Source organism: Stegodyphus dumicola, chromosome 2, assembly GCF_044657685.1.
Source record: "Stegodyphus dumicola isolate Sdum_Otavi_A_Nest chromosome 2, ASM4465768v1".
Lineage (NCBI taxonomy): Eukaryota > Metazoa > Arthropoda > Arachnida > Araneae > Eresidae > Stegodyphus > Stegodyphus dumicola.
In genome coordinates, this window is record NC_140769.1 from 149,128,071 (window position 1) to 149,704,786 (window position 576,716).

At 32.8% G+C, this 576,716-nt stretch overlaps 6 protein-coding genes and 1 long non-coding RNA gene across 12 annotated transcripts; 3 read left to right on the forward strand and 4 right to left on the reverse strand.

Moving 5' to 3' along the window:
* Nucleotides 1-25,032: 25,032 nt before the first annotated feature.
* Nucleotides 25,033-117,294, forward strand: LOC118191590 (uncharacterized). 5 transcript variants are annotated; one of them, XM_085811242.1, is made up of 7 exons: nt 25,067-25,851; nt 56,403-56,477; nt 68,836-68,929; nt 85,341-85,408; nt 87,889-87,956; nt 105,979-106,097; nt 117,039-117,294. In XM_085811242.1, the coding sequence occupies exons 1-6, from the start codon at nt 25,237-25,239 to the stop codon at nt 106,070-106,072; spliced, it is 1,014 nt and encodes a 337-aa protein (XP_085667368.1). In that variant the 5' UTR covers nt 25,067-25,236; the 3' UTR covers nt 106,073-106,097; nt 117,039-117,294. The 5 variants fall into 5 exon arrangements, with proteins under 5 accessions (XP_085667369.1, XP_085667367.1, XP_085667370.1 ...); XM_085811241.1 differs by lacking the exon at nt 105,979-106,097 and having other exon boundaries at nt 25,048-25,851; XM_085811240.1 differs by lacking the exon at nt 85,341-85,408 and having other exon boundaries at nt 25,103-25,851.
* Nucleotides 45,689-51,552, reverse strand: LOC146998605 (uncharacterized). Its single transcript, XR_015039601.1, has 2 exons — nt 51,009-51,552; nt 45,689-46,118 (listed from the first exon to the last, which is right to left on the reverse strand). It is a non-coding gene; the product is annotated as an uncharacterized LOC146998605 (long non-coding RNA).
* A 22,394-nt stretch (nt 117,295-139,688) lies between the features above and the next one.
* Nucleotides 139,689-284,613, forward strand: mle (dosage compensation regulator mle). Of its 2 annotated transcripts, XM_085811245.1 has the most exons (28): nt 139,689-140,625; nt 149,085-149,208; nt 153,421-153,564; nt 159,880-160,059; nt 161,674-161,813; nt 185,229-185,275; nt 185,381-185,517; nt 186,855-186,950; nt 192,291-192,452; nt 196,451-196,528; nt 197,843-197,962; nt 206,946-207,017; nt 212,919-213,060; nt 214,709-214,791; nt 214,918-215,074; nt 227,115-227,218; nt 228,637-228,735; nt 235,502-235,711; nt 236,011-236,084; nt 242,814-242,966; nt 250,399-250,559; nt 259,386-259,497; nt 266,364-266,616; nt 269,666-269,764; nt 270,200-270,367; nt 274,406-274,521; nt 279,036-279,263; nt 283,741-284,613. In XM_085811245.1, exons 2-28 carry the CDS (start codon nt 149,095-149,097, stop codon nt 284,324-284,326), a joined length of 4,035 nt encoding a protein of 1,344 aa, XP_085667371.1. In that variant the 5' UTR covers nt 139,689-140,625; nt 149,085-149,094; the 3' UTR covers nt 284,327-284,613. The 2 variants fall into 2 exon arrangements, with proteins under 2 accessions (XP_085667371.1, XP_085667372.1); XM_085811246.1 differs by lacking the exons at nt 139,689-140,625; nt 149,085-149,208; nt 153,421-153,564; nt 159,880-160,059; nt 161,674-161,813 and adding an exon at nt 163,637-163,728.
* A 17,851-nt stretch (nt 284,614-302,464) lies between these two features.
* LOC118202920 (ciliary microtubule associated protein 1A-like) lies at nt 302,465-388,959 on the forward strand. Its single transcript, XM_085811248.1, has 7 exons — nt 302,465-302,564; nt 355,483-355,612; nt 364,564-364,621; nt 368,088-368,344; nt 376,065-376,180; nt 383,824-383,964; nt 388,570-388,959. Exons 1-7 carry the CDS (start codon nt 302,520-302,522, stop codon nt 388,660-388,662), a joined length of 840 nt encoding a protein of 279 aa, XP_085667374.1. The 5' UTR covers nt 302,465-302,519; the 3' UTR covers nt 388,663-388,959.
* Nucleotides 388,960-395,200: 6,241 nt separating this feature from the next.
* Ttc19 (tetratricopeptide repeat domain 19) lies at nt 395,201-426,598 on the reverse strand. The gene is made up of 2 exons (XM_085811247.1): nt 426,360-426,598; nt 395,201-402,185 (listed from the first exon to the last, which is right to left on the reverse strand). Exons 1-2 carry the CDS (start codon nt 426,533-426,535, stop codon nt 401,279-401,281), a joined length of 1,083 nt encoding a protein of 360 aa, XP_085667373.1. The 5' UTR covers nt 426,536-426,598; the 3' UTR covers nt 395,201-401,278.
* Nucleotides 426,599-466,875: 40,277 nt separating this feature from the next.
* Nucleotides 466,876-513,835, reverse strand: LOC118189120 (uncharacterized). Its single transcript, XM_035359662.2, has 4 exons — nt 513,563-513,835; nt 494,206-494,289; nt 482,949-483,099; nt 466,876-467,266 (listed from the first exon to the last, which is right to left on the reverse strand). The coding sequence occupies exons 1-4, from the start codon at nt 513,589-513,591 to the stop codon at nt 466,988-466,990; spliced, it is 543 nt and encodes a 180-aa protein (XP_035215553.1). The 5' UTR covers nt 513,592-513,835; the 3' UTR covers nt 466,876-466,987.
* A 20,979-nt stretch (nt 513,836-534,814) lies between these two features.
* LOC118189121 (uncharacterized) lies at nt 534,815-559,093 on the reverse strand. The gene is made up of 2 exons (XM_035359663.2): nt 558,448-559,093; nt 534,815-537,157 (listed from the first exon to the last, which is right to left on the reverse strand). The coding sequence occupies exons 1-2, from the start codon at nt 559,091-559,093 to the stop codon at nt 536,910-536,912; spliced, it is 894 nt and encodes a 297-aa protein (XP_035215554.2). The 3' UTR covers nt 534,815-536,909.
* Between the last annotated feature and the right edge of the window lie 17,623 nt (nt 559,094-576,716).

Below are 576,716 nucleotides of genomic sequence, written 5' to 3' on the forward strand. Positions count from 1 at the left end.
AGAAAAAATGTAGGTAGAATCGTCTCTCGCCAATATAGCGTTTGGGGCTCGTTTGTTTTTATATCGTTTGGCGCTCGTTTGTTTTTGACGTTGTCGAGTTTCATTATACAAAATGACACTAATTTATTCTAAAACGGTAATTGCTTGTGTTTAGTATACAAGTGAAGTTAGAAGTATTCTTCCATACTCTCAGGACTTAACCGCTTTTTTCTCGGATTCAATCATAAAAATATTCTATTTTTTATTGTATGTTTTGTTCATTTTACATCTTTAAACAGGAAAATCTTATTAAAATTAATATTTCTAACATTTTTAAGCATTTCGAACAGCCTTTTTTATTGCAAATAAAATAACAATATTTTCCTTGGAAGTTGCCTTTTCTTACATTAGCGCCCAACAGGGATATTACATATAGGTTGTAAATATATAAAATACAGTTATTTTACAATTATGTTCGATCATAATCACTAAAGTTACTTAGTCTTTTTACATTCCGGTTGTCCGATTGCTCTTTAAGATGGAAATCAACCCGTTGGTGTGTAGTCTTCTTACTTTCTTGTACGAAGTAAAGGAAGTATTGTAATCGCGAAAAATTTCGGGTGTCATGTTTTAATGAAACTATCCATTTTGACTGCTCTCGACTCCATTTGAGCGATGTGTTTGCATGACATGTGTGCTTACGGGCAGAATAAAGGACACTTTTTCCAAAAACGGATTGTGAAATTAATTTAAAATGGATTCAGAAAGGATTTTTTGTGACGTTCCCCGTGTAGGTATATACGTATCTCACATACCTCCCTCAGAATGTTGAAATTTTGTATGAGACTGCTATAATATGCAGATGACCACCTCCCTTTTTGATTGCAATCGGCTGCAACAAATGTATATAAATACATTCTGTTATCCGTCTCCATGAGCACAAATTTTTATTCTTATATGCTGATAAATTGCGCATTTTTTGGTTTAAAAGTAGTTACATTATGTCGTTCTTATATTCCGTTAAGGTTCTTATGCCTCAGTTAATCTGCATGCAATAAGTGTAGAATTAGCAACAATTTAAAAGTTGTTTAAATGCTACTAAAACTAACGAGGCCACGATTTGTTTACATTTGAAACTCTAGTAAAACAGTGAATTAAGTTACTTATGCACCAACTTAAGGGGCCTTTTTGCCTAGTGGTACCAAAACTAAACTTTCAATTTCGTGCCCCGAAAATTTGTCTTCTTGCCCGCTGGTCGAATTACTTGTTTTTTCGTAAAAACTCTGATTTTAATTGCAAACTTTTTTTAAAATTGTATTTGGTGTTTCAGCTTTTTCTGTATTTTAGAATTTTTAATGAAGCTGTTTTGAGTTTTTATTTACTTTTGTCTTGCTGCGAAGTGATAAATGAATTAATTAAAAAAGAAATTGCAGCAAAAAAAAAAAAAAAAAAGTGTATAATTTAATAGACCGTACAAGGAAGTTATGTGGTGTCTACACCAGATTTTTTCTTCAGTGAACACACAAAGCATCGCCTTGCGGGTTTTAGTTTTTTTTTTTTTTTTTTTTAGTCCAAAGGGATTTGAATCCCGAAGGACTATTAGTTTCGTTTTGGCATTTTGCGTCGGACTCCTAAATGTCGGTTCACTTTTCAAACTGTTGCCACAAAATGTTAGAGTCCTGCATTATATTTGAAGAAATTAAATAATGAAAAATCTGCATAAATGTATGTATATTTCTCGTATTGTGATAAAACAACGGTACATAGAGTCATCGAATTTTGAATAACGTAATCCTCCAACGAATATGAGCATGTGGAAGACCAAATTTGAAATTTGAAATTTGTTTTATGATCGATTTCCTATTTTTTAAAACTTTGACGAATTTTTGATTAACAAACTCAAGGATTTCAAAGCGAGCAATGGCAACGTTGCGCAGAAAAAACATTTTTATCTCCAGCGCGTGAGTCTCTGTATCGGAAATTCTAAAGATATGCTCGTTTTAAAACTATTTTGCGATATTGCTGTTGCACTGGATCTTATGGTTTAAGTGCGAGGAACATGATATTTAATAAAGAAAGGTAACACACAAAATGTTAAAAAACGCCCCTTTGGACGTAATTTAAAATCTGAAACATTTCAGATTTTTTTTTTTTTTTTTTTTTTTTTTTTTTTTTTTTTTTTTGTAGGTAAAGCCACCTCTGATAAATGCCTTTCTGCTAGTCTTGGGGGAGCTGGTAAACATCCAGGAAGACCATCTACGGGTTGTGTGCCTTTCAATCAGTCAAATTTGTAAATTCGTATCGTTACCGCTGTGTTTTACTTCCTTGCACGAAGTACTGTAATCGCGAAAAATTTTCTGTATCATATTTCAATCGAAATATCCATTTCAAACGTTCCGGAATCCATTCCGACGATTTTTTTTTTTTTTTTTTTTTTTTTTTTTTTTTGCGAGACATGGACAGAATAAAAGACCTTCCCCCCCCCACACCCAAAACAGATTCAAAGAGGATTTATTCGCGACATCTGTACATACTTAGGTACGTATGTATGTATATATCTCGCTTAGCTCAAAAATAGCGCTGAAATTTTGTACATGTGACTGCTAAGTCTTGGAGCTCTCTGCCTCTGCTGCGCTGGCGATGGATGACATCAACTTGTAATGAGCGTCGATGTTTTTTCCACATACATTTTAGTAATGGAATATTGAGTATATTATCTTCTTATATAAAGTTAGTAAAATTGTATCTGAATGAAGTAACTCAGAAGCATTGAAATTAAATCCCGAAAAAAAAAATTCTCTTGAACTTTAATCATGAAACATAGAAATGGAAACTTTTAAAATAAAAATTAATCAATAAACTAAGTAAGGAACTAACTAAGTCAGTAAGTACTTATAACTAACTAAGTAAGTAATTAAATAAGTCAGGAAATTTATTTCGATATTAATTCATTTCAATTAATGAATTTCAAACTTTGATATATATATTTTGATAAGAAAGGAACCAATCAAAATTCCAGAAACACTTTGTAATATGAGTTAAGATATATCGTTGGTCGTAGCCATGTACTTCCAATTACGGATATTTTTAAATGACGCAAACATTCACATTTACGCAGTGTCAAATTTAAGAAAAAGTCAATTTTCGACAAATAACGAAGTCTAGCTACATATATCATAGCAATTCATATACGTAGTTAGTCTAACAATAAATAGCTAACAATATTTGATATCACTTTGCTTTTGCATCAAAAATGTACATAATTTAATAGGCCGTACAAGGTCATAGGGTGTCCATATCAGAAAGCCGATGTGAACACCACATGACTTCCTTGTATTTTGTTTTTCAAATAACAATAATCTGATGCAGTAATATTTTGCAATGGGAAGTCAAAGAAAAAAGGATGCTGCACTTTAATTTTTAGCCCAGAGGATGTTAGCCCCGAAGGGCTATTAATTTCGTTTTAGCATTATGTGACGTTTCACTATAAACGGCGTTTCACTTTTCAAATAGTTGCCACCAAATATTATTGCCCTGTATATTTAAAGAAATTAAATAGTGAAGAATCTGCATAATTGTACGTTTGTTTCTCGCGCTGTGATAAAACAACGGTGCCTAGGGCCATCCAATTTTGAATAGCATACGTCTCCCCCCTAATATGGGCATCTGGAAGCCCAAATTTGGAATTTGTTTGATTATCTATTTCATATTTTGTAAAGCATTTAGGAGTTTTGATTAAGAAACTCAACGATTTCAAAGCGACCAATGGCAGCACTGTACGAAAAAAAAATATCTCCAGCGCACGAGACTGTGTATCGGGAATTCTAAAGATACGTTTTGTGTGTTACCTTTATTTAATTTATTTTTTTCATAAGATATATGTTTGTATTTTCAAAAATACAAAGATATATCTTATGATAGTTACCCTTGCGTTGCCCTTTGTACTTTATCAAAAATGGGCCACAGTAATCAATAGCGCAACAATTAAATGTAAAGTTAATATTAATTCCCTCTTTAGGTAATTCTCCCATTAGTTGTTGAGAAATTATTGGTTTTGCCTTAAAGCAAATTATGCAGTTTTGGACTATCTTTCTAGCTATATTCCTGCCATTAATGGGCCATCACAACATTGCAGGGCAGTTTTCTAAGTGCGTGATTATTAAGACCGTCTATGCCAGGGGCCTTTTTGACTTTAAGCTTCTTTGTGATTTCTTTAATCTCACTGGGGGTAGCAGTGGTCATGTATCTCTTAGCAGTGTGGGCATTAAGCCAATCCCTAACAAAGTAGCCTGCCTCATTGACAAAATTAATGTCCATGGGCGTCATGTTAGGTCTGAACTGCTTTTCTAAATAGTTCGCAAGGACCGTCGATTTGTCTTTATTACTGAGAGCAACAGTGTTTTCAGTATAAATCGGCTTATTGCATGTACGCTGCCTTTTCAAGTTACGCATGATCGTCCAGAGAGTGCCATCATTCGGACTAAGATTCCGAATTTTTTCCTCCCATACATCTCTCTTATGCTCATCTATTTTCTTTTTAATTAATTTATTTAATTTGTTCATATCTCTTTTAACGTGAGGGCTCCATATAAGGTGCCACGCTTTCCTCATCCTATTCCGGTCCTTAATCATCTCTCTAATTTCCTGTGGCAGAATGCCAGCGTTATTATTTCTTCTCACGTGTCTAGATGCATTTTCAATAGCATTATTGATTGAATCAGTAAGGGTATGAACTGCATCATCTATATCTTTCCGCGAGTTCAGAGTATCAAAGATGGGCGGATTCTGACTGAGAAATTTCTGGAACTTATTCCAGTCAGTCATGCGGATCATTTCATTTTCTGCCTCTTTAGTAGTACCTAGGTAAGCAATGACCGGTATATGGTCAGAGTTCAATTCGTGCTTTACTTCGGTATAAATAGGGATTGAAGTATTTGTCAGAAGAATATCAAGAAAGTCTGCATTTATTGGGTTCTGTGGTCTGTACGTATACTCCTCAGTAACATGCAGGGCAACTGGGTGATTATTTATAAATGGAGGACCTTACCATTTTGGTTAGTTTTACGGCACTCCCACTCGGAGTGCTTTGCGTCACCCGTTAGGATATACTTATTAGTGTCAAAGAGAAGTTTGGAAAGAACACTTTAAATTACCATATTGCGGTAAGCACACTAAGACTGTAACCATCTCATGTCCGTCGTTTCTATCTTGGCTAATCAAACAGGACTGGAGCGAGTTGCGCACATAAATTGCTGGCCCCTTACCGCGGTGACTCAAACGATCGCACCTATATATGCGGTAATTAGGCAAATTTATATGCACGCTTGGCGTAGCAAAAGTCTCTGTTACAAGGGCAATATCAATATTGTGATTGTTAAGGAAATTTAAAAAATCCGTCAACTTTTCTGAATGACATGAGCATTCCAGAATGCTAATTTTATAGGATCGCCTTGTGTGGTGTACCTATCCATTAAGATCTTGACTTATGTTAGTTTTATCCTTATGAGTACGTACATTTTGTCCTATTTGCTGCGTTAAAAGAAAGCCGGAGCTTTTTATGACCGATACAATCTCGGCCAGGTGTGCAAAAACAGTTTTTGCTTCCTTGATCGTGTCTGCATACAAACCAGTAGAGAGGGCTTGTGCAAATGCTTTATTTTCTATAACCCTACTAGTATAGACTTTTGGCTTATCCTGTTTCTTTTTAGGGAACATCTCACACCCCCTAAAGTTCGAGGTGTGAGATTGTTTACAGTTCGCACAACGTGGTGGCAAGTCAGAGTTTTTATTAGGGCATTCAAAGGACAAATGTCCCTCTTGCACTTGGTTGCATAGTTACAGCCAGTTTGCGTATGATGAAATCTTTGGCACCTATAGCATTGTAGCGTGCCCGATCTACCTTTATAATTTTAGACTTTAATTCCTAGGTCACATAAGTGAGTTTCGTTGTGTATATCTTTGGATTTGGGTTTCTTAGGCAGAGTAACTAAAAATAGCGGGAGTTTAATAACCTCCCCTTTTCTTCTGCGCGTAAGTTGCTTAACTGATTCAACTTTGTATCCTAAATCCTCTAACTCCTCTTGTATTTCTACCGTATCTGTATCTCTTAAGAGACCTCTTATCTCTACTTTTATGTCTTTATCCTCAGGAAGCGTGAAAGAGTGATGTTCCACTTTCGTGTCTTTTAAATAAGTAACAGTCTGCCTATGAAAATTTTAATCCCTTTATTATTCTTATTAGACTTAAACTCAATGTTTCTCTGTTTAAGTGCCCTAGCTATATTTTTCCAAGTAGGGTAATCTACTTTAACAGTTATGGGTGGTATCCTTGACTTTCTCACAAATTCCGCTTCTATGTTTTCATCTGAGCTTGTATTTTGTTTACACGTATTAGCGCGTCCGTGTCCATAATATTGTTATCCACACCATTAGTGGCATTTTCACTAAAGTCTCTCCTCCATGGTGTTCATTTGAGTTGCGCCAGCCTGGGGAATATGAGCGTTAGTTCACCCAGTTGGGCACGTGACCTCATCTGAATAACTGACTGGTCGCGCTGCGTTTTCGGTTTGAGACCTACTCGCTGCAGCCTGTTTCTCAGTTCCTTCACGAGATGGCACCACATTATCGTGGCTGCTGACCGCAAACTCAGAACTCAATGTATGTGTAATTTTACTACCTTTGTCCCGACGAGGGAAGATTTTTAAACTTTTGGGAGCCTTCGGTTTGGGATTTCGTTTCAATCTAACATCACCTTCATGTCTGGTACTCTTCAGCAGTGAGTGCGGAGTCATCATCAGCTACGTTCGCAAGAACATCAAATTTGTTTTGCATCTCAGGAGGGTCTGATTCAGTATCGCTCAGAGTACATTTCGTACTTTTGGTAACAGCAGTCCAATGCATATCGTGTTGGGAGACATCAGCATGATGGGAATCAATTTCATTAGACGCTAACCGGTTAGAACCGGCTTGCACTAAGCCTAGTTCAGAGCCACGTGCAGAGTTCAGACTTGCTCGTACTTTATCCGATAAGTTAGGGAGAAGTTTTAATAGAAAATCCAGATCAATTCTTTCATCCTCAGTCAAAGGTTCCTTCTCTTTGGAAGTTAATTCCGCATATCAAGCGAAGATTAGTTTGATCAGTGACATGTTGATCAAGTCCTTAAACCAGTTCAGTCATCAGGGAAAAATGGATGCAACGAATCAGTAAAATCGCACTAAGGCCTTTTTACTACTCTTTAGTCACTTAAGACCGGCGAGCAACCTTTTATGTATTAACAACTGATCGTAGAAGAAAAATCAAATCTACTTGGTAAAACCGAGAGCCGTGCTAAGAGAACCTTCACGTGAGACTGCTCGGACCAGACTGATTGGATTCATGATGAAATCTTTGTATATATAAGCGGCTTAAGTGTGTGTCGCCGATAGTTTATTGTTCCTAATCGGAAAAATGAGCGCGGAAATTAACGTCTCCGCAGTTTTTAATTAATATCTCGGCCGATTAAAGTCGTACGAAAATCAGAACTGTATCGATGGGTTCGGAGAAATTTTTGGAATCCGAGGATACGCGTCCCGAATTTCAACTCGGCGCCGTTCCGTAGATATTCGAGAAAAAAGAGTTTGGCACGTAGCCAAATCCCTGTAATAGGGAAAACCCAAGAAAGAAAGTGTGAAAACGTAGAGAAAAATTAGTTTTTAACTAATATCCCGGCTAATAAAAGTCCCAAGAAGACGCGAATGGTCAAAATGGCGTGCCATGGACCTGCGGAATCCAACGGTGTGCCGTTTCGGAGATGATGTTACTTCACCCCATATATATATGCGGCTTAAGTGTCTGTTTGTTGCCGATAGTTTATTGCTTGCTTGCGTAACTGTACTTACTAGCCAATGGGGTGAAGTTGCCACGGCACAGGGTTGCCGTTTCAATTTAGACGTAGACAATTTCCTGTAAAACTTGCCTTTGCTATGACCATCCATAAGTCTAAGGGCCAAACGCTTAAGCGTGTTGGCATTTTTTTACCTGCATTTGGACACGGTCAACGTTATGTTGCCTGTTCAAGAGTTCGTGAAATAACGGACGTAAAATTAAAAATAATGGATGGTCTTCTGCAAGGCGAGCTTAAAAATAATGGAAAGATCTACACAAGAAATGTTGTGTACAAAGAGATCTTTGACATGTGACATTTCATTATTTAAATTTCATTATGTAACATTTCATTATTTAAATCACCTTTATTGATTGAGCTAGCGGTGGGCTTTTAAGAAATGTACCGCCAGAGGTTTCCTTCATTGCACTCTACTTTAAGCAATTAGAAGAGGAAAACCCCTTGGGGCAGTAGGCAAATGGGCGTCCTCGCCGGCTGCCCTGGGTAATTCAGTTTAAATTAGCAGACACCTTTACACAATTCATTTTAATTACAATTTATAATATCTAGGACAGCGGTCATTTCGTATGAAGGCTTTCTAGTTTTTAATAACCAGACACTGAGATGTTGCGGCTACCAATCTGATTTTTATTATACCAAAGTTACTGATTTTGATGATAATAGCCTACCAATGGCCGAGCGAATGAAAATGTTGAGTATTAGCTGTTCGACTCGGATTCAAATCTTAGCAGATCTATCGATTAGCTTCGTGGATACAAGAATATAAACTATACTCATGAACAGAATTAAGGTAATTTTGTTTATTATATCGAATTTTGAAATATTATTTGACTGATTTTCAATTAAACTTAGCATCAATATACATTTATAACAGAGAAACAGATGCACCTGGAAGCCTGAATTTTGGATTTCTTTTGTTATCTACTTCATGTTTTGTAACACTTTAACAAATTTTTGATTAAAAACTCAACGATTTTAAAGCGAGCAGTGGCAACACTGTACAGAAAAAAGCATTTTAATCTACAATGCGCGAGACCGTCTACGGGAAATTCTAAAGATATGCTGTTTTAAAATATTTTTTAACTCAAATGTTCTCCAAACGTGTATGTGTGCATGGTGCGTGTAAATGGAAAAACGCCACTTTCGGCATATTAAATTCTAAAAGCTTTTTAGTCTTTCTATCCTTTTTTAGCCAATATAATTTTTTCTCTTTTGTGAAATCTTGTAGCGTGTCTTAAAAGGTGATTGAAAGATGATGATTTTTTTAAGAAATATTAAAAGGATTTCTTTCCTGCTGGATGAAGAGATTTTACAACGACTCAAATTTGTTTTCGGACCCCTGTATTTTTTAAATCTATTTGCAAGGATCTTGTATTAAATATTGAAATATAAACTTCAATTTTTTCCCTAAGATATTACTTTTTCTTCCTTTCGCCTGTCGCAAAGTAAATGTTGCCAAACTTTTGCTTGGAATATTTTTTAACCCAAAGGGTGTTAACCCAAAAGGGCAATTGATTTCCTTTTGGCATTTTGCGTTGATTCCCTATAATCGGGAATATATATTTATTATATATATATTTTGCGTTGATCACTTTTTAAATTGTTGCCACTAAATATTAGAGCCCTGTCTTATATTTAAAGAAATTAAATAATGAAGAATCTGTATAAATGTATGTATGTTTCTCACATTGTAATGAAACAGCGGTACCTAGAGCCATGAAATTCTGAATAACGTAATCTTCCACCGAATATGGGCAACTGGAAGCCCTAATTTGGAATTTGAAATTTGTTTTATTATCTTTTGATTTTTTGTTAAACTTTAACGAATTTTTGATTAACAAACTCAACGATTTCAAAACGAGCAATGGCAACAGTGTACCCCCCCCATTTTTTTCCCCTCGAAGGGGCGAGACTCTGTATCGGAAATTCTAAAGATATGCTAATTTTAAAATTATTTTGCAATATTGCTGTTGGACTCAATTTTATGCTTAAAGTGCGAAGAACATGATATTTAATAATTAAAGGTAACCCAAAAAACGTTAAAAAAACGCCCTTCGGGCAGCTTTCAGATTTTACATCTTTTTAATTAATTGTTTATTTATTTATTTATTTTAAATGCAAAAAAATAAATATTACCAATCATTTTACGATCTTAACTCCAGCTTAGTAACATAATATAAGAAACGAAAACTTTATAACATGCTGTTTGAAATTTCTTGCCCAATTGAAACTAATTAAAACAATTTTTTGATGCCAAGAGGCTGAAAAGGGAATAAGGGCATAGTGGGGACTTCTCTTTCTAGCCTGAGGTGCCGCATGAGGACGGTTATTCTACGCTACGAGAGTCGACAGCAAGTTGTGGGCCGCCAGATGTCGCTGCTAGTAAAAAACAGGTCTGCCCGACATCCTATATTCTCTGAGTACGGAAGTTGTCGAAAGCGCGTGAAAAAGTGTTGCCGCGTCGTCAATCAGGGTTGTGCAGTTGACGTACTAAGTAGACAATGGCTTTGTATGTGTTTTCGCCGCTGATTTTTTCATATTTAAACGAAGAATACGGTCGTAGATCTCTGAATCGGTGGCGAATTTATAGAAAATATGTTGATGCTTTTGCTCTGCCAAAAGATGTTTTCATTGCGTATTTCAGATTGTCAAAATTTATAGTTATTTTAATTTGCGATGAACTGAGAAAGTATTTGCAGCCACATTCAGAAAACAAGAACGCAATTTCTACTGAAAGAAAGGTTATGCTGTTCCTGAAATTATAGATATAAATTGTAATTGTATGCTTTAAAAATGTAGAAGATAATAAGTTTATCAAGCACACAAACCTTCTTCATTTAATACAAATATAGACATCCGATAAGCTTCTTGTACAGCAAGAATTACGTTTACTTTAAAATCTAACAGTTGAATACCTTACGAATAATACTGTGACCACAAAAAGGAATGTCGTTCATTACGCGAAATTCACACTACTGTAAAATAAAAATAAAAATAAAAAATTATAAAACTATAAAATAGCTTTAAAATATTTTTTTCAGTAGCTGTACTACTACTAGTGTGATACTTTTAATAATACGTTTTAGCACAGAGGGCCTATTAATTTCGTTTTGCCATTTTGTGGCGCTTCACTTTTCAAATCGTTGCCACCAAGTATTATCGCACTCTATTATATTTAAAAAAATTAAATAATGAGGAATCTGCAGAATGTATGAATGTTTCTCGCACTGTGATAAAACAACGGTACTTAGAGCCATGAAATGCTGAATAACATAATCCTCCATCCTAATGTAGGCATCTGGAGGCCCATATTTGGAACTGGGAATTTGTTTTATTATCTATTTCATATTTTGTAAAGCATTTATGAGTTTTTGATTAAGAAACCCAACGATTTCAAAGCGAGCAATGCCAACATTGTACGGGGGAAAAAAAAAAGAGGAAAAAAAGCATTTTCATCTCTAGCGCGCGAGACTATGTATTGGAAATTCTAAAGATATGCTTTTTTAAAATTATATGATATTGCTGTTGAATTGAATTTTATGGTTTAAGTGCGAAAAACATGATATTTAATAAATAAAGGTAACACGCAAAAAGTTAAAAAATGGACCTTAATATAAAATCTGAAGTAATATAAATATAATATTCAGTAATATAAAATCTGAAGACCTTCAGATTTTTTTTTTTTTTTTTTTTTTTTTTTTTTTTTGTGTGTGTGTGTGTGTATAAATTTTATGTTTAAAACTGGTTCCTAAGTGAGGACTTTCTAAGGGAAACTGACTCCTATACACGTTACACATGGGGAAAGCCACGAAAACGCCGGCCAGCTCGTTCGCGGGATTCGAACCTCGGACCAATCTACCTGCGTTCAGCGACTCTACCGCTCGGCGGCTGGTGGGCTTGTTAGTAGAATTATTATTGCATTATGCTATAAAGTAATAATGCTATAAGACTGAGGGTTTTTCTTCATGGAATAGTACTTTTGTAACCTATTATAGTATTCAAAAATCATTGTTTCTTTGCAAACTTAAAAAAAAAAAAAAAAAAAAAAAATTACTGTTCATAGCATTCTCATTTTTACATTGATTATTATTAGTTTTCTATTTAAAATGTGTCGAAACGCTGGTTTGACAAGGACTTCAACTGTAGTGTAGGAGTGGTTTGACAAGGACTTCAACAACAGTGTAGGAGACCTACACTGATTATTTTTACTTTAGTACCTGCATTGTGAAAATATTACTATCTTTTAATTATTTTCACAGAATAAAATCTTTTGAGAAGGAAGAATATTTAAACTGAGCAAGCAGTTCTTATATATATATATAATTAAAATAACAGCAATGTAATATTAAAAAAAAGGTATTAGTAATTGTGTGACAAAAATTGCAAAACGAATTAATCACACATACAGGATAGATTAGTTTAATTTTGGTTATATATTTTATATTGAAAAAATATTTTCTTTCATGTTAATTATAGAATAAATTATTTAAAATAAAGCATTTTGATGCGTGTGTGATAGTTGAATGCAGCAGCAATCGGCCATAGTGAATGAATTTTATTTCTTTTCCTGAAAGAAATAATTTTCATAGAAAAATAAAATAAAAAAAGGAAAGAAATATTAAGAAAGAAATAATTTCTTATTTAAAGAGATATTTTTCCAATAGTAACTGTAAAATAAATTGCGGGAAAACAGTTTTAATGTAAGCATGGGGAGGGGGAAACTTAGTTTGCTATTAGACTGTAATGCAAATTAATCATATTATAAATTTAAATGATTAAAATTGTTTATTTCTAAAAGGATTTGAAGTAAGCTTAATTCATCTACTCTTATCTATTTACCATTGCTTTCGTGGTATCCCATATCACTCTTTATTTCTTAGCTCTAAATTCCTGCGTTAGCTTTCCCCTTAAAAAACGGGATTTTCCTTCACATAAGACAGCAGCATATTCTGCTGCATGTTGGTCATAATACTGTTTTGTGCAATTTTTTTCGAATTACAAATACAGCGTGTGAGTTAGTGAAATAATGGGAGAATATTCCTAGAACTTCAGCCAGCGCGCACTATAAATTTCGTCACTCGTCTGTACTGCGATTGGTCTAAAGCTCCTTGAAGCCTTGTCCCCTTTCAGTAAAATCAAATGGACCCACCCGCCCACCAACTGAGGACCACAGAATGGCTTTCTCCGATAAGTTGTAGTGCTGTAGAAGTAACGAGAAATTGTGTACCCGTATGTATTCGTTACTCGGTGAACCAGTACTCGTTACTATCGTATCGTTACTCGTTACTTTCGGTAAAATCCATCGGTATCCGTATCTTGAGCCTATTTTATCGGTCTACGGCCCTAAAAAGGGCCTTGAAACATCGCATCGCATTGAATCACGTGAGCTTTTCTACCCCGCGGGAACTGGGTAGTGCTGCGATAGGGAGTTTTGCGACGCATTTTTGAGTAGAAATAATTCACTTTATTTTGGCTATTATTTTTTGGTGCACTGGATATGATTCATTATTAAATTTTCTATTGCTGTCAGGGCTTAGTTTCTAAAGTCAGAAGCGCCTACGGAAGGCCGTCAGGAAAATAGGAAAAAATAAAGAAAGAAAGGAAATAAATATTACAATAATAACATTAATTAATAATTAAAATAAAAAAAATTACTTATTAAAAAACTTAATAATTAAAATAATAAAAAATAGTGATTAAAATAATGAATAATTAAAGTAACATAATAATTAGCAACTGAAGTATAAAATACTTATAAGTAAAATTTAATAAAAATGTAAAAACAAATAAAAATTTAAATAATTTTTAAGTTTATGATGATTAATTAAATAATAAAGTAAAATACCAGATCTTGTCTTATTGGCTTAGTATCGTTTCGTCCTTTCTCATTTCATCCCCAGCTCGAAAAAGTGTTATTTCGTTCGCTGCCTTCCCCCACCAATTCCCTCTTTCCCGTTTCATCCGCTGTTTGAAAAATAAGTGTTTACTTTACGATAAGGCGAACGTCTGTTTACTTCAATTAAAATGGTTTAGAAGAGATGACTCAGGACTTAGAAGACTTCAGGACTTATTTATCCTTGGAGATGACTGTTTCTACTTAGCTTTTGATTTTTTAATAATATTTAATATTTTATGCAGACAAATTATAATAATGAATTTCAGACGTATTCAAAAGGTGTGTATCTGAATATAATAACATTTTTGTTGTATAGTATTCATTTTTTTAATTTCACACATTTCTAAAGCAACGGAAGTACGGTATCACTATTTTGGCACACACATCAAAAACATGTATAATTAAGATTAATGTTACATTCCTTATTAAAAGTAATGGGTCTTCATTAAATGCAACCATTCATGCTTTTAGAGGATTTTACATGTGGTGGTCTTAAAAAGATGATGTTCACTACCAATGTTTGTTTATGTTCCCCAAAATAGAGATCTTTTAAAAGGTGACCTTTTAGAGATGTTGTAAATAGATGATTTGCTATAATTATTTTCCAATAGATAATGGAATTAATGTAATTTAATGTCAATAACTCGAGGAAGCAAGTTTAAATACGGTGCAACAAAAATACAGAAGTATTTTAAATGACGAAAATATTCATATTTTGTCAATATCAAATTTAAAAAAGAATTAATTTTGGACAAATTATAAAATCTAACTTTAAATGTCGTCTTCTGGTTTCTATATTTATATCTGACAAAGTTTTATACTTGTTATGAAAAAATAAAAATACAAGAAGTTTGAGTCCCGTAGGACAAAGATTGACCGGAAAATTTAGTTTCAAAATTTGCAATGTTTGGTGCCATTTGTAACTTGCCTTCGGGTATCGCTTAATTGAGTTAGAATAATTCGAGGAAATAAGTTTAAATGAAGTGCAGCAAAAATAAGCATAATTTAAATAGTCGTAGAAGGAAGTCATGCGGAATCCATATCAAATTTTCACTTTTTCATAATGACCATAAAACTTTCCCAAATAAAAATACAGAAACTGGGAGACCGCATTAAAGATTAGCTTTCGTTATTTGTCCGTTATTCGTTATTTCGTTTGCTGCTTTCCCCATTCCCTTCATCAGAACCGCTAATGACGAAAGGGTGAAATTTCCCCGATTCATCCCCTTTCCAAAAACTCCTAGTTGAGACTGTTATTTGTTGAGACAAGGAATACTATATTATAAATGTCAACTTGCTTTTTACACTTAACAATATAATCGATAAAAACATTCGCAAATGTATAGGTTAAGTATGAATAAGAACTTAAAAGAAATTTAGAAATCTATAAAAGGTAAGGACATTTTTATGTTACTTTATTAGAGATAATAGTGAAGCACTAAATATTTCAATCAATGTTATTTCATAATGCTATGAGTATACCTTTATTCATTTAAGAAATGGCTCATCAGCGGTCGAGCGGTAAAATCGCTGAACACTGGTAGTTCCGACCTGAGTTCGATCTCAGGCAAACGGACTGGCTTCATAAGCGTTTTGTGGTTTTTTCCCGTACCAGCTTACAAGCCAGCTTACCACGTACCATACGAGCCAGCTTACCACGTACCATACGAGCCAGCATACCACGTACCATACGAGCCAGCTTTTCTAAGAAAGTGCTCTACGAAGGCATTTTTCCTCTTAGGCACATAGCCCCAGTGTGTTTTGTCATAATCAACTAAACCAAATCATTTAAGAAATATATCAGTTGATCACTGCTCAGTGTACATCTGCTGTTTGCTTATAAAAACACTTTGTAAAGACATTTCCACTATTTTGCTAATAATTCTGGAAGGCTCATAGAATCCGAAATTATGTTACACTAGCTAACGGAGAACTTAAGTCTGCTTAATCTGCTTGACTTGCTTTCGTGTCTTTGGGAAACGTAAGTATATGCAGAAATAAATATTAAAATCTATCACGTATATTTGTAAAGATGTAAAGCATACTGTTTTGGTTCACAATAATGATAAATATGCATCATGTTACAACAGTTTTAAAAGATCACAAATAACTATACATATGCTAGACTTCTAACAAAATTTCTGTTACAATATGAATATGCATTTATTATTATATGAGTCGTAAAACGGCCCACCAGCGGCCGAGCGGTAAAGTCGCTGAACACTGGTAGTTCGGTCCGAGGTTCAAATCCCGCGAATGATCCGGCTACATGGGTGTTTTCGTGGTTTTCCCCATGTGTAACGTGTATACAAGCCAGTTTCCCTTATAAAGTCCTCCACGAAAGCATCCATCCCTTAGGCAGATAGCCATAGTGTGCTTTGCCATAATTAAACACACGCATACACACATGAGGCGTAAAATTCAGTATTCGTCAATTTTAGATTCTAGGTATATGACAATTTTTTTTTTTTTTTTTTTAATTTTCGTTTTGTTTTTAAAAATTAATTCACTTTATAGCTTTTCTACAATTTATTATAAAGGTATAGGAGTTAAATTTTGATTTATATATAATATGATATAAATTCATCATTCATTAATAATATTTTATGTATAACAAAAAAAATTATTATTAATGTTCCAAATTTTAATTTTTTAATGATTTGTCTTCCATTTGTTGTATATTTGTTGAATGCATAGCTAAATATTTCAATTATACACAATAAGATTCTGCAGAAAACAATTCAGCTGGCATGACAGCTAATTGCGAAAGAAAAATTAGAGTCTTCTTGCTCTTAACTCTTAGTACAAGCAGCCATTTTAAAATTGACGTTAAAATAAATTTATTCTATGGTCTATTAGAAAATAACTATACTGAATCATTTATTGACGACTTCTAAGAGGTCGCTTTCTGAAAGAAACCTGTATTTTTGAGAACATAAACATACGTTGATATTGAACATCACTTTTTTAAGATGCCAGAGCAAATGCACAGAGCTCCAAAAATCATCTAAAAGCATAGACGGTCACGTTTTAAAAGGCTGACTACTTTTAATAAAGCTTGTATATTAATGTTCATTATACATTTCTCACATTTTTACTTTCTTTCAAAACAGCGATACTGTGGTCAATTGCTTTAGAACTATGTGAAACTAATAAAATGGGCCCTATGTTATAAAAACCTAATTATATTCAGATACACACCTTTTGAACATGTTTGATATCCATTATTCTAATCAGAATACTTTGTCTACAGAAAACATTGAATCAATATTAGAAATCAAAAGCTAAGTGAGATTAAAGTAGGAAGAGTCATATCGTCTCACACATTTTAATTGAAGTAAACAGGTGCTTACTTTATCGTAAAGTGAACACCCGTTTTTCAAACAGCAAATGAAAAGAAAAAAAGAGCCCACCAGAGCTCGAGCGGTAAAGTCGCTGAGCACTAATAGTTCGGTCCGGGGTTCAATTCCCGGCTAACGGCTAGCTGCACGGGCGTTTTCGTGGTTTTTCCCGTGTGTAACTTGCATACGAGTCAGTTCCCTTTAAAAAATCCTCCACGAAGGCCTCCCTCCTCGTGGGGGCAATAGCCCTAGTGTGCTTTGCTGTAACCGAATAAACCGAAACCGGAAAAAAAAAAGAGAATTGGTGGTGGAAGGCAGTGACGAAACGTCGTTTTAGAAGAATGGGCTACATAACCAAATTTCTATCTATACTCTGGCAAACGGTACATTATTTTCTCATCAAAAGCCTAAATTTAGCTAATGCTCGGCTTAGTTCTTAAATTGCAATTTTAGCCACAGCCCCCAAACAAGACGATGTCTGGTATTTTATTTCATTATTTAGTTATTCATCATTAATTTAAGAATTAACTAAATTTTCATTTGTCTTTAAATTTTTATTGAATTATAATAATAATCATTTAATATTCTAGTTGCTAATTTTTTTATTATTGTAATAGCTATTTTATTTATTTTTATTTATTTATTTATTTATTTATTTATTCATCGTTCCTGATGGCCTTCCATAGAGCTCCAGCACTTCTAATTTTAAAAATTAAGTCCTGACTACAACCAATGATTGCGAAAATAAAAGTCAAGTATTTATTTAGTGATAATTAAATAAAATAAAAGCCAAAGCTTTTATTATATATATATATATGTTTGTGTGTGTGTGTGTACTTTAAATTTAATTATAAGGACATATATATATGTACTTTACATTTAATTATAATTTATTTGATATATATACATATTTACGTTTGGTAGCATTACCGATTGCAATAAAAAGGGAGGTGCACATCTAGATGTTATAACGGACCCATGTACAAAATTTCAACGTTCTATAACTAATCGTTTTTGAGTTATGCAAAATGCATACATACGTACTTGCACATCACGAAAAAAATCCCTTTCAAGTATCAACTTAGAGTCATAATCATTAGTCATAAGTATCAGCTTAGAGTAAATGGGATTACATTTAACAATAAGTTTTTTTTTTTTTTTTTGAAAAAAAAGAAAAAAAAAAGAAAAAAAAAAAAAAAGAGAGAGTCCTTCATTGTGTTCGTACGTACATACGTCACCCCAAAAAATAATTCACATGGATTCCGTAATCGTCAAAAACGGATATTTCCGTTAAAATATGATACCCAAAGTTTTCTCGATTACAATAATTACTACCATTTTATTTGATACAAGGAAGTAAAGAACCTATATTAACCTACACATTCTTATATAAACAATACCTAAGTGCAGTATATAAATATTTCAAATCAATAAAATCTCACTATGGCACTTTCAAGGAAAAAAAAAATAAAATAAATAATCATCTAAATTTTCAAATTACAAACGTAAATAGCAATAGTAAAAAGCAAATACAAAATAACGCTTCCCGCTATCAAAATTGCTCATCTTCTTAAATATCAACAACTAAACTAAATAGTATTTCAACTAAAACACATAATGTAAACAAGAATTTGCCCGATGCCCAAAAAAATTCAAAATTATCTATGAAAAATATGAGCACATTGTAACGCAACCGCATCATTCGCATTCGCATAGAAACCGCATCATTCGTATTCGCATAGAAATCGCATCATTCGTATTCGCATAACAACCGCATCGTTCGTACTCGAACAAACCGCATCGTACGACAGATGCGAGTAACGAACAGATGCGAGTAACGAAATGAATTTGTGAGTACCGAATCGGTACTTCGAGTCAACCGATGTACCCGTTACTCAGTAACGAATACATGCGGTTTGCTCCAGCTCTAATAGTGCTGTAGAAGTAACGAAAAATTGTGTATCCGTATGTATTCGTTACTCGGTGAACCAGTACTCGTTACTATCGTATCGTTACTCGTTACTTTTGGTAAAATCGATCGGTATCCGTATCCTGAGCCTATTTTATCGGTATACGGCCCTAGGGAAACGGGCTATGCGATAGGGAGGTTGGCGTCGTATTTTTGGGTAGAAATAATTCACCTCCTTATGTGGTGCACAGGATATGATTAATTATTTAATTTTCTATTGCTGTCAGGGCTTAGTTTCTAAAGTCAGAAGCGCCTACAGAAGGCCTTCAGGAAAATAGGAAAAAATAAAATAAAAAAAGAAATAAAATAAATATTACAATAATAACATTAATTAGCAATTAAAATAATAAAAAATTACTTATTAAAAACTTAATAATTAAAATAATAAAAATAGTGACCAAAATAATGAATAATTAATGTAACATAATAATTAGCAACTGAAATATAAAATACTTATAAGTAAAATTTAATAAAAATGTAAAGACAAATAAAAATTAAAATAATTCTTAAATTTATGATGAATAGTTAAATTATAAAGTAAAATACCAGACCTTGTCCTTTTGGCTTAGTAAATTTTCGTCCTTTCTCATTTCATCCCAGCTTCAAAAAGTGTCATTTCGTTCGCTGCCTTAGGTGTTTACTTTACGATAAGACGAACGTCTGTTTACTTCAGTTAAAATTGTTTAGAAGAGATGAATGTTTCTACTTCGACTTAGCTTTTGATTTCTAATAGTATTTAATATTGTATGCAGACAAATTATGCTGAGCAGAAGAATGAATTTCAGACGTGTTCAAAAGGTGTTGTATCTGAATATAATAACATTTTTGTTATATAGTATCCATTTTTTTAATTTCACACATTTCTAAAGCAACAGAACTACGGTATCACTATTTTGGCACACACACCAAAAACATGTATAATTAAAATTAATGTTACATTCTTTATTAAAAATAATGGGTTCGGTCCTCCTTAAATGCAAGCATTCATGCTTTTTAGAGGATTTTACATGTGGTGGTGGTCTTAAAAAGGTGATATTCATTACAATGTTTGTTTATGTTCTCAAAAATACAGATCTCTTAGAAAGTGACCTCTTAGAGATGTCGTAATTAGATGATTTGCTATAATTATTTTCTAATAGATAACGAAAATAATGTAATCTAATGTCAATAACTCGAGGAAGCAAGTTTAAATACGGTGCAACAAAAATACAGAAGTATTTTAAATGACGAAAATATTCATATTTTGTCAATGTCAAATTTTAAAAAGAATTAATTTTGGACAAATTATGAAATCTACCTTTTAATGTTGTCTTTTGGTTCCTATCTTTATATCTGACAAAGTTTTAAACTCGTTATGAAAAAATAAAAATGCAAGAAGTTTGAGTCCCGTAGACAGAGATTGACCGGGAAATTTAATTTCAAAATTTGCAGTGTTTTATGCCATTCGTAACTTGCCTTCGGGTATCGCTTAATTAAGATAGAATAATTCGAAGAAATAAGTTTAAATTTAGTGCAGCAAAAATAAGCATAATTTAAATAGTGGTAGAAGAAGTCATATGGTATCCATATCAAATTTCACTTTTCATAATGACAATAAAACTTTCCCAAATACAAATAAAGAAACTGGGAGACTGCATTAATTTCGTTATTTGCCCGTTATTCGACATTTCGTTCACTGCTTCCCCCCCATTCCTTTCATCAGAATCGCTGAACACTGGTAGTTCCGACTTGAGTTCGATCTCAGGCGAACGGGCTGGCTTCTTCCACGTACCAGCTTACAAGCCAGCTTACCATGTACCTTACGAGCCAGCTTTCCTAAGAAAGTCCTCTACGAAGGCATTCTTCCTCTTAGGCACATAGCCCCACTGTGCTTTGTCATAATCAGCTAAACAGAATCATTTAAGAAATATTTCAATTGACCACTGCTCAGTGTACATCTGCTGTTTGCTTACAAAAACACTTTGTAAAGACGTTTCTACTATTTTGCTAATAATTCTAGAAGTCTCATAAAATCCGAAATTATGTTACACTAGCTAACGGAGAACTTAAGACTTAAGTCTGCTTAATGCAACAAAAATCTGCTAAACTTGCTTTCGTGTCTTTGGAAAACTTAAGTATATGCAGAAATAAATGTTAAAATCTATCACATATATTTGTAAGAATGTAAAGCATACTGTTTTGGTTCACGATAATGATAAACATGCATCATGTTACAACAGTTTTGAAAGATTACAAATAATTATATATATGCTAGACTTCTAACAAAATTTCTGTTACAATATGAATATGCATTTATTATTATATGAGTCGTAAAATTCAGTATTCGTCATTTTTACATTCTAGGTATATGACAAAAATTTTTTGTTAAACTTTCGTTTTGTTTTTTAAAATTAATTCACTTTATAGCTTTTCTTCAATTTATTATAAAGAAATAAGAGTTTAAATTTTGATTTATATATAATATGATATAAATTCATCATTCATTAATAATACTATGTATAACAGAAAAATTATCATTAATGTTTCAAATTTCAATTTTTAAATCATTTGTCTTACATATAATGTTTACTTGTTGAATGCGTAGCCAAATATTTCAATTATACACAATAAAGATTATACAGAAAACAATTCAGCTGGCATAAAAGCTAATTGCGGAAGAAAAATTAGAGTCTTATCGTTCTTAACTCTTAGTACAAGCAGCCATTTTGAAATTGACATTGAAATAAACTAATTCTATTATCTATTAGAAAATAACTACACTGAATCATTTATTGACGACTTCTAAGAGGTCGCTTTCTGAAAGATACCTGTATTTTTGAGAATATAAACATACGTTGATAATTGAACATCACTTTTTTAAGATGCCAGAGCAAATGCACAGAACTCCTAAATCCTCTAAAAGCATAGACGGTCACGTTTAAAAAGGCTGACTACTTCTAATATAGCATGTATATTAATGTTCATTATACATTTGTCACATATTTACTTTCTTTCAAAACAGCGATACTACGATTCAATTGCTTTAGAAATACGTGAAATTAATAAAATGCGCCCTATGTTATAAAAACCTAATTATATTCAGATACACACCTTTTGAACATGTTTGAAATCCATTATTCTAATCAGAATACTTTGTCTACAAAAAATATTGAATCAATATTAGAAATCAAAAGCTAAGATTAAAGTAGTAAGAATCTTATTGTCTAACCCATTTTAATTGAAGTAAACAGGTGCTTGCTTTATCGTAAAAAACACCTGTTTTTCAAACAGCGAATGAAACGAAAAAAGAGCCCACCAGAGCTCGAGCGGTAAAGTCGCTGAACACTAATAGTTCGGTCCGGGGTTCAATTCCCGGCAAACGGCTGGCTGCACGGGCGTTTTCGTGGTTTTTCCCATGTGTAACTTGCATATGAGCCAGTTTCCTTTAAAAAGTCTTTATGAAGGCATCCCTCCCCGTATGCAATAGCCCTAGTGTGCTTTGCCATAACCGAATAAACCGAAACCGAAAAAAAAAAAAAAGGCAATTGGTGGTGGAAGGCAGCGACGAAACGTCGTTTTAGAAGGACGGGCTACATAAATAATTTTCTATCCCTACTCTGGTAAACAGTACATTATTTGCTCATCAAAAAGCCTAAATTTAGCTAATACTCGGCTTAATTCTTAAATTGCAATTTCAGCCACAGCCCACAAACAAGACGATGTCTCGTATTTTATTTCATTACTTAGTTATTCATTCATTTAAGAATTAATTAAATTTTTATTGAATTATAATAATAATAATTTAATATTCTAGTTGCTAATAATTTTATTATTGTAATAGCTATTTTATTTATTTTTTTATTTTTATTTATTTATTTATTCATCTTTACTGATATCCTTCCATAGAACTCCAGCACTTCTAATTTTAAAAATTAAGTCCTGACTACAACCAACGATTGCGAAAATAAAAGTTAAGTAACTTACTTAGTGATAATTAAATAAAATAAAAGCCAGGGCTTTTATTTTCTCCTTACTTGGCTTTTATTTTGTATTTATATATCTGTAGACAAGGATTTCTAAAATACATTGGTTTCTAGATTTTTTTTATTATTTTATAAAAAATTAATTTTTAAAAAATTTAATTTTTTAAGAAAAAGTTTAATTCTTGACTTTACTTGCTTGTTTCTCAAAAGACTTAATTAGTATTTTCCTTTTTGAACTTTAATTCTTAAATGTTAATACTTAAATGTAAATTTCTAAGGATACCACTTTATTGGAATTACTTTTGGTTTTGACTTTTACCCTTGCCTGCATGAATGACGAAACACGAATTGAATGATTGGAGAATTAGGTTTGGAGGCAACTTCCCCTTGATAAGTCTGTCTCCTGCCTACTCTACGATCATTCACATATGCATTTTTTAAAAAAATTGTTTAATTTAATTTTAATTTATTAAATTAGTAGATTTATTTTCATGGATAGATTTTGCACTTGATTTGCTTATGCTTCTGAATTTAAATGATATTGTAGATTAGTTCGAGAATTAAATCTTTTACATGTTTGCATATTTTTAAATTATTTTAAATTATTTTGGCTTTTTTCCTTTCTTTAGAATTTAAATTTGCTTTTTTACATTTTTGCTTTTACACGTATTTGTTAAGAATTTAAATTTGTTTAAATTTAAATATATATTGTACTTTAATTATTAATTATTAAGGCATATATATATATGTACTTTACATTTAATTATAATTTATTTAAAATATATATATATATATATACATATTTACGTTTGGTAGTATTACCGATTGCAATAAAAAGGGAGGTGCACATCTAATTGTTATAACGGTCCCATATACAAAATTTCAACGTTCTACAACTAATCGTTTTTCAGTTATGCAAAATGCATACGTACGTACTTACACATAACGAAAAAAATCCCTTTCAAGTATCAACTTCATAATCATTAGTCATATATGATTATGTCTCTTCATAATCATTAGTTATAAGTATCAGGCTCAGAGTAAATGTTATTACATTTAACAATCCGTTTTTGGAAGAAAAAAAAAAAAAAAAAAAAGAGTCCTTCATTGTGTTTGTGCGTACAGACGTCACCCGAAAAAAAATGTTCACGTGGATTCCGTAATCGTAAAAAATAGATATTTCCGTTGAAATATGATACCCAAATGTTTTCTCGATTACAATAATTACTACCATTTTATTTGATACAAGGAAGTAAAGAACCTATATTAACCTGCATATTCTTATATAAACCATACCTAAGTGCAGTATATAAATATTTCAAATCAATAAAATCTCACTATGGCACGCTCAAGAAAAAAAAATCAATAATCATCTAAATTTTCAAATTGCAAACATAAATCTTAATGTAAAAAGCAAATACAAAATAACACTTCACGCTATCAAAATTGCTCATCTTCTTAAATATCAACTAAATAATATTTCAACTAAAATACATTATGTAAACAGGAATTTGCCCGATGCCCAAAAAAATTCAAATTTATCAATGAAAAATATGAGCGCATTGTGACGCAACTGTATCATTCGTATTCGAACAGCGACCGCATCATTCGTATTCGCATAGAAACAGCATCATTCGTATTCGCGTAGAAACCGCATCATTCGTATTCGAATAAACCGCAACGTACGACAGATGCGAGTAACGAATAGATGCGAATAACTAAATGAATTTGTGAGTACCGAATCGGTACTTCGAGTCAACCCATATACCCGTTACTCAGTAACGAATACATGCGGTTTGCTCTAGCTCTAGTAGTGAATCGTTGGTGAACATGTGTCCACATATGGGGTATAATGTAGTCGAGTTTTACAGAAATCCGCAAATCGGAACCCGGAAGTGTGTTCTACGTCATCACCGGATATGTACCTTTGATATTTCCGTTGGCAACAAGGCTTGGCGAGCATTTGGCGTTATTTTTTTCCCGTAAATTTTTCCGCGAGGTCAAGAATTTGCGCTAATTTAGTTCACGTGTTAATTAGCGGGTGTGAGGTGTGTATTTTTTGCGCCATTTTTCTCGCTTTACTTCAGCTATTTATCTTCCTTTTTTCTATTAATAATTATTTGTATTTTGTTATATTTATGATTAGTGTTTGATTTTCATTTAATTTATAGTTGCATTTTATTTACAGCATATATAATTATTGATTTATGTTTCGATTTGTAGTTGCTTGTTTTTCCGATATGCAACCAAAAAAGATGAAATTACTTATAATTGGAGATTCAATGGTTAAATATTTGGATGAATATTTACCGGCGAATCTTCTGAATTATGAAGTAGATTTACATTCTTTTCCTGGTGCTACGATAGAAAGGTTAAGACGTAAAATATCCTTTTTGGACAATCGATACCATTTGATTTTGGTACATGTTGGTACCAACAATTCGAATGACAGTGTTGAAGATATTCTTAAAAAGTACGATTGCCTCTTTAAGGATATTAAACGTTTGAACTCGAATATCAATGTTATCATTTCAGATATCCTACCACGTGGTGAAGATTTTTTCACAACTTTAAATCAGCGAGTAGCAGCTTTGAACCGTTTACAAGTAATTAATAGAAATATTGTAGAAATTAATTCTCAACTTGAAAAGTACTGCCAAAATCGAGAAGCGTTTTTTATTTGCAGGTCGTCTCATCATTTTGGAGCTAAGTTATTGGCTAGGGATGGATTACATCTAAACCGTCTGGGGAACAAGAAACTTGCGGCAGTTTTCCTGGATAATATCAATATTGTTTTGACTTCAAAGCCAGTTTCTACAAAGGTAAGTCCTTTTGTATTGCCTTGTGTTTCATTTACTACATTGGACTTTCCACCTCTGAGTGATTCTTTTGTTTCTGCAAGCCTTTCTTATTCTCTCTATTCAACTGTTTTAAAGCATGGTTGTGCTGTAGATGCTACTAAGAAGGCTAATTCTGATTTGAGAAATGCTGCTAAGGTTGCTTCTGGCTCTCGGCTGAAGAGGGTTGCTATTTCTGGTGCTGGATCTCGTTTTAAATGTGTTGTCCATGGTGGTGACTCTCATTCAAAGAATGCTGTTAACCGCACAAATGGTTTTAGTTTGCATTTGCAAAATGATACCATCCCTGGCTCACATCCGAAAAACGTTGCCAACCCAGATGCTAGCTCTCGGTCTCTTTGCATTGCTGGCCATGGTGGTGGATCTCGCCCAAGGAACGTTTCTGTCCATAGAACTGGTTCTGGTTTGCATGTAAGGAATGGGACTAAACCTAGATGTCATCCTAGAAATGTTGCCATATGTAGTGTTGGTTCTCATTTTAAGTATGTCAATGGTTTTGGTTCACGTCCAAGGAATGCTGCCGTCCCTCGTTCTGGTTCTGATTTGCGTCCAAGGAACATTGCTACCCCTGGCCTAAGTCCTGAGAATGTCATTCCCGGTGTTGGCTGTCATTCTAGACTTGTTGGTGTCCGTGGTACTGGCTGTCATCCGAAGAATGCTGCTTCTGGTTTGCATTCAAGGAATAACGTCACTCCCAGCCCCTGTCATAGAAATGATATCCTTGCTGATGTTGACTCCTCCAGGCGTGTTGCAGTCCATGGTTCTGGCCGTTTTCTGAGGAGCAGTGCTAGTTCCACTGTTAATTCTTCTACAAACACTACTGTCCCAATTGCTAGTTTTCAGAAGAAACCAATTCGTGCTTTTGGTGATGGTTTGTGTCCAAGGAGTGATTTGACTGTTAGTGGCGGTTTGCATCTGAAGAATGCTGCTTCCGCTGTTTTGCGCCTAAGAAGTGTAATGTCCTACATGGGATCATCACTAAAGAATGCAGTCACTGCTGCTGGTTGTAGTGTACAGCAGGCAAGTGCTGTTTCTTTCAGTGATTGTTATCCATTGTATTGTGCTTTTGTTAGTGGCAAAGGGAGTTTAAAAAATGATTCAACAAATTTTGATATTTCACAACCTAAATTGTGTACAACAAAAGATTATTTTTACTCTGACTTTGCCTCTAGTTATGCTTTCCAGCAAAAGAACATTTCTATGACCAGAAAAAGCACTTCTTGTATTTCAGGCCTAAGTTTCTTTCACTTTAATAAATTTTGTTTACTAAAAGATCATGTAGAAAGCAGTGAAAGTAATTGTCAAGTGAGGAAAAATAAGTCTATGTGTCCTATTCTGACTGGAGGGGGTGACTGTAATGCACCATCGCTTTATCCTAGAAAATGTGATATTTGTAAAAAAATCTATAAAACTAAAAATTCTTTTAATAATCATAAAAAAATTGCAAAGAAAAACTTGAAACTGAAAATTTTAAACTTTCAATAACTTCTCCTCAGAGTAATATTCTTATAAACATTGATAATGTATTGAGTGCTAAAAAATTAGAAACCAAAGAATGTATTAGTGATAAAATAGAAGTGGCTTATCTTCGTAAATGTGAAATATGCTTGAAAACTTATAAATCAAAGAATTCATTTTATAACCACAAAAACAAATTTTCAAATAAACAAGTACCTGATTTAAAACAAAATTTTTCATCTGTTTACCCTCGGAAATGTCTAAATTGTGATAAATGTTATCCTTGCAAATTATCATTTTTTAAACATAAGAAATTTTGCACAGAAGTTAATAAATTGTATGTATGCTTCATACCTGATTGCCATAAGTCTTTTACATATGTTTTAAATTTTAATAAGCATTTAGCAGATGAACATAATTTAAATAACTTAAAAGAATATTCATTTGAAACAATGAGTTATTTTCAAGATTGGCTAGAACTGGAAGGAACCTCGACATTTACTTCATTCAGAAAGTTTTCTAAAGTAACGAAAAATTCTAAAACTTATCATTATAATTGTTGTCAGTTTACCACGCAAGATTATTCTGATTTTGAAAAAAAAAAAAAAAAAAAACTAGTCGTAAAAATGAAAAAAGGTACAATTTCAAAAAGTGTATATTGTCCGGTCAGAATATGGGCTTGTGAAGAAATGAATAAAATCTCTGTTTTTTACTTTCCTAAACATAATCATGAGCAAAAGTTTGAAAATTGTAAATATCAGCCATTGAAACAAAGTACACGGTGTTTGATAAAAGCAAATTTACGTTTATCTGTGCCTCCACAAAAAATAAGGGATATCTTACAAGATGGATCAGGAAATCGCGAGAATAGAAATAATTTCCCTGTAAAGGAAAGCTTTGTCTCCCGTAAAACTATTTCTGCTTATTCTAGATATTTAAACAATTCATTGCGTCCAAGTAGTGATGCAGTTTCTGTTAATTCAATCATTGAAACTTTAAAATGTGAAGCATACAATCCTGTGTTATTATATAAGCCTCGGAATAATTCAACTTTGTACGGTCCAACTGATCTAGATAATCATCCAAATCATAAAGTATCATTTGCTCTTGGTCTTCAGATGCGTGAACAGAAAGAAATGATGATAAAAGGTTGTACAGAGATTTTATGTATCGATTCTACACATAAGACTAACCAGTATGATTTTTACCTTCTTAATCTTATAGTACCTGATGAATTTGGTTGTGGCTATCCAGTTGCTCATTTTATTACTAATTTTCTAGATGCTGACACTCTTTATTGTTTATTTAATAGTTTAAAGTGTCGTGTACCAAATTTATATGTAAACTGTGTAATGACAGATGATGACAAAGTTACATATCCTGCATTTTCAAAGGTTTTTGGTCAAGATGTTAAGCATCTTTTATGTTCGTGGCACGTACGCCAAAGTTGGTTCCGGCAACTAAATTCTAAAGTGGTAGATAAGGAAGTGCGACAAAAAGTGCTAGGAGAATTAACAAAAATATTACATGAAAGAAACCAGATCACTTTTCATGATCAAATAACTAAGTTTTTGAATGACTATTCTAGGAAAAGTAGAGATTTTATTGAATATTTTTCTGAAAATTATAAAATAGATTAGAAGAATGGGCTTTGTGTTATCGGAACTTTCCACATGCATTTACTGATACTAACATGTACTGTGAATCTTTTCACAATCAGTTGAAAACTGTTTATTTTAAGCGGAGACATAATAGACGATTAGATATTTTAACATTTTTATTTCTACACTTCTGACAATTGAGAAAGATAAATATTTAAATCATACCTATAAATTATACACTAATGTATCTCCCGGAAATTCCATTTCTTGTTTAAGTAGGCATCAGAGAGGACTAAAAATTAGGGACAGTGATGTAAATAAATGCTCTGATACTTCTTGGACTGTTTGTTCTCAGACAAAAAATAAAATATATACTGTGCAGCGTCTTTTTGAAATTTGTCCGTGTCAGGATTTTTGCTTTTATAGATGCCCTAAGGTATCATGTGTCTCATTGTGTAGTCACTTGTATCACTGCAATTGCTTAGATAAATTGCTGTGCAAACATATACATAAAGTGCATTCATTCCTTAATAGACAAAATGATTGTGTGTTTAATCCCTCAGGGATTAATCTTGAATCGAATCAGAAATGCAATGAAAGTATGAAATCAATAAATGTATATTCTGTTGATCATTACAATCCACAAAGTATTGAACAGAGAGTAAATGCATGTGAAAAGCTTGTAGAAGAATTACTGCAATTAATAAGACAACCAAAAGTCCAAAATGTCATGTTAAAGTGTGTTCATACAACATTAAATTCATTAGTTTCAGAATGTAGAGGAATTTTAAAATCGAATGAAAATTCAAGAGCAGTTTCAAGTGCATCATGTCCAGTTGCACCAAATAAAAAACTTAACCCACAATTGTTTAAAACTTCTAAAAAGAGAAAATTACAGAAACATCAGCAGAATGAGAATCAAGATTTTAATGATAATGTAGATGACCCAGAAATAAATGAATGTGTGGAAAAGAAAATTAAATTTAAAGCCATAGCATTTGATTTAAATGACAGTGATAAATATCTATGTGATTTAACCAGTGTTGATCAAAATAAATCATTTTCCCTTCCATTAAAGTCTAGCGAAGATATTTCTGAAAGAATTTTACAAATTGGCTGCTATAGTATCAATCGTATTGCTTTAAAGTCTTTAGACTCTTATATCAGTAAAAGTGAAGAATTTTTTATAAAATCGGTTTGTACAGATTTTGTTAGGGGGTGGTTATTTGATGTAATCATAAATGCATTTTTATACAATATTTTAGAAAGTGATGATAAATATACTTTTGCTGATTCCTCGATTACCCAGCTTATCTTATCTGATGCATTATCACTTGGAAATGTTTTTCCTGTTTCTTTGAAATCTTTCAAATATTTATTCATTCCTGCTTGCATTGATTCTCATTGGGTTCTGATCATAGCAGATTTAAAGAAAAATACCTTTTATTTATATGACTCGTTAATAAATTCAAGCAATCCAAAATACATAAACTTAACTAATAAATGGTCTAATGTAATTAACAGTGAGTTACAAATTAACGGTTCATGGGATATTCAGTGTCCACCGTATGCTTTACAAAATGATGAAAGCAGTTGTGGGGTCTTCATCTGTTATTATGCATTTCAACATGTAAATAAATTAGCCTTAAATCTTCCTTTAGATACCCTTCAATTTAGAAAATTTATTTATAATATTTTAACTGAGAATGTTCCACCTTGTACACAGGAAAAGATAAATTTATCATCAGCAGAGCAAAACTTTTCAGTAAATGTTAGAATGAATAAAGATTTGACCAAATCATGTTTAAAAATACATGATATTGAAATTACACCATATATGTTAAAATCTATAGATCTTTTTATAAGTAATGAAGAAGAACACTTGTTTAAATCTGTATCTTCATGTTTTCGAAAAGGATGGCTCTATAATACTATAATTGATGCTTTTTTATTTAAAATATTAAACAGTTATGAAGATTTTGCCTTTGTTAAGTCTAATTTACAAATTCCTAAACCAAATTTTTGTATTAAAGATCCATTACTAACAAGATTGAAATCAGCGAAATTATTTTTTATCCCTGCAAATTTAAATTGTCATTGGATATTAATAATAGTAAATATTCCAGATATGGTTTTTGAATTTTATGATCCACAAAATAAATCATGTGGGCAAGAGTATCAAATTTTAATTCATACATGCTGTGAGGTTTTAGCTAAAATATTTGCTACTAGCACTAAATGGAAAATAATTTGTCCTTCACATATTTTGCAAACTGATAATATGAGCTGTGGTAAGTCAAGAGCAGGCTCTGCCAGGAGAATTTTCTGAAACTGAAACTCATAAATTTTTGAGTAATATGGTTTAATAATAATATTTATACTCTATTCAAGGAATTTTATCTGATATGTCTTTATTTTCAGAAATAAAAGATGAATAAAAACTATGTAAAATAATTACAGTTAAAAGTCGTTAATTCGGACACCCATAATTCGGAATGATCTATAATCCGGACCTCAAAACTAAAAACTTTCTGCGCATGCGCCGCGTTGACACATGCGCATAGGCGTTTACGCGTGAGCGTAAGACCTTTTACGACTGCGCATATGAGTGTGCGCAAGTGCAGAATACGTTTTCGCGTGCGCGTTTTATGTATAATGGACGTATAAGCTAAAATTATCTAATTATCTATTTGAGTTAATGCTGATGATTGCGTTGTTCCTTAATTTTCGAATTGGATCCGGCTTATTATTTTTTGCAGACTGTAAGAGCAATTTTATAAAAGTAAGCTTAAACTTTCGATTATATCAAATAGAATTTCCGATATATATTTGTTAATATGTAAAGGATCTAAAGCGAAAGTATGTTTTGAAATCTGAAATCTGTTTATCAATTTCACGCTGCTCGGCGGGGGGAACGCCGCGGCGGGCGCGTAATGAATTGGAAGTTGATCTGTCAGCACTATCCTTATCTTCAGCGCAGATGTTTTTATTTTATTTGGCTTATAATTCCTTACCAAATGTAGTATTTCATCTCGATATGCTCCGTCTCTGATATGATTTAAAACAAGTTCCTCGTCATTATAATTCGCTTCCGATAGCGAAGAAAGTAACAGAGGTTATTGAAAACGAAAAATTTCGATTCACAAATTAGTCGGTGTTCTCCATACAGCAATTATAGGACTTGAACAGCGGAACTTTGTAACTGAACAAGAAATTATGTCTGTTTAATAGAATTAAAGAGAAAGTATTATCACATGAAACGAAGCAAAACTTAAACAACTTACATTGAAAGAAATGTTTAATAAAGTAAACAAATAAATATTAAGCTTTTTCTTTTTGCAAATTTTGATACCCTTTAGATCATAATTGTTCTTTATTTCATAAATTACGGTTTCATTTTTTTAATTTTAGAATTTCTGCATGCCATCTTACGAGATTTAAACTGATGATCTGTAATCCGGAAAAATCGATTATCCGGAATCGCCGAAGTCCCGACGAGTCCGGATTAACGACTTTTGACTGTATTATGTATTCTGAATAAAGTCTGGAAAAAAATTATCCATTGTTGAATTATTTTTTACTGAAAATTACTCCACATATTAGGAATTAGTCATATCTATGAAGCATAATATAAGTAGTGTTTCTTACAAGACATTGACTAATACATTATCCCAATTTCTTCTTAAATAAAATATATTTTCATTCTTTATTTCATCATCCATGATATCAATTGATTTTCATTAAGATTAAAAAACACTATAGTCACTTAAAAATGTGGACACTTTTTTTTTTCCTGGTTAATAAGAGTACTTGCATATTTGTTAAGTTTCAGTACGTAAAGCTGTATACAAATTAAACTTTCACACATTCCAATAGCAAAAGAGTTACCAATAATTAGATATTTTAATTTTTCAACATTCAGAAACAAAGAAATACGAGTGAACTTGCTGCTAATCAAAAAGATGAATATACTGGTCTTATAATAATTATAAAAAATGAGTGCTAAAGTTAGAGCCCATTTTTTAATTTTTAACTATTTATTGCAAAATAAGGAGGCTTAAAAGTTTGTGTGTCAGGCAAAGGGCTTGTGGTCTTTCGCATAGAAGAGTGTAGCCAGACTTATATTAAAGCATTCAGGAAATTAAATATATTGTAATTTTAATTCTAGAATAAGTTTTATCATTACTTAATAGTTAGATAATGCCTATTATTATTTCCTGTCATTACAGACGTACTTGCTGAAATTTCTTTGTTTCCCATTTGCATGGATGGTTTCAAAGAGTTGAATTTTCTGCAGAACTCTTAATATCCATAAATTGTTTGACACATTAAAAATAAGTGAATATTTGCTCTAAGCATATACATGTATTTCATTTAAATTTAATAATAATAGCATATACATAAAATCCAGATTTGATTTAAACATTCATAACTAAAGAACAAACACTGCTTTTACAAAGACCATGTTTTCTCCCATTTTGCATCAGTTACAGTTATTTTCATGCACATGAGTATATTTTGAAGTTAAATTAATTATCATTTCTATTCTTAGATGCTCTATGCCTGAGAAAGTAAAACTTAATGCTAATCTGTATCCAAAATCTGATATCTAATTATTAATTTGCTAAAACCAAAATAATGAGGTTCTATAGTTCATGAATTGGGCAAAAGTGCGCAGTTAAATTCAAACTTGTAATATTCTGTAGCAACCATTTGAAGTCACATTTCCTAATGTTTTCATTAAACGGAAAACTTTACAATTCTAACACATTCATAAATCTCTTAAATTTGTATCATAATATAGTAGGAATGGTTCTTGGAATTAAGTGTTAATTATTTCATCAATGTTGAACTCTGCTGTTTTTCTCTCACAGCATGAATAAATGTGACTGATTATAACAGCAACTAATATTGTGATATGCAGAATAGGGGTGTAAAAAGCCTACAACAAGCAATTCTAAATATTGGGTCTAGTTAAGCACTATTACAGATTAAAAACGTCAAAGTGTCAGAAGTATATGGAATAAAACCTGCATTTTTAGAAAATGAGAGGTTTCATAAATGAATACTGTAATGATATACGTAAGGAACCAAAAAATATTTTTTAGATACGAGATACTGTTCTGTATTGGTGTGTATGATTTATACTGAGAAACATGACACAAAAATTTAGATCATTTCAGGTAGGATTTCACCAGAATATTTTGTGTTATGGTATATCATTTGTGTATGTGGAAGTGATCTGTTCAAGATATAACTGTATTTTCATGCCAAAGATTACACCTACAAAACATGAAACATATCCTATGAACTTTGCAAGGTATGAGCGAAACAAAAATAAGAATTGGTTTTATTGGTGCAAATTAAATGCATTATACAGTATCAAATATATACCAAACATTTTCCAGATTTTCTAAACTGGTAAGTAAAGACAAGAATACGTCCAAGTACAGTTTTAAAATACTACTACTTATAAATAAAATTGTTGTGAACTGTTGAAAAAACCACAGAAAAATTTTAGACTTTACTATGTTAAACCACGTTGTTGTGTTTATGGAGTATAAAAATTAACCGTGGCTTCATAACAAGCTTAATATATAAAAAAGATTTTGTACTTTTTAAAAACGTTACCATAGGTTCAATGCCATATAAGGTATTTAAAGTAATGTTATATTATACATAACAGCCAAACAGATGTGATTAGGGAACCTAGAAACATTTGTATAGACTGGGATATAATTATTATATTCTTGTTTGTATTCATAAAGATGCTACAGTTAATAACATGACTGTTATCTTTAATAAAATTTTGAAATAATTCAAAAGTTTCATATGTGCAGAGGGATATTTCTAGATCCTCTATTCAGGCATAATAAAAGTTGTGTTACTTTTTGGACGTGAGATCCAAAGGCAGGAATGCAGAATGGATGCATTTTGTACCAAGAATGGTAGTTACTAAGCACTGGACTATCAGATTTCTAAAAAATTTTGAAATCAAAGAGAACTTTTTGTATCTTAGGTGCAGTGACTGCTAGAAGCAAACCACGTAGTCTGTGAATAGATGTTCCAAATCTTCAGGTAATGTGAGGCTGTTTCCATGAGAAAGGTAGCCCCTACATAATTTATAACATTCGATCCAAAAAAAGTTAAAGCTTGGTTGTCACTTGTTAACAGATTCACTAGTACAGAGTAGTGCACTAAATTTAAATAGCATTTTTAATTAAAATTATATTGAAGAACATGGATGCCTGCCAATGTTGTTCATCGCCAGAGACCTACAAGTTAAAGATCCCTGATATGTGATATTGCAGTAAATTTAGATACTTTTTAAAATTAAATCCAAGAATACTGTACCCATGAAGATCACTACTGGCCTATGAATTGGCAGCCAGTGGAGATGAACGCCTACCTAGTTTACCGGTGTAAGACAGTGAAAAAAGGACTGAACAGATTTTAAAACTAAACTAAAGAACAGCAGTGCTCATCAAAAATATTGATGGTTATTGGCAGTCAGCCAAAAGGTTTCAGATACTGCAGATAATTTAATAACCTACATAACATAACACTCCAAAAATTTTGGAAAGAGTTAATGACTTAAAACAACAAAGTACCAGTTTTTATGAGAAACAACCAGTTCTTTGAGAAATTTTTGTTTAAAAATTAGAAGGTCTCTGCAAACAACAATGAAGAGATTTTAGAAAACTCTAATTCATACACTTTTTTCTTTGTCACAAAAATATTGACATCAAGTGATTCCTCTTAAAAAAAGCAGAAAATATAGCTCTGAACAGAAGTACATTTTCAGTATTGATCTCCTTTTCTAGAAAACCATTGTGATTAGGAAAGGTATTATCATTTTCTTCTAAATAATGATCAAGGCTGCAGTATGCCATCCTCCCCCAGAAGTTTGCGTAGGTGATTCGTTAGTGCAAAATTCTGGCGATTTCGTTCGTTTTGTTTGATTGCAGCTAAACATTCAAGGGCTATCTGACTAAAGGGAGGGATGCCTTCTTGGAGGACTCTTTAAAGGGAACTGCCACGTATATACGTTACACATGGGGAAAATCAAGAAAACACCCATGCAGCCAGCCCATTCTCCAAGATTCGAACCACGGGCCGAACTATCAGTGTTCAGTGATTTTACCGCTCGGCTGCTGATGGGCAAATATAGTAAAAAGCATTTTTTAATATATAACTGAACATTATTGAAATTCTGACTTTTCCAAGTTTTGTTGTTTGGATTTCTCTATGCCAAACATTAAATGCCCTGCTACAACCTCTATTACAAAGAGTAAGAAGGGAAACTAATAAAAGACTTAGTCAACGAATGCTTCAGCATGGAATTGCTAATATTCTGAGACTAGGGTTTCCCTTATATGTCTTAACTAAGTTCTCTTCATAGGGTTCTGTTATGATTTTAGATATGTATCTAGGAAGTCTGTCTGATGACGTAGGAATACAGATTTGTGGTTTCTGAACGCCTGGACAACAGATCAGTAACGGCCTTCACAGTATCATCTATTTTTACACACCTTACTTTTTCATTCGTAAGAAAAGCTAGAGAGGGAAACAAGTTTAAGTCTCTCACTCTTAAAGAAAGCTTGGAACTCTAAATATGTCCAACATTCATATTCCTTTAAAAGACACAAATATTGGGAATGGATCACTCTAGATTCTAAATGTATGAAATGATACATGTAATGGCGTACATATAACCAGATCAGTGCTGTGAAGTAGCCTTTTAAGTTTGTAGATATGGGTTTGCTATCTATCATTATGGAGGCATACGCAGTGACATACTTAGTAGCTCTGTTTATATATTTAAGTTCTTATCCTTACTTCCTCAAAGAGGATTCCTCAAAGAGTCATTAAAATCATCTGTTAGAATGAATGATGCAGATAAGTGCTATCTTAAGCGTTTTCGGTTGATATTATCTATGAGTCCATTAGAAGGCAGGTAAAATCGATACCAGATATATAATATCAGTCTGTACAGGTTGAAGACAGTAGTGAGCCAAACACATAGATGTTCCAGAAGGAAAGCATTTTTCGTCGGACATCGAAATGCACAATGTACTGGCAGTCAGCCTGTCCAATTCTGCAAGAATTGATAGGTAGTGTATCTGTGGAGCCTGCCTTAGCAACCATACAGAATATAGTAAATTAAATAATTCGGGAATTTACAATGAATAAAATTCATTTATTTTTCAAATAATTCTTATACGTGAGTAGTACCGTCTTCGCGAGATGTCAGAAGACAGAGAGGGACGGTGAAGATGTCAAAAGGATTTGGAGTAGACATCTCATCTCGGAAACTGCACCACTATGAAAAGGAAAGCAAAGGTGATGAACATAGGTCAATGAGAAAAAGGGAGCAGGCAAAGAGGTAATTAGAATACATGTAAAACGGTACAAAATTCCTAGACTGATCCGTTCTACCTTTTGAAAAGCGACTTGCTGTGTCACAATCACATGCGATGTTTATGCAGCTCAACTACCTGAGCAGTTTAAGATAGATAAATACAGATTTCGGAAGCTTTTTGTAGGTCTTATAAGATAGTCCATGAGAATCGCATGCAAAGCCACATTAAAACCTATATCTTGGATGATTGGCCAGAAATGACTTCTAGCTTCTAAAACTTAAATTATGGCTGATTCTAAATTGTTAAGGACTAATTTGTCTCTTTATGAAAACAAGAGGCATAAAGAAATAATATCAGACGAAACATGTTACTAAGAATTTCACTAAAACAGAGGGCTGAAATTTGGATGAGGCGACAAAGGTGCTCAGTTCTTTCCACCTATACTTTGGAGGTTTTATGAGACTTTCACAGGCTGAATGATTAAGACTACTGAATACTAGTAGTATCACCCAAGTTCGAACCCATGCGAACGCTGGTTGCATGATAGGTTTTCACAGTATTTACATCTGAAACATGAATTTGATCCAGTTTTTTTTAGAAAGTCCTCATTTCCCCTCAGCAGATAAGACTAGTATGCTTTCCCGTATTCAAATAAGCTATCCTGTTCCTCAGGAGGTCTGTCATTTCTTTTACATTATATAGATGGATCAGTGAATGCTCATGAATATTTCTGAATACACACAAGTATTTTTCTGTAAGTACATGACCGGACAGACATGTTTATAAGATTACATTTCTGTGGTAGGTAAATAAATATTAATTGTTGCAAATTTCTATAAATATTTAAATTCATTTTATTCTTATATAGATATATTTCTTACATGCACTTGTAGATATTTCAATTCTGAGTTCAAAAATATTTAAACTGTAAAAATAGCTTAAATAATACGTTAAGTATGAACAAGTACGCTTCTAACGCGTCTTGCTTTTGAAGCCCTAAGACCAATTTTGTTACAGAACTCGTGCTGCACCATATACACTGGTTATCAAAATTAAAGGATAATGAGGAAAAAATATGCTTACTAAGTTAATGTTGCAAGCAATGCCCAATGCTATAATTATTTACGTTAATTAACAGTGGCATAGCTAGGGTGGGGCAAGGGGGACATCCGTCCCCGGGCGCAGCATCCAGGGGGCGGCAAATTGATGATATACATTTCAGAATGAAATGTTTTCCATTCTTGGAATACAGAAAGGGGCGCAAAATCTTTAGGTGTCCCCGGGCGCTGAAAACCTTAGCTACGCCTCTATTAATTATATACAATTGAATACAAAATTGCATTTCCGCGCATACGTTAATGCCAGAAATATGCAAATTCGGTGACTGACAATGTGGTGCGCAATGGATGCATGTTGGAATTCCGGTCTGTTGTACTGTTTAAATGGAATATGGTTTCTGAGAGTGATCAGTATTCTATAGTTATAGCTCAAAGCATCATTTAAGTGAAGGTCAAAAGTGGCGAAAAATTGGTATAATCGAGAGAAGTCAAATACAAATGGAAGTCGCAAAAGATTTGAATCTGGAGCTGCTTTTTTAAGCAATGAATCGGTTGACAGACAGCCTTGGTCAACGGCGACCAAGAGCAACAAGTGCATCAGAAGAGTGTTTTATATCCTTGTTCACGTGAAGAAACTGCAAGGGATTTGGTTTTAGAGATTCATGCTGCGATAGGAACTCGAATTAGCCGTTCTGCTGCTGCACGAAGGCTTAACGAGGTTGGACTGTATGCAAGAAAACCAATGGTTTGTGTCCCATTCACTCCATCTTCCAGAGGGGCCCGTTTAAACTGGTACCGTCGTCATGTTCAGTGGAGCCAAAACGACTGATCCCGAGTATTGTTTACTGAGAAGTCCACACGTAGTATAAACAGTGATTCTAGACGTGTGTTGATCTGGAATGAGAAAGGAACACACAACTTCCCTTCTCTTGTCCGTGAAATATACCGTTTCCGCGGCTTAATGCGTACGACCAATGGCCGCATCGGAATCTTTCAAGCATATCTTTCAAGGAGATTCTGTAACCGTTCGTAGATATGTTGATGAGCTACTGGAACCCCAAGTTAGACTGTTTAAGAGTGCTATTGGCCCAGAAGTTTTGCTAATGGATGAAAATTTGTGGCCTGGTCGAGTATATGTGGTGTAAGAATACTTTTAAACAGAAGATATCACTCAAATGTATTGACCACTTTACTCACCCGACTTGAGCATGTGTGGGATGCCTTAGCACGCCGAATTCGTCCACGGACCTTCCAAGAGCTGACAAATCCACTTTTAGATCATTGGCGTACAATTCTACAAGACTTCATCAACACTTTGGTAAAGTCTATGAAATCAAGATGTCAGATGTGCAAACTTGCCCTAGGTGACCATACACCATATTAATGAAAAAATTTTTCTGCAAGAGGGGCTTAATTTTCCCATCAATTTGCTTTTAATTTAAATATTTTGCGAATAATCAACTGCCAAATATTGTAATTTATGTTAACTAATGCTTTTGTACAAATTTCTATTAATAATTTTTAAGTATCAGCTACTTTTATTTCTGTCATTATCCTAAAATTTTGATGACAGTGTAAATACGGCTCTGAAAGATGAGACAAATTAGTTGTTAATCAGCTGTAAGACTTTGAGGTTTAAAATAATGTTAGCGTTTTATAGTTGATTCATGAGTGATTTGGGAATATGTAATATTTCTTATGCACTAAGGGGGATAGCTTAATGTCCACATTCTCTTTCAGCTATTTAATTTCTTGCTGCTCATCTGAAGTTACTGTTTAAAGAGACAACCATATGTATTCATATGTATATGACAAATGAGATTCTCGTATGTATTATGGCATATGAGACAGATGAGTATTGCCATATGTATATGACAAAAATCAGTTTCTTACAGTTGTTTATAGACCAGAAGACTGGCCTGACAAGTAGTTAAAGCCACAAACACTTGTAATTTTTCCTGAGGTTTATTCTGGTAGCTGGAAGAAACTGCTTGCATGCATTTCTGTAGATTTTATCTTGTGTAATGATGTATCAGCTAGTTTTTCTTAGAAAAATGTTCACAAAGCCATTCTGCTTGATAAACAAATAACAATATATTTTGTCATACTTAAAAAAAAAAAAAAAAAAATAGCCTAATCACTTCTTTCCTTTCGGACCCAGAAGTAAAAGCTGGGATCATAGTGTTTCCTACATACAACATGAATATGAGACAGTTTCTTTTAGAAATTCCTCCACGAAGGCATCCCTTCATTTAAGCAGATAGCTGTAATGTAATTTGCTATATTCGAACAAATAAAACAAACAATTTAATGACTTCTGTTTCTACAGCATCTAGTCCCTCTCAATAGTTAGAATTTGCTGAATATTTTTTTCATGATGCATTCAACAGTGTCTCTAGTTTCCTTACAAAGGTCATTTCAAAAATAGACATTGCGCATAGTACCTTTCAGCAATTCGCAGAAAACCATTTAGTTTTTTTTTTTTTTTTTCATATTAATGATGAATTCTGAGATTTTTAGCACATTTTTGCATTAGTCTGAATGAAGCAGGTGGATAGATAATTTATTGTGACAAATTATATAAAAGATATGCCTTTATGAGAAATTTTTTAAAGACAGTTAAATTTCTCTAGGAATAAATGCAGCTTTTTTGAAGTTAAGTAATTTGTATTTTTATGGGAAAGCCTTGAAAACCATGTGTTTCCAATCTATTTTTCTACTGGTTATTGAATCTGGAACAAACTAATAACATTCCATGGCTTCAGACAACATTCTACCCATGATGAGCCTTTTTTTCTAATACAGTAAAACATGGGTAATTTTTTATTAATGGGTAATGATAAATGATGACCTTTCAGAAAATTTATGAAAATTAATACACGTATGCGTACAGTTGGTTGAATACAAAATGAAGAGCAAAATATTAATGTAATTTACTGTATACCATACACAAAATCTTATAGCTATTTCACAATAAAAAGGAATGGACAAATTTATTTGAATAAACATTTTGATTTTGAAAATGCATAAGCCAGGCTATTTTCCATATAAACATTCATAGTATTGAGCAACTAATTGAAGTGGGAGACAAGAGTTCATATCTACTTTGTAACATACTTCTGTCACCAGTCTATTGATTGAACAATAAGCAAGTGACAATCAAAATCATCCATTATCAGTCAATGATGTGTGCTAATTTAAGTTCTTATTTATGTGAAGTGACACCTGCTTGATTTTTACTCGCTAGAAATACTCTTTCATGTGAAATTAAATATCAAATTACGGAAGTTTATGAAATTGACCTGTTAAAAATTCAAAATTGAGTCAGTGACATGGAAAGTTCTTGGGTGAAAGAGATGACATGCATTTCTAAGGGAAACTCGCTCGTATACACATTACACATGGGGAAAACCACAAAAACACCCATGCAAACCTCTTTGCCTTTAATATAAGGTTAGGTACTTTTAATATAAAAAGATTTTACTAAACTAACAGTCTCTATCTTTTTCTTTTAAATATTTTATTCCTAAATGGATACTGCTTTTTGGATTTTTTCATGTATTCATAAATAAATATTTTTATGCTTCAGTTTTGCATGCTTGGATACTGAGCTGCCATTTTTCGAAGTTAATTAACTAAACTATAATTTTTTATCTTTAGGTATCTGACACATAAAATTCTAGTAAATTAAAAAAAAAAAAAAAACTCAACTTTTATAATTACAAGAAACGCATAGTGAACTTTACGAGAATCTGTGGTTATGTCTAATCTAATATTATTATAGATTTGTTTAATGGCTAAAGTCATGAACAGGTTTAAGAAATAATTATGTCTATACTTCTCATAGTATATAAAAAAAATAAAAATCTATTAATCAGACCTTAATATAGAAAATGCATAATTTTTGTAAACATACCAAAGGTTCTTCACTAGTTGTTAAACAAATAAAATCTGTTCAGAATTTTAATTCAAAATTCAGAAAGAAAATTAAATTTTGTGTGGTTTCTGCATATATGTGATTCATGCATATTAATGATTCTAACTAAAACTTAAGAAAAGCCTCCATTAAGAATAATAATGATGAACTTTATCTCTTACAAGAATCTCAAAGATAAATTTTACTATTTTATTACAAAAGTGTTACTTTATAACAGCTGCACATTTAAATAACCCCTATGTTCTCAACAATTTTAGTACAGAAATTATCTTTAAAGTAAGAAACCCGAAATTAATCTCTAAGAATTGGTAATTCAATCCAGGTTAGACTATTGGTGCACAATTTGTCTTCATAATTTTTCCTATGTGCACAGTGAATATGAATGTTACATAATCTTTGACGAAGGAAAAGATTCCTCTTAAGCAGATAGCCTTTGTGTGCTTTGCCATAAATTGACTAAAAAATACAGCTTCACAAAATAAGTAATTAGGGAAATATGAATAAAATAGCCATCAGTAAATTTTTTAATGAAGTTTTTCTTAAAAAATAATTATATTTTCAATTTTAGGACAAGTACATTTCTGAAAATATTGAATGAACTGAATATTGTAATGAAGGTTCATTGTGTTCTCGATGAAATTAAATAATGCAGAATTTTTAATGTAATACTACTATATTGAATGCTTTAAACTCTTTAATTAAGTTAGCATAAAAATATTCAAATTAATTGCATTTTTATTTGAAATTCCAACAAGCAAACTTAAAACTGTAGTTACTTAAACTGTTTTTAAGTATTTTAAAATTTTAAATGCATTTATTTGTAACAAATATTTTAACTGTAGTAATTAGCTTTATAAAATTGAATTTTGATTCTTGTTGTTAATGGAAAGTCAAAATCCTTAAATAAGTATAGAAACAGACAGCTATGTATAAATATTTACAGCACTAGAGAAAAGTACTCAAAGAAACTCTGTTTCACATTAAATTTACTGGGAGTTAATAAACAATAACTAAACTTTGTCAAAACAAATAAATTTCCATTAATTGATGTAATAAATAAACAGAATATCAGAATGAAATGAGTAACAATGCAAAATTTATGAAAATATGCATATCAATACATGCAAATTATAAAAATAATGGGTAAAAGTTTACAATTGGGTGAACTTTGTTTTTTGGGGATTCTTTTTTGACGCCAAGATCGGTGCCAGGAAGGCACAATTTCAAGATGGCCGCTACACAAAACCAAAATAAGAAGTCAAAAAATTGCACAAACTCTGTGTCCATGTACACATCAATCTGTTTTCACTTAAAAAAAACATCTTAGAATTGCACAAACTAGGCATTGCACACTGCCTTAAATTTGTCCATGTACACATCAATCTATTTTCATTTAAATAAATTCAGGAAGCTAAAACACAGTTAAAACTATCATGGTAACCAGAAGTGAGGTTTCATCGGCAAAATTTTTTAAAAAATTGTCGCTAATCCATAGCTAGGGTTTTCAGCGCCCAGGGACAACTGAAGATTTCGTGCCCCCTACTGCTTGCCAAGGATGGAAAACATTTAATTCGAACATGTCGTAACATCAGTTTGGAGCCCCTTGGATTCTGCGCCCGGGGATAGATGCCCCCTCTAGCTACGCCCCTGCACTAATCGAAGGGGCACCCAATTCTACACTAGAGCCAAATAATGAACAGTCAACGAGAAATATATACACTGCATGAATTAAAGAAGAGGGACAAGAAGAAGATGCATGAAATATGCTTTAGTTTCTTCCTTTATTTACCTTTAGTATTACAGCTTTTCAGTTATACAATGAATATTTAAACAATGTCTGGAAAGAATTAAAAAAGTCTAATTATCTGAGCCAAAACTGTTAGTATTGTGACAAGTAATATAAAATTATATAATCAAATTAATAAATCTGAATCAAGATAAGACAAATTATAATAAAAGAATATATAGAATTACAGGAAAATTAGTTTATTTGAAATATGAAAACAGCCTACAGTATAGCATCAGATTAAAACATTAGAAGGGTACCTTGGATTGTAAGAAGTTATTAATATAAATTAGAATATAGAGGAAAGGATGAAATGACAAGACTGGAATTTTAGAAAATTTGTTATTCAGTGACAGATTACATTCTTTTGATAAGATGGACAGAAAGCTATTTTGAAGTAAGATCTTATTTGTTCAAAATGTTTTCTAAATCTGGAACACTGCACCACTAGGTAAGGTTTGAGACTGTATATCCCAGAATGAAAATATTAATTAAAATGTAACTGAAACAATAATACAGTAATTTTATTATAATTCAATAAATGCACAAAATTGTGAGATAATTACTTCAAAGTACATCAAATTTAGAACTACGGTATACAAAAGATCCCAAGTGTGAAAAATGTGAATGAAAAGAGTACCAGCTACACAAAATTCTTTGCTGAACCTAGATGTATACAGACGTTTTATGATGAAAAAATGATTTTTAAAACATTCTGATAGAAAAATATGAAACTCTTTGATGAGATCTAATGAAAATATCAACAGAATCAACTTGAAGATGTTTATATGTTTTTGCAAAACAATACGTTTTTTATGAAAAAATAAATAATATTTCTTAATTTCTTGTAGAGAGTTTTTATCCATAAAAATAAAAGTCAAATATTGTCCTAGCAGTTCGTACATGTGGTATATAAATATTGTTAAGAATTAGTTCGATTTTCTATTCCTTTTCATTCATTACAAATAACTGTTTTGCTAATAACCGAAATATGAAATATACTGTGACTCAAAATGTTGTTCTATGCCGTTTAATTACTTTTTCTTACTGTTATTTATTTCACTTAGAGTGCAAGTAGATGCGTAGCAATACAATAACAACAGTATTCAAATTATAATAATTTAATTCAGTATAAGACACAGAGTAATATCATATGTAAATTTTCTGTCAAACATTGTGAATTATATGTAATAGGGAATGTTTACAAACTAAGAACAATATCTGTGAATTTAAAAATGTTCTGCCTAAAAAACACTCAAGAGTTTAATAGTTTTCCTATATCCTTAAAGTTAAAGTGCATACCATATAACTGCGATGGCAAATTGTTACCGATAACTGCTGGGCTTGTTTACGATATTATTTACCTATTCTAATTGCCAAGCAGTGATAAATCAAAGAGTAGGGCAACCACCGTTAGAACTATATTAACCCTGCTCGTATGCCATTGGTCAGCAAAGATAATGTAACGATGATGTAGGTACACTTCCGGGTTCCGATTTGCGGAATTGTAGCTCGTTCTTTTCTTTCACTTGCCTTAACAGCTTTTTATTATCATACTTTGCAACATCGTTTTACGTGTAACTTTTAAAACTCGAAAGTATTTATTCATCTGTTGCGGAAATTCAAGGTGTCACATTTCAACTTTTTAAATTAAGAATTTTGTAACTTATTTCCAGTATGGAAACAGTCTGTATTTATTCAAGATATTGCCCTGGATAGAGCATTTTTAACGATTTTATAATGGTACTGTATATTATTATTAAAAGTTTGAAAATCTTTTTGTTTCTGAACATCGTGTATTAATAGGGGTTAAAATGCCAAATTTGGCGATTTCGGTGTTAGGTGCTTGTTTTATTGGAAGTATGGTTAATTTTAAAATGAGATATTGATTAATAGTAGATTAAATCACTGATGCTTTTTTAAGGGGCCAGTATCTCTCAGAAAGTAAAAGCTAGTAGACATCCCTCTGATCCTGCAGGAAAGCCTTCCTCTTCTTAGGTATATGCACTTCTTACGCATCCCCTTTTGCTGTAATTAAACAAACATATTATTAATATGATATTTCTTTTGAATTCCGCTTACCTGTGATTGGGTAATTATGGCAGGATAAATCTGTTTTATCACTAGTCAGCATTTATATTAAGATAAAAAAGAAATAATTTTTATAACCCTTAATAACTTTATAGCTTGTGTACCAATATTGTGATTAAGAAACATATGAAACTTAACTGCAGAGCAATTGTTTGTCAATATCTAGGCTGTTATTGGTTATTGTATCCTGAAATGATTAGAAATTATGATTTAATCATAATATGACTGAGTTTAAGTTTCAAATGTGTGCTAAATATAAGTTGCACTCATTAAAAAGGAATTGCTGTGTAATTCCTACAGCAAACCTAGTATCCTGCCTGTGATTGCTAACAAGCGATAAGTTTCTCAGATATTTCTTTAACCCCTGCCATTTCTCTGCAGTTATATCTTCGTTTCATAAAAATTTGTTTGTTAAGGAATAAACAAATGTTAAAGAAGTGAGTATTTTAATTCTTTTTTGCTTTTATTACCGAGATGTAAATGCTGTTGTAATGTAAATGTAAATTAATCTAGAATTTATTCGTAGTGTACAAAAATTGTTGATGAAACATTTTTTTTTTTTTTAATTTGAAATCTTGCTGTTATATATCTACTAATATCCAGTTGAATTAAATGAATAATGACATCTGTAATAGGTATTGGACGGATAGAACAGCTTTAGTATTGATCCTTTTGGCGATTTTTTGATTTGGCAACAAACTTCGGTCACCAGGTAGACCCGGCTTTGAAAATCAGAAAAAAATGGCAGATTGTCAACAAAGCACCATCTAGACTAGTGTTTCTTAACCTTTTTGGCACAATGAACCACTTTAAAAATTTTAAATATGTCACGGACCCCTCTGTGAAAAAAATTCCTTAAACATCATTTATTACAAAATATATTCTGTTTTATTATTTTAATATTTTTATTTGAATAATATAAAAATTTGAAGAAATTAAAATTTTTAATGTGAAGGCTGTTGCTGCTTTTCCTTGATTAACAAATTGAATTAAGCAATGGTTTTCGACAAAGCAACACGCATATCATGTTCGACATTCAGTCTATTTCGATGTTTTATTTTTATTGTGACAAGTGTGGAAAATCCCGCTTCACAAAGATATATTGTAGCAAATGGAATAATGGCTGCCATAGCTCGTTTTACAAGCAATGGGTAGGGTTCTCTTAAAGAAGACCAAAACTCTCCAAAAGTTTTTGAATCGAAATCCATTTTTAACAAGGACTTTGTTTTCAAATGAATTAGCTCATCTTTGGCAAGGTTCATGTCATTGATACAGTCAATATCACAAAGAAAAGGATTACGAATCTACAACTCATCTTTTATATTTATTCCATCTGAATTGAAATATTTTTCAAATAAAACTTGAGCTAATCTTTGGAATATGGTAACAGGCAGTTTGGCGACATTTTGGTAGGCGATAAAGGTTACTACCTAGGATTTTGGCAATAATGTGAGGAGTTCCCAGTTCCAGTTACGCATTATTTTGTGTGAGAGAAATGAGAGATCATGAGATATGTCATGTGACATTTATGGACGAATCACAGTTCTTTAATCGGAAAAAGGGAGAAATTTGGAAAAATATCTGCAGTACTTTAAGTATTTTGTATTTAGCTTTATTGTGTGTTTTGTGAAAAAGTGTTGCTTAATTTTTGGATCCCATGGCCGTATGTAAAGTGAATCTGAAATTTTTATTGTGTTTAGCATTTTGTATTTAGCTTCATTGTGTGTTGTGTGGGAATGAAATGAAGTTGTGTGAAAGGAAGGATATTACAGATAAGTTTGAATGGCGGTGCAAGAAATCTGGTGAGAATGGACATTTTGTGATCCGCCATGCACTCAAGATTCTGTAGAAGATTAGGTAAGTTAGTATTTTTAATCATTTGAGGATATTATTTTTATGCATTGTTCTAAATATAAGGAATAAATGGTTGATCTTTAGATTATGGTAACTGGGCGATTTTTTGGCGAAACTTTGGCGACGAACTCTCCTACAGCAACCCTCTATTTTTTTTTTCCCGCCGCCATTTTGTCTTCCCGAAGTAAAGACATGTTTCTTTTCTTTTTATCTACTGAACACTTCTTCCAACAATCTACTAGCCGAATTATACTTATGCTAGAAATTTTATCTAACAAAACTGCTTAATCATGAAAAATATTCACTGCAAAATTGGGAAAAAATGCACAATACCATACTCCTTACACGTTTTTCAAAATAACACATACACATAAACCACGTACACGTCGACTTATTTTTACTTAAAAAAACATCCCAGAATTACACAAAAATGGCATTGCGCACACTCTTCACTATATCCATGTACACTGCTTTTTTCTCATAAATTAGAAAAATTTCACGAAAATACATGACAATTTTCTGAATCTTTAAACCCGTTAAAAAGAACATATATGAAATTACCTAATAACGAAAAAGTATATACCCTTTCCAAATATGAACATTTCCACGTATAAATTAAATAAAATATCCAAAAACTTTTACCTCTAAATTATCTATTATATCATAAACGTCACCAACGAATTCATACCGCAAACATTAGAAATACTTAGTGTCAAATAGTTAAATTATTTCCATGCACGTTTACTTCAGCTAAAACGTATACCAAATTCCTACAAACATAAAATTCACAAAATAAATATCATTTAATTAAAATATAATTAAATTAAAAAAAAACTACTTAAAATATAAATAAGCACATACATTAAATTAATAAAAATTAGCTTACAATCCTAATTAATTTAAACTAAATCATTGCTAATAACAATTTTCCCAATAATACCAAATTACTTTACTTCCACCTTACATTTAGAACAATGCATAAAAATAATATCCTCAAATAATTAAAAATACTAACTTACCTTATCTTCTTCAGAATCTTGATTACGTGTCCGATAAACTTTTCTTATTTCCTCCGCTAAATAAGCCTGTTTCAGGATCTTTAAAATCATACTTATAGTTCACAGCAAGGTACCAGGTAAAATAAATAACTTAATAAAACATCTTTACTTCTATCTCGCACAACCTTAAAGAAACACTTATTACTACCCCTTTCAATCCCACTAAATACCCATTTCGAATTCACTTTAGTTAGGGCCATGGGATCCAAAAATTAACGAACACTGTTTCACACAACACAGAATAAAGCCAAATATAAAATTTCCAGATTTGTTCCCGATTTCCCCCCTTTTCCGATTAAAGTACCGTAATTCGTCCATTAATATCACATGACATAACCCATGATCTCTCATTTCCCTCACACAAAATAATGCGTAATCGGAACTGAGTACTGCTCACATTATTACCAAAGTCCCAGGTAGTAACCTTTATCGCCTCCAAAATGTCGCCAAACTACCTGTTACCATATTGTAAAGATCAGCCGAATAAATAAATTAACAAGGTATTATTGGAAAATTGTTATTAGCAATGATTTAGTTTAAAGTAATTAGTATTGGAAGCTAATTTTTATTAATTTAATGTATGTGCTTATTTATATTTTAAGTAGTGTTTTTTAATTTAATTATATTTTAATTTAATAATCGTGATTTTGAGAGTTATATATTTGTAGTATTTTGGAATACATTTGAGTAGAAGTAAATGTGCATGGAAAGAATTTAAGTATTTGACACTAAGTATTTGTAATCATTTTTAATGTTGTGTTATAAATTCGTTGGTAACATTTATAATAGATAATTTAGAGGTAAAAGTTTTTGGATATTTTATTTATTTTATACGTGCAGATGTCCATCCTTGGAAAGGGTATATACATTTTCGCGATCAGGTAATTTCATATATGTCTATTTCACCAAATTTAAAGATTCACAAAATTTTCATGCATTTTCGTGAAATTTTTCTAATTTATGAGAAAAAAGCAGTGTACATGGATATAGTGAAGAGTGTGCGCAATGCCATTTTTGTGCAATTCTGGGATGTTTTTTTAAGTAAAAATAAGTCGACGTGTACATGGTTTAATTATATTTTAATTAAATGATAGTTATTTTGTGAATTATATGTTTGTAGCAATTTGATATACGTTTCAGTGGAAGTAAACGTGCATGGAAATAATTTAAATATTTGACACTAAGTATTTGCAACCATTTTTAATGTTTGCATTATAAATTCGCAGGTGACGTTTATAATAGATAATTTAGAGGGAAAAGTTTTTGGATATTTTATTAGTTTTATATGTGCAAATGTTCATCCTTAGAAAGGGTATATACTTTTTCGCGATCAGGTAATTTCATATATGTCATTTTAACTGACTTTAAAGATTCACAAAATTTTCCTGCATTTTCGTGCAAATTTTTCTAATTTATGAGTAAAAAACAGTGTACACGGATAAAGTTAAGAGTGTGCACAGTGCCATTTTTGAGCAATTCTGGGTTTTTTTTTTAAGTAAAAATAGGTCGACATGCACATGGTTACAGTGTATGTGTCATTCTGAAAAATGCGGCAAGGAGTTCGCGATTCTGCACTTTCTCTCAATTTTGAAATTAATATTCGTCATGATTAAGCACTTTTGTTCCATAAAATTCCTAGCATAAGCGTAATTCGGCTAGCAGGTTGTTGGAAAAAATGTTGAGTAAGTAAAAAGAGAAGAAATCTGTCTTTACTTCGTGAAGACAAAATGGCGGTGAAAAAAAAAGTAGAAGGTTGCTGTAGCAGGGTTGGTTGCCAAATTTTTGCCAAAAATCGCCAAGTTACCATATTCCAAAAATTAACCAATATTTTAAATGTTGTGCTTTACTAACATGAAAGAAACTTTAAGAAAAATATGCAATTTATCCCTCCTGCCATCAAAGCTCTGATACCTACCAAATTCATTAAAGTTACGTGGACAAAAATGGCGGCACTGTTTTCAGCCAACGACTTCATATAACAGGTAGACAGACGGCTCATCCACAGAGAATTCGTCTGCTAGGGTGTCTCCAACATATACCAGGTGACTAATGCTCTTGGCGCTCTTGGGGAGTGATAGCTTAGGCTGTTCATCGCCAGTTTGGCCCGCTTTTGATATGGCAGGTAGTGCTTTTTATTTCAGTCTGCTAGCAGTCAGCAGACAACGGCCTCGAATTAGGTTTTTCGATTTTTTACAATTATATTTAGATATAACTTAACCCCTTTTTTCCTGAATATTTTATCTATATTTTTAATAATCGCTTTAAATTATTTGCACCATTGTTTAAGATGTTTAGGTTAAATAATTTTAAAAAGAAAATCTAAAGTAAATAATAAAAAATTGAGATGGAAACTTTAATTTTGAAAAACGTTAAAAAATTAATTGCACTACTGTTATAATATTTGAGAAGGTAAAAAAATCTCGTTTAATTTTAATGCATTGCATCCTAAAGAGAAAAAGAAAATCACATTGTATTATATGTATTTATGCCATTAATTGCCTCTCTTTTCTTGAGATTATATTACTGGAACAAAATAATGCACTCTCTTTTCTTGAGATTATATTACTGGGACAAAATAATGCAATCTTAATTACTGATTTTTACACTCATGTGTATGTCATGGCGGGGATCAATACATCTTATTAACTATAACATTGTTTCATAAGAATAAATTGAATTTAATTAAAAAATTAAATTTAAATACAAATTTAATTAAATATTCTTTGTGCCATTGCTGCAAGGAATAAAATTTAAATTTAAACAAATTTAAATTTAATTTTTAACAAATAATGATGATTTTAACAAATAATTAATAAATTTTTAACAAATAATGGATATATTTTGCACTTGATTATGCTTCTGAATTTAAATGATATTGTAGATTAGTTCGAGTATTAAATCTTTTATATGTTTGCACATTTTTTTAAAAACAATTTTGCCTTTTTTTAGGATTTAAATTTGCTTTTTTACTTTTATACGTATTTGTTAAAAATTAAATTTAAATTTGTTTAAATTTATTAACTATAACAAATATTTTATATTGAATATGTATCAAACGGTAACAAACTTCAACTCAGTATTTATTATTAGGATCAAAACGATATTACAGTTAAAAATTCTCTCTCTCCTTTTTTTTTTTTTTTTTTTTATTTTTTTTTTTTTTATTTTTTTAAATACTATTTAAAATATGGTAAGCTTTTCACATCACATTTTTTCAATTACAATAAATTTCTAACTTTATCGTAGATGAGACAGAATAATAATCCAGATTATTTTAATAGATTTTATAGAAAATAATGATAAAGCATTGAGCTTTATAAAAGTAATCTGATTTTTAAAATAATGCTGTTTAACTGTTTATGTTCAATGTTGCATGAATCAAGATCTTCAGCTTTTTTTTTTTTTTTAACAAAGTAAACATATCGCACAATCTTTTCTCAATAATTTAATGCTAATAATAGCATTTTTCTTTTTTATTGCAGGCAGTAATTGTTTATGAAATCAAAACGCGTACGACTTGGCGAAAAAAGGTTAACGCCAATTGGCGCAGCTTTCTATTTCAACGGAATACACGGAAAAAACATATAAAATTCAATTATTTGTAAAGGGTGATTCCAGTAAATTGTGTCACAGTATTTAATACATTTTGATGCTAATAATACATGCTGAAAATGTCATATACGGCGGTAATTTTCTTATAGAATATGGCTGAAACTTTCCAACCAATTCAACAGAGATAGTAAAATGACAAAAATACTGAAAATAAAATAATAAATCATGCAGTTTTAACTTACCTATGAAAGGTTACAAGTCCTCCTTTCACGAAACTTTCTTTACATCCGTAGGCGCTGCAGCGAATAACCATTTTTACTTAAATTTTATGTGACCAAGCAGAGCAGCAGTCTTTCGTCCCATAGAAAGCAATGTAAAGTATTTCCGGACTTTCGGAATTCGCGCAGCAGTCACGTGACACTAATGTTGAAACTGGTTGAAGGTTGCAATACGCTCTCTACCAGTATACTATCTCGTTGTTTTCAGCTCAGTATTTAGGGTTACCATAAATAACAAGGTTATCATAATCTTCATTTATCGTGCCCAAATGTCGCCAAAAAGGACTAATACTACTAAAGCTGTGCCTGGAGAGACTAAATATTTGGTACTTTTCTGGCATGGTGATCCGATTCAGAAATGTATATATATATATATATATATATATATATATATACAGAGGCTGTTTGCACATTTTTTAGACGATTTTGGTAAGCGGTAATAAAAAAGCATTTGCTGCAAAAGAAGTAATTGCAATTGTACTATGTTTTTAAAAGTGAAAATTATCATCTGTGACTTGAAAGCTTTGTTTTTATTCAAAATGACGAATTTAACAAAGCAGTGGTCCGAAGGCTACATTTACCCTCTTTCCGAAGAGAAATATGCATACTCCGTTATCCAAAAATGATGTGAGTGTCATGGTTTTGTGATATCTAAAGCATCGATAGGTAATATCATCAACAAGAAAGGAGAAAAACATCAAATTGGAGCCTCAAGTGGGACAAAAATTCCAAACAAGTATCCAAGGAAAAAACGGACATCTTCGACTATTGCAAAGGTACATTGTTTAATGTTAAAAGAAAATCCCCCTAGTCAAAGGACAGTTGCAAAATCATTAAAATGCTCAGTGTCCACTGTAAACGAAATGATAAACGTTGATTTAAATCTTAAGAAAGCGAAAAAACGCAATGTGCATCGTCTTCTTCCAAAGCATATCGCTCAATGCAGGACACGCTGCAGAATTCTATATGAGAAACACTTATCCAAAGAAAAAAAGAAAACATTTGTCACAATAGATAAAGCATGGGTGTATTTAAATGATCATAACAAAAACAGAGCCATTTATTATCATAAAAGGGGAGGAAAAAATTTAAGTACATGGTTCAAAGAATCGAAAGAAAGTTTTTCTAAGGGATTCATGATTGTTGCTGGTTTTTCTTATAATGGCAAGTTAAAAATAAAGAGAGTGCAAAAAAATGTCAAGATTAACTCCAAATACTATCAGGAACATATTTTATCGCCAATTTTTCTGAATGAAATACCATCGCTTTACCCACAGTGCCATCGCTCTGTGAGACTCCATCAGGACAAAGCTGTCACACATCAAAATCCACTGTAAATTTCCTAAAAGAAATGGAACAAAAAACTGGTATCAAGGCCATACTCTTCACTGACATCCCTACTAAATCTCCCGATGTGTCACCTATGGATTTATGTGCTTTCGGACTTTTAAAAACAGCATTATCCAAACGTTGTCCCAAAACCCTAACAGGACTCTGGAAAGCTGTTCGGGAGGAATGGGATAGAATACCTCTTCTGCCACTTCAAAAGGCATTATTATCCTGGAAATTATGGTGTTGAAAGATAGTTCAGAATAAGGGATGTCAAAATAGAACATTTAAAACACAAGAATTTTATGTAATTTAGTTTATGGAATACAATATACATCGTCTAAAAAATGTGTGAACAGCCTCTGTATATGCAGGTATGTGTGCATAAACATACATACCCACATACATTACTGAATCCCATCCTGATAACAGAAAAATACCAAATATTTTTTTGTAAATTGGCATTCTAAAAAAATTATCTTACTAAGTAAGTACAATAGAAGTGTGAATATCAAGATTAGTTATTCTTTCAAGATGTACCACTTCTTTCAGATGTGTTTCACATACCAGTAATATGTAAATGTGTATCATTTAGTCACTATATAGAGATGTTTAACTATACCTCTGTTAATGGATATTCCACTTTAATGATTAATTTCTGGATCTCCAGACAGTCAAAATAAGGAGAACTATTCAGTTTCCCTTTAGCAGACTCTCGCTAATAGCAGTGCAAAAATACTTTTGTTAAGCATGTCTGCTCGACTATACCTTTTAAGTTGTTTCGAGAGTTTCAATCTATTTATACTCTTTCCAGTTGATGTTTAGCTATATACACTGCAGATATTGACTGAAAAGTATGTTTAATTGGACATCTAACTATAGTGAAAAGTTTTGTTTGTATTGAAGATTTAGAATCACGCTTTTGTATATCTTAAATCTAGACAATGAAAGGAACCTTTTTCTGACATAGCATTGCATTGTTTTATAAAAGACAGCAGTACTAATAATCCTATAAACAAGATTTATACTGTTCATCAGAGTAGTGCTGTAAGTGTTTAGACAGCTGTTACTTGGTTTAGTTCTGAGCTGATGATTTTAATTCACAAGATGAAGTCCGCAGTAATTATCCATTAATATAGATGTAGATTTCATCCAGACTGAGTTAAATATTAAGTTCTAAATTAAAGTTTAATGATACTTTTTTGATTTTTTAGCACTATAATGGTATAATAAAGTGAGAATGATTTTCTGTGCAACATTTAATCTCGATAAACTGCATTTTAAATCAAAATAAAATAAGGAAATAACATAAAAATTAAAACGCATGTTATCTAATCTGTGCAGTAAAAAAAGAAATATCCACTTATCTTATTTATAAATTTCTGTGTCTTCGGTGTATGGCACTCAGAATTACTTAACAGCTTCCGAAAACTGTTTAAAAATATGTGTATATTGCCATCGCCACATCAATTCACAAAAGTAAGAATCAAAAAATCCTCTATTGTGCAGGGCTGTTGGCGACATTTCTTTCGAAAATTCCTCCTTATTACACCCCACATACCTTTGATAATGTTGATATGAGCTCCAGTTTTTGGATCTGTAAATGTCACTGCATGATTTGGTGAGAGATCAACAAAGCCATTTAAACCTTCATTTACATAGCAGTCAATCAATGCTTTCTTTCCCATTTGTTCCAAACCCTACTGAAGCTTCAGGTTAATCATACTACCAGCAGCCATTTTATGGTGTATCCAATGCAGAAATAAGCCCTGAGAAATTCCCAACAGTCAAGATCAGCACAATGATTGATTACAAAAAATCACATCCTGATATGGTCCAACCAATCACGTCATGATAGGGTTTCAAAAACATACACTGTAAAATACTCAGTCTACCATAAATGAAACAACAACTTAGCAATAATCCAAGGGGTACCCAAAAATAGACTACCCAATAATTTGTATTGTAGGTCATCTTTCTTATTTACATTTGATTATGTTTAGGCTACATTGCTTTCAAAAGTAAATGCTAAATTGTGATATATTAATTGAAATATTGTTGTCATTTATATGTCATTACAATTTAAGAATAAGGTTTATTGAGTTTCCTTATATTTATGTGCTACTGATTATAATTATTTATGCTTTCAGTCTGTCACATTGCATACTGATGTTGGAGATATGAAAGTTGAACTTTTTTGTGAGCAATGCCCTAAAGCATGTGAGGTGAGAAAACAGCTATTTTTCAGAATTTCGTAGTATAAACTTTTTTATTTGTTAGCAATATTCTTTTAAATGCAAACCTAAGAGTGTATATTTTGAGCGAAAAAAAATTCTATTCCAATTTTGCAAAAATAAGCAATGTAGGAAATTATGCCTTAATATTAATGTCTGCTCATGTGAATTATCATTTATTTATAGCTGAATTGGGTACAAGATCTGTCTCAAATTAATCCTTAGCCATGTTGAGTTATTTTCTAAAAATGCCTTTAAAACTGTTGCTAATTTTGGATCAAACTTCCTGGAAAATGTCACAAAAATAACCCTAAACTTCTGGAAAATGCCAGCTACACTTCTTTGTTTGGCTGATCTTTGGAATATGGTAACAGGTAGTTTGGCGACATTTTGGAGGCGATAAAGGTTACTACCTAGGACTTTGGAAGTAATGTGAGAAGTACTCAGTTCCAATTACGCATTATTTTGTGTGAGGGAAATGAGAGATCATGAGATATGTCATGTGACATTAATGGATGAATCACTGTTCTTTATTCAGAAAAGGGGTTATATTTGTAAAAATATCTGCTGTACTTTATAGCAGTAGTTTCATTCTATGTTTTGTGAAACAGTGTTGTTTAATATTTGGATCCCATGGCCGTATATAAAGTAAATCCGAAATTTTTATTGCGTTTATGTGTAATTGAAAAGAATTGCTTAATTGCGGATAAGTATGAATGTCCAATATGTGGGAATGAAATGAGATTATGTAAAAGGAAGCATATTACAGATAGTTTGAATGGCGGTGCAAGAAACCTGGTGAAAATGGTTTACATTTTGTGATCCGCCATGTACTCAAGATTCTGTAGAAGATTAGGTAAGTTAGTATTTTTAATTATTTGAGGATATTATTTTTATGCATTGTTCTAAATGTAAGGAGTAAATAAATTAACAAGGTATTATTGGAAAATTGTTATTAGCAATGATTTAGTTTAAAGTAATTAGTATTGTAAGCTAATTTTTATTAATTTAATGTATGTGCTTATTTATATTTTAAGTAGTGTTTTTTAATTTAATTATATTTTAATTTAATGATCATGATTTTGAGAGTTATATGTTTGTAGTATTTTGGAATACATTTGAGTAGAAGTAAATATGCATGGAAAGAATTTAAGTATTTGACACTAAGTATTTGTAATCATTTTTAATGTTTTGTTATAAATTCGTTGCTGACATTTATAATAGATAATTTAGAGGTAAAAATTTTTGGATATTTTATTTATTTTGTACGTGCAAATGTCCATCCTTGGAAAGGGTATATACATTTTCGCGATCAGGTAATTTCACATATGTCCTTTTCACCGAATTTAAAGATTCACAAAATTTTCATGCATTTTCGTGAAATTTTTCTAATTTATGAGAAAAAAGCAGTGTACATGGATATAGTGAAGAGTGTGCACAATGCCATTTTTGTGCAATTCTGGGATGTTTTTTTAAGTAAAAATAAGTCGACGTGTACATGGTTTAATTATATTTTAATTAAATGATAGTTATTTTGTGAATTATATGTTTGTAGCAATTTGATATACGTTTCAGTGGAAGTAAAGGTGCATGGAAATAATTTTAATATTTGACACTAAGTATTTGTAACCATTTTTAATGTTTTGTTATAAATTCGTTGGTGACGTTTATAATAGATAATTTAGAGGTAAAAGTTTTTGGATATTTTATTTATATTATACATGGAAATGTTCATTCTTGGAAAGGGTATATACTTTTTCGCGATCAGGTAATTTCATATATGTGCTTTTTACCGAGTTTAAAGATTCACAAAATTTTCCTGCATTTTCGTGCAAATTTTTGTAATTTATGAGAAAATAGCAGTGTAGATGGATAAAGTGAAGAGTGTGCGCACTGCCATTTTTGTGCAATTCTGGGACGTTTTTGTAAGTAAAAATAAATCGACGTGTACATGGTCACTGTGTATGTGCGATTTTGAAAAACGCGGCAAGGAGTTTGCGATTCTGCTCTTTTTCCCAATTTTGCAGTTAATATTTGTCATGATTAAGCAGTTTTGTTCCATAAAATTTCTAGCATAAGTGTAATTCGGCTAGCAGATTGTTGGAAAAAGTGTTGAGTAAATAAAAAGAAAAGAAACATGTCTTTACTTCGTGAAGACAAAATTGCGGCGAAAAAAAAATAGGGGGTTGCTGTAGCAGAGTTGGTCGCCAAATTTTAGCCAAAAAATCGCCAAGTTACCATAATCCAAAGATCAACCCTTTGTTTTTCTCTTCCCTCCCAGAATTTTACTTCAAAGATTCTGCTAATTATGCATTTTTAACCCAAGTTACCTAAATCTCTATGTCATTGATCATTACTTCAATTTCAATGCAGACTAATTAAAATGCTATAACTAAAATCTATTCTAAAAGTATATATAGTACAACTTTCATTCCATCTGTGATATAGCTGAAACATTTAAACAGCAATATTTATAGTTCGATTGCATTTCATATTATTTCCGATTTCATGTGTTTTTGTCAGAAATTGAAAAATCTTTGAAAAACTTTCAACATTTCTGTATATGCTTCAGTTGCATGCAAATAATTATAATTTTAAATAATTACCTTTTTACTTTAATTAATACCTAGTTTTAAGAGCAATAAACAAAACATTTAGGTTTTATTTAAGGGCTGACATAGTGATAATATCAGTATTAAATTTGCATTTTGCTTTTTTATATACATTCTAGATATTTAGAAAGGGAATTATAACCTAAAACTGTTTTTGTTTATAATTTTCAGTTGATCATAAATTTATAGACTGAGTTTTAAAAATTTTTGCTTTTCTTTCCGAGAAAAGCTAGTAAAACTTGATCTGAAATAGGAAAGATGAGACATATTTAATAATAAACAAAGCAATGTTATTATTCAGTTAATTGCAAATAAGGTAAACATAGCTGTAATTAGCATATTTTCCCCAAAGGGCACAAGATTTAACGGGAAAAGTGCGGAATCGCCCACTGCTTGTCGCATTTTTAAGAATTGCACATACTCGGTATCCATGTACACATCGACCTATTTTCACTTAAAAAACACCCCAGAATTGCACAAACTTGGCATTGCGCACTTCCTTGACTTTGTCCATGTACACATCGATATGCTTTCACTCAAAAAGTCAAAGAAGCACCCAGTTCTAGGTAAAAGTATATTTACAGAACATTCAACCACTTGGGTTACCATAAATGAAACAACTTGGTGATAAATGAAACAACAACTTCACAATAATACAGGGGTTACCCTTCAGTCTACTCTAACCAGAATCTGTATACTGGTGACGCAACATAAATTCAGAAAAATAAGAGTCAAAAATATCCTCCGTAGTGTCGGTAACCTGCATCGTTCGACCTTGCGCATTTCCTTCCTACAAACAGGGCACTTATAATGGCTTTTCAATAAATCTTCATTTACACACCACTCAATTAAGGCTCTTTTCCCCTTTCGTTCTAAATCCTCCAGAAAGTTCAAATTAATCTTACCACATTCAGCCATTCTACTGTCTAAACCACAAAGCAAGCAGTGTACTTTCGACACACATCACAAACCATTACAAATCTTTTTCATAATTCAAAATTTATCTCAATCATGCAACCGATTATGTCATAATAGGATTTCAATAACATTCAACTACTCAGGTCATCATAACTGAAACAACAACTTGGCGATAAATGAAACAACGGGCACATTTCAATCTACTCTAACCAAAGTTTTCAGTAAAATGTACTATTTACAATCTGCCATTTTATTTTGTTCTTTTCTTATGCAAATAACCAACTTCAGATACATATTTCCTAAGTTCAGAAAGCCCACTAGTCACTAAGCAGTAAGATCGCTGAGCAGCGGTAAATCCTAGCGGCCGCATGGGAGGTTTAGGGGTTTTTCACAAGTGCATTGTGAATTACCTGTCTGTTTCCCTCAATAAATCCTTAGACAAATAGACCTTGTGTGCTTTACAATAAACTTAAAATCTTAAGCTTAGAAATCTTTTATCATAGCTGATGATGATAGTAATATATTTTCTGGTCGATGTGTTAAGTTAGCATATTTCTACCGAAAACTGTTCGCCGCATGTTACCCTATAATGAAAAAAGTTTCAAATCGGGTTTTAGTTTAAACAGTATTTTCAGTATTAATCATATAATTTTTTATATCGACATTATTCGTAGTATTAATTGCAGGCATGTATTCATAAGTATAATATGCACAAAAGCTGTGTCAAATGAATATGCCTAGTTTTTAAATAACATCTTATACACTCTTTTGCAAAAAAATCAAAGCACCATGAAGGAAGTGGTTATTTCTGATGAAATTGAATATGTGTATAAGTCATATGCAGATAATAAAATGATTAAAAATTCAAGGTCATAGTACCTGTTCACGGCTCACTGTTGTGCATTGAGTGTTCAAATTAGTAGGTTGGTCGAACCGTCCCTGGCGGCAATGCATGCTTGAATTCATCGAGGCAAAGAGGTTCCTAAAGTCATCCTGTGACATATTCTGCCAGGCATTCATCAGTTGTCCTCCAGATCTGCGATATTTTGTGATGCTCGAATCTGGTGGTCTACTATGCCCCAGAGCTGCTCGATTGGTGAAAGATCTGGTGACCTTGCTGGCCAAGGAAGAGTATCAACTGCACGGAGACGGTCCAGAGATATGTGAGCGGTATGTGGCCTGGCATCATGTTGTAGGAAAATGGCCCCAGGATGACATGCTATGAAGGGTAATGCAACCGGCCACAGGATGGTATCAACATATCGTTGAGCTGTTAAAGATGTACGGAGGATGACTAAAGATGACCTGCTGTCATAAGAAATAGCGTCCCACACCATCACACCAGGGGTTATGGCTGTATGCCTTTGTAAAACAAAGGCTGATTGGGACCGCTGGCCCCATCCTCTCCAGACACAAACATGGTGGTCATCTGCTTCAAGAACGAAGCAGGATTCATCGCTGAACACTACATGATGCCAGTGTGATGACAGCCATAATGATCAGCTGCAACACTACTCCAGACGACTCCGCCAATATTGTGGGGCAAAGGCAAATGTCTTAAAGGCCTCTTTGAGCGCTGTGAGATGGTGGACAACACCACTGGAGGTATAGGGCAGGCTGTAGTGTGTTGAATAGTCGACAATGATACCGTTGGGGTGGTTCAGGCCTGGCGAACAGTCATCCTATTTTGCCTTGCTTTTGTGCTCCTTGGCTTTCTAGAGCCTTCATTTCATCGGCAATTTCCTTGTAGCAAACTTTGCTGCCAACATCTTTGCACAGCAGTGTCTGTACACTACAGGTGGTGGCCTGTTGCTCGGTATGACCAGCTTCACGCAACCCTACAATGCGACCACTTTCGAAGTTGTTTAGTTGTCTGTAAGGTCTTCGATATCGTTGTAATGGCATCTTTAGTTACTTCTTTACGAAATTACAATGGCAGCAACAAAAAAAGATACATTTTCTGCCTCTGTTACTGGTTTTATACTTTGCGAATAGCACACTAGAAATGTGCGCTATGATCGCACTTCCTGTTCATTTGCCTTGAAACTTTGATCATTTGCATGTTCGATCAAGATATTTTTGCGTACCAAATTTTGTCACGATCGCAAAAGTCATTCTTGCTGGTTTGATTTTTTTGCAAAAGAGTGTATCATAAAAATTGAGGTTAGAATTATTTACAACAAAACTCTCGGGTACTGTATGCCTAAAAGGAGTAATGTCTTGTAAAGGATGTTTAGAGGAAAACAATTTGCATTGTGTTACACGTGAGGGAAAACCACAAAACCTATGCTGCAATTAACCCATTTGCCGAGATTTGAACTTGTTCAAATGACCAGTTTTCAGTGATCTTACTGATTTTAGCATTAAGGGGTCAGGCATAGTTGAAACATTGCTTGTGTATTATAAGAAACTAGAGAAAGAAGAATTTAAGAATAAAAAAATATAGAAAAATTTAATACCACACAAAAGAGTACAATACTACTTCATGCTGTTTTGTGCATATGCTACCGTGAAAGACCGAAATTGGAGAATGTTAACATTCACCAAATACGTTGGTGAAAGATCGAATATTGCACTACATTCTTGTATATTCGGACCCTCATCGGTGTATGTCGACAATCGCAGATATGCTCTAGTGCAAGTCGAAAAGAGAGGTCATAAAGTGCCATAATAGTTTAAGTTGTTGCAATAAATAAGATTTGAATCACATAATTTAGTAAGTTTTTTATTACTGTTATTTTATTTTCTCATTTAGAACGTACTGTATAATTAAGTAAGTTTTTAACTTCTATTATTTTCCTTTCTCATTTTGAATGTATTGTGTGTTTTAGGTTCTCATGTTCTTAAGTTCTTATTTCAAGTTTCAAGTGCGTTTATTCACGACTGAATTACGGAGAAGAAAATATAATATTGTTATACGTTCAACATTCACCATTAGTACATGGTGAATGTCGACATTGACCGGTGTAAGTCAGAAATAAGAGTATTTGGAAAATATTTCGTACATACACCAAGAGACTATGACATTCTCCAGATTTCGATCTTTCACCGTAACACATATACAGAAGACAAAAACATGCTTTCAGCTGTGTTCGTTCATCAGAGAAAAACTTTCTGTATGAAGCTGCTGTTTTAGTGTACATGTATTACAAAAGCCACATTGGAATTTCTCTTTCTTACATACAACCAAAGAGCTGAGGGGATGATTAACAATGGGTGTGTGGGATTATTTTGCTTTACATGCAGTTTTCTCGTATATGCAAAACAAAATAAACTTTTACTCGTTCTAGGATTTCAAGAACTCGCAGAGAGTAGAAATATTTATAAAAAATTTATTGCTCTCTGACTGATTGCTTAACAATTGGGAACAATAAGTCTTCCAACTCAAGCTTCTAGCTATTCAAATATGAACACTTCTCAGAAACCATTCCGACTGGGTCCGCTTTGTTAGAGAAAGTGTTTTTTGTGGTGAATTCTGTCCACTTCAACAGGTTTTTCAAACAAAGTGGTCTCTGTTACCTGCTAAGCTGGAGAAATTCCACAGAAAATTTTGTCTAAAAAAACGAGTGTAATATTTTTACGAATTTCAAGTCTGACAACAAGATTTTGGTATTTCACATATACTGTCAAAAGTTGTTAATCCGGACACCCATACTGGAATGATCTATAATCTGGACCTCAAAGCTACGAACTTTCTGCGCATGCGTGAAAGCATGCTCATAGGCGTTTACTCATGCGTGTGATACCTTTACACATGCGCGTTTAATGTATGGTTAATTTATTTTCTAACGAAATTCTTTTAAATTCTTTAGTTAATTGTTCTTCAGAGTGTAATTTTTTGTGTGCAGATTATCTAACCCTTCCATACACTACCTGTTTTACTTAACTTACACTCCATTAAGTTCAATTTGATTTTATGCACATAGATTTCTTTCCAAAAAATTTCAAGAAATTTTTTTCCTAAAATCTTAATAATAAAATTTTTTAAACAAATATTTCTTGAAATTCATTCAGTATATTGGTTTATTCGATTTAATTGAAGTTTTCGATTAGACTATCTTCCCTTCGACATTTAAGAAATTTTTATATGTCAGTTCATGTTTATAAGGATTACAGAGCCATACGAGTGTAAAGCTCAGGCATGCCGAAAGCACAGTTTTAACATTTCAAAATGCGAGAAAGAAGACTATACCATTAAAATAACCAGCACTTAAAATATAAGTGCAAACAAGAAAGCTGTTTGCAACATTTTATATTTCTTCCTGTGCTTGACGAATCAGAAGTTGCAATCAACTTTTAATTCAAAAATAAAATATTTGATTGTATAATATATGATATATTAAAAAGTAAATTGTCCGTTACAATTATTATTTTGTCCTGTTTCTACCAAAATTCGGTAATGTACGATAACAGCAAGCGATTTTGACTTTCATTTGTATTAAGTACCACGATCCAAACTGTTGTAAAATGATTTATTATCATTCACAAGCTTGCAGTCACAAGAAAAATAATACATACCTGCTGTCTGACAATGATACTTCACTTTCCGGGTTCTTCAGTAAAGTGCTCTTTTAAACAGGTAAAGTGCTGTTTTGAACAGACTTCACGTCCTATTATAAGCTTTGTGTCAACTGACTGTTGCCTGCAGAAAGGTAGGGGAAAAAATACCAGAGAGCATCATCTTAACATGTCTTTCAAGTAATTTTAAATTCATGTAAACACATTTTTAAAGGAATCTGTGAAAATTCTTGAATACATATTAAGCTGTTAAAAAAGGGTTAATATCTCAGATTATAATTTATGAAGTAAATGGTATCAGGAGATGTTATTTCATTACAGAATGGTTACAGGGTGAGATGCACTTTGTGTCAAGTATTCACCTAGAAAAATTATGTGACCATCTCAAAGCTTAATATATAAATAATGCCTCTTAATCAGGCACGTAAATGGTAGAACATATACAATCAATGAAGACATAGAGCAAGTGCATGGAAAATGTTTAGCCCAAACACATATGAAGTGTATTGCTCAGGTGCTGTGTTGATTCAAATTGTTTATGGGTAGTTCATTTGTGTTAGCTAAGAAGATTGTCATATGAACCCACTGTCAGTCGTGAATCAGTTGAGCAAGACTGGCAGTGTTATCTCGCTAGTGGGCTAGTTGTAATGAGGTAAGCAAGACTGACAGGTTGTCTCATTATGAAAGTGGGCTAGTTATACTTCTGAATTATCCAAACAATGATTCAGTCCAGGGATAAATAGAAAGGGCTAGTTCGTTCCTTTGTTCGACTCTTCGCCAACTTGAGCCTCATGGTGGGAGTTTAACCGGAAATAGTTTGACGTGACTGTGTTGCACCTGCTCTGATTTCGAGCGTTTAAAACTGTAGTTTCATTCAGCTGCGAGGTGTTTTTCTGGAGATTGCATATCCCAAATTAATTTTAATCATATATAGTTTTCTAATAATATAAATATTTAAAATAATATGTATATAGTTTTAGTCAGTTTCCTTTTAAATTCTATATAATTATAATATAACGATATATAGAACAATATAATATATAATATATAATATAACAATATATTAATATAGAATTTATAATATATAAATTCTGTATGAATATATCGTTTCTGTAATATGGCTTTTTGTGCTGTAGCAACATGTCATAACACTTATAGAAATACGAAAGGAAGCTCATGCTTTCCCAAAAGACAATTTGCTTCTGATGAAAGAATGAATACATGAATGTCGAAGGAATGATTCTATTAATGTGAGGAACGCAAGAATTTGCAGCCAACATTTTCTGTGTGATGATTATGAAGATGACAAGAAAAATAGCCTTCCATCGGTTATTTCTAATTAGCCTTTTAAATCTTGCTCGACATCATCTATCAATCTAGTGGGCGGTCTTCCTTTTCGTCTTCCCCCTTAATTCTCGAAAAGGTTATCTTTTTGGTTGGAAATACATCATCATATCTAAAAAAAAGGAATAATAATTTCAATAAATTTTCTTTTTGGCCTGTACCAGGGCTTGAAAACATCCTATGATGTTCAATATACTTGTATTTTAACCTCTAGATTAACTCAGTATGCACTTAAAAGTCTCTTTAATAAGATTCAAGAGCTTGGTAGGTTTAATGACCATCCATCACCTAGTGAAGTTATATACCACTTAAAGCAATTATTATTCGCTAATAAGCTACCAAAATTATCTTGAAAAGTGTGCATACTAAAGGAAGCAGAAATATTGATTCATATGTAGCATCAGAATTACTTGAAAGGGTTTTGAACACTGATGAAGAGGATTGCTTTTCCATTAAATACTATTGATGATTCAGATTTGGATTTCATAGAGGAGCCTTCTTCTATGGCTTGGGAATTAGAATTGAATTCTGCCAGACAATTTTTGATCGCAGAAAAAGAAGCATTAACATATGTTACAGGTTATGTTGCCTACCGTGTGATAAAGATCCAGCATTGGGAACAATATCTAAAAACAGTGCTGATGAAGCAATATTTCATGTAGAATAGCTTAAATTATTGACCTTATAAGGTATTTCTCCCACTTTCCTAGTGTCCTTCGTAGTGTAAGGGTAGCACGCTGGGCCGGTATTCCAAAGGTCCGTGGTTTGATTCCTGGCGAAGGTGGTTGCATATTTTTCACCTTTTCTGCTTCCAATTAACCTAATGACTCTACAAGTGGCGCCCGAACTAAAAGGGTTGTGGATAATGATTCTCTGCACCCAGGATTTGGCGACTAGGTCCCCTAAAACCCTAGTCGCCCTTTAAAAAGGGGAGTATATAAGGTATTTCTCCCACTTTCCTAGCGTCCTTCGTAGTGTAACGGTAGCACGCTGGGCCAGTATTCCAGAGGTCCGTGGTTCGATTCCCGGCGAAGGCAGTTCCATATTTTACAACTTTTCTGTTTCCAATTAACCTAATGACTCTACATCCTTTAGGAGGCTTGGCTGCATATTTCCATTCGTGGATGAACACAGTTTACAAGTTCACAAAAAAATATTTTGTGCAGTTCATGGTACTGCTTACTATAAAGGGAATCATGTAATTGGCTCTTTATTTTGCAGAGTGCGAACTTTTATTAGGATACGTTTCTTAAATAGAAATGCATATGTTTCCCCCCCCAAAGGAAAGCAACCTAAAAGGCAAAAAAGTGGATTTCTTCGAATGTGGCAGCCAATAAATAATATTTGAACAGCTTGTAGTTGCAGTGTGACTGTGCAAGTGAGCATTTATATCATTTGCATTTAAATACTATATGTTTTGGTTTGAAATATTTCTGGTTGACATTTTAGAAGTTAATAGTATAAAGCATATTTCAAATGAGAACTAATTTTAAGTACTTTTTGAAGTTCTTGTTGTATTCTTTTTTATTATTATTGATTAAATTTTGTGCTAACTTAGCATTTTAGATTAAATATAATAGTATAACTTCAAAGTAATTGTCATAAAAAGAACTGCCTCCTTAACCCCCACTTTTGAAAAATTAGGTGATTTTTTTGAGGTACTGTCAGTAAAATTGTTTTGTCAAAATTAAGATAACAATCTTACATATATTTATTTAAATGTAATGTAAGTATAAGTTATAAAATTATTTTTAAAATATCTATTATTATGCTGAATTGGAAGAGAAATATGCCAATGTAAAATTTACAATTAGGCAAAATATCAACCTTAGATTAGCAGAAATTTTGTCATGTATGCCACATACATTTGAAACTATGTTAATCTAAGGGTTTTTTTAATTAATTTTAAATAGCTGTTATTATTGTTATCTTAGAAGCAGTAATAGAATTCTCTTTGTTAGCATGCAGATAAAAAAAAAAATTATCATAAATAAATATGCATGTATTAAAAAAAGGGGGCCTGGCACGGTTTAAAAAATAAAGAAAATGGAACTTTATGTTAAAAGTAGGGCATTTTATCTATTATTTTAAAATTGAGTAAGTATAATTAAATTTTTCAATATTCAGTGTAAAATGCATACAGCAGTAACATTGTCTCTTCCAAATTAGAGCTATCTTTCACACACAGTTAATTTTAAATGCTGGTTCTTCAAATTTAAAATGCTAATTTCTATGTTGTGAATTGCAGCTCAGTGTCAGCATGACTACGTGGTCACTTCTCATTTCCTGTTTCAGGGGGAAAAGCTCTATGAACTAGCCCTTCTCTTCTAAGCCCTGGATTCAGTCAGATCAGAGCTGGATCATCCATGAAATTTGTTTATTTAAGCACATGTTTAGGGCATCAAGGAAAAGCAGCACGACAAAAATTTCTCCTTGCTTGTTTTACCATGGGATGAATGATGCAACTAAACCAAGATAAGAAGAATAAAAAGGGAAAAACTAATGTGTATGTAATATATGGGGACACCAAAATGTTAATCTAAAAGTCTTAATCCGGCTCTGCCCATGACATTTGGGAGGGGTGACTTCATTGTTTCCGTTAGCTATATTTCATATAGTTAACTTGATTGTATATCAGTGCTTACCCACTTCCTTAAAAAGTGCTGCTTGGGCAAAATTAATTCTATTACAGTTCTAAACAAAATAATCATTTCACATTCTTATGTATATGAATAATCCTGGCAAATAAAAGCAGTTATGAACTTTTAACTAACAAGAAAAGTACTTTTATTTTGTTTTTCAATACAAAATTTGTTTATTTAATTTTTTTTTAAATAAAAGTAAACATAATGAATGTGCAGTCTTCTTTTAGTTATTTACAAACTGATTTCTGATACTTTATTTATATACATATTGCATTGAATATTAAAAAAAAAATTTTTTTTCTTCTTTTTTAGAATTTTTTAGCATTATGTGCAAGTAACTATTATGATGGATGTTTATTTCACAGGAATATTAAAGGCTTCATTGTTCAGACAGGTGATCCAACAGGTCAGTTCTAACAATTTTTACTTTCATAGCTACTTTCTGCTTACCTGCACCCCTACTGAAGTCAAGAACTTGTTGCTGATATTGAAGAGTGTTCATGAACTCGTTGTCGATTAATTTTTTGCCAAGCTCACATAAGGCAACAGCCATTTTCAAAATGGCAGTGCACTAAGAATTCCACACAAGAACAATCCAGCAGTCGTAATTTAAAAACAAGAAATATCAATAATAAAACAACTTTTTTTAGAAATGCTTCCTTTGTGCTCCCTATGTACACAGCAGTTTCTTTTTGCTTTACAAAAAATCTGATAATTGCACAAACTCAGCTTCCATGTAATTTGGCATTGTGCATTCGCCAGAACAGACCTGTGCTATGTGCATACTTGGGTTGCCAGATACAGTCAAAAGTCGTTAATTCGGACACCCATAATCCGGACCTCAAAGCAACAAACTTTCTGCGCATGCGCATAGGCGTTTACGTGTGCGCATAAGACCTTTACGGCTGTGAATATGCGTGTGCGCATAAAACGTTTACGCATGCACGTTTAATGTATAACGGACGGTATAAGCTAAGCTAAAATTATCTAATACAGTTAATGTTGCAGATTGCGTTGTTTCTTAATCTTCGAATTGGATCCAGCTTATTATTTTTTGCAGACTGTTAGAGCAATTTTATAAAAGTAAGCTTGAACTTTCGATTATATCAAATAGAATTTCCGATATATATTTGCTAATATATAAAGGATCTAAAGCGAAAGTATGTTTCGAAATCCGAAATCTGTTTATCAATTTCACGCTGCTCAGCGGGAGGAACGCCGCGGCGCGCAATGAATTGGAAGTTGATCTGTCAGCACTATCCTTATCTTCAGGGCAGATGTTTTTATTTTATTTGGCTTATAATTCCTTACTAAATGTAGTATTTCATCTAGATGTACTCCGTCTTTGATATGATTTAAAACAAGTTCCTCGTCATTATAATTTGCTTCCGATAGTCAAGAAAGTGACAGAGGTTATTGAAAACGAAAAAATTTCGATTGACAAATTAGTCGGTATTCTCGACACAGCAATTATAGGACTTGAACAGCGGAACTTTGTAACTAAACAAGAAATTATGTCTGTTTAATAGAATTAAAGAGAAAGTATTATCACATGAAACGAAACAACTTGCATTGAAAGAAATGTTAAATAAAGTATACAAATAAATATTAAGCTTTTTTTGTAAATTTTGATACCCGTTAGATCATAATTGTTCTTTATTTCATAAATTATGGTTTCATATTTTTAATTTTTTTGTAATTTCTGCATGCCATCTTACCAGATTTAAAATGATGATCTATAATCCGGAAAAATCGATAATCCGGAACCGCTGAAGTCCCAATGAGTCCGTATTAACGACTTTTGACTGTAAATACTTTTGGGCAACATCATGGGTTTCCAAATAATTATTTTGGCAACATACTGCTTTTCGTTTTGAAAAACTCTTTTAGAACTTTTCAGCAGAAGTGCTGATAATCAGTAAGTATTCTTTCATAATAGCAATTACATTTGCTTTCTGCAAGATGAAAATATGAAATTTCGAAATACATATAATATATATACATTTATACTCTGATACCTTATTGTAGTTTTGGCCGTATTGCCTTTGTTATTGCAACCATGTTAGTATAAGTCTCCAAATTTTCGGAATGGGTCAAATTCTGGTAACCATGTACATAACCATTCTTCAGGCAACCATTCTTATAACAATCCTTTAATGAAGCAACGTCACGATTTTTGTGTGTTTTCTTTTTGTTGTATTTCAGTTTCCAATTGTTTTTTAAACAAATCATGGTATTTTTTGCTCTGAACTTAATTTTAAAATATGCATTTGGGAAATCTGATGTATCATACTATCCTTATTTAATAAGTAAAAATTTGTATTTTAAATTGCTAAAGTATGTTTTATTTTCATATACTGATAATGTGTGCCAACTTAGAATAAATATTGTTTGAGAATGCTTAAAGAACATGCAAAAACCACAGACTTGTACCTGATAAGTAACTACTGATAATGTGTGCCAACTTAGAATAAATATTGATTGTTTGAGAATGCTTAAAGAACATGCAAAAACCGCAGACTTGTACCTGATAAGTAACTTTTACCTTTTCGTCTCTAAAAAATCTCCAAATTACACCAAATGACTGCTATAATACATAAGAACGGTAAATTTGTATTTACGTAAGCACCGTAAATTTGTATTTTAAATTGCTAAAGTATGTTTTCTTTTCATATACTGATAATGTTTGCCAACTTAGAATAAATATTGATTGTTTGAGAATGCTTAAAGAACATGCAAAAACCGCAGATTTTCACCTGATAAGTAACTTTTACCTTTTCGTCTCTAAAAAATCTCCAAATTGCACCAAATGGCTGCTATAATACGTAAGTAGTGTAGTTTTTGTAGTAATTTATTTGTATGAACTTTAATCATCTGTTTAATACTTTTTTGACTCATCTATCTATTTTCACCGTTTCTTCTTTATTCAGCATCTTCTTTATGTTTGTTTAGCTACCTGTAGTAGTAATACATTAGAAATCCTTTTGAATAAGATCTGTAGGCATTGACTGAATGCACTAAAAGGCCAAATTTGGTAACTTGTTTACCATGATTAGCTATACTTTGTTTAATGTGCACACTGTGTAGACTGTGCATGATGCCAAATTGGGTCGTCTATTTATATCATGTCATGAACAGCTTTGCAATGGGAAGACTGTGTGATTCCAGTCTATGCAGTTCTGTGATATTTTCATTAAAACGGGGGGATCAGAGAATTTCACAAATTCAACATCATGCATCTTTTTGAGGGAAACTAGCTTATATTCACATTACACATGGAAAAAGCCATGAAAATCAAGCATACAGTCAGCCCATTTACCGGGATTGAATCAAAACAGAACTACCAGTATTCAGTGGTCTTAACCACTCTGACAGTAGTGGGACTAGTTAATAAGATAATATTTATGGTTATAATGTATAGAAATAGTTTTTCTTTTGCATGCAAAACTTAACATTTCTATCTTAGAATATTTGTCATTATAATTTTCACTGATTTAAAAATGCTAGACTTTCGATATTAGCTTAAAATTTGCACATGAAATGAATCTTATATGAAGTTTTCTAAATATTAATGAAAATTTTTCTAATGTTAAAGAATCTGTAAAATAATTCATTTCGAAGGAACTAATGGATTCTTCTTATGTGCTTTGATAAGCACATCTGGTAAGCTAATGATAAGCACATTGAACCCCATATTGGAAAGTCATATGCTCAATTCTTAATAAGGACACTCAATTTCTGTTGAAAAACCACAGAATTTGTTTCCATTTTTATGATTCCTCAAAAATTAAAAAGTAAGAAAACTAACTTCATTTTTTTAAAAGGCATTTAAATCATAATTATGCTTACACATTTTAATCTTAGGGAAATTTGAAAATTGTGTCCTATATGAATACATCGATTAACCACTTTTTCATTAATCATTAATTTACTGCAATTTAATTTTGCCCGTCCTCTCATTTCTTACCTTAAATATCTTATTCGGTCAATACTTTGCATAGCTCTGATTAGACATAACCATGCATAAAACATCTCTAAAATAAATGTATTTGAAAACTTTTTTAAAATGGCATTTATAAAAAGATTAAAAAAAGGCTTCTAGTTAATATTCATATTTGGGCTGATACATCATATTAATTATTTAAGATTGTTTTGCTGGAACTATAATTTTCAGGAAAAAATACAATGTTAATGTAAAATTTATTTTCATCTGTGGCCTTTAATTTTCTTTGATTTGGAAGGTGAATGCATTTGTATCTCCATTCTAAGTAAAGGATGCTGTTTAATGTCAGTATACTCAACGCTTGTTAAAATGACCATTCTGTTACAATGACTGTTATGAAAGGCCCCCAGTTAATGAGAATATTAAATTAATTTTTACTATGCTGATCATTCATTTTAATGTACTCTTTTCCTGTGTAAAGTGAGATGTTAAAAATATATTTATAGTGCTTGTTAATAGTCTTATTAATCATATCAAATAAAATTTTATTATCAGCATTTAATGCTGATGATAATAAAATCAGTAAAAGCTCAACTATCCAGAAAGCTTGCTGAATTCTAGAAATGGGAAATTTCTGGATGGATGTGTGCAAAATGCAATTCATGATAGAAAAGCCATATGAATCAAAGAAATTTCCAATAAAAAATATAAAAACATTCATCATCTTTGTTATCAGCTTGAGTATAGAAAGCCCATATTTAAAATTATGTAAGATTTTAAAAAATGCATTTTGTAGGCCTTCAACGCTGACCATGAAAGTTGGGGAAGGTGCGGCCGAACTTGCACAATCATTATGGTAGAAGCTTGAAGGAAAAAGGTCATTCCTTATTTAATTAGAATTATAAGATTCAAATCACAGATATAGTGTATAAAAATGTTAAATCATATATCATTATTTTTTATGTTGCATTACCACTTTTTATTAGTCGCGTATTGCGACCCTTAAAACATATTAAATGTGTCTCTTAAATTGCTTTTTTCTTGAGGCTTGGATCATATAACTTTGAAAACACTTCATATTGTTTCACAGAAGGGAAGCCCAAATTGTAAGCATTTTTCAAACTGTGAGGGGAAGCAGATAAATGACAGTTAACTTATATCATCTATTTATAAAAACTAAATATAAAAACTTTTATCTATATATAAAAACTAAACTAGCATATCGAGAATTAATCTGGTTTATACAAAACTAAGGTGAAGTACAGTCAAAAGTCGTTAATCCGGACTCGTCGGGACTTCGGCGATTCCGGATTATCGATTTTTCCGGATTATAGATCATCAGTTTAAATCTGGTAAGATGGCATGCAGAAATTATAAAATTAAAAATATGAAACCGTAATTTATGAAATAAAGAACAATTATGATCTAAAGGGTATCATAATTTACAAAAAGAAAAAGCTTAATATTTATTTGTTTACTTTATTAAACATTTCTTTCAATGTAAGTTGCTTCGTTTCATGTGATAATACTTTCACTTTAATTCTATTAAACAGACATAATTTCTTGTTTAGTTACAAAGTTCCGCTGTTCAAGTCCTATAATTGCTGTGTCGAGAATACCGACTAATTTGTCAATCAAAATTTTTTCGTTTTCAATAACCTCTGTCACTTTCTTCACTATCGGAAGCGAATTATAATGACGAGGAACTAGATTTAAATCATATCAAAGATGGAGTACATCGAGATGAAATACTACATTTAGTAAGGAATTATAAGCCAAATAAAATAAAAACATCTGCCCTGAAGATAAGGATAGTGCTGACAGATCAACTTCCAATTCATTGTGCGCCGCGTCGTTTCCCTCCCCCCGCAGAGCAGCATGAAATTGATAAACATATTTCGGAATGATTAGATAATCAAAGGATATGCCTTTATCCATTTTTTGCAGCAATTCCACTTTCTGTTTAATGGACTTCAAAACATACTTTCTCTTTGTAGATCCTTTACATATTAGTAAATGTATATCGGAAATTCTATTTGACATAATCGAAAGTTCAAGCTTAATTTTATAAAGTTGCTCTAAGTCTGCAAAAAATAATAAGCCGGATCCAATTCGAAGATTAAGGAATAACGCAATCTTCAACATTAACTGAATTAGATAATTTCAGCTTAGCTTATACCGCCCGTTATACATTAAACGCACAGTAAACATATTATGCGCATGCGCACACACATATTCGCAGCCGTAAAGATCATTCCGGATTATGGGTGTCCGAATTAACGACTTTTGACTGTAGTTACAATTGTGTTGTGACATTATACTTTTACATTATTGATGCTAAATCACATTATTTGGCAACTGTGTTTGCTGTTGAAAATGGTCGCTGGAGAAGTACCCTAAGTGCCAAATTTAAAAAATAATTTAAGACTTTTGCCCAAAATACATTTAACATAATTGAAAAGGCTTCTTACTCTAGTTTCTGTCTCATTCCTGGCAAGTGTAATGATCACGATAGATAAACTAAATGCCTATTGTGAACTGGAATCTTTTGTAATAATGAACTTCTAATGGGAGTTCATTGATAATAACTTCCTACTTTTCTTTTTGTGAGGTATATCCTATTCCAAGGATGAATTCTTGGAACTATAAAATGGTACAATGATAGAGGCAGAAGTGTAAGCAATGTCATCTGAAAGAGATTCTTGTAATTCTATTCACATTTTAGAATTTATAAGCAGAGTTTCGAAGATCTCTGTACTAGTTTATGATAGCTTTGCGAGATTCCCATTTGCTTTATTTTTTGGAAAGGATATTTAAAAGGAAAGGCAAATTATATAATTATCTGAGTTTGATTACTGAGCCATTTGGTTGCCTTCAAGCTGCATACCATAAAATATGCTGAGATTGAATGAATGTTTACTTCAGCTTTCCAAGTAGTTGAATGCCAGGTTGTTGGATTTTTACTGTAATCCTTATCCTAAATTAGTATATTCTTTTTATTCACAAGAAAATGTGAAACATGGTGATAACACAAAACCACTTTCAAAACTAGGAATTTTGGGAGTTCGAGCAAAGATCTTCCAAAAGTTTTTTCTTCATAGAGTTCTCTTTAGAAATTCATTGGCGGTAGTGAACTATAGCCTGACTTTCCTTGCATTCATTACTTCTTCCGTTTTGTGCTCAAATTTGTTTTCACTTGAAGTTTTAGTGTATGTAACATAGTGGTACAATTTCTTTTCTTTATTTCCAAGGGTCTTTTACTGCATTATATTCATATTTTATAGAAACAATTTTTTTGGTTAAAGTATATAGAAACAATTTTTTTGGAAAGTTTAAACAGTGAAGTATATAGTTCAGTGTTATAAGGCACTTAAGGGTTTCCAAAGGCTTTGTGCTGTACTGCGGCATACCTTACGTACTGCTGTTTGTACCAGTGTTTAAAAACCTGATCAGTCTTCAGTTAGATAACCATGAGAAACAAGTTATGAATATACCATATAAAAAAACTTGAATTTCTTGTCAGAATTTTCCACATTGCTATTGTTGTCATTAATTCACTTTCAAATAAAGTCACGTACTATATTAATGCATATTTTTATTAATGATGTATGCAGTACTCAAGTGCATTCTATTCCACTGAAGGCAGATCCCAAATTTTTTTTATTTTTTCAAAATGCACCGGAGAAAAAAATTGATATCTAGCAGTTAACTGATTTCTAGCCTTCTTTACAAAAACTAAACTGTTTATAAAAAATTGATTTTACATGAAAACAAGGCAAAGATCTTATGTGTTGTGATGTGACACTTATCTGTCAATGACACTAAATCATACCGTTTGGCAACAGTTTTTATTTGTTGAACATAGATTGAAAGTCAAAAATGGCCAATGTTAAATGTACTAGCAAGAGTAGTTCTAACAGACAGATTAAATATCTGCTGTGTTTAATGTGGAATCTCTCATCATTTTTATGTCTCATTAACTCCTGTGAATCCTTTGAATAATATGATGGATATAATGTTAGGAAAAAATGGTAGTAGGTAGTGTAATAGCATCCGAAAGAGAGTTGTGTAATCATACTTGAATTTGAAATAACTATAATCTGTTATAACTAGGATTCCGAGTCATGCTTTTATATGTGATTAATGAAGGCTTTACAAGTTTATTATTTGAATAATTTTTCATTAAAAAGAAAGGTTTCTAAAATTTTAAAATATTCTGCAGTACTCTTCTGTTATTGGAACTGGATTAAAAATGTAGATATGTATGCATGTGTGTGTGGATTTATGTGTATTAAATGCACATACATACGTAAGTACTTATATACATGCATACATGAACACATACATGCATACACACATACATTTCTGAATCTGGTCCTGATAACAGAATAGTACCAGTTTTGCTTACTTAAGCTTTCTGCTTCGGTGAAAGTCTGTCAGGCTTTTACTGTAGCTTCAGAATATAGATTGGAGCTTAATTTTAAGAAATGCTAGTTTTTAAAATGGAGAAATTGAATCCCTTGGCTACGTTATCGAACACAATACAGTTACCCCCCCTTCTAAAACACTTGCTGTGCAAACATCTCAAACTGCAAGACAAGTGAAAGGTTTTTTAGAACATAAGGATATTCTCCAGTTCTCAACAATAGCCAAATCTTTGAGTAATTTATTTTGAAACAACTCAGAATTTCAGTTCAGTTCAGAACAGAGAAAAACTTGTCATGAAGAGAAATAAATCCTATCTCAAAGTCCTGTTTCACCTTTCTACAAGCAAGAAGCAATGGCAAAATTGCTTATGGATGCAAGCCCTCATGGATTTGGAACAACTAGCAAATAACATGAGAATGGAATATCCAGTCCGCACCTCAATGTTGAGGTATCACTGGAGACATGGGCTAAAGAGTTTCTAATAATCCAGCATTAGCTAAGGGATATAAGCAAAATTTTGAAAAATTTAATCCTAACATAAATTTTGAGGTCTTCTAACTAGAAGATGTATTGGCCTCTCCAACATCTTTTTTAATATTTAAATCAAAAGTTACAATGTTCAAATCTATGTATCAAGGATAAAGTAGTTACAATCATGAGATGATAATATTATTGTGAAAGATTCAATAATGCAATAGAATACAATATTCAAGAATTACATATCATTACACTTTTAATCTCATACAAATTATAAGAATATGCATTAACATTTTAAAACCATTAAATATAACAATATTTAAACATAAATTGTATTTTTATTATTATACAGAAATTCCATAAGTTTAGACAATTGAGATCGACCCTTTTCTAAGAACAATAGTTTGTAAAGTAGGTCGAAGTTTTGTAGAAAAAGTTCTTTGCATTTGCTGTCCAAGCTCGGACAGTTTAAAATCATGTGAAGTGCGTCCGCTGAGTCTAAGCCGCAAGAACAGCGACTTGGTTAATCTTTAATCTTAAATCTGTTAATGTAACAGGGAAAGGCTCCGTGATTTGATAAAATCTGATTGATGAAGAAATCATTGAAGTGTCTTCTTTCCGATACTTTAGGAAGAATCTTGAAGGTAGATCTACCAGTTTCTTCTTCTTGCCATCAGCGTTGCCACAGGATGAGAGCTTGCTCTTTGGCACTATTGTGCTGAATGGGATTTTGCAATTAATACAATCAGTACATGATATTCCTTCCTTAGCAAGTTCATCTGCTTTCTCGTTACCTCGGTAACTACAATGCCTCGTATCCAATGTAGTTTTGCTTTAGTTATGAAGATGAGCTTTTTAACTTCTATGATTTCTGAGTTTAGAATGTCAAACTTTGCCAACGATTTTAAGACTGCTTGGCTGTCCGTATATAGTTGGGCTTTGTACTTGTGATATTTGAACCATTGGAGATATTTGAACCATTGGAGATATTTGAACCATTGTGATATTTGAACCATTGGAGAGCTGATTTCAATGCTTGTATTTCCGCTTAATATACTGAACAATTTTTATCTAATTTGTAGGAATGCTGTGCATGTAAATTACCATTACAGTAGACACAGAATCCAGCTCCTGTGCCTTCATCATTCTTTGACCCATCCGTGAATACTTCAAACTCTTTATTAGTAGGAAGATGGTCGTTCCATTCAGATGTCTTAAACCGTGCTGGGTGAATGTACCATTTTTGTAGCGGCAAGTCGAGATCTTCTTTGGAAAAGTTAATGTTTTCAAATAAAAAGTCTGACCATACTCTATTTAGTTCTTTGAATTGCACTTTCCCGATCTAGTTTGATGTCCAGTGGAATTAGGCCTGCCAAAATCTGCAGTGCCGATGTTGGGACTTTTTTATAACTTTTAGTCATAGCTAGTAAAGCCACTCTTTGAATAGTATTGGCTTTGTTTCGCATTTTTACTATTGGTGGATACCACCAAGCAGCACATGCATAAACTGCAGTCCTTTCGATTGCTTGTTTATATAATTCTTTCATAACCGCATTGGACAGACCTGGAAATTTCATCAGACTGTTAATTATTTTGCAGACCTTGGTTTTTATGTAATCCAGATGGGGAAGCCAAGTTAGGCACTCATCTATGATGATTCCCAAATATTTTATATGTTTTTGACATTTAATAGTTATGCCATTCAGTTTTATGGTTGGGGAAGAATAAACAGAGCTCCTCTTTTTAATTGTACTGAACATTGAGCTGGACTTCTCCAGTGAAAAGCTAAGTTTGCTTGTAGTTGCCCATTCTGGTTTTTTTTTTTTTTTTTTTTTTTAGTTAGGGCATGAGGGCATGATTTGCTCTATTTTGAATTTGTTGATGTGTTGATCCCGTCACGATGATCAGTACATCGTCAGCGTATGCTTGAAGTTGAACACCTTCTTCGTAATCTATCCTTAAAGCTGTATTCATTACTATATTCCAAAAGAGGGGTCTAGAGTTTAAGCCCTGAACACATCCCTTTTCTTGAACATGAAAGAATTGCTCATTATTAATTTCGTAAACTATTTGGCGATTATCCAGCATAGAAATAATAACTTTATATAGGTTGATAGGACATAAGAGAGATCGTAATTCATTCAAAGATAAGGCCACCAAATATTATTAAATGCACTTTTTATATCAAGAGATATAATATTCGTGTAACAGTTATTCCTTCTATTTGCTTCGACTGTATTTATAATATCTTTGAATGCATCCGTAGATATACCCCCACAGTAAATCCATATTGTTTTTGGCTAATTTTGCTGTTAGAGAAGAAATAGTAATTTAATCTATTAGTAATCAATTTATTAAAAACTTTACTCCACATATTTAATAAACAAATTGGTCTGTATGCTTCATAGAGTTCGGAGTTCTTTCCTTCTTTTGAGAAGAGAACAAGTTTTGCTGTTTTCTAGCATTCTGGGAAGATATCTCGTCGTAAGAGTTCATTATAAAGTTCAGTATGCAAAGTTGGATTAGCATAAAATACTTCTAAGATAATCTCTTTTGGAAGATTATCTAGTCCTGGAGCTTTACCAGAGTTTAAGGATTTAATAGCATATTCTACTTCCTTTCTAGTAAACGGGAGATCTTGTTCGGCTCCATAGCATCTTTTTAATTGAGTTCTGATGAACATGTGCTCCGGAGAGTAATTGCTACTATCATCTGCTGGGAAATGATGTTCCAATAGAAGTTTGTCTCATCAATTGTTTGTCTTTCCGTATTGTCCGGTTTTAGCAACGCTTTAATTTGGAATGGTAAAGAAATATTTCCTTTTGCAATGTCATAGTGCATACCAAAAGGTGATTTGGGATCGATATTTTCTAGATGAGTTTTCTACCATGTTGTTTTGGATCTTAGTAATTCTCGTTTGTATTTTGCTAAGTCCTTTTTATAAATTTGTTTAAATTGAGCTCGTAATTCTTCATCTTGAGTGCATCGCTGATAACGTTTCCTTTCAGCCAAGATTCTTTTCCTCATTATAGATAACTTTTGTGTCCACCATGGAACTCCTTTATGCTGAGTATTGAGGATTTTTCCTTTGGCTTTTATTACCGTTTCACATATTCTTGTATTTTTTGAGTCCATGTTTTTATTAGTTCATTCAAATTAACCGTATCTTTAATATATTGCGATTTTATATAGTTGAGAAATAATTGCCGAGCTTTTTTTTTAGAAAAAGCCATTCCATTTTTTCCAACTTATACTTTCTTCCTGTAGGAGAGTCTGTAGAATTGTCATAAGAAATTTCAAAGTAGACATAACAGTGATCACTTAATGATAAGTCATCTAGAACCCTCCAATTACGGATCGCATTTCCACGACATGTTGTGATATGAATCCAGCTTTTGCCTCGAGAACAATTGTAAGTAGGAGGACCGTTTGGATCGTTTTCTACTATAAATTGTCTTGAAACTAAAAATTCACAGACCATTCTTCCTCTGGGGTCCTCAAATGGAGAGCCCCATAATTCGCTTTTAGCATTGAGGTCTCCTAAAATAATATTGTCCTGTTGATCTGATAAGTTTTTCTCAACCAAGTCTAGTAGAGAAGTTAAGTCTCTCAGATCAGTGACTGGTGGGCTGTAACAGTTAAAGATCGATAATGATCTTTGCTGTAATTTCAGAGTTATAATATTCAGAGTAGAAGTAGATATTGTATTCAGCACCGTTAAACGGGGATTTACGACCACTATGGCCGTCTTTGGGAGTCCCTCTGACGTAAAAATAACTTTGTTTTGTATTGGGAAACTCGCCGGTTTATTATTAATACAGTACGGTTCTTGTATGAGTACCAGATCGTATTCGAAAATATGAGTTTTCAATTGTACAGTAGCAACATGAGATATGGCTAAATAATTTGTAATGCTCTTATGAAGTTGTTATGATTCAAATTAACCATAATTAATTCGTTTTTTGAGTTTGTCTATTTCTAGTATTCGACATGGACAATTTTTGTCAAAGCTGGAATGTCCTTCGTCATATTGCTGCTTGTTGTTTGCATTTCTTTCTGCACAATTTATACACTTAAGAATTGAGCTATCGCAATCCTTATGCGAGTGGCCAACTTCACCGCAGTGGCCACAAAGCTCTTCTGTTTGACATTGCTTCGAAATATGCCAGAATTTACAACATTTGAAACATTGAGTTGGTCCGAGATATTCTTTTAAATTGAATCTTTCTCAGTTGATGCAAACTTTTTTTACTTTACTTAATTGCTTAAATACTTCTGGGGTGGTCTCGCACAACCAGTGATTCTTATGTTTTTGTTTGATTGGGAATTTTACTAGTAATCCATCATCACCAAGTCCATCATTTTGAGCTTTTAAAGCTTCCAGAAGTTCTCCTTTAGATCTGGAGCTGAACTAATTTCTTTTTCTAAGATTTCTCAGTATCTTTATTTGTTTCAATTAATAGTACTCCTTTGGAAACTTGTTTGACTCATTTGACTCCGATATGGAGTTTGGAGGGATCAATTGATTTAAGTACTTTCTTTTTTAAAGAATCAGATTTGTCCCCTTCCTTTGTGGGGTAGAAGATAGTAACAAACTGTTTTTCTGGTTTTCTCCTCGTTCTGGATCGGTCTCTGGCAGACGTTTCAACACGTCCGCGTATGAGTCTTTTTCTTTATTTGTTAAAGCCATTCCTCTGTTAGTAAGTTAAACATCAGTTGGAACTGATGTCTGATATCTGCGGCCACATTCTTATTAAGTCCACTGGCCTTGTTTTTGAGAATCGTTTCGAGGTTGGCTACATAGGCCTGACCTTCCTTAAGAATGTCTTTTGAGTCCATAGTTATAGATTGATCAAAAATTATATGCAAATTATAAATGCTAGGGTGGCTACTGACTTGGTACCATAGGGTTCTCACCAAGTCAGCGAAGTAGTAGGCTCGTAAAGCTCAGGATTTCGACCCTCTTTGAAGAGGGAGCCCTCCGACCACGCCAAGGTATGCCAAGTATTAAGTTTAGCAATATCTGGAATAAATCTTAGAACAATATCTTTCACAGAAGAGCATCTCAATATCGACATTGTCATGCCACATGGACAGGCACAATTTTTTATCGAAAACCTATTATAATAAAAGGGAAAGTGTCCATCATTAGTTAAAGCTTGGTTTAAATACTTGTCACTTAGGCATCTTCTCTCACTTACAGTTGAGATTAAATTATATGTGAATCTTCCTTTAGAATCTGGGTTGTTCCATTTTGCTTGCCATAGAGTCAAACTTTTTCTTTTCAACAAGTATTTCAAACTGTCAAAGGAAGTCTTTAGTTCAAAATCAATAATTTGATTTTCAGTAGCAGCCTTTGCCAATCTATCTGCTAACTCGTTACCAATAGTACCAATATGACTCTTTGTCCAAAAGAGTTTAATATCTCTGAAAGCTCTAAGAAAAATGAGCATGTCTTTTATCTGTTTAATTAGATCGTTACTTGGACAAACATCTGTAATTGAAACAATTGTGTTTTCGCAGTCACTATGGATTTCTATAGGATCTATCGCAGAATTAGAAATAAGCCAATATAAGGCCTCTAACTCTGCCTGATAGACAGAGGCATTGCCAGAAAGTTTATATTTCCTTTGTAAGCTTAGTTTCTTATCTGAGAACACGCAAAAGGCTGCCCCCACATGACCATTTAATTTAGATCCATGTGTAAAAACCATGTAGCCTGTCATATTGGGGAAGCCTTTATGCCAATTCATCCGTTTCAACAAAGCTGGATGAATGAATGTTTCTCAAAGTCAAAAGTTCTAGCTGAGAAGATCTCACTGAAACAATCGACGGTTTTATTACTAGCTTTTAATTTAAAGATAGCATATTCTTTTTTCTGCTAAAATATCGATCGGAGGACATCCAGCCAAAATCTGAAGATCTACTGTGGAAACAGTTCTAAAACACTTAGTAATCCCCAATAAAGTGATTCTTTGAATTTGCAAAATTTTGTTATGCATTCGGACCATTCCAGTCCGCCATGCGCCACATGCATACAAGATCTTTCTCACAATAGCTGTTTTATATAAACTCTTAAGAACTTTGCCTTGGAGATTCATTTTACCAAGTCTATTAAGAATATGGGTGCATTCGGTCTTTATTTGATTTAGGTGAGATATAAAAGTGCTCTTTTCATCGATTGTAATGCCCAAATATTTGATTGTCTTGGAAACTCTAATTGGTTGTTCATACAGTCTGCACCTAGGATGTATTGATCTAGTATTAGTTTTGGCAATACCCAAAAGAAAGCTCTTCTTTGGATAAAATTTGAGTTTAACATGAAAAGACCACTTCTCCGATTCTTGAGTGGGGAAAATTAAAGCTTTTATCAATAGTATGGTGACCACTTCCCGTGACCAATAAAACAAAATCGTCAGCATAAGCTTGTATACTAACATTTTGTGGTAAGGTTATGTTTAAAGCTATATTAGCAATAATATTCCACAAAAGCGGACCAGATATTGGTCCTTGGGGACAACCCCTTTGGTAATTTCTGTGATGTCACTTACTACCATCATATAACGGAAATTTTCTTTCATTCAGAAAATCACATATTAATAAGCAGATATTTCTTGGGCATTTCATATTTTTCAATTCCTTTAATAAAATTGTCCACCAAACATTGTTGAAAGTGCTCTTTACATCTAAGGGTAAAATTACAGTATTTTTACCATTCCTTCTATTTCGAAGGATGTCAAAAATTAAATTATCTATAGCCCGGGTAGTACTTTTACCCGGCATAAAACCAAACTGATTTGTATTTAAAAGATTATTTGATAATAAATAATATAGTAACCGGTGTGTCATGAGTTTATCCAGTACATTGCCCCAGGAAGGCAGTAAGCAAATGGGGCGAAAAGAAGTAGGATCTTCTTTATCCTTTCTTTCTTTGTTGAATAAAACCAAATCAGCCCTTTTCCAACATTCAAAAAAAATTCCCCTCCGAAGACATTCATTCAGAATATCTACAAAGAACTTTTTATTACTTTCAAAGATTTCTAAAATAATATCCATTGTCAGGCTATCTATAACAGGAGCTTTACCTTTATTTAACTTTTTAAAAGTAAATTCCATTTCATCCAAAGTAAAATCATAATCATTTACAGTCTCTGTAGGTATCCTACAATCTGATCTAACTTGATAATGACATGATAGATCTCCATGAGTAGTATCACAAGGAAAGTGATATTGTAGGAGGTAATTTAATGTCTTGTCTATATTCTTAGTATAAGACCTATCTTGATATTTCAAAGAGGCAATTTGTAAAGCTGGTTTATATTTATTAACAGCAATATAGTAGGAATGCCAAAAGGTTGATGAATATTCAAAGTGCCGCATAGTTGTTCCCAAGCACAATTTTTACTAATATTGATTTCTCATTTATATTCAGCTAATTTCTTCTTATATTGAATCTTTAACAAATTTTTCTCTATACGATTGTAACATCTCTGAAATTTTCTTCGATACGGTCAAGCTTGACTTCTTAATGCTTTCAGGACGGGCGTCCCATATACGCATTCCCTAAGAATGTCTCTTACAGCCAGATGTCCCATCCATGCATCACTAGAGATTGCATTCAGAGGACGGGTGATGCGTATATGCATTTAGGTGGAACGTTTTTCTGAAGCTGAACACAGTTATGAACACAGTTTTAGGTTCCTGACCTTGAGTTTGATATATTCTGCTTGACTTTGGTATTTTACTGATCAGCTGTTGTGATGGTGTAGGGGGGAGCATAAACAGAGGTGGACTCTTTAAATCACTGCATGCTAATGAAAACATTCTCGTGTCTGATTTATATCCCATTTCTTTTTTTATTCTATTTTTTTCCTCTGCTATGTACGGTCTTTTAGGGTTACTGTGCGGAGTTCTTTTACATTTTGCATTGCCTTCAGATGTATTTCTGTTTCTTCTCTTTTTTATTTAGGAAAGCCTCACCTCCAGTCTATTATGGCGAGAAGGCCCTATTTGTCAGAAGAAGAATACCCTCGTATGGTTAGTGAACCATTTAACTAACGCAAATGAGAGTAATGATTCCTTTTCTAAAGAGTTAAAAAGTGATACTTCTCTGTTCTTTGAGATTTACTTTACTCGTCTTCATTTTAAATTTTGTTACTTCTTACAGTAAATAGTCTTTATTGTGTTGTTTTATTAATTTTAAACTTTATTGATGGATTTTATCAATTAAAACTTTGGAATAATTTGAATAGCGCTCCCGAAAATTATTTTACAAGATAAGCTATTTTTTAGGTACATTTTCATGTAAAATAAAAAAAAAAAAAAAGTTATTAAGTGCTAATTTTAACATATATATGAGCTCAAGTAATTATCAGGTTCAATGTTTCTTCTAACCTTCTTCGGAAACATACAATGACCTGACTAGAACAGAGAGCTTACTAAAGCTATGTTCACTAATTGTAGTAAGTAGACAGGATACAGACGAAGGGTATACAAAACCCTTTATTTTTTTCTTTATATACAATGACTTCCGTACTTCGGAATACAATGACCCTCCACTCGGGGTCTAACTTAAAAGATATCAAAATAAAACTAAACTCTAATTTAACTTTAGAATAAGATTGGCCTTATAATAACAGGAAGCGTATGTAGCACAGAGACTGTGAACACTACAATACGTTTAATTTATCAAGAGGATTAAAACCTCTGGCCTGGAAGGCAAAGTAGCAACTGCGTAACTTCTAAGGTAAGCGGCCTGCTTCGAACTCACGGCTTCCTCTCTTCTGCTTGGCAAAAAGGCCACACTTAAATACTTGGCGTTCGCCAGACACTTTGCATAAACTCCTTCACGCTTATAATTCTGGCCGGAAGTAGAAAATAAGAAGTGATAGTAAAGATTTAAAATAAAATAAACGTTAGTAAAACTTAAGATCCTTACATAATAATCTAAAATGATACCAAAAATTACAATGCTAGAAGCGAAACTTTTTTCTTCCTGATTTTTTTTATAAAATTAGGCTTAGGGATGCAAAACCTCCGTCCTGTATGGTGACTGCTTTTGATTCCCTTCTGTCCCACATGAGTGTCTTAAACAAAGGTGCGCTGTCACGAAAAGGTTAAAACAGCCAGTTTTTCGGACCACCAATGCACCTGTTTACCCAGAGCATTGCTCTGTTTAAATTTTTTCATCTTCTTATTTTTCTTACAGATATCCATGAGTTAGTAAGATCTTTAATATAAATATTTAAATCAGAAGTATTTTCTCAATTTTCTTCGGAAACTAGATTTATAGAGTTCTGCAGGAAAATTTAGCCAATTTAAATCCCAAATATAGAAACAACATTCAAATTTCTTCTCTCTAAGTAAGTTGTTTAAAAGTCTAATCTCAATGTAGCGATGATCGCTACATGATACAGCCATAGAAACAGACCGATTCAAGACAAAAGGAGATCTTACAATGGTAAGGGTCTATCCAGCTTTTGCCTCTGGCACCAGAAAACATAGCCGGTCTATCAGGACTATTAAGAACATTCAAATTGTTTGTCGAGCAGAAATCAGTTATAACATCACCTTTTGGATCTATTCAGTGATCATAAGGACCCCATAGGGGACTCTTAGCATTGAAATCTCCGTAAATAATTATTTCCGAGTCTCCATGTGAATCAATAATACTATTAATACAATATAAATAGTCATTCAAGGCGTCATTAGGGGGGCAATACACTGAAACAAAAACTATGTTTTTATTATTAATGATAATTTTGATTGCCACTATATTCGAGGAAGCATACAAAAACATTGCTGGAGAGCTGTCAAACAGAACAATTGCCGCTCGTGGATAATTTTTGTCACAAAAAGTTTGAAATTTCATCGAGATTCCCTGAACTTTATTATCTACTATATAATAAGGTTCTTGAATCAAGGCTATTTTATAGCCTCTTTCAATTGCTTTAATATATAATTGATTTACAGCAGCTTTGATGTGATGTTAATTTATTTGAATCATTTTAAAGTCTTCATCACTTTTACTAGCCATAATTAGTACGACTGATTAAAAGATCCATTTGTCGTTTGTGACAATGACAGTTTTTATCTAAGATAGAATGATCAACGCTAAGCTTCAATTTATACTTTTTGTTTGCCTTTTTGCAATTAATACATTTTGGAGTAGCTTTACACTCCCAGTGTTTATGTTCAACTTCACCACACTTAGCACATATTTGTGGTTCTAGGTATTTTGCTTGAAAGCGCCCATACTTTGAACATTTAAAACATTGAGTTGCTTTCAAATACTCTTTAATTCTAAGAGGAGACCATCTTATGTTAAGTTTTCCTGCTTTTATAAGTTCTCTATATTTCTTAGCATATATATACTTATGCTTGAATATAGGAGTATAAAAAATAGATGTCTAAAACTTGTATTTAAGTAAAAAAAAATACATTTATAATGTTTAACATGTTACTTAATTTTTTTGATAAAGTAAGTGACTGTAACGTCTGTACATATTATTTTTCAGGCACAGGGAAAGGCGGTGTCAGTATATGGGGAAAGAAATTTGAGGATGAACTCAAAGATGAACTTAAGGTATTCTGCTTGTTTTTTCAAAATACACTCATGTCCATAAATTAAGGATAATGCAAAATCAGGCAAAGGTAGAATTAGAAGCAAAACAAATTTGACTTATTTGTAAAGCTTATTTATTAAACAAAAAGTAAAGAGCAAAAAAAGATGCTATATGTTTGATATTATTAAAAAAATTAGTGATTTTTTCCTCCCTGGAGCAAATTACACACAAAAAAAAAAAAAAAACCTATTTACAAAAAACCAATATTATATGGTAGGTATGATTGTTAATACATTGTATATCTCCCAGACGATGCAATACAGTCCGTACAACACCTAGGCATGCTGAGTATCAAATTATCAATCTGATCTTGGGGGATATTACAGCATTCAAAAAGCAATGCTCTCCGAAGTTCCAGTAGACATGTAGGAGGAGGTTGACGGGCTGCAACTCGTCGGCCAAGCATGTCCCACACGTGCTGTACTGGATTCAAGTACGGTGAGAATGCTGGCCAGTCCATACGGGTGATATCTTCCGATTGAAGGCATTCGCTTACGATGTTTGCTTGCTGAGGACGGGTGTTGTCATCCATAAACACATTGTTCGCCCATGGCGTCCCGAAACAAACGTACATGTTGTTCCAGAATGACGTCCCGATAGATTTGACTTGTCATGGTTCCAATTTGAACATGCAGGTCAGTTCTGGAACCCAGAATAATTCCACTCCAAACGAGCACTCATGCACCACCGTAACGGTGTCGTTCAATGATGTTTTCTTTGTGGTAACGGGTACCTGGAGCTCTCCATATGAAAGTCCGGCAAGAATCAGACTGCAAGCTAAACCTGGACTCGTCGGAAAACATCACACAAGCCCACTGTTGCGGTGTCCACAATGCATGCTCTCTACTTGAGGCTAACCGCAGGCGACAGTGAGTTGCAGTAAGTGGAACACATCTGACAGCTCTACGAGCATATAGACCAATCTGCCCTAAGCGTCTGTGCACGGTCTGCCTTGAAATTGTCGTGCCAGTGGCTGAAGAGAGCTGACGAGACAGGTCTGAAGCTGTGCTCCGCCTGTTTCTTTTGGCAGTAACTGCCAAATACCGGTCCTCATTCGGCGTTGTAACTCTGGGGCGACCTGTGCTGTAACGTCTACTCACATTACCATCATCTTGGAATCGTTGCCAAAGCCTGGAGGTGACACTCTGGGCAATTCCAAGTTCGTCTGATACTTCCAGTTGGATACGCCCACATTCTAGATGGCCGATAAGTCTACCACGTAAAAAATCATCCATATGCCTCCTTTATGTCATAACTATTCAGTTATTGCACTGAAGTGCTTATAAAGCGCTGGCGAACAAGTTTACTTCTTTGCCTGTATTCCTTATATATCACTCTCTTACACTCTCGTCATTGTGACGTACCATCGGTGTCATCTGGTTACTTCCTGAAATTTGCATATGATTCTTGAAGATGTGTGTAGTGATTTTACAGGTAATATATTTATTTTAGAGTTCGATTTCCGCTTGACTCCGAATTATCCTTAATTTATGGACATGAGTGTTCACCAATAGTTAGAAACTCATATAGGTATTTTGCAGAGGGTAAGAGATTTCTAGATTGTTTTATAACTTTTATCTTACTAAACCTGATAAATTTCAAGAGAAACTCTCCTGTTTTTTTTTCTCCAAACTTTTTCTCCTGTTCTGTTGGGACCAGAGCTGCCAGATTTTAATCAGTCTAAAAAATTTCATCTCTCCTTTTCTTTTCCTGCCCCTCTCTTTTTTTTGGGGGGGGGTAAATTTAGTTAAAAACAATTTATCATCACTTTTTCCATTTTATACAAAAGGCTTAACCTAAAGTGTTTTTTTTTTTTTTTTTTTTTTTTTTTTTTTGTTATATACTTAATATTTCAATTAAAGGATGATTTTTTTATATGTAACAGCTAATATAAAATAATTTCTCAATTAATAAATTAATGATTTAATTAAGGAAGGGTTCCATATTTTCCTTGATATATTCAGTGTATTTGTTATGAACTGATAAATTAATGATTTAATTAAGGAAGGGTTCCATATTTTCCTTGATATATTCAGTGTATTTGTTATGAACTTATTCAGTCTATTACTTATGAATCATTGGATCAGATGCCCAAAATGTATACATCTTAGTCAGTTTACATCTGCACAGTTTCTCATTTTGTTCTGTATTAGCCATAAATTAAGGTAATTCAGCCAATTTAAGCAGAAGTACAAGAGCAGCAATGTAGCTTTATGTTGAAATCATAAAAACTTGTATGTAGTCTTTTCTTTTTTGATTTCTCTGCTTTTGTGAAATTTCATTTATTATTATTATTTTTGGCTGGAAAATCTTTGAAGTGTATTTTACAAAATATCTGTGTTCTTTCATCTTCAATTCAAATATGTTGAGTAGAAAGTCATGATGCTTTTATGAATTCATTTTCTCTGCCTTTTTTTCTTGTTCACTGGCTAATCATGCTGTGAAATACAGAATATGTATAATTAAAGTTCCCTATTCCCTAGCTGCTTACAGCTATAACCATTCATCAGAAAAATTTGAAATTTTGCATTATGTATTGTTGTTGTTACCAATCTCACTCATCTGCCAAAGGTCCAAAGGTCAGCACAAGCCCACAATCATTGTGGCAAGAAGTCATATGCACCTGTCATTAACTAGAGCCTTGAGCACCATATAGGTGTCATCCTGACTTTAGCTTAATTTTGAAAAAGAGCACTGCCGGGGGGGGAGATGGGTCTTCCATTCCTCTTTCCTTTCCAACATCCTTGTAAGAGAACTTCGGCTCACCACATAGTTAGAGTGCCCCATGTCATATTTACAAAAATCTGCGGCCTTCTTTGGGATTCGAACCCGCATCCTTCGGAACGTTAGTCAGAATCATTAACTGCTATCCCGGTAGGGTGTTATGTCATAAAGGGAATAGAAAGAAATTTAGCAAAAAATAAAATTAGTTCAAAATATTACTACTAGGAGCTATATTACTAAGAAACATCTGTAGTACACATGCAGTGCTTTTCATCGCCATGCAGCAGTTATAAAACCAGTAAAGATTTATAGTAAACTTGTTTTTATTGTTATTACCACTTATAGTGAGCTTGATTTTGCAGGATTGCTTTTAACTGAATTCTTTTATCAAAGCATTGATTCCATGGCAGCTGCTTTACAGACTGTGGCAACCCTAAAGAATTCGTCTGTCACGAGGATCACGTACCCAGATGCATCATTACGTCTACGTCTGCTTTTCTGTTTGATAGTTAGTTGCATTTAAGATTTTGTATAATAAGAAATGGCAAGAAAAAATAAATGTTGGTGTTTTTAAAAAGTGTCGGCTCAGATTTTTGAACCTATGATTTACATGTTAAGCAACAAATTTGGTGAGCCTGCCAGGATAAATGTCACAGGGTGACATTATCGATTTCAACACTTGATAATTTACAAAAAATAAGAGAAGTTCCTAGGTGAAAACATGGATGATTTAGAAACACCAAAACAGAAGCGGAAAGCAATTAGGAGTGTATTTACGAAAACAGCTAATAAGTTAGAAGAATTGATACGATCTGATTCTCCAGATTTGTACGATTTAGAAATTTATTTAGATCAAATTTCAGAGAAGTATAAAACTTTACGAAATACGAATGACTCTTTTTTGGAACTTCTACAGAAAAAAGGCTGTACTCAAGAAGAATACGAAAGAGAATTTATTGCAGCTCAAGAATATTACAATAAATTATCTACGTTGAAAGTAAAAGCCAACAGGAAAAAAAATAAGTATTCACAGTTTTCTACTGGTTCAACAAATAGCGGTTTTTCATCAAGAATAGTTACGGTGGCCGCAAAACAGAAACTGCCGGAGATCAAACTGGTGAAGTTCGATGGAGACTCCTGAAAGTAGTTGACGTTTTGGACGAGATTTAGTAAAATACACGAAGATACTCGCATCGACAAGAGAGACAAGTTTCACTATTTACTGCAATCTACGAAACCTGAGACTGTGCCAAGAGCAATAGTGGAAAGTTTTCCTGCTACTGAAGAAAATTACGAAAAAGTCGTGGAGTATCTCAAAGAACGATTTGGAAATGAAAATGTTTTAATTCAAATTTATGTTAGAGAGCAATTAAAACTGGTAATCAATGACAAACAAAAGATAGACTTATTAACTCTTTATGACAAGTTGCAAACTCAACTACGCGCATTGGAATCACTCAGTTTAACTAAAGATAAATTTGCAGTTGTTTTATTTCCTTTAGTGGAATCAGCACTTCCTGCTGATTTAATACAAATTTGGGAAAGACAATGAGATATGTCACCTGAAACAACAGGTAAGAGTGATTTGGAGTCATTGATTTTCTAAAAAGGGAAGTAGAAACTGAATTGAGAGTTAAACTTACCCATGATGTTTTGGGTTCTGATAAAGTAAGTAATAAGAAAAATAAGTTTTTTGACACAAAACCTGTTGTTCCAACTGCATGTGAACTAATTAATGCAATAGTAATAATAGTAAGTGTAATGAAAATTTTCAAAAGTACAAAAAGTCTGATACTTGTACTTTTTGTGGAAAATTCCATTTGTCTGAAAGTTGTAAAGATGCATCTTTAATGAGTTTAGAATGTAAGAAAGATATCATTAAGAAAAAGAATGTTTGTTTTGTGTGCCTTAAGAAAAACCATAGAGCAAATCAGTGTGCAGCTAAACATACGTGTACCTTATGTAAAAATCTACATTTTGGGATTATGTGCCCTGATTTGCCTTCTAACAAAACAAAAAATGTCACAAAGTTAAAAAATGACGAAAACAAAACAGGCATTCTTAATAACTATGTTAAGGTATCAGATGTATATCTTCTAACTTTAATTGTAAAAATTCAGAATGGTTCTAAAGAAATGTTTGTACCAGCAATTTATGGTAGTGGTTCTATGAAATCATATTTATGTTATGATGTTGCTCAAAGGTTAAATTGTAAGTGTATTGGTGAATCAAAAATTAAGCAATTTCTTTTTGGTGGCATTGAGACTTCAGAAAATGTGTATAAAAACTATGTTATTGAAGTAAGCAATATATATAGTAAATATAAGTGTAAATTAGAGGTATTTGGTCAAAACAAAATTTGTTCTGAAATTAAACAACTCCCATCTGGTTCATGGTTATGTTAAGTCACATGGTATCAAATTAAGTGATTTAGAAAATGGTACATGTAAGGTAGATAAAGAGATAAAATTACTAATTGGTGCGGATTTTGCTGGTAAGTTGCTAACTGGAAAAATTGTTCCCCTTACGTGTGGCGTCAGCGTGTGTGCATACGCAGTTAGGCTGGACTGTTATGGGTAAATTTACTGGCACTGAGCCAACTACGATAAATACTGCATCCCTCCTAATTTCTTCTTTGTTAGTGAAGGGTCAATGTATTAGTGATATTTGGAAGTTAGATGTCTTGGGTATTAGTGAACCTTCCGTAAGTAAAACCAAAACTCAGTTACAGGAGGATATGCAAAAATATTTTGAAAAGACTCTTACGGTAAATTCAGAAGGAAGGTACGATGTAGCATTACCTTGGGTGTCGGATAGCTCGCTTTTACCCGAAAACAAAGTGATAGCAGAAAAATGTCTTGTAAGTACTAAAAGAAAATTAATGACTATGGGAAATTTTGACGCTTACGGAGACGTTTTCCAGAACTGGTTAGCACTCAGGATAATTGAAAAAGTACCAGATAAGAATAAATATAAGGGTGTACATTATTTACCTCATAGAGTGGTTGTTAAAGAAAATAGTAGCACGAGTATAAGACCAGTGTTTAACGAAAGTTTTCATTCGCCTGGTTACACATCATTGAACGATTGTTTAATCTACTGGACCAAATTTAATTGAAATTATACCTTCGATTCTTAATTGGTTTCGCAAGAATTACGTCGGTGTGACTTCAGATATAGAAAAAGCATTCTTGCAAATATCTATAAGGGAGAAAGATTGAGACTTTTTGAGATTTATGTGGTTCAGTAGGGATAATCAAGAACAAGTAGAACTGTATCGGCATAGAAGGGTAGTTTTTGGTATTACGTGTAGCCCGTATTTATTGCCCGCTAAAATACAATATCATTTGAGTGTAGTTCTCAAAAGCTTAAGTCATACAGTGGAGATGTTGAAAACATCCTTTTACGTAGTTAACTGTGTGGCTAGTATGAATTCAGAAATAGAAATGAGAAAGTTTGTAAATGAATCACAAATAATTATGGCTTCGGGTCATTTTAATTTAAAATTAAGAAGTGTTGTGCCAGAGGAAGATTCCTCCACGGAAAGAGATGTCTGTTTTGGGCCTTGTATGGCATACAGTTACAGATACCTTATCTTGCAAAATAAGTCAAGATATAAAATTGGATGTCCCAGTTACTAAAAGACTAGTTTTAGCAGTAGCTCATCAGGTGTTTGATGTTATAGGGCATACGGCTCCTGTAATGTTGATTCCAAAACTAATTTTACAGGAAACTTGGAATTTAAGGCTTAAATGGGACGATGTTCTTTCCGATGAATTAACCAAAAAGTTTAGGTTTTGGCATAAAAAGTTGTACTTGCTATCCAGTATACAAATACCTAGATGGATAGGTCTCAGATCTATTAATGAAGCTGTGAATATACATCTCTTCTGTGACAGTAGTAAAAGTGCGTATGGTGCATGTGTCTTTTTAAGAGTACAGAGTGGCAAAAAGGTGAAGGTTAGTTTGGTACACGCAAGATCGAGAGTAGCGCCTTTAAAACCTATTATGATTCCTTGATTAGAACTTCTTGCTTGTAATATTGGTTGTAGGTTATTGTCTTCAGTTATTAATGATATTGGCCTACATGAAGTTCGTATTCATTGTTGGACTGACTCCTCGACGGCTTTAAGTTGGATATGGCTAAATCAACGTTGGGAAGCATTCGTTTTTAATCGTGTACAGAAAATCAGGTCTTTGACCTCCCCCCACTGTTTGGTGACATGTCCCTGGTAGTCTGAATCCTGCTGACCTACTTTCTAGAGGTTGTTATGCAGATTAATTAATAGAACGAAAATGGTGGGAGGGACCTGATTGGTTATGGGAAGATGAGGCAAATTGGCCTAAATCTAATGATGAACCAGATGAGGATTTAGTTAATTCAGAAATACGTACGACAGTTATTGTTACGTTGGTAAAGAATGATAATTGTATTGGAAGATACTATAAGTATTTCTCATCATTTAAGAAAATTGTAAGAATGTTATCATGGATATTCAGATTTTATAATAATGTACGCAAGAATAATAATAACAACCATTCTAAGGATTTGACTGTATCTGAAATAGAAAGGGGAGAAATAGCTTTAATGTTATTAATACAAAAAGAGTCGTTTAATGGTGAAACAGATGACAAGCTGACTCAGACCATTTGTTGATAGTCAGGGTCTAATAAGAGATAAGTCTAATGTTGCTTATCGTGACGATTCTAACAGCTTTAAGTTCCCCATCATATTACCTTCTGAACATCCAGTAGTCAAATTATTGATATTAAGTGCACACAAAGATTTGTTACATGCAGGTACTACATTATTGATGTCGCATTTAAGAAAAAGATACTGGATCTTAAAATCGCGTAAAACTATAAGGAACTGTATAAGAAAATGCGTAACATGTCAGAGATTTAAGGCTAAAAGAGGTGAGATAGTTCCAGGCGTTTTACCGAATGATAGGGTTCGTGATTCAGCCACTTTTGAAATCGTAGGATGTGATCTTGCAGGACCCTTACATTTAAAGGATGGACAAAAATCATATATTGTGCTCTTCAGGTGTGCGGTTTATCGTGCTATCCATATGGAACTGATTACCTTATTAACAACTGAATCGTTTTTCAAGCTTTAAGGCGTTTTATCGCACGTCGGGGATGCCCTGCCACCATATATTCCGATAATGGGACAAATTTTGTGGGTGCAGAGAGAGTTCTGCAAACCATTGACTGGGACTGCCTCTGCTCTAAGGCTGCTGAAAAGAGAATACAATGGAAATTTAATCCTCCATCCGCTGCTTGGTAGGGTAGATGGTGGGAGCGTTTAATACAAATTGTAAAACAAGTATTGAGAAAAATTTTAGGTCGTGCTTCTCTTGGTTATGAAGAGTTACACACCATCTTGTGTGATTGTGAAAGAATTGTCAACTCAAGACCACTCACGTACGTATCTGACGATATTGAAGATCCCTTGCCTTTAACTCCAGAAAAAGTTCTGCATGAAAATCCACAGTCGGGTGTACCTGATATTTACAATGTGGACAAAGAAAATTTGAATAGAAGAGCGAAGTATCTCCAGAGAATGAGAGAATTGTTAAGAGTGAGATTTTGCTCTGAGTATCTAGGGCAGTTAAGACAGCAGTCTACCAGAAATTACAAAAATAAACCTCTCTCTGTAGGAGAAATTGTCTTGCTGGAGGATCAAAATAAAAATCGTGCATATTGGAATTTAGCACGCGTTATTCGGGTGATCCCTGGTAGAGATGGCAACATAAGAGTTGCTCTTGTAAAAAGTAATAATTCAGAGTTCTTGAGACCAATAGAGAGATTGTTTAGATTGGAACTGGATAATATAATAGATAATACTCAAAATGATCAAGTTCCTTTCACCACCAGTAGTGGTAGAGTTGTAAAATCACGAATAATGTAATTTATGTCTATGAGTTATTATGATTTATTTTGTTGTGTTATTATTTTTGTATTATTCCTCAGTATTAATTTTGTTTTCAAGTAATATGATTTAAGTATTAAGTAATTTTCTTTGTTATATAACCATCATTTATATCGATGTAAGTTTTATGTTTTGAGTGTGTAGCCATCCAGTCAAAAGGTGGGAGAATTGTGGCGACACACTGCCTTTCTGTGGCAACCCTAAAGAACTCGTCCGTCACGAGGATCACGTGTCCAGATGCATCATTACGTCTACGTCTGCTTTTCTGTTTGATAGTTAGTTGCATTTAAGATTTTGTATAATAAGAAATGGCATGAAAAATAAATGTTGGTGTTTTTAAAAAGTGTCGGCTCAGATTTTCGAACCTATGATTTACTTGTTAAGCAACATAGACTTTGGTGGGGCTTTGAATAGGATCAGTCACTGCTAAAGGATTCTGAGGAATGATAATGAAATTTAAAGCAACAGGATCATTTACTGTTCATCATGGAAAAAAGAAAAAACTTGTTTCTACAAAGGTACTAGAAGTGATTCCAGTGGAGTTAAAGGAGGTCAGAGTTTCAAATTTAATGTTTGCACTAATATTACCTTGTAGCACAGGTACTGGGTTGCCCATATTAAATCCTCCAACATTATCCATTCAAACATCTACTTGTGGAGCAGTTGCACATATGATTTTGACTCATGATTCCAGTTCTCACTACAGTTTTTTTTATCACTAAGCAATTGATTTAGAATGTCCTTGGTACATAGTGCATTTTTATTTAAACAGTTCAGCCAACATTCAAACCAACTAAATTTAGGATTTACAAAATCTTCACTTTATACTAGATGTTTCATTGCTTTCCTTAAAAGTAAGGGCATAATATGGATTTATAGCATTATTTATTCTTCAGCTATATTTCAAGGAGTTAATTCTGGTGACATGCTTGATTATCAGGCATTGATTTACAATACTATTAGAAAAGGAAATCGTTCCATCTGAGCATGTCAATCTCTTTCATGCAGTTATGAAAGATAGAGCTGATCCATGCACGGCATGGAGTGTTAACTGAGTTGGTATGGTTCTTAAAAGTCCTTAAGTTTTTTTTTTTTTTTTTTTTTTTTTTTTTTTTTTTTTTTGGGTTCTTGAAGTCCTTAGTTTCAGCCAAAATTTGCAAACAGTCCTTAATTTTCATCACCTGGCATTTCTATTCTTTTTCTGTGGCTGTCATACTTAATGTGAATTAACAAGTCAGATGAATATAAAGTTATTTCACACAGGTGTTAATGGAGCCATTGCAAATTGACATTGTACAAAGAACTATCAACCACCCTAGAACAAAAGTTTTTTGCAGATTGTTCATCCAACCTTTCAAAATAAATATTACCAATTAGAATACTGCCTGTCTATTGAAAAATTCTTGGATTTCAAATTTACAGCTATGTTTTGACCTACTGTGATAAAAATGGTACTTAAAAAAGTCGAATTTCACACTTCCACCCATTATTATTGCTGAATTCAGAAATTCTTTAAGGATATGAGCAAAAGACATAGATGTTCTAAAAGAATCTGCCATTATTAGAACAGTCTAAAGCTGGAAAGGACCCTATGTTTCTGGGAAGAGTTGAGTTGCTAGGAATAGGAGGACTGTAATAGGGATTTTCAACCCTTTTGTCACGTAGACTCCTTTGAAAAGAATAGTTTTTTTCATCGGCTGTTTTACATTTTTTCTCTGTAGCATACAGCATACATCATAATTATAATTGAAATAACTGCATATAAATAACTTAAAGATTACAATTAGACTAAGAATATGAACAAACATATTTAAAAAGAAAAGTTTATTAGATTTTTGTTTTAATATTTTTGTATTTCTTATACAAATGATATATAATATATGTTTTTAGAAACAAAATCACAGATTCTAATTGCCCAAAACATTAGATTTGATTAATATGATGGATGCATTTAATCTATTAATGCAATTTTTTCCCCCATAGTAAATTATCATATCAATTTCATTTAAGCCTGCTTTAACTGTGTATGCAAGGGAAAATTCAGTAATGTTTGTTGGTTTGGTAACAACTTTTATTTAGACAGATTTCTTTTATATGACTTTTAAATTCCAAAACTTAGCATATCATGTGTTTTTGCAATCACATAATACACTAAGTTTTGGAAGATCTTGATTTCTTGATTATGCTGATCCATTGCTTGTGAGTATTTGGCTATTGACTACATGATCATCATTGACTACCTATAAAATTAACACCCAAAGAATCAGTATAGAGCCTGGTGGGAATACCTGATCTCAAACATTCCTTTGAAGAAGAAGTGATCGATTAAATAAAATATTTTTTAAAAATATCGACAATGGTGATTGGTTATTGAGGCAGTTTAGATGCCCGACCAGTCTGAGCTTGAATCCCAAGAAAGGCATGACTAATTGTTAGAATCTGTGAGGCTGGGGGGCAAAACGGTGAGCCGAAAGTCCTCTCGAGAAGTTGGTGGTGGGAAAGCCTTGGACATTCCTCAGAATTGGGGCGGAACTGCACAGGGTGGCGAAATAATATCTGTATGACAAGACAAAAAAAAAGGGGGGGGTGAAATTTCAGTGTGACTTTCACTTCTATCTGTACCTGTACCTGTTGAGGCAATTTTTCTGTTGGAGTGCAGTTTCAACCAAAATTAATATAACCTCAACCAAGATTAATATAACCTTAAATTAATTAATATTTGTACACTTCCATGAACTTTACATGCTTTTCTTGAAAACTGCTCTAGTTTTTAAATCTTGCATGCAAAGTTACTCTTTTTACGAATTTTGCATTTTTTTGCAAAATGACTAAAAACTGTGGCAGTTTGGAGTCTTGTTGCCAGATTTGAATTTACAGTGCAAAGATTCAGGTTACTGTTTAAGTTTTCACCAAAAACAACCTTTTTACCTTTCGTAAATATGGATTCTTTGTTGCACATTGTGGAGTTTTGCAATTTATCCGCATTTTAGAGATATTAAGATCAATTTTCTTACAAAACTTTTAATTCATTAAATGTCAATTTCATGTTTTTTTAACAAATAGCATTATTACACTATTGTTAATATAACAATGGTATATTTAAATTGTGAAAAAAATGCAGACAAAGCCACCTTGCAGTCAGCCAGACCAAGCAAAGTTTTTGGTCCTGTCAAACATTTTATAGACTTAAAGTTGTAATAAACTTCCAACTATATAAAACAAACTTTGTGCATATCACTGAAAGTTCTTTGTATTTTTTCAACTTTTTTTCTCAGAATTTTTTAAGCTTTTAATTAAATTATTTCTATAACTCATCTTTAGGGTATTAGGATGACGAAAAACACCTTTAAAGTACTGTTCTTTCATCTTCAACCCCTCTTTTCTCTGTATTCTAAACAGAAGTCTGTGTAAAGCAAGCGTACACTCAGTTCTTGGAAAACCAAGACACCTTAGGAGATCCTAATGTGTTCATGTACTGAGCCAAAGTATTGTTGATCCATTAAGAGAGGGAACTTGAAATAGTTCTTTGTTTGAGCTGTCAGCGTGCACTGTAGTTAAGGCTAATGCTTATTCATAATAGTAAATATGTATTTTAGATGGAAATGTGTAATAGGAGGATGCGTGTACACCACAAACTTTATGCTAAGTAATTTTTTGTGTCAAATTATTAACATATGGTAAAACTGAAAAACAACAACAACAAATAATAATAATAATAATAATTGCACATAATAATTGTAATTAAGTTTAATGTTGTTTTTTAAAATTAAAGTTGCTGTTAACATCTTTTGGTAGATATTACAATGTTAATCACTCTTTCTATATGATTCAGCAATCAATGTTTGCACTATTTTGTGAGATGATCCATTTTTTCTTATAAGAACAGAACAGCCAGATATAGCTTAAACAAATTTGTGTTGCAGTGAAGTTCATTATAGGGGTCTTTGACTGTATTTATTAAAGTATTTTTCTGAGAGTACAGAAAAATTTCTGCAGCAATGAGCTTTTAGAATAATATTATTCAATCAAAAGCAGTATGAAATGTATTTTGTTTTCACATCTCTTACCCATATTTTGTGTATTCTACTTTATGCAACTCATGCAGTATAATCTTATAGTTTGCCCTTCTATGGCCATGTAATGTCTTGATTTCAGTGTGTTGCTTTAGATCAGCGGTTCTCAACCTTTTGACTAATGCATACCATCTAAACAAAAACTGAAAACCTTCAGTACCACCACTACAAAGTACTACTACCACCACCACTCTTGAGTAAAGCTCAGATTGCATAAATTTATGAGTGTTGGAGAAAAACCTCAATCAGGATATTGGGGTTTTAATTTTTGAATTTAATAGTTAAAAATAATTTGCTTCTTTGCATACCACCTATTTTTCTCTTGCGTACCACCAGTTAAGAACCCCTGCTTTAGATGGTTGCAGGATCCGGACAATACTAGATTAGTCTATACAAAGCCACCTGGGTGTCCAGACTTGCTGTCACCTGTCATGTTTTAAACTATCTTTACCTTTTATTTGGACAATTTTTGATTATCTTGATTTTGAAATTTAAACAAAACAATATATATAATTTAATATATATTGTTTTGTTTAATGTAATTTCTATAAATAATACATTTCTATAAAATATAATTTCTGAACTACTTTTTAGCTGTAATTAAAATTTAATTTTATTTATCTAATTTTTTATGATAACTATTTTGTTTATGTAATTCTTTCAAAGTATTCAGGTTTGGGTTATTTTCTCTGTAAAATTCTCTCTCTTTAAAAAAAAAAAAAATTCAGATTTTTACTCTCATGTAATTGTTAGGTATTTTAATGGTTAAAAGTTTAGGAAAAGGCCTGTGACAAAATGAAAAGTGTATTATTGGTATTAATGCAAAATAGATTGTTTCACAGTAAGATTGTGATGGGTTTCTCATATTTATTTGAGAATTTTCAGAGAAAGCAATGAAAACTGAGTTATTTGAATTTTCCACAGTAGTTACTTTATTATTTTATGAGCTGCATTATTTAAATAGCACAAGAGCTCTGCTAATAGACTGTGAAAAAGTGGCCTTCCTACTCAGACTTCTTTTCAAGTCCGATAGACTAAAAGTGATTGTGGTTAGGCCTGCCAATTGTTTGGCCACAGTTTGCCAAGAGCTTTAAGTAGGGTTGCTGCTTTAGCACAATTTGCTGACAAGAAGGCTCATGGCACTGTTTAAATAATGAGGGCCATAGTAATGAAATATTTTTTCTACTTTTGAGACCAGATGTCTTTTTCTTGATACAGAATTTAAAAGATTTATCTTTCATATTTGAACATTTATTAAACAGAAGTAAGCTTAACAACTTCTGCTGTGTGTTCTAGATATGTGCAGTTTTTTAGAATAAAAACATTTTTGATTAAATCTGAAAATTTAAAAATGAAGAGAAAAATTATTGAGGAAAAAACTGATTATATAAAACAAAAAGAGATATTTTCTTCAAATGGATACTGGAAAAAAAAAATATTTCTTCACTGATAAAAGTACAAACACATATTAGAATATGATGAAGGTATTAACCCATTAGCCGCTGGTGTTGCGTTGATGCAACAGTCAAAATAAATGCGTATATAAATATAACTACCTAAGATATTTTATACCAGCAGATGATTTTGTGTAGGGAATATTATGAAGATTGTATCAGTAAAAAAATATTTGCCTTCAACAATCATTTTGTTTATAATAATTAATCTCATACTTTAAGCAAAATTTTCGACCGGGTATTTTTGCTGAAAATATTTAACGAAAGAATCGCCATCTTTATGAGTGATCTATTTTTAGTCAAGGTCACCATTTATCAGAACATTACATCAGTCAGATGTTTATATTTGTGTTGGGAAGGAAGGGAAAACAGGTGTTGCGCTGACACAACGTCAGCAGGAAACGGGTAGTCAATCTCCTTTTTCACTCATTCCTTTCTATGTTCTGGTTGTTTAAAAATGCCTAGAATGAGGTATCTTATATCAGAAGAAGCCCTTCAAAGATTTTTTTGATGAAGAAACAGATGATGATAATGTTAATAATGCCCAGAATGAAACTGACATGGTACAAGACAAAAATACAAGGTAAAACTAGTGCACAGATTTTCGATTTTCATTTTGGTTTAGACATTTAATCACTTCTCGTTGAACAGACAAATATATACGCTCAGGAAAAAAAAAAAAGAAGAAGAAGAAAAGAAAAAAGAATAAAAAAAAAAGCGCCCAGAATTTATTGCATCTGAAGATTTATTGGAATATTATTCCTTACAGGATATCATTCTTTACCTCAAGAAAAAATGTATTGGTCTTTTGATAAGGACATTTCTGTTCCTGTTGTACAAGAATCGATATCACGTTTGCAGTACAGGAATATGAAGCAGAATTTGCATTTGATAATAGTCAAATTGACAATACTGATAAATTATATGAGGTGAGACCGTATCTAAACTTACTAAATATCACCACTTTTTACTGCTGGAAATATAAAGTCTCCTTTAGATTTCAGACGCGAGAATGCATTATTCCTTTTGCAAACTCCTATTGAGAGTGTAGAATCAGCCAGAAATAGATCAGCAACAGAAAGACCTAGTAAATTCAGCATTCAAAAATCATTGCATGAAGATGGTAGACATTTTATCATAAAGTCCGTTGATAACAAAAGACTTTGTTGTAAAGAGTACCATAGCCAGACTGTTTATAGATGCAAAGTATGTAATGTAGCTTTACATCATGATTGTAATCAAGCTTTTCATGCTTGAATCTTTCAATTGAAATAATCTGTATTTGTAAAAGAAATACAATGTATATTTTAATATTAAATTAATTACAAGTAAAGCGATTTGTAAATTTATAAAACGTTATACAGCTAAAAAGTAATCCTGCGCTCCACTCAAAAGTAACATCACACGAGTACAATCCTACCCACTAAACATCCATAGTCTTATTTCGCTGATGTTGCGCGAACGCAGCACTCGTGTTTTCCACAGGTAAGAGCATTTTTTTTTTTCAATGTAAATTTATGTTATAAATGCTTAATTTAATATTTGTTATTATTTTCATGAGAAAAGAAACATTCCTTGTAGTTTTGGCGGTTAATGGATTAACAAATAAGCAAATATTGAATATATTAATAAATTAGTAGATACTATTAGAAGATGATTCAGAAACTAGTAAGAGCATTAATTCATTTATTAGAATAAATAAACTTTGAAAAGTAAATAAAGGGAGGAAAATAAAGAAGAGAAAATATCCAGAAAATTTTCAGATTAAAGTGACATGAGTATTTTGTAGTATTATAAATGTTTTGCATCTTTTAATGTATAGTTGTTCTGATATCTTTTGAAATCTACATTTGATTATGATTATGATGTCATAATGATTATGATGTTGGTAATGTTGGTAGGAACTCATTCAACTTGAATGATTGTGCTATGAAAAAAAAAAAGAAAAAAAAAAAAAAAAACACCACTCTCAATAAGAAGGTTGGAAATGTGATATAAAATGAGGAAGAGAAACATTAGTGTTATAAAATATAGGGTTATTTGTAACTGAAATGCAAACATTATAGCATTTTTTTTTGGACTGCATTAGATCATCCACAAGTTTCTACAATATCAAAATTTATTCATGACAAACAACACCTTGAAGCTCCCGAAGAATGCTAGAGGGAGCCACAGAGATGCAAGTCCACATACTGGTAAATTCCATGCATTTTCTATTGGATTTGAATCTGGAAGGTATGCCAGGTTTTCTGGTGCATTATATATGTTTGTTTTTAACGGAAATGAAAATACAGTCAAAAGTTGTTAATTCGGACACCCATAATCCAGAATGATCTATAATCCGGACCTCAAAGCTACAAACCTTCTGCGCATGCGTCGCGTTGACGCATGCGCGTAAGACCTTTACGGATGCGAATATGCGCGTGCGCAAAATACGTTTACGAATGCGCATTTAATGTATAATGGACGGTATAAGCTAAGCTAAAATTATCTAATTCAGTTAATGTTGCAGATTGCGTTGTTCCTTAATCTTCTAATTGGATCCGGCTTATTATTTTTTGCAGACTGTTAGAGCAATTTTATAAAAGTAAGCTTGAACTTTCGATTATGTCAAATAGAATTTCTGATATATATTTACTCATATGTAAAAGCAAAAGTATGTTTCGAAGTCCATTAAACAAAAAGTGGAATTGCTGCAAAAAATGGATAAAGGCATATCCTTTGTTTATCTAAACTTTGTTTATCTTTAACGCATCTTTGGCGCGTAATGAATTGGAAGTTGATCTGTCAGCACTATCCTTATCTTCAGGGCAGATGTTTTTATTTTATTTGGCTTATAATTCCTTACTAAATGTAGTATTTCATCTCGATGTACTCTGTCTTTGATATGATTTAAATCAAATTCCTCGTCATGATAATTTGCTTCCGATAGCGAAGAAAGTGACAAAGGTTATTGAAAACAAAAAAATTTTGATTGACAAATTAGTCGGTATTCTCGACACAGCAATTATAGGACTTGAACAGCGAAACTTTGTAACTGAACAAGCAATTATGTCTGTTTATAGAATTAAAGAGAATGTATTATCACATAAAAAACGAAGCAACTTAAACAACTTACATTGAAAGAAATGTTTAATAAAGTAAACAAATAAATATTAAGCTTTTTTTGTAAATTTTGATACCCGTTAGATCATAATTGTTCTTTATTTCATAAATTACAGTTTCATATTTTTAATTTTATATTTCTGCATGCCATCTTACCAGATTTAAACTGATGATCTATAATCCGGAAAAACGAATAATCCGGAATCGCTGAAGTCCCGACAAGTCCGGATTAACGACTTTTGACTGTAATATAAAATTGGACTTTGAGTAATGAGAGTTTTGAAATATTTCAATACCGTATTTGTAACAAACAGATTATTGAAAGGTCTTCGCAGGCAGCATAAAATTGCTTTGGGGCCACAAACAGACTGTAGGTAGACAGTTTGAGAGCATTGCTGTAAGTTTTTTATGTTGAATTTCATGTCTGTTTTGGGAAATTCAGTATGCTAATTCCATATGTATTTTTAACTAATGCTTTATAAAGTATTAAATTATATGGTATTTAAAATATTTTAAAGACTATATTAATATACTTATTCTGCATATTTTAGAATACTTTTTTCTTAATTTTAGGATTTGAATTTTGTTTTCTTGCTATGATTTTCCTTTGTTACGTTTTCCTGCCGTGAAATTTTTTGAAAATATTTTTTACTATAAATAGTGATATCAAAATTCTAATTTTTTTCCCTAGCATAATACTCGTGGGGTTGTATCTATGGCAAGCAATGGACCAAATACAAATGGCTCTCAGTTTTTTATCACATATGCAAAACAGCCTCATTTAGATATGAAGTATACACTTTTTGGAAAGTGAGTTTTTTCTTTAAAAAGCGTTAATATGAAAAATAGCTCTTTCTGTTGTAAATCTTGTCTGTTTTTCATTAAATTAGCAAAAATATGTTGAATCTGTTTTAACCATGGCTCCACATATATATATATATATCTATATATATTGTTCACATTACTAGTATAAGTAAATTTATTTAAGATTAAAGTGGAGTAAAAATAACAACAAAATCATGGGCAACACGTGCCACTGAAAAACATTCATAGAATATAAACACAAGAATACAGTAATATTGCCAAAAAGTACAATGGAAATACAAATTTAACACTCCATACAGTTCTGTTGTCACTAGAAATAAAAAAAAAAAATATGATCAGTGATGTAACCAAGAAAAACTAAACTAATTATTCAATGAAAAGCAAAGCTTAAATTAAAATATTGAGAAAAAATTGTTAACTGATGCAAATCTGTTAACCCTCTGACTGCTCAATTTGTGGACCAAAATCGCTTCAAAAATTGTGTAATTTATTTATTTATTTATTTTTTTCCCCCTTCAAATTTCAAATCTATATATATTGGAGAATTGTAAAATGCATTTTTTCTTTCTAGAAAATATTTTTTATATAGATATTTATCATGAGAAACTAAGTTGCCAGAAATACCAATTTTTAAATGTTATCACCCAAAAAAATTTTTTTAAATAAATTTCAGTCGAATTACAGTTAATTTCTATTTATTGCATAATATAAAAGGTAGAATTATAAAATTTAAGAAAATATAAAGCACTGAGGGAAAAATACATTAAAAATGCAGTTTAGTATGATAGAGTTCAAAACGGGGTTCAAGGCAAAGTCCAACTTCACAGTTTTTGCACGAGATTCAATAAATCTAATTAATAATTCAATAATTTAATTAAATAATCAAGATAGTCGCTGAATGTTTTCGAGGGGCCATTTCTGTAAGAAAAAAGCGGCAAAATGTTGTGTTTGAGCGGTAATACCAGCTTTCAAACGCCCCAATTTAGTGGACAACTAACAATATTTGTTGTCCAAAACGTAAACTAAACGTCTAATACTGTGTGTAATTTATTTCAGTGGCCAAATGGGAAAAAAATGGGATGCGCTCATCAATAAAGGAAGAAGAACACATTGCCCGCGGAAATCGCGGGATGAGCAGATTTTGCTACATTTGAGTTGCCTGTGGAAATCGCGGGATAAGCAGCCAAAGGGTTAAAAGTTCACATGAGAATCTTATCTTTTATGCTAAGTAATTCTCGTGACTTTTTAAATTTTACTTTGGGAAAAGCTTTCGGGAAAACATCTGCTAACTCCTTTTTAGACTACATACTTTATAATGACAGATTTCACACTTTTTATGCATGTCAGTATGTTTTGTACATTTGTGAAACCTAGGGTTTTTGATAAGCTTAATAACACTCTGAATATCAATGAAGATAACAATACCCACTTCACTTTCACCTACATGTCACAGAAGTGGTAACAGCCAAAAACGTCGTGGAGAAAACAGCGCAAGGTGAAAACGTTTTGCTACAAAACATTGTGGGAGAAAACATCGTGGTAGAAAACATCGTTTTCAAAAATAAAGCAGTTAAAAAACTCTGCAGTTTAGAAACATCGTCGTCGAAAATATCATGGCAAAAAATAAAGTATATACAAATCATCACATGACGATAACATCACAGACATGCTTTTTTCTGGTTTTAATAACTGTAAATGGATATTCCCATAATTATTTGTGAGCGCAAGATGGAAAGAAGGATAATTTTTACTTTCATATTTTTTATTAACTAATAAATTTTTGCTGAGAAAATAAGAAGGAAACTTAAGCATAGAAAATTAATGCAACTTATAGCACTTAAAAGAATTTTAAACCGACATAGTTAACTAACAACGGCCATTAATAAATCATTTTTATGAAGTTTTTACTGGTAATTTTTCATGAAAAGTATAATCTATAAGCTGCATTTAATTTTCTATGTTTAAGTTTCCTTCTTGCGTTTTCAGCAAAAATTTATTAGTTAATAAAAAAAATGTGAAAGTAAAAATTATCCTTCTTTACATCTTGCACTCACAAATCATTATGGGAATATCCATTTACAATTATTAAAACCTGAAAAAAGCATATCTGCAATGTTATCATCATGCGATGATTTATAGATACTTTATTTTTTACCACGATATTTTTGACGATGATGTTTTTAAACTGCAAAGTTTTTTAACCGCTTTATTTTCGATGACAATGTCTTAGAACCGCGATGTTTTCTCCCATGATGTTTTGTATCACGATGTTTTCCGCCTTGCGTTGTTTTCTCTGCGATGTTATCGGCGGACACCCACAGAAGTTGCCACATCCACAATACTTCTTTTACCAAATTTGAAGCTGCATTATATTCAGCCTCAGTGGTAGATGTAGAAACAGTTGATTGATTTTGACTGCACAGAGTTACTTGACCATTGCTATGTTTAAACACATAATCAGAATTTGATTTTATTGTATCCTCATCATTTAGCAAAATCTGCATGAGTGTCCAACAAGATGGTAAATATCATTAACTACTAGACAGTGATTGATGTCATTGTTTGCTGTAGCTTTCAGGTATTTGAAAATGTGTTTTACAGCACTCCAATGCATTTGGGCCAGGATTGGCTTGAAATCTGCTGACCACATTTACAGCAAAAGCTATATCTGGATGTGTAGGGCAAGAAGCATTCATGATCCAATAACTTTTTTGTAAAGAATTGTCTTCCCTTCTGATAATGGATTGGATTCTAGTGATAGGATTTTACCAGGATTTACAGGTAGTGTTAGGATTTGCATCATTTAAATGAAATCATTTCAGAAATATAGCTTTCTGAATGTATGAAAATTGAGCCATTTGCTTTATACTCAATTTGCTTTCCAACAAAACAGCTTGTTTTGCAAATTATTGCTTCTTCCTCACATCATGTTCAGTTTCAATTAATATTTCCTGTTCTTCACACAACAGTAAAGCATCATTCACATACAGAATTAAATGTACTTCTTATTTTAAAAGATACAGTACAAAGTCCGAAATCCTGACATCCATTATCCGGAATAATCTAAAATCCAGACCTCAAAGCCACAAATTTTTTTTTTTTTTCTTTTATTAATGCTTTACGCATGCGCATTTGATTTTTCCTACCATAGTAAAACGTGTGGAGATTTTCACTTAAAAATTCCGATTCTTAATTTCACTTAGGCACTAAATAAAATACCTCATTATGGAAAAACAATCATGTAAGCATAAATTTGTGAGATTAATAATTTGTCTCCGTACCTGAGTATCTATTTTGCATACATCTCTAACCGAGACATTCACCTATTTTATATCCCTGACGCCAACCTGACGAGTCATTATTTATCATATTTTGCTTTCATCACCGCATGTTTACCAATACGTGACAGCTTCAGTAATAACTCATGCTGTGATCTCATTTTATATTAGTAATTGAATAACAAGAGTATGGCAACCTTTTATGCCAACATTATGCATGCTTGGCGATAATTATAAATTTTTAAATGCTCTAAGAAATGTTGACGAGGAAAAATTCAACAAAAATTTCTTTTCATATGCTAAAAATAGATTTTGTTAATGAAACTCATAGGCCGAAAGATTACATTTAGTGTTATTTCAATTAAGAAAAACTGATATGTTATTCACCGTAAACCCAGAAGCAGCAGCAGAATATTTTGGCACTGGACGGCAGATTTTAACGAAGACTAAAATTTTGGAATTTGGGGAAAAACTGAGCAGTAAAATTAAGGAATGAGAAGTTTTTATGATTGAGGGAAAGCACTGGGATCCAATGTTTTGGCACGGTGAAAATTTAGAACTTAGGAAAACACATTGTAGCAGAATTTAGGACTCGTAGAGATTGCACCAGGCGTTATCGAGCGCCGGCCCTAGATAAAGCATTTATGTATATGTGGGAGTTTATTTATTCAGGACTCGGATTAATTTGAAGCATGTGCAAGAAATAAACGTAGGTATAGTAAATAACTAATACAATTCAGGCTTAATTCAGTACACAATAGGAGCAAAACAAAATTTAGCGAAACAACTTAACTTTTGTCGCCAATCTTGTGATACCCAGCCAATAATGTATAATGGATGCTATTAAGCTAGGCTAAAATTATCTTTACTGATTCTAAGGCATTTCAATTAATGTAGCTGACTGTGCTGCTCCCTGATCATCTAATTTGATCCAGCTTATTAATTTTTGCAGACTGTTATTATTACGCCAATTTTATAAAAACTAAGCGTGAACTTTCAATTATGTCGAAAAGAGTTTCCAATTCTGGATTTGCCAAAGGATCTACAAAGTGAAACCATGTTTCTATGTCCATTAAACAAAAAGTGGAATTGCTTCAAAAAAATGCATAAAGCCATATCTGTCTCAATGTGAGGAGTATAGCATTGGAAAGTCCACTGTATATGACACAAGAAAAAGGAACTTTCTGAATTTTTTATGGAAGCATCTTAAACAACTTACATTGAAAAAAATGCTTAATAAAGTAAACAAATAAATATTAAGCTCTCCCCCTTTTTGTTGTTGTTGTTGCTATTGTTGTAAATTTTGATACCCTTTAAATCATAATTGTTCTTTATTTCATAAACTACGATTTCATATTTTTAATTTTATAATTTCTGCATGCCATCTTACCAGATTTAAATTAATGATCTATTATCTGGAAAAATCCCTAATCAGAGTCGCCGAAGTCCCAACCAGTCCGAATTTCGGACTTTGTACTGTACTACTAAAGATACATGAATCAGCAGCACTTTACTTGAAATCAAAACTAGTTAGTAATTCAGAAAATATCTTGTTCCAACATCTAGATGCTTCTTTCAATCCATACATGGATTTCGAGCTGATACACTAAATTTTTACATAGTTTAAGCCACAAGTATAGTAATGGTATAGGAACATTGATAGCATATCACATAGAGTATTGAATTTTGAATTCATAATGAACAGCAAACTTGGCAGTCAAGGCAGAGTAAATATTCATCTTTATTATCTTTATTTGACATTTGCGGCCACAATTCACTTTGCATTATAATCATACCTATTCAAGAACATTTACATTTTTGATATTGTTATGATTGAAAGAAAAGCAGCGAGGCAGTATCTTAAGAACAGAGGTAGAATCAGAAATGTGGAGTTATCCAATAATGGCAGTCGTGATACTTTTTATCTTAATATCCCCCTTTTCTAAGTGTTTCAAATGTGTGTATAGAAAATTTTGGACACATTTGAGATTTGATTTTTCATTTTAAATTGAATTTTAATGTTTTAAATGAAAGTTTAATTGAACCTTTTTTCGATTTTTGATCTCAAATGGATCAGAAGAATGCAACATGTATTCGAAACTTATTAGTCAAATTTTATGAAACTTTAATTCATTTTTCCCTAAAGAATTATGAATTACGGTTTCAGAAAGAGAAGATTAGTTTTATAATTTTTATTTATTTATTATTACAGTCAAAAGTCTTTAATCCAGACGTCCATAATCCGGACCCCAAAGATACAAACTTTCTGCGCATGCGTGCGTTTATGTATGTGCAAAATACCTTTATGCATGCGCATTTAATGTATAACAGATGGTATAAGCTAAGCTAAAATTATGTAATTATCTATTTCAGTTAATGTTTCAGATTGCGTTGCTCCTTAATCTTCTAATTAGGTCTGGCTTATTATTTTTTTGCAGACTGTTAAAGCAATTTTATAAAAGTAAGCTTGAACTTTCGATTATGTCAAATAGAATTTCCGATGCAGGATACTGCCAAAGGATCTACAAAGCGATAGCATGTTTTGATGTCCATCAAATAAAAAGTGGAATTGCTGCAAAAAATAGATAAAGGCATATCCTTTGTTTCTCTAACCATTCCGAAATCCGTTTATGAATTTCATGCTGCTCTGCGGGGAAGGAGAACGTCGCGGCGCGCAATGAACTCGAAGTTGATCTGTCAGCACTATCCTCATCTTCAGGGCAGATATTTTTATTTTATTCAGTTTATAGTTCCTTACTAAATGTAGTATTTCATCTCAATGGACTCCGTCTTTGATATGATTTAAATAAAATTCCTCGTCATTATAAATATCACGAATACGCATCAAATAGTTTTCTGGTTGCAATTTTCTAATTTCGACTATGCGTAATGTATGCTTTACGCATGCGTGCATTGAAAGGAATGTTTAATAAAGTAAACAAATAAATATTAAGATTTTTTTTTTTTGTAAATTTTGATACCCTTTAGATCATGATTGCTCTTTATTTCATAAATTACTGTTTCATATTTTTAATTTTATAATTCCTACATGCTATCTTACCAGATTTAAATTGATGATCTATAATCTGGAAAAACCGATAATCCGGAACCGCGGAAATCCCGACGAGTCCGGATTAAAGACTTTTGACTGTATTATTATTTTCTTTTTGCATTTTTATTTTTCAGATTTGTTCTACTGATGATTTATGTTATTTTAATTTTGATTTGTTTTGATATGGTGTTAAACCTCTTCTCCATGGTTGGAATTAATAATATTGTTGGGGTTGTTTTGATTCCAATTCAATTTTAACTTTAGATGCTTTAAGTTTAACTTACTTCAATCCTGCAGCTATGCACAGGACTGGTTAAAAAAATTTTTGTTTTTAATTCTTGTCCTGTTACTATGTTTCTTTTTGTATTAAATTTTTATTTTATTTTAATTTTATTTTATTTTTTTTTATTTATTTATTTATTTTTTTTTTTTTTATGTACAAATGTCCTGTATTTTATATAGTTTTACTTCTTGCAGTGAAAATTTTTTTATTACAATTTTGTAATTTTCTTTAATTTGCATTTTACCAATCGTAATTTCGGGTAGATAAGCCACGTCTTATACGTGCTTAAAAGTTGAAAATTTAGGTTTGTGGCATATCTGCCGGAGCGGCGTATCTGAGGGAATTTTATTTTTTTTTCTGTCCTTAAAACTTAACTAGTTCAGATCATAAGTGATGCAGAAGCGAAACGGTAAGTATTCGCTGCAGTATTCTAACCTCATATTGCCCTAAGGCAGTGCAGTAAGTCCAAACATGCCTAACTAAGGTAGGTGGCACTCTCTGTAAAGACACCATAATCTGTGTACTTTCTCCTAACCTCCTTGGTTTCACCCATGTTTTCCTATGACTTTTTGTTATAATAGAAACAGCTACGTTTACTTGTCAAGTTCTGTGATCATTCTTACATGTTTTTACTGTTTTGTAGCTTGCTTTTTGTTTGCCTTATCATTCGCGCTTTGAAATTATAAATCGTAAAGAATTTCAAGTTGACGAGTGATGCATTCAGTAGTGGAAGTCCGAACAAGAATTAGGAAAAATGCCTAAGAATGTCAAAGTTCTTGTCAAAATGGTGTCATAGCCTGGCCTGTTTTGGAAGATGATTTAGAGAAATAGACAATAGAGGAGATCAAAAGGGGATTATCAGCATCAACAGTTAGAATTCACCTTCAGGCAAAGTAATTGTTCTACAAATGGGCATTAAAATTCTTGTTGGAGGACCTAATTGTTGTTTCAGGTTTATGAAGTGAAAAAACTTATCTGTCAGGACCAAAACAACAGTTGGGCAAAAGCTTTCCATGGACTGGCTTGAAAAAAAGATAGGTTTTTTTGGAGTACACATCTAAGAAAATTAAAGAGCAAAATTTGAATAGGCAAATAATTAATGTAGATGAAGTGCCCGTTACTTTTGACTGTTCTCCGAGCAGAACTACTCATTCAATAGGTGAAAAAACTATTTCGGTGTTAACACCGGGAATGAAAAGACTTCTTTTACTTGTCTTTTGGATTGTGCCGCTAATGGAGAGAAGTTAACCCTTTTGATAATTTTCAAAAGAAAAACAATTCCGAAAATAAACTTCCCTAAAGGAGTTATTATTTGCACCAATGAAAAGGGATTGATGTGTGAAGAAGTGACGTGGTTTTGGCTGATGGAAATTTATTAAAAAAAGGTGCTTTTTCCCAACCCCGAAGACTTGTTGTTTTGGATTCAGTGCTATCCCATTTAGCGGATATGGTAAGATTTGAAGCAAAAAAACTTAGCACCGATGTCTCGGTGATACCAGGTGGACTTACAAAAATTTTACAGCCGCTGGATCTCGCTATCAATAGAATTTTCAAGCATGAACTATGAAAGCAGTGGGAGGAATGGATGCAAAGCAGACTCCATTACTTCACAAATTCAGGATTAATCAGAAAATCTTCATATGAGGAGGCTGCTTTATGGGTCGATAAAGCATTGCAATCAGTCCAAGCTGATACGATCGTGTCGGCTTTCATTAAATCAGAAATCATTGAAAAAGAAAATGAAAGTGAAGATAGTGACATTGAAAGAAGTGATTTAGAACAGAATGATGAAATTGACCTTCATGGTCATTTGTTATATTTATTTAAATCTGACATCGGCGAGTCGGATTTTGAAGGTTTTGTATAAATAAATGTAGTTTAATTTAATTAGATTTCTAATATTAATTCTGTTTATCTAATTTACATATTCTTTTTCATAATATGGTGATTTATGCTGATAAATTTACCGAAACGGTAAAAATAATATCTATTAGAAATCATCAGAGTTTGTTTTCAGCAAGTTCAAGGTAAGGTGTTTCTTCCTTATTTATTTATATATTACTGATTATATTTATGTTGTAAATGTTATAAAATGTTATCGATGATGATTACATCAATATGGCAGGGAATTACTGAATAAATGAATATTAAGTGCCATGTTTCAGGATGCTTTGCTGCTGCGTATATAGCGCTGCGGCTTATTCGAGGACCTTTTATTTTTTTCAGTCAGTTATCATTTGTGTGAGATATACGCCAGGGCAGCTTAGCTACCAAAAATTACAGTAACCTGGAGAAATAAGAATGGACCTTCAAATTTTTTTTCTTTTTCATTCTAATTTTTTTAATTTTTGTTTTACTACAATATACAATATATACTGTATATTCTGCCGTATAACATGGAATTTGAATTAAAAAAATAAGATCGAAATTAACATATGTGCATTATATGCAGGTGTAAAAATGATGGATTTATAACTAAGAAATGAGCATAAAAAAATTAGATTTCTATATGTACCTGAGCTGTTTATATAAAAGAAATGACATACCTTATCAACTTTTCATTATTGGATAACAGAAAACTAAAACTTTCATTATTGGATAACAGAAAAAGCTCATTATTTTATTTATTTATTTATTTTTTATTTTATTTTATTTTATTTATTTTTATTTTTATTTATTTATTTATTTTTTTTTTTTGTTATATCTTCAGGCACATCATCGAATTCTGTTTCATCTTCACAATCACTGTTACTCTAATGTGTAAATAGATAATGATCTCTTGTTCTGTCTAGATTGTTAGATATGCTGCACTTTTTAAATGACTTTTGAATCATGTCAGGTTTAATTTCATTCCATGCTTTTATTATGAACTCGCACACCATTTCCAAACTGGCATGATGAATTTGACCTGCATTTGTAAATGTTTTTCCACCTTCTAACATCCACATATTCCACTGTCATTTTAAATTTTCCTTTTTTAAAAATTTTTTTATACGCATATTTAAAGGCTGAATAATGGTGTTAATCTACCTTTAATAACTGCCATGTCTGTATTATTTGTATTACACTCTTTTAATAATGTCTTTGTATTATCTTTTAGATGTGATCCAAACATGTCCCAGATTAAAAGACTTTCTGGGTACTGGTACTTTAAGGCAAAATGGCGCTTTTGTCAAACTTTCTTGTCCATAATTTCACACCGTTTTCGTCCATCCAACCCTTCTCACGAACATGAATGAAAACAGCACTTTTGAAATCGCATTTTGACGGCGTCTTTCCTTTAAAAATAACCATAGTTTTAATTTTGAACCATCTACTAAACAGGAAAGCACTATGGTGAAGTGTGTTCTTTTTTGTGACCTGTTGTTTTTATGTGAACCATTATGTTGTTTCTATGTGAACCATCAATTGTTTTATTTCACATATCAAATATTTTTGAAGTTCCATCCACATTTCCATGTGACAGTAAATACTTATTTGCCTTCATGGGTCAATAACATAGTTCTGGAAACTAATGAATTTATTATCCAAATTTTTTGGAAGCCTTTACAAAACTTTTGTTTTTTCAAAGTTTTCAGTTTAAAATCTGCATTCTTTTTAGCCTTTATAAGGCAAATAAATGTGTATGGTTTCTTGTTATAATTAATCCATTCTGGCACTTTTCTAGGATCCAGTTCGCAACACTATCTTTTAGAAAAGGCCATTACATTATTCCTTTACGCAAAGCACATTTATTCTTTGGCATATTAATTTTTGTAATTTCATTTTAATCTTGAGCAACAACTGGGCTAAAAGATATTGCAGTGTAGAGAAACTGCAGGGAAAGAGTGATGCAAAATGATGCAGTGCTTATCTTTGAAGTGGGGATGTGTTTAATTAAAACTTATGAGTTATAAGGTCTGATTCCAACTAAGTTTAATAATTTTGTTTTATATTTTATATTATTTTTCTGTTTCATTTTTTGTATGAAGTAGAATGTTAAGCAAGCATAAATTCATTTTTTGCAGTAGTTTTTTAGTTATAGGAGGAATGTTAAGATCCATTATATACATTAAAAAAATTATGTGGGTTTTTGGAACTTTTCTGTGTTGAAGTATGGAAAGTTCTGATGATTGTTCAAATGCATCGTAATAGGCAGCAGTTGAAGGTTTCTAATTATTGCTACTTTCATCTCATGCTCTAAGTATGAAGTTGTTTTGCTTTTAATTTCATATATGTTAATTCATAATTTTAGCAATATGTATTTTTATATCTTTTCTGTTTTGCTATTAGATTTTTAATGCAAATATCTCTTTTTATTTATTTATTGTTAGGGTTATAGATGGTTTGGAGACTTTAGATGAACTGGAGAAACTGCCTGTGAATCCAAAAACGTATAGACCTTTGACAGACACAAGACTTAATTCTGTTACTATCCATGCAAATCCTTTTGCAAAGTAATCTGTAATTTTCTTCTGATATCTTTTGCTTCAGAAAGGAGAACATAAGTTGAATTATCCTTTTTTATTGTTAAATTTTTACTCGTACATGTGTCTATTTCTTGAGCAATGAATAAATATTTGAGTTGGATTGTCTGCTCATGTTGTAAAATTAAACTTGGAGAATCAGAACTGATATGCATTTTTTTACTGCTTATAAGAAAAACAGGAATTTGTGTATATCATGTATAAAATTTTGAAGTGGGAACAAGGTTTAACCCGCCAGTACGCACGCCAGGTATCTCATAACCGAGGGCATATTCTTTGTCCTTATCTCCAAACCGCTTTCTTGGAAATGGGCGAAACCTTTTGTAGCTGAATTCAAGGTGACATTTTTGAAGCTGGGAAATCCATGGAGTGATTCTTCGAATACTTTTTTAGAAATTGTACCGTTTGGGTATGTGACACCCATGTGCCATCTCGCATCTCTCAGATTTTCATGCTTACTTTCTTAGTTAGTCAGTATGGCGCTGCATCTAAGTTATGATAAAGAAATGGAAAGGTTGAAAAATATGCTAGAAACCATTCAACAGATGATGAATCATTTAGCGAAGTGGAGGAAGAATTAATAGATGAAGAATGCAGCAGCAATCGTAATTCATCAACAGACAGTGTTGCAGACACTGAATTAGATAGGGAATTAGAAAATCTATCAAATGATAAAAGTGTTGTCCTACTATCAATTATGCACAACGATAATAAAATTGATGAAACCACTGGAGTACTAAAAAAGCTGGAGATTATTTCATTCTCCATAAATATGTATCCTTGTCTTTTCGCTAATAAAATTGTCATAAACCCTTGAGTCTAACGTTTCCTTCGGCTATACATTCACAACAGCAATGTGAACACTGACAGCGCCATCTATCGACAAATTTTGGAACTGTTTTTTTCCTTATGCCAAGCAAAATCCATAGCCTCAGGATTATTCTGGTCAAATATGAAGTCATTCTGACCTGTAGTTTTAAAGTTAGAGCGTTTTCAAATCGGAGCTTTACTTATAATTACCTGTATAACGCACATTTATAATTTCAAACTAAATTTTTAGATGCGATGATCTTATATTCTGAACTTATTCATGCAAAAATTTTTCCCCAGGCTTTCGAACAATCGTATACTGAACTGACAAGCCATATGGGGTCAAAATATGAGTGGGGGGGATAACACTTGAGGGAATGAATAGTTCTGAAAAGAGGATGGGTTGTATGCAATGCAGGTGTGCTCACGAATATTATTATAGTGTTACGAGGAAAGAAGAACTTAATTTGGGCTAAAAATGCATTTCCGAACCGAACGGATTCGCTGAATTAAGAGGTTCCTGTGTCTAGCAACTCTTAATTTTTAAAACAGCCAAATACCGCAACCTCTGAACACTCCCCAGAGCTTGTTTCAAAAGAAGTATAATTTTTAGTTCTTCCGATCCAAATCTTCGCCTTCCGATAAAACATACCAATCACCCAAATTTTTATTTTTTAATTTACTCTCTGAATAACGCGTTAACTATGCAATATTTCATCCAAGTTTATTTGACATATTTTTTGTTGAAATTTTTTGTTGTGGAACTTGTAACTTCACACGGGCTCGCTAGCGACTGAGCAATAAAATCGCAGAACACTGGTAGTGTAGTCGCCAAATAGAAATGATTGAAAATAAAATAAATAAATAAAATCTGAAAGCTTTCAGATTTTACATTACGCCCAAAGGGCAGTTGTTTTTGCTACCCTTATTTATTAAATATCATGTTCTTCGCACTTAACCATAAAAATCAATTCAACAGTAATATCGCATGAGCATATCTTGAGAATTTCCGATACGCAGTTTCGCGCACTGGAGATAAAAGGTTTTTTTTTTTTTTTTTTTTTTTTTTTGTCCTATAGTGTTGCCATTGCTCGCTTTGAAATCGTTGAGTTCGTTAATGAAAAATTCGTTAAAGTGTTACAAAATATGAAATCGATAATGAAACAAATTTTAAATTCCAAATTTGGGCTTCCAGATGCCCATATTCAGTGGAAGATTGAATCATTCAAAATTTGATGGCTCTAGGTACTGTTGTTTTATCACAGTGAGAGAAACATACATACATACATACATACATACATTTATGCAGATTTTTCAATATTTAATTTCTTTAAATATAACATACGGTTCTAATATTAGGTGGTAACAACTTGAAAAGTGAACCGACATTTATAGTGAACCAACGCAAAATGCCAAAACAAAATTAACATCCCTTCAGGGCTAACACCCTTTGGGCTAATATTGTCAATACTACTGACACAATTTTATTATCTGATATGTTTTCAATTATTTTCATTTTTCGGTGATTTTTAATGCATTTCAATCCATCCATCAGACTAGCATTCTGATAAACAATTCTTTTCAATGTCACCATAGCAACCGTTTGGAATAAAAATTATAGTAATGATAATTTCGTTTAGTAAAATTTCTAAAAAAATGTTTTATAGGCGTAAATTTAAATTATTGTTTTTTTTTTATATTACCATTAGATGAGACTATTAATATTTTTAGACTTATTATATTATTATTGGATTTATTATTGTTATTTTTGGGTGAATTTATTATTGTACTTATTTGGTTATTGTTGGATGAAACTATCAATATTGAAACATGTTTAGACCTTTTTAATATGTTTGTAGTCCTACAGTAGTTCGGTCCGGGTTCGAATCCAGGGTTATGGGCTGGCTGCTTGGCGTTCTTCTCATACGTAACGTTTATACAGCCAGTTTCGTTTAGATAGTCTTCTACGGAGGCATCCCTTCCCTTCCTTTAGGCGGATAGCCCACGAGTACTTTGCCGTAATCAAATAAACCAAACCGTAGCTTGATATGTTAGCTACATTCCTTCCATGAGATACATTCTGGTGACGTCGGAGCAAAGAACGTCTATGTAAAGAAAGAAAAGCTTCATAGACGCAATGTAAACAAGTTTGAACTGCATCGCTAGAAACAAGGAGGTTAGAATACATGGAGATGCCCTGCGCGCAGTCCAAGTGAAGCCAAAAAGGGGGGGAAAGCATGCCCTTAGTAGTCGTGGTTTTAGAAAGATTGACGAGCTCTTCAGCCAATGAGGCAGAACCTAGCCACACCCAGTTTTGTAAATTAAAGACCGTGGATTCTTCGCGCGCTTTTTCCTTCACTTTTTCCCGCCATTTCATTTTATTTCTACATTTTCTATCATCTTGTAGACGGCTGCAATATTGTTCCGAGAAACAATTTTTATTCCTGCCAGAATGGTAAATTCCTGCGTTGCTTTCGGCTGTACAAATAGAAGAATAGCAGGATCCGGTATTACATTTCACAGGTAAATATTCTTTTAACATATATACTATCATTTATTTAATTATACTTTGCTCAAAGTTAGATAAAAATTTGCTGTGCATGTTTAAAACATATCCAAGGAAACGGCTGCAAGTGCTGATAATTGTATCAATTCTAATGATTATCAGGGATATGAGCAATGCTCTTTAATTACCTTTATACTGTAAAATGAATGTTATGTTTTTCTCTGCACCTATATGCAAACAGTCATATATGGAAGCATTATAACTTCCCGCTAGTAATGATTAAGCATTTATATATGCATTTTTCTGACAAAATTCAAAGTATGTTATTTGGTAATAAATTTATGCTTCTAACTTTTACCTTTTTTTATATATTAGTACTTTTACAGAATCCAGTAATTTAATGCGGGGAAGATATGTGGCTATAGTTGCCTTACATGACCGAAATATAAATATGAGTTATAGTTAATTTGCTCATAATTTCTAAATTATTTATTTTAAAAAATCCAATTTTTGAAATAAATAACAAAAAAGAATGTAACCTTGTTCATACATTTCATAATAAATCGGTTTTCCTAGAACTTTAAAATATAATTTGTATGATTTTATAATATTAAATTATTATTTGAAACCTATAAATAAATCATAGTTAAGTGGAAACAGTACTTTGTCTGCATATGACCAAAATAACTGAGGGTATAGTACAATAATTATAACTGGTTCTTGCACTTGTGTACCATAAATATTTTTATGTACCATATAAAAGAACCACTCTCTTCGGGTTCCCTTTAGTAATCTCCATCCTGACAGAAATGTTAATTAAAAATTGTTGAATAATTAATGCACATACACTGCTATTTGCTTAGGAGACAGATGCGTTTGTAGTTTGTAGGCCTTCTTAGAGTAACTGATTCATATTCATATACTATGTGAGTTAAGTTTAAATTATGTTGAATTATGTGAGAAGTTAGCATTAAACATTTTGTAAAATTATCCATATTTCAAAAGAATCAATCTTTAAGAATTTGACTATCTTAATTTTCAGAATGTTGAAAATTTTTTCCCTCTTACAGGTTTTAGATCATGATTAAATTTATGATACTCACCAACATAGTTTGCTTTTAGAATTTATTTTTTATTTAGAATTTAGAATTGTATTTAGAATTTAGAATGTTCTATTTTGTATTTAGAATGTTTCACCAAAGATTGCTGTTCGAATGATTTTTTGTCGTGGGGCTATATTTCACCCCTCCTAAAGCTACTATTGCTCACCATTGGCTCATTGATAATTGTTGTACTTACGCCAAGATTTAAAACTCAACATCTCACATACTGCATGAATATGAATCACATACCATAAAAAGGGCCTTCCACAAAGGCATCTGTCTCATAAGCAAATAGCTGTGTATGCTTTGCATTAATTAATTAAAAATTTTAATTTATTTATGCACTAAAATTATTTGGTAATTTTATATGCCATTTCTGTATTGCATCATGTACTATATTAATCTATCATGTACTATACTAAAAATTGGATTTTAGATTGTTTTAAAACATTTATTTTTATACTTCTTCAACATATGGATTTTTCTTTTTCAGAATTCCTAAAGATCCAATGTTAAGAGAAGCATGGATTCAGGCAATACGGCGTAAAGATTGGAATCCTTCTGCAAATGCATTTCTCTGTTCTGAACATTTTAAAGAAGAGGATTTCCATAAAAGATACGCTAGCCACCTTGTAACGCTTAAAAAGGGTGTTGTTCCGAGCGTCTTTAAAGAATTTCCATCTTATTTGCAGAAAGTTCAAAAGGTATATAAGGATGTGTTTTATTTTTTAATAATATTAAAGCATAATTAACTTAAACACACCAATCAAGTATTAATTTAGAATTCAAACAAAATCACTGATTTTTGTTATTTAAATTCTAAACTAATATTAAAGAATGTTTGTATATGATTTAGTGATATATTATGAACAGTCCTCTTCTACTTAAATAACTGTCTACCACTGGTAAGGCTAGTGCTACGGTTTCTCACATCTGCTTGCAAATTCAGAAATAAAACCTTTGAGGAATTTTTAATTTTTACTTTCTTTGTGCATTGCGAGATTTGGAGGGCAGGGAGGAATTAATAATCTGTTACAAGTTTGTAAAATTTCTTTTAAATATTAAAGTCGACATATAATATTCATTTGATAGCTATTCAAGATTACAAGCTTATTTATTCTTACATCTGTTGCCCACCCAGGGGCGTAGCTAGAGGGGGGCAAGGGGAGACATCTATACCCGGGCACAGAATCCAAGGGACGCCAAACTGATGTTACAAAATTTTAGAATTAAATGTTTTCCATCCTTGGCAAGCAGTAGGGGGCGCGAAATCTTCAGTTGTCCTCGGGCGCTGAAAACCCTAGCTACGACTCTGTGCCCACCAGCGGCCGAGCAGTAAAGTCGCTGAATAGTGGTAGTTCAGTCCGAGGTTCGAATCCCACAAACGGGCTGGCTGCATGGGCGTTTTCGTGGTTTTCCCCATGTGTAATGTGTGTACGAGCCAGTTTCCCTTAGAAAGTCCTCCACGAAGACATCCCTCTCCTTAGGCAGATAGCCCTCAAGGCTTTGCCATAATCACACACACACAGTTCTTACATCTATAGGTTGCTGTGATTTATTATTTTGTTTGCATTGAAATTGTCATGCCATATCCCAGTTTCTGTACATAAATTTTGATTCTTCATCTGTCATCACCATTACTGTCCCACCCCCCTCAGTTTCAAACACTTTCAATAGTATATGTTTGTTCTCTATTCCAGTAAACTGCTTTTACCTTTCAATTTTTTATAAAATAAGTTTACTCTTCTTTCTTTATCTTAGAAGTGTGCTCTTCAGAGACTTTTTTCGAAAGAATATGAGATTAAATTAGTGGATAAAATAAGCATTTAAAATATATTTTATAGCAAAAGGTTTTTTCCTTATGTTTCATTTTAAAATAAAATTATCATAATTCATTAATTTTACAAAAGAAGACTCTTTGATTCATTCCCCGGGGTGTTCTCCTTCAAAATTGAGATGTGTCTTCTCCATTCTCTTGGATGTAAAATCAGTTCCCCGCTCTAACATTGAAAAGCATTTCTGGTGACGAGTCCCTCAATGGCTGATATATATTGGTAATCCAAAACTTCGTATTTAGCAAAATGTTTTAATTTATTGTAGCAACTAGTTTTCATTAATATATTTCTCTCTGAATGCATGGATTCAGATTTTTTTTTAAATCAGTGTGAAACTCTATGTTATTAAACCTTACTTTTTAAAAAGATTTTTAAAAATAATTTAATTTTTGAGAGGGCAAAAATTTTTTAAAACTGCATTCAAATAATCAATGTCCTACTGTGTAACTGATAAATGAACATATATATTTCTTAATACTTAATATTTGTAGATTTCCCTCTTTATACTGCAAAAGGAATAATGTATGTTACAAATAAAAAAATATTAAAATTACAGAAATTGTTAAGGCATTAGCTTTAAGCGCTTTGTCATAGCGATTAGCGCAATCATTACTTCTGCGAATATAAGAACATAAATGTAGAACATCACCTCCACTGTGATTATTAATTATCTCAAGAGACGATTCACTGTATATATTTAGATCAATAAGATGTTAAATAAGCTGTTCTAATGTACGTAAGTATTTCAGCGCTAATTTTTTTTTTTTTTTTTTTCCCACAGACTAAGAAAGTTCCATTTAAGAGACCTGCTCCTGCCAACTCAGAAACTAGAGAATTCATAGCTGATGAAACATGCAGTAATACAGAAGATTCTCCTGTAAAAAAAACGTTGAAAGTAAAACTGACGAAAACTTCTTTGCAACTCAAGAAGGCAAAAATTCAAGTTAAAGGGCTGCAACAAACAAAACGACGCTTACAAAAGCGATTGCTTTCGTGTAAAAATATTCTACTCGAATTGAAAAATAAAAATTTAATTATAGATGAGTACTATGAACTTTTGAATAACATTCCAGAAATTTCCAAAGAAATTAATTTACGTCTTAAGAAAAAACATAACAAATACTCCCCCCAACTTCGTTCTTTTGCATTAAATTTCTTGTCACCCAAAGCATACTGTTACGTCAGAAAGCAATTTGACACTGGGTTACCACATCCACGTACCATTTCTAAATGGTATGAAAGTTTAGATGCATCACCAGGATTCTGCAAAGAAGCTTTAGCAGCTTTGAAAGCAAAAAGTTCAACAAGTCAATATCCAGTATTTTGTTCATTAATTGTTGACGAAATGGCAATTCGACAACATGTAGAATGGAATGGTGAACAGTATGTTGGATATATTGATATTGGAACACATTTAGATGGTGACGAAAGGTCTGTTGCAAAAGAAGTTTTTGTACTATTGGTAAATTGTATTAATAGTAACTGGAAGCTTCCAGTAGGCTACTTTTTTACAGCTGGATTAAGTGGAGAGCAGCGTGCATCAGTTATTCTTAATTGCTTAAGATGGTTAAGTGAAGCAAATGTTAATATTGTTAGTCTGACATGTGATGGTGACGTTTCAAATTTCTCAATGATGAAAAATCTAGGCTGCAGTTTTGAATTGGATGATTTTAAAACTTTCTTCCTCCATCCCACAACACAGCAACCCATATATTTCTTCCTGGATCCTTGCCATGCTTTAAAATTGGTAAGAAATACTTTTGGGGACAAAGGTGTTCTAATTGACTATGAACATAAAACAATTCAGTGGGAACACATAGTTAATTTAAATAAATTACAAGAAGAAAGAGGGCCTTCATTTGGCAAATAAATTGAAACGGCACCATGTATTTTGGAAAAAACAACCAATGAAAGTAAATTTAGCTGCACAACTTTTTAGTGATTCAGTAGGTGATGCTCTGCAGTTTTGTTTAGAAAAAGAAATTCATGGCTTTCAAGATGCATCAGGCACAATACGATTCATCAAATTATTTAATAGGCTATTCGATATTTTAAATTCCAGAAGTATTCACCAGGCTTCCTATAAAAAAGCAATGTGCACTGAAAATTATTCCACTATTTTACAATTCTTCAGCGAAGCAAAGTTTTACATTGAAAACCTTTCTGGAAGAGAGAAAACACCTCTAGTACTTAGCAACAGAAAAACAGGTTTTTTAGGATTTTTAATCTGTATTGAAAGTAGCAAGGGAGTGTTCGAAAAATTAGTAAAGAAAGAAGAACTGAAGTATATACCATTGTACAAATTTAATCAAGATAACATAGAGCTTCTGTTTGGGTATATAAGATCAAAATTTGGCTGCAATAATAATCCAACTTGCAGGCAATTCATTTCTGCTTTAAAAAAAATTCTTGTTCATCAAGAACTAGAAATTAATAAAAATGGAAATTGCTCGGCAATAGAAAACTATAAAATCCTTGTATGTTCTTCACACAAAAATCCAACAGAAGGCATAAATAAAAGTAGCCGAAGAAATTTCATATTAGAAAATGAAGAAACAACTCATAATGATAATATATTGGCTGATTACTGTCTTTCTTTATATTTCCGGCCTAGTGAATATTTAGAAGAAACTATTGCATATATTGCGGGTTTTATTGTTCGGAAAACAGAACAAACAATTTTCTGCTCTAAATGCATTGAAGCACTTTATTCATCAGAAAAAAATTGGAAATTGATAGATATAAAATCTAGCGGAGGACTTATATTTCCTTCTTGGGATACCATTAAAATATGTAAAGAGACTGAGATACTTTTCAGAAGATATTTGAATATGTATCCTCTGTCAGAAATTAATACTTCTAAAGTCGAAACTATAATTACAGATGTTTTAATTAAATGTCTTGATGTAAACATCTTTGAAAGTTTAAAAAATCATGCTCTGGATACTGAACCCGAGCATAATCATCTATTCTATTTAGTCAAATGCATTGCTATGCATTACATAAATATACGGCTTCATTATGAAGCAAAACAGAACACCCTTTTTCTACACAAACAGAAAATACGACAGAAATTCACAAAACTGGTATTGTTTAAAGGGCAGTAAGCAAATTACCAACTGCATTGAGATTTTCTTTGAGTAATTTACAGTTTTTATATTCAGATGGAATTTGTCTGCATTCTGTTTCACAAACAGAGCTTGTTATGTCTTGAATGAACTGCTCATTAATTGAAGTTATGATGTAATATACCATACTTTTATTTGTTTTATTTATATATGTAATTTATGTAATTTTATTTATGTATGTAATTTATTTTATTTTGTAAAATTTTATTTATATATATCTATGCAATTCACTTTATCATTTCTATAAATTATTGTAGCTTCATTAACGACACAGATATTTCTTCCTTGAAAACTTATGTAGTTATATCCTGTTATTTTTTATAAAATGATATTATGTTATCAGCTAACTAGTAGTTACATATATCTATCATTTGTGCAATGCTTATAGTAAATTAGAATTTTACTATTGAATAAATTACTTTTCATGCACACAAAATTTTCATGAACTGAGATAACCTGATTATTTAATGATAGAAATATTGCATCACTTGTATATTCTATAACTTGCATGTCTTGTATATTTTATAATACAAAATAATGTTTGTATTTGCATATTTTATAGTTTTTATACATGATTTTTTCTTATGGAACTCTACATGTTAAATAAACTTTTGGTTGATCTTTACATTATGGTAACTTGGCGAAAATTTGGCAACCAACTCTCCTACAACAACCCTCTATTTTTTTTCCCCGCCGCCATTTTGTCTTCACGAAGTAAAGACATGTTTCTTTTCTTCTTATCTACTGAACACTTCTTCCAACAATCTACTAGCCGAATTACACTTATGCTAGAAATTTTATCAAACAAAACTGCTTAATCATGACAAATATTCACTGCAAAATTGGGAAAAAGTGCACAATACCATACTCCTTATGCGTTTTTCAAAATAACACATACACATAAACCATGTACACACCGACTTATTTTTACTTAAAAAAAAATCCCAGAATTGCACAAAAATGGCATTGCGCACACTCTTCACTATATCCATGTACACTGCTTTTTTCTCATAAATTAGAAAAAATTCACGAAAATACATGACAATTTTCTCAATCTTTAAACCCGGTAAAAAGAACATATATGAAATTACCTGATCGCGAAAAAGTATTTACCCTTTACAAATATGAACATTTCCACATATAAAATAAATAAAATATCCAAAAACTTTTACCTCTAAATCATCTATTACATTATACACGTCACCAACGAATTCATACCGCAAGCATTACAAATACTTAGTCTCAAATATTTAAATTATTTCCATGCACGTTTATTTCAACTTAAACGTATACCAAATTCCTACAAACATAAAATTCACAAAATAACTATCATTTAATTAAAATATCACTAAACCATGTACACGTCGACTTATTTTTACTTAAAAAAACATTCCAGAATTGCACAAAAATGGTATTGCGCACACTCTTCACTATATCCACGTACACTGCTTTTTTCTCATAAATTAGAAAAATTTCACGAAAATACATGACAATTTTCTCAATCTTTAAACCCGGTAGAAAGAACATATATGAAATTACCTGGTCGCGAAAAAGTATTTACCCTTTACAAATATGAACATTTCCACATATAAAATAAATAAAATATCCAAAAACTTTTACCTCTAAATCATCTATTATATTATAAACGTCACCAACGAATTCATACCGCAACCATTACAAATACTTAGTGTCAGATATTTAAATTATTTCCATGCATGTTTACTTCAACTAAGCCCACCAGCGGCCGAGCGGTAACGTCGCTGAACACTGGTAGTTCGGTCCGAGGTTCGAATCCCGCCAACGGGCTGGCTGCATGGGCGTTTTCGTAGTTTTCCCCCATGTGTAACGTGTATACGAGCCAGTTTCCCTTAGAAAGTCCTCCACGAAGGCATCCCTCCCCTTAGGCAGATAGCCCCAGTGTGCTTTGCCATAATTAAATACAACAACAACAACATTACTTCAACTAAAACGTATACCAAATTCCTACAAACATAAAATTCACAAAATAACTATAATTTCATTAAAATATAATTAAATTCAAAAACACTACTTAAAATATAAATGAGCACATACATTAAATTAATAAAAATTACCTTACAATCCTAATTACTTTAAACTAAATTATTGCTAATAACAATTTTCCCAATAATACCAAATTCCTTTCCACCTTACGTTTAGAACAATGCATAAAAATAATATCCTCAAATAATTAAAAATACTAACTTACCTAATCTTCTTCAGAGTCTTGATTACGTGGCGGATACACTTTTCTAATTCATTCAATAAAATTATTGAAAGATTTTTTCTGCGAATTTTTCCTCCATACTTCCTCTGCTAAATAAAAAGCAAACTTCTCTTTATCACAATGCCTAAATACCCATTTTGAATTCACTTTAGTTAGGGCCATGGGATCCAAAAATTAAACAACACTGTTTCACACAACACAGAATAAAGCTAAATACAAAATTTCCACATTTTTTCCCGATTTTTCCCCTTTTCCGATTAAAGAACCGTAATTCGTCCATTAATATCACATGACATATCCCATGATCTCTCATTTCCCTCACGCAAAATAATGCGTAATCGGAACTGAGTACTGCTCACATTATTACCAAAGTCCCAGGTAGTAACCTTTATCGCCTCCAAAATGTCGCCAAACTACCAGTTACCATATTGTAAAGATCAACCAAACTTTTTTTTTTTGAATAAAATAAAAATGCTTATGATTAGTTTTTTTTATTTTTGAACAAATCAGCACCAGTCAATCTTTAACAGTGAAATCTTAATGTAAAAGTAGGCAAAGTGCTATTAAAATTCCTAATACATATGTGAAATAAATATCATTTGACTTATATATGTATGAAATAAATGTAAAAACTAGACTGAACTTCCTAGCAAAAATTGAAAGATAAAATGAACTAATCATAGTTTACAAATTGAATTACTCTGAAATGCAGAGGAAAAATATATGTACAAAGGGACTGATTCCCTTAAAATGAGTTAAATGAGAAATGCATTATGTAATTACATGCTGTCATTAATGAATGCTAGCAATAAAGGTATTGTGAAAATAAATAAATAAATACTCAAACCATTAATTGATTATATTTTAGTTATTCTAAATATATACAAGTATAATTCTCAATTTTCCATGTTAGAAATACTACTTACGTTTTGAAAAATATTAAATTGCATGAACAATGATAAAAAATAATATTTAAATTCTGCATTGTTATTTTTAAAACTCCCACAAATTTCACCCCAAATTAAATCCTGTTATTAAATATTTACTTGCACAGAAAATAAAATTAAATACATAAAATATGACTTGTAATATAATATGATCACACATTTAAAATAACGCGTTTTCTTTTCCACGATGAGCTGACCACTCCCCCTTCCCTTGTTTACTTACCGTTTTGCTTTTACAACTCAGTTAATTACGAGTATAATACTCAAACCATTAATTGAAGAAAAATCTGAGAATTATAGATGTTTCTTCGCGCACGTCACACCGAGAAAATACTCAAACTCTTTGCTGACGGCTTTTGAAACGCACATTTCAATTATTCTACTTATTTATGCATGTTAAAAAAACATTCTTTTATATTGAAATGAAATCCGAAATGTAGACATTATTTCAATGTAACCATTCAGTACCTTATAACCCTCTCACGTCTTCACATAAGAAATCAGAAAACACACTCAAAACTTCAAACAAGCTGACGTTTAACCTCACTTCACATAGTAAGGGAAGCGTTTTCTTGCCCTCACGAGGCGTGGCTTATTTGCTTCCCCCGGCTTCACTCTCCTCGTATTGCGACAGCAGAGACGCCATCTCCATGTATTCTAACCTCCTTGGCTAGAAAGAAGAGGGAAGTTTGGCGAGAATTTCCCCCTCTGTGATGTACCCAACCTGGCCGAGATTTTCCTCTTCCGCGACGTGTACAGGAAATTGAGGAACACGTGTTAAAAGATGGATAAGAAAATTAGGTGAAGTTTCACTTTCACTGGCTGTTGAACTTGCATTAACCACTACGCAGTTTGATGTCTGATTTGATTTTATATCCGTCAATATGGAGGCGGGCAAATGGAGTCACACAGCTTTAAACTCTTGATAAATGTGATCGTCAAACTTCGAGATCAGCTGCGAGCTTTGGTGCTTTTTGGCGGTAGATATTTCACGCATGCGCAGTTGTTTCCCTTTTCGTTCGAAGGGAGCCACTTCTGCTGCTGCGAACTGCTAATGTAAACAAACAAGCTTGTGCTATGGTAGATGTGTTGAAAATTTGGAAACTCTGGTTATTTTTAATTAGTTATGAAATCTTTAATTATTATTTCATCCATTAATTAACTGTTCATTCATTTGGTTTCTTATAATTTTGATAACTTTTATATGTTATTGTTAAGTTCATGATACTCTTTTGTTCTCTGTTTACCATGTTTTGATTGTTAATATTTATTTATGAATTCTTTCCTTGATCTGATAATTAATTCATTTATAACAAATGTAAAAATGCATACATAAAATCATGTTTACATAGAATGCTCTTCTACACTGAAAAGAAAGTTACCATAAATGTTTTTAAGTCATAATTTTATCAACTTAACAAGCAGACACAGTAAATATAAATAGTTGGTTTCTGAAAATCGTAATAGTCAAATTTCCGGAAATGCAGTTGGGTCTTAAATCATGTAAGAATAACGATGCCAATGTTCTGTGCAGTTCAAAATTAATATGTAATTTTATACAACTTAAAATTTAATATTTAGTTTTGTGCAACTGAGTTCACTGCTGTACTAGCTGTGAAACTAATTTTTCTTCATTTTATAATCTTAAATAATAAAAAATTACTATCTGTATACATTTTAAATATTCAAAAAATAAATTTGAAGTTATTTTTAATTTTGCAATTTTCATAATTCATGTGCAGAATTTTTTATATTAAAATAATATAGCTCAAAATGATTTTATGTGTATTTATTGTAAGTGCATTTATTGAAAAGATCTACCATAGGAAATAGACTATACTTCACGACAAGCTAACCCGAGAACACGTACAAGGCTAAAATGGCCTTTTCACAGCTTTTCCAAGTTATTCATACGCAGCAAACTGCCCGCGAAGATTCAATTCCTCCAATTTGCTACACATTTGGTGACTTCTTGCCAAATCCAGCGTATTTAAATAACAATCTTTTTATGCATTGAAGCTGCAGCTGAAATTGATAGTTGATCATAATGTAAAATGTAGAGCATGTTATTAATTGTCTTAATTTATGTGAAATATTTCACTATTATCTAAATGTGATGAATACTAATTTGATGATCTATAAAACTTGAAACTGAAAGAGCTAAAAGTGTATTCCTTGCAGTTTGAGTCAATTTTTTCCCCCAAGATCATTCACTTAGTTAAAAGTAAAATATGTAAATTTGAAAAATCTTGTATTACGTTATTTTCTCTTAAATTTTAAGAGTTTATGTGGCTTGTTGCTACCAAAACAGTGAACGAGTGGGAAATTTTTATTTTTATTTTTTAAAGGTTTTAATTTGCGATTGTTTAAAAAACTCTGACAATATTTTATAGCAGACATTATGAAAATTATATCCTGTATTAATTGTCTCCTGAGAAACACGCATTTCCAGTCAGTCTCAGAAAATCACCCTCTTACAGTAAGTTTTATCCTATCTTTCTAATTACTATTTAAAATCAAAAATAAGATGAATAAAAAGACTGGAAATTAAGATCTTCAGATTGCGGTCAACTAAAGAGCTTACCATTAAAAATTTCAAGATATTAGAAAAATATTAAAAATTGTGAAACAAACTTAAAAATTAAGAATCAAATGATCTTATACCAATTAATTCCACTAATCAATTAAAATTAGAAATGTCTTATATTAGTTACAACAAAGTGCAAATATTCATAAGAACTAAAAAAGTATAAAAACAATTAAATTCTTAAGAAGTACATTTATTGCTTTTAAAACATTTACCGTGTTAAACGACAGTTTGCTTGTATTTTAAAATTAAAGTTTTTATCCTTTGACGAATGAAACGTCTATGTGTGGCGAGCGTGAAATGTGGGCCTTTTGCTTCGCGCAAAGGAATATATTGCTTTTACATCTCTCAATTTATAAAAAGCAGACTGATTCAGCTCACTGAGAATCTGCGAATTATATGTGAATGACTGTATAATTTACTGTGTATGACTGTATAAGTTAGGCAAAAACCATACATTTCCTTTGAGGTATAAAAGCAACAAACATATCATATGAAAAAATCTGGTTATTCCTTTCCTTAGATAGAATTATCTGTAAGTCAAGCGCATTAATGATAGAGTTGCTTAAGCCGTGAAATACTGGTAGTATGCAGCGAGTTCGTTGGTAATGACTTTTGTAAGCTCTGAACTGCATAGGAGTCCGTCAGTGTGTTATATAAAAAAAGTTCTTTACCCTTATAAATTCCCCACAAAGCCATCTCTTCCTTTAGACAGAAACCCTTGTTCCCTCTACCATAGTTAATTTAATTGATCAGTACATCCGGATTGGTTAGGTTAGGTGATTTGAATATAGCAAAGCACACAAGAGATATCCGACTAAGGGGTGAGATGCATTTCGTGGAGGACTTTCTAAAGGAAAGCTCGTATTCACGTTACACATGGGAAAACAAACCAAACAGACCATGAATACAGCCTGTTCGCTTATGCTCAAACGATTCAGCGATTTAACCACTCGGCTACTGGTGCGACACTTCCATATTATTTCTAAGGGATTTGTTAGCTTGTATTTGTAATGTTATTTATAACTATTTGTAGGCCTGCCATTATTTTTTTTTTTTTTTTTCCCTTGAAAACGGCTGTTGTATTTTTAATTTGTGGCATTGGAAAGGGCTTTTTTTTTTAACTCAGATATTCAATCCTGCAAAGATTATAACAAGTAACAATATCGTTATCGTATTTCTTAGGAAAATGTCCTCCCGTAATTGACAAAAAACATTCATTACGATAATCTGAACGTTAATTCAGGTTTATGAGGTTGAAAATTATACACCTATGTCGAAGATGAAGAAGAATACCATAACAATTGCTTTTTTCTCCTCCCGGTCAGTGAATGAATGCCTTAATTCAGTGCTCCGCAACCTTTTCTCACCTGCAACGCACAAAAAATCTTTCTGGATTTTTGTGGCACACCAAAAGCTAATGTATTGGTTTATACACAAAATTTACAATAAATTTTTGTTTTTAATTTGAAAAATATACAATTATAAAACCATAATATATTTATTTATATGCAATCATAATAATTATCAATGTGATACCTGCGCTTAAAAAAGTTATATATTTTTGAGTTCCGAGTTATCAAGGAAGTGCCAAAAAATTCAAATGCTGACACACTTACAATCACACACACAACCACACAACAGTGAAATATATAAAAACATTTAAAATAGATATTATTAAGGAAAATAAATTGTCATTGTGTATTAAATACATGATAAAAATTTGCAAAATGTCAAATACATGTATTTGATTGCGGCACACCTATATCCTACTCATGGCACACCGGTTGTGGAGCACTGCCTTAATTGTTTTTCTCATCAAGAGTGGGGGGAGGTCGGGGTTGCTGGAATTTGCAGTTTCGCCAATAATGCCAAAAAAGGGGGATGTCTTCCTGCTGGTCATTAAATGATTGACACGATTTAGCAAATTTTTAAACAAAAAGCTGGACGCAACGTAATCTATCATTTCACACATTTTTCCCTTCAGTTCTCTTTGTTCAACAGTATTCATACATCACAGCGTAAATTTTACAATATTACTTCTCGAAATAGTAGAACTATATTCTATGGCGGATGCATACACTTTCTACTATATCCAGTGTTTTCAATTTAGGTTGACCTGAAGTATAGTGTAATTCTAATGCATATACCTAAGGCACATGTTATCTCAAACTATGGATCGACACAACCACTGGTTTTTAAGGACTAAATATACATCCTAATTTTAATATTTAAACTAAAATAGTCAGCAATCTCCCTTGAAAATTTAGAATTAAGTATAAATTCTTATAAAAGCATCCTTTTATATTAAAATGTTTCAGTATTAGTGATACTTTAATATTGTTGAAATCCTTAATATCTACAATGGAAGGTATTAAAAACATTAACATTCCATTATTTATGTGTATTCATTATAAATCGATTACAACAGCTAAAATATTAAAACATATCCTGATGAAATTAATAAAAGTTTAATTGTATAAAATTATCTATGACAATAATTTATCAGAGAAAGTTTGTTTTGTATTTATGTTCCTGCAGATAAACAGATCTTTCACAAATTCGGCTATTTCAGTAATTTAGAACAACCTATTCATGAACTCTGAATATACTATTATTACACTTACATTTAAAAATTCGAAAATTTTATTCAAGATCTAGGGAATAGTTTTTAATAACTGATATACACTTAATATTTTCAATGAAAATATTATTAATAATGGTAAGCATCATGCATACAGGGGTGTTTGTGGGACCCCAAAAAATCCCCTGAAACTTTTACGGACTTACTACCGACATTTTGGAGTTTCGAGAAGGAGGAGGGAGAGAAATGAAAAATTACAATTGTGAAGTATTGAATGACCTAATTATAAAAGGGTGCTACTTTGGTAGACGGTTGCACGGATTTTTGGCGATTTACGTTGGCGCGATTTTTACAAACGTCAGCCATCTTGAAAAACGCTGTTTTTACGCATAGTAAAGTATTCGAAACTTAAAAAATAATTAAATAAATATCGTTAAAAGTAATGGATTAATTTTTTGTTGAAAATGTCGTTTTTTAAGATGGCAGGCAAGTGTAGATAAATACATTTATTTTGAGTATAAATACTAAGGTTATTATTACTTTCATATAGCAAAGAAGAGAATAAAAACATTGGGCCAACGTTTAATTAGATTAAAATATTACTGAAATTGAATATCGAATTAAAAACCATCATACCAACATTTAAAAGAATTAGATTATTAAATTCAAATACTTTAAAATACGTTATATAGAATATAATTAACATTAAAACATATGGACAATAATTATCTCAGCAATTTCTGAAAATAGTGCATTAATTTTTTTAACAAAAATTGAAGTATACAATTATAAAATAAAAGAAAAATATGTACTTACATTTTTTTGAGTGTTTAACCTGTTGTTTATTGATAAGTACCACAAAAAAAAAAAAATCAGAATCATAATTTAGATAACATCTTTGAAGGAATTCGAAGATATAAATTAAATTTTAAAACGGCGCGGAAATGCACAAATTGTCAGTAACCAATCAGGGAGCTGATTACAGCTCGTTAATGCACAAATATTCTATAACCAATCAAAGAGCTTATTACATCATGGATAGAATTAAAATTATTTAAAAATTCATACATAATAAAATCATTTTTTAAAAAAATGCAAAATTAAATTGTATTTTAATATTTAAGAGCCATAAATAATGTTTAAAACATTAGATTAAATTTATATTAAAACGAATTACTTTTAAAGTAAGGTGACGTCATTGATTACATCATCCACAACATAAAATATGATAAACAGTAAAATTTTTATTTCAAATAAAAATGCAAAATTAAATTGATTTTTAATATTTAAAAGCCATAAATTATATTTTAAACACGGAATTTATGCACAATAAAACGCATTATTGTTTAAATAAAATGACAACAAAGTATCGGTTACCATAAATAACTTATCCAGCAATGGGTTTACCATAAGTTGTATTACTCGCCAAAATCCGTGCAACCGTCTACCAAAGTAGCACCTATAAAAGTTCAATGAATTACTTTTTTCGCAAAATTAATAACCATAAATTTTCAAACATATATATAAACTACTACATTTTATGTAAATATTTTAAATTACCTGAATTAATTCTTTAAAAAAAATTATCTAATTTCTGTTGCTTTTTTTTTATTTTCTGATGTTTGTGGGCTTATCTCTCTTTTGTGGTGAACTTCATAATTGCAGGAAGGTTGACTTTTATTTTCCTCATTTACAGTTGAAGAAATTTCCTCGAGAACTGCACATGCAGAGATAGAAGCAGTTTGCTTTTCTGCTAATGTAGAAGGTTTTTCAGAGACTTTTATAGGTGACTCATCTGAAATACATATTTTTAAGTCCTCTTGATATGTTTTCCAACTTCTGTTCATATTCAGTAAGAGATCTTTGTGAATTGGATCAGTCATTGGATTTTTTGAGCCATATTTTTCACATGAGGTTTCTTTAGAAGCCATTAAATCATATTTAATAGTCTGCAGTGCATCTAGGGAATTAATCTTAAGAGAGGTTCTATAGTCAGTGACAAGTGTAGGATACTTATAATCATGTGTGAAATCATCTTTTAAATTAAAAACTTTAGGCCAATATTTATCAATTGTACACTTGACTTGATTTCCACTTTCATCATATGTGTAGAGCATTTCTTTGGTGATATCAATATCACTCTGGTATAACCTTATTTCAGCTTCTACTTTTGACTTTTCATTATCACTAAAAATATGGGACATAAAAGATGATAATTTTTCAAAAGCTAATATTGTACTGGTTTTACCTCTTAGCTCTGGATCTAATGCTGTAAAACTAATTAGATATGTGTTGTTGGGAATACAAGCAAGAATACACCCCTTCAACAATTTTTTTCTGAGCTGCAGAAATATTTCTTTTATTGTATACAGTTTCAACATAAGAAAAATAATTCCCTTTATCAGTTTTATCCAAGTAGTGAAAATAAAATGCAATAAGAGCATCCCACAGATCTTTGATTCTTTCTAAAACACATAAAATGTACACCCACCTATGGTGTGGTCTCTTCAAGGGCTTAAGTTTTTTAATGGCAAGGGATTCACAGATTTTGAAAAAATTTTCTCTTTTACTGCAGCTTTTCATATCAAAATAGATGTCATCAAACAAATCTTCTAAGTATCTATCAAAACATGAAGCAAATTTTTTTGCACAGTTATTAGCTGTGTGACATGTGTCACCATCAATATCTAATAAGTGGGGTGCTTTGTGTGATCGTAGTCTGGTTTCAACACCCTTTTTTTTCCCACGCATAGTGTTAGAGTCCATTAATACACTAAGTTTGCCAATGGAACATTATTATCTTCAATAGTATTAACAACTGCTTTAAAAACAGCTTCTGAATTGCAAGATTCCATCTTTAGAAATGCAAAATGATGAACTACAACTTCATTTTGATTATTGTCATAAAACTGCACCAATATTGCCAGTATACTTTTTTGAGCATTGCTAGTACTTTCATCCAAATTTAAAGAAAATGGAGTCTCCTTTAAAGTTTTAATGATATTTTCCTTAATAGTTTTTGCGAGCCCGTATTTCATCTTATAACATGCAGTAGTCCTAGACATTTCCAACGAGTTTAGTCCCGTCTGATCGCGGCTCAACTGTTTGCAGAGTTCAATTAAATTGGGAGCTACATTGAAAGAAAGAGAATTCTCGGCGATAAACGAAGTTATTAATGCCTCTTGGCGTGCTTTTCTTGTCACTATATCCAATGGCCGAGCATCAGTCTCCAGTAAGTCATCAGTATTTTTTGAATTAGCATAATTACTTAAAGTCATTGAATGTCTAATGCACTTTAAATATTTTATGTGCGTCACAGTTTTAGAATTATTTGTGAAAGCCTTGAATCCTTCCCCACCATACTTCAGCAGTGAGTTACAAAAAACACAATATGCTTGTCCAGCAACATTTATTTTCTTGCACCATGTGCGATGGTATCCCCATTACCATCTCTCCGTTCAATCCAATTCCACCTAAATGCATTCTGGACACCTTCTTCTAATTGTATAATATCACTATTTATATCGAGAAATTTCATAGTGAAATTCTCTTGCGTACATAAATAAAAAAATATTTCAATAAACAAAACGAAAAATTTACACGTGCATCAATAAATGAAACGAAATTTTTACACACCGGAGAAAAAAAAAGTTGAGAAGCGATCAATGACAAATAGCTAATACGGTGAAAAATCCCCCTTCTCTACTTATTGGCGCCACGCCAGGAGAGATAAGACCTTTCAACCCAGAGTCACGTGATCGCACATCTTGTCGAACGAAGTCTCTCCCTTTTTTTTCTTCCGCGCCTACTTGCCGAAAAGAATCCAGAAGAGAATGTCCGAGAACTGGGGGGAATGAGTCATAACTCGCAATAAGGAAAGAACAAAAAAGAAGTTTTTTCCTCCTTTTCACGCATTATCACTGCCTTTGGAGAAAGAAAGGAAAAGTTTTCACCACACACACTGACCTTGCGTTTTCTGCTTTCAAAGCAAACAAAATTACCCAGATCAAAATAAATAATTCATTATTATTCCTACTTCCTTTTGAACGACGATCCCCGGAATTTCCGGGTATCGAAGTTCAAAATCCCCGGAGTACAAACACCCCTGTGCATAAGAAAATTTTAAAATCTTACTTCGTTTCCTGCAGAAATTTGGACAGATGTTTCATAATTAATTGATTTCGGCCTTAGCACAGCTTGATATAAGTACCGTGATATCCGGCATTAATTTGAAACAAATATTGTTCACATGTTTTACCTTGAAGAACAAAAGACTCTTCTTGTTGACATCAAGGATAGAGAAATCATTTCGAAGCGTATTTTTTAATTTCTCGCAGTAGCCATAAATTTCTAAATTCGAAAATGCAATTAATTTCAGCCGAATATCTGCTATCGACTCTTGTAAATATAGCACGTGCTTAAATTGAACTGCGGTGCTTAACTAACCAGGGTGCCTGGGCGCATAGCCCTACCCCTCATCGAATAACATGATAAAAGTTTCGAATTATGAGAAATATAACTGAGTGTGCTAAATAATTAAATGAGCAAGAGATTAAATTCATAATTGCTAATAGTTAAATACATATTTTTTCGTCAAGTACCTAATTACTAATCCATACATAATTAACTATTTTTTTTAACAACTATTTCACAGAAGAATACATGTACACACAAGAGAAACAAAATACGAAGTGCGACGCCATAGTGCCACTAGTAAAAACAAAAAGTAATCAGGAGGAAAAAAGAACAATATACAATAAAGAATCTGAGCAACAATTTGCATAACACATATACAAAATTACACATTACTAACATTTAGGATCGCCCTTGGGCGTTTACTGAAATTGGGGTCCCTAGTATCATAACAATAGTTAACAACCACAGGATTGTCCAGAAGTTCCTGTTTATCATAAAATGCTCTAGATAGGCGGCAATAAAAATCACAAAGATCCTCTATTCTTAACTCTTTACGAATTTGGCTATTCCGAATGTACCAGGGGGCATTACATATCATACGCAATACCCCGTTTTGGGCAGCTTGTAACTGCTTTCTCAAACTTTTGCACGAGTATGCCCAGACGGGGCATGCATAACTAAGAATTGGACGCAACGTGGTTTTGTAAATGAGCAACTTATTATCAATAGATAGAACACTGTTTCGAGCAATTAAGAGGAAGAGTGAAGCTTTACTAGCTCGAAACTTCCTCAGAATATGTGTAACGTGTGGGTTCCATGTAAGAGATTTACTGAGGATCACCCCAAGATAAGGGACCTGCTAGACCCAAGGAATGTCCACACCATACATTTGCAGGTGAGATAGCACGTGCGGATGTTGTTGTTCTTAAACCGTGTGACCATATTTCTCCTCTTCTTCTCTTGCAGAATGTATCTCATTAACTACATGAGGCCTAAAGAAGACGTTAATGTCCTTGATTTTTCTTAAGTTGCTTCTTTAATAAAACCAAAACCAGATTTATAGTAATATATGCTGAGTTTTAGAATGTATGGCTATAAAATTGAAATGTCTTAGGACCAGCTATTCTCCAGATCTCGTGTTTTATTTTAGGATTGAATGCGGAAGACATCTAAACTTCAGCTAAAAGCCGCCGGTCATCTTTACACTTATGTGAAGCTACTGATTTGTTTTGTGAAAGTTACATGTGTCAGTGATATATAATTATATATGAAGGTAAGTTTTGATTTTTGATTGCTTGATACATTGTTAATGTTGGGTGTGGTGGATGTATATGTTTAATTTCTGTTTATAAAATCATGCACAAAATATTTAGTATAACTTCTCTGACGCTTCGAATTGTTGGATAGCTTATAATTAGTTACGAATCTTTGTTAATTAAAATTTAAGTTACTATTTTTATCATTTCTATAAAAATAAACAGTTTAATAACATCATGATATACTGCTAAATCTTTTATATTTATTGTAGCAAAATTATGATTTAAGTATAGATTTAGGCGCAGTGATAGGCTGCTTAAGATAAAGAAATGCGCATTAAAAGTAATTAGGAGAATAATAAAAGGAAATTTATGTAAATGGAAAGAAAGACTGATAATCGCAATTAAGGTAAACATAGCTGTAATTAGCATGTTTTCCTCAAAGGGCATAAGATTTAACGGGAAAAGTGCAGAATCATCCACTGCTTGGCGCGTGTTTATGAATTGCACATACCCGGTATCCATGTACATATCGACCTATTTTCACTTCAAAAAAACATTCCAGAATTGCACAAAAATGGCATTGTTCACTCCCTTGTTTTTATCCATGTACAAATTGACCTATTTTCACTTGAAAAGTCAAAGAAAATTGAGAAAAATCCAATTCTTACTCCTGTAAAAAGCGCTAAAGAAATAAGTGGGCGATTTTGCACTTGACCCGATGTAACATCTATCATACTGACGTTTTCAGAATCCATGTTGGTGTACTTGTTAAGGATGAAAAGGGTTTTTTACTACAGTAAGACTTTTATAAGAATTCCTCGTTTCTTTAAATATTGCTTAATAGAATTCTTTGTCATTTGATGTAATTCATAAGCAATGACCATAAGCAGTTAAAAAAAAGAAAAACCATTTTGGAGTCGAAAATGTATGTTTTCTGTATTATTTTGAAATTTTTTTGGAATCCATATAATAAAATTTGAGCAAAAAATTATTTCATTATAAAATTTTTATTATAAATTCCATTATAATTTTTATCGTGCTTGTAGAGTCATAGGGTACTGAATAATGTTGCATACACATATATTGTTACACACATACACACAAAAATAAAAAAAATAAAAAGAACAATTAAGTCATTATTAAGTTAACTTGCATTCCATCTTAAAGTGGTCTACATGTAAAATCTTAGTGCTTCTGTAAATTACTGTAAGGAAACACAACTATACAGAGCTCAGTAAAAGTAAATGCTGTCGAAAATAGCAGTAACAGTTGTCGAAAATAGCAATAACAGCTGATGTTGTTGATGTGTCTTTGATAAAAACCTATTCAAATACTGCCATGATCAAAGATTGAAGCCCGGCAGTCTGCAAAATCAATTTAAAGCTGATAATTCCATTAATGCACTGTTTAGAGGTAGCAGCCTTCCTTCTTTCATTCCTCTTTCTTTCTTTTATTACTATTTGCAGTTTGCAACACACTTATCATTGGCACATGTAATTTAGTCTTTACTTATTTATTATTTTGTCTGAAATTGACACTATCTTTTCTAAAAGTGAAGTTATCAAAAGAGGTCTTTGCGAAAAAAGAATTTGGCTGATCACTTATTCAAATACTTTTTTCGGGGGAAAATTAAGTTTAGCAGCCAAAATTTGTTCAGGGAAATGGAACTACTCTGATATGCGCCCTCAAGTCGCCAAACATTTTTGGCGAGAAACTACACGCTGCCATATTGCTATCTAAACCTTTTGTCTACATTTCGAACTTTAAGCCTAAAATGTTTCCAAAAACACAGTTTTCGCGAATGCAAAAACCACATTTTGAACACACAATTTAAGCTAAAAATCTGAAACAAAAACAAAAAATTTAGATAGCAAAAACTTAAAGTTTCTAAACAAAAATATTTGATAAGAGTCCATGTACACAGCGATATGTTTTAACTTAAAAAAACATCTATAAATGGCACAATCTAGGCAACGAACAAATCTACGAACTACGCACACCTCGCTTTAATAAATTAACAACAATAAATTTCAAAGAATACCATGTACACATATTTTTTAAAATTTTTTTCCCAACCTTTTCATAATCACTATCTGAAAAATGATCGCTTTCGCTATCTTCCATCGTCGCCATTATTTTATTTTTTTCCAACGCATGCATCCTTCTTTATACATTACTAATCCACAAGCCAACATATACTATACAATAGGGAAACATGCGACCAGTCCCTCCAAAAGAACCGCGCAACCAACAAAATTTGGCAAACTGCCAATCAAAGCTAAATATTTCCTTTCATTTCCTCCAGACCGAGTAAAACCGTGATAAAAGAAATCGTACTAACAAATTCTGCTTCGCCCGAGTTTTCTCGGGATAGTAATTAACTGCAATATATATGAACCCGAGATAACTCGGAATAATCAGGGAAGCAGTTAAAATGTTCTAACAATGATAAGATATTTTGTAGCATTCCAATAGCAGAATGGGTGAGATTGCTATCTAGGTTCAAATCCTTGTGAACAGGCTGCTTTAATGGATACTCTTAAAAATAAAAAAAAAAAGTGGTTGCTTTCATATCTAACAAAATAGGAGCCAGTTTCCCTTGAAAGCCCTTCCACAAAATCACGTCTCCATTTATGTAGATAGCTATTAAGTGCTTTGCCATAATCAACTGAAGAAACAGGACACTTAATATTTAAATACATATTACTTAAAAGAAATTTAACAGTGATATCACATTTTATAATTAATATGCTAATTTAGTATAAATAAATAATCATGCTTATTCATATATAGTACTAAGAAAAGTATGTATGTAGACATTAAATTTTTAGTGAACATTCTTTTCTAAGCTAGAAAACTAAGCATTTTTTGTTATGGCAGTCCTCAATTTAACAAACAATTTTTCATGTTCTCTTCTCTCATAATAATAATTTGCCCATGAGCTTAAGTTAGCCCATCCAATGGCTGAGTGAATGGGCTGGGTGCGTTATTGGCTTTTATAATTTTTCCTATATATAGCAAGAATGCTAACCAATTTCCATTAGAAAGTTCTCCATAAAGGAATCATCCTCTTAGTAGAGAGCCCTTGTATGCTTTGCCATATTCAAATTACTTTCTTTACTTTTGAATTTGAGACATTTTTCAGCTTGTACATCTGTATGCTTATATGGCAAGCATGCATCCCTGCGAGTTAAAAATCATCTGTTTCTTCTGTTGTTGTATAATATAAACACGGATTGATTCTTGAATAAATAGTTAAGTATTTTTATTGGATTCTGCAGCCATTTGATAAATACTCTTTGTGCTTAATTAATTTATTAAGTTGATTAATTTATTTATTAGGATAATTAATATTTGTATTAAGGGATATTGCTTATTTCATTGTAATTTTGTTATACGAAATAACTTTTTTTATGAAGTTTTTCTGCAGAGTAAAATTCTACGCAGTTTTTAAATTTAACGTTTGGTGTTCCCTTCAGCCATTTTTCCAGTATATTTAAAAGCCAGATGAAGGCAGGCAGCGAAGCTACTAGTAATAGATAAAATGTGCTATGATTTCTTAAAAGTTGCACCCTGTGCATTTATCATTAAATCATGGAGGGAAAAAACTATGGCAGTCATTATCTTTTCTTTATCTGCATACTAAGTGGTAGAATTCTATTACTCTTTCTAAGATAACTAAAATAACAGCTTTTTAAATTTAGCCCCCCCCCCAAATCTGGTTAAAATTTACTTTACTATACCCCTTATCGAATAGTGTCTTTTTTTATGCCACGATCGGCGACAGGAAGGATCGGCACCAATTTCAAGATGGTGCTGATCATCCTGTCCGATACACAAGTGTTTATAGTAGATTTTCGACGACTGAAAAAAGTGTTATTGGAGCTGTCTTGATTAATATTGGCTAAATAAAGTGTGTTTTGATACTTCATCAAGTGTTGTCGTTATTCACGCAAATCTACGAACCCCGTACGAACGTAAAGGAAGAAAATAACGCAACTATTCCTATCATCATTTTTGTAAGCGGCCTCAAAATGAATTTTCTTCAAATTTAATTGTGTAGTCTTTCAAAAGCACTGCATTATTTTCCTTTTCTTCACACAGTATTGGATTTTAACAGTTTCTTTTGCGACAATCCAAGCAAGCAAATTTTCATGTCATCTTCTCAATCCCTGCAAATTCTTCCGTTTTTCGCATTAATAGAACCCTGTCTTAGACACATGTATCCATTTTTTTTTCGCTAAAAGCAAACTGTCCTTTGGAAAAATGTGAAATACAATACCACTATCTGTCTCATTTCAATGAATTTTATGTCACTTTGCTTACAGTACAAGAAGATGTATTACATAAACAATACAATTGTTGTCTCAAATTTACATTGCACATGGGCCAACACACAATTTGAAAGTAGCAGATAGACAGCAATTATAGGAGAGGGGGGTGAAGGTGGTGTTTATTTTTTTAACAAAATTTGTTAATTAAATTAAAAACTTTTTAATAGATATTTGTAAAAAAAATAAGAATAAAAATAACACAAAGAAAAATATCAAATTTATACTTATGTCTGAAATCTAAAAAATGTTATTTGCAAGAAATTTATGTTGGTTGCAATGTAGAATTGAAATAAACAGCTAAATATTAAAATTTTCAGATTGGCATTTATTAATTAATTGTAATATATTGAACTACTAAGTGACTTACTTTTAATTTAAATTAAAAGAAATATATGAAAGCTTCCCAAGAGGGACAAAACTTGAGAATAAATAATGACAACCTATTTTCTTTCTTTTGTTTATTAGATTTTTCTGTGATGCAAAACAGAATTTCATGAAGTTTGTAATCTTGGAGGGAAATTGCTAAAAAGTATCATCACTAATTGTAGATACTCATCAGCAGTCTGGTTCTTTTCGTAGACTTATTAATTTTCAGCTAAAAAAATCCTGTTCTAATGTAAATGTACTCAGAAACAAAGCAAATATTCTTATTTAAAAAATTAAGATATTTATCTTTTGACAAATACTAATAAAAGTTAAATCAAATTTGTATCTTAAAAAAATCTTTCAACTAGATTTATATCACAGTGTAAATTAATGAGCTCTATTTCTAGATTTTTCTGAAGCGTTATGGTAACGAATATAACGTAAAATTCCACTCCAGGCCATTAAAATCTTGTACTTTTTCTTCAGATTCTTGCCATAATAATGCTAATTTATTTACAGTAAATGTATTCTCAGGCAGCATAAAATTCAAAGGCCGTATGTGGTCCATGGAATGCCAGTTTGACTTTGACGCTGCTTTACTAGAAAACAATATGTGTGATTAAAATTAATTTGGAATGTCCATATTGGTAGTTTTAAACAGATGAAGTCAGAGCAGATGCATCATAGAGACGTCAGACTATTTCATGTTAACTCAGCCTACGAGGATCACATCGACAAGGAATGACCTAGACCAGGGGGGGCAAAGTGCGGCTCGCGAGCCTAATGCGACTCCCATAGGCAATTTGTGCAGCTCATTATGCATATAAAATATATGTATGAAATATAGTAAACTAAAACTATTCAGTATCCAAAAGGAAGTAATTAGTTAGTTTAGACTTCTTTTACAAAGTTATCAGGGATATCTTTCTATTTAAAACCTCTTCTACTACTTCTATAATGATGTAAATATGAACTTGTGGCTTTTAGAAAATCTAGATGCGTCTCTTACTGACATGAAGTTAGGCCAACCCTGACCTAGACCTTCCTTTTAACCCTGGGTAATTTCACAGAGGTTCGAATCCCGGCGAATGGGCTAGCTGCATAGGCATTTCTACAAGGTAACCCAAAAAAGTTCTTGCCATTTTGGACAGTCAAAAAGAAAGAGTCGTATAACAATTAATAATTGGCATAATCTTCAGAGAAATTACCATTGGCATCCAGTGCCTTTTGCCAACAAGTTGCTGGCTGTGCGATGCCATCGCAGTAAAACTCAGGTATCTTGGATGCAAAGAAGTCTGTGAGGGCCTTTTTGAGGTCGGGCCGGTTGTTGAAGGATTTTTCACGAAGATGGTTGCCCAGGGAATGAAAAAGGTGGTAGTCTGTTGGCGCAAGGTCTGGCAAGTAAAATGGATGGGGTAGTGTCTCCCAGCCCAGCCGCTTCATGATGTCTCTGGCCTTCTGAGCCACATGCAGCCTCACATTGTCATGGAGGAGGCGTACACTCTAATGATTGATCAATGCTGCCTCTTAATGCATCAGTGCCTGATGCATGCATTCCAGTTGCTACGAGTACAGGCCTGCCATGATGATTTGGCCCACCGGAGGAGCTCATGGTGCACCACTTGGCGACTAGTCCACCAGATACAGAGCATGATCTTTCGTGGGTGGAGGGAAGGTCTCACAATGCTTCAGCACAGAGTCTTGTGGTGACAACCAATGTCTGGAATGCCTTGGTGTGTCATACTGGACTCACTTTTCATCACTGGTGAGTACTCAATCAAATGTGGATGCATTGCGGTGTTGAGTAAGCATTGACAAACAGGCAGCAACATGCTGTTGCTTGTTTGCTTCGAACAATGAGGGGGGTACCAACTTGCTCAGCATGTATGCCTTTCCTATACGGTGCAAATAGACACTGATTGCTTCATCAGATACTTGGAAGTGTGCTGCAAGCTCACATGTTTGGCTACTGCCACTCTCTATGGTTCTCGCAGGGCCTCATCATCCAGCGCTTGTGGCCGACTGCTGCGTGGTGCATCACTAAAAGATATATCCCCTGACCTGAACTTTAGGAAACATTGCTTACTGGTTCGTTTGTTAATGGCTCATCCCCAGAAGCCTGGCAAATTCGGCAACTTGATTCTGTTGCTGACAGGCCCACTTTAAAATCATATAGCAAACAACTCCGAACAAGCACCTTTGAAGTGTCCATTTCAATCAGTCGCTGTGTGAGTTATGTTTGAAGTACCGACGCAATGCGCTTTTATACTCTCGGTCAATGTTCAGATTCCCATCCTAACTACTTTATCACCAGGTTTGGTGACTATTTTTATGTTGAGATGATTATTATGAGACGTTTCTTTTCCAATGTTTTATCAGAAACAGCAAGAACGTTTTTGGTTACCTTGTATAATTTTCCCAAGTGTTTCATGTTTATGATCCAGTTTTCCTCAAAAAGAGTTCCACAAAGGCATCCCTCCTCTTAGGCAGATAGCCCGTATATGCTTCATAATTAAATAAACCAAACCAGAACTTTTTTGGTATTTTGTCAGAATTCTTGTAATTTGAATAGTGATACTGAAACATGAACTTTGCTGTGTAAAATTCCTTATCAATAAGCATGCCATTCTTCTTTTGGCCTGCATTTTATTTAACCATATATGAATCAAGAGCTGTGTACGTGTCATTAGTGTATTTTACTGATGTCCAAATTATATAATATCTGTAAACTTGATCCCTTGATTAATATATGTTAAAAAAAGGGCATAATTGTAACATTTTAAATGCGACACTGAAGTGAAATAGCATATTTCAATCCTGTAAATTATTATCATTCGATATTTCAGAAGCCAGAATTACAGCCCTTATAAACCAAAATACTGGTTGTCAAAACAAAAACTCGCCAATGCTTTCATAAATCAAAACAAATGCAGTGTATGATGACATTATTGTAGGAATTTTTTTATTTTTTTTAATTGTTAGATTATGCAACTGACAAGACAGAATACTTTGTATTTGCATAATATTTTTACAGTTTAGTGTGTCTTCATTTGGTAGAATTCATAGATGATTTTCCAAGTAGTGGGAACATTAACATTATGCTATTTTAGGAAATCATGGTACTTTCTGACTATCTGCCCAGCCTGATGAGAATAATGAGACAAAGCACTATGTCACCAAAGTTGGCAACCCAGCATTTTATGAAAGAGAATTTATCTAGCAATTCGTTAATGGTTACATTACACCAGTATGCAGTGTATGTGGTTTTGAAACTTTCTGCTTATTGTGGTTAGTCTGTGGCTTTTTTTTTTTCTGATATAATGCATCATAAAGCCATTGAGGAGTTGGCCTGCTAATGAAAAAAAAAAAAAAAGTGTTACCTTTTTTTTTTGCAGGTATATGATATTTTGCCTAACAGTAGGAAGTGCTGGAATGTACATTCCATGAAATTAATTTGTGCAGTTATCTGATGATTTTGAGTGAAAACAGATCGATCTGTACGTGGAGAGCAGTACCAAGTTACTGTGTGATGCCGAGAATTCTGCAATTCTTTGATTTTTTTTTTTTTAAAGTTTAAACAGATTGCTGTACACCAGGGCAAGAGACTGTGAAGAAAAAAAGTTTTATTATGGGTGTTTGTTACATTTTTAATTTAGTTAATTTGTTGTTGTGTAATTAGCCATGTAATCAAAAAGTACGAAGTACGTTAAAAATTTTTTTTCCTTATGAAGACAGAATATTTAATATTTTAATTATTATTGCTTATTTTGCAGTGAATATACAATGGGTGATGTTACAAAGTCATTTCTTTATGCTTGGTGTGGAAAGAATAAAGTTACACCATCATATGAAGTTAGAGCTGCTGGATCTAAACAAAGACAAAGATTTCTGTGCGAGGTAGGAAACAATTCTTTTGTATTTTCTGAAGATCAGTTTTTTCACCTTTTTCTTTCTTGTAGAACTTTTTAAATAAAATTCCATGTTTCAAGAAGCCTATAGTACATGAAAAATCTCTCTTCATATATTTTAATTTTGATATATATATAAATGGGAGAAAATGAAAATAAATTATAAATAAGAAAATATGAGAACCAAATAATAAAAAAATTAATTGGATAATTAAAAAATATTGATGCTTATGTATACACACGAAAAAATATATTTTGAAATATGTATATTTTTCTGTGAAATAACATGAATAAATTCTGTATTTCTGACATTTAATTTTGTTCTGATTTTTATCTAAGAAACATTCATTAATGTACAGCTTCTATCACATGTACTATTAATTTAAAAACTTATTGAAAAGTAATCAATTTTTAATAAAAACTGAGATAATGTTAGCCTTATTTTCCCTATCACATTAAGTTTTGATACTTGGTTTTAATGACAATAACTTTTAAAACCTCATCTTCACACTGATAGGAAAATATGAAATGAATTTATAGTTTCAGTTCTATTTCATTCATTTATGAATTAGTTTTAATAAACTTTTGTTACTGAAGCAATTTTAAATTTAGGAAGAGCTAGCACAGATTTCCAGGGAGTATTTGCCAAAGTGCAGAATTAGGTTAAAATGTCCTTAAATTATATAAATAATGTTTTCAGTAAAATATCTTGTTACTTTCATGTTATGTACTCAACAGTGAGAAGAATCATTATATGAAATTATATGAAAATGTGATCCAATTATATGAATATGTACTGTTAAAAATTGCCAGAAAAGTGTTTGAATGCGAGTAGGAAATTAGTTTGAGAATAGCTGAATATTGTTAAAGCCAGCTGTTCGCTTTATTTATTGCTGGTCTAAAGAATATCTGTCTAGTAAGTTTCGTCATTCTTACAGTTCATATTGTCGCAATATGTCTCCGAATACACCTACTGATTGATGCAGTTATTTGCAAGAAATATGCATATCTAGTACAGAAAAAAAAATCTAAAAAAAAAAAAAAAAAAAAAAAAAAAAAATTTTTTTTTTTTTTGGAATAAAAATTCTCTGATATCTTTTTAAATTTAAAACATGTCAGTATGTATGTACATGGAGAGCAGTGCCAGTTTGCTCTGCAATGCATGATGTTGATCCACGCTTAGAAATACTATCTATGTATAAAAGAATTATTTTTATAATTTATGAATAACTGCTAGCCTGATGATTGAGCACTAAGATATGCTCCATCATTAGCAAAAACAGTTGAAGAAAATGAATCTTCATAACTTTAAATAATATTGAAGTATGTACACTGATCATTAAATTTAAAGGATAATGAAAAAAAATATGCTCACTTGCTACCAGTGGCCAATTCTGTAATTATTGATGTTAATTAAATGCAATTGAGCACTAGATTGCTCTTCCATGCATACAATAGCACCAGAAATACCGTATTTGACAGCATATAAGACGCACCCTTATTTAGACGGTCACACACAAGAGAAAAATTCCAATAGCTCGCGCAAAAGCGCGGTACCACAATAACTTAAAATGTGGTTTCTTTTAGTTTTTACGTTTCGTAAAAGCCAAATAAACAATCATTGAATGCAATTACCAAACATATTTTTATTAAGGAAAATTAACAAATGGCAAGCTATTTTTTTCGGTAGGTGGTGGACCAAAATCACTTGCTGCTGCTCTGTTTCCATGCACTTTGGCGTAGTTTAACACTCCTAGTTTATACTGAATTGTATAGCTTAATCTTTTGTTTCCTGTAGTCATATTTTCCTGGGTATTTTTTTAAAACAAACAGTTTTAAGCACCGATACCGACACATTTATACAGAGTAGCACCGATACCGACACGTGTGTCGGCTGATTCAAGAAAGTCTAAGTAAAGAAGGAAAGGCTCAATAGACGTAATGTGACCGTTGAACCTGTTCGAACTTTGCCGCTTTTTGGCAACAAATATTTCATGCATGCGCAAAATAATTATGGCAGATGTAGAAAAAGTTATGCGTGTCTAGACCTTTATCCGGGCTAAAAATAGCATTCAGTATTTAAAGTTAACCTGTGTCCTTCACATATAAGACGCAGATAACTTTTTTTGAGACCAAATTTAGGAAAAATGTGCATCTTATATGCCGTCAAATGCGGTATACAAATTCGATGATGTAGTGCAGAATCGATGCTTGTTGCAATTTCGGTCTGTAATATTGTTTAAAGTGAATGTGTGATCATTATTTAGTAGTTATGGCTCAAAGACGTCATTTAAGTGAAAGTCAGAAGTGGCGAATAATTACTAGTTATTAGTTACTTTCTTGTGTCATAATTTTATCTTAGGTTATTTACCATATTTATTCGAAAATGAGATCCTTTTTTTCAGTCTTGAGTGCAAAGGGGCAGTTTGCTCAGAAGAGCTATTAATTTCATTTTGGTATTTTCCATTGGTTCAGTATAAAATGGCATTTCACTTTTCAAATTGTTACCACCAAACATTAGAACCCTGCATTATATTTAAAGAAATTAAATAATGAATCTGCATGAATGTGTGCATGTTTTTTGCATTGTTAAAAAATGACAATACCTAGAGGTATCAAATTTTGAATAATCTAGTCTTCAATCGAATATGGAATATGCACTCGAATATGGGCATCTGGAAGTCCAAATGAGGAATTTGGAATTTGATTTATTATCTATTTCTTATTTTGTAAAACTTTAACAAATTTTTGATTAGCGAATTCAACGATTTCTAAACGAGCAATAGCAACCCTATGCTTAACAAATTTTTGATTAACAAACTCAATGATTTCTAAGAAAGCAATGGCAATCCTGTGCGATGGGAAGGGGGAAATTTTTTTTTTTATCTCCAGCACATGAGACTGTATCAGAAATTCTAAAGATATATTTGTTTTAAATATTTTTTGATATTGCTGTTGAATTGAATTTTATGATTTAAGTCCAAAGAACGTGATATTTAATAAATAAAGGTAACACAAAAATGTTTTAAAAAAAAAAAAAACGCCCTTATGGGCATAATATAAAATCTGAAAGCTGTCAAATTTTGTTCTTAATTTATTCTCATATTATTTTTAACATTTTCTTTATTTTAATTTTTTGTTTTAATTTTTTCTTCCAAATTTTTTTTAAAAAATGAAATAGCAAAATCAGAGGAAGAAGTTTAATTATCATACAATACAGATTAGCTGTTTAAGTGTTAAAGAAATAATGTAGGTAATTACCATATATAAAACTACACAGCTGCTGCTAATTATAATAGTTGTACCTAGCTGAGCGATTTAAGTTCAGGCTAGCATCCATTTTACTGGTTACTAGTCTACCTAAAAATAAATAAATAATTACTCTATATCACTAACAATGTCATTTAGCCACTGCTGATGTTAGTATTATTTAAAGGTAAAATATTAAGGTTTTCTTTTTTAGAAGTATACAAGATGAGGTGAATATTCTCCTACATTTTTATTTAATAAAATTTATCCTAAAATGCCATGAGAATTTTATATATAAGGGGAGGTATTTGAATAAATACAGTATGTTCAGTAATGGATACATTTCAATTTAATAATTAAATTCTATTCTGAAATTCTTTTATACCTGTTTAACTATGTAAAGTTGTAAAAAAATTGTGTTTCTGTATATTCTGTAACTAGGGAAGTTATATTACTGGCTAAAGATGATTTGAAGATTTACCATATAAATATCATATAAATTATTAAATAAAAATTCATGCAGATGCAAATAAAATTATTGGAATCATAGTTAATTATTGATATTTTGAATAGTCGAAAAATGTTTTATGTCTGAAATGTTTTAATATACACAAAACGGTTGCAGTTGAGGCACTTATTTTAAATGAACAACCAGGATAGTTATTAAATCACAGAGTATAAGTATATACTTTCAGTATACATTTATCTTTTTTTTTTCCTTCGATGACAAAATAGACATGCTTTTAGATAACTGAAGTTTCAAGGTTACTCAGTTTTAGTTTAGTGAAATCAAATATTATCGTAGCTGCACAGTTATTCTATAGTTTAAATTTAAACCTTAATTTCAGTTACTGTTTACAGCTATAGTGTTTTAAAATAGGCCATCTTTTCCAGGTTTTAATTGAACTTTTTATTTTTTCATTTTAAATGTATTAATTGTATTTTTATATAGGTGACAGTTCCTGGATTTGATTATGTAGGTGTTGGGAATTCTACAAACAAAAAAGATGCTCAGACTAATGCTGCTAGGGATTTTCTATCATACCTTGTACGAGTTGGAAAGTTGTCCCAGTCCGAAGTGCCAGTAGAATTACCCGTAAGTTTAAAAAATGTCTTCAGTCTAAAAAAAGGATATTTTTCTATTTTCATGGCCTCCATGGTAATTGTGCCAAAATAATTCCCAAGTTTGTTTGAAATGAATCTTCTTCAGCTGTCACAAAATCAAAAATCATTAACATTTTTTTAAAGAAAATACTTTAAAATCAGTTGTTAGTAAGTAAAATATTTTTTACATATTTTTAAAGGGGGGAAAAACATGTTCAACACAGCTTACTTATAGCTTTTCTCATGATGAATAAACTAATTAAGTGTAAATATCAGTAATGTAAACATCAGTGCAATTTTCAAATTAAGAATCAAATAATGGCAACTAAAAGAAGCTTTTTTGAAATGGCGTCATGAAGTAATTACCACACAGAACAGTAATTATCGTACGGAATTACAGTGAATGTATTAAAATTAATTCAAATGTGATCAGTTCATAATTTTTTTTGCATGTGGTTTACTTCAGTTTCGAATTAAATAGCTTTATTTTGCCAAATTTAAGTAACTTGCATTAAGACTGTTGTTGATGGTTTATCGCTATTCTTGACAGTGTTTAAAAACTAGGGGGCCACAGAAAAGGGAAAGTATAAAAAAAATCGTGTGTTGTGTATCAAAAAATTTCACTTGTAAATATGAAATCCATCTAAAATTATCTATATTTACATTAGAGATTTAGTATTTTTTAAAAGTAGTATTTTATTAGTGGACCTTTTGATTTGAGATAAATCCTTATATTAAGTTTTGTTGTTCAGATATTTGATCCATGAATATTTTAATGTTTCTGGCCTCCAGTCCCAATAAGAGAAGAGTACCTTTATGTATATGTTTGTAAATTTGTCAGTTTAGATACAGGCTTATACTTCTCTTACTACACCAGCCTCCTAAAGAAGATGTACTCAGAGATGTAAAATCCATTTACCTTTATTTAAAAAAAAAATCTTCTGTTGTAATTTTTCTATGAAATTGATTTTTTTCATATGTTGGTTTGCTTGGGAGCTTTGGAACATTCTGCATCGTGATTTCCATGATAGAAAGGCTTTTGTAAAATATCCAGGGGTATTGATTTCCATTTGTTTTCGACTACTTTCCAGAGTCCATCGATCACAGTAGGTTTGCGCTTTGAAAGACGTTTTTCAAGAGACAAGGCACAATAGTCAGTAGGTGAAACATTGGGGGACTTTGCAGGAATAGGTGGAAAAAGGCGTATGTACAATACTTGTATATACAGTCAAAAGTTGTTAATCTGGACGCCCATAATCCAGAATGATCTATAATCCGGACTTCAAAGCTACAAACTTTCTGTGCATGCGTCGACGCGTAATGCATTCATGCGTACGCATATGCATTCATGCATGCACGTAATACCTTTATGCATGCGTGTAATACCTTTTATGCTTGCGCATATGTGCGTACGCATGCGCATAGTACGTTTATGCATGCGCGTAATATCTTTTATGCTTGCGCATATGTGTGTACTCATGCACATAATACGTTTGCGCATGCGCATTTAATGTGTAGCAGACGGTATAAGCTAAACTAAAATTATCTAATTCAGTTAATGTTGCAGATTGCGTTGTTCTTTAATCTTCGAATTGGATCCAGCTTATTATTTTTTGCAGACTGTTAGAGCAATTTTATAAAAGTAAGCTTGAACTGTTGATTGTGTCAAATAGAATTTCCGATGCTGGATACTGCCAAAGGATCTACAAAGCGAAAGCATGTTTTGATGTCTATCAAACAAAAAGAAGAATGGCTGCAAAAATGGTAAAGGCATATTTTTTGTTTCTCTAACCATTCTGAAATCCGTTTATCAATTTCACGCTGCTCTGCGGGGAAGGAGAACGTCGCGGCGCGCAATGAACTGGAAGTTGATCTGTCAGCACTATCTTTATCTTCAGAGCAGATGTTTTTATTTTATTCGCCTTATAGTTCATTACTAAATGTAGTATTTCATCTTGATGTACTCTGTCTTTGATATGATTTAAATCAAATTCATTATAAATATCACGAATACACATCAAATAGTTTTCTGGTTGCAATTTTCTAATATCGACTATGCGTAATGTATGCTTTACGCATGCGCAAGCTGAAAGAAATATTTAATAAAGTAAACAAATAAATATTAAACTTTTTTTTTTTTGTAAATTTTGATACCCTTTAGATCATATTTGTTCTTTTTTTCATAAATTACAGTTTCTTATTTATAATCTCTGCATGCCATCTTACTAGATTTAAACTGCTGATCTATAATTCAGAAAAATCAATAATCCGGAATCACTGAAATCCCGACGAGTCCGGATTAAAGACTTTTGACTGTATGCTTTTTTTCAAACCTTGTATATAACATACTTGTATCAGTCTTCTTCTTTTTTTTAAAAAAAAAGAAATGCTGTGATGCGTTTTGAAGTTTGAAGTATGGCTTGTTGAATTGTCTTCATGAAGTTTTGTTCTCTCAGAACATTGGGATAAAGAAATGGAACAATACAAGGTTCTACAAATTGTTCTGTGTTGAGTGATGTGCCTGGACAAAAGCTAGTGAACATTATGTTTTATAGCTTAAGTTTAAATCTTGGTTTAATATTTTATTTATTGTTGCTACACATATATTTAAATACTTTAAAGGGACTGATTGCTGCATTCACGGATTTTCCCTTGTTACCAATGATTTAAAACTTTAGCAACATTAGAACTCTATATACCTTTTTTTCAGGTATTGTTTGGAGTCTTTCTACGTTTAAGTAAAAAGGGGTTTAATTTTCTGCTTCCAGATAATAATCTTGCATATTTTGCACTTAAAAATTTTAATACAATGCACTGTGTAACTTTTTTGAACTATGGAAAAGGAATATTTCTCTTTGGAAAGTGCGAAGACGTATGCTTCAATCCTCAGCTTGTTTATTTGTGACAGTTTAAAAGAGGAATAAATTTAGAAGTAGTAAACAGTGTGTCTCATTTCAAATAATGAGCCATTGCCATAAAGTTTTATTCTGAAGCATTTGCTTTTTTTAAAAAAAATTCTCTATTGAAATTGTTCTATAAGTGTGTAAACACCCTCTGTAATTTATTATATTCGTGTGTGAATGTGACTTGAATTTGTTTTGTTCATTTTTATTCTTAATAAATATTGCCGCTGATATATTGCAACTGGCAGCTAATAATTGGGTTCTTGTTTTACTTTTATTTTGTCTTTTGTTTAAACATATATATCCCGTGTCCATAAAAGTCCTTACCGGGCCTTTATTTTTTGCAGCTATTGGTCATATAAATATTCTTCCAATTAGAAAAATATTTTAAATGATGGAAAATTTCATGTTTTGACATTTTTTTGTTTAAACAAATCAATGTGCAAAACTGTAAAGTCTAACTTTTTATGCATTCCTTCAATCCTTATACTTATATTTAGGACAATTTTATACTCATTATATATATAAAAAAAAGGCTGATGTGTACACCGCATGACTTCCTTGTACGGAATATTAAATTATACGCATTTTTCCTGCATGTCATTTAAACTCATTGAATTAAATCTACATCGTCTATAGCACAGAAAACACAATAGAATAAATGCACTTTTTAAAATTTACTATATTTATTTACCATAGTGACATTCTGACACTAGGTTTTAGTTAACAGCATTACATCTCATTCATTTTCTAACTCAGGATGCATAAAAAATATATCATTTGAAGAATCATCTAATCGGTGGCACGTGTTCCATTCAAATACTATAATAAATTTAAAACAATATATAAAAGAAACTAAACAAATAAAAAAGAAACAATTTGTCACAAACGATTCAACACTGCTTACCTAATGCGCTACTTGTAAACATTCTTCTCTGTCTGAGACAGACTGCCGACAATGCTATTTGCTGCTAATACAAAACACTTATTTTCTCCAATTTCATTAGAGATATATTTCTCATTCAATTATTTCAATTCTCACTTTGTGGCAAGACAAAAATATATAAAAGCTCATAATATTTTTGTTAAAAATTGAAAGATATAGAAAATTATAAAACACCAAGTACAGTTAAAACAATTAAAAAAAATTTTTTTTTACACTTAAAATTGTAGTTTCTACACAAAAACAAGCAATTTGACCAGCTGGCAAGAAGGCAGATTTTTCGGTGCACAAAACTGAAAGTTTCCTTTGGTCCCACTCAGCAAAAGGACGCTGAAGGTGCAGAAAGAATTCATTCAATATTCTGCTAAGTTTCAAATGTAAACAGATATGGGTTCTATGGTAAGAATAATTAGGCATAGCTGCACTTAAACAACTTTTAAATTGTTGATAATTCTACAAATATTGCTGCAGATTAACTAAAGGCAGAAAAACCTTAACCGGCAGATAAGACCAACATAATTCAATCATTTTTAAAGCAAAAAATGCCAAATTTACCAACATATAAGAATAAAAAAATTAAGCTTACTGAGCCGAGTAACAGAGTGTGTGTGTATAGACATGACGAAAACTCTCTTTTGAATCAATCCATTTTAAATGGGGAAAGGAGTCCTTTATTCTGTTCTTATGTACAGATGTCATGCAAAAACATCGTTAAATTGCGTTCGATAGCTTTCAAAATGGGTATTTTTGTTGAAGTATGGCACCCAGAATTTTTCGTGATTAAAATGCTTCTGTTACTTCGTACAAAGAAATAATAAAATTCAAAAAGTTTGACTTCATATGACAAAAATTGATTTCAAAATTTGGAATTTTTGATGTCATTCGATTTGCTGCGAGTGTTTGGTTAGGAAATAAATTTTGAGTTTAAATCCCCCTCCCCATTGAAAATCAATGGTGCTTTTTTGTGATTTATTAGGATCTTTAATGTATAATTTTATTTTATTTGATATGCTGAAAGAATTTTTGCACAAGTATTAATACTTTTCACAGTAATCTGCATAATAATGCTGTAATCTCTTAACATCTCAAATTTCTTTCTAAACTGATATTTTATTTTTAGTTAAGTATACATGCAAACATTTCACTCTCCAATTTCAGTATTTTAGTTGCATAAATACAATTTGCAACTTTAATACTAAATAACTCGGTGAATTTTTGTTCTGTGAGAGTCAAACTTTTTTTATTTTGTATATTGAGTAAAAAATTTTCCTAAATTTAAATATAGGTACAGGAGAACATATAAAAAGTGAAATTTTGTATTTTACAAAAAAATTGTTAAAAATTTAATAATATGAAAACATGAATCTTCACATTATTTAAAACTTTTCTGTAATTGGAAGTATACGACTATAATCTTCGCTCACAAAAGTAAAGGCCAGATTAAGATTTTGTGGATACCATATATTCACAAATCCACAGGTGAGGATTTTGTGGATACCGTATACGCATGCATGTATGAGATCAAATTTCGAGGTATAGCTGAAGATGGAGGGATTAGGAAGATTTTATGTAGTGAAGTTGCAGTTGTGGTACTTAAGCATAATTTGTAGTATAAAACATAGGGAAACAATCCAAACACTATGATATGCATCTGGTGTTGAAAAATTTCAAGCACATCTATAAGTCATGCTATGCACATATTTATGATATGGTAAAAGCAATGGAAATCACAAGAACAAGATTATATTGCTGATGATAGATTAAAATAATGAAGTTTATTTCTCAGTGGGGAGATACGTACAGTGGGAAGCCTGAAATCTGGAGTCATCAGGAGTTTGCCGATTCTGGATTTGAGATTTTCCTGGGTATTAATTAGATCATCAGTTTAAATCTATTAAGATGACACATAGAAATTATAAAATTAAAAATGTGAATCTATATCTTTTCATTGCTTTTTTTTCTTTTATTCTTTCCTTTTAAATAAGTATGTTTCTATTGATAAGTTAAGGCTAAGTCAAGAAGTGTTGTGGAAGAAAACGTTATTATGGTAAAGATTTAGAAGTAAGAAAAATATTGGTAAGATTCATGAAGTCACATGAAGCTGAAACTAAATTTTTGTCTTATTTCACCATTGTTTTGGTACACAGTACTTTCTGATTTTGTTTTGGCAAAAAAATTGGTAAGAATTAACACATTTATGAAAATCAGTGTGAATTGATTTTTTATTACTTAACAGATATGCAAATATTATACATCAAATGTTATTTTGTATTCAAGAAATTAATATATATATATTTTAGTAGATTTGATGCAGAAAACACAGGAGTGTATTTGTTTTTATTAGTGTTTTATTTTTCACTAGGAAGTTCATTGGAGTGAATAAAATTTTTGTTTGTTTAGTTATTTTTATGATTAGCACTTATTATTATTATTATTATTTTTTTTTTTTCTCTTATGAAAGTCTGCAGTGCAAGCTGATAAAGAATTAGCAGATTTACCACCTGGAGGGCCTGTTGCTCCACATATCCAGCTAAAAGCTAGTGATCAAAATTATCCAATAAAAAATTATTATGCTCCTTACAATGAATCTTCTACTCCTGACTATGTAACTCGTGTTGAAGAGCAGCGCAGGACTGAAGAAGTATGTACATTTAAGAAAATTTCTGTATTTTTATTTGTTGAACATTGCATTGTTAACCTGCTCTAATTTTTTTTTTCTCCTTTTAGCACAAATAAATTACTCCCTTGTAAAATTATATGTTATGAATTTAATGTTTTGAGCCTAGTTTCTTGCATTTTGATCCCCTATCCCCCCCAAATTAAATAAACAAAGTATATTAATTAAAAGTAAATTTTCAGTAATTGAATATATCAGAAAGTGATATATGATTCATATTTCTATATCATCAAGCAGTATTATTTATGTTAGTGAAAAGAATCTCTATGTCATTACCCAATCAGTTTTCTTCCGTGTATAATGTTTAATATAATAACTTATTCAATGCGTGTTTTTCTAGGCCTTTTGAATATGGCATGTGTTTTCTGTTCAAAAATCAGTTTAAATATTCGATCCCAGTTAATAGTGTCAATAAGTTTGGTATCAAATCTCAAATTAGATATGAATGTTTCAAGTTTTATAGTTTTTAAGAAGGAGCACACTTAAAAATTTTTGTGTTGTATAAAGATACTAAAAATGTTTATCATCTTAAAATTTTTTATAGAACTTGTTAAGGAAGACCAGACTTTCAGTTTCCAAATTAGAATCAGGAAAGAGCTTTGGTCAGATGGCCTTTGAAGGCTTTGAATAAAGCCACTCCAGTCTTATACATATAGAAATTAAGATTACAGAATTGCAAATCAAGTTTTCTCATTTTTATGGTTTATAAATCAATATAAAATTTTTAAATAAAATTAAAAAGAAAAGTAATTCTTATGTTTTTGGAGTGGGTAAATGAAATTTTTTTTTGTTTTCAGCAAATCTGAAAATGTTTCAGATTTATTGCTCTCGTGTATTTTCATAAGCAAAACAAAAACAAATCCTGCAGAATTCTGAGCTGCAGCTCTGTCTGCAACTCCTACAATAAAACATTTGTTATCAAACTTGTGGTATTCAAAATTCAAGAAGAAACAGAGCAATAACAGTTGATTTTCATCATTGCTTATACACTGGTAGTTCGGTCTGAGGTTCGAATCCCGCGAACGGGCTGGCTGCATGGGCGTTTTCGTGGTTTTCCCCATGTGTAACGTGTATACGAGCCAGTTTCCCTTAGAAAGTCCTCCACGAAAGGCATCCCTCCCTTTAGGCAGATAGCCCTCGTGTGCTTTGCCATAATTAAATACACCAACACCAACACCATCATTGCTTATAAAAACAAAAGGTGGTCTATCAAGAACCAATCAGGGTTACATCAAACGAAAGTGCAGATGTTATGAGCATGTTGTGACATCACGCTTATCCAGAAATGGCATTAAATTGCACTGCTTGGTGACAGTTTCATGGCTGATGGGATAATATATAAGTACCAAAATTTGTTTCAGTCAAAAATTCATTTAATTCTCTTGTGAATCTAAAAAATACTATTTTATGCATGGCTAACGGAACATAAGAACTTAACTCTTGATCATTATTAATATTAATAATGTGTTTTAAGCTCTTAATCAGAATTTGGATTTTTTTTATGTGTGTGTGTGGATCTTAATTTCTTTTTAACAATGCAAGAAAAAGTATTTTTATTTTATTTGGAATGTTTAACAGGCTGAAGATTTAGATATTAATTCTGGAATTCATGGAAACTGGACATTAGACAATGCTAAATCACGGTTGCATCAGTTCCTTCAAGTCAATAAGATGAATCCAGAATATAAGTATTCCCAAGTAGGACCTGATCATAACAGGTTTGATTTCATTTACTTTATAAAATGTTTTAAAAATGAGACCTTTTTATTCTGTACATTCCAGAGTTATTTATTCAAAAGTCTAATCACCTGCAGGTATGTTGTATCATTGTGTATTTCTCTTAGTGCTGGGAAAGCACTGGGAAAAATAAGTTTTGTCCTGAATTCAGTCACTTAGGTTTCTTGTAGCTGAATTCAAGGCATTCTGAGTATATTGAGTATACTAAAGAGGTTTTTTTTTTTATTTTTTTTAATTAATAGTTTGTGAAGAAAGAAAAAAAAAAAGAGTACTATAATATACTAAAGAGTGTATTGTAATAAATTATTTATTCCAGTACATTTTTAGTAAAAGAAAAGTGAATTTAATAATTACATTGTTAGAGTAAAAAATTAATAAATTTAGCATTTTTAAAAAGAAAGCATATCTACTTTTTTGAGTTTTTATTTATAAAAGTATATACAATTAGAAAGAAAAAAATTAAACCTGTAAAATTTTTTTCTTTCACGTAACAAATTTAAAGAAAAGAATGCTATTCTTTCTACGATGGCATTCAGTATGTAGAACACATATTAGTAATTTGTAATAGGTTCTCAAAAGCTGACCGAAACTACAAAAAATCAAAAGAATTTTAGTCTTGTAGTTTTTTTGTTTAGTTTGAGTCTTCCACTGGAGGTAGAAGTGACTTTGCATATCTGTCTTATATTTTTTGGGAGGACCTTCTTTCTGTAAATTGTTTAAAATAGTTTGCTTCTCTCACTTCTTCAGGAAAGTCTTGAAGTAATTCATAGGACTGAGCAGATCAATCACACTGTTCATCTCGGGTGAGTGGAATGCCACTGATTTATTATGGCCTGGACTGGACCTCTTCCCATTTTTTCAGAAAGACCCCACTTTCTTCAGATGATTATACAGAATCTTGAATGAATTTTAAATCTATGCTTAATTCATGGCTAGGTTGTAAAGCTGTCCAAGAGCTTTGTGATATATAAGAATGTTCTGTTATATTTGGATCTAAAAATATTAAATGGTAGAGAATAAGTATTACTGAATTAAGATGGCATACTGATTTATGTATGTGTATTTATTCATGGAGGAAGGGTGAAGCAATTTAACCTGTACACTTTTACAAGTTAGATAGATTTATCCTTCCTAATTTATATAATTGTTCAGAAGTTAATGGCACATATTTGTTTGAAATTATATAGGTAAGATACCTAAGTTATCCTTTTTAAATTTATAAAGTATATTGTATATTGATATGTCTAATATATGTTTTCAGTATGTGTAATATATGCCTTTTTTGAAAAAGTGTAACTGGGCAATAAATACTATCCTTACATTGCTATGTTAGAATATTAAACAAAATCCGTAATACTGTTTAATGCACTTTAATAGTAATGTTCATCATATTTCATTTTCATGTCATAGTCTAATTTATACTGGCTTATTTGCAGTTTGCTTATTTTTGCTGAACCAAATATTAACGTTTATGAACACAAATCATATTCTTAATAAGTAGTTAAAAAGGCACTATTGTTAGTATAATAGAATTAAATTTGTATAATTAATCAGATTTAAATTTAAATAAGTGAAAACTTTGTTCTGCTATGAGGGAATGTATTTTAAGATTTAACACTGAAAATATTATTGCATTTTTTAAAAATTTCCATATAAATGGAAAAATTTTTAATAATTTTGACAAATATTTTATTTTCCATGATTGCTGTTATTCAAGGTGCAGCATTGTTCATAATATTGTGCAAAACTCCAAAGTGCATTTTTTTATTTTATCTAGACACTTATAATTGCTCTGCTGTTGCTGCAGGTGATTAGACTGAGATATCTGCATTGACATCTTATTGAGATTTAAAATATTCCATGCAATAAACTCTGGAATGTACTGCCTTTGAGAAGGTCAGTGATATAATGAATTAACTGCTTTTTATATGTTTTATAAACAGGGTTGGATTCTGTGAGGAAATTTTTCAGAATTCCTTATGATAAATACTCCTCCATTCTGTTTTCTGTCCTCCTCAAAAATGTTATTAATTTAAGTTGCTCTTTTTAAATTTTTATGCATTTATATTTCTTCATGAATAAGTCTGTAAAAATTTTACCTGAATAATTACATAGGAATCCAAAATGAATATGCATCTGTGAAAAGTTCTCCCTTTCCATTTTTGTTCCACTTTGTTGATCTGCTTTTTTTTAAAGTGTTTTAAGAAAATTTAAAATTTAAAGAAAATATCAACAAAAATGTTCTAAACATTGATATCTACTAATAATATTTAAACACCTGCAACTAATTTGTTTTTTAAGTATTATATCTAACTATCACATATGCATTATTTTTTCTCTGATTTTTTAGTTATATAAGTATAATTTGCATACATAATTCTTTGTGAGATTGTCTGTCTATGAATGCTAACGTTGGTTCTTATAAGTTTTAAAAACATTTGTTTGTTCTTATTTGTGAAGTGAAACAGTTTCAAATAATTTTATTTTCTTTAAATAAGCATTGTCTAATCAAAACTGTTAGTGAAATCATTTATTATACTTTTTTAAAATGCAGTAAAATTAAAATTATTGAGACTTTGATATTGAGGCATGTCTGTGTTTGACTGGGATTAAGACATCTGAAGAACTGTAATAAAATTATATGCATGCCATGAAAAAGGCTTTAAGGAAGAACAGAAATGAAAATTCAGTATTTAATGCCTAATTTATGTAAATATTTAAACCAAAAAACAAAATACAATTTACATGAATGGTGCAAAGCAGGAATTTTATAGTAGACTGAATTAAAAACATTCATTATTGCATAATGAATTATCAGTAAATGTAAACCATTATATCTATAAAAGCAAAGTCAAAATGCCAAATATAAAGTCAAAAACTTTATATTTGGCTTTATTGAATAAAACATTTTTTGAAAATTACTGTTTTTAAATCTATATATTAGATCATACAACTGTTTAATTTTCATTCATTTTGTATCACATATTTCCTCTATTCTCTTTCTCTTACAAGCTGAAATCAGAAGCCAAAAGTTATATTAAAATCCAATTTCTGTGTTTTATGGATTTTCAAATGCTTTTCAAATTTCTTCAGTAAATAAAATAATGTACTTGATCTATTTCCATTTTGGGGTAATTATGTTAGTAAACTTTTTGTTAAAATAGCACAGTGCAGTCATCAAGAAGTAACAGTATGTTTCTTTACTGTATGCTTTGGGGGGGGGTGAGCAGAAGGTTTTGCAGTTATTTTTGGAAAGATTTCACATTTTATCTGTGCTTTCTTTTTTGCTTTGTAAAGTACAGACAAAGATTTAATACCTTTAAAACTGTATGTTTTCATGGTTCTATCACAAACAGAAGAAATTTTTCTGTTTTTAGCATATTTTACAGATTTGCCAATTCTTCTGAAATCCAATGGTGCTTCCACCAATCCAATATGCAACACATTTTCTCCGACTTTCTCTTATTCTTAAAATTTCTCATGAATTTTATATAGCTTAACTTAATATTTTATTATTTACAAACCAAAAAAGTGATTTTTTGTGTGTGAGAGCACTGTTTTTTTTTTTCCTCTAGATTACATACAAAAAAACCCAAAATCATTTTATCAGTGAAACGTTATGGCACGCTTCTGCTTTGTGTGTGATAGCATATGTATCTGAAAATGTTGTGTTCCAGATCTCCAATGAGCATCAAGCGCCACTGCAAGTCATCTCACATATATTAACCAATAAGCACAAAGCAAGATTAAGGTTGTTATCTCGTTCATCTTGCCACTGAGCGCTCCGAGTTTCATGTGTTTTCGAGAAATAGTTTAAGAAATTGCAATCTTTTGTCTTAGTTATGTCAGCAAAGAACGTAAAATGCTCATGTACCTTTCAAAATTCATGTACAGGTGACTTTCCTCCTATTATTTCATCAAGGAAATGTAATGAATTTGCGGTGTATACTATTTGTTATTGCAATTTTATGATTTCGCACGGTGGAAGGGCCAATGTTTATAAACATGTACGTACACAAAGACAACATAAGTTGTATTGAAAAATAAATAAATAAATAAAATAGAATTTTTATATGTAAACAAAGGACTGAACAGTTATTAATGCAGAATGCTTGTTCTTCCGAATAGCATAATTGCTAAGCAACCCTCGGGCAAGGACAAAAGAAATGGTTATGAAAAATAAATCTTCAGTTATTTATTGCATTAAAACAGCTCCATTCTGCCTTGATATGAATGGATTGATGCAAAACTGTATCCAAATGTTTCTTTTTTTAATCCAGAGACATCAGAAATTGATTATAGTTTACTCTCTGTCCCCACGTAAGGAGATTTGATTGGCTTTAATATAGTGCAGCTAATTATCAAAACTTTAAAAGAACATGCAGTTCCTCCAGATAAATACTTAGCACTTTGTGCCAACAATGCATCAGTAATGGTAAGCTTGAAGACTGGTGTTGCAGGCATCTTTTAAAAGGGAAAAAAAAAAAAAAAAAAAAAATCAGATTTTCAAACTATGATGTACATCTGTCACCTCTTCAATTTAGCAGCTGAAAACGGGACAGCTTCTTTGCTACTAAGTGTGGATGAACACATTGTTGATATTTGTTATCTTGAAAAAAATTCTAAAAGGAAGAGAAAATTGGAACAACTCGAGCAGCTGCATAAGACTGAAATGACAAAAATTTTCAAATGTGTGTAAACGCTGGTGGTTATCTTTACAGAAACTTTTATCTGGAATCCTCGACCAAAGGAACCTACTTATTACATTTTATAAGGAAGAAGTAAATAGTTCTAAAATTAAGATAAAAGGCTTTGTAAAATACCTAAAGTAGATAGAGATGTTACTACTTCATGAGAAAAATAATTTCTGCAAAATGTGTGTTACAACTATGCCTTCTCTGGGATTTGAACTCAGGGCCTTTGATATCAAAATTGGCTCCCCTAACCGCTATACCATCTGGGTGGCTAATGATATTGATATTGCAACTAATAAATTGCAGTTGCAATTTTGCAGTATACCATTAGGAAACTTGAATCATGTTATAAAACCAACAAGGATTGATACCGAGCGGAATTTAATTGGAAAACTGAAATGTCCTGGTAGAATTTTAAAGTGTAGTGAACTGTGTAGAATTATGTTGGACATCCTGATAATTCACCATAGTAATGCAGAGTGCGAGAGTATTTTCGAATGTTGTTAATAAAACAAGGACTAAATTTAGAACCAGTATTACTAATGACACATTAGAAAAAAATTTATTAGCAATAGCAGGCCTATGTGGCAATTGCTATTAACAAACTTACGAAATTTTTTTTGTAATGAAAGCAAAATAGGCCACTGTTTTTAGCATTTGTACGAAAACTGATTAAAATATATTTTTTCTGTTAAAGTGGTGCAAACACTAAAACTTTTTTTAAAAATTATTATTTGCATTAATAATAAAATTCAGGCAGTATTTATATTATTTTCATTTAAGAATTAGTAACTGAACCTTCAGATATTAATTAGTTGCTATTTAAAGTTAATTAATTATTAAAAAAATGTATTTACTTTCTATATAAAATAGAAAACATTTTTTTATCATTTAAAAAATATTTTTGTAGCTGAGAAAATTATCCTGGTTTCTTTGGGGGGGGGACTCCTGATTTCTGAATGTCATAGGTTGGCAAATATGCATTTGGCAGCTGAATGTCATTCATTCATTCTTTAGAGTGTCTCCTGGTATTCTCTCAAAAGCGTCATCAGTTTGGCAGAAATCTAAAAAGTTTTATTTTATCAGATTGAAATATACCATTTGCATTAAATTTTCTGTTTCTGACATATTTGAAGCACAAACTTCGTTTATTCATTCTTTGGAATGTCTTCTAGTATTGTCTTTCAAATGTAGCATCTGCTGGATAGAAGTTTTGAAAAGTTTTATTTTGTTAAAATGAAATATATCATCTAGATCAAATTCATCAAAGAGTTTCCTTAACTTTGTTTCTATTTGCTTGTAAACTTTGCAAGGTATCCCAAGCTGTAAATTGCTGTAAAAGTATTGTAACTATTAATTTTTACTTCTTGTATGAAGTAAAAAGGAAGTATTGTAATAACGAAAAGTTTCAGCCATCATATTCAAAGAAAATATCCATTTTGACCGCTATTTAATGCAATTTTACGATGTTTTTGAGTGACATCTGTATGTAAGGACAGAATAAAATATTTTTTCCCCCAAAAAATTAAAAACTGATTTAAAATGAATTCTGAAGAGAATTTTTCATGGCATCTGTACCTACATACATGCGTATCTCGCATAACTCAAAAGCAAGTAGCTTTAGAATGTCGAAATTTTGTATATAGGACAGCTTTAACATATAGATGTGCACCTCGTATTTTGATTGCAATCAGCTGCACCAAACATATATAAATATATATATATCTACTCTGTTACCCGGCTCGGTGATCTCGGTTTCTTGACTCTTATATGTTTGTAAGTTGTGCATTTTTTGCTTTAAAAATGATTGAATTATATTGTTCTAATCTTCTGGTTAAGGCTTTAGTAAATCTGCATGCAATGTTTTTGGAGTTATCAACAATTTAAATGTTGTTTAAGTGCAGCTAAGCCTAATATTTTTTGTGATGGCAAACATGTTTATTTACTTTTCAAACTTTGCAAAATAGCGGATTTGTTGCTAATCTAGAGAAACTAAGCTTCTCAACAACAAAGATAACAGCTTCTTTTATTATTGCCAATTAAATCATGCTTAATCCTTTCTGTAATTTTTTCGAGGAAATAAGTTTTTAAAATTTACTTCGTAATTTTTAATATAGATATTTTGAGTTTTTATGTACTTTTGCCTTGTCGGGAAGTTAGAACTGAATTAATTGAATGAGAAATAGTGAATCATCTGTGAACAACTCTTTCTTTTTTGTTTTATTTGCTTTATTTTGTTTATACATCATTTTAGTTTTTTTATAGTATTTGAATAGAACATGTGGCAATTATTAGATAATTCTTCAAATGATATAAATTTATATTTATTCTGAGTTATAATATGAACAAAGTGTAACGCTGTTAAGTGAACCTAGCACCACAGTGTCACTATGGTAAGCGAATATAGTGAATTTTAAACAGTGCATTTATTCTGTTGTGGTTTATGCGCTATTGATGAAGTAGATTTAATTCAATCCGAAAAGTTTAAATGAAATGCAAGAAAAAATGCATATAATTTAATATTCTGTACAAGGAATTCATGGTGTACACATCAGATTTTTTTTTTTTTTTTTTTTTTTTTTTTAGGTGCAAATACATTTTGTAACTTAAGGTTTTGATGCTCTGAAAATTTGTTATCAGTTTGAAGTTTTCTAATAAAATTTGTGCTTTTAATTTTTAGCAAGTTGTGGAGTGTCATTGTATGTATGTTGTGCAGACCATCTATCTACCTTGTAACATTAAGCTACATTGCCCTTACTACATTCTCCTTTCTGTCTGCAAAAAGTTAACTGTTTCATACTTGAATTAATTGCAATGACGGAAAAAAATTTAATAGTCTAAAATAACATATTAACATCTTAAGAGAGAAAAGCTGTAATTTATTGTTTAAGGTGTTTTGATTATCTCAATTGCTATTATAACTTTTAAACCTTATTATTTATATGCCTATAATTTGAGTTACAGAATTTAAAAAAAGAATCATTAAAAAAAAAAAAAAAACTGTTCACAGCTTTTGATCCATTTTGGTCGAACAGTGTATACGTAAGAAGTAGAAAATCTTGTGTATCATGCAGTTGGCAACAGGTAGTGCTAACACTCTTCTATTGCCTGTTACCTTAGTGTTTGTCTGAGTGGTGACTGTAGGGGGGGGAACATTTTGTGTTCTACACTTCATAAAGTGTGAGTCTGTAACAAGTGTTCAGCTTGATTTTCGTCGACAATACCTTGGTGTATCAACCCTGGTGTCAACAATCTAATGCTTAGAGCATCAGACAATGGTATAAACAATTCCAAAACACTTCTATGTATAAAAAGAAATTACTTGGCTACCCCACATGTCAGATGAAAATGGAATGTACCTTTTGCAGAATTTTGCACATAGTCCACAAAAACCACTTGCCATGCCTGCAACATCTGTCTGGTGTGTTTTGTGGCAACATTTGTATTTCAATAAAACAATTCCAAAACACTTCTATGTATAAAAAGAAATTACTTGGCTACCCCACATGTCAGATGAAAATGGAATGTACCTTTTGCAGAATTTTGCACATAGTCCACAAAAACCACTTGCCATGCCTGCAACATCTGTCTGGTGTGTTTTGTGGCAACATTTGTATTTCAAACTATACAGGATTCAAATACTGCGCTTCATACAGGTGAGAAAGAATGATGTGTAAAGTTTTCTGATTTTATCCTTCAGAATGTGTCATAACTTGACACGTTTTTAACATGTGCCAAATTTAGTGACAAGGTTGCTTTTCATCTAAATGGCAAGGTCAATCACTACAGTTAGAGTATGGGATATGGAGGAACCACATCAAGTTGTACAGTCATGAGAGAGACTTGCCAAAAGTTAGTTTCTTGCATTTTATCTCGGAAAAAAGTGTATAGTGTCTTTTTTTACGGAGACCATTGTTATGAAAATCGTATATCTAGATAGGCTTGGAAACTGTGTTTTCTCAGAGATGATTTGGTTAAACATCACTATCCTCCAAGATCGTGAGACCTCTTAGTGTGAGTTTTCTTCTTGTAGGGCTGATTTTTTCTTATAAAATACTCTGTTTATGTGCCTCCACTTACAGCTACATTAGGCAAAGTGAAGATGTGCAGGACAACAGCTCTGGAAGCAATAGATGCAGATAATACTTGTAAAAATTTTAGACGAGTTTGACTACTGTATAAATATATGCTGTGCATACAAAAGTGAACATAGCGAGCACCTTAAATTTGGTTTGTTAAAAAAAAAAATTATGATTATCCATACAATTAAAACATTTCTATGTGTAATATTTTTCATAATATATGCATTTCAATCGAGTGATTCTTTTTGAAACACCCTGTATATATGTGTGTTTGTGTATAATAGATTCCCAAAGGAAAGTAAGTAATTATAAATATACATAATTATTAAAAAGCAAATAATAATAAATTATTTCATTATTACATATGGATATGTGTAATAAGAAAAGTATTTCAGAACTTTTCTCATCCTGCCAAAAATTGTCCTTCTAACTAGTGTTTATTTGTTTAGATAATCTCTAGTTCATTAAAATCAACAAATAGTATTATAGTTTGTAATTTTAAACCACAGATTCTCTTTATTTGCATTCTAAGTATTGCAAGTATTGGTGATTAGGACATTGTCATATGTTTACTTTGGGGCCCATTAGCGGCCAAGCGGTAAAGTCGCTGAACACTGGTAGTTCGGTCCAAGGTTTGAATCCCGCGAACGGGCTGGCTGCATGGGCGTTTTCGTGGTTTTCTTTATGTGTAACGTGTATACGAGCCAGTCTCCCTTAGAAAGTCCTCCACGAAGGTATTCCTTTCCTTAGGCGGATAGCCCTCGAGGCTTTGCCATAATCACACACATATATGTTTATTTAGCATTTCTTTGTACTTCTTCACTTGTTCATTAATCGAAGTTTACTAGCTCTTTTCTGTTAAAGCCACTTTTTTTTCCCCATATTTCCTGGGCGTTTAGGTGGCATAATTTTAGTTTGGCTTCTTTTCTGATGCAACCATGTTTTTCTTAATTGGAATGGTATTCAAAGTTAAGATTTCAACATTTTTGTAAATTTGATGTTTTATTTTAAAAATGCCACATACTGAATATTTTCCTTACTTAAAGTATTTTTGCAACTGGTAGTTAATATGTTAATAACTAATGGTTCAGAAAAGTTCACATATGGTATTTTATTAATACATTGTGTAATGTATATTGTTTTGAAGGCGCTAATTATTTCTTTTAGATTGCTTGTGTTACACAGCCTATAAAAATGAAAGTTACAGTTAAATTCTTTTTAGGTGTCCTGTTTTTAAAACAGTAGTTGATTAATTTATGAGTTTCCCCCTTTGTTTACATGATATTTATTTTTTTGAATTTAGTAGTCAGTCTTATTGCAAAATTATACTTAATAGTAATCTTAGATTGCTTCAGTTTTTCATTACATTTTCCAACCCTGGCTATAAAGTACTGAGGTAAAATTTTAAATCGAAATTTGATATTTTGTATATTCAAAACGGTGTGAATATTTTGCCATACATCTCCAAACTTCTCATAATTCATATTTAATTTTAAATGAGAATAAGTGCTACATCTTCTCAATAATGAAATATGTATAATATTTATTTATTCACACCCCCTTGAATATTAGTGTTTTCAGCATATGATTTAGAAACTTCCGATTTATGGTTACAATGTAAGATTCATGCATAAATAAGAAAGAATATTATTGAAGCCGATGTCTTTTGAAATACGTATATAGTAATATTAGTGTGTTTTATGTGTGCTTTTTAATGTGTTATGCTTATCATTTAAGCCAGAGATCTTCAACCTTTTTTTTTTTTTTGTGGCTTAGTGCGCATTTTTAAAATACCATTGGGACAGCGGGCACATTAATTTTTTTAAGATAAATTTATAGGTGTGGCGTAATCAGTAATACACATAATATGAAAAAGAATTACCCCAGAAAATTTTAACATATAAAAATTATTTATTGTATTCTTATATAAAATAAATAATTACTAAATTCTGCAGACAAAAATTTACAATTTGTATGTATAAAAATTCATTATAAAAATTATAATTGATAAAGCAAGTATGATATTTGGCATTGCATTTCATTGGCATTGCTTTATAATTAGAAGTATGACGACATTCCTGCTCTTAAGCGATTATCGGGATGTTCATCTTTAAATCAAGATGTGTACTTTGATTTTTATATTCATTGCTGAGAAAAATGATTCACACAAGTATGTGGAACTAAAAATCAATTTTGTATTGTATGATGCTCTTTTCTAACTAAAGTTCTTATCTGATACATTGGATTTTAAGATGTGTCATTTTGAAGATCCAAAATTTCTAGCACCAGTTCATCCATTTTTGCTTAAATAAACTCTGTAATTATTTTGGTTATATTTACTTGGCAAGTAAAAAGATTGATGAAAAAAGTGACCATTGTCTTGATAAACTGTTGATATCATTTTTCAGACTGGTCTCAAAGCAGTTGAAGGTTGATAACAGACGGGGCAATTTTCGGCTTCACATATAACTTTTTTTTTTTTGTATATTGAGAAAATGCACAAGTGACTTCATCTATAGATGTGATATCCACAAAACCAGTTTAGCTTTGAACAACTTAACAAACCTTATTATTAAAGCTAGATGTATGCTTTTTCCTTGAAGCTCCAAGTTTAAATAATTAATTTTCTCAATTATTGTTTAAAATTTGTGGGAAAGGCAAACTACATTTGTAAAAATAAATTCATTTCAAAGACCAAAGTTTTCAAAAACTTCATTAATCAGAGTCGCATTGTAAAGTAAAATTCTCAGTAGAAAGAAGGCAAGAGCCCTCTAATAGTGTTACAGATTAATCATTTGAGAATTTTCCCAGCATCCCCCCAACCTGATAATTTTGTAAAGTTATTGTTATTTTAGCAAACAAACAATTTTATTATTACAAACAAACAAAATAAAGGGGAGTATATGTAAGAAAGCAATTTAAGTATCACAAGTATCTTACGAGATGTAAGCATAGCAAAAATGAAGCACTTTGAAATAAAAAGGCATAGTTAACACCATAAAAATTCAAAAATTACAATATTAAATTGAATTAAATGGTAAATTATAAGTATTAACTTAACTAAATGTTACATTAGTATACATGAAATATAAGAATATTAAATAAAAGTTGCTAATTCAGTTCATTTTTCAGTCTGAGAGTTCAAGGAGATATATCAGTTGCACAGGTCTCCTAAAGCCCCCCCCCCCTTAGTTTTCTCCAGTTATGATCAGAGAAGACTGCAATTTGGCTGTTCCTTCAAGTAAAACTATATCACCACTTCAAGATTTGTCTTAGTTTCAAGAGTGCCAAAGCATTTCTGAAATAAAAAAGATACTGGTTTTTTTTAAAAGTCATCTGTTCACATTATTTTTTACTTCTATCAATACAGTCATAGATTCTTCAAAATTTATTTGAGCTCTGCCTAAGATCTTTTAACACTTCCTTAATGTTCTTCTTTAGGCGTTCATAGAACCCTCCAAATTTAAATCTCCAAATTCCACTTTCAAATTTAATATAAACAGGTTTTCAAAATCCACACTGGTGACGTTTGCAGTCCAGTTTCTAATCGATAATTGTATCTTGTGTATGTGAAATGTGTTTTGAGCATTACAATGTCAATTCATTGGAAATCCCTAATAAATTATGTGACTAAATAACATTATATCAGTAATTTATTGATTATATCTGTGAAGCTGTTCCTTTGTTCCTTCACACTCCTGCAAAAATCCATCAAAAAAGTAAATCAGGTGTTATAAATGCAAGGATTGTAATGTAGGATTGTGTGTAGATCCTTGCTTTGAAATTTATTGCACTAAAAATGAATTTTATGTAAAATATTTTTTGTCAGTTGTATAATATGAGAAATTACTAATGGCAAATTAAATACTGAAAATAAAATTTAATGTGAAAAATAAAAATAAAAAATAAATAAAAAAAAATATTCATCAAATACATAAATAAAAACATATAAAGCATATACTGCATGTATACTCTACAGAGTATTATTGTTATTTTTTTATCATATGCCTGGCACCTTTTCAATCCAATGTTAGCGGCATTTTTGCAATTAGTCAACGAATAGCCAAATAAAATGATGAGAGTGTAGAAAAGCAAAGCTAAAATTTAGCCCCCATAGAGTTGTCTGTAATAAACTTTAAAATAATAGTGTAACTAGAAGGTCTCCAAATGGTGCACCCTTGGTATTAATAAGCTAAATATGCTACAGCGCTTTTCGCCTTTAAGCAGTCCTCAAAGAGCATATTCAAATATAGGTATTTTGACACAAAATCGGACTTTTTCTGGAATAATTTTTTCTGAAACATACTAATTTTTATTCATATTTCGATTCTACGACTTGAATTATGCCTAAATATTAAATTTTGTAAAATTTGGTGTTAAATTTAGGGAGGAATTCAAAAATATATGTTGGTGTATTTTTTTCAGTTTGTGCCAAGACTAATTCGCTTGCCGAACTTAATTTATGACAGCCTATTTTCTTTTTCCTTTTTGCTATGTGCATGATAAAATTCAATCAATTATAACAAAGTGCGTAAACCAAAGCAGATGTTATTATCACTTTCAACAAATATGCCAAATTTCAAATAGTGCCAGTATATAAATTCACATATATTTTAGGAAATTTTGATTAGAAAATTTTGATTATTTTTTGCAGGTATGCTTAGAAATACATCTGCTTTAACCACTTAACAGTTTCTTTTTTCCATCATATTATGACCTAAAATAAGCATATTTTTATAAAAAATTTTATGAAGAAATTCATAATATAAACCCAAATCAGCATATTACAAGTGTTGAATTTATTGATTTATGCTAATTTTTATTTTCATCGTAAAAAGCACAGTTTTCCTTAAAGTTGTCTTTTTTCGTACAAGTAAGTGAACTGGAAAGAACACTTTACAATAATAGATGTCAGAATTTAAAATGTTTTATTGTTATTACATTAATTTTCCTTTTAAAATTCAGTTTTTGTATGATGAATTTTAAAACAGGGAGACAAGCATTGTCCAAGATAGCAGTCAGTACAAAAATATCACGTTTTTTTCTCACTCGTTTCCAAAATCATTTCTATTCGAGCAACACGTAAAACATTGCTTTGTTGGTCTCAGTTTTTTATCAGTCGGAGTATCTGATTATCATTTTTTTCTTCTTTTATTTTAGCTCCAAATTTAAAAGAAATAGTATTTGCAGTAGCCGGAACACCGAGCTAGTGAAAAGAAATTTCGCGCCTTTACTTGTGTAAGAGAATTCAGTAAAACCTAACTTTGAAACCAGTTGTTTTGCAATTCTAACTTTACTAGCGCCATCTGTTAAAAACATTACACACTAAACAAGCAAGAAATTCAGGCAAATTAGTGTATTAAACTAGAAAAAAAATGTTGCCTGAGTGTGCCGCTTGGGAAAATAAAAAAAGTGCCATTGCGTTCGGGCAAACCTGGGAAGTAATTAAGATGAGGGTAAAAATTTTATAAGTTATAATTCAAAATTTTTTTGAAAAATTTATAAAAATTATTTAAAAAATACAAATTAAAAAAATAAATAAATTAAAAGGGTGAATTTTATTTGGAATGAGCGTAAATTTCATACTGGGAAAGAAGGAATCAAGTGTAATAAAAAAAAGATATTAATAAATACATACCAAATTGAGTGAACATTGAGCAGCAAAAATTTTGAGAGCTAATTTTTTAAAAACTACTCATGCGATTTATACAAAACTTTGCAGTTTGATATAATTTTAGTCATAGATTCGAAATATGGGGGAAAAAATGGTATGTCATTTCAGAAAAAGTCTGATTTTGTGTCAAAATACCTATATTAGAACAATTCTGTATGTAAATTTAATACGTATCCTAAGTCAAGCTTTTGAAACATGAAAAACGCAATTTGAATTTCGTCAATCTGCTCATTAGAATGGGAGATAAAGAACTGTCCGCCCCCTCTTTTTTTGCAAAGTGTACATCTGGTCCGGCGATTTTTAAGTGGACTGTAACTCTCAATTAAACTAATTTACAAACTACTTTGTAACATATCTTTATCTTTATTATACTAATTTTTGAGAGACGCTCAGGCTCCCACAATCACTCTCTGCTTCGCCATTGAAGCCAACTCCAAAGTAATTCACATTCTTTTTGTAAACAGTAACGATGGCAGCGCCATCTGGCTTCAGAGGGACTTAACACTCCCCCGGATTGAAATTACAAAATTTCAAGAAATTATACAAACATTCTACATTCTTAAACAAACTTAATATACTTATAAACAACATAATATACTATTACTATAACTACAGCTATTACAATACTATAACAATACATATGCAAAAATATCATTTCAGTTTTCTATCGGAAGAACGGCGATCTTTGTTATCGCTCTTTTTAATTCTCCTGATTTTGTTTTGATTTTAACCGTTCTTACTTTATTGTCAGATCCATGATAGACTTTAATAACCCGAACTAATATCCATTTGCAAATTGGCAGATAATCCTCCTTGACGAGTACCATAGTACCAACAGAAATATTGTCCTTCTCTATCATCCACTTGTTTCTCTGCTGCAGAGTTCCTAAATAGTCATTTGACCATTTCTTCCAAATAATTTGAACTACTTTCGTTGTTCTCTGCCACCGGCTTAACCGATTTTCATTTACGTCTATTGTCATTGGCTCCGGAATCGTCTGTATTGATCTCCCTATTAAAAAATGACCTGGGGTCAAAACGTCATAACAATCAAAATCATTGGAAATAGGTGTAAGAGGTCTCGAATTTAGTATTCCTTCTACCTGCACAATTATAGTTTCAAACTCCTCGTATGTAAAACGCAAATCTCCTATCGTTCTCTTTAAATGATACTTTACGGACTTTACACCGGCTTCCCATAGCCCTCCGAAATGAGGGGACTTGGGAGGTATAAAGTTCCAGTCTATTCTTTCGGACGTGAAATATGAGGCCAAAGTTTTATCAGGAAAATTAATTACATTGTAAAATTTCTTCAACAGAGAATTTGCTCCTACAAAATTATCAATGAATATTTTTGCACATTTGCCACGTCTGGCCATGAAACGCTTAAGAGTGGCAATTAAAGCACTAGAAGTTAAATCTGACAAAGGCTAAAGATGAATAGCTTGTGTCACAAAACATATACATACAGAAATGTAAATTTTATTTAGCATAATTAAAGCACTAGAAGTTAAATCTGACAAAGGCTCAAGATGAATAGCTCGTGTCACAAAACATATACATACAGAAATGTAAATTTTATTTAGCACGCCCTTTCTCTGATGCTTGTAAGTCACATAAAAGGGACCGCATAGATCCAAACCAGAAACACTAAATGGGGGTGATCTATTAACTCTCTCATATGGTGAATTGCCCATAATCTGTGAAGACAGAATCGGTTTGCATTTAAAGCACGTCACACAAAAATGTACTGTTTTTCGTGCCAAATCTCTACCACCTAATGGCCAAAATTTTAAACATACTGCATTCAATAATCCTTGGGGGCCAACATGGAATAATCTTCTGTGCACACTAGAAAAATAAATCTTACTTAGCTTAGAATTTTTTGGTAGGATTGCAAGATATTTCTGAGAAAATGGTAAAGAAGCTTTTTCAAGACAGCCACCAACGCGAATTATTCCTTTACGATCAACAAAGGGATGTAAATTTTTTAAGTTACCTGTTATGTCCTTTTTACAAAATAGAACCTTCTGCTCATGCTTAATAAGCATTTCCTCAGCTATTCTTACCTCCTCTAGTTGAAGAGGGCCTACCTTTCTTGATTCACCTTTTCTGCAATTACAAATAAACCTAAAAATATAAGAAAGAACATTAATTATTCTATAATAATTGTTACTAATATTCAAGAGTTCGTCTAAAACGTTAGAGTTCATGTCAATCAACATAGTTCTCTCACAAATGTCATTAATGTCACTAGAACTTTTGCTCTCTTGCACAAAGGACTCCCTTTCATTTGGTGTTAGGTTCTCAACCTCTGGAACTATTGGTTGTAAGCACTTGTAGGGAAGATGCGGCTCTGTAAAAAATTCTGCATAAGTCCACCACTTAGAATTGTTCACTAGAGAAGAGGCACTAACTCCACGCGTTAGAAGATCGGCTGGATTGTCTTTGGTTGAACAATAAAACCATGAATCTGGATTAGTCAACTTCTGAATCTCGTCGACGCGATTTTGAACGAAAGTCTTCCATCTCCTGCTTGATCCTTTGATCCAATACAGTGTAACTTTAGAATCACTCCAAAAAAAGATATTAGATGAACCTTTACGATCTAGAACTTTTTTAACTTCCGTTCCCAATCTTGCAGCAATCAGTGCACCCAGCAATTCAAGTCGAGGCAAGGAAACTTTTTTGACAGGTGAAACTCTGCTCTTGGAAGCCAGCAAATTCACAGAAATTTTTTCTTGATTCTGTACCTTTACGTAAACGGCTGCACCATACAACTTTTGACTTGCGTCAGAAAAAACATGGATCTCTATATTTTCATCACATGAATCCAAAGCAAATCTTGGAACACTAATGTTACTAAGTTCTGAAAGCTCGCTACACCACTGAGACCACTCGTCGTTCAAATCAGAAGGAAGCTCTTCATCCCATGGTAATTTACGTAACCATACGTTTTGTAGTAAAAGTTTTATTCTAACAGTGAATGGTGTGATGAGTCCAAGAGGATCATATATTTTTCCAGCTGTTTGGAGGATGAAGCGTTTGGTACTTTTCTTTCTCCTCGAAATTTTCGTCAAACAAGAAGTCTCTATACTCAAACTATCTTCCTGAATGTTCCATTGAATTCCTAATACCTTCAGTATCTTTTCATTTGAGCTTAGGGGATAAATATCAAAATTTTCTTCTTCCCATTTTTTAGCTAAATGATAATCATTCGTCACCCATTTGCGTAGATTCATCCCAGCTCCACGCATAATTTCCTTTGCTTCCCTTGAAGTTTTTAAGGCTTCTGATACATCATCTGCTCCTGTAACAAGATCATCAACATACATACATGTATCAAGAATTTGAAAGGTATCGGGATACACATTTCTGTACTTTTGGATATGCAGCTTTATAGTTGCCGCTAACAAAAAAGGACTGGAATTAACACCATAGAGCACACGCTTAAATCTATACACTTCTAGCTGATCGTCGGTATTCTGCAAAGGTGTATCAATATTCTTAACAAATAAAAATCTAACTGCATCTCGATCTTTCTCAGCTAACACGATCTGTAAAAATGCCTTTTCGATATCTCCTAAGATTGCAACTCTATTAAGTCTAAAATATATCAGCAAGTGAAATATATTTTGATTCAGATTAATACCTGGCTACAAACAATCATTCAGGGACAGACTACCTATTTCATGTGAGCTCGCATCAAATACAATATGCATTTTTGTTGTAATGCTTTCTTTTCTATAAACTGCCTGATGCGGCATATAAAAAACTGGCTTGTTTACTGGTTTCGTAGAATCTAATACTCTTTCTATTATCCCTTGATTTAGGTACTCTTCTAAAGTTTCTCTATATTTCAGGTATAATGTATTATCATGCTGCATTTTTCTCATCAGGATTTTATTCTTTTTTCTGCGACACCAAAATTGTCGCCTAAATGTTCCCAACGTTTCTTCCAAGGCAGACTAACAATATAACGACCATCTTTGAAACTAACAGTTTTGTTGAATATCTCTAATGCTTTATCTTCATCGTAAGAATTGGGATCATCTCTGATACCAATTGATTCCAAATCAAAAGACTTCTTCAACTGTGCTTCGACATTGTCATAAATTAACCCGCAATGCATTAATTGTTTCTCATGTGGTAAATCTTCAATGCTACCGCTTACCAAATACCCAAATGCTGAGTTTTGTAACACTAAATTTGTATTTGGTACATAAATTTGCCCGGATCTTATCAAATCGAAAAATATTTCAGATCCTAAAAGTAACTGAATTTTACCCGGTTTGTGAAAGTCTGTCAGCTAACGTAACTCCTTGTGGAATCTCAATATTACAGACATCAATTTGTCTAGAAGGCATCAAATGAGTAATTTTCGGAATTACGAAAAAATCTAGTTTACGACTGTATGTGTTTCCTCTATTTAAAATAACCGCAGTTACTTTTGACTTCACCGTTGTTGAAATCCCAGATAAACATCCTACAGATACGTTTACATTTTCTCTTTGCAAATGAAGCTTCTCAGCTAATTCCGATGAACAAAGATGAATCATACTTCCACTGTCAAGCAATGTCCTGGCTGGAAATATTTCTCCTCCATTTCCCTTAATATAAACAATCGCTGTCGATAGTAGGACTCTATTAACCGCATTAAAATTTTTATTTACATTAGCTGTCATAAAACACTCGCTATCCTTATTTATAAATGGCTTTGCGTGAGCGTTCAGTTTCGCTACTTCCGTAGACGAACTGGCGTCTGACTTTTGATCTGACAGAGAGGCGATTTCACAACTCTCTCTATTTTGGGAAATCGAAACTTTTAACTCATAACACAGTAACTCATAACACAGTAACGAATTGTGCTTTTTTCTGCATAGCCTACAAGAGTAATTTGAAGGGCAGTTTCTCACTCCATGATTTCCAAAACAGCAGAAACATAAGTTGTGTTTTTTAACATACTCGACTCTATCCTTTAAGCTGAATGTTTGAAATTTAGGGCATTTAAATAATTTATGTTCCACATTACACAGTTTACAAATTAAAGCACGTTTTTCAGTCACACATGAAACCATTGAAGAAACCTTTGATTGACTTACTGAAGCTTTTGATTTAGACATTACTGGAATTCTAGAAGCGTTTAATGTCCTCGCGTGATCCTTTAGAAATTCTAATAACTCTGTAATGTTCGGTATTTTTTCTTTCTTTAAATTCCTTTCCCACCATAACTTAGTATTCTGATCAAGTTTCTGGCTAAGAATAAAGGCAAATATAGCGGATGACCCCATCTAACTTTTGTTCTAAACATTCTAACAATCTTACAACTTCACTTGTAACATCAATTAAATTTAGAATCGCAGAAGCTGACTCGTTTTGAATAACGGGAATACTCATAAATCTTTTAAGATGAGCATACACTTGTTCTCTAGGATTCGAGTATCTTTCTTCAAGAAGAGACCACGCTAACTTATAATTATTATCCGTTATAGCTATCGTTTGGATAATTCTAAAAGCATCTCCTTTCAGTGCTGATTTCAAATATTGCAATTTTACAGCATCTGATAAATTCGGGTTTTGATCAATACTCGCTTTAAAAATGTCCTTAAAGGAAAGCCAAGAATGCATTTCTCCTGAAAATGTCGGTAACGAAATCTTAGGTAAACGCACAACAGTATTTTCAGAAATTACTGCATTTTCTACTTTATTTTCTTTAACAACGTTCGACAATTTTTATTTATTTCAAATTCTATATCAATAATACTACTATTGATTTCATCTTGCTCACTGAAGATTTTTTTCGATATTTTCTTCGCTACTTAAATTGATAATAGAATCAAAAATATTATCGAATTCATTTTGCAGATTGTTAAATTTAGTTTTTAACAATTCTAAATCACTAACACTTAAATCTGGCTCACAAAGTTTCTTTTGCAACTTCGATAAGATAGTTTTTTGAGTTCTCATTATAGTGAGAACATCTTTCAGTTTTGTAGCCATTTTCGCTACACTTAACAATAACAAATTATCACACAAACTTAATTCAGAATTTACTAAATGCAACAGTTAATAATGAATAGAGTGTCAAGGGTTTTTTACTTACCCCTTTCTTTCAGCAACTGGCTATAATCCACAAACACAAATTCCATTGAAACAAAATGGCAAACTCACTGTTTTACACTAGATTATTTATTTAGCTGATATCTCTGCGGCTCTACTGGACCACTCAAATGGTCCGGCGATTTTTAAATGGACTGTAACTCTCAATTAAACTAATTTACAAACTACTTTGTAACATATCTTTATTATACTAATTTTTGAGAGACGCTCAGGCTCCCACAATCACTCTCTGCTTCGCCATTGAAGCCAACTCCAAAGTAATTCACATTCTTTTTGTAAACAGTAACGATGGCAGCGCCATCTGGCTTCAGAGGGACTTAACAACATCCATACATGAATGCACATAAATACATTTCTGAATCCAGTTCATATAACAGAAGAGTATCATTTTTTATGAAATGACTTGCATTCTCACAAATGTAACACTTATCTGATTTACTTCTGAGATAATTTGAAGTTCTTGACTGAAAAACTATAATGCGGCTTTCTGAATCGGGCGAAGGGGTGAAATTGACCTTTTGAAATAAAATACAGATTACTTCCTTTATTTAATTCTGTTCGATTTAACCAACCTTGTTTTATGGGCTGAGGTTTTATTATGTAATGCTTTCATAAATTTCTCTGCTCTAATTGACTCATTTAAAGTTTCGAAATCTTCTGCCTTCCTCAATTATGATAGTAATTCCCCATAGCTCTTAATTTGTAGGTGAATTGAAAGGGTATTTCATTTTGGAATGGTTTAGCATACTAAAATTTTCAAGCATATCTCTGCCATTGTTTCAGGTTCACCAAGAAGATTGATTTTGTGAATTTGTAGTTTCTCATTTTTAATTCTTAACATACATTAATATTGATTTTGTGAATTTGTAGTTTCTTATTTTTAATTCTTAAGATACATTGATATTGATTGTTTTCCTGATATATTAAATAATGCTTCTACTTTCATTTCTTTAGAGACATTTTTAATTTCAAAAGCTCTATGTAGTAAGGTATAGAATAAATTCCAAGCCTTTGGTCGCTGTAATGTTGGAATTGTTATACTTTTAATCGTATCTTGGCATAATTTTACACTTTCTATATTAGGATACCAGTTTCGGTTACTTATGCGTGGGACACAAATCAGTTCTAGTCAGTGTGTTGTAATAGCAATTTTTTTTTTTTATTCAAGAAATGTCTTAATTCTGCTCATTTTCTCATCTGAGTCTGTCTGAAAGAGAGAATTTTAAAATTTCTTTAACAGAATTTGAATGTCTGAATTTTACAACATGAGCTTTCTGCTAGTATCGAGTTAGAGGGAACAATCTGCCTTAATTCTTTTTGAGAAATTTAAAATTTTCTTTTTTTGATATCTTTTATGGCAAACATCTTTTTTCATTCAACAATAAAAGAACTGCAGTTGTCAAGGAGAATTAAATTGGTCTGCCTTTTCCCCTTCATTGATCATTCCACTTCTGACATCAAAAATGAGACCATCAAAGAAGAAAATCGTAGTCCCCTTTGTTTATCTTATAAATTAGAGAGAAGGAATGATACTTTTGACACAAACAATTAAATTTATTTGGGTATAAGAAATGTTAAGATACTGTATGCAAATTTATGTACATCATCTTTAAAACACTAAGAGACAGAGGCTATGTAGATGTGTTTTCAGTGCTTAGCATAGCTATGTCACATATTTAGTAAAATGGTTAGTGCATATTTACATTTACAGTACAGCTACCATGACTTAAATGATGTACTTTTAAGTCTGATTCATAGATCATTGTATGCAGCGCCAAGCTATCAAATTGAGTTAGGCTTGGTCTTTTTTAAAATGAAAAGAGGAAGTACCAGACACAACACCATCCTATTTCATTAAAGGACAAATATGAATCAAACATTTGTGTTTTGATTCATGGTTATTCCATTTGTGATCAGACAGTATGCTGTTATAAGAGTATCTTTATACCTCAGTGAGATGTTTTATTTAATTATTTATTCTGCTTCAGAGAACTTATGTATATTGTATTCAGTGAAAAATAAAAGTAATTTCAGTTATAGCTTCCTAACCATGTATTTCATTTTGTAAATTAGCCCACCAGCGGCCGAGCGGTAACGTCGCTGAACACTGGTAGTTCGGTCCGAGGTTCGAATTGCGCGAACGGGCTGGCTGCATGGGTGTTTTCGTGGTTTTCCCCATGTGTAACGTGTATACGAGCCAGTTTCACTTAGAAAGTCCTCCACGAAGGCATCCCTCCCCTTAGGCAGATAGCCCTAGTGAGCTTTGCCATAATTAAATACACCAACACCATTTTGTAAATTAATTGTTATTTTTCCATAAATCATGTGTAAATTTATGCTAAATAGCTAAAATGATAGCTTATAAAGAGATTTTAAAATTTTTCATAATTATTGTTTTAAAAATTAAAGCTTTAAAATTTAATTTTAAATTTAACAATCAAAACATTTTTATAAATGTTATTTTAGAATATTTTAAAAACAAAAATTTAAACTAATTGGATGTTTGTGAATTTTTGTTAAATGCAAACTAATAAATATCATATGCTGAAAATACCAACTTTTTAAATTTTGAATGTTTAATTTATGTATCTAATATATGTATATAAATTTTTGTTATTTAATACTTTTAAGCAATTTGTATTATATTGTGAAGGAATTTAAATTAGTAATTCTTGCCATAGAATTTATTTAATACATTAGCTTTTATAATATTAAGGTTTATCATGAATTGAATTGTTTTAAATATAATTAGATATACTTATATTATCACTATTTAAACATGGTTTCTTTTAATATCAAGTATATATTTAAAATCGATTCTTATAGGAGCTTTCTTTGTGAACTGAATGTATTCGTTAAGCAACTGGGCAGAAGTAAGTAGTTATATTTATGTTTCTCATGCAAATTTTAATTTTAAAATTAATTCTTTTTATAAAATACTATTTAAATAATAACCCCATATATTTTATCACTAATAGCTATTTATGCTAGAGAACATGGCTCTAATAAACAGATGGCCTCAAAATCTTGTGCCCTTTCTATTGTGCGACAGCTGTATCATTTACAGGTTATTGAAGCATACTCTGGAGTTACTAAAAAGAAAGAATCTGATAAGGTAATATGAAAAGTTACAGTTTCTTTTTTAGCTGTATTCAAAGCAGAGTGTTATATAATTATGCTAGGTGTTTGAAAAAGGTGGGTACAGTCTTTTTTTCCTCGAATATTCATCTTAAGTATGCTCTTACAAACGTTCTAAAAATGAGGTAGAATATTTTATAAATGCAATTTCGATGCTGTAAGTTGGAGGGATTTATAAATGTAAAATCTCTTTTTGTATAGTCCAAATAGAGTAAGATATCTGATTATTAAAATATTCAATATTCTTGTAATATATGTAACAAAATTCCGTAATTCCGTGTTCAAAAGTATGCTTTTATGAGACCACTTATAAATTTAATAACTGTACCCATTTTACCCAACCCAGAACAATTTATTGCCAAAATGAGGATTTTTATTCTTTTTTAAGTTGCTTAATAATATTGTTGAGTATTGAATTTTGGCTGAAATTAGAGATGTGTGTTAATAATTTTGTTACTGGATATCTGTTAATTTTAAAAAATTATTTTTTCATATTTGAATTTTAATATTTTTAAAATGAATATTATCCTTTAAAATCGTCAAGCTGTTACATGAAGTTTTCACGTAACTGAAACCTATGCATTTAATTAGTTTTGTATTATAATTAAACTTTAGAAGAGAGCTACAATTTTAAAATGAAAGAACTAATCTTAATTTATTAGAAAACAGATTAATTCAAATTTCTTCTATTTTCATTTGCTGCAACTAACAACACTGCTAATGTGTATTAGAAGATGTGCATATGAATGTTTTCAGTGCCTCTTTATTTATTTTACACTTGTTCCAGAATCTAGGTAATTGAAAAATGTGAAAATGAATTGAATTTTATACTGAATAAAATCTTACTATGAGATGTAACAAATGCTAATTTACTTCTTGCAAAAGGAAAGTTGTAATATATTTTTTAATCAAGGACTGGGAAATAAAAATGTTTTACTATGGTCAGAATTTATACAAATATTCTAAATTTTCTGGTATTAGAATTTGTAATGAAGTTGTAATCTGACTGGATGAAAATGAGCTGTTAATCATAAAGGTAATATACTATTTAGAGGTGTAAAAGAATGGGAAACTTAGATATCCAATATATACTTGTGTTAGAGTTTTTTATTATATATATATCTTGTATATCAATATCTATATTATATTCATTTCTTAATCTTGAAAAACTAAAAAAGAATTAAATGCATAGTTTTTACTATATGTGGCTGTGTTCCTATTAAGAAAGAAAAAAATAATATTCTTTAAAGAAATTTTCCAGCTGTTAATAGAATGAAAATTTTTTTTATAATGATGTTAAATTTCTCTTTTTAGTTGGAGCCATATGATGTTTCTATTGACCCAAACCTAATTCAAGAAGTTGAAGAAACATTAAAGGAATTAGATATTCATCCTGTTGAAGTACCTGAGGTAATTGCATTATGGACTTTTAAGTGCACTATATATTTTGTTGAATTTAACAGCTACTTTTTCAAAAAAGTATTTCAAAATGAAGAGAAATAGGACTAGTGAAAAGTATTACAAATTATTTTAATAGATTTTTGCTTTCTGATTAGCCACATCTCTCTGAAAAGTATTACAGAGGCAATGCACTGTAATTGTCAAAATAAGGCAACCCATGAAATCGGCAAAATGTATTTATGTAGGAAACCAGGTACATGTGTGCAAGTAGAACAAGAGCTGATTCTCACCTTCAAATGAGACAGTTATTTTTCTGATTAGTGTTTGTTTCTGTTGCATTTGAATGTATTTTTTTTTCCTTATAAGGAATCATAATGGGACTGTGAAGTTTGCAGGCTCGTGAAAAGAAAGTATTGCATTTCTTCAGAAAGTTAAGAGTTTTGTCCAACAATACATAATGCAAAAATTTGTATTCCATGAAGTTGTACTTCTTAAGTGATCAAATTTTATGAATCAAAATTTGTGCACTGATGGAAAATTTGTGAAATGATGTTTTTTAAAGCTAAAATAGATCTCCATGTCCATAGGAGAACAGCACATGATGAAATTTTCAGTTTAAGTATTTAAATGCTAAAATTTGTTCATTTGTCTTGATTATAGCAAAGCACATAAGAACTTTCTGCCTACTGGGTAAAATGCTTTTTTAAAGGAAATTGGTTTTGTTTACATTTTATATGGAGGAAAAAAACCATGTAAATATACATACAGCCGACTAGTTTGCCATTATTTGAGCTTAAGTGCCAATGGTTAGCAGTATTATTCACTTGGCTAATGGAGTGCCTGAAATCCATAAAAAATTTACAACAGTACAATCACTACTTTTCTTCATTTCTTTGTTCCTGCTGAATTCCTGTCTGCTTATTATTATAATTCAGGCTGCTCTAACATCAGAACTCATTACAAGGTTAGATCAATCAAATCATAGCTTTAGCCCATTCAAGTTAACCATTCCATTAACTTGCCAGCAGAGTTCCGAGTTTTTCAGCATGCTTATACTTTAACCCTTTCTGGCACACTACCTTTTAAAGTCAGAGTTTTGATTTTAAAAAAAAAAAAAAAAAAAAAAAAAAAAAAAAAAAAAAAAAAAAGTAGCAGTCTAATTAGGCCTAGAGGAGTACACAAGTAAAATTTTGTGAAGCACTTATCGTTTTAATTTTTATTGTTTTAATCAGTGTGGCCAAAGTGGCACACTTATTGAACAGAGCTTCGAAAAGAGTGCTGAAATGAGCATTGTTGTCAATGAACTGACCGATGAGATGCGGAGAAACAAAGAATACAGTTTATGTCCTAGATTATTGGTGAGTCCGGTCTGGGTTCGCCATTTGATTTTAAGCAAGATTTCAAGGTAAAAATTTAAAACTAATATAGAATAAGGAGATTAGCATACAGCCAAAAAAATAACATAGAAATTTCTTTTCAAACAATTCCTTTTATACTCTAAAAAAAAAAAAAATCTGGAAGATTTCTTTGAAAAATGAAAACTAAATATGGCTAAAATATATGGACTGGTTTGTGTTGAGCTTCCATCTACTATAATTAAAGAAGGTTCAGAGTAACCTATAGTAACCTATAAATCCTTTTTCATTCAATTTTTCTGTGCATACAGAAGGAAATTTTTAGGTGTGTCCAGACTGCACACACTGTGGGTTAACAGTTGCTGGCTAATCTGATAAAAAACATTCTTCTCCACTTCTATGTATGGGGAAACAAAAGTTGAAGCTGAAAGTTTAATATTTGAAGTTCTGTTTAATTAGAAATATGCTAAATTTTGTTATTTAAACTTAGTTGGTTTCTGGGTAGACAGCTTGTGTTCTCTGCTTTTCGTTATACAGAATTGCTAAAAACTGTTAAAATATAATTTCTGTGAATAAATGAATTAGTAATTTAAATTCAGGCCTGAATAACTAATAATGTTGTCATTTGCAATTTTGAGATATATAAGTCAATAATGAAACAATTTTATAACAGTTCAGATAATAATTAGTTCATTGGTCTCTTAATGGTTTGATTTTTGGCATATGTTGTAAAAAACTGATCAAGTGTTCATAGTTCCCAAATTTTATGTTTTAAGCGTAACAGTTGAGTTCTAATTCTTATTGTTGGGTAAATATTATTCAACATATTACAGTTTCGTATGTAATAAACTTATAAAGTTTATTCTGCTTATGTGTAATGTGACTCATAATTATTGTTTAAAAAAAAACAAATTAGCCAACATAAATCTTAAACAAATATTACATTTTGATTAATTAATTCATTCATTTACTTGACAATTCCACTTTAATGGAATCATTATTAAATAGTTATCAAAGGAAGAAATATTGGAAAAGGAAAATAAAAGGTAAAAATTGGATTTTAAAGTAGAGCAAATTAGGAAAATGGATCCAAACTTGCTTTTTACAGGAAAAGACAAATAAGATTAGACAAAAAAAGGTTGGTTAATTAATTGTGAAAAGACACTCAAACATAGCAAAAGGCCACTGAGAAAATTTGAGTAGTAATATAAAACTTGAAATTTTTAGACTTATGTTTCTAAGATATGATTGTTCATTATATTTTATGATAGCTGTAGTATTGGAAATTGCTTTTCTGTTTAGTATTACTTTTAGCCTTTAGAAGAATTGAAGGTATTGATAAGTATACTATCCTTCATTATCAAGTCTATCATGAAATATTCGCACAACTTGATGACAAAATTTGTAACATTTTGTTAACAGAACTGCTGAAAACCTTTTCAACTTTGTGATGTTGAATATGCATGCACATTAGACGATTAATAAAAGCTTTTGAGCAGAAGCCATTAACAAAGCTTGGCATTTGTTAATTTAACACTTATTTATTTGTTAATTAACTTGGCATTTAACACTCATTCGTTTGAATGAGTGCATAATTCTTTTTCTCAAGAAGTAAAATTGACGGGACTTCTGATTGTTTCCCCTATATCTCCTAAATTGAAGCCTATGCTGTTGATCATTAATTGACAATTAATACATTTTAAATAAAAAAATAACTGGTACTTGCGTATTATTGCAACCACCTTAGTAGAAGATGCCACACTCTGACAAGCATGAGCATAACAGTTCTCGAGGTAACTATCCATTCTAAGGGGCAGTCAGAAAATTCACCGAATCACTTTTTCTTATGTAAAATTTGCCAAGATGACCAAGCTTTCTGTGCCAAAATGGTTGAGTTAATACGTAAGTACAAAATGAATAATAAGAAAGGAAGTGATATACTCTTCCTTTAAACTTTTCCTTTTTTTCATAATCCCCCAACAGTATTTTCTGCTATATCTGATATTGTCTGGATAAGTTAATTTTATCTATAATTAGGATTTATACTGTACTTGTGCACTGCTTTTGAGAAAGGAAAATAAATTGTCGTACATTTTTATTATTTGTCATGCATTTGTAGTTCTCTCATATTGTCTCCGGTGTTTGTAATTTACACAGTAGTGTTAATATGTGTCACCTTTAAAATGAGGTCTAATATTTGTGACTAAATTACCTTTTATTGGATCTCGTTTCAAGAACTGTTTTAGAATTTCTTCATAATATGTAGCTAATGAGCTGCATGTCAAAGGCAATGTGAATTGTATTCTGTATAAATTGAATGAAGCTAGGACCAGTATGAAAATATTGCAACTTGACGTTATTTGTCATGTAGGAAACAAATGATTTAGATTTAAATTTTTTAATACATCAAAGTTTAATTCAATGGATTTCTTATTTTCTTTTCTAGTCCACCAGCAACTATGTCTAAAGCTGTAAAATTTTGAAAATTGAGTCAGTTTGGATTGCTAGCAGTGACATGGATTCTTTGGAGTTTTCATGGTTTTTTCAAAATGTAATTTAAATAAAAGTTAGTTTTCTTAAGAAAGTCTAGCTGGTTATAATTGATTAACAATTCTGTTAATTGTTCAAGTAGAAAATAATTGTACTTAGTAAATTAGGAGGAGTATAGGAGTATAGCAAATATAATTGAATAAGATTCTTTTAAATTGACATTTTTATACCTGCTAAGTAATCTGTTGATCTATCAATTCCAGACCCTCAAATTTTTGTGATTAATTTCATAATCCTTTATCATTCTTGTTTATTGTGAATGACCAATTTCACCATTTATCAATGAACATTTTTACCATAATAAATATATATGGTGATTATATAATTTATCTTGATTTAATCTCTAATTGTTGAACCGAATCTTTAAAATGTGGTTATAGAACATTTAAGCCATCACAACATGTAATCCTCCAACAAAAACAGTAAAATTTCTTTTGTTGAAAAAGGGCTAATGATGGGGCTGTGATGAGAGGGAAGCAATTAAGGATCGATAAATGAATAATACACATTTCCGTGTATCAGTGGTTGTTTGAATGTAGGTACTTTTCCATAACAGTTCGTGCCTTTTTTTTTTTTTTTTTTCTGTTCAGGTGCTAAACCAAATGGCTATGCAGACTTTGCTCATGCCAAAAAGGAAAAAGATTCAATTTTAAATATAATTTGTTGGATCAGACATTTCTTTCATTACTGTCGTAAGATTTGTAAGACCTTTGATATCAAAAGGCAAAGCCATGAGTTGTGCGAATGAAAGCTTGCTTCAAATTAATCACAACACAGCAGTTGATTTAAATAAATACATAAGAGAGATAGGCACTAATTCCTTGTTATCTTGTCGTAATGTCAAAGTTGATGAATACATTAAAATTGTGGAAATTAAGGGAAACTTTTTTACAAAAAAGAAAAAAAAAAACTAATAAAATAAAATAATGATAACACACACCATATTCTTCTCTCACGATGGTCATGAAATTAGAAAGTTCTTTGTTTCTGTTCCCAATTATTCAGTTTTGTCTGGCATTAAGCTAAAAATATGTAAAAAGAATAAATCGCCATTAACAAGTTATTTATTACTCAGTTAAAGTCTGATTAATATTGTTTTAACAAATTCTGTTTAATCATAATATTATGTCATTAAGGTGGCATGAAATGGTGAAAAATAATTGGAACGCTTTAGAAACAATCCAGGAAGTTGTGAAATATAAAATTAGCAATTTCAGGCACGTTTAAGGTCAGATTTACATTAAGCCAAAATGCTAAGTAATATTTGTAAGTAGGTTTGTTTTAGTTTCATTTCATATTTCGTGATTTTCTGACATTACTGGTAGTACTGGAACCTGAATGGAAAAGTACTGAACATTTTCTTTCCTTTTTTTAAAATTAATACTTCACAATTAAAATGAATTTAGAAATAATTTTAAAGTTTTTTCTTGTTTTATTCTTGTAGGACTACAAAGGGACTGATCCTGTTGTACTGACTCTTGAGAAAAATGTGGAAGTGGATAATCAATCTCGCCCTCACGCTGGAGGAGTTGTATCGTGGTCTCCACCTCAGCCTAACTGGAATCCATGGACAAGTTGCAACATTGATGAAGGACCTTTGGCTGCAGTAATGTTATTTTATTAGCATATTTATTACAAATTATATATGCCACTATGCATGAGGAGATGTCTCTAGTTTTATAGCGTAATAAATATCAAATGTGTCAAAAAAACTTGTAGAAACTGGCATGGTAGGTTGATCCTTAATTTCAATTAAGGAACAACCCTTTGAACCAGTGTTGCTTTCATCCTGGTTTTTTTTATTAGATCTCACAACAGATCACTAAATCTCCCAGTTTTTAATTTTTAGCCTTTACTAAAGAAAATTTTTTCTAGCAATAAATGAAATTTATTGAATTAATGAAACTTAAATTAGGCAAATTCCATCCCACACTTATATTTATTTTCAGAATAATTTTTCTTTTTAAACTTTATTTCATCTGAATTGTATTTTTTCTTACTACATTTTATTGATCTTGGTAAATTTTCCTACTTAAATTTCATTTGATGAGTTTTTAATCTGCTGTAGTACATCTGTAAATTTTTTTATGATGACTCAAGCAGTGTATCAGTTAATATTTGTATTTAATTTTGTTTACTTCAGTATATGGTACATACTCCTATTAAAATTCTATTATTTTAAAAATAAATTAAGAGAATTATAATTTGAAGTTTAAATTCCAATTTACAAATTTGTAATTATTGAAGTAATAATAAATTTTTTAAAGGTATTAGTAAAAGTTAAATTGATATGGAAAAATTGCTTTACTAGTAATGGCCAGTAATAGTGGATATGCATAAAATTTTGATAAAAAATTGTTCATGATAATTAAAAATGAGCATCCGATAGGATATTAAAATAATACCAACTCTTCAGGGGGAATGAGCTTATTTCACACTCCCTTCAATCGTTCAAACATCGTGTTTTGTCCTTGCTATGCATATGCAAATCGAAAGTAGAAATTAAATGTAAGTATTTAATTCCCCCAAATTCATATGCATATCAAGAGTTCTCCTACATGATCTAAATTAATTTAAATTATTTGGAATGAAAAACCTTATTTAAATGCAAATGTACTTGAACAAAATGTAAGGATCGAATCAATGAGAGGGGCATAACATGTAAAAATGCGAAAATAAAATATTATAATGTAAATAAAAGTATATGTAATATATAAAAAATATTTGATTAAATAAAATGTTAAAATTAATAGACCAGAATAATTATAAAAACGTAATCTATACATTGTATTAGTATCTTTCAAGAATTTATCCTAAAGACAGGTGTTTTGCTTCTTGTTGCCAGGTTTATTAGAACAGCATAAATTAAGTTGTCAAAATTTGTAATTATGGCATGGCTAGAAAGTAGGGTTAACTATTAAATCGAATAAGCTCTGAAAAGCTCTTTCGAATAAGAAAATAAATTGGCTCTGAGTTAGTAATAGTGTAGAAGCCAGAAAAAGCATATTAAAAATTTTATTAAACATTTTTTTATACTTTGTACTATATTCATATATGCAAACCTTCCAATCTAAGCAATCCAACTTAATTCTTATTAAACGTTTTGGATATAGTCTTTATATAACTTATATTAAAAGATCAAAATTAGTGCCTGCCTTTTTGAGATAAAATCAATAAATTATTGATTAATTTTAATCTTTTAATATCAGATTGCTAGTAAAGCAATTTTTCCATACCAATTTGACTTTCACTGTTTAATACCTTTAAAAAAATGAATATTACTTCTATAATAATAAATTTGTAAATTGGAATTTAAAATTCAAATCGTAATTATCTTAATTTAATTTTAAATAATAGAATTTTAATAGGAGTGTTGCAATTTAATTGTAATTGTGTTTAATTAAATCATTGCAGCCTCAGTACAGATTCTTAATAGTCTTTCTTTACATTGAATTGTTTGTTTATATATATATAGGTGTATATATATATATTGTACAAAATTCTGTTTAAGATGAATTGTTTTTGATAGCATCAGTAACTAGTTTCACTGCATTAACTAAGTCTTTTGGCAGTGCTAAGAAATTAATGATTGCTAATGAATGAAGCAATAATGATGCTGAGCTATTTTCTCTTGCTAATGTTGCAAAACCTGAGCACAATCCTAACATCAGAGGAATTCCGAATTCCAATTGCACAAACACTGGCAGGCGTAATATAATTTTTATTGAAATAATCACTTGTTATTTTCATGATATTTCTTCCCTTTGATGTGATTTCTAGCTTTGCAATAGAAATATTACTTCTTTGATAATATTGCGAATCTGAAAGTTATACCATGACAAGTAACTAGCAGCAATGTGAAAATAATAATTACATTGCATTGGAAAGTGACAAAACCTGAGCACAATCCTAACATCAGAGGAATTCCGAATTCCAATTGCACAAACACTGGCAGGCGTAATATAATTTTTATTGAAATAATCACTTGTTATTTTCATGATATTTCTTCCCTTTGATGTGATTTCTAGCTTTGCAATAGAAATATACTTCTTTGATAATATTGCGAATCTGAAAGTTATACCATGACAAGTAACTAGCAGCAATGTGAAAATAATAATTACATTGCATTGGAAAGTGACATAAGGCAATTTTTTTATTTTATTGAGGAATTGTTCTTAAATATCTTTATTTTTTCAGTACTTGTCTTCACATTATATTTAGCCAATGGAATTTCCTCCATTTTTGTTTTGATTTGCTTCTCTAATATTTCTTTCATGGATTTAATTAAACAAGGCTTTAAAATTTTGTTATTTGTGTAAGTTTATTTTATTCAGTTATTTTACTTATTTTTTTGCAGTTAATATTGAAAAATTTCTAATGAAACAGTTAATGCCTTTTGAAATATTGCAAATTATGGTCCATTTGTGCTAAGCTTCATTTTCTTTAAGTTTTCTATTTTGCTTTTGAAGAATTCTAGGAAGCAGCCTGATCAGTTTGGATGTATGGTCATTAAATGCTTCTTCAAATTAGCAGATTTCAACAGTTCATTACTTAAAATGATAGTCAATAACTTGCATTGAGGTCTTATTTCTTGTCTGATTTCAACTGCAGTAAATCCAAATTTAATATTATTGCTATTGTGTTTCCTTTTCAACATATTTTTTGATTTGCAGTAGAAGAAGCTAAGTAATTACTTGTATTCTTGATTTTGGCTAAGCAACTTGAGTGCTAGAGAGGTGAAAAGTTATCAAGAAGTCATATATAAGTACCACTGTCTGCTATGATTTTCTCAAAATAAGAGAACAAAAAATTATAACAAAGTATTAAATAAATATTAAATAGAAATTAAAACAGAAAATAGAAAACTTCAATCTAAAATTGTAAAGATAATTATAATTTTTTGTTATTTCTTTTCTTTTTTTTTGGGGGGGGGAAGAATTCATGAATCACTTTTCATGTTCTTATTGTTTGAGGACCAGGATTTGGGACCGCTAAGTCAGATTGGCACTGACTATTATAAAACTAGGACATTAGAAAAATGCCACGGTTTGTATGATTTTAGCAGGTGCATTGCTGCTGCTTTTGTATGATTTTAGCAGGTGCACTGCTGCTTCTCTCTGCAAAAACCAGTTATTAAAATAGTTACTGTTTTGAATAAATATGATTTATCTTGCAAATTTCCATCAGTGAAGCCACATTTACATACATTTATTAAAGATTTAAATTTCTTTGTTTAGAATTAAAAATATTGCACAGTTATTATTCCTAAAATAAATAAACTCATATAATAAAGTATATGCATTGATTGTATTTGAAAGAAAAAACTGCTGCTATTACATTTTTTTCATGCAATAAAGTAGTTTTTCTCTTTAATAATAACTATCTAATGAAAGTACTCATATTGTAATAATTTAGAAGTTCATTATATATATATGTGTTGCAGTCATGAATTTTTCAGCAGTATTTTGTTTTTCATCTAAGATTTTTTATATTTGCAGATTAAAAAATAAGTAAGTAAGTAAAATAATAATAATTAAAAAAAAAAAAAAAAAAAAAAAAACCTTAATTCAAGTCTTGAAAGTTAAATACTTTTGTTTGTTTCAGATGACACTTCCTGCTATTAGTGAAGGCTTGAAAACAGAATATGAAGAAAAATTAAAAAATGATTCAGCTTTTCAAAAGGTTTATAGTTTTTTATTATATTTTTATTTTGCTGTTAATATGAAGCATTTATTACAAAAGTAATAGTTATTAGCATGTTCATTAACCCTGTGATTGCTCAATTTGTAGATCGAAATCACTTCAAAAATTGTATAAATTTTTTTTGTATATTTTAAATGTATATATATATATTGGAGAATTGAAAAATGCATTTTTCCTTTCTAGAAAATATTTTTTTATATAGATTTTTATCATGAGAAACTAAGTTGCCAGAAAAACCAATTTCAGATGTTATCACCTGAAAAAAAAAATTAAATAAATTTCATTTGAATTACAGTTAATTTCTATTTATTGCATAATATAAAAATGTAAAATATATAAAATTTAAGAAAATATAAAAAAAATATTTTAGAAATGCAGTTTAGTATGATAGATTTCAAAACAGTGTTCAAGGCAAAGTCCAACTTCACAGTCTTTGCACCAGATTCAATAATTTAATTAAATAATCAAGATAATTGATGAATGTTTTCTAGCAGCCATTTCTGTAAGAAGAAAGCGGCAAAAAGTGGAGTGTGAGAGGTAATACCACGTGTCTTCAAACGCCAGCATTTAGTGGACAACTAACGATATCTATTGGCCAAAGCGTAAACTAAACGTCTAATACTGTACATAATTTATTTCAGTGGTTAAATGGGAAAAAAACGGGATGCGCTCCTCAATAAAGGAAGAACACATGCCCGCAGAAATCACGGGATGAGCAGATTTTGCTAAATTTGATTTGCCCGTGGAAATCGCAGGATGAGCAGCCAGAGGATTAAGAATACAAAATTTATTAGCATAATTTGGTATTTTCTAAATCTTATATGTTTAGAATTTTTTACTGAAATAAACATTCAAGGTTAACTCAAATTTGATAAAAATTCCTTTTGGTTTTTCTAGTTAATTTAATGTTAGAATTACCTGTTTAATTTGAACTCCCTTCCTTTTAATTTAAAATTTTTAGATAGTTTCATTCTAAAAAATCTCATATTTAAAACGATTATCATTTTACTCATCACAGATTAGTTGTCTTTCTGGAATTCTCACTTCAACAAGTGGTAATAACTTAAACGAAAGGGGGGATTAAATCATATGCAGTGTGATAAGTAAGGTAAATCTTAGGAAAATATTTAAATTTTAGTAAAATTCTTGGATAAATGTTTTTGCATTTTTCACTCAGTTACCTATTTTAACTGTATTGCAATGCAAGTCATTAAAGTGTTATTTTTATCTTTTTCTATAAGTAATTGTAATTTAATTTGTTAGAATTACTACATGACTTAATATTTTTATTAGATGTTGGAAGTTAGAAAAGAATTGCCAGTATACCAGTTTCATGATGAAATTCTTGATGCAATTGAAAAAAATACTGTGGTGATTATTCGAGGGGCAACTGGTTGTGGTAAGACTACTCAGGTATGAATTTTGAATTTTCTCTAATTTTTATTATTATCTAGAGCCTATGTAATGCTTTAAATCCTAAAAAGCACTTAATTTTTAAATTCTGTTTTTCTTTAAAAAGTTTTTATTTTTTGGGGTAAAGCTAAAATTTTTGGAAAGTTATTTTTCTAATAATTGTGATTTTTCCTAATACTTCATGTGAACCCTTTTCCTGAAATGTTATTGTGATGGGCGAGGTGAGCTTTGCCTTTTAAAGAGCTTGCTTCTATTATTTCTTCAGCATGTGAAATACAGACGTGCTGTGATTGGTTGGCAATGTTGGATATATTTCTGTATAGTAACCAAGAATTTCTATAGATAGTAAAGTGAAGTTTTGATCACCGAACTTCTAAGGAGAATAAGGCAGGCTTTCATAGACCTAATGTAAAGCTTTTTTATTGCTTTACTGATGAATCGTGGAGACGTGCTATGCAGTGAAACAAGTATAATCCAAAGAAATAGTAATAGTTTTATTTTGGAATAGTTAAAAATTTTTAAGTTATAAATTTCTTAAGGTAATGTATGCAAATTAAAACTAGTGTAGTAATACACTTTTGCAGATGGCATCTTTTGTCAAAAGGTAGATTGAGGTTTTTAATAAAAAATTTGTGATTGAAATCCTCTCAAATTTTTGTTTTGAAGAATTAGACAGCAATCATATGTTAGGGAAAATTAAAATGAAATTAATTTCTTAATACCAAAGTTCATTCTAGTTGTTTCACATGGAGTTTCCCAAAGTTTAAATATTTAGAAAAAGTAAGAAAGAAAAGAAAAGAAAACTTGTAAATTTTACTAGTTTTGGCCTAATTATGTAGGAACTGTAACTGAGCTAGGTAACGTTAAAGCACCACCTAGATGAGCTCGGGTAAAGGATGGTGAGGGCAGATGTTTGATACTGTTTTGATGATTATTCCTTTCACTTTTTACTTCCTTGTATGAAGTAAAAAGGAAGTATTGCAATCACGAAAATTTTCAAGTAGCATATTTCAACGAAAATATCCATTTTGATCGCTATCGAATACAAATTAACGATGTTTTTGCATGACATCTGTACGTAAGGACAGAATAAAAGACTTGTTTTTTCCAAAAAATTATAAATCTGCTTTAAAATAAATTCTGAAGAGAATTTTTCGTGGTGTCTGAATGTACGTACGAATCTCGCATAACTTAAAAACGAGTAGCCTCAGAATGTTGAAATTTTGTATATAAGACTGTTATAACATGTAGATGTGCACCTCGTACAGTCAAATAACGAAAATCCGCTGACCTGAAATCTGCCAACTCCTGAAATCCGTGTTGCCTCTCTTTCTTGTGTCGAATGAAAAGAGAGTGACAGCGCGATGGCGCGCTTTTACTCTGTATCAGATAAAAGAATGTCTGGAACAACAAAAGGAAAATATGAAGAATCAAGATGGTAGAATGAGATATTTCACTTAGCTGCCATCAGTCGGCGAAGAAAGATGAAATGAATGAAAATAGACCAGCACTGTGAAAAAAAAGTTGGATCAGTAAGCTAGTAGGTACTTCAAATAATTAACAAAATGTTAGGTTAGAATATCCGTTGCTCTGGGAAAAGGTGAGCATCGCAAGGAGCTGATACAGCTGTTTGGATGTAATGGTACAGAAAGGAAAAAATTTGTCGCAAGTTTTTTTTATATAATTTTGTATAGTATCAATTTGAAGATCTCTGTGAATATATGAATTTGGGATGAACCAGGGTGCATTAATAATTTCACGAAGGGTTTTATTTTGAATAACTTGGATCTTTTTTTTGTGGGTTTTAGCGGCGTGTCCCCATACCAGACTGGCGTAAAGTAGGTCTAAGGATAGACTTGTTTAAAATAAGCTTATTGTTGATAGTCAGATTGCTGTCTGCCGAGGAGAGGACACATAGTAGCTATTGAGATATTGAATTTCCTGACAGTTTCATGTAAATGTTGCCAAAAAGTTAGTTTTTTGTCAAGTGTGACTCCGAGATACTTACTTGATCCGTCCACTGAATTTTGTCGTCAAAGAAGATGGGATTAGGCGGAAGGAAGTTTGTTTGTCCTTTTCTGAAAATAACGGCTTTGGTTTTGTCAGTGTTAACGGCAATTCTCCACAGCGTCATCCAGTTTTCAAGAAGCTCTAAATAGTTTTGTAGAAAAATTTGTACAGTATTGATGGTCGAAGCTTGAAATAGGATAGCAGTATCATCGGCAAATAAGGCGATAGTAATATGAGATTCTTTTGGAATGTCTTGAGTATAAATATTGTAAAGAAAAGGGAGAGAGAGCGGAGCCTTGAGGGACAGTAATATTTCTAGTAGTTGAGAGGGTGTTTCCAAATTTTGACAGCAAAAGTGCGATTTCTGAGGTAAGAGGCAACAAGTCGAATAAAGTGGTTCGGAAAATTGAGCTGAATTAGTTTGAATATAAGTCCTTGGTGCCACACTCTGTCAAAGGCTTTGGCAATATCTAAGAAAATTGTGCCAGTAGGAAATTTGCAATTGAAATCCATCAGTAATGTAATTGATAATGCGGAGAAGCTTATGTTTGGTGCTGTGCAGATGTCTGAATCCAAATTGTTCATCAGGAGTATAAGAGCTAGGAGGCATGATTCGATTAATATAAAGCACAATAATTTTTTCAGCAATTTTAGAAATTTGACTAAGTAAACTGATAGGTTGATAATTTTGAGGAAAAGTAGAACTTTAATGAGGCTTAGGGAAGACAACAACAATTGCATGTTTCCATACTTTTGGGAAGTAAGAGAGCTTGATAACTGAGTTAATTATTTTAGTTAAGCACGTAATTGCGTTAATTGGAAGATGCTTGAGTGCTTTGGAAGAAATGCCATCACATCCAGCAGCTTTTTTAGTTTTTAAAGAGCTAATAAAATCCGCAACAATTCTTGGAGAAGCAAGAAAGGTGAAATTAGGTGGTCCAAGGCTATTAACCTCTTTGCGCCGACTGTCACGTCTACATGCCAGCAACGAATACGCTCACTTCCCGGCCGACACGCAGGCGTGCCAGAGCGTATTCCCGTTCAGCCCCGACTGTCACATATTTGTGCCAGTGTCCTGGAACGTTTTAAAAACTATAATTTCTGCCACAAGATGGCACTGTATGTCCATATGGTTTCAGATACATTTACATTAGACCTTTTACTCGAAATGAAAGAAGCATGACTCACATACACGTGTTTTTGATTATATAAACAAAAGGGGAAATAAATGTTTCCGAATGGTGTGATTTATGACGTCTCTTTAAATTCGCACGTGGTAGTTGTTTATTGTAAGTAGAGAAGTTTTATTTTCGCTAAAGCGTTGGGTATTTCGGTTTGCAGTTCAGTTTTTAGAAAATAATTAGATCTTGTTAGACGTGAATTCTTTCTCTTTTTACCGTTGCAATGTTGAAGCGTCGAAAATGTTTAACAGAGCATGAAATAGCAGAAATGATGCAAAATATTTCAGATATTGATTCTGAAACAGATTCTGATAGTAGTGATAGTGATACTATGATATATTCTGATCATAAAGAATCTGGCGAATCTAATGATGATGAGGACATTTCGGACGTCTGTATGCCGAAAACGTCGAAAGCAAGTACTTCTCCCATGGTCATCCACAATAGAAAATTTTTAAAAATCCTCCAAAACGGCAAATGAGTTATTACGAGTGCAAGGAATGTAACGTACGACTGTGTGTAGATCCCTGTTTTCAAATTTTTCATACGAAAAGAGAATTTTAAGTAATGTATTTAGTTTTCAGATGTATAATGTTAAAAGTCATAAAATGGTGAGTAATGAAAATTAAATGTGTAAAATATGCATTTAAACAAGAAATAAGGTAATTAAAGTATATATAAAAATATCTATAAAGCATAAGTCGTTTAAATACTCTATAGAGCATTATTAAACAATGCGTTGATACTTCGGAAATTTCATGGATTTAGACTTAATAGCAAATTAGCCCCAGGTCTGAAAAAAGCCCGAGATGCTCGCATAAGACACTGCTGGCCTCCGCGATAAGCGCGCGTTTGCACTACCCGGCGCAAAGTGGTTAAGGAAAGAATATACTGTTCTATTGACTTTGGTGAAATGATCATTATCATATGGGGAAGCATTGGGAGTAAAGGTATCTTCAAGAATGTCAGCGAAAGTATTGGCTTTATCTTCATCAAAATAAACAAGTCCATTGCAACCGTGAAGTGGAGGAATCTGCTTGAAAGGCTTTTTGAAATTACAAGCAATGTCATAAAGGGACTTGTCCTCAGTAGCAAGTGTGTTTAAGAAGTTGCTCCATCGTTGAGGTTTAAATTCCTGATATCTTTTTTAATGGTCCTTTGAAGAGCGTTTAAATGAGCTTTAATTCTTGGGTCTCTAGTAGATTGCCATAATTTCCGGATGCGATTTTTATATTTAATACTTTGCCTGATGTTATTCGGAAGAGGAAGAAAAGGGTGATTACTGATGAATTTATTGGTAGCAGAACTTAAAGCTTGTTCAACAATGTTGGTAAAATTTTGAATTTCCGTGTCTAAGGCTTCTTTACTGCTAATGCAAGGATTTCCTGGTATAGTTTCTGTCAGAATTTGAGAATATTTATTCCATTTGGTAATTCCAATGTTGCGACCTAACGCAGGAAGGAAGCAGTTGATATTAATTTCAAGCAAGATAGGATTATGATCAGAAGATAAAGCAGGAATAACAGAAGTTTGACTATTGTAACTGAGGTTATTGGAAAGAAAAAAGTCAATGATGGAGGATGAGCTTTGGTAACCAAAATGTGTTGGTTCATCAGGAGCATGTATAACATAATTTTTATCCTGGATCAAATTGAAAATTTCAGTACCTTTTCTATTGCTTGCACCAGGATTCCAACATTGATGTTTCGCATTAAAATCGCCACCTACAAGAGAGGGATAATTAGAGTTCAAAAGATGTTCAATTTCAGCCATAATTGGTCTATTATTCGGTGGAATATAAATATTGGAGTTTATGAATTTGTTAGATTCAATTTCAATTTCAATAGAATTACTCTCAAAAGAAGTAGATTGGTTTTGTTTAAGTTAATGCTGTATACTCCTTTTAACGAAAGTAATAATTCCACCTCCTCGCCCTGTAGTTCTGTCAGATCTGAAAGTAGCATAATTTGCATAAAGTACTTTGTTTGCAGGTTGCAAGTGAGACTCTTGTATTAACAGAACATCCGGTTGTAATTCAAGAATAAGATCACCCAATTCATCTTTTTTGTTGTGTTGCCTGTCAAAATATAAACATTTAGTGTATAGGTTCCAGAAATCACAATATGGAGTATGAAATATCGAATAAAAAACACTTATTGGATAATGACGTCATATTTACTGAATAATAATGAATTATGATGGAAATAACAAATTATTGACATCATGATAAGAGTTTTTTTCCCCCTCCAATCTGCATTGAGGTTAAAAAGCAGATGATGAACTCGACTCTCCTTTCAAGTTCACGCTTCATGTTGTTGTACTTTCTGAACTTTGTTATTTCACGAGATTGTTTGGTGATGTTGTTTTTTTTTTATCCGTATATTTTGTGGATAATTTAAGAATATTTTAAATTGCAGAGCTTTTTAATACAATGACAGATAAGAAACGCACTCGTGATTTTACTGCTTGCAACATTGAAAAACGTAAACACGTTGCATTGCCAGTAATGAAAAAAGTGGAAATTCTGCTAAAGATGAAGGTAGGTGCTTCTGCTCGGTTTATAGCAGAATCGTATGGAATTGCCACAAGAACTGTGTGTGATATACAGAACAATAAAGAAAAGCTGTTGAAATTTTGCAACAACAGTGATTCTAACACCGGAATCCGAAACCAGAAATCTTTACATGAGGCGAAATCGGCAAACCTCGGTGGTGTCTTGTACGAGTGGTTTCAGCAGCGGAGGAGTGATAGGGTACATATTTCAGGACTACTTCTGAGAGAAAAGAGGAAGCAGATTCATGCTGATTTAAAAATAGAGGAGCCTAATGTAAATGAACAATATAATATAATCAGTTTATGTATGTAATAACAATTTAATGCATATGAATAATTATTATATTAATGTATATAATAATTTAATTAAATGTATCTAATACGCCTTATTTATTTTGCACTTTTAGTCTGAGTACTATCTTTTCTGTCCTGAAATCCACACAATCTCTGGTCCCAAGAGTTGCGGATTTCTGGACTTCTACTGTATTTCGGTTGCAATCGGCCGCACCAAATGCATATAAATAATTATATATATATATTATATATACTTTGTTACCCGGCTGAGTGATCTCAGTTTCTTTACTCTTATATGTTTGTAAATTGTGCACTTCTTGCTTTAAAAATGATTGAATTACGCTGTTCTTATCTTCTTGTTAAGGTTTTTATACTTTTAGGAAATCTGCAAGCAATATTTGTAGAATTATCAACAATTTAAAAACTGTTTAAGTGCATTTAAGCCTAATTTTTAAATAACATGGTGGACATGTTTGTTTACATTTGAAACAGCAGAATAGTAGATTTATTGTCAATCTAGAGAGACTAAGCTTTGCAACAACAGAGATAACGCCTTCATTTATTATTGCAAATTAAATCATGCTTAATCCTTTCAGGAACTTTTTCGAGGAAATAAGTGTTTAAGATTTACTTCATAATTTTTAATATACATATTTTGAGTTTTTGTATATTTTTGCCTTGTCGCAAAGTAAGAACTGAATTAATTGAATGAGGAATACTGAATCGTCTGCGAAAAACTGTTTCTTTTTTGTTTTGCTTGCTTAATTTCTTTTTCACATCATTCTAGATTTATTATAGTATTGAATAGAACATGTGGCAACAATTGGATAATTCTTCAAATGATATAAATTTATATGCATTCTGAGTTATAATATGAATGAGATGTAATGCTGTTAAGTGAACCTAGGTCCAGAGTGTCTCTGGGGTAAACAAATATAGTGAATTTTAAAGAGTGCATTTATTCTATTCCATCTTATGCGCTATCAACAAAGTAGACTTAATTCAATCCAATAAGTTTAAATAAAATCCAAGAAAAAATGCATATAATTTAATGTTGCATACAAGGAAGTCATGTGGTATACACATCAGTTTTTTTTTTTTTTTTTTTTCATTCTAATGTATATAAATAAATCCTAGTGTAGCAATAACTTGATTTGTTAAAGTGGTGATTATAGTGATGCTTATTCCTGATGTCTTTCGATGCTTATTCATGATGTGTTTTCTATATATATATATAATATTTTATGTGTGCTATGGCAAGGCCATATACCACCACTGTAAAATACGGGGAAAACTGTTATTCATATAATTATATAGCAGTCTTTTTTTTTTTTTTTTTTTTTTAAAGAGAAAAAAGAATTGTACATTACTAACAACCAACATTCCACATACTAACCATTATACAGCTATCTATGATGCAATATAAACAATCTATCACATTTGGTGACTGGCACACCATTTACATAAAAGTCCCATATTTGCATTAAAGTTGAGTAATATAGTATGTCATAGCTGCCAATGCTCCTGATTTTAACAAGAGATTCTTGGTTTTTCAACATATCTTACATCTTTCGGTAGATTATTTAATCTCCTGGTTTTTAATTTTTAAACCTATATTAAGAAAACTATTTTCCTGTGATAACTGAAATTTCAGTTGTACAAATTGCATTCTCCCACTTCTAATGAATTTCAAAATAATTTTTCCTATTAAATTTTTCCATCTGAACTGAATTTTTTTCATTCACATTTTTATGATCTTTTTCCTTTTTTATTTATATTAATTTTTTTGTATTTTATTTAAAGTAAATTTTAGTTTTATTTATTTTAAATTTTTTTTGTATCAAAATTTTATTTGGTCTGAATTGTCTCAATCCACTGTAGACATTTTAAAAATTTTTATATTTAGATTCAAATATTTAATCAGTCAATATTTTTATGTAATTTTGTTTATTTCAATATATTGTACATTATAAAGTTTATCCATGTAAATACTATGCCATTGATTATTAATTTTATTTTCATCTTTTTAAATACTTTAATAAATTAAAGCTTTCCTTCCCTACTCAGGATTTCCTCAGTTTAAAAGTGCAAGATTATTAAAAAATGAAATTGGCCCCAAAACATAGCATTTAAAATATCTTTTTTAAGTAATGATGTATTTTATAATGAGAATCAAATCAGAAATAGTTCAGTAATCTGAATCATGCATTATGAAGTGGATTCAAGTCAGTTTTGAGTTCCTTTGAAATGGCATTGTACACAGAGGAAAATCTCCCTGTTTTTTAGTTTTAGTTTCTCCTAGTTTTTTAGATTTCAGGGTTGACAGCTAAGGTATGTTTCTGAGATACTCTGGCTTTACAATTTAGAAATTTGTTTGAAAAAATTTCAGCTTAATAACAGATTTCAGTTATTTTATCTCCACAATATATTATTTAATTTACACTAAATCAGCTAAGCTTATGTTTATATGTTAAGGAGAAGATACTTAAAAAGTGCCTATTTTTCCCACCTGAAAAAGAATATATACCTTGTTGTCTTATCCATTTCAGTTTTCTATTATCCTTTCCATCAATTTGTGTAATTTATTTATTAGATACTATTCATTATTTTCAGATGATATTTTCTGTGGTTATTGGGGCATATACTATTTTATGATAAAAGAAAAATTTTAATGGTATTTCCATTATTTTTAATTTTAAGAAAATTATAAATGACAAAAGATATGGTAAGCTAGTTTGACATATCAAGTTAGGAGAAATGGTCTTACATGTAAAAGGTTTTTAAGTCTTCTTGCATAACTTCTATTTGTTATTAAGCATTTTGTGCTGCTCTTAGGAACTATTTTTTAGCGGCTTTTGTTACATAAAATAAAAATTTGCTATCATGATGAAGGTTTTACTTTTGTTTGTAAGTTCCGGGTTTTAAAATTATTTTATATATTTTAGGTTCCACAGTTTATATTAGATCAGTATTTGTCAGCTGGATGTGGAGCTGATTGTTGTGTTGTTGTTACACAGGTATGTATGTCTGATTAATTGCAGACATTATTTATTAAATGAATCATGAATAAAAATTTTTATTAAAACATTCAGTAAAATTTGTTCAAAATTTTTTTTTTTCTTATAGCTTTGCACGAACTGTAAATACCTGTAAAAAAGTTAATAATGATGAAAAGATTTCAGTTTAAGATTTTAATAGCACTTTCTATTTGTTAGTTGAATTTTGTCATTTGCTTTCTCTGTTCCTACATATTATGAAGACTATATAAATTATAGATAAATGTATTAAGAAAAATGGAAGCTGTTATAAAAACATATTCATTGTTAAGCAGCAAGTTAGTGTTATTCTGTACCAAGATGAAAAAAAATGATGCAATAATACATTTTATGGTACTGTTCCGTTATAGTGGCATCAGTTAAAAATGCAGCAACAACCACACCAAATAACTTGGCTCGAGAATTTAATGTTTGAAATATTGTAGCTCAAGAATTGTAGTTTTTGTTTGAAATATCATCGCTTGTTATTTTGAATATTTTTAAATTTTTGTTTAAAATATCGTCACTGGTTGTTTTTTTGCCATATTTCTCCTTTTTTTAGTATGATGGATTACACAATTTGGCAGTTAGTTACCTAATGACGAAGAGGCTGCCATAAGATTCTTTCAGGATAAAGGAATAATTCATATCAAAACTTTGTTCTCAAAATCATTAACGTCGATTGAATTTTGCGAACTTCAGTTAGAAATGAGCCATAATACAACAGTAGATTGGAGTAACTATTTGAGGGAGGTATGTGCAAATTGTTTGATGTCTTGTAAAAGAATTAAAATCGATGGGGCCAACAAAATCTTGGAAATAGACAAAAGTTTTTCTACAGGAAGGGAAAAGAATGTTGAACGTATTCTTTCAGAAAAATGGTATTCGGGGGTTTACTTCCAGAATAATGGGATTCCTGAATATCCATTATTTCCAGAATAATGGGTATTCTTTGCCAGGAAAGCAAAGAATGTTTTCTGGTTGCCGTTCCAAGACAGTTATTCTACGCTACGAGAGTCGACAGCAAGTTGTGGGCTGCCAGATGTCGTTGCTAGTGAAAAACAGGTCTGCCCGACATCCTATATTCTCTGAGTATGGAAGTTGTCGAAAGCGCGTGAAAAAGTGTTGCCGCGTCGTCAATCAGGGTTGTGCAGTTGACGTAGACAATGGCTTTGTATGTGTTTTTGCTGCTGATTTTTTCATATTTAAACGAAGAATACGGTCGTAGATCTCAATCGGTGGTGAATTTATAGAAAATATGTTGATGCTTTTGCTCTGCCAAAAGATGTTTTCATTGCGTATTTCAGATTGCCAAAATTTATAGTTATTTTAATTGGCGATGAACTGAGAAAGTATTTGGAGCCACATTCAAAAAACAAGAACGCAATTTCTACTGAAAGAAAGGTTATACTATTCCTGAAGTTATAGATATAAATTGTATGCTTTAAAAATGTAGAAGATAATAAGTTTATCAAGCACATAAACCTTCTTCATTTAATACAAATATAGACATTCGATCAGCTTCTACTCGATTTATGTATAGCAAGAATTACGTTTACTTTAAAATCTAACAGTTGAATACCTTATGAATAATACTGTGAACACAAAAAGGTATGTCGTTCATTATTACGCGAAATTCACGCTGTTGTAAAAAAAAATTAAAAAATTTATAAAACTATAAAATAGCTTTATAATATTTTTTTCAGTAGCTATACTACTACTAGTGTGATACTTTTAAAAATATGTTTTAGCCCAGAGGACCTATTAATTTCGTTTTGCCATTTTGTGGCATTTCACTTTTCAAATCGTTGCCACCAAGTATTATCGCACTCTATTATATTTAAAGAAATTAAATAATGAGGAATCTGCAGAATATATGAATGTTTCTTGCACTGTGGTAAAACAACGGTACCTAGAGCCATGAAATTCTGAATAACATAATCCTCCATCCTAATATAGGCATCTGGAGGCCCAAATTTGGAACACGGGTAATTTGTTTTATTATCTATTTCATATTTTGTATGGCATTTATGAGTTTTTGATTAAGAAACCCAACGATTTCAAAGTGTGCAATGCCAACACTGGCTTTGCACGGCATTGGGGGAAAAAAAAAGAAGGAAAAAAACATTTTCATCTCTAGCGCGCGAGACTGTGTATCGGAAATTCTAAAGATATGCTTTTTTAAAATTATATGATATTGCTGTTGAATTGAATTTTATGGTTTAAGTGCGAAAAACATGATATTTAATAAATAAAGATAACACACAAAAGTTAAAAAATGGCCCTTTGGGAGTAATATAAAATCTGAAGGCTTTCAGTTTTTTTTTTTTTTTGTTGTTGTTGTTTGTGTGTGTGTGTGTGTGTGTAATTTTATTATGTTTTAAAACTGGTTTCTAAGTGAGGACTATAGTACTTTTGTAACTTATTATAGTATTAAAAAATCATTGTTTCTTTGCAAACTAAAAAAAAAATAATAATAATAATAAATAAATAAAAATAAAAATAAATAAATAAATAAAATTTACTTTTCATAGCATTCTCATTTTTATATTGTAAAAGAGATATTGATTATTATTAGTTTTCTATTTAAAATATGTCGAAACGCTGGTTTGACAAGGACTTCAATTGCAGGAGACCTACACTGATTATTTTTACTTTAGTACTTGCATTGTGAAAATATTACTATCTTTTAATTATTTTCACAGAATAAAATCTTTTGAGAAGGAAGAATATTTAAACTGAGCAAGCAGTTCTTATATATATAAAAAATTAAAATAAGAGCAATGTAATATTAAAAAAAAAAAGGTATTAGTAATTGTGTGACAAAAATTGCAAATCTAATTAATCACACATACAGGATAGATTAGTTTAATTTTGGTTATATATTTTATATTGAAGAAATATTTTCTTTCATGTTAATTATAGAATAAATTGTTTAAAGCATTTTGATGCGTGTGTGATAGTTGAATGCAGGAGCAATCGACCATAGTGAATGAATTTTATTTCTTTTCCTGAAAGAAATAATTTTCATAGAAAAAGAAAATAAAAAAAGGGAAGAAATATTAAGAAAGAAATATTTTCTTTCTAATTTCTTATTTAAAGAAATATTTTTTCAATAGTAACTGTAAAATAAATTGCGGGAAAACAGTTTTAATGTAAGCATGGGGGGGACTTAGTTTGCTATTAGCTTGTAATGCAAATTAATCATATAAATTTAAATGAATTAAATTGTTTATTTCTAAAAGAATTTGAAGTAAGCTTAATTCATCTACTCTTACCTATTTACCATAGCTTTTATGGTATCACATATCACTCTTTATTTCTTAGCTTTAAATTCCTGCGTTAACTTTCACCTTAAAAAACAGGATTTTCCTTCACATAACCCAGCAGCATATTCGGCTGCGTGTTGGTCATAATACTGTTTTGTGCAATTTTTTCCGAATTACAAATGCAGCGTGTGAGTTAGTGAAATAATGGGAGAATATTCCTAGAACTTCAGCCAGCGCACGCTATAAATTTCGTCACTCGTCTGTATTGCGATTGGTCTAAAGCTCCTTGAAGCCTTGTCCCCTTTCAGTAAAGTCAGATGGACCCACCCGCCCACCAACTGAGGACCACAGAATGGCTTTCTCCGATAAGTTTTGATGGCGGCTATCCATACTGGTTTTTATGAGTCAATATTGTTCGCTTAAGTTGTAGACAGATCCAGTGACCATAGAATAGGCGTCCTGATCGGTGTGTTACGACATTGATGACTGCCATCTAGGAAAACATTGCAGATTGCAACAGGCTGCTGGAAAGGATAAGCAAGAACTAAGAAATGCTGGGTATGAACATTTCACTATAATTTTGTTGACCCCGAAACTGGATGCCATACCCAAACTGGAGCGATTGTGGGGTAGTGCTAAATGGAGAAATAAACGTCAGCGAGGCACTGCTTGCCACCATATTTAATAGAATTTATGTGGCGTCGACTATATTCAAAAACTTATTCTTCTGCAATATTAAATGATATTTGTAATTTTATGCCACCTGTTTAGGTTGTATTTTGTTTTGTTTTGATATTTTTTATTTATATATAGAATAGTTTAAGTTACAAAATTAAAAAGAAAATTTACTTTCTTTAAGAATTAAGAAATAAAAAAAAATTACTTTTTACAGAATTAATTTTTGTATTGAACTTTACTATTATTTTATAATTTAATACTTGGTGAGAATTGGTGGCAAAAAATGTGGTGCATTTTTAATTGATGCTGCTGTAACGGAACAGTACCCTTTTTATTAATTACTTAATGTGAGCTGTATAATTTTTAGATAACCATATTTAGGAAATGGAAAATATTGTTTTAGGAGGCATATATTTATTATTTGCTGGCAAAATCCAGTATTATTTGTTAAGAGGGTAAATGGCATCTTTTGTAAATTGTGTTATTGATGTTATAAAAATTGAGTTTATTTCAATTTGCTATGCTACTAAGTATATATACTTTGGTAGAATGCTTTTAGGAAGTGAAAAGGTTGATATTATTCTGTATTTAATATGTTCAAGTTTGTGGATAAATTGCCTTTTTATATTATTACAAAATTATTGTTATTATTACTGCTTCAAATCTTAAGCTCTTTATTGTTGCCTTACTTTTTTAAAGACCAATGACTTTGCTGCGTCGTACATTTAAAAAACTAGCAGCCCAAATTTCGTGTGAGATAGCAATCATTTCCTTTCATCTTTTTATTGACCTAATAAAGAGGTCTGAAGTTTTTAAATGATATCATTTGTAGTTTTTGCCCTAAAGAAAGTTCCTACAAAAGAATGCTATCTTATTCTCCTGAGCAGAAACCCAATTCTGTGGATAAGTTATAATCAATTACTACTGTCAGATTTGCATTTGTCAGAGGGAGGGTAGTAAACAGACTATGAGGCTCTTAGACAGCTGATGTCTATGGTTGCTTGCATTACTACTATAGCCATTTTTAACATTTAAATAGTAAAACTGTGCAGTTCTGTCCAGTTACATCATAGCTCAATTATTATTATTATTAATGTTAAAGGATATTCAAATGTTATTAATGTGGAAACATGAGTAAATAATGTTATCTTGTCGTAGTATGCCTAGCAACAAAACAGTGATTCTTCCATGCCAGAATTTCTATATGAATGTTGTAAATTTGCAATATTTTTCTTAGATGCCTCATAGTTAAAATAAAATAAAAAAAGAGAGAGGGAGAGAATTGCAGATTTGATTTATTTTATTTGGTACCCATTATATGGACTAATTTGATGATTCACAAATTTTTTTTATGCTATCTTCGAAACTGATTTTCATTTTTATAGTCAAATGCTTTTAAATGCATTTTTTAAGCACACGCCTCCTGATTATTTCTATATTCATTATTTCTAAATTCATTAGAGTCATTTATCTTGATGGTCAATGTATCAGTTGTCTATTTATCTATTAGGCAAGCAGCTAGCAATTCACTTACTCACAATCTGTCTGCATTAAAACTGCTGTATAAATGGTCTTTCTGTATATTAATAATATGTATTCAGCTTTTTGGGTGGTAAACTTTTCACTTTATGTATAATGTGTTTATGTAATTTAAAAATATACCTGAAATTTTTTAAATGTCAGTATTAAGTTGCTTTCATTGTTGCATAATTTGATTAAATCTTATTGCTTTATTTTTTGAAGTACTATATACATTATTTTCCTCTCACACTACTAAATATTGTGATTATTAAGTTTTATATCTACTTTAATTATTGCACTGTGGCTATAGCTTGAAAGAAAAGATTAAAATTTTTTATGGCATTGTAAATTATGTAATTTATTCAAAGTAAATCTGAAAGATAATTTTTTTACAAATACTTTATTAAAATTTTAGCCTCGAAGAATAAGTGCAGTTTCTGTCGCAGAAAGAATAGCTGAAGAGCGTGCAGAATCATTAGGCAATACAACTGGATATAGTGTAAGATTTGAATCATGCTTACCTCGTCCATATGGATCTGTTCTTTTTTGCACTGTTGGTGAGTAATGTTATTTTCAATCATTTTGTGTCATATTTTTTATCAATAATTTAAGAGGTATTTCTTACTTAAAATATTTATATAGCTCAAGACATTTTAAAATTCTGACTTCAAATCTGATCAGCGTCAGAGTAATTTTGCTAGATCTCCCTCAATACTAAGAGTGCACAAGTGTAGAGGAATTTTTAAGGGCAGTAGGGTTTTTATTTATTTTTAAAAAGATTTTTGTGAGAATGAAGGATATTCAAATGTTATTATCATCTTTCAGTTCTGAATCATTGAATGCAATTTTTTAGCAAATAAATTAAACATAATTCATTTTGCTTGAAATGTGTAGCTATATAAGCAAAGCAGCAAATTAAAAAAATATATATATATATTTTCAGTGTTGTATTATTTTATTTACTAAATATACAATTACATAAACTCAATATACAAGTCCACACCCTGTATATTTTGTATATAAAATAATGCATACTTAATGTTAAAATTATAATCAGAAATTATAATTTGACATTTAACCACAATATTAAGTAACTAACAATTAACTACAGTAATTAAGTTTTTTAGCCCCAAAAGGGCTGTTAGTCTCAAAATGGGATTTTGCATTGGTTCACTATACTATAAGCTGCATATAATTTTTCAAATTGTTGCCACCAATTATTATCACCTTCTATTATTTTAAAGAATGAAATAATGAAGAATCTGCATGTATCTGCCATTAAATTTTGAAAACGTAATCCTCCACTGAATATGGGCATCTGGAAGCCCTAGTTTGGCATTTGAAATTTGTTTTATTATCAATTTCATGTTTTGCAACACTTCAACGAATTTTCTACATAACAATAAATAAAAGCCTTATTTGTGTTATACAGTAAATTACTGAACCCAGAATATATTCATATATTCTCATTTACTTTAGAGAGAGTTTCATCCTAATCATCTTAAAATCCCTCTTAAATAAGTCTTCTAGAAAGGCATTCTTGCCTCACAGGAACAACCACTTGCCGAGTACTGAATAAAGTCTTGTTCTGTTGTTCTTGCATCAAAAATTTTTACTGCTGTGTTTTATTTTCATTGTATGTCCTGTTTTTAACCACACATGCAGAAAATATTGTAAAAAAGAAGGGCTTTGGTTAGGTACATATTATCATTTACTAAGTGGTTTTCAGTTTAAATTTAGAAAAAGGGCTTTGCTTAGGTACATATTATCATTTATTAAGTAGTTTTCTGTTTTCAGTTTAAATTTAGAATTATATTAACAGTAATGTATTGAAGAATTTCAAAAGGTATGATTTTTTTTACTTCATTGAGTATGTGATGTTTATTTAAAAAGGATTTTAGAAAACTGTTATATTTTTCTTTTTTCTGGAATAAATAATGCATAAATTGTGTAAGCTGAAGTATTAAAAATCAAGATATTTTTTAAATCATCAAAGTACTGAAGTACTTGTTTGGTGCACTATTTTGGAATATCATTTGTAGTTCTGTAGCGTAAATACGTACCAGAATTTCAGTCGTATCTGTTTTATAGCTTTTTAAATATTTTGTTATTGTTGAAATTGATTTTATGATGCATATTTTATGTATTTATAGCATTCTTATTTAAAAATAAATTAGGTTTAGACTAACTTTTCTCTTTTGATAGGTGTCTTGCTTCGTAAATTGGAGGGGGGTCTACGTGGAGTTTCCCATGTCATAGTTGATGAAATTCATGAGAGAGATGTTAATGTAAGCTTATATATTTTGCCATCATTATTGTTAGATCTTCTAGAATAATTAATGGGTTTTTGTGCCAACAATTTAAATAACTTCCAAAGTAAGAAATTTATTAACTTAATACATATTTTTATTCAGACGGATTTTATCATGGTTGTCCTCCGAGACATGGTGCGTGCCTTTCCGCAGATGCGTGTCATATTGATGTCTGCTACAATTGACACTAGTATGTTTCAGGAGTATTTTGGAGGTTGTCCAATTATTGAAGTTTCTGGTCGAACTTACCCAGTACAAGGTAAAATGCTTGTGTATAACATATATGTCTTTGCAATTTTTGTCCTAAACCTTCTTTTTAAAACTATTCCAAATTTAGTGATCTTATGTGAATGTAATTTATTAATCAGTAAAAACTCAGAATATCTCTTATTTTAATCATACTGATTTTCTGCTGTGTCTATGACTTTCATAATCATAATTATTTGTTGAAAAATTATTTTATGTTTAAACTGTGTATTCTGTATAATTTAAACATGCATAAAAATTAAAGTCTGTTTTTAATTGGAGGTAAGATAAAAGGCAATTTTGTTATTTGTAAGTTAACTTAAAACTATAAAATATATCCCTCCCATCCAAAACTTCACCCTGATCACTTTATAGCTGGTGAAAAGAATTCCAGATTGAAGAAAATTTATATTAAAATGTTTTTAAGGTACTAGAAATGTAAAACAATGTTATGGATTTTTGTGAATGTCAGTTATAATAAAATTTAAAGAAGAAAGAGATGCACCAGTTATTAAGTGTATTAGAAATGCATGTCATTTTTTAATTCTAGAGTTTGAAATCTCTTGAAATGAAATTGTCTATAAAGATTTTTGTTTATATGGCAAAATAAAAGATGTTTCTTGTAGAAAATCTTTCATAATGCTGTTCTTGAGATGAAAAGAATGCATTTAAATATCTGTAAATTGTAAGACGATATTTGTATTTTTTAATGAGATTGAAACAGAAATTCGTGGACTAGGATAATAAATAAATAAAAGTGTGATCTTAAAAAAAAAAAAAAAAAAAAAAAAAAAAAAAAAAAAAAAATCAGGAACTGTCTGTGTAGCAGCATGAATGAGAATTCTACATTTTTTGTTACTTCTCACAAGTTACAAATTATGTAAGTCTGACATTCAAATTAATTATAACTATATAGTAAAAAAAAGACTGTACAACAACTTTTTGGACAATTTTGTTTGGGGAGAAAGGTTAAAAAATGGCCTGACGGCATAGCTATGATGATGTGATAATCATTTAAGTCTGACTATAAATAACATTTCATATTTTAAAGGTCAATATTAACTAGTCAGTAAAATTAACAATCAACTGCAAAATAATGTAATGTTTCTTATTTTCATTAGTATTTTATGTTTTATACAGTCAATAAGTCTTTAATCCGGAGTCGTCAGAACTTCGGCAATTCCGGATTATCTATTTTTCCGGATTATAGATCATCAGTTTAAATCTGGTAAGATGGCATGCAGAAATAATAAAATTAAAAATATGAAACCGTAATTTATGAAATAAAGAGCAATTATGATCTAAAGGGTATCAAAATTTACAAAAAAAAGTTTAATATTTATTTGTTTACTTTATTAAACATTTCTTTCAATGCACACATGCGTAAAGCATACATTACGCATAGTCGAAATTAGAAAATTGCAACCAGAAAACTATGTGTACTCGTGATATTTATAATGACGAGAAATTTGATTTAAATCATATCAAAGACAGAGTACATCGAGATGAAATACTACATTTAGCAAGGAATTACAAGCTGAATAAAATAAAAAACATCTGCCCTGAAGACAAGTGCTGACAGATCAACTTCCAGTTCATTGCGCGGCGCGATGTCCCCCCCTCAGAGCAGGGTGAAATTGATAAACAGATTTCGAAATGGTTAGAGAAACAAAGGATATGACTTTATCCATTTTTTGCAGTAATTCTACTTTTTGTTTGATGAACATCGAAACATACTTTCGCTTTGTTGATCCTTTACATGTTAGTAAATATATATCAGAAATTCTATTTGACATAATCGAAAGTTCAAGCTTACTTTTATAAAATTGCTCTAACAGTCTGCAAAAAATAATAAGCTGGATCCAATTCGAAGATTAAAGAATGACGCAATCTGCAACATTAACTGAAATAGATAATTTTAGCTTAGCGTATACTGTTCGCTATACATTAAACGCGCATGTGTAAACGTATTAAGCGCATGCGCACATGCGTAAAAGTATTACGCGCTTGCGTAAACGCCTATGCGCATTCATTGACGCATGCACAGAAAGTTTGTAGCTTTGGGGTCCAGATTATAGATCATTTCGAATTATTTGTGTCCGGATTAACGACTTTTGACAGTATGTACAATTCTGTTTCAGGGACCGTAAAAAAAAATTGCAGCGAAAATGCATGCGTAAAAGCGTCAAATCTAGCAAACTCACCCATTAAACAGCACGCCAAATCCTGCGAATGCACTGATTTCAAATTGTGTTTAGTCACCATTGAAATACTAGTTTAATTTTTTAATTCTCTTTGTGATACGCTGTGGATTTTACAATTTGGGAATTGCCCAGTGACAAAAAGTCTGCAATAGAATTTTTTCAAAAAAAAGGGGGGGGGACATCATTTATGATAGAAAGTTATATCTGAACAATCATGAGATGAAATTATGCTTTAACCCCTTCGAGCCGGGTAGCGAAAACGCGCGCTTATCGTGGAGGCCGGCAGTATCTTCCGCGAGCATCTCTCCAGGGGCGGGGCTTTTTTGCTACTAAGCCTAAATCCATGAAATTTCCGAAGTATCAACGCATTGTTTAATAATGCTCTATAGAGTATTTAAACGGCTTATGCTTTATAGATATTTTTATATATATACTTTAATTACCTTATTTCTTGTTTAAATGCATATTTTACACATTTTATTTTAATTACTCACCATTTTATGAATTTTAACATTATACATCTGAAAACTAAATATATTACTTAAAATTCTCTTTTCGTATGAAAAATTTTAAAACAGGGATCTACACACAGTCCTACGTTACATTCCTTGAACTCGTAATAACTCATTTGCCGTTTTGGAGGATTTTTCCGGGAATGTGAACAAACGAAGCATCGTCGTCTCATTTTCTTATCAGTCTCTTCTGAACAAAGTTTTGGAAAATGTCTTTCAGTTAATAATCTTTCAGAATCAATATCAGAATTTCAGAATCAATATCTGAAATATTTTGCATCATTTCTGCTATTTCATGCTCTGCTAAACATTTTCGACGCTTCGACATTGAAACGGTAAAAACAGAAAGAATTCACGTCTAACAAGATCTAATTATTTTCTAAAAACTGAACTGTAAACGGAAATGCTCAACGCTTTAGCGCATATAAAACTTCTACTTACAATAAACAACTACCACATGCGAATAAAGTGCGATTTAAAGAGGAGTCATAAATCACGCCATTCGGAAGCATTTATTTCCCCGTTTGTTTATATAATCAAAAACACGTGTATGTGAGTCATGCTTCTCTCATTTCGAGTAGAAGGTCTAATGCACATGTATCTGAAACCATATGGACATACAGTGCCATCTTGTGGCAGAAATTATAGTTTGAAAAACGTTCCAAGGTACTAGCACAAATACGTGACAGTCGGTAGAGAATGCAACAATGCTCTGGCACGCCTGCGTGTCGGCCGGTAGATAAGTGTGTTCGTTGCTGGCACGTATACGTGACAGTCGGCACGAAGGGGTTAATGATAACTCGGTAGCGAAATGGCGGTGCAGGAAAGAAACCTGTAATGAGAAGAAAGGGTTAAGAAGTCAAAATTGGTTTGAAGGATCGAAAATCTCCTTCCTTACAGCCGTTAGGTTAATCTGTTTTTGGTGTCAGGAAATCACATTTGTTGAATTTTGTGAACTCCAACTTAAGATGAACCACAATTAAGTTGCAAACTGGAACAGTTACATGCGTGAGGTGTGTGCCGCAGCTTTAATTGCTCGGCCTAAATCGAAAATCGGTGGATGTGGCAGAATTATTGAAGTATATGAAAGCATTTTCAATAAAAGAAAGAGTATAATATTGGACGTGTTCTTCCGCTACAGTGGGTGTTCAGCGGATTATGCAGAGAATCGTATGAATGTTTCTTAGTTGCTGTTCCAGATTGATTGGCGTAAACCTTATTGAACATCATAAAGGATAATATCAAAGAAGGAAGCGTTATTTATACTGACTGATGGAAATCATACAAGTCGAATGAACTGCAAAATGCGGTTTTGCATATTTTACTGTCAACCACAACTACAATTTTGTGGACCTAGAAAGTGGGTGTCATTACGCAAATAGTAGAGGGGCTGTGGGACAATGCTAAATGGCATAATAAACGCCATCGGGGCACTGCTCGACGGCATTTTCGATTCTTACTTGTCTGAGTTTATGCACAGACGCTTGCGCACACACACACAAACAAATTTTTTCTGCTGTGTTGGAAGACATCAAAAATTTTATGCCACCCATTTAAATTCAATTATATTTAGCCCTATTTTTTCATAAATTAAAGTAATAAGAAATAAAGTATTATATAAAATTAACCTTTCTTGTAAATTAAAATAATATTCTGAAATAGGTACAGTCAAAAGTCGTTAATCCAGACTCGTCGGGACTTCGGCGATTCTGAATTATCGATTTTTCCGGATTATAGATCATCAGTTTAAATCTGGTAAGATGGCATGCAGAAATTACAAAATTAAAAATATGAAACCGTAATTTATGAAATAAAGAACAATTATGATGTAAAGGGTATTAAAATTTACAAAAAGAAAAAGCTTAATTTTTATTTGTTTACTTTATTAAACATTTCTTTCAATGTAAGTTGCTTCGTTTCATGTGATAATACATGTGCGTTTCATGTGATGATTTCTCTTTAATTCTATTAAACAGACATAATTTCTTGTTTAGTTACAAAGTTCCGCTGTTCAAGTCCTATAATTGCTGTGTTGAGAATACAGACTAATTTGTCAATCGAAATGCTTTCGTTTTCAATAACCTCTGGGTCACTTTCTTCACTATCGGAAGCGAATTATAATGACGAGGAACTTGATTTAAATCATATCAAAGACGGAGTACATTCAGATGAAATACTACACTTAGTAAGGAATTATAAGCCAAATAAAATAAAAACATCTGCTCTGAAGATAAGGATAGTGCTGACAGATCAACATCCAATCCGCGGCGTGAAATTGATAAACAGATTTCGGATTTCGAAACATACTTTCGCTTTGTAGATACAAATTACATATTAGTAAATATATATCGGAAATTCTATTTGACATAATCAAAAGTTCAAGCTTACTTTTATGAAATTGCTCTAACAGTGTGCAAAAAATAATAAGCCGGATCCAATTCGAAGATTAAGGAACAACGCAATCTGCAACATTAACTGAAGTAGATAATTTTAGCTTAGCTTATACCGTTCGTTACACATTAAATGCGCATGCGCACAAACATATTCGCAGCAGTAAAGGTCTTACGCGCACTTGTAAATGCCTGTGCGCATGCGTGAACGTGACGCATGCAGAGAAAGCTTGTAGCTTTGAGGTCCGGATTATGGGTGTCCAAATTAACGACTTTTGACTGTATTTACTATTGTCCTTCCATTCAGTTATATTTAGTCCTTTTTTTATATAAATTGTAATAATAAAAAATTGTATGATATGAAATTAACCTTTCATGTAAATTAAGATAATAATCTGAAATAGTTATTTACTATTATGCTTCCATTCAGTTATGTTCAGCATTTTTTTTATATAAATTATAATAAAATAATGTATTATATGAAATTAACTTTTCATCTAAATTAAAACAATAATCTTAGTTATTTACTATTATGCTTCCTTTTTTGCGTTAGATCGTTTTCACAAAAAAAAAAAAAAAAAAACTGAAATTTTGTCTCTGCTATGTTAGAAGACATCAAAAAATTTATGCCACCCGTTTAATTTCAAGAGTATTTAGCCTCTTTTTTTTTCATAAATTAAAGTAATAAAAAATTAAAAAATTACATGAAATTAACCTTTAATCTAAATTAAAATAATCTGAAATAGGTATTTATTATTATGTTTCCATTCAATTATATTCGGTCTACTGGAAAGTTGTGTCCGTTTTATGACAACAATTTTCGACACGTAAGCTCATGTTTATTTGCTATATGTTCAGCTCTCTATTTTTATCGCTTAATGTATACATACTGAAATAGCAAGTTAACTACAACAAAGTTGATTCATGTTAGTCTTAAGTGTGAAGCGATAGTGTACCCATGGCCACTGATAAAGTTCATTTACGCCTTTGTATTTTATACGAATTTCAACAAGGAAGAAATGCTACAGAAGCATGAACTTATTGAAAGTGTTTGGTGAAGGTACAGTTTCTGATAAGGCATGCAGAAAATGGTTTGAAAAATTTGAAACAGGTGATTTTGAACTTTCTGATAAGCCACATTCTGGGTGATCATCTTTGATCTGCGACAGTGGATGAGCAAGATCCTTTTGTGACAACATTGGAGATCGCAGAAAGGCTTAATCAGGGTTCGTACGGTCCTTAAGAGTCCTTAAAAGTCCTTAGAAATTTTGGAATCAATTTTTGGTCCTTAAAAATCCTTAATTTGGGCCCACGGCAGAAGGTCCTTAATTTTAATTTTCTGAAATTTCTGTCTGTTTTTATGACTGCTATTTTGAGTGTCAATCAGCATTTTGGAGGAATATTTTTGGCGATTCACTGACAAATATGGTTATCTTTTGAATGAGTTTATGGGTTATAATTTGTTCCTATTCCTAATATAAATGCTGGGATACTCGAGTTTCTGAGCAAGAAGTGAAACATAAGCATTTCGAAATTATTTCATTTTTTCTAATGAAGAGCTGTTAAACAACTTTTTGCTTTTAGGGATGTGACTTCTTTTATTAAACGGTTCTAAATTTAGCGACTTATCAACATTTTAGTGATTTTAAGGTCAATTTCTGTAGAAAATGTTTAAGATCTGAAATCTGGGAGTATTTCCACGATTTTTCTAAAAAATAATGGTAATGTTAATATATAGAAATTATATTTAAAAAAGAACATTAAAATAAAAAAATTTTCATTTTCCGATGTCATGTTCCATTTTGGCCACTTATTATACAATATTTTTATAAAGCACAATTTACGAACTAGTTATTACAAAAAGCAAAATAGCTATGTAATTTATTAAAAAGTCTTCTTAATTTTTTCATGATAAGAGTTTTTTCCATATAATTGTTTCAGAATATTCAGAATTCTCAAAAAATGCATCAGTTTTCTCTATAAAACTAGTTTTACACTTTTTCCCTCCTTTTTTTTCCAAAATATTTCTGGCTTTTTGCTGTTACAGAATTAATAAGGGTAATGTTTCTGTAGGATTTTAGACATTGCAGCTTCAAAAGTTTTACTAGTATTTGAAGGCAAGATTTATAGACATGCGATTCTAGTAAATTCCAGAAAAATGTGACAAAATGAAAAATGTCTCCATGGTATTAGCACACAATGGATGTATTTTACAGAAAGTTTGTGATGAGTTTCTTACTTTTTGGATAACATCTGGAAGAGCAATAACAACATAATATTTGAATGTTTTACTTCTGATACTAGAGTCTTTTCTTAACATGTTTATCTTCCTTTTATTTCCTCTACTTTTCACTGACAAGCATGGAAAATGCTTCTAAACTATCAAAAATGCTTCTAAACTTATCACATGGCCAGGCATTATAGAAAGGAATTTCTTTGTTAATAAAGAATGAAAACTGACAATTTAAAAGATTCGTCAAATATGTTTTAATGCATCATCATGCACAGGCCATTTTCCCACCTGATGCAATCTCTGTGGATCCTAAATTCTGGTGCCTAGTGCCTTTTTAAATTCTGCTTCTAATACATGCTCTAAATTCTAAAAGTTTTGCCGTTTCTAGATTTTGTGGCTCGGTGTGTCACTAAATTCTAAAAATTCTGCTGCTTCAGCTCTGTAACTGTTCCTTATATCATTTCGTATTCCTTCTGAATGTTCATATTACTAAAGAAATAAAAGTTAGGAGCTTTTTCTGCAAATTCTAAATGCATTTAATTTTTTTAGAATAACAGAAATCTTTAATTAAATTGAAAAATTCTAAAATGAAAAGGAAACACGTTGAAGAAAGAAACTGAATATATAAAGAGAAATAAAATTATTCTTCAAAGATATGTACAGTTATGATTATGTAAATTACCCAGTTGCTAATAATTTCAGCCTTTACTATAATTTTCCATTAGTATTTCCTCATCAGAATACAAATCACTTAGATAGTTTTTAAACTGATGTTTTTGAAGTTTAATACAGTTTTGGAGTTTTTGACTTCCACTTGCTCCTTGCATTAATTCTTGTTAGCTCAGAATAATTTGTAACTATTCATCTTTGTATTATCGCTGCCGACATTTGAATTTGTTATGGCGCTAGTTACTGATTCAGTTTAAATTAAAATTCAGTTGTATAATCTTTGACCACTAGTCCACATTTTTAGTTTGAATTTGACTCTTCTTTTCAAATTACATCACCACGAGCTGTAATTGATTTTGTTAGCATAAGAACATGCCATTATATTTTAAGTTCTTTTTAAATAAGAGCCTTACTTAAACCTTTGTCTGACTTAGTGATAAGTGTCTGACTTAGTGATGTAGTTACTTAGTGATAATTTGCTTCATGTCTGTCGGGGAGTTATGGACTATTTAACTTTTACCAGATCAAGTAAACTGTCATAGGTACATTGTGGAGAGGTGACAAGTTAGGAGATAAAGCACACAGAAACTAGTGAGAACATTGGTTTGCGTGTTGAGACAAATTTTGAATTGTTAGAAAAGAAGCGAAGGAAATCGATATAAATTAGCCAAAATGTCTGGGAAGGCTTAAAATTAAAAAGATTGCATAAATATTTTGTTGAGTGTTGTTGCTAAAAAGCATTTATGTTTTGTAGCAACAACTACTTTTAATGTGTAATTATCCTAATATTGTTTAAGAATAAATGTCAAAAATTACATGTATTTTAAAATAAAAATTTAATCGTGGCCATGTAAATTCATAATGACTAAGATTAGCTAACTATCGAATTTAATTACTTATAACTAATGCTTACCTTTAAAAATAATCTCTGCACATTAAAGCGAGTTATTGCATTTTATTAATCCTTACTGTGGTCACAAGATAAAACACAAAAATGTAAAAATTCATCTAAAACTTATTCTGTGCATTTAGTGAGATTTGAAATAATACAAAACAGCTTATTACCTCTGCTACTTTAGTGGCTTACTGGAACCTTAAAGAATATTAACTCTGTTACAACCTCTGGAACTCTACAGGAAGCTAACTGCATCAGACAGAGCCCAACTAACTTTCAAAAGCTGCCAACTGTTCCTGCATCGGGCCTTTCAGGTTTCCTCTGATCAACAAGTCTCTCTCTAGGCAAGCATCAGTGGTGACAAAAGCCAGTCTTTTGTTATGAATCACACTGATTATGACTTTACTTGTCATTTTAACCTATGCCACTTGACATAAAATCTACCTGCTATTTACTAAACCTCTAGACTGAGCAAGAATGTGACAAAATGAGGCATACAAAGCATCAACATGAACCTTAAATCATTAATAAAGTGTCACTTATCTTTGAAAACTGTCCAACTATTATGAGCTACTTGATAAATTTCATAAAGTTTATTTTATTCTCAAACTTATTAATAATTATGTTAATTATGTTTAATTATAATGCATCCTACTTACAGATCTATTTTAGTGTTAGGATAGTATTACAAAAGTGAAGTTCAGGCATGGATAATATTTTATATTGAATTTATTCAGTTCCCATTTGCTCATAGGTCCTTAATTTTTTTCATTAATGGTCCTTAAAAGTACTTAATTTCCATGTGCAGAAAAGTGTATGAAACAAGGTATAATGTTTCCTGTTAATTCAGCTCAGCAAACCATTTCGAACCATATTCGGAAGATTGGATTGGTGTGGAAATATTTTAGATGGGTGCCACATGAATTAAGTCAGAAGAATTTGAATGATCGATTTGTCATATGCACATCTCTGCTTGCTCCAAACAAAATGAAGCTCTTCTTGAACTGGATATTAACTGGGAATGAAAAGTGGATCACCCACGGAAACATAGTAAGGGAAAGGGAATATTGTGAACCCAGAAAACCTAGCCCTCCCACCTCTAAACGAAATTTGATCCTGAATAAGGATAATGTTGTGTATATGGTGAGCCATTCGAGGACCAGTACATTATGAGCTTTTAAATCCAAACAAAAAACTCAATTCGAAGAAGTACTGTCAGCAATTAGACAATTTAAAGAAAACAGTCCAAGAAAAGATGCCAGCGATTTTCAACAGGAAGGACATCATACTCCATGATGATCATGCCAGGCCACATGTTGCTTTGGGGAGTCGTCAAAAAATTGCAGAACTAGGCTGGGAAATTCTGCCATATTTCCCGGACTTAGCACCCTCTGACTGTCACTTGTTTTTGTCCTTACAAAATTTTGTGAAGGGCAAAAAATTCAAAAATGAAGTAGATATTAAACAAGCACCAGCTCAATTTCTCGCATCAAAAGTTGCATCATTTTTCAAACATGGGATATACAAATTGCCCTCACACTGGCAAGGAGTCATTAATAATAATGGCAATTATATTATTTTAACAAAGTTTATTGATGGTGAGAAAAATTTGTATTTTGTTTTATTCCAGAAATGGACAGACTGTATTTCCGATAGACCGTATATTTAGCCTTTTTTTATATAAATTATAATAATAAAAAATTGTACGATGTGAAATTAACCTTTCATCTAAACTAAAATAATAACCAAAGAAAGTTATTTACTATCATGCATCCATTCAGTCATGTTTAGCCTTTTTTTATATAAATTAATAGTATAGATTATAATAATAAAACAATGTATTATATGAAATTAACTTTTCATCTAAATTAAAACAATTATCTTAGTTATATATTATTATGCTTCCTTTCTTGTGTTAGGGTTGCCGTAATTATTTTTGGCAGCATTAGGATCAACAATAGTTGGGTGAATTTTTACGGTCCTTAAAACGGAATTGTACCATTTTATATAATACAATGTTTGAAACTGGCAATAATAAGTGAGCATGAGTTTTTCCCTCTTGAACTGAAACTTGTTTGTTTCAGGTAACATTTTTGAACTGTTTTAATTTCAAGATTATTGTGTAATACTTTTTAAATGCATAAATTTAAATGGAAAGCAGTCAGTGTAAGCTGTCCGCATGAGCATTTTCGTGATTTTTGTACCAAGATTATGTTTTCCTTACAAAATCCTTCCTGAATGCATTCCTGTCTTTGGCAGATCTTCTGAATAAGAGAAATGAATATATTCCCCAAAAGGAAAGCTTTCACTGTAAAATATTATTGATTTAATTAAGACTAAGTATTAAGACTAAATATACTCTTCTGATAATGAGAAAAACACTTTAAATAAAATTGAGTATGATGGTAAGAGAATTTAAATATTAATTATTGGCATGCTTGTAAATGAAAAATTATCCATTAATAATAGTACATTTCACAACCTTTGAATTTTTAGTGTGACTTGACATTGCACAGTAGCATACTGGTTTTTAACATGTTATGTCATTACTTTTTATATTTTAAGCAGGTATTTAAACTTTGTATTTTTATATGCATATTCTTTTTTATCAATTAATTCCTAAACTTATATTTTCTTGGTTGTTGATATGTGAGGATAATCCCATAAGATGTATGGTTTTATCCTTTGTTATTGAAATATTTCTGTAATTTTGATAACATTAGATGAAAAAAATAGTTGAGCATTTAGAATGATACTATGAGTGAAAAATTAATGCTATAATTTTAAGAACAGATTAGATTGCCATAATTTTACGCTATATTTTTGCTATATTTTATTAGATTGCTATAATTTCACGAATAAGATGAAACGAGTTTGTTAAGAAAACTAAAATTAGTTACATTAAAAAAATCACACACAAGTTATGAGTTTGATACAGCATTCTTGAAATTTTATATCCTGGTTGAATGGAAAGTGTAAATAAATATGTCTGTATTCATAGTTGCCATTTAATTAATAAATAGTATTGCTTAAAAATTATTTAAATGTTTCCAATCTATCTGTTTATCTTATTTTTGTCTGCTGTTTGTTTTAATATGAAAACACTTTGATAAAATGTAGTAATATGATGGTTTACCTAATAAATTTCAGAGTATTTCTTGGAAGACTGCATTCAGATGCTGAATTTTGTTCCACCACCAAGTACTAGAAAGAAGAAACGGGACGAAGAAACTCTTGATACGGATGAACCAGATGTGAGCTAGTTATGAAGTCATCTTATTTTATAAACTGGTTTTTAACAACTTTTTAAAAAGCCCCGCCCCCCCATACCTGATTGCAACAACCACCATCACAACCACTAATTCATTTTCATCATATACAATCTAAACATCATTCCTTCACTTAGAAAATAAAATTTCTTCAATTTAAGGTTCTATTTTTACCATTTATCTTCTAATCTTTATTCTTATTAGCAAAATGCAAAAATTTCTGATAGATAACTACATTAATCATCTGTTCTTTCTGATGACATATTGAGTTTTCTGTTATAGTATTTGATAAATGGCTCACAATGCTAAATGTAGATGAACTGGAACATGTTAATAAAGTACATATACTCTCATCAGTTATTCATATGAAATTTGGGTTTGTGTCAGCAACACAATGCTGCACCATTATGTGTTGTTTCCTTTACCTGAACTTAAATTCATCATGTGGATATTTTATTGGGTTTTTACTATAGGAAAAATGCTAAACTTCTTATAAATAGCTATAGCTTTTGGATCCATTTGTGGGACATTTTAAAATTTATACATACCTCTAGGTCAGGGGTTCTCAACCGGTGGTACACAAGAGAATATAGGTGGTATGCAAAGAAGCAAAATATTGTTAACTATTAAATTCAAAAATTAAAACCCCCTACATACTAATTGAGTTTTTTTCTTTAACACTCATAAATTTATGCGATCTGAGCTTTGTTCAAGAGTGGGGGTTTTTATGTTATTAGATGGTACGCATTAGTCAAAAGGTTGAGAGCCGCTGCTCAAGGTGCTATTTGAGACTTAACTAAACTAACTAAAAGTGTGCAAAAATCATGCTCAGCAATAAAATGTGATACCAAGTAAAGTTGCACCAAAAAGTATGAAAAATCAGATATTCAAGTGATAATAAGGATGTCTCATTTATTGCCAAAAAAAGACCAACGATAATAACAGTACCAAAATTCTTTGGTAAAAATTCTAGCTATTATACTGATCTAGCAGTTAGCTGTAATTCATTTCTCCAAATACTCGATGGCAAAAACATCTGGAATTTGTTAAGGATTTGCTATGTAATTGTTTAATATCAAAATATGAAAGTAATCTTTCTTGTTGCAAAATTAATGAATAAGTAAAATTATTATTTTCATATAAAAATTTTATTTCTTCTGAAATTATATAATTTTTTTAATTTGTCCCAATTTTTATTTTGTGATGTAGCTATCAATTTCTATTTATTTGTTAAACTTTGACGTAACTTAACAACATCTTAAGTACTATTTTGGTGATATTAATTTGAACTCTATTAAATGTCAAACAAAAATTACTTTTAAATTTATACCATATCAGTTTATTTTTTATCACTAACTTTTTATTAAGTGCTGGTTATGCAATGTGCTTTTCTCTTGTGTTAGGAAAATTTGAACAAAGTAATTGGACCTGATTATACTCCTAGCACTAAGCAAGCTATGGCATCACTAAGTGAAAAGGAATTATCTTTTGAGTTAATTGAAGTAAGTTAGCAAAATGAAGCATTTTCTGCATTTGATTATATAATAAGATCCATTTAATGAATTTCTGATTAATATAATTATTGATTTATGACAATTCCCCAAATTGAGTGATAGTTTTCAACATGATTGTAAACCTCAGAGTTAGTATACTAACTGACCTTAATAATGAAAGCATACAAATGATGCGCATCTACATGGTATCCATAAATTATGAAGTTTTTAGGAAATTATTCAGATTTCAACTGAAGTTTGAAAATAAAACTAAACATTATTAATGTAATGTTCTGCAACTGAGAATTGTTTCATGACTAAACAAGAAGGTGTAGGATGTCACTTAAATGACTCTGCCCATCGAGAAATCAAGGCTTTCAGAACCAAACTCAATGCAAAAAATTAAATGCTTATTTGTATGCATATATATAGTTGTCTGTGTTAGTAAACTGAAAGGTAAATTAGAATTTCAGTTATCAGGCATCAAAAAAGATTGTGCCTTAGCTTTCAGTGAGAAATAAAAACCAAATAATTTCCTCCATCCATCGACCCTCTCGTGCTCACTTCAGCATTGTAGTTTGTACAGACATGGCCAACATGCCGTTCAACTCTGCACTGACTGCACTGTGGACGGGAATGTCAACATCTGAAGTCATCCCACCAGGGTGTCTGACAGCTTCCATTTGATTTTCACTTTTCACTCCAGCGGAGCGGTGCAAACGTTTTTGGATACATGGTATATATTATAATACATTATTTATTTCGTTGTCATGTATTTCCTAAGGACCGAAGGGACGTAGCCGAGAAAGGCTGCAATGATACAATGTATGAATGTCTGTGACCCGCCTGCAGAGGAGATGAAGAGTTTGATGGACATTTTAGTCGGATATAAAGAGATGATGTACCTGGCTTTCATCTCAGCCCTCATCGTGGCTAAGAAGTCCATCAGAGTCTTCGTTTCCTCCGCCATGGCTTTTCTAGGCAGGCGGGTAACTGGTTGTTACGATTTTTCTTTCTTCTGACACCAGTTGTTACGTTATTTTCTTCCTTCACGTTCGTACGAGGTTCATATGGATTTGGAGTGAATAACAACGACACTTGATAAAGTATCAAAACACACTTTATTGACCGGTATCAGTCAGGACAGCTCCAAAACACATTTTACAGTCGTCAATGATCTACTATACTATAAACATGCTGGAACAATCAGCGACACAACCTTCACACTGTCAGGCAATAACGGTGTAGGCAGCTTCCTGCGAAGCACCAGAGTACAGCTCCCGACTCTGCTTGGTCGTTCTCGGAACTCCACATACTCTTGAGACTCTCCACGCTACAGCTCCCGACTGTTCCGTTCAGTCGTTCCCGGAGCTCAACACGCTCTCTCAACGATGCACTAGCCGCGACCCACTCGGCACTCACTGCCCGGCTGTCAACTCGATCGACTCTGCATGGACTGACTTGCTAGATGAGACACAAACTCTCGCCCTCACGATGAAGCACACTCTCAATACTACTAACTTTCCGCGTACCAGCAGGCTTTATATAGCTTTTGGCTGGTGTTTGAGAACATTCCGGGCTAAATCAGTAAGAATTAGACAAAATTGGCGATGTGCCATTCGTCCATGACACATCGCCAATTTTGTTGTCAAATGTGGCAACCCTGTCTTCCCTTGCCATTTTATGGCAACCCTAAAACTTCTTGAGGGGAAGCTATGTTACCCGTGCCTGGACATTTCGTAACACTGCCCCCTCCCAAGGACTGCACGTCCCGTGCAGTACAACCCTTGGTCAGAAACCAAATTCGATACAAACAAAATGTAATGAAACAAACGTAAGGTACAGTCAAAAGTCGTTAATCCGGACTCGTCGGGACTTCGGCTATTCCAGATTATAGATCATCAGTTTAAATCTCGTAAGATGGCATGCAGAAATTCTAAAATTAAAAATATGAAACCGTAATTTATGAAATAAAGAACAATTATGATCTAAAGGGTATCAAAATTTACAAAAAAAAAAAAAAAAAAAAAAAAAAAAAAAAAAAAAAGCTTAATAATTATTTTTTTATTTTATTAAACATTTCTTTCAATGTAAGTTGTTTGAGTTGCTTCATTTTATGTGATAATACTTTCTCTTTAATTCTATAAACAGACATAATTTCTTGTTAGTTACAAAGTCCCGCTGTTCAAATCCCGTTAATTGCTGTGCCGAGAATACCGACTAACTTGTCAATCGAAATTTTTTCGTTTTCACTAACTTCTCTGTCACATTCTTCATGTCTTCATCCATTTTTTGCAGCAATTCCACTTTTTGTTTGTTGGACATCGAAACATACTTTCATTTTGTAGATCCTTTGGAAGTTCCAGCATCGGAAATTCTATTTGACATAATCGAAAGTTCAAGTTTACTTTTATAAAATTGCTCTTACACTCTGCAAAAAATAATAAGCGGGATCCAATTCGAAGATTAAGGAACAACGCAATCATTAACATTAACTGAAATAGATAATTAGATAATTTTAGCTTACACCATCCATTATACATTAAACGCGCAGGCGAAAACGTATTCTGCACTTGCGCACACGCACATGCGCAGTAGTCAAGGTCTTACGCGCACGCGTAAAACGCCTGTGCCAACGCGGCGCATGCGCAGAAAGTTTTTAGCTTTGAGGTCCGGATTATGGGTGTCCGAATTAGCGACTTTTGACTGTATAAATAAATAAAAACTAAAGAAACAAATATTTACACTATGTACAAGCTATATACATAAATTAAACCTATAACAATTTTAAATTATACAAATTAAAGTTCATAATGAACTTCAGTCTCAGTCTTTTCATTAATTTATACCTAGGTCAAATACTTTTCCACTGCAGTTCAGATGCATTTCTGTTTTGCATATCACAGTATGAAGATTCAGTCCTTTCAGACTTATAATCCACAGGAAGATCTGAAACAGTTTGTTCATTATTCTGTAGTTCATTCTCACCAGGCATACAGTTCACCTCAGTATTTTTAGCAATTGATAGATGCTTATTTTCCTCCGTTTCATGGGAACCAGTTCCGATGTTTCGACCAGGGTCGTGAATAGAATCTGATCCTTTACAAGCGCAAGTATCTGCGTTTAGAATCAAGTCCTTCCCTGTAAAACTTGCACTATGAGACGCACACATAGTTTGCAAAGTGGGCGAATTTCCTTGCAATACTGGAGCACTCTGCGTAAGTTGTACATCACATTCTCCCATCTCTGCATCATATGCTCTTTCAGATGGTTCAATACTTGATAACTGCGACTTCGTAACCTCACTAATCATTTTTGACGAACTTAACAGTCGTATTTTCACTTTCTTCCACTTCAGGCTTTTGTGAGTTAAAAGCTTCTTTCCCGTCTTTTATTTCTTCATTTTTTGTTGCTTTCCTTTAATTCTGTTAGATGTTTCATCCTTAATTTCTTGATCTCTCTCAGCCAATCCATTAGGTACTTCCTTCTTTTCTTCGTACTTTCATTCTTCAGATGCCACTTCTCTCATTTCCACATCCTCTTTTATGCCTCCAGTTTCTTCTGTAAGCTCCACTTTCAGCTGTTGGAGTTGCTCTCGCACATTTTCTTGGCCGCCATTTATCTCTTCTCGTCGGCCTTTCTACTTTTCTAGTCCGGCTTTGATCTCAGTTGTCATCTCTTTATGTTCAGCTTTTATCTCATCATATCCGGCTTTTATCTCAGCCAGTCTGGCTTTCATTTCAGCCTTCATCTCAGCCCTCATCGTAACATATTCGGCTTTTATCTCGGCTAAAATGTCCATCGAACTCTTCATTTCTTCCGCCATGTCTTTTCTCTGCAGGCGGGTCACTGGCATTCACTCACAAATCCCACTTCTGACATCAGTTGTTATGGTTTTTCTTTCTTCTGACACCAGTTGTTACGTTATTTTCTTCCTTCACGTTCGTACGGGGTTCGTGTGGATTTGGAGTGAATAACGACGACACTTGATGAAGTATCAAAACACACTTTATTGGCCAGTATCAATCAGGACAGCTCCAAAACACGTTTTACAGTCGTCGATGATCTACTATAAACACGCTGGAACAATCAGCGACACAACCTTCACACTGTCAGGCAATAACGGTGGAGACAGCTTCCTGCGAAGCACCAGAGTATAGCTCCCAACTCTGCTTGGTCGTTCTCGAAACTCCACGTACTCTCGAGACTCTCACGCTACAGCTCGCAATGCACTTGACGATGCACTAACCGCGATACACTAACAGAATCCTACGGTGCACTCGGCGCTTGCTGCCCGGCTGTCAACTCGATCGACTCCGCACGGACTTACTCGCTAGATGAGACACACACTCTCGCCTTCACGATGAAGCACACTCTCAATACTACTAACTCTCTGTGTACTAGCAGGGTTTATATACAGTCATGAAAGTTTTTTGGGTTTTTGAACGTCACCCAGGCTGTTTCTGAGATCGATGTAGAACCGTTGAGATATCGCGACCAGCAAATGTGTGTGTGTGTGGGGGGGGGTAAACGGAGGACACGCTCTCTCCCTCTTTTCTTTGTAAAAAAAAAAAAAAAAAATCATCATGTTAGAGATCGCGAAATACAATGTTTTACATCAAGGCGAAGTAGGTGGGGCTTATGTGGAAAGGCGGAACTAGATGCGTACGAATATCGAATCAAAGAAGAGCAAACAACTGTCAAACGAGAATTGACTTCAATAATTTCAGCGATTGCTGCTGGCGCCATCTGTCGGACATATGGATAACCACTTGCATTCTCCAGTACACAAAACTCTATGTAAAAATTTAAGGACTGCTCATAAACTGTACAAAGAAGAGTTAGATTCTCGCTCCTCCTTTTTTTTATCTCTTAAAAAAAAAAAAAAAAAGCAATTAAACATTGCAGAAAATAAAGAAGAAAATGAAAAGTATCAATGGATTGTATAAAAGCTGCTGAAAAGAAATTAACACTAGCCGCAAACGGAAATTAGGAAAGTTGGCTGCAAAAAAAGAAAAAGCGTTTTCCCTAAAACTTTTTAATCAGGATCGAGTGATACAGACAAAATAGTTATTTTTTCAATTCCTCTTTTAACTGTATATTATGTTATTTTGTAACGTATGTATGTAGGTTATTTTTTTGGAAGCAGAAGAGATAAAAAAAAGGCAACGCCTCCGCCAGGAATCGAACCGCGCACCTCTGGAATACCGGCCCAGCGTGCAGAACCACTACACCACGAAGCCACGCTAGGAAAGCGGGAGAAATACCTTATATACTCCCCTTTTTGAAGGGCGACTGGGGTTTTTAGGGAACCTAATTGCCAAATCCTGGGTGTGGAGAATCCTCATCCAACACCCTTTTTAATTCGGGCGCCACTGTAGAGACATTAGGATATTTGGAAGCAAGAGAGATGGAAAGATTTGGATACATGGTATACATTATAATGCATTATTTATTTCATGGTTATTTATTTCCTAATTGTTTGTTTGTTTCCTAATTGTCATGTTTAATGCTGTTTTATTTGTGCCCTTTTAATTTCCAGCAAGGTTTCATGAGCATCATATGGGGTATTTCACTGTATTTTAATGTTTACTTTTCTGTCTCTCTGAATTCTTGTAAGTTTGAGAAATGCTACTTTACAGACACAAAAAATCTTTGCAAGTTTCCATAGCAAATAAAAAAAATTACAATAAATATATTATAAATTAAATAAGGGAATGAATGATGCTCAATGAAAATATTATGTTAAAGAAATTTTCAAACCTAGAGGATTAGTTTCTCCAAAAAGGCGAAGTATTGTTATAAAGTTGGATTGACTTTTGATTTGACTTGAGATTTTGAAGAAATGAAGAGGCTTGTTTTCTATGAACTTTAATTTTTAGTTGTCCAAATCCTATAATTTTGCACAGTAACATTAACTACTGAGTGCAAAAAAGCCCAAATTTTGCATTAAAGAAGACATGCTGTCTGTTCATAAAATGTTTCAATTACCATCTGCTATTGACTTCCATATACATAAATAATTGGCAGTGAGATGTTTTTGTGCATTTCTTCAGAAGAACAATAAGTTCAGAATATTTTAAAAACTTATGCTGGCTGTGCTCACAGGGACCTAAAGATCTGGCAGTTACCTTTGCAATACTATATTCAATAGCACTGGCTGTTCTATTGTACTGTAGTGTTAATGCTATACCCTGCATTGCTGAATGGTTATTTGCATTGCTGAATTCTCTGCCATGTTTCATCTCTAAAGAATTTGTCACTCCCAGTTTTAAAATTTGTTTTGTATAAACAAGTCCTGTGATATTAATTTCTGCAAAGCTGTTAACACACAGCTAATTTTCCTATAGAAAATCTTTATGAAGAAAACAACATCTTCTGGCAGCAAAGTCATTTTGATTACAAACCTCATTTACAGTATAAATCATATTCGGCAGATATTTGTTATTAATAGCTTCTTCCCAAAGTATATGCTGTTTAATAATGTATATAATTTGCATTTTGATAAATGTATCGCATATACAGTGGAGAACCGCCTGTTGAATATTTGAAGTTAATTTTTCATCCTTGCCAAATTAATTTACCTCAAGTGTAGTAAAGTGTATAAAACATAAAGCTGTTCGGGACAAGAGCTGGTCTTATAGAGCTTTTGAAATATAAACTTCTTTTTAAACTTCTTTTGAAATAAAAACTTTTGAAAAAACTATAATATGTGGGTGCATGTGCACATTTGCTATGTTTTGTTATAATTTTTTTTTTTTTTGGTAATAACTAGGCCCTGCTGTCATATATTAAAGGTTTGAATGTACCAGGAGCTGTTTTAGTCTTTCTTCCTGGCTGGAATCTTATATTTGCTTTAATGCGTCACCTTCAACAACATCCAACTTTTGGCACACCTCAGTATTGCATTTTACCTTTGCATTCTCAAGTTCCAAGGGAAGATCAGCACAGGGTATTTGAACCTGTTCCTAGCGGTGTTACAAAGGTATGATTTAGTTACTTATTCAAAAATGGGACATATTTTTACTTATTACTATAATTTTGGGGAGCAGTTTTGTGTTTTGCTTTGAATTATCAAAATATAAAAGCAATTTCTCTTTTTCTGTCTGTACTCTTCCCCTCTTTTCTTTCTTGTTTTTTTTTTTGTTTTTTTTTTTTCCTTTCCCCCTTTTTTCTTTTAATTTTTTGAAATAAAGAAAGTAGTATTACTGTGTTTTTTTGTGTAAATTAAAATATTTTTATTAGAGTTTTCAAATTGGTGTTTTTTAATATTTTATTTTTTAGATAATTTTAGCCACAAACATTGCAGAAACAAGTATCACTATTAATGATGTAGTTTATGTCATTGATTCATGCAAGTATGTATTAATTTTTTCCTATTTAATTGGTTTTCTTTTTTATATTATACTATTGAATTTTATGTCATTAGAAATTACAGGTGGATTAAAATGAACAGATATATGTTGATTTATATAATATTAAGTAATGATGGTTAAACAAAATATGAGAATATTATTATGTGCATAAAAGTAGGAAACTAATTTGAAGTGTTTTTATATATACATTTTGGTTCTTATGTATTATATTGTCTTTGAAACGGCAAGTACTGTAAAATTGTGATTTTTTGCCATTGATTGCCAATTTAACCATATAAAGATTTTCAGCAACCTTTTATATTTAGTTTTTCTTATGAAAGTTGCATGTTTGGAGTAGGAAATTGCCATCAGTAGAAGATTATTCCCTTACATTATTTTTAACAAAATGTGCAACTGGCAAATCATGCAATTATGCATCCGATCTGTATGATAGAAAATGATGTGTAACCCTACCACTGAAAAAGCAGTATTCAAATGGTCATAATATGGTGGTATATCTGTAATCAAGTTAGTAGAGGTCGTGTAACTTATCTTTATTGCAAAAAATAGCTCTGTTAAAGCAGTGTTTTGAGGGATTCAAAATGTCCTTCATCATTGCTTTTGAGATTTATATACTGCTTATACTATGAATGTTCATTTATAAATTGGCCAAAGCAACAGTTAAATATGACTAATGAGGTAGTCATTGACTAAATAATTAGGAGGTATGTACTGATAGTCTTTTATTAAGACTTTTGTATAATAAGGATTTTGAACTGAACAAAACTGGAAAAATGAGTGAAAGTTTCAATGTGAAACCTGAAAAATAAAATAACAACTACCACAGCAAGGTTTGTTTAGTGATTTCTTCTGGTAGTTAGATGAGTGCTATTTAGTAAAAATGCTTTATAGAAAATTGGTGATGTTCAGATGTTCATGGAAGTTGTAAAGGAAAGCAGAAAACATGAATAATTTATTAAATTTTTCGAAAACTTGTAAAACATTGAAGTTAAAATAATAAGGAACCTCTAGTTTGACTATTAGGATCATAATACTTCTGCTCATATGGAATCCATTGAATGGGTATGGGGCTTAATGGAGAGTGGTGGAACAGAAAACTTTGATATACCTGGATATGATTTTTTTTACAGAATTTGTGTATATAGCATCTGGATAAAACAGATACAGTTTTCTTTATTTTATCCACCACTTAGAAGAAATTCTGCTCATTATTATAATAGAAACCAACAGTGCTGTAAACAGTAATATAATGTAACTATTCAATATAAATGTTTTTAGCACTGGGATTAAATAACATTCACGATAAATATTTCCTCTCGAATTCTTATGTAATTTGTTTTTTCATATTTTTCCCATATTTGATTCAAAATATTAGAAATTAAATACAATCATTAACCTATTCACTGCTAAGACTTAAAAAGACTTAGAACTTGCAGACAAACACCGCAGTGATGTGGTGACCAAATGCCAGTTATGTGTTGACCTTTAAAGACACCACATAATTTTATTTCTTGATGAATAATTTTTTAGGACACGCATACTTGTGAAAGTGAGTGCACATTTTAGTAAAGGTTATACATAGAGTTGATCTCTTTGTTTAAATTTTGAATGGTGATTGGACACATGCTAACCACATTTCAGGATTAATAAGATGACATAATGTGGATTAGTTTTTAGATGATGCAATTTACATTCATAGTTTTAGACAGCAAGGGCACATAACCGAATTAAAATGAGGAATTAAAAGGACTGTTGCTAATTTAAAACTAGTAAGTTTCTTTCATAAATTAATCACTTCGTAAATAATGTAAACATAAATTTATATTGCTGATAATTAGATTCATAATAAAAGTACATGCTTTTAGTACATGAAAGAGAAGAAGAAGATTATACTTCTGTTAACTACATTTATAATAAAACGTTTGTTTTCAGTGGAAAATTACAAAATTTCTCTGCTTAGCTTGAACAGACAACCTGAACTTCTTCGTAGAATCTGACGCTTTTGCGACTGCATGGAGGAATTGATTGAAATGGAAAATTGAAAAATCACTCACTTTAAGAAATGTGACCATAGAGAATAATAAATTGGTCTTTTTCTGTTTGTTAAACTTCTCAAAACATACAAATATAGTTTTGCAAAGTCTTTAAATAGAAAACACATATTCTAGCAGATTTAGTTAATGCTAACAAATGAGATAAAAAGTACTTCTTTCGATAATTTGCAGTAACAAACTGCATCTATTAAGGTGGAAAAAAAATGTTTATATTATACACTCTTAGAGGGGGGAAAGACGCACCGAGAAGATATAAAGCAAATTGGACGCAAATTGATATGCATACAGATTTCGACGGTAAATGCAAAATTTTACAGTTTGGCTGCCAATGAATGAACGGTTGTCGCTACAGCGCCTCTGATCTGCGCAACTCGCAGGATATTTAAGAGGAGAAGTTACGATTCCAGGTCATAAATTCTTCACAAATTTCATTCTGTGTACTCTGGTAGACAGTAACTATGCCTCACATACAGGTGCGCGAACAATATGCACAGATGTCAGAATTTGAAAGAGGTCATGTAGTTGGGCTCAAAGAAGCTGGTTAGTCTTATCGGCGAATAGCTCGACATTTGAGCAGGAGCGATGCCACTATTAGACAATTTTGGCAGGAATGGGTGAACCATGGCCGCACAGAGTGTCAAGAAGGAAGCGGTAAGCTTAGAGAAACGATAGAACGTGAAGACCGAGCAATCGTCAGAGTGGCACTTGCAGCCCCAGTTGCATCATTATCATCGATTGGACGTGCAACTAGTGCTGAGTGACCGCTAGGACTATTCATAGACGGATCACAGAAAGGGGGCTGAGGTCACGAACGCCCCTTGCGCTGACTACCATTGACCTCTGTACAATGTCAAACCCGTTTGCAGTGGTGTCAGGTTCATTCGCACTGGAATGTCACTGACTGGAGTAGAATAGTCTTCAGTGATGAGTGCCACTTTGAACTGAGCCCGGATGACCTGCGAAGGCGAGTCTGGAGTCTGGACAGCGGTGTGCAGGCCGACAACCAGGAGTATTGATCTGGGGTGCCATTTCATTTCATAGTAGGAACCCTTTGGTTGTCATCCGTCGCAACCTTACAGCACAGTGTAAGTCAACGAAGTTCTAAGGCCCGTTCCGTTGCCCTTCATGTTACGCCACCCTGGGCTCTCATTTCAGCAAGATAATGTCCCCCCTCAACACTGCACGTGTTTCTACTGCTTGCCGAACATTACCTTGGCCAGCAAGGTCACCGGATCTCTCTCCTATTGGAGCATTATGGGAAACCCCCCCAACCAGCTCAGGATGTTGGTGATCTAATGCATGAGTTGGACAGAATTTGGCATGATATCCCTCAGGAGGACATCCGCAGCTTCTATCAGTCGATGCCAAGCCAAATAACTGCTTGCATAAGGGCCACAGATGGACAAACGCGTTAATGACTTTTTCACTTTGTAAAGCTCTATCACTTCAATAAATCATCCAATTTTTCTCAAACTTCAATCATTTGTTTTTCTGTAATTGTACATCACTTCTACCGATTTTCGATAACTCCTTTTTGGTGTGTCTCTTTTTTTTTTTTTTTTTTTTTTTTTTTTGTCTTGTCTAAGAGTGCGTATAACATTATTTATATATATATATAAAGTCATACATATTTGTAATATATATTATTATTAAAAACACAAAGTAAAAAATTAAGAACTAATATTTCACAAAGACCAGAAATTGAAAGTCAGTTGAAAATTATAATCCAAAATGTTGCATCATAGATTAAATTGGTTAAAATAATAACGAAAATCTCCAAATAATTCATGGTATATGTTTATAATAAGCAAAACACTGAGTCGAGAGCCGTCACTGCTTTGTAGGCATGTTACTGATGCAGATTCCACAGGTTGGGAGAAACTTGTTTGGAAATATAATGCCTTATATACCGTAATTTCGGGAAGAAAGGCCGCATCAGCGTAAACACCGCACTCGAGAAAAATGGCGGGAAAAAAATTAAAATTACACAGAAACGCCGTGTCAGCAATAACGCCGCAATAGATTAAATTGCGCGTGACATCGTCGTGGGCCGTATAGATGCAAAAACTCAACCTAAGTCCTCATATATGACATACCAGTTAAGAAAAATGCATGAAATGAAACCATAACTCAAAAATAAGTTAAAGGTAAGAAATGTGGAAAATATATTTATCTTCACGTATATACTTATATTTACCCACTAAAGAAGTCCATATTTGTAATACTCAGACTATATTATAAAAAATATTGCAACAACGAAATATTAAATTTGGATGACAAAAGGAAATTTTAAATTTTACTTACGAATTACAGCAAACTATACATTATATGAAGCCATCAAAATATGATTCTTCACTATCTGAATTAAAAAGATTTAGTAAATCCTGATCTAAGTCTTCCAGATCGTCTCATTCATCCTCTTGGTTTACAGTCTCTTTATCTAAGGATATAATTTCAGCTTCTTTGAACCCTGCTATTATTGACGATGTTTCTACCGATTTCCACGCACTTCCTGCCCACTTTGCAATTTCTTCATAAGATGCTTTACGCGTTTTACCGCTTTTGGTTTACGTATGCAATCCTTCACTCATCCAACACTCCCACCGCTTTCGGACTTCAGCTTTGAAAGATTTATTACCTGATAAATATAATGGTTGTGAGATTTTTGTCAAACCACCAGGAATTATTGCTTTGGTCGTAGACAATTTTTGACATCTGGTTTTCACTGACTCAAAGAAATGAGCACGCATGGAATCCATTATGAATAACCCCTTTGGTTGGAAAAAAGATCCCATACGACACTGCCAAACTTTTTGTAGCCACTCGTGCATGATTAAATAATTACGTCATTAGGAAAATCTCTCTTCGGAATAGTCTTTCATTTAAAAATGATCATCGGCTTTAGCTTGCCACCATTTGTGGCACAAGCTAACACACATGTAAATGACGTTCTTTCATGCCCTGTCATAAACACAGGTACAGTTTTTGCACCAGTTTCATCAACAGTTCTGTTTGCAGGAGAGTCGAAAGCTAATAGCGTTTCTTCCATATTTATTATCTGCGACCCAAGAATTTTTTTTTTTTTTTTTTTTTTTTTTGTGTCAATAATAGCTGTCACATATTTTAGAAAAAATGACTTTTTATCCTGCCAGTCCATTGGTAATTGTTGCCCGGTTGTTGTTCTAGTACGTAGAGAAATATTTTTTCTTTTCGTAAATCTGCTACACCTCCTTTGAAATCATTTATGTTCATTCGTTTTGCTATAAATTTTGTTTGTAAGCGAATTTTTATAATCGAAATTGCCATTCCCTTTCCTTGTTGCTCCTTTATCCAGTTTGCAAAGTCGTCCTCTAGATTTGGCCACCTTACGGTACCACTTCTTTTGGCTCGTTTCTGTTGTGGCATATTTTTAAGTTCTTCTTTTTTCAGTTCTCCAACGTCGAAAACATCTGTCGTCCACTTCAAACTTTCGAGCTGCTGCTTGATTTCCAGTTTGTTCAGCACGTGAAATTACATTAAGCTTAAAACCAGCAGTATAGCTTCTGTGCCGTTTAGGGAAATTTTCAAAAATTTTCCGCTCTCTTCTTACTTAAAAACTATCCGACAAGTACTTGTACCCAAACTGATGGGATCTGTATCTGGCAGAATGCCAAGAAAAATCCATTCATGCTGAAGGGGAAATACGTCAGAGTTTGTTATTGCGAGGCAGGTGGAGTCGTGTCCGCCTTTGAAAAAAATTGCAGAAAAGGCAGGGATGGGGAGAGGATGGGTCCTGGAAGATTCATCGAATGGCAGAGGAGAGAGACTATTCAAACTGATGAGAATGTTGATTTGAAAGGGGGAAGAATGTTATTGTTCTGAGATCTCGTTTAGGGTGAATAAGGCATGTAGGTCTGTTCAAGGGAAAGAATATAAACAAAATAACGTTCGCGAAAAACAACTGAGTGGTCTTTTGTGTGGGAACAGCACCAGTCTATGCACAATGACAAGGCCATCCAAACTATGTACAATGAACATCATAGGAAATATTTTATTTTTAGTGCATCTAAACGCCTCATGGGTAGAAATGCTGCACCCACTGTTAAGTTTAAAACTAACGCTATTTAAGTTTTAAAAACGTAAACGCCGCGGCGTTTCTTCCGGAAATTACTTTAGATTAGCCTTTAGAAACTTCTGCTTATCAACAAAATATAATCACCAGATGGCTGTTTTGGTATTTTCAGGGAATGGAGTATGCATAAATATGTATTTTGAAATGAATAAAATTTATGAATGAATATTTTGAAATAAATTTATAAATAAGGTAAAATATTCAAGGAGAAAGAAATTTTCTATAGTTAAATATATAAATTTTATATATCTATCTTAAATAAATTTGCTATCTTATATGATATTTATCTTGAATAAATTTGTTATTTTAAGCAAATTTATTTAAGATAAATATTTATCAGTATGCTAAAGCTGTAAATAATGATATTTGAATACTTACGAATTCATTCTACGGAAAACATTTTATTTTTGAAGAAAATTTATTTTGTTTTTTATTACATTAGTAATAAAGCTAAGTTAGAATTTTAAATTACATGCAATAATTTTAAGCAAAAGGTATGTTTTTACAAAATCATCACATTTAATAATTTTATTTTTATATTTTTAGAGTTAAAATGAAGTTGTTTACATCTCACAATAACATGACTAACTATGCAACGGTATGGGCTTCTAAAACAAACTTGGAGCAAAGAAAGGGCAGAGCTGGTCGTGTAAGGGCAGGTTTTGCTTTTCGTCTCTGCAGCCGTGCTAGATTTGAAAAGTAAGCCTTACCGATTTTTTAATTATGAATATTTCATCTGGTGATAGAATATTTTTCTCTATTTGAGTGTTATTATCTACTTATTTAATAAATAAAAGCATATAATTCTCTTTCTTTTCTGTGTACATGTATTATATTTTTGCCCATATGATTTTGAATTTATTGAAATGGTATGCAAAAAATGCCAATATTTTTCAAAGGTTGAAATTGTAATTTTATGGCTGATTTAATATTTTAAATTTTAGCATACATGTCCTAAACAAATTGAAATTCTTCTCGATAGATAGCACATAAGCAGTCTGAAGCAGTGCTTATGTGCAGATAGCTCATAAGCAGTGTGAGTAGTTTAAAAATAAAAGAAAAATTAACAACTGGCTATTTGTACATAATAAGTTAAAGACATTAGTATTGGTAATATATGTTGGTGTATGTGCCCAGTGTTATAGATTCATAGATCTTGGTATTTGTAGCAGTTTACTGAATTAAGTCTCCTTTTATTTTCAGTGAAATCAATTTCCATGACTCCATTATCCATTTACACTTTTTTTTTTTTTAACTGTAAACTAGATCATTGTTATTTTGCAAGTTGTTGCCTTCAGTCATCTGCTGTCAGTAAAATCTTTTAATGCCATTTCTGTAATGTTTATTATCTGACATATGTCAAGATTGTAACCTAGAGGAATAACAGCCATATCCATTTATCTTTTGTATCTTTTCCTTTTATGTGGTCGCCTATCAGCAACTGAGTAGTAAAATCACTGAGCATTGATAATAGTTCAGTCTAGTTTCAAACCCTGTGAACAGGCTGGCTTCACAGGAGTTTTCATGTTTTTTTCAGTGGCTGTTGTGAATAGAAGCCCATAGACTCCAACTACTACGGATTCTCCGTAGTTTCTACGGAAATTCATGAAAAACTACGAGCTACGAAAAGTATGGAAAAAACTACGGATTTTACAGAAACAAGAGCAGGAGAACCAGTACGCAAAACGGAACCAACTAATTCATCCGATGATTGGCTGAATACTTGTGTTATCATATATCATGTGTTGAGTGCGTTCCTAGTTTTGAAGAATTAGCCAGTCGTAGATCAGTAACTCCAACCGTTAACGACTTATCAATAGTTCCACCCAATTGTCTGTCTCCCAGGTTCCTCGCTGATGCGTGTTTAGGCTGCATTGTGTAGTTTACGGCGAGAGCTTAGCGTGTGTCTTGTGAACTGTGAATCAGGTGAAAGATTTTTAATCATAATGCTGCCTCGAACGAAGAAGCCAAAATTATCAAAGCAGAAGTTTAAAGATTCATATTCTTCAGAATTTCCATGCATTAAAGCGTCCGAAATTTCTGTGAATCACGCACACTGCAGTGTATGCAACAAAGACTTCTCTGTTGCTCATGGCGGAAAAGAGGACTGTAAACGGCATGCGTTTTCTCAAAAGCATATAGAACTTGGCACCGTAAAATCTAAAGAAATAACAAATTTCTTAATAAAAGATGATGAAACAGATCCTATAAAAGCCGAATGCTATTTTGTTCGTTTTTTAATTGAACACAATCTACTGCTTTCTGTTTCGGATCATTCCAAAGAGCTTTTCAAAGCAATGTTTCCGGATTCTGCCATAGCAAAAAAATTTAGCTGCGGTCATACCAAAACTGCTGCTATTGTGAAAACGCTTGCAGAAAATACTGTTGCTGATATTATAAAATCAGTGTGCAGTACATCATTTTCTCTAAGTACTGATGGAAGTAATGATAACAATGATAACAAACTGTACCCATTGGTTATAACATACTACAGTAAAGAAAAGGGAGTGATAATTACTTCATTGATTTCTATTTTAGAATGCACGAATAATACAGGAGAAGGTATTTTTAATTGTATAAATGAAAACTTTAAAAACAAAGGTTTAGAATGGAAAAATTGCTTATCATTTTCTTCAGATAATGCTAGTAATATGATTGGAAAGTTTAAAGGTGTAGCATCATTTATCAAAATGCGTCAACCAAGTATAATCACCCGAGGTTGTCCGTGCCACCTCTTGCATATAGCTGCAAAAAAAGCTACTGAAAAATTAATTGGCTCAGAAATTGAAATGTTGATAATAGATATATATTTTTACTTGGAGAAAAGTTCGAAACGGAAGCATAGCTTCAAAGTTGCTCAACAAATTTTGGGACAGAATGCAAAATCTCATAAAATTTTGAAATATTGCAGTACGAGATGGTTGTCTCTTTTAGAATCTATAACAAGGATTTTGGAACAGTGGGATGCTGTGATAAATTTTTTTGGAGATAAACCAGATAACAGTGAGAATGAAGGAAAGAGATTGCAAAACATTAAAAAAATTTTACAGTCACCGACCACCAAATTGTACTTGTTATTTTTGAAAAATAGCTTGCCTTTGTTTATAACAGTAAATATTAATTTGCAACAACAAGCTCCTTATATACATAAATTGAGAAGAGAACTTTTTGAACTTTTAATGAATTTATTTGTTAGATTCGTAAAACCATCAGTAATTTCTAAAGAAAATGAAGATGTTACTCTAACGTCTATTCCATTTCAGAAGTATAGTAAACAAAAAGAAAATGAAAATTTAGTGATTGGTGCGGAAACAAGACTATATTTAAAAAATGCCAAGTTGAATGAAAGTGAAGTGAAATCACTTTTCAATTCTGTGCAAGCTTTTTTTGTAACTGCATGTTCATATATAATTGATAAATTTCCACTGAGTGATCCATTTCTAAAACATGCTGAAGTTGCTGACATCAACTTGAGAACTGAAGTCTCATTTTCATCTGTTCTTTACTTGATGAATACTTTTCCATCCATTATTGATGAAAAATGTCTTAATCAAGTAGAAATTGAATTTTCCATGTATCAAGTACATGATTTGAAAGAAATTGTAGATTTGCGTATTGATATAGCATGGGGAGAAATTGCCAAATTAAAAAATATGAATGGGTGTATTAAATACAAAGTATTGCCTTCTGTAATGCTTGCTGTCTTAATAATACCTCATTCAAATGCAGCTTACGAAAGAATTTTTTCTATTGTTGAAAAAAATCAGACAGAATTTCGACCAAATTTAGGTCTTAAAACTCTTGAAGCAGTTTTGATTGAAAAAATAAATATGCAGGCAAATGAAGAACTGTGTTATAAAAAAACATTCTCAAAATCAGAACTTAAGCTTGCTAAGCATGCTACATATAAATCTTTGCATTCATAAATTATGCGTATTTTGTTTAATACTTATATGTATCATTCTTGGTTATTTAAATTTTATTTCCCTGTAGAAATCATATCCAGAATAAAGATATGATTTATAGCTTCTGATTTTTTCTATGATTAGTAGTGATTTGAAGTACTTTTTATTAGTGAATGCTTGAGGAGTTAAAAGAAAATTTCTAATTAAATGTGCATATAATTTACAAGGTATATTTTTAATTATTCAGTTTTATATGTATATGGATTTTAAATGTAATAAAATTGATTACAATTAATTATTAATTTAAAATTAATGAATGGTTAATTACAACATACGCTACGCGCACATTTTCAAAGTTGTAAAAATGTCGTTCGCGCGTTGACTACTGACAAGGTTTGCTGAAGGTTGGAGTCTATGGAAGCCACACTCTCTTAAGAATCCTCCTTTAGGTTGATAGCCAAAGTGTGCTTTACTGTAATCCAATCCAATCTTGTCTTTATAGATTCTGTGTCTAATGTAAATAGTCATATACTTTTTATACCAGAAATACCTGGTATTTTTTTTCCTTAAAATATTTCATGAGAATTAGAAAATGAATAATGCATGTGAGAATGCTTTATATGGTTACAAAGTTGCCAACTCTCCCGATTTTCGACCGCTCTCCCGACAACCGGATTTACAATATATTTCTCTCGACTTTTTCTTATTCTTAAAATTTCTCATGATTTTTTTGGAACTTGGCTTAATACTTTTTTATATGAACCCAAAAAAAAAAAAAAAAAAAAAAAAAAAAAGGATTTTGGACATCTGAAAACAATTGAATTTTCTCTGGATTATATCTAAAACAAAACCTTGGGAATCAGATAACTTCTGCTTTGTGAGTGAGAGCATATACGTATCCAGAAACGTTGTTCTCCAGTTCTCCAATGGGTATCGAGCTCCACCGCATGTCATCTGGCATATATTAGCCAATGAGGACAAAGCAAGCTGTTATTTAGGTGTTCTTTAGTTATTTTGTTAATTTTGTCCTGAGTTGTGTGAGTACACGTGCCTTCAAGAAATAGTTTTAGAAGTTATCATCTTTTGTTATGTCTACGAGAAAGGTGAAATGCTCGTGTACGTTTCAAAAATCGTACACAGTTGACTTTCCTGCCATTATTTCCTCAAGGAAATGTAATAAATTTGTGATGTGTTTTTGATATTTATTATTATCTTGAAAGGCGTTATAAAAGGAAGGAACAATTGAAATGGTTCCAACAATGCATAACAGCAGTTTACAGCTAGAAAACTTGGATGAAGTTATAAAATCAACTAGGATTGACACCCAATGGAGTTTTAATTGGAAAACTGAAAGGTGCTGATGGAATTTTAAAATATAGTGAACGGTCTAGAATTATGTTGGCCATCTTGACAGTTCCCCATAGTAATGCAGAGTATGAGAGGATTTTCAGTGTTGTTGCGAAACTGAGGACTAAATTTAGATCTAATATTAGTGGTGACACATTAGGAAAACTTTTATTAGCGAAAGCAGGCCTACGTGGCAATTGCTGTGAACAAAATTATGAAGTTTCTTTCTTAAAGAAAGCAAAATCTGCCACTGTTTATAACATTTGTACAAAAACTGAAATGTCTCTTTTTTTTTCCCCCTCTTAAACGATGCAAGTAATAAAAATGTTTCTTATGTGTAAGATATTTTTGTGTTGCTTGCATTTAAGAATTAGTTACTATTTAAAGTTACTTCATTATTAAAAACTATATTTTTATCATTTAAAAAGTCTTTTTAGCATTGTGAAAAATCTCCTAATTTCTTAAAAAATTCTCCTGATTTTTGAGTGTCATAGGTTGGCAAGTATGTGATTAAAACAACATACCACTTTTGATTAAGGAAATTGTTGCCTCTTCTTTCTTTTGTTTGATATATGAGGCCATTTAATTTGAAACATCCTTGATTTTTGTAGTTTCAAATATTTACTCCCTTCATTTGCCACTTATTAATATACGAGGGCTATCCAGAAAGTAGATTACGTTTTGGAATAAAAAAATAAACAAAGTATAGGAAACAAATTTTATTATATACAGATGAAAGCCACACTCAAATACTACTTTTCTACATAGTCACCATACAAATTAAGGCATTTATCGTAGCGATGTACGAGCTTGGAAATTCCTTCGTCGAAAAATTCGGCCGCCTGCGCCTTCAACCACTTCGTTACCTCTTCTTGCAGCTGTGCGTCGTCATCAAAACGCTGCATAGCCAGCCACTTCTTCATTGCTGGGAATAGGTGGAAGTCGCTCGGTGCCAGGTCGGGACTGTACGGCGGATGAGGAAACAACTCCCACTTAAAAGATTCAAGAACTTTACGAGTGACATTTGCCGTGTGGGGCCGGGCGTTGTCGTGAATCAACAAGATCTTAGAGCTCAACATTCCTCTGCGCTTGTTTTGAATTGCTCTTCTGAGTTTTTGGAGAGTTTGGCAATACCTTTGAGAGTTTATTGTAGTGCCTCTTTCCAGGAAGTCCACCAAAATTACACCTTTTCTGTCCCAAAAAACAGTTGCCATCATCTTCCTTGCCGACATTGTTTGCATGCATTTCTTGTGTTTTTGGGGAGAACTTGTGTGCCCCCACTGCATTGATTGCAATTTCGTTTCACAGTTCACATGTTTCACCCATGTTTCGTCACCAGTAACGATGCGATCGAGTAAAGAGTCACCATCCTTATGGTAAGCGTCCAAAAAGTTCAACGCTGCAGCCATTCGCTGATTTTTGTGGTCCTCTGTCAAGATTTTTGGAATCCATCTTGCACAAAACTTGTGGTAACCAAGCTTTTCGCTGATGATTTCGTGCAACAAACTTCGCGAAATTTGTGGAAAACTCAAAGAAAGTTCTGTTATTGTGAAATTTTGATTTTCACTGACTTTAGCATCGACTTTTTCGAGAAGTTCGGCGGTCACTATGCTGGGTCTCCCACTTCGATCTTCGTCGTGAACATTGGTTCGGCCATTTTGAAATCTTATGACCCACTGACGCACTCCACCTTCAGTGATAATGTTGTCCCCATACACTTCACGAAGCTGCCGATAGATTTCTATCGGTTTACAGTTTTTTGCAGTCAGAAACCTTATTACTGAGCGCACCTCGCAGCTCGCGGGATTTTCAATTAACGCAGACATTTCAAACCGTCACAGTATCTGAACGGAGCACAGCACGAACCTCTCACTAGCACGGCTAGATGCAGACTGAGCTGCGCAACGCTCTGACCCCAAGATGGCCGCGCTAGCCCCGCCCCTAGCGGACACAGACGGAAACGTAATCTACTTCCTGGATGGCCCTCGTATTTGGATAAAAGCATGTTATTTTAGATTACATTATACACTCAAGTTGTGATTATTTCATATTGGATTTATCACTGTTGATTATTACTCAATTTAAAAGGAAAACTCTGTTTTCCTGTAAGTAATACAGCCATTTTCTTTTCTGGATATGGATTCTCATGCAGATTCTTGGCCTAGATAAATGATAAGAGCATTAAACCAATTGTCTGTTCTTAAAGAGATAAACATTCTGTGATTCATTTTCTTCAGTTATGTTCACTATTATATGTGTGTGTGAAATTTCATAACGTAAGCATGTCACCTTGAGCAGTTTTTTTTTTTTTTTTGACTAAAATAATTTATCTTGAGCTATTATTAGTAAATTTCTTTATTCTCAGACTTGCATTGGAATCCTTTAAACTACCTTATGAATAATACTTTTTAAATGAATTTGTCATTTTGAATTTTAATACATGACTTTCAAAGCTCCCTTTTTTGCTTTTTCTTTTTTCTAATTTCTAGAAATAATTGTTGGAAGTTTTTTATCCTCCATGATTAGCATGTAAAGGTCTGTTTTAATTTCTCTATTAATGTGGGATAATATTGTTCTATTGCTGATTGTGACAATGCTTAAATGGGTTAATGAATGCTATGAATGAATTTTAAAATAATGTAATGGAACTATGTGGCAGCATAACATCAATATAAGACAGCAGCAATTTTATATTAAGATTTTTTTTTATTACCTCCATATTGATTTCATTGTGTAATATTTGTTCTATTGCTGATTGTCACAATGCTTAAATGGGTTAATGAATACTATGAATGAATTTTAAAATATTGTAATGGAAATATGTAGCAGAATAACATCTACATTACATTTATATTAGTTTCATTGTGTAATATTTGTAGGATGGACAACTATACAACTCCAGAAATATTTCGTACTCCTTTACATGAAATAGCACTAGCTATAAAACTGCTTCGGCTTGGGGATATTGGCAAATTTCTTTCTAAAGCTTTAGAACCACCTCCAATTGATGCAGTAATTGAATCAGAAGTTCTATTAAGAGGTAAGTAAACTTTTATATTCTTATAATTTTTATTTAAATATTTCTCGGTAGAAATATTCCATAGTTACTTGTATATATATCCTACCCTCTTTCTGTGTAATTTTACATCTTGCAAATTAGAAAAAATGTATATAGTTTCTGAAAAGAAGGGACTAAAGAACTTATGAGATTAAAAAGGTCATATACCGTATATGGTTAAAAATTATTGTATTCTACATTTTAAAGTTACTAGTTTCAGTACTATATGCTGTTCAGTTACTACTTTCATTACTATGTGCTGAAAAAGCTAGAGATGAGAAATATGTGAGTAAATGGGATAATATACCTAATGGTTTGTAAATAACATTGGATTTATTTTGACTTGAGTAGTGTGAAATCTTGTCTGATCCTAGTTATTCTAAACTGTATTCAAGAATATATGCAGTATAAATTTCTTTCAATGTTGTTTCCTATTCTGACCAGAAGCAGAGGCTTATTATCATATTATCATAAATGTAAAAATACAACTAATTTTTATCCAGAATACTGAGAAAATTTCACAGAAAACTAAAAAGTCGCTTTGCTGCTGCTGTGTAAATATAAAAAATTTCATGTATCAAAATTCTTTCAGTTTTGTTCCTAATTTTGACCAGAAGCAAAGGCTTAATATGAAACCGTCATAAAATATAAAATTATGACTAATTTTTATCCAGAATATTGATTGATTATCAAATATCTTCAAAATTAGAGTTTTATGGGATTTTGTAAACCCTCCTAACCACAAAAAAAAAAAAATTGTTTTTGTTTGTTGTGAAAATTTCACAGAAAACTAAAAAAATCACTGAATAGAATTTCGCTGCAGCAGTGTAAACATTAAATTATATGAGCTGAATATATTAGTGGAAAAATGTAAAGGAAAGTAAAGGTTGGTGGGAAAAAGTAAAGGAATAATTATAAAAAGATGTTGTATGTTAATTATTTTTACAAGTCCTCCTAAAAGTGATTGGTAGCTCAAAATCAACATTATTAAGTAGTTCAGTGGGGCTCAGCTTTGCTATGCAGGAATATGCAAATTTTTGCAAATGTTTTTTCAGCACACTTGGAAATGAGTGAAAGGGGGTGCTTCAAGTTTTAATTTCATGTACTGTATGGGTAGCTGGATGAAATTTTTGCTTGTAGAAAGTGGAACACATTGAGAAAGCATATGACAGATTGAAGAATGAAAGCAGAAAAGGGTCTTAATGGATCTGAAAAGATGTAAAAATGGCCAATAGTATCATGTTAAGAATCTGTAAATGGCTTAAAGACATTGGTAAGGTAAGCAAACAACAAAATCAAGGTTTAAAAAAAAAAAAAAAAAAAAAAAAAAAAGTGCCATAATAGATTCTTATGACCATTATTTATCAATGATTGATGATAGAAATAAGAAACTAATGTCAGTCCAGATTGCAGGGGAGTTCACTGCAGCTATATGAACTTGAGTCTTTAGGTATAAGAATGATAAGCCGCATGATGAGTGTGAGTAATGAGTCTCATTTTTTGTTTGGACAGCAGTTTAGCGGTGTTTGGACAGATGAGGTTCTGCAATGAAAGCGCAAAAACCAATGACGTTTGATGAGCTAGACACGGTATTGACAGTGGGTAGCTCAAGTTCGAAAAGAGGGTACTCTTCTAAATGGTCCTATCATTGCAGCGAAGGCAAAAACCTTTTTTGAGTTATTAGGTCTGAAAGGAAATTTTGATGCATCTTCTGGCTGGCTGACTCGTTTTAAGCAGCGACATGGAATTCGAGAAATCGAATTTCATGGGGAGAAACTTAGTGGTGACCAACAAGCAGCTGACGATTTCCACCATGAATTTGAAGAATTTGTTTTAAAAGAAGAGCTATCTTTTGAACAAATTTACAATACCGACGAATCGTGACTTTTGTGGAAATGTCTTCCCACTCGCACTTTAGCATTTGAAAGTGAAAGTAAAAGGGCGGGTCATAAAAGCAGCAGGGAAAGGATCACTATCATGTCTTGCAGTAACGCTACCAGTGGACATTAACTTAGACGTGTTGTCATTGGAAAGTTAAAGAGATCTTTCAAAGGCACAAGGGTAGAAAATTTGCCCGTTGATTACTTTAACCAAAGGAAGGATTAAAGGATGGATGAACAGAAACATTTTTTAAGAATGGTTTGAAAAAATCTTTGTTCTTCAAGTGCGTAAACATCTTAAATCGGAAAACCTACTTGATAAAGCTGTGCTATTGATCGAAAACGCATCTTCTCACCCAGCAACGAGTGTGCTAAAGTTTTCTGATGGACAAATTTTTGCAAAGTTTCTCCCTCCAACCATTACTGCGCTAATCCAACCCATGTACCAAGGAGTCATTGCAACAGTGAAGTGAATATACCCAACCAAGCTGCTAATGACCAAAATTGAAGAAGGTTATGATCTGAAAGAGTTTTGGAAACACTACGCAATCTTGGCAACATCTACGTCATTGCATCTGCATGGGACTTAGTGAAACCGTCAACCCTCATAAAATCATGGAGAAAACTTATGCCTAATGTTGAAGCCAACAACAACCTAACCCCTTTGAGTTGTGAAGAAGAGAATGAAGATGTTGACATGCCCTCGTCAACTCTTGCCGATATGGTGAAAACAGTTCCGTGGCCTCTAACGCTTGACAGATGACGAAATTGTGAAAAAAGCAAGGGGAGAGACCGAGAATGAAGGACAGCGATGTGAAGGCGAAGAAGAGCCCACTGTGCAGATGCGGAATACTTACGAAGGGGCTTTGCAACAAGTCGACGGACTGCTGAGCTATTTGGAAGAACAAGATGATGCGGAGTTGGCCGAGAAACTTATGCTACAAAAAATGCAATCTCAGATCAAGAGAAAATGCTTCCAAAGCAAGAAGCAAACACAAATGACTGATTTCTTCAAAAAGGTGTAGTTTTACAGTTATGCTTTTGTAATTACATAATACATTACAATATTAAAACAGTACATACATATTAATTTTTCTGTGTATCCTTGACGCCTCTCGTAAGTATACAAAGCACTTTTCTATTTTCATTAACAAAATGCATTTAACGTTAGTTTTGAGTGATATACTAAAATATTAAGCGTTAGTTAAGCATTTCTTGCTATTTATTTTACGTTTTATTGCACATAAAACGATTTTTCAAAGTTGGAATGACTGTTTTCTCTTTTGCTATACCCGTTTTTAGCTTTTTTTCAGATTATCCGCAATTTTTGTTATCCGCGGCGGCCACGCCACCCAATTCCTCAGATAATCGGGAGTGTACTGTACTTAAGTGAAAAATCATACAAGTTATACGAATCTTGTGCCTTTCATTTTTTTTCCAGCAGTGTACTGCAATTCAATATCTAGAGCAGTTTTGTAAGTTGTTAAATATGGGGCATATATATGATAGAACATGTTTCTTAATTAAAGTACTATTAAGAGAACTTTTATTTTTGAATGCTGGAATTGTATTTATTCTTCATATCATAAAATGATCAACAAAGCTAAGATCAGAGCTTTCTTACTGAAATCAGAACTTTTATGTTACTTTGGGATAATTAATAGTATTCAATCAAGAAAAAATATGTTAAAGGCTTTAATTTTGTAACTATGTTATCTAAATGTGCATGTTGAAGTATTTGGATATTTTCTCATATTCTACACTAACTTACTAAAGTTTTTAAAATCAACTTCTCTACATAGCTAGAATATTTTAGATATTGTTAGACTGCTATCACACGTCGGTTTGTTTCGAAAGAACAACTGTTTGGAACAATTTTTCTGCTTTGTCATAACAGCCAATCACCACAGCTCGCTTTGGGGTTAACACGGGGGAAACTGGTTCTCCATTACAAACAAGCTAACAGCATTCGGCGTTGATAGCTGATTAGTTGAAAACGAACAACTTGCAACTTTTCTCAAAAGGAAGGAAAAAGTCACACGTCTTTCTTTCAATAGTAAACCAGGCAGAAAAATTGTCTGAAACAGTTGTTCGTGTGAAACAAACACCGTGTGATATGGGCCTTATGAAATTTGTACATAGATAGATGATTTTAGTGCAATTATATGTGAAATTGTTAGCTCAAACGAGCATTAGCCCAGGAGGGCTATTAGTCTCAAAACGGCATTTTGCGCCAGTTCACTACAAACAGCACATCACTTTTTAAATTGTTGGCCATTAACTATTAATTATTATCACTCTATATTATATTTTAAAGAAATTAAGTACTGAAGAATCTGCATGAATGTAGGTATGCTTCTTAAATTGTGAAAAAACCACGATATGTAGAGGCATCAGATTTTGGCTAATGTAATCTTCCACCTGAACATGGGCACCTGGAAGTCTGAATTTTGAATATGTTTTATTGTCTATTTCATATTTTGTTAAACGAATTTGTGATTAAGAAACTCAACGATTTCAAAGCAAGCAGTGGCAACACTGTACGAAAAGAAAAACATTTGTATCTGTAGCACATGAGATCGTGTATCGGAAATCTAAAGATATGCTGTTTTTAAATTACTTTGTGATACTGCTGTTGAATTTAAGTGCAAAGAACATGATATTTAATAAATAAAGGCAACACGCAAAACGTTAAAAACGCCGCTGTAATGCCCATAACCCCAGGAGTAGGAAAAGCCTGGCCGGAAAAAATAATTAGTGCGACAGAGTTATTCCTTGCGAGCGCTGGGTGGTTTGTTGGACAGAAGTAATAAAAAAAAAGTGGAGAGGAAGAACGAGAAGACCAGTGAGAGCAAAAGGGACCCTGGAGGTTGGAGAAGGTCAGATTTTTTATGGCTGAAGGACCGTCGTCTTTTTTTTCTTTTTCTTTTTCTTTTTTTTTTTTTTTTTGTTAAGCAGAGATTATTTTCTCATCCAGCAGAGACAATGCCGGAATTACCTATCCATGATTGTACCTATAATATATAATAAATAAGAATTGTTTACTTATTAAAGTCTATTGTTAAACAAACAATAAAAAGGTGTCATCTATGCATCGATTGACAGTAACATGTGTGAAGGAAATGAACTCTGTGCTATGGATAATACAATAATTCTCATTTCTATCGGTATGACTACGGCAGTCCACTAGGTATTTATTGGTGGCAGCTTTGCGATAAAGTCCTTCATCACTGGGGTGAGTACTGATTTTATTTATTTATTTATTTATTTATTTATTTTATTTTATTTTTTTTGTTTGTTCAGATGCAGGATATTTTTTTTTTTTTTTTCTGTTGTTGTTGTTGTTTGTTTGGGTACCGCTAAAAGGTGCAAGATTGTAAAGCAAATTGTAGGAGAATATTTTATCTGAGGTTAAATTACTTTTCATTAAGTTTAAAATTGTTCTGCATCAGGATACAAAAGTTTAGGGGAATTATAACACAGGTCAATTGAAATTCTGGTTTTGAAGCTCCGGAAATGGTGGAAGCTCGATAGAATTTAAGTGTTATATATTATAGGTATGTAAATTTTTGTATGTGTTTTTGTCGTATGAATAATTTAGTGAACTGTGTATTTGGTGAAGAGTAAGTTTCAGTGATATTTTCCTTGCTGCAGGTACTATTTATGGTTTTATTACTGTTTCATATGAAATGTAAAGTTATTCTGTGGTAAAGTACTAAAATTTGTTAAGGATTGTTGTAACATTTAAGCGACAAATGTCATGAATTTTTTTTTATATGTAGCAACTCATATAATTGATTGCAGTCCATATGTGTTATGCGTATTTAAAAGAACTATTTTAGAATAACTGGTTGTATTTGTGTACTTATTTTAAAAGAATAAATGGATGTATTGGTATACTTATGTTATAGTAAATATCAATGAAGTGTCTGGTTTTATTGCTTTGAATATTACCTTTAATATTTCATTATGGCATATTTAATGAAAGGGAAGAAGACCAATCTTGTACTTCTGGCCGATGATTTAGGGAAAGAGGTCTTGAATGATTTCAAAATGATTGAACTCAATAATATCATTCTGAGAAGTAAGAATTATGAAGAAGATATAGTTAAAGAACTATTAACTTGATTATTTCTAAAAGGAAAGAGAAGGAAAATATGGAGCTAGCCCAGGCGAAGTTACGCATAGAAAGCGAACAGATACCATTAGAAATATTAAGACTCGAAGCGGAAAACTGAAGTCTAAATTCAGAAAGCCCGAGTGGATTTAGCAATGAGTCCCAAAATTAAAAGTTTGGATGAAATTGTGAAAACTATAAAATTGCTTATGGTGAAAGGCAAGGCCAGAAGGCTGGAATTATTTTATCGACAGTCTAGAAAAGGCCCTCTCTAGTGAAAAGGTAGCAGATAATTTAAAATCTAAGGTGGTAATGTGTTTATTAGGAGACAAGGCTGTGCATCTTTTAACTTATTTAGAGGAAGAACAGTACGATGATTACGAGGCTTTGAAATCCATCACTTAAGGTTGTCTGGAAAATTTTAAACAGGCTAAAAGGAGCCTAGATGAAAATTTTTCTCAGTTTGCTACAAGATTAAATTCTATGTGGAGTTATTACTGTAAATTGAGGGGAGCGATGGATCTGGAAACTGTCAATCAGTTATTAATTGCGGATAGATTAATGGAAACGCTCGATACGGAACCTGCTACTCATATTGGTATTAAGCAGGGAGAAAATTGGTGGAAACCAAAGGAGTTAGCGAGAGAATGCGATACCTTTTTTCGGCAATTTGGAAATATAAGTGGATTTTCGGAGGGACGGTGGAAATCATTACAGACCATAATCCTTTGAATTATCTCACCAAAATGACACCTAGGAGTCCAAAATTAACGCGTTGGGCTCTCTCTTTGCAAGGATGGAATTTAAAAATCACTTATTGCCGAGGAGTACAACATCGGGCCGCAAATGCGTTGTCACAATAGGTATGAATAATATTTTTAAAAAAAAGGGGGAACCACAGATGTTCAGAGGTTCATAATTCATGTCTTAAAATACTTCTGTTGGTAAATAAAAATGTATGTTTAATGTAGAATGTATTTATGCAGTTATGTTTAGTGTAATATTGTTATTTGTTAAACGAGGGGGGGGACTGGTAAGAAGACTTTTGTATCCTGATCGGATTTTGTTTTCTAGATACCCCCCTGCACCTAGTCAGGTATAAGGCTGAACATTTTCAGTATCCATGTCAACCATCAGGAACTTTGACATTTCATGTGAAATCAAGTGTGTCAACTAATAAACCTATGAACTCTTATTCTGGACAAATTCAGAATTGCTTATGATGAATGCTGTGTTTTGTTTCTGATAAACTCTACATTATTTCTAATGAAAGCTGAATGGTTCTCTTGAACCTGTTGTAAAAATTAGCCTTAAGAGGCAAATCTTCATCTTAGTGGGGGCGTGTAATGCCCTTAGCCCCAGGAGAAGGAAAAGCCTGGCCGGAAAAAATAATTAGTCCGGCAGAGCCATACCTGGCAAGCGTTGGGTGGTTTTTTGGATGGAAGTAATAATAATAATAATAATAAAGACAACAAGAAAAAAAGAGGAGAGGAAGAACGAGAAGACCAGTGAGGGCAAAGAGAGCTTTTGACCCTGGAGGTTGGAGAAGATGGTCAGAATTTTTATGGCTGGAGGACCGTCGCCATTTTTTTTGGTTATGCAGATATTATTTTCTCATCCGGCGGACACAATGCCAAAATTACCTAACCGTGATTGTACCTGTAATATATAATAATCAAGAATTGTTTACTTATTAAAGTTTATTGTTAAACAAACAATAAAAAGGTGTCATCTATGCATCGATTGACAGTAACATGTGTGAAGGAAGTAAACCCCGCGCTATGGATAATACAATAATTCTCATTTCCATCGATACGAGTACGGCAGTCCACTACAACCGCTTTGGGCATAATATAAAATCTGAAATCTTTCTTTCTACTTTTTTTTTTTTTTTAATGTTTTAATATGAAAATTTAAAGGAGCAAAGCATGCAGGAATAGTAAGAATACAGGGGCAAGTCTATTCAACTATTGAGTCTATTGAGTAGATGGCTATCACACTAAATTGATTAGATATCACGAAGTTGGCAACAGTGTTTGTTGTCAAATTTGTCCAGAAATTGCCAAAAGTTGGCAAACTTGGCGACATTTTGTTTCGGTTCATGTATGATCATAATGGGTATTGTAATTTAATAAATGTAACTGATCACTATATTAGCTGTACCCATAATTCAGCCCTCATGTGCCTTCCAGTTGTTTCAAGAAGCAGAAAGTACTAGGAATATCTCAGTGGCTGGGGAAAACTGTATAGGACCAAGAGAGCGTCTGCTCTCAGTTTTCCTGATTTGTTAGTTCCGAGCAACTTCAGAGTATTGAAAGCTTTGCTTTTTAGGTGTGCTTTCCATTGTATTATGTTTAACGTTCTTAGTAGTGTGAAGTATATTTAGTAATTGTACTCTGTGATAATATGAACACCTGCACGATTATTTCTGTGAAAAGTTCCAGAACTCTGAACAGTTTCTTTTGATAAATAAACTTTAGCAACCTGTCATCCGGACCTGTGTGCCTTCAATCTATTACGAACCTGTACACAAACAACAATATGATGCTTTGAACTACAGCATAACTTAATATAAACAGGTCAGAATCTGCAGCATTTTAAAAACATTTTTTCTACTTATGGTAAAACAGAAACAGTTTTTTTGTTATGCTGCAGCTGTAAATGATTTTAATTGAAGAATTTTCTTTCATTCAAATGTCTTTTGTTTATTTGTGACTTTCAGACCTCTAATTGCTATTGCAATGTAAGCAATTTATTCATTTTTATATCCATACCTGTATATGTATACAATTTTACTATTTTCTGTTTTAGAAATGGGGGCTTTGGATAGATATAGTGAACTGACACCTCTTGGGAAAATTCTTGCTCGCTTACCTGTTGAACCAAGACTTGGAAAAATGCTTGTATTGTCTTGCATATTTTCGTAAGTAGCCTATAAAAAGTTCTTTTTAATTACGTTCTAATATGAAAAATAAATTTTAAACTTTTAGTATCAAAAATTTATTCTTAAAGTAATAAAATTAATCTTTTAAACTGCTAAATATTAACTGTTTGGCAAACATTTAAAATTAAATAAATTTCTACTTCAACAAAATATTCTAGATTTTAGTTAATAACTTTTTGTAATAACATTTTATTGTTTGTTGTCATACTTGCAAGTGTAGCACTTATGTTTTTCTTAACCTTTTGCTCTCCTGATATGATTGTGAGTCACTACTGAATGTATCGTAGCAAAGGCAATTCCCAGTTATCTCTGGAGTGCAAATCTTTCAAGAATAGAAATTTAAGTGTATATAAATATATTAGTAAGTTTCTATTTATTATAAAGCAATAAATTCTAATTATTATAAACTACTTTATAAAGAGAAGGAGATCAAAAAATTAAAAAATATTTAATTGAATAAATATAATGAAAAATCAATTTGAATAAAGTAGAGAATTATAAATAGCATAAAAAATGACAAACTTCCTAACATGAAGAAAGCACAAATCAAAAAACAGCATGAAACATAAACTTGCAAATCGATTCTGAAACAGAAGTAAATTAAAACAATAAAGTAAAATAAATTTTGGAAATTCTTTGGGCTTTGTCAAGGAGAGTTAAAAGAATTAGCTGATCATAATATTCACAGTAAAGCACTGCTTTCGTAAAATGGAGAAGACTTGTATTGTGAAGAGATTGGAATTTCACATACTTTTAATAGCTTCCAAATATCTAAACCTGATCCTTCTAATAGAAATATCAAATGTGAAAAATTTTTGCTCCTGCATTATACTGCACAAATTTAATAATCCATGTCCATTTTTGGATCTAAATAAACAAAATGTTGATTTTGATGATTTTTGTGTGTGTGATTCAATGTGATACTTGATAATTATTTCTGATATAAATATGCAAATAAACTTTTGAACTAAATTTTGTCATATTCATTATATATTTTGATTAAAGAAGTTATTTTAACACTGGAGTTTTTTAACGCTTTCTGCTCTTTTTTTCTGCTATTCAACTCTTGTTTTTCTAGTAATTGCTGATCATGAATTTGCAAATTTTTCATTTCAAATAGTCATCATTTTTTTAATGCTAATTTTGAGTTAACATAAAGAATTTATTTATTCACTGCTTTTCAGTAACTTAGTTTCAAGCAAAAGGCACCCTCTTAACTGGTTATTTCCATTTTGCACAAAACATGTAAACTTCTTTACATCACCAAGGAATAAGCTTAGATTTTTTTTAAATAGCTCTTATAAGGATTTATCTGGCCTCTCTCTTTTTTTTTTTTTTTTTTAAGATACATAAGGCATGTTTAAATGAAAAGGTACAAAATGACACTGTGAGTATGATTGAAGTTTTTATTCACAAATAATAACAGATGCCTGAGCACAACTATCTCACTGTTTCACGAGCCACAGGATTCCCTGTTCCTAGAATTCCTTGGGTCGGAATTAAGAATTAGACAGGAACCAGTTTTACACTGTGTCCGAGCTTTGTAACAGTTTTACGCTATGCAAGTGGAGACAGGAGCGGGTTTTCCTTTGTGCCAGTTTTTCATCATCCAAGTTGAATGCTTCTCTTTGAGGTGTTTTTTTAGTGGGTCAAACACATGTAAGTAGCAAGGTGGCATGTCTGGGATGTAAGTTAGATGCTCAAGCTGCTCCCACTTGGCCATTATACTGTGAGTGACCTTGGAGACTTATAGACATGCGTCATCATGCAGCATATTCACTCCATCTGTGAGTAGCTCAGGCCCTTTGCTCTTGATGGATTTGCATAGCTAAGGAGCATCTTACTGTACATATCGCTGTTAATGGTTTTTCCTTGCTTAAGGAATTTGATGAGTATCAGATCTCAGGCATCAAAAAAGACGTTGATCATCACCTTGCTTGCTGAGTGCACAGCTTTGAATTTTTTAGGGTGAGGTGAAGACGCATGCTTACCTTGCATGCTTCCTGCTCTGTCTCTGGCTGAAAGTTATGCCTCCAGTGGACAACATTGGCGGCAATCTGCTCCAGAAAAGCTAGGTCTTTAGGGTACTGGAACGGGTGTTGCAGCGTTAGCCCCATATGCAGTACCTTTTGCTCTTCGCGGAACTTCTTCGGAACTCACTGTGCTCACACCTTCCGGTATTCCAACTTGTCATGCATAATTGTTCACACTGCTCATGCAAGCTTCCCTATCACTGCCAACATTCACATTGTGACACGCTGGTCACTTCTCAGCAGGTTGTTAACCTTTTGATGAGTTTGGTCATGATTACTGTGTTTGCCTGGCCTGATCTTGGATCATCCTCAAACACTTCTGGCCTTCACGAAAATAGGCACTCTGCTTTCTCACTGACTTGTCGAACACAAAGCCTCCCTCATATGCGGCCACCATCTATTAATAAATATCGGCCAGTTTAAACCCCTTCAAAATCTGATGACACCTCACTGCTCCTTAGTTGTTGAATTTTGCACTGATGGCACCTCACTGCTCCTCAGTTGTTGAATTTTGCAGTGTCCTCACACACACTGCCACATCAATTCATCAATTAGACAGAACACACAACTGTCTGCTCCTCTCCTGCAGCAAGTGCCCACACATGCACACAACCACCCCCAACGCTATACTGCTGTCCCTAGATGTCTCACTAAATTATCCTAAAGCGGCATATTCAAATTTCAATCAGTTTGGTTGTTTCAACGTTTCGTATCTTTTCATTTGAACATCCCTCATAATAATTTTTTTTTTTAAATTCTAGCATTTCTTATAAGCTGCTAGTGATGTTATGAATCCAACAGCACATAATGGTGGCCTAGCATAAGAATTCAATTTAAGGAAAATCCTGCTGCTGAGCTTCGTTCTACTGTGTATTTATTTATCTTATCTTTTTTGAGTAAATACTCAAAAATATACTTAGAAAGCAATTTTGCTGTTGGATGGTAGACACTTATTATTAGTGTACCAGTTGGCTGGGACTGTCTTTTGTGCTTCCAGCTTGATGACTTTGACCAGTTTTCTACTTCTGCATGGCACATTGTCTTTTCAGCATTGAGGGTGAGGGATCATTTTCAAAGACCTTTAACTTTGGGTTACCCATACTTTTTTTTTGTTGATGTGTAGGAATGTAAAAAAAAAAAAAAAAAAAAAAAAAAGTATGTACCAACCATGTACACTAATCATCAGTTACGATTTTAGAAATAATGCAATGGTCACTATCTTTAAATAATTTTACTGATTATGACACGCTTCTCTTTTTGGTGCTCAGTTTAATTATTGGGAACCCAACAGCAAGCTTGTATCATTTCATAGGTACAGCGATTATCATCAACATCTTCTGTATGACATACACATTATCCGAGATTACGGCTAACTACGGCCTTCCTGTGTCTTCTTCATCCTGAAGAGAGTTGTGATTTCTGTGAAATTTTGTATACCATATGAATACAGTAGCACGAAATGGACCTTCATTTTGAAATGCTAATTGTAGATGTTGAACGCATTCTTCTCAATTTTAAAACCATAGAAAATCATAGTGCGATAATGTTGTCATATCAGCTCTTTTTCCTTCAGCCCAAAATTTATTCTTCGCTAAGCAACTTGGAATGGCCAATAAAAAAAAATCTGCTAGGCTAAAATAATTCATATTTTCAAATGTGACCATTAATTTTTGTTCTGCCATTTATTGTGTGCACGTATCCCAAAAATTTCAGAGTGACCTCTGTTTGTGTATATATATATAGAGAGAGAGATTACCATCTTCACTTCTGACTTTACAGCAGGAAGCTTTCATTTTGATACCAAATTAATAATTTTCTCAATTTTAGTTTACCAGAAAAATAGCTGAAAAAAGTCATTTTGATTAGCCTCTGAGTGGCATGGCCTTTTGAAGCTGATGAGGAAAATATGTGTTTAAACAGTATTTATTTAATAGATTTGTATGATTGTATTTTTATTTTTCGCCAACCTATATAAGGTAAAAGAGGTAAATATTCAGTCTGAAAATTCAGTAGTGAGTTTTCTGTGAATAAGCATGAATTAGGGTCTGCACAGCATGCGTTTACTATTTTTACAATGATGTGCATCTGTGTGACGATTTTTTCATTTGTGATAACTTGTATCAAATTTCAAAATTTTGTGTTTTTCATATTTAAACTTTCTGCATTCATAAAAGGGTTGATTAGATTTTGGGTAAAATTGGAAAACCGGAAGTGGTACTTTACTTGAAGCCCATAACATTTTTTATTGGACAACCAGAAGTGTTACTTTATTCCTTTAAAGTTTTTAATGAAAAACTATATTAAAATTACAAAACATACAATCAAAACGTTTCAGTTTTAATAAAGACTTATAAAAGTAGGAGCAACATATTAGATTTTGGCTAAAATTAATAAACTGGAAATGATACTTTACTTGAAACTCCAAACAGATTTTCATGAAATAATATATTATATAATTCAAAACTTTTCATATTTGGATTTTAACTTACATGTGCATGTACAATCATGACTAAGAACAATATATTAGATTTTGAATATATATGGTAAAACAGAACTAATACTTTACTGGGAACTGTTAAGAGATTTTTGTGGAAAAATATAGGATCACTATAATATGAATATAATCTAAAATAATGCAGCACATATTAAGGCAATTTCTTACAATATTTAAACATGATATTTATTTTTATCAAGCTATGGAAAAGAAAGATTTGTATAACAGCATTTCAGTTTACACATTTTAAAACTCTTGTTATGCAGGTATATTACAAATATATATATATATATATATATATTATTTTCTTGCACTGTTGACGATGATAAGGCACAAAAGCAGATAGCAAATTTAAAAACACTTTTTGCTTTACTTGTTGCTTCCTGATCCTGGAATGCATGGTAGTCAGTATTCAGCTTAATTAAAAAAAATTATGAGCATTATTTACTGATGCCCAAATATTTTTGGAATATATATGGAAATGAAAATGAATTTAGATTTGTTGATACTATAGAAATAACATAAAAGAAAATTGAATTCTGGTATTCATTTCAAGCTATTTATTTTAAATTTATTTAAACTATTTTTTATTTCATAAACACTTAATTATCTTTAATTAAAAACTAATTAATTTACATGTAATTCAACTGCATACTAAAATACAATTTTTAGTAAAAAGAAATAAGGGGATAAGCATTTGATTATGTTGCTATAATTTCAGAAAAATTAGGTTTTATACATGACCAATTACACTTAATAAATTATAATCCAGAATTTTGTATTACAGACCTTTCTAGTATTTATTGGATAACAAACAATCAACCAGAAGTGATATTTTACTTTTAAAGCTCATTGCTGTTTAAAAAGGTCATATACTGGACATGTCAGATTTTTTATACTTTGTTTTCACAATGTTCTGTTCAGTAGAAATAGAGTTATATATTCAAAGTAAGAAAATGAAATATATTAATTAAGGTAATATACTGAGTGACACCAGATCTCGTAATCAACTAAATGTAAACATACCACTGAAAGGATTAATAAGCTTTAGCTTCATTTAAGGCCAAAATTTTTGACACATTTAGCGTAGCATAATTTTCATAAAGTGTCTTAAGTATTTTTGTATAAACAGTGAAACCATTGTGAACATATCCACTCTCCCCCTGAAGAATCTGAACAAGAACTGAATATCTAAATTAAGTATATAATTATTTTAATTTTAGGGCCTAAATGTAAATTGGTACAGAAAGATGTTAAATTATGCAAAAAGCCAATATGCAGCAATTTCACACCTATATTTTGGTTTATACATAACTAAATTACTGCCAAAGGGCATTAGTTTCTAATATGCATATTGTTTGTCATTTCTAAGAACCCTTAAAACTATTAATTTTCTATGAAATCCTTTTCATCTTCAGAACAGTGAATGTTAAAAATAAACAAAACAGTATTTCGTGCATTTAATGCAGAAAATAAGAAATAAATCAGCATTTCATTATAAATTTATTCTTATGAGTAGTTCTGCTTTACATTATTTTAGGTAGCAGTAACAAATAACATAATAAATACCATTTGATTAATTATTTTAGATATTAAGTTTTGCAGTTCACAGAACATTTAAAAAATTCTTAAAATGTAAGTTTTGTTTTGCAAAACTCCAAGGATTATCGAAGATATTTTGAAAAATACAGCTTTAGAAAATGGTTCAAATTTCATGATTTACATGCCCAGATGAAAATGTAGCTCGTCATTAAATTCATTACTTGTACTATTAAAAATTAATATGTTTTAAGGGTGACTGTACATACATTAGTTTTATATTTATTACCTAAATATCAGTTATCACATGATTCAGCAGTTCAAGCACCCCCTGAAATGTGTAAAATCTGCCAAATTCTATTGCAGTGAATCATTATACGATAAGGCTGTATCAGCTTTTCTTAAAGAAGATCTAAAATATCTAGAATTTTATCCAGCCATGCCTTGATGTTTTGGGGGAGGGAATATCAAATATGTTACTTTTCTAAAGATCAGATCAACGATATCACAAAGGCAAGGAAAGGTACTTCAGTATATTATAGTAATGGAAGAGTGCCATAAACTTATTTTATTTATTTATTTATTTTTGAAGGGCTAAAATTTATATTTAAACGCACAGAAGTTGTTTTTGTTTAAATTGTTTTGAATGTCAATTTAGAAATAGTTCTTATAAGTGGCAAATATCGTTTTTGTATTCATTGGCCTTTAGAATATTTTACTGTACTAAGTGTATCAAAAAAATGCATGTATTTATTTATTTATTATTATTTTTTTTAAAGGTTTGGAGATCCTCTGTGCACTGTGGCAGCTCACAGCAGCACTTTCCCTGAACCTTTTGACACTCCATATCCTAAAAGATTGGCTTATGTACATAGGAAGTTCTGTGGTAGTAGATATAGTGATCATTTGACAATGTTGAATGCCTTTATTCAGTGGGAAGATGCTCATATGCAAGGGGAATATATAGAAAAATCATTTTGTGAACGCTTTTCCTTGGCTCTACCTACTCTGCGGATAACACATGATGCAAGGGTAAAGAATTGTTTTTATACTTTGTGTCTATGTTGTATATTTATATGAATGACAGAGCAACTGCTGATAATCCTTCATTTAAAACAAATATATAATATTATTTTTAAATTGTGTAATAGTTATAATAAAAGTGTGTGCAAAAAAAGTGTGGCCTGGCAGCAGCCCTGTCAATAAGGCAGCTGAATGCTAGTAGTCAAACGGGGGTTCAAAGCGAGGGAACAAACTGGCTGACTACATGGCTGTTTTAATGGTTTCTTCCCTGTGTAACGTGAGTTAATAATCCTTTAGAAAATCTTCTATGAAGACATCTCTTCCATTCAATAGTGTACTTTGCCTCAAGCAAATCCAAAACTTAAGTGTTTTTTTTTTTTTTTTTTTTTTTTTTTTTTTTTTTTTTTTTTTTTAAGTTTGCCAGTATTATTTACATTAAATTAGTAAATTAGGAGTGTAGGTTTTATGTATGTATATTTATATGAATGACAGAGCAGCTGCTCATAATCCTTCATTTAAAACAAATATTTAATATTATTTTTAAGTTGTGTAACAGTTATAATAAAATTGTGTGCAAAATGTAAAAAGGACCTCGCAGCAGCCCTGTCGATAAGACCGTTGAATGCTAGTTGTCCAACGTGAGTTTAAAGCGAGGGAACAAACTGGCAGACTACATGGCTGTTTTAATGGTTTCTACCCTGTGTAACATAAGTATGAGTTAATAATCCAGGCATGAAAGTTTCTTGCGTTTTCGCGGAATTCTGCTTTTTTGTACGTCACCCAGGCTGTTTCTGAGATCGATGTAGAACCGTTGAGAAATCGCGACCGGCAAATGTGTGTGTGGGGGGGGGAAGGGGGTAAACAGAGGAAATGCTCTCTCCCCCTTTTCTTTGTAAAAAAACTTTGCATCATGCCAGAGATTGCGAAATACGTTGTTTTACATCAAGACCACGTAGATGGGGCTTATGTGAAAAGGCAGAACTAAATGAGTATGAATATCGATTCAAAGAAGAGCAAGCAACCGTCAAACGAGAGTTGACTTCAATAATTTCAGTGATCGGTGCTGGCGCCATCTGTCAGGCATACGGATAACCATTTGCATTCTCCAGTACACAAAGCTATGTAAAAATTTAAGAAATGCTCATAAACTGTACAAAGAAGAGCTAGAGATAAGAAAGGAGGAGTGAGAATCTAAAAAAGAAGCAATTAAACATTGCAGAAAATAAAGAAGAAAATAAAAATGTATCAGTGGATTTTATAAAAGCTGCTGCAAAGAAATTGAGACTAGCTCACAAACGGAAATTAGAAAAGTTGGCTGCAAATGTAGCAAAAAAGAAAAAGCTTTTTCCTTAAACATTTTTAATCAGGATCGAGTGAGACAGACAAAATAGTTATTTTTTAAATTCCTCCTTTAACTATATGTTATTTTATAACTATATTATCTCTTATGACTACTTTTTCTGGTGTTATATAAGTACTGTTTATTGAACTAAAAGTGAAGATAATTGAAAGCTACAGTAACAGTTATATATATTATATATGTAAGATATAAAAAAATACGATCGCAAATTTTCTAGAAGCTACTCTGTTACATAACCTCTTCATATAAATGCTGCGTCATAAGTTCTCCTAGACAGATGCCTTCTCATCTTCGTCCTGCTAATACCTCCACTATGCTCCTCTTTTTTTTTTTTTTTTTTTTGTTAGAACGTTATGACGTATTAAAGTTTAAAGTCAGTCGTATCTAATAGTTCACTTACTGAATAAGTTATTTGAGTAACTTCATGTGGAAAAAATCATCTGCTCTAAATTAAAATAAAGATATGCTGTTAAAAGTGAAAGTCCTGAGTCGTCATTTTTCTCCGTGCTTCAATCATCCCAGCTCCGTCAACCATCTGCCAAAATGTGTAATGGAATAGCCTCACCATTCACCCACAATGTGTTGGAATAACTGAAAACATTACATATATATATTATCTCTAAAACTTGTCATTGCTTGGAAATGGGCAGTAATATATAACATAAATATGTATATTAGTGTCTTGTAATGTTGTGTACAGTATTCATGTATCAACTGTTAAATTAAGTTACATAAAGAGCATCTTAAAGAAGGTTAATTCATTACAATCTCTTGGTGATTAATTTTTTTTTTTTTTTAACAAGTAGAAGATAAAATTAATAGCAAAATAGTAAGTACAAGTATTATTTTAGTTTAATTTTATGTATATGTTTAATACTTTTTATTTTAAAAGGTTAATATCTTATTAAAATGGGTTTTTTTGAGGTTGCACGTGCGCATTTATTTTTTGTGTAATTTTGTGTCTGCGCGTTGTTCAGCTTTTTTTGCCAACTTGCACTTTAATGCCTGATAATCCCATAGAAAATCTTCTATGAAGACATCTCTTCCTTTCGATAGTCGAGTGTACTTTGCCTCAATAAATGCAAATTCAAACCTAACGTTTTTTTTTTTTTTTTTTTTTTTTTTTTTTGTTAAAAAAAAAGCTTGCCAATATTATTTTATATTAAATTAGGTGTGTAGGATTTGTGCTTCTTCTCTTAAATTATTTTTACATCCTGTTTTTATTTATCTGATAAATTGTTTCAGCTAAGTTATTCCCCTCCTGATAGTTTAATTTTTTATCTGTACTAAGGATCTGAATAGATTATTTTTTCTCGCGTGAATAAAGAAAATGAGACAGTTTAATTAAAAACTTAAAAGAGATTTTTAGCTTAATTTTATTTATTTCAGTTTAATTTAGCTGGATTCATTAATTATATTTTTTCTCCTTTTTTATAATAATTATTTCTGATGGATGGCTGCACAGCTGCAAATACACTTACCAGCCTGATCTATACCAAATTAACTCTAACTTCCTCTTAGTTCTGAAATTTCTGCCAAATTTTATGCAGTTGAATTAATATAATGTTATTAACTTTCTTTGCATTTGATGTGGGGGATTCTTGTAAAATCCTTTCTAAGAATTTAGTAATTTTGTATGTTGTTAGCCTTTATTTAATATGTGTAAATATTTGATTTATTTTGTTATAAAAATTACAGAATCAACTGAAAGATCTATTGATTGCTGCTGGATTTCCTGAGCCATCCCTTGCGGCACATTCATATTATTTTGAAGGTCCTGATTCCAAATTAGATGTGGTATGCATTTTTTTTATATTTTAATCCCAACAGTGTAATTTTTACTCAATGATGTTGAAACAGGTGTTTTTCATTAAAATGATTTTTCCATGGAAATTAGTGATAAAGTTGCAAATCGGCAAATTTTTGTTTAAAATTTCAGTAATTTGTAAAGTTAGAAGAAAATCCACACAATTAAGCACTTACAAATGATATGTCTAGCAATAAGGCACCTTTTAATGAGGTATAAAATAACTTTAGTTTTAATTTTTCAAGCATATGAAATTTTCTGGTAATTTCTATAATAATAATTTCTGGAAACTGGTAGTTTTCATTGTTTGTTAAGATTCTAAATAAGGAATATTGTGCACAAATTTAGTTTGTAGTAATATCTTACATTTGTGATTTGTTGTGCATTTTAATAAGTTTAATATTTCTTTTTTTCCCTCTTTTAAGATTGTAGCTCTTTTATCAATGGGCCATTACCCAAATGTTTGTTATCATAAGGAAAAACGTAAAGTGATCACTACTGAAGGAAGAGCTGCTCTGATTCACAAGTCTTCTGTTAACTGTACCAATTTGCCTCCGAAGTTTCCATCCCCTTTTTTTGTTTTTGGAGAAAAGGTAATTAATCAGTCATAAAATAGTGTGATATTAATTGATTTTAACCCTAGCCAAATGCAAGTGCTGTAGCATTAATAAATTGCACATGCAGCAAATTTATGTTTTGAAAAGTTAACTTTCTATGGAATGAATGTGTTAGGTTTAATTCAGATTAAGAAAATATCATATTTATGTGGGTATTTTACCCCTTTTCAATCTCCATTGCAAAGTCAGACAGTTTCTGTGACTTTTTTTTAACAATTTGTTTAACTTTTTATAAATTAAAGGCACTTTATCTTTTTCATTATCACTGCTTTCAGTGTGTGCTTCTGTTATAAGATCGAGTTCTTCATTTGTCATTTCTAGATTAGTTCTTTGATTTCCTCTTTTTCCTATATCTGAAAATTCTTTGCTGCCTGTTCCTTTTCCAGTTGGTATGGTTTCTCTGGCTTTATTTTAAATCAGTGGAGTTTTTTTAAATTGTTGATAACTTCTGACTAGATGCTAGCAAGCAGTCAGTGTTAATGAATGAATTTTGAGCCATGTGTAAATGAAATTCTAGCAATGGTCAAATTAAAAGGAAGCTATTAAGATTATGCATAAATGTGAAATCCTGTTCCTTAGATTCATGTTTGGCTGTACCTAAGATAAAATAACTTTTCATAACCTGCAAAGTGGGGTTTGGAATATTACTTTGGACAGAAAATTATGAAAGCAATTGCATTTTATTTAAATAATTCAGATTTCCAAATGCTGGGATGTGCTGGATGTATCAATTGATTTTTGGTGTAATATGGAAAGAATTGCCTTTGTGTATATGTTATATAATTTTGTACTTTTTTTTTTTTTTTTTTTTTTTTTTGTGGGGGAGGAGGTATTTGGAAACTTTTTTCTTCTAGTGCTATCTTTTCTTTCTGCCTTGCACATTTAGGTGCTTAGCTGGCCATTAAAACATTAAAAATGCAACATTAAGAAAGCTATATTAATTAGAAACATATTTAATTTGTGCTTAAGTATGTAGTAATTACTAAGAATCCAGATATAAGGATTAGAAAGTAATCAGTATTTGAGTAACCAACTGCAATTGTAATAGAAAGCATTATAATTATAATTGTAAAGAATTTTTAATTTTATTCATCTCATTCACTTGTCTGAAATTCATTTGCGCACTGTCTGACTGAGATCTTTAAAAATAAAGTAAAACTGCCTTTATTTTGTTTGACATTAATTTGGAATTGACTTGTCATATACGATTTCTCATTTTGTGTTAAAATTGTGATTTTGTGTATTAAGGAATTTCTTTGCAATTACTGTGCGTATAATAATAAAAATGTGACAAAGTACAATGTAACTAAAAAATGAAATATATTGAAATAGAGTTGCATGCACCAGAACAATCTAGAATATAAGAAATATAATTTACATAGTAGGGCCAAAATATTATGCCAAAAACAGCAAAATGGAAAACAAAAAATATTGGGTTTGTGATACGGTAATATGGCATACATATGCAGAGTTACTAACTCTCCCGATTTAGGCGGGAGAATCCTGATTTCGGACCATTCTCCCGCCAACCCGACTTTCAATGGACTTCTCCCAACTTTTTTCTTATTTTTAAAATTTCTCGTGATTTTTAGGTATTTTGGCTTAATACTTCGTTCTTTGCACCAAAAAAGTGATTCTGGGTGTCACTTGGGTTTTTTCTAGATTACATCTGCAAGGAAACCACACTCGTTTCGTCAGTGAGAAAATATGCGAAATTATAATTATAATAGGAAAGAATTTTTAATTTTACTTATCTCTATGTTCAAAAACGTTGTGTTCTGGTTCTCCAATCAGCATCGAGTGCCAGTGTGTATCATCTGGCATATATTAGCCAATGAGCACAAACCAAGATCAAGGCTGTTATTTCATTTATCTTGTCGTTGCTCAGTGTCAGTGCACATTCTTTCAAAAAGTAGTTTCAGACGTTACAATTCTTTGCGTTAGTTATGTCTGCGAAAAAGGTAAAATACTCATGTACTTTTCAAAAATCATATGCAGATGACTTTCCTTCTGTTGTTTTCTCGAGGAAATGTAATACATTTGTGATGCATATGGTTTATCATTGTGATTTTTTGATTTCGCATGGTGGAAGGGCCGATGTTCTCAAACGCGTTCATATGCAAAAACACAAGGACAACCTGAATTCGCAGACACACAGTTGCAGTTTTGCAGTTTACGATTGGAAAACTTGGATTTGGATAAAGTTAATAAAACTAGCTAGGATTGGCACCCAGTAGAATTTAATTGGAAAACTGAAAGGTGAATTTTAAAGTATAGTGAACTGTCTAGAATAGTGTTGACCATTCTGACAATTCTCCATGGTAATGCAGAATGCGAAAGGATCTTCAGTGTTTATGCGAAAACAAGGACTAAATTTTGATCTAACATTAATAATGATGCATTAGAAAACCTTTTATTAGCAAAAGCAGGCGCACGTGGTAATTGCTATGAACAGAATTATGAAGTGTCTTTCTTAATGAAAGCAAAATCTGCCACTGTTAATAGTATTTGCAGGAAAACTGATTAAAGTATTATTATTATTTTTTAAAGATGCAAAAAGTAAAAATATTTTTTACAAAAAAGTATTTTTGAACTGTTTGCATTTAAGAATTAGAAACTGAACATTCAGATATTTGTTTAAAGTTAATTCGTTATTAAATATTGTATTTTTATCATTTGAAAAGTCTTTTCGTCGTTTAGAAAAATCTCCTGATTTTTGAGAGTCTTAGATTAGCAAGTCTGCATATGCATTAATTAATACATAAAATGTCCATATTGTATAATAGTTTTTGTAGTATGTATGGATATGTACAAATATATTAACCAGAAAATTACATTTGGATAAACATCTAATTTGTCTTTATAATACAATTAATATTGTATAGTCTTATTCTTCATTTTTTTCAGGCTGTAAAAGTAGACAATGATTCTGATTAGAGTTGTTTTTGTAATGGGTTTCCATAAATTAGGCTATGCTATAGCACTTTCATGAGAAATGTTTAGAATCTGCTTCCCCCCCCTCTCATAAAGACTTGGAATATGTTATATGAAAAATTTCTAGGCCCTGTAACTAGTTACATCACAAAGTGATTCATCCATTTTCTTTAGCTGAGAGCTTGGGGCAGTGTTTCAAATGTAATTCTTCTAGTTTCTGCAATCTTCCATTCATACTGCCCCTGACTAATGTGATATCTTTTTTGTTGATTTGCAGGATCGTTTCCTGCCCATAATAATATGAACTGGGAAACCTTCAAATAACTCAGAATATTTTTTGGCTATTTGATAACTGGTTGATCTTGTTTTATATTATTTTAAAGCATAAAAATATTGTTTTCACAGTATGTATGAATACTTTTACAAAATAATGATAGCTCATACCTTTCAATAAATCTTAAAAAGTAAAAGGCTAGAGATAATTTTATCAATTAAATACAGTATAAATAAAATGTAATAAAAACATACCCCCTTTTTGTATGTATATGTGTATTTCTATAACAAAATGATGGAAATTTTATTTTCAGAGATTCTAACATATTAAAACTTTATGCTGTGTAAGTTATTCACTTTTGTTGCATTCAAATATGTAACATTTTCATAAGAATTGGAAATTTCTTGCTGTTAGTTACAAATTATCAATATTTCATTCTGTCTTCAAAGTGACTTAAAATTTTGTGATAAAAAAAACAAAAGCAAAAATTCCACATCCAAGTTGGTGGCAATTTCCAAATTTTTATTATTGCAATAACAGTGCATGAAATAAGCATATTGAGTTTTAAATATAAATTTAAAAACAAATCCTTCAATTATTTTGTCTAATTTTATGTTAGTCTAGTTTTTTATGTAAATGAATAATCTAAAAATTATATATAAAAATAAAGAAAAGGCTGAAAAGAGAGTAAGTAATGTACATGATAGTTCAGTACATTACTTACTCTCTTTTCAGCCTTTTCTTTATTTTTATAGATAATGAATTCAGATGTGAGTTAAATTACGTTTACTATTTTATGCTTTTAGATTCGAACCAGGGCTGTGTCATGCAAGCAGATGACAATGATTACACCCATTCATCTTTTATTGTTTGGGTGCAAGAAAGTTGAATATGTAAACGACTGTGTTCAAGTGGATCGATGGTACTTTTTATTATGTTATACATGCTTGTGAAATTAAACTTTATTGAACCTTCTACTTTGGTTTTCAATATTTTATTTATTTATTTTTTTGCTGGTATGTGGCACCATATTTTGTTACTCTATTTTGGCTTTGCATATTAGGTAATTTCTCTCAAATTGTAACTGGAATTTAATTTTCGGAAATTTTAAATTTCTTTTTAACTTGTCACTTTTAAATATTTTTCATTTCCACAATTAGGAAGCATAGGCAATAGCTTTACAAGCATACGAAGCATAAGCAATAGCTTTTTGAAGCATAGGCAGTAGCTTCATTTTGCTTTTTCTGTAATTTTAGTTTTACTAATTTGTAATAACTTGCACATTCTACTACTTTTGTATTTTAAACTGGTAATTTTTTTAAATTTAAAATTAAATTTTCTTCTTGTTTTTAAATTTTAACTTATTGTTTTTCTTTCATGTACTCTTTTTTTTTTTTTTCGTATATCATCAATATTTTCATATGAATCACATTAAAATAGGTTATATCTTATTGGTAACATTTTAAAATACTTTAAATGTCCATTTAAAATGTAGGGAATTTCTTTTACAGTTCATCCAGATATTATTCAGAAGTGTGTCTTTATTTCTTTTAGCTGGTCCTTCACAGAGACCAAGAATTTACCAACTACTATTTATTAATTATTATTTTATATTTAATAAATACACTCATGTCCAAAATTATGTTTACATGCATAAATTCACGGATTTCTCAGAGACTATGACTTATAATTTAATGAATTTTCGTGGAATCATACATAACATGATGACACATAAATGCAAAAGAAAAAATTGAAGATCACCTCATATGATATAAAATTGTAGCATGAAACAATAAAAATAATAATAAAATGTGACAAAGAGAGTTAAGAAAAAAAGGAATGATTCAGAAAAAGAATTAAGTCTTACGAATTTAATATGGAATATGATCTCCCCTGACTTGTACACACATATCATAATGTGTTTTAAGGCTGGAAATAACGTTGTTAACCACAGTTTGGGGAATTAATCTCCACTCTTCAGGCAATGCCGTCTTCAAACATTTACATCTCTAGGAGGAGGATGTGTACGTGCAATTGCTTTTCCAAGGTAGTCCCATAAGTTCTCTATCGGATTAATGTCAGGAGAGTTTGGTGGCCAAGGTATTCGCTTAATGTCTTCACTTTCAAGGAATTCATCAACAAGGTTTGCTCGATGTGGACGGGCATTATCCTCCATAAATAAAAAGTCAGGTCCATATGCACCCCTGAAAAGTCTTACATAAGGATCTAAGACCTCATCTCGATATATCTGGCCTGTCACAGATCCGCTGCTGAACACGTGTAGGGGCGTACGTCCATCAATCATTATTCCACCCCATACCATCACACCTCCACTACCGAAACGGTCACGTTCCACAATGTTCGAGGGATCATTTCGTGTTCCTGACTCTCTCCAGATGTAAACACGTTTAGAATCACCAATTAAACTAAACCGCGACTCATCAGTAAAGAGAACATGGGACCATTGATGTTCAGTCCAGTTTTGATGTTTTTTACACCAATTAAAGCGATCCCTCTCTTCCGGTGAAGACAGTAAAACACATACCCTTGGCTTTCTGGCATAAAGGCCTTTTTCATTAAGCCTTCTATGTATTGTTTGCCGTGATGCAACAGTTCCAGTGGCGGCTGCAAGCTCTGAACTTAACCGGCGAGCAGTAGCCTTTCTGTTACGACGGGCAGTTAATGCCAGATACCGATCTTCAGAAGCAGTTGTCATTCGTTTCCAACCTTGTCCAGCCCTCCTTACAACACTTCCATCATTTTGAAACTGTTTCCATATCTTAGAGACTGTCTGTCTTGAAATATTCAGACATGTGGCTGTTTCCATGATTGACTGCTCTGCTTCTAAACGGCCGATAATTCGCCACTTTACAGATTCTTCCAAATGATACTTCGAAGCCATAACAAACCGCTTTGAGTCCCTACACACTGAAATCAAATGCTATGTTGCAGAAATTCACTCAAATATTCAGTTTGCGTAAAGCGCTTGATTCACCCTTGGATGACGTAACGCCTAGATTTGCATATCACAAACCGTTTGATTACTTTTGATTGGATAATGCTAATTAGGCTTGGTTTTCACACATTCCCTGCAAATACGGATCACATTGATTCGATAATTCATTGAATATCATCATTTTTGGGCATGTAAAGATAATTTTGGACATGAGTGTATTATTTTATTTGTGAATTAACTTTAATTTTGTTTTGTGTTTCAAGTTTAGTGTTTGTTTTTAATTAGTGCCTTCCTGTTGGATAGTTTGCCACTGTCAGTTGATATTAATTCCACATATTTTATAACTTTGTTCGTTGATTAATTTCACAACATTTTGTGGAATATTAATAGTATTTATTAATTATACATTCTTCAGTTTTTGATATATCCCTTACCAGATGTCCCAGCCAGTTTGTCATTTTGTATCACTTAATTGGTAAAGTTTTAAAAATGCAGAATATATAACAATCAAATAGTATAGCCGTGGGTAAAACAGTTATTTGGCAATTAAAATATCCTCACTTTTGCATGCATGTTGCAAACTAAATATTTTGTATCTAAATTTAATTACTTTTAATGTTTCTTAGATGTTTCTCGTAAAACTTGCCTATAAAAATCAGATGTTTTATCTTTTCATCCACATATTTCTTCGCAGAATTTGTGATAGTATATAGCCTGAAATCTAGATAATTTTACTTCATTTTTTTAGATATTTTTCAACTAGAGTAACGCCTAGATTTGCATATCACAAACCGTTTGATTACTTTTGATTGGATAATGCTAATTAGGCTTGGTTTTCACACATTCCCTGCAAATACGGATCACATTGATTCGATAATTCATTGAATATCATCATTTTTGGGCATGTAAAGATAATTTTGGACATGAGTGTATTATTTTATTTGTGAATTAACTTTAATTTTGTTTTGTGTTTCAAGTTTAGTGTTTGTTTTTAATTAGTGCCTTCCTGTTGGATAGTTTGCCACTGTCAGTTGATATTAATTCCACATATTTTATAACTTTGTTCGTTGATTAATTTCACAACATTTTGTGGAATATTAATAGTATTTATTAATTATACATTCTTCAGTTTTTGATATATCCCTTACCAGATGTCCCAGCCAGTTTGTCATTTTGTATCACTTAATTGGTAAAGTTTTAAAAATGCAGAATATATAACAATCAAATAGTATAGCCGTGGGTAAAACAGTTATTTGGCAATTAAAATATCCTCACTTTTGCATGCATGTTGCAAACTAAATATTTTGTATCTAAATTTAATTACTTTTAATGTTTCTTAGATGTTTCTCGTAAAACTTGCCTATAAAAATCAGATGTTTTATCTTTTCATCCACATATTTCTTCGCAGAATTTGTGATAGTATATAGCCTGAAATCTAGATAATTTTACTTCATTTTTTTAGATATTTTTCAACTAGAGTTGGTAACACTGAAACTTATGCTGACCATGTTATGGTTTTTCATGTTCTATCTTAGTTTAGTTCAAATTGCGAGTCAGCATTAACAATTATTTTGTATTTTATGTTAAATTAATTTAATCTCCAAAATGCAAAAAAGCTGCTGTGTTTATTGATGAATTACAAAGAGATTATTTGTTTTTTCTTTGGGGGGAAAGGTTGTAATTATAGTCAAATGTGAATCATGCGTTTTGGAATTTTAAGTAGCTCATGGTGGCCATTCTGACATTCCAAATCAATTGAAATGTAAACAACGTAAGGCAAGCCTAGTAGCGGCAGCAGGATCTTTCTGATATGTGTTATATTTTAAAGGCACTGTTAATAAGTGACATATAATTCTTAATAGCAGTCAAAGAAACAATTTTTGCATTTCATGCTGTTATTTGCAGTCTCAGCCGTAAATCAGTCAATTTTCATCTAAATTGATTTAAAGTTCTTTAAAAGAAAGTATAGACTCGGCAGAACAAATAAACACATATAAATAGGAAAAAAATATATATATCAAAAAGAGCAGATAAAACATTATTGGATTAAAAAAAAATTTTGTAAGTAATTGCATGGTTTAATAACACTCAGATATTATTGCCTGAACAAGTTTTCATCTGTTGGATGAAGCTGTTGTCCGCCTTGAGTAATCTCACTCCTCTTGTTCCTTATAATCTGCTTTATAGACTGCAAAATTTCTTTATTGGTAGTTTAATTTTTTGGGGGGAGAGCCAATAATATTGTTTTTGTATGGTTTTTAGGAACATCCATCTACTATCAATCACAGTATTATAAAATAATAGTACTGTATCTATTATGTAATAGCACTGAATATATTATGTAAATAGTACTTTATAATAGTAATGTATATGCAAGTGTCACTGCAGGACTGGATAAGCAGTATGTTTTTGCAATTGAATTATGAATTTGTTCCATGTCTTTTTTATTAAAACTAATGCAAGATCTTTTTTATTATTAGGATTAATTTAAAAATGCCAGCTCGAGATGCTGCCATCATTGTGGCTCTGCAACCTGTTATAGAAGATTTAATTACTCAAGCAGCTGTTGATCCAGAGTCTTTAAGTGAACCACTTCCTATAAATTCCAAGATTGTGGATCTGATAAGAAGGTTGTGTGATATAAATGCTGGAAAATATAATGCAGATAATCCTGAAAGTGATGGAATGAATAGCTATAGTAGTGGAGGGTAAGTTTATTTTTGAAAATCTCTCATTATTTTTTTAAGAAAGCGTAAAGTACAAAGCTTAGCCACTCATTTCATTTATTCGGTAGTTTATTAATAATGGTAGCTTGGGTTGGAAATAATAATAAGACAGTTTTACATCTCCCATTCTACTTGGGCAGTTGATGTAATTCAACTTGCAGTTTCCATGTCTTGAAAACACAACTTACATATATATAAGATTTATACATAGTGTTCTTGCATGCAAATTTTGATAAAAAATGACATACCAAGTTTTTTTCAATATTTTGATTCTACTACTCAAATTATGCTTGAAAATCAAAAACTGTAAAAATTTGGCGAGAAACTCGTTCATTAATTCGAAAAGGCCTTTTTTTCACTTTTTGAGAAGAGTAATTCATTTGGCAAGATTCTAAGTTTGTATTAACCTTTTCACTTTTGTTTTGCACACACAGAACAAACAATGCATCATTTATTTGTTCTTGAAAATTTTTTAAATCACATTTGCATTTTTTTAAAGAATTTTATTCTAATTATTTGAATTGCATGGTTGAACTATATTTCTTCACATAACTACTTCAAAAGTTTTAATTTATTCATTTGTACTATGTACTTTAAGTGTCTTTATTCTTATATTTTTTTTTAATTTAATTTAATTTATATGACTTGCATTTCCTTCAAAAGAATATTTTGTAACCCATTGTGTGCCACGATACATTTAAAAACTATATATTAAAAGTGAAAATATTGTAAAGCATGTTTATTACGTCTTTCAGAAATTCAGAAAGGCCATGTAAATGAGAAAGATGTATAATAGACATTTTAATTTATAACGATATGCATATTATGATATGCATTTATAATGACTGCTTTACTAGTTTCACCATTGTTTCATTGCTTTACACATTTTTATCATCCTACCTTTAATTTATTAAAATATTATCACTAAAACAATAGCAAGGAGACAACAGATCCAGAGAAAATGCAGGCTTACTGGGAACACATACTTACTCTGAGGACAGAAAAAGTTGTTTTTGACCTGTGGAGAGATGCATTATCATGGAATACAGCATATTTGGAATAATGATATCTGGTCGAATAATGTAATATTAAGAATCCCATGGGAATACAATAGCAGCATAACTGAACATTCATTTGCATTACCGCTTCGTAGCTGACAAAGTAACATGTTGAACAATTACAAAGTAACCACTTAATACTGATTCTGTCATCTGTTTAACTCAGGAAGACAAGCTGGTTGTATTTCTGTAGTTCTGACGCTAATGTGAATTGCGAAGTAGTTTCTCCAAGAAAGACTTCCACAAAAGCATTCCTTTCCTTGGGCAGATTGCTCTTGTGTGCTTTGTCATATTAACCCAAGATAATGCAAAAAGATATGAAAGAGAAGACAGGAGCTATTAAATTAGTTAATTCTACTTTTTTGGAGGGGGGATAAATTTTTTATATTATGGTTTAGTGTTATCATTCAGTGAATGTTTTCAAAATAGCTGTGGACAAAAGTGATCATATTAAGCACCACCTATTGTATAAAATCAAAATAATGTCAGATTTTTTAATAAAGAGCAAAGTTTGGATTTGTAAAATATTGCAGATTTGAATATTATCAATTTATATATTTACTAACTGCCTATACATATGTAATTATGAATCTTGGTTCTTTGAATACCCTTGATATCTCTGTTTTGATGTAGCCACAGAAAAGTATTCCAGTTTTTGACTTCTGCTTGCAATCTTTATTCATATTTCAACATTTGTTCTAGAGTATTAATTTGCAAACAGAGACCAACATTAAAAAAGTTATGTATTTCGGAATGTCTTCAGTTATGAGTTTTTCCGTATAAAACATTTTGAGATAGCAGTGTAAAGCAAGTTTAATTCACTTATGATTACTCAAGAAAATTCCAAATCGCAGTAGCATTCAATTTTTTTTTAGTATACTTTTGGTACAACAAATTTTATATTTAAAAAAAAATCAAGTTTTTTTAATTAATTTTTTTAATGAATCAATTGCTTTTTGAAATATAAATTGAGAAAAAACCAATTTTCTCAATTTATATAAAATTTGATTAAAATGAAGTTTAAGTAAAATAGCAAATGATAATATGGCAAAGGTAAAAATTTACTTGTAAAAGCATAAGAATTATGTATAAATAATTTTATATTTGTGTATTATATATATACACACACAGTAGTACTTCATGAAGGGGCACCTCCAAATAAGGCACAATTCTGTTGGTCCCTATGAATAGGGACCTTAATATATTTACCTCTTGTACGAGACACTCTGTATAAGGGATATTGAAAAAGTTTTAAAATATGAGTTAGAGAAGCAAATAAAAATAAATACTCTTTGTTGTTAATCTTTTGATTTTTCAAAGGCAAGTTTGTGCTCAGTGAAAGGTAGTTTTATGCCAGGGAACAAATAAATTCCTTATCCATAACTCATGCCAGACGTGCTGTATTGAAATACTGGCAAATTGCAAAGTATGGATTTTATTATTATTGTTATACAAATGCTAAATATGTCTTCTTTTGTGAATGTTACAGATATCTGCATAGGCTCTTTTGTTTTCATGTATATCACTATGTTGTGGTTGACCAAAGATATTGCAACATTAATACGGTTATGAATGTCTTGGAGATTAGCATGAAATGAAATATCAAAGATAGCATTCTTATCTCTTTAGGAAGTGAGAAGGACAAGGCTAGGAATTTGAATTGGTAAATGAATTAGGCTTGAAATGCATATGGAAAGACCATCAATATGAGAAGTTTAAGGAAATTAGTTCTCTCAATTCAGAGTCTGCTTCCTGAATTCAAGGAGTGAGAATTATATGAATAAATCAAAAGGCTTATGGCATACTTTTGGATTTCGGGGTGCAGGATTAACAAGTAAATAGGGTGCCTATTAAAATCTCTCTCTTATGTCGTTCAGGCATTAAATGGGCCTGTATTTGTTGTACATCTGCTTCATAAACCTTATTTTAACACCAAATGATAATAATAAAATCTTTTTAGATATAGCAAGCTTAGATATTGCCTGCTTGCTACAAGGAAAAAATGTCAAGAATAAACAAAATACTCCAGTGAACTATTGAAAGGTTGCAAGTTAAAAGTTCGATAAAGGGAACTAAAATCTAATGTAATGGGAGGCAGGTATTGACAGTATGTCAAGTCATAAAATTTTATTTTAGTATTATTGTCCTTACTAGTCTGGTATTAGCCTGATGGCTATAACCAGAACGTTATTAAAAAATTTCTGTCAGTTTCTCTTTGACATGAGAAAAATAAAGCACAAATTCCGCTGAAGGTGAAAAACGAGAAATGTCATAGTTTAAAGTAAATACAAATCATTGCATTGGTTAATCTTTGCAAAATAAGTAAGTAAAAAGAAAAAAAATGCTGGGATAGATATTAAAAAGAAATAAAGTAAATAGCTTCAAACCAGCTAGAGGAGGACAAGGAGCTGCATAGAAGATACTTAGCAAATCATGATGAGACAAGTTAGCCATTTGTTTTCTAGACTAAGTTTCTTTTTAAAAATGGAGCCATAAATGCTTTGTAAGTTTTAACTGAGATTTGGTTGATATAATCATCAAAATTGAACTTGCTGTTAAGATAAGCACCTAAGTACCTTGCAGAGTTGTGGAGCAGGATTTCAGTGTTATTTAGAAAAAGTTGCAAGTTCAAAGTAATTTAAAGTTCATTTGTGGATATGAAATAAAATTGTGGCAGACTTTGAGGGTTTAAGAACATTTTATCAATGCTTTCTCTTGCGATGCATATTTAAAAACTGCAAAAAATAAAATAGTGTCACCAGGTACTCTTAATAGTTAAATTTTGTGCCCCTCTGAAAAATATTTTTCTTGAATAATTTTTTTATTAAAAAATAAGAAAATTAAAAATGTTGATAAAAACAGAATCACTAATGTCAGGATTTGAACTGAGAACTCTTGATTCCAGCTCTGTTCAGTAATGCCATTGTTGAAACAAAATTTGACCATTAATATAAAGAGCTTAAGCCTTGGTTTTCTTGCTTATGTTTTAAGACAAGGTAAGCTTTCATTCCCAGTACTTTAAAGGTCTTTTGTAATTGTGCATACTTCAGGTGAAATTGATGAGTTCAAAATTGTAAATGTTTCTTATAAGAAAGCCCTTTCAGATGTGGTCATTTACTGTGAGATGTTCATCATAAAAGTTTTTTTTTGGGGGGGGAGGTGAATTGACTGATTTATCCAGATAGTTTAGTTATTGTAATTTGTATATAAATTTACTCTTCCATTCACTTTTCCAATATCTAAGTCATGAAGCTACATGAGTTCCGTTCTGTGTATCATTAGTGTTCCAAGAGATTGAAAAATTATCCTGGCCTAGTGCCAAAATTCTTAACTGGAAATATATATAATTTTTTCTCCTTTATATTTAAAACCTGAATATGTATTGTTTTATTTGTTTCTAGGCCACCAATGAAGAGAGCTCGTTTAAGTGCTGGTATTGCTGGAGGAGGTCTACCAAGAGGATATTCTGCAAGTGGACGGTTTACTAGAGGTTCCAGTTATGGAAGTCGTGGTGGGGGAGGCTACGGTAGTAGAGGTGGAGGATTCGGGAACAGAGGAGGTGGAAATTTTCAAGGAGGTCAAGGTAGTTCTGGGGGATATGGAAACAGAGGTGGAGGTTATGGCCAAAATGATAGTTCATTTGGTGGTAGTTCTGATGGAGGATGGAAGAGTGGAAATCAGTTTGGAAATTCTGGTTTTAATCGTGGTGGTGGAGGAAGAGGTAATTTTGGTGGTGGTGCAGGAAGAGGAGGCTATGGTGGAGGTGCTGATAGAGGAAACTATGGAGGAGCTGGAGAAGGAAATTATGATGGAAGTGCTGGAAGAGGAAATTATGGTGGAGGTGCTGGAAGAGGAAATTATGGAGGAAATCAAAATTCGGGATATAGAGGCAGAGGAAGCTATGGTGGAAGTTATACAGGCCATGGAGGCTATGGTAGGGGATACAATAATCAGAATAATTCTGGTTATAATGATCAAGGCTGGTAACTACTCAGATGACAAAAAACTGAGAAAATTATTGTTAAATTCGACAGTTTTGATTATGCAGTCACTTATTTTACTAGAATGAAACAGCACCTATGCTAATAAAATTTGGAAACAACTTGCTGTAAATAGGACTAAATAGGTGAATTTGTATGTGCTCATTTTTACATTTCATCTCTCTCTCTTTTCCCGATGTGTATAGTGTTGGCTTTTGTAGTTTAAATAGCCATTCAGCGATATCAAGAACCTTTGTATATTTTCTCAATTTATAAATAAAGTATTTAAGTGAATGATCTCCTTTATTTATTAAAATCATATCATTTCAATCACTTGAAAAGGATAAAAACATTTTATTCATGAAAAGCTTGTACTTTGATTTTAAATATGCAGAGTGCGTCTAAAAAATGTATATACTCTTTGAACTGTCACAGAAAATTTATTTTACAAAAACCTACAATGTTTAATTTTTAATTTTAAACAATTAACATTTTTAAATAACATTCAGAATGCATAGCACATTACTAGCACTTTCACCACTCTCATGTGAGATGGGTCTGATTGGCCTTTACGCACATTATACATTGTTCCAGGAACCTGGAATTTTTCTTGTAGATGTGTAATTGTTAACCATGAAAGTGGATCAGTCCCATACTCACATTGCCACTGTTTTTGAACTGCGGCAACATTCGTCAAACTTTCAATACCATTTAATAACCTGCTTCTGTTCTTAAAAGCTCATACATACATCCACGATGTCGCATGTTACTCTCTTGGCAGTAACTGGGTTGTGCAACTATATAGTGCTGCCACCTGTTGAGGAAACAAAACATTACTTTTTCTTAGAAATATAATCTTGTAGGTAGGAAAATAAATTTTAAATAAGTGTTTCTGTAATTCTTAACCGTTATGAAAAATCAATAATTATAAAAAAAATTATATCTAATGAACAACTGAAATGAAAAATGTGTCTTTATAAGTTCAAATTTTATGCAAAAAAATATTAGCTTTTGATGACAGTAATATCATAGCAGTGGTAAAAATTTTGCCATACAAGGGTTGTAAATTAAATAGTGGCAACTTAACCTTGAAACTCGCAGAAGGGTGGGCATGCGCAAATAGGATATGGGAGCGGTGAGATGGTACTGTTGTCGATCTGTAGAGTGCAACAGTCGATCTGCTTAGAAGGGTAGTTGTTGTGTGGTGTTAAAGTGAGGAGTTTCGTTTCCATCGCTCTAAAGCATGTTTTCAAAAGGTGATCAGCGGTCGTGGCTTAAAATCGGTTTCCTGTAGCAAAAATGCAACAGAATGCTATAGAGGACTAGTGGAAGCCTGTGGCACAAATGCTTTATCGTATAGAACAGTAGCACGATGGGTTCAAGCATTTCGTTCGGGTCAAAATGAGACTGCAGATTTGCAATGCACAGGTCGGCTCTCTATTCCTAAAGAGCAGATTGACATCCTGAGTGGTCTCCTTACCATAGACTGCCAATGGACTGTCCGAGAATTATTCTTAGAGGTTGGCCTGAGTCATCAAACGGTGTGGTACATAATGAAGAAATCTCTCAACATGAGGAAAATTGCTTTGCGCTGGGTTCCACATCGACTAACTGAAGTACAGAAATGGCATTGGTATGCACTGGCTGGCACCCACTTGGAGAGATACCACAGTGAAGGAGACTCATTTCTGCAGCATATAGTCGCCATTGATGAGACATGGGCACGAGCCTATGAGGCTGACTTAAAGCATCATTCAAATGAATGGCATCACCAAGGTTTGCCACGCCCACAGAAATTTTGACAGAACCCCAGTCGGGTGAAGGTTATGCTCATTATGGCATACGACTGGGACTGTGATTTTTACACATGCTGTACCTGAAGGACAAATTGTCAATGCAGATTACTATTGCCGATTTCTACAGCACCATCTGCGTCCGGCTATGCGGCGCAAATGTCCACGTTTATTCCACAACAATCTCCCTGTCGTATTGCATGATAACGCTCATTGCCATATCGCAAACAATATCACTCTCCTTTTGCGACGGCAGCAGTGGGAAATCCTGGAACACCCGACATGAGTCCTTGTGACTTCAATCTGTTTCTGAAGTTTAAGGAACCCCTCCGAGCTCACCGATTTCATGACATTTCATCTCTACTCCATGCAGTAGGGCGCTAAGTCGCTCACATCAACAATCAACACCTTGCTACTGGTCTACAACGGCTTCCCGACATTTGGCAAAAGGTTATAAGCTTTGCTGGTGATTACATAGAAGGAATGTAATGCAATTGTACTTGTAAGTTCATTAAAAATTGATTTATACCTATGTTGCCATTACTTAATTTACAGCCCTTGTATATTAGGTATTAATTATTATATGATTCTATAAAAATTTTTAATTTCGCAAGGTCTTTGAATGTAGTTCATTTTGTTGAAATTTTTCAATAGCCTTTAAATTTTGTGTACTTCGGAATGTCATTTCAGCTGAAACATCATTCTTATAATTTCTTTTCTAATGTACATTTTCATTGCTCTTTTTGGGGGGGGGAGGGGATATATTATATAACTATATCTCCCTCATATCTGAAAAAGAAAAGGTACATCTATTTTTTCGTTTCATTCCTCCCAATTGCTTAGGGTGGTAAGAACTGTGACAGATGTCTAAAAATGACTGAATCATTATTTGCACATTGTGTTGTGTCCTTTATTCTTTTTTATTTATGTATTTGTGATATTTCCATATTATAAAGGCCCCTGTTATTTATACAGCACCCAGATTATTGCAAGTTTTAATTAAGAAAAAGTTTACTTACGTAGCATACATGTTTACTTCTTGTATACAGTTTGTGGCCTCCCACATTTTGCAGCTATTTTTAAGACATTTTCTTGTGACAATGACTTCACTGTACAACCCCTAAATTTACAGCCTGTTATCCATCTCATTAACACTTCAAGTGACTAAACTCTCTCTCTCTCTCTCTCTATATATATATATATATGGGGTATTTGCAGTAGATGAGCATTGGAAATGATGAAGCTTAGCAATCTGGTCACATCAGAGTCGTTGCGAAGTGGAAGGCAGCCGAATTGAAGACACAGAATTCTCTCTCTCTCTTTTTTTTTTTTTTTTTTTTTTTTTTTTTTTTTTAACTCCATATCTTTATTCACTTAAAAGGGCAGATTATCATAGACTCCAACCTTCAGCAAACCTTGTCAGTAGTCAACGCGCGAACGACATTTTTACAACTTTGAAAATGTGCGCGTAGCGTATGTTGTAATTAACCATTCATTAATTTTAAATTAATAATTAATTGTAATCAATTTTATTACATTTAAAATCCATATACATATAAAACTGAATAATTAAAAATATACCTTGTAAATTATATGCACATTTAATTAGAAATTTTCTTTTAACTCCTCAAGCATTCACTAATAAAAAGTACTTCAAATCACTACTAATCATAGAAAAAATCAGAAGCTATAAATCATATCTTTATTCTGGATATGATTTCTACAGGGAAATAAAATTTAAATAACCAAGAATGATACATATAAGTATTAAACAAAATACGCATAATTTATGAATGCAAAGATTTATATGTAGCATGCTTAGCAAGCTTAAGTTCTGATTTTGAGAATGTTTTTTTATAACACAGTTCTTCATTTGCCTGCATATTTATTTTTTCAATCAAAACTGCTTCAAGAGTTTTAAGACCTAAATTTGGTCGAAATTCTGTCTGATTTTTTTTAACAATAGAAAAAATTCTTTCGTAAGCTGCATTTGAATGAGGTATTATTAAGACAGCAAGCATTACAGAAGGCAATACTTTGTATTTAATACACCCATTCATATTTTTTAATTTGGCAATTTCTCCCCATGCTATATCAATACGCAAATCTACAATTTCTTTCAAATCATGTACTTGATACATGGAAAATTCAATTTCTACTTGATTAAGACATTTTTCATCAATAATGGATGGAAAAGTATTCATCAAGTAAAGAACAGATGAAAATGAGACTTCAGTTCTCAAGTTGATGTCAGCAACTTCAGCATGTTTTAGAAATGGATCACTCAGTGGAAATTTATCAATTATATATGAACATGCAGTTACAAAAAAAGCTTGCACAGAATTGAAAAGTGATTTCACTTCACTTTCATTCAACTTGGCATTTTTTAAATATAGTCTTGTTTCCGCACCAATCACTAAATTTTCATTTTCTTTTTGTTTACTATACTTCTGAAATGGAATAGACGTTAGAGTAACATCTTCATTTTCTTTAGAAATTACTGATGGTTTTACGAATCTAACAAATAAATTCATTAAAAGTTCAAAAAGTTCTCTTCTCAATTTATGTATATAAGGAGCTTGTTGTTGCAAATTAATATTTACTGTTATAAACAAAGGCAAGCTATTTTTCAAAAATAACAAGTACAATTTGGTGGTCGGTGACTGTAAAATTTTTTTAATGTTTTGCAATCTCTTTCCTTCATTCTCACTGTTATCTGGTTTATCTCCAAAAAAATTTATCACAGCATCCCACTGTTCCAAAATCCTTGTTATAGATTCTAAAAGAGACAACCATCTCGTACTGCAATATTTCAAAATTTTATGAGATTTTGCATTCTGTCCCAAAATTTGTTGAGCAACTTTGAAGCTATGCTTCCGTTTCGAACTTTTCTCCAAGTAAAAATATATATCTATTATCAACATTTCAATTTCTGAGCCAATTAATTTTTCAGTAGCTTTTTTTGCAGCTATATGCAAGAGGTGGCACGGACAACCTCGGGTGATTATACTTGGTTGACGCATTTTGATAAATGATGCTACACCTTTAAACTTTCCAATCATATTACTAGCATTATCTGAAGAAAATGATAAGCAATTTTTCCATTCTAAACCTTTGTTTTTAAAGTTTTCATTTATACAATTAAAAATACCTTCTCCTGTATTATTCGTGCATTCTAAAATAGAAATCAATGAAGTAATTATCACTCCCTTTTCTTTACTGTAGTATGTTATAACCAATGGGTACAGTTTGTTATCATTGTTATCATTACTTCCATCAGTACTTAGAGAAAATGATGTACTGCACACTGATTTTATAATATCAGCAACAGTATTTTCTGCAAGCGTTTTCACAATAGCAGCAGTTTTGGTATGACCGCAGCTAAATTTTTTTGCTATGGCAGAATCCGGAAACATTGCTTTGAAAAGCTCTTTGGAATGATCCGAAACAGAAAGCAGTAGATTGTGTTCAATTAAAAAACGAACAAAATAGCATTCGGCTTTTATAGGATCTGTTTCATCATCTTTTATTAAGAAATTTGTTATTTCTTTAGATTTTACGGTGCCAAGTTCTATATGCTTTTGAGAAAACGCATGCCGTTTACAGTCATCTTTTCCGCCATGAGCAACAGAGAAGTCTTTGTTGCATACACTGCAGTGTGCGTGATTCACAGAAATTTCGGACGCTTTAATGCATGGAAATTCTGAAGAATATGAATCTTTAAACTTCTGCTTTGATAATTTTGGCTTCTTCGTTCGAGGCAGCATTATGATTAAAAATCTTTCACCTGATTCACAGTTCACAAGACACACGCTAAGCTCTCGCCGTAAACTACACAATGCAGCCGAATGCAGCCTAAACACGCATCAGCGAGGAACCTGGGAGACAGACAATTGGGTGGAACTATTGATAAGTCGTTAACGGTTGGAGTTACTGATCTACGACTGGCTAATTCTTCAAAACTAGGAACGCACTCAACACGTGATATATAACATGAGTATTCAGCCAATCATCGGATGAATTAGTTGGTTCCGTTTTGCGTACTGGTTCTCCTGCTCTTGTTTCTGTAAAATCCGTAGTTTTTTCCATACTTTTCGTGGCTCGTAGTTTTTCATGAATTTCCGTAGAAATTACGGAGAATCCGTAGTAGTTGGAGTCTATGGATTATTATTCTTTTAGATTCTCTAAAATGACATATTCAATAATGATTTAAATTATAATAAGGTTAAATTTAGGCTTTCGACGTCATAACTATTCTAACAAAGTGAAAAAGAGACAGAGTAGCACAGGGTCTTAAAGGAGTGATGGCAGGGAGAATTCTGACAAAAAATGGCGCAAACTCTTCATTTATAGTAGCAATTACATAACATGCAAGAATGTTCTCAAAAGTACTGGTCTAGCAGGAAGATCTTGAAATTGCGGAAAGTTAATTAGAGGTTGCCTGTTCGCATAGCGCAAAGCCATCATTTTTTATATTTTACATATATATATATATATATATACACACACACACACTTATGTAGGTAAAAAAAAAAAAAAAAATGTCATGATATCATTAACCACTTGTGCTAAAAAGACGTGCTACGAATGTCGAGATGCTTTTGTCTCAAACTGCGCGCAAAAAGGAAAATAACATGGTGCACATGTCAGCTAACAACAAGATTGTTTATTTCTCGAGTTACAGCTCTGGATTACACTCGCAGACGCGGAGCGGCATAAATGAGACACTTTTCTGCTTGTTATATTGTAGCGCAAGTGGTTAAGTACACAAATACACATCTTGAAGTGTGTTTAAAGAATTAAGTTGGAAAAAAATTGGAAGAAAAAAGAGACTAAAAAGGAGGATCATTTTGGAATTATAATAAAAAAGTGTTTACTCATGGCCTTTTAGGGAAGTTTAAAGTTTTGGGGGGCCAAATTTTAGTCGTCTGGAAGGGGGGGCGAGTTAAAGGATTATGTCAGAGCAGCAGCCCTTTTTCAGAACTTTTTCTCATTAAGGTAAAAGTGACAAATATGTAACTGTAATTATAACTACCGTGTATTTAACAATGATTTGCAACATTAATGAAATAACAATTTAAAGGGCACAAAAACTATAATATGGAAGTATTTCTGTCCCTCATTATGAGCTACATTTTAAAATAACCAGTATTCTTTGTGTTTACTCTGTTACCCGGCTCAGTGATCTCAGTTTCTTTACTCTTATATGTTTGTAAATTGTACATTTTTTGCTTTAAAAATGATTGAATTATGTTGTTTTTATATTCCGGTTAAGGTTTTTATGCTTTTGGTAAATTTGCATGCAATATTTTTAGAATTATCAACAATTTTAAAGTTGTTTAAGTTCCGCTAAGCCTTTTTTTTATGGCGGCCATTGTTTGTGTACATTTGAAACAGCAGAATAGTGTATTTGTTGCCAATCTAGAGAAACTTAGCTTTGCAACAACAAAGATAATGCCTTCATTTATTATTGCCAATTAAATCATGCTTAATCCTTTCTGTAATTTTTTCGAGGAAATAAGTTTTTAAAATTTACTTCGTAATTTTTAATATAGATATATTGAGTTTTTATGTATTTTTGCCTTCTCGCGAAGTGAGAACTGAATTAATTGAATGAGAAATACTCAATCGTCTGTGAAAAACTGATTCTTTTTTGTTTTGTTTGCTTAATTTCTTTTATACATCATTCTAGCTTTATTATAGTATTTGAATGGAACATGTGGCAACGAGTAGATAATTTTATTCTTTAAATGATATAAATTTTGTGCATTCTGAGTTATAATATGAACGAAATATAATACTGTTAAGTGAATCTAGTGCTAGAGTGTCGCTATGGTAAACAAATACTAGAGTGAATTTTAAAGAATGCATTTATTCTATTGTGGTTTATGCGCTGTCGGCGAAGTAGATTTAATTCAATCCAATAAGTTTAAATGAAATGCAAGAAAAAATGAGTATAATTTAATATTCCGTACAAGGAAGTCATGTGGTGTACACATCAGATTTTTTTTTTTTAATATGTTACAAAATGTGTATATAATTTGAAATATAGGACATTTTTCAGCTTGTGTATGCATTCTTAGTCTGCACTTTTATTTTGAAAGTACTACTATATTTATTTTTACCTGTATCTTACATTTCAAATGAACCATATTTGTGGGTTTCTATTGCATTGATTTCTGTAGCAAAAACACTGACATATACACCAGTTCTTCCCAGAGGGGATCTTGGCCTCCTGGGATTCCCAAATAAAACAAAAACACCTTATTAAGTCATTTGTTTTAGTAACATACATAAAAATATAACAAACAAAATTGTGATCACATTCATCTATTTTATATTGAAATTGTTTTTTTTTTTTTTTTTTTTTTTTTTTTTTTTTTTAATAACTCCAATATTGTAAAATAATTTAACATTAAAATCAAGTTTTAAAAAATGAAATATAAAGTCAAATTTTTTAATTGGATCCATGTGCCTGTATATCTGAAAGGAGTTTTTTAAATCTAGGTTGTGTTTGATGCACACAAAGTTATATTGTTTTAAGGTTCAAGGTGATTTCTCACTTTTGTTTTAATGGTGAGCATACATAAGAAGCATAACTCACATAAACATTGTGCTACAAATGGGACAAATAATTTGACAGTTTCATTTGGCAACTGAAGGTGTTACCTCGGTAACCATCTGTAACTCTTATAGCTATTTTGAGTTTCTTTAGGGAAATAGTCATGGGGCTGTTATTTAAAATTGAACAAATTAAAATTGAAATTGAAATTTGCATATCTGCAAAAATTGAAATTTGCATATCTGCAAAAGTGTGCTTAAAATTTGTAGAATTATACTTATACTTGAATATATGTTACATAAATTCCTGAATGCAGTGGATCGAACTGCTTTTTGCGAAATGATGTTGACCATGCATCAGTTTTTCTTACAAATCCATTAATTTTATTTGTGGCTGTAATGTCATGACTTTGCTAATCACTGTTAAAAAGTATTAGCAAGGAAAGCTAACCTGAGAAGCCAAGAAGAGTATGAAAATGGGTTCTTGTATGACGATTTCTCATTTTAAAAATACATAAAAAATTCTGCTTTTAACTTTCTTTCTTAGCTGCTTTCAAAATGTTGCTCCATGAAGCATTTTATTTCAATGTGATAAAGAATATATATGTGAAGAACCCAGGTCTTCATGGATTTTTCAAAAGGTACAGATCCGTAGTGTTTTTTCCTTGATGGAATTTACAATTTTAATGATGCTTTGTTTAACACCGTCCAGTTCAGATGGTAAAACTTTTGCTGCAAGAGATTCTTGGTATAAAACAAAAGTATTGTATGCATGTAGTACTAGGTATTGCTTCTAATTTGACAATAAGACTAGATTGAGCGTCAGCTATATGTACAGATAGCATTAGCGCCATCTGTACATATAGCAGTTCATTTCCTCCAGTTATTAATTGTAGCCATCTGTGCTTAAATTTTGAATAACCATTTTTTGTTGGTATTGGCTTCTAGAGGTGCACAAGATGAAATATCGTTTTATATAAACTATCTTATTTTTTGTATCGTATCTTACTAATGTGAATTGAGTGGTGTTAGATATATCTATAGAGGAGAAATACCTGCATTTTTTAAGATCTTCCCCAGTTTTTGTTTGAATATCTTCTTATATACCACTTACTCTTCTTTGGATGGTATTATTTGATAGCAGTATTGTGATCACATTCAATACTTTGCAACTGCTTTTTCACCAATGATTATTTGTAGTATTTCAGCAGCCATTGGCGAAATAAGATTTTCATTAATTGTATATGATTACTGATGTTAGCAATGTGATATGGAACTCAATAACTTGCTAATAATGCTTTTTTATTAGTACTGGTTGCTGATGTAAAAGCGGCTTGTTCTTTGTGAAGAAAGTTTAGCATTCTTTTAAAAAATTCCATGGATTTGTCTTTTTTATCTGGATTTCTTCTATTTAAATGTTGAAGTAGCTTTGTTGGCTCCATACTTTTCTCAGGTCCACCAGCAACCAAGCAGTAAAATCACTGAACACTGGTAGTTCATTCTGAGTTTGATTTCCAGGTGAACAAAGTTGGCTGGATGGTTGTTTTTGTAGTTTTTCCATGTGTAATGTGGATATGAGTCAGTTTCTCTTAGTTCTTTATAAAAACATCACTTCTTAGGTAGATAGCCCTAGTGTGCTTTGCCGTAACCAAATAAACCAAACCTTGACAAGGCTTCTCAACAAATAACACATTGTGGCTTATTAAAAATAATAGGGAAGCCCTATTTAAGATATTCATCACTGTAATGTCCGTTTTTCTTATTATTGCTGTCACTCCCAAATGTAGATGGTTCTGTAGGTGTTTAAAATTTATCCATAGTTTGTCTTATAATGACATAAAATATTTATTTGATGCTGCACTTTTTGCAGTGTACTGTTCGAAACTGATGTCTCATTGCACTTTGTTGCAAAGCCAAACTGGAGAGTGCAATCTACTAGCCCTGTTTTGGGAAATTATAAAAACAAAGATATTGCACTGTCCAATGTGCAGTCTATATTTTATTTTAAATGGTAGTATGGCAGAAGTACTAGAGGGATACATTGTATTCAAAAGTATTGTTTAATTTAAATCATATGGTTTGGGGAATGATCAGTTAGTTTATTTTTTGTTGTTGCTGATTTATTTTGAGGGATGAGTTGGGGGCACAAACAAATTCTTTGTGAAAAGGGGGTCATGCTAATTAAATTCTGAAACTTTTTTTTTAACTACTGATGTGCCTTAATTTTATGATTTCAAAATAATTAGTAAGCAAGCTGTTTTGTAAAATTAGCAATTTTGTTATTCATGTTTAAGATAATCAAAAAGGTTTTCATAATGCAAATATTTTTTTTTTATAAGTACTGGTACAGTAGCAAAGCTAAAGGGGACATTCATCCCCCAGGTGCAGCATCTAGGTGTATTTTCTTTCTCTTCCTCGCCTACATTTTGGCAAATAGGAGGAGGTGCGAAATCTTCAGTTGTCTCTGAGTGCTGAAAATCCTAGCTGTACCTGTGTACTGGTGATAAGTTTTGTGGATTATTTTCAAAAATGAAATTATGTTTTAGAATTCTCTTTGCCTCATCAACTGCCATTTATCAGTGTTCAGCAATTACGGATTTTTATTAAATTTGGATTCATAATAAAAAAGATGTAAGAATGATGCCTATTTATTTGCAGCAAGAAATGCTTTGCTTAAATACAATTTTTTAAATGTGAACCTATGTATTAACCATATTAAATATAAATTGACATCACAAAAGGAATTTTATATCTCTCAGTTACATAGCTTACAACCAAACACACTTTTGTTTATTGCTGAGTGTACTTAATATGATGCATGTAGGATTTTTGTACGAGTTTATTCTGTAGGTCACAGTGTGATGCATCACACACCCTTTTCTTTTATTTATGTTCTATTAATGGACTTTTTTTTTTTTATTTTGAAACTTTTCATTTTTTTGCCTTTTTTAACCTTTTCACGAGTTTGAAAAATGGTTGGGTTCCTCCTCTGGAACTCTGCACAGCAATTAAGGTAAGGTAGAAAGACATGATTGCATCGGAGCTTAACAGTGATGTGATTGGTATTCTTTTGCCAGTCTTGTCTCTCTATCCAGTTTCAGAACTCCAGAATCTGGGAACTGCTTACATACATAAGATGGTATTCACAGACAGAAACGGGGCTAACGACAACAAGATATAATTTATTAGTGGACACTTAATTCTCAGTATATATTCTCATTCACACATGTTTGTGGGTGTGATATGCACTCCACTATTTTATATAACTTATTACATCTTTTGATAATGGACAAGGCAGCAAGGCAAGTGGCATTTGCTTTCAGAACAAGAGGAAAGTGAGAAAGTAAATGGGCATTCAACAAGCATGGAATACACAGGAAGGTTAAAAAAGAATCACCCAATCTGAAATGCATATATTATGAAAGATACTGAACATAGAAATTTAAGATTAATTTTGTGTTGCAAGGCTAATCAAAGTTTTTACAAACCAAATTGAAGGTCTTTAGTATGTCCACCTCTGCATGCATGGCATATGTCTATACAGTAGTCAGATTTGTTCCAAACTTTTGCGAACATATCTGCATCTACTGCTCCCATGGTTGTTGTTATGCTTATCTTTAGTTCGACTAATGCAGCTGGAAGTGGAGGCACAGAAATGGAGTCTTATAAACCTCCATAAGAAGAAATCGCACATTGAGAGGTCTGGCACTCTTGGAAGCCAGTGATGTTTAACTGAATCGTCAGGTCCGGTATGGTCGAACCATCATTGAGGAATGTAGTTGTTCAAAAATTCTCAAACATTCAAGGCCGAAAAGTTATTGAAACACCCTGCATAGCCAAAAAAAAAAAAAAAAAAAATGTTTAATTTGATTGGAGAAAAAATATTGCATTCCTACTCTTTCATAAGACGGCATGATGCAGATTAATTTTGAGATAACACACTTTAGATTCATTAGAAGGGGAAGGACTCCTGCCAAATTAAAGTTAGTAGTTTTCTTTTATATTTTGTATGTTACATGTAATCATATACACTCATGATGATAATTTTTGTAGCTATTTTTAAGACAGTTTAACTGTATAGTTTTTACATAGGACACAAGATTCAATTTCTTTATTAATTTTGCGATTAACGATCGCAAAATTAACGATGATTCGACCATACCGGACCATAATGCACTCCAAAAACGAATCAGAGCTCACAAAAACTCCAAAAATTGAATCAGGTCAATTAATTGATTGATTTTTTTTATGGAGAGCATTAGGTAAAGTATACCTGTGATTTATATTTAAAAAATCTAATTAATTAGCTAATGTAAAGAACTCTATGATGGATATTATTTTCTCGGTGACATCAGAAGTACACTTCTTACGTTTCACCATTATTTGACTTGTGATGTGAAAACGTGATGAATGTAATAACTAGATCAGTGTTTAAGTTAATAGGAAAAAAGTCGTATTTATTTTGAATAATTCAAGGGTATTAGAGTTTGGATAATCTTTATCTTATTAACTAAAAATTAATTGTTGATACTCATATTAAAGTAATGGATATGAAACGAAACCTATGTTCGTCTTCTTCCCATTCGAAACCAAGTCTGTTCTCTTACCTACAGAGTAAGAGTCCACCCTCTACAGGCTGAGGTGTGGAGGTAGGAATAAAAAGAGACACCTTCCTCGCAGTACAGCTGACGTAGTGATAACGAACTTTGGTAACCGAAGGAGTGTGGTACTTTTGTTTACATCCAGAGCACCATTACCTTCATAGCACTTTGGTAGTACTTCCACACAGAAAAGCTCCGCACAAATCAAAAAGCAGGGATACTTCCACATAAAAGAAACCTTCATTGCTGGATGGGTAATACAGTCAAAAGTCGTTAATTCGGACACCCCAAATCCGGAATGATCTGTTGACGCATGCGCGCGTAAGAGCTTTACGGCTGCGACTTTGCGCGTGCGCATGTGCAAAATACGTTTACGAATGCGCGTTTAATGTATAACGGGTGGTATAAGCTAAGCTAAACTTATCTAATTCGGTTAATGTTGCAAATAGCGTTGTTCCTTAATCTTCGAATTGGGTTCGGATTATTATTTTTTTGCAGACTGTTAGAGCAGTTTTATAAAAGTAAGCTTGAACTTTCGATTATGTCAAATAGAATTTCTGATATATATTTATTAATATGTAAAAAGGATCTACAAAGCGAAAGTATAAGTCCATTAAACAAAAAGTGGAATTGCTGCAAAAAATGGATAAAGGCATATCCTTTGTTTATCTAAACTTTGTTTATCTTTAACGCCGCGGCGCGCAATGAATTGGAAGTTAATCTGTCAGCACTATCTTTATCTTCAGGGCAGATGTTTTTATTTTATTTGGCTTATAATTCCTTACTAAATGTAGTATTTCATCTCGATGTACTCCGTCTTTGGTATGATTTAAAACAAGTTCCTCGTCGTTATATTTCGCTTCCGATACTGAAGAAAGTAACAGAGGTTATTGAAAACGAAAAAATTTCGATTGACAAATTAGTCGGTATTCTCGACACAGCAATTATACTACTTGAACAGCGGAACTTTGTAACTAAACAAGAAATTATGTCTGTTTAATAGAATAAAAGAGAAAGTATTATCACATGAAACGAAGCAACTTAAACAACTTACATTGAAAGAAATGTTTAATAAAGTAAACAAATAAATATTAAGCTTTTTCTTTTTGTCAATTTTGATACCCTTTAGATCATAATTGTTCTTTATTTCATATTTTTAATTTTGTAATTTCTGCATGCCATCTTACCAGATTTAAACTCATGATCTATAATCCGGAAAAATCGATAATCCAGAATCGCCGAAGTCCGGATTAACGACTTTTGACTGTAGCAATTTATATAGTTTACTGACATTGGTTATCTTTCGATATCTTGGTTATCTGTCGATCATCATGGTTATCTTTCGGTTTTGATTATGAATTTGTTTTATAAAATTCTAACCTATTGGACTACAAGAATATAGATTTTAGCAATATGTTTAAGTTATGTGTAAAAAATGATAAATACTGTAAAGTAAAGTCTCATTTAAATTTGAACAAAATTGAAATCATTGCCAACATTTGGAAAGTTTTAAATCTTCCGGTGGCTAGGAAGTCTTAACCTTGCAGATGTTAGCAATGATGTGCAAATTTAAACCATTAATTTTAAAAATCGGAATGTGCCTTCGTGGAGGGCAATCTAAGGGAAAACTCATTTGGTCTATATTGAGAAACAAACTTGGCAGTCAACAGTTATCCAATACGATAGCCTATTAAAAAGGAATTTTGAGCTCCTGTTTCCGAATTAGCTATTTCATCAGTGTTATGTAAGAATCATTGGATTGATCTAGAAGTAACAGTCTAGAAAATGTTATTACTTTTAGAATATAGAGAGGATAATACCCCAAATTAAGACATGAGGAATTAAGAAGCTATTGTTAACTTGAATAATAATTTACGTATGTATACAGTATTTCATATGTAAATGTAAGTAATATTTAGCTGCCCAGATGATATGGTGGTTAGGGGAGCTTACTGCGGTACCGGAGGCACCAGGCTCAAATCCTGGAGAAGGCATGAATGATTGTAAATGTATAGTGTCTCTGCAGTATGGGGCCACTCTAAATATATGGCGAGCCGAAAGTTCTGTTCTGTGAATTGGGATAGGAAAGAGGGGTGAGAGATTCTTGGATCCTACTGCCCGGGTTGCTGTCCCTCAAAACGGGGGTGGAAATAGAAGTCCAACGCCTTAAGGCTCTGGCAACCATTCTTCCATGGAATTCATGGACAAGAACAACATAAATAATATTTAATAATATTCTGCGAAATAAATTTTAAGTTTCTGCCAGAAACATAAAATTTATTTCACAGAATATTATTAAATATTACTTATATACATGGGAAACAAAGTTTAATCTTACTGAAATTTAATTAGGTTACTTTTCATTTTAGGGAGGGATGTGATACACCACTAGTAGTGACTGTGCAATGACTGCAGCGTGGGAAATACGAATATCCATGTTAAATTGTAAAAAATTTATCTATGCAAAATATTTATCTTCATTCATTGAATTATTTTGTAATTCTCCAACAAATTAAACAATAAGAGGCAAGTTCGAAAGAAAACAGTTATCCAGTACGATAGCCATTTAAGAGAGAAAGATCTCGAAATTTTGAGTTATGTTTCCGAACTAGCTACGATATGGATTGATCTATAAATAACACAGTCCAGAAAAAGTTACTATTTTTAGAATACCTGAAAAACATTTTATGCATTCGGCGAACAATTTTTACCGAAACATACAACACGTACGAAATTTTTAGAGCTTGTTTGGGAAGTGATGTCGCAACCTTCATATAGCCTCGACATTGCACCATCAGATTATTTCAAAGTTTACAAAATGGGAAAAATTTCAGTAATAGCCGATGACCGCAAATCGCACTTGGTTGAGTCTTTTGCTGATAAAGAGTAGAAGTTCTATGAGCGCGGAGACGTGAAGTTACCAAAGAGATGGCAAAAAGTCATCCAACAAGATATTTGACTAATTAAAGTTCATTTTTTGTATAGAAAAAAATAAATAAATAAGTTTTATATCACACTAAAATTTCGAAATTACTTTCTTGCCACCTTGATATTTATAATATTCATTAAGTTTAATATTTTGTACTTTGTATTGTTGAATTCATTTAGGACTCTTCTTAGTTATTTAATGTTTAAAAGCAACTGACTCTTCTTTCATTAGAGCTGTTGAGGTTCAGTTTGGGATTCACCTAAGGTAATTTGTTGGTTATTTTCCATTTGATGAAAAAAAAAAAAAAAAATTCGGGTTTTAACGAAAATTTCCTGCCATCGCAAATAGTTCGTATTGTCGTGTTGACTCATATTTTGTCAAACGAATTTTGGCATTTGAAAGAAAGAGAATTGCTTTAGAACACTGTGTTGTGAAATTTGTAAAAGAATATCGTTAAGTACAAGGTGTCTGAAATGGAACTATCATGCTACCACATTAGAACCATCATTTACTTCCAGTTCTGCTGCAAAAAGTCAGCTACAGAATGTCACCAAATCACAGCTTTCAAAGCTCACAGCCAAATCAAATGTACAGCTTTGGGTACTAGTGTTGTATCATATGACACTGTAAAGGTTTGGTACCGAAAGTTCAAAAACAAGGACTATGACAGTCAAGAAGCAGAGCACTCTGGCCGGTCTCCTGATTTTCATGAGGCCCACTTGCAAGAACTCGTGGAACATCAGTATGCAACCACTCGAGAGCTTGCCAAGGAGTTAGACTTTAGTGTTATGTCCATTAGTCGCACTGTGCATCGCATAAATTTGACGTACAAGTTCACTCGCTGGGTGCCACATGAGCTAACTCAACCAGATAATGACAGACGTGTTCGAGCCTGCACTAAATCTGCTCGAATATCAACGCCAGAATAAAATTCTGGACCAGATCGTCACTTGTGATGAACAGTGGATTTATTTCAACACAGGCCGAGAAGGGAGTTAGTGTGACCCCGTCGTCAGCGTCGCAAAGCTCAATTTGACTAACAAAAGAATCATACTTTGCATATGGTGGGATTGCCGTGGTATTCTCCACAAAGAGCATCTGGAAAAAAGCTAAAATTCTCGATAGTAAGGTGTACAGCGAGACGCTAGTCCGTGTTGATGCTGCTATCAAGGAAAAGTATCGAGCAGAGTTCTGGCGCAAAAAGCTAATGTTCCATCAGGATAATGCAAGACCACATGTGTCTGTATTCGCCGCCTGAACTCTGTACGAACTCGAATGGGATCTTTTGCCACAACTAACATATAGCCTCGACATCGCTCCTTCGGACTTCTACTTTTTTTTCAACATCTGCAGCTACATCCTGCTGGTGCTATCTTCCATTCTGCACAGGACGTCCTAAATGAGATTGATCTCTTTTTGACTCGCGGCTACCATGTTTTCGGGCTTTGAAAAACTATGAAAACGTTGGGAGGAAATCATAAATTTGGGTGGTGATTACTAATTACTACCCCCACTAAGGGTACTGCTTTCATGTCTATTTTTTTTTCCCCTAACTTTATTAAGAACGTTTTTTTTTGGCAGAAAACTATTTCTACTACCAGATTTTACGGAATCTTATTAAACATTTAAAGTTTAATAAATATACTGCTATTATATTCTTATTATGTGATACTGCACTTTACTTTTGTGTGTGAGAGCTTTAGTACGTATTTCATACAATATCAAGATTTTGAAACGAGATAAGTTATTTTTGTCTTAAAATACAAGTTCTTATATTTGTAATTAGTTATTTTTATCGTCTTTAGTAGTAGTCGCAATTACTTTTATCTTCTTTAGTAGTAGTTGGTAGTTACTTTTATCTTCTTTAGTAGTAGTTGGTAGTTACTTTTACCTTTTTTAGTAGTCAGTAGTTACTTTTATCTCCCTTTAATTGCAAAATTTTGCATGCGGCTTTTGGACACACACATGGATCTGGAATTAAAATAAAACTTTATTTTTTACAAATAATATTATAATTAGATAACTTTATATATTAACTAATAACGTATTTTATCAATGAACGTTCTTATTTGTTCCACGGCGTTTAATCTTTCATTAATATATCCGAAATAAATTTTGAATTCAAAACTTTTCTTCCATGTGCAAATAATGACTCTTATTGAACAAGCGCTTTTGCACAAAGATCTCGCATCACGCGCGATTCACTCTTCGTAAACAAATATGCGTGTTTAAAATTATTCAATACATAATTAAGCTTCAAACTCACAACATGCGACAGTATAGATAAATATATTCCCATTCCCCATCCTCCCAGCAATGGCTAAAAAGAACCCTGAAGATAGCATTCTAAAAGACAGTGAGGTAATTGTAGCATCTTTATGTTAAAAATTGCATTAATTTGTTGAGCAAATTGTGTAACTGCATTAATTAATGTCTAGTACACATCAATAATTTACGCGGAAAAATATCAGATGAGTAAGCTAGTTCTGTACATCGTATTTTATCATCTAACACATCAACAAAATCATTCTTATCTTGTTCAAAAAATATCTTTATCTCGTTTCTTAATTCAAGCATGCAAGATAAAATTTTCCTCTGGACAGCCACCTAACTTCCGTGTACAGTAACAGCGATTCGTATTCATACTGTATCCTTTTCATACTATTAAATAGGCGACTTTTTTACTGCCTTGATTTTATATAATTAATCATTTTAACGCATTGTTCCAGAACTATTTTCTGATGGTAACTGTTTTGTAAAGAATTGTTTCTCGATGCAAAAAGCAATGGGTAACTAACTGATATGTCGGCATTATGTTACCCTTCATGTGGTGCAAATCCTCTAGCCATAGCTGGAGCACAGTCTGAGTAAATGTCAATGCTGAAATTCCACAAATTTTAATCGCTTGTGAATATCAATTAATTTCATCGCAATCGTGCATTCCTGTTGTGAAATCAGATAATTCACGGCAGCATAAAAATTGATGGGTCTGATCTTGCTATACGGTACACAAGGGTTTAGTGACTTTTGCGTCACATTATACATATGTACATATAAAATAATTTTTATTGTATGCATTCGTAAAATATGGCAGCACACTTCAAGAATTTCGCGGTACAGTGTTTGAGCCTCTAAAAGTCATCTATCTCTTTAGACATTATTTGACAGAGCGATGGGCAACCCATTTGGGCTATGGGTTTGCATATATACAGTCAAAAGTCGTTAATCCGGACTCGTCGGGACTTCGGCGATTCCGGATTATCGATTTTTCCGGATGCAGAAATTATAAAATTAAAAATATGAAACCGTAATTTACGAAATAAAGAACAATTATGATCTAAAGGGTATCAAAATTTACAAAAAAAAAGCTTAATGTTTATTTGTTTACTTTATTAAACATTTCTTTCAATGTAAGTTGTTTAAGTTGCTTCGTTTTTTTATGTGATAATACATTCTCTTTAATTCTATAAACAGACATAATTTCTCGTTCAGTTACAAAGTTCCGCTGTTCAAGTCCTATAATTGCTGTGTCGAGAATACCGACTAATTTGTCAATCGAAATTTTTTCGTTTTCAATAACCTCTGTTACTTTCTTCGCTATTGGAAGCGAATTATAATGACGAGGCATTTGATTTAAATCATATCAAAGACGGAGTACATCGAGATGAAATACTACATTGAGTAAGCAATTATAAGCCAAATAAAATAAAAACATCTGCCCTTAAGATAAGGATAGTGCTGACAGATCAACTTCCAATTCATTGCACGCCGTCGCGGCGTTAAAGATAAACAAAGTTTAGATAAACAAACGTTAAAGTTTAGATAAGCAAAGGACATGCCTTTATCCATTTTTTGCAGCAATTCCACTTTTTGTTTAATGGACTCCGAAAGATACTTTCGCTTTGTATATCCTTTACATATTAGTAAATATATATCGGAAATTCTATTTGACATAATCGAAAGTTCAAGCTTACTTTTATAAAATTGCTCTAACGGTCTGAAAAAAATAATAATCCGTATCCAATTCGAAGATTAAGGAACAACGCAATCTGCAACATTAACTGAAATAGATAATTAGATAATTTTAGCTTAGCTAATCCCGTCCGTTATACATTAAACGCGCATTCGTAAACGTATTTTGCGCACACGCAAATTCGCAGCGGTAAAGGTCTTACGCGCATGCGTCAACGGGACGCATGCGCAAAAAGTTTGTAGCTTTGAGGTCCGGATTATAGATCATTCCGGATTATGGGTGTCCGAATTAACGACTTTTGACTGTATCAGTATATCTGTGGTTAATAGAAGGGCCAGCCAACATTTTTGGCGTAAATAAAAAGTTATGAATTGAAATTTACTAAGTAAATTGTACGTTAGCCAAACGACTACATAAAAATGCGCACAAGTTGGCCGATTACAAAGAAAAACGGAGGTGCACAACTGTATGTTATAACAGTCCCATATACACTCTAAATTCGAAAGAGTAGTATCCAATTATATGGTTTGATATCGAAGGTTGTCCTTGGGGATTTAGCTTCCCTTGGTCAACACTGGGGGGGGGGGACAGTTTTGATCTGACTTCGTTCTCTTTGTAGGTGACTGCTTGCCCGTCGCCACTGACTTATGTATTTTAAACTTGGACTGTGTGCAGTTTTGTCCCCCTGGGTTGACTGGAGGAGTTATGCCTCCTTGGATCGCCTCTATGTGTTGGGGCATCAGTAACCGTGTATTTAAATAGCCCCCCCCCAAGACTGGAAGTCCCTTCTCCTTAGTATACTGTGTATAGTACACCTTGAACACACAATAATGGGACAGTTCCATATCTCCCGTTCTAAATAAGCCGGTTGAAGAAGTCTCGAAAGCGCGACTTAGGATATATATGAGATTTATGCATAGCGTTGTTCTAATATAGGTATTCTGACACAAAATGACTTTTTGTGAAATGACATTCCTATTTTTTCCCCTATATTTCAATTGGTATGATGATTAGCGAAGTCGTCAGCCAAATCATTCGTCTGGATTTTGAATCGGGAGATGGTAGGGATATGTATTATCTAAGCCTCTTTCTCACTGATGTAATATCGTTCGCCTCCTGTTCGCCTTGGGCACGGCTTTTTCTGATAAGACAACTAAGTGACCAGTATGAATAGTCATTCCCTAAAACAAAACCCCCTAAAAAACTGCGCATAATTATTTAACATCATTAAACTGGCACATACTTTTCAAAATTAAAAATTTTTCTTTGATATAACAGTTTATTTGTAATTTCTAATTTTCTGAATCTAAGCAGATAGATTCAGAAATCAAGTTCATAGTTTCAAGGATGTTTGTCTTTCTCTGACTATTTCCTGCAGTAATGTTCTAAAGAACGATCTGAAAAACTCTTGGTTATGCCGAAGTTCAAAGGCTGCGGTGTATTCGGAAAATTTTGTGACAATGTCGGGGGATGAGAACGTTTATATTTTCCAAAAAGTCAGTCGGTAGCGGAGGGGCAGCACATTGATTTATGAAAAGGAAAGTTTTATAATTTTGTCTTCTTATTGAGAAACCTACTGAAGTTAGATTTAGCTAAAACATAAAGAAATAATCTCGGTTTCTTTTCAAGATGAAATATCTCTACATTCCAAATACAAAGACTTCCCTGTCTTTTACAATATCAGGAAGAATACATTTTAAGAAAATTCAGCTCGTTGCGTTTGTTAAAGCTCAAAAGCAAACAGCACTTCAGAAAACTTGAAGATTTTGTTTGTTTGTTTTAATTAAAATCTACATCTATATTAAAATATTCTTTGAAAATCGTGCTAAGAGAAAAGCAACAAAGTGATTTCACATTTTATTAAAAATTTAGGTACTATTCCGTTTTGAGGGCCGTAAAAAAATTGCAGCGAAAATGTATGCGCAAAAGCGTCAAATCTAGCAAACGCGCCCATTTAAAACAGCCTGCCAAATCTAGCGTACTAGATTTCAGATTGCGTAAGTTTAGATAGTTCTAAATTTCTTAAGACGCCATTGAAATACTAGTTTAATTTTTAAATCCTTTTTTGATATCCTATGGATTTAACACTTTGGGAATTGCCCGTGACGAAAAGTCTGCGATAGAATTTTGGGTAAAGTGAAGAATCACCCACTGCTTGACGCGTTTTTAAGAATTGCACATACTCGGTATCCATGTACACATCGACTTATTTTCACTTAAAAAAAATCCCATAATTGCACAAAAATCGCACTGAGCACACCCTTGACTTTATCTATGTACACATCGACCTATTGCCACTTGAAAAGTAAAAGAAAATTGACAAAAATGAAATTGTTTTTACCCTTGTAAAAAGCGGCAAACAAATAAGTGGGCGATTCTGCACTTTACCGAGAATGTTTTCAAAGAAAAGGCATCATTCATTATAGAAAATTATGTTTGAACAACCAACGAGATAACATTATGCTTTAGCGATAACTTGGTAGCGAAAGAGCGATGCAGGCATCCATTCAGTTATGTTTAGCAATTTTTATATACTAAATTATAATGATCTGAATAGTTATTTACTCTTATGCTTCCATTCAGTCATGTTTAGCCTTTTATGTATATTAATTCCTTTTGTAGTTAAATTAATCACTCATAAAATGGCTGTAAAAGACGAACATTTATTTAAAGATAAATCTTAATAACTTACACGTAACGTATTCGTAAACGTACATAACATAACAAACGTACTTACTGCATCGTACCATTAAACATTTCAAGCGTACATCATCTCTGCATATTTTAAAAATTATATATAGAGCGACATCCAGAAATTAGCTGTTGCCATTTTCTCAATAGATATTTTGTCTAATAACAAATAATTTACAATCGTTCTTACATTCGACCATCCTGACTTTTCAATTGTCCTCAAGTGAACCAAATCTTGTCATACATTAAAGCAACAAATAAACAACAACAAAATATAATAAGTAGGTAGGAAAAAATAAAATCAAGTATAATTTTTAAAAAATTCTATAAGTCCTACACAAAGTCTCTATAGCGCAATGTTTTGCGTACTATTCGCTTGGGCCTTTTAAGTTCGTCGTCAACCTCGTCATTATCATCATCTTCTGTATTTCTGGAAATGATGGCCTCCGAAGATCTGTTTTTAGCACGTGAATCAGCTTGGTGGGGCTTTCGACAACCCATTTTTGACCTGTAAAGTGGACAAGATTTATATCCTTGACCGCGTGGCTGCTGTCCTTCGTCATTTGCTTTAGTATCTTTACTAGTTGGCTTTTCCTTCCATTCTACTTTGACTGCATTCAGTGTCATTCCTATGATAGTGGGTTTTTTCTATTAAAGCACCTTTGATAAAATCGTCTAGGATTCCAGTGATTGTCTCTTCCACCTCCTTAAACTCTTTCTTCGTTTTTTCTTTCCTTTTGTTCATCTTCACTTCCATCACGTCCAACGTTTCGTGGAAGTCCTATGAATAGATAACTACAATATTGCCTGAAGTAAGAATGACGTAATTGCCTTCGTACGGGCCTTTGAGGTTGTAGTTGCTGCTTATCATCTACATTCTCTTGGTTCTGACTACCACCACCCTCAGGGGGAGTTATTGGCTATATTTAGTGCTCGATTGTGGAAAAAGTATTGAAAAAGTTTTATATTTGTGAAAAAGTTATTTTAGAAAGCCAATAAGAAACCTTCCCAGGAGTTTGGTACCTTGTCGTGGTCTGAGGGCACTGATTAGTGATATTGAAACGAGTATGGAAGAAGCAACTCGTGTTACAGTTCCTTTAAGGAAAAAAGTTTTTAAGGCGCAAGAAGCGTTATTTAATTTTATTGTTTTGCAAGCATTGGAGATTGAAAACTTAAAAGGGAGACTTGAAGTAGTTCAGAAACCAATAGAGAAGTCATTTGCAGACATAATAAAAGAACAGAAGATAGAGAAAAAAGTTGTTTCTAAGAAAGACAAAACTAAAAGAAAAGAAGAACATGTGGCTCTCATTTATCCGAAGGTAAAAGGAGTTTCTTCAAAAGAAGTGAAGATGAAAGTAGTAGAGGCTATTGATCCCGTAAAATTAAAAATAGGGATCAGAAATGTTAGGAAAATAAATAATGGAGGAATAGTTATTGAGTGCCTTAATAATGAAGAAATTGATAAATTAGAAGAAGAAATTAAATTAAATGAATTGTTAAAGGAGGATGTCGAAGTTAGAGCTCCTATCAAGAAAAATCCGAAAATCATATTATACAATATCGATATGGAAGTTGGAAAAGAAGAATTACAGGAAGCAGTGACTAAGCAAAATCCTGTATTTGAAGATGGTGGTTTTATTCCACTATTTAGAATAAAAGGAAAGAACAATAAGGCACATTGGGTGGCAGAAACCCAGCCTAATAAATTTAAAAATGTTCTTAATCAAGGAAAAATTAATTTTAATTGGTACCGTATAAATGTAAAAGAATACTTAAACGTAGTGAGATGTTACAAATGTCAAGAATTTGGTCACTTTCATAAAAAATGTAATAAAGAATTAATATGTGCTAATTGCGCACAGAAGGGACACAACCATTGGGATTGCAAAAATAATTCAATATGTATAAATTGTACCAATGCAAATAACAAGTATAAAATGGGGTTAGACGTGCGGCACTCTAGCTTGGATAAAAATTGTTCATGTTTGAAAAGGCAATATGATCTACTAATCAGAAGAACAAATTATGGTTAATAGTTCATTTTGAAATTTAGAGGAGTTCAAATTAATCTTCACCATGCTCGTGCCGCTGTGTCTCAACTCCAACAAAGATCTCTTGAACAAAATTATTCATTTGCTATTGTACAAGAGCCTTATCATATTAATAATAAGGTTAAAGGCTTTTCATCTCAATATAGACAATATTTTGTAGATAACGATATTCCGTTAGCAGGAATAGTTATATTTGATAAAACAGTTTCGGTGATTGAGATTTTGATTTCCAATGTTTTGGTTGTTTTGAAAATTAATTTTGGAAATCAGGATTTTTTGTTGATTTCAGCTTATTGTTCTCCTAAAGCGGATCTGACTCTTTGTTTGTATGAAATTTCAAGAATTTTGAATAAAGATCCAAGTAACGAATTTGTTATTGGTGCAGATTTTAATGCTAAGAGTGATGTCTGGGGAGATCAAGAGGAAGATATTAGAGGAAAACAAGTATTGGAATTTATAAATGCATATGGAATTTGTATTTTAAATAATCCTGATTCTCCTCCTACTTTTGAAGGAGCAAGAGGTTCCTCTTGGATTGATCTTACTCTTGCGCACTCTTCCTTAAATATCGATTGGAAAGTCATTACAGATATTTCTTGTAGTGATCATAATTATATAGAAATTGATTTTGGTGATCAAGATTTTTCTCCTTTGATGAGAAAGAGATTTACATTAAAAAATTTGAATTGGATTGATTTTAAAAGAGACGTTTTTACTCTTTTATCGCATTATAATAAAATGAAAATTGATGAAAATAATTTGGAAATAATTGTTGAAGGGTTTACTGATGAAGTTGTAAATATTTGTGAAAAGAATAGAATAAAAAAGAAATTTAAAACAAAAGGATCTTCTGTTTGGTGGAATAAAAAATTGGATATTTTGAGGTCTAAAGTCAGAATTGCAAGAAGGAAATTTCATAATGCTTTTAATTTGGAAGATAAAAGATTTTTAGAGGATAATTATAAAAAAATAAGAGGAATTTATAAGAAAGAAATTAATATTGCTAAGAATCAATCGTGGGATGAACTATGTAAGAAAACTAATTTAGATCAACCTTATGGTATCCCTTATAAAATTACTATGGGAAAGTGTAAATCTGCACTTACTTTGAGCCGATTAAAAAAGGATGATGGAACGGAAACAAATTCAATAGAAGATACATTGGATTATATGGTTAAGTTCCATTTTCCAGACGATATGATTGAAGATGATTTAGAATGGCATAAAGAAATAAGGCAGAATATACAAAATTATGAAAATGAATTTAATGATTTAGAATTTACAGAAGAAGAAATAATGAATGTAGTAAGTTCTATGAATAAAGGAAAAGCTCCAGGTTATGATGGTCTATGTTTGGATATAATTGAAGAAATTATAAAAATTGATCCTTGCTTTATTTGTAAAATTTATAATAATTGTTTGAAATTTGGTATATTTCCTAGGATTTGGAAAAATGCTTCTTTGGTCTTATTTAATAAAGAGGGAAAAGAAAAGATGGATCCCTCTTCATATAGACCTATATGCTTATTACCTGTATTTGGAAAAATTTTAGACAAACTAATGACGAATAGACTTTACTTTTACTTGAATAAAAATAAATTACTGAATCAATCTCAATATGGATTTGTAGCAGGTAAAAGTACTACTTTGGCTATTTGTGATTTATTGGATAAAATAAAAGAAAATAAAAGACTGAAATTACATACTGCACTTATCACATTAGATGTTAAGAGTGCTTTTAACAGTGTTTGGTGGCCTTTTATTTTGTTCCAATTAAAGAAGTTTAAATATCCTTTTAATTTATTTAAGTTATTTGAAAATTATCTTTGTGATCGTTTTGTTTCTTTTCAAGACGGTAATATTTGTTCTAAGAGATATTATAGTAGAGGTTGTCCTCAAGGTTCTAATTCTGGTCCACTTTTGTGGAACATATTATGTGATTCAATGCTTGTTTTACCTTTCAAGGAAAATGTAAAAGTGCAAGCTTATGCGGACGATATAATTTTTATTGTTTCTGCGAGTGGAAGGCACACTATTGATGCTGATATTGATCAAACATTGGATTTGATTAGTAATTGGTCAAAACAAGTTAAATTAAAATTTGATTATAAAAAATGTGCTATTATGGGAATAGCTAAAAGAGAAAGAATGACTACTCTTCCGAGAGGACATATTGATGGTTTTTCTTTAAAGAGTGTTAGAGAATTAAAATATCTTGGTATTTTAATTGATGACCAACTTACATTTATTCCTCATTTGAAAAAGATTAAGTCACAATGTTCCATTATTTTGAATAAATTATATGCAATAAAAGGTCTCAATAGTAACATAAAGAAAATCTATTATAAGAGAGGAATTGAAAGAAAAATTTTGTATTCATGTGCCGCATGGTACAGAAATAATGCTAGAATTAACAATATGTTAATTCAAATTCAAAGACTTGCCATGCTAAGTATAACTAAGTGTTTTAGGACAGTTTCCAATGCTAGTTTATTTATTTTAAGTGGATGTGAGCCGATCTTTTTGATCGCTCAAAGAGACAGTATTTTATTTCATTTAAAACATGGCAGAAGTTATGGTCAAAATTTTGATTTACAAGCAGATGCTTCTTATATTGAGATTGGTGGATTAATTAATGATGTTCATCCTGCCTTATTAACTGATTATTTTTGGGACAAGAAGATTCCAACTAGTGAAGGTCACGAGATATTCACAGATGGTTCAAAGATTGGTGGCAAAGTTGGTTGTTCTTTTGTTGCGTATTCAAATGGAGAGATTGGATGTTTAAAAAAGTTTAGATTGAGCGATAATTCTACTGTTTTTCAGGCAGAAGTTTTTGCCATTTTCAAATCCTTGGAGTGGATATTATATAAAGATATTAAAAATGATGTTAATATATATTCGGATAGCCAAAGTGCTTTATTGGCCATAGTTTCTGGTAAATTTGTTACCAAGTTGGTGTATGATACTCATTTTCTTTTGATTGAAAATTTAAAGGAAAGAAAAATTAATCTTCATTGGCTTAAAGGACATATAGGGCATGAAGGAAATGAATTTGCTGACATTTGTGCTAAAAAAGCTACATTAAAAAATACAATTGATATATCTTTACCTACTTCAATAGATATCTTTAAAAATGTTTTAGAGACGAACATAATTAATCTATGGCAAGACTTTTGGAATAGAGATTCAAAGGGTAGATATACTTATAAATTTTTTAAGAATGTCAATAAAAAGAGGTGCATTGGTAATGGGTTTATGGCCCAATTTCTAACTAACCATGCACATGTTCCGAAATATTACAGTAGATTTCATATTAAGTTTATGAAATGTATATGTGGAGAATATGAAGCTGATGTAGAACATGTTATTTTATGTGAATTATTAAGAAATAGATGGCTTAAGTTTTTACCATGTTTAAAAGATGAAAAAGATATTGTAAAAATTTTTCACATAGAAAAATTTAAAAACGGAATTATAGAAATAATGAAATTTATAACAGAATTTGAAAATGTAATTTTTGAACAAGTACTGTAATTATAATTTATTGTTAAACATAATCAAAATATGAGCAAATAATCATTTGTAAATTATTTTAAAATTCAAGATGAATTGTTGTTTGTAATTGCTTTATATTTGTTTGAACATGTTTGAAAATGTAATTTTTGAACAATCACTGTAATTTATAATCTATAGTTGTTAAATATAATTAAAAAATGATCAAATAATCTTTTGTAAATTATCTTATTGTAAATATCTTATTTTATCAAATTCAAGATAAATTGTTGTTTGTAACTGTTTTATATTTGTTTGAATATGTAAGCAAACGATTGTAAAAGATTTGATTTTTGTTTTGTATATGTTTTATTTAAATAAAGGTATTTGCTGGCGAGGTCGGCAAATCTTCCAACAGAGTTCGAGTACGGTAGGATTGTTTTATAAAGTTGAAAGGTTCCAATAAGCCCTGCTTTTGCCGTAAGGTAGCAGGTTTAATTATCGGTCTTACCATCACTTTCGTCATTCTGTCTTTGCCTTGGCATGAAGTGGTGTTTAGAGAACAGTTGGCCACAGTGTCGATTTCTATTTGCAGCATAAGGACTATTTTTCACCGAAGTGCGATTCAGTCCAATCAGATTTGCAGTTTCATTTCCCTTTTCTCGAACAACTTCAAATGCACCTAATTCACCATCTCTTATACTTCGAACAACACTTTTTATGTTGTTTTTCTTTACTGCAGTTTGATGAACGAATATATCTTGTTTAGGGTCCATTTTTCTGAGATCAGTGCACCTGACTTCTGAAATATTCAACGCTCTGTATTCATTCGAAAAACGCAATAACTCTTGCTGGGGATCAATATCGAGATCCGAGCCAATTTTAACTTGGCTTAAACTTATAGGAACTTTTGTGTTGTTAATATTTTCCGTTTTTGTTAAGTTCGAGCTCGATTCAGAAATTTCAATATTTAAACATAGTTCAACTTCTGCTCTCCCAACGCATTGATCTTTTTGGAGCTGACTCGATTTATTTTTTCATCAATTTGGAGGTTACTAAATAGTTCATCTTCCCTATACCCTATTCTGACATAAGCGATGTGAGGGAGATCAAGCCATGTCCGTCCGATGATTAGATCAACTGGCTGTGCATTGTCAGGAACAAGGTGTATATTTATGCATTGGCCTTTTAGATTATCAACTTCAATATCGGTTTTAATCATTCCTATAGAAATCACTGCAGGCACCCTTTGATTTCCAAAACTATACAATTCATTCATAGTAGGTTCGGGTTTCACTTTAAGTTTCTGAGCAACTGAAGTCCTTAAGAGACAACAAGAACTCCCCATATCAATTAAAGCCTGTACTTCTTCAGAATTATTCAGTTTTGCTTTCTTCAAATATGAATTGCTCTCTCCTAAATTTTCGCCAACTTGCTCAACAGAATAATTTTTATCATTTGAATGATTATTTTCAGCCTTAGTAACACAATTTGTAGCTTTATGACCTGTTTTATTACATTTTCGGTATGTTACTACTGGTTTGGGCAGCGGACAGTCCCTTGAGATGTGTCCAAAATTATCACAGCTGAAGCATTTTGGTTCACCTTTTTCATTATGTGTGATACCGTAGAGTTTTTTTCTTTTCGTTGATTGTAGCAACTGGACCATCTTTAAAGGAGATTCGTTTGTCGTAAGACCCTTTTTTACGCGGTTGTTTATTGTTGAAAGTTGACTTCAAGGTATCATAATCATCTAGTTTTTCAACTAAATCAATTGGTGAAATCAACTCAGACCATATGTCAATAAAATGATCTTTTACTTCTGGAGACATTTTACGTTTTATCTGATCCGCTGCAATAAGGTCGCTAAGTTTCTCAAAAGTATCTACTTTAATTACGCTTATCCATTCATTAAAAAAATTTCTTAACTCATACGCAAAATTCTTCCATGTGTTTCCTACACTCTTATTGTGCGTAAAAAATTTTTGAGGTGTCATCTTGTACCGTTTTAATAAGATCCTTTTAACTTCTTTATAATCGTTTGCAATCTCATCGGTTTCTCTGGCGATTAACTGAGCAATATCATACGGCAATAAGCCAAACAAATGAGTAACCCATGTATTTTCTGGTATTTCAACTTGTTTAGCCAAACGTTCAAACATGATTAAATATAAACTGATATCATTCTCGTCAGGTTTAAATTTTTGCATCAAACGATGAGGCTCTAACTTTTAATTCATGTGCGTACCACTAGCATTTTCATTGGTGCCAGAATTTGTAGATCTACTTTCTGCTTCAATACGTAGTTTTAGCAGCTCAAATTCCATTTCATACCTTTGTTTTCGTTCCTCATATTCTTCTTTTCGCCTACGTTCTTCGTCTTGACGTTTTCGTTCTTCAGTTTCTTCTTTTCGCCTACGTTCTTCAATTTCTTCTTGACGTTTTCGTTCTTCAATTTCTTCTTTTTCTTTTTTTTTTTCATTTATTATAATATTTAACGATTCTTTGGCGCATTCTTCATCGTACTCTTTGCTAGCCAAAATTATCTTTTTAAAATCGCTCATTTTATGACTCTCATTTACATCTTTTCCCAATTCTTCAGCTAATATTCTTAAATCGCATTTCTTTGCTTTACCGAAAATAGACATTTTCGTAGTCATTAAAATGCAAATTATATATATATGGTATTATTATTTACTTCCAATTAGACAAATTAGTAGAACACAGTTATTGGTATTTTATAAGTTTGTTTGACGTTCTAAATATATTTCAAAATTTAAAGAAATGAAAAAATAAATAAATAAATAAATAAATAAATAAAAAAAATAAAAATAAACTCTCTTTCCAAAATGATAAAAAAAATAACAAAATTAAATTCTATAATAAATATGTTACATCAATCAATGCACATACCTTGAAATTCAAATTCTTTTCAATTTATTTACGTATAGCAAATTCTTGTAGCTTTAGGCTTAGGTTTCAGAATAATCCCGCTTCTGATTTATGTTAACTTCCTTTTGTAGTTAAATTAATCACTCATAAAATGGTTGTAAAAGACAAACATTTATTTAAAGATAAATCTTAATAACCTACACGTAACGTATTCGTAAACGTACATAACATAACGAACGTACTTACTGCATCGTACCATTAAACATTTCAAGCATACATCATCTCAATGTATGTTTTTAAATTACATATAGAACGACATCCAGAAATTAGCTGTTGCCATTTTCTCAATAGATATTTTGTCTAATAACAATTAAATAATTTACAATCGTTCTTACATATATAAGTTATAATAATAAAAATGTATTATATGAAATTAACCTTTCATCTAATATAAAACATCAATCTTAGACAGAAAACATCGGTACCCATGTGACATCCTACCCACATAAGAATTATAACCTTAATTGACTCATTCATGCTAAACTGACTCTGCGGTTTACCACCCGCGGCTACATCTTATAACGACACTGAACTTGCCACCCCCTTTTTTTTCGCGCCCCTAGTGCGGACCTCACTCTCTTTTTTCCGCCCCCACACTTCCTTCCACCCTACTCTTTCTCCTCCCACCCGATCCTTATCAGAAGTCGAGTAAAAAGATGTTTCTACATCTTGACACTCGAAAATAAAATACGATTTGTGTGTGCTATTTACTATTATACTTCCTTTCTTGCGTTAGGGTTGCCGCAATTATTTTTGGCAGCACTGGCATCTACAGTAGTTTGGCGATTTTTTACGGCCCTCAAAACCGAATAGTACCAAAATTTATTATAATAATTGTATGCCTCCGAATTCTTACGATTATAAAAGAAATATTTTAAGTATTTAAAATTAGATCTATTAAATAAGTATAGTACTATCTTCTCATATGTTGTCATTGATTTGCATTGTCTTGGGTCCTCCTTGAAAGCTATGATCGCTCGTCACGTTTTGAGAACTTGCCCGATTGGATTGTCCTCCTCCTTTTGGTACTTCTCTTCTTCCCCTTTTCTCCGTTTTCTCATCTGAGAATTTCTCCACGTCCGGATTTCTTTATATCAAGTGCCCTTGGGCTTTAATTCTGGAACCGGCAACATTGCTCTTCGCAAAAGCTCGGTCATTTATAGAGTCTAAGTCTAAGTTGTGCATCATTTCATATGGTTCTTAATTCCATGTTAATATACTATAAAATATATATGAATTTAAAATGCTTTTATTTGAAAACGTCTAAATGCAGCCGCTATCGCTTCTTTTATTCTTTTCAAAAATGTAAAAGCCACGAATGAAACAAAATTTTAATTCGAATTCAAACTGAAAACCAAAAGTTATTCGAGATTGAAGTTGCTGTATTTAAATTAAAATAATGTGCATGTTTTAAATAAACAGTTAAAATTTTGGGGGTAAAAAAGAGTACAGAAAACATAACCAAAGCAAAACGCAGGATTGCGTAAGTGGTCGGAAAGCATAGTTTCAAATCTGCGGTCTGAGTTTCTGCGAAGTAACCATTATCCCAAGCCTGCTCCACTAAAATTTGTATCAAAATTCTTCTTCAAATTACATTTTTTTTTCAGGTGGTTAGTGTGTCGCCATCTATTGAGAACTTCAGTGAAAATACGTATGCCAGATGCTGTTTGAAACTTTCATTGCATTGTAAATAATGATGTAGCTTGAAATGTACAGGATTAACTGTTAAGCTTGCTTAAATATAGATAGTTAGAATTTAAGTCTGTTACTCTGTTATTTGTGTTTAAACATATTCTGCGGTAATTTATGGAAACCATACATTGTTCCATTAACATGCATTTTCTCGCTTTTAATTTTCGTTTTGCGTGATATTTTTCTAAGTTTGTCTCATATTTGTAGTTTTCGGTTGTTTCTTTATAGTCCTATCACAGTGTACTGGGGCATGTCGGATTGAGCGTTCAGTAAAAATTGATACTGCCCAATAACAATTGAAGGGCTTGCAGCAAGAAGGGCCCAACTTCACTTTGGTAGATTTTGTACTCATGAGTCCTTTTTAGTAAAAAAAAAAAAAAAAAAAAAAAATCTTTGCATTGGGTAAAAAGTTATTGGAATAGCGTACAAAATCATTTTTAATAGCACTTTTAATGAGGACAAACGTTTAGAATGTAAGTTAAAAAATGAATTTTTGAAATGTTAATTTAAATTTTCCGAAAATTTAAAAATGTTCAGCTGGGCCCTTCAGTTCTTTCTTTACACAGAATATCATAATGAGCGAGTTCAGAGAGATAAAAAAAGATAGAAAATGTTTTTATAGACTAAGCTTTTATTTCAAGCTTATAGCATCATTAAAGAATTAAAAGGCTAAAAATGGATAATTCACCTTTAACGGAAACAAGATATTAAATAATTACCTTTACAAAATTCTTCTACAGTTTTATATCACGAATAATAATAGTGTAGGTCTCCCTTCATAAATTTGTAAAGATAACAGCTTATACTTTTGACAATGCAATTCGATTTCGTTATTGAGGCATCTACTACGCTTTTATTATCTGAAAGAAAGAGACCAGGCTATTAAAATATACAGAAACGAGGCCATAACTCATTTCGTATACGTTTTTCAAATTTAAGTGCTCTAAAATTCTTTAAATAAATATATTCTTTACATTAAAATGCTTCAAATGTTTGGTTAAATCAATACAATAATGATTTAAAAGTTATGCAGAATGCACAACTAAAAGTATACAGGTATGAAAAGATAAATGCATGTTGTGAAAGCATGCTAATTAAACAATCTCCATATGTTTCTAAAATTAGGCCAAAAAAGCATGCACGGTTTTACACTTTCTTTCTTTCTTTCCACCGACAGCGAGGCAGCCGGTCCACTGGATAGTTAGCATATCGGCCAGGTAGCCCCGCTGACGGAAATAACTTGAACAAAAGACACACTTATAAATACATATTGGGCTCAAGACGACTGCTGGGGGCAGTGCAAACAAATGCTGGACGAAGACGATAGTGCATGATGGAAGAAGGGTGCATTGCGGGCGTGAAGAACAATTCCAGTTACATATTTACAGAGTAATTGATAGGTGATTACAAATACTAAAAGTAATAAGAAGTAAAATACTAGAAAGTAAAACAATACATAAAATAAAAAAAAAAGGCAAAACAGTGGAAACAATACATAAAATAAGGAAAAATACATAGTTCAAGGTTCATAATTCAAGGTTTACAGTTCAAGGAGATAAATATATACGGGGAATAAGAAAAGCCGAATAAGCTAACTTAAGATAAAATTAGTTCACTACAGGTACAGAGCATACAGGGGCTGTGCTGGTGACGAGGATGGTGGCTGAGAATTATTCCAGCCTGTCTGAGATTTTGCGTGCAATGTTTATGCAGTCGCATATGCGTTTCAATGCATTGCGATTTTTTGAAGTAGCTTCGGCCCATGCATGGATGTGGTTTGCTACTGGTTGCCTAAGATGATATTTAGAGGTCTCTCTGCAAGCGAACAGATAGTGGTCCGGATCTCCTACCATCCCGCATGAGCAATGCTCGTTTTCGCGTCGTCTGAAGCGATGCAGGTAAGTCATGAACGGACCATGTCGTGTTAGATACTGAGTGAAGTGAGACGAGCCAGATTTTAGAAGCCGGCAGACTTTTGGAAAAAATCCGTACACTCTTCTGCCGGTGGTTTCTGTCTCCCACAGATGTTGCCAACGTTTGAGTAATTCTCTCTCGAGCTCAGCTTTTAAGAACGAACCCGGGAGAGGCACGTCAAGTGTGCGAACGTGGGAGTCAGTTGCTGCTCTTTTGGCTATTGCATCTGCAATTTCATTACCCAGTATTCCACTGTGGGCAGGTACCCACTGGAGTTCAGGCCTATAGTATTTAGGTGTTCTTAGTAAGAGTTTTTGTATGGCCCTGACGAGTGGATTTTTACTACATGTGCCTTGGATTGCCTGGAGGCTAGAGGCTGAGTCTGAATATATACTGGAATAGTTATTTTCCAGTGCGTAGACAAGTGCAGCTTTTAATGCAATCAGTTCAGCCTGAAAAACTGAGTTGTGGTGCTTAAGCTTTCTTTCCCAGGTCTTTAAGATCTGGTTCCCAACTAGAACACAGTATCCGCTACCGGTGCCACATTCTCCTTTGGAACCATCGGTGTAGATTGCAGTGGCGTTGAACCACGTTGGTGACCTGCAGTTAATCGAGATATTGAATTCGGCCGGGTGGCAAGGAGGCTCGGGAATGCTTTGCTCATAGTCAGTATAAACATAAGTCCTATCTCATAAACTTATTGTCTCTTTGAGTCGGAGCACTCGCACTATTGCACTCTCGCGCTGAGCTAAGAGATGCAGAGGCGGTAGTCCTGAAATCACGTTTAGAGCATTAGTGGGTGAGGTTTTATATCCTTGGGTAATGCTCAGGAGGAATGGTCTTTGTGCTGAGCGTAGCAGATTCTCCATTTTAGTAGTGATCGTTATGCCCCACATGGAGGCCCCATATAGTGCAATACGTTCAGCAACTACAGAGTACCACGTCTTAAGCATCCTCGAAGAAACTCCCCATGTTGGTGCTGCTGTTCTGAGCATGGAATAAAATATCCTGTGAAGTCGTGCCTTGACCTTCTTTAAATGTGGCATCCAAGTCAATGTGTCGTCAATTATAACTCCAAGGTACCTCAAGTTTCTGACTATTTTAATATTTTTACCATGAAGGTTGATGCACGGGGTTCTTCGATGGCGCTTACCTGGACAGATAAGCATACCTTAGGTTTTTGAGTTTGCAATAGTTAACTTATGGTCATTGGCCCATTTGGCCATCTTGTTCATTGCTTGTTGTGCCCTAGTCTCATATGCGTTGCGGCTGTGCCCTTTGGTTACCAGCAAAAAGTCATCGGCATAAGCCAGTATTTCCGTGTGAGGATCTGTGTTAAAGAAAGTCAGCGCTGTGTCCGCTACAAGATTCCAGAGCAGTGGACCCAGACAGGATCCTTGAGGACAGCCTCTATTGATGGAACGTGAGTGCACTCCTGCGTCCGTAGTGGCTTGTAAGCGGCGATCACTTAGGTAGCTGTAAATAAGGTCAAAGAGAATCTTAGGGCTACCCATGTCCTGTAATCTCTTCAGTACATCGGGCCACCACAACGAGTCGAAAGCGCCCTGTATGTCCACAGAGATAATGAGACTATGTTGGTTATTTATTCTGTTATTTGCTATTAATTTTCGTAGGTGCTGCAGCGCGTGATCCACCGATCTGCCAGGAATGAAGCCGTATTGTTTGTCATTTATGCTTTGTCCAGACAGGATATAGTGTTTAAGTCTTTGAAGGACGACTCTTTCTAGTACTTTACCCAAGGCAGGAAGAAGGCAAATAGGCCGGTAAGACGTTGGTACATTAGGGTCTTTTTTCGCTTTGAGGAAGAGCACCACCTCACCAAGTTTCGTGCCGGCTGGGAAATATCTGTTGCGCCAACACGCAGTAATGTAGGCATGCAGTAACTCCGGATGCGTACTGTTAATGGCTTGCAGAATGCCATTATCTATCCCATCAGGACCTGGTGCTTTATTGGTGTTTAACGCTTTAACAATGTCGCTCATTTCTTTGGCGTTTGGCAGTGGTTCAAAATCTGTTTTCTTGGTATTGTAATATTGCTCAACACTGGCTCTGATATTTCTTTGTGCGGGATTATCTGTGTCTGCGTGATCAGGTCTAAAGATATTGTCCAGAATGTGCGCAACTACTTCTGTGCTAGTTGCTGCTCCGTGGCTTATTGTGGCAGTAAGATTAGTAGGTGTAAACATCTTGTCATGTGCAATACGGAAGACAGTTCCGAACTTATTCGCAGTGTTGGTACAGTACTGTTTCCAGGATGAAAACTTCGCTTTTGCAATCTGTCTTTTGTAAGCAGCTCTGTGCTTTCGAAAAATTAGCGAGTGTGTCTCTCTTTCTAAGGGATCCTTGCATGCTTGCATTTTGCGCCTTAGGGCACGGACTTTGCTGCGTTCAGCAGTCAGCGTGGTGCTCCACCAAGGAGTGCATTTCGGGGCTACGTAATGTTTCCTTTTCAAGACTTTTTCGCACACTGAGAGCAGTGTTTGCATAAGGTCTTCATGCATGGCGTCGATGTCTTTATTACTGTTGCAATTGTTACATTGTGCCACGAGACTTTCAATATGGGTTGAGAGTGCATCTTTAAATTTGTTCAGGTTTATATACTTCGTTTTCCATCTGTTCTTTGTTATAAATTGGTGCTTCGAATCTATTCTGAACTCAATGTAGCGATGGTCACTGAACGAGGGAGTTTCGCTAACCTTCCAATTGTGAATATTATTAAGAATACCAGTGGTCGCTAAAGTGATATCAGGCAACCCCTGAGCCCTGGTAGTCCAGTATGTAGGAGGGCTGTCGGTGGGGTTGACGACTGCAAGGTTATGAGAAGTGATGAAGTCAAGGACAGGGCAAGCCCGCCTGTTTTCCTCTGGCGCACCCCTTAGAGGGCTAGCAGCGTTAAAGTCCCCAGCGATTATTTTATTCCTAGTCGGAATCATCATGACTTGTTCCAGCTCCTGGAGTGCAGTGACAATGTCGTGCGAAGGAGGAAAATACACGCTGGTGATGGCAATCTGACCATAAGGCCCTTCCAGTTGTACAGTAACTGTGTAATCTCCTTTATGCATTAGCAGGGGCGTGAGTGGACCATTGTAGGCGATGGCTGCTTGATTGCCTACTGAATGGTAAGTTTTGAAGTTGCTGAATCCTGTGATCCTGTTGTTAATGGAATGAAACTCTTGTAGTGCGGCTAGATCTACATTGTTTTCTAGAATAACCTGGGCTGCATGGACAGTTGCGGCTTTGCGTTGCAAGTTGCTTTGAAGAACTGCAAAACCATGTACTGTTCTTGGATATGCAATAGCCTGCTGTTCATTTACCACTGCGCCGTTGATTTCATTCTGAACAGTTCTGCCTTGTAGGCTTGACATTGTCTTGTACTAGACGGGTGTGTGGTGTCGAAGCTAGTGCCTTTGGATTTATTGTGAGTTGCGCAATTGACGCAGTGTGGAGTCTTTGCTTTGCAGTTATCCTGTCTATGAGCTTGTCCACAGTTTACACAGGCCAACGCTGCTTTACAAGAATGACTCAAGTGTCCCAGCCGCTGACAATTAAAACACCTTGCAACTTGAAAGTATTTTCTGAAAGCACAAGAGCTGAATCCTATAAGAATTCTTCTAAGGTCCTTAATATCCTCGTACAGATTCTGCTGTAGGTCGACGATCCAGGTGAGGCCGATAGTTACGGTTTTACACTACTTTAACTGCAAGAAATGTAAAGAAAAACAGACGTCTAGGCACGGCTCTTATTTTCCGCGTCTTAGGCGATCGGGACTATTCCGCCCTGCGTAAATTAAAAGTATTGGTTATTCAAAGCATAATATATATTTAATTATTTGTCGCCTGTGACAGCAACTTGGCTGGCGCCTTGCGAATTGGGTGCCGAGGGCAGTTGCCTATATCGCCTTAGTTTGAAGCTGACTCTCTAGGTAACGTTTCTTCCCACCGTACCTAGCTAATTGTATTAAAAAGAAACTCAGACGAAGGTTTAAAATAAACAATTTTATTTACTCATCGGCTGATGATTACACGAGCTACCTATTGGTATTTGTTATTACCAAAACGTGAAAGCCGCTACTTGCGGGAAAGCGTAATGGTTCACTCAAATTAAAAGGTTAAATCATCATTGGCTCGGCACTCAGAATTTCACGAAGCAGTGCGGCTAGTGGAGCTAAAATAGATGAAGCAATTGGGTAGCATAAGAGGTGAAACAGAATAACTGGCAAGTGAGAGTTGCCAAAGGTCATCTCCCAAATTTAACTACTTCCCATCTTTGCGGAAGTGCGCAAAAGAAGCAGTTACAGTGCAGGTAGTTAAATACTATAACTGAGTAATTACTATAAGGCCGTACAAGCCAGGCTGGATTAACCATTAAGCAACATAAGCACACGCTTAGGGCATCAAGGACAGAGAGCATAAAAAAATTACGCATTGCCAGGTTTTACCATAGAATGCATGGAGCAGCTAAACCAAAACCGACAGACAGAAGGAAAGAAGAAAAAACTGTGACAAAAATTACAAAATTCTAATGAATTCGAGTATAGTGAGCTGTAGGTTCTTTATCTTCAAGAGCAAAAGGATTTTTGGCTTTCGCCAAATTTTAAGTTCTACATTAGCATGTTTCTCGTGCGAAGTTCCAACGATCCGAAGCATACTCTACTCGAATATAAAGATTTAATTGAGAGCGGTGAATTAAACATAATGGCGTAGTTATAAATAGGTAGGATTAAGCAATACCTAAGAGCACATTACTTTTTGATTTTCGAATATTCGAAAAATAATAATAAATTAATTAATTTGTTGCCGAATCTATCTTTGATATTTTATGCGCATAATTTTAATAAATTTTTGAATAAACTATGTAATTAATTATAAAATAATGTTACATCTTCATTTCGAATAATATAAAAATTAGAAATGCCACAGCAATCTGTCTTTTTTGTTGTTAATTCTAAAGCTGCATAATGAGTTCTTTTGTCACACGTATTGTCGAGTTTACAGTACCGTAGCACTGTTTCAAACTCCCATACGCATTCTAATCAAAACTAACCCGTTTTGTTTGGGATAATCATTTTGTATTTGTTTCTTCTGTGTTTTCTAAATTTAGTTTAAGAAGGTATTGATGCATAGCAAGAAATTAATATCACAAACTAAATAGACTATTTTTGGTTAGATTGTGCATATGCATTTGATAAAAAGGGCAACCAGAACAGCTCAGTCCTCTCGTCCTGTTACAGTTTACACATGTTACATTTAGTTCTTCAAATTCTTAAGAAATGCTTTTTTAGTTATTGGTTGGAATATAAAATTTTAAGCTAAGAAATATTAAAAAATAGTTATAACAATTAGTAATTCTATGCATGTTATTGATTAAAACTGATAAGAAAAAACAAGAGTGGGGTTCAAAAAGGAAACGAAAAGAGTTCCCACAATTATTAAAGCATCATACCCAGAAAAATATTCTTCAGTAAATGTCGTCTGAGCCAGTAAGTTTGAACAGCCTGAACAAAAAACTATACCATCGGCTGAAGTCGACTCTACTAGTAAGGCTGACAGTAAACATACAGAAGAAACAGATACATGCACATCAGCAATGAGTATGTAGATAAAAATAAAAATGTTACTGACGATAGGAAAAGATTTCTGATCAGTCGTAATAATAATGAAGAAAAACCTTCGGCCCCATTCCCAAAAGAGACTAAAGACGGAAATAGGCATTTTAGTGCATCGTACATTTATGACGAAAAACCGACAAGTGCCACGACATTGGCTATGTTACTCTAGATTATTGGCTGTTGCATATTGCAAATTGTATTGATTATTTTTTAACTCTGTTAGTAGCTGGCGTTCATATATTAGACTTTAGAAAAAGTTAACGATAAAAATTAAAAACCACAGTTCTTCCAAATCATGTGTGGAAGCCAGGCTGTGTATGAAGCACGGGAAAAAATTGACTAATAAAAACCTGGAAGGAAATTTTTTTTAATGCTTCAGAACGATTATTTAACATTACACTTATGTTGTCAAGACGTACGTTAGCTTTTGTGGGCATAATGAAGCTATAAATATTCATTATTATGGCAATTTTTTAAGCCAGATTAAATTATTAAGTAAGTATGACAATGTTATGAAACAAATTTTTGAAATGCCAGTAGGAAGTGTGCGATATTTGGAGACTTGCGTAAATTTCTATTTATCAGCCAAATTAACACCCAGTTTAATTGAAATGTGAAACTTTTTTCAATAATATATTATCAAATCTGAGTCGTAAAGCTTTTACAACATTACCACCTAGAATAAATAATGACATTTTTGAAAATTGAAACAACAATTTCTGTTCCCTAGCCCTGCTAATAAGTAAATCAGATATTACATTAAAGAAATTTTCAATCGTTTCTGATGAAGAGGCCCACAAGCGGCCGAGCGGTAAAGTCGCCGAACAATGGTAGTTCGGTCCGAGGTTCGAATCCCGCGAACGGGCTGGCTGCATGGGTGTTTTCGTGGTTTTCCCCATGTGTAACGTGTATACGAGCCAGTTCCCTTAAAAAGTCCTCCACGAAAGCATCCCTCCCTCAAGGCAGATAGCCCTAAAGTGCTTTGCCGTAATCTAATAAACCAAACCAAACCAAAAAGGTCGTCAGCATAGCAGAAAAACTTTGATACAACTGTAAAGAATATATTTAATTAGATTGTATACCGCTGTGTCCCAGAGCAGGGGAGCATTGCTTGAGCCTTGTGGGTATCCTTTAAATCCAGACTTAATAATCTTAATATCCGCGTCAAGTTCATAAATGACTTTTCTGTAACAAAAATAATTAAAAAATATTGTACATATATTTCTAGGAATTCTTGAACCCCTTAGTATGAATAGCAATGATGGTTAGTGAACGGAATCGAAAGCTCCAATGACGTCAAAAGACATCACCGCAACGTGATTACGCGTCCTTAAAACTATAAAAAAAAACATTACTTGTTCAACGACCCAAAGCACACTCGTGTTGCTTACCTGAAATAAGACCATTTTCAATATAAAAATACGAGTCTTATTTCAATATAAAAATCTATTATCCATCAGCCTCATGCTGGTTTCCGCTGCACAAAGTGTTTATTTGACAAAATTTTGTACAACACCTTCACAAAAAAACTTAGAAGACAAATGGGTCTCATGCCACCATTAGACTTATTAATGAAAATGAATTTAGAAACTTTTCAGTTATCCGGAAATATAAAGAGATCAAAGCATTTGTTACAGAGCTTAAGAAAAAATCAGAAAACAAACATTTAACCACAGTGGCGGTGATTTCGTCGACACCAGGAAGACTATGAACATGCAGTTTAATAATAAAATCACTTAATTCATCCTGTGAAATAGATTTGCCATTGTGATATCAAACAAATCATCACTGAAAACATCATTATCGGCTTCACTTCGATCAAAATTTTCTTCGAAATCAGCCCAAAGAATATGTAAAACATTCAGATTTGCTTGCACGTTTTATTTCTTATTACTTTGAGTTCAAGCCCAAGAGGAGGCTTTGTTGTACGCTCTGAGAAAGGAGCCAACTGTTAAAATCTTTGAGAAATAATGTTTCCCAGCCAGCTAAATAAAACAAATCCACCGTGACATTTAGTATTGTTTATAAATTTCTTAATCTTGCCTCAGTTTTTAACTCTCTTGATGATTTTTTTTGTAACATGTAAGTTTTCGCTTGTAAATGACTTTTCTCTGAACCCTTACCTCGTCAGAAATATCTTTAACTATTATGTTTCCTCGTCTCTGTGATTCTCTATGTATGCAGGAGTCCACCAACCATTTTTATCAAAAGTATTATACTACTCTTAAGCATTTTACTTGCACATAATACTAAAATTTTTCAAGTTTTTCAATAAAAGTGTTTAACACAGTTCCATCGCAAATTGTATCCAACTGCGGTTCCAGAGGACTAGAAATAGGATAAAGTTTCTTCCTATTTAAAAATATAAAATAAATTATTTATATATCTATACCAAAGAACCGCTTTCATAGTAATTTCATAGCAATGAAAAATAAAGTGTATTGGTACTCTTCTTCACTAATTTCCATAGCAATATTCAAAGGAGGCCAATTCGAGGACCCAAGCGCCAATTCGGCCCACTCCACACTTACAGGTGAAACAAAAATCGGAGCCAGAGTTTGAGAGTCAGAGTTTCTGACTATCGCACATTCGCCTTTTGGCTACGTCTCTAAGCTGTTACTACGCTCGTCCGTATTTCAGGCCCTTGATAGCTTGCTAGCTTATTCGATATTTAGGGGCCAACTACTTAGAATCTCGATAGCTTCGGCTATATCTTTTTAGTTAAGCCCTATTTTATATCTTTTTAGTTAAGCCTAAGTTTTATTTCTTATTACTTTGAGTTCAAATCCAAGTGGAGGCTTTGTTGTACGCTCTGAGCAAGGAGCCGAATGTTTAATTCTTATTTTGAGAAATAAAGGGTAATTAACCCTTCTTGAGTTCTACGTTTTTGTTTCTGAACTAAAGCGATTATTCGCATATCTGGTCACGAGGTTCCTACACATTTAGCTATTAGATAAAAGGTTGGAACCCCACAAGCGTCGCTAACCATTATCCCGTATGGGGAGCGTCTGAGTACACAATTCATCAGATTTGATTTATTGGATATGGCACTCCACAGCTGACGTCTTTCTCATATCCGTCTTTAATTCAGCATCATCGATTAAAAGGGTTTACGAAACATGGAATTTAGACCATGCAAAAACGAAAAGGATTTCGTTGGTTAGAGATGAATCACAATTTTTTTTATACCACATCAGTAGATAGAATATACCACTTTGGGGCTATGAGGCGCTCACAGGGGGGCGAATTTACAGAGGAGCACGTGGGGTTGCTACGTCATCAACCTTGTGGCTCAAGAACGGATGCGTTGCATCCTGTTCCTGACGTCATCACGCTTTATCACCTCGGATTATCTTACTATTGCTACGTCAACCACATGTTTCAGCCTGTTTGTGTTGAAATCCGGTTTCATGTCCGCGCTTATCGATTAACCCAAATCCGCCACGTGATTGCCACATGATAGAATTTCTAGAACATTCTATTTAGTTCAGCAATGGCCGCTAGAGGGCAGTAGTCTTATACATAGTGCTTTCTGATTGGTTCTCGTGGATCCTGAGCAAGTTAATAACCATTATTTTTAATTGATTATACTATTTGCCTTAATAATTAATATATTTAATGAAAAACGTTCATGTATTTATATGTAAATTTCATGCATTTGTCCATCTATGGCATGGGAAACGTGAACGATAACACAAAGCTCTTGAATTATCTCTCGAATTCTATTATTTGATCTATCCTCTTTGTTTATCTGACTTTGTGCAGCGGAAACAGCATGAGGCTGATGGATTGCACATAGGCAATTCTGTTCCAACTTGCTCAGACCTTTGTACATCCTCGATAATGAATGAACTCATAACTTTAAATTTATTTTGTTTCTATTTAAATTTCTCATTTCTTTATCTTACAAACATAATTTACGTAATTTTCTTTTCTTCTCGCCGTTAAATTAAATGTACTAATTTTCACATCATATTTTTTATATACAAACATAAGATTTTTTTTTCTTTCCACATTTTTAAGTTTTACATTATTTTACCATATATTTAAATTGCAAAAGTAATAGATTTTATAAAAGTAATACGTTTTCACAATTTTAATTTTTTTTTTCTTTTTATTTTACAAAAGGTTTTTTTCCCTTCAGTTTAATCTTTCCTTTCCGTGTTTTACATTTTTCACTTCATTTGTTTTACGAAAGTTGTACTTATTTTCATACGATTTTTTCTTCCTTTTTTACGAACTCAGTATTTTTTCTATATTTTACTTCAAGAAGTAATTTTTAACTTTTCTTTTATATAAAAGTATTTTTTTAATTCTTTAAAGAATTTTCTTCTCTCATTTCTTTTTTCTTTCTTTTATTTTACTCTTAAGGTTTTTCTTAATGTTTCAAATATCTATTGATGTTACACCTCCATTTCTCGAAGCGTAAAAGTTTTATATATATTTCTCTGTCTATGAAATTTAAGATGGAACTTACACGCATATAATTTCCCTCTAGAGACTTTCATGGATAATATTTTCTCTAAATTTAAACCAATAAGTACGATGTTCCTTCCATATAGCTTACTTAGCATATTATATTTCTTATTATTTTTTACGCTACTAATACTTAACCCATTAACGGCCAAAACTAAAAGGAATGTTTCTTTTCTCATGAAAATAATAACAAATATTAAATTAAGCATTTATAACATAAATTTATATTGAAAATTAAAAAAATGCTCTTACCTGTGGAAAACGCGAGTGTTGCGTTCGCGCAACGTCAGCGGAATAAGACTACGGATGTTTAGTGAGTAGGATTGTACTGGTGCGATGTTTCTTTTGAGTGGAGCGCAGGATTATTTTTTAGCTGTATAACGTTTTATAAATCTACAAATCACTTTACTTGTAATTAATTTAATATTAAAATATGCATCGTATTTCTTTTACAAATCCATATTATTTCAATTCAAAGATTCAAGCATTACAATCATGATGTAAAGCTGCATTACATACTTTGCATCTATAAACAGTCTGGCTATGGTAATCTTTACAACAAAGTCTTTTGTTATCAACGGACTTTACGATAAAATGTCTACCATCTCCATGCAATGGTTTTTGAATGCTGAATTTACTAGGTCTTCCTGTTGCTGACCTATTTCTGGCTGATTCTACACTCTCAATAGGAGTTTGCAAAAGGAAAAATGCATTCTCGTGTCGGAAATCTAAAAGAGACTTTATATTTCTAGTAGTAAAAAGTGGTGATATTTAGTAAGTTTAGATACGGTCTCACCTCATATAATTTATCAGTATTGTCAAATGCAAATTCTGTTTCATATTCCTGTACTCCAAACGTGATATCGATTCTCGCTCGTACAACAGGAACAGAAATGTCCTTATCAAAAGACCAATACATTTTTTCTTGAGGTAAAGAATGATATCCTGTAAGCAATAATATTCCAATAAATCTTGTCATATAGGCTTCAGATGCAATAAATTCTGGGTCCTTTTTTTTTTTTTTTTTTTTTTTTTTTTTTTTTTTTTTTTTTGCTGAGCGTATGTATTTGTCTGTTCAACGAGAAGAAAGTATATGTCTAAACCAAAACGAAAATCGAAAATCTGTGCACTAGTTTTACCTTGTATTTTGTCTTTTATAATTTCTCTTCTATCCCTTTCGTCATATTCTTCCTGAGACATAACTAACAGTTCCTTTTTTATCCACTTCAAAATTTCATTCTGCTTTTTAAACTTTTAGTATGACTATAACTGCTTTCAGAACGTTAGCTTTTGTGGGCATAATGAAGCTATAAATATTCGTTATTATGGCAATTTTTTAAGCCAGATTAAATTATTAAAACTTACTTCTTACGTGAATTTCAACTTCCCCAGCAGTATCATTTGGTAAAATATCATTATCATTATTTAAAACATTGCCATTCCTTTCTTCTTCGTCACTAGATTTTGCAATTTCTGAGGAAACAACAACAATATCAGTTTCATTCTGGTCATTATTAACATTCTCATCATCTGTTTCTTCATCAAAAAATCTTTGAAGGGCTTTTTCTAATGTAAGATACCTCGCTCTAGGCATTTTTGAACAACCAGAACATCGAAAGGAATGAGTGAAAAAGGAGATTGACCACTCGTTTCCTGCTGACGTTGCGTCAGCGCAACACCTGTTTTTCTTTCGTTCTCAACACAAATATAAACATCTGACTGATGTAATGTTCTGATAAACGATGACCTTGATAAAAAAATAGATCACTCATAAAAACGGCGATTCTTTCGTTAAATATTTTCAGCAAAAATACCCGGTCTAAAATTTTGCTTAAATTTTGCTTAAAGTATGAGATTAATTATTATAAACAAAATGATTTTTGAAGGTAAATATTTTTTTACAGATATAATCTTCATAATAGTCCCTACACAAAATCATCTGCTGGTATAAAATATCTTAGGTAATTATATTCATATAAGCATTTATTTTGACCGTTGCGTCAACGCAACACCAGCGGCTAATGGGTTAAGATATACAAAACTTTCTCTTCTAATGTCTTACACCATACTACTAACACTTAACGGGTGATACTCCGAACTTTCTCTTCTAACGTATTACACTAACTTTTTGAAACATTATACAAAACGTCGCGGATTCTCTTTTACACATCTCATTTTTGTTCAAACGATACACGAAATGTGTCAAACAAATGTAAATTTTTAACTTTCTGTTTTCCATTTAGACATTTTACCTTACATTTAACCTTTATCATGTTTTTAAAACATATCTCTGTTAATATTTCTGATTCTTTTTTTCCTAAAAATAAATACAGACTTATACGGATATTTTAAAGATCTACTGACTTTGAATTAAACCTTCTAATTCAGACAAAATAAATTTCATAACATAAAATCTACTTGAACTAATATATGGACATATCTAGCCAGTTTAGTTCAAATACATACGAAACAATATGAAATTTCTTATTATTGTTTACCCCAGTTTAATATGTACCAACAGCATTTCATTTCCTATTATTTTACATTACATTTACATGAATATATTCAGAACACTCCTTTTAATTGAGCAGTAGGTTTTAGATATATTTCTAACACAGATTGACTCTTTGAAATATTTTACAAAAATATCTTGGATTTTCTTGTACATATTGTATTTAAATCACCGAACATACGTGAAATTTTGATTTCTATCATGGGAAAACTTCTCCCGGATTCTTAATGTGATCCCACTATTTACCGCAGACCTTCATAAACACTGCTATATTTGAACTTAACACAGATATTATTTTTTAACAAGCTACAGAACTTTTAACTACAGAGAAGAATATCCACATTGTAATGTAATATTTTAAATTCACTATAGAGCCATATTTGTGTAAAACATCTAAAAAGAAAGGATGTCTGGACATGGAATTAATGTTAAGTCACGGAAGTGAAACTTTGTCATCTTTTTCCCAATTTAGAGCTAAGAACATATATATATATATATATATATATAGCTCAATGGGACGGTATAAAATGGATGGCTCATTCAGAGAATCTAATGTAAAAATGTACAGATTATTTTTGTCACTACATTTTCTTTCCTCCAAAAGATTTTGGCACAATACTTTTAATACTGTTGTTTTAATAGTTTTAAATTACTTTACAATTATTTACTAATTACTAATTAAATTTCTTTACTAATTTACAATTCTACTTTTATTAACAAATCGGGCCTTTTCGTTTTTCATTGTAGCTTGATCGCCCTCTAGCTTGAAGAATTACGACTTTTATTAACAAATGACTTCTTTTTCCATTTTAATCTTACTTTTGTGGCCATGTTGAGTAATCTTTGCTGGATTAGCCTTTTTCACATTTAGAAACAGTTTTATTCTTCTAACAACTTGACTGACGCCATTTTGAATTCTTTCCATGTCTTTTCGAGTCTTTCAACCCCTCTTTAATTCGGGGGGTACGAGTTCCTGCCAAAAGACAATCTTCTCGCATTGGCTGCTACACAGTGACATTGTTTCACCCGCCTACGTCACACGACGAGAGGGATGGCTTTGAAAGACACAGAGGGGATTGCAACCCCTTTTCAAATTTGCTTCGCGATCAAGAGGACACCATAGCCACAGGTCTGTTTTTTATGTTTCTTTTTTTTTTTTTTTTTTTTTTTTGTGTTTTTTTAAATATTTTTTCTTGGTCTTAGCAAGACCCACGGCGTTTGTTTCCATTGGAATTAATTTCAGATTTATAAAATTCATAAAGGTTTAATTCTATAAGCTTGCAGGTCCAGCCCGTACGTTATTGTATAGTTTGACTAATAGCAGACCGCTATTTATTTTATTTTTATTTTAATTTTAGCTGTACTCGGAGTTGCATTTACATTTTTTTACACCTTAATGTGTCATTTTTTGCGGACGCGTCGGGAAATTGGAACAGAGAATTGAAGCTCCAAAAGATATTTTGGGACAATTCATAATATTTAAAAAATTATATTTAAAAATTTTTTTCGTCACACAAGAGCTTCAATTGTCTGTTTCGGCGAAAGGCGTAATGGTGTTAGCTTGGTTCGACGTCCAACTGAAATTTCCCTTGAAAAGCCAGGTTGGAGGTCGAGTTAGGCTAATTTACCATTTTCCGCTTTGTAATTTTTATAATTTTTGTGTTTTTCATATGTTTTAATTTTGTTTGAACTTGTTCCATCGATCAGTTTTATATCTGTGTTAACTTTTCACTTATCACATTGATAGGTTTTTATGGTATTTTTTGCCATTCACATGTTTCCAACGATTTATTTTAACAGTTTTTTATATTCTGCATTTTATTTCGCGTGTAGGCTAATTTTTTTTCACCCTTCAATGTCATTATTTTAAAAAATACTGCGTTGAACTATTTCTTGGAGCCACAGCTCCTGGTAAGTTTTTGGCGAGCTCACTACATTTTTTTTTTCTTTCTATTATTTCATAATTTTTGCAGCATATTGCGCAAAAATTTTTAAGACCAAATAGATTTTACAGCACAGTACTTCTTAGCTTTTCAATTTCATTTCTTTTTAGCAGCTATAAGCGCTAAAAGTTTCAGTAAGTTTTAGATGAATTTTGATTTTAACTTTTTTAAGCTTTAGCTATTGAGTTACCGGATACTGTTTACAGTTCCCCTTTTACGATAGGTTAGTCTTCCTTCCAAAAAACACTGTAAAGCAGGCTAGCTCCCTCTTTACTTTCAATACACTGGCTCAGATCAATAACATAGAGATAATTAAATGAAGCAACATGCTTTGAAAAACCTGTAAGGCTAATGCTACTCCACCTCCTACTAAATCTAGTAAAATACAATCACTTTGAAAGACTCACAATTGTATCTACCAAATCACCTGTAAAGAATGTTCCCTCACATATATAGGTCAAACAAAAAACCCTCTCAACCTCAGAATTAATAACCATAGATCTCATATTAAAAAATTAAAAAATAACAACAATAATCTCACAAAAAATAGTCAGCATACTGCAATTCTTGAGCATTATAATATACATAATTTTGGTAACATAGAAATTACTGTGCTTGATATAGTATTAAACACCAAACTTAGACTGTTTAAGGAATCCATTTACATACTCCAAACAAAGTCACTGTATCCTTACGGATTGAATGCCTATCTAAGTAATACCACCAATAGACAGACAGAAGTCTGAGTATATGGACAATTCAGATTTTTTAGCAATATTACTACCAGAGGAACGAGAAGAGGTGATTCCAAAAACAAAATATTTTTTTCTTCACTAGATCTGAAATTAATAATTAAAAATATTAATTCCTTCTTTGACCATAAAGAATTCGCTAAGAATGCCATTAAACTTCTTCATACATTTAAGAATACTACCTTATGGAATCTGATTAAAATAATAGATCAACATTTTCAATGTTTACTAATAGTTAAAGACTTAATTATTGACTTTTGCAACTTTAAAGTAAAGAATAGTAATTTTTTTCACAAAAACTTTTTTGTACTGTAAAATTCAAGCACCCTTATTACGATCAACTAAAAATTCCAAGCATTTTTAAAAAATATCAACACTTGCTTCCTGACTAACAGCTTCAAATTAAGCCCTATTTTAAATTTGAAAAGACCTTAGGTCAACTCGTTATCAACCACCACGATGTACAAAAAAATAGCATATGTAATTGCCAACAGCCTATTTACCATAAATATTTCGATCCTTGCCACCGACATGTTATCACTGGAGATTTCAATATCATTGAAGACTTAGAATTGCGAGCCCTTTTGCAACTTGGCACCAAATTTCGTCCTACTTTCAGTATCAATAAACACTTTTCCTCAAACAATTCAATCAAGATCTTGATAAATTTATCATCTTAGTTAGTAATAAATCCAATTTACCTACTACTACTTTTCTTGAATGGAAAGCTGCACTAATTAAAGAATTTCAACATTTACTTTTCAAGACGCCTTATTTCAACTCTTTACACAATAAAAAGCAACTAAATAAGGTGCTACTTTGGTAGACGATTGCACGGATTTTGGCGATTTTTTGGCGATTTTTTTGGCGAGCGATACGACTTATGGTAAACCCTTCGCTAGACAAGTTGTTTATGGTAACCGATACTTTGTTGCCATTTTATTTTTAAAATAATGCGTTTTATTATGCATAAATTCCGTGTTTTAAGTATTATTTATGACTTCAAAAAAATAGAAATGAATTTAATTTTGCATTTTTATTTGAAATAAAAATTTTATTGTTTATGATATTTTATGGAATTTTATGTTGTGAATGATGTAATGAATGACGTCACAAAATATTTTAAAGGTTTTAATATCTATAAATTTAATCTAATGTTTTAAACATTATTTATGGCTGTTAAATATTAAAATACAATTTAATTTTGCATTTTTTTAAAATATGATTTTATTATGAATGATTATTTAAATAATTTTAATTCAGTGCGTGATGTAATCAGCTCCCTGATTGGTTACTGAAAATTTGTGCATTTTCGCGCCATTTTAAAATTTTATTATTCATCTCATCGAATTCCTCACATTTCGAAGCGAATGGATGTGTCCGTTTGGAATATGAATGTTGTCATTGGTAATTACCAAGAATTATTATTGGTATCGGAATAAAAAAATTGCCGCTTGAGACCTTATTTTGGCCAACCTTGCTTTCCTAATCAAAGATTTATTTATAAATTGTTAATAGCGTCAGAGGAAATTTATTTTAAATTTTTGGAGAAAACCTGGCTTATTGCTTCTTCAATGAAGTGTGAGAGATGTGGATCACACAGATGAAGATCATTAGCGGACCGTTTTTTTTTTTTTTTTTTTTTTTTTGTTTTTTGTGGTACTTATTAATATACGACAGGTTAAAAAATGTAAGTACACAATTTTCTTTTACTTCATAATTGTATACTTCAATTTTTATTAAAAAATTAATGCAATGTTTTCAAAAATTCCTGAGATATTTATTGCCGCATATGTTTTAATGTTAAATAATTAAATCCTATAAAACTTATTTTAAAGTATTTAAGTAATATTTTAATTCTGTTAAACGTTGGCATGATGTTTTTAATTCGATATTCAATTTAAGTAATATTTTAATCCAATTAAATGTTGCGCAATGTTTTTATAGCGGTGTTTTTATTCTATTATATGAAAGTAATAATTTAACCTTACTTTAGCATTTTATAGTCTTGGTAAATGCATTTATTTACATTTGCCAGCCATCTTAAAAAACAATTTCAACAAAAATTATTCCATTATTTTTAACGATATTTTTTTTTTTTTTTTTTTTTTTTTTTTAAGTTTCGAATACTTTACTATATGCGTAAAATACGTAAAAGCAGCAGTTTTCAAGATGGCTGACGACTGTAAAAACCGCGCCAACAATTGCGCCAATGTAAATCGCCGAAAATCCGTGCAACCGTCTACCAAAGTAGCACCCTAAATAATCTTATTCAAAAACTGCAACATAACTTTGTCATTACAAAAATTGACAAAGCCAGCAACAATTTTAGTGTTATTTGAAAAAGTTTTACTTCAACCTTCTGAATAATGAATTAAATAACAATTGCACTTACCAAAAAATTATTACCAGCACTAAAATTCTTCTCAATAAATTTAACGCACTACATTGAAGAAGACTAAAAATACATCCCCGGAAATATAATAACAGATTTGCCAAATCTCTGTGCACTACCAAAATTTCATAAGTCTCCTATTAAATTCAGGCTTATTGCCAATAGTACCAAAACTTATCTTAAAGAAATAGATTATCTTTTTGCACAAAATCTTCGCTTAATGCGTGACTTCATTAATAACTATGATTTTAAGGATCTATACTGCAACTGGATGATTTCAAGTAACGAGCTTGTTCTAAAAACTATAAATTCACTTAAAATAGACCATATACAATGCTACGACTTCGAAAACCTCTATACTACCTTACCACTTCAAGAAATATATACAAACTTACTTGCTCTACCAGATATAAATCCGCAAATTTCTACAATAATAAGTACCGAAAAATGGCAACTTTTTCTCTCTAGCGTGCTTTTCAATAATTTTATTCAATTTAACAATAGCATCTTTCAACAAATTCAAGGAATTCCAATGGGAGGTTATTTTTCCAGTTCTGTATGTGAATTATTCCTTTTTACGAAAGAATTTACCTTTGTCCGTTCACTCAGTAAAGAAAAACATAAATTTTTCCAACACATATACCGTTATATTGATGATATCATAGCCTTTAACAACCACAACAAAATAGAAGTTGCTAATATCTATTCCACTTGCTTAAAACTAAATAATACAAATACGGAGCAACATAATGTAGTCTACCTTGACTTACATATTATTGATTACTATTTTATAAAAGTTTACGACAAAAGAAGAGAATTCACTTTTTCTATACTAAATTTAACCAACTGGAATTGAAATAATTCCAAAAGAATCATCCTAAACATAATTTATTCGCAGCTACTTAGAATAAAAAGAATATGCAGTACCACAGAACCTTCAAGAAGAAATACTTTACTTCGTGACAATTTTGAAAAATAACCTAATTCCTCATAAAAAAATTAAAAATACCTTAAAAAAAGCTGGCATTAGCCTTACCAATTTATAGATAATTTGAGTTAGATAATGAAATTTTAAACTTAAAGCCCAATGGGACGGTATAAAGTGGATGGCTGATTCAGAGAATCTAATGTAAAAATGTACAGATTATTCTTGTCACTACATTTTCTTTCCTCCAAAAGATTTTGGCACAATACTTTTAATACTGTTGTTTTAATAGTTTTAAATTACTTTGATGGCCAATTCTACTTTTATTAACAAATCGGAACTTTTCGTTTTTCATTGTAGCTTGATCGCCCTCTAGCTTGAATTACGACTTTTATTAACAAATGACTTTTTTTTCCATTTTACTCTTATTTTTGTGGCCATGTTGAGTAATCTTTGCTGAATTAGCCTTTTTCACATTTAGAAACAGTTTTAGTCTTCTAACAACTTGACTGACGCCATTTTGAATTCTTTCCATGTCTTTTCGAGTCTTTCAACGCCTCTTTAACTTGGGGGGTACGAGTTCCTGCCAAAAGACAATCTTCTCGCATTGGCTGCTTCACAGTGACATTGTTTCACCCGCCTACGTCACACCACGAGAGGGATGGCTTTGAAAGACACAGAGGGGATTGCAACCCCTTTTCAAATATGCTTCGCGATCAAGAGGACAGCATAGCCACAGGTCTGTTTTTTATGTTTCTTTTTTTGTGTTTTTTTTAATATTTTTTCTTGGTCTTAGCAAGACCCACGGCGTTTGTTTCCATTGTAATTAATTTCAGATTTATAAAATTCATAAAGGTTTAATTCCATAAGCTTGCAGGTCCAGCCCGTACGTTATTGTATAGTTTGACTAATAGCAGACCACTATTTATTTTATTTTTATTTTTATTTTAGCTGTACTCGGAGTTGCATTTACATTTTTTTACACCTTAATGTGTCATTTTTTGCGGACGCGTCGGGAAATTGGAACAGAGAATTGAAGCTCCAAAAGATATTTTGGGACAATTCATAATATTTAAAAAAATTTTTTGTCAGACAAGAGCTTCAATTGTCTGTTTCGGCGAAACGCGTAGTGGTGTTAGCTTGGTTCGACGTCCAACTGAAATTTCCCTTGAAAAGCCAGGTTGAAGGTCGAGTTAGGCTAATTTACCATTTTCCGCTTTGTAATTTTTATAATTTTTGTGTTCTTCATATGTTTTAATTTTGTTTCAACTTGTTCCGTCGATCAGTTTTATATCTGTGTTAACTTTTCACTTATCACATTGATAGGTTTTTACGGTATTTTTTGCCATTCACATGTTTCCAACGATTTATTTTAATAGTTTTTTATATTTTGCATTTTATTTCGCGTGTAGGCTAAATTTTTTTTTCACCCTTCAATGTCATTATTTTAAAAAATATTGCGTTGAACTATTTCTTGGAGCCACAGCTCCTGGTAACTTTTTGGCGAGCTCACTACATTTTTTTCTTTCTATTATTTCATAATTTTTGCAGCATATTGCGCAAAAAAATTTTTAAGACCAAGTAGGTCTTACAACACAGTACTTTTTAGCTTTTCAAATGTATATATATATATGTATATTTCGATCATTATTTTTACAAGTCTCAAAGCTTTTTAATATATTCCTTCTAACTTAAAATATGCATTTCAAATTGACAAACACGGAACTCAGCTTTTTTAGAATGATTCAAGTTACAGCTTTTTAATTTAACATACAGCTTTTTTAGAATGATTTAAGTTATGATACTCGTACATAGCAACTAAAATCCTACATAACAGGGAATATTGATATGAATTTCCAAATAATAATACAACGTAGCTTCAATATATTCAATTTAACTAAAGATTTCAAACTGACATTACTTACAGCTCTTTGAGTACATCTGATATTTAATTGTTCACAGATATGAGAAACATTTTTGCATAAGTACCATACAAAATATATAATATTGACATGAACTCCATATCATGGTCCAACGTGTGTAACTTAAATGAACCTTTAATACATTTTATTACGAATTAATTTTAAAAAGAAAAATTCAAATGCAAGTATTCAAACAGAAATGCTTCCCAAATTTACATATTAATCAAACATTCAAGAGAATACTATATATCTAGAGATATTATTTATACTAGTTGGTAATATAATTTATTAGAACAGCCGCAGACGCATAGGAGAGGTATGCAATATCCATGAAAAAACTTTCTACCAAGCCAAAGAACAATAGTGAAATATAACATATAAGAAGGGGGGGAAATGTATGAGTATGGAAAAAATGAACAAGAAATGAATATTTTTTCTGAAAATGTGCCGAATGGGTTAAGTCAGGAGTAAGAACCTTAACCAGTTTCAGGAATAGGGCCTGAAAAATAATGAAGTATTTTTAATATTATTTTTTGTCTATAATGCATTTATTTATACTAAAATATTCTGTTTGAAGACTATATTCTACACTTAGAAGGAATTTAATAATTCAGAATGATTTCGTTTTCTGAAGATTCAGGTTCAGAAATATTACAACTGAAAAGAAAAAGGTTAGAGCGAGAATGAAGTATACCGTAACTAATAAAAATTATTTTTCTTCCTAAACAAATAAAATGAAACTTTTTCCACCAAAAAAAAAAAAAAAAAAAAAAAAAAAATCTAAATGAATTTTTTTCAACTTTTCAAAATCAAAGTGGAGATTTTTTCCCTTACATTTTGAATTTAACGTGGTTTTCACACAGACAAAATAAAAGTGGAGATTTTTCTCCCTAAAAAAATTAAAGTGAAATTTTTTCAACAAAAAAAAAATCTAAATGATTTTTTTTTTTCGACTTTTCAAAATCAAAGTGTAAATTTTTCCCCTTACATTTTGAATTTAACATGGGTTTTCCCATAGGCAAAATAAAAGTGGAGATTTTTCTTCCCAAAAAATAAAAGTGAAACTTTTTCGATTTAAAAAATCTAAACGAATATTTTTTTCACGTTTTTAAACTCAAAGTGTAATTTTTCTAACTACATTTTGAAATTAACATGGGTTTTCCCATAGACGAAATAACAGTGGAGATTTTTCGTCTTAAAATATTAAAGTGAAAATTTTTCCAATATATTTTTCTGCTTTTCATGCCATTACATTCCCAATGAAATTTGATTCATTGCCAGATAGTTAAATGTTTGTTATTTTTCCTCACATAAGAATGCATTTCGTGTCTCACATGTGCTCATTACAACCAAGTTAGAAGTTAAGTGAATTCTTCTTGAAATACTGTACATTTCATTCCGTAAAGTATCTTCATTTTGAATCCTCTAATGTTTCTTTTTTCCTGCATTCCAAATAAATTTTGTCCATAAAGTTTTCAGTTTCGATGGAAGTTATTTGCGGATGACTATGATGTTATCGTGTTTCCAGAAACCTTTTGAAAACTTTGAGTATTACCAATTTTTAATGTTACGGCCACTGCAAATCATTGAATTTTCAAATATTTTCTTATTTATCTTTTACATTGCCATGTAAAGATTTGGGAACAAAGTTTTATTAAATAGATATATTGTTTGATTTAATAACGTTTTGCACGTTCGGAAGATTTGACTTCAATAACACTTCCACGCTGAATCAGAAAATTAAGAAAAGAAATGTAATTTTTTTTATCTTTGTATACTATGGGAATAGAGACTGTTAACCCAGCTCATAAAGAATATTTTCTCGAAGTTACCAAGAATCACTGACTTGCACTATGATAGATTTTTCTCATAAAGTCTATTTCTTTCTTTAAAGAAGTTTATATACTAATTTCATTAGAAACATGTCTAATAAAATATCTGACATTCATGAGAAACATCAGCACCTTGATTTAAATTACTGGGAAAGTAAGAATCATTGTTTTGTAAATATGTTTCTCTTTGACTCAAAAGTTTCTTCTTTATCATATTCTAAATTCTAAATATAAATATCATAAAAACGGTACAACTAACCGTACATAAGTAATATATTGTATTGATAAACCAGTGTTATATTTTAACTTATTGTATTACATATTAAATGACTATGAGAAGAAAGTCATGTTTTCCCCTAAATGCTCATTTTTCAAGTAGAATTTTATTATCACACACATGTGTTTATTGCACTTTTTGATAAAATCTCAAAGGCTGAAATGCGTGTTCCACTACCAAATTTGTACTTTCCGACTTCATTCTGCTGAAACGGAAACATTCATAAGTTATTGCGAAGAAAATTTTGTACATGTTGTACTTTTTGATTAATTTTCATACCACTTGATTATCTTTGAAAATTTGTTTCCTAGTCCAGTGCTACTATATTGCTAATTTTCGCTTTTCAATGCTTTTGTATGTGACATAAACTCAGTTTACAACCTTTTCTTACTTAACACCTTGCATTGCACTGCTGAACCGGGGCCATGCTTTCATTTTTATTACATTGTGGTGTTGCGTGGCCCCAACTTACCCACAACAATAGTAGTGACTGCTATGAACTGGAAAGTACACAAACTCTTAAGAAGGGTTTAACTCCCTTTTTTATTCCACTTTAGAAATTACAGATGCGTTCACTTGACGCTCACAAACTACGCCGACCCGGCGGTTAAATAAAAATAAGAAAGTACAACTAAAAATGAATAATAACAAGTCAGTACCTACGAGGCTCTTTAAACGTGACTAACTTAACCGCGTTCTAAGATACAGCTGAGATTTCAGCAAACTTTCTGAATAAAAAGTTGAAAGATTCAACTAACTGCCGGAGCAAGCACACAGGCCGAAACGCGCGGCTCTTAAATTTCTACCTAGCAACCTTCACGCTCGTGAATCAAGAAAGCACACTTACGAACTCGTTTCCCTTCTATTTAACTCAAAAATACTTCTGCTAAAAATTTGAATACTTTGCGCGTTCTACTAAAATTTACATACTCTGGCATTGGCAATTCCAGGGGAAAGTAAGGCTTGACAGGAAAGATAGCTTAAAATAAATGTTAGTTAAAATAAATATAAACCCTACATTTGCCGCTGCCAGAATTTGGTAAACTTGGAAGCAGGTCCTAGAAACCACCTGTTGAAAAGTTTCCATATTCTGAACTAAAATTCAAGAGCTTCGTTTACATAAACCAACTGTTTTCTCACAAATTAGAATAAATTTCTGTAGATTATCATTTTACCATCTCTTCTTACAGCAACCTTTCCTGGACTTCAGCAATCAATCTGTCTCTTCCTTCCAGCATCTGGAAGGAATAAGTATCAGTATCTTCTAAATACATTATAATTTACACTTTCTTAACTCTGGATAAAGTTTTTGTTTTTGATCGTTTTATTTTCCTTAACCAGTTCACCGTTTACCCCGAGAGAGATACGTTCACAGGAAAGGCATCGTCATCCGTTAGCGTCGGCAGACTCTCGTCGGGGTGAAATTTGGGCTGAACCGTAACCCCCGAGACACATACGACGCAGCGACCTTTTTCCAACCCTCACAGAATGAGTCGAAAATCAAAAGGGGTAATTGATGGGTTACTTATCTTCTCAGCGGGGTCGCATTAGGATCACAGCGGGGCTGTTTCAGGAAAGAAAAGGATGGGGACACTTTCTTCGAATAGCTACCTCGTCAAGATATCTTATGAGATCCACAACAGCTTTCTCCCTTTCTATTAACGAACAAAGGGATTTGAATGCTATCTTTTCAAATCTTAACGATTCTCTTTTGTTATAAGCCATCAAGAAAATAATAAAACAAAATTCAAGGACATTTCAAATACTAGCTAATGCCCTTATTTTTACTTTATATAAAGCTTTTCCTTGACAATTAAAAATTACATTTACATTGTAATAGATTGCAATAGATTTGGGGTTGGGCGCAGGAAGTGGAAGTGGGGTTGGGTGCAAAGGGAAAAATAGCTGCTCTAAGGACTAAGGACTACACCAGTCTTTGTGTTTTATGTTGCCCCTTAGGGGGTCGTTATTCACCATCCTTCAGTGTGACAGGTACGCTGTTCAATCTGATTTGAACAGAACTTCTAAATAGGCTTTCACAGGTGGTGAAAGGGGGAAAGAAATATTCTGAGCCCAGTTTTATACACAAAAATTTTACCCTCGGATGCGAAAAATGGCACGAAATGTTTGCGATTTTCCTAACGGCGAACTGGTTAATTACTGCTTAATTCACATTCATTCAAGTATTCAAACATGAATTTAACTTTACCCTGGCTCTCCACCATATGTGGTGTCAAACGGGAATATTCGTGTTTTAGTATTACAACACTTCCCCTAACCACAATGATTTGTTAGAATTCAGCGACCAAATAGACACACCTTAATCGACATACTAAAACTCGGTGAGCTATGATTAACATTCTTAAAATTCAAGTGTAGGTGGAGAACCTTACAAAACACATTCATTCTAAATTCCCCGTCATTCATCTTTAGGCATGCAGGCTTTCGCTCTAAAGCATGATTTTATCTGCTGTTTAATACATAAATTTGAATTCATTTCTTTCGAGTATTTACTTTTAGAATCTAAAATTTTATGCTTCTAGACTAAATTCTACTTTTACATAACTTTCAAGTACTTACTTATATTTACAAAATTCTAATACATATGATTTTTACACTTTACCATAAAATGAATAAGATAAAAATAAAATTTTTACTTCACGCTTTCTTCGCCAAGCTGGCGGCACTGAAACTAAATTTCTCATTAATACAAGAATACGAAGTTATTTTACTTTCGACCAAATTTTGGCTTTAACATAACAGAATTAGTCTTTCGACCAACAGGAACTGCTTGTTCTTAGATTTTACACTTAAAGAAAATAATACTTTTTGCCTTAGCTAAATAAAGTAAAACAAAACTAAGTCTCAACCGAGACAAATTGACTTCCGTCAAAACATAGAACTTCGTATTTACGCATAACATTTCGGAACAAAAGAAAAAAAAATTTATAGATTTTAACTTATCTTTGAGTTTTCGATGATTGGAACTCTGACATCCTCTTCCGGCAGAACTGCTCCCACGTTATGGAGGTCATAGAAGTCAGTCGTCTCCTTTGTGTTCTTCGAGTTTCGTTCATGGTGATTTTTCTTTTTCGCCCTCTGTACGCCGGCCTCTTGGAGTGGTAGTCGTCGGGTTCCTGTCTTTTCCGTTTTTGCCCCTGGACAGCTGGTCTTGGCGGCCTCCGGTCTGGAATCGTGCTTGAATTTCTTCTGTTGGTGGTGGTCTTTTTGTTCCTCTTGCTGTCTTTTTGTTCTCGTGAGCGGCGGCCTTGTTTGCTCCTGGCTATCTGGCCCTGGAAGTGGTTTCCTCGACGCAGAATTTCTACTGCGGTGCGTTGTAACTGGTCTTTTCCTCTTTACCAAAGATTCTTTACACGGCGGCGTTGCTTTCTTCTATTTCTTAAATGCTGGAGTCTGAACATTTTCCTTTCTTCTTTTCGGGACCGTCGCATGACTTGTAGAAGGGCTAGGTTCCTCTTCTGTTCTCTGCTTCTTGGGTGGTGGAGCGGGTGACATTACTTCTGGACCTTCCACTTCTTTTGCGCTTGAGTCCTACAAGAAACTTTTAAGGACTTCAAAATCCTTTTGATTATTTTTTTCACCTGGTCTTGACTTGCTTTACAGATTTCCCTCTCTCGTTCTTAAGGTACAATACGACTCCCTTGATTTTCTGAATTACATACGGGCCTTCCAATTTTGGAGCTAACTTTGCAGTAAAATTGTCTGGGGCACTTGATAAAGAAAATTTCTGCTTCAACACTTTATCCCCAGCTTTAAAATCTGCTTCTCGGCGTTTTCTATCATAGTACAACTTCTGTCTATTTCTTGCCGTATCCGAACTTTTAAACGCCTGATTAATGATTTTTTGCACATCTTTTTGTTTGAACTCTTGCTCTCTTTGTTGCACAAAGAATAATTTATCTAGTGGCGTAATTAACTTCCGTCCTAAAAATAATTCTGCTGGAGTTTTCCCCGTAGTATCGTGATTTGCCGTTCTTGAAGCATAAGCTAACTCATTTATGTAGCCATCCCAGCGCTTGTGATGTGTGCTAACATAACTTCGAATTATTTTTACAATATTTTTATTAACTCTTTCTGCTATGTTTGCCTGTGGTCTATACGGAACCATTTTGATATGGCGTATGCCAAGTCCAGTGCAAATGTTTTCAAATATTTGGCTAACGAATTGTTTACCGTTATCGCTAATGACTTTTATCGGTGCACCGTATTTTAAAATGTATCTGTGTAAAAATGCATCTGCGACTGTTTTGGCTGACGCGCGTTTAAGTGGAACAATTTCTGTCCATTTTGAAAAATGATCTACAATTACCAAAAGAAAACGATTTTTATTTAACTCACTCTGGGGGAAAGGACCAAGAAGATCTATACCTAAAATTTCATTCGGAAATGTAGCGCGAATGCTATTTAAGTACCCGGCCGGGCTGTAATTAATATAATTTATTAACTGACTTTGATTGCAGGACCTGACATACGCATTTACTATTTTGTATAATTGCGGGAAATATACCGCCTCGCGTACCCTTTTTAAAGTCTTTCTGACCCCTAAATGACCCGCTGTTTTCGCGTCGTGTAATTCCTTCAAAATGCTTAATCGAAGCGAGGCTGGGATGACTGGTTTGTATTTGAAATTTTCGTTTGTTGTTTTCATATAAAATAATAAATTATCTATTATTTCATAGTTTTCTGCTCTATTTCTTATCTCATTGATATCTGTGTGTTCAAAGCTTTCGGGGTCTTTCAAATACGCATAGATACTTCCAAATTCAGAATCAGCTTTCAATTCAGCAATAATTGTTTCTCTAGAATCTAAAATTTTTGAAGTCAACACAGCGCATTTGAGTTCATTGCCTTCATCGTCCAGTTTTATACGAGATAGTGCGTCAGCTACATTGTTTTCCTTATCCGGTTTATATTTAATTATGAGGTTATACTCTTGAAGTTTTAAAGCATATCTTATTAACCTGGGCGTTAGGTTTTTCCCCGAGTAAATTCTACCAATAACCGCATGTTCCGAAAAGACTGTTACTGGCGCTTTGCCGAAATATACTCGAAATTTCTGTACAGCCATTAATACGGCTAATGTTTCTCTCTTCGTAGCTGTATAATTCCTTTGCGTAGAATTAAAAGTTTTACTAAAAAATGCCAAAGAATGCCCATTCTGCATGAGAACCGCACCTACGGCAGAGTTCGACGCAGCTGCTGCAATTTTCAGGTTTTCAGTTCCCTTCCGGGAATTTCAAAACAGGGGCATTGATGAGTGCTTCTTTTAACCTTTCAAATGCTGTATTTGCTTCTGCTGTCCACGCAAACTTACTTTTTTTTTCTTTTAATTAGTAACAACGGTTCAGCAATATTCGCGAATTCTTTTATGAACGACCGATAATAAGAACATAACCCAAGGAAAGAACAATATTTCTTGGCGGTGTTGGGAGGTGGGAAATTCTTGATGGCTTTTATTTTTGAATCCTGAGTTTTTATACCCTTTTGCGAAATTTTGCGAACTCAGATATTTAAGTTCTTTAGTCGCGAAGTTCATTTTGATGCGTTAATTATAAGACCGACCTCTTTTAATAATTTAAAAACTTCTCCTAAGTCTTTAATATGTTGTTCCAACGTACTACTCGTTATAATTATATCATCTAGATAGATTAAAGTCGATTTTCCTAGGACAGGCTTTAGAACAATGTCCATAGCTCTCTGGAATGTTGACGGGGCCCCACACAACCCAAAGGGCATGCGTAAAAATGCATAAGTGCCCGATTTTGTTATAAACGCGGTTTTATGTATGTCTTCGGGTCTCATAGCTATTTGATAGTAACCAGACATTAAGTCCAACGTAGTCATGTATCTCGTAGACTTAATCTTTCTAATAATTTCTTCTATAACCGGCAAAGGGTAAACTGGGAACTTAGTAACACTATTAAGCTTTCTGTAATCGAAAGCAAACCTCCAAGCCCTTTTATCCGAAGGAGGAAACTCATTCTCTTCTCTACATAGTACGACTGGACTCGCGTACTCACTATTTATGGGCGTTATTACCTGGTTCTTTAACATTTCCTGAATGTGTTCTTCGATGATTTGCTCTTTCTGTTTATCATAGCTTTAAGGTTTAGTCCTACAGGGTTTGTCGGCAGTTAACTGTATATCATGCGTAACAATTTGACAGTTACCAGGCCGTTCTGAAAACAAGTTCGAAAAAGTACTCACCACTTGCTGGATGGCTTGGCTTTCATGGTCATTCAAATGGCTAAGGTCGACTTGCGGTTGTTCCACCACCCTCCGATCCATCTCCAGCATAATAGAATTTTCCTGAAAATTCAGTTTGGCCTTCGCGGCTTTTAAAAACTCCATACCTAAAATAAGTGGACTTAATAAATAAGTGGAAAATAAATTTCCTTTTTGGGCCTTTACCTTCGAACTTCGATGAGTTAGCTTGATATCTCTTTCCCCCATAAGAGCGGTTTGCATTTCTGGTCTGCTCATTTGAAGATTGCCTTCGGATACTTTGAGAATACGATGCCCCTTTAGCTTTTTCCGCTATTCTGCGATTTTGGAACTTGACCGCCAACTCGAAGAGTTCCTGCAATGTGCTTGGGTTTCGAATTTCGAAGTAATCTTGAACAGCAGGTAGCAATCTTGGTAAGATTATTTCAATAATCTCCGCGTCGGGTTTCTTCCCACACAGCATATCCGTCAGCTTAATTTTTCGCAGAATAAAATCCGTCAACTCTTCTATATTCCGTTGATAAAAACTATATAGTTCGGCTTCTAGCTTTGCTCGGTCTTTCACTATGGGCAAGGCCTTTAATAATGATTTTTTGAAATTTTCAAAGGTATATGTTTGGCCTCCGAATTCCCCTAATAAAAATTTACCTATATTCTTCCACCATAGTGAGGCCTGTCCTCTTAGTGCAGATGTGGCAATGGCAACGTTTTGTATTTCAGGCACAGGGTAGAGCTGGAAATGATTTTCGAGACCTTCTAAGAATATCGCCACCGAATTTTTTCCGTCGAAATTGACATTTCGCTTGATTGATGCTCTCATCGTCTGGACCAGGTATCCAAATCCTTCCAATTGGCTCGCCATTTATTGTTGTTGGACTTGTCCAGGAGCTTCCATCCAGTTTTTGGCCATTTCAGTTCGAAAAGTGTTCGGGCGCCAATGTGGTGTTGCGTGGCCCCCAACTTGCCCACAACAATAGTAGTGACTGCTATGAACTGGAAAGTACACAATCTCTTAAGAAGGGTTTAACTCCCTTTTTATTCCAGTTTAGAAGTTACAGATGCGTTCACTTGACGCTCACAAACTACGCCGACCCGGCGGTTAAATAAAAATAAGAAAGTACAACTAAAAATGAATAATAACAAGTCAGTACCTACGAGGCTCTCTAAACGTGACTAACTTAACCGCGTTCTAAGATACAGCTGAGATTTCAGCAAACTTTCTGAATAAAAGGTTGAAAGATTCAACTAACTGCCGGAGCAAGCATACAGGCCGAAACGCGCGGCTCTTAAATTTCTACCTAGCAACCTTCACGCTCGTGAATCAAGAAAGCACACTTACGAACGCGTTTCCCTTCTATTTAACTCAAAAATAGTTCTGCTAAAAATTTGAATACTTTGCGCGTTCTACTAAAATTTACATACTCTGGCATTGGCAATTCCAGGGGAAAGTAAGGCTTGACAGGAAAGATAGCTTACTTAAAATAAATGTTAGTTAAAATAAATATAAACCCTACAACATATCATGCGAATATTATAAAAAAGGCACATTTTTTCCTTCTGTTAGCACAATTTGAACAAGCATTTTACTATTACAGAGACTTCTTTAGTAAAATCTCAACGTTAAACTGAACGTTTCATTACTAATTTTGAAGATTCTGGATATATCCTACTTAAACGTTCATAACTGATTAGCAAAATAGTTTATACATGTACTCCTTTGTACTCTTGGTTAATTTTAAATTGTTTTTTTTTATCTATAACACTTGATTTCTAATGAAGTATCGAAATGATTATTAACTATCTGCTTTTTGCAAAGAATTTCGTAGATACATGTGTATCTACGAAACCTATGACACTGAAAACTCAGGAGATTTTTTTAAGAAATCAGGAGATCTTTCACAATATTAAAAAGACTTTTTAAATGATAAAAATATAGTTTTTAATAATGAATTAACTTTAAATAGTTACTAAGTCTTAAATGCAAGCAACACAAAAATACCTTAGACATAAATAACATTTTTATTACTTGCATCGTTAAAAAAAAAAAAAAAAAGACACTTTAATCAGTTTTCGTACAAATGTTATGAACAGCGGCAGATTTTGCTTTCGTTAAGAAAGAAACTTCATAATTTTGTTCATAGCAATTGCCGCGTAGGCCTGCTTTCGCTAATAAAAGTTTTTCTAATGTGTCATCACTAATATTAGATTAGACTTCATGAGAAAAATCTATGATAGTGCAAGTCAGTGATTCTTGATAACTTCGAGAAAATATTCTTTATGAGCTGGGTTAACAGTCTCTATTCCCATAGTATACAAAGATAAAAAAAATTACATTTCTTTTCTTAATTTTCTGATTCAGCGTGGAAGTGTTATTGAAGTCAAATCTTCCAAACGTGCAAAACGTTATTAAATCAAACAATATATCTATTTAATAAAAATTTGTTCCCAAATCTTTACATGGCAATGTAAAAGATAAATAAGAAAATATTTGAAAATTCAATGATTTGCAGTGGCCGTAACATTAAAAATTGGTAATACTCAAAGTTTTCAAAAGGTTTATGGAAACACGATAACATCATAGTCATCCGCAAATAACTTCCATCGAAACTGAAAACTTTATGCACAAAATTTACTTGGAATGCAGGAAAAAAGAAACATTAGAGGATTCAAAATGAAGATACTTTACGGAATGAAATGTACAGTATTTCAAGAAGAATTCACTTAACTTCTAACTTGGTTGTAATGAGCACATGTGAGACACGAAATGCATTCTTATGCGAAGAAAAATAACAAACATTTAACTATCTGGCAATGAATCAAATTTCATATGGAATGTAATGGCATGAAAAGCAGAAAAATATATTGGAAAAATTTTCACTTTAATATTTTAAGACGAAAAATCTCCACTGTTATTTCGTCTATGGGAAAACCCATGTTAATTTCAAAATGTAGTTAGAAAAATTACACTTTGAGTTTAAAAACGTGAAAAAAATATTCGTTTAGATTTTTTAAGTCGAAAAAGTTTCACTTTTATTTTTTGGGAAGAAAAATCTCCACTTTTATTTTGCCTATGGGAAAACCCATGTTAAATTCAAAATGTAAGGGGAAAAATTTACACTTTGATTTCGAAAAGTCGAAAAAAATTCATTTAGATTTTTTTAGGTCGAAAAAATTTCACTTTAATTTTTTTAGGGAGAAGAATCTCCACTTTTATTTCGTCTATGGGAAAACCATTAAATTCAAAATGTAAGGGCAAAAATTTACACTTTGATTTTGAAAAGTCGAAAAGATTCATTTAGATTTTCTTAGGTCGAAAAATTTTCACTTTTATTTTTTAGGGGGAGAAATCTCCACTTTGATTTTGAAAAGTCAAAAAAAAATTCATTTAGAATTTTTTTTTTTTTTTTTTTTTTTTTTTTTTGTGGAAAAAGTTTCACTTTATTTTTTTTAGGAAGAAAAATAATTTTTATTGGTTACGGTATACTTCATTCTCGCTCTAACCTTTTTTTCTTTTGAGTTGTAATATTTCTGAACCTGAATCTTCAGAAAACGAAGTCATTCTGATTTATTAAATTCCTTCTAAGTGTAGAATATAGTCTTCAAACAAAAAATTTATTATAAATAAATGTATTATAGACAAAAAATAAGATTAAAAATACTTCATTATTTTTCAGGCCCTATTCCTGAAACTAGTTAAGGTTCTTACTCCTGACTTATCCCATTCGGCACATTTTCAGAAAAAATATTCATTTCTTGTTCATTTTTTCCATATTCAGACATTCCCCCCCCCTTCTTATATGTTATATTTCACTATTGTTCTTTGGCTTGGTAGGAAGTTTTTTCATGGATATTGCATACCTCTCCTATGCGTCTGCGGCTGTTCTTATAAATTATATTACCAACTAGTATAAATAATATCTCTAGATATATAGTATTCTCTTGAATGTTTGCTTAATATGTAAATTTGGAAGCATTTCTGCTTGAATACTTGCATTTGAATTTTTCTTTTTAAAATTAATTCGTAATAAAATTTATTAAAGGTTCATTTAAGTTACACACGTTGGACCATGATATGGAGTTCATGTCAATATTATATATTTTGTATGGTACTTATGCAAAAATGTTTCTCATATCTGTGAACAATTAAATATCAGATGTACTCAAAGAGCTGTAAGTAATGTCAGTTTGAAATCTTCAGTTAAATTGAATATATTGAAGTTACGTTGTATTATTATTTGGAAATTCATGTTAATATTGCCTGTTATGTAGGATTTTATTTGCTATGTATCATAACTTAAATCATTCTCAAAAAGCTGTAAGAGTTCAATGTTTGTCAATTTGAAATGCATATCTTAAGTTAGAAGGAATATATTAAAAAGGTTTGAGACTTGTAAAAATAATGATCGAAATATATATATATATCTTCCTAGCTGAGAAATTTTTATATTCTAACTTGGGAAAAAGATGACAAAGTTTCTTTTCCGTGACTTAACATTAATTCCATGTCCAGACATCCTTTCTTTTTAGATGTTTTACACAAATATGGCTCTATAGTGAATTTAAAATATTACATTAGAATGTGGATATTCTTCTCTGTAGTTAAAAGTTCTGTAGCTTGTTAAAAAATAATATCTGTGTTAAGTTCAAATATAGCAGTGTATATGAAGGTCTGCGGTAAATGGTGGGATCACATTAAGAATCCGGGAGACAATTAAAAGGAGTGTTCTGAATATATTCATGTAAACGTAATGTAAAATAATAGGAAATGAAATGCTGTTGGTACGTATTAAACTGGGGTAGACAATAATAAGAAATTTCATATTGTTTCGTATGTATTTGAACTAAACTGGCTAGATATGTCCATATATTAGTTCAAGTAGATTTTATGTTGTGAAAATTTATTTTTTCTGAATTAGAAGGTTTAATTCAAAGTCAGTAGATCTTTAAAAAATCCGTATAAGTCTGTATTTATTTTTAGGAAAAAAAGAATCAGAAATATTAACAGATATGTTTTAAAAACATGATAAAGGTTAAATGTAAGGTAAAATGCCTAAATGGAAAATAGAAAGTTAAAAATTTACATTTGTTTGACACATTTCGTGTATCCTTTGAACAAAAATGAGATGTGTAAAAGAGAATCCGCGACGTTTTGTATAATGTTTCAAAAAGTTAGTATAATACGTTAGAAGAGAAAGTTCGGAGTATCACCCGTTAAGTGTTAGTAATATATGGTGTAATACATTAGAAGAGAAAGTTTTGTACATCTTAAGTAATAGTAGCGTAAAAAATAATAAGAAGTATAATATGCTAAGTAAGCTATATGGAAGGAACATCGTACTTATTGGTTTAAATTTACAGAAATTATTATGAATGAAAGCCTCTAGAGGGAAATTATATGCGTGTAAGTTTCATCTTAAATTTCATAGACAGTGTGTGTGTGTGTGTGTGTGATTATGGCAAAGCCTCGAGGGCTATCTGCCTAAGAGGAGGGATGCCTTCGTGGAGGACTTTCTAAGGGAAACTGGCTCGTATACACGTTACACATGGAGAAAACCACGAAAACACCCATGCAGCCAGCCCGTTCGCGGGATTCGAACCTCGGACCGAACTACCAGTGTTCAGCGACTTTACCGCTCGGCCGCTGGTGGGCTAATTTCATAGACAGAAAAATATATATGTAACTTTACGCTTCGAGAAATGTAGGTGTAACATCAATAGATATTTAAAACATTAAGAAAAACCTTAAGAGTAAAATAAAAGAAAGAAAAAAGAAATGAGAGAAGAAAATTCTTCAAAGAATTTAAAAAAAAAAAAATACTTTTATATAAAAGAAAAGTTAAAAATTACTTCTTGAAGTAAAATATAGAAAAAATACTGAGTTCGTAAAACGAAAGAAAAAATCGTATGAAAATAAGTACAACTTTTGTAAAACAAATAAAGTGAAAAATGTAAAACACGGAAAAGAAAGATTAAACTGAAGGGAAAAATCCCTTTGTAAAACGAAAAGAAAAAAAAAAATTAAAATTGTGAAAACGTATTACTTTTATAAAATCTATTACTTTTGCAATTTAAACGTCGGGTAAAAGAATGTAAAACTTAAAAATGTGGAAAGAAAAAAAAATCTTATGTTTGTATATAAAAAATATGATGTGAAAATTAGTACATTTAATTTAACGGCGAGAAGAAAAGAAAATTACGTAAATTATGTTTGTAAGATAAAGAAATGAGAAATTTAAAATATCTAAAACAGAAACAAAATAAATTTAAAATTATGAGTTCATTCATTATCGAGGATGTACAAAGGTCTGAGCAAGTTGGAACAGAATTGCCTATGTGCAATCCATCAGCCTCATGCTGGGTTCCCTTTGTGTTATCGTCCACGTTTCCCATGCTATAGATGGACAAATACATGAAATTTACATATAAATACATGAACTTTTTTCATTAAATATATTAATTATTAAGGCAAATAGTATAATCAATTAAAAATAATGTTAATAACTTGGTCAGGATCCACCAGAACCAATCAGAAAGCGCTAAGGGTAAGACTACTGCCCTCTAGCGGCCATTGCTGAACTAAATAGAATGTTCTAGAAATTCTATCATGTGGCAATCACGTGGCGGATTTGGGTTAATCGATAAGCGCGGACATGAAACCGGATTACAACACAAACAGGATGAAATATGTGGTTGACGTAGCAATAGTAAGATAATCCGAGCTGATAAAGCGTGATGACGTCAGGAACAGGATGCAACCGTCACCACCGGAACGTACTCCTCTGTAAATTCGCTCCCCTGTGAGCGCCTCATAGCCCCAAAGTGGTATATTCTATTTCCTCACATCGATGATCTTGTGAGAAAAATACAGTCTTTCAGGCGAACATTTATTCGACACATGAATCGCGGGACATAAGCAGGTCGTTGATGGAGGTATTACATTATGTGGTACGTTCTTAGAAGCGTCTGGATACGGAGGAGTATTCAAAGCTGTAATAGAACAAAAGCTTTACGTTTTGAAAGTGCCACATCACCTTCGAAATATTTTCCCGCCGTTTGTTACCTGAGGAAGGATGACTTTTCCTGATCTTACTTCTAAATGGAAAATTATAGACTTTCATTCTTTGTTAATCACATGAAACTTTTGGAAAGCTGGAAAGCAATATTTTAAAAACTTAAGTCTTATCGAATTATTTTATTTATTATTGTTATTAAATTATTTAGTATTTTTTTAAGCATACATAGTGGTGAAGCGGGAAAGCACCCACCCCTGGCTACACGCCTGAGGTCGAACGGAAATATCTTAAACCCTCACAACCATTCAAGGGAAATAAATATTGTCTCAGTTAATTGGAAGAAAAACTGCATTTACGGCATACTTGCGTTTTGTTGAGTATATATAGTATTCGCCATACCTAAAATCTCTAAGGGAAAAAAATTTTAATTATATATATATATATATATATATACTTCGGTTATTAGATTATTCAAGATAGTGAACGTCAGGATTTCGGTCTTCGTTCTGTATTTTGTGGAGAAGGTTGATATATTAAGGACCGTTTATCTCCTTCATTTTATTGAACGTATATTTTTTATTATTTATAGCCTTCAAATCAAGAATATCTCAGCTACTATGTATACCAAGGAGAATGGAAACCAACAAGACCGATTGGGCCCATTGGAGCGATGTCTAGTAGCCCTGGGCCAGCTATTGTCAACTTGCCACCAACTATAGGTAAGATTATCGTAAATATTTTAGGCTCACCAGTGACCTAGCGCTAAAGTCGTTGAATATTAGTAGTTCGACCTGGGTTTAGTTTCAGGCGAACGGGCTGAATGCATGGTCGCCTTCGGGGCTTTCCCCATGTACAAAGTGTATACTAGAAAACTTCCCTTAAAACGTCCTCTATGAAAGCATCCCTTCCCTTAGACAAATAGCCCTCGAGTTCTTTCCCGTAATTAAATAAGCCAAACCAATCGTAAATATTTTATAGCCGTAGTAGGTTATCAGTAATACGTCATTGCTGACTAAGAGCCTGATGATTTTGATAACATAATTTATGAAAAATGGAGTTTGTTTTGGTTTATTTGAATATGGCAGAGAAGTCACTTTTATGTATTTAATTTTAATCTCTCTTGCTGATGCGAATAATTTTCGAATGTTTTTTTTTACTAGAAGCCGCAATTTTGAGAAAAACATATGTCTTTTAATAATCATTGAACTTCCTTTTGTTACTTGTCATTTCTTTGAAAGAAAATACTTTTTCTCCGAATTTAGTTGTTAGGCTAGCGAGCACCTATATTTTCCTTAAAGAACTTGTGGGAGTTGTCTCAGAAGGACATTTTGCAGAATCTATAATAAACATACTACTGGCAGGATATTTATAAAAAGCGAAGTATTTATACAGTCGTATGATAAAACACGAAATTATGGACAATCCCTTTTAGATGTTAGAACATATAATCAGAAATCGGCGAAAGCTCTTATGATTCTTATTGTTACGTATGCTTTGAGAACCTGAAGGATTCCAATAAAGATAAACGTTAATTGATTAAACGATACTGTGATTATTAATTCCGTAGTTCAAAAAGCGTTTCTTCATTTCCGTTCACACAGTGGTGCTGCAAATTATTTTTGTAACTTTCAGTGCCATAACATAATTTGATACATGCTTGAAATTTGTGTGAAATTTTAAATTTAAATCAAACGATATTAATATTATGCCTTTTGATTGCAATTTGATGCCGGTTTTGTATCTAAATAGTTTCGATTTGCAGTGTTTGCGGTCTTATAATCCCAGAGTTTCCATGTTCGTTTACATATTTTCATTTACAAAATTTTAGTGTTTATATTGTTCTGTTTACATTATTATAGTTCTATTCTGAGCACAGTTTAGATGAATAATAATTTTTGTACTTTTTTGTATTTGTTTATTTACACTTTAATTATTTTCCATATTTGGTATATCTGTAAGATTTGGCGATACACTTTAATGCCCTTTTTTTTTTAAACCTTTTAGTCTTTTTTTTCCCTAATAGCGGCCTTTAATTTATTAATTTCTATATTTAAGGACTCACAGTTAAATTCCATGTCCTTTTTCAGCTGTTTTACGCATTCTTCAACTGTATTAACCGGTTTTTAAAAATAAGTGTTTCCCATATTATTGACTCGCTTATTGCCTTGGTTTGTCGCTAATCCATTTACAGCTTTTTGGTAACTTAAATATTAGAATAACTATATGCAATTCTGGGGTATGCCACATTCCCTTTTAACGTATGAAGTTGTCACTACTATTTTATTAAATTTTATCTTCATATTATTTTAATATTCACATAATGATAGAAATTAAACTTTTGTGAAATTTTCTTGAATAACTCAATAAACTCTAATGTTAAATACTGAGTACTGGGTCTACTTGTTCCCATTGAGTTATTGAATTAATTATTTTGTTAATTGATTCTTTGAGGGTCCTTTTCAGTTACCTTTATCATGGCTAAAAATGCTGTCCAACTAGAAAACCAAAAGGATTTGGCAGATTTTGCTTATTTTCACTCCAAAGTTCAAATTCAAGAAATTCTAAAATTATCCAGGAAAGATATTAAAAGACTTTGTAATCTTTTAAACAATCTAAAAGCAACACTTGAAAGCAATTTGGAAATTATTAGCTCAAAAACTGATCGAATTAGACAACAAAGGCAAATGGCACCTATGCTACAGTCTGTAATGGATCTCAAACAACTTGTTGAAGAGAGAACTTTTGCGGCAGAATCTAACTCATCATGCGACAAATACCGATTCCATTTCAATACATTATGAAGATAAATTTTCCCAAACAAATTCAATAGCTGTCTCAGATACTTACATTCAAACTAATTATGCATATTTAGACTCACATTCCTATAATAAAAATAAAGAGATTCAGATGGATATAATTGGCAGAAAAGGTAAAATTTCACAAATACTTATCCCAGTAAGGGAAGTTTCTTTGACAGAAGACACTTTCTATGATTGGTAATTCTTCTAAACGTCATTTAGATAATGTTATCATTGTCTCCTCATCGCAACCAGTCAATACTTTAATTGAATTTTAGTCTAAGTTAGCTAAAATTGATATATCAAATACAGGGATCCACATTACGAATATGCGTTTAACTCGTTCGAAGGATCTTCTGATAGGTTGTGATACACAGGAGCATCAAGAACGGCTTACACATTTGATATCATCTTTTCCAGATGCCAATATTTCGGCACGTGTACCCAGATCGCATATGGATAGAATTATTTTATTTGGAGTTCTTACTAATGTAACTGAGGCTGCTGTCGAAGATGCTTTTAAGGCGCTCTTGCCGAGAGATACTAATTTAAATTAAAATTTTGTCACAAGCTTTAAATGCACAGACAATAGTAAGAATTGCATTCTACAAATAGACAAGCAGTTTTTGACATTACTGGGTCATAAGGATCGCGTTTATATGTCGGATTCCATTCTTGCAGTTTTCTTATGACTTACTTTTTTCTGGTCATTAACTACTAAAGAGTTTTCGCCAGTAGATCGCATTAAAGTGCACTAGGCAAAGATATTTTCAAATAAATGGTACTAGGGAAGTACCAACACCCGTGGGCGAAGAAAATTCAGCTGCCTGAGCAGGCATATCTTAATACTTACGAAAGTAGGCGTTCATCATAAAAATTGTGCAGTGGTAAGCAATGGCATTAAATTGAAGCATGCAGGCAGGTTCATTGAGTTGTATGGCAAATGCAGGTGGTGAGTGCAATATAGTTAGTAAGAGTGCAGGATAAGCAATAGTGAGACATCATGAAAATGGCGCGAAGACAGTTTGAAGCTGTGAATGGCATAAGAGTTCAAAGTTCTTCAGAAGTATGAAGTAGCTAGATAAGCCGTAAAAAGTTCAAAAGTTCGTAGAATCATACGATAAAGTAAAAATTTTTACAAAATAATTTTAAAAATGAACTAATAACATAAAATCTTAAATAAAAAATTTTCTTGATTAACATAAGTATAAGATGCAACACAAATAATAGGATAGAGTCCAATTTCAGAATTCAAGTAAATTTTAAAATTAAAATTTACAAGTTACCACCATGACGAGTTGTGATGAATTGTCCTTGGGCGTTTGACAGTGTATTCAATGGTTGGATCATAATCCAACATTTGTTTAATTGCGTTATACTGACTATGCTTCATCTTCTCGAAGAAGTTGTGAGCTGTCACGAGTATAAAGTTATGCACAGATGAAATATCCAGGTCGTTATGAATTATAGTTTCTCACGTACCAAGGTGCATTCACAATGCTACGTAGAATTTTATTTTGGAGTATATCTAATTTTTTGAGTTCAGTTTTATTGGCGATTGCCCAGGCCGGCACTGCATATAGCATGATTGGTCGAATTAGAGATATATAAAGCATTTTCTTTATTTTTAGACTGAGCTTCGATTTTTTGCCGATAATAGGATAAATTGCCATGTAGGCTGCATTTGCTTTGTTTAAGATATAAGAAATATGATCTTTGAAGTTGAGAGACTTATCTGTGTAAACACCTAAATATTTATAGGAATTAGCTACAGGGATTAGAGTTCTATCTAAGTAGATATATTGATCATATTGAGATGCATTTGTAAATTACTTAGAGCGAGCTGGGGACTTCTGGATTCAGTCAGTACTACAGTGTCGTCAGCGTATTTGAGTATTTTCGTGTTGAATGGGTGCGGGAAATCATTGATATAAATATTATAGAGCCGGGTAGGAAAGAACGGATCCTTGCGGGACCCCACTATGAATTCTTTTTCTGACAGATAAGGCGTCACCGCAGCGAACTCGTCCTGTTTTTCAGATAGGAAGTAATGAGTTTTACGAAACTGTTTGGAAGCATAAAATTATTCAATTTATGCAGGAGGCCTGCATGCCACACTCTATCAAAGGCCTTTTTGAAGTCGAGATAGCATGCAGCCACCTCGTTTTTCTTAGTAAAGGCTTGCAAAACAAATTCCACCAAATTGAGAATTTGATGAGTCGTGCACTGTCCACTGCGGAAGCCGAATTGCAGATCATCTATTAAATTGAGTCTTTCGAGATGGTTAGTGAGCCTTGAGCAGAGGATTTTCTCAAATACTTTTCCTAATGAAGGTAAAAGACTGATAGGTCTGTAGGAAGTGACGAGCTTAGGATCTTTCTTTGGTTTTAAGATATTGACTATTATTTAGTGTTTCCATTGCTGAGGGAAATAATTATTTCGGATGCAGGCATTAAAAATATTGACTATGTTAGTAATACAACGTCTAGAAAGGGCTTTAAGTGCTTCATTGCTAATTTGATCATAGCCTTTGGCTTTCCTTGGCTTGAATTTGTGAATAATTTCTCTTACTTCTCTTGGTGAAGTAAATGGAATGAAATTTGTTATAGGATAATTGTTAATACTGTCAATGGTAAAATTAACTTCTTCTTCTTGGGAGTTATTCTCAGGCGGGTGAGGTTGAAAGATTTTCTCTAATTCATTAGCCATTATATTAGCAATCTCGTCCTCAGATTGATAGGAGATTCCCATGTGATGAATTGCATGAGTTTGATTTGGTCTGCTATTTCTTAGAGATTTAGCAATTTTCCATACTGATTGATCTTGAGGATCCAGGTTTGATAGGAGAAAGTCCCATTTTTTGTTTCTGAATTCCATAATTTCATGCTTGATTTTCCTTTTTAAAAAGTTGATGTGCTTTTTGGCACGAGGGTCTCCGGACCGCTGCCATTCCTTATGTTTTCTATTCTTCTCTGCAATAATATCTTTTATATATTTCGGAAGGGAGAGAAAATTAGTGCTTTTGCAGGGATAAGTCGCATTATTGATTGCATCTTTCATTTTAGTGGTGAATTTATCAATTTCATCTTCGATATCACCGCAATGATTATAATTATTTCTGCAGTTATAGTCTTTCATAGTATCAGAGAATTGGGTCCAATTTATCTTAGTTCTGTGTTTCTTTAAAGGGGAATAAAAGCCATAAAAGTCGAAGTTCACTGGAAGATGATCAGAATTTAAGTCCGTTATTACTTCTAAGAGAGGGGTATGAGGAATATTTTTAAGAAGTACAATGTCCAAAACTTCGCCGTTTCTGTTATCTTGTTGGAGAAGTGGGAGCAGCAAAATTGAGGTCGTTGCTAATTAAATAGTTATGTAAAATGTTTCCATTGCTGTTAGATCCTCTAGAATTCCAGACATTATGCTTTGAGTTCAAGTCCCCTGCGATGATAGTCGGGAAGTTGGTGGGGGTTAAGATTATTAGGAGGATTGTAAATATCTTGCAGTTTTCGTAAATATATTCGAATTTTAAGATACTATGGTTGCCAGGCGTTTGGCCACCATATTCGAAATTGCACAAATTCTTTATTTTGCTCTCACTGCGTTCATACGCATGATAATTTAGTTCCGAACTGTAAAGAGGGTCCATCTTGTATTAACTGTTTAAGATCAAATTTAGAAACGCACACACAGTACGACATTTGTCACACTTCTAATTCTTATGCTTGCCCTTTTTTTAAAAAACGAGTTGCGTTCTGAGTTAAAGGCTATGTCTTAAAATAGCAAACTAAATGTTACTGCTATATTTTTTGTTTGTTTTACTTTTCTTAGTTTTTGAGTATAATTATATTTCAAACCGGAATATGTTAATTTAGGAGGGCATTTATTCTATAATTAAGATAACTTATTGCTTGGATAAGAATTTATTTAGATAGATAAGAATCATTATAATGTTCTTTGAATAAAATTTTACTGCTCTGTTTTTCGTATAAACTATGAATAATGAAATTTGATAATTTGTTAATTGTTTATTATTGTTTTGATTTTTAGACTTGAGAATTTATGAACGATGAATTTAAATAGTAACCACATTTTTCATGTAATTATGATCTAATTGCTTGAACTGGGATTCAAATGTGTGGCCGTTCCAAACTAGCTAAGAACAAAATAAAATTTGAAACAAAATATGAATTCAAGACGATTTTAAGAGGTTTCCAATAACTTTCAAACTTGTATTTTTTATTTTTTATTTTTTTTTTTATAAATATGGTTGAAGGCAGCAGTTGTAACTGCTTAGCTATCGTATGAAAATTTTGATTATGTAATATATCATTTGTACATATGTCGCACAAAGTGCAAAGATGTCATTGATGCATATTCTTTAATTTTTGTAACAATTTACTTTAGCTGATACAAAATAAGCGTTGCTGATCTGGCAGTCCACCTAGTTGTGGTAGCTTCTGGTTGTACAAGTAGATTTTACCTCCGCTGATCAGGTATTGATTCCGATTTTTTTCACCTTAGGACGGAAGTCTGGTCGGCGGTGAACGAACCTTGATCAAATATATATTCTACTCTACAATTCTTAATTCAAATAGCGAACGGGCCCAACAGTGGCCGAGCAGTAAAGTCGCTGAACACTGGTAGTTTGGTCCGGTGTTCGAATTTTGGCTAATGAACTGACTGCATGGGCGTTTCCGTGGTTTTCCTCATGCGTAACGTGTATACGAGCCATTTTCCCTTAGAAAGCCTTCCACGAAGGCATCCCTTCTCAAAGGCAGGTAGTCCTCGAGTCCTCTGCCATAATCAAATGAACTAAACCAAACGTATTATCTGTCGAGAAATAACTTCTGAGATTTAACGTTGTTGCCCTCATTTTATGAAGATGTTATAAAAGAATTTACTGTTCAAAATAGAAAGGCAGAACTCGTATTCAAATAATTTATATTTTTATAGTTTACAATTTTATTTATATATGAATATATAAACACATAGCGACTAAATGTTGAATAAACGTAATGCCAATCCCCGTTTATTAATATACTTGTTTTTAAAATTTAGTGTTTAACAGCATGTCCTTTAAGAAAAAATGGGATATTTCTCTGATTGTGAAGTTGATTAGTCTCTGATTATTATTAACTGATGATTCGGGACAAACGGATTGGCTGCTTGGGCGTTTCCATGGTTTTCCCCGTGTGTAACCTGTGTGTAACCTGTATACAACTCAACTTGCCGTAGAAAGTCCTTCACGAAGCCATCATTTCCTAAAGGCAGTTAGCGCTCGAGTATTTCAACATAAATCAAGTCGCAAACGGCGTGCTTATATTAGTGTTTTTTTGGTTTTCCTCATGAGTTTAACATAAATACAAGGCAGTATCCCAATGAAAGTCCTCCACAAAAGTATCCCCCCCCTCAGCCACATAGTACTATATGCTTCATAGTCCAATAAATTCAGATATAGTCCTACAACCTTTAATAAGAGATGCAAATTAACCTAGACCTTTAGTTAGCATTACTTTTAATAAAAGAAACTGTAACGCGCATTAACCGAATCACACTCGGAGATATAAAAGGCAACAAACCATTTGTTGTAAATAAGTTGTAGTGAGTTGCAGCGGTAAATCGACTAATAATATGAACGGAGTTTAAAATTATCTGCATGTCATAACTGCATCATGCCACACAGACCGGAATTCTTATATAAAAAAATATTTAGTCTTTAGGAAGCCTTTTTGTGAGTTAAGATGTTATGTCGGTTTTCTTTTTTCTTTTTTTTCCTAGAAATTATAATGTTATAAAGTAATATACCTGCTGTGGAATATAAATAAGGAATTTCCTACACCTAACATTTAAATTGTTGATAATTCTACAGCTATTGCATGCATATTAACTAAACGCATAAAAAAACTTCGGAACATAAGAACAACATAATTCAATCACTTTTAAAGCCAAAAAAAAATGCACTATTTACCAATATAAAGAACTAAGCTCACTGAATCGGGTAACAGAGTGAGTTTATACACATATATTTGTTCGTTTGGTGAGGCCGATTGCAACGAAAAGGTTTTAGAGCAGTCCCATATGTAAAATTTCAATGTTCTACTCTTTTGAATTATGCGAGATACATATGTACGTAGATACGTAAAATGAATACAAAATAGATGCAGATGATATTTTTTCGTGATGTCTGAATCCATTTTAAATCTCTTTTACAATCCGTTTCGGAAAAGAAAAAAAGTCTTTTTTTTTTTTTTTTTTTTTTTGTCACGCAAGGCCATTGTTCTAATGGATTCGAGAGCGGTCAGAATGGATATTTTCGTTGAAACGTGATACTCGAAATTTTTCGCGATTACAATACCTCCTTTACTTCGTACAAGGAAGTAAAAACTATCGAATTTGAACAAGTTGCTGTGCACCGTCATCGCAAATATATACGCATACGCGGTTTTCTTTCCTTTCCTCGAGAGGAAAATACGTATGCGTGAAAAATTTCAAGAAAATTGGCTGGGCAGAAGACTGCCAAAAATGTATTTCAGGCTGTTATTGGATAATGAACAGGCCAATCAACAAACAGAGAAAACAAATGAACTAAAACCATGCAAAAGCTGTGAGTATTTGACCAGAAGATTGTAACTTTGATATAGATTCTAGACGGAAAATCTACAGTATTCAATTTGAACACTGAACCTTTGGACCTCTTTACTATTTCCAGATTTTCTCATAAAAAGTTAGTGCCTTAAAAACATCTTGTTATTGGTTTGCGTTTAGAAAATTTGAGTGGTTTTGTGTTGAAAAGTGCATTATGGTTAACTATCAGAGCGACGTTCGTCTATATTTTCCCCCTTGATATTTATTTTAATTTTGTTTTTTAGGTGAAGAAGGCCATGATCCAACAAAAGAAAAAGCTCCAGGTTACAAAATGGGAATCAGGTACATATTGCCTTTGCAAACTTCACTCTAGTTTCCGCGAGCATAAATATACAACTTTGCAAATACTTGGTGTAAAACTGAAATTGAAATATACATACGACTATACAGAGTTTGACGGAGCAGAACGCGACGTACCATTTCGAATTTAGTGCTGACTGAAATCAAGTATTTACGCAGAATGTTTTCTTAAAAGTGCATTATCTTTTTAAACCAAAATTAAAAACCTAAATTTCAAGTACGAAATTTTAACTGTTAATAAGCATTTATTAAAAAAAAAAGTGAGACAGAGAGAGACAAGCCCAAGCAAAGATTTAAAATTTACATAACTTCTATGTAAAATAAGAATTATATAGGTGAAAAAATAAGAATTTATACGCACAGCGAAATGTATATTATGTTTTTCGTAAAATCCATTGTTCCTCGAGCTGTTCATACAAAACGACTGCAACATTTAAAAAATTTTAAGAACAGAAATTCGTTTGGTAACTTATAATCATTTACTTCCTTTTTATACACAAAATCACTCTGTCATATAAAAACATTCTTTAAACTATTATTTGACTACAAAAACAGAACTGTTTGCAATATTAAAAAAAGAAAAATGCCACAGATTCATCTTTAATTCAGAAAGTCCTCTGTAGTTTCATTTTTAACTTTCTTATTATTGCCACTTCCGAGAAAAATACTATTTTTTTTAATGGATTAGTTTAAACTTCTCAGTGTAGTCCCCTTCTGCGATTATACACCAGACTCAACAACTACGGCATGATTGGAATGCTTTTTATAATGCTTTTGATCGAAGCTTTACAGAATCAGTTCACTTTGGATTTAAACCTAAAGTGGTGGTATTAAAGATCAGAATTTTCATGCTGTCGAATTTGGAAAGCTATAAAAAAAACGGATCATGCAAATTTTATTTCTCTCCAAAATATGCATCTTCAGTTATTGGTACTTTGTTGGGACGAAACAAATAGTTTTTATCTTTTCACTGTCGAAATCTTTTCGATAAATATTCCCTCTCAAATTTTTTAAAACATCATTCACCGGTGTTCAAAGTTAAGAGAATTTTCACATTTCGTCGCTTATATATTGATGTGAAGAATGATTTGATAAATGAAATTTGGTGTGGACATACATAAGTTCCTATAACAAAAAATACAGCCTACAACAGTAGTGGTACACAGATATAATTGTGTACAAGGTTCATTGCCGCAGAAGGTCTAAAATATGTACGGTACTGCTTGTATAGAAACCTAATATTCTTCCGTCCCTACTAGACTGACAAGCGAGTTATATCTCCAGCCTGAATTCAGATGGAAAAGGTCTTAGAATGGGTTTAGAACGGGTAAAATAACCTTTTTATTGAACTTTCTATATTAACAGAAGGCACCACTTGTGCTACAGAATATAACTCCGCTACTTGAGATATTTCAAATAACATACGAAAAAGTTAAATTCGAATTTCGTTAACGTAATTTAAAACTATGTGCAAAATAGTCTGCTTAGACTGGTACAAGTAATTAACGGCGGGCGTGCATTTAAGCGTCGGCTAGCAAAGTGCTAAAGCTGGAATAGCTTTGGCAGAGTTGATGATAGTACTAACTCCAATGTGAGGTTGCCAAAAGCTCTAACCCTAAAACATTCACACCCATCAGATTAAATACTCAACAACTAATATGCATTCTGATGAGGACTACGGAAAAAAGAAGTCAAAATAAAGGTTTAGATTATAATAACTGGCTAATTAACATTAAATCGTACAAACGGAGGTCGAAAAATGGAACAAAAGAGGAGGCTGTGGTCGCGTCCGATAGCCACACAGCTCCCACAATGTGACTTTACCCTGAAAATGAGGCAGTTTATGAGTCCCTGTGGCATTGATCCCACTCTTGCAGGAACGCAGTTTTCAGGTTTTGAAGGTTTCTCAGAGGGAAAGGGCGAGTTGCAGTAGCCCTCCCAAGAATGCCTCAGATATGTTCTTTAGCGTTTAGGTCAAGAAAATGACCGGAAAATCCATCCGATTAATATAATAATTTCTAGAAAATCGTCCACCAGATAAGCCTTATGTGGACAAGTGTTGTCGTCCATAAAATTAACTGAGTGCCAACAGAATCTCTGAAAAGGCGAACATAGGACTTAAAGATCTCATCTTATTTGCAAGAAGACTTGTTGTTTGTGTCCTGCTCATATCTGCGCGCAAGATAGGACTTAGGATGGTTAGATAACATTGACTTGGGACCATACAGCAATGAGGGACTGTTTTCTTCAGACATAAGTCCTCAACAACCTCTCCACTGATTCTTGATATATACCTTCATCTGCAGTGATTCAGACTCACCATCTGTCTTCCAACATCCGAGAAAGAGATCAGTATCGCAGTGGAGTTTTGATAATTATGGCAGACATCAAATTGCACATTGGTGCACAGATGCGCATGTCTTTGACAGAGGTTCTGCGATATATCCTAGAGCTTTATTTTCGCCTTTTCAGGGGTACAGTTGGCTCTCAGTTCATTTTTCTGAACAATAGCACTCGTCCACATAAGACAGATCTGGTGAATAATTTTCTAGAAATCAGGATATTAACCGGATCGATTAGCCAACCAGATCTTCAGGCCTAAACTTCACAGAGCGTATCTGGGACGCTCACCAAGACCTGAAAAGCGCGTTACCGCAGGAGTGGGACCGACTTTCACAGGAACTCATAAACTGACACATTTCTAGTACAAAATCATGTGGCGAGATCTGCATGATTGTTAAATGGGACAATGCCTCATTCTCTGTTCGATCTCACGAACTCTATTGCAAGAGCTTCGTGCGCCGACGAATTTTACGCACGATCCTCATGCGTGTGATTTCGATAAATTTTGTTGTATGCTATTATGTTTCTGATATCAAACTATTATCTATACCAAATTTTATCAAAGTCTGTCCATCACTTCTGAAGATAATGAACCAAATGTGAAAATTTTCTTAATTTAGAACAGTATAAAACTCCACACTGCCTGATTTGGAAAAAGGATGATTAGTGCATAATGTCCTTCATGGGACAAACAAGTATCAACATTGTTTTTGCTGCATTTCTAGCATTCCTTGATCCTTCTGTTCTTGAAAGAATTTGAGATTTTTATACTATGTGGGTTCTTGCTTCGACTCAGGATTTTAGCTACGAAGCAAAGTTGTGTTCCTTAATGATTACTATACAGATCGCAAAACATGCTAAGCAGACTTCAGTTAAAAATTTATAGAAAGGACAGATATTGTATAATAGTATATATGGTTCATATTTTCTAGTTTGAAGTCAATATTATAGGTACAAGAAATTTCTGTTGCACTGTTCAGCGAGGAGCAAAAACTGCAAAAATTTTTTTTTTGAACAATTCCAGTATTTGGCTTGGAGTTTACGATAAATTATTCGAAAAATAACAATTACCTTTTGTAGGTAATTTATCTGATTTTTTTTATAGGCTTCGGAGAGGGGAGACGAAAATCGGTCCTGGTCCTGCAGCTTACGACGTGAGCCGCATGACCAACATGGGAAAAGACATCTGTAAAGCTCCGAAAATTGGGAAAGCTGATCGCTTCCGTCAGCAATTAGGGATGGTTTCACCAGGACCTGCAGTGTATAGTAGATATCTTGGCGACAGAAGTGTCTATCCAAGAGCTCCCGCTTTCTCAGTCCCTCATGCAAAAAGAGGGCAAATTCAAACTGCTATCGGACCAGGTATGATATACATTGTAATTCAGGTTGACCTTAAATATTCTGTTTTCTGTATTTAATTACTTTGTTTATCACAAGATTTTAAACACTAAAATATTTATAGGAATTTTATCAAAGTGACGTCATTCGCACAAAATATATGAAGTGATCTTTCGAATAAATTATTCTTCGCATGGAAAGTGAAAATCAATTTTAAGAAATCAGATTCCGATATTGCAGTTTATATTATTATTTTGCATAGGTTACAAACCATGTCAACAGCTTCCTAAAGTAAATAAGAAAGTATGAAAGACATCTGCATAATTTTCAGTTTCACATCTTCTTCTTTCATGACGCATTGAAAATATGTAAAACGGAAAGTTAAGGCATTTGGCACTAACAATAAAACTAACAGGAAGAAAACGGAAAAATAATTTATCCAAAATGCTTTAAATCTGCAATATTTCAAGTTTTAAGAAAATTGTTTAAAAGAGTTATGTTTCATTTAAATAGACAACCTTTAGTTAAACCTTTCAGGTTTTGTAGGCTTAGAATACAAAATATCAGTGGACAACGAAGAAAACAGATACCGTATATTCCGGCGTATAATGCGCACCTTTAACTTCAACTACATTTATCAATTTTTAGGTATATTCACCGTATAACGCGCATCTTCTTCGTTGTAAGGAAACCGGAAAGGTACATGTGCGATGCTGTTATCTTTTGAAGTCGTTTCATTCTAAGAATTTTCGCAGGCTTTTGAAGAACGGTATGCTGAACTGACAAGTGATAAGGGGAACAGTATGGGTGTATGTGTGTGTGTGTGGGGGGGAGAATGCTTGAGGGAGTAAACGGTTCTGCAAAGAGGCTGGGTTGTATTCAATACAGATGTGCACAAGAATGTTACTCTAGGATTTTGAGGAAAGGGGGACAGAATTTGGAGTAAGAATGCCCTTCGGACCAGAATGAATTCACGAAATTTTCACGTCAGAAGTTTTTTTCTTTCTGCAGTCATTTGAAGCCGCGATTGTGAAGTAAACATCGAAGGCTTTAGAAAATCGAATTTGCTTTTGTTAACATACAGTTGATCTAGTGTTCCTTTTAGTAGTTAATATGGCTTCTGCTAAACAAAACAACACAGTGCTCGATTCAAACGCAAAGTCATTCAGTTTCTGGAAAAAAATGGAAATCGTGCTGCAGCAAGGATGTTTGGTGCTGGTGAACGGTGGAATGGATGATTATTATTTATTTATGGATCAGAGTAGCATTGATGGCGAAGATGAAATAGAATTCGATAATGTGCTTGAAGATATAACGGAAGACGAATATGGCGAACATTTCATGTTAACCGATAATGAGAATTTTTAAGTTTATAAGGTTCGTTTCTTTTAAATCTACAGCATTTAGGTACATGTAAAAATATAATTTTGGGATGCTGATTTTTTCGTTATTATTAGTCTATCATTTTTATATCCGGCGTGTAACGCGCAGCCGTAAATTTCGATCTTATTTTCTGTACTAAAAGTGCGCGTTATAAGCCGGAATTTATGGTAATTTTGCCATTTGTTTTATAAAAATAACTTAAACATTACGAAATCTACCTGATTAAAGGAGATTACGAAGTTTTAAGGGAAGATCTTTATTATTATAAAGGTTAATAAAACTTACATAGCCTACAACAAATTGACATATAGGCTCTTGAACAGTGGCGTAGCTAGGGTGGGGCAAGGGGGGACATCTGTCCCCAGGCGCAGCATCGAGAGGGCCCCAAATTGTAATTAAGAAATTTTAGAATGAAATGTTTTCCATTCTTGGCACACAGAAGGGGGCGCAAAATCTTCAGTTGTCCCCGGGCGCTGAAAACTCTAGCTACGCCTCTGCTCTTGAAAAAGCTTTTACAAATTAAAACAAACAAAGATTCATGCCTGTTAAGTAGCAATTAGTCGAGTATAGTATTTTATTTCTTCTGTAAAGATGCCATCCATCTTCTCTTTTCTCTTATATATATCTGCATGCCGCCCAGACGGTATAGTTGTTGGGAGAGGCCACTGCGGTACCGAGGGGTCCTTATTGTTCGAATACCAGAGAAGGCAAGGCTGTAACTGTCCGTCCTTCATAGGAGGCAACGGTAGCTGCCTGTTAGGTCTCTCCACAATAAAATGCCATTGCTTCTGACCTCAGTAGCGGCCAAAGCATAAAATAGCTAGTACGCCATTAAAAAAAAAAAAAAAAAAAAAAAAATCTAAAAGATTTCAGATTTTAAATTATGTCCCAAGGGGCATTTTTTAACGTCTTGTGTGTTACCTTTATTTAATTAATATTATGTTCTACGTACTCAAACCATAAAATTCAGTTCAACAGCAATAACGTAAAAATATTTAAAAATGGGCATATTTTTAAAACTTCCGATACAGAGTCTCGTCAGCTGGAGATAAAAATGTTCCCCCCTCTCGTACAGTGTTGCCATTGCTCGCTTTGAAATCGTTTAGTCTGTTGTTAATCAAAAATTCGTTGAATTGTTACAAAATATGAAATGCACAATAAAACAAATTCCAAATTAAGGCTTCCACACGCCCATATTCTATGGAAGATTATGTTATTCAAATTTGGATGGCTCTAGGTACCGTCGTTTTATCACAGTGCGAGAAACATACATACATTCATGAAGATGCTTCATTATTTAATTACTTTAAATATAATACAGAGCTCTAATATTTGGTGGCAACAATTTGAAAAGTCGTTCGCCGTTTATGGTTTTCAGTGAAAGTGACAAAACGAAATTAATAGTCCTTTAGGGCAAATTGACCCTTTGGTCATAAATATCAGAGACGTCAGCGAAAGTGCCTTTGGTAACTTCACAGACCGAATAACTGCATGCAGGAAAGTGGAGAGGAAATAACGTCGTTGTCAACAATTAAATCGCAGTGTATGTAGGTGGAACTATAATAGAAATTTTAATTTTGTATGAAACTTTGACCAATTTATTGCATTTTTAAATACGATTACTGCCCGCGGATCGCAGAAAAGTGAGCAGCGTGCCGTAGTTCGCTTGGATTTACATTCGAATACATACACAGGGAAAAAAAATCATAATATACTGGTTTCCAAAAAATTAAGTAAAAATCTCAAAAATAGCAATAACTCGTTCCAAAATTAGCCAATTCATACAAAATTTGAATATGTTGTCAAAGAAGAGTTGCTGAGTAAAGCTGCAAAATGCAAATTAGTGGCGCTGCAATGGGAATGCGTCATCTGCAAGGAGCATAAAATTGTATGTTTGAAAGCAAGCCTGTAGATTTCATTGTGATGCTGAAATAAGAAATATGGGGTAGCCAATTGAAACAATGACGTCCAGGCATCATTTGCCCGAAGAACTGCGATGGAGAGCTACAAAGTAGAGGACGCCACTAAGAAGAGAGAGGACAAAGTTGGATAGAAGTGGCCAATGGCTAAATGTGAGTCTTTCTGTGGTTCATAGACTTTGGTAACTTTTTCTAACCGTAGATATGGGATGCAGGAGGTTCAGTCAAGGACGGCCAGTAGCTATAATGAGCGCCAATAACCGATATTTGTTGTTATGTGCGCGAACAAACAGAACTGCAACTCTAACTCAACTCAGATCCTCCTTTGCTAAAGCCGTTGGGAGGTTGGTGTCAACGTCAACCGTACGTAGAAGGCTTCACAAGGAGATCTCTACACGCGAGGCGACCAGGTATTTGCGTGCCGCTCACTTTATATCATAAAAAGGTTCGTTTGAGGTGGGTACGTCAATATATCCATTAGACAGCTGATCAGTGGAGATTCGTTCTCTTTACTAATGAGAGTCTAGATTTAGCATCCAAAGCGATAGTAAGCATTACTTAGTTTGGAGAGAACCTGGAAGTCGTTATCATCCATCAAAACATCCATGAAAGATGCATACGGAGGAGGAGGCAGTGTCTGAGTCTGAGGTGGCATCCCTTTGGATGGACGCACAGACCTCCATGTGTTTCCACGTGGAACTGTGAATGCTTAGGCTTACAGAGCTAACATCCTTGGTGCTTATCCGCACCCTTATGCTGGGGCAATAGATGATGATTTCTTGCTACAGGGGACAAAGTTAGACCAATCAGGGCTCGCATTATTCATGATTATCTTCAGCAACAAACAATTCAGTTCATGGAGTGGACAACTTGATCACCGGACCTGAATCCTATCGACCATGCTTGGGATGCTTTGGAAAAATGTATAACTGCTCTCAGTCGTCCTCTTCAGGCGCTTCCAACTGCTTTTCAAGAGTAATGGCTTTCACTTCCTACGGAGCTCATAGACCGCATAATTGACAGCATCACACATCGCTGTATGTGCTCTATTGCTTCTAGGGGAGATCATACACCATATTGAAGGTAATTTTCCTACCAAACTGACACCCTTTGACCACTAAAAACCGTCCTTTGGACGATTAGGCGGGTCGAACATGTCTTACATAAACACCAAACTGACACATCTGATTTGTTCATTTCATACATATGCTAATTTCTATAACACCATAACTACCTGGTAATTTTTTCATGTTACTTTGTACATTATTATGTGTTGTATACTGTGGGTAAGTTTCACCAAGTTCTACATGTAACGTTTTGCGTAATCGCCATTTTTATGATGTTACCTTAATTAATGATAACCAGTGTATTTAGGAGTGACTCACTGCCGAACAGGCAAGTGCTGCCCGCTTTTGGATTGGGGAAAAAAAAAAAAAACTCTTGGGACTTCCTATTTATGTGATACCAGGGTTAGTCTAGAGCAACTGTTTAAAAACATTATTATTTTTTCAATAACTTAACCTTTTATAGTTTGGTATTTGAAAAAATAAAGAATAAGTTTTAATAAATAAAGAATATTTACATTTTTGTTATATCATTTTCCATTAAGATAATGCCAAATTAATAATTCGATTTCGCACATTTTTTAGGATAAATAATTTTATATTAACCTTAATCACTGAAAATAAGTTATCATGATTAATTATGCAAGTGATTAACCTAAACTATTTTTAATAGAATATTAACTTAACAGTACTTCACTATGAGTTACTTCCAAATAGTGAGTGATTTATCGTTCTATCTACAAAGAATTAACTCAAACACTTATTTAAAATTCAATAAGTTTAATTTCCCTTTCCTGGTGAGTTATAATACTAAGAGCGAGAATTTACAACTGAAAGCAGTGTTTCTTATCAACAACAATACTTTAATTTACTGCCTTAAAATTTACATTTCTCAAAATCAAATTTCTTAACCAAGAAAGATGGTTTTACCCTCAGCTAATTACTCTAAAGGAGCACATATCAGTCTCTAAAAACAAGCTTTCGAACAAACTCTTTCCAAACAGATTGGCTGTAAGGATTGGATTATCACATGTAAGTACTTCACTAATAGATATAAGCTAGATCAGCACTTCTTTATAACCATAGGTGATTAACACATCGCTGTACCTAGCTAACTGATAAACTTCCGTTCTAATTTGAAATTCCGAGACAGGACATCCCGGGGGAGGGTCCGAGAGACTCCTACTTCTCTTCCTTTACCACAAGTCTCTAGAGTTTTTTTGGGGGCGGGGGGGGGCTCGCCGTGTGCTTCGAATGTCCCCTCCTGTGCAGATACTATATGCTTACAACTATACGTTACACTATACGTGCCTCCACCGGGATTCGAATCCGAACCCTTCAGTACAGCAGTCTGCGTCACTAACGACTATCCGTCTGGGCTGCAGTTATCACGTACAGCTACACTATAAGGCAACGCATTTCTTTCAACACTAGATTAAAAAAGAGGTTTATTTCTAATCGAAACATTTCCACTCAGAGATCTGTTACACGTATGTTCCTGGGACATTTCACGAGGCTGACGAAAATGTTTCGGCTGCAGCTTTGTTTCGCGTGTGATAGGAAGGAGAGAATATACTTCTAGGAGGTCTTTGCTTAGGTCAACCAATCGAATTTTCTGGACGTGAATATTCCCGGAAATGTTTCTTTCGAGACACAGATGAGGGTATCTAACAGGTCCGAAAGCAATTTAACTCTTACCCACAAGGAAGAGACCGCTCTTTAATCCACAAGATAAGAGTTGCAGTGAAGCTTCGGTACCTCCAAATTTCCTTGCCCGTGTTTTAATACGCATAATTTGTCTGAGCAAATGTATTTGATGTGAGTCAACGGACGATACAATAATATCTATATTAAGCTAAGCTGTTAGCAAAACGTGAAATAACTGTCGCAACCATAGGAGGTGTTAACAACATCCTCAAGGTCATCGTGAAATTAGGAAAAAATAGTTTATTTTTAGGATTACAGATGAACTGCTAATGCTATTTAGTCCAATAACCTTAACAGACGAAGCAAATTATCGCAATGTCTGAAGCAACGGTCATGGAAGGTTAAAAATAAACTTTTTTTTTATTTAAACAGAATTCAGAACACAAAAACACAATCTTGTACTACAAAATAATCGCAACTCGTGGTGATACAATTAAATAAAACAGAAAAATTGAAGTGGAACTGTAGTCAAAAACTGCACAATTAATTACTATGCTAACAGCTGGCTCACTAACTCTACCGGAGCGTCAGAACTAAAATGTTGACAACGAAAAAAAAAAAAAAAAAAAAAAAAAACGCAAAGCCTATACTTACAACTATTAGAGGTGGCAGAAAACTAACAACGTAGCACGCACGCGATGCCAAAAACACGCTCTACCTTAAAATCCAAAAATTTCAGTTTAAATACTCGCTACTCATTCGCCTTCTGATGAGGAATACGCAAGGAAGAAGTTATAGTAAAGAGTGAAATTAAAAATAGCTGATTAATTAACATAAGATTCTCTACACATTAATATAAATAAATTTTTTAATTTCTTGGAGTCTTTTAACTGACGAGATTTTTATTTAGAATTAAATTAGTTTTTAAATGCGGATGTTTCTTTAAATAATATTTAATAAATAATGAGTATTATTATAGATAATTTGAATATGTAACATTTATATCTTCAGTGACGTCATCTAATTTTAATGCTCCATAATTATCTCGTTGCTCATTAATTTCATGTTAATTGTACAAAAATGAAACCATTTATGTTATGCTCGTTCAACTGATTAAACCTTTTATTTAAAGATGCTTGATTTCCATCATTAATGGCATCATAAAAATCTATATGAACCTTATCTTTGGCGAAATGTAATGTTTCATGGTCAAACTGTTTTACTTTCCCCCCTTTATTGAATCTTCTCCCAAAATTTTAAATTTGCTTCTTTTACACCAAAACCAAAAACCAAAAGGTTCACAAAAAAACCTCTTACATTCTCAGTGAAGGTTTGTTAAAAATTTTATTCAAGCCACAGTTCTTTACCAATGGTGAGAGCTTTTTTCTATCGCTGTTAATGATTCCCCCCCCCCCAAAAAAAATGTGAGATTGTGAACAGTTACAGTCTAACACAGTCCATTAATCTATGCAAGGTCACATGTGGTGGTCTCTTTATTATGGAGTCACCTAATAGGTGGGCCACCATCGCCTCCTATGAAGGGACGGACAGTTACAACCATGCCTTCTCCGAAATTCGAACTCAGGCCCTTCGGTATCGCAGTCAGGCTTCCCTAATCACTATACCGCTGGGCGGCTGCTGTTAAAGCTATTGTTATGTTTATATCCATACTTTACAATATTTTGATAAGAAATATAACATAAAAGAACTGATTTTTCAATTTTCTTACAGCACCAAACGCATACACTCTGCCACCTGCGATTGGAGCAAGCAAGACTCCTCTTGTTGTGGGCCCATCTTATTCCATAGGAAAAGCCAGCAGAATGTCTGATGGTCGTATACAGCAGGTAAGAATAATTAAATTTTGTATAACTGAAAAAAAAAAAAAAAAAAAATAGGAAGAAATAAGAAATTAGAAAGAATAATTACTGTGGAAAGTAGCGGTAATTTTAGTTTAGAACAGAAGTTCTCAACCGAGGTTCCAAGTTATGGAAAATGTGTTAAGGATTCAGTGACAGTGGGAAAAAAAATAAATAATAATAATTAAAAAAGAAATTCCAACATTGCTGTCTCTCAAAATTTAAACCTCACTTTAAAAATAATTGTAAAAAAGGTAAATTAAGTTCAACTGTTTATTTAATCTAATCTTTCAAATCATGGTTATGTAAAAATTATTTTAGTTTTTAGCAGAAAAAATTAAAATTACATAATTCATTAATACTCACTTAAGAGGAATCTCTAAAAGCCTGTTTGACATGGATTACGATATAAATTCAAACCCATAAATGATCGTTTTTCAGACAAGTACATTACTACTACGTCACAATGCTCGTCCGGCAGTATCTCATAGACTGTTGAGCAAAATTCAAGAACAAGACAGGTTTTTCAGTGTAACGTCGTGCAGGAGTGTTCCACATCAACCGAAATCATACCATTGCCAAGATGTGAAAATACTGGAAAAGTGTCCAAAGCCCTCCAAACAAGGAACAAAAAAGATAAAAAGGCGCCTTATTGAAAAGATAGCTCCGAGTGCACCTGGAGAGAAGATAGAAACCTTCATGTGACGGGCGCCTGACAATAAAAATTAAATTCAGTTTTTAGAAGGAGATACGGTAATCCCTGACTCCGATGCAGGAATTACAACGTCTGTCCATACTGAAGGCAAGTTTGTCAAGGAGGTAATGAAGCCCATTCTTCTTCTAGCGTCAATTTTCAGCTACGGAATCTCTGCTGGTGGCTAGCCATGTGCTGCCAAACATCTCCCGATCTGTACGTAAGGACAGAATAAAATACTCTTTTCCTTCAAAAAAATTATAAAACTGCTTTAAAATTAATTCTGAAGAGAATTTTTCGTGGTGTCTGTACGAACGTATGTACGTACGTATCTCGCATAACTCAAAAACGAGTAGCCTCAGAACGTTGAAATTTTGTATATAGGACTGCTATAACATGTAGATGTGCACCTCGTATTTTGGTTGCAATCGGCCGCACCAAACGTATATAAATATATTTATATATATATCCACTCTATTACCCGGCTCAGTGATCTCAGTTTCTTTACTCTTATATGTTTGTAAATTGTACATTTTTTGCTTTAAAAATGATTGAATTATGTTGTTTTTATCTTTCGGTTAAGGATTTTATGCCTTTAGTAAATCTGTGTGCAATAATTTGAATTATCAGCAATTTTAAAGTTGTTTAATTGCCGCTAAGCCTGTTTTTAATGGCGGCCATTGATGTTTACATTTGAAACAGGAGACTAGTGGATTTTTTGCCAATCTAGAGAAACTTAGCTTCGCAACAACAAAGATAACGCCTTCATTTATTATTTACATCATGCTTAATCCTTTCTGGAATTTTTTCGAGGAAATAAGCGTTTAAGATTTACTTCGTAATTTTTAATATAGATAGTTTGAGTTTTTATGTATTTTTGCCTTCTCGCGAAGTGAGAACTGAATTAAATGAGAAATACTCAATCGTCTGTGAAAAACTGTTTCTTTTTTGTTTTGTTTGCTTAATTTCTTTTATACATCATTCTAGCTTTATTATAGTATTTGAATAGAACATGTGGCAACGATTAGATAATTCTTTAAATGATATACATTTTGTGCATTCTGAGTTATAATATGAATGAAATATAATACTGTTAAGTAAACCTAGCGCCAGAGTGTCGCTATGGTAAACAAAATGAATCTTAAAGAATGCATTTATTCTATTGTGGTTTATGCGCTGTCGGCGAAGTAGGTTTAATTCAATCTAATAAGTTTAAATAAAATGCAAGAAAAAATGCGTATAATTTACTATTCCGTACAAGGAAGTCATGTGGTGTACACATCAGATTTTTAATTTTGTATAAATGAAAAAAAAAATTAAGATTAGAAAGAAAAATTACTGTGGAAAGCTGCGATAATTATAGTCTAAGGGACAGGAACTCTCGGCCTTCCAACACTCCTTTCCTCAAGTCATATATCATATATGCCGCATACCCTCTGTACCGGTCTCAAGTGTATCTCTTGACTGGTCTTTCGGTGCGTTCTGTTGCCTTTTTCCGATTTTATGCTGATTTCTCCGCTTCGTTCTTAAATTTTGCACACCAGTTCACTCAGTCTTACATGTATTTCCTCACCAGCATTACGTCTTTTTTTGATTTAAATCCATTTTGTGAATGTTTTAATCAGCCTAACGAAATCTTTTCAGTATAAATATTACCTCCATTCTTTGTTTTAAAAATTAATACTCACATTTAGTGAGAACTATCGATCGTATTTAAATTAAAATATGCCAGTTTTATTTTTTGTTATACACTGCCCTCCAAACATTAAAGAACAGCATATTTTTCAAAGCTCACCATTACAAAAAGGTCAGTAACATTTATATTCACAGTTTATATGCATGATAGTAAAAAGTTTAGGAAAATATATGCAAAAACAATAGCTACCACTTTCATTTCATAGAAATGAATAATTATATGAGAGGTGGTGAAAAAAATGCAAATTGTAAATTTTGTTCACCAGTATTGATCTTCAGTTTTTATTAGTTATTTCGTTGACAATATCCAGAGGAGACTGTAGATTCATTAGGTTTTTTGATGCTGGAAACCTGTAAAATGAGCAATGCTCTCACCGGGACTCGATCCTGGATCTCTCGAATACAAGCCGAATGTGCTACTGTTATACCACAAAGGCTTGCAGAAAGGAGGGAGAAAATACCTTATAATCTATCAATGTTTATCAATAATAGTCTATCAATGTCTAAGTCGTTTGCCCGCGTTCAGGTATCGGGCGATCGGATGGACGGAAATGGGAATGTCACAAGCTGATGCTGTTAGACGTCTCAATGTCTCTCGTATTGTGGTCCGCCAAAAATGGAATCAGTTTGAATTCAAGGATTCCGTGTCTAGAAGACATGTTCCAGGCAGACCAAGAGTTACAACACCTGCGGAAGACCGTTATTTAGCTCTTTTTTCCCGACGAAGGAGCAACATTACTGTGCCTCAGTTCGTGCCAGATCATTTAATGGCAATAGAAACAAGAATCTCAGCTACTACAGTGCACAGACGGCTGCACAATACAGGTTTGTATGCAAGACGACCAATTGTGTCCCCTTGACCCGAGGAATAATGTTGAATAATTTAATGTTGGGCTGGACCAGTCAACAATGGGCCTCACTTCTCTTCACAGACGAGTCCAGGTTCACATTGGACAGTAATTCAGGTCGTCAGCTGATCTGGAGGGAACAACGCACCAGATACAACCAATCCCACATTGTGTAAAGACACAGCTATAGAAGAGGTGGAGCTAAAGAAGTGGTTTGGGCCGGTATCTTTCTCAGTGGTCACACTGACCTGCATGTGTTGACCGGTGCGAGATATCGAAATGATCTTGATCAATATTCGCACCCATATGCCACTACTATTAGTCTTAGATTTCTTCTGGTGGACAACAATGCGCAACCTCACTGAGCTTAGTTTGCTGAAGTATATCTTAAGGGTCACGGTATGAAGCGAAATGAGCTAGAGCGGTCACGGTATGAGCTAGAATGGCCAGCTCAGTTCCCAGACCTGAATCCTATACAGCATCTTTGGGACTACCTTAGGAGACAGGTTGCTGCTTTGAGTACTTCTCCAAGGTCGTTAGATGAGTTTGAACAAGGATTACTCTGTTGTCTAGTCATTAGTTTCCATTTCACTGACCGACAACTTAATTGACAGCGTGGAATGATGCTACCACCAATGTGTTGCAGCTAGGAATGGACACATTCCTTATTAGAACTCATTTTTTATGTTGCCACCACTTCCCCTCCCCCCAAATAAACTGTGATTTACTGTTTCTCCAAGACTGAGTGCAATTTTTTTATTATAAGAGGTGCAGTTTTTTGTTGTAATTCATGCTTGTATTGAACTTTAGAAACATTCTATATCGCATGCATTACAGAACTGTTTAGTGAACCTGTTTTAAATTTCTTATTTCTATATTGCTTCATTCTCAAATTAAACACAAAAAACATGCCGTTAATTAACTTTTGGAGGGCAGTACATAACAAACAGATTTCCATACGACTCATCAATACGAATAATTATTATAAAATACTAGTATGATCTTTAGTTTGATAGCTATTGATCGGTTTTCCAATTTTTCGAATATATCTGTACACTAAGATTCTTAAGAAATATTTCTTATTTCTCAGATCCTAAACTAAACTACCAGCTTAACCTGCAACCTAATGTAGTAAATATGCTGCGTTACCGAACAAAATAATCCGTTAAACAAGTTGAAATTAAGAATCTTTCATTGAAATAAAGATATTTATTTGTTTATATTGGGGCTAGCTTTTCTTCTGAAGATAAAACAATTTCAAATTGAAGATCTGGGTATTTAACAAAATAAAACCAACGGATTTCAGTTGTTCATTCAGATGCTTAAATGCTAATGCTTTATGATTGAACCACAACGTCATCCTAAGATTTACAATCAGACGGACAATTTATTTAAAATTTGTAAAGTCCACAGCAAATCTATCGTAGATAGAATAGCTCGGAACTTACTTCAGCTGTTTATCTGAGCCACAATGAAAGCATATTCATCGAAGATTACTGCTAGGTATTCAAAAACGTTTGCATGAAGTTTTGAAATGTTTGATAGGACAGATAGATGTAAAAGCTCACTGTTTAACAACTGTTTTAGACTTAACAATTCACATGCAAAATTTGAAAAAAATCCAACTATTTAGAACATGCTTGTCCAAAGTTTTTAAACTTATTTCAAAGATCAAGCATTAGCATATTATTCTCTCAAATGAAAAACACAGTCCAGCTTTGGGGAAAATAAATAAATAATAAATAAATAAATAAATAAAGCAAGTATTGTAAATTAAGATTAAAGCTGCCATTGAGTTAAATTCTTTCTGGGGGCAGGCACTGGTTAATCTTAGTCTAGTTTTCTACCACTTTCTTGTTTTCTTTTGTCGTAAGTTTTACAATTGTTAAAGAATGCACAGCAAAGCCTTCCCAAGGAAGAACCATTCACTAGATGATTTTGTCTTTTTTAAAGGCTATCTATCATTTTACAGAATATGATTGTCAGTAATATTCAGTACAGTTGTTAAATTATGTAAGCAGAACTTCTGCTCTTTTTCAGAGACTGCCGTGAAAAATTCATCTGTCGAACGAATTTCTATTAATTACCACAAAACAAAACGGTTAAAGTTTCTCTAAGAAGAAACTATCTTTATGCTATTTCGCTTTCGCGAAAGAAGTATATTAATACCTCTTTATGTTAAAGGGAGGATATGCTAATGATTTTCACTTTTAAAAAAAGGTGAAAATCGGAAAGACTAAAATTTGTTTCATATAATTATTGCAGGAAGGACGATTTTTACTTCGAAATATATCCAGGTTAACATTACTTTTGCAAGGCATTTTCATTATTTATGACGATCTATGATGACAGATGTGTCAATCTTAACTTGTTAAAACGAACTGTTGCATTTTAAGCTGTTCACACATTTGTCTCTGAGGCAAGCAGATATTGAGACTGCGGCCAGTGATCCGATGGATGCACACAATGATGTACTATTAATAGATCTTCTTCGTCGTGCCCTCCTCTCTACATTCTAATTTTTTGTGCTTCTGCAATGGTAATGGGTCTTTTGGATAAAAGTTATACGTGAGTTGGACACAGGTATAAAGATAAATGAAACACAGGTAAAAAGATCGTTGCTCTTGTTCTGTAACAGAGGTACACTGCGGGGGGGGGGGGAGACAGTTCAATATCTCCTTTTCTGGGCCGATTGACGAAATTCAACTTGCGTTTTTCATGTCTCGAAAGTGCGATTTAGGAAATGTATTAGATTTATATAAAGCACGGTTCTATAGATATTTTGACACAAAATCGGACTTTCTCTGAAATGACATTCCATTTTGTTTTCCACATTTCGATTCTACGACTCAAATTATGGCAAACTGCCAAATTTTGTAAAATCGCACGAGAAGTTTTTAAAAAATTTGCTTTCCAAATTTTGGCTCCTCAAAGTTAATTGAATTTGATACATATATATTAACAGATCTTTTTATTATTATTATTATTATTAAACTTACTTCATTCCTTCTTCCAGAATTCGAAATTTAGGCTCAATCCAAATGTAATTCGCATATTTTTTATGATTTACTTTTAAAATTTGTATTTTTAAATATTTTTTATAAATTTTACGAAAAAGGTTTTGTGTTTACCATCATCTTAAAGTAAATGTATTTCTATGCATACCTGCAAAAAATTAGAATTTGTTATTCAAAATTTCCAAAGATACACGTGAATTTACATATTGGCGCGTTTTGAAATTTGGAATGTTTGTTATAAGCGATAATAACGCCAAATGCAGTTTACGCGCTTTGTTAAAATTATATGAAAGTATCAAAGATGAACTTTTTTTCGATTGCGTACAAAAAAAAAAAAAAAAAAAAAAAAAAAAAAAAAAAAAAAAAGATTGCTATAAATTAAGAAGTTCGCCAAGTGAGTTATTCTTGGCGCGAACTTCAAAAATTGCGGCAAGATAAATTTTTGAATTTCTCCGTAAATTTCGCACCAAATTTTACAAAATTCATTATCTAGGCATAATGAGTCGTAGAATCGAAATATGGGGAAAAATCGGCATGTCATTTCAGAAAAAGTCCGATTTTGTTTCAACATACCTATATTAGAACAATGCTGTATATATATCCTAAGTCGCGCTTTCCAGAAATGAAAAACGCAATTTGAATTTCGTTAATCGGCCCAGAAGAACGGAAGATATAGAACGATACCACTTTTTTTTCTGCTCAGTGTACATGTAAATTAATTGGAGCACAAATTGGTAATAATTGGGTGATTCCAAATTTCTCTGAAACTTAGATTATGACATTTTAATAACACTTTCTTATAATTTGTAGCATGTAAAACCATTAAGGTGATATATATCTTTAAAATGTGATGAAATTTTCACATAGGCGTATTTATTTATCCCCATTCGAAATTCCTTCGCAATTCGTCGGGAATGTCAGTTCCCTGGTCATCTGTTTTCGATTTTACACATGACCTCTAAACGCAAAAATTGAAAATTTGCACATTTCACTGGCTTTCTTCTGCGCATATTTTAACAAATCACTTAAATTTTAACTATGTGCATATTTAAACTATGCAGCAAGCTGATTCGTCACACTCCACAACTTCGCTTACTGATAACTTTGCTTAAGGATGTGCATCCTTAAGTTTTGGATGTATGTGCATATTACTGGTAGCAATAATTTTGATAGGTTCGCCAAGATTGCTTTCTAGTAAAATATGAAGTAATTGATAAAGAAACGTGAAGCAAGGAAGTCCTGAAATTTTGCGAAATCATTTGAGCCATAAGAGGTGCTGGGAAACTAGAAGGTGCATCTGACCTCTAAAATCTCGTATTGTGCATCCTGATGTAACTAAAAAAAGTGGTATTAGTATTCTTTGATTATTTCTTTCAGAACCCCGGACCGGCAGCTTACATGTTACCCTCCACCGATATTAATATGAGTAAAGCACCGGCTTATTCTATATCCACGAAGGCAGTGCCACCCAGAGGTGCTACCTGGTCTCCTGGACCAGCCGCTCACAGCGCTCATATGGTAAGATATTCAAGAATTTATTAACTTTCGAAGATTTGAGGTGGGGAAGAACAAAAATTAAAATGGAAAATAGTGTAAGATGGATTGTTTATCGAATGAAGCAAGTGAACTCATTGGGAAAATCGTAGCATTACGATAAATATTTAAAAGTTTGCAAATCTGATAGGTAGAAAATATACTTTTAATCTTAATTGACAGCTGCGAATATATAGGATTGTTATACTTTATAGTTACAACAGCTCCTAATAAGCGCTTAAGATCAGGGCTTAATTTCTAAAAATAGAAGTGCCGGAGCCCTATGGAAGACCTTCAGCAAAGAGGAAGAGTAAATAGATGAATAAAATGACTATTAAACTCATTAATAATTTTAAAAGTAAATAGTTAATTACTATCAAATTAATTAATAGCTATTTAATTAATGTTTATAAATTTTTATTTAACCGATAATTATATAATCAAATAATTAAAATTAAATGTAAAGAGATCAATTAAAATTTAATAAGCAATTTTAAATATAATTTTATTGCTAAAATAAAATTTCTACTGAAATTGTTATTCAATTACATAAAAGAAGTGCCGCAGCTTTCTTATTTAGGGCTCCGGTGCGCTCCGGCTAAAATTAGGATTTATTACAAAAACTAAGAAGCATATGAGCCGGGATCCGGTGAGCTTCGGCACAATTTAAGCTCTGATCGTAGGGGGGGGGATGTGCTTTTATCATTACAAAAATTAAATGTACTTAAAATGTACCTAATGAAAATACAGATATAATTATAGCCATCAAGCGGATGTGTGTCAGGAATAAAATGAGTTCTGAATCTGACTCCTAAGGATGAATGCAAAGTTGCTGGTTACATTAGTGGTACATCTGGGAAGACGATGTATAGGACGTGCTTGAGCAGTTTATCTCAGTATTTCACTCTTATTGTACTCGCTGTTGCTTAACGCACATTTAAGAACACAAATTTTCCTTCCTGCGAGGATAACTAACTGTAACCATCCATAACAATACACTAGATAGGATGGCATGGCGAGAAATTTACGCGTTCCTAAGCAAACTCCCTCAAATTTATTGCCCTTCTTAAAGGGAAAGGTTTCCGCATGTGAGTTAGGGGACGTTACTTGAACGTCTCATGTTCTCATGAGTTCGTATTTCTAGGGAAAAAGTCTGCTTATTGTTAAATTAAAATGTTAGGAATTCTAATTTTTTTTTTTTTTCCCCGAAATCATGGCTTAGTTTTATAAAAAGAAGTACCGGAGCTCAGCTTATTTAGGGCTCCGGCGAAATTTAAGCACTGCTTAAGATTATACCATTCAAATGACATAATTTAACAAAAGATACAGCCTGCATCTATAATTATCAATTTGATGACGTTTTTGCGGAAATTTAAAATCTAAAATTGAAATATCACATATAATTAGCTCAATATCCCATAATCATTTAAAAAATTAAATGTAAAAGATATTATAAATGAAAGGGTAGGATGACTTCCAATTTTAGTATAATAGTAAGGGGATGATTATAGCATTAATAGTATTTGGGTGATGATACTAATAATAGTTGTACTTAAAAATTAATTTTTACCTAATGATGGCGTTTCCTCTCTTTTCGCTCAGCAGAGATTAACTCTAAAGACGTAGGACACTCTGAAAGTTTTGTATATAAAATACCTTGCATTTCTTGCATTAGTAATATTTGATAGTCCTATGGACATACAACTCATGATTAAGCTGCTGTTTGACTATTGTAGCCTCATGTAAATAGCATTTAATTTAATTGCTATAATTGCGAATTTATAGCTAATTGAATAAATTCAAAAATAGAAAAACGAAGATCGCCGTGGTAGAACAGAAACTATACAGTAGCCAGCAGGGCCCTTATGTATGCAGTTCTTTACTATTATGAATTATTAAGCCACAGATGCCGGCGAAAGGTTTTGTTAAGGATGATTACAAAGGCATCATGAAAGTTTGGGGGAGAAATTCATCTTAATCAAATCAAAGGGGATGTTCCGCTGGGAAGGTTTCTGCTTTACATTTTCTTAATATTCAAAATAATTGCCATTAAAACGATGATAGCACTGCCGTTAATTTAAAGAGGCGTGACAAAAATATAGGATGAACAAAGGCTGCGCCATATACAATTTCAAAGAAGGCATAATTACATATGGTACGGAAGGCCTGTTAAAAGGTGATGTCCACTTTCAGCCGTGGAAGTTGAGCAAAAAAGGAAAATAGTGGATTTTTAGCCGAAAATTCTCCCCCCACTGAAAGAGCTCAAGGAGCCCCCTCTTAAAATTCCCTAATGCTCGATTTCCTTAGTTTGGTAGCACATTTGACAATAACCTGCTATACTTGGCGTATTAATAAGATGTACTTCTTTCTTTGATGAAACAATCGAACGTTAAAATCGATAATTTCCAAAGATCCAATATTTTAATAAATAATCATTTCTCGGTCTAGACCAAAAGTTCTCAACGAGAGAGAAGTTCCGTATTTTCAGGGGAGGGGGAGAAGTTACCTATTTAGTTATAGTTATGAATATAAAACTCAACTTTTTTAATTTTATATACGCATTTTTCGTCGTTTAATTTATAAAACAAGTTAACAATAATTTAAATTTAATTGAATTTATAGACATATTTTTCGAGTTTTTAAAAGGATGGGATCTTCTAGTAATGGTGAAAGGGATGCATGGGGCTAAAATGGTCTAGACCAGAGTTTCTTAAACTGTGGGTCGCCAAAAATTTTAGCAATTTTGAGATTTCTTTAACTTATTATAATAATTTTACAATTACCAAATACTTTTACATACTGTTTCTGAAAATAGATAAGACAACATAGACAAAGAAAAAACGAAAACTTTTCCCAGAAATGTTCATTTTACTTTCAAAATTAATAACCTAAAACTGCAATAACAAGTGAAGAAACTGACAGTTTGACTTACGCGTGTGTCGGATTTGCGCAATGCTTACGGGGGGTCCCACAAAAGTTTCATAAATATTATGGGGTCCCCACACCAAAAAATTTAAGAAACCCTGGTCTAGACGAAATACATTTTCTCTTGGCAGCTTAGCAAAGTCTGCAGCTGTCATGAAGATATAATTTCTGTTCACAGAAACAGTTAATAAAAAGTGTTTATCATCAATAATGTTCATAACCATATTCTGTGGTTCGACGATTTATCCTTACAAGATAAGGAATAACAGATATATAATTTTCAGGATTTAATTCGTCTAGGAACACAAACGGTGAATTATAGAAAAGTAACAGAAATGCTAGATGCAGTACTTTATAAAAATCGTCTGAATCATCTAATTTTCTAAAGTAACATAAACTTGAAACTGTAAAATATGGCATATTTTGAATCACACATTTACCTACCTTTTTTTTTTTTTTTTTTTTTTTTACATAACACATTAAAAAAAAAAATAAATAAACGACAGAGCTTAATGTCTTCTCTACTGACAGAGAAAAATCCATGTTATAGAAGTAATCGGATCTTTGTGGTTGTATCAAATAATCAATAAATAAAAATAATTAAAAAACTCTTAAATTTTTTTTTTACGATTATTATTTACTTTTAAAATCTTTTTGGCACAGATTAAAATATTAGACTTTTGCATCTTTCAGACTTAGAATTTCTCAATTCATCTTGTATTACTAATTTCAAGTATTATAATTTCAATGCAATACACTCTTAATATCATTCATTCGTATTCCGCCATATTCTACACTTTTGGAATTAATTTTGGAATTAATTAATTCTTTGAGTCTTCTTCATAGTACAAAATAATTTATTTAGGAAATAATAAAATAGTTTCTTAGATAAAGTATTTGTCGAAAATCACAGTAAAATTTATATGTAACTCTCGGTTCTTTTAAAATTATTGAAATAACAGAGAAGAGTTTAAATTATTTTGGTCTCTTCATGAGAACATTCAGAATATGTATTTATTTGTTGCACTTCGAAGGAGGTTTATTATTTTCATTTCGCATATAAAATCCTATCTTGGCAAAATGAAATTTTTAAATCTGATCATGCTTCGGAAACTGACAGAGAAGAGAAAGAACTCGAGAGCAGTCCTTGGCAAATGTTGCCACAGCGCGAAATATAAGATTTTTAATTAATGTTTATGTTTTAATTATATCATGCGGATTCTCAGTGTTATCAATCGGCAATGCCTAAGATCTTTAATTTAAATTAAAATCTAATCTATTTTTGATAAAAAAACAAAGTTTTTTAAAAACAATAAATTTACTTCTTAATGCATGAAATATACTTTCATAATACATGGAACTGATAAAATTTATGAATATTTTAAACTTTAAGTTTTTAACCCCACATATTACATATTCGGAACAAAATCATTTGTTCCCTAATTTTGTGATGTTTTAATGTAAATGTTTTTAATATTTAAAACAAATTTTTAATGATAATTTTAGTTATTATTATTATTATTATTGGTCTTAGACTGTAATCTAAAACCAAAAGTTTGTTCTTCTTTTATTTATTTTGATTTTGCTTCTCCGAGAAAAAATTCTTACTTCTTAACACACGTAAATTTGCTACAAGTTCTTAACTGTATGCTTTGAAATTTTTAGGTTAAATATGATAAATACAGCACTCCTCGAATCACCTTTGGAATCAAGCACAGCCCTTTCAAGGCTCTTCCTGGATTTGATACTCAGAAATGACTTTTCAGATAAATAAGAAAACAATTTATCCATTTAGAGAAGTATTTTCTTAATAAAAAGAAGATATTCTCTCTGCTGCTTACTTTCATATTTTATTAAACATCGAAATAATTAACATCAATGGAAAATAAATAGTGCCAGTTAACACCTTTCTTGGGTTCTAAATTAATTTAGCTAGCTCACTTAAAATCACATTAAGGTATCATTTGAATTTTTTCTACAACAATGTCTAACTGTAAACAAACACACACAGAATTAAATTAATTTTAAATTTGTTCTACCGCATCACTTGTGAGGAGTTAAAATACATAAAGTTACCATACAACTGGACCTGGTTTAAAACAAGCTTCTTCACATTTGTTATACTTTTAATAATTTAATCTAACCTTTTTAGAAGCTAACAAGTGTGGCAGTGAAACGGGCGATTTGGCAACCCTGGAAATAACAATTTACGTTAGAAATTAGGAAACGGGAGAGGTGCCATCTGGTCAACAAATCTTCCCCATTGATCCTGATTTCGGTGTTCAGTTCATGGAGGTAGGAAGTCAAGGTCCGTAGAAAGAAGGTTCTTTGGAACCTTGGGAAGTAAGATGGAGTGGCCCTAAACCGGTTTTCCTCATACTCTGCTCTGAAGCACTGGTGATCCCTACGTAATGACCAAAACATTGGGTCATTCAATGGAATCTGACACGATCGGATATAAATATTTTGTAATTACGTCGTAGATATACATATAAATGCATATATTTTCTTTTTCTACAATATTTCAGAGTCCTAAGTATATGAAAAGAATACATTTTTAAACAACATTCCATTCTGAGCTGAATTAAATGCTTTACTTTTCTCAGAACAGTTTGCTCAGAACGTTTTAACTTGAATGAAATATTTTAACAAGTTTCCTTAATTACATTAGAAAAAATTTTAACGTAATTCGATTTTATTCGATTGATTATAAAAATTAAGACTAAAGTTTATTGTATTATTAATATTAAAATTATGCACTATTTCTTTTCTATTTATAGAGCTTCTTCCTAAAATACTTTCTCAAACATGACATGATTTTTTGGCTTCTGAGGCATCTTTTATATCGAAAAATCAAAGTCAATTTATAATTAATGCTCTATTCGGTCCATTTCAAATTAGATCACATTTTATTTTAATAACGAAATACTTTAAATAGTACTTAAGTTTCTCTGAATATTTCTGAAAGAGAATAAAATAAGGATTTTTTAAAAATATTATTTAAAACTTGTAACTGAGTTATAAAATGTAAGGGGATAATTCTTTTAATTATACTTATCAGATTTTTTTACCCATAATTTCTACAATATGTATTCTAAAACTCTTCTTTATTACTTACTTAAATATGCATCTCATAGAATTTGCTTTACAATACCTTTTAACAGATTGCTTTCATGTACGAACAAGTCTTGCTTAAATAGTTTTATAATGTATTTGTCAACAGGATTTCAATTTATATTTACAGTTCAATGCTATATATTTAGATAATATTTATAATCATTATAGATACATTTAATAATTAGATTTCTTCACAGTAATTTTCACTTGTTTATGAATGAATAAATCCTTCATTTCAAACACATTTATAAATAATTTAATAAATATTTACGTATTTTGTTAAAGGCAGATACATGCTTTTGCAAGTACATGCATAAATACTCATACATATTTCATATTTTTCATTTCAAGCATGTGCAAATCTTTAATTTCTGTGCATTCATTATGTTTTTCGAGTAAAGTAATTTACACTAATTTAACATATACCCGAAAGTTTTACATAAGAAATATGTATAAATATAATCTGAATGAAACTTATATGCATTATTTTTAATACCCACTCAAAGGTAAGTTTTTCTTCAAAATTCCTCCAGAATGGCATCTCTCCCTGTAGGCAGATACCCCTTGCATGCTTTACTCTATTTAATAAAAACTTAACCTGACCTATGTACCTAATTACAAATATTTTAACATGCATAATTTTATATTTACATTTAGCCATCAAGTTTCAAACTGAAAACACATTTTAGGATACATTCATCATCAAATTCAAATCTTCTAGTAAATACATTTTGGCAAAGCACTCAATACCTCCTTTATTGATTTTACACAGTTTAATAATTCTCTGATAATATAATAAATAATAACAACTAAGTAAAATGTGTAAGCCCAAAGTGACTATTTTTCAGATATATAAAAATAAAATGAGATTAAAACGAGCAACAGTAAAGCCTCTCCTCTAAAAAAATTTAAAAAGTACATGTTACAATAATATGTGGATGTGAAAAAAAAAACCTATTTTATTTAAAACATTTTGGCGTTTTTGGATAAATAAACTCCAAAATGTTTTAAATAAAATTTTTATAAATATAAAAATTTTGCGCATTTGAATAAAATAAAAAAATCTGCGCATTTGGATAAAATAAAAGTAGCAAATACTCTATCAAGAGTATCGAAAGATGTATACAATTTTAAAGGTACCGTAAGGTATTTTTCATTTTTTAAGTATAACATTTTTGCTGAAATCTATATTTTTTTAGTTCAACAGCTTAGAATTTTATAAAACAAATTCATAATCAAAATCGCTGTTGTTAATTATAAAAAAATATCCAAGATGTGATTTTTGCGTAAATGTCACTAAACTATACAAATTGCTATTATCCATCACACTATGAATGTTTCTTTCATGCAAAAGTGTCCTGTTTTTCGATTTTTGTGGAACTGTTGTGTGTCAAATACTATCAGAGCTCTGTCAAGTGAGCTTCTGAATGTAAGCAAAAAACACCCCATCTGGTGACCGAAGCTTCGAAGCAGTGCTTCACTTCTAGTGCTGGTTTGGCCACTCCTTCCTTTCTTGCCTACATGGTTCAGTTGGGATGGTGTCGTGGACCATTGAACAACACGCTTACAAAATGCAGCAGAGCAAAAACTAAATGTGGACAATCTCCCAAAGAGACAGCGCTTTTGCTGGGAATTGTTGGATCTCATGAATGACAACCCAGGCCTGTGCAACAATCTGATCATGAATGATAAGGCTAATTTTTATGTGTCAGGCTTTGTTATGAAAGAAAAGAGAGTAAGATAATGATAAATTCGGAAGTAATTCAGATGATTAAAATGATGGAATTAAAAAATACCAACTCATTTTACTAGTATGAAATACCATTTCAACTGCTAGAACAGAACTACTATGTTAGAAGTCATTAATATTCCATACATAAGATAATTTTAAACATTTTAGTATGAAAAAATATGAATAATAAGGCTAACTCATAATTTTTATCCCTCATTTGATGAAAACGCCGTAATTTCTTAAAACTTTATTAACAGTCAAATCAAAATCAACAAGAATAGATTAGTATATTTATTTTAAGATCAGAAACATAAAAATATCATTTTAAGAAGAAAGAAGCAGTTACAGTATAGTGGAATTTTAGAAATCCGCAAAGCTTGGGACCAGAGGCTGTGTGGATTTTAGGATTTTGCGGTTTTCAGGACAGAAAAGATAAATCATAATATTCAGACTAAAAATGCAAAATAAATAAGGCATATTAGATACATTTAATTAAATTATTATATACATTATCGCAATAACTTATTATTACATATTATTCATCGTACTATTATATATACACAGCATCGAGGTTTGCTGATTTCGCCTCATGCAAAGATTTCCGGTTTCGGATTCCGGTGTTAGAATCACTGTTGCTGTAAATTTCAACAGTTTTTCTATATTTTTCTGTATATCATACACAATCGTATCATAATTCCATACGATTCTGCTATAAACCGAGGAGTAGCACCTGTCACCATCTTTTGCAGAATTTAAACTTTTTGCATTACCGTCAATGCAATGTGTTTAAGTTTTTCAACGTTGCTAGCAGTAAAATCATGAGGGCGTTTCTAATCTGTAATTGTATTAAAAAGGGCTGAAATTAAAAATATTCTTAATTCGTCCACAAAATATCCGAATAAAAAAAAAAGGCAACACTAAATAATCTCATGAAATAACAAAGCTCGGAAAATACAACAACGTGAATCGTGAACTTCTTTTCTTACCTCGATGCAGATTAGAGGAGAAAAAAACTTTTATCATGATGTCAATAATTTGGTATTTCTGTTAGGACTCATTATTATTCGGTTATTCGGTAAGTATTTTTTCTTCGATATTTCGTACTCAATGTTGCGGTTTCCGGAACCTATAAACTGAATGTTTATATTTTGAAAGGCAACGCGGATTTCAGGAGTTGGCGGATTTTCGGTATTTGACTGTACTATTTAATTCTTTAGAAAGTTTTTAATTCATATAAAAAATAAAAACTTATTTTATATTGTTTCATATTGTATAAACACATTTATACAATATGAAACATCTTTTTTTAAAAACAAAAGCATATTCCATTTTTGGACATAAATTACTCTACCCTCTCAAACTGGACAAAATATGCCATTAACTATATAAGAATAAAAAGAATGCTTTCAAATGAACAAATATAAACATGAATTTCAAATATAAACATGAAATGTATGAAAATATTTCAATTATTAAATTATGAGAATTATTAAAGCGTAGTTACACCATAAATGTAGCATTTGCTTCTCATTATCGGTAAAAATATTTCAAATGCGATGCATTAATTATTATCACGCAGGTACAAAACAGGTACATTCTAACTATTCAATAGTACTTTTGAGATGAAAGCAATATGTTGAAGTGAAACATGCTTTAAAAAATAAAGATACTGTGAATTTGCCTCCCCACAAACACTAAATGAGTTGTTATAATTTCTGGTTAAAACATTTTTCTTTGCTTTTAGATATTCATATAATTTATTTAAAAATAGATTCTTGTTTCTTAAGACATATTTTGCTTTTAATGGGTGAAAAGTCAGATCATTCCTCTAAAAATCAAACTTAACATTCCAATATCCCTATTGGTTATCCATGCTAACTATAATATTTTTAAATACAGTCAAAAGTCGTTAATTCGGACATCCATAATCTAGAATGATCTATAATCCGGACCTCAAAGCTACAAACGTTCTGCTCATGTCCTGTTGACGTAAGACCTTTACGGCTGCGAATATTCGTGTGCGCATTGTAACAGCTTTAAATAATATTAAAATCTTGTAGTTTAAATAATTTAAATAGATGAACATTAAGGTATTTGTGAAAGGCAATATTTGAACCAGACTCGAGTGCCACGTGCGACTCTCGCACGAAGAATGTAATTTATTTTTAAATGTTAGTATTCTTTTTTTTGTTTGTTTGTTTGTTTGTATGTCGCCATATTTTTTTAGTGTTAAATAAAAGTTATTGCTGTGTTCCATCACTGGAGTTGCTTCATATCGCCAAAGAATTATCACAGTCTTAATTATTTTGGAGGCACCGGCGAGATCGAATAATCGTGCGTATTTTTGTTTTATTAGTTCATCACTGAACGTAATATTAGTGATACCAGGTTATTACTTCCTATTGATATTGAATTGCCTTATTTTATTAGTTCATCACTGAACGTAATATTAGTGATACCAGATTATTACTTCCTGTTGATATTAAATTGCCTTATTTTATTAGTTCATCACTGAACGTAACTTCCTGTTGATATTGAATTGTCTTATTTTATTAGTTCATCACTGAACACAATATTAGTGATATCAGGCTATTACTTCCTGTTAACACTGAACTGCCTTATTTTATTAGTTTATCACTTGAACGTAAACTTAGTGATACCATTTTAATGCCGTCTCTAGTAGAGCTCAAAGGAAAAGAAAAATAGCTGAAGAGAAGATCTTGGAACCGATGAAGGAAGAAAATAAAAGCATCCAAAGATATCTTTGAAGAAGAAGTTAAATCACCGGAATTAAACGTGGAAAATTTTCACGAAAATTTGAAAAATGATAAAGAAATTAATATTGAGAATCATTTTGCAATGCAGCGTAATCATCATCTTTCGGGTTTTTGATTTAATATCAAAGCCGCTACTAATATACGAAGAAAACAATTGTCGAAAACAAAAGAAAACTGAATATTATCCGAAAGGCACAAATGAACTGAGGAAAGGCTTTGCTGTGAATTATAGCCGAGGAACTGATCAAACATGGAAGAGATCTAGGCACCGTCAAAAAAAAAAAAAAAAAAAAAAAAGGGGGGGGGGAAGACTAATTTGAACACTGTCCATTTTCTTCCTATTTAAATGTGGTGTAAAAATATTTGTTTAAAACTTAAAACTTTTGGCTTGAAGTTTGGAAACTTATCAGAGAAGTTACCTTTTCTCTTTAAGCAAATGAGCAAGCCGAGCTTATTAAACAGTCGAATTTTACAGAACTTTTCCCTTCGGAAAAAGTCTCTCCGTTGGGAGAGAGGTTGTAACAGCTTTAAATAATATTAAAATCTTGTAGTTTAAATAATTTAAATAGATCAACATTAAGGTATTTGTGAATGGCAATATTTGAAACCAGACTCGAGTGCCACGTGCGACTCTCGCACGAAGAATGTAATTTATTTTTAAATGTTAGTATTCTTTTTTTTTTTTTTTTTTTTTTTTGTTTGTTTGTTTGTATGTCACCATTCTTTTTTTTTTTTTTTTCTTTGAGTGTTAAATAAAAGTTATTGCTGTGTTCCATCATTGGAGTTGCTTCATATCGCCAAAGAAGTATTACAGCATGTGCATAATACGTTTACGCATGCGCGTTTAATGTATAACGGACGGTATAAGCTAAGCTAAAATTACCTAATTCAGTTAATGTTGCAGATTGCGTTGTTCCTTAATCTTCGAATTGGATCCGGCTTATTATTTTTTGCAGACTGTTAGAGCAATTTTATAAAAGTAAGCTTGAACTTTCGATTATGTCAAATAGAATTTCCAATATATATTTACTAATAAGTAAAGGATCTACAAAGCGAAAGTACGTTTCGAAGTCCATTAAACAAAAAGTGGAATTGCAGCAAAAAGTGGATAAACGCATATCCTTCGTTTCTCTAACCATTCCGAAATCTGTTTATCAATTTCATGCTGCTCTGCGGGGCGGTGGGGGGGGGGACGCCGCGGCGCGCAATGAATTGGAAGTTGATCTGTCAGCACTATCCTTATCTTCAGGGCAGATTTTTATTTTATTTGGCTTATAATTCCTTACTAAATGTAGTATTTCATCTCGATGTACTCCGTCTTTGATATGATTTAAATCAAATTCCTCGTAATTATAATTCACTTCCGATAGTGAAGAAAGTGACAAAGAGGTTATTGAAAACGAAAAAATTTCGATTAACAAATTAGTCGGTATTCTCGACACAGCAATTATAGGACTTGAACAGCAGAACTTTGTAACTGAACAAGAAATTATGTCTGTTTATAGAATTAAAGAGAAAGTATTATCACATAAAACGAAGCAACTGAAACAACTTACACTGAAAGAAATGTTTAATAAAGTGAACAAATAAACATTAACCTTTTTTTTTTTTTTTTGTAAGTTTTGATACCCTTTAGATCATAATTGTTCTTTATTTCATAAATTACGGTTTCATATTTTTAATTTTATAATTTCTGCATGCCATCTTACCAGATTTAAACGGATGATCTATAATCCGGAATCGCCGAAGTACCGACGAGTCCGGATTAACGACTTTTGACTGTATACAGATAATTTTTACACTAGATACAGTCATTTACTGTTAACAATATTTAAATTAAATATATTTTATTAATCATTCATGATCACTCCAATATTTTTTGGTATATCAGATGTAAAGTGATTAATGTCTTTTTTTATAATTATTATCAGATGTCATTTGCTATAAATAGAATACCAATAAATCTAATAAAAAATAATTTTATAATATAATTACTATACATTATTACAATATAACAAGTAATTTATTATCAAATGTGAATAAAACATGGAAATCGTAACTTATCTGGAATAAAATTTTAAAGATTTAAATTTTTAATTGCTATTGTACAGTATCTAGATTCATTATTAGCATGATGAAAATTTCATCAAGGAAAAAAAGTTATGAAAATCAGCATGTATGTATGTTCTTCGCATTGTAGAAAACGGCAGCTTCTATAGCCACCAAATTTTTGACACATCCTCCACCTGCAACTCGAAGACAGATTGTTTTCTATCTATTTTATGTCTGTGTGATCTTAATTAAATTTTGATTAACTAACTCAGTGATTTAAAAAATTATGTTGGCACTCGGCAAAATATAAGGTATAAATATAAGATAAATATAAATATAAGATGTCTAAAATTTAGTCAGGAAAACCAAGGAAGTTAGAATAGAAGGAGGGAATTCTCAACTCAAACCATAAATCTTGTGGCCATGTTACTACTGTCGCTGTGACTTCTGCTAGGGGGTCTGTCATTGCAATTTTTTTTTTTTTTTTTTTTTTGAAGCATGTTATCTTGTGTTGCATATGGATGCACAAATCGATTTTCAAAAGATTCCTGGGATTACTTTTCACACGTAATTATTGAGTTTTTTTAATGCAATTTGATAAATATGTTGAAAAATATCACGTCAAGTTATTTTCTTTACATATATGAAAAAAATGGACTTAATAACTATCAAAATATATTTAAATACATTTTAATGTTTCTATTTAGCTGGAATCTTTGTTCCTTAACATACAATGATATATGCTAGGATTTAAAATGTATACTTTGAACGTTTTAGGCAATTCGTTTGATAATTTTCATGAAAAGTAGGACACCAATTGTTACTATTTTTATGAATTGTAAAGGTGCTAAATAAAGTAATGCTTTTCTTTATATATTAATTATTATTCATTTTTAAGTTTTGTGAACTGTTATGAATATAATTTGTGCATTTGATCAAGATAAACAGTTCTGTTGTTAAAAATTGTTTGCATAAACTTACAAATTTCTGGGCAGTATAGCGATAAAAGTAAAATATTTACACACTTAAACATGCGGAAAGGCATATCCAAAAATTTATATAAGCATATTTCTGTAATTCAGCTTAATTCAAGGCAATTTCTTCAAGACTCATGAATATGAAGCATGCATAAACTGAAGTCATTAAATTCACATAAATCTGTTTTATTTTATTAATATTTATTTTCTTCTTGTTGGTTCTGAAAAGGATCTATTTAAAATTTTCATTTACAAAATGCAACCTGTGACTATTTTTTTAGATAATTATCTGCTTTAAATATGTGAATTTCTGTTTTAGTGTACTACAACTTAAAGCAGAAGTATTTACACATACTAAAATAAAATAACTTTCCTTCCTATTTCTTAAACTTTGTAAATGAAATTACCGTAATTTCCGGTAGAAACGCCGGGGCGTTTACATGTTTAAAACTTAAATTTTCAGCGGGTACGGTGTTTAGGTGCACTAAAAGTAAAATATTTCCTTTGATGGTCATTGTGCATAGTTTGAATAACTTTGTCATTGTACATAGTTTGGATGGCGTTGTCATTGTACATAGACCACTCAGTTGCTCCAAAACAAAAGACCACTCAGTTGCTTTTTGCGAACGTTATTTTGTTTACATTCTTTCCCTTGAACGGACCTACATGCCTTATTCACCCTAAACGAGATCTCAGAATAATAACATTCTTCCCCCTTTGAAATCAGCATTCTCATCATTTTGAATAGTCTCTCTCCTCTGCCAATCGATGAATCTTCCAGGAACCATCCTCTCTCCACCTCTGCCTTTTCTGCAATATTTTTCAAAGGCGGACACGACTCCACCTGTCTCGCAATAACGAACTCTGACGTATTTCCCCTTCAGCATGAATCGATTTTTCTTGGCATTCTGCCAGATACAGATCCCATCAGTTTGAGTACAAATACTTGTTGGATAGTTTTTAACTTAACTTGTTGGACAGTTTTTAACTTTAAGTCCAAGTACTTGTTGGATAGTTTGTAAGAGCGGAATTTTTTTTAAAATGGCACCTAAACGGCACTGAAGCTATACTGCTGGTTTTAAGCTTAATGTAATTTCACGTGCTAAACAAATTGGAAATAGAGCAGCAGCTCGAGAGTTTGAAGTGGACGAGAGATGTATTCGACGTTGGAGAACTGAAAAAGGAAGAACTTAAAAATATGCCACAACAGAAACGAAAAGAAAAAATATATCTGTGCGTACTAGAACAACAGTCGGGCAACAATTACCAATGGACTGGCGGGATAAAAAGGCACCTTTTCTAAAATATGTGACAGATATTATTGACAAAAGAAAACTTCTTCGGTCACAGATAATAAATATGGATGAAACGCCGTTAGCTTCCGACTCTCCTGCAAACAGAACTGTTGATGAAACTGGTGCAAAAACTGTATCTGTGCTTACGACGGGGCATGAAAGAACGTCATTTACATGTGCGTTAGCTTGTGCCGCAAACGGTGACAAGCTAAAGCCGATGATCATTTTTAAACGGAAAACTATTCCGAAGGGAGATTTTCCTAATGACGTAATTATTTGTGCAAACGAGAACGGCTGGATGTGCGAAACAATCATGCATGAGTGGCTACAAAAAGTTTGGCAGTATCGTAAGGGATCTTTTTTCCAACCAAAAGGGTTATTGATAATGGATTCCATGCGTGCGCATTTACTTGAGTCAGTGAAAACCAGATGTCAAAAATTGTCTACGACCGTAGCAATAATTTCTGGTAGTTTGACAAAAATCTTACAACCATTAGATTTGTCAGGTAATAAATCTTTCAAAGCTGATGTCCGAAAGCGGTGGGAGTGTTGGATGAGTGAAGGATTGCATACGTATACCAAAAGCGGCAAAATGCGTAGAGCATCTTATGAAGAAGTTGCAAAGTGGGTAGGAAGTGCGTGGAAATCGGTAAAAACATCGTCAATAATAGCAGGATTCACAGAAGCTGAAATTATATCTTTAGATAAAGAGACTGTAAACCAAGAGGATGAATGTGACGATCTGGAAGACTTGGACTTAGATCAGGATTTACTAAATCTTTTTAATTCAGAAAGTGAAGAATCAGATTTTGATGGCTTCATATGATGTATAGTTTGCTGTAATTCCTTTTGTAAGTAAAATTTAAAATTTCCTTTTGTAATCCAAATTTAATAGTTCGTTGTTGCAACATTTTTTATAATATAGTCTGAGTATTACAAATATGGACTTCTTTAGTGGGTATGTATAAGTATATTCGTGAACACAAATATATTTTCAACATTTCTTACCTTTAATTTATTTTTGAGTTATGATTTCATTTCATGCAATTTTCTTAACTTATATGTCATATATCAAGACATAGGTTGAGATTTTGCAACTATACGGCCCACGACGATGTCACGCGCAATTAAATCTATTGCGGCGTTTCTGTGTAATTTTAATTTTTTCCCGCCATTTTTCTCGAGTGCGGCGTTTACGCTGATGCGGCCTTTCTTCCGGAAATTACGGTATTCTTTAATAAATTATGATAATATTATGAATAAATCAGAAATATCACTTTTCAAAGGAAAAATTGAAAAGCACACCCAACAGGTTGCTAATAAAAACCTAAACAAATCCTTGAAATATCCAAAAACATATTTTTAAAGGCTTTAATGTTTACACATGCATTAAGATTCTGAACTCTTTCATAATAATTTTCTGTACATAGTAAATTATGGATATCATCTTTATTACTTTAAAACAAAAATTTAACAATAGCAAAGCATTTCATTACAAATTAACGAAAAATACATGCACGGAACAGCTTAGAAACACATACGTTTCACTGCCGTACAGAATAAACATGGATCGCACTTTTTAGGTAGGGTTTCATTCCTCGATAGTGGAGGTAACTACGAACCCTCCCTCCTTCTATTCTAACCTCCTTGAGAGAAACTTACTGATTTAAAAGAAATGTGTTGTCACTCAACAAAGTGTAGGATATTTTTCTTTCAAATTTAATCACAGGAAAAAATTTAAAAGAAATATGTTGTCACTGCCTGAAAATATTTTTATCTTCCATGCGCCAGTGTGTTTTGATCCAGCAAAAAGTTAGATATTTAACTTTTTGTTCAAATTTAATCTTTAATTTATTAAAAAAAACTCGGCAATTTAAAAGCAAGATACACAATTCTTTATTATTAATTACTAGCTGGAATTATTAAAATCATTATACATGTATATTTCCTTTTGTATTATTTCTATTTCAGGCAGTGATCATGCAAGCAGGTAGTCACATATATATATTATTTAAATTATGATATTAATTCAAAAAGTTTGAAAATCACTCTTCTTTTACATAGTTAACATTTATAAAGATGTTTTGACGAGGAACAATTCAAAATCTCCTTTATGAAAGTCTGTTTAGTTATTTTTACAGTATTTTCAGTGTTTAGTGTTGTTAATGTTGGCTTTCAGAAAAGCTCTTTTAAATTTTTCTGTAAAACCAATGCCAACCTAAGGCTGAATTTTGCCTCAGTTGTGTCTACAGTTCAAGTTATCAGACATCATCAATTTACTTGTTATAATTATCAACACTGTCAGAATTTATATTACAGTACTACTCTTGTCTGAGAATTAATTTCTTGATAATATTAATGGACTTCAATTACTTTTATTCATATAAGCATACTTACATATCTACACATACGAATATACTTATATTATGCTTTATGCTCTTTAACCTCTGCCAAACACTCCTCTGCATCAGCCTGAGCTTCAGAATGATTTAATTTCTTAGCTAATCTGAGAGCAGTTTTGCATGCTTCTTCTCCTTTCTTTACATTTCCAGTCTGCAAATAAGTCGCACCTAAGTTGCAGTAAAAAGCTGGAATATCTTTTGAATCACTTTTAACAGATCTAGTTATGGCACTCTGAAATGCTTCTATTGCTGAGTCATATTCTTTTAATAAGCTATGTACACTACCAATGTCATTTAATAAGACAAGAGTTTGTGGATGTGATGCACCATTTATTCTTTCAGAAATATCAAGGGCTTTCAAAAAATTTTCTTTGGCATCTTTTAGCATTCCAGATGCTAATAAATATCTAGCATACCAATCTACACTCATGGCCCAAAGCAAAACTGTATCTTTTTGGTAATCAGATAAAGATTCAGCATCAGAGAGGTCAAAATTCTTTAATTTGTTTTGTTGAGTGTTGATACAAAATTTGAAGCCTTTCTCTGCCTTTTCTCTCTCATTTCTTTGACCATATATGGAGGCAAGTTTGAGTGAAATTTCTACAACAGAATTATCATCATAAGGTATGCCAGCTGCAAGAAGTTCTTTTGTAACTTGAATGAATAGTTTTTCAGCGTTAGACAAATCTCCTTTTTGAAATGCAACATTAGCAAGAAGGTCAAATATATATCTCTGTGCTTGCATGTCCTGTCGCTCTTGCGCCAATTTCAGGGCTAAATGAAGTATATTTTCTGCTTTATCATATTCTTCTTTCTGAAGACTTAAGACTCCTAACTTCATAACTGATATCATAGGATCTTCCTCTTCTTCTTTTTTAAGCCCAAGCCATGTTAAAATTCCGGCTAAAAGGACACATCTTCCTTTTGATCTAAATGAATAAATAAGAAAATTTTATAATTCAGCCACTTATTATCAACTGTATTTCAGGTACCACGAATCAAAGTAAAACATATATCATTCTTTAATTCGTTTAAAATTCACAATTTTATTCATTTTAAATATAAAATAATATTTTTTCTAATTTCAGAACATCTAGAATTTAACATTAACTGTTTAAACTTAATTTTGGCAGACTTTTTAATGAAGTTAATTTTAACAGTTAAACTAATAATAAGTTTTATATAATGTACTGTAAATGTAATTATTCCAATACAGATGTTTATTAATAGCAGCATTTAAAATTTTAAAACAAAGTTTATTAATTTCTCTGCCAATGTTATAAAAGTTTTATTTCATGACTATGATTTTAAAATTTCATACAGAGAATGACTACTACAGTCAAAAGTCTTTAATCCGGACATCCATAATCCGGAATGATCTATAAACCGGACTTAAAAGCTACAGTCAAAAGTCGTTAATCCGGACTCGTCAGGACTTCGGCGATTCCAGATTATCGATTTTTCCGGATTATAGATCATCAGTTTAAATCTCGTAAGATAGCATGCAGAAATTAAATAAAGAACAATTATGATCTAAAGGGTATCAAAATTTACAAAAAAAAAAAAAAAAAAAAACTTAATATTTATTTGTTTACTTTATTAAACATTTCTTTCAATGTAAGTTGTTTAAGTTGCTTCGTTTTATGTGATAATACTTTCTCTTTAATTCTATAAACAGACATAATTTCTTGTTCAGTTACAAAGTTCCGCTGTTCAAGTCCCGTTAATTGCTGTGCCGAGAATACCGACTAACTTGTCAATCGAATTTTTTTCGTTTTCACTAACCTCTCTGTCACATTCTTCATGTCTTTATCCATTTTTTGGAGCAATTCCACTTTTTATTTGTTGGACATCGAAACATACTTTCGTTTTGTAGATCCTTTGGAAGTTCCAGCATCGGAAATTCTATTTGACATAATCGAAATTTCAAGTTTACTTTTATAAAATTGCTCTTACATTCTGCAAAAAATAATAAGCGGGATCCAATTCGAAGATTAAGGAACAACGCAATCATTAACATTAACTGAAATAGATAATTAGATAATTTTAGCTTACACCGTCCGTTATACATTAAACGCGCAGGCGAAAACGTATTCTGCACTTGCGCACACGCATATGCGCAGTAGTCAAGGTCTTACGCGCACGCGTAAAACGCCTGTGCGCATGTGCCAAAGCGGCGCATGCGCAGAAAGTTTTTAGCTTTGAGATCCAGATTATAGATTATTCCGGATTATGGGTGTCCGAATTAACGACTTTTGACTGAACAAACTTTCGCATAATACCTTTACTCAGGCACATATACGTTTACGCGTGCGCATAATACGTTTACGCGTGCGCATAATACGTTTACGCGTGCGCATAATACGTTTACGCATGCGCATAATATGTTTACTCATGCGCGTTTCATGTATAACGGACAATATAAGCTAAGCTAAAATTATCTATTTCAGTTAATGTTGCATATTGCGTTGTTCCTTAATCTTCTGATTGGATCCGGCTTATTATTTTTATGCAGACTGTTAGAGCAATATTATAAATGTAAGCTTGAACTTTCGATTATGTCAAAAAGAATTTCCGATTCTGGAGCTGCCAGAGGATCTACAAAGCGAAAGCATATTTCGATGTCCATCAAACAAAAAGTGGAATTGCTGCAAAAAATGGATAAAGGCATATCCTTTGTTTCTCTAACCATTCGGAAATCTGTTTATCAATTTCACGCTGCTCTGTGGGGGGAGGGGGGAGTCGCGGCGCGCAATGAACTGGAAGTTGATCTGTCAGCACTATCCTTATCTTCAGGGCAGATTTTTTTTTATTCGGCTTATAATTCCTTACTAAATGTAGTATTTCATCTGGATGTACTCCATCTTTGATATGACTTAAATCAAATTCTTCATCATTATAAATATCACGAATACACATCAAACAGTTTCTGGTTGCAATTTTCTAATTTCAACTATGCGTAATGTATGCTTTACGCATGCACGCATTGAAAGAAATGTTTAATAAAGTAAACAAATAAAAATTAAGCTTTTTTTTGTAAATTTTGATACCCTTTAGATCGTAATTGCTCTTTATTTGATAAATTACGGTTTCATATTTTTAATTTTATAATTTCTGCATGCCATCTTACCAGATTTAAACTGATGATCTAAAATCCGGAAAAACCGATAGTCCGGAATCGCCGAAGTCCCGACGAGTCTGGATTAAAGACTTTTGACTGTATTAGTATTTTATTCATTTCATAGCTACTGCGATATGCATTTTAATAATTTTATGAAGAAAATTACTACTATTAGTATTTATTAATTTCATAGCTGTTGGGATTTTTATTTGTTTACCTGGATTACAGATTACAAAGCCCCCCCCCCCTCCCAAAAAAAATTGCAGGATTTCACCTGACGTAAAATAATGCTTCATATTCATGAACGAATAATTAATTATCAAATGAATTTTACAGGATTTCACCTGATGTTGATTACTCAGTGAATGCTGCACATTCGCAAAGCAATGAATGGTTACCATGCAAAAACTCATTTATGCAGAGTGGATGGACTAAATAAACATTTACAAATTAATAACTGTCACATTACAAAATGTATATACAGTCAAAAGTCGTTAATCCGGACTCATCGGGACTTCGGCGATTCCGGATTATAGATTATCAGTTTAAATCTGGTAAGATGGCATGCAGAAATTCTAAAATTAAAAATATGAAACCGTAATTTATGAAATAAAGAACAATTATGATCTAAAGGGTATTAAAATTTACAAAAAGAAAAAGCTTAATATTTATTTGTTTACTTTATTAAACATTTCTTTCAATGTAAGTTGTTTAAGTTGCTTCGTTTCATGTGATAATACTTTCTCTTTAATTCTATTAAACAGACATAATTTCTTGTTTAGTTACAAAGTTCCGCTGTTCAAGTTGTATAATTGCTGTGTCGAGAATACCGACTAATTTGTCAATCGAAATTTTTTCGTTTTCAATAACCTCTGCAAGCCATCTTACCAGATTTAAACCGATTTTACCAATTTTCTTCACTATCACTTTTTTACCGTCACTTTCTTCACTATCGGAAACGAATTATAATGACGAGGAACTTGATTTAAATCATATCAAAGAGACAGAGTACATCGAGATGAAATACAACATTTAGTAAGGAATTATAAGCCAAATAAAATAAAAACATCTGCCCTGGATAGTGCTGACAAATCAACTTCCAATTCATTGCGCGCCGCAGCGTTAACCCCCCCCCCCCGCCGCAGAACAGTGTGAAATTGATAAACAGATTTCGGAATGGTTAAGAAACAAAGGATATGCCTTTATCCTTTTTTTGCAGCAATTCCACTTTTTGTTTAATGGACAACGAAACATACTTTTGCTTTGTAGATCCTTTACATATTAGTAAATATATATTGGAAATTGTATTTGACATAATCGGATGTTCAAGCTTACTTTTATAAAATTGCTTTAACAGTGTGCAAAAAATAATAAGCCGGATCCAATTCGAAGATTAAGGAAACACGTAATCTGCAACATTAACTGAATTAGATAATTTTAGCTTAGCTTATACCGTCCATTATACATTAAACGCGCATGCGTAAACGTAGTGCGCAAATGCGCACACGCATATTTGCAGCCGTAAAGGTCTTATGTGCACGCGTAAACGCGACGCATGCGCAGAAAGTTTGTAGCTTTAAGGTCCGGATTATAGATCATTTCGGATTATGGGTGTCCGAATTAACGACTTTTGACTGTAGAATAATTTTTATTATCAGATTTTAAAAGGAAAGATATTTACATTGCTTAACTCTTTCGCATCGAAGCTACCTGTAACGCCCGTTCATTCAGGCAACAGCAAACCGCCCCAACGCCTCGTTTATTTTCTACCTAGTTCTTTCCCCTCCACGTTAGTGTATGGCTCATTGGTTTCGCGAGTTGTTAAAAGACATGTCAATCATTCTTTTGAAGCAAATAAAGGAGAAATACGGAAAGCTATTGACGTTCGCAGGTGCAATCCGGCCCTAAGGTGAAACTGCACACAATGGAAGAAACCACAGAAAAACCTCCAAGAACAGCAAGGGGGAAAGGAAAACTATTCCAAGACAAATTCGTAAACACGGGCGTTTTCGATGTTTGTTGAAAACAGATTTGGTCGTCTCTCGATGCGAAAGAGTTAATCAGGGTTCGTACTTTTAAGGACCATTAATGAAAAAAAATATGGACCTATGAGCAAATAGGAACTTAATAAATTCAATTAAAATTATTATCTATGCTTGAGCTTCACTTTTGCAATACCCAGAACCGGATTTAGACTTGAAGTTATTTGAGATATGGGACCATTTAAGAGTCTGTTATAGTACTATATTTTAATTTTTTAAAGGCCTCCATGAAAATGGGGCTTAAGCTATAGCTTGTATAGCTTATACGTAAATCCTGCACTGGTAATACCATCCTAAAAATACAATAGATCCGCAAGTAGGATGCATTATTATTAAACATGAATTAATTAACACAATTATTGATAAGTTTGAGAATAAAATAAACTTTATGAAATTTACCAAGTAGCATTAAATATTTTACACTCATAATAGTTGGAAATATTTGAAAGAAGATAAGTGACATTTTACTTACATTTTACTAACAGCTAGCTTTAGAATTTCTAAATTAGTTAGCTTTATGTTGATTTATTTTTTTTTTTTTTCAAATGTCTCATTTTGTCACATAGTTGCACAGTCTAGAGGTTTAGTAAATAACAGGTACATTTTATGTCATGCGGCATATGTTAAAATGAGAAGTAAGATCATAATCAACATAATTCATAACAAAAGACTGGATGTTGTCATTGCTGCTGCTTGCCTACAGAGAGAGCTGCTGATGGGAAGAAACCTGAAAGGCCTTTCGTAGGCAAGGCAAGTTTTGAAAGTCAGTTGGGCTCTGTCTGACATACTTCGTGTCGTTGCTTCATGCAGAGTTCCAGGTGTTGTATTCCAGTTAAAATACTTCAAGGTTTCAATAAGCCACTAAAGCACCAGAGGTGATAAGTTATTTTGTATTATTTTAAGTCTCACTAGATGCAAAGAATAAGTTTTAGATGAATTTTTACATGTTTGTGTTTTATCTTGTAACCACAATAAGGATTAATGAAATTTAATAACTCGCTTTAATATGCAGAGATAATTTTTAAGGATAAGCAGTTAGTTATAAATAATTAAGTGAGGTAGTTAGATAACCTTAATAATTATGGATTTACATGGCTACTACTAAATTTTATTTATTTTATAACAATATTTGTTAAAAAAGCCCTATTTAAATCATAATCTAATAAAATTTCATAGTTTAGAATACACGTAATTTATGACATTAATTCTTAAATGATATTAGGATAATTACACATTAAATGCTAGAAAACACTTATATTTTGAAACAAGAACACTCAACAAAATATTTATGCCTCTTTTTAATTTGAAGCCAGACATTTTGGCTAATTTATATCGATTTCCTTCTCTCTAAGCATCTTTTCTAACAATCAGAAATTTGTCTCAATACGCAAACCTAGTGTTCTCACTAGTTTTTGTTTTATCTCCTAACTTGTCAACCTCTCCACAATGTACCCATGAGGGTTTACTTGGTCTGGTAAATGTCAAATAATCCAAACCGCCCCCCCCCCGACAGAAAGGTTTAAATAAGCCTCTTATTTAAAAAGAACTTAAACATAAATGTATGTTCTGATGCAAACAAAATCAATTACAGCTCAGTGTGATATAATTAAACAAGAATAGTCAAATTCAAACTAAAAATGTGGACTAGTGGTCATTCATTGTTTATAGAAAGACATGATGCATGTGGACACAGTGGTACTATGTATGCAATTTAATTTTAATTTAAGCTGGCTCAATAACTCTATCATATGAGGAAACAGAAATGGGAAATTATAGTAAAGGCTGAAATCATAAACAACAGGGTAATTTACATAATAACAACTGTGCATATCTTTATGTATTCAGTTTCTTTCTTCAATATGATTCCTTTCCATTTTAGAATTTTCGGATTTAAATAAGGATTTCTGTTATTCTAAAGGAATGAACTTAGAATGTGCAGAAAAAGCTGCTAATTTTATATCTTTAGTAATATGAACATTCAGAAGAAATATGAAATATATATGGTAAGGGTCGGTTACAGAGCTGGTGTGGCAAAATTTTTAGTGACACATCAAGCAACAAAATATAGAAATGGCAAAACTTTTAGAATTTAGAGCAGGCATTGGAAGCAAAATTTAGAAAGGCACTAGGCAGCAGAATTCAGGATCCACAGAGATTGCATCAGGTAGGAAAATTCCTAGCTCTAGCTCTGTGTATGATACATTAAAACATATTAGATGAATCTTTTAAATTGTACGTTTTCAATTTTTTATTCCACGCCTGTCCATGTCATAAATTAGAAGCATATTTTTAAAAATATTTTCCATGCTTGTGTCTAATGAAAAGTAGAGAAAATAAAGGGAATATAAACATGTTATGATAAAGATTCTAGTATTACAAGTAAAACAGTCATATATTATGTTTTCATTGTTCTTCGGGATGTTCTCCAAAAAGTAAGAAATTCATTGCAAACTTTCTGTAAAATGCATATATTACGTGTTGATACCATGGAGACATTATTCATTTTGTCACATATTTCTCGAATCTTATAGAATCGTGGGTCTATAAAGCTAGCCTTCAAATACTCCTAAACTTTCCAGGCTACAAAGTTTAAAGTCCTAAAGAAAAATTATTCCTACCGATTCTGTAACAGCAAACAGCCAGAATTTTTTTTTTTTTTTTTTTTTAAGGGAAAAAGTGTAAAATTAATTTTATAGAGAAAATTGATGCATAATCTGAGAACTCTGAATATTATGAGAAAATTACAAAGGAAAAACTCTTACTATGAAAAAATTAGAAAGAAGATATTTTTAATTCATTACATAGCTAATTTTGCTTTTGCTAAGACATATTTGGTAAACTGTACTTTATAGCATTATACCTTGTTTATTTTTCAGATTCAAAATATTGTATAAGTTGCCAAAATAGACCTTTATAATATTACAGAGAAAAATAAAAATGTTTTATTTTAATGTAATTTTTTAAATATAATTTCAATATATTACCATTATTTTAATGAAATTTATCAATGTTACAATGTTTTAAAAAAAATTTGTCGAAAAATTCCCAGATCTCGGAATTAAATATTTTCTATAGAAACTGATCTTAAAATTGCCAAAATGTTGCTAAGTCACCAAATTTAGAACTGTTTAATAAAAGAATTCACATCCCCAAAAGTGAAAAGTTGTTTAAGAGCTCTTCAATAAGAAAAATGAATTTCAAAATGCTTATGTTTCACTTCTTGCTTAGAAACTCGACTATACCACCATTTATATTAGAAATAGAAACAAATTATAACCCATTCAAAAGTTAACTATATATGTCAGTGAATCACCAAAAATTTTCCTTCAAAATGCTAATTCACACTCAAAATGGCAGTTGTAAAAACAGACAGAAATATCAGATGATTAAAGTTAAGGACCTTCTGCTGATTTTGGCCAAAATTAAGGACTTTTCAGGACCGTATGAACCCTGTTAATACAAATTTTATGGAATATTAAAAATATGGAAATATTACTCAAAACTTTCAAAACTTAAAAGAAAAATAAAGAACTAAAATTACAGCAGATATAACTACATCATACTGTTTTATTCAGTTGATCTTCAGTTAATGGCAAATGGAAAATTTTGAGAGTTTGGCAGACATTCAGTATTTTATATTTCACATTATATGATGTATCTAATGTTCAGAATCAAAACAAAACTATAAATTTATTACAATTTATTTTATTTTATTCATTCTTTATTTTTAAGTTTAGCTGGGATAAATCACACTTTTTTTTTCTTTTTTTTTATCATTAAAAAAAAAAGTGCTTCATCAAATTTTAAAAAGTCACAAAGACACATCAAGCTCCCTGCTTTGTAATGTATTAATTACGGACATATTAAGTTTGAGTTTATTTTTACATACACACAAATTCTCCCCATATCTACCAGTTTTAAGAATACATACTTCGTTCACTTTTTGGAAAGATCTTCGTCAGAAAATTTTCTGTTTTATTTCTATTTTAATTACAAGTTATCTCTGATACTAATAGTGCATATAAGATTTTCCATAATGATGTAATACATGATCTGCTACTTTTAGTTAGTTATTTCTTAGATGGTACCCTTAAAATGCTTTTTTTAGACATGAAAATAAAAACAAATAATTAAGAATCAATTTAATAAAATGTTAACTCCATTAAACTCCTTCCAATTTTATAAAACAAAAGAAGTAACCTAAATTAAAAAGGAGTTTTGCTTAAAAGGATTGTTTTTATGAATTGTTCAACCATAATGAATGTTGCACAGCATGATCAGCAATTAACTAATCTCCATGAAATAACATGGAAGTTTCTGTGATGTGGTAATTCACACTTCAGAAGCTTCATAATTCAATCATAAAATAAAAGATTTAATTTTTTCATATTCATACATGTGAAAAATAGAAAAAGAGACGATTAAAACAGCAGCCAATTTTAGTGCCGTCATCTAAAAAATAAATAACTAGCTAAGAGTGACAGATTGCATACTACATTAGAAATTTTCTTCTAATGAATTAAAAATTTACAGGAATAATATATTAAATTTATGCTTCATATTATGCAGTAATTTCTAGTCAGTGTTATTTTGCAATATTAATACTGCTGTTGTCATCATGTGTATGATAAAGCCTATTCTGCAAAATACTATCATCTTAGAGGTACAGTCTCTTAAACAATACTCTAATTTCTAGCAATTCAGCAGAGATGGCCAGATAGTCAAAAATGTGTGCAATTGTCAGTTCTGTGTCTAGGCAGTTATCACAGTTCCTGTAGGTTTTCCTACCCTCTCTGTCAATTTTTAATTTTATGTGATGGCTAGTTCTAAGTCTGACAATGGTTTTAGTTATAAATTGATCTCTACTGATTTTTTGGAGCTGGTGCTTTATTACAATTGAAAGTTCTTTCAATTTGTATTTGCCATTGTGTCCAGAGATGGCGACATTTACGTTTTTATTATTGTTGAGATTTCGAGCCTCTTCTGCCAGTTTATCTGTGATGTTGACACGCGATGGCAAACATTGAAGAATGCAGACCTTATCTAACTTCTTTTGAAGCTCGTTCAGGCAAAAGTGGATCCAATTGGTGATCAGGGAGCTTTCATACAGGATTGCCTGTAGAGCTGCCCCTGAGTCACAGACGACAAGTCCTTTTGCTTGCTCAGAAATTAGAAGGGATTTATACATGTCAAGTAGCTCTACTATTGCCAGAAATTTGGAAGTGAAATTAGAGACTATGGCTCAAGTGCCAATTTTGTGTTGATAAGTAGTAACGCCCGGGATAGTCAAAAATACTCTCTAGAACCTCCATTACTGATTGTCTCATCTGATGAAACATTGTATAAACATGCACAAAGTCCTCTTTTGGATACCGTACAATGCTCCTTATCCCCTTTTGCTTTAATGATATCAATCAATCTCTTTTTATTGCATGGCTCTAGTAGGTTGAGACTATTTTAGAGTTCATAGGAAGATTGGAAGGAAATGTTGGCTCTTAGATGGAAAATTTGTTGTGATTGAGCCCAAAAACTGCTCTAATATTTTTGCCAAATTGCATAGGAGATTGACCTTTTCAGTCTAATGTTGTCATTATAGTTTTCAAAGGTTTTCCTAGAGCTGTGTATCTTAATTAATCTAATCATTCAAAGTGTATTCTAAATTTCAACTGCACACTTCATTAGTAATATTAATTAAGGGTTTAATCAGCTTGCATGTTTACTAGTATTTATTTTAATAAGTAAAGTTAATTATAGTCAGACAACTTTTTAAATTCAGTGTAGTTAATTTTTGAAAAACTCAAAATGGCTTTGATTCTGTGTTAAAGTATTTCTGAAGTATTATCTCAATTTAAAAATAGAAATTACTAATTTAACTAATTGAAATTTATATACTTTTGTAGAGAAAATCTGTGGCTTTCTGGTATAATTATATTTTTTAGGGTAGCTTAATTGCTTGAGAAGTTATACACAATTAAACATGTACTTTCAGCAGAAATGGCACAGATCTTCCGACTAAAAATTTTCCATTTAGAAGTGCAGTTTTTTAGCTTTTAGAGTAGATTTCTGACAGATGATGCATGTTTTTCCCACCCATTTCTGGAAGCAGGAATTTTCCCATGGAAAGTGTTATTTCCCTTGGCAAGTTTTTTGGCAGAAAAATTTAAATTTAAAAGATTGAATTGTAATTGGGAAATGATAGAAATTTTTATATTGTTTTGTTCTTGGCATGGTTGTAGATTTTTCTCATTTCTTCTGGGGAGTTTTGGGGAATGTAGAAGCTTTCTGATTTAAAAGCATCTGCATGCTCATGAGAGACAGATTTTTCCAGAAAACTTCTTGCCTATCAGATTCAAGTAGCATCAGAATGCTTCAGCAAATTTCGTTTCGTATTTACTTGTATCAACTTTATTAAACACCAGCCTTTGGGAGGCTACCAGCTAAGTGCGTATACTTTGTACCTTGTTATTACGTGTACCTAAAGTGAGAAAGCAACCGGCTCATTTTCTGTTGCATCTGATGTGCTTTTGCTGTGAAGGCCAGCTGCCAGGTTCATATCCAATTCAGAATGTTACCACATTTCTTAAAAGCAAAATATTGACAAAACACTTGAGAAAAAATTAGTAGATTAATAGATTTCAGATTACTGTCGAATACCTCAGAGATTTTATCACCATGTACTGTATATTTCCAGATATAAGCTGATCCACGTATAAGCCAGCAATATCTTTCTTCTTCAAAAATTCAGCCAAAATTCAAAATTTGTATGTACACCAAAATGGGGGAAAAAAAATTGTTACCAAGCAAGTAAAACAAATGGAACATTTTCCAATCAAACTGTAAAGTAAAACATCAGATGCCAATGATGATGGATTTAATGATGGTTTTCCATTTCTCCAGACATTTTCTCCTATAAGAATTTCAGCATTTTAACATAGCAGTGGACCATATAATGCAGTTGTGCTGTCCTCATCTCTGATTTAGCCTTCTGCTTGCACATAATGTAGTACGGCTAACTTGGCATTACACATATGACAAAAATAAGCGGAGTTACTCATGCAGAGTATCTCATACCCAAGAGAGTTTCAACAGTTTTTCTACCTCAAAATCTATACATGAAAGTACCAAAAAAAAAAGGGGGGTGGTTACAATTGTAAACATAGTTAAAAAGGTTATTTCATTTACTTTGCCCATTCTCTGCATATGTTCATGACAACTTTCACAAATAAATTTAGTTTTTCTGCCCTTTTTATTACAGCACAGCATATCTTTTATAAACCTTTGGCTTTGGCCTTCACACCACCTGGCTTCACAGGTGGTGTGAAGGCCAAAAATGATAACCTCGTCTAAAAGTGTAGACATCTCATTAGAAAATTAAAGTGGTTTGCAGACTTAGCTGTGCAAAATATTTCTATTCCAGTGTCTTCTGTTGCCCAGAAATCTTTTATGTGTACATGGGATGATTTGTATACATCACAAAAGTATAACAGTTTAATATATGCTTTTATTTCAGTTTTCGTTTGTCTCTTTTGAATCCCTCTCTCAGGAAAATTATTCTTTTATTGATTGGATGTTAAAAGTTTCAATTAGCTCAGGAGAGATAATTCCAAGTTTCCGAAGGAGAAACAAAATCTTTTGAAATACATATATTTCCAGGGAGTTTCGTTATAATGTTTTTTTTTAGAAACTCTAACATTAGGAAGGAATTTCTCTTTTTTTCTTGACTGCTTTATTATCCCTTCCTGTAAAATAATTATTTATGTCAGAATCCACATCTTCGTCTTTTAAACTCGAATCTATTTCAGTAGATGAATCATGATTACTTCATCTAATTCCTCATTACCTTTGCTGAAACTTTCTTCATCCAAAGATCTAATAAATTTCTTAAATGTTGCATTTCGTCATCATGACTGCAATAACGGACCATATCGGGAGAGCAATTTGAAAGTGTGATCATGTATGCAGAATTATAACACAAATACTTGTGCAGGATATAATACACCCATTGAGGCAATATTCCAAGGAACTATTTTTAGAATTCAGCCACAGGTTCCTTCCCTTCACGGTTATGACCTTAGAGTCAGCTATATGAGGACTTGATCATTTCTCCAAAAAGATTACAAAGAAACATTAAAGTTTGGGTTGGTGGGTATCTCATACCGGCATGAAAAATACCAGGTTAAAAGGGTACCAGATATTACCCAGTGTGTTGTTGCAACTACCATAATAGAAGGCGTCAGATTTTCAGAACGTGACAAACTCTGGTAACCATGGCACAGCAATTCTTCAGGCAACCATGCTCATAACAATCCTTCAGACAAGCAATGTTGACATTTTCGCATGCATTCTTTTTGTTGCATTTCAATGTCTTTTAAAAACAAATACAGTACAAAGTCTGTAATCCGGACGTCCATTATCCAGACCACAAAGCCGCAAACTCTTTTTTTTTTTTATGCTTTACGCATGCGTGTTTAGTACTGAAAACGAAGCAACTTAATCAACTTACATTGAAAGAAATATTTAATAAAGTAGACAAATAAATATTAAGCTTTTCTTTTTGTAAATTTTGATACCCTTTAGATCATAATTGCTCTTTATTTCATAATTTATGGTTTCATATTTTTAATTGTATAATTTCTGCATGCCATCTTATCAGATTTAAATTGATGATCTATAATCCGCAATCACCGAAGTCCCGACGAGTCCGGATTACGGACTTTGTACTGTAGTAATATTTTATGCCTTAAATTTAATTTTAAAATATGCATTTGTGGAATTTGTCAGCAATGTAAGAAACTTCAGTAAAATTTCTTCAAGAACAGAGAATTTTGATGCAAAATCTCTAAAAAGCACAATGAGGAGATACATTTGAGAGATAGTAGCTGATGTCAGCAGAGTTTGTGCTATGCCATATCATTGCAATTCTCTGATGTTTTTTAAGTGTAAACAGATTGTTGCATAGGCCCCCCCCCCAAAAAAAAAATCACATAAAGATTTGGAGAGAAATGTTTTATTTTTAAAAATTTAATAATTAAAATTCTTATTTTAAACTACTAAAGTATGTTTCATTTTCATATGTTGATAATGCTTGTCAACTTATGTAAATATTGATAGTTTTGGAAATCTTTTAAAAAGTCGCAAAAACCACCAGCTTGTATCCATTAAGTAACTTTTATCTTTTTACCTGTAAAAAATCACCAGATTGCACCAAAGTGGTTGCATTAATACTTAAGAACCTTAAAGGCATCATGCATCTCTTTTCTCCCCATTTTATGATACTGGTATTCCATGATTGTGGTTGATGCTGGATTTGCATGTGATGATAAGTTTGTGCAATGCCCCCTTTTGAAAACAGCTTGTTGTGTGGTGTGGGGAGGATGAATTACAGAAGGGTTTTTGTGAGAATGACAAGATAAGGTAAAGAGTTTTATTATGAAGTCGTCCATTACCAATATTTCTCGCTATTTAAGTTTTATTGCTTGATTGCTCTTTTATAGAACTTTTAGCGTGAAACCATTCTGAAAAATGGATTTTCCCTTTTGCAAAATTAGCTTTGAAAAATATTAATCTAGCTAAATAAACTATTAAGAAGTTATAACTACTGGTACCATCTTTCAGAGATCTATACAATTACTAGCGTATGCTAAATGTGTTACAAAAAACTTTTATATTTGTGATTATAGTTCTCATTATATTTTGCACGGCTTTTAATTTTTTCTTTCTGGCAATGGTTTCAGCAGTTATCGCTATAGTTCCTTTACTGTATACTTTTTACCATATTCTTTTTGTGTGCTTAATAAATACATGTTAATACAGACGATGTTTTTTTATTTTTGTCTTCATTCATAACATTAGACTCTAACACACTCTTTTCTTTCTGGCAATGGTTTCAGCAGTTATCGCTATAGTTCCTTTACTGTATACTTTTTACCATATTCTTTTTGTGTGCTTAATAAATACATGTTAATACAGACGATGTTTTTTTATTTTTGTCTCCATTCATAACGTTAGACTCTAACACATTATGGGCTCAGGACACTCTAACTGCATAGGAAATATTTAGAAGCAAAGTGGGGATAAAAGTTAATGGCAGTTTGTAAGCCTATTGCGACAGTTCTTGAGCCTCACATAAGTCTGCAAATTAATTTGCAAAAATGGAACCTGCAAAGATAGCAGTTAAAACATTATGCAGAAAAATTACTAGCCTATTTGGAACTATCAAATTAAATTCGTATCGAGTTATCACGAAGTCGTGAACAGAAAATTGAAAATGCCAGTGATCAAGAACTGCCAAAGAGATTCAAAACAGATACAGAGATGACATCAAGGTTTTTATTAAAGTCAATAATTACACTATGGTGGTTCTTATGAACTCCACGACCGAAGATACTTTACAAAAGGTGATGAGATTTGATAGCGCAAGAGGAATTTGGCTCGAACTTCACAAAATATTCAAAGATTTGTCTGATAACAAACTTCACAACATAGGTTTACAGTTCTTCAAATGATGAAATGGCAGCTCATTTATCAAAATCGAAAAAAAATTATGAAATGAACAGTACACTTAAAATAAGGAAGAAAGCAGACTCCCAGAGATGCTGTTAATTTGTAAAATATCAGATTCTCTTCCTCCCAGTTATCAAGTTGGTTACTTCATAGTGATGAAAAGAGAACTCTAGATAAATTAACCACACAACTGTACACCCATGAAAAAGAATTAAAAAAAGATTCAAATTTTGTAGAAACTTTAATCAGGAAGCATTTATAACAAAATCAAAATCTAAACAGTAACCAGCCCCTAGCAAGAAAAACAACGGCAAGTGCCAACAGAGAGAACACCGGGTCAGAACATACAAGGACTGGATAGCTGAGTCTACATACAACGGCCAAATAAAGGAGGTAAGAATAATGTTGCTGCAAATATAACACTCCCTAGCTGTAGATGAGGCAATATTTTTTGCTGAAACAAATTCTGATGATTGAATCTGATTCTGATGAATAAAAATATTGACAATGGAGCATCAAAACTTGTTGTCAATAGCACTCACTACTTTGAAAATTTTGAGCTTCCTCGTAGCATCACGGTAGCAAATGAGAAGTCATTACCAGCAACTAAGATAAGGCACTATCAAGATAATGACCATTGCAAATGGGATGAATCTCAAAAATCTTGAAAATATCTGGTATGTTCTAGAAATACATAAAAATCTATTTTCTGTGTTAGCAACTCAAGATAAAAACCATAATAGTGTGTTTGAATCAACATTTAACACGTTGAGCGCCACGTCAGCCATCTGTGGCTGACACTGGACTTTCCGTTCAGACCGCATTAACAGCCGCTGGCTGACAGCATGTAACATGATATATAACTATAAAATTTACACCGTTTTATGGAATTACAGAAAATTTATTTAAAATTTACTGAATTTTGATTCATTACAGGACTAATGGATTTCATTGAAACACGGTAAATATAAAAATGGTTCTCCATTACAGCTTTCTGGCCATTAATCTAGCAGCTTCTGATGCATTTTTATCATAACATAATTTACAATGTTTCCATACTTCAGAGACTTTTCCCGGTTTTCTTTGGAGTTTACGTTGTCATTTTTTATTCTTGCATTTCTGTTTGATGGAATGTCTTCTTTTTCACAACCTGTAAGGGATAGCGCTAATTCTTTCTGGAATTCAGTAATGCTAATTTTCTGCTTTGTATAAAATTTAACTATTTACAAAACAGACTTGGTGCGTAATGTGTTGAATGAATGCCTATAGGAATCCCATTCCAAATGTAAGTCTTGGTACTTTTCCGTTTCGCCAGCGCAAATCCCGCCAACTAGACTTTATTGGCGAAAACACACAGTATACACATAAAGTGTTGACAAATTTTAGTACTAAGAATTTTTTATTTTGAAGTGATAAATATTTTAATGTCGTTTAAAATTTTGTAAAAAAGCCAATAAATTTGTGAAAAGACATGAATTTAAGAATTTGTTATGCTTTCATCGTACAACATCATGATTCGCTGGTTCATATCACATAACCCCAAGTGATCTCATCTCACGTAAACTACGAAACAAAAATCTAATTCTCTCAGTAATTATCTACATTAATTTCAATTTAAATCTTGATTTGAAATACAAGTTTAAATGCACGAATTATTTCAGTTCGTACGAATAGCTTACTCAAAAATTAAAACCGCAGTGCTTTACTTCGCTCATTAGAATTGATGAATTTAACCCTTGACTTTGCTTTTTCTATATTTTCGCTATCGGGCGAGTCGCATTAATGCATCCTAATTGACTTAATTACCACCTGCGAATAGCCTTAGGGCATAAAATTAAGCTATCTGGTAAAAATTCTATGTAATTGTATGTCAGTATTGAAAGAAACAATCAATCTGATAAGAAATGGCTGCGACTTGTTTTGAAAATGTAGAAGTTAAAGGTTACCAGCGATGATATTTCGTTTGCATCGGTTGTACCATTACTGGCGACTTTATCGCTTGCGCCGGCAAAACGGAAAAGTACCTAAGTCTTTTACTGTGATAAGAAGCACTAGCCCTACAATACCAGCGCTTTTAAGCGGCACGCGTAGCCTGAACAGGATTGCCTAAGAAATACGTGTGGCGCTCAACATGTTAAGGACTGCTATTTAAAAACACATGGTAAAATAGTTCTGCATGGTACAAGAATTCTACATGGGGTCTCTTCAAAGCCATGATGAAAGCCTTAATTCCTGGAACTCGCATTGACATAAATGTGACCAAGAATAATGAATGAACTCTTCAACTTTATCATGAACGATGGAATCACCAAGATAAAAAGCATGTAAAGGCCATTCATAAGGAAGAGTTGAATACAAAGATTAAGTCTGATATGAAATTATGTGAAGCCTGTGTATGTTGAAAAGCTCACCATTTAAAGTTAGGAAACAGAAAAAAGGTTACAAAAGCTGGAGAATTGTTACAATCTTCAAAGATGCCTACACCAAAAGTCGATGCTGTTATTTCTTAAAGTACAAATCAGAAGTAAAGAATAAGCTTGAAAATTTCATAGCTCATGCTAACAACTTATTGTATAATTCCTGAGCGACAATGGTGGAGAGTTTGACAACCAAGCAGTTCGAAAGATCTTGAACAAGCATGGAACAAGCAGAGGCCCCATATACACCAGAACAAAATGGAAGGGCTGAACGAGACAACATAATAGTTCTTGAAACGGCCAGAACTCTAAATATAATGATGAAGTAGACTTTCCAGCTTTCCTACGGGCAGCATTCGTTAGCACTTAAAATTACATACTAAATAGGGTGGGCAAGTCTTCAGTTCCTAATTTAAGTCCTTATGGATGGGAAAGAAACCTGGAGTAAAATATATATGTATCAATGAAACAGCCTGCTATGCTCATGTTTCAGTTCAAAAGAGGGGAAAGATAGATAAAAAGGCATCTAAAGGCTATCTTCTTGGGTACAATGGAGATGAAAGGTATAACATTTACATCAAGGAAACCAGCACAGTAATCTGTTCCTGAGATGTCATATTTGAAGAAAAAACTTCCACGACAGGAAATATTATAAATTTAACAATAAAAAAACGAATATTTTCAAAAGATGAATTTTCACTTTGTTTCAAATTTGCCACTTCAGCATTTAAGAGAACTTCATTTTGCAAAGGAAACTTCCTTACAATGTAATCACAGGCTGAGGAAAAGTACTTTCCAACACATTGAAAAAATTCTTTTTTCTCATGATCTTTCAAAGAATTTACAAGTTCCCTGGTTTGATTTCCAATTATAAGATCATTTTCATCCTTTTGATTATAATAGATACAATAGATAGGATGTTAAAGACTATCTAGATACTAAAGGAGCCATTAGGTACCTAATGATCAATACCATTAGGTATGAAATATACACCAGCCATTAAGGATAATATGTTGGGTGCTGAAAGAGCACTAAAATACAAGTAGGCTGTTGAACGGCTTTTGCAACTGGCAGGAAGAACAAGGCCTGATTTAGCCTTTGATACCATTTACATAAGTCAGTTCAATAATTGTCCCAGCAAGGAATACTAGGCTAGAATACAACATATTCTTCATTACCTAAAATAGATCAAAGAATTAAAACTGACTTTCCAAAAGACAAGAAAGGATTTTAAAGTGTTCCTGTGATTTCTATAGGGCTGGTGATAAAATCGACAGACAATTATTTAGTTGCTATGCTGCATTGCTAGCAGGTGGAGCTGTGTCATGGAGAAGTAAGAAGCAACAGTTGACTGCCTCATCGACAATTAAACTGAGTACTTCTCAATGTGTCATGCAGCTGATGAAGTGCTACGGTTCCAAAATTTTGTGGCAGAACATTTTATTAACTTTCTACAAAACATGCATATTTATAATAACGGTGCAATTTCTTTAGCTAAAAATCATATTACTTCACAGCATACCTGCCAACCTCTAAAGATAAAAATTCAGAAGATTTCTCCAAAATTCAGAAGAACACGAAGAATTAATATCATGCTTTGATATTAAAAAAATAACAATTTATACAAATAGAAAAAAGAAAATTGTACTTACATTAGTAAATCTCAATTAAGTAGTAACTAAAAAATTTATTAGGAAACATAAAACAAGAACTTAATGTTACAGAAAAAAATTATTGCAATGAATTAAGAGTGCATTTTTTGGCTTTAGCCAAAAATTCTTGGAAAAATTTCCTGTCATAACAATTAGTTTCCTCATAACATTTAGCAATTAAAATGTTTTCTAGAGTTTTTGGTGAAATTGAAGAACGAAACACAGTTTTGTTTTTCTTCACAACACTGAAGACTCTCTCGCACTCAGCATTACTGTGTGGAATTACGAGAACAGCACATAAAACTCTTGCTAGTCTATCATATTTTGGTGTTCCATCAGCTCTTTTTATTCTTTTTAAGGTATCAATGAGGACATCAAGTCTATCTTCTCCAGAACTGGCAAAGTCTTCAAACTGTGCAGCAGAAAATTGGTTCTGTAGTTCATCTAAAGCATCACTATGGCATTCATTTTCTTTAATTGTTAACAAAAATGGAAATTTATCAATAAAAAAACGAATATTTTCAAAAGATGAATTTTCACTTTGTTTCAAATTTGCCACTTCAGCATTTAAAAGAACTTCATTTTGCAAAGGAAACTTCCTTACAATGTAATCACAGGCTGAGGAAAAGTACTTTCCAACACATTGAAAAAATTCTTTTTTCTCATAATCTTTCAAAGAATTTACAAGTTCCCTGGTTTGATTTCCAATTATAAGATCATTTTCATCCTTTTGATTTGCCAAACTATTATAGGCAACACGAATCAACACACTGTTTTTCACAACGGACGGTTTTACAAACTTAGTATAAAGTTCTTTCCAAAGATCATTAAGAATTTGGATAAGCAGGGGAGATTTTGGCGAAGCTGATTGTAGAAGGGTATTTACTCTTTAAAAATCTTAATGGTACTTAACACAAAACTACAATATGCTTTGTTCAAATCCGAAGAAAGAAGATAGAAAATCCTTTCCTCCCGGCTAATAGAAAGACTGTTTCTTCTTCCCTTACACTTCTTTAACAAAGTTGACCTTTGAGGAGTCTTCTAAGCATTTTCTTTTTAAAGGGTTTGATTCTGTGTGTTGGCCTTTTCCTTTTAAAGCATTTTGATTAGAAGCAAAGTTGGTTTTCGGAATCTTATATGCCGACAAATTTGATGGGATCTGTGGTTTCATTTTGGTCTCTTCGTGGAAATATTTTAGCAATGCATCCCACTGTTCAATAAACCTTCCTAGTGCTCTGCCTAAGGATAACCATCTCGTGCATACATGTTTCAGAATTTTTCTTATTTCACCAGAGCACAGTTCTTGGAAATTCTTTAGGTTTTCTTTCCTTTTTACACTTTTTTCCAGATAGAAAAACACATCAATCAGAAGCTGGTCAATATTTAACCGTAAAGCAGCTGCAGCTTTTTCTGCTGCCAAATTAATTAAGTGGCATGGGCATCCAATAACAATTAATTCATTTTGTTCTTTTTTGAGGAAAGAGGCTACACCCTTTTTGTCACCCACCATGACATGAGCATTATCTGCACCAAATGAAATGCAGTTTGATATTGGGATGTTAAGTTGTTTCAACTCATTAATTACCAAAGAGGCAATATTTTCCCCCGTAGCGTCTCCATTTAACAATGGCAGACGCAAAAGATGAGTTTTCATTTCATTAGAAACATCACAGAAATATGTGACAACGCTGGGGTAAATCGCTGGGGCTTCCAATCGCTGCCGTTGCTGCCATCAATTGACACCGAAAATGCTGAATTCTGGAGTGCAGCTATCGTTTTACTTTGTGCATCGCAAGCAATTTCGTTCACAATAGAAGATGTTTTCGTGCGAGCACAAGCATATTTCTGAGCAATTTTGGAGTCAGGAAACATCCATCTGAAAAGTTGGCCGGCGTGATCGGCAGTGCTTAGCGGCACGTTGTGTTCGATGAGGAATGCAGTAAACAAACACTCTGCCAAAATAACATCAGCATCCGAATTCGTAGCCGAATTTGAAAAAAAAAAATCATCTACTTTCTTTGACGTTGTCGAAGCCGAAGCATTAACTTCATGCATTTTAGACTTAACATGCTTCACAATGTCGCTTCTTCCACCGTGACTTATTATGAAGTCACACACGCACACGTTGCAAAATGCATAGTTATTTCCTTTGAAGGATTCTTTAATTGTTGGAAATTCGGCTTTGTAGGCAGGCCGAAAATATTGAGAATATGTTTTTTTTTAACTCATTTCGTAACAACGATATATTAAGAAAATTCGTAACACGTGCAAACGAAAAAAAAAAAAAAAAAAGAATGCGAAAATCCACGCTAAAAAAATAATCTGGCACCCACAAAGAAAAGAGTGGGAGAAACAAGTTCAGCGCATTGGATTAGCTGGTAAAGCGGCGAGTTGGGAGAAACCGCAGGTTACTAGCTTTCAAGTAGTCGGTAGTTGGCGGTAAAACATGATGCAATTGGCAAAAATCGCTGAATTGGAGAAAAATTCTAAAATTTCGACAAAAAACACTAAAAACACTTGAAAAAGGAAAAAAATCGTAAAAAATGGATTACGATCATAAAATCGTAAAGACAAACACATTTTCGTAAAAATTATGAAAAATTCGTAAAAGTTAGCAGGTATGCTTCACAGTGTAATACAGGCAAAAGTCGTTAATTCGGACACCCATAATCCGGACCTCACAGCTAAAAACTTTCTGCGCGCTACGTTGACACATGCGCATAGGCATTTACGCATGCGCGTAAGACCTTTACGACTGCGCATATACGTATGCGCAAACGCAGAATACGTTTTCGCATGTGTGTTTAATGTATAACGATCGGTATAAGCTAAAATTATCTAATTATCTATTTCAGTTAATGTTGATGATTGCGTTGTTCCTTAATCTTTGAATTGGATCCAGCTTATTATTTTTTGCAGAATGTAAGAGCAATTTTATAAAAGTAAACTTGAACTTTCAATTATGTCAAATAGATTTTCCGATGCTGGAGCTCCCAAAGGATCTACAAAATGAAAGTATGTTTCGATGTCCATCAAACAAAAAGTGGAATTGCCGCAAAAAATGGATAAAGACATGAAGAAGGTGACAGAGGTTAGTGAAAACGAAAAAATTTCGATTGACAAGTTAGTCGGTATTCTCGGCACAGCAATTACGGGACTTGAACAGCGGAACTTTGTAACTGAACAAGAAATTATGTCTGTTTATAGAATTAAAGAGAAAGTGTTATCACGTAAAACGAAGCAACTTAAACAACTTACATTGAAAGAAATGTTTAATAAAGTAAACAAATAAATATTAACCTTTTTTTTTTTTTTTTTTTTTTGTAAATTTTGATACCCTTTAGATCATAATTGTTCTTTATTTCATAAATTACGGTTTCATATTTTTAATTTTAGAATTTCTGCATGCCATCTTACGAGATTTAAACTGGTGATCTATGATACGGAATCGCTGAAGTCCCGCCGAGTCCGGATTAACGACTTTTGACTGTATATATGTTGAACTCGGGCAATTTTTCTTAGGACAGAAGGTTGAAGAGAAGTTGTTGAACTTTACCTACATGCCCTCCAGTTCAAATGCAGTAGACATGTTAACTAAGAGAGTGTAAAAGAAAGCCTTGTATAACCAAAGATTCAGTATAGGACTGACAGAAATTTAATCAAGGAGGAGTATTACATATAACTTTTATATTTGTGATTATATTTCTGCAACCTGTGTAGCAACAGATTCTTTTTTCTGGCAATGGTTTCAGCAGTTGTTCCTATAGTTTCTTTAGCATATACTTTTTACCATGTTCTTTTTGTGTGCTTAATAAATATATGTTAATACAGATGATGTTTCTTATTTTTTGCTTCCATTCGTAATACTAAACTCCAACATAATGACATCATCTTTATTGCCAGAAGTAAACAGGTTGTTGTGTGGAGACTTTTATTTCTCTAGTCTACGGTTTAATCCTAGTATCCGGTGCACGCCGGATTTGGCTACTTTTATGATGAGCAGTAAAAACACATACAATGAGTAGTAAACGGGTATTCAAAGAATATATAGTGATAGTATATAGTGTATAGTATACACATAGACGTTCTTTGGGTCATTTTTGGTGTTGGTGATAATTTTCAAAATCGCACCAAGACTGCATCATATACTAGGATCTTACCAAGTCTTCTGCCACAGACATTGGACTAACAATTAATGAAAGTAAAATAAATTTTACAATTTATGTTGGTAATAAGTAGAAAACATAATCCCTTCCAATAAACTCTTATACTTTTGAGGGCATTGCTCAGTTTAAATATCTTGGTACTATCATCTCTAATGATAAGAATATTAAACCTGAAATTGACAATAGATTATTTAAAGCCAATAAATGTTATCATTGTTTTAAAAAATTATTAAACTTCAAGAAAAAACTAAACATGCAGCTCTTAATAGACCTATAATATTGTATGGTAGTGAATGGCCATTAAAAAAAAACACAAGCACTTCTAATCTTTGAAAGGAAAATACTCCGAAAAATACATAGCCTGGGCCATATATTTTTAGATGATGGAGAAATTTGTTTAATCATGTAATTTACAAAAGATATAAACAACCTAATATTATCAGAGTCATCTAATCTTATTATATCAGGTGGTTTGGACATATTTTTAAATGTGACAACTTGAACCCTGTTAAAAAGGTGACCTTTGCAAGTGTAGACGATACCACGAAAAGAGGACGACCTCATACAAGATGGATAGATTGTGTGGAGGCAGATTTTAAAAATCAATCATTGACAGATCATAGTAACAAATCGGATCCGTTGGAGGAAGCTTGTTGAGACCGCCATGGCCTGTAATAGGCTGTAGTGCAATTGAAGACAAAATTTAAAAATTCACAAAGCACAGACACCAAACTCATGCGTGAAAGTATAATATAATAAGAGGAAAGATCATAATTACTTAGGTACAAGTTATATATGTTGGTTAAGGATATTGCAAATCGAAATATATGTTAAGAGTATCAATTTATTACACATCTCAGAATTTTAATAGCGTTTGGGTTAATATATATGTCACTTCTACCATTACATTATTATACTCCAATAATTATACTTAAAACTATGGAAAAATATTACGGTTCCGATAAATACAATATTATATCCAGTCTATCCTAAAAATACGGCACCATTCATTTGATTTATTTTATCCAACAATGAATCCGGCGTTTCATTTGTAATTGAAAATCCGAACACTCTGTAAAAATTACGGTAAATTACTAAAATAGCGCATGGACATAATTTTCCAAACAGAAACTATTCGTACAAAATATAGTTGTATGATAACTCAAAATATAGATGTATGATAACTCTACAATTCGTGATACCTGAAAGAATGGCCTTTCGTTTCTTGAATTTTGATGTTAAAAACAGAAGATCGTCGATGCCCATACTTAAAATATCTTCCTTCACATTCATTACACTTGCAAGAAGAATAAAATTTTCGGCATTGCAGTAATCGAGTCGTTTTCAGACGACTTAGGAACAATCGTAAACAATACATATTTACAGTTTACCGCTTTGCCATAAACAAGAGTTCTTGTTCGCAGTAGATCCTCATACTAGCGTCTACATCCCAAACGACAGCCTATGAGAGAGGCGATTCTATTATTTTCATCGGGGAGTAGGGAAAATTAGAATGGTTTTCTGAGGAACGCCAGTGAGCGATGTTTGTTTACATTAGGAAGTTCAGAAATTTGCAAAGGTGGATTGCCTTAGTTTCTGCGGTTACTTTCAGGGGAATATTAGGTAGTTTTTTCGGTTTCCTGGTAGATGGCAAATAGATAATTTACCTTTATAAATCCGCGTTTATCTAGTTAAATTTCAGAAGATTTAAGATGAAGAGAATATATTTAACACAACAGAACGCAAGCTTAAGATTTGTAAATCTTTTAAAAAACAATACATCGATAATTAATATTATTTATAGTTCATTATTAAAAACTTTTTATAAATGCATAGTTATCATATAATTAACAATTCATCCATGCATTATCTCATTATTTATTATAATTAAAAGAGAAGATATTTTTTACAGTGATGTTAAAAAATTTGCTGTTGTCTTTTTAAATTTGCTGTTGATATTTTTTACAGTAATGTTTAAAAATTTGCTGTTGTAGAAACTAAGGCAATCCACTTTAGCAATTTTTTGAACTTCCAAATGTAAGCAAACATATAGTCCACTGCCGTTGCATTCCTCAGAAAACCATTCTAACTCCCCTACTCCCCGATGAAAATAATAGAATCGCCTCTCTCATAGGCTGCCGTTTTGGGATGTAGACGCTAGTGATCCTCATGACGGGGAAGAGGGGAGTAGGAGGAATTAACGAGATTATCTGTGGTGTAGTAAAATCTACCAATAATTTTCTCGCCAAGTTATTTGGTGGCTCATTCATATCTCTATAACTTTGACATATGGTTGAGGGTTTTGTTGATCCTGCTATTTTTGAGTAATACGTAATCGGGGAAAATCCTAGTAGTATACGGTACACCTTGGCGCGGTTTTGAAAATTGACGCCAATACCAAAAAGACCCATTTACTACACAAGCGCCTAGATATTGGGTTCTCATCCCAGAGTTCCACACTCTCTTCGCTCGCAGTATGTCATTTCCGGTTGTGGGGAGGGATCTCAAATGATAGAATAGCTAGCGAACGGAAATCCTCGTATTGCAATCTTCGTAGACGAGTGTTTACAAGCTAATTTGATCAAACATCTCTGATCATTTTAAAACAAAACGGTCCTTTTCAGGACCAAATGATCACTTTAATAAAGAGCCCTTTTCAGAGCCAAATGTTCAATCTGATGAAAAAAAATCAAACTAATTCGGATATTTCTACGGATATGATTACATCAAACAAGTTTCCCTGCGGACGTGGGAAATTCTTTTTTTCCAAATTTAATTTGAAAAGGCATGTAATAAAATGCCATCCAACGGATGAACACATATTGCAGTCTCTAAATTTAAAAGTATGTGAAACATCCAAACTCAAAATATGTGACTCTAGTTGTAATGGTGATCACATTTCAACTAAGAGACAGTATAAATGTCCTTTGTGTAAAGGGGATTTTGAAAATGAGTTGATAAATGAACACTTTTTACAAGTTCATGATGTAAAACTTGAAACATCAGAATTAAAATTTGAATCCTATGAAAGTTTTCTTGAATGGAAAGATGATTTAGAAAATAAAGTCGAAATTTATAATACATGTATCTGAAAACCAAATGCCACTGGTACAGTTACATATTTTACATGTCACCGTTCAGGGCATTTTCATTCACAGAGTTCTGGAAAGCGACACATAAAGCTACTGGGCAGTAAAAAAATTAATGCTTATTGTCCTGCGAAAATAAAATTGGTCAAATCAAAACGAGAGGAATACTATGCATATTTCCAGAAAACACATGTAGGCCATGAAAATGATATGGGTCATCTTTTCCTTTCAAGTAAGGACAGAACCTTTATTGCATCAAAAATAGCTGCTAAAGTACCATTTGATGCAATTTTGGATGAAATTCACGATTCCATATCTGATTCTGGCCTCGAATGATTGCATCTAATAACAAAAAAAAAGATCTGCAAAACATTAAACGAAGTTTTGAGTTAGCTTCCAGTGCAGTAAAGCATAGTAATGGTGTTGGTGTATTTAATTATGGCAAAGCACACGAGGGCTATCTGCCTAAGGGAAGGGATGCCTTTGTGGAGCACTTTCTAAGGGAAACTGGCTCGTATACACGTTACACATGGGGAAAACCACGAAAACGCCCATGCAGCCAGCTCATTCGCGAGATTCGAACCTCGGACCGAACTACCAGTGTTCAGCGACTTTACTACTCGACCGCTGGTAGGCTAAAGCATAGAAATTAATGACTATGTGAGGGTTGACATGTGGGTGAATGAAATGCTTAGTTCACAGATTTCTTGCGTGTTATATTATAAGGCACAAGGTGTAATATGCCCAACACATACATTCCTTAACGATGAAGATTTTATTCTCATCATAATGACAAATACAAATATGATGACAATAAACACAAAGTGAAATGCTAAAAAAATTTAGTTCAGACTGCATACAGTTAGCTACAAAAGTCTGTGTACAGACTAAATTTTAAATTAAAAAAAACACTTAAAGCATAGAAAAATATTTTTTAATCATTGCATATTTTTCTTCTATTAGCTAAAATTGTAAGCTTAAATAAAAAGTAAATAATATCAGTGTAATACTTTTTAAATTTTTTCAAAAAACTCAGAAATTCCATCCAATAAGTCTGCGTACACTCTCAAAAAAAAAAAAAAAAAAAAAAAAAGTAAAATATAAGTTTTTTTACATTACTTCAATACTTTGTAGGCTATCCTTTATTCTTCAAAACAGCCTGCAGACGTCTGGGCATTGACTGAACTAGTTTTTCAGTGTCATCCGACATAAATTTCGCCCATTCTTTCTGCAATTTACTAATTAGCTCATTTCGCGACGTAATATTGTGTTTTCGAATTCGTTTCTCCAATTTTACCCACAAATGTTCGATTGGATTGAGGTCTGGTGACTGTGGAGGAGTACGCAATTGTCTTGGAGTGTGATAGAGGAGATATTCCTTCACAATTTTAGCTCTATATTTCGAGTCGTTGTCTTGTTGGAAAATAAAGGTATTAGAAAGGTTTAAATTTCGGGCACTGTCTCGTAGATTTTTCTTCAGAATATCCAGATAAACATACTTATCCATGACTTTATCAATAATGTGAAAATTTCCATCTCCCTTCGACGACATACACCCCCGTACCATTACACCGCCAGCTCCATGTTTGACAGTTGGATTTAAATTTCTCAGATTCAGTTCTGTTCCTGGTTTTCTCCATACAATAGGGTGGCCATTAACTTTAAATATTGTAAATTTACTTTCATCTGACCAAATTACATTGTTCTAGAAGTCCTGCGAAGAGTTTAAATATGTTTTGGCAAAAGCAATTGTTTTCTTTCTATTTGTCTCGGAAATGTATGGCTTAGACCTAGGTTTGCGTCCATGATAATCGGCCTTTCGCAGCACTTTTCGTACAGTTTCAGGAGAAATTTCCTTGTTGCTAGTTTAAAAAATGTCTTTTGCAATGCTTGCAGCAGAAAGTTTAGGATTTTGTTTAATTCGTAAAAGAATTTTTCTTTTTTCCCTCTGCGTTAGCTTCTTCGGTCTCCCACATCTTGGTTTTACAGCAAGACTATCAGTGTCAAGATAGTTTTGAATAACTCTTTGCCCACTAGAAAATGGTTTTCCAATGGTTTTACCAATATAACGAAGAGTTTTATCTTCATCTCTCAATTTGATAATTAGTTGTCTCGTAACTAAAGGAATTTCTTTATTGGTTGTCATTTTCGTCAAAGAAAATAGAAATAACAACTTCCAATCAACGTGAAAATTGCTTCGGAAGTCAATGACCTTGAAAGTGTAACCTTCTTTGCATTCTCAAGTTTGAAGTTTAAAAGTTAGACAAGAAATACCCCGCCTCCTTCGCGTTGTACGCAAACTTTATTGGCTTTGATTTCTGACCACTTATCTTTTAAAATTTAGTGTGCATAAATTATTAGATATGAAAATATTACAGTTAAATAATTTCAAAGTCCCTTATTGAAACTAAATATTAAAGAAAACTTTAAGAAACTACCCTTTTCGCACCATAAATTTGGATTTGATATTACTTTTCTTGATGTAGCAGACTTTATTGACTAACTGTATGTATAGATGGCACTCACGGCATGAATGCATATGGCTTTGAGCTTATAGTTTTATTAACTGTCAACAATTTAAGAGAAGGATTTCCTTGTGCATTTTTAATTTCGAATCGAAGTGACCAACCAGTTTTGCCTATATTCTTCTCAATAACCAAGCAAAGCATTGGCACATTACAACCAAAAGTTTTCATGTCAGATATGGCTGATTCTTTTTTTAATGTATAGGTTTCAGAGATGGGCACACGTGAGAAACGCCTCTTTTGTGCATGGCATGTTGACCGTGCATGGCGAAAGAATTTTAAAAAAATCAGTGGTAGAGAAAAACAAGCCCAAGAGTATCAAGTTCTCCGCACTTCTTTACAAGAATGTGTATACAGAGTTTTAATACTGCAGCAGAAGCTGTGTTAAATTACTTGAAAACTGATCCCGATACACTTGATTTTGCTAATTATTTTTCGACACATTATTTAAAAGATGCAACTACTTGGGCTTATCGTCACAGAGTTCATTGTGGATTAAATACAAATATGCATATTGAAAGAATGCATCGAACGTTGAAGTATATATATTTATTTACATGGAAAAAATGTTAAAAGATTTGATAAGGCTGTGCATGCAATTATGAAATTTATTAGGGATAAAATGTTTGATAGAATAATTACATCAAATAAAGGAAAATTAACAAGTAAAATTAGAGACTTGAGAAACAGATATAAAACCAGCTTAACACTGTCATCGCAAATTATACAAAATGAAAGTGGCTGGATTATTTCATCAGAAAACAATTTAGATTTGTATACCATACAAAAAGTGATCAGTGAGGGTAACTGTGAATTGAAGTGTACTGAATGTAATGTATGCATACACATATATATGTGCACATGTATAGATTCTTCAATTAAGTGGAATATGTGTAAGCATATTCATTATTTATGCCAGATGCAGGAAAACAGTCCAGCAGATACAGTTCATGATTCCTGTAATGATCCTTCATTGATAATAGACGACACAAATGATATAATAATAGTAAATGAATTAATGCAAAGTACATCACAAACTTTGAGATTAGCAGAAAGAAAAATAGCACTGCTGAATAAATTTACAAGCTTACTAAACTCAATAACAACACCTAATGAAGTAACTAAAATGGAGAAAATTTATAAATCTGCAATAAATACGAGTATACCACACTTTGAACCTCCAACTGTAAACATACCAGCTAATAAAAAAATTGTACAGCAAAGAACCTTTAAACAAACAAAAAGAAGAAAAATAATGAAAAATTTAATTCGGACATTAGTACAAAATTTTCCTCTCACAGTTATGATAAATAACAAGACAAATATTCAGGGGCAACATTCTTCTTAAAATTTTCATTGTTTAAAAATTACATTATATTGAAAATTCATTTGATGACCTATGTCTTAGTAAAATTAACTTATATTAATTTTACTATTACTTTACATGTACAGGACTCTGTTATCTTTTTCTCTCATATTCAGTAAATTTCCAGCTATACACATTTTAAACAATTTTAGAGATTTTAAATGTTCTCACTCTGCGGGTAACTGTTTACACAATATGAATGAATTAACTACACAAACGTCAAGGAAATGAAAAAAAATTCTGTGCCACCATTTGACAGTTTTCCTCTCAGTCTGATATAGACATTTTTAAGTGGTCAAATTAATCAACATATCTCATATGATTATTATAGTTTGTGATACTTTAGAAATAGCCATAAACCTACCAAAAAAATTTCAGAAAATTAAACCGAAAGTACAAAATCACAATGGAACAAATGTTCGGAAAACATTTTCAATAGTCCTGTCCCCTAGTAGCAGTATTTCCTACATGCGTGATGGGTCAAATTTGTCCCACCTTTTCATTTCAACCATTTTTAATTAATATATATATATGAATTCAAATAATACTTTTTATCTGTAAGAAAAAAAATATTCATTCTAATACCAAAAGTTGTCCAAATGATTTAAATTGCATAAGAAATTAAAACAAAAAATGCTTCAAAATTAGACCTGCAAAGAATTTTTTCCTACATGATTTCTATGAATTACTAGTGCCACCATCTGTTATATATTTAGGAAACTGAAAGGTATTATTGTATGTATTTTAAACAGAATTTTGCAGCTGTCATATTGGAGATAAAAACTGATAAAAAAAGCCGTCCCGCCGCCCATCAAAGGGTTAAAGGCTTTATGGACCTCTTTTTTTTACCTTCTTATTTTAAAATTTTGATTTCAATGCTATGTCCAAAAAATCAAACAGTAGCACAAAAAAAAAAAAAAAAAAAAAAAAAAAAAAAAAAAAAGGAGTATGTGTGTATTGTAGAAAAAAAGAAATAGGTGGTACTGGATCCATTATTAAAATAGACACAAAAGTACTCAAATAAACATCTCTCTCCAAAGTTGGCAACAAATTTATAATTTTTGGTGGTGGTGGGGTGTGATAATTAGAAATTACCTAAAAAAATAAATGGATGAAATGCTCCTTTTCAGGAAGGTTATTGTTGACGAACTTAGCAGCATGAATGCCAGAGTGATGACTAAATTCTGTCAAAATTTCTTCTCTCAGTTTCATTTGTTTCTTTGCTTTGCCTTATGTGCTATACTGCCAAGCTTAAGAAAGAGCTGCTGAATAGGGAAAATGAACAATTTTTCAAAAGAATTTGGAATGGACACTTTTATTGATACATAAGCGACAGAAAAACCACTTAGTGCTGAAAAATTTTATTTTGTAGCATAGCACAAACATACAATTAAGAGGAAGTGTAATACCAATGAAACAACAAAACATTTACTAGTGTTTACAGCTGCATGTCATGTCATAAGTAGTTCATGAATGATTTGAATTGAATGACATTTTGGAAAGTTAAAAGTCCATCTGCAAAAAGATATTTTGAAAGTGATAAATTCCCTATAAATCTATTTGAAGAAGAACATATTTACATACTGCTTACATTGGTGCAGTTTAGGATATCCAAAGTGTGATTTTGGACAGCAATTCATTTTCATGAATGAATGCTGTGGTAAAATTCATATGTAACATTGCAACTAAAACCTTACACCCTAAAATATCAGATATATTCCTCCTGATAGCAGATGTAGAAAGAAACCAACAGTTTCGGTATATCTCAAGTTTCGTCAATAGAATTTATTTCGTCTTAATAGAAGTAAACATGACTATGCCATTCGTTTCCTGAATGATGAGATGTATAAAAAAGGTGAGGCATTTACAGGGTCGTTTCTCAAAATACTGTATCTAAAATGCACACCCTGTACACCTTGCCGAAAAGTTTCATGAATTGTTCACAGACAATTGCAAACTTATTTCTAATGTAAAAAGGATGTTTTTAGAATTACCTGCTAGAGCAAAAGTCTTTAGAGAGATTGCAGTTGATATATTGTTGCCTTTAAATCCAGTTTTGAAAAAGTGAGGAATACGGTAGCGTGAGCTTGCTATTTTGGCGAGTAGTAGCGTTTTTAAGAGGTGGAGGTAGGGTGATTGCACATAATGCCAAATATTGAAGTTTTTTTATAGATTTCTTTGTGAAATGTTCTATCTTTATTCAGTTATTTCTGGTTTCAGTGAAGGGTGATTAACAGATTTTTACTTTCTGTATGCTTTCGTGGGCAGAAAATACAGTAAGGTTGGCCCTAATGTCTAGTATTTTGTCAAAACCACAGATGCTGTCAATATTTTTTATGTTCTTCGATTAAAATGCTTAGGCGTTATTTAAAAAGGCATCTCTAAATAAGAGTCTCACATTTATAGCTTCACATTTCTCTCAAATACAAGCTTCCCTGGAGAAACAGAATCTAAATTTAGTAGCCTCTTTGTATGCATTTGATGTGATGAAAAATGTATCTCAATATTTACGTTGAAAAAGGTGTAGGTTCAAGCATTGTGAAAACATGTTTGATATCGTTACGAATCCTGTGAATCTCTATGTTTTAAATATGCACCTGTCCCATCAGCAGATGATTGTTTTCCTGTCTCAGGGGCATTTTAACAGATACAACTTGTCAATGGAGAATCTGAAGAAAGTGCCTGTGATATTGACACAAGTGAACAATGTGTTACTGTGTTACATGGTGATATTCCTTTCTTATGTATCAAGGTAGGGAATCTTTTTTTTTTTTTTTTTTTTTTATTTTTCTGTTTGTTTAGGTAATTTTTGACCATGGTATTTATTATTCATTAGCATATTTTCTCTGGAATTCATGAAAAATACTAATATTTTAATGATATGTAGGAATATGTTTTTATTACTTTGTTTATCGATATTAAGAAAAATGTATCTTTATCAGTGCTAGTTATAGTACATGAAGTGCGTTAATGAATTCACAACTTAACACAGTTAACATATTCATTTTTACCAAACTATATTTTAAAGACATTTTTTTTTATCTATTTACCTACCGCTTTCAGCATTTTAGTTTGACACAACTGCCTGTCCTTATTCATAACATACTTATCCTTAGAACATCATTATAAATAAAATAGAAAAATTATACATTTTGTAATTTTTATGCAGTTTGAAGTCATTTGAATTTAGATTACACCACACCAGTTTGTTAATTTTGGTGACTTTGGGAGTGCATAAAACTTCTCAGTCATCTCACAGAGCCAATAAAATGATAATAATCTTTATTTTACTGAAATCATTTATTGGATGTAACACCTAACATTTTCCGAAAGGTAAATATTAAAAAAAAAATATCATTCGAAATATATTATTTCATTATAATGTTACTCATAAAAACTTATCTGCTTAATATTATAGGTAACATTATAACAACAGAAGTAAAAAACACTATTTCATTAACCATTTAAAAATGTATATTTTGAGAGCACACGATATTTAAGAGCTGCATGGAATAATACGGCTCTGAGAAAGACGACAACCACGTTAGCTTTGGTTCAACCCCCCTCCCAACTTATTTACATCTTCTCAAACGGAAGTGACGTCTGGCGAGCAACCGAGAGTGGGGAGCTCTGGGATAGATGAGAACCCAATGTTTAGGCGCTTGTCATTTACTACTCATCATAAAAGTCACGTTTACTGCTCAATAAAGTCGCCAAAAACAGCCAAATCCCATGTGTACCGTATACTAAATTCTTCCATGGATTTATTTAAATGCTGGGGTTTAGCAGAGAAATATGCTACCGATTTGGGAAAGTGAAAATTTAATGTATTTAATTTACGTAATAACAGTAAATAAGTCAAGAATAAATTACACGTGCGAAGAAGGACAATGAGTGTGATGCTCAGGGGCGTAGCTAGAGGGGGGGGCATCTGTCCCCGGGTGCAGAATCCAAGAGGCGCCAAACTGATGTTACGACATTTTAGAATTAAATGTTTTCCATCCTTGGCAAGCAGTAAGGGGCGCGAAATCTTCAGTTGTCCCTGAGGGCTGAAAACCCTAGCTACGAGTCTGGTGATGCTACAACGTGCAAAATTACAAACATCAATGTAAATAACCAAAACACGTAAAAGGAGCGGTTTGCGTCAAAGCCAGTACCTCTTACATACAAAGCCAAGGCTCTAGGGTTGCTTGAACGCTCTAAGGTCACCAAAGTCGTCTCTCCACTTTGTGTTCATAACCCTCAGATTATTTTGAAAAATACCATACAATCATCAACAAATATTTTTCTAAATAATTACTGTATATAATATAAATTATTAAATGAATATCTTTTAAGCAATAATTTAACTAAGCAACGGAAATTGAAAATATTAAAAAAATAGTTTATGTATGTAGCAGAAATGAAATATGTGTTTAAGGTACAAAATAAGAGAGTGAAACTAACCTATTTTTTCTTAATATTTTCAGACTTGTAATTCATTTTTTAAATGAATATTTTCTGCAGAATGTGTATAGTATGTTGAATAAAAAAGTACTTTTTCTATTTGTGTTGTGAAGTCTTTGCCACCTATTCCAAAATGCATACACGCATACACACACACACACAAAAAGGGAAATATTTGCAATTATCATAGACAAGTGCTAAAGCTCTAACGTCTGCTATATAATATACTAAGCTTTTTCATCATAAACTAAAGAAATATTGATTTTTGAACAGGGGCATAGCTAGAGTTTCCAGCGCCCAGGGACAACTGAAGAATTTCCGCCCCTTTCTGTTTGCCAAGAATGGAAAACATTTCATTACAAAATTTCGTAGCATCAATTTGGCGCCCCTTGGATGCTGCGCCCGGGGACAGATGTCCCCCCTTGCCCCACCCTTGCTACGCCACTGTTTTTGAAGAAAAAATACTTTGTCAATTAATATTACTTTCGTTTATATTTTTAAATCAATATCTTGAAATTTTCTAATCTTATTTTAATTAAAACAGACGTGTTTGTTACATTAATTTTAAACTGTAAGAAGGAAGTATGTACAATATGTAGTCAAATACAATTCCAGATGACTATAGATATTTATTACTAATATATTATTTTCATTTTATTCTATGTTTAATTCTGTCAAAGAAATAAAATTTCTAGAAATATAGTTGTACGTATACAGGGGAAAAATCCATCTGATAACCTTATAAAAAATATACTAGAATAAAAAAGTACTTTCATTTCTTCCCAGCTGTAAAGCCTCATACATTTGTACTAAGTTATTTTTTCTCAAAGGGATTTACTGTAATAAAAAGTAAGTAGAATGAAGTTGCCTAAATAAACATTTACTGCCCTTTTTCTCACTACAGTCAAAAGTCGTTAATTCGGACACCCACAATCCGGACCTCAAAGCTACAAAATTTTCTGCGCATGCGTCTTGTTGACGCATGCACGTAAGACCTTTACGGCTGCGCATATGCGTGTGCGCATAATATGTTTACGCATGCGCGTTTAATATATAATGGACGGTATAAGCTAAAATTATCTAATTATCTATTTCAGTTAATGTTGCAGATTGCGTTGTTCCTTAATCTTCGAATTGGATCCGACTTATTATTTTTTGCAGACTGTTAGAGCAATTTTATAAAAGTAAGCTTGAACTTTCGATTATGTCAAATAGAATTTCCGATGCTGGAGCTGCCAAAGAATCTACAAAGCGAAAGTATGTTTCAATGTCCATCAAACAAACAGTGGAATTTCTGCAAAAAATGAATAAAGGCATATCCTTTGTTTCTCTAACCATTCCGAAATTTGTTTATCAATTTCACGCTGCTCTGCGGGGGGACGCCGCGGCGCGCAATGAATTGGAAGTTGATCTGTCAGCACTATCCTTATCTTCAGGGCAGATGTTTTTATTTTATTTGGCTTATAATTCCTTACTAAATGTAGTATTTCATCTCGAGGTTCTCCGTCTTTGATATGATTTAAATCATATTCCTCGTCATTATAATTCGCTTCCGATAGTGAAGAAAGTGACACAGAGGTTATTGAAAACGAAAAAATTTCGATTGACAAATTAGTCGGTATTCTCGACAGAGCAATTATAGGACTTGAACAGCGGAACTTTGTAACTGAACAAGAAATTATGTCTGTTTATAGAATTAAAGAGAAAGTATTATCACATAAAACGAAGCAACTGAAACAACTTACATTGAAAGAAATGTTTAATAAAGTAAACAAATAAATATTAAGCTTTTTTTTTTTGTAAATTTTGATACCCTTTAGATCATAATTGTTCTTTATTTCATAAATTACGGTTTCATATTTTTAATTTTATAATTTCTGCATGCCATCTTACCAGATTTAAACTGATGATCTATAATCCGGAAAAATCGATAATTCGGAATCGCCGAAGTCCCGACGAGTCCGGATTAACTACTTTTTACTGTATATTACATGGTGTTTGCAAAACTGATTTTTTATAAATTTACATGTATATGTTACTGTGAAAGACCGAGATTTGGAGAATGTCGATATTCACCGGTGAATGTCAACATTCACACAGTCGCTTAGTGCATGTCCAAAATATTTATTTGCCAAATATCCTTATTTCTGACTTACACTGGCAAATGTCGACATTCACCATGCACTAATGCTGAATGTTGAATACGTCGGAGATTTGCATTTTGTTCTTCGTATTTCAGGTGCCATAAAACTTCAAGGGTGAATGTAACGCTTTCGCCATAAAGGAGCAAGGATCAAGGAAGTTCGTGTTACGGAGTTCTTAGGCATAAATGCCTTTACCTCCACATCATCTGAAGAATAAAATGTCAACATCAAAAGAGGGAATTTTCTAATACGGTAAAAATTTTGTTAAACCGAAAAAAGGTTTTAAGAATAAGTGCCTTCACACTGAAAACAAATATAAAAACTCAGAAGTTCTAATTTTGCGCTAAAATAAGAGCCAGAATAAATTAGATAGGGGCAGTCATCTTAGACAAAATTTTTGCTAAAGACTACAAAATAAAAGCAGGTGTTTCCTTGATACTTGATCTTTGCGAACGTCAACTTCGCGGAGGGGAAAGGACGGGGGGGGACGCTTTTACGAGTCGAAAAAGTTGCTGTGTCAGTTGGTCAGCTGACGGAGGGAGCAGTTTCGTTTCCGCCCGCTATTCAGTGCGGTCTTTAAGGCCAAATGATTGACACCTCTTAAGGGGTGCTAAAAGCAAGTAAAAGGCCCTTTTAGAAGGGCTGAAAGAGCTATTTTGAAGTAGAGAAATAGTCAATTGACTTTAGATTAAAAAATTAGGTTCAGTCGCCTGCGACTGTAAAGCTTCTTCTTAAAGAAGCAGGAGGGGTTCCTCCGGTCAATGACTTAAGCATTCAAGACTCGAGAGGCGGGAAGGGGAAGGAACGAGAAGTAATTATTCACATGCATGTCAGTGTGAGCATACCTTGCCCGTTTAAATGGGTTTGCAGCATAATCCGGGTTGAGAACCGATCTCGGTCTCTTCCTAGATGAGACAACTGCAGGATCATATACAGGTAGCATATGCAGCACAGGATTTGCAACATGTTGAATATTTTTGAAAAAGTTTTCCGAAAGTCGCTGTACAAAGCGATTAATGGGCATAATTTTGAGATCATTATGAATCTCTTCGTTCCTTATATACCACGGACCTTTGAGTATTTGCCGAAGCAATTTAGATTGAAAAGTTTGGACATGTTTTCTGTTAGTCAGTGCTGATGGGCCCCAAATGGGGCATGCATAAGTCAGAACAGGCCTTATGATAGACTTGTAGAGCAAAATCTTGTTGTCAATTGGCAGGTCGCTATTTAAAGCGAAGAAGGGGCGCAGATTGGATTTGACAGCCGTCGCATTCGCAATGATTTTTTGAATGTGAGGTTGCCAAGTTAATTTTGAATCAAGTAATACACCAAGATATTTATATGAAGAAACCCAGGGAATAGGTTCACCGAAGAGAATTAAGTTATCTAAACGAGGGATATTTCTTCGGATGAACAGAGTAGCAGCACATTTTGCGACATTGATTTTAATTTTATACACACCGAGCCAGAGTTCTAAGGCTGAAAGGTAACTCTGCAGTGTAGAGATTACCGTGAAGGTGTTGGAATGTTGTGCGATGATGGCTGTATCGTCCGCATATAAAGCAAGATCGAAACTAGGGGCATTAGGAATGTCATTTACGTAGAGGTTGAAAACTGAAGGCCCGTCGAGACTGCCCTGTGGACAGCCGGCATAGATTGGGCGGGGAGTGGAGAATTCGTGGTTAACTCGCACACGGAAACTTCGTCCGGTCAAGTACGAGTTAATAATTTTAATGAAATGAGCCGAGAAACCAAGCCGCATGAGCTTGTAGATAAGTCCGTCATGCCAAACCCTATCAAAGGCTTTGGCTACTTCAAGATAGACGATACCAGTTTTCTCTCGCTTGCGAAAGCCTTCATGAATGAATTCCAATACACGTAGTAACTGGTGTACTGTGGAGTGTTTAGGTCGGAAGCCGAATTGTTTCGGGATTAATAAATTTTGATCCCGACAGAATTCATTCAGGCGATTAAGTAAGACAAACTCATAGATCTTTGAGAGAGAGGATAACAGACTTATGGATCTGTAATTGACGGGTAAGTTTAAATTTTGTCCCGGTTTTGGAATGGGGACGACTGCTGCAATTTTCCAACAGTCAGGGAAATAGCTTCTCCTGAGCATTAAATTTATAAGTACCGTGATCCAGATGATAAACATTTGGGGGAAGTTTTTGATCATGCGATTCGAAATGGAATCTATGCCAAGTGCCTTGTTAGGATTCAATTTGTCTATGAAAACCATAACTTTAGTAGGGTCCGTTGGTCGGAGTTCAGTTGAGATGGGTTGTGTTAAAAAGTCTTCAACCCGTGAATGGATGCGCCCCTGTGTAACCGGGCGGTTACAGTAGGAGCGTTGTTTGGTGTGAATTGAGTAGCAAGGCTGTCAGCAATAGCTTCGGCCTTTTCTGAGTCTGTGTAGGCCATCTGTGCGCCATCGGCCGTTTCAAGGGGCGGAATGAGCTTGTAATGTTTGCGTAATCGGGCGGCTGCACGCCAAATCGATTTGTTTTCAGTCGTTAGGGACTCAATATAATTTTCCCACTCCGCTTGTTTTAATAAGCGGGTTTCAATCCTTATTTCGTTTTGTATCTTGCGAAATTGGACGCGGATACTGGGATCGCGCGACCTTTGCCAGATTCTTCGCAAGTAGTTCCGATGATTAATTTTGAATTTAGTTTCAGGTGGGAGTCTAGCACCAGGGTGCTGAATAGGTTTTGAAGCCGAAGCTCTCGCTTCTTTAAGTAAAGACTCCAGATTTTTAATCTGCCTGTCAAAGTCCGCATTGCTGGAAATTTGTATGGGAGGGAGTGCTTTTACGATTTTGAACATCTAAGGTTATCAAAATAGGATAGTGATCAGAGTCTAAATCTTGTATCACTTCAATTTCATGCCTAAAGAAAATATTATAGAAAGCAGCCAGATCGAGTACTGCAGGGGACCCTCTTACAGGGTAGTAAGTCGGGAGGGTAAGAGCTATGATCTGTACATGGTTACTCTGGCACCATGAATTTAGACTAATGCCATACCTGTTCCTGTTAGGACAAAACCATGCGGTATGACGTGAATTTAGATCGTCAGCAATGATCAGGAGATTTGAAATATTCAAAAGTTTGTCAAAATCACTGACAGGGAATGAAGGCCTTCCACGTGCAGTTGATTGTGGAGGTAAGTAAGCTGAAACAATTGTGAGTGGGGGAGAATTTTGAAGGAAAATTTGGATAACAGTCGTTTCCAAAATATTTAAATCAGGGGACGGTATTATGTGATGTTTGATCGAATGCTTCACATAAATACAAGTGCCACCACTCGGATTTCTGCCTTGTGACACCCTGTCCGTCGAGTAAATGTCATAATTCCCAATTTTGGGAGTGTTCCCTCCCTGAGTTTAGATGAGTCTCTTGGACTAAAAACGCGTCAAGATCGTGTTCTACCACAAAGTCTCTTACTTCATGGATCTTGTTCTGAAGTCCATTGGCATTCCAGGAGCCAATGGTTAGTTCAGAGTTGGTAAATGAACTTTTTATGACACAATTGAATGTTAGGCCGTTTAAAAAAATTCCTGGCTGAAAAACAGAAGACATGGGTCTAATGAAGGTCGAAATTAATTTGAAAGCTCGATATAACTTTCATATAAGTGAAAGGCCCTCATCAGAGCGTCTGCCTGCCTAAGCTTTGGCATAGCTCTTTTTAAGGCTTGGAGCAGAATATGCTTGTCTACCGTAGGGTCACGGGAGATTTCAATCAAGCATTTTAGTGTGGATGCGAAGACATCTTCGGAATCATTTGCACACTCTGCTGAGGTTAATTCTGCTGGGGCTACAGGTTTTTCTGTGGCCGGCAGTCTTGGATTCTGAGCTCTGAATCCGTGCCCGGTGGCGTTCTTCACCGCCGTTGCATACGACGGTGAGTTGACGTCGTTAGGGGGAGCAGGCATGGGATGTGCTTTAGTAGCTTGTGCTTGGGGCTTAGAAGAACCTTGAGGGGGGGCTGGCTGAGCAGCTGCCCTATTTTTAAGCGTGGTTTTCTTTCCACGAGACCGCTTATTAGCTGGGTGTCGAGGACAAGATTTATATGAGGCTGGATGACTTCCACCACAGTTGCAGCAAGTTGCAGGTACATCAAGCCCCTTGGTGCACTCACGTGCCCAGTGGGGTCCAGAGCATCTCACACAACGGATTGGCAAAGTGCAGAGTTCCGAAGAACGGAAAAATCCCTGGCACCTAAAGCATTGAGTAGGGCCCTTTCGGCCGCGATAACGCTCAATGCTGACCTCTGCCCCACATGTCAGTAACGGCAAACAGTTGGTCGAGGAAAGGGTGTGGAATGACTTGTACATAAACAAGTGGCATAGGATGTCTGGAGCCTGGCTGGTAAAGCCGAACGCAGCGATGCACTTTAAATCCCAGTGACTCGATTTCCTCTTTGACGTCCTCGACATCAGTTTCCACAGGGAGGCCTCTGACTACAATTTTGACTGGCCGGTCCTGTTTAAGATCAAAAGTTTTGAATTGGATGCCGGCTTGCTTCATCCAACGTGTGACCTCCCTGAACTCCAGTTCAGTCTGTACAAAAATTTTTAAATATGGTCCAGTGAGAGTACTCTTAAGGTTTGGGGCAATTTCTCTTAAGAAAGACACCTGGGTCTTCCAGTTCTTGCTACTCCTCATATGAATAGCCGGGATTTGATTTTGAGGCTGTGGTGGAGGGGGGGAACGCTCCGTGCCTGCTTGGAACTGGTTTCTCCCTCGGGGGTTTGCTCCTTGACGGGGTCACCGCCGTTGATGAGCCATTCTTTAATAGCTTCATACTTGTTTTTACTGTTTTTTCTAGCAATATTAGTACTAGCTAAGTGAGAATTTGAAATAGAAGTATTTGAATTTTGAATAGTAGTTTGGTTACTGTTACTATCCACAGTTAAATCAATTATGGGAGGTTTTCCTATTTTTCTAGTGGCGGGAGTAATAAACCCCTCAGAGTCCACTGTTTGCGTCTTGAGCTTACGGGCAGAAACAAGTTTTCCTCGGATCTCGTGGGTCGTTTTCGCCTCTGTTAGGGGAGGAAGAGGATTTTCAACGGCTGTTGCGGCCATTTTGGCTAACCGCTCAGTCTCGATGATTTTTAGAAATTCATCTCTGGTCGGAGGCAAGTGACAGATAGGAACTTCTGACACGTTCGCTATCTCGTTGATCTTATGAAAAAGTACTTTACCAGCATTGTCAAGCTGATTGTAGCTGGCAGTATCCACAGGTGTCGGTGTTCGTCTCACGAAGGTTTTCTGCTTCTGAATTGATTCGAACTGATGTTTGAGTTCGTAAAACTGACTGACAAGTCTTCCCCGTTCATCATCCGGTGCAGGGGTGATTTGCTCTGGTTGCGAATTGCTCACTGTAGTACACAATTGCACAGGCGAAGTATCCAATTTGGTATTTTGCACATTTTGCTGTGAAGAATCACAAAATTCCATAGTTGAAGGCTGTGTCGGCGGGAGCTCGCAAAGCGAGCGACCGTCCTCCTCCGCGTCCATACTCGGAATGACGCTTTCGCCTGTCTTGCTGAGAGGAGTAACCAATCCCTGGTGACAAGAGTTGAGGCATTTTCACAGTGTGACATGTAGCTTTTGATCCTAATGCAAGAAGGGCTACTCGATATTACTTGACTTCTTAATAATGACAGCAGTCGTGCTTGGATAAATGTTAAGCTAGCCAATATATATATATATTAACTTTTGCATTTATACCGTATATGTCAAAAGACATAAAAGCTTAAGTAACAGCATATGTAAATAAACTTCTAAACTTAAGCAATACATTCTAAATGAGAAAAGAAAATAATACAAAAAAAAAAAAAACTTAATTATGTGATTGAAATCTTATTTATTGGAACAACAAACTTTTATGACATTTTGAATTGCACAAATTTAAACTTGCTTTTAAAATTGTATTTAGTTGTGAGAGATGAGGAGAGATGTGTTTGTAAAATGAAAACAATTGTCTTTTCGTTTACTCACAATTAATGCATTTAACTTTTCAAGGAAAAGTTTACAATTCACTGCAGTATCCATTCAACATAAATTAAGGTATTGAAAAAAAGAACAAAATTGAGGAAAACGTTGTGCATATCATCAAACCTAGCATAAGACTGACAAACAGTGTTCCAGAGTATAACAAATACACGCTACATAACTTCAATCGCAGCAGAACAAGGGATTTTGCAACAGACAGTCGCCCTTCTGTTGAACTCGACTTCTCTTTTTGACCTCCACCGCAGTATATCTGTGATTGTTGACATACACCGGTGATGGTCCGAATGTACAAGAATATAACCAAATATTCGGTCTTTCACCGATGTATTTGGTATGTGTTGAAATTCACCGGTAAATGTTGACATTTTCCAATGCCGGGCTTTCACAGTAACATATACATGTATACATATGTTTTGTTATTAATGAAAAATAATTATCTTACATTTCCATGTATAAATCAAAAATTTTTTTAACAAATTTTTATTACTGAAGTTTGAGAGTTAGCTTATATATACAAGTTCAAAATGATTTAAAAATAATATGATCACAAAACTGATATAATTTATGTAACTGAAAAATTATTTAATAACAATATATATTAAAATCACATTTCTCAACACCAACATCCACCTTGAAGATTTTAAGCATTTCTCAGAATTCTGTCTCTGATAGAGGCAAGTCCACATGAATGTCATCGCCCTTCCTGTAAATTTTTAGATTCCAGTCATCTCTTTCATAGGTAATACAGTACAAAGTCCGTAATCCGGACGTCAATTATCCGGAATGATCTATAATCTGGACCTCAAAGGCCACAAACTTTTTTTTGTATGCTTTACGCATGCACGTAATGTATGCTCTATGCATGCATGCGTTGAAAGAAATGTTTAATAAATTAAACAAATATGAAGCCTTTTTTTGTAAAATTTGATACCCTTTAGATCATAATTGCTCTTTATTTCATAAATTACAATTTCATATTTTTAATTGTATAATTTCTGCATGCCATCTTACCAGATTTAAACTGATGATCTATAATCCGGAATCGCCGAAGTGTCGACGCGCTCGTATTACGGACTTTGTACTGTATATTCTTCTATCTTAATGGCTATTTATGCCCCATTCATAGCATTGCTCAAGAAAAGTGCTAATCAGTAAAATAACAGAAAAACACAGTCTATTTTTTTTTTGTCCAGATATCTCCAAAATATGAAGAGCAATATTTTATTCTACAAGCACAACTAAGGAGAGAAAAATTCTGTGATAACTTGAGAATAGTTATCACAAATTAGAACCATTGAGAAATTCACCACACTATTCCCAAAATGCCAAATGATTCACACTGAAGAACTGAGAAATTATTGGTGACAAATTTTAATGATCTCGCATCTATTTTCAAATAGAAACTGAAGGTGAATCGGTACTCACCTTCAGTTGGTCTCAGAAATCTAGCTAAGCTGGCCAATCAATTATTCTTACATTTGGTGATATATATAACTGGATAAGATAGTTTTAAATTTGGCTTATATAGCATTACTGAATTTTTTTGCAAATAACTTCATTTTCAAAGGATGTAGTTACACAGTTGTGGATAAACTAGCAGTAACTATCACAATATAAATTTAAGTAAAAGAAACCTACATTGTAACAAAAAGAACAACTACCACTTAACAACATAACCAGCCTGGTTGAAAACTAAATACATAGTAATATTAGTTATAAACTGAATATGTAGTAATAATATTAACATTATAATGTCTGATAAGTTCTTTATTTCATTTTCCTGTATCTTGAATCTCTGTTCTAATTGTTGTCTGTTGCAACTCAATAGGTATCAAATCATTTAGTGCTGCAGAAGCTGCCGTCTGTACCATCTGCTACAGCTTCATCTCTGTTGTCATGATCTTTGTCACCCACATGCAATGATTTTCAGAACTGTCAACTGCATTAAATATCTCATTTTCTTGAAGCTGTTCTCTGTGTCACTCACCTAAGGCCCCATCACTATTTTAGTGTTTTTTTTTTATTTTCGCTAAAAACTAAATAGAGCCATCCAAGTTAGTGCTTTTGAATTTTTGAAGTTTATTCTAAAACACTATCACTAGAACAAAATTCAAAATACTGTAATACTATCACGAACATTCCTCACAATTGCTGCAAGTTACAAGAATAGTTTTCTATATAAAAATCATTTAAGGAGTATTTAAGAACTATAAATCTCTATTTTACATTATACTGTCTACATTACAGCGACTAAAGCAATCAAGTAGACCTCTTTGATGTCACAGATGGTTTTACGAACACAGAAAGCAAAATAACACTATAATTATTAAAATGTTAGAATTAAAATTTTTTCTTCAAAAACTACACACACATTTTATATTAATTTTCCTATATGTCATTCTGGCATTTTTTTTTTTTTTTTTTGTGTGTGTGTGTGTGTGTATCAAAAAGGACGACAAAAGCTCTAACTAGGCCACTGCGCATGGCAGTAAGCAAATATCATATGTTGCAGCTGAGCACTATTAACTGCCTAAACATATATAGATTAAGTAGTTGTTGAAGATGCCAGCAAAGCGAAAAGTTTGAAAAGTACATTTAAATGCTGATACAAAGAATTTATAACTTTTGTAAATAATGTTTGAAGATATTCCTGTTTCTATGGCTCAGAAAGACAAATAGCAGATAGTGAGATCTGGCGTGCTGTCGATTGCATTGAAGTACAATGGTCAATCAAAGATGTTGCTCTTTTCTTTGGCATTGATCATTCAGCAGTTTCTTCAATTCAGCAGTGGAAACAATTCCAAACAGGTCAAACAGTTGTCTGGAAACTTGTACCCAGACAATCAATTGGATACTCTTAGATTGATGCAATGTCTTGATCACGAGGAAATCCCTGGAAGCAGATAAGTGTGTAAATGTCTGGAGAGAAGGTACACAAAATCAAGCTGAGAACATCAGACGTTCAGAAGTGGCAGCATGAATGCGATATTGTACCCAGGTGTACGTCTTTAAAGACAGTTCTGTGACAGCTGTGAGGTATCGGAATGAAGTCTTACACCACATTATGAGACTCTGTCCTGCAGCAGTTGGTCCTGATTTCCTGCTAATGGATGATAATGACGGTCTCCATCGATCCAACATCGTTAACAAGTACCTGGAGAGTGAAGGCATTTTTCATATGGAGTAACTGCCATATTCCTCCCAGCCTCAATCTCAATGAACATCCCTCAGGTGTTATGTGTTTGCACCTTTACCTCCTGCAGCCAGTCTGAAGTAGCTTGAAACTCCTCTTATGGAGGAATGGCCATTGCTAGCATCTGTGATAGTTAATTATCTTGATGAAAGCATGAGCAATTGCCGTGAAATTTGTGTGAAGGATCCAGTAAGGTCCAGGGTGCTCACATAACTTACTATAAGTTAAGTATGTTTGTTTTAAGCTTTAAACATTGTTAATCCTAGAGCTTAAATTGCGCCGGAGCCCGGTTCTGGTACTTCTCAGTTTTCGAGATAAATTCTAATTCCATCCGGAGCACTCCAGGGCTTCTTTTATGTAACTGAACTACAATTTTAGTAGAGAAATTTTGTTTTAATAGTAAACATGCCTTACAAATCAATTCTAATTTCTGAATGCAGGTTGGTCTTTCTCTCGCACTCAAGCCTTGCACAGAGACAGAGACTTTTAAGGAAAGACGAAACCCTCATTAATATATCAAAGGCTTATTCTATAGCATGTGCAAGAAATTTATGACAGTGGGCAAATTTTATGTTCCTCAAAATATTAAAAGTGATACCCTGGTCGTGCATGTTCCACAATAGTGACTTTTTATTGCAGAGCTCCTGTACACTTTCTGAATGATGTAACCAAACAGGGGAAACCATTGCTGTGACTTGTACAGAAGCCTTATGTTTATTCTCCCACTGTTACCAAATCATATTCAGGGAAAATTTATGCTTAACAGATATAATTATATCGACAGAGCATCATAATCAGAAAGTCTTGAACTCTTCCTCTCTTTATTTTCAAAAGCACACTTTTCCGTTAAAATTTCCTTTCATATTCTCATACTGTTCCTAAAATTCTCACTATTCTCTTTAGTGGAGCATTAATCATTTTACCCTTTTTCCTTGGTGTGCTTCCCCTCCCCCCCAAAAAGAGTAGTACCTGTCATCCCTTGGAGTAGTACATTATATGTGTAATTAGGGCTTAAACTAGGATGGAGAACGGCTGAGCTGCTTCTTAGCATCTAAGTGGAATTGTAATTCTAGCCAATGCCCCAAATAAGACAGGGTCGAATACTTTTTCTTTTAACTATTTAAAATTAATTTAATATTTTATTAGATTTCTCTTAATTTAAATTTAATTAGTTAATTATTTTAATTTTAGCTGTTTTATTTATGTATTTTTCTTTCATTCCTCACAGTCTTTTCCATAGAGCTCTGGCACTTCTAATTTTAGAAATTAGGTCCTGGTTAAACCTCTAAATGTGATGTCATCATATAATCCATGAAAATTAAATGTTGTTTCCATCTTTTTACATAATGTTTGTTTCTTTCACACACAGACACATTTGCTACTTTCATGTGCAATTTGGTATTATTAATCAAATCTTGACTTTTTCATTTTTGTTGATTTTACCGCTGCATGCTTAACTTTTTGAACTTTTTATTCAGTATGGTTCAAAATTAATAATTCTTATAAATTGATTCTTATATATCAATAACATTAATAATTCTTATATATCAATAACAAAATTTGTACTTTATCCAAATTTTAAACAAACATATTATTATTGTTAAGTGATAGGTTACATGGCAAAAAACGTTTCAGGAGATGCAAAGTAAAATAGTTTTATAGGCATTTTAGCCAATATAATTTTTTTTAAATTTTTTTTTAAGGGGAATATTTGTGCATGCACATACCACTTTACAGAGGACTAAATTCCTATTAAGTGGGATTGCTTTAGCTGGTATTTTTTGACAAATGATCTATTGTAATGATATATATCTCTGCTATCAGAAAATTTTAACAATTTAATTTTACTTTTAGAATAACTTTCCGATGATTCACAAAGCTGCATTACAGCCAATGGCATAACTAGAGTGGAGCAAGGGGATCATCTGTCTTCAGGCACAGCATTCAGGGGCTGCCAAATTGATATCACAAAATTTTGGGATGAAATGTTTTCTATTCTTGGCACATAGAAAGGGTCACAAAATCTTCAGTTGTCCCCAGCACTAGAATCCCTAGCTATACCTCTGTTACAGCAGTGCTTTTCAACTTTTTTTGGCGTGCGAATCAGTAAGATTTACAAAAACATTTTCTGAACTAGTGTTTTTCCCCCTCCCCCAAAAAAACTTTACAAGGTATTCAAGAATACTACATAAGTTAACTGTAGCATTCTTATTATCATTTGCCTACAGTAATATTTAAAGGCAAAGATAAGTAAATTTCATAACTATCATATATAAGCAAAATTATCATACACAAGTAAATAAACCTTTGAGAAATCACAGGAAATCATAAAACATAATTACAGAATCATTGCATATAAAAATACTGGACCAGTGACGGTCTGCTGGATGAGAATGCATGATATACCATAATGAAGTGCCACTCGCCAACATCTTCACATCGCTTTTCCTAAAGTTGCAAAAGCTGAAATAATCAGAATTCACAATGACTATTGAATTTGGTTAAAAAACTTCATTGCCATTTGCTTAAATTTCTTTTCTAATTTTTCTTTTCTTGATAACAAAATTATTTACAGAAATTTGTTCTCTTTAATAATACAGTAGCCATTATTTAAGAGACTTTAAAGAATAGTAAGTGTTTCTCCACTGAAAACTAATATCTACCGTTTAGCATGAATACTCATTACCCACAAATACATGTTCATGGCACCACAACAGGTACCCTAATACTAATAGCATTAAATAGACAACAACGGACATGCTGAGAAAGCTTGAGCTAATGCATTATGCAGTATGCATAACATACACAATTGCCAGATTTTAATATTTTTCATTTGTAAATGATGGTAGGTATGTTGTTATAATACTTCTGAATTTGGAAGGATCGACAGAGAGTGTTTGTGGATTGGTAGTTGAGAAACACTGCTTTACAGCACAATGAAACTTAAATTGGAATCAGATGTTCCAATTTAGAATTACCCTTCCTGCAACTGTTTAGATTATTTAGCTTAAGACTGAACTTTTATAACTTAATATGTTTTAAAAAAACCATATATGGCAATTCCATTTTATATTAAAAATTCAAATATAAATGAAAAAATTATTAATGAAAATGTTATTTATTAATACCATTTTGAATTATGTCTAATTCAGTAACTACTGAACAAAAGAAGTTTTTTATAAATAAAGTTAGATTATAAATAAAGTTAAAAATTGTCAAAAATAATATACATGCCTACTTATCGTATCAAATGATTAAATTATTCCTCCATTCAAGGTAGCAATGTTTACAACATTTGGTCAGTTATGGCAAAACATACACACGGACTATCTGTTTAAAGGAAGAGACATTTCTGTGAAGTACTTTCTAAAGAAAACTGGTTTAAAAACTATAAAAACTTTCATGCAGCCAGTCATTCACCAAGATTTGGTTGGATTGAACAATCAACATTCAGCCATCTTATCCATTTGAGTACGGGTGGGATAGCATTTTCTCCTAATATACTCACAGAACTCAATTTATTTCTATGTCAGTATTTCCAATACATTCACCTATCTTTAGAAATTGATATCCATTATTTAACAAGAAAACAAATTCATTCTTTCTATGCAAATTCAAAACATATTTACTCATAAAAATTTTAATACATGTGTGAGCCATGCCAGATAATACTATTTTGGATAATTTACAAAGAAACTGAGGCTAAAGTGCAGAATCACCCACTTATTTGTTTGGTGCTTTTTACAAGAGTAAGAAGAATTAGATTTTTGTCAGTTTTCTTTGACTTTTTAAGTGAAAATAGGTCGATGTGTACATGGATAAAGTCAAGGGAGTGCACAATGCCATTTTTGTGCAATTCTGGGATGCTTTTTCAAGTGAAAATAGGTCGATGTGTACATGGATACTGAGTATGTGCAATTCTTAAAAATGCACCTAGCAATGAGCGATTCTGCACTTTACCCGAAACTAATTTGTTTATTTACTTTTGCTTCTGCCTAAATTTTTTTTTTTTTTTTTTTCCAGAGTCTAACCACTATGATAAAATATTTACCATCAACAATTATTGGTAAAAAGGTAAAAAAATCAAGATTAGTAATATTACACTTGATCAGTGATCGACTTTTCTATTTATTTCAAATCAACACAAATCTGAAGTAAATCTGTAAAAGAACTGTTTTCTTTCCGACTATAAGTTTTCTTATATATGTTTACAGTCTACATTATTTTCAAAAGATGATCTATTTAAAATTCTTCAGATGTTTTAATTTCAATGTCCGTTTTCTAATTATAAAATACAACTAGAATAAAAAATCCAGAAATTCTTTCATCAACCAGTCTTTATGTGGATGTGGTTATATTTAGAAAACACAATTATTTGATACCTTAATATATATCTGACTTTTTTTTTTAAATTTCTCACATAAGATGCAGCATTAACAAAATTCATGTTAACTATATTTACAAAATGTTTTGAAATACAGTACAGTCTAGCACAGTCCACAATTCTGGATGTCTAATCACTTAACAACTACAAGAATGTTTAATGACTTCACTATGTATCATCAGTGGTGAAACAATTGAAACTCTGTAACTTTATATAAAATCCAAATAGAAGCTTCAATAACAACATACATAAAACTAATACTTTTGAATTAAAATTTATCATTATTAATAACATTCTTTAAATGTTTCTTGGGGGAAAACGCAGAATCGCCCACTGCTTGGCACATTTTTAAGAATTGCATATACTTGGTATCCATGTACACATCGACCTATTTTCACTTAAAAAAAATCCCAGAATAGCACAGAAATGGCATTGCGCACTCCTTTGACTTTATCCATGTACACATCACTCTATTTTCACTTACAAAGTCAAAGAAATTGAAAAAATCCAATTCTTCTTACTCATGTAAAAAGCGCCAAACAAATAAGCGGGCAATTCTGCATTTTAGCCGTTTATTATTTATTTTTACATGCACAAAACATTTCCAACCTTCTCAGTTTTCCGTAACCAAAGAATATTCCAATGATTCTCTACTTTCAGTGTATCTCGTATTATGTTTATTCACATAACAAAGATGGTGATGATAATGTTCTCTTAAGAAATTTTAGTTTTGCTTGCTGTTTTATTTTAACTTTGTCCAATATATATTCATTAGAAAATGTTAAATTGAAACATCTGTAATGTTTGTTATCACAACTTGTTTCAGCATTAGAACATCTGCATTGTTTGTTATTACAATGCATTGAGGCATCTTTTTCCCAATTTCTCGCTCCATTATGATAACCACCTTCAATACCATTATATGACAATTGTAAACATCTAATTGTACTGAACAGTTTTTTTACTGTTGACCAAATTCTAGCAATTTTTGAAGGAACATGTGCATTATGTATCCTTTCATTATTACATGCAAGTTCTGCAGACCTATTACCTGGTTCAATTACCAAAAGACTACGAAGAAATACTATTCTGTAATTAAATAGGATAAGGAGCACACAAAGTATAAAAATGCTTACAATAATGATTTGAAAGAATGAAAGCTCACTGAATACTTCTTGCACACAATAGTTAAGAGTTTGTGCTAAAACATTGAATGGTTGGAAAAATGTGATGCTAATTGCATCTGTTATCGCTACTGATAAGCTGACTTCCCAGAAAGGATCAACTAAAAGTGCTTCGTAATATTTTCGGCAGTCTGCACTTCTAGTCCAAAAAGATTTAATATACAGTAATAAACTATTAAAAAAACCAAGATCACTCTTCCTACATTCAGAAGGATCAGTTAAAGATAAGTAATGATGTTTTTCTGCAATAGCTCTCTGATATAATTTCATCCAACTATAAAACACAGAGATTGCAAAAATTAACAAAAGTACGGTAATTTTAGATTATACATCGCAAATAACCAAACAAGAAAAGTAAATCCTATTATAAACCAAATTAATTTAGAACCGTTCATGAAATGTAAAATATTGAAAGCACCAGAACTAAAATCAGTATGTGGATGATTAACAGCAGCAGCTGTAATTGAATCCATAATAAGATTGTCAAGTTCATAGAAGTCTATATGTTCATCATCTACTGCTTTCTGTACAATATCTTTCAATTTACCATGTACAGACAATTCTATTAAGTTCTTTTCTTTTTCATACCAAGAATTGTCTTCAATTTTAGAAAGAAACCTATGCAACCATCGCTTCAGACAGATAATAATAAACGAATCCTTTAATGTTGTTTTAAAATCGATTTCTTCAATTTGCTCTATCCTATCAATAACATTTCTGCTAATTAGCGTAGGTTCACTTTTCTTCATATTCTTGAGGCCAATTTTGTGAATTAGCATGTCGTTCGGATCGATCCATTCTTTCGCACTGATAACTAAGGTCGAGAAATATTTTTCAACAATTTCTCTTCGTTTTAAATAATCATCAGAATTAATAATATTGACAGAAGTCACCAAAACAATTAACATAATAAAACAAGATAAATAAGCCATTGCCGAAGATATTTACATTTAATTTCGTTCTTAGCGGTTGTTGCTAGGCAACAGACAGCATAAGGTATTACGAGTTGAGCAGTGCTTAGCACCAAGGTCCCCGGGCGGCGTATTTTTACTTCCTCCATAGGAAACGCAACCCGCGACTAAATTTGGCGATTTATCGGGTCTTGGCGAAATTGCGACACCAAGCGCATGCGCAAAAGGAAATAACGCTGTTGGTTTATGTTTCAAATTTGTGATGGCCGCGAGTATCTCAAACGAAGTGTAAAATGAACTTTATAAAATTTTATTTGATGGATATTCCTACGAAGTAGTGTCTTCCATGTGTGTCAACATGCAAGACTAAATAAGAAATAGGCTAGTTTCAGAAATAAGGAATGTTTAGCTGCTTTGCATATAAGAATTTTAAAAAATAATAAATATACAAGATGTCGTGATGAGTACGTAAAAAAGAATCTGTGCACTTTGATTAAAGTTTCATTTCGGCATACAGATCGATGTGATGTTGCTGAAGCGTGGAAAGTTTAAAAGTAAAGATGGAAAATCAATTTCACACACAGAAACTCCATTTCACAACTAGTTAGTTATCAGCAACATTCTCTCAAACATTAGACACGATTACACGTGCATGGCTTTAGTTGTATATTCATATTCAGTGCTAGTATTTTATTATTTATTACTAATTTCTAAACAGTAAAACATAGTAAAATTTGTAATACAGTCAATCATAGTAAATAATGTATTGCATTACTACAACCACGAAGAAAATAACACCACCCTCGCACAACAATAACTAGATCGCCGCCATATTGCTTGTTTGGGAAACTTCTGAGAGTGGGGGGAGGGAGGGGAATTTTTTTCCTCACGGCAGCGTTAACAAGAAAAGTTTTGCGATTGTGAATGAACTTGTTCGCGTTAAAGAGATGTTGGTTGATACCGGTGTTTATTTGTAATATCAGAAATGTAAGTGCTTATGTTTGTGTATTCAGAGAACAAACTCGTAGCAAAAAGCACCTCCCTAAGACGACCGCTTCTGAAAACATTAGTATACTTTGGTATTGAATATTCCCTCTGTAGGGCGACCATTCACAAAGAAAATTCTGCAAGTGTGTCTGGTCGCCTTAGAGAGATTCATTCCGTAGATGCAATTTCCCTAAGACGACCACCTATAAAAGATAAACGTATCTCTGAGAACGTGACTATCTGTTGGTATTGAGTATCACCTCTCTAAGGCGACCACTTGCAAAGATCTTTTATTTGCGGCTGGTCGCCTTAGAGAGACCTCGTTGTGTGTGGTGTATTATGATTACTATTATTGTTTCCGAAAAAAAATTAAATCAAATAAGCATATTTAGTAAAAAAAACCCTCTCTAAAACGACCACGTGCGTTTCCAGGTTACTCTGATGGTCTTAAAGAGATCATATTTTCATTCTGTTAATTTTATTGTTTACAAGAAGTCTATTAACGTCAGATAAAAAAATAGCATAAACCCATATAAACCAACAGAAGATTTATTATTATATTGATACCAGTAAGAAAACCAGTAAAAGTCAATATAAACCTATACAAACCAGTACAAAGTTCTGCCATTGAAATGTTGGTTGCATGGGTGTCAATTGATACCAGTAAGAAAAACCCACAGAGATCAATAGAAACCAGTAAAAGTCAGTAGAGACCATCAAAAATTCTATAGGTACCAGTAGAAAGTTTTACTGGTTTCTATGGGTCATTTTGAAACCAGTAAAAAAAACCCACAGAGACCAACAGAAACCAGTAAAAGTCAATAGAAACCCATAACATCTTATGGGTACCCATAAAAAGTTTTACTGGTTTCTATGGGGCATTTTTAGCAGGGATAATCTTGTAGTTTTAATTATATTTCACTTACATTTTATTAGCAACAGTTTAGTTTCTTCTCAGTTCGTTAAAAAAATTTTAGAATAATGTTTCTTGTTTTTTTTTTAAGTCATGTGACTAATGTTTTTCGAGAGCAAGAGAGTTTTTATTACAGTAATTTTTGAGTTACACCGCAGAGAAAGCATACTAGAAAAGTATCAGCGATTTGTTTACTGAATAATATGATTTCATAAAAGTTTTGAGAAATGTTCAAAAACAAGGACTATGACATTCAAGAACAGCGCTCCGGAAGGTTCACTGATGTTGATGGGAGCCCCTGCGAGAAATTCTGGAAGACCATCAGTATGCAACCGCTCGAGAGCTTGCTGAGGAGAAAGCACCCTTGCTAAGGAGTTAGACGTTAGTACTATAATGTATTTTGCAGTAATTGACAAAACAGATAATCTTTTTAGTAAAACATAAATTTTATTTTTAGTTTCGGAGATAGATAATCTGTATACAGTTCTTAAGTGGCAAAATTTTCATACATCTACTAGCTGGTCAAACTTCAGAATACTAATCTTAAAACATTTTCTTACGTTGCTGAGCTACGGTTACGTCATACAAATAAGGTGTTGCCACTTCAACAATAAATATAGTTATCTGATAAATAACAAAATATTACAGTACCATGTCCATTAGCCGTGCTATGCATCGCATAAATTTGACGTACATGTTCAATCGCGGAGGAGGCATGAGCTGACTCAAGCAGATAAGATATGTGTGTGATTATGGCAAAGCCTCGAGGGCTATCTGACTAAGAGGAGGGATGCCTTCGTTGAGGACTTTCTAAGGGAAACTGGCTCGTATACACGTTACACATGGGGAAAACCGCGAAAACGCTCATGCAGCCAGCCCGTTTGCGGGATTCGAACCTCGAACCGAACTACCAGTGTTCAGCGACTTTACCGCTCGGCCACTGGTGGGCCAAGCAGATAAGGACAGAAGTGTTCTGCCGGAAGTGATCTGCTTGAATATCAACACAAGGGATAAATTTTGGATCGGATCGTCACTTGTGCTGAAAAATTTACTTCAACAACACAGGCCGAAAAGGAAGTTTGCGCGCAGTGAGCTTGTCGGCAGTGTCGCAAAGCGCAATTCGACTAACAAAAGATCACGTTTTGTATCTGGTGCGATTGTTGTGTATAATCCACAAAGAGTATCTGGAAAAGGTGAAACCCTCGACAGTCAGGTGAACAGCGAGATAAGGTTCACGCTAGAACTCGTGGAAGATCAGTATGCAACCACTCGAGAGCTTGCCAAGGAGTTAGACTTTAGTGTTATGTCCATTAGTCGCACTGTGCATTGCATAAATTTGACGTACAAATTAACTCGCTGGGTGCTACATGAGCTAACTCAACCAGATAACGACAGACGTGTTCGAGCCTGCACTAAATCTGCTCGAATATCAACGCCAGAACAAAATTCTGGACCAGATCGTCACTTGTGATGAACAGTGGATTTATTTCAACACAGGTCGAGAAGGGAGTTAGTTTTAGCCCGTCGTCAGCGTCGCAAAGCTCAATTTGACTAACAAAAGGATCATACTTTGTATATGTGGGATTGCCGTGGTATTCTCCACAAAGAGCATCTGGAAAAAGCTAAAATTCTCGATAGTAAGGTGTACAGCGAAACGCTAGTCCGTGTTGATGCTGCTATCACGGAAAAGTATCGAGCAGAGTTCTGGCGCAAAAAGCTAATGTTCCATCAGGATAATGCAAGACCACATGTGTCTGTATTCACCGCCTGGACTCTGCACGAACTCGAATGGGATCTTTTGCCACAACTAACATATAGCCTCGACATCGCTCCTTCGGACTTCTACTTTTTTTCAACTTCTGCAGCTACATCCTGCTGGGGCTATCTTCCATTCTGCACAGGATGTCCGAAATATGGTTGATTTGGTTTCGGTCTCGCGGCTATCAAGTTACTGGGCCAAAGGCTTTGAGAAACTATCAAACGTTGGCAGTAAATCATAGATTTTGGTGGTGATTACTACCCGCACTAAATGTACTGCTTTCTTATTTTTTCCAACTTTATTAAAAAGGTTTTCGGAGGAAAACTTTCGTTACAACCATATACAAATATTTTTCATTTTTAATTAAGAAAAATATTACGAGTTGGCTGAGTGTCAATACTGAAGTCTTTCGGTAATTTCTGGAATAGATTTTTGGGAATAATATGTTCATTTTGAAAAACAAAAAGTGTATTGACCAATATTTGTAACAACAATCTGCATAGAAATGCTCAACACGTATTCTCTTAAAATCACAAACTTTTACGAGCATTTTATTTTTAGTTGCGTTGTGTTTGATTTCTCATTAACAAGTAGAAAATTTTCCCAAGTATACGGGTTGGAAGACCATGTAAAATGTTCGATTTCGTGTTTCACTCAAAATTAGCTTTTTTAGTTTGAAAAACACACAAACATAAATCTTTGAATCATTTAAAACATTTATTTTTGTTAACTGGAAGTATGTATATGTCTACTATCGAGGATTATGTAAATAAAGGCCGGTTGAGGATATTTGGGGAAATGGTGTATATATATATACAGGGGTTGGACAAAAATATGGAAACACCTTTAAAGAAACATGTTTCTTTGGATTGGATTGGATTATTGTAATTTGGCACAAAACCTGTCAAGGTTATCTGGGCCAGACAAATGGTAACAATGCAATTAGTCATTTGTAAAAACTTCCAGCTTAGGTAAGAAGAGACAGATTACAGTCTATGATAAGAGCTGATATCTTTTAAAAAACAGGTTAAAGTCTATTATAAAAGCCAATATCTTTTAAAAACAGAAACAAATTACGATGATGTGCTTTTCCAATTAAATTTCCCAAGTCCAGTTCTGAACAATTAAAATGTTTTTGGCGAAAATAATTAAAATTCTGGCATTCCACCAAGATATGATGTACTGTCAGATCTGCATTGCAATTTGGGCAGCTGGGATTCTCTTCTCCCTTCAGAAGACACTCATGGGTCAAACGACAATGGCCAATTCTCAGTCGAGTCAAGAGGACATCTTCCTTTCTATTAGCCATACATGGCCAGTATCCAATGGTGGGTTTTACATTTCTCAGCTTGTTATATACTTTGTCATCCCATTGCTTCTGCCATTTGCTGAGGATTTTGCTTTTGACAAACCCTTTGATGTCTGCTAGTGGAATCTGAAGATTGTACATTGTGATTGCAGTTTTAGCTGCAATATCCGCCAATTCATTCCCCTTAATGGCAACGTGTCCAGGGATCCACGAATATAGAATCTGGTATCCCCGAATTTTTAAAGAATGATTCAACTTCAGGATTCTGATTGCAACTGGATGAGTACATTGAGCGTGATTTTTCAATGACATTAAGGCACTCATGGAATCTGTGTAGATAATAAATTTTATGTACTTTTGTTTTGAAAGGTAAGTCAAAGCCAGATGGATTGCAGTAAGCTCAGAAGTAAGCACAGAGCAAACTGTATGTAATCGAACCCCTACTATTGTTTTTTCTGTGACGAAAGCAGCGCCAACATGATCCTGGGATTTTGATCCGTCTGTATATAGAGGGATATATTTCCTATATTTGTTTCTACGTTGAAAAAATATCTGCTTGTAGATGATTTCATTAGTTTGTGATTTACTCCAGTGTCGAAAAGTATCCAGAGAATGGATTCTCCAATCCTCCCAGGGAGGAATTCCAAAAAAATCCTCCATCTGTATATCTATATTAGACAAATTATACTCCTCCACCAAAGCACTCATCCGCAAGCCGAAAGATGGGACACATGATGGTCGTGCCTGATATAAACGGGAGTATTGGTCATTAAGCAATTTTGACCGCGTAGAATTTTCGGTTTGTGATAAGACTTTGAAATAATGCTTAAAACAAAGATTTTCACGTCTTAACCGCAGGGAGGTCTCGTTACTTTCCACATATAAGCTTTCCACTGGAGAAGTTCTAAAGGCACCAGTGCATATCCGAAGTGCATGGTGTTGTATCGGATCAAGTTTGGCTAATACTGAAGGCCTTGCCGACCCATAAATGATTGATCCGTAATCTAGTTTCGAACGAATGAGAGCTCTATATATAAGAAGCATTGAGCTTCGATCAGCACCCCAAGAAGTATTTGACAGTACTTTCAGAATATTCATAGTTTTTAAACATTTCTTTTTTAGATATGTAATATGGGGGAGGAACGTAAGCTTATGGTCAAATATCATTCCTAGGAATTTTATTTCCTTTTCTACAGGAATCGGCACATCTTGCAGATAAAGTTCGAGGTCAGGATGAATAACTTTCTTTCGACAGAAATGTACACACACAGTCTTTTGAGTAGAGAATCTAAAACCATTTTCCTGTGACCATTTAACAATTCTATTGAGGGAAGTCTGCAATTTACATTCGATGTCTTTCAGGTCTTCTCCCTGGCAACTGACTAGCAGGTCATCGACATAGAGCATACCCTGGACTACTGGAGGCAGTTGTTTTAAAATAGAGTTAATTTTTATACTAAATAATGTAACACTTAATACACTTCCTTGCGGAACGCCCTCTTCTTGATGGAACATGTCAGAAAGTGTATCGCCTATCTTCACATGAAACTTCCGATCCTGTAGGAAATGTTTGATGAATATCGGCATGTTTCCTCGTAAACCATTGTTATATAGGTCACGAAGGATACCGTATCTCCAGGTGGTATCATAGGCTTTCTCTATATCAAAGAAAATGGAAACATAATGATTTCTTCTAACGAACACACTACGGATACCTGTTTCTAATAGTAGGATATTATCGATAGTTGCTCTTCCTTTTCTAAAATCGTTCTGATAAGGGGAGATACAATTATTTGTCTCTAAATAATAGACCAGACGAGTGTTGACCATCTTTTCAAAGAGTTTGCAGAGGCAGCTAGTTAGAGCGATGGGACGGTAATTCCACGGATTAGTAGGGTCTTTTCCCGGTTTAACAATGGGGATGACAAAAGCTATTTTCCAGGCATTTGGAAAGACTTGTTCCTTCCATACTCTACTAGGTGTACCCGCCCGGCGTTGCCCGTGCATTTAGAAAATGCAGATAAGTGAATAGCGCAGGAATAGTAGTGTAGGACATGTAGACTGTCTCTCTCTCTTCCCCCCCCCACAAGCTACAAAAAAGAAATGAATTGTAATTAATCGATTTAATGTATCGTCAAAACAGCAAACTAACGCTAGAATAAAGAAATCAATTGTTACAATCGAACGTTATTTGAAAACAAATAATAATATCAGTGAGTCAAAAAAACTGTGATTAATTAATTATAAATAATTTTTTTTAAATTTTTCTAATTCAAAAATCGAAAATCGGGCTTCGAGGACTGGCGGCCAGCCCCTTTGTGCTTCCGTATAAAAAATTCCAGGTCCCTGCGTGCGATAGATTTGGCTGGAGAGCTCGGTCAGACAGACACATTACACTTGCTTTTATTATTATAGATTAAAGAGAAAGAGGATAGTTGCCAATGACTTGGAAGGAAGATGTTTCAGCATAGGATAGGCAATATCATCTGGACCAGGACAAATTTTTTGTCTGCAACAGAGCTCTTTTCAGTTCAAGCACAGTAAAATCTTGATTATATGGTTCAGTATTGGGAGAGTTGAAATTAATTAGTTGTTTTTCAATGCATTTTTTTGCGGAAAGAAACTCAACAGGGTAGTTACTACTGTGTGAGACGGCTGAGAAACTGTCCAATAGCGTTGGCAATTTCTTCCCTTCTAGTAACTGTTTCACCATTTGTCTTTAAAATGGAAAGTGTGTGCTCTTTGTAGATACCGGACGCTTTCCGGACTCTCTCCCACACCTTCTTACTCGAAGTTGAAAAGCTAATAGAAGACACATACGAGATCCAAGAATTCTTCTGACTTTTCCTTCGCACCTGCCGAGCTTTTGCTTTAGCCCTTTTGAATATTACGAGATTTGATTCTGAAGGATATCGCTGAAAAATGCTCCAAGCTTTCCTTTGTTTTCTGATGGCGTCCTGGCATTCAGGATTCCACCAGGGCTTTGGGTATTTTGGCTATTTTACCGACGTTTTTGGTATACATATATCAGCTGCTTGAATAATTTTATCTGTAATGATCTTCACAGCCTGATCAATTTGCACATTCTTTATGATTTCTTCAGTAAAAAGAGCATAATGTAAGAAAGAGTCCCAGTCGGCTTTGTCCAACAAAAAGCGTGGTGTTCTAGATATAAACACACTCCTATTTCCTGTAATGCTTATGATAATAGGAAAATGATCGCTATTATATAGATAATTCTCGACATTAAAGAAACAAAAAGGCAAAAGCTGTGGAAAAACAATAGCAAGGTCAATGGAATGGAAGGTCCTTGTTGGCTGATGAAAATAAATGCTTTCTGCGTTGTTAAGGATACAGAGACAGTGGTCGTGGAGTAGGTGTTCAATTTGCTTTCCTCGTGGGTTTGTGTCTTTACTACCCCACAAGGGATTGTGTCCATTGAAATCACTGACTAGAATAATCGGAGCTAGTAGTTGGGCAATTAGATCCTCTAAATCTCTTAATGTTCTCATTAGGCGGGATGTAAATACTGCAGACAGTAGTCAGTGTTCGAATGCTCAACTGTACTGCAACTGCTTGGAGAGGAGTATCCAAAGGGAGAGCACTCGAAGGGCAATTAATTGAGGTGAGTAGACAGACATCACCACTTGCGCGTTCACTGAATGTCTTATCCTTTCTTGTCATCGAGTATCTACGTAGCTTTGCAAAATTACCAGGTTTGAGGAATGTCTCTTGTATCGCAATACAAATAGGTCGATATTTATTAATAAGTTGCTTAATGCCATCAATACCCTGATAGAAGCCCCGGCAGTTCCACGAAATGAGAGTAGCCATTAGGAATGTTTATTGCTTCGATGCTGTTTCTTTGTTTTGTGAGGTAGAACATTTTTCGAGAGATCTCTGCCTCCATCTGTTTCCATCTCAGATTCGATAAAGTCTGAAAAGGTCCCTTCAATAGAGCTTCGGCTTGAGCTTCTCTTTTCTGAGCTTTTGATTTTCTTTTTTGAACTCTCTGTTTCTTGTGTTTTTATTTCTCGACTTTCTATTGTCTGTTTGGGAGGAGATAGAAGAAAGACTTTTTCTTTGTCATTTGTTTTTGGTTCAGGTATCTTCTTCTGTGTGCTATGCGATGTTTGTGTACTTATTGACCGATATGATTTAGTGGCTTGTGCATAGGAGACATTTGCTTTTGACTGACCCGTGCTAAAAAGTTTCTTAGCTTCAGGATAGATTTTTCTTGTAGTCTTAATATGCTGTATTTCTTTCTCTTCTTTCCACTTAGGGCAGTTTCGTGAGTATGCTGGATGATTGGCATGACAGTTTGCACATTTTGGATCAGCTACACAATCTTGACTTTCGTGACCACCTGCAGAACAGCGAGCACATGCCAGGTTTCCCTGGCATGCGGCCTTCGCATGGCCAAACCGTTGACATTTGAAGCAGCGCAGTGGGTTAGACACGTAAGGTCTGATGGGGCAATTCAGGTAACCTACCTTAATGGCTTTCGGTATCTCTGGAGAGGAGAAAGTCAGAATAAGATGTTTTGTGTTGACGAGTTGCCCGTCTCTACGGACTTTTATTCGGCGGACGCCACATACATTTTGCTCGGCGAGTTCTTGTGAAAGTTCATCCTCAGAGACTGATATCAAGTCTATTTCCGAAATGACACCTCTTGACGTGTTCAAAGACTTATGTGGGGATACAGTAATAGAATGTTCCCCCATTTTGGTCATTTTTAGGAGAGAGGAAGATTGGGCATCAGATGTAGTCTCGATGAGCAGGGATCCTGAACGGAGCATTTTTATGTGTTTTGGCTCGCCTGCTGAGGCCACAATATGCTTATGGATGAAGAATGGTGATAGATTTTCTAGCTCACCAGTGATAACTAAGAACTTTGGACATTTGTTTGTGCTAATTAAGGTCGAAGTACAAATTCTTTTAGCAGCTCCAGAATTTTTCGTATCCATATGATTAGGAGAAGTTAAAGTTTTCATATTGAAAAGAGAGGTTTCGGGCCCGACCGCCCCACCCACCATGGAGCCCAACAAGGGAACACAGATCCCTGTGTTAGGGCTAGCCGGGCCTATACGCAAACTGAAGCCCCACAGTCGGCTTTCCCAAAAGCGGAGACTTCCGAGAGCTTATCCCCTAGCCACTGACCAATAGGACTAGTGGCCAGTTGATTGACACTAGCGGGGACAGCTAAGTGCCTCCCGTTTTAAGTAGAAGCAGAGGCCAAAGCAGTGTGTTGGGGACAGTACCTTGCCCCTCAACTGCCAGGATCCTCCTTTCCCACCCTACGGGTCACCATGCACGGCAAACGCATAGGCGGTATTCTCACCATGGTGAAATAGAAACTAAGAGTAGTAGCTGCATCTCACAGTGAGCCCCAACCTCCAGTAGAGGAAACCACAAGGGAGAAAAATAGGAGAGAGAGCTAGACAAGAGGAGAGGAAAGAGAGAGGAGGAAAGGTCACTGGGGCCCCGGGAGTGTGATACCCGATCACCAAGACGGCAATCCCCTGAGGGTTCTTCACCTGCTATGCTTTAGCTGGGCATGTTGGAACGGCCTTCACGCCTAGGGTGGCCCTAACAGGAGCTATGCTCCCGACGTACTTTGCCCGTTCCGCCCAGTGACACCCCCCGCCACGTTGAGGCAGCATAGCAGGACTTTGGGGGGCATGTTTCCTTGCTTAATATGGTGTAGGAAACCCGTTGGCATCCAAAACAGCTTGCAGTCTTCTCGGAATGGATAAATACAGTTCCTATATGTTTGCCAAGGGAATATTATACCATTCTTCCTGCAAAACGGTGGCAAGTTCAGATAACGATGTTGGCGGTGGATAACGAGAACGCACTTTCCGCTCCAATGTAGACCACAAAGGTTCGATAATATTCAGGTCTGGTGACTGTGGTGGCCAGGGGAGATGGGACAACTCATCCTCGTGCTCAGAAAACCAGTCCTGGACAATGTGAGCTGTGTGAACAGGGGCTTTGTGGTCTTGGAAGACACCATCACCATCGGGGAACAACGTTTGTACCATGGGATGAACTTGATCGGCCAAAATGTTCACATAAGTCTTGGCAGTCATGTGCCCTGACACAGTTATCATGGGGCTAGCAGAGAACCACGATATGGCTGCCCAAACCATAACAGAACCCCCGCCATGTTTCACTCTTGGCAACAAGCAGTCTGTATTATAGGCTTGGGATGGCGTTCTCCAGACGTAAACTCGGCCAGAAGTGGGAAACAATGTGAAAGAAGACTCGTCAGACCATATTACTCGCTTCCACTGCTCTATAGTCCAGGCTTTATGACTTAAACACCACCTTTTCCTGTTACGGGCATTAGCATCACTGATGAGTGGCTTCTCAATTGCAACACGGCCAGCAATTCCCTGTTTATGAAGGTCCCTTCTAATTGTTTTGGTACTCACAGGGTTCGGTAACACAACATTCATTTCAGCAGTAACTTTTGCAGTTGTGGTCTTCTTATTTTTCGTCACAATTTCCCTTAATGATCGTCTGTCACGATCACTCAGGACACACTTTCGTCCGCGCTGTGATTTAGCAGATTATGTTTTTCCGCTTTTCAAATATGCGGAATAAATCTTCGAGACAGTACCTCTTGAAACACTAAACACCTCGGCTATCTTGCTTACGAAAGCACCTACCATACGTGCTCCAACAATTTGCCCACGTTCGAAGTCTTAACTCTGACATAATGCAATGACAACCTCACATAACAGTACTCCGACAACAACTGAACTGTTTACCACATTTACGAAGTTGTATAGGTGGCGTCAGTAATCAAAAACGCCAGCGCCACATACATATTTCATTAAAATCAATCTTTCTTTTCAAACATGCATTTCACAAGGTGTTTCCATATTTTTGTCCATCCACTATATATATACATACAGGGACGCAGTTAGTGCAGTTTAATTTAGACGAAATCTGGCAGATAATCTTAAGTAGCAGTAATTACTGTTGGCAGCATTTTATAGAACCAAACATTTTTTATTATCTAGTTCTTTATTCTGTATCGTTTCCTCAAGTATTTATAGTAAATCTTCTTCGTTCTAACGAAAACCTATGATTTATTTACTACTTAACAGAATAGGAATTTTAAAAGTTGGTAAAGAATGATTACCAATGCTCCGGAAATTTGTCTTCTGAACAGGGAATATGTATGTCCAGAATCCACTGCATTGTGGCACGTTTATTAATGAAGTGATTTAGAAGTTCCTCGGATAGATTGCTTCATTCCTCATTTAGAATACTACATAATTATCTGTGGAATGAAAAATAAAAAAATATATTTTCTCGAGGTAAATTGTTATTTGCAAGTGCAAGGATTAACAGCTCTCTCACTGATATTATAAAACAAAATTATAAACATAACTGTGTCTTGACATTTTTTACACTGTAGCTATCACTTACAAAAAACAGATAATTTTAGTTCTACAACTTGAATATAAAATCAAAAGAGAATTTTTTACAATTTGCAAGGAATTATTTATTGATTTAAAATTAATGACATTTACATAAAAAAGCAGTTTAAAATCTAAGAAGTTTTTTAATAGACAAGGAACAATTTATTTTTTTATGGCAACATTATAAGGAGGTGTAGACATTGCATCTTCATATGACGGTGGGTTCTCTTCTGTCTTTGGGGTTTTCACACGTGATCTCACAATGTTATCTTCAGGAGAAAGTGTGATAGTAACCGGAGTCCTGCTAGCACAGGATAAACAAACAGCTGTGCTAGCACTGGAAGGTTGAGTGAGCGTATTACTACTAGAGGCAGCCGTAACTGGGCTAGCACTAGACGGCCTACGAATTTCGTTAGCCCCTGACGCAACCGCAGTAAGCACCTATAGTTAAGAAAATAAAAGACATTAGAGAAAAGTAAATATTTAATGTTAGCTGCAGATATTTAGCGTAGAAATAATGCATTAACTAAACTCGTATAGACGCTGAAATGCCAAAAATTTAATACATCGGCCTGACACATAGAAGCTTAGAACTGCAAACAAATGGATTGTTTGAGAACATGGGGTGCATCATAAAGGCAATGAGCATCATACTTCCTGTAGAGCTGTCTATAATTTTGTTGTATCCAGGATTGTAGGATTTCTGGGTTCCATACTGCCTTTACATGGTATCCCAGATGTGTATAATAACACTGAGATTTGGTGGCGTAGATGCCCATAGCAAAACTGAGAACTTTCCCCCTAATCTTAATTTGTCATCTGTAGGGTTTTGCGGCTGCGCATCGTCGTGTTAGAAGAAAGACCAATCAGATTAAAAACAAAGCATGGATGAATGATTCCTACATCAGAGACGTTTGCACAAGTCCCAGAGCTGCTAGTGAATGCTATATAAATAAATTCCCACACTATTATAGAATTTTTTCTTCTTTAGCTGCACTGTAGCCTATTACAAACCAAGGCCGTCTCAACAAGCTTTCTGTAACGGATGCGAGCAGTCGCTGTCCGCCAATATGGAATCACTACCGACTTTATAAATACCTTCTTGACATGTAAGATATATGCCTTCATGACGATTTTTCCATGCGTTTCTTAGCCCAGGCGAGTTTACCTTTGAGCCAAAGAACCTCCGGCACTTGACATATTAAATATACAGGACAGACTAAAAACAATCTTAACTTTCAAATCAAAAACCATAGAGCTCACATTAAGAAATTCAACGCACAAAAACCTAGCACTAAAATAAGTACACCTTCACAAATCAATACAGCAGAATTAGAGCACTTTAAACACCATGACTTCAACTCTATTCAACTTCAGATCTTAGATATAATACCTAATCACAAAGCACGAATTTTTCAGGTTGGTTTGGTTTGGTTTATTGAGATTACGGCAAAGGACACTAGGGCTATCTGCCTAAGGGGAGGGATGCCTTCGTGGAGGACCTTCTAAGGGAAATTGGTTCGTATACACGTTACACATGGGGAAAAACACGAAAAGGCCCACGCAGCCAGCCCGTTCGCTTGATTCGAACCTCGGACCGAACTACCAGTGTTCAGCGACTTTACCGCTCGGCCGCTGGTGGGCCGAGTTTTTCAGGAATCACTCTATATACTAAAACAACGTTCATTTTATCCCTATGGACTTAACACTTATATACATAGTCACAGAAATACTTCTAATAAATCCATTTTTAGCCAATTTAAGCTTTACAGCAACAAAACGCAAAGAGGCAAAAGAGGAAGCAAATACGAGATTTTACCCACTTTGGATACAATTGAATTGAAAAAAAAAAGCAATTAAAATGTTTTTTTGACTCTGAAAACTTCTCCAAGAAACTTCTCAACTGGTTACGCTCTTGTACTAATAAATTCCTTATCAAACTAAAACAAATTCATTCATGAAAGCTACAACGAAATACAAATCATTAAAGACATGGTTCTCGATTTTTGTATATTCAGACTTTCTAATTGTCTGGCTCAACGCAAAATTTATTTTAAAGTCAATTTTCTGCATTCGCAGTTTGACAATATTCGATTCTCTAGAATATTCAACGATTGTGAAGTTTACTTCCCAGCTGTAGACACCATACCAATAGTTGCATTTAAATATCAAAGGACCTTAAGCAACTTGCTAACTAACCACAATGAAATAGATGAGTCAGCAAAATGACATTGCAAGTCACCAGTTTAAAACTTTTCATAAAAATCTAAATATTACTTTAAATCCAAGCTACAACAGATTTACTAACCTCTATGTACTTTCCAAATTCCATAAAACACCATTAAAATTCAGATTTATAGCAAATGGAACTAATAATTACAAGAAAAATGTAGACTTATTTTTCAATTGAACTTAAAAAAATCTGTAAATTTATTTTCAACGATTGTAACTATTGCTGGACCATCCATAATAACACTCCTGTCATTAATTCCATTCAAACAATTAACATACAGAACAATTGCTATGACTTTGAAAACTTATAAACCTCACTTCCTTTAGAAAAAAATGTATACTAGTCTACTAGATCTGCCTAAACTCTTCCCTAGTATGCTCACGATTATAAATCTTAATAAATGGAAAACCTACCTAAAATGCACACTTTTTCATAACTACATTAAATTTCAAAATCAACTTTTTAAACAAGTCAGAGGTCTTCCAATGGGGTCCCATTCCAGTACCTCGCTCTATAATATCCTTTTATTTATCAAAGAATTTAACTTCCAAAAAATTCTACAACATCAAGAATTAAATTACTACAAGCACACTTACAGATATATAGATGATCTTATTACAATTAATAATTGTAATAATTAATAATTGTAATAAGATTGAATACTCCGAGATTTATCCAAATTGCCTTACACTTAATAAAACTAATAATTCACAAAATAGCATAGACTATCTCGATCTTCAAATCATTAACTACACTGGTTATCATAAATTAAGGAAAAATCACAAAAATAGCGATAACTCCCTCAAAAATAAGCCAAACCGTGTAAAATTTGAATATGTTTTCAAGTAAGAGTAGCTGAGTAAAACTGCGATATGAAAATTAGTGGCGCTGCTTTCGTAATACGTCATCAGCGAGGAGCTCAAAAGTCCATGTTTGAGAGCAAGCCCACATATTTCACTGTAACATCAGAAATCTGAGATAGCCAATTCGTAACAATGACCTCTAGGCATCTTTTGCCTGCAGAACTACGATGGAGAGCCATTGTGAGACTAGCGCCAGGACAAAGTCAAACAGAAGTGGCCAGATGGCTAAATGTGAATCCTTCTGTGGCTCATAGACTTTGGAGGCAATTTCAAACCACAGATTCGGCATCTAGGAGGTTCAGCCAAGGACGGCCAACTGCTACAACAAGCGCCGATAACCGATATTTGACATTATGTGCACGCAAGAATAGAACCGCTACTCCGACTCTTCTTAGATCCTCCCTTGCTGCAGCCACCGGAAGGTTCGTGTCAACGTCAACTGTGCGTAGAAGGCTTCACGAAGGTGGTCAGTATGCGAGGCGACCAGCCATTTGTGTGCCGCTCACGTCACGCCGTAGGAAGGACCGTTTTCAGTGGGCACGAAACCATGTCCACTGGACGCCTGATCAATGGAAGGCGGTTCTCTTTATGGATGAGTCCAGGTTTAGTCTAGAAAGCGATAGTAGGCGTTGATATGGAGAGAACCTAGAACCCGTTATCATTCGTCAAACATCCGTGAAAGAGATGCATACGGAAGAGGCAGTGTCTGTGTTTGGGGTGGCATCTCTTCGGGTGGACGCAGAGACCTCCATGTCTTTCCAAGGGGAACCATGAATGTCCAGATTTATAGAGATGACATCCTTGATGTTCATGTGCGCCCATATGCCGGGGCAATAGGTGATGCTTTCCTGTTACAGGACGACAACGCAAGATCACACAGGGCTCACATCGTAGATGATTATCTTCAACAGAAAACAATTATGCACATGGAGCGGCCAGCTCGATCCCCGGACTTGAATCCTATCGAGCACGTTTGGAATGCTTTAGGGAGACGTACAGCTGCTCTCAATCCGCCCCCTCAGACCCTTGTTGCGCTTGCTACTGCTTTGCAAGAGCAATGGCTCTCGCTTCCTATATAACTGATAGACTGCATAATTGAAAGCATCACACATCGCTGTATGTGCTGTATTGCTTCTAGAGGCGATCATATTCCATATTGAAGGTACTTTTTCTATAGCAAACTGACACCTTCGCTTTGTTCATTTTATACATGTGCTAATTTCTATACTACCATATTTATCTGGTAATTTCTATACTACCATATTTATCTGGTAATTTCTTTTTATGTTATTTGATACCTTAATATGAGTTGTATATTGTGGGCAAGTTTCATTAAATTCTACATGTAACTTTTTCAGTATATATATTTTAAATTTCAATTTTTATTGTTTTATTTCTTTTTGCAAAGCTTGTATTATATTTCGTAATTTTTTAATGTTTATTTCAATTACTTTTTCTATTTCATAATGCCAATTTCCAATGTTTAATTTTTTACAAATAGTTTTGAATTAAAATGCATAAACACGAGGGTGTCGAGGGACAATTACTCAAGTAGTTTATCAATTTTACTGCATAAATAGCTTTTCACTCAAAATTGAATTAGCGAAAATGGTGAATCAGAATGAGTTCTTTGGTGCTCTGCAATGGTTCTTGATCCCTTCAATTCACGGAAATATTTGGCCTAACTTAAATTGCCAGTTTGGCATCGCCTTATTACTCGAGTAAAGGACGAAACACCTTTGTATTTATTTCTTAATTACTGTTCATTGAACGGGAGTTTGTTCCCCTTGAAAAGTCAACTAATTTCCGATCAATTGCAATGAATACTTGCTTTTAATTTAATTTCTTTTTACAATTGAAATTTTGTTATTCATGATTTAATTCAAGTCCCCGTTAAACATTTTTAACAATTTACATTCAAGTTAACTTTAAAACAATTTTCGGAATTTAACTTACTAACTATGGATTCACTCTTTTTAGCTAATTCTACTAATTCTTAGGAGATAATATAATCAATTTCTTTAGTAAATAAATTATTATTAACTTACTTTGCAGCTATTGCGCAAGTAGTAGAATAACTTGATTTCGCACCAAGTGAATTTAAGATCATAAAACATTATATATATGTGGGAGTCATCAACGTCCAATGCTGAATTAGAATACCAGGATTATGACGTCATCAGTATAGCATCACCCAGCGCAGTAAGAATCATCCCAGACAGCGCTGAGACCTGGTCGAGAGTGGAAGGCAGACGTGAGCAGACGGCTCACACGTCTTCAAGAGTTTATGAACTTTAATTGTGCTTTCGATGTTATGCCTTTACATCATTATGTTAATCCTGCATACCGTTAACTTCATCTTTATATACTTTTCTTTATATACTTTTATTTCTTTCTATTAAATAAACCATTTAAATATTACTTCGTGCTCTCATGCTGTGAATCAAGTCAAATTCTACAAAAAAATATGGCGACCAACCGTGCGGCCTCGAATTCCAAAATGTTCGAGTAGTAGAACTGTCCTTTGAACTACTGAGTGAAAGTTATTCGATTTATTGGATTACTCGTATAAAGTGTGGATTACCCAATTGACGACGATCATCTGTCGGGTGAGTACAAAACTTTCTTTCCAATATGAAGTTAGTAGAAATTCCAGAATTAGAAGTAACTTTAAAGAACCGTAAAAGTTCTGAAATCAAAAGTTTGCATAAGCTTATTTTTAATACTGATGGAGATCGAAATAACCGGAAAAGATTATGTGAATTTTCTGGCTTTTTATTTAAACCAGATTCTGAAGAATTTAATAAGAAAATAGATACAGTGCAGTTTTACTTTGAATGAGTTAATTAAAATTTGCAATGTACTGTGCATAAATTCAGAAGGTTCAAAAACGGAAGTAGTAACCCGAATTGTCTCTTTCCTATGTGATTTATCTGTATTATTTGAAAATATTTTGCATGAAGAAAATAGTGATATTGAAGATGAAACTATTAATAAATTTTCTGAAGTAATGCTTGATGATAATCAAAGAGACAATCCTGGTTTTAATGAGTCTCAAGTAAACAACAGTATGCAGCTTCCAATTCAAGATCATTTTAAACCTCATCTTAGTTTTTCTGATATTGAAAGTATTGTTAATCCTTTTTTTGGTAATGCATATGAAAACGTTGATAAATGGATTGATGAATTTGAAGATGTTATAAATTCTTTGAAATTAAGTGATTTGCATAAATTAGTTTTTGCTAAAAGATCATTAAAAGGTAAAGCGAAACTATTTATTCAGAGTGAACCTAAAGTTAATGACTGGTGTAAGTTAAAAAAGCTTTTGAAATCTGAATATGGTAAAGCTTTTAATTCTGCTGAGTTGCATGAAATGTTATGTAAACGTAAATTAATGCCTAATGAATCTTTAGATGAGTATTTTTTGAAAATGAAAGAAATGTGTTCGCGAGGTAACATTGAAGATGCTTCATTAATTAAATATGTTATTGATGGTATTCCCGATTCTGTGGTTAGGAAAACTATACTATATGGTTGCGAAACAATATCTGAATTTAAACAAAGGCTTAAAATTTATGATAAGATGAGATCGGACAATGATAAGTTTAAAAATCCGAAAACGAAAGTAGACACTCAAGTTAAAGATAGAAATAAGCTTTCGTCATCAAACCGAAATCAATCTAACGTTAATAAGGTCAAATGTTTTAATTGCCAGGAATTTGGGCATTATTCTAAGCATTGTGTAAACAAATCAAAGGGTGTAAAATGTATAAAATCTAAGAAGTTCGGGCATTATTCAACGGACTGTCCAGATCAGACCACCGAGACACATCAAGCAGCTTTATTACAACGAATTTGTGACAAGGATAGAATTATGAAGACTGTAGAGATAAATAATCATTTAGTTGATAGTTTAGTTGACACTGGTTCAGATGTAACGATATGCAGCGTAGAGTTACACAAGCAGATTGGTTCTCCTAATTTAAATTGTAGCGATATCACATTAAACGGAATTGAATCAAAACAAACGTACCCTATCGGCTTTTTTATTTCTGATATTTCAATTGATAGTTTTTTACTTCGTACGAAAATTTATGTTGTTAAGTCATTATGTAATCAAATTGTATTAGGTTTAGATGTATTGAATCAGTTTAACTTCTCTTTTACCGAGAATGGCCTTCAAATAATTTCTCATCGGAATAAAAGTAATGTAAACTTGATAACTGCTGAGTCATATCGAAATTCTAACGTGCGTTGCGTTATGGGAAATTTGAATATTGCTGTCTCATTGAAGAATGTTTATGATCCTTCGCAATCGTCTGGCGTCTCTGTTAATGTAAACAAAAGTCCCGAAAGCGGAAGTAGCTCGACGTTTAATTACCTTCCACATCTGGTGAATGCTATTTCTGTCAACGAGATTGATTTATCGCATATTTCGAATGTAGAACATAAAGAAAGACTGTGTAATTTAATTAATTCGTACCAGCCTCGGAAAAATAGACAATCTGACTTCAAGATGCAAATAAATTTATTTGATGATATTCCTGTCTGTCAAAATAGAAGATACATGTCTTTCACGGAACAAAAAATTGTTGACGATCAAATTAAGGAATGGTTGAAAGAGGGCATAATAAAGCCTAGCAATTCTAATTATTTGGCGCCTATTGTTTTGTGTAACAAGCGTAATAACTCGAAACGTTTATGCGTGGACTATCGGAAATTAAATAAGAAGATTATTAAAGACAAATTTCCACTGCCTTTAATTCCGGAAGTACTAGATCGTCTAGAACAGTCAAAGGTCTTCACGACACTAGATTTGAAAAATGGCTTTTTCCATGTAGACATAGACGAAAATTCCACCAAATATACCGCATTTGTAACACATAATGGTATCTACGAATTTCTTAAAGCTCCTTTTGGTTTATGTATTAGTCCAAATGTTTTTCAAAGGTACATTTATTCAGTATTTCGTGACTTGTTAAATGAAGGTGTACTAATTATTTATATGGATGATATAGTCATACCGGCTAATGATGAAGTTGAATGTTTAGACAAATTAGAAAGAGTACTCAAAACTGCTTCGGAGTATGGATTACAACTAAATTTCAAAAAGTGCCAATTCTTAAAACGTAAAATTGAATTTTTGGGACATGTAATTGAAAACGGAACTATTCGACCATCACCTTCCAAAACTGTTGCTGTTCGAAACTTTCCACAACCGCGTAACTGTAAACAACTACAAAGCTTTTTAGGACTAACGGGATATTTTCGTAAATTCATTCCTCAGTATGCTAAAATAGCTAAACCTCTTAGTGACTTACTTAGAAAAGGTATTGGTTTTAAGTTCGATTCCGAACAACAGGAAGCTTTTTGCAGATTGAAAGAAATTCTCTCTCAGGCACCTGTTCTACACATATTTAGGCAAGGATATCCATTAGAACTCCATACTGATGCTAGTAGTCAAGGCTTTGGTGCGGTATTACTCCAATTGTCTGATGATGGTAATTATCACCCAATCCAGTATATGAGTAAGAAGACTTCACCGCAGCAAGAGAAACTCTGTAGTTACGAATTAGAAGCCCTTGCAGTAATAGAAGCTCTGAAGAAATTTCGAAACTATTTGTTAGGGACTAAATTCAAAATTGTAACTGATTGTAGTGCTTTTCAGAAAACTTTAGATAAGAAAGATTTAACTCCTAAAATTGCAAGATGGGCAATGTTTATTGAAGAATTCGATTACGAAATTGTACATCGTTCAGGAAGCCAAATGAAACATGCTGATGCTTTAAGTAGAAATGCTTTAATTTTAACATCATACACATCCGATGTAACTGAGAAGATTCGGTTAGCACAACAACAGAATGAAGATGAACATGTGAAGTTAATCAAGAATTTAGTTGAGAAGGGAGAAGAAAATGGATTCTTCGTGAGAAATGATATTTTGTACAAATTTGAAAATGGTAAAGATCTTCTAGTAGTGCCAGAATCCTTACAGAATGAAATCATACAGAAGGTACATAAAAAAGGTCACTTTGCTGTAGATAAAACTGTGAATGCTGTAGAGCAAGAATTCTATATTCCCAGACTGAAATGTAAAGTTGAAAAAGTAATTGCTAACTGTATAGAATGTATACTGTACAACAAGAAGCAAGGAAAAGCAGAATGATTTCTTCATCCTGTACCAAAAGAAAACGTTCCCTTGAGTACGTATCATATCGACTTTATTGGACCTCTTCCATCGACGAACAAGAGATACCAACACATTCTAACTGTTGTCGACGCTTTTACGAAATTTACTTGGTTCTATCCAGTGAAATCACCAACTACGCAAGAAGTTATTTCAAAATTGAAGCAACAACAGACTGTATTTGGAAATCCAGTCAGAATCATTTCAGATCGAGGTAGTGCCTTTACATCGAAAGAATTTTCAGCTTATTGTACTGAAGAAGGAATAGAACATGTCAAAATTACTACCGGTATTCCAAGAGGTAACGGACAAAAAGAACGTGATGAAATGAGAGAAGATGCTAAAAACAATAGTTTGAAGATACAAGAAGAGAATCGAAAACAATTCAACAAGAAACGTAAGAAACCGAAACTATACAAGATTGGCGACTTGGTAGCCATTCAGAGAACTCAATATGGGACTGGTTTGAAACTACGACCTAAGTTTCATGGACCGTATAAAATCATAGCTGTAAGATTAAATGACAGATATGAAGTCGAGAAAGTAGGATGCCATGAAGGACCAAATTTGACATCTACTGCGGCTGACCATATGAAGCCATGGTCAAATTGATTTAATGCTTGTATCAGCTCAAAACCTAAGGACCTGATACTCTCTTTTTCTTTTTTTGTTTTTTTTTTTATTTATCTTTGCAGGTACATGATAGTGATGTCCATTCAACAGACATCGAGGACGATGCCTCTTCAGGCTGGCCGAAGCTGTGGGAGTCATCAACGTCCAATGCTGAATTAGAATGCCAGGATTATGACGCCATCAGTATAGCATCACCCAGCGCAGTAAGAATCATCCCAGACAGCGCTGAGACCTGGTCGAGAGTGGAAGGCAGACGTGAGCAGACGGCTCACACGTCTTCAAGAGTTTATGAACTTTAATTGTGCTTTCGATGTTATGCCTTTACATCATTATGTTAATCCTGCATACCGTTAACTTCATCTTTATATACTTTTCTTTATATACTTTTATTTCTTTCTATTAAATAAACCATTTAAATATTACTTCGTGCTCTCATGCTGTGAATCAAGTCAAATTCTACATATATACATAGATTCTGGTTGAAGTAAAAATCATCGATGGTTATGTAAAAAACATCGCAGAAGGTATATTGAAGTACTTCGAACTATTTCAGCAATTATGCTTTCATTCAAAAAATTAAATGTGCTCTTCACCTGATAATTTACGATACCAAAAAATGTGGAGGAATAATCCTATATGATAGCGTAAAAGCAGTAGAAATCTCGGGATCACAATGAGAAGCTGCTAGACAGCTTTCATTTCAGAAACCATCGCAAATAAAGATTTAATACGTTTCTCATTTTTATAACAAACACTTTTAGTAAATTAATTTATTGCAAACAAATTTTGCATGTTGAAATCATTTGTGTTACTAACACGAATTAAACATGTTATTTAAAGGAAGTTATTAAGTATCAAGTAATTTCCCATTTAGTAAATAAAAATTATTAAATTTAATAAAGTAAAGTTTCAAACATTCACCTACTTCTGCCTGAATATTTGGGGGGGGGCGATGAAATCTTTGAAGACATTTTTAAAGTTTTTTTACAGTTCATATTCCATTCGGGAAAAAGTAGGATAGTAATTTTCTTTCAGATCAATATTATTTGGTATTTTCTTGTGAAAGCGTTCATTTAACTTTGTACTTTCTCGTCGCTTTGGTGGAATTTAAAATTAATCTGACAAAAACTAGAAAAATAATATGGGAACCTTCAAAAAATGAAAAACCGCGATATATGGAGCAAAATAACATTTGCATGTGTTTGCGGAGGATAGAATTCGGCAAATGCTGCTATTACGGAACAAAATATTTTTACGTTCTGGTTTTCACTCAAATTCTACTGTCCATTGCATCATCCGATGGTAGTAATTCTTCAGCCCAAAGGTATAATATATATATAGAGAGAGAGAGAAAGAGCTGAAAGCAATGAGAAAAATTCTGTAACTATTGAGAACAAATTATTGGTTCAAAGATTTTCCTCTGGAATTTATCACTTGCATCTCCAAAAATACTTTCCCAATAAACTGGTGGGTGTCCATTTTTACACCTTCGTTCAAAATGCAAAATTCTGTGCCCTTGAAGGAAAACAAAAAAAAAAAAAAAAAAAAAAAAAAACACTGCAAATTTCTCAAGTTGATGTTAATGAGCTAAATAAAGTTAACGTTTCAGAAGTGAAAAATGACAAATAATACAAGCGAATGAACTATATTGCCAAGAAACTACTGCTTTTTTCACTTAACGGAAAGTTAAAAATGACTAACGTTTCAGACGAGGGGGGGGGGAGCGAAGGAATGATATCTCGTACTGTAAAGTGAGCGTAAAATGAGTTTTACGTTATAAAATAAAAAATTACCAATTGTCTTGCAGTTATCTATGCTATTAAAAATCTCTGCGCATCCTTTTATTTCTTTGTGACATATCCGAAACGACAGGGAGTTGATCTTCGAGAGAGGTACCCTCCCCAGAATTCCAAACATTCATAAGACACCATTTCGAGCATTCTTATCTTCGCCCGACTTTAAATAAAAATCTGTTTTACTTCGGCTCACTTTCAAATCGCAGAGTGCGTTGCTAAGAAATTTGTAAGTTTTGCAAAATATGAAAGGAAAATAACATTGCCAAACATTAAATATATTATTAATTTATCAGGTCATATTCTGATATTCAAGAAAACACGCGATTGCACATGACGTCATTGCATGTCGAAAATATTTCGTTATTGTCAGTATTTTAAATAAATAGTTCCTGCTGACAACTTTTTTTCAGGCTGGGATAATTGACACGTTATGTTACTGTCACGTTAATTCTTTTATTGAGAGTGAGAAAAAGTTGTTGTATTACATTAAATTTAAATCATGACGTCATACGTATTAACCTGAAGTGCCAAATTTTTGTTTCCTGTCTCGGCAACAAAAAATTATTTACGAATCGGTGGGTGCTTGAAAGGAATGATCCGATTTCGTTCATACTGAGATATTTTTATGCATTTTTTTCAGGTGTACATAGAGCTTAAAGTGTTTGCTTTCGCCGCAGTTAGCAACTTCGAGTACAGTACGTTAAATTAGTAGTTCATTTTATTTTCAGTGCATTTTAATAATTTTGTTTAAAATGTTTAATTTCTTTTATTACATAGTTTTTTAAACTCTGGTAGATATTAAATGTATTTCAGTTGAATTATTGTTTTAATACACTGCTATTTTTTTAAAAATTTACTAAAATGCCCAAACGCAAAAGAAACATTATGGGAGATGCATTAAGAAAACAAAGAGCTAAAGTAAAAAGGTTGCGGCAAGCTACAGAAAATGAAACGCGTTCAAGAAACTGAAGAAGGAACGAATAACAGGCTCAGGAGACAAGCAGAAATTCAAGAAATATTGCGTGCTGAAGAAGAAACGATTAAGAGGCTCATCAGACAAGTGGAACCTCAACACGATATGCATGATGGAGAGACAAAACTTCCAGGTAGACGAAGGACACAAGACTCTCAAACATCATCGTCAAATTCAAGTGGGTGGTGGTGTATTTAATTATGGCAAAGCACACTAGGGCTATCTGCCTAAGGGAGGGATGCCTTCGTGGAGGACTTTCTAAGGGAAACTGGCTCGATTACACGTTACACATGGGGAAAACCACAAAAACACCCATGCAACCAGCCCGTAAGCGGGATTAGAACCGCGGACCGAACTACCAGTGTTCAGCGACTTTACCGCTCGGCCGCTGGTGGGCCAAATTCAAGTGGGAAGAGTCAGGACAGAATGCAGCTACACAAAGAATGCAAGACGCTGCACACAATTGACAAGTACGATTTAAAGAAACCATGGCTATACGAGAAGACCTTCGCATGAATGAGCCCTACACTCACTATGCAGGAAGCGTAAAGTAGCACTCTTCACAATGCAGGAAGATGTGGCCTCGAAGTTCACGTTGAGCAACAGTGTTCATATGTCCAAAGAACTTAATTTTGCTTTGGCAAGAGCCCGCTCATCTGACAGGCATGTGCGCTAGTCTATAAGCACTTGCGCTACGATTAAACTTCACGGTTGCGGTGCCGTGCGCTACAGTATAACAAGCGGTAAAGTGTCTCATTTACGCCGTTCCGCGTCTGCGAGTGCAATCCAGAGCTGTAACTCGAGAAATAGACGTGTGCACCACGTTTTCATTTTTGCGATAAATGCCTATCGACGTGTTCACGTCGCTCGCGGGTTGAGACAAAAGCATCTCAACATGCGTGGCACGTCTTTTTAGCGCAAGTGGTTAAAACCTGTGCGCGTCTATCTCTTTATTTGTGACATCTCCGGAACGACGGAGAGTTGAGTTTTGAAAGGGGTACTTCCCCCCCCCCCGGATTTCAAAAATTCGTGGAACGCCATTTCGACCATTCTCCTCTTCTTACGATTTTAATCAGCGAAGATATTAATTAAAAACTCTAAAAACACTAATTTTACCACTCATTTTTCAGAGTGGTAACAGTCTTGCGCGCTGTAGATAAAAATAAAAAAAAATATTGCCACTGCTTGCTTTCAAATCGAAGAGTTTGTTAATCAAAAATTTAAGTTTTACAAAATTTGACATAAAAAATTTCATTATCAAACATTAAATATATTATCATATACGGTCTCATACTCTGACGTTGAAGAAAGCACGAGATTTCATGTGATGCCATTGTATGTCGAAAATCTTTCGTTAATGTCAACATTTTAAATAAACAGCTGCTGTCGGCAACTTTTTGTTTCAGGTTAGGATAATTGACACGTTATGTTATTGCCACATTAATTCTTTTATTGATATTGAAAAAGTTGTTATATTACATTAAATTTAAATCATGACATCAAACGTATACATATTAATCTGAAGTGTCAAAGGTTTTCGTTTCCTGGTTTGGCAAGAAAAAAGTTATTTATGAATTAGTTGTTGCTTGGAAAGAAATTCATTTCATTCAGACAAATATTTTTAAGCATTTTTTTTTTTCATTTGTAAATAGAATTTATAAATTTTAACGAGAAATTACCTGTTATTTTGATTCTTTTTTTCCAGTACTCTGAAAACTTAGGGTCTGTTTGGAAATCCCACTTAATCGCTATTGAATTTTTAGAATATACTAAAGAAACGTTCTGCAGGAGCTGGAGGAAATCAGTTAAAACCTGTCTGAGAAACTTAATTACTTAAATTACCTTTTAAAACCTAAATTTCAACACATTTTTGGCAACTAATGAAGCTAAGTTGAAATTTAACTGAATATACGACAAACAAGTCTATAGAAGAAATGGGAATTTTTTAATAAAAATAGTTTGAATTATTTAAATCACAATCCAATACTGTTTCACTTTTGAGTTATGAATTTCACTAATTATACAAGGGGTGATCAAATGAAAAGGTACGAAACGACACGGTGGGTACAAATGTAGACTTTATTCAAAATATACACCATAGGCCTGAGCACAACGATCCCACTGATGAACAAGCCGCAGGATTCCTTGTTCCCAAAATTCCTGTGGCCGTGACGAGACCCAGTCCTTCACAGCGTCCTTGAGTACGTCGTCCGAGTTGAAGCATTTCCCTTTCAGGTGTTTCTTCAGTGGACCAAACACATGGAAATCGCAGGGCGACATGTCCGGACTGTAGGGCGGATGGTCCAAAGTCTCCCACTTGAACTTGGCCAGTTCCATATGTGCGACTCTGGAGACATGTGGACGCGCGTTATCACGGAGCAGAAACACACCCTCCGTGAGCAGCCCCGGTCTTTTGTTCTTGTTGGACCTGCGTAGGCATCGAAGTGTCTCACAGTACACATCGGAGTTAATGGTTTTTCTGTGCTCGAGGAATTTCACAAGTAGCGGACCTTGAACGTCGAAAATGACGGTGAGCAACACCTTACCTGCTGACGGCACGGCTTTGAACTTTTTAGGAAGAGGTGACCACGCATGCTTCCACTGCATCCTGTCCCGCTTTGTCTCTGGCTCGTAGTGATGGCACCAGGTCTCATCACCTGTGACGATCCGCTCCATGAAAGCGGGGTCTTCCTGATACCGAAACAAATGTTGCAGTGCTAGCCCCATACGCAGTTCCTTTTGCTGGTCGGTGAGCTGCTTCGGAACCCAAGCGGCACACACCTTCCGATATCGCAACATGTCGTGAGCAATTGTCCACACGGTTCCATAGCTGACATCCACCTTCAACCATTCAACCATTCGCAATGTGACACGCCGATCACTTCTTACTAGGTCGTCCACCTTGTCGGGATCGCTCTTGATGACAGTGTTTGCGTGGCCTGGTCTCGGGTCATCACCCACACTCTCACGGCCTGCACGAAAACGGGCACTCCATTTTCTGACAGACTTGTCAGAGACTCATTTCTCCCTGTAAACTGTCACCATCCGGAGATGAATAGCTGCCGGTTTCTCACCTTCCGCTGTCAGAAATCTGATAACACCTCGCTGCTCCTCAGTCATCGAATTTTGCAACGCGAACGCCATCCTGGCCTCATACGGACTGCCCCATCGTTTGGACGCCGCTTTTGATAGGAACTCTGCTCTCTCTTGAGCATGCGGCCTCCCGCGCATGCTCCGAACCCAGTCAGAGATTCCAATCGCACTCCCAAGATGTCTCGCTACGTTCTCCCATGGCAGAATATGCAAATATTTAACTGTTACTTTTTTACGTCATTTCGTACCTTTTCATTTGATCACCCCTTGTATTGTTCTACAACAGTTTAGAGCTAAATATAAGATAATGAATGGATACTCTAAAATTTAAGACGTAACTCTTACCACATTCTGCTGCCTTCGAGTAGTGGCAGGTGGACGTTCATTGTTATTTTCTGAAAATGAGTCATCTCCGGAACTTCTGACACATACGATCACGTAGATTACCACGAAAATAGCACCAACAATAGTTATTGGCATGAGAGGAGAGTTGACACTAACAGAAAAGATTTCGTGTCAAAAATAACAAGCAACAGAACAATTATTATCTGAAAATAAAATTTTTCATACATTTTTTGTTCAATAGATCTTACATTTTATTAAACAGAAAAAAATACCGTATTTCCTCGCGTATCCCCCCCTCTTTTCTACAAATTTTATCGTCAGAAAATAAAGAGGGAGAAACTGTGCGTATAATTTAATTTCTGAAGGACGCAGTTATAGTATAGTAAGAACAAAGAAATTAAAAGTAGTAATACGGGGATTGGCAACATCCTCACCAACGGCACGTGACCGCTTCTAGCTGAGACGCCAATCGGAAGATGGAAATAAAGTGAGTAGAAATAAGAAAATTGCATAAGTTAGTTTACTTGGTGCAAGCTAGAGGGAGTCGCATATGCTCGAGAAAGGTTTGGAATAGAGATAAATATAGATAAAAACTAAAATTTCATTTTATTAATTGTTTATATTTATCTCTATCCCTAACCTTTCTCGAGCATATGCGGCTCCCTCTAGTTTGCACCAAGTAAACTAATGCTATTTTCTTATTTCTGCTCGCTTTATTTAATTCTGATGAGGGGGTAGATGGTTTTTAAATCATAGGCACTCCGTAATTTGAAATCCGGCATTGGCATATGGAAACGGACGAGTGATGGCGTGATTCAGAAGTAGCAAGATGTGGAACCGAAAGTGACGACGCAGTTTTGATGAATAAAGACCGTAAACCATTTTTTTGGTGTGACTCACCCCATTCCCGTGATGCTGCGGAATATTTAAAAAATTTTCAAAGAGCTAGGGAGGAATAATCGAGGAAATATGGTATAAGTACAAAAAAAGTCTTTTCTAATGAAATAAGTATAACTAATGAAATCTTGCTTAACGAGCACCTCCCATAACGAGTGATTCGTACGACAAGCAAAACAAAATGTTTTTTTTTTAAAAAAAAAGACTTTCTTAACAAGCCATGTTTTACGTCCGTGGAGACTCCTGGTGTCACATGCAGGACATAGCCAACATGCAGGCTATTCAATCTGGATTTAGCGCTTGCTCACTTAGTATCTTACTGTCACTTGTGAAAGTTGTATTCAGAACACTGTATTTTTTAGCACAAAATTTAAGTAAAAGGCAAAACCGGTGCACATTTGTCCCAAAGAAGAAGGGTCAAGAGACAAGACAAGGGTTAAGAAGATAGTGTTAAGAGAAGAATAATCGCCGTAGAAGTCAAACGTGAAATCATTGAGAAGCAAGAACGAGGAGCGAGTGTGGCTGATCTTGCATGTGCATATAATCGGTATAAATAACGATCTTCACCACCTTCAAAAACAAAGACAAGATTAAGGAGATTGATGTTTCAAATGGTGACGCAAGTATTTCTACGCAATGGCCAGGGCTTTGGGTAATGCTAAAAGATTTCTTCTCATACAGATCTACGAGAACCAAATGTAAGACACTATTAACGAAAATAATTTGTGAGAAGGCGAAACTAATTTTTGCCGGCCTTAAGATTCCAGGGTCATCAACGGGCGAAGAAGAAGCATTCAAAGCAAGCCGTGGGTAATTCTGAAAGTTTAAGAGAAAAACTAGTATCCACAGCGGAGGCATGTTTGTCACTAAGAAGCAGCAAGCTTAGACATAAAGGCAGACAAGAACTTCACCGGCGTATTCAAGAAGCTTTTCTAACGGTAAATGTCCAGGTTATTAATTGTGACTAGACGGGTCTCTTCTGAAAAAAGATAACTCATACTGCAGTAGAGCAGAGGGCATCACCAAGCCAAAAGCCTTTAAATCTTAAATCTTTAAATACAATATTTGGTGGCAACATTTTGAAAAGAGATTCAAACTTTTAAGAGTGATTCAACTCAAAATGCCGTTTTGAAACTAATAGCACCCAAATTGCCTAATCATAAGCTGTCGGACTTTCATTTTTAGACGAATTTCACTCTTTATAAGTTTATTATTTTTTTTAAGAACTTAAGGTGGCTAATTTTCCCGTTTGTTTAAGAAGAATTAATATGTTTTAGAACGTTGATTTTACAAAGATTATTTTTCAATTTATTTAAATTATTTCTTATGTTAAAAATTGCTTCATAAAATGCAAAAATGTAAGTGTCCGACTTTTACTTTGAACCACTGTATCTCACAAAAGGTACAAAAATTAACTTCTGATCATACACTTTATTATTTTCAAACACACGAGCTATTCATTGCATATTAAAAAAAATCCGGCTTGCACATTGTCTCTTTCTTTTAAAGGCCCGTATTTTATATACCTTACTGAATTTCTACCTACCTCAAAAGTACGCAAGAAAAGCAGACAATTTTCTGTTTTCTAGTTTTTAACTTTCATTTCCATTTTAAAAGTTTTCTTAATAATTATTGATATTTTTGGGTAATGGAAGGTAGAGGAGGTTTATTTATTTGAATAAGGCACAGCACACGAGAGCTATCTGCCTGAAGGAAGTGTAGCTTTCTTGGGAGATTTCTGAAGCAAACTGGTTAATATTAACTAACATAGGGACGATGAACAACACTACGGAAACAATGCAGCCAACCTCGGCTCGAAGTAACAGTATTCAGAGATAAATTATGCGGTCATTTGTGGGCCTTCGTGAAGAAATTCGTTTCAGATTAAAAATTTAATTTTGAATAAATAACGAAATATAAATTTTTTAATACGGTCTCCCAATTCTTATAGCTATGGGAGAAATTTTACACTCGTTAGGAAATATAAAAGTACAAAAAGCTTGATTCTTGTACTACAAAAATTAACAGGGATATTTAATATCAAAATTTCCAATTTTTGATTCCATTTTCAACTTGCCTTGAAGGATCGGTTAATTAAGTTAGAATAATTCGAGCAAATAAGTTTAAATGAATGAAATTGGCTCTTATACATGTTACAAATGGGGTAAACCACAAAAAATCAACCATTCAGCCAGCGCGTTTGCCTGGGTTTGAAGCCAAGTTAGGTCGAACTACCAGTATTAAGTGGTTTTAAACACTGGACCACTGCTGGGGGCTTTGTGGGTCAGAGAAAGAATTGTTAACTATTTATACACCCATTTACCAATTCTAGTAATCTTATTACCAGTTTTTATTTTTAATGCCGATTACTTTATGCTATTTGACATTTCGCTCCTAAGAAAGTTTCACTTCTGCAAATACCTCGGATTTACTTTTTACAATGAGTGTTTCAAAACAATTGCGCAACTAAATTTTTGATCGATTGTTCTCAGATCTGGGGTATATTAGTTGTCAACAAAGATACGTTTTCAGACAGACAATTTTGATCACAGGATAGGAAATTAAAGTGCTGCTTTGATGTCTAAATTAAATGTTTTCAATTTATGATATTTTTATAAAGCAATTTTTAAATGAAATAAATAAAAAACAGGTTTTGTTTTATTTTTTGATTTTCTGTACCGATATAGGCATTTCAATTCTTTAATCAAATGTGATGGAGCGCGCATTTACCAAAATATCTGGTTGTAATGAAAGTTTTCCGCTTAAAAACGTTTTTAAGTTAGAAAACAAAATAAAATAATAATTTAAAAACATGAAAGCAGTACCTTTAGTGCGGGAAGTAATCACTGCCCAAATCTATGATTTTCTGCGAACTTTTTTTTTTCTTTTTTCCCAAAGCCCTTTTTTTTTTTTTTTTTTCTCTCCCTTTGAGAACATACAGACTCCCCGTGCACCACATATGTACAACACGGGGCTTACAGAAGTAAGTTAACTAAAACATTAAAGGTTACATGTGTAAATAAACATTAAAAATTACATGCATAAATAAAGCGAACAAAAGCAGAGAACAGCAGTCTGGACTTCACGAAAACGAGATAAGTTCACTGGCCAAGTCACTCCGAACATTTTCAAATCGTTCTGTAAGCATAATCTAGGGCCATCAAATGTAGGGCACGAGAAAATCAAATGTTCCACATCCTGAGGAACTCTTTTTGAACATTCACATAAATTGTTTGATCGTAGATACCGTGACCAGATAAAAACTGAGACACTTTAAAATTTAACGAGAGGAAAGACTCGGAATTCAGTCTATCGTAAATAGAAGGAAGGAACTTTTTGGTGACTTCAGCATTACAAGATGAAATGTATTCCTCATTCCACATAGCTAAAAGCTTTTTATAATGAAAGGACTTCCAATAACTCTTTGGAATGCTAATGTTGATATCAATGGGTAAATTTAAGGCATCTTTAGCTAAGAAATCAGCTCTTTCATTTCCGTAGAAACCATGATGAGCACGCACATAAGCAAAACAGATATCAATACCTTCAATTCTAAGTGAGCTAACAGTTACTAGGGTTTCGATAACTCATTTATCGCAGCTGGTAATACTGTTCAAAAGTTGAAGAGAAGAAAGAGAATCAGAACAAATAAGGTACTTTGAGGATGTTGTCCCATGATCCTGGATCCATTTGACGGCAAGATAAATGCACAAAAGTTCTGCTTGAAAAACTGTGCATTCATTCCGTATACGGTGTCTAAGAAAACAAACCTCGGAATGGCCTTCAAAAAGAACAAATGCAAGACCAACCTTGTTCATTTTGCTGCCATCTGTAAAGCAAACCATATGAAAACTTATTTCAGCAGTCTCTTTATAATCGCAGAAATTTATGGGTTCTAAAGTAGCGAGATGAGGAAGCTCAGTGAAGGGGACAATTCCATTAATACAGTTTTCCGAAGCATGAGTTGCCAATGACTCAAAAATATTATTCTTATATGCAATTTTAAAATCAATAGGCGGAACTCCTGCAAGAACAAAAGTAGCCTCATAGCTTAAGGTTCTATAACCACTAATAATACGAAGAAGAATTCTACGTTGAATCTTTCTTAAATTTCTTTTGTTAACCTTCTTGGCAAGAACATATCTCCAAGCACGACAGCCGTACGAAATGAAAGGTACAATACACTGCTTATACATGAGTTTCTTAACATCGTAGCTTACTCCAAAAGTATTTTTGGCAATTCGGTGAAAGCCATTAATAATTTTTTCACATTTAGCAGAAAGGAATTCAATGTGCTTTTTCCATGTTAGCTTTTGGTCAAGAATGACACCAAGATACTTAACATTTTCAACAAATTCCAACGGAGAATTATCGAGCATCAAAGGAGCAATATTTTGTTCATCAAACGTACTGGGAACAAGCATAGCTTTACTTTTTGAAGGATTGAAAGTGAGTTTATGAGAAATTGCCCAAGTAGAGACAAAATCTAGAATTTTTTTGTGCTCTCAAAAGAATGTTATTCAAAATCCTTCCTTGGAAAATTAATAGCAAGTCGTCTGCAAACGCAATTTTTAAACAACCGTCGAGATGACTTAAAAGATCATTTATGATTATGTTCCAAAGAGTAGTTCCGGATACAGAGCCTTGAGGACAGCCTTTTTCTAGAGAATAAACCTTAGCTTCGTTCCCAAGCTGAAGCTCAGCGGTCCTCTCGTTCAAGAAGCTTTTAAGAAGGTTATAGATATTATGTGGTATACCAGCATCTTTTAAAATTTTTAAGATAGATGGCCACCAAGCATTATCAAAAGCTCCTTTGAAATCCAGGAAAATAAGAAGTGTAGTATACTTCATTTTCTTTACACATTGCAAGATATTACAAAGGCGAATAATGGCGTCTTCAGCGGACTTCCGAGGAGTAAATACGAACTGAGAATCATTATAAAAGCATTTTTGTCTCAAATACCAATTTATTCTGTTAATGAAGAGAGTTTCAAGACATTTTCCCAAAGTAGGCAAAAGACTAATGCATCTAATATTATCAAGATAAGGGTATCTAGTATCTAAAGTTTTAGAAATCAAAACAACCCGAGCCCTCTTCCATTGTGCTGGAAAAACTGCTAATTGTAAACAAAGGTTGAAAAGTCTGTGTAGAAATGTGCTATCCACCGCATGAATTCCCAAAGCCTTTGGGCCCAGAAACTTCGTAGCCGCGAGTCCACAAACGGATCAAACTCATTTTGGACGTTTTGTGCAGAATGGAATACCTTGACGGAACATTACCTTTTTACGCCGGAACTCAGTTCGACGTTTCTCCTTGATAGCAGTGTCAACACGGACTAGCGTCTCGCTATACACCTCACTGTCCAGGGTTTTATCTTTTTCCAGATATTCTTTGTGGATAAAACAACAGCAATCCGACCAGATACAAGGCATGATCTTTTTGTTAGTCAAATTGCGCATTGTGACGCTACCGCTGGCTCACCGGGCGCAGACCAACCTCCTTTTTGGCCTGTGTTGTTGAAGTAAATCCACTTTTCATCACAAGTGACAAGCGGGTCCAGAATTCTGTCCTTCCGTTGATATTCGAGGAGATTAGTGCAGGTCCGAACACATCAGTTCTAATTTGCTTGAGCCAGCTCATGGGGCACCCAGGGATTGAACTTGTGCGGCAAGTTTATGCGACGCGTAGCGCGACATATGGATATAGCACTAACGTCTAATTCCAAACACGCTTTCGAGTAATTGCATACTGAACTTGTTCCTAGAGTTCTCGCAGGCGGGCCTCCTCAACATTAGTAGGCCGGCCAGAGCATTCTGTTTCTTGAATGTCATGGTAATTGTTTTTGAACTTTCGGTACCAAATCTTCACAGTGTCATACGATAACATTAGTACCTAAAGCTGTACACATGATTTGGTGACATTCTGTAGCTGACTTTTTGCAACAGAACTGGAAGTAAATGATGGTTCTAACCTGGTAGCGTGATAGTTCTATTTGAGACACAATGTACTTAATGATGACGATATTTAACAAATTTCACAACGCAGTGTTCTAAAGCAATTCTCTTTCTTTCAAATGTTAAAAGTCGTTTGACAAATTATTATTAAACACGCCAACGCGAACTGTTTGCACAGACAGTATTTGCGGTAGCGGGAAACTTTCATTAAAACTCGATATAAATAAATCGCCTGTTGGACATATTTGTGCCCTGCTGAAGAAAAATGAGCTATAATTTTTAAAATGCATCCAAATTTACGAGACGCCTTATATGTTAGAAACTTCAAGTATGCTTATCTTTGACGGCAAGTAAATAGCATTAAAACTCAATGCTATTTTGAATAACTTTGATCTCATGTCACTTTTTTTATGGGATTAATCCATAAGAAACGAGTCAGCGAGAAAACTCGGATACTTGTTTATTACAGAGTCATTCAAAAGTAAAGTTTCACATATTTGTATGAAAAGAACCTTGGAACCCAAACTGTCATATAAAAGCCTACTTTACTTTTTCATTTCTTAAACCATGGGTCGATAATTGACCATTCAGCAGTTTAGTTATTCATTCTCTAGAGTTTTAAACTTTCCACTAACCTCTATTTCTCAGAGATCTTGCAACATCACGCTTCACATTTTACTTCCATGTATGAAGTAAAGGATGTACTGTAACAGCTTAAAATTTCAACGGAATCAGATTTCTACGGAAATACTCATTTTATACGTTACCAAATTCATTGCGATTACTTTTCGATGATGTCACGGACAGAATAAATAGCTATTTATTCTAAAAAGGGTCTTTAGTAAAGTACACAGAGTGGCTCAAATAATTGAAAATACACCTTAATTTTACCTGATAAATCCAATTTTCTATATAAATAATGCAGAACCAAGAACTTTTTTTTTTTCACAAAACAATTGATTTAATGTAAGTAAAAATAAAGAATATTCAACATATAAATCTTAAAATGCAACATTTCAGAAGCATTTTAAAGAAACATATGCAGATCTTTGCCTCAAAAACTGAGAATACACCAATGAAAGATATGTTTAAATACCACTACACTTTTTCTACGTGGCTTCTATTTTAATCTAATGTTGCATAATCTTATCTTACACCTTTTCGCTTTTGTGATGAAGTTTGTTATATTTGTTATATGAAGCTACACTTTTAAGGACCAATAGAAAATGGCTCCTCGAAGAGAAACCAACATTGAAGGAAAGAAATTCATACTAAGGTTATGTAAAAAAGAAAATTCCTATAGTAAAATAGCTGAAATTGTTGTTGTAAGCCACACGTGTGTATAGAAAATCATTTAACAATTTAAAAGTATTGAATTGTTTGATAATGAAAGTCGAAGAGGAGGGAAAGGCATTCTGAGTGATGTCTCCAAAAAGGAAAATTTTGAAAGATATCCAGATTGATCCTAAAGTAAGTGCAGTCAAACTTGCTGAAGAAACTTCCCAAATCATCGGCAGAATTGCTGAAACTGTGCGAAATGTAATTAGACAAGCTGGATGTAAAATTAGAGTTGCTAGAAAGAAACTTCCATTAATCAAACTTGCAAGATCAGAAGTTTTGGAGTTTGCAAAAACTCATTAATTGCAAATGGATAAATTTTGGAAGGAAGTTATAACACTACGGAAAATGTTGAATTTACTGATGAAAGCAAATTCAACATTTTCCGTAGTGACGTCTATCGCAAATTCTGGAGAAAGCCCAGCGCTTTGGATCCAAAAAATTTACGTCCTACAGTTAAACATGGTGGTGGCTCCGTCATGGTTTGGGCTTTTAGGGCTTCAACTGGGGTAGGAAATTTAGTTCTTATTATAAATCATATGGTTTAGTTGGATATACTCCACAATAAACTAAAAAAGTTAGGTTCAGATGAAAACTTCCTATTACAGCACGACAATGACCCCAAACACACGGCACATAACATCAAAATGTGATGTCTTTTTCATTGTAAACAGCAGTTACATACACCACCACAGTCCTTAGACATAAATGCCACAGAAAATCTGTGGGCAACACTCGAAGCAGCGATCCAAGAACACAAAATCAAAAACAAAGAGCATTTAAAATAAGTGTTGCAAAAAGAATGGGATAAAATATCTTCAGATATGACCAAAACGTTGGTCGAAACGGTACTATGACGCTTGGAAAAGATCATAACAGCCAAAAGACATGTAACAAAATATTGACACTTTCTTTGCATGTAAGATATCACAAAAAATTTCATTGGTATATTCTTAATTGAGGCAAACATCTGCATATATTTATTTAAAAGGATTCCGAGTGTTTTCATTTTAGAATTTTTGGCTCATTGCTCTTTATTTTTACTTTAAATTAAACGATTTGTTATGTGTAAAAATATGTTTTCTTGCCTTGGTAATGTGGTTATTATATTGAAAGTTAGGCTTATCAAGTAAAAGTAAGGTGTATTCTCAATTGCTTGCGCCATTGTATTAACTCGCATTAACTCAAAAACGATTTATATGTAGAACATTCAAATTTTGCATATGGGGCTGCTATGACATCTAGTCGTGCACTTTTTTTTAATTACAATTGACAATACTGAAGTAAAGTAACCCATCCCCCTTTTTATTCTAAAAGTCCCTAACCGGCTTTAATTTTCACAATCATTGGTAGTTAACACATAATTCCGATCACAGAAGTTTTAAATTACGAAAAAATATTCATATTCTGGCAGTTTCAAAATAGAAAAAATTAATTTTGAATAAATAACAAAATATGACTTTTAATGTCCTCTTCCGTGGAGAATTTTGAGGGAAATTTTATAACTCGCTATGAAATATAAATACGAGAAACTTGACTCCCCTACGACAAAAATTCACAGGGATATTTAATTTCAGCTTTTGCAATTTTTTATGTCATTTTCAACTTGCCTTGAGGAATCGGTGAATAAAGTTAGAATAATTCGAGGAAGTAAGTTTAAATGACGTGCAGCAAAAAGTTGATATTATATAAATAGGTGTACAAGGAAATTATATGGCGCCCACACCACATATGTTTTAGCAATTTAAATGGTTTTCAAAATTTAATTTACACATGAAGTGTAATTAAAATAAAAATTACTCTTTATTAGAAACACCTACGATCTAAAATCTGTACACTGACTACCAATAAGTATTTGGACACCTATGCAAATGACGATATCTGCGGTCCTGAGGTAAGTCACGGATTCCGCCGGTATGTATCGTGTAGGAAACAGCATCGGCTTTAGTCGCATGCAAGATGCCTCGCAGTTCGGAGCTCTCCGATTTCGAGAAAGGTATAATTATCGGGTATCACAAATATGGCCGATCCTTAAGGGACATATCGAGCGATCTGAAGTACCCAAAATCGACCTATGTGATTAAGAAGTGGAAAGTGAGGGGTGATTGTCGGAATGTGCCTCGAATCGGCAGACCAACGAAACTGGGAGATAGAGACCGACGAGTGCTCTTCAGAGAAATTCGGAAGAACCGCACTCAACCGATGGCCCTCATCCGCGAGAAGTTTCAACAGGCATCCGGGAGTATTGTTTCAATGAATACCATCCGTAAAGAAGCACATCTGCTTGGGTTTCATGGTCGTGCTGCTGCCCATAAGCCTTTGATCACAAAGTCCAACCGCGCTGCTCGGTTAATGTGGTGCAAAGCACATCGAAATTGGACTGTAAGATCAGTGGAAACGTGTTCTTTGGAATGACGAATCAAGGTTCACCCTTTACCGTTCGGATGGAAGGGTCTGGGTCTGGCGTCTACCTGGAGAACGTCTCCTGACAGAATGCATTGGGCCAACAGTCAAGTTCGGCAGAGGTGGAATTATGGTCTGGGGGTGTTTCTCCTGGTATGGGCTGGGACCCTTGGTCCCCATTCATGGTAAGCTCAACTCCGATGCCTTCTGCACTATTTTGGATGACAATGTGCTTCCTACGTTGTGGCAGTTTTACGGGTTGGACCCCTGTTACTTTCAGGACGACAATGCCAGTTGTCATGTTTCGACGTTAACCAAGGCTTGGTATGGTGCCAATGGAGTTCATCGAATGGACTGGCCTGCCCAGAGTCCAGACCTGAACCCTATCGAGAACCTCTGGGACGAGTTGCATCGCCGAATTCAGGGGTGCACTACCAGTGCAAAATCGGTGAAGGAATTCTATGTCTTCTCCAAGCCGAGTGGAAAAAAATACCACTAGCTGTCATACAAAAGTATGCCCCGGAGTATGCCCCGGAGTGTCCACGCTGTAATTACCTCTCGTGGAAGATCTACCAACTATTGATTTTGAATAAAGTTAGTTTTTCTTTTCTATCACAGGTGTCCAAATACTTATTGGTAGTCAGTGTAGAAGAAAATAACATACAAATCAGCACATCCAGTATAGTTACATGGTACATGCTCCACTCTATCCGATTCGAATTCATCTAATATCACTGGGTCAAAGTACCTGCAAAAGAAAGAAACAGAGTTATGAACAGAATTTTACCGATAAAAGATTGAATTTTACGGAAATGAAAATCTCAAAGAATTCATATTTTTTAATGTCTCATCAGAGGTTTATTTTTATTAAGTTTTTTATGCTTTCTTTGAGCCCTCAAATTTCCGATCTTTGATTGAATTCACTTGTGTTAAGCAACTTTCTTTCCTTTTAAACTTTACTAAAGAGACTATCCGCACATTTTTTAGAAGACTTTGCTTTGCTGTAAAAAATAGATAAAACATAAAATTAAAAAAGTAAAAAAATCTGAAAGGTTTCAGATTTTAAATTATGTCCAAAGGGGGTTTTATAACGTTTCGTGTGTTACCTTTATTTATTAAATATCATGTTCTTGCACTTAAACCATAAAATTCAGTTCAATAGCAGTGAAAAATAGTTTTAAAATGAGCCTATCTTTAGAATTTCCGATACAGAGACTCGCGCGCTGGAGATAAAAAATGTCCCCCCCCCCGTAGAGTGTTGCCATTGCTCGGTTTGAAATCTGAGTTTGTTAATCAAAAATTCATTAATGTTTCACAAAATATGCAATCGATCATAAAACAAATTCCAAATTTCAAATTTGGGCCTTCCGCATGCCCATATTCGTAGGAAGATAACGTCATTGAAAATTCGATGGCTCTAAGTACCGTTGTTTTATCACAATGCGAAAAATATACATTTATGCAGATTTTTCATTATTTAATTTCTTCAAATATAATGCAGGACTCTAACATTTGGTGGCAACAGTTTGAAAAGTGAAACTGACATTTATAGTGATTCAACGCAAAATCGCAAAACGAAAACAATAGTCCTTCAGGAACAAAGCCCCTTTGGACTGATAATAATAAACAAATTCTTCAGGTGGAAAACTTATCGAAATACGTATCCAAAGAAAAAAATGGAGTGTTTTGAATGTTGCAAAAGTAAAATTCTAATGTTAAAAGAAAAATCCGTCAAGTCAACGGATAGTTCCAAAATCATTAAAATACTCAAAGTCAGCTATAAATAAAGCGATTAATGCTGATGTGAATCTTAAAAAGAAAAAAAAAATCTTTTTGTGCACCTTTTTCTTCACGACATATCGCCGAACGCAGAACACGCTGCAAAATTCTTTGTGAGAAACATTTATCCGGACCAAAAGAGGAAAAATGTTGTCACAAGAGACAAATCTTGAATGTATTTAAATGATTTTAATAAAAATGATCCATTTATTAACGTCAAAGAGAAGAAAAACATCTTAAAACATGGTTCAAGGAATCTAAAAAAGTTTTTCTAAGGAATTTATGATTGTTGATGGTTTTTCATATAACGGCAAAGTAAAGATAGCGAGAGTGTAGAAAAATGCTAAGATCAACTCTATATTATCAAAAACATTTTACATCCAATTTTCAAATATGAAATATCTTCTCTTTACACACATCCATCAATAGAACTGCATCAAGACAAAGCAAGCGGCAATATGTCCAAATCGACTGTTAAGTTCCTGGAAAAAATGAAAACAGAAACGGGTATCAAGGCCATACCCTTTCACTCATATCCTTACTAAATCTGCTGTTCTATCACCAATATATTGTATATCACCAATGCATTTTTAATGCTTTAGGACTTTTAAAAAGCGGATTGTAGAAAAGTCGACTTACAACCTTCTCAAACTTTGGAAGGCTGTTGGAGAGCAATGGGATAAAATAAATCTTCTGATACTATATAAGGCTTTATTGTCTCAGAAATTACGGTGTATAAAGATGGTGAAGAATAAGAGTTATTAAACGGAACATTTAAAATAAACATTTAGGTAAAATATTTCTGTAATTGCAGTGAAAGTCATCTAAAAAATCCGCGAACAGTCTCTGTAGTGGCAATTAAAAACGCCCGATTATGACATTCAAAATCCTTATTAATTGGCTTCAAACTTTTCTAAAAAATGTGCCAACAACCTCTATACTGAATATTACTTTCTTTAGACTTTCGCTACATAAAATTCAAAAACAAATTCACAAAATGTTTAAAAGCAGTGTACACCGTCTGTCCAAAAACGTTTCGAAACTGGATTCATTCAAAACTAGAAAAAACAACCTAGGATTAAGCTTTTAATTTTTCAGGTGTTCTACATAGTCTTCTTCCACTTGAATATAAGGCATAGAATGTTCATACAACTATACGAAACTGTCTGAAAAATCCTTGTTTGGGATGATATTCAGCTTACGTGCCACTGTTGCTTGAATGTCAATTACGTGGTCATAGCGTTGACCCTTCACGAGAAGTTTAATTTTGGAGAACAAAAAAGGTTACTCGGCCCCAAATCGGTATGGAGTATGGTGGATGGTTAAGATCTGACGCACCCTTTTTCGCTAGAAAATATCCCGCTCACTGAGTTGGGATGCGTTATCATGCAGCAAAAAATTCACTTTTTCCCCATCGTTCCGGACAAACCCTTTGAATCCTCTTTCTCGGGCAACCGATCCGTGATACTTGGAAATTGCATGTCCAGTTACGATCATATGCCGGGAAGAAAATCTAATTTCGAACTATTCGGACAAATAGTGTATGTTTAGAGTGCCCGATACAGTGTTAAAACGCGTCATTAATACTTCATCAGACTTTTTTTAATTTATCGTGCTGATGTTAAGCTTTCTTACTAAGATGATCTGCAGAATTTTTATTGCCTTTTTATTAGCAGCTCGAAGGAGCTATTTGTCTCCAATCTCGGTTTTCGTCGAATCACCTTTTTGTATCACTTTTGATTTCCATATCACTTTTCAAATAAAGAGATGCCACGACGTCGATTAACAGAATAGGAAAACCTTTCATCACGTGGAAAACGACTAAGAATGCGTCATAACAACAAATAAAATGGCAACAATGAAGAATATCGGTCTAAAAACCAAACGACACAGAAAATAAACAATATGTCCACTATCAGAAGAAGAGCTGCCATCGCGGGAAAGTGAGCACTTTTGGGCGACGTTAAAATCTGAACTATTTCAATTTTTAATATTTCATTCTATTTTTAGAACTTTTGTTTTATTTATTATAATTTCTTTTTAATTTTTACTAAACATCACTTTCTTCGCACCTACGTCGCATAAAATTCAACAGAAAAAAAAAAGTTTAAAAACAGCATATCCTTTAAAATTCTCGATAGTGTGTTATGTGCTGCCATAATTCTATTTTTTATTCTCTATGTTATTGCTTTAAAAATAATACATGGCGATAACAGTTGATGGCAATATTTGAAAACAGACTTATAGCACCTTTATTTTTAAAAAATGTTATAGAGATTATGAATGTACAGAATACATAATAACCCAAAATGGTTTAGACTACGAAAACCAAAACATTACTGAAATGAATTAGTTAATGCCAGCCTGATACTGTGGCTAGGCACAAATATCACGGGCATTATGAATGAAATGTTTTTTCCAACTCACAACAAAAGTCTTAAATTTTTTAACTCAGTTTTTCTACAAAATACACAACGGCTAAAAACGCTTCCGTACGCAGCTATGATAGTAAATAAAAATTTAACTTGCCATACAAAATCCTTTACGAAGAAACTGAAAACTAGCAAATGCGGTCAACTCAATTGCATATATTGGTTAGGATTATTAAGAAAAAAATATCGATGTAACAAAATAATAAATTAAAAAAATCAATGAGAATGAAAAAGCTTCCTTATGGTATTTACAAAGTTTATGAAAGATCTTTTACATCTTATAATTAATGGCCAATAGGCCCTTCTTTGGTATTGACTACATCTCCCAAACGTTGTGAAATGACTTCCCCGAGCTTTTCTGTTGCTTCAGGAAAAATGTTTCTCTACATATCCCATTACTTCAACCTTGTTCTTAAGGCGCAATACACTCATGTCCATAAATTAAGGATAATGCAAAATCAGGCAAAGGAAGAGTAAGAAGCGAAACAAATTTGACTTATTTGTAAAGCTTATTTATTAAACAAAAGGTAAAGAGCAAAAAAGATGCTATATGTTTGATATTATTAAAAAATTAGCCATTTTTTTCCCTGTAGCAAATTACAAAAAAAAAAAATCTATTTACAAAAAACAATATTACATGGTTGATATGATTGTTAATACATTGTATGTCTCCCAGACGATGCAATACAGTCCGTACAACGCCTAGGCATGCCGAGTATCAAATTATCGATCTGATCTTGAGCGATATCACACCACTCAAAAGCAATGCTCTCCGAAGTTCTGGTAGACATGTAGGAGGAGGTTGACGGGCTGCAACTCGTCGGCCAAGCATGTCCCACACATCCATAAACAAAAATTTTGCGCCCATGGCGCCCCGAAACAAACGTACATGTTGTTCCAGAAATGACGTCCCGATAGATTTGGCTTGTCATGGTTCCAATTTGAACATGCAGGTCAGTTCTGGAACCCAGAATAATTCCACCCCAAACGAGCATTCCTGCACAACCGTAACGGTGTCGTTCAGTGATGTTTTCTTGGTGGTAACGGGTACCTGGAGTTCTCCATATGAAAGTCCGGCGAGAATCAGACTGCAAGCTAAACCTGGACTCGTCGGAAAACATCACACAAGCCCACTGTTGCGGTGTCCACAATGCATGCTTTCTATTCCAGGCTAACCGCAGGCGACAGTGAGTTGCAGTAAGTGGAACACATCTGACAGGTCTACGAGCATAGAGACCAATCTGCCCTACGTGTCTGTAGACGGTCTGCCTTGAAATTGTCGTACCAGTGGCTTAAGAAAGCTGACGAGTCACGTCTGAGGCTGTGCTCCGCCTGTTTCTTTTGGCAGTAACTGCCAAATACCGGTCCTCATTCGGAGTTGTAACTCTAGGGCGACCTGTGCTGTAACGTCTACTCACATTACCATCATCTTGGAATCGTTGCCAAAGCTTGGAGATGACACTCTGGGCAATTCCAAGTTCGTCTGATACTTCCAGTTGGGTACGTCCGCATTCCAGACGGCCGATAATTCTACCATGTAAAAAATCATCCAAATGCGTCCTTTGTGTCGTAACTATTCGGTTATTGCACTGAAATGCTTATAAAGCGCCTGCGAATACTTTTATTTCTTTGCCTGTATTCCTTATATATCACTCTCTTATACTCTCGTCATTGTGATGTACCATCGGTGTCATCTGCTTACTTCCTGAAATTTGCATATGATTCTTGAAGATGCGTGTAGTGATTTTACAGGTGATATATTTTTTTGAGAGTTCGATTTCCGCGCGACTCCGAATTATCCTTAATTTATGGACATGAGTGTATTTTTAGTTCACTACCGATTTTTTTTACCGTAAATGTTCGATGGGGTTTAAATCGGGAGATAGAGGTGGGGGGATAAGCCGCCGTTTGACATGATATAGGCACCATTCTTGACAAATCTTGAATATGTATTTAGAATCACTGTCCTCTTGAAAAGAAAATTCCAAGGGACATTTTTTCCGTACCGGTTAAGACATTGCTTTAGTATGCCTTAATACGCATACCTATCAACATTTCGTTGTATTAAAATGTAAATTGCCTGCACTAGTAGCACTGCTCTATGGATATTATGGATATTGATCATCTGACTCATTGATATTAAATTTTGATCCATCACTAAAACCGATGGATTCCCCAAAAAGATACAGATTTTTGTTACTAAATCTAATCTGCTCCCTTTACAAATTCGATGAGGTTTTCTGTTACAGAGACTTTCATAAAAGCCTTCTTACGGGTTGCCCGTTCAACGTATCTTGCCTTTTCAATGACATTTCTCACAGTTTAATTTCAGTGCTGTAATCAGTATTTAAATCAACTCTAACTTGAGGTACACTGCGGAAATAACTTCCGTTCTATTGGGCTGATTGACGAAATTCAACTTGCGTTTTTTATGTCTCGAAAGTGCGACTTACTATATGTATTATATTTATATATAGCATTGTTCTAATTGTGAGAGAGTTTAGAGATGCGAACTGTAAGTAGGATTTTGACACAAAATATTTTTTTTTTTTTTTTTTTTTTCTGAAATGACATGCCGTTTTTTCATATTTCGATTCTACGTCTCAAATTACCCCAAACTACCATGTTTTGTAAAAATCACACGAGTAGTGTTAAAAAAATTAGCTCTAAAATTTTCAGCTTCTCAATGTTAATTGAGTTTGGTATATATTTATAAATCTCTCTTTTTTATTAAACTTATTTGATTCTTCCTTTCACGTTCACTCCAAATAAAATTCGTATTTTTAGATAAATTTTATAAATTTTTAAAAAACATTTTGAATTATAAGCTATAAAATTTTTACCATCTTAAAGCAGACATATTTCTAAGCATGTCTGCAAAAAATTACAGTTCCGAAGATATACGTGAATTTATATATTGGCGCGTTTCAAAATTTGGCATATTTGTTGAAAGCGATGAAACATCAAATGTGGCTTAGACACTTTACTAAGATTATTTGAAAGTAGGAACGATGTGACTTTTTTCTCGCCCATGCACAATATGAAAAAGTAGGAACGTGGTGCCTTTTTCCCGCTCCGGCATAATGGAAGGGAAAGGAAAATTGGTTGCCATATATTAAGAAGTTCGCCAAGTGAATAATTCTTGGCACAAACTGAAAAATTGCGCCAAGGTAAATTTTTGAATTTCTCCGTAAATTTGCACCAAATTTTACAAAATTTAATATCTACGCATAATTTGAGTCGTAGAATAGAAATATGGAACAAAATTGGTATGTTATTATTTCAGAAAAAGTCCGGTTTTGTGGGAAAATAGCTATATTATTAGAACAATGTTATATATAAATCTAATATACATATATTCCAAGTCGCGCTTTCGAGATATGAAAGACAATTTGAATTTTGTCAATCAGCCCAGTAGAACGGGAGATATAGAACTGTCCCCCCCTTTATTTTGTGGATTATCTTTAATCTTACGAGTGTATACGAGCCAGTTTTCCTTAGAAAGTCCTCCACGAAGGCATTCCTCCCCTTAGGCAGATAGCCCTTGTGTGCTTCCCGATAATTAAATAAACCAAACTTTAATCTTACGCACGCTATTTCTTTTATGCAAAGGGCTTAGTTTCGGAGATGTTCCATATTAATTTCTATCTTTGAAAGTTGGATTTATTTGTTTGTATTGCAATTTCTATCGCAAAATCTAACAAGGTTATCTGCTGCAAACCAATGGTTGAAGCAAAAGATTAAAAAGTGTATTAATAACTACGTGCGTGCAGATCCAATATAATTTAGGCTGGTTAAAAATGATTACAGTTTATGATGAAGATACAGTTTACGCACAGATCACAGTTTAATCAGTTTACACAGATTTATAATCTGTTTACGCAGAACCGATTACAGTTTACGATAAAAGCCAATATCTTAATTGGAATAATTTGTGATGAGGTATTTTTTTTCCGTTTAAGTTTTCTAAATCTAATTTGAAACAATTAAAATGCTTGGTACTTTTCCGTTTCGCCGGCGCAAATCTCGCCAAACAGACTTTGTTGGCGACAGCATACAGTATACACACAAAAAAATTTTAACAAATGTTAGTTCTAAGAATTTTTTATTTTAAAGGCATAAATATTTTAATTTGGTTTAAAATTTTATAAAAAGCCAATAAATAAAGGCAATAAATTTGTAAAAAGACATAAATTTAAGAATTTACTATGCTTTCATGGTTCAACATCCTGATTCGCCGGTTCATATCACGTGACCCCAAGTGATCTCATCACACGTAAACTACTCTACAAAAATCTAGTTCTCTCAGTAATTATCTACATTAATTTCAAGTTAAATATTAATTTGGAACTGTAATACAAGTTTAAATGCGAAAATTATTTAATTTGTTCGAATAGCTTACTCAGAAATTATGTAAAACTGCAGTGCATTCGCGTTAGAATTGATAAATTTAACCCTTAATTTTGCCTTTTCTATATTTTCGCCTTCGGGTGAGCGGTGTGATTGTATTCTAATTGACTTAATTTATCTATCTTGTAAGCATTCTATGTAATTGTATGCCAGTATTGAAAGAAACAGTCAATCTATAAGAATAGGGTGCGACTTGTTTTGAAAATGAAGCGCAAAAGGTTACCAGCGAAGATATTCCGTTTGGCGTACCATTATTGGCGACTTTATCGTTTGCGCCGGCAAAACGGAAAAGTACCACATGCTTTAGGCGAAAATGTGTAAAATTATGGCATTCCATTAAAATATTATGAACTGTCAGAACTACCTTGCAATTTACGGTATTATTCCGTTTTGAGGACCGTACAAATTGCAGCGAAAATGTATGCGCAAAAGCGCCAAATCTAGCAAACGCGCCCATTTAACAGCGCGCCAAATCTAGCGTACGGGCTGATTTCAGATTGCATAAATTTATATAGTTCTATATTTCTTAAGATGCCATTGAAATACTAGTGTAATTTTTAAATCCTTTTTTTATTTTAAATCCTTTTTTGATATCATATAGATTTAACAATTTGGGAACTGTCCATGACGAAACGTGTGCAATAGAATTTTGGGTAAAGTGCAGAATCCCCCACTGCTTGACGCGTTTTTAAGAATTACACATACTCGGTATCCATGTACACATCGACTTATTTCCACTACTTCAAAAAGTCCCAGAATTGCACAAAAAGGGCACTGCGCACAGCCTTTATGTTCACATCGACCTATTTTCACTTAAAAAGTAAAAGAAAATTGAAAAAAATACAATTGTTTTTACCCTTGTAAAAAGCGGCAAACAAATAAGTGGACGATTCTGCACTTTACCCAGAATCGTTTCAAAGAAAAGGCATCATTCATTATAGAAAATTGTGTTTGAACAACCAACGAGATGAAACTATGCTTTAGCGATAACTCGGTAGCGAAATAACGATGCAGACATCCATTTAGTTATGTTTAACAATTTTTATATAAATTATAATAATGATCTGAAATAGTTATTTACTCTTATGCTTCTACTCAGTCATGTTTAGCCTTTTTTATATAAATTATAATAATAAAAGCGTATTATATGAAATTAAACCTTTCATCTAAATTAAAACATCAATCTTAAATAGTTATTTAGTATTATACTTCCTTTTCTTACGTTACGGTTGCCGCAATTATTTTTGGCAGCACTGGCATCAATAATAGTTTGGCGAATTTTTTAGATTCTCAAAACCGAATAGTACCCAATTTAAAAAAAAGTGGATTCCTGTCGCCTTTCTGAAGATTCTTATGAGTCGAGTGATAGTGACCTATTCTCAAACGAGTTAGGGATACTTCTTCCCTTCTATTTAGCATAGACGGCCAGCACTCAGTGTTGGGTTTAACACTCCTCAGCTTACTGTTTGCTTGATCATTCCAATGCATTTGCTATTTAATGAGAATTTTAAGTTTGATCAGTGTCCTGATATCTTTGAGGTAGATCTGAAGGTTAGACACTGTAGTAGCAGCCTCATCTGTAATATCGGCTAGTTCATTAGCTTTTGTACTAGCCTGCTCAGGGATCCATGAGTAGATAATCTGATATCCTCGACATTACAGAGCCAGATTAAACTTCAGAATTCTGGTACTAATGGGATGAGAACTATGAGTAAGATCTTTTAGAGACATTCAGGCACTCAAAAGGTCTGCAGATAACGAAATTTCTGCAACGTTGCTTCGAGAAGACTAATAAACCTCTAAAGTTCACTCTAATCTCTAAGTAAAACGGAGCAAGCTGGGTGTAACTGAAATCCGACAATTGTTTTTCTCACTACAGCTGCACTAACATATCTCCAGATTTGATCCATCTGTATAGAGAGGAATCGTCCCCCGGGGGGTTCGAATCCCGAAAACCGGTGAAGCTACTAACTAGGATCTGTACTTTGACAGTCTCGGCCACATGGGGTATATAATCAGACTTCACAGGTTTGAAGCAATGACCTCCGTTCATTTAGGGGATGGTTAAGGCTCGGCAAGAACTGTATGGTACTATCTTGTGTGCCCCTTGGCTGTGCGGTCGCAACATGGTTAGGTTTGAGGCTTTCCTTCGGGGGATTGGCTACATTCGGTCCTCTGCTGAGGGACTGAGCGGATGGAACACCACAACGAATATAATCGTTGCAGCCGGAGTGGTGCCCGGTTACAAAAGTGACTTCGTACTTTGTCTGAACGCTATCTATCGTCCAATGCTATGTATAAAGCCCGGAGGTGACTTCGGGGGCTACGTCCACTTGGATGGTCTTCTGGAGATCGGACGACCTTTCCTGAAAGGTAATAACCAGGGAAAGAGTTCGTCCCCGGTGTTCTGTAAAGAGAAGGATATAATTTCTATATTTATGACTAGGATCGGCAAAGATCTACCCATGAATGATATTACTAGTGTTAGATTTATCCCAATATTGGAACGTATCAAGAAGCTGAATTTTCCAGTCCAAGTAAGGAAAATCTCAAAGAAATTATCAAAAGTTCCAAGTTCACGGTATCTTTCAATAAAATAATATACTGTAATCTTCGATTTATTAGTAATTTCACCAGTTTTTCATAGATGATCCATCATTCCGAAAATGAATGACCAACTAACGAATAGCTTTTGCAACTTTCATTTCCAGACTATTAACTTCGAGCAAGAATAAACTAACTACCACTATCATGCCTTTGTGATGCTTACGTATGATCCGATTTCAAAATATTTTCTGCGGTTCGGTTGTGGAGGACGTCAAGAATAATTCGCATATTGTGTACAGAAATATTTTTAGCATGACTTTTCTCAGTATCTACTAAATATCTGAATTAAGATACTTGTCGCGTTTTGTAAAGTAAAAAATTTATTATAAACTCGGTTTAAAGACTCAAATTAAGCACATTTCTGTAGCTTCTGCAGGTATGAAGCAAAGATTAGAAATTATGCTAATATATTCGCAAGTATATCGCAGTTTTTTTAGATTTGCTGTTATATATGCGTCATTGACGTTAGCTCAACTCGAAATTCTTAGCAACAGGAATATTGTTTTCAAAGTTACGAAGCCCGATAAGCATGGAACACGATGAAGGAACCAGTCAAGTGAAGATGAATTCGATTTTTCATTAATGAACAGCGGAATGACGTATTTGCATAGACTGCTAAAGATAATGCTGAAGTAAGAGATGCAAGAAGGCAAAAAATCAAGGTAATAGATAGTGAATATGAAAGCGACAGTGATTCCGCTGAAGAGACAAAATTCAGAATGGATTAAGTCAACAGAATGCGAAGAAACACAATAAAGATTACCGTTTGTATCCGGGGAAAGAGTTGCAGGACGGCAAGTATCTTCAGACTTAAAAGAACCATTACATTTCTTTAAACTGTGTGTAAATTCACTTTAAGTTAACTGCAAGAAATTCACCAAATAGTATGCGGAAAACCGTTTCGAGTTGCTGCTTCGTCCGAGCGAAAAAGGCCACGAGTGCAAAGGGTTAAACCAGGTTGTAGAGATAGTAAGTTACGTCAAGTCTAAATCGCTGAAATGCAGGATTTTTTTAATATTTATGTCTGGAAATCGATGTAGCTGATACCTTTTTAATATTGCACACAGGAAAAAAAAATGTGATTATCACGAGGCTGAATTGATTTATCCTATTCAAAGAAGTGAAAGATTTTTTAAAAAACGAAAAATCAAGACCGGTGTTATGAACTGTTATCAAGTGATTCTTGGAGTTCTCAATTATCGTATCTGGCAGATATTTTTTATTTACTAAATGTACTGAATGTTTCGATAGAAGACCATATTTTCCTCAAGTAATATCAAATGTTTTATGAGAAAGCTTAGTTCTTGCTTGGGGATCTATCTAGTTTCAGTGACTTCTTAATTCAATTAAAGGAATAAAGATTAAAGAAATAAAATAAGAAATTAATAATATAAAGAATAAAATAAGAATAAATATAAATAAGAGAATAAAATAAGTAATAGAAGAAATTGAATAATAAGTAATATAGGAAAGGGAATAATAAGTAATATAAGAAATGGAATAAGTAATATAGAAATGGAATAAGTAATATAGAAATAGAATAAGTAATATAAGAAATGGAATAATAAGTAATATAGAAATGGAATAATAAGTAATATAGAAATGGAATAATAAGTAATATAAGAAATAGAATAATAAGTAATATAAGAAATAGAATAATATAAGAAATGGAATAATAAGTAATATAAGAAATGGAATAATAAGTAATATAAGAAATGGAATAATAAGTAATATAAGAAATGGAATAATAAGTAATATAAGAAATGGAATAATAAGTAATATAAGAAATGGAATAATAAGTAATATAAGAAATGGAATAATAAGTAATATAAGAAATGGAATAATAAGTAATATAAGAAATGGAATAATAAGTAATATAAGAAATGGAATAATAAGTAATATAAGAAATGGAATAATAAGTAATATAAGAAATGGAATAATAAGTAATATAAGAAATGGAATAAGTAATATAGAAATAAAAAGAAATAAAATATAGAAAAATATCATAAATAATATAAGAGATATCTAATATAAGAGAAATATATCTAATATAAGAGAAATATAAATAATATAAGAGAAATAAATTATAGGAATAAAATAAGAAATAAGATTAAATTAAAGAAATAAAGATTTGGAAAAGCTGAAAACTTTGATCATTTGTTAGGACTGACAAGTGAAAATTAAGAAAATCATTTTTATAATTTTCGAATAAATATTCATGAATCTGCTCATCTAAACATGTACTGTAATAAAAATTACTCGCTGAAATGCTGAAGATAAGCAAATAAAAATTAAAATATATATTAAAAAAAGGAAAAGTAATAAGTCTGGTTAGATTTTCATCCCTTTGAATGATCAGTTTTAAGTCTTCCCAAGGTTTTGGAAGTAATTCTGTTGGCATTGAGTTCGCATAGCTGAAATTTTTGCATGATGGTCGGATTTCTTAGTTTTGACATTACAACAGAATTCGTGTCATTAAGTGAAGTTGGATGACAAGATTCTTCATTTAGTTGTCTCGCTTCTTTGGCCAGGGCGTCTGCATCTTCACTGCCGTCTATGCCAACGTGGGACTGGTATTCATTGCACTATACAATGTTTATACAATTGATCGATGTATTGTGTATTTCATTCCAGGGCACTTTTATTTCAAGGGTCTGCCCCTGAGACATTGACTGTAGGGCAGCCCTGGAGTCACTGAAGGCAAGTGAGGCGAGTTCATAAAACAATGGAATTATTCACATCAGTTAAAATGTTATAAACTGGATCCATAAATTCAACAATGCACAAAATTTCAAAATTCTTCTTCTCACTTTAAAGTAAACGATGTTGGAAAACATGTAAGTTGATTGCTACATACATGCAGTGACAAAAAAGGTATTGGAGGATAGTAAATACTCAAATATGTCTGATGAAAGTTCAAATATTCCAAAAGTAAATATTTTTTCTTCGTTTTCTGTGTCTAGATATCACGCAGAGCCTGTTATGAGGAATACAATTAAAATACACTGATAAATAAGTAAAACATTTTAAATATCTTGCTTTAAAATACAACTTAAGTAAAATTAAGTACTGGGGCACTACGGTAACCAACGTGATAAAGAATTAGTTCTGTTACACTTTTATTAAGAAACGCTTGCAAGAAGAGTTTTAAACTTAGAAAAATATTTAAGATTTGAAAAGACATTTTATCGAGTCCAAAAAAAATCATGCGATTTCTTTTGATGTAGAAAACTTGTAATTTTTAACTGGAAATGTAGTAAATCTCTGAGAAAAATAAGTAAACCAACGATAGCCAAATTTATTGCTTATAATATAATTTCGAAACACTGTGAAACGAATTTGATTAATATCAAACCGCGAACAGGGCCTTCAGAATACTTTTCAGAGTGCAAAGAAAGGTGGACCTCAGAAATGTTGCTAATCCTGAAGTCACTGTAGTTCAAATTAACTTTCGAGGCCCATATGATATTTAGCAAGTCTGACTGCGAAGAAACATCATCAGAAAAGAAAATATAACTTTCACTGTGAAATAGCCAGAAGAAAACTATTCTCATGTAAAGCGAAATGAAGGGCATGATTACAATTCGCTGTGATCTATAAAGTCTTCAATACTTCGGGAATTGTGCTTGTAGATGAACGTATACTCAATACTCATAGGAGGGCTGGAAAGCAAAATGCGTGGTAAAAACCCAATACCGAACTTCAAAAATTGAATCACAAAAGAAAAGGGAATTTAATTCAGTAAAATGCAAATTGTATTTTACTAAATCCCTTTAAGTTTGGTTTAGCATGTTTGATTATGGAAAAAGCACTTCAGGGCTATCTGCCTAAGGAGAGGGATGCCTTCGTGAAGATCTTGCTAAGGCTCGTATACATGCTGTATATAGGAAACACCACGAAAACGTCCATACAGCTAGCCTGTTCGCAGGGATTCGAAACCCGGACCGAACTACCAGTGTTCAGTGGCATTTGCCGCTCGGCCGCTGGTGGGTAAATCCCATTAAGTAAAAATAGTGTATGTAAACAGACGGTCTAAGAGTGTAAAATTCACTACAGAATGTGTGAAAAACAGGAGCAAATCTCTGTCAAAATCAAAGAAATCCATGACTAGAAGACTGAGTTAATATTCATAAAATCATAAAATAAAAAGAGGTCCAGTACATTATGAAAGTACTTTTATTTTGGAATTTAAAAAAATATATATATGTGTGCTTTGATATTTTTAGATCATTGTTTTCTCGTTTGCACACAAATAAGTGCATAATTTAATGTTATTTAATGTATTCTAAGATTCTTTTATTTTTCCCTGAAATATTTCCCTTACGTTAAATATTTAATTCCTTTTATAAAAAATTTTTGAAAGCTGGTTGAACCCCATTACATTTTTGACTCGCTACATATGCATCCCCTGCTGCGAAAACTACCAAGTTAGAATTTACAACAAACACTAATTAGAATTTTCAGAAAATACAAATTTGATTTGCAACACAATTTAAAAAAAAAAGGATTTTTCCTTATAATTCTGATTTCCTCCGTCTTATAAAAGAAATCTCTAACGATTTCGAAGTAAAGCTATTGATTCTGCTATCGTAGAAAAAACATGGACTTTTCTCATTAAAAATATGAAGAAACAAGTAAAATACTCTTTTACCGTTTTTTTCATTCAATTATTAAATCAGATGCCGTGTCTTATAGAAGCATCCTTTAATATTTGTAGCCTTCATTATAATTTTTTTTTACTTCCCTATTTTTAACCCAGAAAGGCTATTTATTTGGTTTTGGCATTTTGCATGGATTCACTATAAACGGCGAATCACTTTAAATTGTTGCCGCCAAATATTATTGTCCTGAATTATATTTACAGAAATTAAATGAAGAAGAATCTTCATGGATGTATGTAGGTTTCTCGCCTTGTGATAAAACAACGGTACCTAGAGCCATCCAATTTTGAATAACGTACGTTTCCACCCGAATATGGGCATCTGGAAGCCCAAATTTGGAATTTGTTTTATTATCTATTTCATATTTTGAAAGGCATTTAAGAGTTTTCGATTAAGAAACTTGGCGGTTTCAAAGCGAGCAACGGCAACAATGTACAGAAAAAATAAAATAAAAAAAAAACTTATCTCCAGTACGCGAGACTGTATCGGAAATTCTAAAGATATGCTCATTTAAAAATTATTTTGCGATATTGCTGTTGAATTGAATTTTATGGTTTACGTGCGGATGTGATATTTAAATAAAAGTAGCACACAAAATGTTAAAGAAACGCGCCTTCGGTCATAATATAAAATCTGAAACCTTTCAGATTTTTTTTATTAGAAATATTATTGCTCGCCTCTCACAAAAATGCGAGATAATGCGTAGTTTTATCTAAGCCTGGTTTCGCGCCTTTAACGAAACATATACCGCAAGTTTTCTAAATTTACTTCTCAAATTCTGTATTTACCGTTTTGGCTAATCTTTAGAATATGGTAACAGGTAGTTTGGTGACATTTTGGTAAGGCGATAAAGGTTACTAGCTAGAACTTTAGCAGTGTACATGTATAAAGTCAAGAGTGTGCGCAATGCCATTTTTGTGCAATTCTGGGATGTTTTTTTAAGTGAAAATAGGTCGACGTGTACATGAATACCGTGTATGTGCAATTCTTAAAAACGCGGCAAGCAGTTTGCGATTCTGCACTTTCTCCCAATTTCGCACCTAATCTTCGTCATGATTAAGCACTTTTGTTCCATAAAAGTTCTAGCATAAGCGTAATTCGGATAGCAGATTGTTGGAAAAAAATGTTGAGGGGAAAAAAAAAAAAAAAAAAAAAAAAAACATGCCTTTACTTCGTGAAAACAAAATGGCGTCCAAACAAAAACTAGCAGGTTGCTGTAGCAGGGTTGGTCGGCAAATTTTAGCCAAAAAATCGCCAAGTTACCATAATCCAAAGATTAGCCATAATTTTAGTATAAATTCAAAAGTACTCAAACAAAATAGGGCTTTACAGCTTGAGGACTTTTAAGCTATAAAGTTTCCAACTGTAAAATTATTTTTCATACTAAATTATAATTATTTTCACAACATTAAAAATAAATCATCTTTAAATGAATGAATCAAGCCGTGATATTAATTATCATAGTAATAAGGGAAGTGATATAAATGACGGACGTTTTACTCTACAAACTTACAACAGATGTACAATATTCGTAATGTATGGTATTTCTAATTTTAAATATTCAAGCATTTTCCAATAAACAGAGTATTATTTAAATATTAAGAACAAAAGGATTTCTACACATTACTTAGTCATATGTATAATTCAACACATTGCAGAAATTTTACGAAGCGTATACTGGCTTCACACAAGTAATATACATTAAAAACATGGATTTACATTATTTATTATTCTAGAATTAGGGCATGTATTACGGATATTTAAACTTGATTCGGGACTTAAGCTGTACTCATGACCATGAAGAAAAGCGAGTACTAACTAATATTTTCTGAACATTCAAAGAAAAACGCGAAATTAGAGGAATATTGAAGCGTCGGCCATCAGTCGGACATTAGATTTTCTATTCGGGTATTGTCTGTAGCTACTGACTGGAAACGGACCGTTTTGTTCCGCTGCATCTGAAATTTGTTCGTATCTTCTTCCGTACATGTATCGCATGGATATGTTGCCTCGTTTTATTAGTGTTATGGATAAAAATTTTATTTATTTTACTTTTATGAGAAATTTATCACAACTATATCGCTAACCGAATTCTTAGCTCAAAAGGTCTATGAATGTCCGGAAATGAAATTTTGCATGAAATCGCTATAAATACGCCATTTTACTTTTCATTCGAGTCCAATGCCATTCAGCAAATGTTAAGATATGTTTATGTTTCAGACTGAATCCGCCTGTTGTGGATTACCAAAGTAAGCAATAGATGCAGTTCTTAACATTAATGATAGAAAGACAAAGTTTTGTTTTTAAGAAAAAGCCATCTTATTAAGAAAACAAAATATTGGTATGATGAACTCGGAAAAGACTGAAAAATATATAAAAATGTCTGCTAGCACTTAGGAAATTCTAAACATATGCTGCTTTTAAAATTTTCGTGATTTTGCTGTGGCGCATGTGCTTAATAATGCGTATATATGTATACATGGGTGTATGGATGTATACGTATGCAAGAAAACGATGCTTAATAATAAAGCTAAAAGGATGGGTTAGCAGAAGAGAGTGCAAGAGCAGAATAGTAAAGCTGGGAAGCTCAGCAAGAGTGTAAAAAACCTTAACAAATCATTTTGTGGCCCGTTAAAATCCGAAATCTTTTAGAGTTTTTTTAATTATTTTTTTACTAGTATCAGAGAGTCTGTAAATCTTAATACTCACTTCCTTGACCATATCGCTTAAAATGAAAAGTGGTTCATATCCACACATGCAGAAGTTAGTATCCCTACGTTGTTATTATCGTAAATTTCTGTAAATATTAAATTCTAACAATGCCGTTTTTAGCACATATAATGTTTATAACTTATTTTTAAAACTCTTGTATGCATGGACTCTTACAACGCTTAACATTTTGTTCCTGAACGTTAGCTTTTCGGACCATAACGTAAGTCACATATAACGTTTATAAATTATCCGTGCGAAACCGTGTAGTACGCGTCACCGTGTGTTACATGATGAGATACCGGACGGAACGCCGTGGCCTAAATGGAAAGGTCAGCAGAAAGCGCTTAATATATTAAACTACTAAGTAAAAGGGAATTTGGGTAATTAGGATAATTCATTTAAATGTTATTAATCATCAGGTTTAGGTTTATTTAAATTAAGCCTATACAACCAGCCCGTTCACCGGGATTCGAACCTCAGCCCGAACTATCAGTGTTCAGCGACTTTACCGCTCGGTTACTGGTGGGTCTGCAAAAAATGAAAAAAATTAGTTGCGTAATTAATTACGGCGAAAGACGAGAAGTTCTTCCGCCATAGAAAGAGCACATTGGTGAAGAACCTTCGTACAGCTTATTTGCTTATAGAAGTAATGAAATTACTTTTAAGTCATCAATTATTTATCGAAGTTTATAAAGTAACTTATTCTTTCAGAACGTTCAAACTGAACTTTTACGAACTCCTAAGATACTTTGACAAAACACCAAAATATATATCAGCCTCAGTGAAGCATCTAGGAAAACAAAATGCTTAGAGCATTCTGAAATTTCTTACATTTGGCGACAGCGAAATGGCTCGTAAACAACATTACACAGTGGACAAAATTTCTCATTAAACATTGGAAAGCAATACATTCCATAAAAATGAATCCTAGACGAACTATTCTGCTACTTGCGGGCATTAATATATATTAAGAACATACACATACATAAATTCATTTATAGCTTGTTTAAATCAATAAGCCGATACTTAAAATGTTATTTTTCTTTTCTTAGCAGGAGTTCAAAACTATTTCCCACTTTTAGAAAACAGAAGGAATTTACATGCGCAATTTAAGCGAGATTAGATGCTGAAACTTTTGCTTAATGTTTTAATAAAACTCAGACTTTTTTTTTTTTTTTTTTTTAGTATTCAAGATGTAACTTATTCTATTAAACATAAATGAATATAGTACCATTCAATGTAGATACAAGATTCAAAACGTAACATAAAAATTAAGATTCTATGCGACATGAATCAGTATAACTTTAATCTCGGATATAGTATATTATAAATTTATTAATGCTGTTAATTTAATCTAAAAAGTAGATTACATTTATTATGAAAACAAAAACATCAAACTTATAAAGGAGAAAATACTTACCCAAATTGGTCAAAATTGTTTTGAGGCATTTTTCTTACAGACGATTTCGCTTAGAAGAATGAGATGAAATTTGTTAAATATTTGCTTATAGAAGTAATGAAATTGCTTTTAAGTCATCAATTATTTATCGAAGTTTATAAAGTAACTTATTCTTTCAGAACGTTCAAACTGAACTTTTACGAACTCCTAAGATACTTTGACAAAACACCAAAATATATATCAGCCTCAGTGAAGCATCTAGGAAAACAAAATGCTTAGTGCATTCTGAAATTTCTTACATTTGGCGACAGCGAAAGCTAAGAAGATGCCAAGAAAAGAATAATTAAGTATTCTTGAGTTGAAAAGGTGAAAATTTTAGAACATAAAATTGAGAAAATATATTCCTGAGGTATGTAAATAGGTTTTATAGGACTATTTTAGTAGAATTTAATATTTTGTTCTATGCAGCACATAAGAATAATATTCTGATTCTTCATGGTTGAAAAGTGTTTAATTCTATTGTAATCCCCAGTAATTTCGTGTATCGGTAATTTTAAAGTTTTCGAGATCAACAATTCCAAAACACTTTTTTTAAGTTAAAATTTTTTTACACATAGAACATCTTATTAACCAGAGCTTTGAACTCGCAGAAAACTGATAGCTTTTTCTTGATAGCTGCAGTGTCTCATAAAAGTGTTCGTACACTTTAAGAATTTTCAGGAAAAACGCTGTAACCCGGAATTGAATTCGAATATAAAGCCCAATATTTTTTCACATTATGTCTATGTGACTTTGAATAAAACTAAGCTTCTTAATTTTTAACACTGATTTATTTTCTTTTTTGCCGCCCAACCGGTATAGTGGTTAGCGTTGCTGACTACCGTGCCGAAGGGGCCGGGTTCGAATCCCAGAGAAGGCATGGATGTTTGTATATGTTTAATAAAAATTTGTAAAAACGTTTGTTGTTAATTTCAATATTAACCCTCACGAATTGGAGGAAACGGCGTTCGCCAAAGTCCTCATCATCTTTCTTCTTGTCTAAAAAGCAAGATTGATACTGATACTGATACTGATTTTCTTTTTCTAAAATTCAAAATGTAAGGAGGCATAGATAAAACATGCCACAAAAGTGATCCTACACCGAAACATTTTCGTGAAATTTTATAAATAAAAATTATCGTCTACCACTTTTTTTTTTTTTATTTTTGCATTTTGGTTACTTAAAAAAATTGTTTGGCTTGCTTACTTCGTTATAATTTATTTAATGTGGCTCGCAGTCGTAAGGAAATAATGAACAGCGTTCGAAAATTGATTATATTTTATCATAAGGATGGAAATTGGATTCGTGACGTTGCTAAATATCTCCTTGTTTGGTGTAGTATGTAAAAAAAAAAATGCTTTAAAGAAGAAACTCGGATCCAAAATAAAGTAAGAAGAGATTGTTCGGCAAAGAAGACTCAACGTTATCAGAGATTTATAGTTAGAAAATCTGTGAAGTATCCATGTTTGAGTGTTTTAACGATTTCTGCAGAATTTACTGAAAAGTTTTCTAATTTAATTTCACTTAAAATTGTTCGACGAGTACTCAGATCAACTGGATTGCATGGGCACTCTGCTCGAAGAAAATTTTTTGAAGTACAAAAAATAAAAAGCTTTACTTTTCTTCTCAAAATCAATGATAAATAAGTTCGAAGCGTATTAGAATCATGTCTTATTTGCAGATGAAAGTGAATTTAACAATTTTGGTTCCAAAGGGTGTCTAATTGTATGGAGGAAAAAAAAAAAAAAAAAAAAAAAAAAAAAAAAAAAAGGGGGGGAGCTTTATCCTAAGACCTTGGTTGGTGGCAGTAAAGAATGGAGGTGGAGGTGTTCTTGTGTGAGGGCGCATTTTAGCATCATGATTAAATAATTTAATATTCCTTCATGGCACAATGAACAATGCTATTAAGGTAATTTAAAATTATCCACCCAAAATTTGGATACTGGAAACAACTTTATATTTCATTAGGATAAGTATTCTAAGCATATGATCCTCAACGTTCGCCTTTTGGGCGTCTATAATTATCTATAAGTACTGAAAACACCATTTCAATTACCAAAAAGCTGTCATAAATACTGCAGTACATATAACAAAATACTAACTACAGGTACAAAAATACAACATTGGGAGGAATCTTTTCTGTTACGTTTTTATTATTGATTTTCCAAAAACAAAAGAAAAGGTTTAACATGTTCATAAAATAATTAATGTAGTTTTGCTAAGAGAAATTTATAGATATTATTAAAAAATTTTCATTTTGAAATATTAATTTTTATTAATGAACATAGCAATATTTTACTGAAACTCGTAAAGGTACGAACATTTCTGTGAGCCGTTGTAATTCTTCCTGAATTTACTGTGACGAATGGCCTTGGGTGCTCAAGATATTTTGTACTTTTATCTCATTCATAACTTAAATAAGAGTCTGTTTCCCTTAGAAAGCCTTCTGATGAAAGCATTTACTTTGGCAAAATAATTCTCAAATTATTTCTTTACATCTGAAAGACTACACGGCCAAGATGCAATTGACATGAACTATAACTTTTTGTTATGTTATTTGGCTGAAACTCATTCAGCTTAGCAGTACAGTAATTGTATAATGATGCTTACATACGCCAAACAGGAATTATTTATTCTTTATTTTTTCATATTGTCAGTTGTAAATCCACGAACCAGTCTCGTTCTCCGCGTGCAGGCTGTTTATATATAGCTTCAGCCTGCCTTCGAGAACATTCCCGAAGAAAACTGCTGACAATGCGTTCTAGAATGTTCTCGATTCGTCTATGGCATATCGCCAATTTTATCGCCAAATGGGCGATTTCGCACCAAATCTGGTAACTCTGCTTTTCCCAGCCACTTTCTGACAGCCCTAATCCCGCTCTGCGGGGAAGCTCTCTTACCGCAGTTGGGCATTTCGCTACAATACTATATTGGTATCGCTGTTTAAGTGAAGAAGAATAGAATGCTTTTGAACACTACAAACGTGACTAGAAATGTGGATCAGAAACTGAGTGAGTGAATAGAAATGTTTAATTTATTCACATTTTTCTGCGTCATGACTCGCCGATTCAGTCTGTAATATCGTGTCCATGCGCTTGGATATTTTAACAGATAACTAAAAATGAAGGTATCCATGAAGAATTGAATCGAAATAAGATATCCTTACATATTAATCATGCTAAGCCTATATATGTGTTCTATAAGCAACAAATAAGCCATTTGGAATACATTAACCTTTGAGGAAGCATGAATTAACTTATACATCACCAAATAAATGACAATCAAAGCATTGATTTGGATGGGGTATAAATAGTCACAATCCCATGGGCAAAACATAGAACCGGTTGTTATTGATCTTATGCATGAATTTGTAGAGATATTAGGATTTTTTAAGCAGGAGATGTGAAAAATGTTCAGTGCCCTGACCGAGAGTCGAACTTAAACCTATCGAATACGCGCCGAGTGTGCTACCGTTACACCACGAAAGCATGCCGAAAAAAGGGAGAAAATACTTTATACACTCCCCCTTTTAAAGGGCGACTGGGGGATTAGTGAACCCAGTCGCCAGGTCCTGGTGGTGATCCAAAAGTTAATCATCCCAATTTTTTTAAAATTTGGGCGCCTTTGTAGAGTCATTAGGTTATTTCTGAAACAACAGACATGAAAAATGAGCAATGCCCTCACCAGGACTCGAACCTGGGCCTCTCGAATACGCGCCGAGTGTGCTACACCGTTACACCACGAAGGAATGTCAAAAGGAAGGAGAAAATATCTTACATACATCCGCTTTTAAAAGGCAACTGGAAATTAGGGAACCCAATCGCCAAATCCTGGTGTTGAAAAATAACATCCACCATCTTTTTTTTTTTTTTTTTTTTTAGTTCGGCCGCCACTGTAAATTTATTAGGTTATTTGAAAAATATGCAATGCACTCGACTCGATTGGATTCGAACCTGGACCTCTGGAATACGCGTCGAGTGTGTTACCTTTATACCGCAAAGGCATGCCGAAAGGAGAGAGAAAATACCTTATAAATCATACAAAATAACCTCTTTTCTGAGTTCCTGAAGTTAATGGAAACTAAAAAACTAAATCATGAACGGTATTCTCAGTTGTTTAATACTGGTTGTATATGTTTATTGAAAACCGCCAGTTGGTTTCTGAACGATAAAATATTCAGAAAATTTTTCATCCGGTTTCTGGATAACAACGCAAAATCTCACTGACCTGGAACTGAATTCAAAGCAGTAATACCGAGCGTTTATTTAAAGAAATGCAAAATCTTAAATACTTCAAAATTATTTTATTTCGAGATTTAAGTGTATGTCATGAAGATTATGTTCAGTAGCAGAAGAGAGATACTTGTAGCGTAGCATTTTTAAATTCATATTCTCTGCTTAGGAGTTTCAGATCCGAAAGCTTGAGTTGAATTTAAAATACAATTATTTTCTAAATTTTTATCCATATGCCCAAAGTCTTCACTACCTTATTTATCATTTTAATCATTTTTTGGTATTTACTACATTCTTATTTATCAGTATAATTAATTTAGAATTTTATTGATTTATAAAGTCCCAATAGTGAGGGGGAAAAGAGGACAATATTAGTAAAAAATCAGATGTCATACAGAACAAAAAATTAATATATATCATGGATATATTTAATAAAGAACAAAAACATGATGCAGTAGAAATAAAACAAAACAAAAATTGGCAGTAATGGGGAAGTAAACGTATTTCTGTAGTATTTCTCTTGAATCCAAAATGCTAACATGACATAATGTCAAAGAACATGACAAAATGTCTTTGAAAGACCATACATTCACTATCACGCATAGGGCGTTATTTTAACCTATTTTCTTTCACCTGCGTTAGTAATCAATCATTCGCTCTTCCAATTCTGTACGAAATTGCAGCTTGTTGTACTGCTCGCACTTTATACGAAGGTGCAGCTTTCATTAGTATATTAGAAGTGTTTTATCGCAAAAATATTTATGGTTTTGGTTTATTTAATTATTTCAAAGCACACTAGGGCTATCTGCCTAAGGGGGGATGCCTTCGTGGAGGACTTTCTAAGGGAAACTGGCTCGTATACACGTTACATAGGGGGAAAACCACGAAAATGCCCATGCAGACAGCCCGTTCGCGGGATTCGAAACTCGGACCGAACTACCAGTGTTCAGCGACTTTACCACTCTGGCACTGGTGAGCCGCAAATATAATTATGTATTGGTCAAATAGGACAGTTTCTGTTTTGACTTTTTTTAGCTGGAAATATATGCTTACACCAGCTGTATAGAGCGGTGATTCTCAACCACTGTGCCACGGCACTTTTGTGTGCCGCCAAATTTTAGAAATGTATAAAGTAAAAATTATAATGGGTTTAATCCTAGTATACGGAATTCGTGAGAATTGGCGAAGTTTGGTTTTTAAGACATTAATAAGCTCGCCAATTGTGGCATCCAAGCCGATTTTTGTGCCGAAGACTTCCGCATTTAAAATAATTTTGAACAAAGAGGAAGAACTAATTTCTCTTTCTAATAATCGAGATTTAATTTTAAAATATTCGGAAGAATCAATTAATTCATTTTGGATTACATTAGATGCGATTATCCAAAGATGGCCAAAAAAACTTTAAAATTATTATTACAGTTTTGAATTCGGATTTTCAGTGTAAAACAACATAAAAACGAAAAAAAGATCGAAACTGCTAAATGTAGAAAATGATATAAGAGTAGTATTGTCATTTTCACGACCAAATATAAATGAAATTATCAAAAACATCAAGCTCAAATTTCCCATTAAAAGTATTCTTATTATTAACTTGTAATTAATCCCTCAATAAACGTACTGCTGTTTTTCAGTACATGTTATTTTATTTTACATTCAAATTATTATCATAAACTATTTTACACAGTGTATTATAGGTAAGAAAACAACTTTTAAACTTATATTTTTCTTACTGTGCCGTCAAATTTTGAAATCGTTAAAAGTGTGCCGCGACAAAAAAAAGTTTGAGGATCACTGGTATAGAGAATCAAAATCATTCGGAAATGCGGATCATCGTCCTCACAGAGCTTTCACTGTAATTATTCTGATTTTAAGGAATTTGATTCATTTATTAAAGAATATTTCGGAATGAAGTTGCCAGAAAATTTACTTGCTGAAATGCATCCGTTTCGGACTGTTATAGTTAGAATTTAAACTGCGATACTAAGTTTTACATTGAAAGGTAGCTATGGATTTGCGAAAACATGAATATAAAATTTTCCGTTTGCTTTTATATAGAACTTCCGTTTATATAGAATTTTCCGTTTACATTTGTTTAGGACTGTAATCTTTAAAAGTTAATACTATAAGGTATTTCTCCCGTCTTCTTCGCATGCCTTCGAGGTGTGGTAGTCTGCATGCTGGGCGCATATTCCAGAGGTCCGTGGTTAGATTCCCGGCGAAGGCGTTGCACATTTTTCATCTCGCCTGATTCCAAAAAATACCTAATGTCTCTACAATATATCCGCTTGAAATACAGCCATTTAGAACTATAGTAGTTAAAATCTAAACTGCGATACTAGTATATTAGGTTACATTAAAAAGTAACAATGGACTTGCGTAAATATGAATATTTGAGTGTTTCAATATACTTACGGTAAATACAAGGTTGTTTTTACGATTTTGATTGTTCTAGTCTATGAATATTGGCTATATAGAATTTTCTGATTATATAGAATTTTTCATTTGCTTTTGTATAGAATTTTCCGTTTACATCCTTTTGGACTGTAATAGTTAAAAGCTAAATTACGACACTAGTATCAGGTTACACTGAAAAGTAACTATGGATATGCGAAAGCATGGATATTCCTTTTATGCAGAATTTTGATTTGCAAAGAAACAATTTGCCAAACCTTCTTATACGAAGATATGCATTTATATGATGAAAACTTGCAAGAGATCTACTGTTAATGTTCAAATGTGGCCATAAATGTTATTAATGTGAAGCATCGCAACTTATGTTTTGAGACACAAACTTATTTCTCATAATTTCTAGGATCTATTCATTTATTCCCAATTCGACAGTCCAAAGCATTATCGATCTAGTAAACGATAACTCATTTTCTTCATCACCTTATTCAGATGTATAGTTTAGGTAAAATCATATGCAATCTTCCTTTTTCCTGGCCATGAAGACAGGTGACGCCGAAGGGCTGGTGGGTGATTTTATAGACGTGTTTTTGGCTTGCTTCTCTTTCAGACACTTTCGTATTTCTTTTTGTTTCAAGAAGGAGGTCGTTAAAGTATGGGCGATTTCTTTATGGTGTTGGTGTATTTAATTATGGCAAAGCTCACTAGGGCTATCTGCCTAAGGGGAGGGATGCCTTCGTGGAGGACTTTCTAAGGGAAACTGGCTCGTATACACGTTACACATGGGGAAAACCACGAAAACGCCCATGCAGCCAGCCCGTTCGCAAGATTCGGACCGAACTACCAGTGTTCAGCGCCTTTACCGCTCGGCCGCTGGTGGGCCGATTTCTTTATGTCGGTTCGGAGTTGTGTCAACCTCAAGGGATCCACATAAGTGGTTTGGAAGATACACAAAAATAGTTTCTAAATTCTTCTACCAAAGAATATCTATTTCTGTATTTACAACTAAATCTTTGATCATATGATGGAATCGGTATTTATTAAATACCGTGACAGCAGCTGCAGATTGGATTGGATTATTAAATTAAAACAGGAAGTGTGCAGGAAGATTATCTGTGTAACTCCATTCTAGGTTCGATCGTGAGTTTTTAGGTGCATTTGTAGTAATAGAAGTTTATGAATTGATTTTGTCTCCATTAGAACGATTTGATCATTTTATGAATCTTTTTGGTAATAGTTAAAGAAGTTGAAATGAAGCCAAGTGGAATTTGATCGTGTTGTTTTAATCTTAAGTTTAATCTTAAGTTTTAATCTTAAATTTGTTTAAGAAGAGGGATACTTACATAGATAATTTTAAAGGGAAACTGGTTCGTTTACATTACACTTGTGGAAAACCCCGAACATCCACACAGCCAGACAACGGCCCTTGATGAGAAAAGGATCAGCGTGACTTTAACTACTGGATCATTAATTGGAAAAAAAGGGGCGAAAGAGTGAACTAGAGATTAAAAAGAAATAATAAAGTGAAATAATGATATTTTGAGAGTTTAAATTTTAACCTTATCTATTTAATATGAATCTTATTTCGAAATTTGCCTACTTTTGCAAAGATAAAGTAATCGCGTTTGAATTGCTTGATTGAGTTAGAAGCATTACCATTAGGACTTTTGTATTTACCATGAACCCTAGCGCTTCCAGATGCTCTGTGAAGGATTTGCATGGTTGCTGAATTCTGTAACTGTACGTCAAAACGCCTACAAAGTAAGAATTTAAGCATAAAGTAAGATTTTCGGTAAATGAAATTTTAAAATAATGAAGCAAAATAACTGATAGATTAATAATTCCTCATAACTTCCTCACAAGATGGCGCCAGCAGTAAAAAACAAATTAAATCATTTGAAACTCTGACAGAAATGGTGAAAACCCGATATCCTATCTTTGGCATTTTCCTCTGAATACTGATAATTTTATTTCATTTTTTAAATATATATAAAGCGAGACAAGCCTTTAAAAATTGATAACATTTTTTTTTTTAAATTCTTGACAATTTACAAAATTTCACTAAATTTTTAAAATACCTCTCGAAGTTACGGAGTGCAAAATACAATCAGTAATGCTTGAAAACTATGTTTTTGTACACTTCCTATTTTAAGGTGCGTCACCATCAGACCAATTATGCAGTCATAAAATAAATTAACATTAAAAAAATTATAAATTTCTAGTTGTCTTTCAGCTTATATTTTCTCTGCAAAATTAAACTTTTGATCACGGAATATTGCATGTTTTCAACAGAACAGACATTTGTGATTCAAGCAATTGCCTCAGTAGCACCTTCTAATGCTTGTTGTTTTGGAGGCGCCAATTCTTACCTCACCCTTCCTTACGTCGAGTTATTTTAGCGTTTAACATGGTTTTACATGTGGTTACATGTTGTCAAGTAATATTGGAATCCTCGATATATTCATTCCCTTAATAATTGTGGACGCTGTTATTGCAATAACGCTGCCTTATATTTTTATGAAAATCTTAAAATTCGGTTGAACATATAAAATTTAATATTCAGTTTTAATTGGTTATAACTGGAAATCTTAAAAATCAAAGCAAGCTAAGCTACTAGTTTAAGCTTATTTTATTTAACTATTTGTGTAAAGAAATTGAGAGGACTGAATGAAGTGTTACTGTTTAATTTGTATTTATAATTTCCGTTTTAAACTGATTTTGAGGCTTTAGATTCGAGAACAATTTCAGTTAATGCGAACTAATAAATAATTTTCTTCTTTGGCAATAGAGAAATATTGCCAAAGTCAAGAAGAAAAACAGAACACGAATTAAAAAAGAAACTTTCATTCGAGGAATTATTTCTATCAACTTTACAAACTGTACAATCTCGTTCTCACAGATACGAAATTCAAAATTACGTACCTAGGGCAAAAGAAATGAACACTGCATATCCAAAACTGAAACCTTTTAGTTAATCTTTTACACAAAATACAATTCACGATTTTTTTAAACAAATTTATTTGGAATATAGAGTTTAATGAGATGTAAGAAAGGAAATGAGGGGAAAAAATAACGTTCCGTAATGTAATCATCTGTGTTTAAGACTTCGAGTAATCGCGTTTGAATTGCTTCATTAAGTTCGAAGGACCATTAGGACTTTATAGAAGTGTAAATGCAATAAATGTCAATATCTCGAAATACTAAGGGATGAGATAATATTCATATATGTGTCCAAAATAATGCATCCAAATGAAGAAGGGGGAAATTCAGGTTTACTCATTTAGCTGCAAGCTTTATGCATAGAGTAATTACGAGCGAGTTTCTCTTAGAACATTTTCCACGAAGTGGGCTAAGAACATCGAAGCGGTTGAAGGGTAAAGGTTTAGACACATTTCAGACACATTTTTTCAAAGACACAAATAGGCTTTACATGCTTTGCCATAAACAGCCAAGTAAGCAATAATCGGATAAAGTTCGGTGACCAAGCCATCGGTTAACAAAAACAAAGATTTTACCTCTCGGCTCTCCGTCGGCAGATCGGTAAAATCATTGAACATTGGTGTTTCAACCCTGACTCAAATCCTGGCGAATGGGCTGGCTGCTTAGGAATTTTCGTGATTCCTCCTCCCATGTGTTATGTAAATACGCCCCAGTTTTTTTAAGAAAGTCTTTCACAAAAATCACTGCTTCTTGTAGCTAGATGGCCTTTGAATGCATGCAGTCCTGTGGAACGGTGTCTGTACACCATTGTACCTGAGCAAAAAGCCCTACCCCTTGTAGAAAAGTTAGAAATTTCGAACGGTAAAAACAAAATAGCCAAAAGATACATGTAGTAAGCATTTTTTTTTAAATAGATTTATAACAACCTAGTAAGATGCTTCTGATAATTAATTTTTTATACTAGAAATGCAAGTGTGCAAGTCGAATGGGAAAAAAGCTGCAAAAAGCCGTCGAACTGGTGATCAAGAAGAGAGTGTAGCTAAGGGAATAGAACATATAAGGTAGTACGAATCAAATGGCACTCTGAATCCTTGAGGAATTACATCATGAATAACACAAGTTATGCAATTAAAAAGCAGAGAATAATCAAGAGTTACATGTGGGTGAAGATGGATTGACATGCAGTAATGGGTAAGTACCAAAGATGTAAATAGAAATTATAGATGCAGCATTAATGGATATTAAATGTATTGTACAAATAAGTAGTATGGAGAATATGAAACACATTATTTACAACTATTGCAGCATCAGAAAATATGTAACATTAGATAATTTAGGTAATTAGTTGTGCGTAGCATCAAAAATTTCTTCAAACATTGAGAAAATGATAAACAATTTATCTATCGAATTGCTTGTGGCTTTGATTTCAGGAATTTTTGTAGTGATTTTAGCCAGAACTTCATGGAGGGAGATTCCCTCAAACAGTTTGCCCAGCTCTCTGAGGAGTTTAATTATTTCAAAAACAGCACTGAAAATAGAGTCATCTGGATTGTTTACACCTGGATTACTGTTGTCTGCAACCTAGTTGGAAGTAGAACTCTTGACACGTGAGTTTTTTGTAACATCAGAATATGATTTTGTTTTAGCTACCAAGGTAGTTTTCTTTACAGTATTGCAAATTAGGCTGGGATTTGCATTAACATTAGGTTGACACATTCACATTATTTACATTAGGTACAGGAAATTTTGGGCACCCGCGAAAATTTGCGGTGTGTTCAGTTTGATTGCAATTGCAGCAAGGAACAGATTCAAGTCTTTTTGCAGAACAGTCTGCTGTTTTGTGAGGCCCAGCGCATTTAACACAGGTATCTGTGTTAAATGCTTAATTACTCTTCGGATACCTGTAAATTAAAGCCCAGTAATTAAATGCTTAATTACTAGGCTTTAATTTACAGGTATCCGAAGAGTGATGGAAGGGTTGGCAGTTGACGCCAACACTTTGAATGCAGTGCCATAACCCCAGTAGTCCTAATCCCAAATCGAAATCAAGAAATGTTGTTTTCTAACCCAGGTGTTTGAACCTTCAAACGAAAGGACAGTCGTAATCCAATGCTCTGGGATCTCTTTTCTGCTTTTAAAGTGTTGCTATAAATATTAAATTTCCATGATAAGAGGCGTTATACATAGAGTAAAAATTCATATTTGCTGTGGTATCTTTAAGGATTTAACAATGAATTTCTTAATATCAGGTGCAACTCGAATGAAAGTTCTGCCAAGAATCCGGACTATTTTGAGACTAATCGAAGCTGAAAAGGGAACTGAAAAATTACTATGCTTGTTTTTAATCGATAGTGTCTTCTATAAATGGTAAGAAAAAAATTTAGAGCTGTGTAATTGGTATAGGAAGAGAAACCCCTGGATAGCAGCATGTCTTACGTAATTTAATTCTGAATAACAATAATGCATGAACTAGGTTGTAATTAAGAATCATGTAAATGTACGTACGTATGTATGTAAAACGTATCGAAAAACCATATTTCTTTTGAACAGAGTGACAAAATACAATATTAGTGACAAAAAAATATTTTCTTTTTCTGTACATAAATACGAAAATCCTTATTGTGTAATTATAAAATATTCATACATTTTTCATAAAAAATTTTTTGGTCACTTTCTTTCCTTCCTATTTTACATAATAGATGGCACTGTATGTGTGTAATTTTTATGCTACAGCAAAAGTAGAAAATTACCTTCCTCTAAGAAGAAGGTAATTTTCTAGAATTTCGATAAAGCACGCAGGATCCTAATGAGACTCTTCGAGGCCATATACTCTTAAAAGATGTTGGTAACCCAGCATAATATATTTACAGTATAATACGTGTTTTATCCCCAATTCCTTTTCTCTCGGTCTTGGTTTAGCTGCAATATTCCACGTAAAAATCAGCAATGAAAATTTTTTGTGGTGCCTCTTTCCTATGAGTTCAAAAGATCTTTTTGTAGTGCCCCCTATCCTTTATTATCCCGGATTAAGACATGTAGAAGCACGAAGCACTTCAAATATTTTGGTGTCTCCCGCATATGTTTACGCCAGTTTTTTCTCCGTTACTTCTCTCTTTCGATTTTGGTTTAGCTGTAACATGCATTCCATGGTAAAACCGGCAGCAGGAAATTTTTTGGTACCCCCTTTTCTGATTACCTAAGGATCTTTTGTGATGCCCACGTTCTCCGATGCCCTAAGCACGTGCTTATATTACTTAATATTTAATCGACCCCTAAGTTTATATTGGAATAAACTTTGGAATAATCCAGCAATGGTTTTAGTTACCTTCTTTTACTTAGTTTTGATACTTTTAAAATTACACTCTCGTAGGTTGCCTTTGATCCGGCACTGTATTGCTATCTATCTCAAACACTGAGTTACATGTAATACATTACAAGAATAAAAAGCTGAAAAATTTGGGACTGATATTATATAAAATGCTGATTATGATAAGAGGGATTGAGAGCGCTCTTGCTTAATAATATACCATTTTTCTGATATTTAGTTGCACGTATTTAGCTTTTTGCAGTACATTGTCAAACATAAATGCTAGGCAAGCTTTAAATCCTTCTAGGCAATCATGATTTTAAAATATGAATATAAATTATTTTTTAAAGGCTTATTTTTTCTGGAAGTAAGAGACACTTATTAAACATTATTATATATTATTATATATTATTTAGTTATAGACAAAAAGTAAGACGTTTAGAACTAAATTCGCAAAAATTTTTCAGCAGACTATTGCGCGGAAAAAATATTGGGATAATTTTGTTTTAAAATAAAAATTTATGATACTGCATTTTCATACGCAATTATGTAGCACTTATTATATAGCATTTATTTTTCCTGTTCAAATGCATAATTTTCATATTATTTTCGAAAGTTTCTTCAGTACGCAAATAACAGTCGAATTTCATTTACTCTACAAATTAATTCTTTTCTCAAGATGCTCGATACTATTTTGAGTATTTAGCTCTAGTAAATTGTTTATAAAGGCAGAACTGCATATCTAAATGCCTACAGTTTTCTGTATTTTTATATATTTCTGTATTTTTATATATTTCTGTATTTTTATATATTTTATATTGCTGTATAGAAAGGTTTTACCTTGAATATAACCGATTTGTATACATTAATTAAAATTTTAAGTTTGTTGTTTGACATTTCGTCATGTAAAAATGAAGCCCAAAGTATTCCAAGCTATGGTGACAGGTAATATATTACCGGAAGCCTAAAAGCTTAAACATGTTTTCATCTTGAAAGATTAAAGGACAGGAAACAAGTGTTTGATTAAACATCTGGAGTCTGAATAACTTCCATATACTTTAACGAAATATTGGCACCAAAATATTTTAATAACAAAGTAATGTGTGCGAAAGGGAACTAAACCTTACACTTTGTGACCAAACTTCTGATCATAAAAAGTTTTTTGTCACTCAAAGAGTTAGAAACCCTTTTTAGAATTCCTAAAATTCTTTAATTCACTTAGACAACTCCTATGGGCTTTAAATAACTAAAAAAAATATTTATCACGAATAGTGGTCCCTTATTTTTTGCAATCCAAACAGCAGTCAAAAGTTAAATGTTGGATGTTTACCCGACAGATAAGCACATAAAGGTCTTCATCTTTTTTGCAGATAATCAATGCTCTCTGCTTAGAATGTGATGGAAAACTGGACAAGATACACTTGCGTTGTTAATTTTCACAAGGCTGCTAACGTTTTAGTTCGAAAATACGCACACGAATGCTACCGAGAAGTAGTTACATTGCAAAGTCATAAATTTACCTTAACGAGCAATTTTTGAAGGAATAAAACTGTAAAATGACTTACAAAATCAACGAGGAACCTGCAATTGAAATATTAGAAATTCAATAGTCATATAAATACCAAGAAAAAACTCCAAAATATATTCTTTACGTCTCTCTTTACATCAGCAGCGTCCCTAATCGAAAAATTCACGGCCAGGTGTAGCTTTCCTTTCTGTTAGTCCGCGATCAGGGAGCAGAACGAACCTAGTTCGTGTGAAAAGAGAGGGTAGTTTCTCAATAAGAAACTGTGTTCTGGATGAACTGCGCACCCTCTGTCACGGTTGTCATCAAGTGCCGGGTATGCTTTGTTGATGGCAAATATAAATGACACTGCGCTGACGCCTCTCGTTAGTAGAGGATTGTGGTCATCTTGAGAAGGCGCTCTGACTTCCGAACTATTACAACCCTATTACGATTATAGTACCATGTATTCGCTTGTTGGTGGCCACTAAACCAAGAAACTGTGAACTCAACTTGAGTTATCAAACGAACCGACATCACTTATGTGAATGCGCTCCAGGTTATAAAGAGGTCGCCGCTACACCTTTGACACTCAATAGGCATTATACTCATGCTTCAAGCCCTGTTTAGTAGCCTAAGATATACTAGAAGCGCTTGACTAATTCCCTGTTTCTTGTCGAACACGTATTTTTCGGAAGATAGTTGTCATAAATAGAAGTCGACGAAATAAATAAAGCGTTGTAGAATTGCTTAACATTTGAATATCAAACTATAATGTCGAGAAAAAGAAGAAATTTCGCCAATTGCAATTTTCTACCTTATTAAATTGGCAATAAATCGATTTAATATTTATATTGATCTGAGCAACTCTTTTTTATTAGCAAGTGATTGTTTATCTTCCCTCTTAACCATAGTGCACAATACTCAGACGAGGTTTAAAGTAACCTAAACAATTCATTATTAATGGTTCATCATTTAAATAACTTTCTTTTATTTCGCCGCCCCATGGGGTTGTGATTAGTGACGCTGACTGTCGTACCGAAGAGCCCGGATTCGAATCACGGAGAAGGCATGGATGTTTGTAAATGTATAGTGTCTGTGCGGCATGGTGGCACTATAAATATGCGGCGAGCCGAATTAATTTACGGTCTTAATTTCTGTTTTTAACATAAAAAGATATTAATTTTCTGGAAGAGTAGTTGTTTTCTGCAAGCTATAGACAGCTCATTTGCCCCTAATTGGGCCATATCTTTGTCTCTTTCGTTGCTTATTCTGATGATACGTGAAAGAATCCCTGCAGTCGAAATTGTTATCTGAGAGGATTGTTCGATCAGGTCCGTGAATTTCTTTCGGAATACAATATGACATTTGTCCGCCTCCGTATCATTTTTGAAGGAGAATTCACCCCTGAAAACGGATCAGAGGTCTCTAACACCTCTTTCCTTAGCACCAAGCTTTCGAAAGCACTTTAGGTTCATCGCCATTTTAAGTGTTTCATTGCGCAAAGCCATTATATATTTTCAAAAAGAAAGGCTTCTTCAGGATTATGGCAGCTGGCTCTCCTACTAGTGTAGCAACAGGGCGGCGAAAGAATCTACTGAAAAATAATGCTGCAAATTTTGCAGAAACCAGTAAAGGATTTCGCAAACCACAGCCTTAGCTCTACAAATTAATAATCGAAAGATAAAGTCTGCGTATTTAAGTATCTTAGGCTAACAATCGATAAGAAATTCTCTTGGATTAATCGTTCACAAAATATTAAACTTCATATAATATCAATAGCCAACTGCCTGCGACGCATGCATGGATATAACTGGGGCTTGAATTCCCAAATTAACACGGTTTCTTTTAAAACAGTTATATTGAAAAATACTAAATTAAGGAGCCGGAATTAGGGCCTAACCAATGACAATGAGGAAGTTTAAGTGTTTAAATTCAATTCAAAGGCCTTTTTCTCTTTGCATTACTCGTGCGTATCGCACAAATTCAAATATAGCTCTTGATGCTTTAGCTGGTACTCTTCCACTATCTCAGTGCAGATATGGAAAGTACCTACATGAGAGTCTATCTGCTTAACTTATCAGGTTCTATGTTCCTCCTTACTTGCTTTGGGAACATTAAATGACCTGACTCGGAACAGGGAGCTTATTAAAGCTATGTTCAATAAATGTGGGAAGTAGACAAGATACACAGGAAGGGTATACGAAACCCTTTATTTTTCTCTCTTTACAATGATTTCCGGACTTCGGAATACAGAGACCAACCACTTGTGGTCTGAACGTAAGAATATAAAAATATTAACTAAATTCTAACTAAACTAACTTTGGATTAATAAACAAGTGTCTACTTGAAGATTGGCCGTATATTAACAGAAAGGCCGTATGTAGTACAGAGAACTGTTAACACTACGATACGTTTAAAATTATCAAGAGGGTTAAACCTCTGGCCTTGAAGGCAACCAGCAACCGAGTAAAACTGCTGTGGCAAGCGGCCTGCTCCTAATCACTCCTTCCTCTCTCTTGCTTGGCAAAAAGCCACAACTTAAGTACTTGGCATTCGCAAGACAAATTTGCATAAATAAGTTAAAGCTTTTAATTCTGGCCGGAAGTAGAAAATAAGAAGTGATAGTAAAGATTTAAAATAAAATAAACGTTAGTAAAACTTAAGATCCTTACAAACTAAGCTGTAGAATTTAACACCTAAATCTTTCTGTCATCCAAGTATGAAAAGAAAAATAATCCCACTTTTATTCATCCAGCACTTCGCTTCAACAAAATAAAATTCCCCATGCCTGACAAAAATTCAAGTTATTCATCTTCAGTCGCATATACTTATGGATCAAAAATTGGAGGAAAAGTGGGTTTAGCAGTCCAATTTTTAGATTGTTCCGTAACATATCATCAAACGGAAAGTTCATCTTCTGACAGCATTTAGTGTCTTCCAGGCTGAATTGCCAGCTATAAAAGCAGCGATTGAAATAGCTATCATAAAAGATCTCAACGAAATTATCCTAAAACAGTTCAGAAATGTATATTTAGTATCGAAAGATCTTACTTTAATTTATCATGGATCTGACTCGATTAATTCCTTTAATTCTTCGAATCCAGAAACGACGAGAGCGGGGGGTTGCGTTACGTAGCCTCAGATCTCCTGAGCGAAATACTGCATTCAAACGGAGAGTTGAACTCTCATTACTGATTCCTCCCCAGATTGCCTCAGATTTTTTTTTTTTTTAATTGAAACTCTGCTAGTTCTCTCAGTTCGAGTTCATTAAGCAAAATCAAACTTAACTCTCTGGTTTACATAATTGACTTGACATCCGTAGTGTTCAGATTTCAATGTTCTTTAAGAAAAAACAATAAAGTAAAATTCTCATATCCGGGAAATAAGTTGTAGAGACATTAGGATTTTTGACGCTGAGAGACGTGAAAAATTTGCATTGCCTTTGCCGGGACTCGAACCACGGACCTCTCGAATACGCGCCGAGTGTGCTGACCGCTACACCACGAAGGTATGCTAAGAAGGCGGGAGAAATACCTTATACTCCCCCCTCTTAAAGGCCGACTGGGGATTAGGGGACCCAATCGCCAAATCCTGGTGGTGGAGAATCATCATCCACCACCTTTATTAGTTCGGGCGCTACTGTAGAGACACTAGGGATTTTTGATGCTGAGAGACGTGAAAAATGTGCATTGCCCTCTCCGGGACTCGAACCATGGACCTCTTGAATACGTGTCGTGTCAGCTGACCACTACGCCACGAAGATATTCTAAGAAGATGGGAGAAATACCTTATAAAAAAACCAGCAATATAAATTTAAATTCGAAATTTAGGCCTAAGAGATAAAAAAATATATATGTAATGGGCTAAGAATCTAATGATTTAAACGTGAAAAACATTTATGTTATGTCTCTGACGTACAACGTGACAAGCCTAATGCAACCAATGAACAAGGAATTATCTAGAATATAAAAATGAACTTGCTTCGATGTGTGAGCTTTGAAGTTACTGTTTATATTTCAGAAAAAAATTCATATTGTAAAGTATTTGCACAATATTTATTTTGTCTCACTTAAATTGCGACTTATAAGCATGTTCGTAGATAACGAGTTGATTGATGAACATTCTTTTCGTTTTGAAACATGTTCGACGTCCTTGGCTGATATCTTGGATTTCATTGCATGTTTGGGAAAGTTAATATTATTAAAGAGTAGGTGCAGATTTGGGTTGGATGTAGACAGTTCTGTTTTCGTCACACTCTCCCAAGATGACCACAAATGATTGGACATTCTTGGGAGAGGAGGAAGGGGAAGATAAAATTCAAAACGTCACACAGAGCAAGAAAGTTACGTGGAACGAAGTTGACGAAAAATTGCAGACTTTCAGATGATTTGCCAAAAATTGTTCATCTATGACAGTATACCACGTTATGAAGCTTCGTTTTGTAGACATCCAATTCTGAAAACTACAGCGACAATCTCGTAAGTAGGCAGACGATCGAAGTTATATTATACTAAGATGTTCATAATTTTCATGTTATAATAAACATGGCAATATTAAAGTGTTGCTTAATTTTATTTTTCTGAAATATATAATCCCATCTATGAGTTATAATTTTTAATAATCTGTGCGATTTTCGGCATTCCTTATTTAAATGTGGCTGATAGATAAAAAATACGACCGGCGGATTATCTATGCTGCTATTTCTACAAATAATACCACAAAATATACATAACAAATTTCCAGAAATATATATTTATTTATCCGTAAAAATCTCTTTAAAATTTTAAGATTTTCTATCTTTTCTATCTAGAGATTTAAAGATTTTCTATCCGTAAAAATCTTTAAATCTCTGCTGCCATTTAGGGATTCTACAACGGCATCAAGCATATGGGACGTTGTCACATGACATAATATTTGCATAAAACTTGATGCTTGTTTTCTTCTGCGACCCACAAAAACCTTAAATGGCCGTTTAATTTGTAATTACCGAATGTAAAATCATCTTTCGAACGGAATAAAGCGCTTGAACTTGTCTTTGCAGCGCTAGCAAGCATTTCATGGAGCGATTAGCAAAACAGGAACTTTTTTTATTGCTGTTGTAACATTCTCCATAACTTATAGCAGACGTTACTGCAATACGCCGAAATGCTTGTATCGACTGCAGTCACGATGATTTTTTTTTTTTTTTTCCTGAATTCATGAATGTTATAGCAATAGTTTTTTTTCCCCTCCTTCCTTTCTTTCATTTTTCTTTTCATTTTAATGCAAATAAGGAAACATTTACCATCTTTAAAAGCTACAAGTTCTGTCAAGCCGCGCGCTGCTTTATTCAGAATTTCTTTCCACTTTTGCAGACTTTAATATGAAAAAGATTACCTAGCCTTTGAATTAAAAAAAAAATCTTAGTCAAAGTCTTTAAGCTTACAAAAATGTCTGATTTAAGATGAATATTCTTTTTGATTCTTAAGTAATATCCTAAAGCTTCCAAAACTACAAAGTTAAGAAAGGTGTGTCTGAAAATATATGGTAGATACATACCAATCGATAAGGTGTAGGATGAATATTCACCATTTTGATGGGCAAATAAAAAAATTTATACATTTGAGTTTAACTTCCTGTAAAATGCGAAATTCTTGGTTAACTTAATTTTAATACGAGTTCTCGTATGTTTTAAATCAATTTTGTTTTATTGACCAATTCTGCTGTCATGTGTACCATTTATTTAAATTTCATCGACTATTTTTATTTCTGTCAAAACAAATAAATCTGCCTTCTGTAACAGTTCTCACAGCAACAAATACCTGATAAAGCAACTATACATTCTCATTGCAAAAAGTGGAAAATGGTGTCAGGAAAATCATCTGTCAAGTTTCAGATATGTACACTGTAGGAGCTTTTAAATAAATCATGACTCATAAGCAAATCGTACCGAATAACTTATTTTACGTTTCACTGAAACAAGTGTAAAGTGTAAGGGGAAAGTGGAGTCAGGAAATTCATCAATCAAGTTTCGGATGTGCACACTGTAGGAGCTTTTAAAGAAATCATGAATCTTAAGCAAATCGCATCAAATAAGTTATTTTACTTTTCACTGTAACAAGTACATGAATAACTAATACTATTAAATCTCTGCTATATTTTCAGCTCTTTGACTTTCTTCTATTCGGAATTCAGTTATAGAGATCGGATAACCCGTACTAAAATTTCCGAAATGTGTTTATAGAGAGAAAGTTACATTATCTTGATAGAAACATTGTGAGAGTAAGCTTTTATTTCTCGAAGTAGGAAAAATTTAGAATATTTTATATAATAGACAGCGATGTTTTAATCCTGAAATTCTTTAACGAATTCGTTGGGAGACAGTTTATTTTTAAATTCTTAATTATTGGTAAAACGCTGCATTAAAACAGTTGTGTTATTTAGATAACAGTTATTGAAACTATATATCATTTTTAGATAGATGATTTAAATGGTGCTAAACTTTTTATTTTTAACTTTATCATTAACTTCAACTAAATTTCTGCTTTTATATTAACGCATTTATATCATTAGATCATCAAGATGTATGTAGCTTATCAGATGAATGCTTTCGATTCTTGTCGATATGTAAAGCACTTACAGAAACGTACTGTAATTTATTAAGAAATAAAATTATAATTCATACGATTAAAAGATATCACATTTAAAAGATATTACAAATGAAACATAAAGGCGCTGCCCGTTAATGTTGGTTTTCTGAAAGTATCTGTTTTCCCATCAGATTGTTGCTTTCGTTCAATAAAAGAACAAAAACAAATAAGATAAAGCATTGCATATAGTCAAAATAAAACACATATTCAATGTTCTTTACATTTATTTAGATCTCAAAGTACAGAAATATATATGTTTATTTACATATATTAACAATACATTTAGTATAAATGGCTCATTTATTTATGATGCATGAGACCCTTTGGGGCACAAAAATTTGCCTGATATGTATGCATATAAGAAATAGTAATAACATAATAAATACTATTAATAGAAATGCTTTGAAATCATCTGTTTTTCTCTGCTTTAATGTTCTTGTAATTTTAAAAGTGTTAGGATTACTAATTCAAGTAATTAGTTTTCCTTTGCATGAAAGATAAGTTTGTATTTTCAAACGAACTGAATTTCAGAAAGCCATTTTAAGTTCATTGCGGGGTATTCATGTTCACACTGGATTCATTAATATATTAATACTTGATTTCCTGAATAATTATATATACAAGGTGTCCACTAAAATCCGGTACCACTCGTTTAAGGCCCGAACTGCTGCAACTGTAGTAATAAAAGTGGTGTCTAGATACAGTTAAAGTGGTTATGCGCTACTAGATAAGACCGCTTACAGCGCTGCCTGATAAAAAAGGGCGGAAAAGGTTAGCATTCCTATCACGAAACGGTACGAGATAGGATGAACGCAATTTATAAAAGTGTAAATAATCATCGATTTAGTATGAAAAGACACTCGTGGGCATGAATGCTAAAAATAGAACGCTGAAAATTCACATTTGTTTCTTCGCGATTTTCGAAATTGGGGGGCCACGAAACTTGAACGAAAAGAGAAAAGATTACCTTTCGAACGAAAAACGAGCCCGCATTGTGACATAGTGGTATGGCTTGTAATTCATAATCAAGAGGACTGTCGTTCAAACCCCGTGGAATGCATCCTTGTACTGATTGTCTTTACAAACAGAGCAGACAATATGCAGATCGTGCACAATCGGGCCAGCCATAAAACGTATCAACTAAACGCAACTCGAGATTTGTGTGTGAAATTTTCGCATTATACAACAGTATATGAAAAGTCATACCTGTTCACCTGAGGCAGCTGTAAAAGACACGCCTCCTCGAAGCTGTATATTGAAGCTCGTCGACATGGAGCGATTTTCAGAAGATGATGATTATGAGATAGTTTTACTTTATGTGAATGTGGCACGATCGGCAGCCCGATTGTATTGGCAATTTTTTTTCCAGCAGGCCCTCATTCTTCACACAAAGTCATCCTAAAGTTGTGAAACGTTTAAAAGAGGCAGGCTGCATGAATAGCCGATTTCAATCCGACAGACTAGATAAGGTAAGGAATAAAGTACAGCCTGAAGATATATTATTATACGCCCTCACATATCCGAACAGAAGCACAAGAAAGATAAGTGAAAACTGTTGCCTCTCAAAAAGTCGCGTTTGGAAAATAGTAAACGAACTACGTGCTCACCCATACCGGCCAACATCTAATCAGGCATTACTGGACGGGGCTGCTGAAAGAAGTTTCGCACGGTGCAACTTCGTCATGAGTCTGACAGATGTCCAGTCAACATTCTTGGCAGGTGTAATGTGGACTGATAAGGCATGCTTTTCGCGGAATGAAATATACAATAGGTAGAACACCCACTGCTGTGCACTGGAAAATCCAATATGTTCTGCCGACGCTCGACATCAAATGCCGTTTTCGATTAATGCAGAATTTACAATAACAGGCTAATCGGCCCAGTATTTTAGCAGTGTATGTTAATTCATTTTATGCACATATATTTCATGAGACTGTCGATAAAAATATGAGACAACATCTATAATACTCTTACTAGCAAAAATATAAATATTGATAAAGTTGGACAAGACATAGCAGACAAATAATGCATTATTAAAAATATATCTTTAGTAGTTCTTAAATACATTTTTCAAAAAACATTATCTCCGTTAATAGTTTTTTTTTTTCCAATAAAATAAATTAAAGGCAACCCAAGGCTCTTTACTTTGACTAAAAGTGGCATTCACGCCTTTAACTAAGGAAAGAGAATTTTAATATCTCTGCCTTGTAGTATGACGTAGCTCTTATTGTATATCGTGTAACCATTGCTTTCTAAGCGGTTCACAGTCTTTATTTAATCTATCACGAAGTAGTAGGTTTCTCTGCATTAAAACCATGGAATGCAATCACTTATGAAATAAGGGAGTCCTGGAAAAGCAGGCATTCTCACGACATTTGTCCTCTGATGTGTTTTCACGTGCTTCTTCAGATGATCTTTTCTTCCAAATCGCTTTCCACACAATAGGCAAGAATGGGGCCTCACACCTGTATGTATACGCTTATGACGAGTCAGCTCTTCATTTCGAGTAAAAGTTTTGCCACAGCTAGGATGATCACATGCAAATGGTCGTTCACCTAAATTGAAAAGAAAGGAGAAAATATATGTAGTTTTATCAAACATTTTCTTCCAATGGATAAAAAAGTAAAAGAATTTATGATACTTTACGCAAATTTCGAATGTAGTAAAAACAACGAGGAGTTACATGGATTGGATACTATAGCCATGCACTGTTAATTACTTCGTAAAAAACTTACTGTTTATTCATTTAAATTTTAAACTTTGAATGAACTAACAAAAGTTCAGTAATGTACAATACGGAAACGGTCAACATCAAGAGAATTATCTTTATTGAATTTGCTAATTATCTACATGACGGGCATACACATTTCACTTGGATCAAAGTATCAGTAATGAGATTACAAATGAACTATAATTAATAACCTAGATAAAACAGGATGAGAGGTCTTCAGAAAGTTATCAATGTAAAAGAAAACCAGTTTAAAAAATTGTTTTTATAAAAATACAATACTGCATGCCAGGAACTTTTTCAGCTTTTTTTTTTTTTTTTTCTTTTTTTAAGTTCCAAAATGCATTTTTTCGAAGCAGATATACTTTAGCGATTTTTAAATTGCATTTTGTAGCTGGTAATAAGAAGGAATTTTTATCTCACGTGCCAGTTCAGGCTGAAAAGAACTGTTGCATATGGATTATTTTCTCTCGTGTAACCTAAGTACCAGTTATATGCTTCCCTCCATAATATAGGTTTCTTCTGTTCAAGTATTCACCTTGCAATAATTATATCTCATGATAAATATCTGAGACTTTATTCTTGAAAGCTGTTATTTCAAGCTACATACGTATTTGTCCTTTAACTTATTTAAAAATATTTTAAGGAGCATCTTTGTAAACGTTCCCTAAGAAAAGTAATTTTTATTATGTTTCTGATCGCAAGGTTACTTCTATCTAAGGTATGATATCTAAAATTAAAAATAATGTACCCCTATGGAAAGCCTGCAAGGACAGTAGTAAAAGTAATAATAATAAGTAATTGAACTTAAATATTAATAAATTAATGATAAACAGATAAATAATAAAATCTTAAAAATTAAAGGAAAGGTTAAAGATAAATAACGATAATAACAATAATATGCTGAAAAACTAAGAATTGCAAAACAAAGTACCCCAAAGCTTTAAAAAAATGCATATTTTGAACAATATTTTTCGTAGTGAGATAAAAAATTGCTTCTTTGTCTTAACTTTTAAAACTTTTACAGTTATCTTAACCATATGGATACAGCCCATAAATATTTCTCTTTCTGAACGAGTTGCATTTTGATATGGAAAATTACTTCATCGGCGTCTCAGAGTTTCTAGTTTATTTTGCTCCTCTTAGGAAAAGGAAGGAATGCATTAGCAACTAGCATAAATATCACTTTCAGTAAGTTCTAAAACGAAACATTAATTTTTTACTGGTATTGCGATTAATTTCCATAACAAGGAGCCGGAATTCATTTGATTTGAGTTTTTGGTTGGAATTATGATTTCTCTCAGGAATTCAGATGTACGGAGCCGAACTCCTGGTCGAATTTAAGCAATACGTTCTACTTCATGCTAAGGTAACAAAAGTGGCATAAAATGAGCTTGCCTCAAATATCATTTTAAACTTCAACTGATATATTCTTTTTTTATGAATTTAGATTTCAACTGAGTATTTTGAAGTAAAGTAGTATTACTAAAAGGCTGACTTCAATATTTTATTAAGGTTGTACTATTAGAACTATAATGTGAGTATTCATTTAATATAAATATAAATTAACAGTCATAAATCTTTTTGAAAACTATTCCTCAAAAAGATTTATAAAATTATTCCCTGATAGGTTACTGCTGTTTATTTACCTAGTTAAGTGATAAAAGTAATCTCATCAAAATCAGTATGAATTTCCTTAAAATTTATAGCTTATTAAATATTTATCATGACCTTACTTTATATTTTAAAATTTTAAGCAACAGGATTCAGAGTTATATTTATAAATGAATTCTGTTACTTAAAGTCCTCCAATAATCTTTATTCGGAGTGTTATTTAAAATCATTCGAAGTGTAAGTTAAGTTGTGCAACTGTGATTAACAGGCGAACTTGCCTGATTAACTCATAGGAACATCGATATGTCTTTATTTCGATAATGTACAGACTCCCGTTTTCGTTTTAAAATTTTTACTCACGTCATTTTAATGGCTAGTTTAATAGAAATATTTTGCTGACAGAAGTCGTTTTCAGAGTTATTTAATTGTAATTATCGATTTTTTGATATTCCATCATCTTTGCAAATTCATTTTGTAACTCAATTAAGAATGGAAAATGGGAAATTGGAGCCTTTGCTTTGATTCGGGAGTGAATAAATATTTCGCCTTAATTTTTCTTTTCCTGCTTTTTCAAGAATACTTTCCATTATTTTAGTAAGAAGACGCTAAAGCCAGTTGAAAAAATTTCCTGTAGTGAACTTTAAAGCGAAATTTTTTTTCGATTAAAAAAAAAAAAAAAAAAAAAAAAAAAAAAAAGAGAGAGAGAGAGAGAGCCTGATTAATCCCAACATCAAAACAGCAATAAGCAGACAGAGAAATTTTTTAATGCGAAAAATTATATTATGAATTCTTTATTTCATTCATAACGTTTAATTAATGACAATTATATTACCCCAAGAAATAATAGTTATGAGAGTTTCTGAAAAGTATGCTTAAAAATAACATATTTCGATAGCCTGATAATATTCAATAAAGAGATTCATTATTAAACTTCATAAATGTTTGACTAAGAAATGTGTTTCGACTTATCAGAGTTCTAGAAATGAGATTTTTAGCTCAACAAGTATGCTAGCTGCTTCCATTGACATTTGCGTTCGTTTTAAATAGCATATCAAAAATTCATATTTGAAGCACTTATCCATCCCTTAATCCGAAATTTCGGAAAAAGTAGATTTCTTAAAAATGTTGACTCAGTATTTATTTTTGTTTTAAATCTCAAAATAAGACTTTTTAATACATGAAAAATTCAGAGTTCTATGAATTTTTCGTATTGAATTTTAAATCATTTCCCTTTTAAAAACATTATTTGCTTTCTCCACAAAAGGGGCTGTAATAAAATTAAATGAAGAAATTTTGTAGATCCTTGTTGTACTATTCCTTAAGAATTTGATCAAAGCTAATTTAAAAACTCTGATATGGTCAACCCATGACATCCCTCCAATTCCATGTTTCAATAACAACAAGCTTAAGTAAAGTTCATCTAATTCATCGTTGGGGAACAAAATCTAACTTCTTCCAATAAATATAAAGATTTAAGCCTTTATATTTATTAGAACAATTGTAATACGAAATTTTGGATTATATTTTATTAAGTATAATTGACCATGTACGATAACTGCTTTTTTTTTCTAAACTTATCATAACTTAATCAAATGTTTGCCTTCTAATTTCTTCTATTTTCTTCTAAAATCTAATTCTTTGTAACTTGAGTCTCTTCCCTTTGTTTCTTCTACTTCAAATCAGGCCTCAAATCATTCAAAATAGTTTGAGAAGATGATTGTGCAGCCTAATTCAGCAAAATCGTAGACTAAATGTCAGTTCGTATTTTCATCGCTCTGATTGTTTGTTTCTTGTATTAGGCTGGCATAAAATTTCACAGTTAGAAGGGAAACGTCTGGCGTGACAATCGTCGGTAGTTTGCTAGGGTCTGACTTTATTAGTGTAAACAATCACCACAGGAATGAATTCGTTTTAAAATTAAACTGTCGCTAAAAAATTTGAGGAAAAACTAGGAAATGTGGTAATTGAATTCCTTTTTAATTAAGTGTTTATAATACATTTAAAATAAATATTTTGAAACAAATATCATAATTTAATTTTCATTAATCTAATTTCTATAATATCAACTAATCTAAACTCATTTGATTTGCGCGTATATCCCCGCGATATTTAGAAATTAGCTAACAAGGCTAGTTAGTTTTTGGAATTATAGCTGAATAGTGATGATTACGTTTGCATAAATTTAGTCTCTACATATAATAAAAGAAAGAGTCCGTCTGTGAGTGTGTGTGTCTTTCGTTCCCGCTGCGCGTAAGCTAATAGACCCACGGCTACGAAATTTAGTACATAGCTGCATCTAGACAAGAGCCAGTGCACCTCCAAGCGATGTTTTTGAAATTCGAATTCGAATTTTTTTTATGTTTTGTGACGAAATCGCGTCATTTTGAGACATAATAGGACATAGGAAAGCGAGATTTTACTCTACACACTCCATTTTCACATCGTCATGAAACATAGGCATTTAGCTATTTTACGAACTTAAAATAAATTTCGTGTTTCCATAAATCGATTCAACACGAATTTATTTAAAAGGGAGCTTAACATCTTTTCAACGGGATTTTTTCTAAAAACGTTTATTTTTAAAAATGTACAGTTTATTTTTCTTTGATTTTTGGACACGTTAAACTTTCATCCTTGCGACTGCTTTTACAAAAAGAATTTTGGAAAAATGATAATATTTTGTATTTAAAAAAAATTTTTAAATGAAGCTTCCGAGTACACTTCTTACATCTCACATCTTTAAAAACGTGATTTTGGCAACAATTTTCATGCCTTATTGTTGTTGATAGATTTTTGATGAAATCGCATCATTTTGAATAGTTTCATTCTTTTAGAATACTTTTTTAGAATTTTTATACTTTGCTTTTCAGAATGTTTTGTTTTTGTATTCTTTTATGTTATTTATTGCTTATTTCACTGTTTTGAAGATATTGAAAAGTTTTGAGGGATTTTTTTTAGGAAACAAAGTTCTTAACCTCCTTTATACCATTTGAGTTCTTAAGATTTTGCAAAGGGAAGTTGGTTAATTTATTTATTAGGATAATTAATATTTGTAAGGGATATTGATTATTTCATTGTAATTTTGTTATACGTAATAACTTTTTTTTATGAGGTTGTTCTGCAGAGTAAACTTCTACGCAGTTTTTAAATTTAACGGTTGGTGTTTCCTTCAGTCTTTTTTCCGGTACGTTTAAAAGCCAGACGAAGGATGGCAGCGAAGCTGCTAGTTATTATTATAATTATGCGCGGTATCATTCGTTATATGACCATAAATCTTTACTTAAAGAATAGTTTTTTAATATAATGATTAAAATAAGTGAAATGATAAATCCTTAATAAATTTGTTCAAAACTTCAGGTAAAATATCACTTCCGGTTTATCAGTTTTAGACAAAATCTAAAAGCGAAAGTTGAAAAGTTTGTGATTATATTTTAAAGAAGTTTTCCATTAAAACTTACTATGAGCTTTAAGTAAGTGCCACGCGAGATTGTCTAATTTTACCCAAACTTTAGTCAAATCTTTATATGCATGCAGAAAGCTTAAACACTGAAAATATAAATTTTTGTTGACTTGATATAAGAATTATCGTGGAGGAAAAAAATCATCACACACATACACAGACAGACAACATGGAAAAATTAGTAAAGCCGTGTTGTGGGAACTCTAATCCGGGCTTATTCACTGATAACTCTATTAAGTATTTAGTTTGATTTACTTGATTATGGTAAAGCGCAATCTGGCTATCGGACTACACGAAAGGATGTTTTCGTGGAAGGTTTTGTAAAGGAATTCTGTTCTTATCCACATTACGTATGAGAGAAACCACGAAAACCCCCATACAACCAGCCTTTTTACCTGAAATTGAACCCAGATCGAAATGCCAGTGTTTAACGTGTTTAGCGCTCGGCTGCCGGCAGGCATCCAATTTTTTTAACTGAAAACATTACCTCCCTTACCTATGAATATGTAGGTCGGTAGAAGGTAATAAATTTAAGCACTGAAACTAATGTTAAAAACAAAGGTACTATATTGTTCGTGTATAAACGTCAGGCTCTCCCCTTATTCCTTACTGTGCTGCTGTTAGATGCATGCTTTCGAAATGGATACCAGCAAGGTAGTATACTCTAAAACTGAATAATAGAGATTAAAGTGCGACATGTTTAGAGTTTTGAAAGTGCAGTAAAAAATGTTTAGAAATAAAAAATAAATATTAATTTTTCCGTATTCATTAGTGTGGTATCGTAACACTCATGTAAGATATAATGTTACATCATTTAATGGAATTTTATGCAAATTTATGCGATTTGATTTCTTCTTGACATCAATTAGATGATAAGTTTATGTGGTTACTGTAGTTCCTCAATATATTACTCTGTAATTGCCCGAAATTAGTTTAAACAGTACAATAATACTTGTATTTTCTTTTTACATCACGCGCTGAAGTTAAATTTAAAAATCAAAGTTTCCTTCTCCAATAATACAAGTAACAACTCAAATTACAATTATTTTATAACCTGAATATGAATATTGTAATAGATTTTGTATATATATATAAATATTTTGTAGATTTATACATAAAATTATGGTATCTCTTGTGTAAAGTATCCTCGAAAATCCGAAGCTCTACCAGTGCCTCGAAAAAAGGACAAAGGACGAAGTGCCTCGAAAATCCGAAGCTCTCTACCAGTGCCTCGAAAACGGACGAACGACGAAGTGCCTCAAAAATCCGAAGCTCTCAGAGAAATAAGATTACAGGGGCAAGTCAATTTAACACAAGATAAATGGTTATCTTGTTAAATTAGTCGACCTGACGATGGTTTAGGAAACTAATCTTTGTCTCCAAATTTGGCGAGAAACCGCCAAAAGTCAAAAAGCTCGGTGACCATTTGGCGACGTTTTGGTTCGGTTCCTGTAATTAATCCTCATATATAACTGTAATCGTATCCAGCCCTTATATGTAACTGTACCCGTATATGTCTTCCAGTAATTTTGAGAAAGGGAAAATACTGGAAATTTCTCCGTTGTCGGGGGGAAAATTATATAGGACCGCAGACAGTATCAATTGTCAGTTTTTAGTTCAGAGTTAGATCTCTTCAAATGCGCTTTGTATTGCTTTCTATTGAGCGTTCTTAGTAGTTTAAAATTCTAACTACTGATTGTGATCTGTCTTACCGAGAAGAGCTGTACGAATACTTTTGTGGAAAGTTCTAAAACAGCAAATTGCTTCTTTTGTGAAAATTAATTTTATCGAGCTATCATCGGTTCTGTGTGGCATTAAATTCATAACGAACCATACGCACGTTTTAGAGTCATTAGAATTTTTTTTTTTTTTTTTTTTTTTTCAGAGACGTGAAAAATGCGCAATGCCCTCGCCAAGATTCGAACCTGGACCTCTCGATAACGCTCCGAGTGGGCTACCGTTACACCACGAAGACATGCAGAGAGGAGGGGGAAATACCTTATATACTTCCAGTTTTAAAGGGCAACTGGTGATTACAGGACCCAGTCGCCAAATCCTGGTGGTGAAGAATCATCATCCACCACCTTTTAGTTCGGACGCCATTGTAGAAACATTAGGATTTTTTTATAGTGGAGACATGGAAAATGAGCAGTGCCCTTGCCGGGACTCGAATTTGGACCTCAGAATACGCGCCGAGTGTGCTATCATTACACCACGAAGGCATGCAGACAGGAGAGGGGAAATACTTTATAAACGTAACAATATTTTACTCACGGAGACATCAAAAATTTTTTAAATGTTCAAAAGAGTCGTTGACGTCATACTTATGAGTGTATTGCTATGATAGTCCATCTATCAGTAGCTATCCAAAACGAACATTAAGATTTGCATTAAGATTGCTGCATTTGAAACATATTCAGTACGAATTCAGAAAGTTTGATTGAAAGCCTTCCGCACGAAATTCATAATTTCCTAGGTAGATACTCCATTATATGTTCGTAACTGTTACCTCATTTTTTTTTTTTTTTTTAGTTTAAAAATAAAAACATTCTGCTTATTAAAAATGTTTATTAAATAAATTGCAAGAAAAATAACGAGTTTTCTTATAAATCGTTAATAGTTAGATTACGATTATAACTAATAACTTATCTTTTGTTTTGCTTCTCCTTCTTGAATAAAAAAAAAAAAATAAATAAATAAAAAATAAAAAAAATAAAAAAAAACTCAGTGGAGTAACAGCCCTAATGGGCCAAAGCCTGCAGTGCCCGAAATTTGCTTGAATCAAAAAACAGCATATTATTTCTGTTCTCGTACTCATAAAAACTGCCTTTAGCGATTTTACCGATTAACAAAATGTTAATCGCTAAAGGCAATTATCATGATAAATAAAAATATATATAAAATATAATATTTGGAGTGGGAAAAATTTTATGCGTAATGGTTGAGTCTTATGGACACATAGATAAAACTACATTTTCCCAGAGAAGCTTGAATATTAGCTATATCAAATTGGCAACATTTCTGTTGCTGGATTCAAATACGTGATCGCAAATTTTCTTTCATGCAAGGATTTTTTTTTTTTTTTTTCAATGCATAGTTGAATTTTATGTAACTCTACGTAATTTTTACATTTTTTTGTGGAAACAAAGCATCTAAAAGGTGGAAACATGCAACATTCTGCGATACTTGATTCAAGAACATTTCTCTTAATAAGACAACAAAAGTCAAAAAGAGACATACATCACTACTTTCTGAACATCAGAAAATACCGCAACAAAAGTTGTTTCTATGAATATCATTCCGTGAATTTTATTGTGAGATTAGTGACGAAAATTTTTAGATGGGACTGCGAAAAGAAGTTTTAAATAAATGTTTCACTTCCTGCATTCGAATGATTTCGGAAGATGATTCTCTTTTTTTAGCAGTTCAATAATTTTTGCAAACATTCTTGAAAGCCTGCAACGTAGCATTTTCAGCTAGACTCAACTGCAGATCGAATTTATGATCCAGAAATAGTTTCTTATTTATAGAGATTCTAGAAAGGTACTTTTGTGTGTGTGTGTGTGTATCATTACTGATACTGGGAAGCTTTATGTCATTCACATACATTTTATTCGTATATTTTATCCGAGATCCCTGGCTATTTCTATCCATAACGTAACAAATTTTTCGTGAGTCCTAGTTCACATACAGAAGAAAGATGCGTATTTGCTGAGGGTCCAGAAGTGTTTGTAAACACCTTTGTTGTGTTTGGTAAACACCTTTGTCACTTCATTTCATTCACACATTCTTGGGAAGTTTCTACTGACTATTAAATGATATGTGAGTGATAATAGACTTCTGTTTGCGTGAATGAACTCAGCATACTAAAAGCGCTGAAAATATTTTTTTTTTTTCTTTTCTAGAACAAAAAGCTGTGTCGGCATTCAGTCATTCAATCAGTCATTCAGATTCATTTTAATTAATTTTATTTTAAATAAAATATATTATTTATTCTCACTGAAAGTAACGAAGGTACTGAAATAGATACAATTCCCCAGGTAAATAGAATAAAGTCAAACAGATTGCTCATGCCCCGGGGATATATTCTATACCATTTGATGGCAAAAAATTCAAATTGAAATGAAAGGCGAAATTTTAAAAACGAAGCGTACAATAATAATGCCATAGATAATATGGCATTGGTTAAGACTAAATTATAGACTTCATATTTGTTGTCTGTCAAAAGTTACTAGATTCAGAAAGTTTTCTAGCCAATGAGAATAGTTAAAATCATTCTTTATAACTGTAGCACTCTAAAACAAAATTAAATTAAAAATATTACATTGAATGACAAAGAATTTAATTTACTAGCAGAAGAAGATTGCTATAATTTTAAAGATTAAATTTGCCTAACAACGGCAGAGCGGTAAATTCGTTTACACTGGTAGCGCTGTGCTGATTTGAGAGAACTGGCTAGCTGTATGGGCGTCTTCGTGGTTTTCCCCATGTATAACGTGAATTCAAGTCAATTTCCCTTAAAAGTCATCCCCGGGGCATTCTGCTCTTGGCGAATACCATTGTTTGCGACGCTATAAGCCCCCCTTTTGTAAAAAAAAGTTACATTCCTCATAGACTTTCAGATATGTATCGTTGCCTTCGTTACTTATTTTTTGAGCATTGTAAATTTTAAGTAAAGAATAAATTTGCGGATTTTGGTTAGCTTTTTAGATCCATCAGAAGGCTTTCCTATCTAATGCCATTGCTCTTCCTTGATAAAATAGTTCTTCTAATTCATCTGCAAGAACTTTAAGAGTGAGACAAATTAAATTTTTGCTTACTTAATTTTCAAGCAAAAGTTTTTTCCTTAAGACAAAATAGTTATCATTGTTTGCTGTTCATATAGAAACGAACATTTACCTCTTAACTAAATAAAGACTGCTCAATCAATGTGCGGACATGTCAACATTTAGTTACTCCTTGGTAACCCTCAGCAGATTGATTACAATTTTCTGCCTTTTGTATAAATTCTCCCGTTTTGATGGTGTAAATATTTTCTCATTTCAGTGTCATTCAACTTCAGTTTTATAAGCTTGATAAATACTTTTTAATTAACAGCTACTTATGAGATTTCAGCATTAAAAAACTATGTGGCCAAGTTGATATTCATCCTGCTTTTTTTTTTTTTTTTTTTTTTTTTTTTTTATATATAAATATTTTCTGTTATATTGCACATTCACGTGCACTGGGGAGGTCCACACAACACGCGCTTTAAAAACAGCTTAATATCATAAAATAGAATTTTTATTGTTCAGACACTACAAGCAGAGTCGTAGCTAGGGTTTTCAGCGCCCAGGGACAACTGAAAATTTCGCGCCCCCTACTGCTTGCCAAGGATGGAAAACATTTAATTATAAAATGTCGTAACATCAGTTTGGCGCCCCTTGGATTCTGCGCCCGGGGACAGATGCCCCCCTTGCCCCCGTCTAGCTACGCCCCTGACTACAAGTGAAATTTTCTGAACACAAATAAAGTAAGACGTAAATGATATAAGTGAGAGAACTTTTTAATCTTAAAGGGGATTTGAATTTTTCTCACTTCCGTAAAACTCAAGTGTTCGAGATTCAGATTTATTACCTTGAAAAGTTTATGCGTCACACTCTGCTGAATACCAGCTGCTAACGTGAAGAGTGGTTACTGGCTCTGCCAAGTTATTTGTTAATACACCTTACTAGGTTTTCACGCCTTTATGCCTAAGGAGCAGTCGAAAAGGGCACGGTTCTGTGGTCAAAAGGAAACTTTTCATCGTTTGTCCTTTTGGTCAATATCATTCACAACTCCCGCTGAGAAGAAAGACCACTTCTTTTGCGGTCGATGTCTAATTTTTTCCGAAAAGCTGGCTTTAAAGAGTCTCCTTTCGTGTAAGAAATAGACTGACCGATTTGAGGGTTGCTTTCGCTCGCTCTTTGTCAGTATCAAAACCTTTTTAGTCCAAAGGGGCTTTGTGACTGAAGGACTATTGTTTTCGATTTGCGATTTTGCGTCGATTCACTACAAACGGCGAATCACTTTTCAAACTGTTGCCACGAAGTATTATCGGCCTGTGTTATATTTAAAAAGATTAAATAATGAAAAATCTGCATAAATGTATGTATATTTCTCGCATTGTGATAAAACAACGGTACACAGAGCCATCGAATTTTGAATGACGTAATCCTCCTACGAATGTGGGCATGTGGAAGACCGAATTTGAAGTTTGGAATTTGTTTTATTATCGATTTCCTATTTTGTAAAACTTTAACGAATTTTTGATTAACAAAGTCAAGGATTTCAAAGCCAACCATGGCAACGTTGTACAGAAAAAACATTTTCATCTTCAGCGCATGAGTCTCTGTATCGGAAATTCTAAAGATAGGCTCATTTTAAAATCATTTTGTGATATTGCTCTTGAACTGAATTTTATGGTTTGAGTGCGTAGAACATGATATTTAATAAATAAATGTAACACACAAAATGTTTTTTAAAAAAAAGGGGGGGCCCTTTGGACATAATTTAAAATTTGAAACATTTCAAATTTTCTTTTGGGGGGGGGAGGGAGACAGAATTAATTTTAAATTGAAAGCTTTAGTAAGCTACGCTGCTAAGCCAACGTACGTTACTGCAGACTATCTTCTCCTTAGGTATTAAAATGTTATCGCTACTTGAAATATGTTATTGAGTTAATTGTAGATATTAACAATAGGGCCCAAGCTGAATGACAAACAATTCCGAATAATTTACATTTAAATAATATAATGCTATATTAGGTACGAAACAAATACTTATACTTTTCCTTTGAAAACATATTATAAGAGTCTAAATTAGATTAATGATACAACTTTACTTCTGATTTACTTTCTGTCACAATTATTAAACTTGTTATTTCAAAGCACTTTGATATTCCATTTGCTATTTTTATCCTCTAAATGTTTACACATGAGATGTAAGATAACTGTTGTAGCATAAGTAATACCGAATCTTCAAAAATGTTAAAATAATTCTTGAAATATGAGCCTTTGATATTCTCTTTTGTATTTTTACACTTTAAGACCGAATAATAATATTTTCATTGCAAAGAGAGAGGGAACTGTTGGGGATCCCATATTTGTTGGAGATACGAATCCTTCAAATACAAATCTGCGTAAAAAACTCGAAAACGTGAGGGGGAAAGAGATAATCTAATAATCGATATTCAAAATTTGAAATTGAAGTGAGTAATTACAGGAAATGGAATAATCCAAAGGATAATAGCCCGAGGATTAAAATAGTTTAAAGAGACGGATTTAAGACGATAATTAAATTGCATTTTTTGCAGTTATTTTAAGCATAAGTTACTTATGCCTTTCTTGAGAAAGGAAACTGCAGTTTTAATACGTTGTAGGCTTTCTTATGTTAATTAACCAGATATTATGATTTCTGCCTTACTATAATTTCTCCTTTCCGTATTCGTCCCCAAAATGCAGACATGGACCTTATAAGAAATAGACCAACCTAAATGGCTTTTCTCCTTCTTCTGGCACATTCCCGGCTGTCACCTTGACCACATCCGGAGGAGTGACCACATACAGAGATTTACAATTGTTGGATATTGCAGTGTGTGTAATTGTCAAGAAAAAGTTGGTTGTAGCGCCTCCTTTCCCAAATTAGAATTTTTTGATATTTTTATTTTTGAAACCGAGACTGATTTTTAAAAATTTAGAATCTTTATCAAACATAATTAACGTTCCAAATATTTATAAAGCTGTTGCATGATTTCAGGCCTGGCTATTTTTTAGCTTTTTCAATGCTGTAAGGAAATTCGTAACTACTTCTTTGAGAAAATAATATTTTAAATCTGAGCTAATAGAAAATTTCAAACAAAGAATTTTCTCTTGTAATTTTTATTCCTTTTATTGGTGTAAATAAGTAAAAAATACCTGAAAATACCTAAAATACCTAAAAATGAATTTTTGAAAGTTTTTGCTTTAAATTCTAAGTTGTGCTGCTTTTTTAAGATTATAAATGAATAGTATAGCATATTTTTTTATAAAGGAGTTTTATTTCAATTATATTTCACAGTACATCATAGTGATAAACACTTTTAACACTTAATAATTTTTATACATTTATTATAATGTCAAAATTGTAAACTGTAATAACTGACTGTGCTAACATTTTATAGTGATTTTTTTTAATTTAATTCTAGTTCTGCATAAAATCTTTTTATTTACTATGAATTTAATTTATTAGCCCAAAGGGGCGGTAGCCCAGAAAGGCTAATAGCTTCGAAACGGCATTTTGCGCTGCTTCATTATAAACGTCCATTCACTTTGCAAATTTGTTGCCACCAAATGTTATCACCTCGTATTATATTTACGAAATTTAATAATGAATAATATGTATGTTTCTCGCACTGTGAAAAAACGACGGTATCTAGAGCCATCGAATTTTGAATAACGTAATCCTCCCCTCCCCCGAACAGTCGAATTTAGAATTTATTTTAATCCATTTCATATTTTTTAAAACTTTAACGAATTTTTGATTAAGAAACTCAACGAGTTCAAATAGAGCAATGGCAACGCTGTACGGAAAATAGCACTTTTATCTCCAGTGCGGAAATTCTAAAGACATGCTGTTTTCAAATATTTTGTGATACTACTGTTGAATTGAATTTTGCGTGGTTTACGTGCTAAGAACATGATATTCAATAAATAGAGGTAACACACAAAGCGTTAAAAAACGTCCCTTTGAGCGTAACATAAATAAATAAATAAAATCTGTGTGCTTCCAGATTTTATTTATTTATTTTCATTACACTGAGAAAAGTTTATGCTCCGAATTTTATGAATTATTAAAATAAATAATCATCTTATGATGTTAATAATTAATGATCATATGATTAAATAAATGATCGAGTCTCTGGATGCTTGAATTACTACAGATATTTTCTGACCATTACAGCACAAGAATACCGAGAGGAATTGATTTCTTATGAACTTAAAATTTATTTAGGAGTCTGTAATTTAGTGATTGAAAACATGAAACGAATTTGTCGCAGACTGCTTAAGGTTAACCGGGTGGCAAAATTTACATGATTCTTAGTAGTTAATGAATCATTGCCTGCAATTTAGGAATTTGTCTAATAAACTATTCGGAAAGCCTTTTATTTAAACAATTGAAAAAAAAAATCTGAACTCATCTAACATTGAGTGAACGAGTCAACAGCAAAACTAAAAACTGAGAACAAAAATTTGGTTGACAAAATCCTGTAAAAAATGTAATTATTTTTTCGCAGAAAGAAGAGAACTGTTAGTTAGGGAACAGGAATAGAATAAATACTGGAACTTTAGTTATTTAAAAAAATAAAAAGCTCCTGAAAAAATTATTTTTCTTCATTATTAATCTGATCAGTTTGTGGAAAAACAGTTTTATGCTAAAATATCTGTTACGTTGGACGCTATTAAAATAGAATTACTAATAGGAATGTTTCTACTCACATTAGTCACCATGGAGGGAAAAAAGACTATAGTATATAAAAACTACACATTCAAAGTGATTTTTGTCAAAATACGATCATCAGTGAGAGCGATAATGGAGTTGGATAACAAATTTTTGCACTTATCTTTCTCAAATATTTAAGACATTAATATTTTAAAATATGGGGAAAAATAATGTTATCTTTAAAGCCCCGCTTCAAAGAAAACACTGACTTTACGTAAATATTGCTTAGTAATTTCAAAAACACTTGCTATGCACACAATAAAAATTGCATACTAGTTTTTCTCCTTTGGTTAATAATTTCTCATCCAAATCAGTTTGAATTTGAAGAAAGCAACTAGCTCATTATTTCTTAAAATATGATCTACTTATTTTAACATGCTAAAAAGAATCTTGAGCTCATAAAATACTACTCCCATTATCACTTATTATCCATTTCAACACTTCTAGTTTAAATATACTATCATTTTTTAAACCTTTTGGTCGAAATATTTATTATTAATAACTTGGTTTTTGATTTGCCCAACACACTGATATATAGCATCACTATTATCTTTTGTTTTACTTTTATCAGTCTTTGAATGCCAGTGGTTTAACGAGTATTCATCGATAACAAAACTTGTCTTATCAACGTTGTAAATGTTCTTAAAATCGCAGTTTTGCATTAATGAAAGTAACTGTTATGACCAACCTAATATATTAATTTGCACAGACCGAAAATAGGAAAATTAGATCAAACCATTAACATATGTAATGAATGACTTATATGCATTAGGTCATTAACGAGTTTATAAGATAAATTACATTGCTCGATAATTTCTAATATGTTCCTCTACTTGAAGAGCGACGGTAGAAAGACACGAGACCTAGTCGCCTAAATCGAGATAGTAACGAATTATCGTTTGCCACGTTTGTGTTCGAACATCAGCCATTTGGGAATGCTTTACCAGCTGACCCATGGTACATTGCTGGTGTCCTTTATACTTTAACCTGTACCTGTACCTGTAGATCAAACTCAAAACGCATACGGGCCAAATACAAGATCTCAAAACCGCTGGAACGCCAGGAATTTGTTTTAATAAATTGAACATTCTTTATCAGCAAAATATAAAATACATTAACTAAATTTTAAATTTAGCTTACTAAATATTTATCAAAATGTACATAAACAATCATAATAGTAATGCAAAGAAAAAATCAAATTTATATTTATTTTCTATGTGAAATCTTAAGTTTGGTACCTACAAGATATTTTTGTTGGTTACACTCTGCAGTTCAAACACAGTTGCAATTAAACATTAAATATTCAAACTGACATGTATTTCAATTCAGTCTAATGTGTTTAATCAATCCTTAAATAACTTATTATAAATTAAACAAATTATGAAAATTTTCTAGGTTTTCAGAGATATTCTAATTTTTCAGAGTTCAGGCGGAACAACTCTTGAGAATTTATAATGACAGCCTAGTCTCCTTCTGTTATTTATTAACTTCTTTTTGGCGCATAAATGAAAATATATACATTTATATGTAAATAATTATAAACTTCTTTATTTCTTACTTCAGCTTGGGCGTTTCGATTCTGATAAATTTTGTAGACTTGGAGAAAAAGTACAAAGCATTATTTGCATCGTGGGCAGTAGATGCTCATCGGTCAATTGGGTTCTTCTCTAGTTAATTTTCAACTGTGAAAAAAAAAAAGCTCTTCACCTAGAAATGCATTCTCAAACAAAGCGATTAAAAAATGTGAAAATTTCGTAACTGAGCGTGTTTACTTTTTGACAAAGTAAATCGAATCTGTCTCTTCAAATCTTTGAGTAAGATTTATAACACATTTTACGTGAATTAGCTCCATTTATAGATTTTCTGAAGCGTTATTCACGTTCGTTATGGTAATGATAATAATGTGAACTCGGACCTCAAATAACTAAAATCTTGAAATCTTTGCCACACGATATTTGCAACAAATACATAAGTGGAATGTATTGGCGGGTCGATAAAATTGCTTCGAGATCCGCATTTGGTCCGCGAACCGCCATTTTGAGACCACTATGCAGATAGGCAATCGTGTCCTAAAGCAAATCTGAATTCTACAATGGCTCTTACGAGTTTTATCTATTCTTTGACTATTCTATTATTATTTAATTATATATATATTACTTTAATACTATTTAAACTGTTATTTTATTTATTTTAATTACTATTTTGAATTCCTGTTTCCTACTACAACAAGCTTTGTCTATTATTTTTAAATCCAAAACGGTCTTCCGCTTAATAAATATAAATTTTTAACGGGAGAAGAGTATTTAATGCAATGCATATGTTATGTACAGTTGTTGTAATATTTAATTTATTCTCAGTTAACCTTTATAGTGAAATTGTAAATAAGCAGTTAAGAGTTTCCAACTTCTATTTTTATTTATATCTGTTTAAGATTTGGATCTCATTCTTACAAAAACACATTTTTTATTTACTTATTTTTAGCACTTTTGTACCAAAAAATTGTTTCGAATAGTACTATCTTCACATGTAACCTGAGAGTAAAAATAATTTTTTATCTGCATTTAATTTGACAGAATGAACGAAAAATTTAAATTCATCATTTAACGCCAGAAGCGAAGAGAGAGTAATGAACAAATGATAAAAATAGCATTAATAGCATATTCTTGGAATTTACATTTAAGTTTAAACAATTATTACTAAATATAAACTTGTACAGACATAGATTTCAGAATGTGAAGTTATCCGTGAAAGAGGATCTGTTATTCCTTTTTCTATGAAATGGTAATGATTCCATGTTAGAATCCCGATAAATGTGTCTAGAAATAAACCCTTTGATCAGAAATACAGATTTTTAAATTAATCAATATTGGGGCACATGAAATGAAAAAAAGAATAAAATACATCATTCACATGTTATAAAGGCTTACCTTACATTAGAGTTACTTATTCAAGCGCATTTTGAATATAAGTTTTTTTGACAGACACGAGAAATGCATATTACCAGAAAATATCTTACAAAGCATTATGATATTTTTACTCGTAGGACACATACTCGTACACAGAGAGACAGATTTTTTTTCCTTATTCTTATAGTTGCTTGTATAGTGTTTTTATTTTATCTTTGTATTTTAATTCTTTGTGTTAATTTAGGCTCACATATAAGTCGAAGCAATGTTTTATAAGCATTTGTTCGTAGCAAAGGCTTTTATCAGTGGTAATCATGAATACATAAATTAGCAGCAGTTAGCATATTACATTTCTATAAATAGCGATTGACATCATCATCTCTTTTCTGGTGAAAGTATTTGACATTTCTTCTATCTATTGGGCTGTCAGATAGTATACATAACATAGGGTACATTTATGGCTGAGAATTTTTATGAAAAGACTGTGGTTAGAAGTTATACAGTTTTCTTGGCTGCGAAAATCTAAATCAAGCATATCCTAAACAAAATTTTGATGCAGCAGCACTTAGCATTGACTTATTTCCTTTGTACATTAAAATCGGCCCGTATATTCAAATTCTGTTTTTTGAAACATTATAACGTCATGCCTCTGAAGAAGAAAAGTTTATCAAAATTCTAAGACTACGAAGATTCCGGATGATCTCGTCAGATAATCAAAAGAACTTCATCTGTATGAAAATGCATTAATTAAAAAGTTACGACATGATATATGATTTTAACAGTTTTTAAGTTAAGTAAATGTAGAATGTAGTTAAGTCTTTCCCCAAAATTGCAAGGGTTAGTAAAAGTTTTCTGTAAAACGTAAAGGATGATGAATAAGATTGCTCGTAAGACTTTACTTAGGAAATTTGTTAGATTTATAATAAACAAAATATAACGTGAGAAATATTTAGTCATTAGAAGTATTGATATACAAAAAGCATAATGCAGTAATAAGAAATGAGATATTTACTTACTTACTTTATTGGGATAATGGGAAATTTAAAACAATGAATTTTGTTAATAATCCAGTGCTTAGGATCTTAACATTTGGGACATTTCCAGATCTAAAAACTAAATCTTAGTAAAAATATAACCCTCTAATACCTAAGGAGCAAGGAAAAGCGGAAAATCATGTACTAAGTGTCTAGATTGTGTGTTCAGATACTTTAAGGTCAATAACTGGGGGCTGTTAACCAGGCATAGGGAACGACGACCAAAACCTGCCTCAGGCTGCAACACCGAACAACTGTAAATGGATACCGGAAGAGGACATTAATCTGAGTAACAAACATGATCTGCAGCTTAAAGCTTACTGCTCATTTATATGCTTATTGCGTCAAATTAAAAACAACAATCGGGCTTAAATTTACTAGCCTCGTTTCCTAAAAATTTTATTATTTACATTTTTTTCTATTATTCAAAATCCAGTGGAATTAAAAATATTCCAGTAAAGGATTTCCAGTTTGTATTTGATGGCTTAACGGAAATCGAAAATAATAATAATAACTTTTAAGTGCCCTAATAAGATGGAATTCATTTTTAAATATTATTTGGATAACTAATAAAGCAATTGAGTAAAGAAACAATGTAAAATTTTAGTAGACTAAAAATCAGAACTATTGCTACAACTTCGATTCATAAAATTTTATTCGACCTTATTTTACAGTCAAAGTCCTTTGAATTTACTAGATGTAACGGGTCTTTTTTTTAACCGCAATAAATATTAGTTTGCATTAGAAAACAGGATAATGGCAATTGTAAAATTCACCGAGTACTGCGTAAAGTATAAACGCGAAAAATATATCCCTATTTTCCTTCATATCATTTGTTTGTAATATCTATGAACGGTTAAACTCAGAAATGCTTAATATTGAGCAACATGATCTTATTCAGAGCTGGTATCTGATTAATATCATACATAAAATTATGCTTGATGTCATGAGGAATGGTAAAATGGTGCATAAAAAAGAAATATATTTTTCGCATTGGTTCTTATCCTCCAAGAATTATCTCAGCGAAAACTATAAATGACACCAGAAACGAGCAGTGATTTCATTCATAACAGAAATTTTAATTTGAGACACACTTCATTAAGAAATGTGAAAAGTATTCTGCTGCTATTAAATATTAGGAAACTATATGACCAATTAACCTTAAGAAACTATATGAGCAGATGTAAAACAACTTGCTGATTACGAAGCGACATGAATAGTTACAGTAGAAATATTATTAGTGGCATTTTCTTATAATTTACTACACGGCTTGACTTGGTAGCTATATTTCCCTTTTATTAGCTTTGATTACTAACAAAATGGAGTGCTTTTGGAAATATAGTTTCAGATAGTTGCCGCTTTATCCAATTATTAATATTTCCCTTCCAACTGTCTACAGTTTCCTAACATTTATGTGAAAATCTGGTAGAAAAGTTAGAGGTATTACTTTACTGACACTTTTTTATCTTGCAAATACAGATAACCAGTACATAAGATTGCTGAATATCTCAGTTTTTACTCATTAAAAAGGTGCTGATTTAATATAAGGCAATTCTTAAAATGAGGATTAAACCAAACATTTATATTACGATGAAAAATCTTGCTATGTAAAAAATCAATGTGCTATATGAATGCCAACATGCAAAATACGATGTCTATTAGCTTATTGTCGAATAGCAAACCTATCACCTACAAAAAAGATTGCAAGCTATTTCCGTCTTATACCAAGATTTTGATATAAATGATCATTTTGTAAATGTGTTATATATATTAATATATAAAGGATTTAAAATTAATGAGTACATATAATTCAATTTCAAACGGAAATTTTCCTTATCTAAGTAATTATTCATAAGCATAGATCTCTGGTTCTGTTTTCGAAAAGGTGTTCCTAAGTCCCAGTGTTACACATCCCAGATAAAAACACTCAAAAGAAGCAATTTTATACTAGAAATATTGATTTCAAGAATAAAGCAGTTCTTGATTTCAAAAGTAATTATTTGGAGAAAGAAGCTTTTACTTAATGTTTAAACTATTTTAGTTTAGTTAACAAGCATCACATTCTGACTAAAAAGGCAATAAATTTGGTATAATAATTATCGCTGTCTATATTATATTAATCCTTCATAATTAATCCCACAGAACCCTTTTTAACATTAAAAGACAAATGATTTGAAAATAAAAATGAAAGCTTGAGTCTTCAGTATTGTCTCATGCGAGAAATTTTACACCTTAATCTGTAGAAAATTTAAATTTTAAGTTTCTTAAAGAATGTAACCTTTAATTTTTTTAGACCATTAGCAGTTCATTTTCTGAGAAACCTTTAAAAAATCTTGTATTTTAGAATGGTTATATCATTTAGCAGAAATGGTGGGTATGTAAAATAAATTATTTTTAGCAAAATCAGTAGGAGTCTAGTTACACTCTTTTCTTGAGCAAGCACGCATATATAACTAAAGAAATCTTGTGTAATTTTATAGAAGTCGCGATAAGTATGAAGTCTTCTTACAATCCATCTTAATGTTGGAAAGTATTAAGAAAACGGCCGTGATCTTAGAACGCTTGTCATCTCGAAGTAATTTAAAATATTTAGATGTATGCTTACCTGTGTGGATCCTAATATGTCCCTTTAATTGCCCATTATTGCTGAATGAAACCTGACAGTGAGGACACTGAAATCTTTTTGGTCTTTGCTTTTTCGATCTCCACTTAGAAACATTTGGCTGTTCTAAAAGTTGACTAATACCTGGTGCCACCGGGAAGGAAATTTCGGAACCGAGGTCAAATGGACAAGAAATCTGAGTTTTAACTTTTGTATTATCTCCATGAGGAATATCGTTTATTGACATCTGAGGTAAAAGAGGTAAGTCTGTCAAAATGTTCATCACTTGAGTAGATCCAGTCATTGGAACGGTCTCAAATAGATTCGGTTCTTCTGGTAATGATATGGAAGGACGTGGTACGTATGCAGCCTTGAAAGCTGATGGAGTAAAAAGTCTTTTATCTTCATTAGTTGGATAATTTTTTAGCTCTGCTGAAATATTTGGATATAATTCATTATCGTGTTTATAACTTTTCTGTAATAATTTATTGATATCTAAATCGGTTTCTAAAGTAGGTTGTTCTGTTCTGTTTTCTTCTTTATGTGGTGTAAGAGGATGAGGATCCCCAAAAGCCCAAGGACGGAAAAGCGATGCTCTGTTTCGGACCTGCTTGAAAGCCATCGAAGGAACCTCAGTCGCGTGACACATCCACTTAAGTCGGGACAGAGCAAATCACTCGAACAGTATACCCACTTCACTTTAGACGTATCGTGTTTCTAAAGGCTACCTAAGAGCAGATGGTGTAACCAAGTGATGCCTATTTCTCGAAATCTATTGACAAACCTATATAATGATGAATGCAGTTCGCTTAACAATGCCACGCGATTTAGATTGGCCATTTGACTCTGCAAGGCCCAGTGTTGACTTCCCCCTGATACCCCTCATTTTTTCCCCTCCACTCGTGGGTACGAGAGCGTGATGGATGAGCAAACACCCCATACTTGCCCCGTTCTGAAGATGGGGTGATGTGGGGGATGAACATAGGTTGCCAAAGGGACGTGCCTCTGTTTGGAAGTCGCCAATATTTGCCAATATTAATTCGATGCATAATATATGTTTCTGATTTTACAAGTGTATTTTGTTACTCCTGACTACTCTTAAGGATGCCCATTTTCTGTCTGATGAATTCGTGAAATATCCTGTATGCAGTCTGCGCAAGTTGTTCAAGTATTGAATAAATGGGTATTGGCGGGTTAATCTATGACAACAACATATATTTTACATTAAAGAAATATTAAGCAATATGAAAATTACTATCAGTGTTTTTAAAAATAATTCTTTAAAAGAGAAGGTAAAAATCAACTAATAAAGTCGAATAATTAATTCCTATATAGATTTTCCTAAAGGAAATAATACACTCTTTCAAATTTTATGGCAGAAGATAAAATACGTTGAGATAATTACTTTAAGTGTCATTACGCGTTATATATTATATATATATTTGTAATATTGTATCTGTATATTAATTTAAGAGTATAACATTTTTTTAAAACTGCCAGATATAAAACTTTTTGTTTCAAGTGTGAGATACTGAAAATATTAAAATTAATCGAATCAAATTGATTTTTCCATGTTTTTGACAAAGAATAGTTTAAGATAATGAATGAATAAAATTATAAAAACCCACGAAATGATATAAACAGGAGTGATTAATATTATACCCGAAATAAGAAACGATGTTCACGGGGAATAAGGCAAAGAGTTCATTTGATACTAGTAGAGACAGAAATAATTTTAAACTAATAAAGGGAGCAATTAATGCTTTTAAGAGGATGACGGAGGAAGATAATGAGTCTGTTGCCGTTTACGATGTAATAAAATAATTTGAAATTCATTTTTCAATACATTTAGGACTATCTAAAAGTTCATAGTAATTTGCAAATTTGAAATATGATTGGTGTTTCATAATTTATTAAATTTTCTAGGAAATAAAGTTGGGAATTCCATAAAATATTGGCTATCTGATATTTCTTTTCAAACGTAATGCTTGACTTAATTTTAATGCCCGATTGTGAATTCGTGAAAACTACTTTCATTATTTAAAACAGTAATATTGTTAACACTTTCAACTTTTTTTTTTTTTTTTTTTTTTGAATACGTGCACATTTTTCTTGTCTCACTTCCTCTTCCACATGAAAATCACGTACGATGCAAATCTGCGGATTTCTGGCAGCCGCATAGTCAAAGTTTTGTAAAATTCGGGAATATCTTCTTCACTGAGTTTATGTTTTAGAGTTGAGCCGCACTGTACTAATTCCATAGGTGCTCAGTCGGTATAGTGGTTAGTGATGCTGGCTACCGTGCCAATGACCCCTATTTCGAGTCCCGGAGAAGGCATGAATATCTGTAAGTGTATAGTGTCTCTGTGGCAAAGGAGCACTCAATACACAAAAAAGAGAGCAAAAGTCCTCTCAAGAGGCTGGCGGTAGAGAAAGAGGTGTGGAAATCCCCGAACCACCCCAAAGAGATGGTCTCCAGCAAAACTGAGGCGGAACTGCATAGTTAGTGTGGCGGGACTGTACCTGTACGACCAATAGTGAAATTCTGGCTTCCCGTTCACTTTTTACTGTACTTGTCTTAATTTCGTCTTAAAATTCAGCCTTTGATTTTTTTTTTTTTTTTTTTTTTTTTTTTTTTATGGTGGCCAACAGTTTTATATTCGTTGGTTCCTTTAACTCATTGATTCTCATTGGGGACAGTACAGCCTCCCAGGGGGAGTGGAAGGATGCTGAGGGACGATGAACTTGGGGCGGCAGGGGTGGCGAGCATGTTTTGGGTGGTAGGGGACGTTAAGCATTGTTTTGTCATTCGAACCTAATTTTATAAACTCACCAAAAAAATTTGTTAAATCGATTATCCGATTTACACCATTTGCAGCAGCAATAAAACAAACTTACACGACGGCCTTCCCTCGTGCAATTTTAAGAATGGTGAGACGAATATGCAAAATATTCATCCTGAGAAACAAAATAAAGATTTATCGTTTTTCCCGAACATCAGAGCCAATTTTCCGAAGCCTCCCTCTGTCTCAGGGTTACTAGCAACCTCATCAAAAAAGTGCGACTATGGTTTGATAGCCTCTTACATATCAAAAGGAATAGTTAATTTGGGAAAAGCTCATACCATGGGTGAAGAGTTGATACAAAAAAGAGGACTCGACTCCAAATCGTGGAACGAGGGGATTTGCGCCTTCATCTCTCTAAAAATATTGAACGGAGCTTTCAGAAACTGGCTCTGAACCATTATTCACAGATACCACACTACTTGATTATTTCATTGATATTATTATTTTAGTGTACTTTTCTTTTCTGCTCTTTTTTAATTATTTAATTAAGAATAAAAAATATTTAAACATGAAACATCGATTAAGCAAATGTTTATCCCATCAATAATTTCAGTTTTAAAGAAAGGAATGTCAGGCAAAACTATCGAGTTAAATAAAAAAATCTGGTGTGTAAGTCTTTATAGGTTTCCTCACTCTTTTTATTTAAATGTCGAGGAAGCTAGTGAACTGTTAAGCAACTTATCTCTGAGTTCAAATAACTGAAGAGGTAAACTTAAGGTTCACTATCCTTTATTTCAATCCAAATAAGATGAACCGTTGGCCCCTTTCTCGGGCTTACAACAAAGCCTCCACTTGGGCTTAAACTCAAAAATAAGAAATAAATGCTAAATGTATCTAACTAAGAGATTTAGTCGAAGCTCACACAGTTATCTAACTTAGTTGGCCTTTAATTTAAACTAGCCGGCGAATATCAAAAGGCACGCAATATGTGATCGAGCGCAACAGCTACAAGAAAGATTTAGCCCGAAGGCACACATGCGATACCCGCGATTCTTAGCGCTTTCTGTCAAAGTAGGTTGAACCTCCCTTGAATATTCCTTTTAACTCATTTGCATTCAACCGATTCTAAAAACTCATCGGAATTGGAAACAAGAATTGGTAGGAAAGCACTTCTAAATTAAAACAACTGTTATAAAATTAAAATATACCTTGCAAGTCAACTAAAAAATTACTTAAAATTTTTGCCTTTTAAAATTCAGGAAACACCCTTTCCCATACCTAAATTACGGGATTTTCACAAAGGGGTGTTGAAAAATTTTTTTCTCCTTAGAAGGGAGGCAGCTTCGTAAAGGTTGAGAATCAGTGCTTTAACTGCTTTCAAAATTTGTTCTTAATTATTAAAGAGAAAAAGTATGATTCTTTACAGCAACATTGAAATAGTGCGTAATCCACTCAGGGAATGTAACTAGGGGTCTTTCATGATCGTAAACCTCTGGAATACTAGTTTCAAGAGCATCATTGGCTATCCATGAACAAACCACTAAACTTTTTTCGCTTTCGCAGAGGATGATGCACTTCTTATAAGCAGGCATATTTTACAAGATACTTTTAATGTGACACTTCAGATATTTAACTATGCAAGAATCAAAAGCTGCAAATTTCATTAGTAAGTCTTTTTAGTCTAGAAACGAGGACAAAACATCTCCGAAACTTTGGCTCTAAAAATTGCTAATGAAAAGATCAGATTTATGAGTACAATCAGATACCTTGGGTGAACAGCAGGCAAGAAATTTTCCTGAATTTCTCATTTACAAATTTTAAACTTCGTATGATTTCAGTAGTTAATAGCCTGCTACGGAAACATGGATGTAATTGGGCTTAAATCTTCAACTAACACACATTATTGTAAAAGCAGTTTTATAAAAAATGCTAAACTGTGGAGCCAGAATTTAGGCAAAATCAATAACAGCAAAGAAGATTAAATATTTAAATTCAATTCAAAAGTCTTTTACCCAATGAATTAATAGAGCGTATTTCATAACTTCAAATACAGCTCTTGATGCTTTAGCTGGTACTCTCCTACAATCAATCAATGCAGAAATGGTAAGCACCTACATGAAAGTTCTTTAACTTCATCAAACTGTAGAATTCAGCAACTACATTTTCTACCATCCAACTATGAAAATAAAAGTAATCTCGAACTTATTCATCCAGCTCATTGCTTCAATAAATAAATTTTCCATATCTACTAAAAATTCATACAATTCATCTCCAGTTGCATAAAGTAATGGATCAAAAATTGAAGGAAAAGTTGATTCAACATTCTGTTTTCAGATAGTCCGTTCAAATATCATAAAATAATAGCAGTGATTGAAATAGCCATCCTTTAAAAGTCTCAACGATTTAACATATATTCTGACTCCTACGATGCTATTTTAGGAATTAAGAATCCCTTATCTTCCTCTCCATTAGTTTCCAACTTAAATTCTCTTCGTGCTTTAAATCCAAACTACAAAACTGAAATTTCATGGTCAAAGAAATAGTGACCATTTTGGTAATTGATCAAGCAGATATATTAATTAGTTGAAGGAATTAGCTCTTCATCAAGATGGTATTCAAATCATCCTACCATGACCTCGTTCAAAATTCAAATACAAACCGAAACTTACTTTAAAATATTGGCAAGATATCGTAGAATACTGCTACGTAAAGTAGACACACATATAGTTTGATTCCGAATGTAAGACCAACGTCTATGTACTGGAATCCTTCATTAAATTACTATATGACACACGGCCCCTTTCTCACGTGTTCTTTTTTCAAGAAATATGCCAATCTGTATATGTGGGGGAAGGGGGGAAGAGCACTCCTTATCATTATACTTTCTCATGCCTCTTAAGTGAGAATAATCATATAAAAACTCCTCAAACTAAACTTCTCGCATTTCAAACATTTTTAAATGAAGATAAAATCAGTATCCCAAGTTTAAAAAATTATCAGACGAATCTCTTCCTACGGTGCAGATCTTTGCTAAGCGTAAGTTGTCAAGCATATGCTACCTAAATTTAACTAATGTTTTCATCCCGTGACTATGTTCAAAAGAATTCCACTTATGAACTTTAAGAACAGTAAAAACCTACTCCAACATATCATGTCTAGTACATTTAAAAAAAAAATGTGTTGTTTTCTTGTCAAAATTATTTACTGTATTCCCAATATATGGATTTCGAAATCTTCGAGCTCTCAAATTCTGATTCACAGTGTTTTCTGATGTTATCCTCAAACGATCCTCAAACTTTTTTAAATTCTTTTCTGTATTTTCTATTTATAAACATTTTTATACCTTTATTTCGTGTACAAGTTAAGGTCTTTCTAGAATTTAAAATTTATCGTATAGTTTACATACACCAAAATTTGTAATTCAGTGCCAATGAACTGAATACGCTGATTCTTCCCTTTTTAAAATTTAATTCTGGTTTCTTTGAAAAGCTGATTATTTTATAAAGACTTAAATTCTTAACCCACGGTATTTTTTATGCTACTCTAAAACGATTTGATCCCATGCACACGTATTGAATAATATTAGTACATTTTATTACACTGTGAATAATTATGAGTATAGTTTATTACACTTATTTTGTTCCCAGTACTTATTCTATTACTTCCCAGTACTTCTGTTACTTCCTGTTATGTTTTTGGTTTATATGCGCTTTTTGTTATACAAAAGCAAATATCCCTAACTTAATTTGTGAATCTCAGATTGTATTGTAGTCCCATTATGTCTTAAAGTATTATTTTTAATAAATACTAGGTGTGATGTGCATGGTAGGATTGCACGATGTACCATAACAAGCAAACTCTAGATCCTTTGGGAGCTCCAGAAACTCATTTCCTAGGCGGAACCCAATTTTTTTTTTCCTCTTATGCGGCTTGAAAATTTTAATCTTTTCCTTCTTGCTTTCAGGCTCTATATTTTATTTTTAAACGGCTAGTCAATATGAGAAGGCATTACCAGTTGACCTATGGTACATTGAAAATGCCCCCGCACTTTTACTTACTTATGTATCTGTCTTAATTCCGGCTATAAATGGACTGGCACACTTTTTTGAAGTGACAGTTTCAATAGTCCTTTTTAGCATCCGAATTCGTACACCGCCTCGGAACTGGGTTAAATTCCAATTTTTATTAATATAATTATATCTTTTTTATTACATTTATTTTCTAGAAATGAATGAAAGAAAATAAAAATAAGAATCTCCTCAGAAATAAGCGTCAAGAGACGCATACGGTCCACGAGTCTCGAGTCTGACATGTCTGGTCTAGATTGTTTGGGCTCTGTAGAAGGAAAATTGTAAAGCATATAAAATAGGTAAGCCTATTTCATTTGGAGTTCCTAACTGCGTAACGAATTTTAAGTCCCACATTCCTACAAAAATTCTTCGTAAAAAGTCTGCAGCTAAAATGGTAAATATTTCAGTTACAATAAGTTGTAGTCAACGAATACGATACTTACTTATGATATTTCGTAGCATTTCTTTCCAAAAATACATTTCATATTTCAGCTATTCAGATTTCACTACCCAATGAGCCGACTGAAAATATAACACTATTCTTTTCGTCTTAAAAACAATAATCTGTCTCTCGCAATTCAAAGAGTATTCTTGTCTAACAAAAGCTTCATAATAAAAATATTTCTGGAAAATAGCTTTTTACTCTAAAGTAGTTTTGCGAAAAAGCAAAAGATGATGTTGATACGTTCTAAGAAAATTACATAGATTTAAGTTAGTAAAAACAGATATTGTAAAAAATTAGTTTTAAATATTTCATATTTATTGACGTAAATATTCTGAAATCGAAACAACTAAAACGCAGTTTTTTAATCGAAGGAGTTTGTTTTAATTAGTAAATAAATATGCGACCTTGTAAATGTCAAGGAATAATTATTTATTGAAATAACTAAATAAATGGCCTTTCAGATATCAAGACACAATTCTTCATAACTCCAATGCTAATTTTGGTATAATGAGAAAGCAGCTCGGTTAAATCTCTGTACCAAATAGTTAAGAGAGGAAGTATAGTGAAACTGCAATATAATTTTTAAAAATGGATGTTTTTCTTTCAAAATATGTAACTAATTTTAAAGCACTAAGAGGAAAAACTCTAAGTTGTTATTTCCACGTACTAATTAATGTATGAGTCTAGCAAGGTATATTTTAACTGGCTACACATTTTAATAAACAACTAGCGGGCAAGCTCGCCAGCTGAGCGGCCTGAAGCCCGCTAGTATGAGGGGTGTGATGCCTTTGTGGAGGACATTTTAAGAGGAACTGGCTTAATTTCGCCGGTATTCGAAATTTGGACCGAACTACCAGTGTTCAGCGTTTTTTCTCGAGCTGCGCCCGCTTTCTTCATATATGCATGGAGAAGATACTGCATAAACGATACACATGCGTAAAAACAAGAAAACACCCATGGAGCCAGCCCGTTCGCCGGAATTAGAAAGTTGGACGAAACTACCAGTATTCTGCGGTTTTGCGGGGCCTGCGCCCGCTTTATTCACGTATGCATCCATAAGATACTGCATACACGATACACATGCGAAGAATCACGAAAACACCCATGGAACTAGCTCGCTCGCCGTGATTCGAAAGTTGGCGCGGGCTGCGCTCGCTTTATTCACATATGCATGGAGAAGATACTGCGAAATCGATACACATGCGTAAAATCACGAAAACACCCATGCAGCCAGCCTATTCGACGGTTTTCGAAATTTGGATAGAACTACCAGTGTTCTGCGCCCGCCTTTTTCACGTATGCATCCACAGGATGCTTCATAAACGTTAGAAATGCAGACAATCTCGAAAACACACATGCAGTCAGCCCGCTTGCGGGGATTCGAAAGTTGGACCGAACTACCAGTTTTCAGCATCTTGCGCGGGCTGCGCCCGCTATATTCACGTATTCATCCAGAAGATACTCCATACGATACACTTGCGTAAAATCCCATGCTGCCAGCCCGCTCGCCGGGATTCGAAAGTTGGTCCGAACTACCAGTGTTCAGTGGTTTTGCTCGGGCTGCGGCCGCTTTATTAACGTATGCGTCCCCAATACCCTGCATACACGATACAGATGTGGAAAAGCACGAAAACGCCCAGCCCATGCAGGCAGTCCATGGTCCGGGATTCGAAAGTTGGACCGAACTACCAGTGTTCAGCGACTCAGCCGCTAATGGGCCGTTGTACGAAATATAATCACGAATATTTTAGAGTTTAATATTCCAAGAGTAGATTCGTTATGAAAATTCATTTTTTATACTTCAACAGAATACGCACAAAATTACAAAAAAATTGTTTCACAAGAATATAGTTAAATTAAATTTTAAATAATTCTCTTGCGCCATTGCTGCAAGGAAAGAAATTTGAGTTTAAGAAATATTCTCTATTCGTATAAAGCTAATATTCAATTAAATTTTAATTGTAAAAAAAATAATAATTATTACTTTTGCTGCGAAATAATTTACATTCATTTAAATTCAAACAGGATATATAAATTAAGTGGACGTATCTAAAACCATGAAAAAAATATATTACTTGAAAAAAATAATTTATTATGCCAAAAAATAATAACATATTTTAAAAATAATAGCGCTTTCTGATTTTTTAATTAATATCTCAGCTGATTAAAGTTGTACAACTTCAAGAACGTCATCATTTAAATTTAATGTAATATAACAACTTTTACTCAATATCAATAGAAGAATTAACGTGGCAATAACATATCGTGGCATTTATACTAACCTGAAACGAAAAATGTTAATTTAAAATGCTGACATTAACAAATAGCAAATAATTTGATGTTGTTAGAGACGTCGGGTGATCTTTATTTACCAGTTACTTCAAATAAAATTATAGTAAAAAAATTCACAGGATTTCAGGTATGGAGATCTAGGTGATCACTAAGTCATGAATAGTAGAACCACGTAAGGAAATTCCTGAGAGAGTTTTGTTTTCCCTTTAAAATACTTTTTATGCGTTGTTGTATTTAGGAATTCATGCAAGCAGTACTATTTTATAGATAACAGAAATTTTTAGTATTTCATTAGAAATTAGAAATTAGATTAGATTCTTGTTATCAGGCAGCTCCATTTAGAGACTAATACTAAAATACAATTCATAACCTATCACAAACATGCTGTTTCGAGATTGCTGTTAATTAATATATTATTATTGTATTAGAATTCCACTCCATTCCACAAAACTCTCATTTCTATATTTTAAAACAAGCAGCAAAATTTATGATACTCCTAACTTCTTTGTAAATTGCCCCAAATATATACTCTAGCTCCTTAAATTTGCATAAAAAGTGTTTTAATTATTATTGTAAACAAATATGCTACATTTTCGAAGGAAAATTATTTTGTTTATAAACACTAGCCGATCATGGATATATGGTAAATCCTTCCATATCGATCGCTTTTAGAAATGAATCTTCGGAGAACATAAACAAACATCAATGCTGAACGTCATTTCTCTGAGTCGACTCTTCCTACACGAGATAAAAGTCATCGTGAACGCTTACAAATGACTTAATTTAATGGATTTAAAATGTGATCGAGTTATTTTATTAGAATTATTTTTTTATTCCTTCATCCATATACCGAAATTTATGATTTTTAAGAGTGATAGTGTAGAGTCATACATAAGGTATTTTCTCCCTCCTTCTAATAGCATTAAATGAAGCTGCATTTAGTTTAAATGAAACAGGAATGAAGTACGAGTATATAAAATGCTGCTGAAGAACGCACGTACATGTCTCACGGCATGTTATGTGCCTTCTGTTAACAATACTTGTCAGTATTCTAAACTTTGATCTATTTCATGCCACACGTTACGTACTTCATCTTTACATATAATATTCCAAAGTGATTTCGTAAAATATCTAGATAGACAGTAATATATTTTAGATGAATCTCTTATCTTTTAAAGATAAATTGTAGAATAAGCAGGTGTATCGATGCAGGAGACGTGAAAAATGTGTAGTGTCCTCTCTGGGATTCGGACACCAGACCTCTCGATTGCTAGCAGCACGTGCTATCTAGTTACACCACGAAAGCATGAGGAAAAGAGGGAGAAAATACCTTCTAAAGTATTCATCTTTAAAGAAGTTTTTCAGATGCAGGATTTATTGGTGTAATTTTATTTTTTAATGCACTTTGTAAGGGCTATATCTCATAAAATAGTTGAAACTAATCAATGATTCAATGTATTCATAAAAGATTAAAAACTTTAAAACAACATCGAAAAAATATCTTTCGTGTAGAACTATCTTCAGCTTCGTGAACTTCTTGTAGTTAGCATGAGGATGCCAGTGCTGTCAGGAAAGGTGAAGCTTTTGAATTAAGATTTGGGAATTCTTATGCAAAATGAAAGTACTTACATAATGGTTTCGGCGCTATAACTCAAATTTGGAATTCTTCACAGAGGTAGCGACACGTTTCTGCAAAAGCAATCCACCTACATAAAGGTGATATCACCATTCGAGTGAGTGAGATAATTTTTTATGATGGTGCCTTGACTTTTTTTTCATCCTGTCAGTAACCAGTAATGGAAACGAAAATCTTACATGACGCTTTCCCGACATAAGATACCAATACTTTTAAGAAGTGCATAGTTAAAATTGTCTAGAAGTTGACACCTTGATGCCACAAACTTCTATGAAAGTGAATCTGATTTGAATGAAGGTACCGGCACTTTTATGACGGGTCACATTTATGCAGCGACTCAAAATGCGTAGGAACCAAAGTCATCCCATCAATTAGGATGTTCTGTTAAGAAAAAACTATTTGACAAAAATCAGTTTATCAGCTTCTGACGTAAAAGCTAAATTATGAATAAGATTAAAATGTGGAAACTTAATTTCTTCGCCATATCAAGTTCTCTTCAGCTTCTATTTATAAATGACAAAACAAGGCTTTTTTTCAGTTGAGGAAAAAAGAATACCATAATAACAATATATATCATTTTCCTAACTCAAATTAAGAATAATTTTGAATACGCGAATAAAGTAGTGAATCACTGAATCACTGGTTAACTTTTTGTACATTGCGTCCCTGACTATGATAAGGACTAAATGTTAAAAGAATTCCCTTAGGTGGAATATCGCCAGAAATCTCTGAGACATTCATAACTAGTTGGGAGAATTTTGAGCCGGTTTTTAAGTTATTGTAAAAGAACATATTTTGTAAAGTTTTTTGAAGAGAGAAAGGTGAAAACTCGAATATAACCTTACAAGGTTTCGATCTAGAATCTTCTAGTTGGTTGTTAGACGTTTTACCTCTTACGTACAAGAGAATACCATAATTCCTGACATATTTAAACTGAAAATACCTCAGAGATTTTTAATAACTTAATTTTTGTTCTTAGCCATATCTTTGCGTAGCCTTTGGAATACATCAACCACACTTTGGGATCAATCACTGAAATAAAACAAGAAATAGAGTTTTTATTGTAATATGTAAAGAAATGCACTCTTAAGCAGTTCCTTTGGAAATAAAAATTAATAAACAAATATATTAATATACCCTAACGCTTTTTTTTTTTTTTTTTTTTTTGTTCTCATTAAAATCTCTAATCACAGTTCTAAAGTTGAGAGATTGTAAGGATGTACCAGTATAATTTGATGTGTCTTTCGCATACATTAGGCGTAGCTCCAGCCCTGGGAACATGTCTATCATAGTTTGGGAACCATTGACGTAAACCATAATTTCTCAATGTGGATGCTGAAGAAATCTCGAAGCGCAGGGCAGTTGCTCGTTTTAATGGGAATAGTGGACGTTGAGGATTTCCTAGGCAATAAAAGGTTATTCAAACATTTGGTCGCTTTATATTTTTTGAGCAAACACTTAAAGTATTCGCTTCATTGCGCAGAGTCATGCATCTTATCAGAAACATACAAATCAAGAGACCAACACTTCATATGTCTCGGTCCAAGAAGAATGTGCATAAGGTTCATTTATTATTGTAAAGATATATAAGTAGTCTAAAATTCCAAACAACAGTACAGCAGATCTGTATAAATAGTTGAACGCGGAGTATAAGAAAGCTGCTGGCAGTAATAATGCCGAATATAAAAAAAAATTACTCATACCCAGACCCGAATATTAATAAATTACTTATTTAATACTTTTTACCTAACTGTGCTTAATTCCATTTTTATTGTTTTATTTTAAAAGAGCTAAAAGTTCCCTTCCTAGTCATTTTTTATCTCTTTTTATTTTTGTCATTTTTTTTTTTAGGATACAAAATGTAAACTCATTTGGATATTTTGATAGTAAAGATATTTTACTCAAACTGGATGCTGAGCGGAAAAGAAACTTCGAAATGGGGGGTTGAGGTTAAAAATTTAAGTTAAAAATGGTTAGAGAACACTGAACTAAATACCTCTTCTTCCTTAATATCGTTTCCCTAATCCTGGGAAATATTTACTCAGACAAATTTCTGAGCACCTGTAAAACTTATCAGCAGACTATCGCCATAAGATCGTCTAAGCCCAATCAGACAGTTTTAATACGTTCTAGAAATTAATTTTCCTTGTGTTGACATTTCTTCATTGTGTTTTTCTTTTATTAATTTATTCTCTGATGTTAGTAGTTATGAATTTAATATTAAAAAATCATATTATCCTTCTATATATCTCCTTTTCCTTTGTTTAAGTATTCTTGCATATCCATACTACGAAAAAACACATATTGAAGAATTTTAGCTCTTTTTGCTGTTGAATGCAAAGAATAATTTAGTTTTTCGATTTTGATGAATAGTATAAGTCAGAGGTGGCCAAATTTCATGTCAATACGAGTCGAGTATTATAACTGAAAAATGTTCAAGAGTCGTAACTAGATCTTTGCGTCATTCTGAAAGTTGAAAATAGTTTGTGAATAGTAAGAAGAATTTAAATAAACTAAAAGGATTTTGCATTTTTAAATTGTCGTTCATTTAAAATATAAATAAATAATAAACAATTCTTGTCGCTCTTGTCTCTCTCTAGAGAAGATGAGACACAAATTTTAAAGTTTTCCAGGCTGTATTGAAGTTTTTGTTTTTCCTCGGATAGAAAATAAGCATTTTCTTCAGGTTTGAAATATTCTTTTGGTTGTAACTGTCAACTGATGTTCATAGGAATAAACTGAAATCGGAAGAAAGTACAGTGATCTTTATAATAAAGCTTTCACTTTCAGTGAAGAATTTCAGATTTTCTGATAAATAGAAGCAGCAGTTTTCTGAAATCTTAAACCATACATGCATCAAAACAAAGAATAAAAACTAGGCTGATATCGAGAAAGCACGCCGTAGAGAAAGTGCAGTCAAGTTACTCAAATCGTCTTAAAATAAACCGTCAGATTACCAGAATTCTCGTATAGAAAATACTATATCCCACTCACTGGAAGGTGGCGCTGCGTGAACTATCAAGCTTTGAGAGGGGACACTATTCCATATTAGACTCATTTTCAGTTCGATGTTACCCTGTGGGTTTTAGACATGCATGCATTATAAGCTTTACTGATAATTACATGTATATAAAAGGACTTTTGCATTATAAATATCTTTATCTATTATAAATGTATATTCATGCCGAATTTCATTAAAATCTGTCCACTAGTTTTCCAGAAATTCGACATAATGTGTAAATTCTCTTAATTTTGCACGCTGGTGTTATGCATTACTTGTAGTCCGTATTTCTTCAGTTCATGCTTCCAACAGAAATTTTTGATAGAATATTTATCAGAATCTGTTACACTACTAAACTTATTTATAAATCTGGACTGAAAAGAGTTACCTGTAAAATAATTCATAAATGGTCAATTCATGGCTGCTTGTTGCCACCTTAATCTTGGCAGAGTTAACTGCCTTTAGATGGAATTTCATTGTTTGATTATGACTAGGCATACTAAGTTTACCTGCCTGGGGCAATGGATGACTTCCCAAGAGAAACTCATCCTTATTTGCGTTACGCATAAAGACCGCGATAACCTCATATAGTCAGTCCGCTCAACTGCTGAGAACTGAAAGAAACTACAAAGCTTCACGACTTTAGCTACTCTATAAGTACTGATTATACTTTAAAAAAATCTTCTTCCTTTTAGCCTATGAATAATCTTCAGATACAGAAATGGCTGCCTAGGCTCATTATACTCGTAAGAAAAGTCTGTAAAGCCATATGGTTTTTTTTTTTTTTTTTTTTTTTTTTTTTTTGAGCAATGCCTTTGCCGGGACTCGAACCACGGACCTCTCGAATACGCTTCGAGTGTGCTCACCACTACACCACGAAGTCGTGCTAAGAAAGCGGGAAAATATCTTCTATACTTCCCTTTTTAAAGGGCGACTGGGGTTAAGGAATCCAGTCGCCAAATCCTGGTGGTGGAAAATTCTCATCCACAATCCCTTTAGTTCGGCCGCCACTGTAGAGACATTAGGTTAGTTTGAAGCAGGAAGACGTGAAAAATCAGCAAATTCTCGCCGAGACTCGAACCACTGACCTCTCGAATACGTGTCGAGCGTGCTGACCGCTACACTACGAAGGCATGCTAAGAAGGCGGAAGAAATACCTTATAAGTCTTTGCAGCGTAACTTCCCCCTACCTTCCGAAAAAAAATCGAAAAATGTTCATAGATAATGCCCGATAATTTGTTAAAAAGAAGAGATTCATTTAAAATTATAAAAGTTTGGTTGATTTAATAAACAGCCGCTTTTTTTCTGTCTCTCAGAAAATTATTTCCCTCTGAAGTTAATAAATTAAAGTCTAAGCAAATTAGCTTTTTGTTGAAGTTACTTTCTTCGAAGAAACAGCAATTCAATCGCTCCCAGCAGACTAGAATCAACTAGCGAGCCGAAGATTTAGCTTCTCAATCAGTACTATAATAGTACTATATGATGGTCATAATACATGTGTTTTTTTATGTCTTTGCTTTATTTTTTCTACCTGGTCTAGTAATGTCACACTAAACTCTTGGATCAATTTCCTTCCATATCCATTAAACAGTTTTTGTTTTATTCCGTGTTTTGCCTTTGTTGCCTATCTTTTTAGCTGGAGTGTATTTTTTCAATTTTTTTCTTTCATATTCTTGTACATATCTGTCCAGGAGGGAATTCGAAGTTTTTCTGCTTCTTGAAGGTCCAGATATAGGAATACTGCTGTCCAAGATGTTAATATTTTAAAATAAATGCAATCAGTTGTATAGAACATAGAGGTGGGGGATAAAATAAAATGTATTTTTGTTAATTCTGATCTATCATATTTTTTAATTTTGATGCTAGAGGAAAATTATCACACTTCACATGTACATTATATTTTGTTCAAATTATCATGATCATTGTCATAAATTTTGAAACTTTCCTTCTTCACCCAAACACTTCTCAGGAAGAATAAAGGAAAAAAATTAAATAATCAGTGTTTTGCCAAAAACTGAAAATTAATCAATTTATGATACGAATTGAACCATATTTGTCTATCGTTGATTGCTCGGCAAAATATTTTAGAAATCTATGTAATACTAATTCAGAAATGCATATGACATCAAAAAATATTTGCTTATGCATGCAAAATACATTTATTTTTCAAGAGTTAAAAAATATTAAAAAATTGCCCCAGAATGAATTCCTAATCTTATAACGCATAGCAAATTTATTTAGTCGTCTAGCATTTGAGTGGTAAATATATCTTCGGATCGATATGAAGCGCTTCATAGTCAAAAATATTCGAGGAATATCCTTAAAAAGATAGCAAAAACCAGGAAATAAAACTTTCGTTGATAACCAGGAATTATTTATATGTGTCTAAACAAACAGAGAGCTATAGACAGGGATCAGACGGAGATTTACAGAAGCTACCTTATGAAGGGAAACTTCTCAAAAATTTTTTGAAACAGGAAGCACTCATAAATTCTAATTTAGGTACAAAAATTTTATGAAACTTGGGATAGTTTTGAAAAAAAAAAAAAAAAAAAAAAACTGCTATCTAAGGCTTTTGTTTTTATATGCAGAAACGCATAAAAGGATTAAATATGGATATTTCTGCAAGTGTTTGAAGATAAAGCAGAGAATTTATTAAGCATTCAGCTATTCTCTGCATTGATTCCAATACTGCGCAGTAAGTAAAATGTTTAAGAAATTTTTCAAAAAAAAAAGTTTTTGTAGTGCAAACATAGGATTAAAAACTGATTTTCTGTGCTTTTAATTAGTTCTTAGTATACAAGGTATAGAGGAGAGGAAATTCAGGATGTTGCCGATATGACGTTGTGAAAGCTCAGACTGAGTGATTCTGATTTTCTCTTTGATGTTAGAGCAAAATAGGCGCCAAATAGAGCGATGAGTCCCCTCATCATCGGGGACCCGAAATAGGTCCGGGATGGGGAGCGCCCTTTTCACAAACGGGAGTCAAACCAATGGCGGGCGCTGGCCAAGGCGTGAATTGAAATCGGGAAGGGTGTGGAGTCGCTCCCCAGAGGAGGCGGAGCCTCTCTGAAAGAGAAGGCAATGATAGTAGGGGTGACATGGGGAGGTTCCTAGATGAGAAAACTGATGAATTCGCCCAACATTTTAATCTAATTTTCGGAATTTTTTTAATCGGCTGATTTTCTCCACTCAAAGAAATATGGTGAATAATGATGAGACTGAAGTTTTGCAATCTAACATTCGCTGTGCACACACCGAATTAAAAAAAGAAAAAAGGACTAGAGGAAAGCCCTGTGCTAACACGACCTCATTCCCATTGAAGATAGACGCGTTCATGCGAAAATGAGAGAGAGCATCTACGCGGAATTGGATTCTATGATACTAGTGAAATCAGTTAGAATTAACAGGAAAACACTTAAATAGTACAGTTAAAAGAACAGTTTGTTAGAAGTTAAAAGGACAAATATTGTTCGTTTGAAAGAAAAGTTTACTCAAAGGTTTTCAATCAAAGGAAACGATTTTTCATTTCAACATATTTGCTGCCTACTTTTGGGGCTATTTAAATAATATTCCTATTAAAGTGAGTAAACATGAGTCTCTCTCTCTCTTTTTTAAATCATTTTTTTAAGGAGTTAAATTACGGAAGGCGTTTCGTGGAAGCTTTCTTCTCATATAACTGTAAAAATTAATTTTTCAGTTTTCAGGAATATTAACTCGGCCTTACCTTGATCACCTTTTTACAAGAATTCTTTGTTTCTTTAATTCTAATCAAGCAAATTAAATTTGCGTTGGCAGGTATAACCGTAAAGTTAATCGAATACATGTTAAATTTTAATTTATGAAAAACTATGCAATGTAATACGGTCCTATATTTTACAGTAAAATTCAAATTCAAATTAAATACCTTTATTTTTAAAATAATTCAAGACTTGATTTTGTGTCCAAATCAAGGCATTTATAATATGGTCCTAAGATTAAATGTGGCTCTACAATGAGAGATCGTTTACTAAAACTTCTTTTTATATATAAGCTAAAGTTA

Excerpts from the sequence above, each read along its gene's own strand:
- LOC118189121 (XM_035359663.2), bottom strand. The coding sequence starts at position 559,093 with ATGTGTCACGCGACTGAGGTTCCTTCGATGGCTTTCAAGCAGGTCCGA. Across the intron at positions 537,158-558,447 it reads ACATATTAGGATCCACACAG|GTGAACGACCATTTGCATGT; the intron begins GTAAGCATACAT and ends TTTTCAATTTAG.
- LOC118191590 (XM_085811240.1), top strand. The coding sequence starts at position 25,237 with ATGTTTCGATTTGTAGTTGCTTGTTTTTCCGATATGCAACCAAAAAAG. Across the intron at positions 56,478-68,835 it reads AATGCCCTAAAGCATGTGAG|AATTTTTTAGCATTATGTGC; the intron begins GTGAGAAAACAG and ends CTTCTTTTTTAG. Across the intron at positions 87,957-105,978 it reads AACTCAAAGATGAACTTAAG|CATAATACTCGTGGGGTTGT; the intron begins GTATTCTGCTTG and ends TTTTTTCCCTAG.
- LOC118202920 (XM_085811248.1), top strand. The coding sequence starts at position 302,520 with ATGGCTAAAAAGAACCCTGAAGATAGCATTCTAAAAGACAGTGAG. Across the intron at positions 368,345-376,064 it reads TCAAACTGCTATCGGACCAG|CACCAAACGCATACACTCTG; the intron begins GTATGATATACA and ends ATTTTCTTACAG. Across the intron at positions 383,965-388,569 it reads CCGCTCACAGCGCTCATATG|GTTAAATATGATAAATACAG; the intron begins GTAAGATATTCA and ends TGAAATTTTTAG.
- mle (XM_085811245.1), top strand. The coding sequence starts at position 149,095 with ATGGGTGATGTTACAAAGTCATTTCTTTATGCTTGGTGTGGAAAGAAT. Across the intron at positions 213,061-214,708 it reads TGTTCTTTTTTGCACTGTTG|GTGTCTTGCTTCGTAAATTG; the intron begins GTGAGTAATGTT and ends CTCTTTTGATAG. Across the intron at positions 242,967-250,398 it reads AGCCGTGCTAGATTTGAAAA|GATGGACAACTATACAACTC; the intron begins GTAAGCCTTACC and ends TAATATTTGTAG.
- Ttc19 (XM_085811247.1), bottom strand. The coding sequence starts at position 426,535 with ATGTATTGTTTACGATTGTTCCTAAGTCGTCTGAAAACGACTCGATTA. Across the intron at positions 402,186-426,359 it reads ACGAAAGGCCATTCTTTCAG|ATCAAAAGGAAGATGTGTCC; the intron begins GTATCACGAATT and ends TTATTCATTTAG.
- LOC118189120 (XM_035359662.2), bottom strand. The coding sequence starts at position 513,591 with ATGCCTCAAAACAATTTTGACCAATTTGG. Across the intron at positions 494,290-513,562 it reads AACAATTTTGACCAATTTGG|GTACTTTGACCCAGTGATAT; the intron begins GTAAGTATTTTC and ends TTTCTTTTGCAG. Across the intron at positions 467,267-482,948 it reads CTCGAAGGCAGCAGAATGTG|GTGCTTACTGCGGTTGCGTC; the intron begins GTAAGAGTTACG and ends TCTTAACTATAG.